We start from the raw sequence: 576,716 nt of genomic DNA, 5'->3' as shown, positions 1-576,716 counted from the left end.
ACAAAAAACGTTTTACAGAGCCTGCTACTAACAGTACTTATAAATCCCTGGAAGTCTAGTACTTTATTATATTGCTTAGCTCTAATTAGAAGGTGTATGTGCATCCATGTAGTCTGGATTACAAGATTGCTAAAATTAGCTGCTATCATTGTATTTCACCTTGTCATGCAAAATGGCAATATTTTCTCCTAAACAGAACTGGATTGACAACAGTCAAAATGCTAAACTCAAAATGGGAGTCCACAAAGAAATCGGTGAGATCAAAGATCTCTATATTCTTATATGCATTCTATGGTAAAGAAATAAAGAGGATTAAATTGCTGCCTAATCAAAACTTATACCTAATCAGGGCTCGCAAAATCGCTAGCCTGACGTCCCGGGGCTAGCGATTTTAGACAAGCTCTCTCAGAAAGTTGTCTCCCTGGCAAGTGCTACACACAAAGCACAACTACATTAGAACCACTTTTCTTTGTGCATCTGTGATGTGCGATCGGCATTCATTATATGTTTAGGATTTCTAATCATAGTACTTTTGGAGACTGCAGGGAGCCAAATTTCAGAGTGTGGTGGGTGCTTAGTAAAAGCTGGGTTTGGCAAAAACTATTGTGTTTTCTATGTGCTCTGTGCTGGCACAGAATAGAACACATTGCTTGGCTTCCCTCTGACATCTTAGAGCATTACAGTATAAATCTGCATTGACAGTCTGACCTTAGGGAACGCGTTCCCAATGCAAACTCTATTAATGCCAAGACACTGAACATGCTCCTGGTTGTACTCCTGAACTCATCTTACCCTTCAGAAGACTTTTTTGACAATAAGTGCTGTTCAGTCTCTGGGTCATGGCTCGAGACTAGCTGTTGTGACAATTTGACACAGAAATTAATCTTTGCTCTTTGACAAGTTTGAAGTCAAGGGTTTTGGATGCGTATATGCAAGTGGACAACTATGAGGAACTATAAAGGTGAGTGCAGTCATATTTAAATCAGGTTTAATTAAAATGTAATTTTAATTAAAAATAAGTAAATTTCATTTGTGGTCAAAGTTGCACAATAATAATTTGGATATTTCATGTTTTTTTTGTGTGTTCATTTTTTACATTTGAGCTTGGCAGATTAGAAGCTTCATAATTATATTAGGTACTATTTGATCTGAATGTAATTATTTTATGTGTGAATAACTTGTGACAAGACAAATTCTGATTTGTGAGTGTCCAAGCATCCCTAATATGTTGTTCTGAAATGCTGTGAAGAGATTGGATGTATGTATAATAACTTCGTGTCTTTGACGGAGGAGAAGAAGATGGCCCATGTACGGTAAAGCCCAGAAAATATGCAGCACATTAGTATACATTAATGTAGTGCACCACATGTGAAGAAGTTAGTGGTTAAAAATAAAGTTGAATTAGAAAGACTTGTCAAAAATGTGTAGGTGTTTAAAAATCTGTGTAAATTTCAAAATATGTACCTTTTCAAAGTCAAATGGCATGACAATGTATATCCTCAAATAGATAAAGGGAGGAGAAATATGTTGAGTTCTGTCCCAATTTTGATAGCTAAGCATGAGGTAATGTGTAGTGAAGTGTCATGACTCAAGTCCACAAATTCAGCAAGCCTTGTGATACTTAAGAGTGTGAAAGGGAGCTAGTCAAAAAGTGTTAGAAAGTCACACCAACGCACCAAAACACTATCTTCTAAAATATTTCACACCTAGTCATCAAGATAGTGGCATGCCAAAACAACAAGCACCTTGTTAACACTTTATTATTACTCAACATTTTTCGGTGCTGGCCACCAGCTTCACTGGAACTGGGTATCTTTGTCTACACACATTTTACAGAAATCTTCACCTTTCTGCATGGACCCGCTGTGCACCTTTGTGGTTTCACATGTGTGGACTCAATTCAACACTTACAACATAGTAACTGTGGATCCACGCCCACAAATGTAACATTTAGTTGTCAGTCTCTATCTTGCAAGCACATGCATACATGCAACACTCTCCTACACAGAGAACCATGCTGTGTGTTAAGCGGCGGGACCCAGATGGCAGCCACCTGGTGTGTGCTGATGGGCTCCTGCGATGGCTTCGGACAGGATATGGACACACACACAGATGGTGACCCACTGAGAGTGGACGGGAGATGGACGTGCTGACTATTGATTTGCTCAGATCAATGATTCACAACCTGGTCATCTGACACTGGGGGAGTTGCACCCACAGAGCTGGCACACTGGCTTGGCACATTTGGCACACATCAGTGCATCTATGCAGAGCACAAGTCAATGAAATTCATTTCAGTAATATTCAGTAAATATTTTGCAGCCTTGGGAAATGCTTTAGTGTTGAACACATTTTTTATTGCCCTCATAACAAGTTATGCCAGTAAGGGCTTTGCCAATATTAATCATGCAAAAATATTTGTTTTAGCAAGTTAAGTAACAATTTCTCACAGAAACACATAAAAAGTACAGAAATGTGAAAGTTAATATCTACAATAAGTATAGCAGTAAAAAAGAAAAAAAAAGTTATCAGTGTTTAATGGTTAAATGTCCTTTGCATGATCTCAGATATATAGTGAGCAATTACAGGCATTAGTACCAATCATTTCCATTCATTTTTTCCCTTATCACTATTTATGTGTTACAATAGATTTTATTTGTTCTTTTGGTTATCCATTCTTCATATAGACAAACAGATCAATATACTTAGAGAACTCAAACCATCCCCAGGGAATTCAGAACAGGGGATGGGACAGAAAACTGACCCTACATAATACTATCAAAACCATAAAGTTATCCTTTATATACCACAGAGACATACCATGTATGTTCTAGGTTCATGACCTTTTCAGTGTCCCTGTGAGAAAGTGCCTGTGGGTATTCTGTAATCTTAAAGTGTTAAAGTCACAGTGGGAGAAAATGATGGGGCGGATATGTTAATTTGAAGAGGTAATTAATGCTGAACACCAAGGAAGTTTCTTGGCTTATTAATTATGTACTTTGTACATACTAAAATATCCTCCTATCCTAAAAAAAAAAAACCTTACTAATTAGTACACCCCCAAAAATGTGTAGAATTTCTTCTTAGGTGCTATAAAATAAGACAAATAAAGTTTATGAAACCAAGCCAAGATATCTTTTAACCTTGCTGTCATCCCTCCCTCATTGTTCATTCATACACCTTACAGACATCTTTTCATGACTGTATAACCCTTTTTAAAAGCATGCTCAGGCATTTTAAGTGTTTTTTATTATTAATGTACTTGCACACTGTGCTTTTCAGATTGTCAGTGTTAATCAGGAAACCTCCATCCCTCTATTCAGAGGGCAAAATAAACACTCTGCATTCTATGTCAGCAGCTGAATTACTTTAACTCTGTGCCTACCTGCCAACAACATAGACCAGTTGTCAAGGTTACCACTGGAATACCTCATTATTCATAAAGGTCATTCTGGGTTCAGCCAAGCTGAAGGAAAGAGGGATGAAGTCAGTTGAATTCCTTTGCATGTCCAAAGTGTTTGTTCAATTCATTGTCAGAATTTGTGTTTTGTTTTTTTGTTGTTGTTGTTGTTTTAATTAATGACCTATGGTCATATTTAATAAAGAAAACTTTTGTCTTTTATTCACATTAATTAAAATGTTCTTTAATCAATTCTATTTTAAATGTCTATTTTAGAATGGTATTTACTCTTAATTATATTTAGTATAGGTACTGAATATATAATACTCTATCAGATTTTGTAAAAAAAAACTATACTGTACAAAGACTGTAGATTGACATGCATCTACATGCTTGTCTAAAGGAAGCATGTATAATGTCATTTCTGTTTAATGAGCGCTGAAACCTGACTAAAACTCTTCAAATAAACCACATGGAGTCCACTATGAGTTAACTTGTCTATTTAGAAACAAACAAACAAAACGCAAGTAAATTGGTCAATGTGCAGTTCTTTCACACCATACTTGCTCATCCATATCTTTTTGGACCTTGCTTTGTGCATTGGTGCACAGCCATGTTGGAACATGACTGTCCCCACAAAGTTGGGAGCATGAAATTGTCCAAAATATCTTGGTGTCCTTAAGAGTTCACTGGAACAAAGTGACCGAGGACAACACCTGACAACATTATTTTTTAGTATCTCCATGGATGCTGAACAAAGTGCCTCATACACTAGACCCCACACTAAAATCTGCACTACACTTGGCACACTATAGTCAGACAAGTACTGTTCTCATCGTAACCACCAAACTCAGACTTGTCCATCAGACTGCCAGACAAAGAAACACAATTCTTCACTCTAGAGAACAAGTCTCCACTGCTCTAGAGGCACTTGGCACTTGCATAGCACTTGATGATGTAAGGCAACTTAGCCTGGAAACCCAATCCATGAAACTCTATGCCCTGTTCTTGAGACACTCTGAAGTACACGAAGTTTGGAGGCCTGTAGTGACTGACTCTGCAGAAAGTTGGTGACCTTTGCACACTAGGCACCTCAGCATCCACTGACTACAGTCTGTGATTCTACATGTCCTAACACTTTATAGCTAAGTTTCTATCATTCCTAATCACTTCCACTTGTTATAATATTGCTAAAAGTTGAAATTTCAAAACTGGACTTGTTACACAGGTGGTATCCTATCCCAGTGCCAGGGTAGAATTCACTGAGCTCCTGAGAGCGACCCATTCTTCCACAAATGTTTGCAGAAGCAGTCTGCATGCCTAGATGCTTGATATTATACCCCTGTGGCCATGAAAGCTATCGGAATGCCTTTATTCAGTGATTTGAATAGGTGAGTAGATATAATATAATGTAGCTTTAGAAATGTTATAGCATCTAAGAGACAGACATGTTTCCTTGTAAAATATATGATACTCTTTTTTTTTCTTTTTTCTTTTTTTTAAAGCAACCAAATAGAAAAACTCAGCAGAACCAAGCACTTCAGGTAACAGGGTTGCTGTCTACTTTGCAACTCTATTTTAATGTGGCAAATGAATGTTACATCAGCTACTGTACTTATGTCCAACTTGCATGACTGAGTGTTACATTGTTCACACTCAATAGTTGTGTGTAATTCAACATAAACCCAGGAAATATCCCAGGATATTTTAACAAATACAACTGTAGCATTTGAAAAGTGGATTTACTGTCTACTACACACTAGATCAGTACTTAATGTGAGGAGAACTGGTCTTGTAAAGTCAGACTGTCAAGAGTTGGGTTTTTTTGTTTTTTCAGATAACCGTGCAGGAAATGCATCCACAGGACTAAGTCCGAACAACAATGAATGCCCAGAATGTGGGGCTTCCACTCAAATGACAAAGACAAATACCTTCAACAACTTTCTTTTCTGTTTTTTTTATTTTATTTTTGCCGTTCATGATGCTAATCAGGGACCCATTGTTCTAAACCTGCCTCAGAAACTTATATTTCTTTAGGAACTAGGTTAGTAGTCCATGCGGATTTATTGCATGTTCAGCTTAAAGCTACGTAATAATGGCACTTATATTTGACAGCACAATTTCTTACATTTTGAGTCATACGCACAACGCTGGACATTTTAGTCATAAGCAACTGATAAAATAAATCCCTACAATTGCATTATTCCTTTGGGAACAAAGCAGTTCTGTACTTTCAATTTTGAACTACGTAAACCAAAATACCCCTTAAATGTCACAACGCTCTCCTTGATACCCTTCCCAACCCCTGATACTCCTTCTGCCTTAATGTACCCCAGCCCTTTATTCTGCTTTCACACTCAGTTTCCTTTCACCCTCCACTTAAACGTATCTTGTGCAGATCATTAATAGTTAATGCAGGAAAGACATATACACAAACTACCGTGACCTAAGAAAATCTTTTTTCACACAAACATCAGACACAGTGAGATTTCATGTTCTCCAGCCTGCCAGTTTCCTTCTAGAAAATCAAGTAATTTGCACTTGTTGTTAGTGAGTGACCATGCACTACTAAATTAAAAAGGAGCAAGCAAACAAGCAGTGCCACATTGATAGTGCTGCTTGTGCAAATTATCTCCTGCAGTGAACTACAGTATATGAATTGACAGAATTTGTTATGGTGAGTGAGGTTTTTTGGTTTATGTTTTTATAACTCCTAATCTAGGTCGATCATGGCTCATGGCTCAAGAGTTGGCAGTTCATCTTGTAATCGGAAGGTTGCCGGTTTGAGCCCCGGCTCGGACAGTCTCGGTTGTTGTGTCCTCGGGCAAGACACTTCACTTGTTGCCTACTAGTGGTGGTCGGCAGGCACGGTGGCGCCAGTGTCCTGCAGCCTCGCCTCTGTCAGTGCACTCCAGGGCAGCTGTGGCTACAATGTAGCTTGCCATCACGTGTGTGTGAATGTGTGTGTGAATGGGTGAATGACTGAATGTAGTGTAAAGCGCTTTACAAATACAGGCCATTTACCATTTATTCCAATGTGAATTAGACATTTTATTGTATTTTTACAGTAACTTACTGGCAACACTATTGCCAGTAAGTTACTGTAATTACTGATTTACAGTATCTTTACTGTTGTGATGTTTTACAGTTCAACCACTTTACTGTAAACATATATTACAGTATAACAGCTTTACTGTAAACATATATTACAGTATAACAGCTTTACTGTAAACGTGGTTTACAGTTAGAAAGACTTACCGTGATTAAGTTTTATAGTATCACTGTACTGCAAATGTGGTTTATGGTATAACACTGTAATTGTGTACAGTATAATTTGTTTAGACTGTAATTGTGTTTTACAGCATATAAAATAATATTAACATTCATATTCAATATAAGAACATTTACAAAAAACAATATAATTCAATAAAGTAGTCTCAGAATAGTGAATTAAACCAACATTTATTGTTGATACATTTTTTTAACAAGAAAAACATTTTTCAACTGAATAAAAACAATGTCAATAACCAAAATAAATAGAAGCATACATGAAAACTACACAGTCCTTCACCTTTCTGTGTCTGATTTTTTTTAAGGAAAACAGTTTTTCATTCCACTAAAAACAGGACAAACCCACCAGCATGAACATTAAATAAACTATTACAATTGTAAAACAAAAATCATTTACAAAATTTAATAATTATCAGTGGGTCCCAGGAAATAGAATGTGACATGGGATTTAGATTTCCGTTACCAGGATGGTCGGGTTCAGCGTAGTCTTTATCACCACCTGTCAAAGACACATCATCAATATTCATGTTTGCTCAGGTTATTCACTTGTTCACATCTGTCTGAGATCATTCATACTGTTGTATGGGTGTGTGTACAGTATGTATATAATTATCAGCTATGTAAAAGATATTATCATCTCTGTATTCTTACCTAGTTGGAAGTCCTCCATTCAAACTCAGAGAGCCGCTGGAGGAAGGTGGTGATCCGAGGGCTGATGCTTGTAACCTTCCTCTTTACAACACAACCTGTCTTGCGGCTTGTACCAAGTTTTGAAGGGCATTTTGTTCCCATGTCTGGATTGATCCTCACAAAGAACCTTTTAACGGAAAAAAGGCTGCTTTAATTTCAAAATTAAAACATACATTACAGCAATCACCTATATGTTTCTGCAACTGTAGTCAAGCTATCACATATATTTCATTCTTAAATGGTGTAAAGTATTTACCTCTGTATCATCTCCAGTGTGATGGACGCTGACTCCTGATACTCAAGGTTGAAAACGTAGTATGACGCAAAGAAGACAGCAAGGGTGCTGGCAAAGTCATGCATCTGCTCAGGCTCATAAAATGTCTTGCCCTCCAAACTGATCATCCAGCGGCTTGCAGACATGAAATTATTCCCTAAAAACAGACAAGAGTCCAATAAGACAATGTGCTCACCCTTACAAATAAGGTTTCCACAAGAATGCTGGATAGCAGGCCTCACACTGTACAAAAATAGAATCCACACGGTTTGCTGCTATTTCTCTTATTATTTATTATGTAATGAAAATTATGATCAATTACAGGAAAAAACTGCCTAATGTTTTGGCATTTTGGCCTGTGCTGAAATGTTAGGCTGTTTTTTCCTGTTGGTCATTGTGTATAATAAATAATAAGAGAAACAGCAGCAAACTGTGTGTATTCTATTTTATACAATATAAAACAGACAAATCCCTGTTAAGTAAGTTGTTGTGGGTACAAATACCACAATAATTACATAGATTTTTTACAAAAATATTACAAGAGGATTGAAACTATTTACTTACCAAGCGCTATTACCCTTGGTGTGATGGGTAAGGTCATCTCTCTCTCAACAGACATCTTGGTGGAAAAAGCCTTTAAAACACAAAAGGAACTGATTTGAATGATGATACCCAAAATCATTGAAATATTTTTCCTTTGTTTATGTTGACAGTATTGAGAGTGCATGTGTAAAATTTTAAATATAATTACGTCAGCCAAGATGAAGATTGAGTCCTCTTTTTCTTGGAAGTACTTCATCAGAAGGAGGATGGCTGCTGTGGCGATCTGGTTGTGGTTAAGCTTTGCACTGTGCACTCAAGTAGCAGATGTTCAATCTCCTTGTTCCACTGAAGTCTCTGGCTTGCAATGCACCACACTGGGCGGGAAAAGACAGAGAGACAATTGTTAATTTAATGTTGCATTTATTTAACCCTTGAAAAATATATTTACATAAGTAAATAAAAGAAAAAAAAACACACACAACCCATCTTTTCCAGAATAATTCAACTAATTGCTCTTTTGACCAACCTAACACAGACGTTACATGGTTTTCCTATGAAAAAGACCCTGGAAGACGTTGTATTAAAGGAAAAAAAACATGCTCCCCTTCCCACTTAAAAAAATAATAAATATTAAACTTAGGTTGGAGTTCCTCGCGCCACCAACCTAATTTTATATTAACTTTTTAATGTTGTGTACTGCAGCTCACACAAAATTAAATAAATCAGGCTAACCTACATGAGCAAGCTCAAAACTGGATAAGATTGTTTTAGCAGTCTCTAAATTTCCAAAAAAAAAAGTTGTCTTTCTTTATTCTCATTAAATGTGTACTTTTACCTGCTGCTTTAGCTGAAGCTAAATGTCCCACTGTTAGCGTGGCCAGCTTCTCAATAGTCATAGAACAGAAGCGCAGGAGGACAATGCACCACACTCGGCGGGAAAAAGACAAAGACTGTCGTTGCGCCTATGTTCCTCGCCGATCCCCGTGGAAAATATATATCTAAATATATATTTAAATAAGAAAAGAAAAAAACACACACAACCTATTTTTTCCAGAATAATTCAGCTAATGTGCTATTTCGACCAAGCTAACACCGATTTTAAGCCCCCCCTCCCCCCCACACACACAAAAAATATATATGCTCTTAAGAATTAATAAACGAGTATGTTAGGTAGGAGAGTCCTTTGCATTACCTTATGACGTCCCGTTTGCAGTTTCCACACAGAGGTCCAACAATAACGAGGTGCAAAATCTTTTGTCCTCTCGAGCATATCGTAATGAAGAGTTAACAAAGTTGGCCTGTCTTTCCTCTCCTGTCAATCACTGGATCACAGGTCATGTCAGTCAGGATATGGAGTGGTGGTTGGTAGAGGTAGGTGGGTGGGCGGGGCCAGCATGCATTCAGTGTGTGTTTCACTAAGTTGGGTTGACTAGTTCCCAGAAGAGTTCTGTACATGTTGCACGTTCAGTAAATGAGCAATTCCGTTACTGCTCGACTGAGAAGCCTCCGCCAAATTATTACAATATTCTCCACTGACTGAAGTTCGCCTTTCTGCGTCTTTTTTAAATAACTTTATTCACTACTTGTCACAAGTACAAAATTACACAAAAACAGACAGCAGCAACAACCTAAGTGAAATCCAACAACAGAATAGTGACAAGTAAAAAAATTAACAAAAGGAAATGTGAATCTTGTTCAGGGTTAATCAGAGATAAGTGATGGAGATGCAGCAATGTGAATTCTGCTTTTTTTATTTGTAGTTAACCTTATAGTCTTTACATATGAATGGAAGTCAATTAAGAAAACACAGAATTTTGGGAGAGATTTGGAGAACCTTGCTTTATAAAATTTCCCTACAAGGAGGCCTTTCTGCATTCTTTCCCCTCTCCCCAGGAGCAGCTGTCACTTGAATTGATCTCTATGGCAACGCAGTGGCAAGCACACATTTGCAGCAGCTGTGCATGTGCATACAACTGCATGCAGCAGATTAGATGATCAGAATTCTTGAACCTTACACACAGGCAAGTCCCCTAAAAAGTCAAAACCATAATACTTTCACTGGTATCATACTGACAAATGGCATAGGTTGGAGGAAAATCTGGAAATGGTTGGCAGTGAAAGAGTTAAAATGTAATGCACTATTGCAACCAACCACTGAAAGAGTAAAAATACACAAACAGTATGATGAACCATTCAAATCACATAATACTAATGTGTTAACGGTAGGTATAACTACTACCGCAATTTTAAAAAATACAGTAAGCAAATGTAAATAAACTTAATATACCCATAATGCAAAGCAAATTACAGTAATTAACTGTAGAAATGTTTTCAGGTTAGTTACTGGGCATTTTGTGGTATTTTACTGTGAAAAATACAGCAAAGGTTAACATACCTAATTTTGAAGAAGATATGATTTTTATAAGTACAGTAGGTATTGTCTGGACTCTAACTCCAGATAATTCAATTACTAAATGGTACTGTAATCTTACAGTTGACATCCTTTATTAAATAAATATTTTGAGTATGAGTAATTAATTAGATGTGGCAGTACCTGCTCAGCCTTATCCTCTCAAAACTGTCATTATAGGCTGTAAGACAGATAGTTGAGTGGCACTTATGACAAAATGTTGTTATATGACACACAAGAACAAATCATAATATGCCCTTAGAGTGGACACCATGGATGAGCTGATTAATTAGAAGTGCAGTACCTGTAACCTCAGCAGCTCTGGTGAACTATTCTGTGTCATTCACAGCTGACTGTCCTTATGGTGATCAGCTGAAAAGTAAACAATAAAATGTAGTTTTCATCGCATTGTTTAGCACTCATTATTTATGAAATTAGAAGCATGTAAGCAAATCACAGTTAGGCCATATATGAATTTTGACTACTTCGGGCAGTTTAGAGCTCTTTACATTCATTTCTATGGGGTCAAAATTACATCCACTGTGGTTCTAGGTTTAAGCAAACATTTTTTTTTTCTTTTGATTCCACATACTCCAAAATTCTGTATTTGATGAATAAGCCTATTTTAGAAAAAGTCAGAAGCCCATCATCTCATATTCCCAAGTTAACAGTATTAAATTAATTTGTATTAAGCATAGTTTTTCCTACATTGTCTCCTATTGTCCCACTTGTGTACTGCTGAAAAGTTTAGTACAAAACTGGACAAGTAGTGCACATTGAGGTCACATGTCCAAACTCAACTTGCCTCTCTAACTTTGTCTCCAAATTGCTCAACCTGAGCTGTCCCTCTTATGTACTTATTCCTTCTGACCTACACTTCTATAATTCTTCATCAGCCATCAAGTAGACATCACATCTGTAGCTCACTTTCTTGCTGATCATCATCTCTCTTCTTAAACTTGCTTCAACAACTCTTTCCCATACCTTGGTATTTCTCGTCAGGTTTATGCCTCTGTAGTTACTTGAGCTCTGCACCATTATCCTTGATCTTGAGTCAAGTAGTGTGGTCAACAAGTCCACTGCCCTGTCTCCTAGACATCTTACCTCCATAGTTATGTCATCAAGATCAACTGCCTTTCGACTCTTCACCCTCTTCATAGCAGCTTAATTTCCTCCTTACTAATCCTCTGCACTTCCTGACTGTCTTTCATCTGTCCTCCACAGTGTCTCGTATTTTTTTCCTTTGTGAGCTCCTTAAAGTATTCTTCCCACTGACTCAGGCTCCAGACTCACAGACGGAGCAGGATCCACTAGCTCGAGTTCTTGACTCGCAGACGGAGTTGGACCCACAGACTTGGGTTCATGCAGCGAAGGTAGCTCTAAAGAAGCAGGAGAATCAGGCTGAACTGCCTGGGGCTGCTCAGTAGGCTCTGTTGTGTTTAGGTGTTTGCCTAAATCTTTTAAGTACTCACATACTAGTCAGTTGTTGCCTATGAACTTCAGAGTCCACTTTGAGATTCATGTTTTAACTTTTATAGCTCTGCATGGACAAGCATCAGCATATATGACAGAACTTTCATATCCATATGTCCCCAGCAGGTCACTGAAACCTTTGCAACAGAAACGGGAACTCTCTCCCTCTGAGCTTGAGATCTGTGAACTCAGTGGTCTCTTTCACAAAGCAGTTAAAACTCATCCTTTTAAACTTGCTTTTTGGTAACTTTGTTTTAATGTTTTGTCTTTTTTGTGTTGTACCTTAGTGATATTTGTCATGAAACATGCTATATAAATAAATTGTACTTATTTGCTGTTAGTTATGTGAGCAAAAACTCTGAAAGCTTTTGAAAACATGTTTCTAACTTTAGTTTGGACAAGAGGAATGGTGGGATACACACACAGTTGCACACACAAAGCACATTATATATGTGCCTATATATGGGTGGTTTCTATTAGCACTCCATGAAATGACCTTTGTGAGAAGCTGCTTGGCTGTCCATTAGAACACTTAGACCTCCGGAGAGCAGTCATTTTGGTTTTCTACCTTAGACCCCCGCGGAGTCATCATTTTGCGTTTCTACCTTTAAAAGCCGGAGAGCAGTCAGTCAAATGCTGGAGTCATTCATATGTATATTAGGTCGTTACCTAGGAATTCTGGAGGGAGGGGAGTGGGGGTGAGTGATTGAGGGGGTTTGGGAGTGGAGTGTTTCAGTTTGCCATCTTAGGGAGAAATTAACACATGTCCTTTGTATGTCCTTTGTTGCTGACATTTATTGATGAAAACAGTACAAAAAACCAACCATTTGTACACATATTTACAAATAATGATAAAAAGTGAGTGAGTACATTTCAACATTTTCAGCAATCACTCACAATCCTGGCACTGCCACGGTATCTGTCGTCTGCATTTACCACATGTGTACCTGTAGCAGTGAACACATCGCACAGTGGCCTGATTTTTCTTGCATTTGTGTTTGACCTGACACGTGGCTCTTTTTCCAGGGCTCGGTGTGGAGGGTTCTGCCCGAAGCAACTGATCTTTTCTTGCCTTCTTCGCAGCTACATGAGAGTGAGCCAACTCTGTTGCAAGCGCCACCAGGAAGTCCACCCGTCTTTCCTTCGTCCCGGTGCATGCTTGATACAGCACATGTGCATTCAGTGCTGCCATGTCAATCATGTTATAAAACACGGCGACTGGCCAGCGCCGTGTTCCTTTGCGGACAGTGTACTCCCGAACCATCTGGTCCATCACATCCACGCCACACTTTGTTTTGTTGTAAAGGGTGACAGTGTTTGGCTTCCTTTTGGTGGTGTTATCAGTCTGAACCACGCTGTGCATGCTGCTAAGAATATAGACTGTCTTCTTCCGTTTGGCCGCATACGCCGTCAGCGTGGCAGCAGAGGTTGAAAACACCTAAGAAATAAGATAAATTGTTATTTTCATAGCCCTTTTACACACAATGAAACACATAAACATAGAACCACAAAAGACCTGCAACATACCTGAGTGGTGAATTCATTGCGATCTGTCTGTCTAGTGGATTGAGGAATTTCCCTGCGAATCCTGTTGACTGTGCCGTGGATGGTGGTTTTCCGTCTAAGAAGTTTTTGTGCCAGTGAAAGCGATGTGAAAAAATTGTCCGTGGTAACATTTCTGCCCTTGTCTAGGAATGGTTCCATCAGCCTCATTACTACATTTTCAGAAAGTCTCTCCCCAGTGGGACGACTGGGGTCCTTGCCAAGATATGGGAAGACATTGCAAATGTACTTGGATTTTAGGTCGCAAGCCACCCAAAACTTGATCCCAAACTTGTCCGGTTTACTTGCAATATACTGCAGGAAACAGCACCGAGTCTTTGATGGGAAAAGCTGTTCATCAACGGTGATATGTAGACCAGGGTTGTAGCACGTGATGCAGTTGGTGACAAATGATCCCCACACACTGGAAATTGCAGCGAACTTATCAGTCTTTGCTCGATCACTGCGAGTGGACTTGTCATCAAAGCGTAGGTGTTGCATGATGTTTTGGAAGCGGTTTCGTGCCATAGTTCCAATTATCTGTGGGTTTCCCAGGTTTGCTGACCAGCAGTCATTTAGAGATGGAACCCTGTTAACCCCCCGCAAGATGACAATTGCAATAAATGCCATTAGTTCAGGGAGGTCCATGAACCAATGAACATGCTCCATGCACCACTCAGCAGGCCATTTGTAAATATGTGTACAAATGGTTGGTTTTTTGTACTGTTTTTATCAATAAATCTCAGCAACAAAGGACATACACCCATGTGTGTTGATTTCTCCCTAAGATGGCAAACTGAAACACTCCAAGTTGGTGACTTTTGGAGATTTATTTCCCTGGATGATTGAGAATGCATCAAGATGAAACACAAAAGGAAGTTCACAGCTTTTAGCAGCTCCCCCACCCCCTCAATCACTCACCCCCACTCCCCTCCCTCCAGAATTCCTAGGTAACGACCTAATATACATATGAATGACTAGCCAATTTAGCTTCCACTTCCACCATTTGACTGCTCTCGGGTTTTATAGGTAGAAAGGTAGAAGCCTGGGGATGCTAGTGTTAGATCAGCAGCTTATCTATGTTCCAAACCTATTCTATTTCTAAAAAGAAGGGAATAATCATGATTAAACTTAACTTTAATATTTACTTCTGACACACTGTTTGGCTCAACAAGCATTCAAGAATCAATCTTTAATACTAACTGCTCTAAAAATAGTCACTGCTGACATTATGCTTTTTCATTTTTAGCCTGACTCAGATGTTCAGAGAAATAGCCCTGCAAACACAAACAATGAGAAGATGAAGTGGCATCAGCAGATACCTAATATTGGAAGCTGATTGTCCATTAAAATATATATGGATTATAAATGCTATATAGGTTAAAAGTTGAATATAAGCCTCATTTTGTGTCTTAAGGAAACCCAGGAGGGTCTATGGGTCAGCCAGGCATCCTAGCACTTGTGAAAAGGACGTGATGGGCAAACAAATGAAATCTGAAACCCAGCTCTTGCTGTGTAGTCATATTTTTATATCAGAAAAGAACATTAAGTGTCTTCTTTATACCTGACCGAGATAAACATTTTTACATCACTCACAAAGTTACGCAGTCTAAATCTGATCAAATGGTCTTCTACTAATCCAATCCAAATTTCATTCCTATACTCATAGTCTTATTTAATAAAATCCTTTTTCCTTTGGCTTTCCCAGTGCTTTACCCCTCAGAGTTGCCTGGACGTCAAAAATATTAATTTTATTTTTCAAAATGCATCATATGACAACAAAGTTTCACAGAAAGTTTACAAAATAAATATAAATTAATTAACTGATAGTATTATGAAGGTATGTGGTTTTGCCTTAAACATACCAATATTAAAAACTACTTAGTTTACATTTAAGGTAACAGTTTGCATGGGTTGACTAATAATTCCTCAGTTTAATTCTTTCATTCAGAGTTTCTCGTTGGCCTTAGAAAAATTAGACAGTATCCATGGCAGTTTAAAGTCTCCTCAGGAGGTTGATGTGGTCATGAATTTGGAAAAAAAAATGCAGACGGCAGATGATAAATGTATATTGAATGGGAAGTAAAGCAATGTATAAACTGACTAAATAAGGCAGAAGATATAAAATTAATATTCCATTTGTATTTTTTTTTTTAAAGTTTCAAGTACACATTTGTATTCTTAAACATCCCTTCTGGTGCACCTATATCCTGGTGTAATAAATAAATAAAAGCTGCGGGGAGGGGGGTTCTGTTGAGGGACTTTTTTTCAGCTGTCCCCACCACTGGTCCAAAAGGTCACTGAGTCTTGTTCACCTATGTGATGATTCATAATGCATGGTTGTTATCATTTACTTTAGGGACTTCCTGTGCCACTCATCCCTCTCTATGCTGCATGTTACAGAGAATCCATAGGAGAGAGGAGATAACCAAGTGTAATACACAGATATCCTCAAGTTCCCAAAGACAAAAGAGACTCTTTATGGGTAGATAAATTAATGAATTAGGCTTCAAGCTCTGAAATAAGCTGTTTTCCTTGCAAGCATGAACTTAATTACCCCATATATATCATTTCCCTCCTCCTAAAGTATTGTTTTAACTGGTAAACTAAAGACAAATGTTACCAAATTGTTGCTTAAGAAAAAATAAATAATTTGATAAATTAGAGCACCAAAAACATATTAGAATTAGGTCATTACAAGTTGCAGGACAGATTACTTTATCAATATTTGTAAACATTCAAATATGTTGCCCTACCCTACAAGAAAGAATGGCAAAAAAAATTTAGAGGTCAGGTGTATATCCAAATCATCATACGGACAGTTCAGGGGTTGCCTCAGCATGTAACCTAAACACAAGGTCTTAGACCCTCACTTGGATGGGATCAAATGTGCAAGTGTGTATACACACATATGTGTTATTCTGTGTGCAAACTGGCTGCATGTGTCCATGTGTCAGGAGACCCTGGCACCTGCTGATGAAGAAATCAAGGCAGAGAATCTTCCCCATGGTCACAAGCTGCCCTTCTACCCCAGGAATCCTTCACACCAGTCTGTCATATTGGCTGGTGGTCACTACCCAATGCCCAGAATGTGATTAGAAATATGCTTCTCTCTGTGTCTGTATGTCTGCAAATGAGACAGACAGTAATTCAGTGTAATGTCAGAATGTTCTCGTTTCTCCTTCTCGACTGTTCCTTCTATCTCTCTTTTTCCTGTAGTGTAGTGTTGTGTGTGGTCTGAGCATTTCTAAAAGCTGCCTGTGGGCCAAAAGATTGTAACCATTAAATATAGCTTTGGCTTTTCGCTTTCTGTACAAAGATTTCTCTGGATTACCCGAGTCATTTAATGATGCAACGTTACAAGTGATAATGTATTCTCCAATTTTTTTTTCAAATTTCATCTTGAGAAATCTTAAATCAACATATTGCATTAAATTTAAAATGAGCATAAAAATAATATGTTAATAAAAACCATACATTTGTGTCAAAATGAAATGAGAAAAGTCTGTTCTTCATAATCTATACTCCCCCACAGGCATAATAAGTGTGTCTGTGTGGGTGCATCACAGATACATGCTTTAATGAGCCTCTATAATGTCAAAGCACTTAATTGTTGATCCAGTTATCCTAACAATAATTATTTTCTCTGCAAGTGGCAAAATAATTTATATTGAAAACAAAATTAGAATTAAAGGATAGGAGGCAAACTATGCTGTGTATCAATGGAACCCATCTGATTTTCTTCCTACTTTTGTATGACTTGTACTTTATACAGCAGTATGATGACATTACCTTTAACAGAGCTAAAGTCTAATTTTGCATGCATTGGCAAATACTGCATTAGTCTATCATGATATGATTTAAAAAGTTATAATTATGTCATGGAAAAAATCTGGGTTTGTTTCTTGACATTATTATATTTTTTAATAGATTGGAAAGAGTATTAATCATGCCAATCTAAACCTTTGAACAAAATGCACTAGACGTTGTTTTCTTTAAATGAAAACCCAAATGACCTAAAAAGGAGAATGTTGAACACTAGATTATATAAAGGCACATTGTAGTTTCTCAGTTCGAGTAACACAATGCAGTCTCAATAAACTGAAGAACAAAAGTAGATGGAAAAGGAAAAAGATAGCTTCAGCTCAGAAATCATTCCCCCACAACCCTGTTTAATTATATTGTGCAGCCTGATGTGCAAAGGTGTCAGAAGAGCAGAGAAGCGGATCCTGTCCTAATGAATGGAAACAGATGGGTGAGACAGCAAGCAGGGCTACCGCCAAGAACTGGGGTGGCACGGTAGCAAAGAGAGTGCCAGGGAAAGAAAAAATGCCAAATGAAGATAAGGAATGATGAAGGGAATGGATGTTTTGTAGCTTGGAATAGAATTTTCTACATCTTTGAAAAGTATAGTTATTTTATTTCCAAAAATGTAAGTGTACACAAATAATACTGTGATGGAAGATACTACTTTTTCAATGATCCAGGTGGCCACTGAGAGGCAGAGCAAGATTTGCTGTGTGCCCTGAAGTAACAATAAAATCATTAGTCAACCCCCCCCCCCCCCCCCCAAAACAAACTGTGAGCCAGTTACCACTGTTGGAGCATAGTGCAGTGGTTTCTGTCCATCACCTTGTGGAGTCATCTACAAGTTGTAGATGGCAACACCATTTTCCTTCTGTCATTCTTTCCTTCTTTTTCAGAAACGACATTCAGCTGATTGCATAAGCAGTCAGGAAAAAAAGCACAATTGATGTGTTTTTTTTATTTCTATACATGGTGCGCAGATAACTAAAGAGCCTTTGTAATGGAACTAACAATATAATCGTAACTCTGATGTAATTAGTGAATTTAGTACAGTAACATTACATACTGCATTATTGAAAAATGTAATGTGATCATAATAACACATTACTTTGGAATCTGTTACACCCAACATTTGTTGCTTTTAAAACAAGCTTATTCTAAATGCTTTATATTCTGTTTAGTCTACAGTAACGAATCATATTCTCCAAAGTCAAATGTTATTAAGTACAAGAAAAGCAAAGGTTTCAGACCTGAGCATGAACGCCAGAGTGGGCTACATATTGAGGTGGATCAGTGTGGATGGTGTGATAAACTTTCAATGTTGTACTTTTAGATAGAGATGGCACGATACCACTTTTTTATGTCCGATACCGATACCGATATCATAAATTTGGATATCTGCCGATACCGATATGAATCCGATATAGTGTTTTTTAATCAACAAAACTGTTTTTTAAAATATCTTGCTGCATTTTGCAAGTCTGCAAGTTCATGCTCAAGTTTAAAACAACAACTACACTAAAGCTATTCTGTTATACCTGTATACAAAAAAAATATTTCATAGTTCAGCAATACTGATCAATCTAATAAACTTAGACCTACACCATCCTCCCTATTCTGGTATTTTAAAGAGTACTTAGCGTAAATATTAAGCAACCTAACTAATAGGGTTCCAACTCCCAGCAACAACAAAAATAAATAAATAAAAAATAGGGAACCACCCCTCACGCTCCACCTCATGATGCTTAATCGACGTAATCAACCTTAATTTGATGCAGTGTGAAAAAAAATGCACAGAAATCAATTATTTTTCAAGAAATATTAAATAGATTCAACATCTTTCTTCAACAAAATTGCAGACTGCACAGATGGTACCTTCCCAAAGGAAAATGTACTATAGCTTACTAGGGTATATATATTAGACTTAATAGTCACTATATACAGTAATTGACTTCTATTCATTTTACATCAAATTAAAACTTTGGGTGTCAGATAATTATTTATTAAAAGCTAGACATTTTAAATGAGAATAAGAAAGAAAAGTATGTCTTTGTGCCCCCTTTTCCCAGTTAATGCCCTATCGGCCCCCCTGGCTAAACTTTGCTAGATCCGCCCCTGCACAGTTACAGCCGTCAGCTACGTAGAAAAAGATCCTGGTGTAGAAAGAAATATTAAATAAATTGTAACAACAGCTTATCAAGCTTAAACGTGCTGCTGTTGTTCAGCCGCTGGTTTGCTCTTTCTGGCGCAAAGTGGGCCAAAAACAAACGAGAGACAGACTCGCAACAGAAAAGCCGATCAGCTGATCATTAAGCAGTTTCACGATTGAAGTAGCAGCCGGAGAGCGAGAGGCAGTCGCTCGTTAAGCTTAACGTGGGAATGCTTTACAAACATTCAGAGATGGACTTACACACTTGCTTTACTTCTCTCGGGGATAACTTTGTCGGAGATGAAATGCCAGGTTGCTAGCGAAGCTCCAAATGCTATCCAGACCACCTACAGGTCCCGCATGCCACAGCTGCTCTATCACGTGATGCATACTGCTCCGACGTTCTGAGGCGAGTTACGGCGTGTTGCAAGTTTTGTGAGGTGCTTTCGTGATATTTAATGGATCGGATTACATTTTTTATTTTTCTCCGATATCCGATCCAGTAATTTAGGTCAGTATCGGACCGATACCGATACGTAATATCGGATCGGTCCATCTCTACTTTTAGAGTAAGTCATTTTTAAACTGGGTTTTTAAAATTTGTTTTAGCCAACTGTAATTTTAAAAAGTAGGCAATAACCTGTACGGTTTTACTGTTTTTACACATTCCTATTCCTATACACAAACCTATCTGTCAAGATTATAAATCACTTGGCTTATTTGCTAGTGCCACCTCTTTTTTCATAGGAATTGGTGTGTCTATAATAATGCATGGATTATAACTGATCTCAGAGCAGTGAAAAGAGATTCAGCATAGCACACTGGTCTTCTATCAGTTTTCCATCAGTCTCCCATAACCAAGCACAGGTTTATGTAATATTACTTTAGCTTTCCTAGGTTTTCATTTTACTTCTCTGGACAAGCACTGCTTTCCTTGCTTGTTCTGACTGAACTCTACTAAGCAACAATGTCATGGTCATGAAGCACAATGCTTACTCAAACAATGGAGACTGGTATTTACTTCTAAACTTCCTACAACCAGTAAACTACCATTACTTATGAGTCCTTACCAAATCTTTGCTAACACCATTATGCTACCCACACTAAGAGCCCCCAAATCAGCGGTCCCCAACCTTTGTTGCGCCACGGACCAGTTTAATTTAAGACAATATTTTCATGGACCGGACTTTGAGGTGTCACGGATAAATACAACAAAATAAAATGATACGACCAAGACAAAAAGTATGGTATTTTGCAAATATAATAATAAACGTGAATTCGCTGTGTAATTGTGTAACTTTATTAGCAGCGTCCTCTTGCACCAACAACATTGAGAGTAACATCCTCCTCTCTGCCCCTTAATGCTCTCTGTTCACTATGGTAACATGTAAATATTTATTTCAAAATAAGACACACAACTACAACACAGGAAAAGACCCAGGGAAACCAAGTTAACAATAAAAACCCTGAAAATCACACCCGAGCCTCAACGCTCGCAGCCCGGTACCAAGCGACTCATGGACTGGTAGAGGTCCGTGGGGACTGCTGCCCCAAATCAACCAAAACTATACGCCTGTCTTAAATTAAGTTTTATATTTTTTTTAAAATTGTAATACAAAACGTAGCTGTGTCACATCATAAAATGTACATTTTTAACAGTTTTGTGTAAGGAAACTACAAAACATACATAGTATATTTTGTATATACTATACTAACTCTTTCATATAATTCTTCCAAAATCAATTCTTTTGGGAATACGCACACAAATTGATGTGATCTAAATGTGTGAGTAAGTTCAACAACAACTAAAAGAAGCATATGAAGCATATGCAACAATAAAACAGGTGTTTACAAGCACATAGCTGGACATAAGGTGACCTTGAAAGGTCCCTCTGCCACCTACCCTGATCCTCTTACTTGTCTAAACAAAGGGCAGGGGGTGTCATTATAGACAAGGCCTATTAGAAATTGTGGAATCAATCTTTATCTGTCAATCTATCCTTTATATCTTTGTTGAAATAAAAAAATAGATCTTTTTGTATGAGAACGCAATGAATCTATACGAGGTTGAGTAAAAGAGAGAAAATGGGAGGTGGAGGGTGGGAGAAGGCTCCCCCGAGCATTGTGAATTGGTTTTAGTTGAGTGAGTGCAGAGGATTACACTTCAGACTGAAATGGAGTAGTTGTTTAGACAGGGATATCGTATTTAAACAGAAGGATTTCTCTGCCAGACCTTTTGTTCCTGCTTAAACACACAGTTGTTCACATTTTTGCATAAATACAAGTGCTCATAAACGAAAAGTATGGAGGTAACTCAATAGAAAACTAATGGGACTCTATAACTAATATGAACTCTTATGCTGAAAATTTCCCTGTGACATGGTTTTGAACAGAATGTTTCAAAGAACCCTTAAGACCATTAACAGTTCCAATTGAGTATTTTTTTTAAAACAGAGCTTTTTACTATATATTATTTACATTCATTTGAAAAAAAAAAGATTTTCATAGAACTCTATGTAATTTTGTGGAAAGCTAAGTACAACCCATGATTCAGTCGCTTGTAGAACCACTTTAGCAGAGAAAAACGTGGGTAATTACTTTCTGAATGGCTTTATTAGTCTCTCACATCCTTTTAGAGGAACTTTGCCCATTCTACTTTACATTGTTGTTTCAGTTTATTGTTTATTCATAGCTCTCTTGAGGGCCAGCCATTGCATTTCAGTCGGGTTAAGATCTAGACTTTGACTGGGACATTGCAACACCTTGATTGCTTTTTACTAGTGTGATACGGATCATTTTTGCCAAATTTAGCTGTTGGACACACAGCTTTAGATTTGACTCTGGAATACTTCGGTATTCAGAGTAGGGCTGCCACAAACGATTATTTTGATAGTCGACTAGTCACCGATTATTTTTGCGATTAGTCGACCAATCAGATCATGCATCCATTGGACTTAAAACGTACAGCTTATTGCACCAGCATATATAACTATCATTAGCTTACAGCTTTAAGTGTTTAAGGTATGTGCTAACTAAAAATAAAGACAAGATGATAGTTTATTAAATTTTAATGAAATTTGCAGATTGTTTCGGTGAAGTTTAATAAACTCCTTGCTATCTAAAATATAACAGGACACTGGAGTATATTCTCGAGCATCTCACACTTCTGATAATCAGCTGTCTGCTTGACGTCTATTCAGCTGTGTAAAAACTATAACTTTAATCTCAGCCAAACCGATTTACTCAGGAACAAATAAAATACTACAAAAAGCCAAACAATAACATTTTTAAGTTATCTAAGTGACTTATATATGTTTAACCTGAGTAGCGAAAGACGGCGGTGGATTTGAAAACGATTTGCCGGGAGTCCGGTGTTCTCACGGGCTCTAGTGAGCCTTGCCCCCGGCTAGCTATCGAGCTAGTGGGTAACAGACGTCTCCGAAAACGTCGGAGTGCTTTTGAAAATATGTGGTGTCCTGATAAACTGAGCAGATATTTGAGGTTTACACAGTTACATTCTCGTCTGAAAATATGTTAAACGTTTTGCGACCCAGAAAGGATAATAAGAGTAATATTAAAACTAACTAGCTGCCGCCATTGTTGAAAACTGAGCTGGGCTGCGCTATGAATTCTGGGACAGAGCTACTTCTTCTTCTTCGGGGTTTAACGGCAGCTGGCATCCTTGTACATGCAGTGCTGCCATCTTCTGTTTCAGTCCGTTATTACACTCTTAAATCCTACTACTTATTCCTGCGTCTTTTGGGATCTTACAAAGCATCAAACGATGCGTCGACTACTAAATTAGTTGTCGACGATTTTGATAGTCAACGTAATCGTGACTAGTCGACTAATCATGGCAGCCCTAATTCAGAGCAGCTTATGGATGATTCAGTGACAACAAGGTGCACAGGCCCCAAGAGCTAGGTACCATGTAGTAGAGTGTAGTCCATAGTATATATATTTGTTTTAATTGATAAGCAGATGCATCTACAGTAGCAGTATTGGTATGGTTGTTGTCAAATCACTACCCTTGCACTACCATGGAAGGTTGATGATATGAGTTGTTGTATGAGGTGTTTATACTGCTGTGCTTTGTTTTTTACCAAATGTGCCGCTGTAAAATATGACCAGACATTTTCACTTTGGTCTTGTCTATCCAATGGACATTGTTCCGAAAGTTTTATGGTTTGTTCAGATGCATCTTTTCAAATTAAGCCATGGTGCCGTGTTTTATTAGAGTCTTTGGGGTTTTTAAAAGTCTGTCTTCTGGCAACCCTGCCAAACAAGCCATATGTGTTCTGTCTTTTTCTGACTGTGCTGTCATGAACTTTAACATTTAACACTCTAACTGAATCCTGTAGGGTTTGAGTTGTAGCACTTGGGGTTTTTTTGCAATTTCTTTGGGGATTATGTAGTGTGACCTTCAGGTGAATTTGTTGGGGTGTCCACCCTAGATAGATTGTGGCAGTGTCAAAATGCACCTGAATGTTTCTGACCAGTAAACTACCAAAACTTCTACTGTTATAAACTGTTTATATGTTTTTTATACATGGTTATAGTTGCCAATAGTCAATTAATCAGGTGCATTTCATTATCACGGTTGCATGGAATAGAGTGAAAAATTTATTTCTGCCTCATTTCGTTAAGCTAAATTAAGCAATTCTAAAAGGAAATGGGTCGACAGCTTTTCAAAATACCTTTTTTTTAATCAATTGATGTGCTCTGTGTGTGTGTGTGTGTGTGTGTGTGTGTGTGTGTGTGTGTGTGTGTGTGTGTGTGTGTGTGTGTGTGTGTGATAATAATCTGGCTAACACTCTTAAGCAACACCCTATGCACCACTGGTAGTTTACTAGGTATATTTCATGACCATCAGTTGTTTTAACAAACTACCCTTCATGTGAGATTAAGTGTTTCCTTAATCCCAGTTTTTAACAAGCTAATTAAGTTATAGTATGATTCAGAGCATTGTCAAGGTTCAGTCTACATTTTCATTAACAGTCAAGAAACACATACCTCCATTATTTTACAATATTTTTGGATCACCAATCAAGGGCTGCTGTTATTTGACTGATTTAAGAAATGATCATTTTCTCAACTGTCGCTATTGCAAACACATACACATAAGACTAGGTATTCAGTATTTCAGTTTCTTTGGTAGTTTGTTAATACAAACTCACATTTGATGGTAGAATTTTGTGTATATGGTATAACGTTATATTGTTGCAGTGAACCTAACCTATTTCTGCATCTGTATGTGTGTCTGTGTGTGACTCTCTCGATTTTTGTGTGCACAGTACAATGTACTTTTAACCGATCCAGTGTTAGAAGTGTTGGCTCAGCTGTAATGAGCTCTCTGTTAGGTGCTTTGCTCTGCATGTATATCAGCAAAGTGGAAAGCAAAAGCTCAGTGGATTGCTTTGTATGGCTAATTTGCTCAACTCGTTAAATATTGAGGTGAAGGCATATTTGTGTGATTGCCAATTTACTAGCTCCAGTGGTCTTTGTTATTCCTCAGAATATGTGAAATGAAAGGAAATGCACTCACATACAGTGGGGGGAAAGGCAGAGAGTTTGTCCTGGCAGCAATTTGTGTGCTTGCATATTCAGTAGCATGCATAAGCACAAACACTGACAGCAGTTGTCCATAATCATCAGATCAGTACACTGCCCAAAAAATTTAAGTAACACTTTTTAATCAGAATACAATGTCTAGTTAATTAAACTTCGCAGATATTGAGGAGGAACAGGATTAGCAGTGCTAGAGCCCTACAAGATGACCTTCAGCTGGGCACTGGTGACCAACAAATCACAAACAGACTTCTTGAGAGTGGCCTGAGGGCCCGACATCCTCCAGTTCATCCATCAGGTTGCACCTCAGACTGCTCGGGAGCTTTGTGATGCCCTGGTCTACATCTGGGACGAGATCCCCCAGAACATCATGCATTGTCTTGTTAGGATCATGCCCCAATGTGTCAGATATGCTACAACCATGTGGTGGCCACACAAATTGCTGTGTACCACTTTGAGTTGAAATGTGTGCAAAATGGACTAGCCTCCATCATCATATTTTCCCTTGTAGTGTTTGGGATGTCTTTGAATTCAGCCGGCTTTAGGTTAATGATTTTCATTTCCATCAAAAAATGTGGCATCTTTTCACTTCAAACCGATTATCCAGTCCATATCAGTATAGATATCCAGTATTTTAAGCTATCATGAAAAGCAAAAGCTTTTCACATTTGACTAAATATGGGGATTTAATAATCTTTGAACAATACATAATATTATTAAAAGATTTTTTACACAAGGTTCTTTGCTAAAAATTAATACTAAATGGCAGTGAATACATGGGTTTGATGATATTACTGATATGATATGATTTCAAAATCAATGATCAATTTGTGAACTAGGGCCTCTTAGTGTCAAGTGGTGTTCATTGTTGACAAACTGTAGTTATCACAGAAGGTCACAAACAAAATGGCACTGAGGTTAAGATAGGACAGGGCGTTTTTCTTAATCAGACTCTTAATCAGATTTCAAAGCTGTCTCCCAGCATTGAAATCTGCCAGGACCTCCACCTTTCCTACACCATTATACTACCACCTGCAGAAATCATGTTTTTTTTGCAATATTCTATTGTCCAAGTTTGGTGAGTCCATGCAAACTATAGCAAAGGTTTGCTGTTCTGGCAGTGGAACCTGGTGTGGTCTTCTGCTGCTGTAGCTTGTAGCTGCTGTGTCTACTTCAAAATTCACAATTTTTTAAATTCATGTAATCCAGTGCTGTACAGTGCGGCACATGTTATGAAAAAAAAACTGTCTGTGCAAGTATATTATTTTGCATACGTAGTGCAACAGCTTTGTTCGCTAAAACAACAAACAAATAAAAGAGTGTCATGTATCTGCTCCACATGTTTTTTTGTCTTCCAATTTGTGATTAGTGGGATTGACATAAACGCAGTGACGTTACTGTGATTCTATTGGCTCAAATGATTAAAAGGAGGGATCAATCATGCAACTCAACCAATAGAAGCTGATTTTACGATGCAAAAACAAGGCCCATTAAGCCATCATTTATCTACAGCTATTTGTGTAAAAAAAACTAAACGTTTTGCAACGTCAAAGGCACCTGCGGTAGCACCCAAAAGGCAGAGGAAGATTCTAACCATCGCACAAAAAGTTGGACTTCTGGACATGAAGGTAGAAGTTACCGTATTTTTCAGATTATAAGGTGCATTAAGGGAAACAAAACAGTCAGATAAGTCAAACTTTACTCAACTCATTCTTCTTGATTCCTCTACTTCTGTACTATTGATTCATTAATGTTGATTTCTCTGGCAGCTGCTCTATTCCCATGTTCTCGGCCTGAAAACAGGGTTTGATCTTTGGTTTCATTCTATAACATTGAACTTATTTTTCTACGAAGGTTTGAACTTTGATGGTGTTTAAACAAGAGAGAAAAGTGTGAAAATGTTCATGCCTGTCTAAGAAAAGCGTATCAAGTGTGTAGTGAGCGGTTTTACAGCCTTAAAACATCTATAATAACTGTAAAAATAAAGCTGGCTACTTCCTGGATTTCACCTATCGCAGGTTATGTTTAGAACGTAACTCCTGCAATAAACGAGGGATCACTGTATTTCAATAAAATAAACATTTAGGAATAAATCAGGAATAAAAAAACAGATATTTGATAATAGTTTATAATATATTTAAACATTTTAAAATTGCTATGCTCTTGAGGTGTCGAAGGTTGATAAGTCAGTGAAGGTCACATTTGGCCAATGTCTGAATAAACTCTCATTTGAGGTGCAAATCTAATTAGATTCGCACCTCAGGGGGAAAACGTGACATTTTTTTGTTGTTGTTGTTTTTTTAGACAGTGAAGTCTAACATTAGCTAGCATAATATTAGCATAAAAGCAGCTGTTGTTTAGTGGGCTCTTGGCCGCTGCTTGTAAACATGGGACAGAGGCAATGCAAAAGGCTAGTGAAAAATTGTTTTAATGGTAAAAAAGGCCCCTTAAATATCAGATAAATAATATCAGATTAACTTCACAGACCCTTTCATTCTATATAAGTGGAAAAAGTCTAGTTTATTTGAAGAAAAGTTGGTACTCGCATTGGCCTCATTGAAAGAATTCAGGCATTTTCCATTGGAGAAGATACTTAAAGTGGTTGCAATTTAAAATGGTTATCAATCTAGGAGATAATGCTTGTAACAATGTTGAACAAAGCAGTGCTAATTAGACAGTCTCTCTTTATGTTTCTCCTGCCTCTTGTATGCACAGACAAATTTGCATACTTCTGCCAAAGTGTTAGAGAGCTTCACCCTATGACTTGCCTACAATGAAAGTATGTAGCAGTGAACAGAAGTGACATATAGATATAGAAAACAACTTACACTCTCTGTATTGCTCTGTCTCAATCCAGGAACACCAATTCCCTACCACATCTCTTCAAATGGCCACTTTACCTCGATGAATTGGGTTCAAGTGCAATCTTGGCTATTGTCAGATGTAGTTTAGAGGCTATTTCTTAATGGTGCACCCATTGCTCTACGTCCCGTTTTCTCTATCTATTCAGTATGAGATAGAGCTATGTCCTCCTTCTGGGAAGAGAAATGTTTTCCTCAGGTACTTGAGAGCAGCTAAAGGAGTGTTGCTGCTGTTAAAACAAGGCTGGTTGTGAGAAGGAAGATAAAGTAAATCAAAGGTAAAGGCAACGATTTAGAGGATGACACCTACACATCTCTAATGGCTACTATCATCAATACTTTGGTTAAAAAAACAAATCTGGTAAAAAGAAACAATTAAAGAGATTTTAAAACCTGGATAGCATTTTGTAAGCAATAAAATTGTCTAGGTGACTTCTTCAGTCTCAGCTGACTGGTGGTTTCTGCAACCTTATAAACAGTACATTTGCACAATCACTGAAACTAGCCCACTGAATGAACAGTGGGCTGTAAGGTTAGTTCCTTGATCATTAATATGCAAATTGTCATGACCATTGATCAACAACCACTGATCAAAGCCCATTGATCCAAAGATCATTGATCAAAGACCACTGATCAATGAGTACCATTCACAGAGAGTTGGGGAATGGTTGCAATCACAGCATTGTAAAATGGTGAAAGATGTACCCTTAGGCCCCCACCTCGATTCAGAGATGGTCTTTCCCTTTTCACGTAAATGGCCTCCTTGACTCCGCGCTCAAACCAGCGTTCCTCCCTGTTCAGGATGTGTACATCCTCATCATTGAAAGAGTGTCTGCTGGCCTGTAGGTGTAAATAGACTGCAGAGTCCTGACCTGACAAGTTAGCTCTTCTGTGTTGTGCCATCCACTTCGCCAGAGGTTGTTTCGTTTCCCTGATGTATAAATCATGGCAATCCTCCTGGCACTTAACAGAGTAACACTACATTCCTTTGTTTGTTTTGGGATTTAAATAGTAATAAAAATGGAAAATTCAGGCATTAAATTATAGTATTTAAGGATAAACAATATTTCTCTAATGGTACAGTGTATAAAATGTGAAGGTAAAAGATGTCAGTAGTTTGCTGATTGCGGTCAACTGAATTCTGTGTTCTTACCCCTCCCAGTTCAAGTGTATGACCTTATCTACAGTGGTGGCAGTAGGACAAACAACTCTGGCTGCTGTTCATCTGTAGTGAATGTAGGCTGTCCGTCCATTGTTTATCTCAGCTGTCAGTATGCCAGTTGTCTATAACTATTTACTCTGGAGAAGGGTGTAAACCTTTGTGAAAGGAGTCTGATACGAGCTGATTAGTCAGTAAGGTTCTCTTTTGTCCGATAACAGTGACTGAGATGAAATGTTTTCTGTCAGTAAACACTGCTGTTTTTGATCCTGTTAGACAACATTAGTGAAACTGTCTTTGAAGTGGCTCTAACTTTGTTGGACTCAGACACTTGGCAAATCTGATTATGTGTGAACATAATCAAATTATTTATCAGATATAAAATGTGAATTTTAGGAAACTAAAGCCTAACATTACCTGGCGTAGCTAATAACCAGCTGCTGTTGTTTTTTTAACCATCTCATTGTGAGGTTTCCTGAGACAGCAGGGTGGCATGACTCTAATCTGCTGACAAGTAATTGCAACAATACTCGGAATAAACAGGCATGTTTTCACATGGAGGACTTCTGGAGATGAGGCTTGAGTAGGAAGATGATGAGGTGGAAGTGTGCAAGAAGAAAGAAAAAATAAGCGCATGATGAAAATATAAATGTACAAATGTTAAATGTCCATTTGAAAGATCTATTTGTGATCTTTAAATTAAAAAATAATATAAGGTGTTCTATGTATGTGACTGGTCTCTAGGCATATACATAAAATTTAATTAGGCAGAGCAGCAATATCCAGCTCAACCACTAAAGATGATGGGGCAACATGGTGGTTTCCACAAACTGGCACCTGCTCCTGTGTATTTTTAATAGATGAATTCTAAGTTTATGACATTGCATCACTTTGTTAGAAGATATATTTACACACTAATCATTGTTTATTTATACCTACATTCTTTTTTTCATATTAAATAACCTAAAATTTGTGCATGGAAGTTTGTGTAGATGAAAATAATTTTACTTTTTATTTTTATTTTATTTTGTATTAGAAATCTGTCATTCTGTCAAACAAAAGGTTAGTGAAATACTAGACACCCTCAATATCCATGTAGCCACACCTGGAGCCTTTGACTAAGTCCCTCCACTGCACAGAGATCTAATTTGTCCTCAGTATCAGCTCTGGATAATGAGCATGAAGCTGTCAACAGGCTCTGGTAGTAGTGACCTCTCTATATGACCCACTGCGGATGACTGTGTGACTGGTCTACTCTTTTTACTGATTGGCAACTAGAGAGTGTGAGTGGATAGAAACAGTAGTGTGAAAAAAGAAGAAAGAGAGGTTGTAAATGTGTACTGGACAGGGGATGCAAGGTGGAGACAATAAAAAGGATGAATCGCTGGGGGAGGCATCATAGGGTGTGCAAAATCAGCAAGTGGTCTGTTGATGTCCACAAAAGCTTGTTATAGCTGGATAACCAGTCCTTAGAAAACCAAATGGATGGTGCAAATAAAATGGAACAGATAAAAAGGTAGATTTAATTTGCTATATATGGAAAATAAGTTGAGGTTGTTCGGGCATCTGATAAGGATGCCTCCTGGGTGAGGTGTTCCGGGCATGTCCAACCGGGAGGAGGCCCCGGAGCAAACCCAGGACACGCTGGAGAGATTATATCTCTCGGCTGGCCTGGGAACACCTTGGTGTTCCCCCGGATAGGCTAGAGGAGGTGGCTGGGGAGAGGGAGGTCTGGCCTTCTCTGCTTTGGCTGCTGCTCCTGTGGCCCGGCCCCGGATAAAGCGGAAGAAGATGGATGGATGGAAAATAAGTTAAGAAATATTAAATATCGTATCAGCTACATGGAGGATAAAAGTTCAAACTTCAAAACCTGTTTCAGGAGTGTGAAGACCTTCTTTTCAGGTGATATCTTGTGAACGATAAGAAGGACTGGATTTTTAGCAGTGCTCACAGTAAATATGGAACATTCTGGGGTAACAAAAAAACCTGCTTTGCAGTCAAAGCTATAACAAGGATTTTGAAATTAGTGAGGTCTTGATGTAGCAACTGTGCTCCAATGATGTGTACAAAAGGCAATCATATCTTTATATTTTGCTTCCTGTGTCTTGTTTTTTTAAAAATTGTTTTTGTTTGCTTGTTTGCTTTTTAACCCTTTACAGCCGATCGGAGCGGGCACGCTCCATTTTGCGTAACTATTTTTAAATCCCGGTAGCTCTGCAACCACATATGCTAGCGCAATAATTTTTTTTGCATATGAAACCGGAGGAGTTGTACTTACATCTTATGCCATCAGCTTGTCCTCGGTCACAGTTTCCTTCCACATATAGCTTTGCAAAAACTGCATAAAAATCACTTGCAGCAACAAAAACATGATATTCCAGAAACAGGCTTCGCCGATCCGATCAGCTGTTTGTAACACTTCCTACGTCCATCAGCGCGAACTATCACATGACCGCATGACCTGCCCGAAACCGGAAGTGACGTCATTTTGCGGAAATGTAGTTTTTTTACGATCGGGGCCTTATGAGCCTATACTTGTGTTTTAAAAAGTTATGTTTGAGTTTATGACTTTCTGTGCCGTTTCTGGGATGCTTAGGACTCATATTGCACTGCTGGAAATAGTTTATTTTGATGCATATGCTGTTATTTTGCAAATTTGCACTATAATATTTATTTTCGTTTTTCCTGCAGTGTATAAAAATTGGTGTATTTCAAAAATAAAACTATGAAGACACTCAAAATAAATTTCCTGTGGTGGGAAACTAGTTTGTGCAACTTTTTTGTATTTACAGTTTTGAGGGATGAGCCTCTTAACCCTTTACAGCCGATCGGAGCGGGCACGTTCCATTTTGCGTAACTATTTTTAAATCCCGGTAGCACTGCAACCACGTAAGCTAGCGCAATAATTTTTTTTGCATATGAAACCGGAGGAGTTGTACTTACATCTTATGCCATCAGCTTGTCCTCGGTCACAGTTTCCTTCCACATATAGCTTTGCAAAAACTGCATAAAAATCACTTGCAGCAACAAAAACATGATATTCCAGAAACAGGCTTCGCCGATCCGATCAGCTGTTTGTAACACTTCCTACGTCCATCAGCGCGAACTATCACATGACCGCATGACCTGCCCGAAACCGGAAGTGACGTCATTTTGCGGAAATGTAGTTTTTTTACGATCGGGGCCTTATGAGCCTATACTTGTGTTTTAAAAAGTTATGTTTGCGTTTATGACTTTCTGTGTCGTTTCTGGGATGCTTAGGACTCATATTGCACTGCTGGAAATAGTTTATTTTGATGCATATGCTGTTATTTTGCAAATTTGCACTATAATATTTATTTTCGTTTTTCCTGCAGTATATAAAAATTGGTGTATTTCAAAAATAAAACTATGAAGACACTCAAAATAAATTTCCTGTGGTGGGAAACTAGTTTGTGCAACTTTTTTGTATTTACAGTTTTGAGGGATGAGCCTCTTAAATTTCTCTAACTAGAAATATATGTTAAAAAAACAAAAACGATTTTCAATTTTTTTGTAGTTTATTGCACTTTTTTGCAATTTATGTAATTACTATGCACCTAATGCAGACATATTATTAAAGTTTGGGCTATAATGGTTGTATTGATGTATAGCAACTTGAAATGCTCCCAAAAATGGCTACACAGCATGTAAAAATATAATATAAGCTCTGGCGGACTTGGTTCTATGGTAGGTCTTAAAGGGTTAAGCAATAGTTCTCCTGGTTTTCTGAAGCTTTTCCAAAGCTTTTCTTTCAGCTGCTTTTATACATAGTCTTTTCAAAATAAAAGTCGTCTAGCGCATGACACATTAATTCATGAAATTCTTACTGTCTAATATTGAAGAAAAAAAAAAAACAGAACAACAAAGGTCCAAGCTTTCCCCAGGCTCATAGCTGGTTACCATGCTGACCGTGTCTGCAGGGTCCCTAAAGGCACACAAAGATCAACTAGGAGGAAGTGTTTAATTTGCCTTAAATCAATGATACCATATTGCTCATTCACTTCCCGGTTTCTCCACTTGAAGAATGAGGTATTTTCAGTCAGATCTGGATCTTCTTTAGCCCGCCAGATTACTAGTACAGGGTTTGTGTAATGTCTGACTGACCAATCTAAGAACAGTGTCTGTAATCATCTGGAGAAACAGAGCAGTGGCTGGCACTGTTGCCTCATAGCAAGCAGGATTTTGGTTCAAACTTTCTGGTTGGCAAGGGAACTGTTATGTGGCGTTTGCATCACATAGAAATGACCACACATACTTGCTGGGTTACTTTATGACAGTAAATTCACAAGGTGGGTTTACATATTGCAAACTACTGTGTTATATTTAAGAAAATATTGTGCAAAAATGCCCCTCACAGAAATAATGCTGCACGTTGAGTGTGACAGTTCTTTGTCAGTATTGCCATACTTTACTGCCTAAGGACACCTTTATGCCTAAATGCAACATGTCAGTGACTTTGACAAAATGGCATTAATTGACATCCCAAGAATGAGAACAGGCAGAGACATTTACTGAAGAGGCTGAACATCTTTTAGAAATGTCACTCTGGCCTGGTTATAATAATAAAAAGAAGCTGTTGTTTTTAAATACAGTGTGGTGTTGCAGCTACAACAAATTTCTGGGGGGAAAAAAAGGTTAAAGGGTTAATGCATCAAATTATTTTCACTTAAAATGTACATCAACAATATTAAAATTGCTGCATACACCACATATTATGTGCAGACCCGGTGTTCCAGTATGTCCTCTTGGTGCCCAGCATTGCTCAAAGAACTGCTTTGAAGCATCTCTCCAAACACCACATGTAATCAGAGCTAGCAAATTCACATCAGGGATGACCACATAGCCTGATATCATCTAAATGCAGATTACATTCATTATCAACCCACACACTTTCGCTGAACCTAGTCATCTTTTTTCTTATAATCATCTCTCTCTCTTTGCCATCTTGTATCAAATCTCTGTTCAATCTTCTGGTCTTTTATTTTTATGCCCTCATCCCCCTTTTACCATCCACCCCAGCTTAATAATCACTTCAACAATAACTGATAATAAGAGAATAAAAACTACTTAACTAAAACAGAAAGCGTGAATAATTTATAGATGTTCCTCTGGTCTCTTAGATGTGGCATCTGTTTGTTGTTGTGGGACATTATAGCATTTTGTGATTTTTGTTTACTGTCTGGCTCATAGGAGGGGATGACACTTCACAGATCAGAGGGAGATGTAATCTCACCAGTCGACAAAGGCTTGTACGTGTGCATTTGGAGTGTATATGTTTCTCTGACTGAACAGCATCTGGTCAGCATGTAATGTGTCACTAAGCACTAGTTATTATCACACACAGGGGAATATATATCCCCCACTGCTGGTTCATCTGCTATACATCTTGAAAGGGAAATATGAGAAAGGTCAGTTCTGCATTAGCCTTTTTAAAAATAATTGATCTCTGTGAAGTGATTTCCTTGTACTGCAGACATTTTACAGAGTCTGTAGTTTCCAGTACACATAAAAAAATAAGCAAAAATGTCAAATTTCTTTGGAGAATTCTTGGATATTGTGTATAATCATGGATAGATCATATAGCTCATTTGTATCATAAACAGCAGTTACTTGAGTGCTCAGATGTTCATCTAGCATCCCTAGTAGCATCCCTTGTGTTTTGCCACCACATCATAACCTTAGTGCCAGGTGTAAATCTATTATAATGTGACTAGTTTTTGTATTTTGTTATCAAGCATGAATTATGAGCCAGCAGCACATTTAGTCTGCTCAGAGCAAGAGACAGACAGATGGGTCTGACCAGAGATTTAAATGTTGTTCCTGGAGGCATTGGTGCATTGCTAAGCATGAATACAATTATAAAGACAAGCATGCACAGGCACGCAATGCATAAATGCACACACACACACACACTGGCTAACTTTGTGCATTCACACACAAAAATGATGAAAGTCGTTATGATTGGCTTTGCCCTTGTAAATCCAAATGACACTGGCCTGCCTCCATTTTTGAGCTTTTCTAATAATGTTGGTCTTACCTGAACCTTATTGAGAGCATTCGGGTCTTTCCAGCAAATAAAAGACAACCTCCAGCTTATCCGTGCTGTTGTTTTCATTCCCCTCTGCTATAGCCTTGATTATTATAGCCCACTACTATAGACAGTCACTGGAGGGTCACCACAAAATGAGCTGCACAAAGAATTAAATGGGTATAGGAGGGGCGTAGAAGGCCTTTTGGAAGTTGGAGTTGTTCTGGCTGAATTGTAAGTTTTTTTAGGATTATAATTTGCTGTGTGTAGTTTTGCCTTAAATGTCCTGTTCCTGCCCTCAATGCACATGTATCTAGAAGGAAATGCTGATTTTTTTATTTTCTGTGTGGTTAATCACAGAGAAAATTAATATATTTAATAAATCAAATTCATATATGTGTTGTTCAGAAATCCTAATCTAGAGTTCTTACTAACATGTACACAGTGTACTAACATCCTTTTTCCCCCCTCTCTATCTGTTTAGCTTTCCCCTCACCCGTAATCTCGCAGCAGAAGGCTGTCCTTGCTGTCACTATATAGCCCTTCTGTCCCACTGTTGCTAGAAACTTGTACATAGAAGATCGACTGACTGTTGGAGTTTTAACAATCACCTTCAACTCAGTGTAACATGAATTGGGGCTATATAAGTGAAAATGATTTAGAAATTGAATACACATCCTGTAGAATTAAGGAGATGGACTAGGGCTCGGTATTCGACTCTTTGGGCAGTTGGCACAGTGTAAATATAACTTTGTTATGTTGCACAACAGCAGGTATTAAAAAATATGAGACATACAGAATAATATATATTTTATATATACGGGCCAGTTGAATCTATCCAAAGTGCATCTATTCAAGGGTCTTAAGGTGTAGTTCGTTGTTTTTTATTTCATATACTCTGTTCTCTGCTTCTACAGATCAGTTACTGGGAAAGTGAAAGATCTGGAAGAGACAAGGGGAATAGAAGAGGTTCTAGACATGCCTGAAATTCTTTAGAGAGCAGAGGGGATTGCCAGGTGGGTTGGGAGAGTATGAAAAGACAGACAGGGCTGTGAATAAAAATAGAGCTCTAAGCTAACTCATTTTCTATCATGGTGACCTGGCATTTACGAGACAACCTTGACAGAAATTTAATTCACCTGTTTTCTGCCCCCCTTTTTTATTTTTGACCTTAAGGGTCTTTTTCAAAATTACACGGTGGCACTACTCCACTTGGATTGAAAATCTAAAAGTTCATTTAGACAACAAAACAATTACAACTTTTTTTTAAACACCAGTAACTTAATTAAATATTAAATTACAGTAAATAAACCACAGAAGTGAAATACACACATGCCTCATATATAAACAGCAACAGTACAATGGTTATATTCACAGCAACTGTCTAGAAATGTTTACTTTATTACTAATGAGAGTCATTCTTTGTCCTAGACCTAGACAAAAGTTTATGTTTTCCTTGACATGTAAAAACAGAAACAGTTTTGAGACTTTTCACTAAAAATGCATAGAAAAAGCTGTTTACCAAAATACCCTTGTATGTGTAGATATAGATTCAGCCTGGAGGTGGATGGGCTAAAGGAGCAGATAAAGATATCAAAGGTCCAGCCCTCAACCAAAAACAGATATGTGAAGAAAAGTGGAAGAGTGGAATAACACAGCCTGGTTGATGGATTTAAAGTCCCATTGTAGGCAGTGATGTTAGAATCTGAATTTGAATTAAAAGCACATAAGAAAAACAATACAGCAAAGGGCTGTAGGTTAGATTCAAACCCAGATCAGAAGTGCTAAACAGGAACTAACAATGGAATAAATAACCAAGATGCCAAGACTACAAAGTGGTAACATGGTAAATACTCACCATCTCTACTCCTATGTATATATTATATAAACTGTAACCACACACAGGACCCAAATGTAGGAATAAAGCAATAAATAAATAAATGCTATTAGTTTGTAAGCCAAGTCCCACATAAAGTCCAGAAAGAAAAAGCATAAATCCAAACTTATTCGGGGAAATACAGAAAACAATCGGGACAGTTACAAGGGGGGAATCAAACACTTAATAAGCAAGACACAAGCATCAACCAGCTACCATAGTAAAACAGGAAATAACCCAAACAATAACAACTAAGCACTGAGATTAGAAGCGTGTGCTGAACACAACACAAAGAAACACCATGGATGCTAGAATAGTAAGGAAGAAATAAAAATACAACATAAACAAACTAAAAGACATCAGAATGAGCCTAAAGGTGGACCAAAGGCGCAGACTCACAAAAAAACAGAAGACAGTGAAAAGAAAGAAAAACAAAAGTAAGTGTGGCACAACTGGTGCAGACTTAGCAGCATGACCTGAAAGAGAAAGAAAACCAGAGTTAGAATGAAAAGGAGAAACTGTAACTAAATAAAATACAGAACAACAAAGCGCACTTACTTGTCACACAGGTGTACAAGAGGGAAGGGGCAGGTTACCAAGATGCTCTCATGCAGGGGAGTAGAGATGGCTGCAGTGGAAGTCGGAAGTAGGTGAGGGGGGAAGCCACTAGAAAGCTTGAGGTCTGTGGTGTGCAGTTCTTCTGAAAGTCTGAATACGGTCCTGAGTCAACAAGATGACTGGGAAACCACAGGGAAAACAAGGTTACTACTTGAAGCATGGAAATAACAGCATAAACTAGTGAGACATATGTGTTACTGTGAGGACTGTAGTATCAATCTGCGAAGAACTGCTGCTCCCGCTACTTCTTAAATATGCCACCCTGACAGAGATGAGACGCAGCTGAGAGACACTAACCTCAGCTGCTGCGGCTCGGCCCCAAGCGCACCTGATCATGCGGTTTCCCTTAAAAAAAGAAAACCAACCCAAGCCTGCCCGGATTCTCATAAAAATGTAAGCTGGAAAATGAAAAAAGGTAATTCTGAACAGAAACTCACATTCATATATTTACTTGGAAAACACAAAAAAATCTATAAAAATATCATAAAATATCTAAATATCTATAAAGAAATATCTATTTCTAAAATACTTTTACATATGTTTTAATTGCATTTGATCTAACACATGCAGAAATAGCGTGACGTTTACATAAGACTTTAGTACACACTGAACTGCAAGCTTAACAGTAGCCTACATCTTATTTAAGTATTTATTTTCGCCTCTGTCAGTGCGCCCCAGGGCAGCTGTGGCTACAATGTAGCTTGCCATCGCCAGTGTGTGAATGTGTGTGTGAAAGGGTGAATGACTGAATGTAGTGTGAAGCGCTTTGGGGTCCTTAGGGACTAGAAAAGCGCTATACAAATGCAGGCCATTTACCATTTAATGTACATTGTGAATAGTGCTTTGTGTGTGTCTGTGTGTAAGCTTACTGCTGTAAACAACCTTTTCAAAATATGATCTATATTTATAAGGCAAACGATATATAAAGTGGAGTAAAATTTAAATGGTAAATGGCCTGTATTTGTATAGCGCTTTACTAGTCCCTAAGGACCCCAAAGCGCTTTACACAACCAGTCATCCACCCATTCACACACACATTCACACATATAGTTAAAATACAGTTAAAAAAACACACACACAAAAGCTCCAGATATTAAACAAAACTGGTGTGGCGCTTGTCCCCATTTTAAGTCTCTAGATACATCTTATATTGTGTCTGCAGCTGGTTATTGCTGTATAATTTTGTGGGGGATTGTGGGGGATGTTACTTTATGATGACAATTAACAGTCTTATAATGGCTGTTTCTAGCATGATGCTGCACCATGCCCCTAAGCAACAGTAGTTTAAGATAGGTTTCATGAACACCACAGTGAGCTGACTCGACTCCAGTTGTTTCACCAATGACCAGATATAAATGTGATTAACTTGCAGCTGTCACCTCAACAGAAATAATGTGATAAAGTCGTGTCAGAACGGGACAGAATCTCAAAAGAATGCTTTAATATCTTGAGGGATCTATTACACCAACAACTGAAGCTGTTATGGGAGTAAAGGGAGACAGTGTTTTTAATAAATTTCTCACCAACTGTAGATAATCATTTTGTGTTACAATCCCAGCTCTCCAGGCAGTGACATAAACAACATGCAGAAATGGTTGAAAGCAAAATTGTTAGTTTTTTTTTTTAATGAATGAAAAGAGTCTTCACAAACAATGTGACAATTAAAAAAACAAAAAGAACACTAGTTGTAGTTGTGTTGCTTTAGTTCCTCTATATTTGCATCTCTTTCTCTCTTCATTGCTAGACGGGAGTAGGGTTGCCAACTCCCTGAAAAATAAATAAGGGACACCTCGTGGCCAGGGCCGGGCGACCCAGTTGTCTTCACCTTTCCCAGTGTGGTGAATTTTCTAGCTCTTTTTTTGTGTGTGAAATTATTTTTTTAACCATTTGACTTGAAGTAGATTTAAGTAGATGCATATTCTATTCTTTGTGATATGAACACATGTGAAATAAATGATCATTTAGCCATTTATTTTTAGCTCAAAATGACAACATTAACACAGTAAAACAGGTCTCTTTCTTAAACAGAAGCCTGTCATGCTTAACTTTTGAGAATATAAGTAAATCTTTCTTTAAAAGAACTCTGTCCTGCTTAACTTAAAATAATAGAAAACAATAGAACGAAAAATATTCTTGTAACAGTGCACATTTAGTGCATTTAGTACAATTGGCTTCAGTTGAGGTATTATTTCAGCTTTTCTAATGCTAATCAGCTGCTCCCATTTGAAAACCCGCTTGTTCCCATGATTACGCATCATAACTCATCATCATTATTCATCTATGTATTACTTTTATGTATTAGTCATCAATTTGTTGTAATCATCTATCCTTGCAGTTTTTTATTACACAAAATAAGTTATATTATCACACTTCTGGCCACATAGCGCTGATATTCACTGCACATGCCCATATTAACTTTTTCCAGCCAGGTGTTTTCCTCGCCCAGTCCTACCATGAACGGGGTTTAAACATGGTGACCACAAAGAAAAGAAAATTGTTGAAAAAATTGTCACTTAAAAATGATACAGAAGACAAACATGAACATTGGGACTACTTTTGGAGCTATTTGAAGCAAACAGGAAATCATGACCATATTATTGTGATTTGAAGGACCAATAACAGTGACCACCGGTCCAAATGTTACTTAACCGTCAATTTCTTTGCCCATTTCTGTGTTTCTTCTCTTGGAACCCACTCTTAGTTAGTTTCTCTTTTCTTTCTTTTAGACTTGTAAGGGCAGGGGTGCACACCAGCAGTTTTCTTGTGGGTGTTTTTGTTTGTTTGTTTTGTTTTAGTTTAAGTTTAAGTATATGTTGCAAAATCAATAAAAAACTTAAATGTCAAAAAAAAAGAAAGTAGTTGCTTTTTAAAGGGTCAAACAAGTGACTGATATAGCACAAACCACAATTTCCACACTGTCTACAGTAGCCTGCATGAATCAAAGGGATTATATCATCTAAACAGAGTATTTGCAAACTCACATCAGTAAATGCAATATTAACTTTCACAGAGTCATATATATACTTAATAAAGCTTGTGATTTTAAACTGTTGAAACTACAAACATTCAGACCAAGTTTATTATTATTTTTTTAATAATTATTTGTGAATGTGTTTGTGGAGGTGGGAAGCTGTTTTTAGAGAGACTTCAGCAGTACAGGCAATGCATCTAAGACACTCAGGCCTGCCCTCTGACAGTCAGCTCTCATTATCTGAGCGTCACTATCCCTGCACTCACCGCTGTTGCCTCCTGCCACCACTGAAACAAAAGAGGTCATCAACCACAGGAGAATAAAGTGGAGAAGGAGGAGGTAGGAACAAAATTTAAAATGAGTAATGAATATGTTAAATAGTGCACAATGATCATGTGAGTGTAAAAGATCACAGTGGTGTGCTAATGGAAAGGGATTATAAAAATGAAAAATTCTAAATATTTAGCTACCTAAAAAGAGTAAATGATGTGCTATGATAAAAACAAGTAAATGAAAGAACTATAACTTCACTGTAGATCAGCATCAAATGAACAAAGCTTACAAATGCAAATACACACTTCAGAGTCAATAGAAAAAATAGATGCCTTGAATGGCAAATACTTCTGAATTTTGTACAACCCAACTCAGCTGAATGAATCATGAAATGAACAGACTACAAGATGAATGTGAAACTCCCAAGGTGAGAATATATTGGCAAATTCTAGATGGTAAAACCTTTTCTTTCAGCTATTATTGGACATGACAGATGGAATGAAATTGCTGTGGATTAGAGTGTAATAAGAGACAATAAAAAGTCAAAATACTCTAATGTTGAGAACAATAATTTGTATTAACTGTTTGAAAGGAACATTGAAAAGGAGAAGTTGATTATAAAAAGGTATCATGGTTGAGAAACGTTTTCAAGTTGTGTCTAGTTTTCAAGTATCTAGTTAATTAGGGGTAGCTAAATGGTAAATAAATAATGAATTAAAATTTTCATAAAGTAAATGCCTCTGATCATGTGTAACTGCACTGGTGCTCTCCTCGCATTTGTATTTGCTGTATATCAAGAGTGTGCGTGCCTATGAGTGAAATATAGCCATATGATTTTGTGTGTTCATTGTGCTTTAAATGGTAATGCAGCAGAGTCTATCTACATTGAGTAAATGCACAGGGAGTTTCCCTACACAAGCCTGCCAACTCCTCTCAGCCAGCCCCGATGGGTTATCAAAGCAGACACTTGGCAACCTACTTTCCGAAGCAAAGCATCTGCCCATTCAGAGGCAATGGGGCTAATGTCAGACTCTATCATTCTTACGTTCAAAATGACCTTGGCATCAGCATATACAGCAATAACTGATGCATGTATTTTAAGCACAAGAGGTAGAAAATATAACTGCAAATCAATTCAAGTTTCAACATAGGTCCTTGTGACAGTCATTACTTAAACAAAGTCACCTTCAGAGCAAGCAGGGGTGGCCATTACTTCTTTAAGAGGTGGGTTATTGATATTCTGTTCAGTTTTGACATGCTTGCTTGCATTGCAAGCTTTAGAATTAGTCTTCCAATTGGAAAATGCACACCCACAATCTTGACATAACTGCAAAAATATAGGTCGTGACTTCACAGCAGTAAAGGATAGACACATCCCAAAGACTTATTTCTGCCCCAGAAGAAAAAAAAAGTGAATGTGATGAATGCTGAAGAAGGATGTTATACAGGCTTTGAATTTGCTGATGGCCCACTTCTTTCCCCCCGAACGGCCATCCAGAATACCAGCTTCTCCAAACAATATTGTTGCAGACCTGACAGGAGAAGAGTGTTAGTGGGGATTCAGTCATGGCATGATTATTTTTATGTGTATTGACTAATGCTGAATTGACTAAATTTATAAATGTACCTGTGTGTGTGTGTGTGTGTGTGTGTGTGTGTGTGTGTGTGTGTGTGTGTGTGTGTGTGCGCATGCTCTTGTGTTTTCAGTATGAGAGAGTTTACAACGAGGATTTCAACTCTCAGAATGGCTTAGCTTAGTGTCTTTGTTGTGGCTGAGCTCCTTTGTCTCTCCCTACTCTCAGAGAGCTGTCTACTGTTTTAAGTGCCTGACAGCCAAAAGTACACAACCTGTAGCTTCTCACCTCTCTGCTACTGCTTTGCAGATGGGTTTTAACTACTTTTCTTTTGGCAGTTTTCCCACATAGTAAGTGGGTAATGGTCAGACAAAGGCAAGTGATACTTTACTGCCATTTGTTTCAGGTATTAATGTATTATACCTATAATTAAGAAAGGACATTTAGATCATTAATAGTTATTTGTTTGATGTATAAAAAAAATGCTGCCTTCCCAGTCAATTATTGTTCCAATTATTTGATGATTGATCAGCTATGAAATTCTGCCTTTTCACAAATATACACAATGACTTTATGATGCAAAATGGTGATTTTTGTGTTCATATTTAAGTACACTTGGGGCAGTACTCAGTAGCACATTGGGGAGTCAGATATTTGAAAGTTATCTTTAATCTCAGACTAAAATCATATGGAGTAGAAGAATGAACAGTTTTATTAAGATCATTTGGGTTTTTGGATATTTTGTACTTTCACAGTTAGCTTTTTGTTCACTTTTACAAGACCGCTGACATTTAAAACAGATATGAGAGATTTATTACTGAGTTGCATATGTTCATGGTTTTTCAAACTGATTTCAGTCCAGCTTCATCACAGCTTTTTAAAATATGACGGGCTGACCAAAAAGAGAGGATATTGGATATAATATTATAATCAAAGATTTCATCTTTAATTACCTGTCCAGTCACAGGGGCAGTCTGATTATGCTAACCTAGATTCCCTGTGGCTACAATTATGACTGTAGCCACAAACTCCTTACAGACGACTTCCATGTCTTCACTAATCTTACCAAATCAAATAATATCTGAAAATGAGTTGCAATAAATTTTGTCTGAAATAAACTTCTTTAAATTTCTGTAAAGTATAATATTTGCCCTTAATCAAGTTCATCAGCATACTCCTGCACTCTCTTGAGGAAAAACCTGATCTCTTCAAACTTGAGCTGGCAGAGATTCGGAGGTCTAAAACAACATTTAAAGACATACTGTATATCCAACCAGAAGGTAATATAACTGCTGCAATTTGTCATTCCCAGGCGGAATGACAAAGGCAAGAAGACGTATTGAATATTACGAAATGTTACTAAAGCATAATACTCTTTAGTAAGCATGGACCTTGATTTCTGAGCACTAAGCGGTAGTGTTAATCATCACTGCCAAATGTCTAAAGGTACAGTAAATGGTAAATGGCCTGTATTTGTATAGCGTTTTACTACACAAATACAGGACCCCAAAGCGCTTTACATATTCAGTCATTCACACACACATTCACGGCAAACTACATTGTAGCCACAGCCACCCTGGGGCGCATTGACAGAGGCGAGGCTGCCGGACACTGGCGTCACCAGGCCCTCTGACCACCACCAGTAGACAACGGGCGAAGTGTCTTGCCCAAGGACACAACAACCGAGACTGTCTGAGCCGGGGCTCGAACCAGTAACCTTCCGATTACAAGGCGAACTCCCAACTCTTGAGCCACGATCGCCCACGATCAAACAAAAAGTGGCTAAGTTGGCAATAATGCAGTAAAAAGTAAAATATACAATATACTCATAGAAAGGAATTTATGTGAGAGGACCTCTAATAGAAATCTATGTGTAGTACCCCTGTTCACAACATACAGTATAGTTTTCTCTTGTTATGTATATTTCAACACCTATCTGACACAGAAGTTGCTCAGAAATTAATATCACAGGATATTATGTGTTCAACCAGCCAGGAATAAAAGACATCATTTCCTACATATAGCAAGTCAGTTTTAAAATTGTTATACAAAGGGAAAGATTTACATCCTATTTTTTTTTTAATTCTCTGATGATTAATCCACCATGGAAAACACTGAACTGCTGCAGTGAACAATGTGTTTAAAAAAAGCTCCTTGAGTTTAGCATTTTTTATGTAATAAGAAGCACATGCAGTCTTTGAGTAACTGTCAGCTATTCAAGAAAGAGAATGTAAGTGTCTGGATTATCCAGCAAATCTGAGATATGAGCCATACTAAGAATTTCCCATTTTTCTTCCTCGAAAACAACCAGAGAAGTGACACTTTTGCAATAGCTCCCCAGTGTCTAGGGCCCAGTCCTGTGCTAGGCCAGCAATCTGTTTTAAATGAACTGTTTGTGTTCCCCTGACACATTTGGTGTTATTTTAATGGTCTGGAAACCACAGTGCAATATTGTAAAGGATTATTATACCTTTAAATCACCTGTGAGAAGATATCTGGGTGCATAGGAAATCCATTAATCATCTTTGCTAGGATGCAGCTCAAATTAAACACCTAGCCTTGTACTCACAGGCACAGAAAATAAGACGCATTAAAAAAATACTCTTCCTGCATGTGGCGCTTTCATTCTCAAAGCCATATACTGGTTTTGTTTCAGTTATGTGATGTGACTCTCAAACTGAATGAATGCTAGTTTTTTAAAAACAAACAAAAATATTATGGGGAGAAATAATTAAGAAGCAAGTATACTTGTGAGATATGTTTTGCTTTGTTAGCAGTCATACGCTGGTTTCTGTTGAGCTTCACCTTGAACACCGAGAGGTTATTCTCTATTGTTCATTCTCAAATGTCGAAAGCTCTGGCTGTAAAGACTTTCTCTGTAAATTACTCTCCATAACTGATTAAATTAATCATGTATGTGTTACTTGCACAGAATGATTCAATTCTCAAGGGTTTTATTCCAGGAGATGTTTAATCTTCTTGTTTAAGTTTTTTTTTTTGCTTAAAGTCCTTTTATAACGTAAGTGCAAGTATTCTCTGAAGCAAATTATGATATCTCACAACTACATGAACTAACCAGATGTCATTTTGCTTTCCGAAAATGACAGTTTGGAGAGACTTCAAATGAAAAAAAAGAACCAACCACAGTCAGCCAATCAATAAATCAGCCAAAAGGAACTCCTTGCCAACATCCCTTTAATTGCCTCTTCTTCACTGAATGATTCAGCTTTTGCCGAAGGCTTTAATGAGGTGTTGAATTTCACTGCGGGGATTGAAACACAGGCAATTAAAAGGCAGATGTAGCCAGGCCCAGGTGAGCTGAAGGAGTGATAACAGAAGACAGAGTGAGAGAGTTTAGCAGATATTATAACATCCTCCAAACTAGTAGAGAGAAGTAGGATCCTAAACACGATGAGAGCTTTTGATGAATGTATAAGTAAAGTGAAGTTGCTGCCTCTATGAGTAAATTTAAATTCCATCTACTCCTTTGTTGTTGCTCAATTGTTTCCCTATGAAAGATTTGCATATCTAGAGCTGGGTGTTTCCCAGGGAAACATCACCTGTAAAATCTTGAACTCTTATATGGGGTTTGGTGTGAACCTCTACAGTATTTCACAGTGGACTTAGTAACACCAAACAAAGTGCTAACTGTATCCTTAGAATACTGCATGTGCCTGAGTATTGAGATTTCCTGGAGTGTTATTTTGACTTGACTAGCATGCAGGACACAAGGGCACAGCAAATAAAAGGTGAAGTCAGACACTGGTAAAAAAAAAGCTACTCTAAGCTTTTTCACAGGATTTTCCTAGAGGACAAGGTGGAACAGAGAGTCTGCATACAGAGCGAAACAGAGGTGAGGGTGGGAATGCAGCATAAGGTGTGTAGTTTATACTAAGTAAGTAAGTAAAATGTATTTATATAGCACTCTTCATAGATAAAAATCACAAAGTACTTCACAATAAAACCAGAAATATAAATAAAATAATAATATAAAACAATGAAAAAATTAATTAAAAGCTTGTTTGTATAGAAATATCTTCAGCTGCTTTTCAAAAGAGTCAATGGAGCCTACACAACGTAAAGACAACAGAAGAGAATTCCACAGCCTCGGTGCCAGAAAAGCTCGATCCCCACATGTTTTGAACCTAGTACGTGGGACGAACAGTAACTTCTGACCTGGAGACCTAAGTGCTCGGGAAGAAGCATGAGGTTTCAACAGGTCAGAGATATACTGGGGAGCTTTACCAATGCTGGAGTAATATGTGACCTCTTGTTAGTGCCAGTTAAAAGTAGATTTAAAAAAAATATTGTGTTTTACAGGTAATAAATAGTTCTCTTTATTAAAGAGTTGACAAATCATGACACATGAAGAAAGAGTAATTAATCCTAGTTTAGTTAGTCCTAGTTTTATATTATATAATATATATTACATGGTTTGCCAATGTTAAAAAGTTTTTTGTTCATCATTTACATTTGGTTTTAGGTTTTAAGGATGCTGGGAATTTGTGTTGTTTAAACACCAACACAAAAACCTAAGCCTACATGTAAGTCGCTTTCCAAAATTCAGCAACAGTGGTACACGTCGCTAACAGTTCCACATTTTCTCCCTCTGTACCTGGACAGCGCCTGCATGCAGCACCAAAGGACTCAGCGAGCAACATCTGTCTCGCCCTAGTAGCACCTGTCCCTCTCATCCTCTTTAGTTACCTCATCCTAAACTCATCATCATATTCTGTGTTATGATTTACTTTTGTTTGTGTTTGACAAGGTTTGCAGTCTTGCCACATGTGTCACAAACTGCGTCTTGGCTCCGTTTATGATCAACTATTATTGTCAAGCGAGTGAGTGAGCACACGTAAACTTTTAGATACATTTTTACAGCCATTTTTCACAAACAACTATGACAGGTGGAAGAAGTAGTTGTTCCTAACAGTCATTCAGACGATCCCAATAATATAGTTACTTTCCACTGTGTTCCTGTTAAAGATAAATTTACCCCAAATTACTTAAATATCTATATTTTAATATGAGAATCAATTCTAGAACACAAATATGTGCTAACGGAGGAATCAATATTTCACTGTCGATCCGCACACCACTATTAGTTAGTCAGTAAATCAACACACAGCAGTCCAAAGTCTTGGAGGTATACCTATCCTCCTCTCTTCCGTCCTTCCTCTTTTGAGCAGCACTGTTTTTGCTAGACATAATTTACGATGATACTGCACCCATAAATTGCTGTGTAAGACACTTGCGAAAAACACAGTAAACAAATTGCTGTAGAGTTGACGACAACAAGTTTGGGGGCATTTTGCACAAATGTTAGAGAGCAAGATCAGGTTAATCATGTCTACTGCACCCTATCATAAGAATTTTAACTTTCTAAATTAACCTCAGCTGCAACCCTTTAAGTAGAAGATGATGTGAGAGTGCTTAGAACCAGTCTGTTCTTTGCATTATGTTTGTCATAAGAGGTCTTTTGTAAAGGAACCTGTTTTTTTGTTTTTTTTAGAGGGACTTCAAAAAGACTACAAAAAGAAAGAAAAGTGTTGTCTAGATTATATTCTGGTTTTGATTGTTTTGTAGTCTTAAATGATAGCTGTAGACATACAGATCCCAAAAGAAAAACAAAGTGTTGCATTACAGTAAGCAGCTCAGCAAAACTATTGTGATTTATAGTCAGAAAAAATCTCATTTATGCTAATGGAGCATAGCTAATGGGGAAGACTGAACACAGTCTGTTATCAAGTAATCACAATTTGTTCCCCTTATATTTAACTGGATTGGGAGGTCTGGATTTCAAAACACACGTGCAGTGGACTCTAATTAAAGCTGTGAAGTATCTCATGGAAGAATGAACAACGGGGTAATAGATGTTGTGGAAGCGCACCATTTACAGATAAAGAAACCTGAACCTGAGTCTCTGTTGCTGTTGTGGGTGTATACTGTATAAAAGTAAATTGATAGCATGCATGATACAGTGTCGAAAGGAAAACAGATCTTTTTAGGACCTATTAAACCATGTACTGTGCATTTGAAAAAAAGAAAAGGTCACTCAATGTATTTTTTTTTCTCTTTCTTTTTTGTTTTATTTTGGTTAATTTTTTAGATTAATTATTTTTTTTCTATTCAAACCTCACCAAATGTGTACATAAAAACTGGAACAAACAAAAAGGCATGGTATAGTTTAAAATCTGAAATGAGTACTTGAAACAGTGGTACTATACTTTTGATAACTGCAATGCATGTAAAGGATTTCAGTCTGTTCAGCAGAGCATGTAAAGCCATTATATGTTGGAGCTATAGCCCTGAAATTCAAACTTTCATCAACAAATGTTAGGAGACCTGGGTCGTCGACCCAGAGTTTGGAGTTTAAATTATTGTTGAACTTTGATTTTGATATTATTTATTATTTCTAGTCTTTTGGTTTCTTAGAGTTCTGGTTTCTGTCTGTGTTCCTTAATTGTTGTCTCCCCTTGTCAAGGTCCATGTCTTATGTTAATGTGTATGGTTTTGCTTCCCCTGTCTCGATAGGCCTGATTTGTCCCTGCTGTGTTTCCCTGCAGCCTCTCATTCCCTGATAGCTCCCTGTGTGTACTTAAGCCCCGTGTTTTCTTTAGTCTGTGTTACGATCTACCCTCATCCTATGCTGTGTGTTCTGGTTGCCTGTGTAAGTTTATTTGTATTCTCAGTTTGGTTACATTTGAATTTGGCATTAAAGCTGTTTTGAGTTCATGATTTTGCCCCAGTGTCTCTGCACATTGGGTTCTCCTTTCCACCACTCCTGCCTGCACACAGCCTTCACATGACAACAAATAACTGTCATAAACTTCTTTAACAACGAGAAGACTATGAAACCTTAGTTTGCTCCTTAAAAATGCTGTAAATGCTCCTTAAAATATTTTTGCCTTCTTAAATCATCATTGGCTGCACTTATTTTGATAAAATTCCTTGCAGCTAGCAGACAACAGACTGTGACTATTAATTGGTAAGAAAAACAAAAAAGACCGCACAGACACAACAAGACGGGAATTTAAAAGTAAAGTATAAGTTCACTAGATTTAGTTCTTTTAGGCAGTCATTTTAAAGCTAAAACACACTGTCAAAAAATCGATTAGGGGTATATAAAAATCTAAAAGCAATGACAGTAGACTTCAGGAGACATGCCTACTAACAACTTGCAACTAAAAGAAAAAACTTTTTTATAGCTATCATATTTGTGTTATTTGCTTAATGATGTCCTTAAATAAACGGGTGACCCGTCTAGGGTGTACACCTCCTCTTGCCCAGTGACGCTTACCCTGAAATGGGTTGAGAGAACAGATGAAACTAAAACTAAACTGAGTTGACTTGACACTACTTTCCTCTCTTTTGCCTTCTTATCTACAGGGGTTTTCCTGTGAAACACGTTGCTCACCAGCTGCTCTTCATTGCCTGCAGTCACTTGTGTGGTGCCTCCTTAGTTCACCCCTTGATCTGTCATGTTATCCTGATCCCAACTCACCTAACTGCTTAACTACTATATCCCACAGCTAGAAACCCCCCACTTCACTTATGTTTCTTTCATTTTAATTTCTATTCAACTTTCCTTGCATGTCTCCTTTTTCCTACATTTGCCTCTCCTTGTACTGCTTTTCAGTCCCCCAACTTATTGCTTCTCCTCAAACCCATACCTTCATTTAAAGCCCCCCCCCCCCCCCCCCCCCCACACACACACACACACACCACCAACAGTCCCAGCCCTTACCATCTAATAACTCAGTAATGGTAGAGTTGGTCTACAGAGCCCCAAGCTATCAGCTTTTATAGCTCTAATTGTTTCTTCTGTGCTGTTACTTCTAAAGCTGCTGTCTAGTGAATACAAATTGGCCACAGAAGGGAGCAACATTGAGCACCGATCCAAGACTAATCTCAGATGTTCTCAGCGGACACAGAGTCAAAAGAGGAACCTAATAACATGATACTTGTGATCGTGTGGATGAGTTTCAGGAAGAAAAAAAAAAGAAACTCAATCATCTGAGGTCTTTATTATCTCAAACTTCAGTGTGTGCATTGTAAAATCTTATTCACTTCTATCTCTTCCCACTCCTCCAGCCCGTTTTACTTATTGTCACAATTTCCAGTGGTAAGGGATTAACATTTAATATACTCTCCTGTCAAGGATTATAGAACAGGTGACACATTTTCATTTGGAACTCACTCCATCAAAGAGGAAGCATACAGACACAGCATGCAGCAATATTTGATCTAGGATTACTGTAAAGAAAGAAAAATCACAAATGATACAAACAATTATGTTTGATTTAAGCTGCTTTTCAGGGTTTTTTTTTTATTGCGCCTCAACTGGATTAAACCATTTCTCACTGATACATTTGGGCATGTTAAAGTCACAAAATGTAGCTCAAACAACAGCTTTTAATAAATACTCCTTGCAACAGATGTGAGAAAATATGTCCAGAGAATAATTTAACAAGTCTACACTCTGTATACCATAAATCTGACTGGCAGAGGGCCTATCTGAATGACAAAGCATATTATCATCTTGTTTGCTCTGCGTTTGGAGTCATAACTCTCCAGCAGTCTCAGCTCATCAGTGGTGTCAGACTGTATGAAAAGAACCAAAGTCTCTTGACACCATAAGTGTGGGTTTCACTGCTTCACTACCACAGATAACCACACGACAACAAAACCAGCCGGGGTATCACTCTCCACAGGCCAAAGGCTAATTGGTTAGCCTTCAGCCTGCGTCAGTGAATGGCAAGGCTTGTGGATAATCACAGGCTATCAAAGAGCTCATATTTACAAAAACTGAGCAAAGTGAGTCGGCGCAGCCACTGGATTAGGACTACTTAGTCTTCTTTCCTTCTTTTTTAGTTGTTTAAATTTAAATGTATCATTTAAATGTGTTCAGAAATGTATATTGAACAATATTTACACCTGCTAAACCACATGTCGAATAAAGCAGGACACACCACACCCTTCCACACCCTATACTGTTTAATTTCTCCATTTACTTTTGAAAATTATCATCTTCTGTCAAGTCCACAACTGAAAGACTATCTGAGTTGATGTAAATAATGATAAAGTCATTCAAGATGCCCAAACTTATTACACTGAGCCCACAGCAGCAAGCTAACCAGTGTTGAACACAGGTGGAGTATTTTATTTCACCTTAAAAACATTTTCACAGATGCTTAAATGTGGATTTGATTTGAAGCATAGAATAGCATTGACTTTTTTTTTTAATCTAACGCCACTATTGAGTCTGCATTTTATTCTGAGTCCAGGTTTTCTGTTTGCAGTAAAACTCGTGCAGGTGTAGTCTTCTTCTACTTCATTTATTCTTACTGTAACATTAGAGTATATGTTGCAATATTCAGTATGAAAAAGTGGTGAAAATAGATACTAGATTTCTATTTCAATCAGCTGCGGTCTGCAGATAGTTCTGGTTTGAAACCATTTCAGGGTTTGACCAGTGGGTGTATGAATTAAATTTGAACTGATGAGAGGCCTGTGGAGAGGTGACTGGCCAGACTTGAGACGTTGCTGAAGAGCTGAGGACTCCGTAACATGGCACTGAAAAAAACATTTGAGTTTCCATCAGGCTATTTCGGTGATACCTTTAATTGGTGCTGCAAAATAAAGAAGTCCTGAGGTCAAAATAAGTTTTTTTTTCCAAAAAACAAAAACAAAAAACTGCAACGGTCACTCCAATTTATAAAAGTGGAGATGAACATCTGTTCTCCAATTACAAGGAAAATTTACTACTTTTCAAGTTGCCAAACGATGAGAACATTTTTTTTAAAAGTTTTACCAAAGATTTGAATTTTCAATTCATTACAAACGGACAACAATGAAAACACTGTGGGGTTTGTATTGTCTTTTTAATAAAGCATCTGACACATTATTAAAAGCAAGAGGTGTGTGGTATTAGAGGAACTGCACTTTAGGGCAGGGCAATATGGCCAAAAATATATATCACGATATATATTTGAACATTTGCGATAACGATACAACTGACGATATAATTTCTGCAAGACAAAATACAACTCCACAACTTTACTAGCGCAAAAAACCCCCGATCCATTTATTTTACTTAAACAAGCAGCTGTTTTTTTATGTGCATTAAAGCTATATAAATATTTAACAGTGCAAATGCAAATTCCTTGCTGAAAGTTTAACCAAAAGGCATTTCCAGTAGAAATGGGCTGACATATCCTGAGCATAACCATGTATAATATCCACTGAAGTTAAAAAGAGGTGCTTTGCTACATTAAACTGCAGTGTGCCAGATAAAAAAGTCAAATATGTATTTTTCGGACCACAAGGTGCACGGGATTATAAGGCACATTAAGCGAAACAAAGTAGTCAGATAAATCAAAATTTATTCAACTCATTCTTCTTGCTTCCTCCACTTCTGTACCATTGATTCATTAATGCTTTATTCTATCACAGCTGCTCTTTTCCCATGTTGTTGCAGTATATTAATGACTAATCTCGTATTGTGGATGGATTCTCTCAGTTGTTCTCCTGACGGAAATTTGGTCCGTTTACAGCAGGCCTGCCCAATCCCGGTCCTCGAGAGCTACCGTCCTGCAGCTTTTAGATGCATCCTTGTTCCCACACACCTGAATCAAATGAATGGCTTGTTATCAGGCCTTTGCCAAACATGATGGCATGCTTAAGAGATCAAACCATTTGATTCAGCTGTGTTGGAGTAGGGATGCATCTAAAAGCTGCAGGACGGTAGCTCTCGAGGACCGGGATTGGGCAGGCCTGGTTTACAGCATCCTGCCATGCTATTGCATTTGTCTAATCATCAGGAACCTTCACGTTAACTTTTATCGAGTGGAAAAGTGTTAGCGTTCATCCTGCAGCTTCACTGTTTATGTTATGCTAACACAGCTGTGTCGCTAGCGATCACGTAGCACATCATTAACTTCAGTAACCCTAAAAACGTCACTGCTGTGTAGTTTCCTGTCTTCATGTATGTTGGAAGTGACAGCAGAGCTGTACGTTTGAACTTTTTCAGAAATCTCTCAGTCAGAACATGCTATATCATGTTTAGGTAACTAGCGAAACTAGCGAGCTAACTTCCTGCTAACTTCTAACTCCGTTAAATGTAATGAATTCTGTTTTCATGGATGCCTGGATGTTAAACATCACAGTTAAACCTGGTAAAGCAGCAAGGCTGATCGTTTTATTAAAGATCAAAGAATTTAGACAGTTTTAAACTCTCAGTGATGTTCGTTTGACTTCGGGACCTTAAGTACAGAGTTTAGGGCCCAGATTACTCCCAGATTTACGAGCACCTTGCATGTTCTACAAAAAAAATGTGCTTTGTTGTGTATCTGACGGACAAACACCAAACCAGTTCAGTTGCACCATTTTTACAAACCAATTCTGGTTCATCCGTTTCACTCAACAATCTGCTTTCCCCATTCTCATTCTCGCTTACCGCTGTGCTTTTTCAGCACTGCGCATGCGCGTTTGATCCATATTCTATCGCGATATTTCATTTTCTTATCGTTGCCTAGAATTGTACCGGTATTACAGTGAACGGTATAATATGGTCCAGCCCTACTGCACGTTGAGGGCTACATAGTTACCTTGATGATAAATATCTGTATGTACAAACAAATATTGTTAAATCCAATTTGCTGACGGTTACTTGTGATCAGTGGTGGCAGGTAATTTTTAATGCAGCATCTGATTGAGCTCTGCAACTGTCACAAAGCATACCAGCTGTTTCTGTGCCGTTTTAAACAAATCTGTCTCGACAGCTAAAGGTAAAGTGAGGGAAATAACGCGACTGTGTGATAGTGTCACTGTCAGTGTTGGAGTAAAATGTAAAAATGCATGGTAGAGAAAGATGTTAGATTATTTTTCAAGGGTTATAACAAATTACAATTGAAATGCTGTACAAAAATTTAAGTTAATGCTTATATGCAATTAATTTTATGTGAGAATAGACTATGATTACCTGATTACATGATTACTGTTCGTGTGCCATTTGTTTTTTGTCATGTGTTATTTGTTATTTTTCTTCTTTAGTCCTTCTAGACACAAGGTAGTTATAAAAGTCTTCCTATTTAGATCATACGTATGTGAAAATAAGCTAAACCGGCAGCCTACATGTATTTGGTTAGTAATTTGTAGTCTTTCCACTTCTTTTAGCATGTTATATAAAAAAGTAAATGAAGAACTGATTCACTTTTGTAGGCATTTTGTTGTGTTTGTACTGAGTGAAAAAAAAAACATAATTATTTTGTGCCCTTCTACACTGCGACTGGAACACCTCATCACCTGCATTCAAGAGCATCAATCCCATTTTAAATACGCATGGTCTTGTGGGTGTTTTTAACATATCTTTTATTTGGTTCATACATATACAGCTGCAAAAGGTGCACAAAGGCAAAGAAGAGTTAAAAAAATCAAAGGTGGTTGCTTTCGTACAGTGTTTGACTAAAACTAAAACCAACTGCCTTATATTGTCTAGGTCCTCTGGTGCCTCTAAGTAGTATAGGAGCCTGTGTGCTGTGGGATTAGGTAATGGGGTATTACCCACGGATACTTCTTGTCCTGTACGTTACAAAGTGAGTGCTTTGTGGACATTTTATTTTTATTTGTGTCGGGTCAGATTGAGATCTAAGTTAGCACCTTGAGTCTGCAACAATGTTTAAGTATAACGTGTGGTGTGTCAATGTAACATCAATATGAATTCATGGATGCAAGGTTTCTAGGCAGAAGCATGGCCAGGCAACAAACCCTCTTCTTCATAACCTGTTTCCAATAATGCATTTAGGTTCCTTTCCTTTTCTAGGAGAATGACTCACGCGCATCTAGCGGGCCAAATGATATAAGAGAAAATATGACTCATCAGTCTAGGTCTCCTTTCTGTCCATTGTTCCATTGTCCAGTTCTGACATTTACATCAGAGTTACAGTATATGTACTGTTGGTGCAGGACAGGTTCAACATTTGTACTCTCACAGGTCTGCAGCCCCATATACTGCACAGTTTTTTCGAAGCCTTATCGCCAGGATTAAGGTTTTCATATGTTTCTGCTACATTATCTCTAATAAATGTTAATTTCATCACTTATGAGTGTACACTCTCAGCCAATCAGATTACTAATTAATTTCAGAATTGAGTCTTACTGATGGCAGCATTATGCTGTGCAATTTTTTTTCCTCCAATTCTCTAGGGCTTTTTTTTTAACCTATTCATGTGTCATGTCTGTAATATAATATGTATTAGCCCAAGAATAATGTGAGTGTAACCTTGAAGTAAAAACCCAAAACATATAAAAGGCCCAAAATCAAGTGCTGGAAAGAGAAAGTCAGTCCAAATATTGTCCAAATTTCCCTTGAAGTGCAACTATTTCTTCAGTTGCACATTTTAGCAGTGTGCCTTAAAATACAGGTAATTCTTGAGCAGTTCATAGTTTTGTCCTTGATGGCGTGTGTTATGAAGTGAGTTTGTTCGACAAAACCTGAAACTCCAGTCACAGATAATGACAGCTTTCATTGATAACCTAGGGCTTCTTCGTCAAACTCTGTGAAACCCATTAACAGAACTATTTAACTTGTCATTTGCCATTTCTTCTATTCTGTATGAACTGCTCGTGTACCACCTCACTTAACAAAAAGAAACAGGTCATGGGGAGAAGATATAAAAAGTATAACACCAAAACACAACACAGGTGCTGCAATTAAGGTGTGAGAGAGCAATGCTGAAGAAAACTGTTAATCTTGTAAATTCATAACTGAATACATTTATTTTAACATCCAGTGCACTCTCAGAACCACTATTTATTTCTACTGCGACAGCTGCACATTAGAGCTGTTAACTATAAACTTGATGCATTTCAACGTGCCACTAAAGAAGTGCATTTAGGTCTTATGTCATTGCCCCTCTAATGAAGGATAAGCAAAAATCACTCTAGTTTGTGGCAGTGAATATTCCGTTTTACTGACTTAATAATCTCTTTGCTAAATATCAATAAATATTTATCTGTTTTCTAATCTGTGTTTGATTTGTTGAAATTCCACAAGTGTAAAATGGACTTGGCATCAATCAGAACTAAGCATTAAAAAAACATATGAATTCATTTTCTGTGTCACTAACTCAATGTGAATAAATTCCTGTATAACTGCACATACTGTTAGGCCCATATTTATTTGGACACTGAGACAAGTTTTATTTTTTTTACCTGTTTACTGAAACATGTTCTAATTATAGTTACTGGACATGGACATAATGTGTAGACTCAGCTTTCATTTGAGGGTATCCACATTGAAACTGGACAAAGGGCTTAAGAGTTTAAGCTCCTTAGCATGTGCAACCCTCTTTGTAAAAGGATCTTTTGGGTGTGCTGTTCCATATTCCAGCTGAAATTGGAAAAGAGGCAAGGTACAACCTGGGCCAGTTGCCAGTCAATCACCGCGCTAAAAAAGAGAGACAGTGCAAGCTGCAACTTTAATTTTAAAACCTAGTAGCATATTTTATTGATACTTTTTGTTTGTTTTTTAATTACAAGTAATCCTCTGCAAAGCTTTCCATTCTGCCATAATTTTATGACTTCATTTTCGTTACCATGACTAACTGGAGAGAGGTCTCATGCTTTCATGATATTTTTCTGCCTTAGAAAGAAAACAAAAATACCAATGAGACATCATAGTTTGTTCCGACCTATAGTATACTTTAAGTTTTCCAGCTATTAGGCAACAAGTTACAAAAAAGAGACGATCGCATAAAAACCTCCCTCATATCTCTTTTGACTAGATCTGAGTGTGAGAGACCAGTATGAAATGGTATAAAGGAGAAATAATGTGCCAACATTTCTCTGAAAGATAAAGGGCTAATGTGTCCTTCTATGAGATGGGAGTGTTGGAACAAAAGCCTACAAAAACTGTATTCCTCTAGTCAAAGAGCCCCTCTTTTCAATGAAAAAGCAATATAGAAGATGAGGTGTGGCAGCAGCTGAAATGCATTTCCATTAGGAGCCAACCTCCTTGAACTCAAATTGTGTGCTCTACTGTACTTTTAGATTTTGCGTGTGAATGCATCTGTGAGAGACAAAGAAAGACACGAGGGAGAGAGAGAGAGAGAGAGAGAGAGAGAGAGAGAGAGAGAGAGAGAGAGAGAAAGGACACATTCAGGTTCACGATGCATGTGTTACCTCTCAGACCCTGTTCTGGTGTGTTTAATCCTAAAATCCACACTCTGGTTCATTTCTTGTACTCATCCAATACCTGTAACAACGGCTGCCACCACCCCCACCCAAGATAACAGGATTTGCCTCCATCAGACCTGTTTTATCATGACTCAAGCTGTATTACTGGTAGATTAGAGAGAGGCTTGGGGATTGAGCCATGAACCTTCCTGCTGGGCAGGCGGGTGACTCTGCCTACGTGGCTCTGAGTTGGCCTTTTCCAAAACAACAAAACTGGAGATGTGTGTAGATCCAGTTTCTTGTAACAAAGAGAGGGAGAAAAATGTTTCAATCCATGTGCTACGAAGCAGGTCAATTGTCCTTTCAGTCAAAAAGTGCTGAAATTACTTTATTATTAAGAACAGTTCCATAGTACGTGATGAAAACTTGCTTATAACAAAGTCCAAGACATTCCTAAAAGTATTTTTATTAGAGTAAATGGACCCAAAATACCTTACCCCGATAGCAGCATCTCTAATTAGAAACTCATATTTCTTTTGAGGCATCGTTTGACACATCACTTCCCAGCACACACTTAAGCTATTCTTTGCCAGTTTGGTACCATGTTTCTACTTTCCAATTTGTGTTTCTATTTTGTATCAAATAATACTTCTGATTACAATTGGGGACACCATGGAGTTTGAAGTTTTACAGTCCTAAGCTAATTAAACCCAGTCCTGCTGGGTTTAATTAGCTGTGATAATGTTACTCCACACTTTTCTGTGGAGGTCAGACAGAAGCAGTCAGTTAATTGTATTCCGTACTAAACCTTGTGTCCCAACCAATTTCCAACAAGAGCTCCGGAAGTCAATAATTCCAAATTAAAACACACTACAATCTCTGTCAGAGGAGCATTTCTTGTGATTAACCAATAACATTGCCACTTTCACCTTCAGAGTTTGTGTGTTTGCCTACACTCAGCATACATTTTCTTTTAGAACTTGTGCCTGTTTCTTTCTGTCCAGCCTTGACAATAGCAGCTGAAGCCAGTGCCTCTCAGGGCCATGCACACTTGAGACGACATCTTGTTTCTCAAGTTTAAAAACAAATATTTTTAAAAACTATTTGTGCGCGTAACTGTAAGAGTCCGAAACAGTGGAAATAGGAAATTTCCCCATAACTTCTCCACTGACTGGATATAGCTTGATGTAAGTGGATATATTTTGACTGGTTCCTGTGCCATTAAGAACACATATTGTGAACTGTTTTTGCAGTTCCATGCTCCAGTTCTGATTCATGAATGGCAGAAAAACTAATTGTTCATCAAAACATCAAAAGGTGCGACCTCTTTTGCAGGGCTGTCATGAAAACCCTGCAATAGCACAATAAATGTTGCTTTAACAAAACATGTCACCACGCTGCAGTGCCATGATGTTGACACCATGATGAAAAACTAGCAATTACATGTAAATCATTGGAAATACACATTATAATTGAGTAACAAAAAGGATAAATAAATAAATATACAATAATTTAGCATTTCACGTCTATAGAGAATTGATTGCTGTTTTATTATTACCAATGTATTACAACTGGTCTAATATGGTCTAGTAACTAATGACTCAAGGCATGCATTTGTTAGTAGTGGAACTAGCAGGAAGTTTTTCCATTCATTCTTTCTTGTTTCTCTTTGTTCTCATTCTTCACTTCCACATTTTAACACATGGAATACCGTTAACACCTGAAACCTTTGTGCACCATTGCTGTCTTTTGTGATTTAACCTGTCATTACTTGTACTTTATCGTACCTGTGCCAAACCCTAACATTAAGCAGTAAGCCATATGTGGCTCAGCAATTTGGAGTGGTTTACTATTAATGTATATTCCTGCAGGGTCATCATTTCAACCTCACAGTTGTGAAAAATAAAGGATTTATTTATTTATTTACTTTGATCTTTTTTAAATGGTACACTTACTAAGGTAAATATAACGTGAACTCATTATTAATAATGAAAAAATGATTAGAAATTCCACCAGCTTAAATATCTCTGTAAACCTGATTGCATTCTGTAATCTCTGTGTTTGGTGGATTTTAATATTTAAATATGTATATATATATATATATATTAACTTCTCAAAAACGGCCCCTTTTCTGTCATTCTGAGGTATAGTGTTTGACTTAACTTTATGATTATAACAGGTCTAACACAGAAAAGCTTTTCTTGTCTTGTATTGTAATTTTTTTGAAATAGCTAATATTTCTATTTTTGTTTCCAGTTATCTAGAAATGAGATGACATAGGCTTAAATGTTGCTTTACAAGATGTGAAATTAATGTGAAATTTAAACTATGACATTATCTAAAACCTTTCATATAACATTAAAAAGGTAATATTCACGTTTTAAATTAAAAATCACTGACTGCTATATTTTGAGATTTTTAAGACTTTACTAAATTTTTGTATTCACTGTAATTCTAAAATTAAAAACGAAATAAGTGAAATGTTAGTGAAATAAGAGATGAACATAATTATAGGAATGATTCGTGCTGTAAAATCTGAACATATGTTTTCATATTTTTCTATGAATAATGTAGTGACTATTTTAACTTGCAATAGACTTTTTTAATGATGCATACTTTCAATTAATGTTTAGTTTGTTCATGATCAAAAGTTACATTCATTTTAATCCTTAATTCATCTTACCGCCTAATAATTCCAGTAATGATCCATGAGTAAAATCCAACAAAACATTCTTATTCACTAATTAACAGAGGGCCCAGCTGCTGTACTTTCTCCATCCAAATTGTTACAATCAATTAGAAATGCAGAAACAAAAAAAGCACCACCTGGTGGCTAGAGATGTAAACACAAATAAATAACAAAATGGCCCCTGCATGTGAGATTTTAGGGATGGTTGCTATATTGCTGCTTAGAGATTTTAAGTTAAGACAACTTAAGTAAAAATGTTTTGAATGTGTACTGCTACAAAAGAAAATAAGTTTCTTCTGTTTAGGCAAACTTGCACTAAAATATTCCTTCATAACTCCTGACCTTTAGCTCTAAGTCTGAAAAGTCATGAACTGTTTGATGAAAGTAGTGTTCAGGTAAAGCAAGTGCAATCATGAAATAGTGGGAAATGAAAGTATAACTGCTGTGAGAGCAAACATAGAAAATGTGACTGAGTTCAGGAGAACATGTACCTTAATTGGAGTAGAACAAATGCCAACTTATGTCCTGAAAAAAGACCTAAAGCCTCTTTCAGACTGAGGGCCTCTGAATCATTCAGGATCCTGCCACAGGCAGTGCCTCTGGGCTTTTTGTATAAGCCAGTAAACAACACATGTTGTTGAAAGTGGCTTAATGCAATGACTGATCACAGCATCTAGTTTTATTATCTGCTGGAGTTGATGCAGGCAGATGGCCAAAAATTGCATTTGTTGGAAGCTTGTGCGTCGTACTTCATGATACAATAGCCACATATTCTTGTTACATTACAGGCTCAGGTTTGTATGTCCTGTATAAGTGAGACATAACACATTTTTAAACTACACAATTAATGTGCACATATGCATTTTTACAAAAATCTGTATTATTATCAATGCAAAATCTGGTATAGATTCTTCAAAAGAATTCCATGGAGGTCAGTAATAATGCGATGGCCACATCATGTTACAACTTTACCTAATAAATACAGATTAATGCAGTGATGACATGATTTTAGTGATAAATGTACATTCATAGAAAAAACAAAAAAATTACACCTTTGTACCAAGTTCCTGAAGTGATACAAGTTCATTAAAACATTTATCAAACGTTTTAAATTTTTGGGAAACATCTAACTGTGGACGTTAACAGTGGAACATAAAGGAGGATAATTTTGTTTGTACATTTCCTACTACACCAAGAGATTGGAAGCAATTCTTGCAGGCTGCTTGCATCACCCACAATCTGCACATTGGCACTCCCATAAGAATGATATGTCACTCAAAATAGATCACGGGCTTTGATAGTGTGCGTGTGCTCAGAATCAAGGCTATTGTATCTCATCTTATGCCTGTGAAGGTCAGGATGATGATGATGGTGGCTTTCTCCTATCCAAGGTTGTTATTTTGTGGTTAAGCATACACACAGGCAACCACAATCATCATCATCCTTATGCAAGAAAAGAATGTCAAAACACGAGTTAGTCTAAACCACAAAGAAATCAGAAAAAAGTACTTTGACATAAGGCCTTTGTGTTGGCATCATCAAAGGGAATTACTGACTGTTTATAAAAGGCACAGTGGGTGAGGTGAAAAGCAAGAGATGTTTCAAAAGCTAGCTTTTCAACCCTCAGGGGTATCACAATTGGAGCTTCTGCTATGGAAATAACACAAAGATTGTGGACTATTGTGAGGGTGACTGTGACACAATAGGTAAAAAGTCCAGCATGTTACAGTACAACAGCACTATGTGAGCACTGGTGAGAACATCCTCACTTGCATTTTAAACTGGCAACTTAATTCATAATTACAGAATAAACTGACTTTTTCTTCCCCTAGTATAATATGAAATAACACCATTAGGTAACACCATATGACAACTTCATGTTTTTTCATGACAATAAAACAACTTCGTTTTAAAGCTTAAAGCTAACTATGTTAAGGACTTAAGACTTAAGGATCTATTAGAGGGCAGGCCCAGGCCCCAAACGTTTCCACCACTAAGTTTTCCTTTTCACGGTGTTTTCCTATCCAGACAGATCCCTGAACAGGCACACCAGGGGGGAACTTGGAAGGAAGACAAAACACCACGGTTAAAATACACATTTAAGGTAAGCCAAATACAATTTAATTAGAAACCAGATTATCACTTGTAGATGCAAAGTCTTGGTCCTAGAAAACCCCTACAGGTCATGAGTACATAGAGAACAGGTGTGCAGATAAATCCCAGCCACAGCTGCTGAAGACAAACCTCTGGGCCAGATCTCCTGGAGAGGGAATAGCTGCAACATACAGTCAGGGAGGGAGAGCTGGAACTGCCAGGGCATGACAATATATGAACACGTACAACATAATAAACACAATCAGTTAATGAGCTAAGTCTGTTCCCCTATGAGCAAGCACTTTGGTGACAGAAAAAACTCCCTTTTAACAGGAAGAAACCTCCGGCAGAACCAGGGAGGGGCAACCAGCTGCACTGGTTTCTTCCTGTTCAAAGGGAGTTTTTCCTTCCTGTTGTCACCAAAGTGCTTGGTCATAGGGGGTTGGAGTTTTCTCTGAATTGCAAGGTCTTCACCTTACAATATAAAGCCATTGAGGCAACTGTTGTTGTGATTTGGTGCTATATTGAATTGAACAGAATTGAACTGAATTAAATCTGCATTGTTAAGTAAATCTGCTTTGGTCTAGACACTTTTCACTTCACTTTATATATTTGCTATTGTTTGCATCTTGCTTTTGTTGGAAATGCTACTATTTACATTTACAACAAATAAACTATCATAATTTCATGTAAATTTCTGCTTTTTCCATTCTGTCAGATTTTAGTTTTTAAGCAGACAATGACTACAACCAACAGATTAACTATTAATTATGTCTATGCTGCAAGCCAACCAAGTGAATGTATTTGGAAGATCTCCAGAAAACTGTGGGTGTGAAGTCATGTCAAGGCAAACAAAACAAAAGGTCTTTTCTGCTGCTAATGCATGTATTTTAAAACATTTCTGTAACCATTCCAAAATCAACAAAAACAGCATAATAATGCAAAACCATTGATTTTCAAGAGCTCAGGCAACATATATAAGGCTATGTTTACCAATAACTTCAACAACAGCTGTAATTAAGGAGACTTAAATTAGAGATGCATTCCAGTCATCTTGCTGTGAAGGGTGGTGCATTACTTTTTAAACAAATACAGTCAAAAGCAGAAATTAGAGGAGGAGATTTCACACATCTGAAAATATGCTTATTGTACAGATATGTTGGCGTGTCACACATGAAAGTGGTTTGGGAGTCTCTTTTTAAGAGCTGGTATGAGTTGCAGGTGCTTCATGTTATGCAGCTCTTAAAATGGATACGAAAGAAACTAAATCAACCTAGCATTCTTTGAGCCTCGAAATGTTTTGTATTTCACCACTATAATATGATGCATTTGCAGTGAAACTCACTGTGGGGTTTTTTTGCTAAAAAGAAAGTCACCTCATCAAACCTTTATTTTGCTTTACAAGATTGTTCATTGTATCTATTTACCTGTAAGAATGAAATTGCAGTAACACAGTGAGCCGTGAGACCTTTTTTCTTTTCAGAATTATAATTATCCATCAATATAAAGGGCTCAGTCCCTCTTTCTCATAGTTTTTAGTTGTGTATGTGTACGTGTGTGTGTATGTATGGTCTGTGTTATAAAAATACGGCAATAATACATTTGAAAGACAGCCAGTGTATTGGTGTACAGTCTAATACAGGCTTATTCTTTCTTACTCAGCTTGATAAATACTGTATCTGGAATTTAGCTTTTTTTCAGAACTTCAAAACTGAGTTTGAGAAATTCGAATTGCTTTAGACATGTTTTTATGGTTTTAAGTGACACTTATCTTTTTACCATATATATAAACAACCACATGTTTTTCTGATGAGGGCAGATGATAAAATTCTAATCATATGGAAATACATTAAATAATTCAAAAGCAAATAAGCCTAGTTTGAGAAAGTTCAATGATAGCAAGCAAGCAGAGATCTTTGCAAGATCATTAAAAGATGGTGACCAAAGAAAAAGAAGAAAAGATTTTTTGCACTACTACTGGTCAAAATTCTCACTGGGTCTTCTGATTGATATGTTAATTGATCATTTACTGACTTTTAATATGGGGCAAGATATTCATGAACTTTGAAGAATATTTATGAGGCAATAAAAATGTAAAACGACTCTTACCCTCATCATTTGGCTAGTTTGACTCTAGACTGCACTATATTACTATTTTCTGCATTTAACCTAATAATGCATTACTTAGTTCTACTGAGATTTTCCCATTTTAAATTATTAAAGGAATAACACTGAAGTGCAGCATAATGTTTAACAAAAGGGGAAATGATGTATTTCTTCCTAATGAGACGCAAAAGGTCGGCAGATCAAAAGCATCATCCCTAAAGCAGCAAACAGAATACGAAAAATAGAAATCTTGATGACTAAAGGCCCGCAAAAGAAAACTTAATCTGAGATGATTGATATAGCTGCATGCTCCACATATGTGACCACATCAGCATGCAAATGATCAATAATGTGACTGTAAGAAACGTTTTCAGTAACTCACAAACATCTCTCCGTTCTGTAATGAGGAAAAATATTGAAGCACATAATAAAGCTTCAAAGATAATGAGACTGATCTTTGAGAGCACTGATCAAAGAGGTTGATGAAATTTGTCTCTGCTTTACACTAAAAAAACTGTTCAGTTAATTTTCACAGGAGACCTGGCAGCATCGCTCTCATGTCATTTTGTTTTATTTTGCATCATGTGATGTTGACTGATCAGCATTTTCATTCTCCATTTTGCTGTGGATATTCAAACTCCAGAGAACTTTAATCTTTGTGTTTTTCATTGATTTTTCATTCATTCTGAAGAAGATTTCTCAGTATAATAATTGGAAATTACGTCTTAGTTTGGCATAATGATCATCCATAATTTGAATTTTAACAAAACATGTTGAATTTTGCTGCTGCTGTATCTACAGAAACGTACAGACGGTCTATTTGTGGAAATCAAGTGTCCAAATGTAGATTTCCAAAAGCTGTAGATATTTGCTGAAGAAGATACAAATATGTAACAGCTGAAAGTAATGAGTTTAGTTAAGTTACAGTTGTAAATAACAGATTTCTGTGAATTATTCTTAATAAGTTAGCATTTCACTTTGTCATTACCGGTTGCAGATTTTGCTGGACAAAAATATTTATTTTTCAAATCCCAAAATTAAAGATAATATTATTATTATTATTATTATTATTATTTATATATTATTTTATTATTATAAAGATCTAATATCAATAATATTTGGTAAGGTGAAGGGATCTGAATACAATGAAACCATTTCATCATATTGCTGGGTTACACTAACAGTTATTTATTAAATAAATAAAACACATTTACATTTGAGTAATCAGTATGAAGGAATATCTGATCTCAGAGCTGGCAATGATGTGATGGTAAAGACAGAGAGTGCGTCTCCAACAGGGTGTAGTTTTGGAAAAAGAAATAGGAACAGAAAGAAACAGATCTAAACTCAGAACTCCAGCCCTATATAGTCCCTGCATGTGTAAATGGAAATCAAAATATAAAACAAAAATGACCATTTAGTTTACTCGAATACATAATAAGTGAAATGGATCTTTTTCCATTTTAGGCACTTTGACCCAGAGCATAACCCTACTTCAAATACAAGCTCTTAGCTGTTTTACCTCAACATCAGTGTCCACTTAAAGATAACATTCTCAATTTTCTGGAGCATGTTTTTACAGAACTGTCTTTGCAAGCACCTGCTGGAGTTATGAGTCCTGGCTTATCTCTACATTCACCACAATAGTCCAGTACAACGTCTGTACTGCTGCTAAAGTAGAATCACTTGTTGGCCCTCACATTTTTTCCAAGTAAGTTTCCAAGAATCATTTACTTGAAGCAGAAGCTTATTTTCAATTAATTGACTATTTGATTCAGACATTTGTACTGTTTATATAGCCAGCAGCCACTTTGTTAGCTACACCTGTTCAACTTAACACTAATCAGCCTGGCACCTGGCAGCACCTCTATGTGTTTAGACATGTAGTCCTGTGCATCAGAATGGTGACAAAAGGTGATTTAAGTGACCTTGAATGTGGCATGGTTATTGTGCCTGAGAAGCTGGTCTGAGTATTTCAGAATCTGCTGGCCTGAGTTCCACACAGCGTTTACAGATAATGGTCTGAAAAAGAGAAAATGCCTTGCTATGGTCAGAGGAGAATGGTCAGATTGCTTCAAGCTGAAAAGAAGGCAAGAGTAAGTCAAATAACCACTTGTGCAAAGAAATGTATTCAGAAATGCTCTTTTGCATTTCTTTTAAACAGAGGCGGAGCCAGACATTTGAAACACCTGGGGCTTAGCCCAAAGAGTAGTATGCATGTGGGATTTTTTTTTTTTTTTTTTTTTTTGGGGGGGGGGGGGGGGGGTAGAAATGACTAAAAGATTAATAGGCTCTGTTCAAAAAAGAATGACTTCATATAGGGAAAAATATATATCACATGTGCAGGACACCTTAAACTAGTTTTTTGATTAAGCAGCAAAGCAGAACAAAGTCAGGCCTGTATCAAGACATGAGGACTAAACCCCAATTCAACCAGACCCAGAACTGATCCAGAATTAAAACAGGACTACAACAGTTTAAAATCAGGACTACTGAGGACTTAACCAAGACAGAACCAGAATCAGAACTAGATGATAGTAGCACTAAAAATCATCATAGACCTGCACTACACTTGTTTTTTAATTCTACCAAAGTCCACTATTTAGATTCAGAAAGGTTTATATAATTATTTAGCCTTGTTGTGCAAACAAGCCTGCAGAACTTAATAAATATAGAATTTGAAAAATAACAAACCTAAAAAGAAACACTAGGTACGAGATACATGAGTACCTATGATACGGTGATACTTTTGGTAAACAACCATTTGACTAACATGTGTGTCTCACCTGCTCTTGTTCATCTGTTCTGTCCTCGTTCTCCTCTCTCTCCCTCTTTGTGCTGACAATCATCAAATATACAGTTGAAACCAGATATTTACTCTTCAGATAAAAACACTTTTTTAATTGTAACATCAAATCAGACTAAATGTTTATTTTTTTAGATTGATAAATATAAAAACATATTTGTTAACTTTAAGAGTAAAGAGAGAAACTGTCTGTATTTCTTAATTGTAAATGGCACCAAATTGTATTCAAACTGAGCCACACTTATGGAGCTCCACAGTTCTGTTCCTGGTGTTTTGTTGACATCTCTTGATGTTCCCATGTCACAGAAACAGACTCTGTGTTTTGCCTTATATGCATCCACAGCTGTGCCACCAGTTTACTCACATGGACTCTACTAACCTATCAGAAGCTTCTTCAGCTCAGAATGGAATCGTCTGGAGTTTCTTATTAATTAACAATAAACTTAGTGTACATGTACTCCTAAATTTGATCAAAGTGATAAAAAATAGAAAGCTCTGTCTCTCTTTATTCTGACATTTAACTAATTCAAAATATATTTCAATATTTATCTAAAACAAAAGTTTACTCTAGATTGATGTTGTACAGTAAAAATGTTTTATGTTTTCTCCCTAAAGTGTAAATATCTGGTTACAAATGTGAATATCCTGCTGTGTACTGAAATCCCTCTTGTTTTGCATAGAAATATACTGAACAACATACAAAGCATAATATACAAAATAACATTTACCTGAGTTTTTTCTTTGAAAGAAGCCTCTAATGTCCATTCTTATATTTCAGTACATAACTGAAACCAATTTAGTCGGGGAGGGTAAGAACTGAAAATATGAAATAAACACACGTAAGCTAAGACTCTCTAAAAAAAATAGCATTTGTTCGGCTTTTCATTTCGCCATTTGTTGATTCCCTTGAAGAGCGAGTAACGTAATATGGGTCAAGTGATCAGTTTGATATCAATCTTTCGTGATGCACCGTCATATTTACATTATTTGTACAGTACGAATGATTTGCTTTGGTACCTGGTCAAACTTAAGCTCTCCTTAGTATGGCTGGCTCCGTCAGTCCAACAGCGCACTCACGGGCAGCAGCTGCCCCGCCCCCTCGCTCAGTCGCTTAGTGCCTGAGCTCGGATCATACCAATATCAGGGGGGGATTCACGCACAGTCGTAAATTCCCACAGTGTGCACTATGTGCTTCGAATATTGTGTGTACTTTTTGTTTTATACAGTTGTCAGCCAGGCATCTAACTATGAAAAAATTACACTCCAAAATACCCCGGGCTTCTGACAAAACAACCCGGGCTTAAGCCCCGTAAGCCACCCCCACGCTCCGCCCCTGCTTTTAAATACAAAAAGAATCTTGAAAAATATTGGAAGCAAACTCATGTTATTATCAAACTGGAGGGAAACCGAGGCTGCAATTTACACAGAATCACCAAAATAGGACAACAGAATATTAGAAAAAGGTTGCTGGTGAGACTAGTGAGTCTTGATTTCTGCTGCAACATCTAAATGTTAGGGTTAAAGTTTGATGTAAAAAAAAGAAAAATCTGAAAACTCTATCATGCCTTGTATCAATGGTTTGGGCTGACAATGATCTAATGGTATGAAGGTATATTTTGCTGTTATATTTTGGCTCCCGTACCAGCTGAGCATTGTTTAAATGCCACTGTCTACCCTAGTATTGCTGCTGATCGTGTCCATCCAGCAGAATAACATGTCATGTCACAAAGCTGTTTTCTTGAACATGGCGTTCACTGTACTCAATTAGCTTCACAGTCGTTGTTCTTGTACTTTAAAAAAAGGAAAGAAATCATTATTTATGTGTCATGAAACTACTTGTTACATATTCAAAAAACTGCACCATAAACCAATAAAAGTCCTAGAGGACATGCTTGCATATATATCTGTTTGCTGCTTTTAACGCTGTTACTGCCTCATTTCTTTCGCTCTACTCAAATCTTTTCCACTCTTGCTCTTTTTTTCCAAATGTATGTCTTCTTTCCTTTACTTGTAAGAATTTACAAGACCTCTAAAAGTACATTTTATGTAATACATCTTAGTATAATACAAGACATATGAGTTTTATTAGACTTATACATCTTATATTATACTGGCTGAATTAAAGTGCTTCATATTTTTCACATGCAGCATAATGCTTGCTTGGCTTATAATTCTAAAAATGATATGACATGAGAAAAATATGAAAATGTAAAGATTTCCTTCATGAGTAAATTACATTAAACTTAAATATTACATCACAAAGCATAAACATTTATATTAATTTAAACTTTAAATTTAAGTCAAATACTTCAGATACTCTTTCCCTTTCTTGTCCTTTCATCCCATGTCCTCTCTGTTCCAGCCTCTTATTCTTTGCTGCTCCCCTTGCTCTCTGAATTATCATAGACAGCCGGAGGTGCATGTATTCTTATTGATCCATCTATTTTTAATGGTCCCATGCTTCCTGGAGCAGGAACCATCTTATGCAGGTTCCGTTGGACCAATGACACTGTCAGGGCTTGTTGGCACTCTGTGCTACTCGGAGCGACAGCAGACGACCTTGGAAGTGCATTACGAGAGTTCCCAGGGGACACAGACGTGTCCATCAGTCCTAGTCCCATATGAAAAATCCACAGATATCCCCAGTCGGGCTTTCCTAGACAAATCTTGAGGGAGAACATCACACAGAAAATGAATATTACACATAGCCAGCACATACAAAACATTTCAATGAAAATACAATTTTATATTTTAACTCAAAGATTGAAAAATATATGTAAATCTTTAATGTCTTCTCAAAATGCTCTATTTTTTCTGTAAAAGTATTTTTAGGCAACATCTACTAACCTCCATAGACTAATTTTGATTGTTCAATTGTTCCAACTGTTCAAGTGTCCTTTTATTCTTGTGTGGATTTTTCTTTTAGAGACTGCCATTCAGACACCAAAGATACAGAGACTAATCAAAATTTCACAGCATGTTCACTCTAAGTGAGAGTACCCATTAAGAAGGGAACCTTGCTATGCACCCCAGACCCTGAGATCACAGGGTGCCACTCGGGCATAAGTAGAGAGACAGACTGAATACTAGACATATTGTGTGATTTATCCAGCGCTGATATGACTTTTTCTTTTCATATCCATTACCATTTGTGTGTATCTGTCTAGACTGGACTCCTCTAAGCCTCTTTTTTGTTTCTTATGTTTTCTCGGCACATTAGCTAATCTTCTATGTGATAAAGGCGCTGTCACTAATGAAGGCCTCAGACACTAAATGACCAAAACAGTCTGACTAGATGGCAAGCAGCTAATTGCTCCTGATTCACAGCAAAGATATGGGAAAGAGATTGGCAATGTGAAGAGGAAAATGAGGACACCGAAATGAAGGAAAATACAGTGAACGTGTATTATTTTGGCGATGAAAGGCCACAGCCATTAAATTTAGGGTTTTATATACACTATATAGGCCACGCCTCTTAATCATTGAATAAAGTTGTTTTGTTTACTCCACATGTGCAAAAAATCAAGCACTTAGCCGTGCCAGTATTTTTAAAAACATTTGTGTAAATTTAACCTCATGACCCCAGTATTTGCTCTTCTGCCTTCACACGCACTTCATACTTAATTCATAAGGTTTAATGTGATGTCAGCCCACCCTTTGCAGCTACAACAGCTTCAACTCTTCTGGGAAGGCTTTCCACAAGGTTTATTATACCGTTTTTCTAGAACTGCATTTGCGAGGTCAGACACTCTCTTCTATGTCCCTGTTATTAAATGATGTAATAATTGATCAAAATGTTTATTTGTTTTGCCTCACAGAAACCTGGTTGCAGCAGGATGAATACATTAGTTTAAATGAATCAACACACAGGAGTTATGCTAAGGGTCAGAATCCTTGAAACACAGAACGAGGAGGATTGGCAGCAATTTTTCACTCTAGCTAATAAACCGAAGACCTTGAAATGATTCATTTGAAAGCTTTACTCAACTGGAAAACTCAAAAATCTGTTTTATTTGTTAACTCTATTTATTCAGAGTTTCTATCCGATATAGTTAGGGTTAGAGGTATAGTGCTCAGCTGAGATAAGTATAGATGATTTACACAAAAATGCATCTCATATGACATACATTTCCTCTTGAAATGCATCCATCCATCCATCCATTCGCTTCCGCTTATCCTTTCCAGGGTCGCGGGGGGCGCTGGAGCCTATCCCAGCTGTCATAGGGCGAGAGGCAGGGTACACCCTGGACAGGTCGCCAGTCTGTCGCAGGGCCAACACACAAGGACAGACAACCATTCACACTCACATTCACTCGCACATTCACACCTAGTGGCAATTTGTATTATCCAATTAACCTATCCCCACAAGCTGCCTCTTGAAATGCATTGCTCACAAATTTGTTTTCACTGACACGAAACCTCCCCCCCCCATTACAATATGTATCCATCAAGATGAAAAAGTTGGCTACAGCTGCAAATGGGGCACCATAACCGTAGCTTCTGTATTACCAGATTTAGAATGGGATGTCAGAAGAAATCCTATAGTATATAGATATATATATCTATATATCTATATAGATATATATATATAGTCCAAATCAAAATGAATGTAAATAAGATGCAAAATCATACCAAATATGGATTATTGCATGTACGGCACATAAACACAACAGTGTTGTACACTCACAAACATGCACAGTCACAGAAGGGCCATCCACACACATGCCACATATCTTGAGTACTTATTATTCTCAGCCCACTGCAAGCAGCAGCCCTTTGGGTTTTCTCCCTCTCTGACAGTGTGTCAGGTGGGCCTGTTCTCCAGTTGCTGGCTTGTACTGAGTGAGAAGCCAGCTTAATGAGATCACTGGCATCCAATTCGGCGAGGGTCAGCGCTCATTTCGAGCAATTCATTTTTAATTGGTCTAAAATTTAATCCATTTCATAATGTCAGCTCCTGTGCTCATCTCACCCGAGTCTGCTGAGTGACACTGAGTGATTCCCTTGATGTTGTTTTCTTTGTGTTATTAGCCTGAAGAGATTGAGGATGTTGCTTGTCGCTTGGCTGGTTGTTGTCATTGATGCAGTGACGGTACAGTATTCCTTTGCCCACTGCAGCACTGTTGCTGCCCTTCACTGCTAATCATCATGTGTAATAAGCCCGGAGCATAAAGATATTTCTCATGTCAATACATAGGTTTATTGTGATGCTCTTGAGAGAACCTATCATTTCAAGGATGATATACATCATGTCACATTTCTATTAACTTTTAAATTGAACCATGAAAATGAATACAGCAAAATGAGTCATTCGCTTCACTTTCCCACAAACCGCTTTCATGACAATTTATAGTGAAGTGGTTCACCGCCAGCTGCTCAAGGAGGGCTAATCAGCTGTGGGCAGCCCTTTAGTGTCACTGTTCAAGTTGTCCTTTTCTTAAAACAGAAAATATTAAAACACACTATCGATCAGCAGAAAGAAAAAAAAAAAAGAACTATACACTGGATTTGTTCTGGACACCTCTTTTCTTCTATCATTTATTTTTTATATTTTCTCTCTTCACTCGTGTCCTTCCCTTTTTCGGTCTTATGTGACCAGCTGTGTTTCCAGCTTTGCCTCCATCAAAATGTCACTTCTAATTTGCTGTTTGTGCTGACTCCATCCCTGCTAGCAATCAGTGAAGAAGACATCCATTACTCCTAGTCGTGACAGGTCCCCTCAGACTCCCGCTGGACTTTAATGACACCTGACAGAACACAGGTTTACTACTTAGCAAACTGACCCCCCAAGGGACAGCCGGCGGGGTCTATTTGGCTAACACACCCTTGCATGGTTAAGGACCAGATAGGGGAAGGTAACACGAGACATCTTGTCTGTTCATTTCTTACAAGGCTTTTATCTTGGCCCAGCAGGGAACTTTGAGGTAATTTGTGGACAAATGAGGAAAGTTTGCTGGATTTAAATCCCTCCTATCTTACAAGAAGATTGGAAACTATGGGATTAAGAAAAGTCTTTAAAGCTCAAATTAAGAGGACAAATTAAGTGGGCTATGCAACAATGTCTGTGTTTACACAAACTATGGCTTATTCTCAGACCCCTTTTTTGGAAAGAGGGTTTAATGTTTATATAAATCATCTTCAAGCTGTCTTGATTGCTCACTGCTTTGTGTGCAAGGCTGCAGGAGACTCTGTTTTTGCATATTTTATATAATAAAATGTTTTTTTATTTATTTTTATTTTGTTCTGTTTTCTGTTTGTTTGTTTGTGAAACTATGCATGCCATGTCTGTGTGTATTTTTTAATATAGGAGAAGTACCTTGACATTGTACTGAACATTTACCCAGGTTCTCGCAAAGACAGGCACCTGCTATTGTTTGAAGGATTGTGGGGGAACCTTGAAACAGCATAGTAGCAATCAGAAGAAAAGAAGTCATAGAGAGGTCAGAGGGTGCCTTGACACAGACATGAAATCTGTGACTAACATTCTACAGTTTTTTATTTTGTTTTATTTTAGTTATAAAGCTAGGTACAACTCTGTACTCTCCAATTACTGTACTTTTTTACTGAGTGTAAACAGAGCCTATGTGAATATTTGCCACCACACAGTTTCTCCTTTCAAAGATCATAAGAAGATGGTCAAAGTGAAGAGTTACAGCACAAAAGTGCTAGTTTATTTAAACTCAGTCCTTTATGAAGCTTCCTACACAACCACCGAGTCGTCTTGTTCAGGTCTGTGAGGTACGATTGCATTGTGCAAGAATTAAATAATTAAAGATTCAAAAATTGTGCTCTTACATTAGGATCATTCATTAACCTGTAGCTGTCAAATTCATGCTTGTGAAATAGGTTGTAAATTGAAATTGGCTGTATGGTAGCCTATCTGTAAAAGTGTAATTAGAATCCATTATTTTGTTTAACAAACTCTCATAAACTCTAATAAATTAAATTTGTTGTTTAACTGAGGGCTTTGAGAGGACCACATTATATATGAAAATGCTGGATGAGACACACATTTATTATAATACAAAACCATATCGAAACACTATATATGTCTGGAACTTGATGTGATTCTCATTTCCCACTGTGGTTCTTGGTGAAACTGAATCTGACACATTTAGAGTCGATGGGAATGGAGTTGTTTTTGTAGACGGCCTTAAGTGGCCATTGAGGAACTGTATAGCAGTGCATATCGACATGCATAAGTCTGATTGGCCACAAAGCATCTTGTGAGATGATTTATTATCTTGGTGTTTGTATCACTATAACATCCAATTTCGTTATGTCTCTATTAATATTCAAGTGCATTTCTGGGCTAAGCTATATATCTATATATATATATATATATATATATATATATATATATATATATATATATATATATATATATATATATATATATATATATATATATATATATCTATATATATATATATAGATATATATATATATATATATATATATTAGAGATGGCACGATACCACTTTTTTATGTCCGATGCCGATATCATAAATTTGGATATCTGCCGATACGATATGAATCCGATATAGTGTTTTTTAATAAACAAAACTGTTTTTTTAAATATCTTGCTGCATTTTGTATAAGTTCATACTCAAGTTTAAAACAACAACTACACTAAAGCTATTCTGTTATACCTGTATGCAAAAAAAAATGTTTCATAGTTCAGCAATACTGATCAATCTAATAAACTTAAACCTACACCATCCTCCCTATTCTGGTATTTTAAAGAGTACTTAGCGTAAATATTAAGCAACCTAACTAATAGGGTTCCAACTCCCAGCAACAACAAAAAATAAATAAATAAAAAAATAGGGAACCACCCCTCACGCTCCACCTCATGATGCTTAATCAACATAATCAACCTTAATTTGATGAAGTGTGAAAAAAAAATGCACAGAAATCAATTATTTTTCAAGAAATATTAAATAGATTCAACATCTTTCTTCAACAAAATTGCAGACTGCACAGATGGTACCTTCCCAAAGGAAAAAGTACTATAGCTTACTAGGGTATATATATTAGACTTAATAGTCACTATATACAGTAATTGACTTCTATTCATTTTACATCAAATTAAAAATTTGGGTGTCAGATAATTATTTATTAAAAGCTAGACATTTTAAATGAGAATAAGAAAGAAAAGTATGTCTTTGTGCCCCCTTTTCCCTGTTAATGCCCTATCGGCCCCCCTGGCTAAACTTTGCTAGATCCGCCCCTGCACAGTTACCAGCGTCAGCTACGTAGAAAAAGATCCTGGTGTAGAAAGTAATATTAAATACATTCTAACAACAGCTTATCAAGCTTAAACGTGCTGCTGTTGTTCAGCCGCTGGTTTCTACTTTCTGGTGCAAGGTGGGCCAAAAGCAAACTAGAGTCACGGACTCACGACAGAAAAGCCGATCAGCTGATCATTAAGCAGTTTCATGATTGAAGTAGCAGCAAGAAGAGGCAGTCGCTTGTTAAGCTTAACGCAGGAATGCTTTACATTCAGAGATGGACTTACACACTTGCTTTACTTCTCTCGGGGATAACTTTGTCGGAGATGAAATGCCGGGTTGCTAGCGAAGCTCCACATGCTATCCAGACCACCGACAGGTCCCGCATGCCACAGCCGCTCTATCACGTGATGCATACTGCTCCGACTTGCTAACTTCTGAGGTGAGTTACGGCGTGTTGCAAGTTTTGTGAGGTGCTTTCGTGATAATTAATGGATCGGATTACATTTTTTATTTTTCTCCGATATCCGATCCAGTAATTTAGGTAAGTATCGGACCGATACTGATGTGTAATATCGGATCGGTCCATCTCTAATATATATATATTAGATATATATTGTAACGACTGTGGGTTTGGGGAGCTGACTGGCTAAACTGCTCACTAGCTAAATGGCTAGCGGGGCGCTAGCAGCTATCGCTAAACTTCGCAATGAATGGAGAGCGCTCGTGCCTCGTACACCGCATGACCCCGAGCGTCTCAGCAGCAGACTGGTAATCCCCGAATAATCCAGCAGGAGGCAGTAGTGGTTCACCACAGGCATTTATTCACCATCTTTTTCAACAACAACGTAACACTGCTGACACCGAACCCCTATCACGCTCCCACCACATAGAGTCGCGGTGTCAGCCAACCATGCCAATTCACCCCCCTCCACAGAACACACATCAACTTCACTGTGGCTTACATTAACATAACACTAACACAACATGCAAATCAAACACATATGAACTAGCAGAACGATAGAAAACACAGAGACAACACAATACCCAGAATGCACCTGGCTAACAACCCCAGCCAGGTCATTACACAGCCCCCTCCCAAAAAGGTTTAGTGTCCCCACAACCTTAACTGTCCACACTGTAGTCCAGCAAATGTCCGGGCCGGCGTCGAGTACGCTTCGGCCTCGACTGGGAATCCATGGCGCCCCCATCCGGGCCGGGCGTAGGGGGCGAGGAGTCCCCAGGCTGCACACCAGCCTGCGGGTTGGGGGCAAGCGGATGGTATGGCGCCAGCCGGTCCTTGTGTAGCACCACCCGCCTTCCCCGCCCCGGCATCCGGACTCTGAAGACCACCTCCGACAGCTGTTCCAGGATTTCGCCCGGGCCTTGCCAGTGGCTCATGAGCTTGGGGGTCAGCCCCCGCTTCCTCTGGGGGCAGAACACCCAGACCCGATCTCCGGCCCCCAGCATAGGACCGTGCGCACGGGTATCATACGCCCGTTTCTGGCGGGCCCCGGCTCCCTCCAATGTCCGTCTTGCCAGTTGATGCACCGTGTGCAACCGCTCCCTGAGCCGCCGGAAGTAGTCCATCTCTGGTCCACCAGCAATCTCCGGCTCAGGGGGCGCTCCGAACACCAAGTCCACCGGGGTCCGGAGCTCCCTTCCGAACATCAACGCTGCAGGAGTACACTGACTTGACTCCTGCACTGCTGTTCGATATGCCCACAAAACAAGGGGCAGGTGTTGGTCCCAGTCCCTCTGATGTTGGCTGGTCAGGATGGCCAGCTGGGTGGCCAGCGTGCGGTTGAACCGCTCAACCAGACCATCGCTCTGAGGATGGAGGGGGGTGGTCCTCGTTTTTCTCACCCCCAGCCTCCGACACACTTCTCCCAGCACCTGGCTCTCAAAGTTCCTCCCTTGGTCGCTATGGAGCTCCTCCGGTACACCAAACCGCGTGAACATCTCATCCACCAGAGTCCGCGCCGTCGTCACCGCACTCTGATCCGGCACCGCGTACGCCTCTGGCCACTTTGAGAAATAATCCATCGCGACCAGGACATACCGGTTGCCGGCATCAGTAACAGGGAATGGACCCAGGATATCCACTCCGATCCGCTCCATTGGCGCCCCAACTAGGTATTGCTGCAATGGGGCATGGGAGCGCTGGCTGGGACCTTTCTGCGCCGTGCAGTCGTCACAGCAGTGGACGTGGATCTCCACGTCCTGACGACACCCCGGCCAGTAGAACCGCCGTCTCAGCCGTCGCAACGTCTTGCCATTCCCAAAATGGCCAGTACCTGCAGCCCCATGGACCCAGCGGAGGACCTCAGGCCGCAAGGCCCGGGGAACCAGGAGCTGGAGTATGTCGCCTCCCCCGTCTGGCGCTCGCCACCGCCGGTAGATTACACCGCCATGGAGCTCCAGGCTGTTCCACTGGGAGTACAGCGACTTTGTCTCGGGCCCTTGGGAAGACACGGCGGACCAGTCTGGCCGTGTCCCTGCCTCCATCCAGTCCCTCACCATCTCCAGCGCTGGATCGCTCACCTGGTGCTGCTGTAGCTCCGCCGCGGTGAAAGGTTCCTGCCCTTCATCCACACCCTCAGGTTCTGCTGCTGCCGATGTCGGACCCCGGTCCAGCTCCTCCATGCGCCTGCAGTACCGGCACTCATCCGCAGAACAGGGGCGCCTGGACAGGGCGTCAGCGTTGGCGTGTTGCCGCCCTGGTCGGTGCTGGGCCTCAAAGTCGTACTCTTGTAGTATTTCCAGCCACCGGGCCACCTGACCCTCTGGCTGGCGAAAGTTCAGCATCCAGGTTAGGCTGGCGTGGTCTGTCCTGAGCAGGAACTTAGTGCCCAGGAGGTAAGGTCGGAAGTGACGAACCACCAGGACCACAGCCAACAGCTCACGCCGGGTAACACAGTAATTCCTCTCGGCCCGGCTGAGGCTGCAGCTGTAGTATGCCACCACTCGCTCCTCAGCCTCTCCCCTCTGGGAGAGCACCGCTCCGACCCCCACGTTGCTGGCGTCGGTGTCCAAAAGGAAAGGCTGGCTGGGGTCAGGATACGCCAAGACCAGGGCACTCACAAGGGCAGTTTTCAGCTGCTCGAAAGCCGTTGCACAGCCCTCCGTCCAACCAAACCGCTGACCCTTGTTTGTCAACTGATGCAAGGGGCTAGCGACGGTGGCAAAGTCTTTTACAAACCTCCTGTAATAGGAGGCCAGCCCCAGGAAGCTTCGTAGCTCGGCGACGTTCGATGGGGTAGGCCAGTCCCCCACAGCAACCACCTTCTCGGGGTCAGTAGCCACCCCCTGTTCGCTCACCACATGTCCCAGGAACTTCACCTGGCGAGCAAGAAGGTTGCACTTGGCCGGGTTCAGCTTTAGTCCGGCCCCGCGGATGGCAGTCAGAACCTATCGTAGGTTGGCCACGGCCTGTTCAAAGTCCTTAGCATGAGTCAGCAAGTCATCCAAATAGACCACGCAGCGGGCACGGGGAATGTCTTTGAGGACCCTTTCCATTAACCTTTCGAACGTGGCTGGTGCATTGCATAGTCCAAAAGGCATCACCTTAAACTGCCACAGTCCTTGCCCTATGGTGAATGCAGTCTTGGGCCGCGCCTCGGCAGTGAGCTCCACCTGCCAGTACCCACTGCGGAGGTCTAGCGAGCTGAACCAACTGGACCCAGCGATGTAATCCAGTGCGTCATCGATGCGAGGTAACGGGTAAGAGTCCTTGCGGGTGACCGCGTTCAGACGCCTGTAGTCCACACAAGGGCGCCACCCCCCTGTTTTCTTCCGCACCATAACCATAGGTGCGGCCCATGGACTATCCGAGGGTTCAATGACGCCATTAGCTGCCATCTCTTTTATCAGTCCCTCGGCAGCTTGGCGTTTGGCGAGGGGCAGGCGGTGGGGCCGCAGCCGGATTGGAGCAGCTGCTCCAGTGTCTATAGTGTGTTGCACCAGGCCCGTCCTTGTGCAGTCCTCTTCCCTGGCGGCAAAAGTGTCCATAAACTCTGCCAAGAGGCTCTGCAACTGCTGCTGCTGTGTCGCACTGAGGTGCACCCCACTTCGCCGCCCAAGCTCCTCTACTGCCGCGACAGTCTCAGGTGACGGGGAGACTGCCGAGCTAGGCGGCGAATCTGGCTGCGGGATGTTGGCCCTGCTTACGTCCACCCCCTGGGTCCTCTTCCGCACCCTTGCCGCCCTCGGCCCCTGGCTGTGGCATGGAGCTGCGGGGCGTAAGGGCTTTGGGGGTGCTGGTGGGGTGGGGGTCTGTCCCTGGCTACCGCGGCCCACTTGAAGCTGCACGGTCTCAGCACCAAGGTGGATGGCAACTCCCGGTACATCGACCCGTGCCCCCCAGTGGGCCAGCAAGTCCAGTCCAACAATGCACTCGTCTGTTATGTCGGCAAGCCAGAACTCATGGTTCACACTGTTCGTTCCCACCACCACCTGCAGAGTCTTTTTCCCCGGCATCACAGTCTTTTCTCCTGTGACAGTGTACAACGCTGTGTGAGTAGGGGTCCAGTCTTTTGGCAATGAGCCACCCGTCTCCGGGAGCACCCCCCTTCGCAGCAAGCAGATGGTGGACCCCGTGTCTACCAGGGCCCGGCAAGACCGTCCATCAACTATACAGTCCAGGTACAGTCCACGGGTGGACCCACAGCGGCCCACCACGGGATGAGTGTCATGGAGAGGGTTTAACGATTGGGGTGGGGGTTCCCTCACTGTCCCACCCCGTGGCCGTTTCCCGTCGGTGATGTCACTCGGCTCCGAGGACTAGGTGCGGGACAGTTCCGGGCGAGGTGACCAGGTTCCCTGCACCGATAACAGCAGTCCGTCCGGCGCCTCCGACGTGGAACTGCCTCTGATTGGGCTCGTCTGGCCTCCTCCTCCTCATCCGACTGGGACGCGTTCATCTCTCGCTCGACCATCCTGGCCGATCGTCGGGTCCCTGGCTCGACCCGCAGCACCTCCTCAGCCCGCTCAGCCTCCCTCAGTGCCTCCTCCAGGTCTCGGGGGGGATGACAGCCGGACATGCTGTCGCAGCCTCTCCGGTGTGAGGCCCCTCAGGAAGGCATGGAGACCCAGCTCCTCTCGTGCCGCTCCTGGGAATGTCGGGTAGCCCCGTCGGGCATAGAGGCGGACATCCGCAGCAAAGGACCCCAGGCTCTCTCCCTCGCGTCGGCGTCGGCAAGCCAGCTCCTCCCTGCTCTGTTCGGCTGGTGGTCTCTTTCCAAACCGTCTGCCGAGCGCCGTGGTCAAGGCCCGGAGGTCGCGCTGCTCCTCTGGGGGCAGGTCCAGCAGAACCTGGAGCGCTGGGCCCTCCAGTGCAAGCGCCAGGTGGGTGGCAGTCTCTTCTTGACCCCACCCGTTGTGAGTGGCAGCCAGCGTGACTTGGGCCAGATACGGCTCCAGCTGCGTCGCCCCAGTGTAGTGCTGTAGCTTAGCAGCCGTCCTGCCAGGAAGCTGTGGTGCGGCCCCAGGAATCCCCTCCCGTCGCAGGGAGAGCAGGGGGTGGCTGTTCCGGGGCGCGCTGTGGCCCTCTGGCCGCCCCAGCTCGGGTCTTCTCCGCTGGGTCTCGGCAGCCATGCTTTCCAGAAGCGAGCTGTTGTCTCGGATTACACGCTCTAATTCGCCTATGGTCGGCTCCATAGTGTCTGCTAGACACTCATGAATCCCACTTCTGACACCAATTGTAACGACTGTGGGTTTGGGGAGCTGACTGGCTAAACTGCTCACTAGCTAAATGGCTAGCGGGGCGCTAGCAGCTATCGCTAAACTTCGCAATGAATGGAGAGCGCTCGTGCCTCGTACACCGCATGACCCCGAGCGTCTCAGCAGCAGACTGGTAATCCCCGAATAATCCAGCAGGAGGCAGTAGTGGTTCACCACAGGCATTTATTCACCATCTTTTTCAACAACAACGTAACACTGCTGACACCGAACCCCTATCACGCTCCCACCACATAGAGTCGCGGTGTCAGCCAACCATGCCAATTCACCCCCCTCCACAGAACACACATCAACTTCACTGTGGCTTACATTAACATAACACTAACACAACATGCAAATCAAACACATATGAACTAGCAGAACGATAGAAAACACAGAGACAACACAATACCCAGAATGCACCTGGCTAACAACCCCAGCCAGGTCATTACAATATATATATATATATATATATATATATATAAAATATGTTTTGGAGATTTTTTGATATTTTTTCAGGTTAAATTATTACAGATTATATGCAAACTGTTTATTTATGCAGGTGTTTTTAGGAAAGATGAAGTGAAAATGTGTTACATTATGCTGAGTTCTACAAAATGTATTGTTTTTACATAATAAATTGTCACCGTGACCTTAAACAATTCAGTTACTGTACCTTTAACTGGGTAGCTGAAAAACTCAATGGAGTTATAAATCTTATACTACTTCTTGTCCATAGACAGAAACGCCTACTATTTGGCAAGTACAGCCTCCTCAGAGAGACTGACAGTGTTGAGCCTGAAGCAATTGCTTTAAATTACTGTAGGCAATAAACTAATAAGGTGATGAATGCCCTTATTACATCCTTAGGTGTAAAGTTTTAGCTTCATGATTTACTATTTACAGTTCATCTCATGTTAATTTACTTTTTTTAAGAGATGCTTTAAATTAAGTCAGCTATGCTGAATGACATCTTTATGAACACTTTTCTTTATTCATTAAATGAAGTGTGTGACTGGAACTACAGAATTTTAATGCATTCACAGAAGATTTAGTTATAACATTAGGACATTATCACATTACTATTGTGAATTGTTATCCCTGTATCTCAACAGAGCCAAACGTCCTGTTAAGAAAATGATATTGATATTGTTCAGATGTTCTGTTAATATTCATCATCACACAAGCGGTTACAGTATTTTAACAATCTGCCATGTTCAGTGGTGTTGTACCACGCAGTAAAATAAACTCTAAAATCAAACTGCACACTTATTGCTCCATGCCAAACAATTATACTTATTTCCCAAATACTTGGTGAAGACAAAGAACATTTTACCTCCTAGGACCTGGCGTTCACAAATGTGGACATCACATTTTGGGTTGTCTAGAGCAAAATACAGGGAGTGCAGAATTATTAGGCAAATGAGTATTTTGTCCGCATCATCCTCTTCATGCATGTTGTCTTACTCCAAGCTGTATAGGCTCGAAAGCCTACTACCAATTAAGCATATTAGGTGATGTGCATGTCTGTAATGAGAAGGGGTGTGGTCTAATGACATCAACACCCTATATCAGATGTGCATAATTATTAGGCAACGTCCTTTCCTTTGGCAAAATGGGTCAAAAGAAGGACTTGACAGGCTCAGAAAAGTCAAAAATAGTGAGATATCTTGCAGAGGGATGCAGCAGTCTCAAAATTGCAAAGCTTCTGAAGCGTGATCATCGAACAATCAAGCGTTTCATTCAAAATAGTCAACAGGGTCGCAAGAAGCGTGTGGAAAAACCAAGGCGCCAAATAACTGCCCATGAACTGAGAAAAGTCAAGCGTGCAGCTGCCAAGATGCCACTTGCCACCAGTTTGGCCATATTTCAGAGCTGCAACATCACTGGAGTGCCCAAAAGCACAAGGTGTGCAATACTCGGAGACATGGCCAAGGTAAGAAAGGCTGAAAGACGACCACCACTGAACAAGACACACAAGCTGAAACGTCAAGACTGGGCCAAGAAATATCTCAAGACTGGTTTTTCTAAGGTTTTATGGACTGATGAAATGAGAGCGAGTCTTGATTGGCCAGATGGATGGGCCCGTGGCTGGATTGGTAAAGGGCAGAGAGCTCCAGTCCGACTCAGACGCCAGCAAGGTGGAGGTGGAGTACCAGTTTGGGCTGGTATCATCAAAGATGAGCTTGTGGGGCCTTTTCGGGTTGAGGATGGAGTCAAGCTCAACTCCCAGTCCTACTGCCAGTTTCTGGAAGACACCTTCTTCAAGCAGTGGTACAGGAAGAAGTCTGCATCCTTCAAGAAAAACATGATTTTCATGTAGGACAATGCTCCATCACACGCGTCCAAGTACTCCACAGCGTGGCTGGCAAGAAAGGGTATAAAAGAAGAAAAACGAATGACATGGCCACCTTGTTCACCTGATCTGAACCCCATTGAGAACCTGTGGTCCATCATCAAATGTGAGATTTACAAGGAGGGAAAACAGTACACCTCTCTGAACAGTGTCTGGGAGGCTGTGGTTGCTGCTGCACGCAATGTTGATGGTGAACAGATCAAAACACTGACAGAATCCATGGATGGCAGGCTTTTGAGTGTCCTTGCAAAGAAAGGTGGCTATATTGGTTGCTGATTTGTTTTTGTTTTGTTTTTGAATGTCAGAAATGTATATTTGTGAATGTGGAGATGTTATATTGGTGTCACTGGTACAAATAAATAATTGAAATGGGTATATATTTGTTTTTTGTTAAGTTGTCTAATAATTATGCACAGTAATAGTCACCTGCACACACAGATATCCCCCTAAAATAGCTAAAACCAAAAACAAACTAAAAACTACTTCCAAAAACATTCAGCTTTGATATTAATGAGTTTTTTGGGTTCATTGAGAACATGGTTGTTGTTCAATAATAAAATTATTCCTCAAAAATACAACTTGCCTAATAATTCTGAACTCCCTGTACTACATTTTGCTCTACAAGGGCCTGATATGCACTTACGAGGACATTATACTGCCACTGTTTTATTGAAATCTTAAACAAATATGCTCATATGTGGATCTCATTTTTCTCAGAAACAAAAATTAGGTTAATAAAAAAATCAGGTAATTCTTTGTTTTTACATTCATCAGGTGCCAATCACCCCAAATATCAAAGAGAAATTAAAAATGCATGCCATGGAAGAGTTCGGGTCTTGTGAGGTTAAATAGAAAACAGAAGCAAAGTGAAAAGACAGAAAAGACAAAGATGTTTGGACACAGATACAGTCTAATGTTACTTAGAGTATTAGCTGGATGTGCATTACATATACAACTTTTTTTCAACATAGAATATGATATGTGCTGGCACATAATACAGCATGAAACCTTTTTTTGTTAATGTATTTATTGATTCTAATTTATTTTTAAATATTATTATAATTGACTATTGAGGTTTTGGCTCTTTAGGTTTTGTTATCTGACTTACAGTACATCAAGTGTATAATTAAACGTTTGCCAAGAAAGTTTTTTAATAACAACTAAAATAATGTTTGTTTTTCTAAATCTTCTATTTGCCTATGGAACAGATTAGACTTGGAACTGATTTTAATTTATAATTAACAGCAATGAAAGAAACAGGTCGCTTTACAAATATAATACCTAATGCAGATATTTAAGCAGCTTCTATACCTGGTATGACATTGTTTTTCTAATTCTGCAAGTATCAGACATCCTCTTTTCTATACACAGAAGAAACTTACCATTGTCCTTGATGAGGACTCTACGACTTGGCAGAATGGCGGGGGATGGAGGAGGAGGAGCAGGAGGAGGAGAGCAATGGCAGTAAAAACATGGCTGAGCACCTGCCCACAAAAGACGGCTGCCAGCTCATAAAGTGACTCTACAGCTCAGCGTGGCCTCATAAATCCTTCTGTATCTACTATGGGCTCCACAGCGACAGATACAAAGATGTAAATGCAAAGTTTGACTCAAATTTGAGAAGATGCTTTGTAAAAGATTAACATGACTACTTTCTAAAGCATTCAATGAAGATTTATCAATTCCTAAAAGGATCTGATTCGATATGTTAGTTCATCATGGCATGGTGCTTTTTACCGTATTTTGATATAACAGAGCGAGATAAGCTGCTATATTAAAATAAAGACTTAATTGCTAAGAATGGTCAGATCTCTTATAAATTGCACAGAACTGTCCCAGCACTCATCCAGTGCCATGTAAAATTCACAAACTAAAATGCCTTTGAATGGTTTTTGACCATGAAAGTTTATTGTATCTTCGACAGTAAAGCACATTACATCATAAAAACTCAATTTTGGATTCACATTACCTTTAGGGCCCAGTTTTTATGTAATTTTATGTTTGGATGTGTGGTCACAATCTGAGTAACTATTGCAATATTGAACTAGTCGCTATAAAAAGTTTTTAAAAAAATCATCATCAATGCATAATGCAGGTGTTTGTGTGCCGAATGGCATTTCATTGTACTTTGCTTTCTTCCCTTGGTGAAGTGATTAAAGTTGGACTCCAGTATCCTACTGGGGGACTGCAACACTCACTTGGGCAGGATTGTGACAAGGAGGAATGGCCTTCCTGGTCTGAACCCAAGTGATGTTTATGCTGTTGGACTTCCATGCTAACCACAGTTACAGTAGATAACGACCACCATGTTCAAGTATAAGTGCACCGAGATGACCTAAGTTGCAGGTTGGTGTTGATGAAGTTTTCAGACCCGAAGCTGTATGTTTTGGACATTCGGAGACTCGGGTATCTGATCAGTTGCCAGATCTGCCAATTGATCAGATGGCAGGGGAGGGAGCTGGACCTGGAGTACCCAGATGTGTAGTGAAGGTGCATTGTGAGAATTTGGCCGAGGTCAGTTTGCAAGCATTCTGAGGGAGCCTGGGGATATTGAGTAGACCAGGTTACACATCTTAATTGCTGAAGCTGTTGTAGAAAGCTGTGGACACTAGGTGGTTGGTGTCTGTTGTGGCAATAACCCCATCAACCTCAAGACAGTCCTACTGAGCTTAGCTGCCTTGTGTGATGCAGCTGACAGGTGCCAACAAGCCAAATGGTATTGCAACCCGAGCAGTTGCTGCAGCAACAACTTGGGTTTATGAGGAGTTAAGGCCACAGAGCAAGACTTAAGCTCAGTTTCAAGACTTCCACTGTGCACTACGGTGGTTTGAAGTGTGAAGTACACAGGATGAGAATCAGTACTTCCAAGTCTGAGGCCATAGTCCTCAGCTAGAAAAGGGTAGATTACTCACTCCGGGTCAGGCATAAGTTACTGCTGAAATGGAGCAGTTTAAGTATTTTGTCCTCATCTCACCACTTGAAGCAGAACTTTTAAAACATTACAAATTCAGCAGATGGTAATTTTATTACGTGAAACTTTTATTTGTGCTTTAAAATGGTAAATCCCTAGGGAGTGTGTTTAATTTTAAAAGCAAGCTTGTCTTTAGAAGTAGAAAATATAGTCAACAGCAAGCACAATGAACCATACTTTTTTTCCTTTGGGTGTGGCAGAAAAATTATATAGCAAGTTTATGATGAGTTCCAGTTGCCCATTCCCTGGGGTGCAGTTTTGTCAGCACATCACCTGTTCCTGATTTCCGGGCCATCATCTGGAGGGTTCTTAAATCCTGCCTGCCACTCTCCGCCAGCTCGTCCTGCTACCATTGGTGGTAACTCGGTCTTCTTTGTGTTCGATATTCATGCTCCCCTGTTTTTGGATTAATGTGTTTTCCGTCTCCAGTTTTGTCCATCTCCTGCCATGCTTATCAGCAGCACTGGTCTCATTTCCACCCAGCTCTCCAGTCTGCCTTCAGACTAAGAATTTCACACGTACCTGCTCCTCGGCCTGCCCTCCTGCCCGTTGCGTCAACTGTGGATATCTCTCCCCTGTGGACCCCCTGGAATCCAGATACATCTCACCTGCATATTCCTTCATCCCCTGGACACACTCACAGCTACCCCTCCTATGCCAACCGGTCTGCATCTACAAGTACTCCTCCACAAGTACTACTTACCTCAGCCCTCTCTCAACCTTGTAAACCTTGTACAAGGCTTGTACCTTTGTGCAATTGAGTCTGCTCTTTCCTCACTTTTCCAATCCCATCAAAAGTTTAAGACCACTTGAAAAATGGCAAAAAATCATATTTTGCATGGTTGGATCTTAACAAGGTTCCAAGTAGAGCTTCAACATGCAACAAGAAGAAATGGGAGTGAGACTAAACATTCAATTTATTGAAAACAATGCTTAAAGTGAAACAGGCTGTTTTACAGCTGATCAAACGTTTAGGACCACACCATATATATATTGTCTTATGTGTAATACTGAATTAGAGTAGAAATTCAACCCCAATTCAATGAATTTATGCAGCATTTATGACACACTGTATTACCTTAGTGACTTAGGCATGATATTTTATTTTCATAGTTGCCTGTAACAACCACTGTTTTCAGATTTTTTTTGATCATCAGGTGGCATAGGCAGCTGTGCTGTGAGTGAGCCAGGAAAATAACTTTCAAACATTAATGTTTCCTAGTGGAAAATGGCCCATGACAGCAGGGGTGGAGCAAATTTGAGATTACAGAACAGTATCAGAGTATCAAGAATACATACTATGGCCCTAAGTTCTGGACACTTTTTTTTCTGTACAGCAACACTAGATAAATGTCTTTATAATGTTCCTTAAGAACAAATGGATGTCATCTGTGAAATATTAGGTCATTTGAGATCAAATAACATTGTGAGTGTTAATGTCTTTGCTCATGGGCAATTGAATCTGTTTGTTATGAGATGGACGTTTCATACATGCAAAATCCTGATAGAAAACATGAAGGTAATATGTCAAGTGTCTCAGATTGAGAAATTAGATATATTTTCCTAATATTATGAATCATTTTCTTCAACATGAAGTAGGGATGATTCTAGTAATAGCCAAGTACGTCTGACACACTGCTGCACCTTCAGAACACTTGAAAACATCATGCAATATTAGCAATAATTTCCACTCAGGTATCTCATTAATTTGTTAATTTTCGCTGTAGCATTTTGCACATGTACAGTATTGTATTTACCTAGCAAAATATGTTTCCTTACACATTCAATTCAATTCAATTATATTTATATAGGCAAGGCAAGGCAATTTTATTTGTATAGCACACTTTCAGCACAAGGCAATTCAAACAATTCAAGGTGCTTTACATGATTAAAATAAAACACAAAAAATAAAATATAAAACACTGTAAAAGTAAAATACAAGAAAACATTTACAAAAAAAAGCATTTACAATAAAACAATAATCAAGACAATAATTTATATGAAAAAATTAAAACAAACAGGCAGAGAGCCATAATAGGATCAGTTACTCATAAGCAAGTCTAAATAAGTGAGTTTTAATTTTAGACTTAAAAGAGTTCAGTGTCTCTGCAGCTTTACATTCTCCTGATAATGTGTTCCAGATGTGGGGAGCATAGAAACTAAAAGCTGCTTCTCCATGTTTAGTTCTGGTTCTAGGGACGGTCAATAAACGAGAGCTGGAGGACCTGACTGATCTAGATGGTTTGTACCATGATAGCAGATCCCTAATGTACTCTGGTGCTAACCTATTCAAAGATTTATAAACTAATAACAGCACTTTAAAGTCTATTCTCTGAGCTACAGGGAGCCAGTGCAATGACTTTAGAACTGGAGTAATGTGCTCTATTTTCTTGGTTCTAGTGAGAACACGAGCAGCAGCGTTCTGAATCAGCTGCAGTTGTCTTATTGATTTTTTGGGTAAACTTGTGAAGATACTGTTACAGTAGTCAAGGCGGATAGAGATAAATGCATGGATGAGTTTTTCTAGGTCTCCTTGTGTCATCAGTCCTTTAATCCTAGAAATGTTCCTCAGGTGATAGAAGGCTGACTTTGTTATAACTTTTATGTGGCCCTGGAGGTTCAGGTCTGAGTCCATTATTACACCTAAATTTCTGGCCTGGTCGGTAGTTTCTAGTTGGACCAGTTTAAGCTGATTACTGATATTTAATCGATCTTTTTTGGGTCCAAAGATAAGTACTTCAGTTTTGTTATTGTTCAGTTGAAGGAAATTATGAGACATCCAATTATTAATTTGCTCAATGCATTTATTAAGAGTTTGGATAGGTTCAATATCACCTGGTGACATTGAGATATAAAGTTGAGTATCGTCTGCATAATTGTGGTAGTTAATATTATTAGTGGTTATAATCTGGCTTAACGGGAGCATGTAAATGCTAAATAAGAGGGGCCCTAGGATGGAGCCCTGGGGGACCCCGCATGTGATTTCTATATTTTGTGATGAAAATTGGCTAATTGACACATAGAAGTTCCTGTTCTTAAGGTAGGACTTGAACCAGTCGAGTGCTGTACCAGAGAGTCCTCTCTAGACGTTCCAGTAATATATCATGATCAACGGTGTCAAACCCCCTCCTTGAATCGCTACCTTATCGTGGTGGAGGGGTTTGTGTGTCACAGGGATCCCAGGGGCTATGTTGTCTGGGGGCTTTTGCCCCCTGGTAGGGTCTCCCATGGCAAATTGGCCCTGGGTGAGGGACCAGACAAAGAGCGATTCATAAGACCCTTATGAAAAGGACATCGAGGGAACAGTTTACCATGCCCGGGATACGGTTACCGGGGCCCCGCCCTGGAGCCAGGCCCGGGGAGGGTGCCCGAGGGCGAGCGTCTGGTGGCCGGGCCTTAGTCCATGGGGCCCGGCCGGGCACAGCCCGAAGAGGAGACATGGGCCCATCCTCCCGCAGGCCCACCACCCGCAGGAGGCGCCATAGGGGTCGGGTGCATTGTGTGCCGGGTGGCGGCCAGGAGCGGAGGCCCTGGCGGACTGACCCCCGGCTGCCAAGACTGGCAATAGGGACATGGAATGTCACCTCTCTGGTGGGGAAGGAGCCTGAGTTAGTGCGTGAAGTTGAGAGGTACCGGCTAGATATAGTCGGGCTCACCTCTACGCATGGCTTGGGCTCTGGAACCAGTCTCCTGGAGAGGGGCTGGACTCTGTCTCAGTCTGGAGTTGCCCCTGGTGAGAGGCGGTGGGCTGGGGTGGGTATCCTAATATCCCCTCGGCTTGCTGCTGGTACGTTGGGGTTTTTCCCGGTGGACCAGAGGGTTTGTTCCCTGCGCCTTAGGGTCGGGGAACGGGTCCTGACTGTCATCTGCGCTTATGCGCCGAGTGGCAGTTCAGAGTACCCAGCCTTCTTAGAGTCCCTGGGGGGGTGCTGGAGGGTGCTCCACCTGGAGACTCTGTTGTCCTGCTGGGAGACTTCAATGCTCACGTGGGTAACGACAGCGAGACCTGGAGGGGCGTGATTGGGAGGAACGGCCTCCCTGATCTGAACCCGAGCGGTGCTCTGTTATTGGACTTCTGTGCTAATCACAGTTTGGCCATAACGAACACCCTGTTCGAACATAAGAGTGTCCATAAGTGCACGTGGCACCAGGATGCTCTAGGCCGTAGGTCGATGATCGATTTTGTAATCGTATCAGCAGACCTGTGACCATATGTTCTGGACACTCGGGTAAAGAGAGGGGCTGAGCTGTCAACTGATCACCACCTGGTGGTGAGTTGGATCAGGTGGCGGGGGAAGACGCTGGACAGACCTGGTGCACCTAAACGCGTAGTGAGGGTGTGCTGGGAACGTCTAGCAGAGGCCCCAGTCCGCGAGATCTTCAACGCACACCTCCGGCAGAGCTTCAACAGCATTCCGAGGGAATGGACCATGTTCAGCGTCTCCATTGCCGAAGCTGCTGCATTGAGCTGCGGCCGCAAGGTGGTTGGTGCCTGCCGTGGTGGTAATCCCCGAACCAAATGGTGGACACCAGAGGTGAAGGGAGCCACCAGGCTGAAGAAGGAGTCCTATCGGGCTTGGTTAGCCTGTGGGACTCCGGAGGCAGCCGACAGGTATCGACAGGCCAAGCGGAATGCGGCTCGGGCAGTGGCTGAAGCAAAAACTCGGGTGTGGGAGGAGTTCGGAGAGGCCATGGAAAAAGACTTTCGGGCTGCCTCGAAGAGATTCTGGCAAACCGTCAGACGTCTCAGGAGGGGAAAGCGGTGCTCTACCTGCACTGTGTATAGTGCTGGTGGAGCGCTGCTGACGTCGACTGAGAAAATTGTCAGGCGGTGGAAGGAATACTTCGAGGACCTCCTTAATCCCACTGACACGTCTTCCGAGGAGGAAGCAGAGTCTGGGGATGAGGGGAATGACCCGCCAATTTCCGGGGGCGAGGTCACTGAGGCAGTTAAACAACTCCTTGGTGGCAGAGCCCCTGGTGTTGATGAGGTCCGCCCCGAGTTCCTGAAGGCTCTGGACGTTGTAGGGCTGTCCTGGTTGACACGCCTCTGCAATGTTGCGTGGAGATCAGGGGCAGTACCTGTGGACTGGCAGACCGGGGTGGTGGTCCCCATCTTCAAGAAAGGGGACCGGAGGGTGTGTTCCAACTACAGGGGGATCACACTCCTCAGCCTCCCTGGGAAAGTCTATGCCAGGGTGCTGGAAAGGAGAGTTCGTCCGTTAGTCGAACCTCGGATACAGGAGGAACAATGCGGTTTTCGTCCTGGTCGCGGAACACTGGACCAGCTCTTTATCCTCTCCAGGATACTTGAGGGTGCATGGGAGTTTGCCCAACCAGTCTACATGTGTTTTGTGGACTTGGAGAAGGCATTCGACCGTGTCCCTCGGGGTGTCCTGTGGGAGGTGTTGCGGGAATATGGGGTGTCTGGCCCATTGCTACGGGCCATTCGATCCCTATACAACCGTTGCAAGAGCTTGGTTCGCATTGCCGGCAATAAGTCGGACTCGTTCCCGGTGGGTGATGGGCTCCGCCAGGGCTGCCCTTTGTCTCCGGTTCTGTTCATAGTTTTTATGGACAGGATTTCTAGGCGCAGCCAAGTGGCGGAGGGCTTTCGCTTTGACGGCCTCAGAATCTCATCTCTGATTTTTGCAGATGATGTAGTTCTGTTGGCTTCATCGGGTGAGGGCCTCCAGCTCGCACTGGAGCGGTTCGCAGCCGAGTGTGAAGCAGCGGGAATGAGGATCAGCACCTCCAAATCTGAGGCCATGGTTCTCAGCCGGAAAAGGGTGGAGTGCCCACTCCGGGTCGGGGATCGACAGACGGATTGGGGCTGCAGCTGCAGTAATGCGGACGCTGCACCGGTCCGTCGTGGTGAAGACGGAGCTGAGTGTAAAAGCGAAGCTCTCAATTTACCGGTCGATCTACGTCCCTACCCTCACCTATGGCCACGAGCTGTGGGTAGTGACCGAAAGAACGAGATCACGGATACAAGCGGCAGAAATGAGCTTCCTCCGAAGGGTGGCTGGCCTTTCCCTTAGAGATAGGGTGAGAAGTTCGGCCATCCGGGAGGGGCTCAGAGTAGAGCAGCTGCTGCTCCACATCGAAAGGAGCCAGCTGAGGTGGTTCGGGCATCTGACAAGGATGCCCCCTGGGCGCCTCCTGGGTGAGGTGTTCCAGGCATGTCCCACCGGGAGGAGGCCCCGGGGCAGACCCAGGACACGCTGGAGAGATTATATCTCTCGGCTGGCCTGGGAACGCCTTGGTATTCCCCCGGATAAGCTGGAGGAGGTGGCTGGGGAGAGGGAGGTCTGGGCCTCTTTGCTTAGGCTGCTGCCCCTGCGACCCGGCCCCGGACAAAGCGGATGAAAATGGATGGATGGATGGACGGTGTCAAACGCCGCGCTAAGGTCCAGTAGTACCATCCATCCATCCATCCATCCATTCACTTCCGCTTATCCTTTTCAGGGTCGCGGGGGGCGCTGGAGCCTATCCCAGCTGTCATAGGGCGAGAGGCGGGGTGCACCCTAGACATGTCGCCAGTCTGTCGCAAGGCTCACACACAGGGACAAACAACCATTCGCACTCACATTCATACCTAGTGACAATTTGGGTTATCCAATTAACCTATCCCCATAAGCTGCATGTCTTTGGACGGTGGGAGGAAGCCGGAGTACCCGGAGGGAACCCATGCAGACACGGGGAGAACATGCAAACTCCACACAGAAAGACCCTGGCCTGATGTTGGAATTGAACTCATGACCTTGCTGTGCGGCAACAGTGCTAACCACCGTGCCACCGTGCTGCCAGTAGTACCAATACTGTGGATTTCCCACGGTCAGTATTTATATGGATGTCATTAAACACTTTGACAAGGGCTGTCTCGGTGCTGTGGTGCCTACGAAAACCAGACTGATAAATATCAAAGCGGTTGTTCATTGTGAGAAAGCTGTTTGCTGGAAAACAGCTTTTTCAATAATTTTACCAATAAATGGAAGATTAGAGATGGGTCTGTAGTTTTGCATTAATGTGCTGTCTAGGTTCTTTTTCTTTAATATTGGTTTGATAACTGCTGTTTTTAAGGCTTTGGGAAAGACACCTGATAGGAGGGATGCGTTAACTATTTGGACCAGATCTTCCCTGATGGCTGGGAGGACCTTTTTAAGAAAACCTGTCGGTAATATATCCAAGCAGCAGGTGACAGAGCTTAGATTCTCAATAATTTTATCGAGGCTTGATTGATTTATTGTTTGAAAGTGAGTCATTTTCTCTGCATAAGTGCTAATTGGGCTTAACGTCGCTATTGGGGTTGAAACTAATGTGCCAATCGATCTTCTGATTTTCAAGATTTTTTCAATAAAGAAGCTGGCAAATTCATTGCAGGCCCTGGTGGAGCTTAATTCAGCGGCTATTGCCACTGGAGGAATGGTTAATCTCTCGACTGTAGCAAATAATGTCCTAGCATTGTTGTTGTTTCTATGAATAATATCAGAGAAAAATGACTCCCTTGCATCCTTCAGGGCTAGCTGATACTTATTCAGCCTCTCTCTATATATGAACCTGGAGTCGAGTTTTCCGCCATTTTCTCTCAGCACGCCGGCACTCTCTTTTTTCATTACATACCAGTGGATCACTTCTCCACGGAGACTTCTTTTTACTAGAGACAGTTTTAACCTTGAATGGTGCAATCTTATCCATCATGTCTAAGATTTTGGATAGAAAATCATCTGTTTGTTTACTGAATGTGTGTTGGTGGATGTTGGTGATTTAAACAAGGTGGAAGTGTACATCACTTTAAAATATTCAGCTGAGTTTTCTCCAAAGAAGCGTTTTTTAACAGTGACCTTACTCTGATTAGGTATATTGGCTAAGATGTTGCTATCAAATGAAATGCAGAAATGATCAGATAATGCAATATCAGTAACGGCAATGTTAGTGATATTTAGATCTTTGCTAATAAGTAGGTCCAGAGTGTGTCCTCGATTATGCGTTGGCTCACTAATGTGCTGGATTAGATCAAAGTTATGGAGGACATAATTTAATGCTTTTGTTCCGCTTGTCAGTATGAATGTTAAAATCTCCCACAATTGCTATCTGGTCATAGTCTAGACATATTGCAGAGCAAAGGTCATTGAAATCATTAAAAAAGTTTGTATTAGATTTTGGTGGTCTATATATGTTTAAAAATAAAACTTTGTTTGGTTCATTTATTTCAGTAGCTAAATATTCAAAGGTCCTGAACTCACCTAGCGATACCTTTTTAAAGTTTAGTGATTGGTGAAAGATTACAGCAAGACCACCACCTCTTTTGTTTTTTCTGGTCTCACTAATGAAGTGATAATCAGTTGGGCAAGTCTCTATTAATACAGCTTGTTCTGAATTTCCATCTAACCAAGTTTCTGAAAGAAAGAGAACATGTATATCATGTGAAATGATGTAATCATTAATTAGGAGAGACTTCCCTGATAGAGATCTAATATTTAGTGCAGCTGCTTTAATATTTCTTTCAGTGATTGAGAGATTATTTTTGCACAGTGTTATATTCAGATTCTGTACTGTTCAATTATAAGTACTTTTAGTGTGTAAAGATCTGTTGCCTATAATAACTGGTATTTTGCTTTTAGTATATGAATGAGAGTGAGAGTGACCGGACACATTTTGGTGGGAATGATGCAATCTGGTAATGGCATCCGGTCAGTATCAGATATCAGACTCAGTTAGGTGGAGTGGAGAGCCATATTGTTTATAATTAGTAGGTGGGTGTGGTCCCACTTTTGGTGTCAGACGAATCCCTCTGTTGATTTGGGTTTGAAGGGGTTCGGGAAACGACTTAAATGGTGATATGATCACTGATGAGGATGATGATGATGAAGGTGTACAGGCATCAGCTGGTGAGTTTCTGCACGAAGTTGAAACTGCATATTTGGCTGGAGTCGCTGTAATCTCTGCTGGAAGTGAAGTTGTTGGGGGCTGGCATAGTAACTCAGCTGTTTGAGCTATGTCAACTGATCTGTTTCTGCACAGCGTTGCTGAAACTCTGTGTTTCTTTCGAGAGTCGTCAGATGCCGTTGTTTTTGGGTTGGCTGATACGTCTCTGGCAGGCTTATCACTGAAACGTGCAAGTACGTCATGGTCTCTGTGTGATACAGCTGGTTGGCGTCCACTGTGTGTCTCAGCTGATACTGACGTCTTTATCTCAGTTTGAGAACAGGGCGATGAGTTCACGTGAGACAACAAGTTCAGAAGATAAAGCCTCTGACCTTTCTTATTAATGTTACGTTCATTTCTTGTAAACAGGTGCTTCCTTCCACAAAAAATCTTAAAATTATTTATTTATGCTATTATTATTTATTATTTAGATTGACCTTTCAGCACAGACAGTTTTAACAAACCTGCTGAACGATTTCATCCTGCTATATTCTTCATCGTAGGGCGTTGCTGGAATCGGTCCAGATGCGTGGAGTTGCACCTTGTGGTTGTCAAAGTTCTGAAGTAAATCCAAAAAGTCTTTCTTTAAAATTTCGGATTTTTTCAAAAGGATGTCAGCAGCTCCAGCATGAACAACAACTTTTTCTAGCTCTGGGTTATTCTCAATAATTGATGGAATCCTCTCAGAAATTTCTTTTACTGTCATTTGTGGACAATTAAAGACACTAGTATTGATGCATAGCTGTTCAATTCCTTTGATTGATCCGTCATGAATAATAGCAAGTGCTCTCCCTCGCTTGCTGTTCTCTGTTGTCTTTGCCCATTTCGTGCGGCTTGTTTTATCTTTATTTACATTCCGGTGATCTCGCTCTGCAGCTGACAGTCTTTGCGGGCTGGACGGTGATGAGCTGAGAGGCGCAAATCTATTTTTTAGAGGAATAATTGAAGTTGTTTCTTGTTGGAGTGTCTTTCGATGTTCCTTTATCTTCTTCCTGGGAGTCTCCCGTCTAAGTGGGGGCCAAAGGTCTGATGAATGGGGAGTCCCTCCCGACAAACGTCCTCCACTCGGAGGGGTCCCACTCTGTGTTGATGGTATTGGTCCGCCATGTCGTGGATTCTTTGTAATAGTTCCTGAAAAGTCTCATCCGAGCAGAGGGCCATCCTCTGATCCTTGATTCCGCGCGCGGCCTCCTCGCTGTCTCCCACACGCACCCACGAACGCCACAGCTAATCGTCAGTAGCCCAGCAACAGGGCCGGCTCCGTGGCCGAAAACCGCAGAAACAGCCTGATTTCTGTCTGTCAATGAGTAACGTGATTGTTGGTGTCTTCATCCGACTCGGCTGTCTTAGCTCGAGCTCGACCTGCTGAGTGTGACGGGCTCAACAGAGGGGTAAAAAGGCGACCAAAGCACGTAGTGTGCGAGCATGTAGCATGAATGTACTAAAAGTACCTGGTTTTGTGGTTGTGGTCTGCGGTCCCTGACCACTGCTGACTGGCTGGCGAGGGGAGCTTAGCTCTCGCCGTCTACGTCTGGAGCTTCACCGCTGTTCTAGTGAGAACTTTTTCTCTGGCTTGGCTGTCGGACGGCACGTTGCTACGTTGCTACTCTTGCCAGACTTGCGACGATCAGTGTGTAGATGCACAGCGCCAAATCATAACAACACTCACCTCAAGGCGCTTTATATTGCAAGGTAGACCTACACTAATACATACAGAGAAAAAAAACAACAACAATCATATGACCCCCTATGAGCAAGCACTTTGGTGACAGTGGGAAGGAAAAACTCCCTTTTAACAGGAAGAAACCTCCAGCAGAACCAGGCTCAGGGAGGGGCGGGGCCATCTGCTGCGACCAGTTAGGGTGAGAGAAGGAAAACGGGATAAAGACATGCTGTGGAAGAGAGCCAGAGATTAATAACAAGTGTTGATTAATAACAAATGCATATCATAAGAATATTTACCTCTGTTTTATATATATAGATGTGTGTGTGTGTGTGTGTGTGTGTGTGTGTGTGTGTGTGTGTGTGTGTGTGTGTGTCTTTAATAGCCTAATCTAAACATCTGCTGTACATATTGAGCAGAACAAGAAGAAACTAGGCACTTTCACTGGTGCTAAAATACAGCAAATAATGAATCATAGACAAAAATTCTCTCACTTTTCTCTTACATTTTTGATTTATGATTATTGATGTGCCAAGATGTAAATGTTTTGTCTAATGACCGAAACTAAAATATTCTGTAATCAGTGAGAAGGAAGGAGACTACTCAAAGCAGGTCTGTCATTGGTCAGAATCTAAATATAGACGAGATGATGAACAGCTAAGTATTACTAATATTGTTTCTCATGATCTACTTACCTGTGACAAAAGTTGAAAATGTATTTGTGTGACGTTTGCCAATGAGATGCCAGCTGTGGCTCCCCTTCTTTACACTTAAGGTTTCTGAGATTCTTTGAACCTCTGTTTGCTGAAGTGCAGTAGGAGTGCAAAGGTAACCAGTATTTATTTTTGAAAAAAAAAAAATGAAAAGGTGGCAACAAAAAAGTAATCTTTTACAATAGTGTGAAGTTATCTGAGATTGTGTTACAGTCTAAACCAAGACCGCTAAAGACCACAGAAACCAGACAAGAGTGGTACATTTACATCAATTAGCTGACCAGAAGAATATCATTTAGCAATAATTTAGCAATTAACTTAACATCAAATATGCCCATATCCCAGCTTCCCACTTCATACATAATATTACAATCCAGTTCAGTTTTATTTATGTAGTTACTAATGATAACAACAGTCGCCTCAAGGCTCTATTATACAAAATATCGTTGGGATTTGGAAAAAATAAGCAATATTTTCAAATAATAATGAGCTCCTGAAAAGAAAATCAACTAAATAAGCAGCAGGTGCTCTTGGTCTCTTAATATAATAATTAATGTTCAGTCTACAAGGTTTATAACGCCATTTCCTCAGAGCAGAAATAGGGTCGTGTATGCTTCTACCTGGTGTTATTCCCTGACACTGCCAAGAGCAACTAAAGTTGATTTGAGGACTGCTCTAAAATGACCCATATATAAACCGCTGTGTTCAGTGAACAAACACACAGACAGTCTATTATTTTCAGCCTGCACTAAAAGCAGTTCAATTATTCTTTAAGCAAAACAAAGAGTAAATACAGTCATCGCTCATGTTACAGAGACCACATGAGAACAGTTTTTCTCAGTTGTCAACGTTGCATTATTCACCTGACCATTTCTGTATATAGAAAGAGCGAATTCTTAGAGCCATTTAAAATTGATTTAATTCAGGATAATAGTAGCACATTTGTAACTGATTAGCTACATTTTGTTCAGCTTTACTTTATAATGGATGAATCTTTATTAATACAGCCTCATCACTGTTAAAAATGAGTCGTGTATTTAGAATCATCTGCAAACTTCACGTGTATTTGAGTTGCTAGCAGGCTGGTAATCAGGTAAAGATGGATTAGTCAGTGTGCAGAACACTATGGTTGGAGGGACTATGAAATTCCTAGAAAATGTGGCTTGGCAGCCAGTTTTCTTGAAATGATCTAATCGATAATTGTGAGGACAATGTAGAGTTGTTGGTATCAGAGAAAGCCAAACTTTGAAATCATTTGTAAATGACTAGACAGAATGAAATGCAATATGTATGACATGCTGTATAGGGGCAACACAGTAAGAAAGAAGGTGGTTGATATTCTCATCAAATGTGTATATTAGAGATGGACCGATCCGATATTACGTATCGGTATCGGTCCGATACTGACCTAAATTACTGGATCGGATATCGGAGAAAAATAAAAAATGTAATCCGATCCATTAAATATCACGAAAGCACCTCACAAAACTTGCAACACGCCGTAACTCACCTCAGAACGTTAGCACGTCGGAGCAGTATGCATCACGTGATAGAGCGGCTGTGGCATGCGGGACCTGTCGGTGGTCTGGATAGCATTTGGAGCTTCGCTAGCAACCCGGCATTTCATCTCCGACAAAGTTATCCCCGAGAGAAGTAAAGCAAGTGTGTAAGTCCATCTCTGAATGTTTGTAAAGCATTCCTGCGTTAAGCTTAACAAGCGACTGCCTCTCCTGCTGCTACTTCAATCATGAAACTGCTTAATGATCAGCTGATCGGCTTTTCTGTCGCGAGTCCGTCTCTCTTGTTTGTTTTTGGCCCACTTTGCACCAGAAAGAGGAAACCAGCGGCTGAACAACAGCAGCACGTTTAAGCTTGATAAGCTGTTGTTAGAATTTATTTAATATTACTTTCTACACCAGGATCTTTTTCTACGTAGCTGACGCTGGTAGCTGTGCAGGGGCGGATCTAGCAAAGTTTAGCCAGGGGGGCCGATAGGGCATTAACAGGGAAAAGGGGGCACAAAGAAATACTTTTCTTTCTTATTCTCATTTAAAATTTCTAGCTTTTAATAAGTAATTATCTGACACCCAAAGTTTTAATTTGATGTAAAAGGAATAGAAGTCAATTACTGTATATAGTGACTATTAAGTATAATATATATACCCTAGTAAGCTATAGTACTTTTTTCCTTTGGGAAGGTACCATCTGTGCAGTCTGCAATTTTGTTGAAGAAAGATGTTGAATCTATTTAATATTTCTTGAAAAATAATTGATTTCTGTGCATTTTTTTTCACACTGCATCAAATTAAGGTTGATTACGTCGATTAAGCATCATGAGGTGGAGCGTGAGGGGTGGTTTCCTATTTTTTATTTATTTATTTTTTGTTGTTGCTGGGAGTTGGAACCCTATTAGTTAGGTTGCTTAATATTTACGCTAAGTACTCTTTAAAATACCAGAATAGGGAGGATGGTGTAGGTTTAAGTTTATTAGATTGATCAGTATTGCTGAACTATGAAATATTTTTTTTTGCATACAGGTATAACAGAATAGCTTTAGTGTAGTTGTTGTTTTAAACTTGAGTATGAACTTATACAAAATGCAGCAAGATATTTAAAAAAACAGTTTTGTTTATTAAAAAACACTATATCGGATTCATATCGGTATCGGCAGATATCCAAATTTATGATATCGGTATCGGACATAAAAAAGTGGTATCGTGCCATCTCTAGTGTATATCAGCTGGTCTCAGTCCTAAAATAGAGACCTGTCATTTTATTGTTTTAAAAACTTTTTAGGAAGGCTTAATGAACTATTTGTTTACAGTCTATATGTGGTAATTCATCTAAACTGTGAATGAGGTAATATATTAAGTTACCTCTAGCTATGCCTTAGGTCAGTGTTTCCCAACCTTTTGGAGCCATGGCACATTTTTCACATTAGAAAAAACACACGGCACACCACCAAGCAAAAAGCATATTGATAATTTGTCCCCGCACAACAGGTACAGAGGAATTGGTTCGGTTTGTCCCCAGTATACCTTTTTTGCTTTCTTCTGACCACTACTCATGCTAGGGCCTTCATTTGGGTTGGAATTTTCTCCAGGACCCAGGTCAGATTGACTACCTTTTCTTTTCAAATACTTATCTGTTGCTATTAAGCTGTTTGTATCACAGCATGTAATTTCTTCATCGTCTTCTTCTGTTTTACTGGCAGTTGGTAACCCATTTAATTAGAGCAGTATTTGTATCGCCCTCTAGTGGAAGAGAATGTAATCATTCTGCCCTTTACTCACCCTGATCGCTTAGAGTACTAATCAGGTGGAACCAGATAATCTTCCACAGCACACCTGATCATTTCTCACGGCACTATGTGCTGCAGCACGATGGTTGGGAAACACTGCCTTAGATATTGCCAGTGTTATAGGCCATTTATTTATGTGTCGCATTTGGTTTGAAAATAAATAGATTCTTTTCTCAGCAGTGATACTGGCCAAAAGAGTTAATGCAGAATTTTAATGAATTTATGTAAAAACTGCATGCTTTGTAAAGCTACAGGCAGTTTGCATTGGCATTGAAAGCTTTTTGTTTACGTGTTCATTGACAAAATCTATTTAGTTTCCTTTATCAACCATACTGAAACCAACTGGAGTTCACCATAGATCTTGAAATATCTCCTGTTGTGGTGATACTTGACCCTGTGTTGGCAGAAAGGATATTCAGGAATGGAGGCATGCTTGGCTTAACATTTGAAGGCTGGCCTTCCTACCCTACTTATCACTAAAAGATTCAGTAATCATCCCTGCATCTGTTTTCTTGCAGCGTATCCAACCCAAACCTGAGTGGAACTTGAGCTTACCTGAGGTGATCGTGATAAGAGGTGGGATACACCCTCAGCATGTCTCACTGAAGCATAAAAAAGTGGATCAAACCATAAAACATGTAAAGAATCCAATAAATAAAAAGAAAGCAATACTGACATGAGAAACTCCACAGAGCTTGCTGCAGACATCAGGTCAGCATATATTATAATATGACACAATCAAGAGTCCTGTAGTTGTTAAGTTTTTATACTCTTTGGTATTATATAAATAAATGTCTATAAAATCTAATCTCTCTTAGTGACCTCCAAACCCTTAAAGTCCTTAGCATACCTCCTCTAAATCAATTAAATGTAGTGAGCTGAAGTGCTTAAACAGACACTTCTCTCTTGTGTTTTGACAATACCTTCTGAGGATTCATCATAGACGTCGGGTCAGAATATATCAAGCAATTGCTTGAAGCTATATTTTGTTTATTTCTGTTATTAATCGTGGAGTTGCCAACTGTCACTCAAAAGCCCACAAATTTACCGTCATTCAATAAAAATGACAAGATAAATCCTTTCTGCAACACAATCTCCAATTTTCATGAAAGGTGGATCTCTCACCATATGACACTTATCCCTAAATTTCATTTTACTCATATTCAGCCCTGTTAAACCTTTTAAGGAAAGGACACTTTTGAGACTGCGAGGAACTAACGAAATTTGTTTCACTTAGGAAAGTAAGTAAAGACCTTCAGCAAATATAGCAGAACATTAAGCTGACTTGTGATGATTAAGCACCAGAGCGCTGTCATTTATTTCTGCTATTCATATACATTTGAGTTTTTTGCACTTTATGAATTTCTGTACAGCAAAACTGTACCATTGTGCATGAATAGTCAAAATAACCATGGTGGTCATCAGCGTTATATTATATGTGATATCTGCATCAGATAAAACTGTAAATATACTGTATGATATAGACTAGGGCCAGCTTCTAATCCCCCAATGTGACTTCTTACCTAAAATGAAGTTTCATTACATCTACATTACATTTTATACAAATTCCTCTTACTTTGTTGCTCCTTCCAAAATTGGGTCAGCAAAGTCCCTTATCTGTAGGTATGATGTCATACTGTGTGATTACATTTTTTTTATAAAGGCAAACATTTGAATATCCTATTCCCTATTATACATACGATGTCTATGCAATGTACTGCAAACATTTCTGGAAAAGGATCCAGTAATTTTCCTAATTCTGACCAAAGCTCTCTTTTAATGAACATTCTCTCTAAAGTACTTCCAAGAAGATACCAGGATTTAACTAGTGTGTGTGTGTGTGTGTGTGTGTGTGTGTGTGTGTGTGTGTGTGTGTGTGTGTGTGTGTGTGTGTGTGTGTGTGTGTGCATGAGAGAGAGGGAGAAGTAGTTGCACATCTAACCCTAATTGTGCTTATTGCTTGTCCTTTTTATATTCTGATTTAAATCTGTTTTTAAAGAGCATGTAGTAAAATTTAGGAGATTGCATTACACATAAGTATTGCAGGATGAAATAAAACAGACAAATATGATTCTGAATATTTATTAATTTCATACTTCTGGATATTACCTAACCACATGTTGTGTGTAGGTTTAATGGTAGTGGAACAAAAACACGATAAACTGTAAGAGCACCCAATAAAAATGCATGACTGTTGTAGTGGAGAGAATTTTAAAAGCTGATTACATGCAATCAAAATCAGGACACCATTATTCACTTCTACAAGTGCCCCAAAATAAAACATATTTATATGCTACTTCTAAAATGTACTTATATGTAGCACTTGCAAATGTACCTGTTGCTTTTCACTATTGCCGTTAGCCAAACATGGCAATAAACTCACACAAACTTTTACTTGACTTTTGTCACAACTCAAAAATATGTATTTTTAAAAAATAATTAGCTATGCATTTGGGAAGAACAGCCACAATCTCATATATAGACTGTCAGCTTCTGCATCTGTGCTGCATGACTGTTATTTAGAGATTTTAAAGAAAAAACTTGGCTTATACCTTTTGCGAAGTCTTACAGTGTTTATCTGAACAACTCATTTCTATCTTAATTTAGAAGGTAACCCCACAACTGAACATAAATTTATTTGAACTTCTTAACTACAAACATTGTGTCTCATTAAAAGTCCAAAATGATTATGAAAAGGCGGCAGGTACCCACCCTGTGAATATTCTAGTAATGCAGAAGAAATTTTGTCTTGTTAAAATGGCTCTGGTTGCGAGTCACTGATGAATAAAACATTTGTTTGTGGGTCCCAAACAGCACTGTTGTGAATGTTAATCAGTACGGCTATGTCACATTTTGAGGAAAAGTTTGTTTCCACTTCTGAGCGCTAACACTGCAGCCTGTATATAAATATGGGGTTTAGACCATTTCATGTATAATAATATTTACACGTATTGTCAGCATATTCAGGCATATTCTAGTCAAGACTGTCCCTTAAACATAATAGTTTAAAAACATATAAATATTTGAAGCCTATAAAACAGTCCAAATGTGCTATCATCTGTCCCAAAAGGCAAAGGGTGATAACGCATCCCTTCCAAACCAAAATCCATATCCACAGATATACAGACAATTCCCACCCATACACACACACACTCATGCACACACATTCGCGCCTTTCCTTCCTGCTTCCCCTCCAGTGTCTCTCTGTTTCTCTCTCCCCAGTTGGGATTATTTACCACTACATCCAGCAGACTGAAGCTTCACAGCTACTCTGCCCCGGGAACGCCTGCAGCCATGCAGCAATCAAAGCGAAACGTCATCCTCTACCACCTGCACCCATGGGAGCGTGGCAACAGAGAGGGAAGGAGAGTAGAGGGAAAGAGGAGGGAGAGGGAACGGTAAGGGAGGGATACAAACAGGGGGACCAAGAAGGAAGAGGAAGATGAGAATCTGAAACCTCTGGGATTGAGAGAATATAGAGGAAAGAGTCTGGGACTAAGTGAAAGAGAGACATTATCAGCAAATGCTGTGTCCCCACATGAGCTGTTCAGGACCCACACAGATGGAAGCTAAAAAGGAAACGAGGCAGAAGAACAGATGGAGACAAAGGGAAACTTAAAAGTTGATTACAGAACAGGAGAACTAGCTGTAGACAGGAGATGAAAATGAGATCAACAGCATACCTGTTTGAGACATAATGAAAATGAGAAAAGGACCGAAAAAATTAAGAAATTAATGTTTTGAGGGGTAATAATTTTCAACAAAAATTAGGTTTGGGAAAAAATGTAGCTTTTCCTAAAGCCTGTGAGAGAAGAAAGAAAAGTTAAACAGGAAAATCAAGTCAAGCTGAAAAGATGAAAAGGAAGGCGGACATTGAGGCTAGAGCCTCATACATTAAAAGTGTAGTGAGGCCAAACAGAAAAACAATGTAGGAATGATTAAAAAACACATTTGAAAGAAAAACACTGGCTGCATGACAGCAAATCAGTGCGTTTAGGCAACACAACCCACTGAAGTTCAAACTAAGGATCATAATGAGGAAGAAAGATCATTTAAGTGACTTTTAATGTGGCGTGGTTGTTGATACCAGATGGGCTGGTCTGACTATTTCACAAACTGCTGATGTACTGAGACTTTCATCCACAACCATCTCTAGGGTTTACAGAGAATGTGCCAGAAAGGGGAAATTATCCAGTGAGCAACTGTCCCCTGGGCGAAAATGCCTCGTGGAAGCCAGAAGACAGAGGAAGATGGCCAGACTGCTTTGAGCTGATTGGAAGACAACAGTAGCTCAACTAACCACTTGTTACAACCAAGGTATGCTTGTCTGAATGCACAGCATGTTGAACCTTCTTACCAAAACTGGAAAAACATTGTCTGGTATGATTAGTCTCGATTTGTCCTGGTATGGTCAGAATTTGGTGTAAACAACATAAAACTATGGATCCATTATGTGTTGTATGAACAGTTCAGGCTAGTTGTGGTGGTGTGATGGTGTTGTGGATATTTTCTGGGCACACATCTCGTGGCTGTTTCCAGCAGGAAAATGTATTTTTAACATGACATTAAGTTTACTGTACTCAAAGTGGTTCAATTGTGGTAAAGGTTCAATTTTGAAGTAAACATGCTGGACAACAGCAAGAATAGAGGAGATTATCCAAATATAAAAATGTATCAGTTTGTGCACATTTATTTACTATTTATTTATTTTATTTTTAAATGGATAATCTGTTATCAAAAGCTGATATGACATTTATGCTAGCACCACGTATAGCACAGGAAGTAATGTGCGTCGGAGATTAATGCTTAATTTGGCTTGTAAAAGTTTTTCATCCTTGTACTGCATGTCTGTCTAAGTAGAACTGTAATTTAAAACAGTCAAACCTTTTGAAGCAGCATATCAAATGAAGTGAAGTTATGGTGTACCGCCGCAAGCACAAGCTTTTCCCCTAATAGCTGCCAATGCAGAAAGCTCTGTCGATCCCCAATTATACCATGATAAAGTTAGTCTCTCTTAATTGTCCATTAACGTAATTATCACACACAGTAATTGCCTTTTAAAATAATGGGCACCAAAATGGCCCAGTAGCTGAATTTTGATAAGCTCAACACCTAATTTAGACCCATGATGTTTTACCTGAGTGATAAAAATGCACAAGGGAGTGATTAAACCACAGGAAAAACAGATTCCGAGATCATTAAATGCTTAAGTGGAGCAGTTTTCCTTTGAAACCACATGAACAAGGCCAGGAAGTCTCTAAATTAAAATTTGGACAAATAATAATGAAGTAAGGAGGCAAGTGTCATCACAGCGAACGAATAGAGTGGAAGAAGAAAGAATGTAAAAAGAAAAACTTATGTGTGGAGTGGAGGCTGTGTGAAAATAAAACTAAAAGAGATGAAAAGAGAAAATAAGAGAAGTAGATAAGGGCAGTACGGACCTGAGAAACAAACACAAAAAGTGATAAAAAAAAACAATGAATGTTTGCAACAGACAGAGTGGGCAAAGGAGTGTGGGGATGCCTGCTGGGCTTCCTCCAAAGTGACAGCTCGATAAACACCTGAGACTCAGACAATGATGATGGGCGTCAAGGAGCGAAATGCAGCCTGGTTCTCGCTTGCTTCCTCGAGTCTGGTGATAATGGTAATAAACAGCAACATAAATGAACTGAGCACCAGTGTGTGTGTGTGTGTGTGTGTCTGGGTGGGTGTGCAGATATATATATGTTTGCAGCATACATGAGTAAACCTCTTTGGTTTGACAGAGCTTTATGGATGATGTGTGCATTGCCAGGATAAAAGGCAGATCTATTTGTGCCTTATATTAGAAGAGTGTATGGGTAGCCATCATTCTAGCTACTATCTTCCTTTTGCTTCTCTTACTTTCCTAAACCCTCTCTTTCGTTCACTCTTTGCTTCTTACCTACTCAGTTTCTCTTCATATCCTCTATACTTCTTCTTTTCCTTTTCTGTCGCCTCAGATCTCATGTTTATTATCAGTTTAGTGGCATATTGCCTTTACATTCGATCTCAGATGGGCTCCCCTAAAGACATGAAAAATTCATCGAAAGAGACTATTACAGAAAAGCTTCCACAACTGATTAAAAATGCAAGACATTTATTTTCCATTGTAGAGTTCAGAAGTTAGGACAAAACACTGGAGTTTCACATCTGCCATGTTCCTTGCATGTGGATAAAAGACGTTTGATTACATTTCATGGAGTTGACAGAGCTGTTACGGAGCATAACAAGTGGATGTATACGCTGTTAGCCATGTGTGTGTTTGGCAAACAACATTTCAGAAAGTTATGTTTACTTTGTCTGAATGCCGTTGTGCAGTTTTCTTATCGTTTCACAGTAGCTGTGTCTGTGTGTTGGTGTGCAATATGAAGACTACAGGAACTTGGACTTGTCAGATAAATTAGTCAACAACTTCAGTAAAGGGTTGTGCAGATATGAGTAAAATGCTGTACTTGGGAAGTTTAAAGTTTTGCTTGTTAAAACACAACATAGATTAGACTTTGGATTTTATCCCTTTGGCCCCAGTTATGGGGAAGGGACGTGTCTGTAATTGGCCAGCCACATACTGTAACTGAGTTTTAATGCGAACGCACTGAGGCTCCTCCCGTATCAGCAAAATTTGTGGATTAGTCTCTGACCAAAGAGCTGGCTGACCTTAATTATTAGTAATGAGATGCATACTAATGTACCAGAAATCTATAAATCCTGAAAGGGCTTATGACAGTTATTGCTCTAATGAACTCACTTTACCATTATATACCACCACTGATGACCAGTAGCATTGTATCGAGCTTTTGTATGTCTAACAGTCTGTAAGACCACATGTAACAGAAGTGGTTGTAAATCAAAAGTATTGCTTACATCATCTTGATCATCATCTTGATTATTAAATTGGTGGTTTGATCCTTTGAGTTTGGGCTTCAAGACTGCATCAAGGTTGTCAGATGATCAAGAGGGTCAAGTGATGTGATCAGTGCAATTTCTCTATTACAGTGTAATAGAGTTGAGTAAAGTTTGACTTATTTGACTGTTTTGTGTCGCTTAATGCGCCTTACAATCCGGTGCGCCTTATGGTCCTTTAGCATATGCAGAAGTCCAGCTTTTTATGGGGTGGTTGGCATCTTCCTCTGCCTTATGGGCCTTTGATGCCTTTGATGGTGCAAAACGTTTCGTCGACATGGTTGTGTTTGTTGGGGAGAAAACTTACAAACATACAGTTCAGCACTTCACAGTCACTCTGCTAGTGATCGAAGATTTATGCAAATTGATTGCATTCTGTGCTGTACAGGAGACACGCCATGGAGGAGATTGATTTACAATGGTCTACAGCCAATCAGGACGCAAAACGCAATGCCCTGAAAAAAAAGCATGCAAAATTGCACACAAAAAAGCAGCGAAAGGTGAGCCACGTTATAGTGAGGGACCACTGTATTTGTCTGTTATGAGGACTATCCTGGTAAAGAGAAGGTGAACACTCAGTTTGCCAGCTGATCTGTTGAGCCCTATCCTTTGATTATAAGTGCTAGGTAAAGACAGAAAAACAGAAAAAACGAGATCAAAATGAGCCGATTTTTGTGTCCCCTCGGGGACATGGAAGGGAGCACAAAGTGGAAAAAAGCCTGGGGAAATGTATCTCATCCAATGGACACTTTCCTGTGGAAGTATCCTGGGAGAACCTGGGCAAGACCCAAAACACAGCTGAAGCAGTGTATATCATTTCTGGTTTTGGACATGCATCTGGATTGAAAATAAAGAACTTAGATCGGTAGAAAGTCATTCATGTACTGGAGCCAATGGATGATGTTAGTTGGGTGGTCATCATTTAAATGTGAATAGGAAGAGGGTATCCTACTGATTATTAATATCAGCATTTTATCTTATAACAGTGAGATTAGGTTTAGTAAAACGTTTGTTGAGGTATGAGGGTGGTAAAAGACCTCAATCTGGCATATGTAATTTGCTCACACAAATCAGTGTCTCAACTATAGATATATAGTTAGCTATATAGAGTGTGCATATATAGGTATATTTCAGCAGAAACTTTAGTGTGATCAGTCTCTGTCTAACATGGTGAGTTTGGAAAAATGATCTAACAGCAAAAAATGTGAAAAGTGTTTTCTTAGCAGGAGCAATTAAAGAAAAGAAGAAGAAAGCAGAAGAAAGTCACCTGTCTAATAAAAACAGCTTCTGTTGTGTCACTTTCATCAGTGGGGAGTCAAAGAGAGTGGAACACATGCAATATTAATAACAGGAAGCTGAGCGAGTTCAGAAGAACGCCACTTCATAACTCTTGATACCTGTTTGTTGTTTAGTAATTTTCAAGTCTCATTTTGTTTTAAAGTATTTTGATGCTACTTTTGTGGATGATTTGATCTTTGTGATGTTCGATGATGATTTTGAATAACCTGACCAGTGACCAGCTGGAGAAACAAAAGGACAAGGCTACAGCTTTCATTCATTAGAGCACATTTGTGATCATACAGGCCTCAAACAAAATCCAGCATAAATCCATACATGAACCTGGATATAGTCTTTTCGTCCTTAATGTTATATTAATCATTTATTGTATTTTATTTTAGATAGAGGTTTGTATACAGACCCATTATTATTTAAAATGCTTATTATGAGATTTGCCCCAAAACCAATAATCCATGAGTTTTTCAAATTAAAATATCTCCCTTGTGCCCACGTAGACAATAGGCATCACATAGTCCAGGGGTCGGCAACCTGCGGCTCCGGAACCGCATGCGGCTCTTTAGTCCTTATACTGCGGCTCCGCATGGTTTGGGAAAATAAATTTGGTTTTTTTTAAGTATTTAGCTGAAGTGTATTTTATTTATGTTCTTTTTAACTTGTAGTTCTAAATTGGAAGAGTAATGTGATATTGAAATATAAAATTATATTCTGTCATTACTTTGATCGCTCAAAATAAGCGTCACACTCGTGGAAGCCGGCATACCCGCCGAAACGCCGTGCCTTTATCGAGACTTTCAACCCCAGGTAGGCCAATTATGGATCTTCGGATCCACATTATGTCAGCAGCTGTTCTCCACTGTGAACTATGTTAAAAACAAACACCGCTCACGCCTCACAGACGACAGCTTACAGTCCTGCGTAAAGATGAAAGTGACTTCGTACAGCCCCGATTTGCAGACGCTGTGCGCAGAGGTTCAGGAGCAGAAGTCCCATTGTAAACATATCACGGCAGACCCGACGATGTTTCCATGAACATGCTTTTCAGCATCTACCACTTTTCACACACGGTTGCTGTATGCATACAGCCGGCTGCAGCTTTTCAGCTCACAGCCCGACACACACCAACACAACAGCATAGATAGCACAGACGTTAAGGCGGCGAGGCGTGATTGCGGGTGCCGCTCAGGTGCATCCGCCTCCCCTGCAGCGGCCCCGCCACACACATTAACCAGTTAAAATACATATTTAGGCAGAATTTTGCAAATATCTATTTTTCTTTTTTTTTTTTTAGCAGCATAGTGCTTTTTTTCCAATTATTTTGTTAAAAGTCAGGTCAAGGCTCCAAAAGCCCAAAGGCGATATGAGGGTGGCGGCTCACAGCAGTTTTTGTTTGCTACATGGATCATTTTAGTTCAGCTGGGTGTCTTTCCTTTTGTTATATTTCTTTTAAGAGTTCAAAATGTGTTAATTACATAAATAAAATGTAATTTTCTCAGTAGCACTTCATGGATTTCATAAGCAATAGACCTTAGTTGTTCACACAAAGCATAAAGGTAAAAAACAATATATACAGTGTTATCTTCATTTTAGATGTCAAAAAGTGTTTGCGGCTCCCAGTGTTTTCTTTTGCGTGGTAATCGCGTCCTAATGGCTCTTTGGGTGTTAAAGGTTGCTGACCCCTGACATAGACTAAACAGAATTAAATAAACGTGTTACACAAGCTGACATGATAAACAAACACAGTTTAGCCCTCAATCCATTTTTGACTGTACTGTAATGGGCAAAGATTAAACTGTGCAGTTCTGGACACATTTTTACAATGCTGGAAGTTTTACTGCAGAGATATCAGTCAAATATGAGCAGTTATAGCTCATTCAGATTCTAAAAGCAAACCAGTCAGCCAACCAACCATTAAGGCAGTCAATCAATCTATCAGCCAGTCAGTCATTCGACCAGTGTATGACAAATTGAATATTTCTGTCTGCCCATTACCCATTCACCTCATTCAAGAATAATCAGGTGTACTCAACCTCATCACCTCTCTCTCTCTTTCTCTCTCACCCTCTCTCTCCAAGACTTTGCTAGAGGCAATGTAGAATCAGTGATGTGATTCCTTTTGTCATCCAGATAACTTAACAATTTGCAACTAGGATTCCTTCACACTGTATGGCCACAAGTAGAATTTTAGCTAAATGAGGCATCAGTAAATCAGCAGGCAATTTAATGAAAGAAAAAGCAGCACACTTCTCTTTTATTCTTTTGTAACATCCCCAATCTCGCTGTGTGCTGACTGTGCAAGATAGTGACAATTAAGGTTTGAAAAAGACCTGATTTATAATTTGCAATCTGGCAAGACGGGATATTTTACTTTTCATGGTCTTTTAATATTTAATGACTCAATTTGTATTTCACAAAATAAGTCACAGAAAAGTCCTAAGCTATGTTGTGTTCAATTCATTAGGTCATTGCCCCTCTTTATGAAAATCTAGTGCTCCACAGATGAATGCATTTTCAGTTGGGCTGATTAAGTCAGGTGACTTCTTTGCCCAGTCCACAACTGTTCTCTGATAGTCTCGTGCAGTCCCATTCCATATACTGTGTATTTTCATATCAGAGTAAGTATGATAAAATTATAAAAGTAATATTTGTTGATATAAAGAAAAGAGCAGTTCTGACTGCATTTCAATGTGGAGAGATCATTTAGAAGTAAAAACAATGATTTATTGATGTACAGAGAGCATGAGTAACAAATGTAATTTTGCAATAGACTCACATGAAGAGACATAGCTGAGTAGCATCTCAAATGAAGGAAGGAAATAGGACAGAACCCCCAGAGTCTTGATGCTGTGGTGTTGATGAATGATGGCTTGCAGAATAGCAGAACAGCACTGAGTTTTAAAGAATGGAGAACAGTGTGTGTTATTATGAGGGGGGGTATATCCATAGAGAACAAAACTTTTTTTCCTAGGGTACAAATATACCTTTTAATGCCGTTAAGTGAGGTATAAGAGTCTATAGGGATTGTCATGCTTTTGGCACAAACCTCAGGTGGCCACTCCAGGAACTGCAGTTTGTGGTAGGCCTATTTATAAACTGGCTTTCTTTTCGAGCTCCAGAGGTTGTTGTTTGGCAAAAATGCAATGCTCCCAAATACCAAATAAACCACAGCCTCTAGGTTAACAAACTTGTAATCTATTAGTTTATCTCAGGAAAAATGCGCACAGCCAGTAATATGTCAGTTAATAAACAACTGGGACATGGTTTTAATATCAAGAAAAATATTGACTAACTGTGTTCATGCAGTGTGTAGTTGGGACTGGCATCTCTAAGGAGACTGTTGCAGATAGAGCAATAACACTCAAAGGATACACTGAATGTGTATATCCTGTGCCAAGAAAAAGCATTTGGCCCTTCTTGAGTTCTTAGTTTTTCTGTGTATTTTTCCCACTTACATGGTTCAGATCATCAAACACATTTGAATATTAAGCAAGGGCAACCCAAGTAAATACAAAATGCAGTTCTTAAATGATGATACTACTTGTTGAGGGAAAAAAACATCCAAATCTACTTGGCTTTATGTTGAAAAAGTAATAGTCACCTCTTGTTGAATCGTAAATTAACTATTATTAAACATTTTTTGGCACACCCAGGCATGATTGCTGGTAGATATGAAGAATCAAAACAACAGCTGTCTGATGAAGTAAAGTATGTTAAAAGAGCTCAAAAAGCAACACACCATGACTCAAAGAAACAGCTGAGGATGTGGACTGCGAACTATGGTGACCCATTGTCCGCAAGTGAAGAAAACCTCCCTTCCTAGAGGTGTCCAGCCTACCAAAATTAGTTGAAGACTGCATCAACAAATTATCTGGAAGATCACAAAAGAACCCAGAACAGCATCTAAAGAAATGCTGGCTATTTTTTTTTCCTAAAGACCAAAAATAACACAAAGCTTTTCCTCACTTTTTCAAAAAATAAAAAAACATTTTGGACTGATGAGACAAAATTTGAACTTTTTGGGAGCTTGAGTCCTGTTACATCTGGCATCAAATTAACTCAGCATTTCATAAAAAGTACATCATACCAAGTGTCAAACATGGTGGCAATAAAGTAATGGTCTGGGGCTTTCCTGCTTCAGGACCCGGACAACTTGGCATTATTTTTGGAAGTATGAATTCTGCTCTCTACCAGAAAATCCTGAGGGAGAAAGTTCTGCAAAAATAAAGCAAAATAGAGGTTTTGTTGAGACCTTGTCACAGTCCAGATTTAAATCAGACTGAGATGCTTTGGTATGACTTACAGATTTTTCTATAATGCACTGTGGTTGCCAAGGGGTCACTGACTGGCTTCAAGGCCTTCCTGACTGGGGCTTCAGTAATCAGTCTCACAGAAAACCAGCAACCTCCAGCAACTATTTGCTAACCACCAAGGAATACACATTTTTTCACTGTTGGATCACCCATCGGGCCTATGTGACTGAGGTCATATGAATTGTCAAGCTGCTTTGGTGTGCGAGTGAGGCAGCTCCAGTTGAGTTGAATTTTGTCTGCTTCACACTCCCATATTTTTTTTATTAAGAATGTATGATTAACACAAAAACACACTGTATGTATAGAAGTTTTTAAGTAGAAAATTCAGTACATATTAATGCTGCCAGATGTTTGTGTTAGTTTTTTTTACACTAATAGATGACAACAATTAAATATTTATTTTTTCATGTTTTTTTAATGGCTATAGATAACCGATAGCACACCTGCTGCACATAGCACTTTAGGAATTGCCTCAGAGATCTCAAACCTTGCTGATCACAATAAAGAATGGTGGCAGAATCAGTAACTGTTGTCCACTATAGCAATCACATATCAAAGACCAAGGCTTCTATGGTGAGTCTGGATGAAAGATGATCTCACCCGTTCTGTTGTCATACAGTGTCATCGTCTATATTGATTCAGTGACAGATTACTCCCACGGGGAGCAGTATTGGCAGATTGTGTGTGTTTCTTGTTTTCATTTCTGGGTTTCTTGGCATGATGCAGTTGACATAGGGTGTATTGATTGGGCAATTATTGCAACACTTGAGACAGCTGGGATCAGAGGGGTTGGAATAGGAGGAGCATCTGTAAATGTGTTGTTATAGCACCAGGAAAATATTCTCTTTTGAGCAGCAGCTACACCTTGTGCACAGAGGCATGAGCACATACTCCCTCCTCGGGATAAAAATGGAATATTATTCCCAAAACACACAAATTTAAAGAAAATTAAATAAGTAAAAGGTGTACTGGAAAATAATAAAAATCAATCCTCATCCTCAGCTAAACGACTTGTTCATTAGTGTGACCAGCAGCAGTAGTAAGCAATATACTGTTACATCCGAGTATTGATTTGAAGTGGGGTATGTATAGCCTTTCTCTGTAAAGTGCCATGTAAACCAAGAGAAGCAAAGCTGTTTAATAAGAAAGGGCTTAATTGCTCTGTGTTTAGAAAACAGCTCGGTCTATTCTCAAAAGACCCCGAAAGTCTGCCAAACTGATCAGTATTCATGTGGATTTGCAGATATACAGAGAGCTGTAGCTCATTCCTCACATCCTGGACCTTTAGGTATTTGTGTGATAGAAGTTGCAAGAAGCATTGTTCACCAATTAAAAACAACAATTGCTGCAAATAGTGTCTTAAATCGGCTCGTGTTGTCACTGTATCACAGAGATTGGATCGTATGAGGGAGGGAGACAGAACTGCATTGCTCTATATCAACTCTCCAGAGGCCTGTAGTGAAAGGACTGCGCCAAATATAAAAAAGGGAATTAACTCGATGTTTTAATTGCCTGTGTGTTAACAGCGCTTGAGATAAATGAGCAGCATTTAAAGAGCGAATTTTAGCTTTGTTTTTAGAAAATGAATCCGTAAGAAAAGAAGTAGTAGACTCCTATCACACACAATCAAAACTGAGAATATTGATTCCATTGCGCTTTAAAATATTCTCTTAAAAAGTAACTTTTTCTACTGAATCAGTAGAAAAAGCAACATATATTATATATTTCACTAATATAATATTCATAATATATAACAAGCAAATAATGAGCTGCAGGAATATAGTGAATACCATCACTAGACCATCTGAAACACAGTTACTAAAGCATTGCCTGAGGCAAGGGTGAGTTTCATTTACATCTCTCACATTTATTATTCACCTAGTTTTAGAGAGTCTGGCGAAAATAGGTGGACTAAAGATGATCAATATGAACAGTATTAATATTTACAGTACTCTTAGAGACACTTAATTACTTAAATTAATATTGTATAAACTGCAGAGCTGAGACACGATAAAGGCATTCACTGACTACATATATGAATTCATATGAAATGTGCATGCACACCGAAAAATAGATTGACAATTCCTTTTTGGACATGTCACTAAAAGATAGACCAACATATAACACACCTGTACACATATTCACATTCACACACACACACACACACACTTTGGGGCCATGTTCCAGACATCCTCCAGAGTACGATGAGGGCAGAGGAGACAGTGATGGATTACATGCACATCTGGGCTGTAATAAGTAGGCCCCATATCCCACCTGCATTCAGCAGGAGGCAGAAATCCTGCATAATGGCTCTGCATAGAAGGCCAGGTACCCCAGGCTGTATAATGCCTTGTCAGCGTGCATGTGTGCGTCGGCGTGCACGTGTGCTTCTGTCATTACTGGATTTACAGCTCAGAGCAGAATAAAGCAGTTCTCAAAACCATTCAATATCACAGCTGTACCTGAAAAAAAGACATGCAGAAATAAACATGAAGTGTATTTCTGATCTTTCTTCTAATTTTGAAAGACACAATAAGGGTATTCATCTGTTGCTCGTCATTTAAAGGGATATTGTTTTAATTTGTAAGCAGTAGAACACATATGTGTTTTGTTTTTTGTTTGTTTGTCTTGGTTATTGAATCAGTTGCTAAATGTTTCCAGAGTTCCCATAAAGGATTTATAGGACATGATAAACTGTGAAGAAAAAAATCTATTCCAACGCACAAAAGAGACGTCTCCTTTTAAACCCCTAATAAAATCGCTGATAGAGATCTCGCAGGTGCTGGAATGAGACAACAATCGATGGGCCACAAAAAGCAAGACACAGAAAACTACCACCTGCGATAATCCTTGAGCTTGTTTAGCAGGGCAGTCTATCCTCATCATACTGTAGTGCATCTACTAAGGTAGCCTGTAGCCTCAATAGCTCCTTAAACCAAAGACACCTGGGGGAAATATTTCAACTTAATTTATTAGTTGCTTGTTTGGTTTTTTATGCCAAAGAACTTTAGAGATGATGGTGGCTTAAATAAATGGTAGATTAATATTTATCATTGATCATTTTAACTAGCTGTGTCCTCTATTTTGTGTTATGCTTCTTGGAAAATTAGTTTATTTTGTGGCACTTTTTTTGTCTTAAAACATACAATGCAACACGATTTTCATGTCTAATTGAGCATGGGCTTTTCACTACTTATAAGACTAAATCTATAAATTCTATTTAATCGATTTCTTATATAGATTTCCATTTTATCTGCCAGCAGTTTTTGTATTAAATTATTTCGGTATTTTTGAAGAAAAACACATAAAGTGAAAGAAAAAATAAAAACTTGGGCTCAACTACATAAAAACAAACACATTCTCTGTAAAATCACCCAGTTTATCTGGTCTATAAATACAACAGTGTGTACAAGAATGTGTATAAAAAACCCACCATGACATTCATCTCTTTCTTTGCTGGCAATCACTTCCACTGCAGTATGTTCACGCTTCAATGCCCTGGCTGTTTGGGAGCCACTGACCCCTTACCACAGCTACTGACCAAGGCTGATGAAATCCTTGACAGGTAGGTTGTAAGATAGGTTAGATTAATTAGGTTGTGGTTTAGCTGATGTTGCAACATGCTCTAGACGTATTATTGTGGGTATGTAACACATCAAGTTGGGCCTTGACCTTTTTAGGCTAACGTAAAGAAAAATACTAGTTATGATGAAGCAATCCCTGGAGGGGGGAAAAGCTGCTGTTTTCCCAAGTGGGTGCAAGCTCTCGTCATACTGCATGAGTCTGCATGTGTAGTTTTGTCTGATGAGAACAACTGTGTATATGTTATATCGTGTTTTCTTGTTTTCTCGCCAAGAGTCTTTACACAAAATCAGGTTTTTATGCTAAAGAGGAAGCTTAAAGCAAAGTTACCATAACTTCCAGTAAAATTAAACAGCCTATCCCAGCTTCCATTGGACAGGTGGGGTACACCCTGAACAGGGTCACCAATCTGACTCAAGGCTAATACTCAGAGACAGACAACCATTCACACACACATTCACATCTAAGCATATAATATTTTGTTTGTCTGTTTTAAAAAGAAAATTGTAATGCAATGATTTTCAATGATTTGAAACCCATATTTTATACAAAGTACAACATAGAAAATATAACAACATACGGTTCTTAACAAATGTAATAAATCATCACCCAGTGTAAGTTTATCCCACAGCTTCACTAAATTAGTATTAGTATTGGTAATGACCAAAACCTTTTCCTTTTAATGTTTTTGTAATGGAATGCTTAATCCACAAGTATGTCCAAGCTCTATAACTGAAATGAAAATTTTAATGCTAAAATAAAACGATTGTTGTTGTCCAAATTCACATTTCAAATTCAAAGTTTTACAAAAGAAAAGGAAAAAAGTAAACCACAATATGTTTTTTGATTATGAAAATATAGTTATTTACTTGCATTACTGGAAAGGTATTTACTTTTAGTGGTTGAATGTTATGCAAGATTACTTAATGTGTGATAATCTCCAATATGCTATGTAGCTGAAATTTGGGGATAAAACATTTTTATATTTTAATCAAATGCTTTAACCAAAAAGATTTTATTATTTTACAAAAATGAGCTCATTTGATGTTTCATGGTAGGATGAACATGTCTCCAAAAACTTGATATTATGGCAAATGATAGCGTGGCAAAGATGGGCTCACCATAAGCTCACCAACCCCTCCCCCAAGTTAAATAATGCACTTCACCATAAAACTGTGAACACAGAATATTTCATCAACAACAGCACATAATATCATCAAAGATATAGAGAATCTTAAGAAACCTCTGTGTGCAAAGGACAATGCTGAAAACCAACGTGGGAGACCAGGCCCTCAGGTGATAGTGCATTAAAAAAAGACTAAGTCTAATGTTAAATGGACTCAGGCTAAATGGAAAACTGTTCTGTGGACAGACACATCAATTTTTTGTTGTTGTTGTTCCTCCGAAAACATGGACCCCATCGAGGAGAGGGGCTTGTTATTCTCACTCACTTCTAAAGCCTGTGTCTCTGATGGCATGACAGCGCATTAGTGCCTAATGAATTGGCAGATGGCACATCTGGGAAGGAACCATCACTAATGAAAAATATATACCGGTTTAAGAGGAACATATGCTCCCATCGAAATTACTTTTTTTTTTTCAGGAAGGCCTTGCATCTTTCAGTGAAACCATGTTAAACTACATCTATTAAACCAGCTTTTAAAGCAGTGTAGCACACAAGTCCTCTTACTGTACTGAAAACACCTGGGACAGTTGCACAGCTAGAATCACATATCACACGAAAAAATGGGAGGCTTCAAACTTAGATTTTTCCAAATGTCTCAGTCCACATGAAAACACAGAAAACAAGTGTTTTAACAAGAGCGTTTCAGAGCAACAACTGGCATTATAACCCTAAACATGAACAGATGTTGTCCAATCAAAAGTCCACAAACAATAATAGTTCACACAACTGACGTCAGTCGCTCTTGGAGCTGAGTGTAAAAACAAAGAGGGAGATGTATGCTCCAGCAGGAAATCTAAGTCACAACGTCAAACCCCTCTGAATTCGTAATGACGTACATAACCCAGTATGCACCTCCCTGGAAATGCAACAACACATCACATCGATGTGCCCTGCAACTATTGTCACAGTAGATTTCTTTTTATTTCTAGCTACTTTTTTTACTCTCAGTGAGATAAAAACCAACATCATGTCAATGACAATAGCTATAGTATCTACACAAGAACGCACAAATGTCAGCATGTGTTGGAGGGGAACTGCTACAGTAAAACAGCTGGAATAGGGAAGACAGAATGTAGAAAGAAGTGGAGAATCTAAAGTGACAAATGTTTGCTCCTGCAAAAAACTGATAGCAACAAATAGCTGGGAACCCGAACAACATCACATGGTAATTAACAAATAATGCGCCAGCACAAGCATAAATACCAGCAACGATCTTGGCCCCTTCAGTAGGTAAGAGGTAACTAGTGATGGGATTTTCGGCTCTTTTTAGAGAACGGGCTCTTTCGGCTCGGCTCACTAAAAAGAGCCGGCTCTTTCGGCTCCGAACCAGCTCTTCAGGTTGTCTTGTTGCTTTAAACAATTTATTATTAACAATAATATAAAATTATGCACAAAAGGAATTACTAATGTAAAAAAAAGTGGTTTTATTTATATATGTTTATATATAAATATATGCGGTGGCCCCTAGAGACAAAACACGTACAAATTCCAAAACACATTTCTAGAGTTAACTGAACTTCCAAAACAGAGCTACCCAGATCACTTAAATTACACAATTGAAAGCATATGTGTATTGTTTGTGTATTTATACACAAGCACTCATATATATTCAAATAATTTAAAAAAAAGGTTCATTTACCTGTTACTACCACACACCAAATCTGGTCGTTGGTACTTCCTGGCTTGTGTAGCCACTAGGTAACAAAAGCTCAACACTTCGCCCTAGCATCCTGGAGCACTTCTGTTGTGTTTTGTGCGTGTTTTGGAGTTTGTACGTGCTTTGTCTCTAGGGGCCACCATTAATATATTCTTATTTATTCACTCCACATAAAATGTAATAAATAAATCATATATTACAAAAACCAACTATTCACAGTTCAGCTTTTTCCTTTTAAACGAATTTAAAGTGAAACAACACAAAAAACTGCAAACCACAACACAATTAAATATAAATTAAAATATGAAAAGAAAAACATCATGCATATTCTGTCATATGGACCTGCATGAATAAACTTTCTGAATCATTTATCATCCGCAACTGAAAATAGTTGTGGATGATTACTCTACCTTTCTAATGTGATTTGTTGTGCCTGGCTCTCTTTCTCTCTCTCTCTCTCCCTCCCGCTCTGTTCCTGTGCTACTGCGAGTGTAACTACCGCCCCTCCCCCCTCTTCCCAGCGCAAAGCACAAGGCTTGCGCTTGCCCCTAATTTTCTTAGGGTGGCATGTGGCTGGCAATAAATCAAATGGGGTGGCAAAATCAAGGCCCCCCCCCAAACACTCATGCAGGTGGTTACATATGGTTAAAATGATTCAAATGCAGTAAGTATACAAGTTTTTCATATAAATAAAATCTATAATTATTGGCTGTTGCCCACATAATTACACACTTTAGTTACATAAAACGTGTGAGTTTTGATCCTATGTATAATAAATAAATATGTGGCCCAATAAGTATAAAATCCAGAAAGCTACGCAACATTTGTTCATTTACAAACACAAGTCTAACTTAAGTTTCCCACTGTTTTTTGTTAGAAAACAATCAAATTGTTACATGCTTAAATTTATATTTATCAATCTAAAAAAAATAAACATTTAGTCAGATTTGATGTTACAATTAAAAAAGTGTTTGTGTTTTTATCTGAAGAGTATGTAAATATCCGGTTTCAACTGTATATTTGATAATGTTGCTGTTTGGCTTGATTGTCAGCACAAAGAGGGAGAGAGAGGAGCAGAGATTGAGAGAGAGGAGAATGAGGACAAAACAGAGAGGGAACAAGAGCAGGTGAGACAGACATGTTAGGCTACGTTCACACTGCAGGCGAAAGCGCATCAAATCCGATTTTTTTGACCCTATGCGACCCATATCCGATCATGGTATGACAAATTCGATATTTTCAAATCCAATCTGGGTCACTTTCGTATGTGGTACTGAATCCGATACATATCCGATGTTTCAGAAAGCGACTGCTGTGTGAATGGTCAAGTCGCATTAAATCCGTCTTTTACGTCACTGACACAAGACAGACGCCAATTATCAGCGCTGGAGAAGCGCCCGATAAGACATCGCGAACGCTTCCTGGCCATCCGGTGAAACTGCTGGGAAGACGACGTTGGAGAAACGTGAACATTTTATTTGTACTGTATAATCTGCAGATTCTGACAGAAACCTGCAACTATCCTTTGAAGCACCGCTCCTCTCTAAAACAGCAATAAGGATAATTATTAGGTTATCCACATTATTATGTAAATAACAAAATAAAGCAAAAACTGGGAAACGTGAAGTCCAAAGTATTTATATTAAGGCCATCAGTCAAACAATATTGTTTGCTCTGGGTCTAAACACAGCGCGTTGTGTGTGACATCTTCTTTTGCGCATGCAGGCCGCTTTGAGCGTTCACACTAGAGCGCGTTTGCTGTCGCATTTTATTTGTAGTGTGAATGCACAGACAAAAAAAATCGCATTTGATCAAAAAATTGGAATTGAGCATTAAGACCTGCAGTGTGAACGTAGCCTTAGTCAAATGGTTGTTTACCAAAAGTATCACCGTATCATAGGTACTCATGTATCTCGTACCTAGTGTTTCTTTTTAGTTTGTTGTTTTTCAAATTCTATATTTATTAAGTTATGCAGGCTTGTTTGCACAACGAGGCTAAATAATTATATAAACTTTTCTGAATCTAAATAGTGGACTTTGGTAAAATTAAAAAATAAGTGTAGTGCAGGTCTATGATGATTTGTAGTGCTACTATCATCTAGTTCTGATTCTGGTTCTGTCTTGGTTAAGTCCTAAGTAGTCCTGATTTTGAACTGTTGTAGTCCTGTTTTAATTCTGGATCAGTTCTGGGTCTGGTTGAATTGGGGTTCAGTCCTCGTGTCTTGATACGGCCCCGACTTTGTTCTGCCTTGCTGCTTAATTAAAAAACTAGTTTAAGGTGTCCTCCATAAGTGATATATATATATTTCCCTATATGATGTCATTCTTTTTTGAACAAAACTCAAAACAGAGCCTACTAATCTTTCAGTCATTTCTAACGCCCCCCCCCCTCCAATCCCACATGCATACTACCTTTTAGAGCTAAGCCCTGGGTGTATCAAATGTCTGCCTCCGCCTCTGATGTCAGCTGCAGAAAACATGTCTTTCGTAGATGCAGGATTCATTGGTAGTGTTTTTACCAGACTCATTAGCATCATTACTCATTAATACTTTCAGTGTGTTAGTGAAATGTGATCTTACAACTCCTTTCTTCCACAGTTTTTATAAATTGAATTGCTGTATATAATGTAGCTTTTTTTTTTTTTACTCCATCAGAAAAGCTGCTTTTCTCCATATTCACATTTATTCTCTCTGTAGCAGTTCATGTCCCCTTTTAAATTCACTTCCTCCTCAGGACCATACTTGGAGACTTGTCACAGTCTGCCAGACGGCCAAGACAGATGATTTGTGACCCCTTATCTCAAGGCACCAACACAAAGTAGCTGTTTTGCTGTGTTGCATTCGTTTGATAGTAATCTCTGCTCTGCAGGCTCTACAGGGGATGGATTAACAGAACCTGCTCCTGTACAGGTTTTTAAGTAGGAAACTTATGTCGTGAGTTAAAGGATAATGCATTTCAAAGGTGCTAACTTTTTTTTTTTTTTGCATTGTTTTTTGTATTGTTTGTTTATTAAAGACAGTGATGTTAATAATAAACTCACTCTGTAGTGCAACCACTGACCACAGCTCTCTCCTCCATCTGGCTAGGTTTCACCATTCAATAATATGACAAAAGGGAAACACAAGTAACCGCATTTCAATTGGTGGTGTGCCTGTCCTTCACTCTTGGATGTTTTCTTCTTCTTATGACTCAACCCATATCTGCACCACTCTCCATCTGGTCCACTTGTTCCAGATGCAACTGCCAGACTTTTTTCTGGCTGGGCCATCTGGGCAGCTCTCTACTGGCGCTCAATTGAAAGCAAATATAGTGCATTTCTTGTTGGATTGCTCTTTTTTTAATGTGCTGCCTCCCAAAACTTGAACACACGTTCAAACGGATGGCACAGATAAATGGAAAACCGCCGTTTGGGCAGAGTGCTTGCACTCCCTTGTCCTGAAAAAGAGAGGACAGTGTTATGCAAAGAGTTTGATCGTGCATTGCTGGAAACTATTTTTAGAATAAGGTCACTCACTCTCCATATGAATAATGATTTTAACGGGTAAATTTGTTGTCTGTGAACTTGTCTGGCTGGATTTCACATTACATACGTGAAATCAAGCCAAAAAACACCCTTCCTATCTCTCTTTCACTTGCAAGCTTTGTTGTATTTGCAAAACACTATAAACATAAACACCTTGGTGAAAGGCTCGGTTTATTTATTCTTCATTTCCTGAGCAATAAATTTCATCCATCATTTCATATTGTTTTTTCTTTCTTCTTCTTTGGCAGCACTATTAAAAACTCTCTACAAATAGAAAAAAATATGTCTGTCAACGTATCTAATAAATTCTTTTCTATTCTGCCTTCAAGTAACAAAGAACATGCATTCACAGCATGGTAAGAAGTAGAAAAATAACAACTGAAAATCAAAGATTTACTTTTATGGGGTTTTTTGAACTTCTGAAGATAAACACTTTAGTCATATTAAACATTTGCTGTGATTAGTCAGTGCAGTTATTAAAAGCCACCCACATCTGACAATACTTATACATCAATGCATAAATATACATTCAAGAGGCTGAGACAAAACAAACGCTGCAGTCATCTGTCTATCAAAAACATTTTTGAAAGACTGCTGCAAAAAAGCCTGCATCAGAGAGAAGGAGGGAGAGAACATTTCTCCTATCCTGTCATTTATCTACAAAGTTCCATCGCTTGTAATAATAAAAATGCCCCTGATACAAAGAGTTAACAAATTAAAGAGGAAACCAACGCAAAATGTAACTGTCAGGTTGTGGGTTGCTATTCATCACTATGAAACCTGCTACCCATAGATCTAATGCAACTTCCAAAAGATTCCCTCATATGGTAGCACAAATGCTCACTCAGGGAACTGCAGATGGCTTTCCCTCCCTGAGTCTGGATCTGGCACAGGTTGTCTTTTTTTTTAATCTATAAAGGAGTTTTTCCTTCCCAGGGTTGCCAAGCGTTTACTCTTAGGAGGTCGTCTGATTGTTGGGGTTGTCTCTGGATTATTGTTGGGCCTTTACTTTACAGCGGTCCCTCACTATAACACACGCGGTCTCGATGTTTCGCTGATTTTTTTTTGTGTGTGTGCAATTTTGCATGCTTTTTTTTTTTTTTATTATAACAGGGCATTGTGTTCTGCGTCCTGATTGGCTGTAGACCATTGTCAATCCATCTCCTCCGTGCCATGTTTCCTGTGCAGAACAGAATGTTTTCAGCTTGTCAAATTTACATAAATCTTCGATCGCAAGCAGTGTGACTCTGAAGTGCTGTACTGTATGTTTGAAAGTTTTCTTCCCAACAAACACAATGTCAACGAAACGTTTTGCGCCGTCAAAGGTACCTGCGGTAGCACCCAAAAGGCAGAGGAAGATCCTAACCATCGCACAAAAAGTTGGATTTCTGGACAATGCTAAAGGAAGGTAGAAGTTACCGTATTTTTCGGACCATAAGGCGCACCACATTATGAGGCGCATTAAGCGAAACAAAACAGTCAGATAAGTCAAACTGTACTCAACTCATTCTTTTTGCTTCCTCCACTTCTGTACCATTAATGTTGAATTCTCTCGCTGCTGCTCTGTTCCCATGTTCTAGACCTGAAAACAGGGTTTGATCTTTGTTTTCATTCTATAATACTGGACTTTTTTTTTCTACGAAGGTTTGAACTTAAGGTTTGAATTAAATTTAAAACATCCTCGTATCCGTACAACATTAAAAAGTTTTTGCATCTCTGTGTGTGGAGTGAAGCTGTGGAACAGACTAAGTAAAGATATGAAGCAATGTCCAAGCATGGCGCAGTTTAAAAAGCGGTTTAAGGATATGGTTTTTACAGGGTACAGGGAAAAGGTAGAGATTTGATAGGGTGTTCTTGTCTAATATTTTCATGTGTGTGCGCATGCACGGGTTTGTTGGTATGGGTATATATATATATATATATATATATATATATATATATATATATATATATAATTGTAGGTTGTGTATCCTTGAGGTGTTAATGGGGTCATTGAAAATGTGTATATGTGCGTATGTGTGTATATACGTATGTATGGATAGATAGAAACATATATGTGTATATATTAAAAAAAAAAATTACACATAACATATTATGTAATTGCTAGGAGGTATTTCCGTAGTCTATTGATACTAGATAGTGGAAAAGGGGTGGGATTAAATAAGCTTATGCTTCTTCCTGCTCCTTTTTGAACATGGACGTTATTTGGAGTTGTGGTTGCTCGTTTTCCTTTTGTTTGCTTTGTTCATTTGTCTCTTTTAATTCTATTTTTTTTATACTTTTTCAACATGTTCAAAATAAAGATTCAATCAATCAATCAACTTTGAGAGCATTTAAACAAGAGAGAAAAGTGTGAAAACGTTCATGCCTGTCTGAGAAAAGTGTATAAAGGGTGTAGTGAGGGGTTTTACAGCCTTAAAACATCTATAATTATTGTAAAAAAAAAAAAAAGCTGGCTACTTTGCAGATTTCACCTGTTGCAGGTTATTTTTGGCATGTAACTCCCGCGATAAACGAGGGACCACTGTACAATAACTGTTGACCTGGACAATTTGAAGTGAATTGAGCATCTTTTTGACCTTCATTAAAATATCGTATACAAAACTTCTATTTTTATCTTTTCAACTTTTCTGTTGAACTACTATATTTTTTTACTGGTAGTCATTTAATGGTGGACTATAAAGGGAAGGTTTACTGAGCTGACCACAAATGTAGCAAACAAAAAAGCCTGTTAGAAGCATTCTATTTTTAATAAAGCCAGAAATTTGTGTTTAGATAAATAACACCAACACTATACATAAGAGAGCTTTTTTCCTCTACTCTACAAAGTATTCCTTTTGTTGCTTGAAAAACACCTCCTATACTGTACATGTGCACCACAATGTTTCACTTTGCTTGGGATGGAGTGTAAATGTAGAGTTTGAAATTTAAGTTCCTTTATTTAAACAAATTTCTTTCCCACGCCCAGTCAGTAAAAATGAGTTATTTTAGGTTCACTTTATTATTTATTTATTAGATGTCACACTAACTTTATTTGTCAATGAGCCTTCACTGAGAAATGGCCAATCTTTGGCTGGTCTGGCAGTGATAGATCTTTTTATAGGATTGCCTCTATAGCACTGACAGCTCCTTACCACAGTAGACTCATCATGCCTGGGCCTGGCTGGCAGGTCCCGCACGAGGGAACATATCAACATGAGCATAGGCCTTAATCACCAGTTCTCATCAGGCTGTCAGGCATGTCAGGCTCTTCATAACCCCCTCCAAATACCCCCACACCTCTAAAGTAGTCATACTCCTACCTTAGAATATACAGTATCTGTACTGTGTTACTGTACATATTGCTGTATTAATCCCAAAACCTATATTTAAACCTAAAACAACTACAATCACAATTCCCACACTGAGAAAATAAAAAGTGATTTTAATAGTGATCAAATTATATTGTGAGTACATGTTTTACTAAACACACTATACATTGCAATGACAAAATTCATTGCCACTGAAAAAAGACAGATGACTGCATAAAGTCACCAAGTGGTCTAACAGGGAGCAGACAACGCTTTAAAAATAATGACTGCACAGACCACAGTTGATTTTACTTTATTGTCCATTTTTTGCTCCTCTTGGGCTGTGCTGCATTGATTTCAGGTGGCTGAATGATTAAGTGATTGCACTTATCTCCGATGTGCTCCCCAAATGGGAAATCGTATACCTGAGGCACAAATCCCTCAAATAATCTCTCAGCAAAATATTGGGCACTTGCAGCATAAGCTCAAGGTGTACTGTAGTTGGTAAACACACTTGACCAGATAAGATCAGAATCTGGTGTTAAGCCACAGTGTGTGTGTGTGTGTGTGTGTGTGTGTGTGTGTGTGTGTGTGTGTGTGTGTGTGTGTGTGTTTGTGTGTGTGTTTTGTGTGCCAGAGGCAGATGGCAAGAATAATGCTTTTAAAAAAGAAGATTTAGAGAAGCAGAGTGACAGCTCCATGTATAACTGGAAGAATCAGGAAGAAAAAGATGTGATCAGAGGAGAACATATGAGCCAATCAACTGTGGGAAGACAAGCAGAGCAATATAAAGACAGATAAGAAAGAAGTGAGAGGCTTTCATTACAGGAGTCAATATTCAACAATGCAGTGTTTTTTCAGACAGGACAAACTTTACTAAAGAAACATTATATACAAGAAAAACATATGCAACCAAAGGAAGTAAAGCAGACACACAAATGATCTCTTATCACATATTTTATGGCTTTAATAGCTTATATTATCACACACAATGGTATCTCAGCTTAATATACCTGGGACGTTTCTTAAACTTCTGCTTCTTCATTAAAATAATTTTAAAATATTTATATTTTGTTCCTTTTAATCATGAAGTCAGAATGTTTTTGATATACCTTTATTAGTCCCACAAGGGGAAATGTTGTGCTAGCTGAACCGTGCACCAAAATGGGACTCGTTTGGCAGATGAGTTTTGCCCTTCAACTTGACACTGTGAGCAAATTGGAGAACAAGCAGAAATGACAGATGGGCAAAGAAGAGTGTTGTTTCCATCCAGAGGGTGGTATGATTGACCTGGTTCAACACATCCGTACTGCCCAGCCACAGCTCAGATTTTGTCAGTGGTTCAAAAGGGTCTGGCACTGCTGTTTCTGCATTGTGGGAAATGCTGACAACGTTTGATTCTCCTATCTGCATATATTTTAACATTAAGCACACTTGGTTTTGTTTCACATGATTGCAAATTAAACATAGTATATTTTTAAGAAAAATATATAATTATAAAATATATCAAATATATAAACCTCTACATTACATAATAATAAATAACTTCACAGCAGCTGTGCCACTCTAAGCTACCTGATCTAAGAATATAATGAAGGGAAATTACAATTTATTTTTCACTTGGAGCCCAAATGTGGGCTCAAAGGGAATCCTATTTTATGCTAAAATTCACATAGTTAAATATTAACAAATACCTTCTCACTGGATTGATTTTAAACCCATAGATCAATGGTGCATGATCTTTTTTCCAAGTAATAAGCCAGCCCAATAATAACATTTTCTATGAAGGGCAAATCTAACACATGTTTTATTCCTTTGATCTGTGCTTTGATTCAGGGACCACGGACAAATATCTCTAAAAGCTTCAAGTAACTTGCCTTACTTCATGTTAATAATCAAAACTGGCATTGCTGCAGACAGTGTTGCCAACTTAGCAACTTTGTCGCTATATTTAGCGAGTTTTCAGACCCCTTAGCGACTTTTTCTCTAAAAAAAAGTTGCTAAAATAAGACGTGAAAGCGCGGTTCGCTTTTACTCTCAACAAGCAGCGGGTGCTGTAACGCAGTCAGTTCTTCTTTTATTCTTTTACTCTTATGCTGTTTTGTGGATCACAAGGTTTAAAACTACTTATAAACACACACACACAAAGTAACTCCACCAGAGTGCCTATTTCGGGTCACTTTTGTCGGTCCAAGCCCAGGTAAAGGAGCAGGGTTGGAATTGTGACATTAAAAAAAACAATAATTGCTAAAAGAAATTAAATTTGTAGTCCTAAATAAACTCTAAATGCATTTAGGACGTTTTTTACTCACTTTATGTCTCTTCCACGATGTTATTTCTCTTATTTCCAACAACATAGGTTACAATTAGATTAGCATGACCAATTATGCAAATTAGGCGATGACGTCATTTAGCGTCTTCTAGCGACTTTTAGGACAACCAATAGCGATTTTCCTTACTGAGGAGTTGGCAACACTGGCTGCAGAACAAATGCAGGTAATGCACCGACAAGTGTAAAACTTTCCAATTAGCCTCCTGGGACCCTATTTCCTCACATGCGATGTGTCATTTTTGTCTTTTCTGCACCTTATAATTCATTCTGCTTAAAAAGTGTTTTATACTTTAATACCTACCACAGAACCAAGGCCGCCAGAGCTTGCTTTATATTTTTACATATTTTACAACTGTTATAGCCCACATTTTAATAATATGTATGCATTAAGTCCATAGTAACGACATAAATTGCAAAAAAGTGCAATAAACTACAAAAAAATTGAAAATTGTTTTTGTTTTTTTTACATATATTTCTACTTGGAGAAATTTAAGAGGTTTATCCCTCAAAACGTTAAATACAAAAAACTTGCAAAAAATAGTTTACAACAACAGGAAATTTATTTTGAGTGACTTCATAGTTTTATTTTTGAGATACACCAATTTTTATATACTGCAGAAAAAACAATCGTTCGCACTGACGTCTATTTCAATGTGGGAAGTGTTATGAAAAGCTGATCGGATCGGCAAAGTATGTTTCTGGAATATTATGTTTTTGTTCCTGCAAGCGCTTTTTATGCAGCTTTTGCAAAGCTATGTGTGGAAGGAAACCGTGACTTAGGACAAGCTGATGGCATAAGATGTAAGTACAACTCCTCCGGTTTCATATACGCAAAAAAAATTATTGCGCTAGCTTACACGGTTCCGGTTCTACAGGGATTTAAAAATAGTTACGCAAAACGGAGCGTGCCGCTCCGACCGGCTTTAAAGGGTTAAACAGCAGTTACTGTTTATAACTGTAGTATGATGTAAATACACTCACTGTTTCCTTGTTCAGACATGACGCTTAGTTTTCTACTTCTAGTTCCAACTCAAAATAATTAGCATTTTACTTGTTGAAATATAAATTGTTAACAAATGTCTTGCTATAAAATATAATTGTTTGCAATATTTATGCGTGCTGGAATAAAATGTTTAGGATCTGTGTATTTCATCATGCTAAATATTGTTTATTTTACTTGAATCTTTTCATGTTTACCTATGAATTTTCTCCACATGTCACACACACACCTGTTATGTATTCAACTCTGTATGCATGTATTCTTATCCCTATTAGGTGGTGTCCACAAGCATCATGTGCTAATACAATGCTGACATTGCTTATTAAACAAGAGCACGAGTCATGCTTGTTTGATTAACATCAATACACATTCTCCCTCTCATCTGCCTATCTAAAGCTATGGCCACACAGTGTTTTCTCCTTCAATTTGAATCTCAATGCTCACTCCTTTCCACACGGCGGCATCTTTAATAAAGGCTGCTGCTTGTCGGCGAGGGTGTCCTGTCTCTAGTGAGATGGTTAATAAAGCAGAGATGTTCTGCCCACATCCACAGGCTTTGAAAGGGAGGGGTGGGAGGAGGGGTGAAGACTATTATTCAGTCAAGAAAAACACGGGGGCTTTACATACAAGCACCACTGTGCAGAAGCAGTGGTGAACTTTTCTTCTTGTTCTTTTTAATGTGTTTTTCTCTTCCAGAATCTAATAGCTTCCCTGGACCCAGACAGCTTCACATTAATTGGCCAAGGAGGCGATGCCAAGGCTATTCTACTCAGGTCCTCTGGCGCTGCCACCGCCAACTCAATATAGACCTTGAAGTTCACTCTTATTCTCTGTGTCTGCCTGTTTCTCTCTTTCTCCTTCATGTTATTTTCCCTTTCTTTTTTCCCTTTATCCCTGCATACCTCCACAGTCTTTGCATGGGTGATTGTTTGTTTGTTTCTCTCTCTTTCACAAACACACACACACACACACACACACAGCCTTTCTCCTTTCATTGATTCCACTTATTTTTCTCGTCATTGTCCCCATCCTCCTGATGTTTTCCCACTCTCTCTTGCTCTCTCTCACCATGTCTTTATCTATCTCTTTCTCTCTCTCCTGGTCATTCTCTCTCTGCCCACCCCACCTGCTTTGTCGGAAGCATATAAAGGAGGAGCTTTAAGTCACAGCTAATTTGGACATTGCCCAGTGGGACTCATACCAAGGCCAGCTCAGCAGGATATCAACACTAGAGGTACCCCGCGGGCCTCTTCTTCCGTTCTCCCCATACATGCACGCATGAAGGAGTAAAGTTTTTGGCCTTATGTGTCGGACACCATAAATGTTGGATTGCATTCCCTTTCTTGTACTTTGCCCACTGATAGTCTTTATGTTTGTGGAAGGGGAATTTTACAAGGAGAACATCCTTGTCTTCTATTACTTCATGTTTTGTCTTGCTTCAGTGTGGGTATCCCACCAGCACTACTTTGACTGCAGCCTTTATAACTTGCATCACCTGTTATTTGAAAAGGATATATTGGACGGTTACAAGTAACAACAGCTCTGACTCTGGTCATGTCCAGTCATTGCAGAGTTATGGTTCAATCCAGGGTTGTTCAACATACAAAAGTGTCCTCGGTCAAGCTGTTTCAACACAGTTCCTTGTAAGGAAGGTCACCTGCCACTGGTGGCTGGGCATGTGTGCGAATGAGAAACATATTGCACCACAGAATTGCTAAAATAAAAATGTACTGTTTAACTTTAACATTACATGTAAAAAAAAATGTGAAACAAAGCCCTTAACTAAGCATGCAAGAGGCAGAAGAGAAATGGAGCTGGTTCTGTCGTGGTTCACTACTTTAACACCATATGTTCAACAAAATTCACAGACGCAGATAAATGGCACAAAAATATGAGCATTGGTATGTTGCAGTGGGGGAGCTTTAGATGCGAGCACTTCGTGTTGTTCTTTCTCAAACCCTTCCCGTGCCGACCACTGTGTGAGATAAGAAATGAAGTCAAAGATACTAAAAACCGAACATGACAAATATCTGCAGTTTCTGGAAATTTAAATCAATCAATTTAATGACATTCCAAAGTATCCACAATAACGTATGTGATTTAATTTTTTTTCCCCATATGCAGTGTTATCCTAATCCCGTCTCATATAGAGTACAGTATTGTGTTCCTGGATTATTTTTATGACAGATTTAAGCACATTTATACATGCAATTGGTATTTTTTGCACACTCTATTAGTAAAAAACTATTTTTGATTCAGTATTGTAATTGCCTATGTTAACCTGCCTCATGATGTCATGAGGAAATTAAAAAACAAAGACCCTTTGGCCGGACTTTTAATGATTCTTCAGATGAAGTTTGGGCCATTCATTTCATAAGTGACCCCAAGGTTGTCAGAACTCTGTGAGGAGACAAACCAAAGACTCTAAGGAGCCACAATTTCTTGACATTTTTAAAAAGTGACTTTGAGCAATAGTTCTTAAGGCTTTCTCAAGGCCTACTTTTTGCTCCTTCCAATCCTTGTACCTGACCATTTTTTGTGTGTCTGTGTGTGTGTGTGTTAAGCCACTTAACATTGACCCAAGAATCATTCAAACAGGCTCTTTGTGTGATTCTAAAATACGATATGAATGATAAATGTAAAATAGGGTTATGAGCTTGAAAAATCATGTTTTAATTTCACACCACAATACAAATGAGGACACCACCAACACAGCCAAAAAATGTGCCACTGTCCTAATATTTCTTGCACAACTCACCCATTGTGTGCCTCTCAACTTTTGTAATGTCTCTTGAAATGGTAAGAGGGGTTGACAGCTCATTCGCCTTAAAAAAAAAAAAAAAAAAAAAAATATATATATATATAAACATGTCAGTTGGTGTCAGCAGTTGCTCAAAGTCTAGCATCCCTGTGGAGCACAGAGTAATTCAGTCCATCTATTTTGAAACAGTGCAACACTTAGCTTAGTCACAAGCCTGAGCAAAGGCAGACACAGTGCAGAAAGACGTCTATCGATCAGAGACAGGCTGTCAGATGTTTGAGGGAGAGGTTCACTGGAAATCGCCTCTAACGAGCTCTGCTTTCCTCCCACTGCAGCTTTTGATTCATTGGCGTCGGGAAGAGAGAGAAAGACGTAAGAGATGTGCTATGGTAAATGTGCGGTTTAGTGTCACAATCAATGAAAATAGCAGCAGCACTCTCTTCTCAGACAAACCCGAACACACACCCTTTACCCAAGCAAAATCGTTTTTGGAGTAGAAGCAATAGAGAGGCAAGTGTATTGAGATCTAATCAAATATCCTAACACAGTGTATTGATCAGAATTTCAAGGCAGAATTAACCAGTGTTCCCCCCTTGTTTGTTCAATATCTGAGAAGAAAACAAATGTTCAGAATGAGCCGAGTGAGCAAAAGGACAAAGAAATTACCATACACAAGAGAAAGTATCTCGTCGCAGTGTTGAAAATTCACCTTTTCAGATATAAAAATGAACGTGAAAAACAAAGAAAAAAGTTTTATTTGGGCAATGAATGCAATCAAGAGCAAATTTCCCCCGCGTGTTAATAACATTGTAATTAAATGAATCTACTATTGTAAAAATTATAATCTGTTATTCAATGTCAATTAAATTAGAGCAGGAAAAGAATTATACATGTTTTTAAGATCTTTTCATTAATCACCTAGAGAAACAAGAGGATTTGATAACTGGCATAACACAAAAGAAATGTTTTGTCTCTGTTAATGCGCATCTTTTTACAGTTACCCTTCATAAATATTCGCCATTTAAAAGGCTTTTCTGACATATATGTTTGCTGGATTGTCACTGAAAAAAGCCCTCAACAAAACAGTCACATGACAAATCCTTAATGAAAACAGTCATTAGTAGTTTGAGTCAATTATGAGCACATTAATTGTAAAAAAGCTAGAAGTTAAAATTGGCTGTTTTCACTACACTTGTGTGTCTCTGTGTGATAAATGGCATCTCCCATTTAACACTATTTGTATTTGCCATCTTCTTCGATCCATCTATAAACTCTCCCACACTGCAAGCTCAGTTAGACTAGTGAGTGGTTTGCTTAGATGCTCCAGAGGGGACATGGATGTGTCAGGGAGGAGGACAGACCTCTAATTAGTTGGCTTCTTTCTCTTGGGAAGGGAGTGTCTCTAAGACGCTGTCCCTGCTTCCTAATGAGCGCATTGGAGACCAGTGAGACAAACCCTCGCTAGGTAGACCAGCAGTGCAGATTTCTGCCTAAAGTACACTTAAAGTACCTCAAACTGTTTGTCCCTAAAGGTCTTACTTCTTTTTTTCTGTCATTCACTTTCTTTGTCTCCTTCTTTCACTCTGTAAAGCTTGACCCCCACCCCCACTACTCTCAAACAACAACAAGCTACTCTTTTTCTCAGGAGACTATAACACACATAGGTGAGTGCGCACACACAAAATCAACGCCCAGGTATTGGAGACAATCGCACTCTACAATGCCCCATTATTGCTGCGGTGTGCTAAGCAAAGCATCAATACACAGCTCCTTAAGCTCCTAGAAAGGAGGTTTTAATCTGAAGCAATAAGACCACTGAAGATAATAAATTACTTGAGAGTCTGAACATACTTGCACAGGCGATTACCTTCTCAGTTTGTGGGAGAGCAGCAGGATCATCTGTTGACTTGCACAAGGGAAGAAGTCTGCGGAGAGAAATAATTCACACCACCCTCCCACTTCCTACCCCCCATACAAGAGATAGCTTAGTGGGCTGTGTTATGTTGGGGTTTGATTAAAGAATCCTCTCATTAAAAGGTTCCCTCCAGTTACTAATCAAAGCAGAGTCGATATCTGAGAATTAGCTCGCCAAACACTCTTGCCCCGCTGTTTTCACTCTCCTTCCTGCTTTTGCTTACTCTCTCTCTTTTTCTCTGTTCATCCATTTCCTTCTCTATTCTTCTGCCCAACTTTATCTGCATTTTTGTCCCTCCTTTAACCTCACAGGCTCTTCCATCTTCTTTATCTCCCCTTTCTTTTCCTTCCCGTTAAATATGCAGTCTTCTTCTCTGTCCACCCATTCTGCATCTGTCCTTTTATTGCTGGCAAATTAACTGAGAGACGGAAGTCCAGTGATGTCAGTCAGCTGTATTCTACGTATATCTTTAGAGACAGGAGTCAACCAGCCAAGGAGTTACACGTTATTTTGCTTTAAATGTTATACACTGAAAGTATTGCTCTTGAGTTTGGTCGATTACACTCTATGGTTTAAGGCTGTTCAGACAAACAACAGTTTAGTAAAAACCAACCCGAAAGCATCAGTCATTTTGGGGCAAGTGCCCTAAAAAGAATTGTTTATGTTCAAATAACTGTGCAGTTCAGCACCCCAGTAATTACAATGGGAGCAGGTCACATAATACACTAATGACATGCAGTGTTTGCAGGGGTAGATTGGAGAGATGCCCAAAAAATGGGCTTGACAGACTGTTGATTGGAAATTGAGCTGATTCTTATTTAGTTCTTACCTTCTGGTTGGAGGTTGTGTGATTGCATGATGTACAAAAGTGTACCTCTGTACTTTTTCAGATCAAAACATCCTGGCAGAATCCATGAATGTGCAGTCACATTCATTTTTGTCACTGATGTTTTGATTAATTGCAAATATATGCCAGTATGAAAAACTTGCATACATACTTGGAAAATATATTTGATGGCTTATGAGCGGCTGGTACAGTGAAAGTATTTTTTTTCTGCATTGAAAGTAGCATGAGAATATACATGAACGTCTTTTTAGGGTTGGTGTAGTTTAGTTGACTGATAATACAATAATCCATACTCTATTTCCCACATAGCCAAAGAACACCACATTTGACAAAAATTAGATTTAAATGGCAGAACTCATGTGGCTCCCTTTATGCTTTATCTTTATCGATCTATCACTGCTTGACCTTTCTTGTGTATCCAACAAAGCATTTTAAAGGTTTCCGTAAAAATCCATGCACTCTCTTTTGTATGATCACGCGGTTCACTAACCACTGAACACAGGGCAGCTTGGCTCCCACCAGAATCTCTGTCATACCTCCTCTGTCTTTTACCCATTTTGTATGAGTGTTAGATCCTCTCTCAGCCTGTCCCAGACACAGGAGGTGGAGTGGCATCAACAAAGAGACTGCTTCTGTGGACTGATCTCTGCGTCCTTTTGAGTTGACACTGTTTTCACGAGCTGTGTAAAAAGCTACAAAGGTTTTCTGCTTCACACTCTGTTGGCTAATTGCATCAAAGCATTTGGAGTCTGTTGTCTCACCCCCTGTGTTTGTACAAGCATCAAAAGGAAAGAGCTTCAGCATGTGGAACCTGTGCCAGATATCATCTATCCAGCACGGAGGGACACAAGAATGCATAAACCACGAGAGCGTGGCGGTGGCATTTGTTTGTCTCGACCTGTACAACAAACACAACCTGACAGGAAATTTAGAAATTCTGCATCTCTCTCTCCCAATAATGAAGGAAACCGTATGGCACAGTCTGCCTAAGACAGAGCGAGAGAGGTGTGAAGAATGTGAATTGAAGACGACAAGAATGAAGGATAATAGTGGCGAAAAAAGAGAAATTAAGAATATTTTCTATAGCAGGCTTGCAGTTGATTAGACAGTGTATGAAAGGGACTCCTTGCAAACTGACATGGGATTCATGCAGGTTGTGTTTGTCTGCACGGGCCTTCATGTGATTCTGTTTTCATACCCATGACTTAGTATGATCACGTGCATACATTCTGCACAAATGCATGACTGTGCATAGAATGAGAATCCATACACTGCACGGTTTTTCCTCTGCACACTGTGTTTGTGTATGACAGCAGGGTGGGCAACACAGAGCAGGGCTTTGTTGAAGCTAAAATGCTGGCGGTGTCTGTTCATTCAGCCATGTGACATGATTTATGTGTGAGATACAGAGTGTAAATGTCCTGCCTGTGACCAGCAGACCAAACAACAGACCAAACCTGAAGATGAACAAAACTGATTATACTGTGTTTTCCACCTCACTCATATTTCCTACCACTCTCCCTCTATCTCTCTCTCTGATACCATGTCTCTTTATCTCTGTTTTTTTTCCCCATCACCCTATCTTTGTTTGACCTGAGATCCCTCACTGCCCATGCCGTGATTTTCTTCACCCATACGCAAGAAAACTTGGTTAGATGTGCTCAGCCTCTGGGTATGCTAAGCTACAGTCACAGTCATTGACACCACTGTTTTTAGAAGTTGCACATGTGCAGTGTTGCATTGCCTGGTAATGTGTTTTAAATATGTGTAAATAACATAAGATATATAACAGTTACGCTGCTGTTAATGTGACAAAATGATAGAAAAAGAAAGAAGAAGGTCAGAAGTGCAGAGTGAGCAACGATCTTGATGTTATGCACAGTTTCTCTGTTCTTTTGGTGTAGACAGCAATGAAATGACAGAGCTAAAAGTGCACAATCATCAAGTATTAACTAGATTTTACACAATGTAGTTAATAATCATTGTTAGTAACTTTTTAAGAGTTTTATTATCTTGGAACGAACATACATCATCAGTAAAAAGTAACAAATAGTGTTATACCACATAATTCTTAATCTGCTCTCTATATGTATCCCTTTTGTTTCAGAAGAAATAAGTACTATTAGACTTTGTTATAATTAAAATAATAATGATAAATCAAATTATATAAATTGAATAATGGCAAATTTGTGGTATACCACAAACATTTTGAGAATTAATGCGCCATTAATTAAAGATTATCAATACAGCAATATATTTAATCTTGAATTGGGGCAGCTCAGCCATCTGTAATACCAAGTGTAATGGCATTTTCCTGCATGACACTAACTATAATTTTAATGCAACTGTCAAAAAAAAAATCTAATATTAAATGATTCTGCAAATGTCTGCACCAGGCAGCATCAGAGCAGTCATACATATGGAGAGATGGTGGTTATGGTAAATAAAATGTGGTTAATGACAGATTTACTGCAGGTTTACTGTGGTACTGTAAATAAAGTGGCAAATATCAATAGCTATAGTGAATGGTGCAATATGTCCTGCACTGTAAATCTTAAGGTGCGGAGGAACTTTGCAACAGTCGGTTGGCTCTTTAAAAGGGTTTTTCTTTGATAAATTGCTTTAAACAGGTTATAAACAGGTGCTTTTTGGGGGGTTTTTTTGACTGGGGTGGTCATTTTTTCTCATCAAATTTGGCAGTGAACATCAGTATTATGTGCTGACTTACTTAGACTTAGATCCTCCCGCGCCGATCGGCGCATCGGGCGACAAGGGAACGCCATCGAACTCGCCCTATCGCGGCAGTTGTTGCTTCATCCCATGACAGTTCGACTGAAGGTAAATCTTCAAGGAAAGTCCTCCTCCGTGTCATTTTGGGTCTTCCTCACCGTCTCTTTCCATTCTTTGTGTTCCACAGAACCGCGACACGGGCAGGTCTCGGGTCCGGTAGCCGAAGGATGTGACCGGCAAATCTGAACCGACGCTTGGTGACTTGGACATGGAGCGGCTCTACTCCCGCACGGCGATATACTTCTTCCGCCATCGAAGACAACGTTATTGGAAGACGTCAAGATGGCGGTTGATCTTTGCAGTTGATTTCCAAGTCTCCGCTGCATACAGTGCCTTCGGTATAACAATGGTCTTCAGGAGCCGCAACTTGGTTGATAAAGGCAGTGCGGTGGTCATCCATATAGGTCGTAGTCGTTGAAAGGCTGCCCATGCTTTCCCAATTCTGCACTTAACGTCATGCTCCACGTCCCCGTCACTGCTAAAAGTGCAACCCAGGTACATGAACCTGTCCACCTCTTCTAGCTTCTGCTGCTCCTTCACAGTAACCACTGTGTTTGATGGTGTAGCGTAACCAACTCGCATAATCTTCGAGTTCTCACCGCTGATCCTGAGTCCTATCGGTGCTGCTTCGCTTTCCAAAGATGAGGTTGTTTTCTGAAGAGCCCAGAGTGTTGGTGCAAGTAAGGCTATGTCGTACGCAAAGTCCAAATCTGTGAACTGTTGCAGGGGATCACGTCCGACATGGTCAATGGCGATGTGCCATTGACCATGTCATAATGTTGTATTATGTGCTGAATAGTATGTAAAGGCCCTTGTTATATTTGTAAGACTAAGATGTGTTAGGTGACGGCTGTGTGCGGACAGGGATAGGACCCAAGATGCACACTCCAGAGACAAACTTAAACCAAAACAGCTTTAATGCTGAACACAAACATAACATAACTGGAAAAAACTCAAAATACACAGCAAAATAAACGGTAGATCACGACATGGACACAGAGAAACACAGGGCTTAAATACACAGAGGGAGCAATCAGGGAATGAGTAACAGGAGGGAAACACAGCTGGGGCAAATCAAGCCTAACGAGACTAGGGGAAGAAAAACCAGACACATTAACATCAGACATGGACTTCCAAAGTAAAACAGGAAACATAACACAGACTCACAGGCAAGCACTAAAACAAAGGGAACAGAGACGTGGGACCAGGGCAGACACAGACACTGACTGGACGTGGAAATACAGCAGACAGGGGAGACAGCAACAAAGGAACACAGACAGAAAACCAAAACACTAAAACTCTAACCAAACCCCACCCAGAGGACCTTAACTTAAGAAAAACCCATAAAGCAAAGCTAGAATATAAAGAAATAACAAAATCAAATAACCAAAAACACAAAACACTGGGTCACCGACCCAGGTACCCTAACAAGATGAACAACCTTGTGCGTCTTACACCTGAGACACTTGGGAGAATGTTGGAATATAATAAGTCTCCTTGTACCCCAGCTTTTCATGAAATTTAAAAAACCTCTAGGGAAAAAAAAAAAAGACACGTTCAATTCCACCTGACTAAATATGCCAGTTAGTGCTTAAACAGTGACCTTACAATAAGACCAACGTTATTTACGCACAACTCACCTAATTTAACAAAAAGAATACAGCACAACAAATGTTCCATTGAGTTTAGTTATACTATTTAACTCATCTTCAATGAGCTTCTTTTGAAAATCTTTTAAAATCATTCATTTTTATGAAAGAGTCTGAATCTGGTACGAGAACATGAAAGTTTACCAACCTGATGCAAGTGTGGTTTAACGTCAGTGCTGGGTGGATGAATGCCAGCATTTTAATATAAAAATATAGATTAACTGTGCTCTTTCTTTTCATGCACAGTATTGGCACGGCATGTCAACTTTGTGTCACAATTAACTTTTAAAATATTACGTTAATAACCAGAACATTCAATTTTCAGTCGCTAAACTGTTTGTACCAAGGTCAAGAGTGAATCGTCAAGCTTGGCATTTTACTTAAACGAGTCTTTGAAACTTTGCCCTTCAACAAGGAATGTTTGAATTGTTTTAGGCACAAAGTTAGATGGGATGAAGGATGTGAGGGGAAAGGAGAGTTGACAGCAGATGAAAAAAGTATAAAGTAGATAAGGGTTGAGAAAGAGAGGAAGAGGAGAGAAATAAAGGACACAAAAGAAGATTAGGGCAGAAGGGAATGTCAGTGTCTATGTGTCCAGGTGTAGAAATGATGGGGAGTGGCAGACTGTGTGTGTAAATTACGGGCTGGCATGTTGAATATTTATGAAGGAGAGGGAAGCGCAAAGGGAAGAGATGGACACAGGAAGGAAATTGGAGGGGACAGACTATCTCCTCTGATGGATAATGACGGCCTCAAGTCACAGATTAAAGCCTGGACAACTGCTTCAATAATGTTAAATCCACCATGGGGCTCTTTTCAATGCATTTAACAGAAATAGGGCGGGAAAAAGACTTCAAGAATGAGACATTTCTATAGAGAATGTGAAACATGATGATCATTTAATAATGACTATGTTTCAGATAATATTCTCAAACCAAGACTACAACAGCAGTCTAACTGAGTTCACATTTATCATGTTTAACACGCTTTACGATAAGTAAATAAGATTCAGTTAAGTACTAAGCAACTGAGCAAACATGTGATTATCACATTTATATAGTTCAAATAAATAGCATGTATGTATTCAAAGATAAACTAAGGTCACATTTGATATTTAAGAGGAACAAATTCACGTGTTTCTAGTAAAAATATTTAAAATATACATAATGATTTTATTTCTTAAAGTCACACATCCACACTCAGGTTATTGTATCAACACTAGTAAAACCTGTCAAGCAATATATAGTCTTCGTACTTAGGTTGATAAGAACACATTGTAAGTACTTTGATTATGTTAAGTACAAAATAGTACCAAAAAGAACCTCACAAATACAAACTTTTTTGTAGATCATTACGTGTAGGGTGCAGGACTGTGGATGTAATGGGCCAAACACTTTACAGAGTGCTCATGCACATGCATAGTGGCACATATAGTGATGTTTAATTAGAGCAGCAAGTTCCCTTTGGCAATGAAACCTCCTGGTTTGGGAGAGAAGCATCTGGACAATACTATCCCAGAGGCCCACATGCTGGCAACTAACTGAGGAGTCCCCACTGTGTTTGAAGACAGAATACAGAGCAGAGCAAAGCTGCCTGTCCAGAATAACACATCAGTCAGACAACTGGGGCCAATTCACATGTCCAAAGGAGCGACATACATAGAACAGAATAGAATTAAGGGAGGCGGTTTTGACGATTAAGTTCTTTTTGTGATGAAAAAAAAAAGAGTAATCAGAGTACATCACTGTACATCATGTCTTCAAAGCTGCCTATACTCATCTATGCTCATACTGGGACAATGAGGGTTTATATTGCATAAGCTAATTTGCTAATAACCAGATATGTCGTATTGCCATATCTGTTTGCATATACAATGTGCAGACTGTACTGTCTTTCTATTAAAAGGAAACATTGTTATTAAAAGTGCTCTCATCTACTGTCGCATATTTTTGTGGCAATGATGAAAGAAGAGGAGCAAAAGAAGAAACAAAACCACATGGAAACAGATAGATAGAATGAGGACAGCTTGGACCGGACCTAGAGCAGAGCAGCGGTAGCAGCTGTTCATATTTCCTGTTCTCTCCAGGCCTATATACCAACACATCATGGCAGCATACCCTGGGGATAAATCAGAGAAAGGCTCTTAAAACAAAACCCAATTAGCACAATGTAGCAATAATGGGCTTTTCTCAGGTGCATACTCTGTTAGGTCTGCCATCTGCACTCACATCTATATAGCCCAGCTCATTGCATGTTAGATTTAAGCTTACACCAAAGCACATTAAACCAGTTGCATATATTTTAGTCATTTTATCAGCGTTGCTGCGCTATTACCAATTTACTTCTCTTCATGTTATAGAAAGTTTACTAATGCATAAGATGAAGTTTAGCTTCAAACAAAATAGTGTTTCAATTTGAGCTGGTTGAAAATACGTAGTAAATTCTTAAAGCAGCATGATTATAGAGGGATTATTTTCTTGCAGAAGATTCTATTTTGTCCCGTGGGAGTCAGCAGATAGACAGTAAGCAGAGCCTGACATAATGCATGTTCTGAAACTTTTGACACAAAGCAATATAACAAAAATTCTGACAAAATAGAAAAAGGGGAAAAGTAACTGTTTTTTCTTAAGGAAAAAAAACAGCTTAGATATCTGATAATGTGGTTTCGCTTTTTTGTGTTTCTAACATCCACTTGTTATTTAGGTTTACATATGTTAGATATAGAAATACAAACATAGGAGAGTGTAATCTTTTTTTTTTATTAACCAATTAGTTAGTCACTTGATTCTTTATTGTCATCCAGAGAGGTTGGTATTATCTTAAGATTGGGTGTTTTGAAAGTTACCCAAGAACAGGTCAAGAGGGCAGACTAGAGGGAAATGGAAATATTAAATATAGATGGCGATTGCTGACAGCAGAGTGGAAGAGAAATAAACTTTCCAACCATGGAACACCCTGTCAACAGTATATGCCCACATCCTTATTATCAAGAGGACTCATGTCAGCTCTGTCAACAAGCTTGAAGTGTCTTGCTATCTGTGGAAATGTGTTAAGTAGATGTTGATCTGATGCTCTCCCTTTGCAGCTCTTCACATTTTCAGAACTGTCCAGTAACTTGGTAATAAGACAGTTTTACCACATGCACATGCTTTTTACTAATAAAATAAAATTAATCAAAACTCAAATTTATATAAAATGTTCTCTAATGTGTTAAGCAAAGTGACTGGTTACTCTCAGGGCATGAAATCATCCCATTTACTAGCCACATGCTGTATAATTTATGGCTCTGGTGGGTGACTCAGGCTGTCTCACTTTTAGCCTGGCAGGTCACAAGATGGTTTTCTAAATGTGTTTTTACAATTCTATAACCTGAGCTGCTAACATGTTAAATTGACTTGGAAAATTTGGTGTCAGTCAGCCACTGTGAAGGAAAAAGTTTCTTGGTCGGGTCTTTTTAAAAATAACTACTGATAATAAAGCCTCGAGGAAAGCAATCTAGTCAGCGGGGCTTCCATTATAAAGAGCCAGCTAGGGCACGAAACCTGTAGAGTGATGTTCAACTTTAAAGCCAAATGTTCTTGTTTACAATTAGTAAATACCCCTCACAATGCTACGAAAATGTGACATCAGTAATCTTTAAGCTCTGTTTGGATTTCCAGATGGACACGAGTCTGGACACAACTGAATCAAGCTCCAACCAATCAGAGCAAGAAAATGTGTTACTATATGTAATTGAGCAACTAAAAAATCTATAAAGATTACATGGTTATATCTCTGTATTAAGCCTGCTACACATACTTACATACATTAAATGGTTTTGATAGGCCTAATAGATGGAAACCTGTTTTAACAGGAGGTGGGTCAGACATATTCTGTCTGACCAAACGAATCATGACCTCTCTAGTTCCCAGGCTACTGAATACCTGAGGTCATGGATTTTTCGGAGGATATCTCTGCACGCATCAGCACAGACAGTGTAAGTGTTGCTGTTGCTTCCAGCAAAAAGAACATTTCTTTGTGTAGCACTTGTTACCAAAGTTCATGTGGTATTCAGTTAAACTCTGAGGCTTTAGCTTCATTTTTATAGCGTAACTCAAAGTGAATTAAAAACATTTAGCACGATTTTTCAGCTTAGCCCCAGTGATGGTTAAGAGACCAGGACACAAATCACCAGAAGACACCACTTGCCATCTTCCTAAAAGATAAAGCTATTCCAGAGGTTACCCTCACTGAGGTACTAATATGCCATCATTTCATATCACACACAGCATGGTGGCACAATTTTCCCAGGAAAACCAATTTGTAACACAACTGCATAAAATATGAATGATAAGTGAGAGCAGAGAGAGACACTTAAGCAACTTGTAATGTGTCACTTTCCTGAGATAACTGTCAAGAGAAAGCACCAAACCATTAAGTCAAAATGAATTTTTTTCACCAAGGTACCATCGCTACGACTGGAAGTTCAGTAAGTAACCTATCAATAGTGTAATGAGTTCGCCTATTATTTGATTTGTTCAAGTACGCAGGATTTGTAGTTGTTAAGTTTGCAGTTGACACATTTTCTTCAAGTAGTTATGCAGATATAAAACTTTTGTCCTCTTTCAGCTGCTCTCTTTAGGATTCACCACAGTGGATCATCTTCTTCCATCTCATGCGATCCCTTGAATCCTGTTCTGTCACACCAGCCCTCTGGATAAAGACTTTAAGAAGTAATGAGGACTGTTTCATACATATTTATCTACATATTTATTGGTATATGTCTAACTGAAATCCCACTTTGTGTGAGTGTGAGTGTGTTTTAATTATGAAACTGCAGCTCAGCTATAGCACTGTGGTTGTGCTGCCACAAGAAGGCTCCATGAGTGACCGCAAATAACTGCTAGGAATCGATGATAAGACAAACTGCCTTGTAGTACATCGCAGGAGAAAAAAAATGGGAGTGCTTTCTTGTTCTTATATGCAGCATGAGGTGTGATCAGTGAGCTCAGAGACAATTCCTGCTGCACAAGAAGAGGGCACAGCACGGTTATGCCAGTAGGTGCAAGCACTAACTTTTATTTGTGTGGATTTTTTATCATGTTACGCAGGGTTTAAAGTGGGATTTAGCAGGTACTGGGGTGGCATGTGTAAAAAAAGGATTACTTAGAAATATGTCCTATAAAACTAGTTCTGTGAGGCTGTGATCAGGTAATCTGTGCTGCTACCACCCGAATTCACTGCTCTATGTGGATTTAGCCAACTGAATTCAACAAGATAAGCAGATGTTTCACAAGCTGTATGGCTGTGCATAAAAAGCTAGTATTTATACAAGGTCTTGTTCAGAGAGCAAATAAAAATTAATCACCTTGAAAATTAAATTGATGTCAAATGCAAAATTGATGTCTGCAGTTTAACTCTGACCAAGAACACCATGTCTGCTCTGTACTAGTCCAACATACAGTGAATTACAGTAAACGTCATCACAGTACTGCAAACTAACTAGTTTGCTCTGAACTACTTAGCAGGTCTACATTATAATCATGCAAAGTTTGCATAACACAGAATTAGTATAGGACAATTTGTTTTGCAGAAAATTTCAGAAAAACATATTTCAGCAACAGATCTTATATAGATCAGATATCTGATTTCAATTTTTAAAATAAATTAGGACAGGAAGATATCAATAAAATTTCACTTGCTGAACACTCCTTACCAATGTTCCCTCTAATTCTTCATGTGTCTGAGCAAATGTACAAACTCCCTGAGCCGACACTTGGACCACTGTGAGCGACAGCAGACCTGTGCACTGTGGTCACGCCAGCATCGAATCCATCCAAGTTACATGGTTTATTAAAATAATCAAATTAAAGCATTTACATTTATGTTAGACTACTTTTAATTAACTGCTTTAGCCCACTTACAGGTACACTTAAAGGGTGGGGGCAGGGGTTTGCTCACAGGCGGAGAGTGGAGAGTGCTTTGTTTTTACCATTTCTTCGCCCAGTAAATATAAACAGATAAAAAAAATTAAGATGAACTTTTGCGAGATCTCGCAAAAGTTCATCTTAATTTTTTTTTTCTCCCATGTCCCACACTTTTTCCGTCAATTGTTCCGTCTGTCCTGCTCACATCTCCAATGGTAGTACAGGTTGTCATTAACGTGGCTTCACTCCACATCAGCCACGCCGCTTTGCCAGCTAAAACACTGGTGTCAGCACATAAGGACGCTGTCACAGCCTGTCAATGACGTTGATTAGCTGCGTATATACGAATGTGAATCGCATCATTGGCTGGACTATGGGATAAGGTGGCATCGTTCTAATCCCATACGGGAGCAGCCAGTCACTGACTAACACTGCAAAACAGAATTTTTAAAGCTTTAATTTTAAATTCATTTCCGGTTAGATTTATTTTTTTGTGCACAGCGCAGATTTTCTGTCCACAGAGACCGTGCCAGCATTACCTGCCACTAAAGAAAGAAAGAAAGAAAGAAAGAAAGAAAGAAAGAAAGAAAGAAAGAAAGAAAGAAAGAAAGAAAGAAAGAAAGAAAGAAAGAAAGAAAGAAAGAAAGAAAGGTTGTTTATACCTGCTTCACTTCTGCAGCTAGATGCTGAGGTACCATGAAAGCAACTTTACATGAACTCATCATGGAGATGAAAGGAAAAAGGGATATGCTGAAAGTGTAAGCAGGCTGTGGGATTTCATTATATTTTTATTACTGATCAAGTATCTCCACGCCATCACAAAAAGCAGTGCCAGGCACATGGAAAATTAACTTGTCTGAAAGAAACATGTATTAACCTATATATCAGATTCAAGGACAGGTAGGTTCAGGGATCAAAACACCAACGTTCCGATTAGTGGGTGAGCTGCTCTACACTGAAAAAAAGGGATTGGCCAGCTCTTGGATTTACGTAAGCATCTTGCGTGTATTTAACACAAGTGCCTCATGCTTTAAAGTTAAGTGTAACTACATGATATGCAGAGAGGCTTGATTAAATTGTTCAAGATTTCAGTCTCACGTGCTTTGGATCGTGGTTTCAGGAAGGCATCCATCTCAGTCAAGTCGAGCAGCCGCCTCTACTGTTTTCAGTATACCGAAAAAAGTAAATTGGGTGGTTGTTACATTAAAAAAGTCTTGTAATTTGAACACCATAATTTCATGTTTCTATGAACGTAATTAAATCATGAAGGATCTGTACGAAATTCAACAACTTAATTTGTTCTTGTTGAGATGACCTGATACAATCTAGTAAGAGTGGTTAGTTGCTGAACTTGTGAAATTCACAAGATCGCAGGAGATGTCAAACTGCAGGAAAATCACTGGAGTTATAAGAGGCAGACAACTACACACACACCACGTGTTTGCTATCAGTATTTACTGTGGTTTAACTTGTCAAGGACAGAAACGTACAAAAATTTGTGCATCAAGCCTTGAAATCATAGCTTTCCTACTTTTAAGTCTGGATTGGTGGCGTGGTGGTTAGTGCTATTGCTTCACAGTAAGAAGGTCCTGGGTTCAAATCCACAATCTGGCTAGTTTGCACTGGGTTCTCTCTGGGCATTCTGGTTTCTTCCCACAGTTAAAAGTCATGCAGTTGCTAGTTCATTGGTGATTTGAAATTACCTGTGAATGTGAGTGCAAATGGTTGTTTGTGATAGACTGGTGAGCTGTCCAGGGTGTACCCTGCCTTGTAACCTATCACTTCAGGGTTATTTCCCTGCAACCAGGATAAAGACAGGAGGATGGTAATTGTTGTAGATCCATTCAACTTTCATTGTAACCAGACTCTAGACTATGTTGAACATTATGTAATATGAAGACAACATGTAGTATTTAAGTGACCAAGTAGTACTGGGCTAAAAGTTATTGAATAGTGTTGAAATAAAATGACAAAATTGTGAAGGATTAAAATATTCCAGCTCAACTTTGTTCATCTAAACATGTTTCAATTGCGTTTTATGAACACAAAATGCACATGTTTATTGAATATGAAAAGTTATGTTGATTTAACTCAGTTGTTTAGGTTTCTGCCAAAGCAAAACATTTGTGTGCAACCAGTGTCCACTATTGAATCAAATAAATCCAACATGGCCTTTCTTTCAGTGTACCACCTGAGCTACAGACACACCGTATGTGGGGATTCAAGTCTTCATGTTGAAGATCAAACAGCCATCTTCAAACTGAAAAGAGACCACAGGCTCCAAGGCTGAAGAGGGTAGTATTTTAAAGGGAGTGGCAGTCAAATTTAAATCAGGTCTTTTTTTTAAACTTGTTTGAACTGAAAGAATCACTCGATGTTTTAAGTTACCCCTGTTGTGTTACACCTCGTATTTGTGAAGAATGAACCCAGTTTGATAGTTAGGGGTTTGATTGCTGTACCAGTCACACAATTCAGATTTCAACTTTACATATAATCTCTGTGATTTTGTTGTGCCTATTTACGGAGTATCTACTGAGTACCAGTATATACTGGTATGGATATATTGTGGTGGATGATTAATTAACTCATAGTTCTTCCCCCCTGGTGATTTTAATGGGAGTGTGGTGCCACAGTTTGTGGAAAACATTTTTTTCTGTCCGTGCATTTTGACTTTCAGCTGTTGACATTTCCTTTTTTTCCAACTATGAAAGTTAAAAACCACATTTAAAAACTAAAAAAAAGAACAACTTTAAATTTAGCTTCTTTTTCACTCCCTATAAAGCTTTGTGAAGCTCTCACAGGACCTACTGTATGTATGCGACTTCTTTTGGTTCTTGTCAATACTCATCATGTTATAAACTTATAGTAAAATATCAGTGAAACGGGGCTGCATTCTTTGAGGTTTTTCTGCTTTTCCTCTGATTTCACTCAAACAGCATGTCCCCGTGGGCTCTGAGCTGGTGACTGATTACAGATTCTGTCGACAAGCTTAGCATCAGTTTGAACTGTGCGCATGGTTGCATAAATACCCATTTCATTATCCTCTGACAGTGACTCCAACACAATATTTGCCTGCATCAAAAAGAGCCTTTTCAGCCTCCTGGGTGATAGTGTTGTCTGTAAGCATTAATAGTAAATTCCTTTACAAGGTTTGTATGATGCTTCTTGTTCTCAACAAATAATATAACCACTGAATCACGACGTGTGTTTTAATGCGATATTTCACACAGTGTTTCTTTAGTGCACTGCTTGTAATCTGTTTATTTAATTTAAATTTTCACTGGGATTCATTTTATCACATATTTGAGGTGAATTCACAACTATCACAAGGCTCGTCTTGTCTAATTAGGGAAATATCATCCAGCCTTTAGCCCATTGCAGAAGAGGTAATAAAAGGTGAAGGTTTTAAAACCAAACCCAAGCATTTGGTTGAGCAGAGGTGGCAGAGCAGACAGAACCCTGCTCTGAACCACAAGTCTCATTGATTGTCTCTGTACACTCAGTCATCCAGAATAGCTGCCATTTGGGTGTGTGTATTTGTGTGCAGCGCTGTAGGACCCAATGATCAGCCAAACACATCTTCTAAGGGGTTTCTGCTGTTACTGTAATAACACACATATGCAAACATCAACATTCATCACCCAAAAGCCCCACTGGAATCATCAAGTCTTATCTGTCCTTTCCACAAATAAACGAAATCGACTTTGGTCCGGTTATCTCTAAACCTGAACATGGTCTACTGAAAATGCTTTTTATACATACACCACTTAACTCTTGCAGAGGCACTGACTCACATCCAGGAATATCTAGTTAAAGTATGTTTCTTATTAAATATATTTATTAAAAAAAACACACAGTATATATTTTGTTTACAGAATGACCAGTAGAGGTCCTTTACACACTGAGCACATTGTGATATCATTCCATATTATTGCCAATTTGTCATGTAACATATCTGAAAATGATAACAATGCACACACACAAATGGAGTCGATACCAAGCAATGAGGAGCCTGTCCTCATGTTTCTAAACAAGAAAAGGGGGAAACTAAGATTCTAGGTTTATCCAATTCTCAAGAGAATGCAGCAGCAGGGAGCATTTCATAGTTTGATCCAGGAATTGAAACCGTATCATGACTGCTTTCCTACATATTTCAGCATGTCAGTGGGGCAGTTTGAACTCTTGTTGGCAGAGTTGGAGCAACATCTGAGGAGACAGAGAAATCATTTCAGAGAACCGACTGACCCAGAGCAGTGTCTAGATGTGTGTCTGAGGTAAAGTAGTATTATTTTAATATTTCCAAATCACTGTATATTCAGTACAAGTGCCCTTGTTCCCAAATGCAGTGGTCTGATTGGTCAAGTCTGTTTATTCATATCAGGAAAAATCAAGCTTGTTCTGAAAACTCTGCAAATTAGTTCTATGAAGTTATGCTGTCAGTGTGTACAGCTGCATTAAGGTGAGTCTCAAAAATATTTTTTTATGTGTGTGAAGGTCTCAGTGTGTTCCTGCAAGCGGAAGAGCTTGAGATTGTAAAAAAATTCAGGTATCCTGGGCACACTCTGAACTCAACTTTCACTTTTAAAAGCCATGTTATAAATGTGTCCAGCATTGTTAAATTGCTGCAAGTATGTTCTGACATCCATTTATTCTTTCACATATTAATTATTTTTTCACTAACCGGTCATTAAAAAACAGCACTTAATGTGATTTGAACCAAATTCATTAGAATCATTATTCAAAAAGGCCATTAAAACTCATGATAAAAAGTCATTTTCATTTCATTACTGTAAGAATTTTTTTAAATATAAGTTTCTTGGTATTTAGAATTTGAAAAAAAAATCAAGTATGTCTATTTTATATATTAGGTTTTGCACTGGAGGTGGAGCTCACACAAGGCACAAGAGTAGATGGGACTGTGAGGTGCCTTATAGGTCGATTGCATTTTTGACTTATTTCTGTCTTGGTGTAATAATTCTATTTCTTTTTATTTGTTTTTTTTGCATGTCTTTTTTTATTGTAAAGTCTTTATATGACCTGACTTGGGACTACAGATTTAGATAGATAGATAGATAGATAGATAGATAGATAGATAGATAGATAGATAGATAGATAGATAGATAGATAGATAGATAGATAGATAGATAGATAGATAGATAGATAGATAGATAAGGAGCTCCATTTTTCCTGAGTGAAACTTCAGAAAATAAGTTCTGAGTTCATCTTGAGAAACCTGAAATATCAAAATAAAAGCTCTGGCAAACGCTGAGAATGAGCTAGTTTAGTCAAAAGTTGCGGTGAGATTGTCAAAATAAAAGCCCCTAGGACATGACAAGGTTAGTTTTAAATGTATAAACGTCACCTTAAAGTAAAAAAGAAAAACTGTTTAATGTGAAAACTGTCTAGAAAGAATTAAAAAAGATTAAGGCAGAATATACAGGAGACAGTCTGAAATCTGACATTCTCTGTATGTGTGTGTGTGTGTGTGTGTGTGTGTGTGTGTGTGTGTGTGTGTGTGTGTGTGTGTGTGTGTGTGTGTGTGTGTGTGTGTGTGTGTGTGTGGTTTTGGAGGTGCTCACTAATCAGCATTTGTTGCATTACTATTGATATTTTATACATTAGTAATACAAGGCTGCAGAAGCCTGACAGAACCTTAATCCAATAACAGGACTTGTATTCATGCAAGCCTCTGCATCTTTCCTGCTGATCAATAGGAAATGACACTACATCAGAGAGGTCAAATCCTTTGTCTGTACAGAAAAATCCATTTCAAAATTATTTCTTCTGTATGCATACATAATAGTCACAACAATAGCTTTTGTAGTCTGTTTCTTTTCAGCATGAAATATAAATTAACCAATTAATGTAAATGAATCTTTTATTTATCTTTGAGGCTGATGACACAACATGTAGTTGTGTAAAAAACAACCTATGTTACAGCATCCTCTCGTGTGAAATTTGAGAGTGAGTTTTTCTTATGTTTACTGCAAACACTTCACTGAATCATGCTGCTGTATGTGAAATGACTACTCCATTAAATTCAGTTTTCATAAAGAAATCCACATAAGCATCAACAACATATGAACTATATATATATGATGTCTGTACAGGTATAACCATATTAAATATAAATAACATGGTAAACTTACCATAGGGTCTGCCTTTCATGGATTCCTTTGAACATCAAGCTCCCACAGCCTCCTTTCAATATTAATCCCTGTATCCAGCTGTGAGAATCTAACCTGTTTCAGTTGGAAATCAATAGCCTGTGTGAATCCATTGCTTTCCTCTTGCATCACATCCTGTGCTATGAAAGCAAGTTATGAGAGGTGTGTGAAAATGTTGGATGTTTCTACAACATGCTTGTCCCGCTCTGCATGTAAAACACAACTTCATTATCATCAGCATATGTCATGCTAAATTCACATAACTACTACTATTCTTACATTATAGCTTTACTGTAAAAAACTGTCAGAATGTTGTTTTTAATAATCGGGCATTAAAAGTCCACTAATCATTAGAGATGGCACGATACCACTTTTTTATGTCCGATACCGATATCATAAATTTGGATATCTGCCGATACCGATATGAATCCGATATAGTGTGTTTTTTAATTAATAAAACTGTTTTTTAATATATTGCTGCATTTTGTATAAGTTCATACTCAAGTTTAAATAAACAACAACACTAAAGCTACTCTGTTATCCCTGTATGTAAAAAATACACTGCACCCAAAATAATTCATAGTTCAGCAATACTGATCAATCTAATAAACTTAAACCTACTCAATCCTCCCTATTCTGGTATTTTAAAGAGTACTTAGCAGAAATATTAAGCAACCTAACTAATAGGGTTGCAAACTCCCAGCAAAAAAGAAATAGGGAACCACCCCCACCTCATGGTGCTTAATCGGCGTAATCAACTTTAATTTGATGCAGTGTGGGAAAAAAAATGCACAGAAATAAATTATTTTTCAAGAATAATTAAATAGATTCAACATCTTTTTTCAACAGAATTGCAGACTGCACAGATGGTATCTTCCCAAAGGAAAAAGTAGTATAGCTTACTAGGGTATATTAGACTTAATAGTTACTATATACAGTAATGGACTTCTATATATTTTACATCAGATTAAAACTTTGGGTGTAAGATTCAGATAAGTATTTATTAAAAGCTAGACATTTTAAATGAGAATAAGAAAGAAAAGTATGTCTTTGTCCCCCTTTTCCCTGTTAATGCCCTATCGGCCCCCCTGGCTAAACTTTGCTAGATCCGCCCCTGCACAGTTACCAGCCGTCAGCTACGTAGAAAAAGATCCTGGTGTAGAAAGTAATATTAAATAACTTCTAACAACAGCTGATCAAGCTTAAACATGCTGCTGTTGTTCAGCCGCTGGTTTCTACTTTCTGGTGCAAAGTGGGCCAAAAACAAACAAGAGAGACGGACTCACGACAGAAAAGCCGATCAGCTGATCATTAATCAGTTTCACGATTGAAGTAGCAGCAAGAAGAGGCACTTGCTCCATATATCTGTTGTTAAGCTTAACGCGGGAATGCTTTACAAACATTCAGAGATGAACTTACAGACTTGCTTTACTTTTCTCTGGGATAACTTCCTCGGAGATGAAATGCTGGTTTGGTAGCGAGGCTACAAATACACACAGCCGCTCTATCACGTGAGCACACTGCTCCTACTGCTACGGTTATGAGCTGAGTTACGCCATGTCGCAAGTTTTATGAGGTGCTTTTTTGATATTTAATGGATCGGATTACATTTTTAATTTCTCTCCGATATCCGATCCAGTAATTTACGCCAGTATTGGGCGATACCGATACGTAATATCGGATCGGTCCATCTCTACTAATGATAATACTGTTAAGCTATTAGGTTTTTTTTTTTTTAAAAAAAACAAGCCAAACTAAAAGTAAAATTCATTTCAACAATAACATTATTTTTCAGCTCTGCATACTTCAAATTTATGTGATTTGAGGAGCTGATTTTGACAGGAAAACCTTTCATCTAAAACTTTCTATTAGTTTAATAATCTTGCTTCTTTTTTACCTTTTTTGTCATTTTTTAAACCGTTTTAGAGAGAGCACTGTGGAGTCTGTACACATAATGTCAGGCACGGTGAGTAATGCATCACAAATGTGAACATGGACATGCAGCATCTGTGTATGTGTGCGTGTGTGTATGTGTGTGCTTTTATATGCTGCCGCAAATTTAGAATTATCTGGCAGCTCTGTAGATTATATCCCTTCATTCTGGAGCTTAGCCTTGTATTTGTCAGATCCATGGGATTCTGTAGAGCCCCTCCTTGTTATGAAGTGGCCTAAATGATTTAGACCTCTCTTTCCTCTAATCAAATAATTGGTTGGTGGTGATAACTAGGCTATGTGATTGAGACTAGAGTAACAGAGCATCACAGAGGCAAGGAATTTAGAAATTTGCCCTTGTCCTATCTTCTCAAAGTCCTTATTTGTTCCAAGTCAAATGGATGATTTCTGTAGTCTGGAGAGAAATGGAAAAACCGCAATTTCCAGCAGTCTTAGCTGGTTGATTTTGTTTGATTTACATGAAAGGGATACACACGCATATTTAAAAAACCGAGGGGGTTAATGAAGACTGACTGAAAGTCACTAGTGCTTTGTTCTCAGCATCTACAGGGAGCTTACTCATAAACCCTGACACACAAACGTTTTGGCACCCACACACACATTCACAACAGGTTGAGCTGCCTGTCAGTCATGCTTCATCCTTAGCCTGTTTCATAAGAGATGAGCATGGTGTTGTTCAGTCAGCTTCACAACAGAAAGAGGATGTGGAGATGGAGGCAAAAGACGAGAAATATCCATTTTTGCATTCGGCAAACAGCCAAAGCTTCACTGAACCGCAGCCACTTATTTATCAACACTTAAAACAAATATGCACATGCATAAGCATACTGTTGACATACAGTACATCTACCATATGCAAACTCTATTCATACACCCAGCCTTCTCCTTTGTCTTTGAATACAAACACACAGACAGAGGTTAGGCAGAAATACATTTAGCAGTTTGTTATCGTCTGTCCACCCATATTTAACAAAGATGTTGCTAGCCTCCACAGAATCATACAAAAATTAGTCTTTTAATTGTGCCAACCGAGCACCACCATTATCCCAGTGTTAATGTTTCACTGGGTGATTCAGAGCTCCCTCACTGTACAGCTGCATTATCAGGCTTTGTGTGGAAAAAAATTACATAATTTCAAGAGTTGTGATCCACTGACAGGTTAAATACTGATGAGAGCACATGTAAGTTACATGTAATTTCAAGCATTAACAGAAAAGAAATTCAAATTGTAACATTTCTAATTCTGTAAAGTCTTCTCCATATCACTTCTCATTTCACCATTTTCGCCTAAGAGAAAACCGGTTGTCAAAAACTGTCACGCTCGTTGGCAAGACCGCTGACGTTGGCACGGTGTGTAATGAGGGACTGTCGCTGGAGCACTGAGGGGAGACGGCAGCGACACGCCAGCGTGGGAAACTCATCTAAATCACATTACCAAACCCTGCCCCGAAGGCTCACATGGCTGGCAGATTAACCTGCATGGGCTGTCACCATCGCCTCTACTGCTTTCTCTAAGTTCACTGTTTTGTGTAAGGGTGATGGGTAATAATCTTTGTAATCTGGTCCACAATGCTGAATTACTTAAGTAGTAAATTAAACCAAATATAGAAGAATCTAAATTAAGGTGCAAGAAGATAAAATCACCTACTGAAGACTTCTGGGGAATACTGATGAATCACTCTTATTTACAATGAGTGAATGAGGATGCGTGACACGCAACAGGTGTGGGTGCATCATTAGGTGACCAAACTAACTGCCAGTATTTGCAGCCAACTGGCTTTTTACTGTTGACAGCACACTGCATCAAGAGCCAAGGTGATTTTATACCTGCATGGGGTAAAGCTCACCTCCCTTTCCAACCAGCCACACTCTTATCTCAGCTGTGATTTGCAAGATGCACTAGTGGTGGGCTGCCAGTTTTGTTAATCCTGTTTTTCTCCCGCTTATTTCATTCAAGAAAGTTATGTTGTAATTTCTTTTAGTTAGCTTTTGTTAGGTTTATTTGTTGCCTGCTCACTTAGATTTGGCGTGTTTGTTGTGTTGACCTAGGAAAGGTATTTCCAGCTCTATCATTTTTACTATGCTGTAAATAACCACATCAGTCAAGCGGTCTGTCTTCTTAGGTGCTTGGAACTTAAGGAAAATAGGTGTATTTTATGTTGCTGCTCTGGGTGACGTATTGTTTTTGGTTAAATTTCCACATTTTCAGCAATATTTCCATTGCTTATTATTAAAACTCCCACATCATGGTTACAGCCTATTGACTTACAGAAAAAATACTTTTTTAAGTAATCCATATTAAGAGAACCAAACAACATATAGGCACAAACACCTCATACCAGCTGTCAAGCCCAGTGGCAGTGATGATGATTTTACAGCCATGGGATCTTGGCATCTTGCAGTCATTGAGTCAGCCACATACTCCTGTGTATACCTAAGTACTCTGGATTCAAAGCTTGGCTGACATTGGGTCATGAAACAGGACAATCATCTCAACCATTCCAGCAAATAGACAAAAGGACGGCTGAAAAATTAAGAAATCAAAGTTTTGCAGTGGCCCAGTTCCAGTCCAGACCTGAAATGCTTAAGAGACCTGTACAAATAAATACCAACAAAGCTAAAGGAACTGACGCAACGTTGTAAAGAGTAGTGGGCTAAAATTCCTACACAACAATGTCAGAAGCTGAAAAAGTCATACAGATAAGAAAGTGGTTCTACAAGCAACTGAATCATGGCGTGTACTTCATTTTCACACGGCTGTATTTACTAGAATCTTAATATGGAACTATGGACTGGAACTCTCTCCCTCATACATTAAGAACTGTGGACTCGGTAGTTGTTTTTAAAAAACAACTCAAAACTCACCGTTTTAAAACTGTTTTTGGTTAAATTTCTGCATGTTTTATATTGTCGGTTTTACCCTTTTATTATTTGTTATCTTATGTGCAGCAATTTGTCATTCTGTATAGAAAGGTGCTATATAAATAAAATTGTAGTTATTTATGACTTTTAATATTATTATATATAATCTTAATATTATAATATCATGCTGTATTTTTATTTTCACCCTCTTAAACTTGCTATTAATGTAAACACTGCTGAAACACCCAAGATGAACAGTGCTGAGCTTCATTTTAACATTTTTATTATTATTTAATTAGCTCATCAGTGCTGCCTGACATGGTGCACAGCCAGTCAGAGTGGCAATTACTGCTTTAGCAGGAGTCTAGAGTGGCATCATATGACATAAGTGAGGCACATTTAGCAAACTGTAGATACTCTGACCAGAGAGAGACACTCTGCCACCAGGGCTAAAAATTCATAATTCAGAAAGAGACATGGAAATTCACTGTCCGCAGTGCTATTAGACTGATTGGCAAGGTATATTACATTTTCCTCATACATTCTTTTAATAAAAACATCAAAATTATTCAACCACGGGAGCAATAAGCAGACTTACAGATAGAGTGAGGCAGGTTTTTCTAAAGTGCTAACAAAAAAGGATCCTTTTAGGCATACCATTTGAGATCCAGCACTGCAATATCATTCATCAGTTTATCCGTCCAGGGATAGTTTGCTGACCACCCCTGCCCTTTTGCAGCAACAAACTGCTTCAAATTCATTGGCTCAGTTACACACATTCACACCTGGGATATAACCACTGAAACCACATAATATCTTGCTGTTTCTCTTGTACTTGACAGGTCCGTTGAAGCAGCTGGGGTTAAACACACTGTTCAACAGAACCTTGACAGAAATCACTATGGGAGGATCTGGGGTCATTTAGTTTACGCACCCAGACTTTCTGGGCCCCTGTGGAGTTTTCGGTTATGTCTGTTAAACATAAAGCACCGCAGTGCGTACATAATATATCACACATAATATGAAGAATGAACAAACTTTTCTAAGTATTTCTACAATTATAAATTTGACACATGTTGTAAAAAAAATCTTTATTTTTTTAATCAAGCTTTAATTAAGGGACCGGTAAATTTATGTTATGAATCTTTATACTGGGAAAATGAAGACGTTTAAAACTCTTCAAATTCAAAGGATGTCAAGAATATTGCTCATCAGTACAATATTTAAATGAGGGAAATTCAGAATTATTTTAGTTTGGCCATCATGTTGACCTACGTTAACCTCTATTCACTTAATTCCAATGAAGGTCACTAAAGCCATGCAAGCTGATTTAAATATGAGTTCCATCCAATATTGAGCCCCACACTAGGGAGCAACCTTCCCTCGACATTTAAGCCAGACTTATGAAAACCTAGACATATATACCTAGTGACTGGTGTTAAGTGGAATGAAGCCCAAAGGAGCTCGGCAGGTTTTGGCCCTTTGAAGCTGACAGGCCTGCTCCCTCCTGGCATGCCATGACTCCACTTTCTGCTTTATGGGTAATTTATTCAGCTGAATAATTAAGGGCCAGTCGGCAGCAGAAAGCACGAATAGCAATAAGCACAAAGAAAGTGTTAGTTTCCTTCAGCTTGTAAAGCCAGGCTGCCCAAAGCTAACCTGAGTCTGAAATATTATTTGAAATGGATTTTAGCGCTTTCTTAGGAATGACTGATCTTGTGTAGCATAGTATGTAAAAACTCAGTTTTTCTATTCTGCATTTACTGCAAGGTTCACTGCAAAGTGAGCAATAGATTGTCCTGTATGTATTTATGTTTTAGTGGTTTTAGTGTTACATTATTGCCATTAAATAGCCATGAGACATAAGACAGTTTGCCTTCTATGTTTCAAATTATTGATAGTTTAAGACTGAATATTAGCAATTAGATATTAGCAATTACCAAGGTAATAATTTAGGAACATATTGGTATTTAAAAGACAGTAGTTACAGCAAGGGGTCAAAACCACAATTAAAAGGCCCAAGTGGAACCAAGATAGTAAGGAACAAAGAAATTTAATTTAAATTGTTAGATTAAAATGGTAATACAGCCAAACTTTTAAGACCGTAATCTGCTGATAATAGAATAATGCATGTCAGGTTTTGTTTTGTGTTTTTAAATCAGTGATTAACACCTTAAAAATAAAATGTAAGTTTTAGAAAGATAGAATTGGTAATTAGCATATTATAAAGTTTATTTTATACACAAGATGATATTTAAAAATCGTCTTATTTTTGATTGTTTTCAATCAGTATATCTCATTATACAGTATTTAGAAATCATATCAATAAATCAAAGGAAAAACCTTTTGTTTATCTGGTGCTAATACATGATACCTATACAGGTTTTCCAAAAGGGAAAAATGTAGGTGTTTTTTTTCTTTGGTTTTGCACTTTTAACGCCTTATGAAACTAATAATTTTTGCTGTCAGTGTAACTTTACACACTTATCTGTGACAGTGGTTTGGCCATGAAGCTGGCTAAGTGTAAAAATCTCAGCCCCAAAACTATAGTATAAGAAAAATGGCCGTGGTAGAATGCAGAATGACATTCTGCACAAATCATAGGAAAACCCACCGATCCATTGATCCAGAGACTTTTAAATAAATTCTATTACTGTCTTACAGTGCTATTTTACCAGAGTCTGACAAATATGGACAGACACACACATATGCTCTCATGCTCCTGGCTCTGTTTCTTTGTAATTGAGGTCTCTGTGATAAGCCTGGGTCAGCAAAATAATGGAGCACAGAGTCCATTTAAAACATGAACACAATTAGGTGGGAGGCAAACACTGCCGATGGCTTCTGACCCCACTTCATTATTGTGCAAATGGAATGACTTTACTATCTCACTCAGTCTCGAACATAACCACTTGTTCCCTGTGTTCTGTACATACTTACTACCAATTGCACATGCCAGATAACCCACTTATCTCCCAAGCCAATATAATGATTTCAGTCGCTGTTAGACAACAAACATATACTCAGACATACAGTACCACACTCTTATTTGAACGCCAGGTAAGTACATGTGGAGAACAAGCATAAACTGTCTCAGGCATCCTCTCATTAGGTGCATTCACATTGAGACTTATACTGATCATCAAAAGGCAATTTAACTCTACTAAATTGCCAAATTGAAAGGATCACACAATCCAGCATAAGCAATTACAGTCCAATAGCTTTCTGCCCTGATGTCTTAATGCACAGAGAGGGCCCTTTTTTTTTCTTCAGGTTTTTTTCACAGACTATTTCATTGTCTTTGGAAAGACACACATTTACAGCAGATGTGAAACCTGTAATTTTGAAGGAGATCTCCCGCATGTGTAATGAGGCAGCTGTCAGACTCCTCTGGCCAGTCACTGATTGAGCTGTCAGTTCAACTGGGCCTTTCTATAGACATGAGTGTAACCGGTTGATACAGATCAACAGCTACGACAGCACTGCGTATGCAGGATAAATGACTCGTGAATTAACTGCACGCGCATAATGCCACTTTAAATTTTGGTTTAATTTGAGTATGCAACTCAAATCCAAGAGCAAATTTTTCTTTGTTTAATCTTCTACTTTGAAATGCGCTTCAGCTGGCTGAGATTTGCACACTTTTGTTTCTGTCAAGCAGGTCGGTCAGAAAGGCTTCAGTCCCCGTGACAGTTTCTCCAGTTTTTCATGTTAAAAGCCTGATTTGTCTGCATGATGATGGAGGGCTTTCATGTCAATTTACAGTCAACTTTTTGGGAAATGGGAAAAAAATTTCAGTTTGTAAAGCAGATAGGGCGCCCTTTATGTAACCAATACTGTGTGTGTCTTTGAGAACCACAACTTTATTGGCATCTGTCAATCAATAATAAATAATAAGAATAAAGCACAAGAATACTACAAAGACATGTAAAGCTATGGGGAGCTCAGTATGTGAGTAAAGTCATTTTGCAAAATTTTATTTACATGATATACAGTATGCCAACCAACCATCCATCTATTTTCTGCCACTTCGTGGGGTACAGGGGATTGTACAATCGCATCTGTTTTCAGAAACACTTTCAAATTATTAGTGTTCTAAGAAATATGCGTTTTTTTATTTGATGCAATAATAGAGGGGATTTGATGCCAGTTAACAACAGTCACATGATGAGCCGTTTGCTGATTTTGTAGCATCTTTGCCAAAAATGAGTTTCTCCAGTAAGTGCCAAGATTCAAAGACAAATGTGAAAGTGAATTTATTTGGCTCCCAGGTCTTATACAATATGACATTTTGGCATTTTGATATTAATGAGTTTCTGTGTCATTTACATAGTCTCAAAGACATATTGGATTTATACAGGATAGTAATATTTCAGTGATGGAATTTTAATTTGTAATTCTTCTCTCTTTTCTGTTGTTTTCTCAGTTTGGCTAAGCATTATCTCATTTTGAATGGCATGTCATATCCTGTTTGTTCTAGTCTCTTTCACTATTTGCCTTTCAACAAACCTGTCTGTTTTTTCTGTGCTACTCTTTATTCTTATGTTTTATCATAATAGTTAATGGACATACAGTATATACACAGGGTCCAATTTGTGGACAAAAAAATGGGAATGCATCATTCACAAAGTTGTAAATGATGGACTGAATGACGGTCAGGTTGGGGTTAATCTTAACGCTGGGAATGTGGCTGCTCCTCCCTATCAGTCCATCACAGCAGCTTTGCACCATCCGTTGCAAAGCTAACAAACAATTCATGCTATTTCTTCAGAGACACCCTTCAGAAAGCCGACTTGGTGCATATTTGTAATTTAACAAGATGAAAGAATTCTGATGTCAACAATCCAGAAAGTGGTAGTATGAATATTTCCAGAATTTGTTTGGTGATTTTTCTGATACTTTGAATCCAGTTCGTTTTTCATTTACTTAGTTAATTGTAGTTTTCACACTGAAACAGCAGCGCCATCTAAGTCATAACTACATTGTTGTTTGAGCTCTAGTCTGTTTTCAAGAAGCAATACTATGCATTTTTAAATGCAATAGTATACTCCTATGTACAGAAGTTGTACATGTTTTTTAAATTTTATTTTATTTATTTATTTATTTATTTATTTATTTATTTATTTATTTTTGCCAAAATAAACCACACTCCAGAAGCAGACATCGATCTCTAGTAAGAGAGTAGGAAGCTTTGTACTCCTAGCATCCACCCCAAACAACACCTGCCCATGCAGATGCAGTTCATGAGTATCTAAGATAAATATGACTTCTGTGTTTAATCTAGTCAGAAATTACATAAATATAAAAATAAATGATCTGTAGAATAGTAATAAGACTTGACTGTTCATACATTAGCTTCTTGGTATTTCACCAGAGGAGAAATAATAAAGGTCTGTTTTCTTTGTTTGACAGCCAGAGAGATATTAATCTAAACATTCAAGGGCATCTGGTAATGTTTTGATCTAAATTCATATAGGTTATAAAGGTGATACATCTAGTTAAATATCACAGAGAATTGCTATTTTCCTGAAAACTTTATCTTGCACAATTTGTTATATAATATGTGGGATTGATTTCATATGGGACAGGAGCACATCCAATAATTGAGTTAGAGCTCTTTCACTGTCAAAGTCGAAGTGATATTTCTGGGGGCAGGTGTGGTCTGGTGGAAATGCTGCAGTACCATATGCTGCATGCACCAGTAGTCACCAAGCCTTTCAGGAATGCTCTGTGATCACATAGCATAAAAGTTGTGGATCTATATAATCTAATGAATGGTTCAAACTCATGGATAAATCAGGTAATCCAGCTTGCAAAAAAAAGAAAAAGAAAACAGATCAGATATTATGAATCCTATGAACGTAAGGATTTTGAGAAACTACGTGTAGAGGCATATCACAAATGAAAAATAGAGTGTAGTTTGTTCTCAGCAAACAGTCATGGAGTAAATTAGATAATAGTATCTATTTTTTTGTAAGAATGGCCTTGATTGCTTCGTCAGCCAGCCAAGGGGAAAGCTGCAGATCTCTTCCCTCCCTCCATTCCTTTCTTTTTATTCTACTTTGTCTGTAGTAGTAGTACCTAACAAAGGCCCTTAACAATCACAAAGCCACTGTCAGAAAAAACAAGCCCTAATATAGAAAATTTGTGACTCTTAAGTCAATTGTAAAATGTGTGCTTGCAGACAAATAAGGAAAGCTGAGCTCCATTCAGACCCAATCAAGAAAAGCAATTGAGTGTTTGTAAAGTAGATCTATCTGTAATCCAGAAAATACATGTACTATAAAAACAATGTGTTAGTTTACAACAAACAACAATCTAAAACTCAGCTAATTCCATACAACATTAACACTAAGACTTGAAACTAGCACACCTAAATGATTTTGCTTTTCCCTGACTGTGACTTGTGTAGACGGAAGTTGCTGAAACTTTTTCTCTGTCTCATCCATTATCCCTCTCCTTAGTCACTGTCTGTGCAGCATCTGTTTTTTAAAACTCATACATCTACAACATTTTTATTCTTCTTTATCCAGCGTAGTGTACTGGGCCAGAATATATGTATCCTTTTTGAAAAAAGTAAGTTGATATTTTTGGAAATGTTATCTGTTTGTTTCATTGCCATCAGTTATAACAGTTAGGTTAACTTAGCATAAATGGAGAAAGCAGACTCCACAAATGGTTGCTGATTTTTGTACGATTCTTCTGTGAAACTGTTCATTTCAGTACTGAAGAACAACCATGGACAGGGTGAACCACGATCTTTCATCAAAGACATCTGTATTTTTTAAGCATATAATTAGAAATTCAGAGTCAGTGTGGGAGTGGGCATTTTGATAATCCTGATGCAGAGACATAATTCAAACATGTGCAAAACGCTAAAGCATTTGAGGTCATGTGTAAGTTTGATCCTCTAGCAGCAGAGCTATTGAGCCACTGCCACTGTTCACACAGAGATCAGTGACTAACATGGCTTTTTGTCGATGAGTTGTAACTGGTATTGAATCCATGTGTGCTTGTGTGTGTTTAGGTGTGTGTGCTGAGGAGAGCGGTAGCAGTGAATGATATAAATTTTTTAGCTACATCCAAGTCTACATTGATTTTTAAATATGTCCTCGAGGGCACAGTTCACTTTGATGTGCAGCTGCTTGTGCATACAATGCAATGCAATTGAAGGCAGCCAGGATGGTAGAAAAATAATTGAAAGGAATGCAAGCACAGACACACACTTACGCAGATGTAATTTCTACTTCACCTAGAGTGGATAGAAGGTTTCATGTTGGTAGCCTTTTCCTTGGTCATGTTGCACATTTGGTAAAATAAGCCAAAGTTAGTATGGTTACGATCTACATCTCCCCTAAACACACACACACCCTCACATACAAAGGACATGCATACTTAACTAACACTTTCAAGTCACACATGGGTTGAAGGTGGGGGTGGGATTACATCAAGGATCTCCTCTGAGCCCTTTCTTGTTTACAGTGGTGATGGACACTTTGACAGATGAGGTGAGGGAGTAGTCTTCGTGGACTATAATGGTGCAGCAACATTGTGATCTGTAGTGAGTAGGGAGCAGATGGAAGAAAGCCTAAAGAGGTGGAGGCATGCACTGAATGGAGAGAAGAATGAAAGTCAGTAGACAGTAAGACAGATGTAAAGGTGAGGTTATATGGAGCAGAGATAGTGCTGAGTTTAAATACTGGGATCAAATATCCAAAGCAATGGAAATGAATGAGAGAGTTCAGGAAGGTGTGAAGAGAAGAGAGTGGGTGAAGACATGTGTCAGGGGTGATTTGTGACAGAAAGATAGCAGCAAAATCTGAAAACGATGATTTACGCAATAGTGTAAGTGCTGGTAGTGGGATCTGCTATGGCATGTGGTTCAGAAATGGTGAGACTAACAAAAAGACAGGAGGTTTTGAGGCAGTAAAGGTATCCATGAGGTGAACAATGGGAGATAGAATCTGATACAAGATGTTTCTGATGCTTTTTACTGTGTCATAAAACACAACACACACATAACATACACACACACAACACACAAAAAGACAGACATAACCTAGTAGTTAGGTTGCAGTAAACATTGTTATTTGTATATTTATCTAGTAGAATACGCTCAAGTATCAAAGAAAGGAAAATATCCTACAAGAAATTTGCAAAGTAATAGAGTCACGACAAAGGCTGTGAATACACATGAACCGTACATGTTGTGGGGTTTTGTTTTTTACAAATTTGCAGGAATTTTAAGCATTTTTTTTTTCATTTTGTTATTATACAACACCGAGTGTAGAGTGTAGTGTTTTGAGGTGAAAATGTAATTGATCCATTTTTTTTTTAATAAGGCTAAACTATTACTTTTATGGTATCACACACTGTAAAGTATTTATTTTACTTGCTGGTATTTTCAATATTTGTTGTTCCATGAAATTAGACTTATATATATATATATCGTGTCCCTTTGTCTTATTACCTTATTTCTCCTTCCTGTTCATCCAGTGGCTTTCCTTCCTGCATCAAACAACCCACTTGATTCAATAATTAGCTGTGTCTGCCCGGGTGTAATAATGTCGAGGGCACTGGCAGGTGTGACCAGATACAATCTGTTCTTTAGCATGTGAAGAACTTCCTGTCTTGGCCAATAACTTAGTCACTGCATTACAAGAAGCTCATTGTCAGTGTCTGAGACATGCACACACACTTCCTTACACTCCCGTCCACACACAAACATAGAATCATCCACCGTCAGTGTAGGTATGTACGTGTGTGTATCTTTCTTAACCCTTTACAATTCTGCCCCCTCTTGGTAGCTGTTATTGCAGCTAAAAGTGTCCATTGAATGTAAACCACACCTCTACCTCTACAAGGGGAAGCGCCACTCCGCTTCCCACTCCAGCATAGTGTTTGCATTCACATAGCACTTTGACTTTAATAACTCTAAGATAATACATGGCATGAAATTATATTAATGATAGTAAAAAAAATTGTGTGATCTTTAGAAAACTGTTGCGCTCAAATTTCTCATCTTATGTCAGTACAGAAACAGGCAACAATAAAGGTGTTTAATGCCATTAATTAAGAGCCCTGTTGACTATGTGTAACTAAATAACTATAAAAAAAAATCACATAAGGCTTGAAATTTTTACATTTACTGCCTAAAGCTGTCGCACTATCAAAATTACATGCGGTCTAATCAGTTCTGCACGGGCTTCATTTGACACACTCTAAACCCCACAGCACAGTATGCGCATTATGTGGCTAATTAAACACACTAAACCAAATGCTAAATTACCCACTGCAGACTAATCATAGGTAAAGTATCCAAACAATGGTGAAATAAAATCCTTCGAACCATTGGGAAATTGGGTATAAAAAAAAAATCTGGGAAGGTAGAAAGGAAAATAAGTGATGCAAACTCACAAAAATTTGTTCCAACCACTATGAGTCATGACTGGCCTATAATCAAATTTTGTTTTTCATTTGTTTTTTAACTCCTTAGGAGTAAGTCTTAAAAGTACTCAAAAAGCCACAGAGATACAGCTTGTGTAACACAACCAGTGTCCCCACTTTGATTTCAGGCGGCACATTTTTATGCTTTCCTCTTCACTTGTGGCTGTCAAATAAAAATAAAAGAAGAGAAGCAAGACAGAAAAAAATCTGTACTATGACAACAAATGCAAATATGCAAAAGCAGACAGCAAAAAATGGACAGAAGATTATAGGTATGTAAAGAGAATCAAAAAAAAAGAAGTGTGAAAGGAAGTGAAAGCACAGGATGTGCAGGGATCGATGTTGAGCAGCTATATTTACCATGGTCCAATTAAACAGGAGGAGACAGGAGCACACTAATGACCTGACATTTACACATACTGAACCCTTGATTTGTTTTGATTACAGTGTGTGGGTGGGTGGGTTGGGTGTGTGTGTGTGTCTGCGAATAGGAGAGAATGAGGATTTTTGTAGGTGAACCTAGTGAACTTATCACCTAGTGATAGTGGACCTATGAAAAGCAAAGTCAAGTTTTAGAAGTAGCATTTAAAAGCAGCTTAAGTTCAATAAACATATAAATCCATTAAAATGTCCTCAGACCAGATATGTGATATGGGTTTTTCTTTTACTAATAATAAGTTTATAATTTCCTAAGAAATACATAACATTTAAAGCATCTACAAAGTTAGCTGAAACACTAATGCCATGAGCTAAAAGCCAAAACTAGTATCAGTACTAATTGAGCCAGTGATGATCTTTAAAAATATATCCAGATCAACCACTGTGTTTTTAAACAACCCCCATGTGGTCACTTATGTAAAACACAAGGCCTTTCAGTGGCGTCATCTGTCACCTCGGTCCACTGCTGGCAGCAGTTCGTCACCTGTTGTAATCTGCAATCACTCTTCACAAGATTATTCAATTAGCTACAGTAACACCTTTCCAAACTCTAATTAATATCCTTGTGGCTTATTTTTTCCTCCAAGTAATAGAGCTCTTTCTGTACAGTTCTACCTTCTTGGTGTAACAGCCTGCTCTCCAGCCATTCTCCCAAATCTGTTACCCAGGATTTAAACCTTAAAAGTCTTGTGACGGTCTCATACTTTGGGACTTTTGATATTTGTATTCTGCCTCTGAGTGAGTTATGTTGAATTGCAGAGCAAGTTCAACATAACCAGGCTTTCTCGGGTTAGCTGGCTTGATAAAACCTAAAACCCCAGAGATAATGGGTATCACCACTGTGATTAGCAACCTTTTCTGTTAACCCAGACTTTCTTACTCAGACATTTTGGATGCTCAAATAAAAGTGGCAGTTTGATACATTACTAACTCTAAATATAACATTACATAAAATATTGGAAGGTAGTGATGCATCAATCGACCAGCCAGGGAGTGGAACTGACCGATTTCCAATGTTCTCGCCCTGAACCAGCGACTGTCCAGTCACTCTCCCATTACCATCTCCAATTATGAATCTGTTTTATATATATTCAATACGTGCACAGTGGTACAGGAAAATACCACTGTGCACGTGGTATTTGCACGTGGTATAGGCTGGTACACTACTTACAGAAGCTGGAGTTTTCTAAGGCACAATAGAGTCCTAGGTGATTGCACATGGACATTACCATCAAAACTTGTGCTGTGACATTTTCTTCCCAACCATTGCAGCCACATACTAACATTGTTTACAAGAAGATGTGTTACATAGACGCAGTAAAGCAGATAAAGAATCTCTTTATGTCTATATGTCTGGTTTTAGAGTCTCTCGATTCAATCTACTTTCAAATTCGAAAAAATGCAAAGAAAAGTGCATTGTTTGAGTTGTTTGGATAAGCAAGCTATTTTGGAGGTTTGTTAAATTTAGGGTAAGACTATCTAAGTTTCGAATTGACACAATTAAGGCGCCGTAACCTCATAATGGTGTCATCAGTTCATTGATTTAATTTTTACGTAAGGTTCCACTAACTTTGATATCATGATGCTAACATTCCAGTGGTAGCAGTAAAATATACAAGAGCTAATATTATCAAGACATTTTAACCAAAACTCAAATATAAATATTCTTTCCTTTGAGCTGTAGCGTTATTTTTCCTTCTAGATTATTTTGGTACATGTTACACAGTTTTAACAATAGTAGCTGTAGGACTGTCTGCCTTCTCTTGAATATGACAGAGCTAAATGTTGCTTCCTCTGTGGTGCTCAATGCACCAAAGGCAGTTCAAGGTAATTCAGTGATTATGGCCAAGTATATACTATAACCATGTTGAGAATCCATCAACATAGGATTATAAAAGAAACAATACCCTCCTTTGAAATGGACTTAATGCCCAACCTGCCACCGCCTCGTACCTATACCTAGAAAAATCTTCTTCCATCTCCAATATCTCCAGATGCCTTGGCGGGCCGCATCGTAATCCATATCCCCCGGCCAACACCTAAAGTAATCTCTCACCCTTTCTTTTACATCATTCCTTATCCTGATATTCCTCATAGCCTCTGCCTATTTCCCCTCCTCTGTCCTCATTTCTCTACCAAGCGCTAGTGAACCATTGTCCTTGCCCAGCTCATTGACGGTGCTACTAAATCACGCTGGATTCTTTCTCGCATGGAGTATTAGCTTACTTTGCTCTGTTATTGCTAGCTTTGGCCCACAGGCATCTGGGTTCTTCATGGTTCTGCTTACGACTGTCCTTCTGCCTCCACGCACACATATGGGGATGCACACCAAATCACATTCATGCACACATCCCAGATTATGCTCAGCATGTTGCAGAGGAGATAAATGGCTCCTCTGTTGCACAGCCACAGGTTGGCCAAGCCTGGAGGGAAAAGGATCCATTTGAGAGCTCTGCAACATGGGGCAGGGTTTAGGGGATAAGGGACAAAAGCAGAGGACAACTAAAATTGAATCATGATGATTTCCAGAATACATGCTCCAGGACGATTGGATTGGGAAAGATGAATTAGTGGAGAAAATAATGCGATCTTATCCAGAAGGAAGGTATTTTATTTTTTCCTTGAATGAAAACTTTGAAATGTAGAGTTAACCATGTGTCATTTAAGAATAGTGACCCACCAAGAGAAGTTTATTATTGTTCATAAATATCTGATTACTGAGCTCACAAGAGGAGGAAGACAGCAACGATATGTCCTAGTTAGAGCCATCTGCCTCACAACAGGAGGAGGATCTATCTGTCTGGGAATTACCTGCTGATGGGAAACACCTGAAGGGAAATATGATCCATGTGAGTCGTTGACAAGTCTAATTATAAACTGCTAATAAAAGGATGCTTCAGCTGTATGTATGCTTTGAATTTTTGAAAAGGCCTTATTTAATATTTCCTGATTTTACTTTTATGGCATTGCTTTGTTAATCATAGATTGACATCTTACAAATATATGTTTAAATTTACAATAGGACTCAGGACAGTATCCTACCTCTTGTTTGAGACCTGAGCAACAGCAGCACATCTGTGTGTCAGGGAATTATTCATACCAAAATAAAAACGATGTCTTTTCCTGCCCCCACTCCCCACCCCTCCATTTTGCCCTGATTTCAGTCTTCTGTTAATGTCACGCAACTTATGACAAGAGTTTCAAAACTATGCTGTATTTTAAAAAGCACTCTTTGTGGACAGTACTATACAGCTCCTGTATAATCTACTGGTCCAATGTGGGGCCCTAGGTGAACTTGACATACAAGGCCGTCCTCATTGACATACATGCCCATGAATCACTGTCAGAGACAAAGCTATTCTAGTAGTACTGCACTCATGAGTTTGGTGGAATACAGTTTAAACAAGTAAAATAATACAGTACGGTCATGCTCATGTACATTGTTGTTGCCATATGTAGTAGTTTAATTATTTAAAAGTAAATGTGGAAACGCTGGAATTTTCAAGTTGATATTTTAGACATAAACTGCAATACAAATTAGAATTATGCTTCGATGCTGGGCTGGTCAAACACTCCTCAGCTTACTGTAGTATGCATTGTCTTGTAACTCAAACTAATGAGATGGATTCAGGAAGACCAACAATTCACATAAATGGATTAAGTGAAAGTCACTTTCTTGCCTTCTTGGCTGCAAACTCAGTAATAAAATCCTTGTAATCCAGCTTGAATGCAACATTCTTTTCAACCGATAGCAATGCAACTGCAAAGCCTGCAAAGTCTGCCCTGCAACACGAAGGTGTGCAAAGAGGTTTTTCTTCTTTTTCCTCTTCTCAGTTTTAGCTTTCAAAACCTTTGTTTCCTTGGTTCCACAGTCACTGGGATAATCAATAGTTTTGTGGTCCCTTATTTCAGGGTAGAAATGTACTGGGCCTGTACTATGAGTTGAGCTTACTTTACGATAATCCCAAGGAGAACAACTACAGCGCTTCAAACACTTTGTTTTATCAAAAGAACCGAAGGAACTCTCTCAAAAAGTAAGATTAGTCTCATTCATTATACTCGGTTTGGTCAGATCTGAGAGAAGCTGGCATTTGTTTAAAAAAGAAGTTTAAAAAAGTCAGTGAGACTTTGGATCACTATCACTTTAAAGTAGTATGTTAAGATTTTATTCCAGGTTTGCAGTATGTTCATTTGATTTTGATTCACTTTTCTTTCCTGGATTTGTTTTGATTACAGTTTAATGTCTATATCAAAAGCAATCTCTGATGCAAAGAGTTTTACAGCTTTTCTTCTGAGCATTTTCCATAGCTAAGTAGAGTCTAAAACATCATGTGAATCCACAAAGCAACGTTCGGAAAGCAATTTGCCATACTCAACCCATGTTAAATTCTGGGTGTGCCCACCACATTGCATAAACCAACTTCAGGAATAGGGATTACTCAGATATTGATAAGGTTTCCGAAAGAGACTCAGGCGCAGGCCAGGGTTTTCCTTTAAGCGAAGGACAGTGCGTTTATTTACAGTGAACACATACACCAAGTGGCTATATACAACGTGCAGGGGAAACGGGTCCGGGTCGCCAGGGTCCGTGGGAAACAGGGTTGGGAGAAGGGTGTTCCACCCTTTCTGTACAAAAACGTTCCCCCTCAATCACTCCTCTCCGCATCGGGTTCCAAAAATGATCTACACACAAAACGTCGGGTTAGCAGGATAATTATAAGAAATTCTCAAGGTACAGGTTAGCAGAAACACGAGTCTAACTGACACTGATAGCTCAACGATCCAGCGAAGACTAGTGCAGACTCGCCATCTAAGTAGTGCAGTAATCATCTGGGATCAGCGGCCGGTGTGGTGATGAGCAGGTGTGTGGGCCAGCAGCGGGAGCCCGCAGTGAGCATCGCCGTGGCGAGAGAGAGAGAGAGTGAGAGAGAGAGGGCAAGAGAGCAAACAAACCACAAACATATTGCCCCATAGAGGATTGACCAGCGGGGCACAGGGACCATGACAGATCTGAGTTTGATTTTCCAGATTTTTGTTTTATTGTGTCCTTGGCCCCAACAGGCGTTTATGTTTAGTCCACAGGCCTCTAGTTCAGCCAAGAGTTTATTGGGATGAAATCAATAAGGTTTGCTTCTACATTTGCTTCTAATGATGTCATATTGACAAAACAGTCGTCATTGACATTTGCTCTTAGTGGCAAATACCTGGTGTGCACTCAATAAGCACAGAAAAGTATCCTGCTCATGTGCCATAGTTTGTGGCCATGAAAGAAAGTATCTCATTTTCATTTTTAAAGCCATAGGTAATGTCTACATTTCTGATACATACTGTTTGTTTTATATTGTTTTATTTTTGTTTGTTCAAATCTGGCAAGCTTCTCAGTAACGAAAAAAAGGTCAATACTGTTGTCTTCATGAAGGTTTGCTTTTGTATCTGTAATCTGTATTACTTACTTGTACAATTTACAACTAAAGCACAATACAAGCCAATATCTGAATCTTTCTCACACAATAATGAAAATTTAACTTGGTGACAAGCACGTTTTCACTTTTTTCAAAAGAAATCTACTGTCTTGTCATACAGATGCAGTGGCCAGTAAGTTTGCTCATTAACCTCTCTAAGTTGCACTGACACCTTTTTCACTTTTGAAGAAATACTCTTCATTATCAAGTCTCATCTTTCACCACAGTCTGCAGTAAGTTGTAGTTGGCAAAGGAATTGATTGTCCGTACCAACTTATAGTTAACTGATACCATTGAAAATACCAGAAGCCTGGGTCCCAGTGTGAGTGGTTCTAATAGTCGCTGTATTATCATTTTCACAACTGTGGACTTCTCAGCCACCACATATCAGTGAAGGGAAAGGGTGACTTTATTAGTATCTGACTCATTTCTGAGAACTTAGTCACACATTGCACGATTCCATTTCTGCTCCATTTCACCAGCAACAAGATCGAGCCTGCACTACATAAAAAAGAAAAAAAATGTCAGAGAACATATTAAAGCTGAGGGATCACAGTGTGATATCAGAAGATGCATGTCTATTTAATAATCATCACATGCCGATACCATGCATGTGTGAATCTTAGTTTCTTAACCTCATTTCTTAACATTAAGTTTCGTGAAGGAAATGCAGAAAAGGTTACGAAGAGCGATTTTGCCCTCGATGCACAGTTCCCACTGGGATAATTGATGGTGATACTGAAACCCTGGTCTCCTACATAATCAGTGGGTTTGCAGCTTTTGGGGCCCACCCAGTAAGGATGTTACTTCCTGTATAAGATCTGCTGAGAGATTCTTTCTCACAGTGTCATGTTGTTCTTTCATCAAAGAGCCTTTAAACATCAAATGTTTGTATCTCCAGTTTTAGTTCCAAGCACAATGTGTCTTGCAGCTGCAAGGCTGCAAGCTGCAGGGCCTTATCAACAGCTCTATTGTTATTGTAGAGCAAGTTTTTGAACCTTTGACCCAGTAGAGATGGAAAAAGTAGAAGTTGATCATGGTGACATATCAACAAAGGTTGGCAGGACATTACAGGTTTACTCAATCCAATTCAATTAAATAATACAATATATTACAAAGTTACAAAATATAAGAAATAGCTTTATTGTATACAAATATCTTAATCATGAATATCCAGAATACTACGGAGATTAAATATATGATGATACGATTTACATTTTACTGTAAACTGTAGAAGATTGTTATTTGTTATTTTCACTGTAAAGATGTGCAAAAGGTTGTAACTATTGCACTGTGTACTGTGGATTAGATGGAGTGCATTAATACATTAATATGTCTTTATACACATCACACATTATAGATATAAAGATGATCATTATTTTGATATTTCAGTGTGGTTAAATCAAGACCTGAGTTACACATGCCTACAGACGAATCCCTGACTCTCTTTCCTCTGGAAACCTCTGGTTGCTAGGCTGGGGGAAATGGGCACTCCCCAGCAGACTGGAGAGTGGTTGTTGAAAGCTGCTGACTGTCACCAGGTTAAATCGGCCACAAAGTGGGTGCTACAATAAAAACTTCTTTATGACTGTTTTGGTTTCTAGCAAATTGCCAGGATTTGCCTGGTACTTTGCATGGGAAATGCCAAGTTGTCTGTAAATGCCAACTAGTAGTAGTGGTAGTGGAAAAAGTCTGATGGAAACAGGAAACAGAGAACATTAACCTTTAAAAGAAAAGTTGTGACATGTTTCAAAAGGGCAACGTTTCACTACTTTTCAGTTTCACTACTGTTCAGCAAACAGGTGAAAAATGTTTGCAGTCAAGGCAACTTTTTACATGTCAGCTATGTGCAACTGTAGCAATCTGCTAGGAGCCAACGCAAACACAAAGAGGTTTTGATGCTTTTGATCTTTGCGACTATTTTCCCCGAATATTCCACTATTACACCTAACCTCAAATAAGTAGTGTAGCTGTGACTAGTCTAGGTTGGTAATAGTAATGGGCGATTCTAGGTTCAAACTTATGGGTGAAACTCAGCTCCCAATCATAATGTCATGCATGCAGTGCCTTGTAATTAATATTAATGGAGTATGATTTGTTGCAGATGTAATCAACCCTTTTCATACACCGTTTTAGAGTGGAGCCTTTAGTTATCAAACCAGATGCAAAGGCCCAGTCATTAAATAAGTTAAATAACTTTAAATAACTATTTGCTGATGATAGTAATAGTCTAATAATAAAAGTTATTAGGTTATTAATAACAAGCCACACCTCGGTGTGAGCACACTGTAACATCATGACATCAACCACACTGGACATAAAACCTGTTTCCATCTATCCTGTACTGTCGTCAGTAGAGAAAATATAGCATTTGAAGGTTATTCCAGGAAATAATACTAAAATATGCTATTATTAATACTATTAATAATTATTTTTAGTGGTGCTTTAATCAGATTTGGGGGTGCTCAAAAAGGGTCTTAACTCACATATGGTCATAGTCAAATATTGTTTAAAAATGATTATCAGCAAGAAAACATCACAACATAAGCCACAAGTAAAGTTAAAGTTTGGGATAGAAGAATATGGCCAAAATGTTAGCCGTTATTAATATTCTGCTGGAGTGATTCTGTGTCTGCGTCCGCTCTTACTCTCTCCCTCTCACCAACTGTCTGTTCTCTTAATTGGAGCTGGGAGTCTAGGACCACTTCTCTGACCGTTGCACACACCCTTGGGAGGCAGGTCAGTACAGCAGCTAACACAAATATCTGTGTGTGTGTGTGTGTGTGTGTGTGTCTCTGTGTGTGTGGGGGGGGGGGCAAGGCTGGACTGGGACAAAAAATCGGCCCGGGCATTTTGACTAGAGACCGGCCCACCAGGATAAATGTGACGTCATTCAGGATAAAACCGCAAAGGATTCTGGGAACTTGTGGCAAGAGGTACTAGCGCACGCAGGCTTTCAATTGAACTCAGTTACACAGCGATAAAAAGAAACCCAAAAAATGGCAAGAAGCTGTTGTATTATTAACTGCAATAACCGGTCGCATGACAGCCACGGGAAGCCGACGGGTAAAGAGATCTTTTTTTTTTTATCGGATTACGTCGTTGAAGAGAAATTTTTTAAGCCATGTTTCCGAAGTAAGAGCCTACGGATGGCCTGGATATACCAAATATAACGTCTCAGAACACTCCAGCTCACAGGTTAGTCTGCTCCAAGCATTCCCACAAAGGTCAGAGTTTTGTAGTAGTTAATGCGTCATTTTTCTTAACATAATTGGTGATATAGGTTACAAGCAAGTCTGACGCTGAACAGAAATTGTCGCGCTATGCTCCTTTATTTATTGTGCATAAATAGTGAATTGTCCTGACACAATATTGCGTTTCGCTTCTGTTATTACCATGGTACATTGACAAAAACATATATTTTTATTCACAGGATAAAACAGTTGTTTTGTATCACTAATTGTCCATTGCGATTACAACATACAATATTATTGTCACTGCTACATTTCTGTAATGCTACTGTAACCGGTTTCTGCTTCATCCCGCTGCAACAGTTCGGCCCAAACAGACTCCTCGACTCTGCGTTGTGTAGTGTTTTTAAAAAGACAAGGAGTCTCTGATCGATCGTTGCCACTTTATTTCCTGAATGGAAACAACGGTGTATTATCAGTGCACAGGCTCGCCATACACCACTCCGCACAGCACACTCTCGTATGGCTACGGCAGACTGGCAGCGATTACTGCAGCAATATTACAATTTCGAATATACAATAAAATAACAGCAACAACAAATGATGTACCTGAATGGAAACAACGGTGTATTATCAGTGCACAGGCTCGCCACACACCACTCCGCACAGCACACTACGGCAGAACATCTCATTAGCATTCCGCTTTAGCATACAGTTTCACACATTAATAAACAAATGAAAAGTACATAAAACTGGTGTTGGACATGTGTCCACTAAGCACTTATTACACTCGGTGCCCGTCAGCTAATCAAACATGTTTTATGTGTCTGTACTACTTAGCTATATTGTGTGCGGAACAATACAACTCACCTCTCGTATGGCTACGGCAGACTGGCAGCGATTACTGCAGCCAGCCTCACCTAACCAGCCACACTGAGAGGGGGGGGGAGAGGGCGCTGTTTCCCCATGACACTGATATTTGTGGCAAGTGGAATAATACCACATAAACACTGTTACACTACCAGAAGAAATTATTTCCACTACTAATTAATTACCGTTGAGCTCAAAGGTCCTATTAATAAACTGTTAATGAATGTGTATTTATGAAGGCGATTTGTGAGACTGGTAAACTTATGATACGTACAATAGTCTTTCGTTCTACACGGTGCATTTCAAGGTCCTGTACCCATCCGTCGGTAAACTGTACCTGGGCTTGTTGCAGTGACCTGAAGTTACTAAACTTCACGAGTGTGTGCACTCACTCCAAGAACCGTGTAATTATAAATCTGAGCGTGGTGAAAGTTGGGCAGCACACTGACGTCTTTTGTCCCTCTGTGTAAGGATCTGACCCTTTCACTCCTTTGATTTTTTCCTCGTATCTTTTGTTTGTCTTTTCGTCGAGTCTGTCTTTGTACGGACCAGCATTGTTCTCCTTTTGTTTTGTACATTCCTTTTTTGTGCGGCAAAGAAAAAAAAAGAAGGTATTGGAACCGGAGAATAAACGTTTTGCGGTGCTGCAAATGCTTGCATTTGATGCTGTACTTGGATTGTTTTGCCACGAGTTCCCGGCATGCAATGCGCGAAAATCACGTGATTGCTAAACAAGGGGGAGGGTGCATCCAGCCTCCTCGGCTGTAATTGGTCCAGCCCAGAGTCGATCATCAACAATTGGCCAATCCAACACCTTTCATTATATATACCCTTCCTAAAAAAAAAAAATAATCCATCGGCCCATAAAAACAAAAAATCGCCAGCGGCCCACCGGGCAAATGCCCGGTATGCCCGATGGCCAGTCCAGCTATGGGGGGGGGGAGAGAATGAGAGAGAAAGTGGTCGCTGTGAAATAGGAAATTGGCTATAAAAGAACTGAATAGGACTAATAAAAGGCATATCCTGCAAGATTTGCTGTGAGTATTAAGCCGGATATAGTTGTTATGATGAGGACTTACATTTTTTTATTATTGCTAACTATTTCCTGAATGACACATCATATCAGTTAGCACACATGTTAATTTTAAAGAGAAGTATTAAATAGAAATCTCTGTATGCTCGCATTGTGTGCTTCAGCTATACATCGTTCATGTTCAAATCAAGGTTGTTTTTTAAGGGCTCTGTATTTCACTCATTATTTTGTAAGTTCACTCATGCATTATTTTTCAAGAGCAGTTTTAACAGTTCACTCGGTATAGCTCCACACTGTAAAAAGAAAAGATGAAGTACACTCAGAATGAGGGCTTTTTACACTGTACATCAAAGAGCTCAACATCTTCCATTTAGATGTCTTATTAATAATCAGGATTGTGAGCCCTGAATGATGGGGGAGTGGGAGGTGATTGGCATTAGTTCATATCTGCTGGAGTCTGTCATGTTTTAGGCAGATTCTGTGGAGTGCAATTTTCTAAGCTTCTGATTCTGTGTGGGACCGTTAGCTGTGAAATTTGGTAAAGTGCTTTCAGTGAAATGCTTTTTCAGTGCCTGTTTTGCCTAATGATGTGGGACTGTGTTTAGAGAAACAGCTTAGTGAAATGAGAATGTGGCCTGGGTGACCACTGCGGTCTTAATATAGTTTTTTGGCAAAGCCTTTTTGGACATGTTTTGTATTTTTCCAGTGGTTACTGATGTTTATCTGTTTTAATATTTTCATTTTGTATGTGTCACAGCATTTGAACTATATTCTGTACATCCTTTGGCCTAATGCTCATTCAATATAAGTACCTTTTTGTCTCATATTGTCTTTGTGATTCATGTCTGTCTACAATGAATACCTTTCATTACATCATATTATCCATCCATCCATTTGCTTCCGCTTATCCTTTTCAGGGTCGCTGGGGTGCTGGAGCCTATCCCAGCTGTCATAGGGCGAGAGGCGGGGTACACCCTGGACAGGTCGCCAGTCTGTCGTAACAGATAGACAGAGACAACCATTCGCGCTCACATTCACCCCCGTATTCACACCTATTGTCATGGCTACTGAACGGACCCACGCGCAGACAGTTCTTTCAAGGAAACAAAAGGGGATTTATTTACAATAGGGATCACCTTAGTGCAAAATATATGTACAGTGAGTTGGGAGGGGGTCCAGGGCTCCAGGGAGAGAAGGGGGGGGGGGGGGGGGAATCCACACACACGCTTCCTCTTCCACTCAGTCACCGCCACCGCTCCTCCGCACACACGCACTCCTCTTCAGCCGCACTCGCTCCAACACTCCACACACTGCCCCACTTGGACAGGTCCGGTGATTCGGTCCAGAATCTACAGACAGAAGGTCAAAGGTTAGTTCCACAACATAAAACACGTGTAAGCGATTCTTCTTTGAATATGCCGCGAGCACGAACTCAGGTGGTTCGACGTTCCAGCGGTGAGCTGCTCTGTGCCACTGCCTTAAATAGCAGCTGGGGAAATCAGCCAGATCAGCCGCAGGTGGACACCATCCACAGGGGTGCGTGGGCCAAGAGTGAGAGCCCGTAATGAGCTCCACCCAGGCAGAGAGGAGGAGGAGAGACAAAAAACTAAAACTAACAACAACAAAACCTGTAGCCAGCGTGGGCCAACCAGAGAGACACGGGGACCGTGACACCTATGGGCAATTTAGAGTTTCCAATTAACCTAACCCCACTAACTGCATGTCTTTGGACTGTAGGAGGAAGCCAGAGTACCCGGGGAGAACCCACGCAAACATCGGGAGAACATACAAACCCCACACAGAAAGACCCCGGCCGGATGGTGGAATTGAACCACCGTGCCACCGTGGTGCACATCATATGTTTTTACTGTAATATCTTTTAAGCAATATTAAAATAGGCACACTAGAATAAGGGGATAACAAAAATACTTACGTAAATACAAAAATAAGTAAGTAAATTTAAGTACTGCTCAGTTTCATGGTAATTTTGCAGACAAATAAACAATATTTCCCCATTTTACATTGTAAATGCTCTGTATATTTTGGGGCACAAGGATTATGAATTATCATTATGGTGTAGATTAATCTTTCCTCTATATTTTTGGGGGGGCTTTACTTAACAGTAATTATGCATAATGGATGTTTTGCTACTCAATTTTCCAGTTATTTTACCAATATAAATGTGGCAAAGACTGTTATTACTGTTATCCCTTACCAACTGACAATAATAAATAAATGCCATCACAACTGGGAGGTCTATATAACCTGATAATGATGAAGCTAAATCTAACTTCATTTCTTTTCCCTTTAACGATCACTATTCAAGTGAAGGAGTAAAGGAGTGTTTAGAAAAGGAGTGTCGTCTTTACTGTAAAATACATGGAAGTCAGGCAAGGTTATTCCACTCCATAATAAAAGTACAGTGTCATTTGTGTATCTATTCCTGTAAAATACCTGAAATTTAGGCACTACTTAAATTTACTAACAATGTAATGTTACATTGTTAATGTTAATGTAATGATGTTATACACAACTTGATATTATTTATTAAAATTACTTACAGAATAATTTGTGTCTCCTTTTCTGTTAAATACCTGCAGTTATGTAAAAATTAAAATTACTCATGAACTACCTGAAATTATTATCACATTAATTAAAAGTACTTACACACTAATTAAATTTACTCACTATATGATTATGTCATCGCGTAACTTTGTGCTGAACATTGGGGGGGGGTCAAGATGTAGATAGTTGTAATTAATAGATACCATTCAGCATCACTAGACATTTAAAACTGTTATTTAATGGCATATTTGTGTACAATACACCTGTAGCAGCACTATTAACTTTGGAAAACTCACCCTTTGTTGGGGTTTGTTAGTTATTTTCATTCAGTTACTGAAGACACACACACAGACACACATACAGTTTCAGTTTAAGCATTGTTTTCAAAAAATTGCTTGCTCAAAAAGATGGTTTTGTCTCACTCACATTTCTTCCTGTTGCATGTTGAAGCTCTACTTGGAACATTATTAAGATCCAACCATGCAAAATATGATTTTTTGCCATTTTTCAAGTGGTCTTAAAATTTTCATCAGGACTGTATACAGGTTTTTTTTCCCCAAGTGGCCAATCATGTTATCATGTTTTTTGGTTAACTGATAACCCTTATTGATGATTCAGAATGATGATGAATAATTACTCTGCTGCATGCTCATGTACAAGTAAGTCCTCTCAGCAACATAGGATTGCTCATCTATTGACATATGCAATAAATAAAAGGTCTCTAATGAGGAAAAATCAACATGTCATTTCTTAATTCATCCTTTTATTGATAGATTGATTAAACACAAGTTATGCGTGCATTAGGCTGTGCATTTACGCAAGTTAGATTAAATTACAGGAAGCTCATGGAGGCTCCTCTGCAAAATTAGAACTAAAGAATGATCTGAATGTTGCGTATGATAGCAATAAATGAGCTCAATTATGTATGTGTGATTGAATTGCTCAACCACTGTGTGAGACACTCCATCTATGTACGACAATCCTTTCCTCAAAGCAGATGCTGCTTTTTTCTTGTCTCTCAGCTTAGCTACTGCTTAATGCGAATCCCATCTTGATCATAAAGCACATTATATTTAGGTGCATGTATGCAAATATGTCAAAAATAAAAAGAATACAAATTAAATTAAGTTTAATTTAGTTTTACATCATGTTCCTTTAAACAGATGTCTTCATGAGTTTAGTGTTCCAAAGGAAACCCAAAGGAAACGTGACTAGAAAACAATTATTAGAGTAGGATTTTTTTTTTTTAAATCATTCAACCCAAGGCAGCACAGACGTTCATAAATTTGTACCAGATGAGACAGATTTATGAAAGAAGCTGCTGTTGATTAGATCTCAGGTAGTCAGAAAACATCTGCTTGTTTAAAATGCAGCATGCGTTTCTGCTTTCAGATTGTTCAGTCCTCTGAGGACCTGTTGAATCCAAACATCACCACCGTCTGTACAAAGAACCAATGAAACCATTGGTTCTTTGGTTTCATTGGTGATCGTGGCTCAAGAGTTGGGAGTTCGCCTTGTAATCGGAAGATTGGACACAACGGACAAGGACACAACGACCGCTCGGACAGTCTCGGTCATTGTGTCCTTGGGCAAGACACTTCACCTACCGCCTACTGGTGTTGGCCAGAAGGGCCGATGGTGGGATATGGCAGCCTCGCTTCTGTCAGTCTGCCCCAGGGCAGCTGTGGCTACAACTGTAGCTTGCCTCCACCAGTGTGAATGTGTGTGTGAATGGGTGGATGACTGGGTGTGTAAAGCGCTTTGGGGTCCCTAGGCGGGACTAGTAAAAGCGCTATACAAATACAGGCCATTTACCTTCTTAATATTAACTGCAAATGATTAAATGTATAACACTTTGTCACCTTTGTAACTTCTCTGAAAGGTACAAATTTTGGCAGCAGTGCACTGTGAAGTAAACATGTTGTTTGGCTGTGACTTACAAGACAACATCATTTTAGGGTTTGGATTTCTTTTACTCCAGTGACAACTCGCCACATGTCTGTTGTCTTCAGCACGGAGTCTCTTGTTAGCTTGAAGTGCTGCTATGTTATCAGACTCTCCTCAGTCTGTCTGCCCAAGGCTGACTCACTGCTTGGCATTCACTAATGCCACCCACACCAAAAACTCCTCACACACTCTCTATCACAGGAGAGCTTTATCTGTTTACATCTGTCTTTCTTGCCTACTTAGAGACACACACATCGGGGTGGCTACCTCAAGCTTTTAAGTGTCAGAGGGTAAAAAATAAGGGCCAAAATTTTTAGTTTTTGTACTTTTCTTTTGCATTAGTCAGGAAATCAATTTTTTGTCATTAAGTTGACATTATTGTATGTCTTGTCCTGTGTAGTGTTCTGTATTGATTTAATCTATGACTTGGTATGAGTTGATGGGTTACATGAGCTGTAACACTTCCCCTCACACTGCTTTTTACTGTTTATTGTACTTTGCTTGCGTCTCTCTTATTTTGTTGCAGCAAGTATACTGTGTTTAATAAAGTTTCTGGCAAAGACAAGAAGTTTGCTTTTGTATCTGTAAGATTTTGCCTACAGCATTACATGTTGTATAATTTTGTAGGGTTATCGTAGCCACGCTGCCCCTTGTATCTTCTGACCTGTGGCACATGGGGTTATTCGCCCAACACAGCACAATGATCTATTCACGCACACCAACAGAGACACATATTTTGTCTCTCGTTCTCTTATCTGAAAGTAAACACATCTTCATTTTGTGCTGGAGGCTGCATGCCACACAGTGTCTGTTGTAATCTGCCTCCTCTTGACAATTCTCAATTCAGATGCATCTGAGCGGCAACACCAATCTGTTTTGTCATACATCAATTTCACAATCTGTATCAACCAGCGCTCTGCAGCAACTTCTCCCTTTCTCTTCCTCTCAGCACTGAATTTCTCTCCCAATTCTTACTCTCTCTCCTTCCTTCAATGTCTTTGTAAATTTTGAAGATTTCTAACTTACAAATAAGAATTTCAGGCTACAGATGTTGTCATGAATAAGTAAAAACAGGGCATGTCGATCCCAGTCCAGCAGCCAGACCCGGATCTTCAACAAGTAACAAAAGTAGTGATGACCATTTCTATCTGTTCATGTTTCTGCAGTAGGATCAATGTGGTGATAGCTTTGAAGTCTCTATGAGCTTTTTTCATATTTGCTTTGTGCTATTGGCTTTGTGTTCATAGGTAACAATGAAAAGAAAGGTCATACATGTGTCCTCATTAGGAGAGGGATTTATGTTGCTGTGTAGGACTGTAGCCTATACATTTATGCTGTTAACTGGTAATTATGTGACAGTATGTTTCAAATCATTTTGCAGAGTAATGAGAAAGTACTGTAACGAGAAGTGTTAAATATTACTTTCTCCCGCAAGTAATTAAGTAACATACTGCATTACTTTTAACAAATGTAACGGGTAATATGTAATGCATTACTTTTCTTGAGTAAGAACCCAAACAAGCTGAGAAGTTATAGAGCCTGGGGTGACTGTGGCTCAGGAGATTGGGAAGCTCATCTGTAACTGGAAGGGTGCTGGTTCGATCCCCCTGCTCTCTCTGGCCTGGTCGTTGTGTCCTTGGGCAAGACACTTTACCCTACCACCTACTGGTGTTGGCCAGAGGGGCCGATGGCGCGACGAACATATGAGATAAGAAACTGTGAATTGTGGGAACTCGTGATCCATATTCTGCCCCAGCAGCTTGTTTTTTAAAATCCCGGTCTATCCCAGAACTCTAGTTCAGTGGCATCTATGTGTATCTAGGAGAGCAAGGGTGTCAAAGATAAGGCCCAGAAGCCAGAACCGGCCCAGCAGAGAATCACATCTGGCCCACTGGATGGTTGTGAAACATGTAAATAAGGTCGTAAATTTTAGACTTTTAACGGCATTTTCATGAGTTTAACAGCTCACTAAAATAAGTTAATCAAAGCCATTTATATTACACTAGAGTAAATAAGTAATTGATAAACAATGAAATGACAGAAAAGTTCCTGTTTTTTCACTACCTACTAAGAAATGTCATTTTTTACACTGGGTTCACACATGCTCCTTCACCTACATATTATAAAGATGGGATGTCAGTCCATTAATTCACAGTACTGTGAAAAAGTATTTTTCTGGCTTCTTTTTTTTTTAATGTGCATCTTTGTCACTTTTACTTGTTTCAGGTCAAATAATTTTTAATACTTGCTAAAGATAACCCGAGTAAATATAAATGCAGATTTTAATTGATGAGTTCAATTTTTAAGGGAAAAAAGCTGTACAAACCTACCAGAGACAATACTTTTTTAACTTTCTTTTACTAGATTGGACCTATTACGCTTACATAATGCTTTCAACACAGCAGAAGTTTGCATAGAATCACATTAACAGGTAGACACACCTGTTAATGGGGGTGGCTTTTGCTCAGGTGGTAGAGCAGGTCAGCTACTAACCGGAAGGTTGGCAGTTCGATCCCAGGCTCCACCAGTCTGAATGCCAAGATACTAACCCCATATTCCTGTCCAATGCATTCATCGGAGTGTGAATGTGTATGAATGTTAGACAGTAAGCACTAAAAAACAGTTTAGAAAAAGTGATTGGGTGAATGAATTAGTTGTGTAAAGCGCTTTGAGTGCTCAGATAGAGTAGAAAAGCGCTATATAAGAACCAGTCCATTTACCATTTACAAGATAAGGATTGCTTGTTTCCCCCTAGAATCTCAAGGTCCTCCAGACATTAAAAGACTATTTTTGCTATGTCTCATTTTTGTGTGTTTTTGTTTATTCATACAGCAGAAAGAACATTTTTAGCACAAACATCACACTTTACGAGCATTTAGTTAGACGTGCCCTTTGACCTCTCCAAAATCAAAAAATACAGTTCACCTATATTTTGAGTTTTCAGGTTTTTCTTTCATAGTTTCACATTTAATACAAAATGGTTTCCTCTTCCCTTTATTTCATGCATCAGACAGAAGTAAGATATTTTTATGATCTTCTCCAAAGCGAAAACATTGCGCACTTTCATGCTTAGAACATCAGCGTTACCTTTTTTAATTAGGCTGTTTTACCATGACAGATCAAGATCCAACACCAAAAGACATGGTGTTTTTAACATCAGACAGGTGATCTGTCATTTTAATCCACAGTTTAATAATTAACCTATGTATAGATGCACTCCCAGTAACAACACATAGGATGTGGTGTCTCTAAAACCCATGCAGAATACATAATAGAGAATGATTACTGCAGCTCATTTTATCAGTGTTGTACGACTGTATAAATGAAGCTGCGAGTAAAACTGGTCTGAACAACCATCAGATTAACAGATGAACAGACATGACTGAAAGTAGCTGTGTTCTGGCAAAAAGCCATTCTAAGTCCTCTTCTTCTCATCCTCCTCCCTCGCGTTTACTACCTCATGCAAACATAGGTTTCTTCCAGATGTTGTTTCAATCAGTTTCAGGTACCAGCCTTCAGCTCACCTGTGTTTCCTGTGCACTCATACCTACCTTATACGGGTGTGAAAATTTTTGAGTCATTGTGGCTAAGAAATGACACATCTGTGCAGTAATTGTGCTCGACTTGAACCACTTGTAGTTGCCATTATGCATCTCAAGGCATCATCATGGAAAATGTGTTTTAGTGGTGTGTCAGGTTTAGTGAAAAGAGCGATTAAGATATGCAAATTTTGTCTAAGTAGGTGAAAATGGTTTATAAAGGCGGGATTGATTCAGTAAATCAGTTTAGGACAGAATGCAAGTGGTTCAGAGGATGGGATTTAGTGTTGTAGCAATTCAAGAAACTGTAAGAAAATCTGTTCAGGCTCTTCTTTAAGCTATGGCTCTTAGACTACTATAGAAAAGACAGAACAGTTTATTATTCTGCTTTCAGCTGGTATTATTCTGGTTTCAAGTTGGAGATTTCGAGCCTGAATATTTATACAAAAGCCGAATTAATACATGACTGCCTGAAAGATGATAAATGGTTGGCAGTAATACAAAGAACGCAGAAAAAAACATGAAGCCGTCAAAGCACATACAATGTTTAATGTTTTGAACTATAACTGTGTGGTCATTTATTATTAAAACCAAAATAATACAGAAGTATCCCTTCATACTTCCATGCAGGGAAGACCACTCCGGTTCTGTTGTTACCATCACATTGTTTGTGGACTAATTCTCTGGCTACACTTTTTAATGGAGCTTCTGTGCTATTAGGTCGAGGATAAAACCTATGACACAGAACACGGGTGAGCAAATTATAAAGTGAGATGCACAGAAAAAACAGTGTGTATGCAGATGGTGAAGAGAAGAGAGGAGAAGGTTTTATATTCATTAGTGTTTTCTACCTGTTCCATTACTATTATGTTGCTGCTGCCTTTACTTTTCCCATTTTTGTTTTTAGCTTGCACAACTCAAAGCTTCAGGATTGTTTTTCTCCCTCTGGTTGTCCATTTGTGGGAGCTTAATGAGGATAAAGGTGAGGCAGGTATCAGAATAGCAAAAAGGATACGAATGAAAGAATGAGCAAGAAAAGCAGTACCTATGCAAATGGACTTAATGGGTGTATTGAAAAAGGGTGAAAATGTCTTTCCTTTACCTGGCCTACAATCTTATTGGGCTTCTGAGCTAAAACATGCATGTAGAGGATGTGTGCACCGTTTTAACAGCCTGAGGAAAGCCTTTTAGAATTTTTCTTTTTGCTTTACTCCAGAAGTAAGAACATTGGTAGTTAGGCAGGTCTCAGTGCCATTACCTCTGTTTCCTTTAGTGACTTTATCCTTTAGCTATCATAGATTCTTCTGTATTTAGTACATGTGTTTTTGAGCCACCTCACTTGATGCAGGCTTAATCAGTTTAAGATTAAAAACAAAACAGTTTTTAGAAACATTACATTGCACGACATTAATAAGCCATCATTTGGGATTATTAAATAGCCAGAGACCTGAAAATAAAATGTCTTTGCGAGCTAACACATTTTTTGCACATGACCTTTTTAATCAACTCATTTTGAGTGAAATGTCAAATCAGGACCTTTTAGGCTTTGTTCTTTATGGACTTTCTGTTCTTTGCAGACCTCCAAAGTCAACTCTCCCTTTGACTTGCATTTGTCATGCATTTGGGTCTTCTCACAACGCAGGTTATGGTTATGCTATATTTAGCCCCCAAGTGAGACTGTACTGTAGCTCTTCTAGAGTCTCCTGAGGCATGTAAGGCTTGAGTCGCATAGGTGTAAGACGAGTCATTGACCCACTTGCTGGAGGTTGTGGAGATTGCTGGCAGTCACTAGGTACAACCGGATGCTAGCACATTGCCGATGTGTCCCACAGATTGTATGGAAGATACCAACTTGTCTGCAAACACTTGACAGCTATTCACCAAGACGTAAAACTGTGACGTAACCAAGATCATTCATATTCAAGGCAAAAATTGTGTCTCATGAAACTTGTTAGCTACATTAGTGATGCATGATTTACCAAATGATAGGTGCAGGTCATCAAAGGTCACCAGAAAAGAAAGCAAGGCAAGTAAACAAAATAACTGAAAGGAAATCCAGTGATTCTAAACTAACACGAGCCACATTAAATCATTATAACAGCCAGTCAGAAAACATTAAAAAGCAGTAACTAGAACCCAAATAACAGAAGAACTAATGCTCAAGATACTGGAATGATAATGAAACCAGAACAGCAATCAAAAACTCAATCTCACAGTGATAAGACACTTAAAAAACAATAGAGTACTAAAGGAGAGTCCTAAAATGCCAAAGCAACTCAAACTCCTAGCACCAAAACACTGATCTTGGTTCTTACAGCTTCTGTGCATCTTGTGCTCTACGCCTCCTCCCTACACCACTTACTATCACACAGCAGGTTGTCTTTCTGCTGTAGTGGAGGACCTGCCATCTCACCCTAAAGAATTTCATCCCTTCTAAGGTTTACTCTTTTCTTTTAATGGCAAGTGATATGCTGGCTCGCCCCTTTCCTTTGGTCATCACATCACACAGTGGCATTTTTCTCTGGAGGTATGTGACCTTTATCAGGGAGCAGAGCCCAGTGTTGCTTCAGCTAACTACTGACCCTCTCCCAGGGAGCTCATTAGCCAGCCACACTCTCAACTGCCACTTTCCAGACACTTGGGCAATTAAGCTCTTTACAAATACCACCAATACCTGAGGACAGCCAGCAGCAACGGACAAACCAGGAGGGCAAAGCCGATGAATGTGTGTTTTTGAATGTGTGTGTCAGCAGGAGGGATAAGTGTTCAAATGTCTGTGTGTGAACACGTTTGGTCTTTTAGCTGCAAACACAACAAGTGCGTGCGGGTGCACACTGAGGTAATTCATGCCATAGCAGTGAAATGTAAACCACACTGGCACAGCCTGGATGTATTTAAACACCAACCAAAAACTGTACAACAACCTTAAGTTATCTATATCTCAACCAAACTTTAACATTATAGTAACAGATCCATCTTAAATTAGTCTGTGATTATCTTTTCATTATGTAGGTTTCTGTCATTTCTGTTAAAAAAAGAGACTTTTGGGGGGGGTTTGCTCCTTTTTTGATGCTTCAATTTGGTGAGTTCTCACTGATCTGGAAGGTCAGACTTCAAGCCTTTTTTATACAATGACCGAAACCAAATATTATGCAGTCAATGAAAGTATCATTACAAAACAGATAATGATAGATAAATAGATATATACGGGTCGCTGAGAGCACCCAAAAGAATTAACATGTGGGGGGGGAAAGAACAACATAGTTGGGTTTTTTTGCACTGCTGAAGTGCAGAAAGGCTAGAATCAGTTGACCTTTGATTTGATATCTCGAAATCTCATTACCCAGCTATATTGATCTTGTTATTGCTACTTGTTATCCAGAGTAAAAACCACAACTGGTGCCTGAATGATTATTAAGATCTCTCATTAACTCTAAAGGCTAAAGTGCTGTGACTGTTGAGTGTTTGTCACTGGAAGCCCAATTTGAAGCTACTAAATAACAAGGCTGATATGATCAGAGGAATGACCAGAGCATAGCACAGTGTCCTGTCTGTCACTGATTGGCAGCTATTTGGAGAACTTAAGCCTCAGTGGGCTGTAATATTTGGTACGTACTTGCAAAATCTTTGCATTTGACTCACAGTCAACCACCTTCTGTCCTCCTAGCTTTCCTGTCACTCACATGACCACAGCCGACTGTCCAATTAAATAAAACTGTTTTAAAAGTAGACAATTTCTCTGATACTCTTTTGATCGTGGACAGTGTCGTCTAATTTGTGAACTTGAAGAGCTTTTTGCCAAAGTTGAAAACTAAACACAAAAACTCTTAATGATAGAACACAAAAGACAAATTAATGTAATGTATTCAAAGAGCTGTCAAACTAAAGAGAACTTGGGAAAGTTACACAACAAAACTTGCAAACCCCACTTTGCATCTCCTGTCCTGCCTGTTGACCTGGAAGACATAAACTCCGTGTGCACTGACGAGGTGGTGTGAAGACAACGATGGAAGGAGGAAAACGGATAATGAGAGAGATAGAGGGATACTCCTTGAAGCAGCGTTACACTCCAAGGTGAACCGAACACTCGATCCAAGACTGCGGTATCCTTCATTAGACAACCCATCTCATTAAACAAATCTCGCTATAGGCCAGAGATACGCTGAAAGAAACACGCTTTTATTTAGGAAGCAAGGCCAATTAGCATTTTCTTTGAGAAATCCGTCTTAATGAGGTAACAGGCTTTGGCATGCAGCCACTATAGTCCAGTTAAATGATTCTTTGAGTCTTTCGTCGGTTCTCCGGGGCACTGTGTCCTAGGCTGTAAATATTTACAGCTCAGAGCTTCTTACTGGTTGCATTAATGGCAGTGTTTTGTTTGCGGAAAAGGTTGAAGTTCAAAATGCATCTGCAATGCAATTATTTGTGTAGTTTTAGTAATGGTAATCCAGCTGGCTCAGAGGATGTGGAGGACGCCTTCTTTGGAGACACTTTCCCCTTCTCTCTCTCTTCACTTAACCACTGAATCCCATCTTGAAATGGTGAGCTATTGTGTGGCCGGCTCTTCAGCAAACAATCCTTAATCCTATCACCTCATCTCCGGTCTCTTGTTAATCCTGGACAGAGAAAAGTATTAAGGAACAAGGGGGACATGATGATGGTGTGGAATACCGACCTGTGAAAACAGCTCGCTTAATGATTTATCGCATTCTGATTTAGCTGAAAGCTTAAACTTAACCATTAAAACCATTTTTGCTATTAAAGAAAAAAAAGAGTGTTTTTTGTTGGTTTTTTTTATCCTATCAGTGCAACAGATTTACATTAAAGTACAAATATATTAGAAAATTGCAACACTTGTCAAACTGTGATCAACTGGAACAGAAAAGGAAACTAGTGTTTTTCCATAATTCTCCACTGTCCTGCATTTCATGACAGTTTCTCCAGATAATAAATATGTCATGCTGAAGGAAGGCTAATCAAGCATTTTATTTTTAAATTCTGAGCTATCAGCTTCTGTCTGCTCACGAAAGGCAACGTTTGACTGTAAAGTGAAAGAAAAAGGAAATTAAGACGTCTGTATTGTTCTCGCTTTGCAAACTCTTCTGACCACAGGAATGGGTGCTCCTCGCTATTCGCTGAGAGTCTCTCCTGCCCCCTGCTGATTCCTCTAGGAACGGTTTGGTTTAGCCAGAGAAGAAGACAGAAAAGCCACATGAGCTACAGGGTTTAACCCATAACCTATGCTAGAAAACAAGCTTTCTCTGAGCCTTTATTTTACTAGTCTTTGTTTTAGGGAGGTCTAATAAGACATAGGGAAGGAGAAGGGAAAAGAAGGAAAATAACAAGTCAGACAAGATTGTGAATTTAAAGTGGGTGAAAAAGAGAAGGGGGCAAACATGGGGAAAAAATAGAGACACCAAAGAGAGATCTAATGAATACCATGCTCTTTAAACCATCTTCTGTCCAGCTATTTGATCTGTCGAAAGCATTCTGTCAGTCCCTATAACCAGCCCTGTTGATTAAAAGAACGATTTTAGAAAAAGGAATATAAACAGTATCTCGCTCTCTTTCTGCAGTACTCTCTTTGTAACTCTCTCTCCTTCTGCTTCTTGCTTTGTCTTTATAGCCATGGGCGATGACTGAATAATTCTGTTTGAGATTTGTAAAAGTAAGGGAGAGAAAGACATCTTGACGTGCTGAATGTGAAAACAGTGATCGTTGAGAGGTGAGAAATATCTTGTCTGCCAGAGGTTGTGCCATAGATTCACAGCTGAGCGCTGAGACATTATTTTGGTGGAGTTTGAATGGCACAAAAGAGAGTGCACTGTGACATCCGTATTCTGAAATTTGCACTGTTTTTCAAAAATTAGAGTTGGATTTCCAGCACTATAATAGCATCTGTTTGCTGTTGGTGAAATTACACAGCAGGGGTTATTGGATAACAATAAACTTTAAGAATCTAGAAAGAGTCCAGCAACTGCTGCTACTGTTACACAAAAATCTGTGTGTTTAACTTGAAACTAACCAAGTGTTTCTTGTCACAAAGTCACAAAGCGTTCCTATTTTAGAAGAGATGTGACCTTAAATCATTGCATTTCTGTCAACCTTTATAGTTTTCGTTTGATTGAGTGTAAGAAAATTAATGTATTGATATACATTATGTGCTCTCCTCTATTTACTTTCTACTTAGTAACCTTCTCTATGGAAAAGATGTGTGTAATGTACAGGAGTAAACAAGAAAGGACACCTCTGACCACACATCAACGTCCACGTAAAATCCACATTTGATGCTGAATGCATGTCTGCATCCATATATAGAATTAATATTGTTAACTTGTTAAAAACTGAATTTTAGCATGTTTATCGGTCACTTACTTACCTAACTAACTATAAGGCTGCAAGAGGATTAGACCTAATTATGAGAGAACTGAAAATGCAGGAAGAAGGAACTAAAATTTACATCTTCGTCTGCAATATTTTCATGTGATAGAGCTGTGTGTATTGAGATTCCTCTAAAAAAAAGAGAAGATCATGTTAACATGTGCACTGCTGGGGTGCAACATTGTGATTCTCTGTTTGAGAGCTGATTGCTCTGTGGTCTCCTGGCAAGGGTCAAGAGAAAAACAAGATTTCCCCTCATTGTAGGAGTCAGAGAAGTTGCAGCAATATTAGCAGCAATGTTACTCTGAAAGTACTTTAAAGTAATTCAATTTTTTGTTGTTGCTTTAAATCCAGGTGCTGTGGTCCTCGGGGACTTTCTGTCTGTGTATTATAAGCCCTGGAGTTGCCCCCTTCCCTATTATCAGTAGACATAAGTACCTGTCATCTACGTCCCAAACTCCACCAACTGGGACTTAACTCCTCTCTGTGCAACTGGATTGTGGACTTCCTCACTAACCGTAGACAGAGTGTCAGAGTGGGTAAGAACACCTCTTCCACCCTTGTGGTCAACACCGGTGCCCCTCAGGGGTGTGTTCTGAGCCCTCTGCTATACACTCTCTTCACCCATGACTGTATTTCCTCCTGCGCGTCCAATCTCATTGTTAAGTTTGCAGATGACACTACAGTGCTCGGACTTATATCCAACAATGATGAGACAAACTATAGGACAGAGGTGCAACAACTAGAGTCATGGTGCCACGACAATAACTTGGTCTTAAACACCAAAAAGACCAAGGAGATCATTGTAGATTTCCGGAAGAGGGGTCATAACAACCATCTGCCTCTCTTCATTGGCAGTGAGGCGGTGGAGAGGGTGAGCAGTTTTAAATTCTTGGGGGTAACTGTGACCGAGGACCTGTCCTGGGGCAACCATATCACCTCAGTTGTACGGAAGGCCCAACAGCGCCTCTACTACCTGAGGAGACTGCGGAGCGCACACATTCCCAGATCTCTGATGTTGAACTTCTACAACTGTGCCATCAGCAGCGTTCTGACGTATGGATTTCTAGTGTGGTTCCCCAGCTGCACCAAGGCCGATCAGCAAGCACTCCAGCGGGTGGTGAAAGAAGCTGGCAGAATTATTGGAACAAGTCTGCCAGAGATCAGTAATATCTTCCCCACTCGCTGTCTGAGGAGGGTGCACAGTATCCTGCGGGACCAACATCACCCTGCGCGCCACCTTTTCCATCTGCTGCCCTCAGGGAGAAGGTACAGGTCTATACAGGCCAGAACATCCAGACTGGCCAACAGCCTGTATCCACAGGCTGTGAGGCTCCTGAACTCTCTGCCCCCCTCTCACGGACAATAACCATATCCAACTTCTTAATAGCAATGAACTGGTCTGCATTGGTGCATCATATCTTTATTCTCTTCCCCCTCCTGCCCCCCCCTCTTTCTTAAATAGATAACTATCATATCTGATATCATATCTCACAGTACAATAATATTGAATGGGTTGCATTGTTGTATTTTGTCATGTTTCTCAGGTCTTTGTCTGAATTTCTACGAACATTATTGCTAAGGATTGTCTTATTGCATTGGAGTCACACTGGGTTAAATATGTACACTTGGGTTTTAAGGGGTATCTATTATTTTCTTCTTTTTTTTGGGTTGTATGGAAGCCCCAAACGCAATTTCATTGTTCTTGACAATGACAATAAATAAATAAATACTAAATACTAAATACTAAATATTAGTTAACTAAACCTATTAGATAGTTCGCTAGAAGGCCAGAAAAGTTCAACTATGCTTTAAGGTTTACCATCACTCTATGTCAGCAGAACTAGGAAAATCTTATTACTTCATTTCAATAAGGAGAAGAAGACTTGAACACAAATAATTATGCCCAAAGTCTTCCACCCATAAAAAAATGGAAATAACAGAGACAGAAAGAAAGCACCAAGAAGCGAAAAACACATTTATGTTCATGTTAAACATATCAACATAAATCCATCTTAATTCAGGACAATTATAACAAAACCATGTCACTGATGACTCCTAAATAGAAATCAAATTGATCTACAGGAGACTTTTGTGATGGACAGAGTGAAACCTTGTGCAGCTCAACAGCTCAGCGGCTGTTTCAGGGAATTATGTTTTAGTATTCTTTTATTTTAATTATACTCTGGAGGAGGGTTAATAGGATGGCTAGTGCTATAAAAACCACATCTATATTTGAGAGGTTTTCCTCTGTCAGCAACTGTATCATTACAGTGTTGCATCTCAGAACAGGAGTGCTAAATGCAGTGATTATGTGGAACATCTGTCAGTAAAACAATTTCTGGTGCAACAGGAGAGGTTTGAAATGCTGCCAGAGCTGTAAAAATGTGACTGAACACCTGCTGACTGATGTGTTAATGCGTCTGTTTTTCTTTGCAATTGTTGTCATTCATATCAATTTACTGCTTGTGAACAGGATATCCTTCCCTTTCCCTCTCATCTGAATAGTGAGGTTCACGTCTTAAAGATAAATAACTAGCTACAGCACTGTGAAGTTTTGGTTTTACTCAGGTGACAAAGATGCAAATTTACTGCACTATGAGCAGTAAGGACAGAATTAGGAAATGTCTGTGACTACAGTCTGGTAAACGCCTACACTGCAATGCAAGCTGTTTCTTTATTGTCATGCTTTTCATGTCATGGGAGCTGTAACTGAGCTCTTGGCCTGACCAGTGCTAGATAAAGAAGCAGTCAGACATTTAAGAGACTCGCCAATATTGGGATCGTGACTCAAGAAAAGTAATGCATCACACATTACTTGCTACTACTAAAGTAATGCAGCACGTTACTTAATTACTCACCTGAGAACTGAATTTGCTATGGCCACAAAGATTTGAACAAGTTAGATAAAAGCTCAACAAAATTGAGGTTTCAATTACCTCTGCTCTGCTCAGTGCACCGCTGTCTCACTGTGCAGTATATATTAAGAACATTAATGTCACTGAAAGCATATTCATTGCATTTTACTGGCTCCTTTTGTTTAGAACGCGTTAGATCAGAACTGTTTACAAAGATTTACAATAATCTAATGCAGCTTAATACCTCTGCTACAGTTTACTGGCAAAACTGGAAGAAGACAGCTAGACAGACAAATGGATTTTGTTTACTTTGATCAGTTGTTAAAAGGAACTCTGGTCTTGATTAGGTGCATTCCTCAAGGAAATCAATCAACAGCCATAAACAACTTTAACTATAAAAGAAATCCCCCGGAGTCCACTATTTCCTTCGCCTTTGATCACCTTGCATAGCTGAGTGCATGCTATTTCAAAAATGACTATGAATTTTAAAAGGAAATTCTGCCATTTAAGAGAAAGTATGATAAGACTAACATGCACAAGATTCTCAAATAATTGCAACAATAAATGCTTTGAACTTTAAAGATCTTCAGTCCATTTTAAGGATGCCTGGTCAAATTGTTGGCCCGCAGGGAGTGGAGAGACATGTGCCCTCTCTGTCACACATGAAGTTGCCGGCCTCATCTTCTCAGCAGTGTATGCAGACCTTGAGAAGAATGTCATTACCCACAGAGGATTCTTACGATGCCCCCCACTTTCGCCACCCACTGTGCAGGCATCCTAACCAAGTGGTAGGAGTTGCTAGGGCAGCAAAAGGCCATCATGGCTGAAAAAGTGCATAATATACTGGGAAAAAAATGGCCTGTGGGCAATGAAATGTGGCTAAAAACTCACAGCTTAAGCCTTCATACGAGTAAAGTTGGATTTAAGTCATCAAAGTGGTTTATTCTAGCTTTTATTTCTCTTCAAAATTTAAAAAAAGATGCATGAAAATTTATGTATTCGCTTGTTAGAAACTTTGCCCAACATAGTGACAGACATGTGGGTGGAAAGACAGATGGACAATCATAATGACAGACAGCGAGCCTGGCTGTGAAATCAGCACGATGTCCTGAAATGCAAATATGCAGAGCCTGCAAGATACCCAGTAACATTTTAACACCATGAGATTATGTAACTCTTCACATTATTACGTGAAAAAAATGTTAATGTTCTATTTGCTTATCATCTCTTATACTGGAAAAGAAGCAGTTTTGCTTGTCAGAATACAAACACAAAGAAAACTGACTAGTGATATCGTTGTTATTCTTGTGTATTCTGATTGATTGAATCTGCACTATGTTTCTGTCCAAAGTGTAGAAGTTTCATTTCAGTGTTTGCTTACTTCACAAAATTTTATAAGGGAGCATTGAAGTAGCAGACTGGAGGTCTTGCTTTTGAAGCAGAACCTTTTTCCTCTGAGGTTCATGTGTTGGATACAGCTTTGTGTCACAGTCACAGTCAATACACACTGCTCTCCATCTCCATCATCACAGCTCCACGGGGACTGGGAAGGAAGAGAAAGGAGAGAGACTGTGTGTGCATGTGTGCGTATTTGTAGACTATGATTGTCGGCGCCTTTGTACCAACAGGAAATGTGTGTGTTTGCTGTTTGGGATGTGTGCGCGGATCTCTGTGTGTGTTTGCAAGTGTGTGGGAATGCATGTTTGTCTCTGTGCGTGTTTTGCCTGGGTAGGAATGTGTGTGTGTGCGTGTGTGTGTGTGTGTGTGTGTGTGCCAGACTCCCAACTCTCTGTGGTATTCTCCACTTCTCTAACCGTCATCCTTCTGTCTGCTATCTGTCTAAGCTTAAAGCGCCAGTTGTTTTCTAAGGGGCCTGTGGGAGAAAAAGAAACAACTGGGCGATTACGCTTTTTCTTTTATCCTCACAAAGATGTTCTGCTCCTCCCTGTCTTGCTTTTCTTCCAGGAGGTCTTTGCTGTGAGGCTTTTCCCTTTCTGCCTTTCAGTGATTTTATTTATCCATGTGCTGCTGCTCAGTTTCTCTCACATCTCCTCCCTCTCTCTTAAATGATGATGTTGACTTTGCTTCTCAGTTAAGACTCTCCCTCTTTTTCCATTTGTCTTTCTGCGCGTCCCTCATCTGCTGTGTTTTATTTTCTTTTTAATGTCTATTGAAGCAGCTAAAAATATTCACACTTCTTTCTCAGTGATTCGGACTGAAAGGCTACAACTTGTTTTTGTATACCAATATATATACATATAAAACTTTCAGAAATTTGCATGCTATGCTCTGGTCATTACTATTCCACTCAGATTTTGAATCTGATATCCTGCTGCGCTCTACATTTGCCTCATATCTTTTTGATTATGAATAAACATCACGGCCAATCATGGTGCATCCATTTACCTCCAATTCTGATGCCCCTCACACACACACACACACACACACACACACAGCCATCCTCTGTATCGTGTTTGAAACACACATGAATACACGATGCTTACCTAGGAGATAAACACGAATTGCATCTGTTTAACTGATTAGGATTTGAGTGTCGTGGCTGAATGGACAAACCCACACTAAGACTCTGCTGAATTATCATTTTATTACAAAATATAAGAAAGGTTATCCATTGCTTTCTGATAACTAAAATCTGGACGGCTGATATTAAATTGCGGGAGGGGGAGTGACATTAAAATCCGCCTCAGGATGGTGTACAAAAAGAAAAGTAGTTCCTTATCTCACCAGAGCACAGTTTTATATTCCTGGGTTATTGGAGAGCCGGAGTTGAAGCTTAACTTACTGTTATAAAAGTTGTTTAATTTCGAGGTTCTATATCAACCATTTCTGTAAAATTATACTTTTATGTGTGTGTTAAGTATTTCTATAGGGTGTGCAGTCAGGTTCATAAGCATTTAGAAAATGATCATTTACTGTAAGTGCAGACATTCAGCTTTAATTCAGGAGTTTTAACTAAAGTTTTGCATTAATGTTTAGTAGTTTTGGTACATGGCTATTTCACGATCCCTGCCACAGTTTCTGTTCTCTAATTATCCATTAAAAGATTAATGGCATCCACATAGGGAGTAATCTGGAGTAAAGTGGTGACTAGAGACCACAGATTGACAATAACATTCACTGACAAGCTGCTGAAAACACAAAGTTTGTGGGTTTCAAATTAAACTTTTCTCAGCTTTGAGGCAAGAGGTTGAAGTGACTACCAATGAGAGGAAAGGATAACACTAATTGACATATGACAAGGTAGTAAATTAGTTAGTAGCCTACCTAGGAATCCAGATCAAGGAGAGTCTGCTAGCAAACAAATTTCAGCCCCAGAGCGATGCATGACAAGCACATCGGTTTCTGTGTGGATGCCCCTGTAAGCAAAAGCAAAAGATAGAGTTCATCTGGAAACTGCATTAGTTGTTCTCTGGAGCTTTCAATATGAGATCCGAAGAGAGAGAGAGATTTTTAAAATCCTGGAATTGAGGACTACATACATAAAGTTAGCTCTAATTCCTAAATTCCTAAACACTTGAATTAAGACAAGACAAGATAAGATAAGATAAGATAAGATAAGATAAGATAAGATAAGATAAGATAAGATAAGATAAGATAAGACTTTATTGATCTTATGACTGAGAAATTTGTGCGTTACGACAGCTCAGGTACAGATAGCAGAAGAATACAAAGAGTATACCAGAATATAAAGTCAAGAAATACAAATAAATAAGATAACACAATATATAATACAATGCAATATATACACAAATACCCTGAATGTGTTATGGATAGAGGGTTATGGAAATATGCAAGTAATAAATTTAAACTATTCTACTGCTACTATTACTATGTAAGTAATAGATATCTATAAGTATCTATAAGTATAGACATGTACATGCACACATACACCACACTCACTAAATACACATATGCATACATATACGTACACATATACATGAACACGTCCATACATATGGAATTAAAGCTGAAAATCTGCTCTTTGATTTAAAATCCACTGTGGTACTGACAGAGGTGAAATTCCAGAAATATTGTCTAAATACTTATCTAAGTATACTTTCTTTTTTGTTTTTGTTTTTTACCTTGCAGTAATGTTTAATAGGCTTTAATAAGGCTGAAGCCAGTTTTAGTGACTGCGCTCTCAAAGAAGAAGAAGTACAATTTGATAAGACATACTATCACCATAAAGTTTCACTTTAACAGCTTGAAATATAGAGGAGTGAGCAGCTTTCGTATGTGAAAAGGCAGAATAGTTTGACTGCTGCTTTGCACCCTGTCCAGTCTGCAGCAATCCTCAGACACAGCACCTGAAGCAGATCAGGAAAACAGCTCTGACCTTTAAAGCCAGCCATGGCATCAGGAAGAGCAGAACCAACTGTCTAATGGTGTGTAGCCCGATTTATTTATTTAAATACTACAGAGAGTATAATGTAAGCTGTCCAAAGACATGTTGCATTGCATGTGTAAGTGAAATGGTGTAATGCACCACAAGCCCATTACACTAATTAAAATGATCAGTTGACAAGGAGAAAAACATTATAGAGAAAATGACAGAAAACAGGCACAGCTGGAAGGTGACGCAGCATTCCTTAGGAGACAAATCCTGGGTCTGCTTCATGAAGAGTTAATGTGAAGGCTGATTTTGTGGGTCCCTTGGCAGTGATAATGTACCCCATGAATCCACGCTGGAAAATAAAATGACCCACAAAAAATGACTTATGATAAGTGACAGGTGTTTTTTTCGTTTTTTCTCACTCACTGTCCAGGGATTCTGTGCTGGCAACAGACTGTTTGGGAAACATTACTGAGGTCGTTTCGCACTCGGGGAAAAACAACAATTGTGCGTCTGGGGAAATGAAAAGGACGGGAGAAAATCTTGTAAATGAAGTAACAGCCATATGCACAAATGCAAATGTGGAAAGAGAGATTTTCCTTCCTTGAAAATACAATAGTTACAACTAAAAGGCTTAGAAAAGAACTGTCTTTTCTCTTTATTCTCTGTGATTTACACAATATTTTTACTTATGTCCTGTCTTTCCATCTGATATCTTCTCTTTTTCAGTCAGATACGCTATCGTTTCACTCTTTTACAGGTATGATGTCTTCTTTTTCCCTTCCCCTCTCTATTTTTGTTCATGGCTCCGTGTCTCATCTTTTTGTAAATTCAGTATTCTCACCCTGTGTCAAGTGGAAGGTAGGAGACGCCCAGGTGTAAATTGCACAGCTTGCGATGGCTGGAGAAAAGCACAAAGCAATTTCCACACCATTTCTTTGTAGGGTCCATTGCCTCTGCTGCCAAGCCCTGTAGGGACCTCAAACGAAAAGAGAAACCACCACTTAACCGCCAGCCAGACAGCATGGAGGAGATTAGGAGAGAAGAGCGCAGCAAGAGGGAAGGAGAAAGACGTTATCGCAGCTCACCCTCGACTAGCAGTCAGAGCCACCCAGATTACTGTTATTGCCACAGATTTTAAACAACTGAATCCACACTGCGGCTGACAATAAAGAGTGTAAACCCCGCTGTTTAAGGGTGGTTCCACATCCTGGAGCAAATAATATGATTCTGAAAAGGACGTGACTGTAACCACCCAGCCTAAACAATGTGTCTGATTCTGCCTTTATGTGCTATATACTGCTGTTGTCAATGAGGTTTCACAGACACAGGCCAATGGTGCAAACACCCACAAAATGAAAACTTCATTTAAGGTCTCGGAAATTTTTGATTTGGACAAAAGAAATAAAATGAATTGAATTTGAAAAATATTTTGAAATCTATATATGACAAAAACCAATGCAATCTTCAATATAATACCCATCAGACGCTCTGAATCAAAACTGATTTGCATGTCTTATCCATCAGAAAAAGCTTGTGACTAAGCAGTTTTGGCTTTAGTAAAATCTGATGAAAGATAGAAATGGGATGGGAGTATCATGCAGAAAAGGTGAGCTACCAAGCTGCCAATCATTAGACAAGTTTACTAAATCTCAGATTACAAGGTTATTTCGCATTGAGTGCCATGTGTTATCCATTAATGGCAACCTAAGAATGATTAATATTAGGTAAAGACTGTGATTAAAATTAATTAAGGTATTGTTGGTGAGAATAATTTTTAGTCTTTAATAATAATGTAATAACCTTCGTTGCAACCTTATAATGGAATGCAAACTCTGTTTACGTCCATCTACCATGTCAGACTCTTCCACATCCTTATATACACCTTGCTACCTTCCTACAACCACTGAATGCTGGCATTGGTTTAGCTTCAGAATCAGTCAATGAAGATGAAATTCCTCAGAAATTCCAGAAAAGCAGAGATTTATACTGTTTTTTGTTTACAGCAAGAACCCTTAGGCCACTTGCAGACTAACAGTTACCGTGCATTTAAACAAAACCCAGTCCTTTCAGTCATTTGAATAATGTCTTTCCAGCAGCACAGAAACGTCACCAATTTTGCCTCTTAAAAATGAAAGCTTACTTAATCAATTAATCTTCATCACATAAAACGTGCAATCTTCTTATATTCTAATTAGCATCCTAACAGATGCTAGTTTATCACTATCAGTCATCTCTGTGTGCACAAGTCACTTTTGTAGATAATATAGCACTTCAGCTATATAGATGCATATGCTATTAAAATAAAAATCAGAAGGCTATCCTAATGTTTGTCCAAAAACTGCAACAGCATGCCCCAAAGCACAGTTAAGTCTATAACTGCTAGACAAAAACACATATTTTCCCTAAGTACACCACCAACAATCAATGTGATTGAAGTGCAGGCTTTCAGCTTTAAAGAACATTACAAAAAATGTATCAGGAATTACACCCATTTTTATAGACAATCTCCCATTTTCAGTGGCTCAGAAATAATTGGACAGTTGACTGACAAGCAGTTCTGAAGCCAGGTGAGGCCTATTCCCTTGATATTTCATGACACTTGAAGCCATCCTAATGTCTAAAAGATGAATGTGAGTCTTGAATTTGTTATTTATTGTTCCTCATTGTAATTTTTAGTATTAATTTTTAGTAGAGGCCTATATTAACATAATGATAAAATAATATCAGTAGATGGGAATACAAACTTTTTTTATTCTTATTATACTCAGCTTGAATCTGAAGCAAAGGAAGGAAAATGTTTCTCTATTTTCTGTTGCCTGCATTGTAGAGGGTGACTTTGCCTGTAAATGGGAAAATATATACATTTACAGGCAAACTGTCTTCATATTGGATACTATAAAGTTACCTTTTAATCCACCTCTCCTGTCCTGTCTTTCTTGCCTTTCTCCATCTCTGAGTCAAGTTAGCTCTTTCTTCTCTCTCCCTGTGAAATACAGCAGCTGGACCTTTAGCTAGCAACACATGGTGCGACAAACTGCACACAAACAGTGTGTGTTTGCTGATGTTTGTTGAGCAGATCGAAATGTTGTGTTTGAAATGACCTGCCAAAGTCCTGTCTTGTAGCACTAGCTGGATGTACTGAAGTACCACAACTTTGGGATACCTGCATTTGTTCCGGTATTGTGACAAAAACAACAACTAGAAAACCCTGACTTTGGCACATGTCATCTCGTTTTGTGCAACATCTTGTTATTTATAAATGAACAGCACTGCCATTCATGTGTTTCTGTTTAGGTTCAGATCGATTTGATGTTTTAAGGCTCGCAGTGACGAAATAATAACTCAATGCAAATGCATCAAACCAAAAGTAACGAGCCTGTTTTAAAATGTAGGGAGTATAAAGGACCGATACTTGTTTAAAGTATGTATGTAGGGAGTAAAAGTAAAACGGAGACAGGAAAAAAATACTCAAGTACCGATACCTGAAAATTGTACTTTGACCTAAATGCCTGCTGTTGCAAGAGGAAGAGAGAGAGGACGGTCTCGATTAAGCTGAGAAAAACAAAATAAACCTATCAGAGAAACTTTAGAATCAGAATCAGAATCAGAATGGGTTTATTGCCAGATGTTGAGGTTTACAACATTAGGAAATTGCTGCGGTGCTTCAGTGCAAACAATAAGAATTAAAGTGCTATGTAGAAAGAAAGATATGTGCATGAGATATACATGGGATATATACATGAGAGTAAGAATTATGAGTGCTACGTAGAAAGATATATACATGAGTGCAGGTGGTGATCAGTGCCAGACATGAAATGATGCAGTGACACAGCGTAGGGTCATGTGTTGGACCGGAGCCTCCTGCCTGAGGGGAGCAGGTCAAACAGACTGTGTCCAGGGTGAGAAGGGTCAGCCGAGATCCGGGCTGCACGCCTCAGTGTCCTGGAGGTGTACAGGTCCTGCAGAGATGGGAGTCTGCAGCCAATCACCTTCTCAGCAGAGCGCACAACACGCTGCAGTCTCTGTTTGTCCCTGATAGTGGCTCCAGCGTACCACACGGTGATGGAGGAGGTGAGGATGGACTCGATGATTGCAGTGTAGAATTGCATCATCGTCCGTGTTGGCAGGTTGAATTTCTTCAGCTGCCTCAGGAAGTACATCCTCTGCTGGGCTTTCTTGATGACGGAGGTGATGGTGGGCTCCCACTTCAGGTCCTGGGTGATGGTGGTACCCAGGAAGCGGAATGAGTCCACAGAGGTGATGGGGGTGTCAGTCAGGATGATGGGGGGGAGTGGGGCTGTGTGCTTCCTGAAGTCCACAATAATCTCCACTGTCTTCTGGGCATTCAGCACCAGGTTGTTGTGGCTGCACCAGGACACCAGACGTTCAACCTCCCTCCTGTAGGCAGACTCATCCCCGTCAGAGATGAGCCCAATGACGGTGGTGTCATCTGCGAACTTGATTAGCTTGACAGACTGGTGGGTGGAGGTGCAGCAGTTGGTGTATAGGGAGAAGAGCAGAGGAGAAAGAACACAGCCCTGAGGGGAGCCGGTGCTGATGGTCCGGGAGTCCGAGACATTCTTCCCCAGCCTCACGTGCTGCTTCCTGTCCGTCAGGAAGTCAGTGATCCACCGGCAGATGGGATCAGGCACATTCATCTGGGAAAGCTTGCCTCGGAGATGGTCTGGAAGGATGGTGTTGAAGGCAGAGCTGAAGTCCACAAACAGGATCCTGGCGTAGGTTCCTGGGGAGTCCAGATGCTGCAGGATGAAGTGTAGGGCCATGTTGATGGCGTCGTCTACAGACCTGTTGGCTCTATATGCAAACTGCAGGGGGTCCAGGAGGGGGGCCGTGAGGGTCTTGAGATGGGAGAGAACTAGGCGCTCAAATGACTTCATGACCACAGATGTCAGAGCCACGGGTCTGTAGTCATTTAGTCCAGTGATCCTAGGTTTCTTGGGGACAGGGATTATGGTAGAGGACTTGAAGCAGGCAGGCACATGACATGCCTGCAGTGAGGAGTTGAAGATGCCAGAAAACACTGGGGCCAGCTCGTTTGCACAGTGTCTGAGGGTGGCCAAATCAAGAAACTGGCCTATATTGTTTGAAAGCCTGGATGCACTTACCAGCTCAGCAACACTAAAGGAAATTATTTATTATTTTCATGGTTAAGAAAAACAACTTTGCAACATCTAGCCAAGTCAAGAACACTCTTAATGAGGTGGGTGTTTCAGTGTAAAGGGGTACAATCAAGAGACACCTCTGTGAATGTAAATATGGATGGTTTACAAAAAAGTGCAAACCAACGGTTGCACTCCAGAACGAAAAGCCCAGACCTGACAGAAAACATCTAAAAGGCGAGGGTGAGAAACAGCTCATGATCCAAAGCATACCATATCCATATAATCTGTCAAACATGATGGCGGCAATGTTATGGCATGGGCATGTATGCCCGCCAGTGGAACCAGGCACACTAGTGTTTACAGATGATGTGCCTGCAGGATGAAGTAGCAGGGTGAATTCTGAAGTGTACAGGGCTACTCTCTGCTCAGATTCAGCCAAATGCCGCAAAACTGATCAGACAGCACTACTCTGCTGTATGCCAACTACTGTAAGATAAATGTAAATGTGTGTGATCCATTAAACTATTGTCAGTGGTAATGTGGTAATAAACAATGAGAATGCAGGTCCCATCGAGAAATGATCAGATCATTCGGTTTCTGGATTGATATGGTAGAAAAGCATAATATTATTTTATTTACCATATCAATTGTTTTCAGGAGCAACCAGATAAGAGTAACTGGGTCACTGGTGCATTTTCTGTCACTAAGCATGCAACTTTTACCATGTGTACACTATACATACTGTTTGTGTCTGCTGTTTTTCAGAAGTAAGCTGTAAATAGATCATTGCCTCTAGCTGTTTATTCTTTCTGCTGCTTGTTTCCTATCTACCAGTCCAGTCAGTACACTGGTTATTACTGCTTAAAAAAATCCATTTCCAATAATTGCAATTGCCAAAAGCCAGTTGACCTACAAATCTCTCAAAAGCTGCCTGTAAAAAGCACAGACAAAGGCTGTTTATATGAGATAGTGGTTCTCACAAAGCAATTGGGGGTTCTAGTTTAATCTTTCTGCGGCCTACCTTGTATTTTGATATAATCTCTGAGAAATATGGTTTTGACAACAACATTTACAGTATATCACGCTGAAAGCTTTTAAATAAGGACCGCAGCGCTGAAAAAGAGACAATATTGCTTATTTATTGTAGAAATTTTGTTTCGGAGCTGCAGGGTGGTTCGACAGACTATAATAACTTCCCATGGAAACGTAGTGAGTCCATTAGACTACTGCTCCTATTTAAAAACATCCACACAGGCAGTTTTTGGCAATAATTCAGTACCATCCAAGCTGATCTATTAAGATGTATTACACCCACTAGAGACCTACGGGGGATGGAGAGGTCAGATAAAAGTGAAGGCCTCACCTCAAGCTGATGCCCGACATCCAAATCAGCATTTCAAAATCACTCAGCAAGATTAAAAAGGCAGGGAATGGAAGGAATGAGTGGGATAGAGAGGTAGGGAGCTGTAGGATAAGAGAAGCAATCTAGGTGCTCCTGCTTAACTGTTGGCACGATTAGATACATCTTGTTCCATTATGCATTTTCTATTTTCTATTGCATTTTCTCCAAGGAGATTTGAAACATTTCTGATAGCTTTTCAAATGACTTGCTGTCTATATCGCTTACTTTAAGGCCACTCATGGACACGGAGACTGACGTGCATACAGAGGAAACATTATCAGTCTCTTTCTATTTGTCTTTTGATTTTTTTTTTTCATCCCTCACAAGTTTTTCCTTCCTTTGTGGTGTCACTCTTTTCATCTTCCTGTTAATTGGCTTTCTTTCTATGTGGTTAGCTGTTTTTATATTACCATTCATGTTGTTTGAGCAGGTTTAAAACAAACATGACCCCAAGTAAAAGAGGAAGGAGTGAAAATGCATAAATCTACAAACCCCCTGACACACGATAAAGAGCAGCTCTCTGTGCTGCTCTACCTGACACATTATCACCCTGTCTGCTGTTTTGAAGACACTGTTACAGGGAAAAAGACCGATGCTGTCGGAGTCTAAAGCAAGAAATAGCAGGACAAACAGAAGGAGAAATTTGCACTTTGGCTTATGCTATTACTGGTTGCTGATGTACAAAACTACTGCTTATTTATAATATTTTTTAGGAGTTGTAAATACAGACGTAGCACTGGTTACATTTCTTTATTGAAACCCTATAAAGGAGAAATTGATTTATTATATCAAAAAGCAATTTTAAAAAGCAAACCTGTGAGTACCTGTGGCAGGCAGAAAACATGTTTTGAAGAAATAGTAACACATCTGCATTCAGCAGAGTACCCGGGTAAAGTACAACCCTGAGATATACACACGATGGATAAACAAACTCTAGCAGCTCATATTTTCTTAAACACTTCAAGCTAAACGAGTAAATATACTACAATGTGCATATGAGTAAATTCCCTAAGGAATATTAGTTAAAATGTGGAGTAGTGCAAATGTATAAATAATGCTAGCTGGGTATAGCAGGTGCTTCCAGACCACAGGAACTTTCAGTGTTGTAATAAGTGTTGGAGGTAGAGCTCTCTATTTTTCTGTGAGAGCACTGCACCAACAGAGAGCTCTTACCTGACTGCAGTGCCTCTCAGCTCTAGGGAGGCTTTTAGCATCTTTCAGGTGGATGCTTTGATTTCATGACCATAGATTTCAATTTTACCATTTTGGTTTGCTCTCACTTCCACCAGCCTTATAATGACGAAATGAAAACAAATTCCTATATCATATTTGTTATTTTTAATTCTGAACTGTATTTTTTAAATGTTACGCAAACAAAAAACGCTTTTTATTACTGACTTTTCTATCCAGGGTTTGATTGTATAATTGTAATTTTGAGTTTTTATTGTTAATCTTTTATTTTAATTCTAGTTACTGCTTAGCTTTTAGTGGAGTCTCTGGTGTCTGTTTGGATTGCTGCAATCCTGGGATCGCTCTCCTGTTCCTGTTTTTTTGTTGTTGCTGTTGTTTTTTATTGCGCTTCAGTTCCTGTTTGAAGTTTATTTCTTCTTGTTCCTGCATGTTCCTCCCTCCGTCTCATCTATCTGTTAATGTCTACTGTTCAGCGTGAGTCTTCTTGACTTTGTTTTTAGTAACTGCCTTTTGGTTATTTCCTGATTTCTCTTGCGTCTTGTTTCACTTTTTACTTCCTGTCTGTCCGATTGTCTCACTTGTATTGATTACACATGGACCAATCCCCTCCTTTTTCTAAACAGTCACCCATCAGTCAGTATGTTGTCTTGGGTTTTTTTTTCTTTTGTTTCTCCTTCCATGGTCCAGTGTTTTTCTAAGTTTAACCTCATGCTCTTTGTGCCAGTTTGGTTTTTGAACACATTTTTTTTATATTTTTTCCAACAGACACTGGATATGTACTTTGTGTCTGGTAGTGTGCTATAGATTGCAGTGTGACAAAAGCACTTTTAAACCTGTAACCAGCACAAATCAAATGGTAAATGGCCTGTATTTGTATAGCGCTTTTCTAGTCCCTAAGGACCCCAAAGCGCTTTACACAACCAGTCATCCACCCATTCACACACTGGTGATGGCAAGCTACATTATAGCCACAGCCGCCCTGGGGCGCACTGACAGAGGCGAGGCTGCCGGACACTGGCGCCACCGGGCCCTCCGACCACCACCAGTAGGCAACGGGTGAAGTGTCTTGCCCAAGGACACAACGACCGAGACTGTCCAAGCCGGGGCTCGAACCGGCAACCTTCCGATTACAAGGCGAACTCCCAACTCTTGAGCCGTGATCGCCCCAATTACATCACAGTGTTTCAACTAAGTTAATCATACTGTATATACTGCATTTTCATTATGACCTGTCACGCAGTATCGTTATTTTGGTTTGTAGATCTTGAATCTAGGAGCATGGACTAGTACGGACCACTGAAAAAATTCTATCTATCCATCCATCCAGAGACACATAGATATCCATGTATGCATTTATGTTTCGTTAGTTGGGGAGGGGATAGATATATAAATATCTGTAAATAACATGCAAACTATTCCCTGATCATAAGTTGCCAGAGCTGCATTAATTTAACAGCTTGTTCTTGTGGTAAACTGCAATGTTGCCATTTTTAACCATTTTCAGTGTAGTTGTGTGAAACATTGTCAGTCCTAGATGCACATTTTAAGCAGAAATGTATATGTCCCTTGTATTTTAAAATATCCATCTCATTTTTACTTTGAAAAAATAATAGAATATATTAGATTGTGGCATGTTCTCCATATGTTCATATAAAGATCCCTAAAAATGTGAAAATGCTACCAATCCTACAAAGTCCTACAAAAATGCACACCCACAAATGCAACAATATGCTAGACAGGAGGTGACATAACACATCCAAGTCTCTCCCTACAGTGATGGATGAGTCCAGGCATACCAAAGCGAGTCGAGGCGTTCCACAACATTGACAGAGAGAGACAGAGATGGGCATTTTCTGTGTGTGTGAGAGGGAGAGTGACTGCAAGAGAAGGAGAAGAATGATTTTTGTGCATGTGTGTGAATACAAGAAAGACAGCGTGTGTTCTCATGAATGTATGTGCACACGTGCGCGTGTGCAGATATGTGGGTGTTGATGGTTGTTGCTGAGCGAAGTAGAGCGGAGGGTGACAGTGATAGAGAGGTTCACAGGAGGGGAAAGGGAGATGACTGGAGGGAGAAGAGCAGTGAGAAGGACAAGTTACTGTCGTCGGTGGTTGATGACTTGAGGAAAAAAAGGGAGAGGAGAGAAAGACATCATCAGACGGGGGAGGGGAAAAGCGAGAGAGGGGTCATGGCTGAAAGAGAGGGAGATTCCATTACTCAAGAGAAGGAGTCGGTTGTCTTCGGTATCATTGAGGAATGCTTCAGAGCGTAAGTGAAGTCACAAGCTCACAGCCTGGAAAATGTGTGTCCTGCTTGAAATAAGTTTGATTTCAAAGAGAGAGTACGATTCAAACATGGGCAATATGTCAAGACTGTGCAGAAAGGCTGTTTTGATCAACTAATTTCACTTTTGCCATCACATTCATCTCTGCCACTAATGCTGATTTGGGCTAAAAGCACATTTTAGATTTCACCAAACTGTAACTAAAAAATATTATTTTGATCCAGCAATAGTATCTTTCAGCAAATGCTCAGGTGGGTAAAATGTCTCACAGTTATGACTGTGACCAAGGAATGATTGTGTAATCATTAAATTATAATGCAAAATAATCAGGGATCAGACAAGCAATGCAAATTATAATATAAGATGCAATCAAGAGGAAGAAGTGATTTCCTGCAGTTACTGATAGGAGAAGACAGACTAACAGTCAGCTGGGAGTCTTTGCTTTAGATCATTACCTCGATTTCAAAAGAGAACATTGATATTGGAGAGTTTTGCAAAGCGAATATCTTTGTTGTGATAATTTAGTGCCACTCCAGCTCCGGTATCGTTAAAGTTATTTATTCCTCCAGAACAGGGCTTAGCTTTTCATCCCATCACTGAAGGCTGAGAGTGTTTGATGTTTAGACTACAGCACAGAAACGGACTGATACAGGAATGAAAAGGTTGATGGTATCCTATCTGCTCACCGCAAGCTAGGATGCCAAATAGAGTACGAAGGCAAAGTGCATCGTGGGTGACGGGTACTTTACCAGAAAAGTGACAGGAAATATGAAAGGCAAAACAAGCCTTGTTTTCTTCTCGGAGCACAATAACGTCACCGGCATGTTTTGTAAAATGATGGGTAAGACCATAAAGTGTTTTGGATTTTTTTTTTATCTTTGTAAATTTCAGTTTCAGATTAGCTAATTGCAGCTAAAATCTAACTGTGCATCTAAAAATCCAGACATCAACATGAGGGCTTGATAAATATAGTACCATATATGTGACCAGCATCATACAGAGGACTGCAGATTTATGTTGCTTTTCCAACACTAACAGTGGACATCTAAGAATAGGTATTGCTGTTGAATAGCAGCCCCAATGTGTAATATCTGGGTTTTGGATATAGGCATATTACATATTCTCAGTTTGTGTAAAAGTCTTGAGCCACCTTCATCATAATTTGCTAGAAAATAAGGAAATAGGCATAGTGATTTATTAAGACATATACAAACATACATGGAAAATGCAGTATGTAAGGCGGTACATTTCTGATTAGCTTGAAAGTATGACCATCATTATCATTATTTAATATAGACTAAATTAATTAATATGACAGCTTCTACTATGTTTTACAGATGGCTGTAGACATCTCCCTCCTGATCTACTCTGTACATATTGACATAAGTTTGAACCTAAAACTGCAAATTTAACTTTATCACTTTATAAGACCTGTTCATAATACCTTCACTGACTTCCAGTTCCTTTCTTGTATAATTTGGCAGACCTTCGCCTTTCATCCCCTTCTATCTTCCTTGTGAGTGGCTTCTTGACAACCAGGCTTCCATTAACACCATTTCTGATGGGGCTCCGGTGAAAAGCGAGTAGTTGGATGCATGTCTCAGGTCCTGTATCAGGTCTTTAGGATTTAGAAATAGGCTTTGTTCCTGTTTCTTAAAGAAAGACTATGCTGCTTATGCTTTCAGAAAATGTTCAGTTTCCTTACATTTTTTAAGGACACACTGCATATCATGCTGAGACGTGCCAGTTTTGCACCAGTAGTTCTTTGTGAATCACCTTGTTATTGCCAATTCTCTCAAACTGTGTTATCTTTAGCATTTTTCTTAAATTCAACTTAAGAAACGAGGACAAATGATGTGTTTTTACAATAGACTGCCAGTAAAAATGTGCTTAAAAATACAATTTATAATTGGTTCTTTGCTGAGATGTCTTGTACGTGTAAAACACAGACAAAACAAACAGAAAAGAAAAAGGTCAGGTACAAGGACTGAAGTGAAAATGAATGAAAAAAGCATCCAGTATCCAAAGAAAAACTTTCACAAAGGCTACAGAACTATTGTTCAAGACCACGTGTACAAAACTGCAAGAAGGTCTGGCTGATTGGAATAAAAATGTAAATGAGGGGTATTTCAGATTTAAAAGTGACCTAGTACTGTGCATTTAAAAAATCTGATCTCAATGACAGGTAAACAATTTTTGCAGATGTACAAAAAAATTGTAATATCCAGTAAAGACAGTTTAGCATAATAAATTGTGCTTCATTTGAACTGTAATACTTTTGTAATTGTAATTGTAATACACTGTGTAGGCGTACCTAATAAGCTGGTAATATAGTATAAATCATATTGCAGCGCTAAGTTTGGTCTCTGATTTAGTCTATTTAAGCCTTTTGTTATCGGCAGGGAAAAAAAATTCCCTCCCTTGATGTCGAAGCATCAATGTAATACAAAATAATGAACACACAGCCTCCCTCGGCTTGCCTCCATCTCTCATAAGTTGAGCAATTAACAATGCATTACATGTGTTAGGATTTTATTTATGACTAACGAGCAGTTAACAAATCATAATTTCTTCCATGACTGGGTGTAATGTCAGGTCTCAGTGGAAATTCAGCTGAGTTACAGCAACTTGACAGCTGTATTTCATAACGACCCGGCCACGCAAGGCTCAATAACGCTGATTTAAGTCCCTGTCTGTACCAGCCAGCGCACACACAAAAGAGCTGTATCACTTTATCACACCCGGTATCCATCTCCCACAACAAAACAAGCTGCAGAATAAGCACAATACGAGTTAAGTGGTGCTAAAGTTAAAGAGATGTTGATTTGTTGCCTGGCTGGCAGTTTGTGTCAAGGGAGGTAATAATGAATGAAAACAACAGGAATGAGAAGGTTAGTGGAGAGATAGGGACAAACAGAAAAAGTACAGTGAAGCACAAAGGCAAAACAGTAAAAAAAAATTATAAAGTAAAGGAGCAGAAATCGCAGAGCCAAAAAGAGAAGAAGCAAGCAGAGAATGCAAATGAGAGGGGAGAATATCACGGAAATGATTGCCTCTATTACAATTATCATTAGCATGTGTTGTTGGCAGTAAGTCTTCTCATTATGGTGGATCCTATCATCAGGCTAATTGTGGAGGATGCCGTGTTTTAGCATGCAGGGGGCTCTCTCCGGTATGAGGGGGATGGTTCACTACAAAAACCCACACGATAAGCTTAACTACATGGCTGACGAAGACGAGCAGATAATGCAATCTCCTTGCGTGTAGTTACACGTCGCAAATGGAGCTGAACAAATCTGGTCACTTATAGCTCATCTCCTGATTTACAAAAATAAATCTATAATAAATTTTACTATTAGTTATCACTGAAGAGGATCCATTATTTTCTGTCTTTAATCATTCTGTCATTCTGTCTTTAAATTAAAGTGGTATCCTTATTTTATCATCCCAGGCACACAGCTGTGACCACATTAGCTCCACCTACCTGCTTTTCAAGCCTCATATTTACAAGCACGAGCAAATCAGGAGGAGGTTCTCCTTAAATTGGGTTTTGGCTTTAAAGATAGTCAACTGATCTGTTTGTTGAACTGAGTGGCTGCATCATTCTTAGTATAAAATAAAAAATTATCTATCTATCTATCTATCTATCTATCTAACTATCTACCTATCTATAAGGGGTGCAACGATATTCGTATCGATATTGAACCGTTCGATACAGTGCTTTCGGTTCGGTACGCATATGTATCGAACAATACAACATTTGTAATTTATTTTATCAATTTTCCTTCTGACGATGCTGTCTGTGTGGAGCGCTCAGTGAATCTGTGTTCGACTACTCCGCCTAGGCTGCACTGTCGAGCGCAGATCCACTGAGCGCTCCACACAGACAGCATAGTCAGAAGGAAGAGCACAGGGCAAGCTAGCGAGACAGAAGTTAAGCTCTCCTTGCAACAAGCAAATTGAACCTCATTCAGATCTGGCGTTTGGAATTATTTTGGTTTTCATGTGACATATGACCCTGAAGGTAAGCCTGTCATGGACTAAAGTAAAACAGTATGTTGGATGTGCCATGCAATGCTCAATTACATTGGTGTGAACTAGTGTGTTAGCGCAGTTAGCTCGTTAACGTGTTGGCCGTCTAGCCCCATGCACGGAGCGATCGGCGGTAGCTCGTTAACGGAGATTTGCCGTGTTGTGGCGTTAAGGTCATTTCAACGAGATTAACCTGAAAGCACTAGTGGGAACACAACGAATATGACTGCACATTTACACCGACATCATCCTAGTGCAAAGACAAAAACAACAAGCATGCTACTAACTTTAGCCGAGTCATTTAGACAGCTGTTAGCACATGATTCTCCTTATGCTGCTGAGAATATAGCCCAGAAGAAGCGGATAGTATAGCTTTTATTTTGGAAAGAGCCATTTCTCTGTAATAAACTCTCTTTTCCAAAGATGAGTGATTCCTCAATCAGATACAGGGCTCGCAATATCGCTAGCCCGACGTCCCGGAGCTAGCGATTTTTTCAGTCGGGCTACCAAAATCTATCTCTTCCCTGCCCGTCGGGCTATTGTAGGAAAAATATATGTCAATGCTTTTGCATTCTTTCAGAAATGTAGCTGGGTAATTATGTCATTGGCATCGGTGAGCCACTGTCAATATGTGACATATTGAAGTCGCGTTTGAATTTGCGCTTGTTTTTTTGCTTTCACTTTGCAATCATGCGAACTGTGTATAGAGAGCGACAGTACTGATCTGTGAGTGATGATAATTTGTGCACCAATTCCTCTGACATCGTCTTATTAATCGTTAGCTTACTATGCAAACATGACAAGTGAAATCTCCCGCAGCAAGCTTAAACATGTGAGAGGTTGATCGCGCAGAGAATCGCTGAGCTTATGTGAGTGCGTGTGTAAAAGCATTTCAGTTCTGCTGAGCCAAATAAGACAGGTCAGGGTGAAGAAGTGACAGCCAAAGAAAAGCTTACCACAAAACGGAGAAGTTATGACAAATCAGACTATAAGGCAAAAAGAAAGTGCAGCTTTATGGTTTCATGGACAAAATAATTTCTGTGGCTGCAATATGACGAGCTAAATAACCAGGGCTGCACATAAGTGGTCCGCAGGTGCGCATTCGCTGTCAAAATAAAAAACGCGCACAAGGGTTAGGGTTAAATTTAAAAACTGTACTTTTGAGTTAAAATATATATTTATAATTTTAATAAATGACAAATTAAAAATGCATGAACATTTTTTTGTATCGAAAAAATATCGAACCGTGACACCAAAGTATCGAACCGAACCGAACCGTGAATTTTGTGTATCGTTGCACCCCTACTATCTATCTGTATATATATATATATATATATATATATATATATATATATATATGTATATATATATATATATATATATATATATATATATATAATCTCTCTTGGACCATAACTAATAGGGGAAAATGGGGAATTACATTTGTTGAGTTGGGAATTATAGACTGCACCTGTAAATTTCAAAAGGACACCAATGAGATTAGGAAAAATATTTATGTAATGTTGCACAGAGGATGAAATATGTAAAATCGCTTGAAGCCATGCCAGTATCAGCACTCTACAGATTGCACTTGCTTAGCAAGTTGTTAGCGAGTGTATGCAGAGAAGTTCGATACAAACTATAGGTTACCGTGTCAATTTCCTAGCAAAGGAATCTCAAGGTTTTCAGTGCAACATCTATATCTCACTGTGACCAACGTCACCCAGTGACAGCAAAAAACCTCCCCCAACCACTCACCAACCGTTTGGGAAATACACATTTTTCCCAGCCGGAGGTTACCAGTAGGTCACTGACCACTCTCAAGGCCTGCGTGACTGGGACTTGGACATCAGTTTCACAGTGATGTCAGCAACCACTCAGAACCAGTCAGGGATACTGTTTCCCTAGCAACTGGTGATTGTTGCACAATCACCAAATGTTCTCCAGTCCTGTGTGAGTAGAAGGATAGATAGAAAGTTGATCAGTGAACAGAGTACAGTATGAGAAACTTTAACACTGTTATTGTGAAAATGTTAGGATTGTGACATTTTGTAACTCACAGTTGTTTAGTGCAGACTCACAGAGTCACTTGCATGTCTTTAAATTGGTCTAATATGCTGGTGCATGCTTTTTCTGGACTGCATGCAAATTATCTGGTCTTATAACAGGGTTACATGGTCAATACCAGCTTAAATTAGTCACAGGAAAGAGGATCTTTTTTATTTTATGATATCACACTTCATTATTCCATCTATGACATTTTCTCAGATTAAAAACAAAATTTGGTTTCTGTAATTTTCAGTCATGTTATTAAATCTGAACATTGTAATCCTGTGTTTTTTATATGAGCTATCTTAAGTGACTAACATAGTGATGTAAATATGGATAAAAAGTGTAGTGAGTGAAATAAGTGTTCATTTACCCTCTTGACCTGTGAAGTGGATATTTACTCTCCATTCTTTGCCAGGTCTGGTGGGGGTTTCTTTTGTTTAGTTTTTTTTATAAAAACACCCTCCACGTTCATCTTACACATTAACTTTTATTCACACCTGAAAACTTAGAGGCAGCAGGTTCACTGAGAGGAGACTTTCTGGCCTAAAGCTGATATCTCATATGTACATTTAGGCACTAAATGCAGGTTCTTGGATAAACTTGCGGCAGTATGCAAAAGCAGCTTGAAAACTTGCTAATTTAAATATTCTTGTTTAAGGCCCAAAAGTTCAGAAAGTAATTTGCCAAGTGCACTCTGCCCAAGGGAATAACAGTAAAAATTTCCAGTGGAAAATACAGTAAGCAACTCTCACTGAGGGAGGCAGCTCTGCATTTTACATCCTGATGATTCTCGGTGCTTTAGCCTCTGGTTTTGGTTCAGGTTCATCAATATTAATTGGACAAATGTTGACCAAAGAAATAACACAAATTCCTAAAAATGGCAGTATTTTCTCAAGTGAAATTGTTGCTGATTAGTACTATATACATCACATATCTATATATACATGGTCTATATAAATATTTATATAGTGAGTGAGAGAGATAGATGCTCTCCATTCTCTCCATTTGTGCCTCATGTGTTACTCTGTGCCTGATTGCGGACTTGAAGAGAGGTGTCCCAGAACCTGAACAGAGCCTCGCCAGCTGCAGCCACTTCAACAATCAAGTTTGCTTCAAATGCACTGCTTTGCCATCTTCTCATAGCCGAAGTTTAGCCTCGACTCTAGCAGTTTGTGATCAGTTTCATTGTTCTGTCTTTATTCTGCTCAGTTTGTGTTTCTCTATGCCTGTAGTCACTTGCTACCCCTCTTTTGCTCCTGGGATCGGTCTCTGGGCGACTCCCCTCTGCACTCCCCTCAGGCCCCATCCTCAGGCTTTGGTTAACTCTCAGGATGTGATTTCCAGCACAAGCTTCCAACCACAGCTGCCAGGCCTCAACCTCAGATTCCCAGTTGCCATCCTCAAGCCTTAGCTCCAGATTCCCAGCTTACAGCTCAAGCTAGTATTACCTGTGTTATCCTGTTAACAGCCTAGCTCTTCTCCAGCCATTTCCCACATCCACTTGAAACTCATCCACTTGAAATGCAGCTTTCCTTTCTGATTTTAAACTGCCCGTTACTGCTCCTATTTCATCTTTCTGTGTGTGCAGCTACAGCAGGAAATGGATTATTTTATCCAGTAGGTTTTCTTTAGAGCTGAAATGCATAGTGCAAACACTACTTAACCATTTTATTCTATTCAATTCAATTTTATTGATACAGCGCCAAATCACAACAGTTGCCTCAAGGTGCTTTATACTGTAACTACAATAATACAATTCTAATAATAATTATAATACATTTTTATTTTAACATGTGTTTTTGCATGTAAGTTAACACCATAAAGTGAATTGTTTTCCACTGACTCGCTACACTTTTCGTTTCTCTATTTATGCCACCTTTTTTCCCCGTCTCATTCATCCTCCTGCCAGCGACCAAGAAAGCCACCTGTGCACATCATCTTAAAGGATGTCTCAATACTTAAATATGCATCTGGAGGAGAGAGAAGAGAAGGCCTGATGAAGAAGCTATGAGTGAGGAGGCACAGGTTCATTGTTTGCAGCAGCTACAGAAATGAGGCATGACACACACCTGGACTAAGATTAACAACTATGTGATCAAACCCTCTGTTTGTTATGCATAATGTATAGTAGCCATATATTCTAGTCCCATCGTCTCATTTAATTAATTAAATTCATTGTCAAAATGTATTTTTTGACATTAGTTTGATATGTAAAAAATAACAGTTAATGCAACTATATGTTAGAGTAAAATACAGCTACATTTGAGATTATGTGTATTTAAATGGCAACTGTGTTGAAAAGGCACACAAGAGAAATGACAACCGTGCTGAGCATCAGGTAGCATTTATGTACACATGCTCAAAATAATATGCTTTCTGGAGACCAGTGGAACCTTTTTTCACTCCAGTGGGTGTGATATTCAGAGTAGTGGTTATGATATGCAATATTTTATAGCTGTGAGCTGTTGTCTGCTGAAACTTGAAAGAAACTTTTGAGTACCCGACACTTACATTGCCTTGATCTAATATTGGACTTTCAGGAATTTAACTTCATATTTTGAAATCTAAGCTAAGAATACATAAATAATACTTGACTTTTTCAGCCTAATGTAATGATTTTAGCAATTTTCCACAAAGATTGTTTCAAACCTCAATGACAGCTGTGTCCTTACAGTTCAAGAAATGACTGCAATCATGGCTGTAGCTAGGGAGGTAGAGGTCATCTACTAATTGTAAGGTTGGTGGTTCGATCCCTGGCTGCTCCAGCCTACATGCCAAATATCCTTGGGCAAGATATTAACCTGAAGTTGTTCTCAGATGGATACACTGGAGTGTGAATGTCAGAAAGCACTTAAGCATAGAAAAAAGGTGCTTGTGTGAACGGGTGATTGAGCCATGTTGTATAAAGGGTGTTGAGTGCTCAGAGTAGACCACAAAAGCACTATAAGAACCAATTCATTTACACGATGCGTCGGCATATATATGTATGTTCTCTGTTTAATTTTCCCATCCAGTACAAGCCATCAATCAAGCTTTAATTTTAGTTCAAGAAGGGAATATTAAAATCTTAACTTTAACGAGGAATGGCTGAAATTTAGAGTGAAAGTTTTACTAGTAAAAGTATTCTTGAAATCTGAATATCATGCAGTGCAGCACAGGCCTCTTTGTTTCTGCTAACTCAAATGCACAAGACTTTAACATACTTTGCAGTGTTAAAGCATTAGACACACAGAACATAAGCTGACATAACAAAAACAGTGGAAAGATCATTTTCATTGCAAACAAAACACTACGAGTATAATATATGTACTTAAAAATATGTCTTATTTGCCTCTGGATGTTTATATGCTTATAAAAGTTTTCTTTTTACAGCTTTGCATAACACTGTTAGTTAAATTTGAATCTAGTGTAAAATAATAAAAAATTAATCAATTATAATTTCCTTTATATTTTGAAAGCTTCCTCTTAAATTTCAATTCCTTAGCAATGTCAACAATTTACCTTGACATGGACGATAAATACTTTTATTTTCGTCCTCACCATAAAAACTCCACATTCTCTGATTGCTGATCAGTGCTCTCCCGTCTTAACAGTAATAAATTATCTACAAACAGCTACTAGCAAATGCCAGTAAAACCTCAGTGCTGTGACTGCTCAGAAACTGTGAATGTGACTCAAAGGTGTATTTGAGCAATATAATAAATTTGTAACTGTCCTCTGCTTTTCTGTTGGGTTTAATTTCCTTTCTGTGTTTTTGTCCAAACTGTCAACTCTAAGTTTGCATTAGATGTGAAATTATTTGTCAGTGACCTCTTTACTGGAAGGCTTGAGGCCATAAAGATCCTCAAGAGGGTATGGCTGATAGATGGAAAAAATTGTCAATGTCCAAGTCTGTTAAACTGTGCTAGCTGTTTATGATATTTTGTTATCGAATGACTCACAAGTATTATTTCAGCACACCAGGGGAGAGAAATTAAAATGGCCAAATGCCATAACTGTACAGAAATGTGGGAATAAGTGATACTTATAGAACATATTCTTTATAACTATAGCCAGTAGCCATCCTCAATAGCTGGCGGTCGCATAGGGCCCTGGTAAACCTATCCCAGGGTTGACTGGTTAGACTGTTCCCTTGATTTACTTCCTTTCATAAGACTCGACTGAATCACTCTTCATCTGGCCTCTCACCTAGGAACAATTTGATTTGGGAGACCCTACCTTGGGGCAACAAAAGCAGCCCGACATCTGCAGTGATGCAGATGCTGTACCAGTCAATTCTGGTAAACCGAGCGTTGATTGATTTACCTGATGATCCACATCCCTACCCTCACCTATGGACAGGAGCTTGAGTAGCAACCGAAAGAACAAGATCATAAAAGTGGCAGAAACAAGCTTTCTCCAAAGAGTGACTAGCCTCTCCCTTAGAGTAGAACCTCTACTCCTCCACATAGAAAGGAGCCTGATGAGATTTTTTGGGAATCTGACTAGAAAACTCTTGGGCGTCTCCTGGGTGAGGTGTTCCGTTCCGCGCAGGTATGTCACAGCAGGAGGCTTCCTTCTGGACGGGTGGACAGGCTGTATAACTACATTTACCCCGACTAAAACCCCCTACAAGACAAACTTCTGCCCCATAACAGATACAGTCGTGTTATTATGCTGATGACAAACATACAGAATACCTGGTTACGCAATCTGTGACACACTCATTAATCCACACACACACATGCTCAGATACAGCACAAAAAGACACACCTGTAGACACATACAGGGATGCAAAATGCAATGACACAGATGCTTTGTGTGATGTGCTCTGTGCACCACTAAATACACAAAGATACACATTCAGGATAGAAATCAGTTACCTGGAAGGAAGAGTGAAATCAGATTCAGCTCGTGGTTGCCAACGGCTTGGGTCTCAGTAATTAGCTGTGTTATATGCTTGAAGCACACACATAAAAAACCAAGAGGGTGGAGTTGTGTGTGTGTGTGTGTGTGTGTGTGTGTGTGTGTGTGTGTGTGTGTGTGTGTGTGTGTGTGTGCCTTTTTTTTTGCTTTGCTTTGAGCATGTTTGATGTGCTGTATGTAGGTTGTGTGCATGTCCAAAGTCCCCCTATGCATTTAAGACCCTTCATCGTCAGTCTCAAAGTCTTTTTCAAGTGTGTGAAATGTGTGCTTCCTCACTGTGTGTATGAATACGTGCATGCGCGTGCCTAGTTGGGGATTATTAAAGTCTTCATTGATGTTTGTGACTATAAATTTCAGGCCCCAGGGTAGGGCCGATGCTACCGAGATATGTCCTCATATAACAAACTGGACTAATGAAAGCCAGGAAGTAATTGTGGGACTGAAGCCCTGACTCACCCACCCCACCGCCCATTTCTCATTTTCTTCTCCAATCTAACTGCAATCAAACTCAATCTCAGGTGGCAGTAGACTGGTGGGTGCTTGTATATATGGCACCCATGTAATTAAGTTTTCAGGTTCCCTGACTTTATTGTGCAGCTTGGACTGCGCACTGCCAGCAGTAGTAATTAAAGCTGAGCCTTCTTCTATGGATGTGTTTTACTTCCTGATTTAATTACCTTTATTAATCAGATAAATGATGGAGAATGAAATGTTAAAGCGAGTGGATCTGGGTACACTTTACCTGTTTGTTTTTAGTTTTAGGGAGATTGCATTGAGATTTTGTAGCGAAAACGGAGATGCAATAATGGTAAACAATAAAATATAACCATAAGAAGGTACTTATTCTGAGCTGGGATAGTTTTACATCACAACAAGAGTACAGACAATTTACTAAAGCTGGTGTTGTTGGTGAGGAATTTCTCAGTGGCTTTTTGCCATCAATTACTTTTATTTCCTTTAAGAAAAAAGCATAACAACAACAAACAAGTCAACTATACCTGCAAAAGAACAGATAAGCCATAATGGTGGACTGTGCTCATAAAACAAGCATAGAGGCTTGCCGAGACCCAGGGAGCGTGGGTTTATGTTTGAAGGAGACTTGCAGCTTTAAAATTGTTCTTTGCTGTTCTCGTCATGAAGCAAACGGGACCACACAGCTCACATCCAAGCAAGTCTTTTGGTGTTTAGACCTCTGTGCGTCATCTTTTTATGCCAGTCCAACTACTAGCCAATTTCAGAGAGTACAGGGAACAGCAAAGCAAGTGGGAGACACGAAAGAGAGAAAAGACAGAGACAACACAAGTCTGACCCTCACACTCCACTTGTCAGTCAAACATCTGGAGTGAACGCTTGGAGGAAGCAGCCTGTCAAATCCTGTTAATTATTCCCTACATCTCTACTTCTTCTTCCCATCTGACAGGCTGACAATTGGCCAGACCATGAAAAAATGTTTTGAAATATAATAAGGAGCATATAGTCTATTAATATTAAAGACATATAAAAATAAACTCTTTCATCCTGTCAGTCAGCTTACTGTGCTATAAAACCCCCATAGTATATTTAATGTTTTGTATATTTAATGAGGTGATGGCAAGAATAGGCAAAGCACGAACTACTTTTCTGATCATTAAGAACGTTTGGAGCTCGAAAAAGATCGGAAAATCCACCAAACTGAGAATATTCAAGACCAGTGTGAAAAGTATACTCCTCTGTGATTTAATGGCAAAAAGACCACTCTGCAAGCTACAGACATATATCAATGGCTGCCTCCGTTGAATCCTCAGAAGATGGTGAATCCTCACACTTCAGCAGCCAGACTTATCCTGAGAAAAAAGTGGAGATAGCTTGGTTGTGGATTTCCCCACAAAGCTGCAAAAAACGGCAAGCCATTTTCTGATGGGGGAATTAATCAGAAACAAACAGAAGCATTTCACCCCTCTTCAGGTGAACAGTAACACGATCAAGGGCATTGCGGGAAATATGAAGCTTCAGTTAAAAAACAGAGTGGACAGTTTTGACTTTTTCTCCGTGGATCTGGACAAGAGTCGTGATGTACATGACACAACCCAGTTACTCATGTAACATCTACTCTTACCAGCAGCAGTTTAAAACAGAGATAAAAAAAAATTATTATGGAGCAGAATTAAGTTCTTCTTATCAGTATGACCTTCCACAATAGTGCTGGTAACTCATGTGGCCCCTTGAGAAAATTAATTGCTGATCTAGCGCAATGCCTTACAAAAATGTTTTCACCTCTAACCCTCCACAGGTTCTGAAGAGGTAAACAAACCGTTTTTAATGCTGTAAAGCTGGGCATTTTACTAAGTGATTTACTCGCTTTTAGAGCCAGCCTCAAGTGGACACTGCAGTTTTTGGCACTTCAGCACTGGCTTCATTTTTCTGCCCCGGAGGTTGCCACTTGGACAGAATAGGACAATTCTATGCTCCCAACGCTGCCAACACATAATTTGTGAAACACAGTTTTAGCTAATGACACTAACACAAATAATGAGGAAGATTAAATGAATAGTTCCACAGTTTAGGAAACCATACTAATTCACTTGCTTGCCAAGAGTTAAGTAATTGGATCAATACCACTCTTATATAATATGAACCTGGAACCCAGAGGCTAACTTAGCATAGCACGAAAACAATAAGCAGTGAGGTGGTTCTATCCAGGGTCACCGACTTATCCTAACAGGGTGTCTAAAACTCAATACTTAACACACTATATTTCATTAGATAAATCCCACTGTGTGTTTTTTTGACAGTATGTATTAAGAACTTTACATGCGTATGTATGTTTTCATTGCAAAAAACAAACAAGCGCTTAAAAAGAGGCTGTGCTCCGTTTAGCTGTGCTGTAGTCTAATTACCAACTAGCAACAAACAATTAGCAGCTAGCATCGGTGGCAGGTAGGCCTGAATGGTTCGTAATTCCACAACAACCAGGCAACATAAACAATCTGATGAAAACACGTGTAAATCGGGCCTCTATACACAGAGAAGCCAATTAGCAAATGAGGAGCAGCTGTGCAGGCGAGTGGCTGATAACAAGGGCAGTCAACACAGTGAGTTCTGAGTCCCGTCACCTCTTTTGATGAATGAGGACATTTAGTCAACATGGTTTTACCCCCTATCCCCTGTATCCCTGTATGGATAGCCAGCTTTAATTATTGATGAGGACATATACATGGCTTTTCTTTACCATCACCTTATCATTTAAAATGAGACAATGCTGGTTAGACATACAATATCCTATACAATAGTAAATTTGTGTGGATGTAGGTTTATAAGAACATTAGTGTAAAGTAGTAAAAAGTGTTCTTATAAGGTAAATAGTGACGATAAAATGTGTGATTAGTATTTTCTATATCAGGTCAGTGTTTGAAGTAATAATAATAATAATAATAATAATAATAATAATAATAATAATAATGGAACACCAGATGAATGACTTTTTTATTTAACTGAACAGGAATGTTCTCACTTCGTAAATGTATGACCTACATATGTCTAAAATCAAAACCTTAGGGGGTGAAAAAGGGGGACAGAAAGAAAGAAGCAAAAGAAAGCAGCCAAATTTCTTCAGCCTGCAGGTCTCTTGTCATCATGTCACCCAAAGGGACTAGAAGGATGTGTGACAGTCTAAGAGGCTAGCTGGAGCCCCGAGAGAGCTGAGATGCACTCAACATCTAATACATCATGTAAGACAAATGTGTGAAGATAAAACACAGACCAGCCTGAACAATATTAGTGTGCTTGTTTCTGTATATATGTACTTGTTTTTTGGTGCATATGTTAAAAAAATGTGCACATGTGCGTGTGTTTGTACATACGTGTCAATCCGTTTACAAGCTACGTTTTTAGATATAACTATAGACCACAATAAAAGTCAAGCAAAAAACATATTCCCATGTTAAATCTGTAAAAGATGCCAGAATCAGGCCAATCCCAGCATGAGCTGATGGCTTATTAATGCACAGGGACCTGGTACCCAACATATTCAGATTGTGCATTTAGCTTTTTGCCCCATTACGGGCAATATTAAGCTGAAGAGTGCAGGGCCATTTCCAAAGAGCCAGCCTGTAATGAGAGATCAGAGGCAAGGTTTTATCATAGGCAATAAAACATGAGAACTGCGTGTCTGTTAATAAGACCCCGAGAGGATTGGAGAGAGGGGGTGAAAGGCGTGGGATCCTAGGATCAAAGAAATGTCTGCCTGGAGAGGAGAGGAGAGGAGAGGAGAGGAACGAGTGAGAATTTGCAGACAAGCATAGAAAGAGTGGACAAAAGGTGGAATGAATTGTACTTGAATCCAATAGAAAACCAAAAAGTAATGACAGATTGTAAAAAATAAAGATCTTTTTCTAGTCATCCTTACATTTATGTGTTTTATTCCATCAGCTTTTCTTATCTACAGCAGCAGCATTGGTTCAGATTAATAGGAGTGCTGATTCTTTTAGATGATTGCCATTCCTTTGTTATCCCTACAAAGTCCACTGACATGCCTTTTTCATGCAGATGTTTTTCCTGCACAAATGTGGCTTCAACTGCAATTAAAATAATTCAGTTAATACGATTTTCTCAAGCTGCCTTTACACCTTGCATTACACTGAACTTGGATATAACAAATTCCCATCTGAACATAATACTAATCTAATGCATAATACTGTAATACTTTAATTTTTTGTCTTCTCTTTATCATAAACTGTCACTCATTGCTTGTTATAAGATGTTTGAAAGTTTATTTTGAATGCTGGTCTACATGCACCTTTTTAAAATAATGTAAAACAAGATGTGAACTGTAATGTGTGTTTTCGTTTTATCATGTTATCGTATAACATGTTGGGTAGATTAATAGTATAAAGGAATGCATTTTTTATTTGGTGATAACAGGTTTTTGTATGAAATAACTTAAATACTATAAAATAATAATTTATAGTAACTATAGCTTTAAAAGGTCTGCGTAAAATATTGCATGGACACATAAATTGCCAAAAAGGTGTAGCACCACTTTAGTGAGCGGAGGCCCTGCATAAAGTCTCTTTTTCATAAATCTTCGGGGAGGTCAGAAATGAAAACATGACTTTGGAGCAGCTGCACTTGATGTGACAGGAGCCTTCCCAATTTATTTTGATTGGCCTTGCTTTATGCAAGCCTCGGGTAGATTTCCCATGGGCAACTATATGTTCTCGCTAAGACTAGGAAATTCAAAATGTGTGATGCCTACAAGCCGAAACTACAAATGAAAGCAGAAGTATCATCCAAGCGGACGTGTCTATTACCTTTTGTGCAATACTTTTGTAAATAGTCAACGGTGCAATAGACTCAATACTTGAAATGTGCAATTCACTTGTATTTTTATTTTTATTCCTATTTATTCTATTTATCCCCTTCGTATATTTTATTTATATTGTCTCTGTATTTATATATATATATATGTGTGTGTGTGTGTGTGTGTATTATATATATATATATATATATATATATATATATATATATATATATATATATATATATATATATATATATAATATTCTGTAACTCTGTAACTTCTGTCGGTGCTGTGCTTTTTTGGAAATCGAATTTCCCAGAGGAACCCACCCGAGGGATTAATAAAGTTCTATCTAATCTAATCTAATCTATTAGTTTCAGCCGAAACGTGTTTTGAAACGCTAACTGTGTTGTGTTCATTTTAAATACTGATAGCAAGAAAGTGACATCATCTTTACATTTTAATATTTGCTGTTTTAGTACTTACTGTGTACATGAACATACAAAATAAAAAAATCACCATGGCAACCATATTTATGCATCTACTCTGAGTGTCAATTAATGCGTTTCTCACCAGCTGATTGATTTTAGTGCTTGTTTTAAAATGGAGGGCAATTAGCCTGGTGAGAACTTAATTAAAGATGTTTAAAAATTATTCAGCAGAAGCTAATTCCAAGTGTAAGACGGGCTAATCAGTCTGACTGGATTTATAATTGACTTCAGCCCACATGCTATATATTGTGCGGAGGTGTGGACCTCAGTTTGATCCTCATTTGCAGCTTCACCGCCACCCTGCTGTCTTTGTCAAGCATCCCAGCTCGTGTTGCCTAGAATCCACATAAAAAGGCACAAAACCATCTGATCAGTATGAACTGTGCATAGATGCAGATGCATAATTAACTGACAGTAAAAACTGTGGTTTCCCTGGAACCGCCAAATCACTTTCAAGCCAAATAGACTGCAACAGTTTATGATTTCTCAGCAGTGTCTCTGATCAAATAAAAAACTACAGCTATATAAGCAGTTAATGTTGAAAATTCAAAGAGCAGATGGTTCTGTGTTGTTTTTAGATATACTGTTTAGTCTTGATTTCCTTTCTGAGGGAAGCAATTGTTTGAGAGGAAACCTACAGGAATGCCCGTACTGGTCCAATGATTAGAGAAACCATCCTTTTGCAGGGAATGTGTCTTCATTACTAATGCCTAGACCTTTATACCAAACCGGGTCTCAGAATAATATAATTTCTTTAAAAAAAAAAAAAAAAAAAAAGCAGAAGGAAATCTAGCTCTCTTCCACTCACATTGACCATGAATCACACAAACAAATCTGAGCACAAATAATCAGCTTGCTTCTTATAAACAAGTTAAGACTCACATTTGAAAAAAAAAAAAAAGAATTAAAACAGTACCAGATTCATTACTCTAATTGTGTCAGATCAGGCCTGGCTGTTGTATCGCCCCGAGGCCATAGCTGGCCCTTTGGTTGTTCCTGGCTGGCCCACATGATCAGGCAGTAACGTACTTACTGAAAGAGTCATTTATTCCTGGAGGTAACTGCATGCTTGGGCTGAAATAAGATAAACTTGCTGGTGCTGGAACCAATAGCAAAGTGACCAAAGATAAAGTGACTAAAACAAATCCAAAACTAAAATTGGTATTTTTACATTGTATTATATACCAGGCTAAAAGTGCTGTTTTTACCTTTTGGTTGATGTTGTAGCTGAAATAGTTAACTTGATTGGGACAAGAGCACTGAATCACAGGCAGTCTTTTGTACTTATGAGGTGCATGAGATAAACATGGGCTAACACACTGTTGTCAGGTGCTAAAAAAAACACTAAAGGACCTAGAGGGCAGAAATATAAGAGGGTTTTTTTTAGAAGAAAGGCAACGGCATCCGAGTTCTCAGATGCAGAATGGATGGCGGACATTTGTTGCTGATGTGATGGCACTAAATTATGAAACGTTATTTGAAATATTCTTACTCACATGCCAGCACTGAATATGTTGGTTCTGTTTGGATCTGTTTTAACTTGTTTGTTAAGTTTAACAAATCAGGATACAGATTATCTGACCTGTTCATTGTACTTTGCATTTCCATCTCATTGAACCTCACTTTAACGTACTCATTCAAGCCCAAAACCAACTAAAATTAACTCAAAGTAGAAGAAAAGAACCAAAAACTTGCAGATGAAGCAATAAAACTACATTAAGTTACTTGTATAAGTTACTCTTCAAAATTTAGCAAAAACTTGCACATTTTCTTTCACAATTGTTTTTGCAATTATTGATAAAATAGTGATAAAATACTGGCATTTCTACTATGTCTGCGTCACATTTTCATTGCCTAATTATGACATCTACTCTTAAAATTAGCAGTTTACGAAGAGATTAAAAAAAAATATTGAGCGAGATTTAGTTCAGCTGAAGATGTGGCACAACTACCCTCCGCTGTGTTAGATAGCAATCGGAATCCTAATCCATGACGCTGGTCTGAATAAAGAACCAGGAATTCTTCAGTAAATAACTTTCCCCCGGCTGTAGCACAGCCTGAATGTCTCAGTGGAGGAGATCCTGTAAATAACAGTCTGTGGATTGATGAGCCAAACATCCTTGACTGTCTGCTTTTCTTGAATTTTTTTTTTTTTTTTTTTTTTGCTTTAGGCCGCACCACCATGCATGTTGGGTGGGTCAAGGTGGCACAAAAAAGTCCACAGCCTTCACTCAGAATATTTAATATACCGAATATATTATTCTATTTTCGAGATATCTAGTCCAGATTTTCCACTCCGGCTAAGTAAATATAGTTGACAGAATTGACAGACTCTGTCGGTATTGAAGTTATTAGATTAAAATGTTTCCCTTTGGAGTAGACTTCACAGTCAGATATAAAAATAAAGTTGAAGTTCGACCATTTCCTTCTGCTGATATTTGCGCATGCACTGACATACACAGAAGCACGGATGCATGATTCATTAACATTTTCATTAGCAAGAATTGTGGTCAATTTATTCGAATCCCCTCCCTTATTTCCTTATTCAGTACCTCAATTTAGTATTTAACTTTAAAAAGCTTTGAATCAGCAGCTAAGTTAAGTCTTTTTTATGATTTGCTTTTCTACATGGACTTTCCTTCAGAGGGAATTGGAAATTCATAAACAGGGCTGACTCGTCTGCCCACATCAGTCTGGAAGGCATATTCTGTGCTGGTTTCACTTCCTATTCTCCATGTCCTTAATGAAGCAGGATTGATAGCATGCCAGTGGAAAGAGATCTCACCTCATCAGCGACCAGCCAGGGGAGGGACGCCCTCCAATAAATAGTGCAGTAAACACACAATTAAGGGCCCACATATCACTGCTCCGTTATTACATCCTACCAATTAAGCATCGGGGGCAACCTCCTCATTTGTATCGCTTTAAGCCTGTAATCAGTAATTTAGTAATGATGTGCTGAGTCTCAGCTGCAGGCTCAATAACCAGTCAAAGGTTGAAAGTGGGTGGTGGTGGAGATGGTGGAGCATTTGTCTACATAAAATACAGCAACATTTAGGTGAACAGTTTAGGCTGTTGTGTATTAGGTCTTACTGTTGGCTTTAAAAAAAAAAAAAAAAAAAAAAAAACAACAATAAAATAAAAGTTTCTATATGCTAAAGTGTATGAAATTTTATCCCTTTTTTCAAAATTATCCACAACCTCATTATTCATTCTGAACAGCCAGGGGGTATTAATACATTTAACTGATGTGCTGCTATATAGGCCAACAAAAGCACACTCACTTTAATATTGATCATGTTTCGAGCTACAGGGCTGATTTTTAATCAAGTCGAGCTCCGGGGCTGAACGCGGTGTGAAAATAAAAGGTAGACTGGAGGGGATGAGCGCGTATTCATAATCTGGTTTTTTAGCAACATGTCTGGCACAAAAGAGATGTGGCATCTTCACAAGAAGCAGTTCCCATCGATGGATCTGGGCAAGCCTAGCGTCAGCTGCTCAGTCCAGAAGCTTTTAAATGTTTATGTTTGTCTGCCACCTAGTGCAGGAGACTGGCATTTGTCATTATCAGATATGTGTATATGTGTCATCTGATGTTGGTTCTATCGCATTAAAATACTTGAGTTTTTGCATGTAAATCGCTGATGCACCTCATGTCCTTCCCAGTTTACCTTGCTGGTGCAAGCTTTCATAATCACTGAATAAACATTTTCCAGTCTGTTACCAGAATAATCCAAGTCAGCAGATATTCCTTGTTTGCAGAGCCTTGACAGAAAACAGTGCAACGTCTTACCTGCACCTCCTCAAACCTATTAAGTGATCTCTTGTGGATACCATGAGAATATACTGGATGTATGCTCATGTGGGTGGGTTTGAAGGAAGATTTCAAAAAACTAAAGTGTAATATTACCATCCACGACAAATTTAAAAAGTATTCAGATAATGTTAATGATTTCTCCTGATCTCAGTCCTGCTTAATGCCACAAGAACGTCCAAAAAACACCCACCCGTACACCCTCAGCCATTACACTGATAAATGCATGATAAGATTAAACACTGACACAACAGTTTCCCAAGTGAGTAAAGTTTCTTTTTACCAGCGCTGATGGCATTTAATAATCAAAAGTGTAGAAGTTTTCACAGACAGCAGGGGGCTTTTATTATTCTTTAGGGATTAGAATTTTTCTCCAAGAGAAATATTATCACCCATGAATATGAGTTATGTAAGATAATGCCACTCCGTATAGACCCCCGTGGGTGTTCTGTGCCAAGTTAGCATATTTAGGTTGTCTTCTACTGTATATGCTCATCCCATTGCTATAATGTTTCCTCTGCTTGTGCTGGTTGACTGGTGACTGTTAAAGCGTGATTCAGTAGGTCCACAGTACCTTTATGGATGTGGTATATTCGTGTTTGTATTACAGAAAAAGGGTTATTGTCTGTTAGCTGGCAACCTGTCCGGGGTACACTCTGCCCCTCACACTATGACATCACATCCAATTCTGAACCCTGCAGTTAAGAAAATTGAAGGATGGATGGATGGATCTTCCCAAAATCTAATTCAAAGGAATCAACTTATCTTCTACTTCTTAGTAATTTTAGTTGTACTTGTTATTCTTGGTAATCCTCTGAGTCAGCTCTCTTAGACTGAACCATAAATTGCTGGAGGAAAAAGATTCTAGGGGGCAAATGTCTTTTTGTTTTATTAAAAAATCCAAGGTCGAAATTATTACTGGTCCTCAGTCACAGTTTGATCTCCACACAATAATAAATATCACACAGTCTCTCTATCAAATTTGATAAGTCTGGATGCAGCCACCTTTATTACAGTTGTCTTTGAAGCAACAAAAAATTATTAAAATATCTCAAATCTGTTGCTTTAATTAACTATAACAACTGTATACAGTTACCATATTAGAGCTAGAAGAAGTGTACATTACTGTTAGGCAGATTGGGTTGTGTGTCTTGGCTGTAGTTTCATTGTCTCAATCTCAGCTCCCACTCTGACTCTGTTGTCTGTCCCATTTATATGTTAATGTAGGACTTTTAAGAGAGTAAACAGAAAGACTCCACCAGGTTGCATTTTCTTGCTAAACTATTTAAAGTTCCTTGAGGATTTTCTTTTAGTAAGTTCCTCAAATTAACTAACATTTTCTCACATGTTCTTGCTATTATTTTCTCCCTGAAAAAGGCAGAGCTTCTGTAATATACTTTGGCTTTCCATTGTACATTTTGATTCATATACAGCCAGTTTCAGAACATCCAGATATCTATGATGGCTTTTTGTCACAGATTTATACAGGGAGTGCAGAATTATTAGGCAAGTTGTATTTTTGAGGAATAATGTTATTATTGAACAACAACCATGTTCTCAATGAACCCAAAAAACTCATTAATATCAAAGCTGAATGTTTTTGGAAGTAGTTTGTAGTTTGTTTTTAGTTTTAGCTATTTTAGGGGGATATCTGTGTGTGCAGGTGACTATTACTGTGCATAATTATTAGGCAACTTAACAAAAAACAAATATATACCCATTTCAATTATTTATTTTTACCAGTGACACCAATATAACATCTCCACATTCACAAATATACATTTCTGACATTCAAAAACAAAACAAAAACAAATCAGCGACCAATATAGCCACCTTTCTTTGCAAGGACACTCAAAAGCCTGCCATCCATGGATTCTGTCAGTGTTTTGATCTGTTCACCATCAACATTGCGTGCAGCAGCAACCACAGCCTCCCAGACACTGTTCAGAGAGGTGTACTGTTTTCCCTCCTTGTAAATCTCACATTTGATGATGGACCACAGGTTCTCAATGGGGTTCAGATCAGGTGAACAAGGTGGCCATGTCATTAGTTTTTCTTCTTTTATACCCTTTCTTGCCAGCCACGCTGTGGAGTACTTGGATGCGTGTGATGGAGCATTGTCCTGCATGAAAATCATGTTTTTCTTGAAGGATGCAGACTTCTTCCTGTACCACTGCTTGAAGAAGGTGTCTTCCAGAAACTGGCAGTAGGACTGGGAGTTGAGCTTGACTCCATCCTCAACCCGAAAAGGCCCCACAAGCTCATCTTTGATGATACCAGCCCAAACCAGTACTCCACCTCCACCTTGCTGGCGTCTGAGTCGGACTGGAGCTCTCTGCCTTTACCAATCCAGCCACGGGCCCATCCATCTGGCCCATCAAGACTCACTCTCATTTCATCAGTCCATAAAACCTTAGAAAAACCAGTCTTGAGATATTTCTTGGCCCAGTCTTGACGTTTCAGCTTGTGTGTCTTGTTCAGTGGTGCTCGTCTTTCAGCCTTTCTTACCTTGGCCATGTCTCTGAGTATTGCACACCTTGTGCTTTTGGGCACTCCAGTGATGTTGCAGCTCTGAAATATGGCCAAACTGGTGGCAAGTGGCATCTTGGCAGCTGCACACTTGACTTTTCTCAGTTCATGGGCAGTTATTTGGCGCCTTGGTTTTTCCACACGCTTCTTGCGACCCTGTTGACTATTTTGAATGAAACGCTTGATTGTTCGATGATCACGCTTCAGAAGCTTTGCAATTTTGAGACTGCTGCATCCCTCTGCAAGATATCTCACTATTTTTGACTTTTCTGAGCCTGTCAAGTCCTTCTTTTGACCCATTTTGCCAAAGGAAAGGACGTTGCCTAATAATTATGCACACCTGATATAGGGTGTTGATGTCATTAGACCACACCCCTTCTCATTACAGAGATGCACATCACCTAATATGCTTAATTAGTGTGAATGCTTGAAAAGCATTCACAGTATTGTTCTTCTAATCTTTATTATTAGTGTGAATGCTTGAAAAGCATTCACAGTATTGTTCTTCTAATCTTTATTAGTGTGAATGCTTGAAAAGCATTCACAGTATTGTTCTTCTAATCTTTATTATTATATTTTATCTATTCCGTACGTTTTTTGAAAGCCTACTCCTTCAAAACCGTTCAACTTAGAAAAACCATTCAAACACCATTAGATTCCTATTCTTTTGGACATGATTGCTTGTATTTTTCTCATTTTTAACATTTATATTTTTAATTTTATTCAACTTTATTCAACAAAAATTTCCCATGTATTTCAATGGGGAGACCCTTCAAATTCTCATTCAACTTACTCATTTTTAAACTCTTACTACTTCCACATACGTTGACATAGAGCCACCATTCAAACTTTAAAACGAAGACAAGACATTCAACTATTCAACTTGTATTTATCTTTTCAATATCTATTATACTTTTTCTTCAGTTCCAGTTTAAGTTTCATGATGTTTTTTCACCCGTTTCAGAGTTTATAATGGGTGTGTATGGGACGGAATGTTGGGGCTAGAGTGAGGCAGCTCAACTGCTAGAGTGAGAGGAGCAAAAAAATTAATCTTAAAATCTTTTTTAAAACTGCTGCTGTGTCCGCAGCGTTTGCTCTACAGGTATGATTTTACCCTCAAAACGTAGCCATCGCTGTCCTCTTTCATCCAATGTGTTTACTATTGTACTAGGTGTTATGGTTCTTTCGTAAATGTCACCAATGCACAGCCTCCTCCCTCCAACTCTTCCATAGACTCTAATGTTAAAACGGCTCAGAAGGTTGGTTTGAAAATCAGAAGAGCATGGTGTTTTTACACTGTCACCACGTCCATATAATAAACTCCACAGGCATGAAAATTGAGAATTAGGTAGACTAGACATTGCTGCCGCTCACGGTGAAAGAATTTCGTCAATACGACCTATACTTTTCATTTGGGAGCAATTTGTTTCGGCCTGACTTTTCTGTTCATTTTAAGCAGCAAAAGTGAGGCGCATGTCTGTGTACGTGTGTATGGAGCCATTGGGTGCGGTCACTATAGCAACCAGGCTCACACCTGCCTGCTTAACGAGCTCTGCCTGCCACTGTACCAAGATTCATCTTAAACACTTCTCTTTCAACTGCTGCTGTGTCCACAGTGTTACAGCCATCATTTTACCCTCAAAACGTCGCCATCGTTGTTCTCTTTCCAACATCTTGTCTTTCAAAGCTCAGAGATGTAAACTTTTTAAACTGTGTGGATCCAAGTGGAGGGATCACATTTTAGTCATTCAGTGATTCAAAGAATATGACCTTTTAATATTCTTTCAGATGTTTTCTGACTCTAAATGTTCTTTTCTCATTTCTTAGGTTTTTCTAATTTACAATTAAAACATTTTCAGCTTTTTTCCAACTTCTTCTTCTGTGTAACCTTCAGCTTTTAGCAGTTCAGCACCTTTGTTTTCAGGTTAAATTCGTTTTTTTTTTTTGTTGTTTTTTTTAAATCTCATTCAATATTTTTAACTCAAAATTCAGCAATTAATTCATTTCAGTCCATACATTCAGATTCAAGCATTCACACTGCAGTTTCTTCAGAAAATGCACTTTCTAGTTATTATATTTTCTTTTTCCGTACGTTTTTTGAAAGCCTACTCCTTCAAAACCGTTCAACTTAGAAAAACCATTCAAACATCGTTAGATTCCTATTATTTTGGACATGACTGCTTCTATTTTTCTCATTTTTAACATTTATATTTTTAATTTTATTCAACTTTATTCAACAAAAATTTCCCATGTATTTCAATGGGGAGACCCTTCAAATTCTCATTCAATTTACTCATTTTTAAACTCTTACTACTTCCACATACATTGACATAGAGCCACCATTCAAACTTTAAAACGAAGACAAGACATTCAACTATTCAACTTGTATTTATCTTTTCAATATCTATTATACTTTTTCTTCAGTTCCAGTTTAAGTTTCATGATGTTTTTTCAGCCGTTTCAGAGTTTATAATGGGTGTGTATGGGACGGAATGTTGGGGCTAGAGTGAGGCAGCTCAACTGCTAGAGTGAGAGGAGCAAAAAAATTAATCTTAAAATCTTTTTTAAAACTGCTGCTGTGTCCGCAGCGTTTGCTCTACAGGTATGATTTTACCCTCAAAACGTAGCCATGGCTGTCCTCTTTCATCCAATGTGTTTACTATTGTCCTAGGTGTTACGGTTCTTTCATAAATGTCACCAATGCACAGCCTCCTCCTTCCAACTCTTCCATAGACTCTAATGTTAAAATGGCTCAGAAGGTTCGTTTGAAAATCAGAAGAGCATGGTGTCTTTCCACTGTCACCACGTCCATATAATAAACTCCACAGACATGAAAACTGAGAATTCAGTAGACTAGACATTGCTGTCGCTCACGGTGAAAGAATTTTGTCAATACGACTTTTACTTTTCATTTGGGAACGATTTGTTCCGGCCTGACTTTTCTGTTCATTTTAAGCAGCAAAAGTGAGGCGCATGTCTGTGTACGTGTGTATGGAGCCATTGGGTGCGGTCACTATAGCAACCAGGCTCACACCTGCCTGCTTAACGAGCTCTCTCTGCCACTGTACCAAGATTCATCTTAAGCACTTCTCTTTCAACTGCTGCTGTGTCCACAGTGTTACAGCCATCATTTTACCCTCAAATTGTCGCCATTATTGTTCTCTTTCCAACATCTTGTCTTTCAAAGCTCAGAGATGTAAACTTTTTAAACTGTGTGGGTCCAAGTGGAGGGATCACATTTTCTTCATTCAGTGATTCAAAGAATATGACCTTTTAATATTCTTTCAGATGTTTTCTGACTCTAAATGTTCTTTTCTCATTTCTTAGGTTTTTCTAATTTACAATTAAAACATTTTCAGCTTTTTTCCAACTTCTTCTTCTGTGTAACCTTCAGCTTTTAGCAGTTCAGCACTTTTGTTTTCAGGTTAAATTCGGGTTTTTTTTTTTTATCTCATTCAATATTTTTAACTCAAAATTCAGTAATTAATTCATTTCAGTGCATACATTCAGATTCAAGCATTCACACTGCAGTTTCTTCAGAAAATGCACTTTCTAGTTAGTGTGAATGCTTGAAAAGCATTCACAGTATTGTTATTCTAATCTTTATTATTAGTGTGAATGCTTGAAAAGCATTCACAGTATTGTTATTCGAATCTTTATTATTATTCCATTTTTTAGTGTGAATGCTTGAAAAGCATTCACAGTATTGTTCTTCTAATCTTTATTATTATTATTCTATTTTATTATTATCTATTCCGTACGTTTTTTGAAAGCCTACTCCTTCAAAACCGTTCAACTTAGAAAAACCATTCAAACATCGTTAGATTCCTATTATTTTGGACATGATTGCTTCTATTTTTCTCATTTTTAACATTTATATTTTTAATTTTATTCAACTTTATTCAACAAAAATTTCCCATGTATTTCAATGGGGAGACCCTTCAAATTCTCATTCAACTTACTCATTTTTAAACTCTTACTACTTCCACATACGTTGACATAGAGCCACCATTCAAACTTTAAAACGAAGACAAGACATTCAACTATTCAACTTGTATTTATCTTTTCAATATCTATTATACTTTTTCTTCAGTTCCAGTTTAAGTTTCATGATGTTTTTTCACCCGTTTCAAAATTTATAATGGGTGTGTATGGGACGGAATGTTGGGGCTAGAGTGAGACAGCTCAACTGCTAGAGTGAGAGGAGCAAAAAAATTAATCTTAAAATCTTTTTTAAAACTGCTGCTGTGTCCGCAGCGTTTGCTCTACAGGTATGATTTTACCCTCAAAACGTAGCCATGGCTGTCCTCTTTCATCCAATGTGTTTACTATTGTACTAGGTGTTATGGTTCTTTCATAAATGTCACCAATGCACAGCCTCCTCCCTCCAACTCTTCCATAGACTCTAATGTTAAAATGGCTCAGAAGGTTCGTTTGAAAATCAGAAGAGCATGGTGTCTTTCCACTGTCACCACGTCCATATAATAAACTCCACAGACATGAAAACTGAGAATTTGGTAGACTAGAAGCTGCTGTCGCTCACAGTGAAAGAATTTTGTCAATACGACTTTTACTTTTCATTTGGGAACGATTTGTTTCGGCCTGACTTTTCTGTTCATTTTAAGCAGCAAAAGTGAGGTGCATGTCTGTGTCCGTGTGTATGGAGCCATTGGGTGCGGTCACTATAGCAACCAGGCTCACACCTGCCTGCTTAACGAGCTCTGCCTGCCACTGTACCAAGATTCATCTTAAGCACTTCTCTTTCAACTGCTGCTGTGTCCACAGTGTTAAAGCCATCATTTTACCCTCAAAACGTCGCCATCGTTGTTCTTTTTCCAACATCTTGTCTTTCAAAGCTCAGAGATGTAAACTTTTTAAACTGTGTGGGTCCAAGTGGAGGGATCACATTTTAGTCATTCAGTGATTCAAAGAATATGACCTTTTAATATTCTTTCAGATGTTTTCTGACTCTAAATGTTCTTTTCTCATTTCTTAGGTTTTTCTAATTTACAATTAAAACATTTTCAGCTTTTTTCCAACTTCTTCTTCTGTGTAACCTTCAGCTTTTAGCAGTTCAGCACTTTTGTTTTCAGGTTAAATTCGGGGTTTTTTTTTTATCTCATTCAAAATTTTTAACTTAAATTCAGTAATTATTTCATTTCAATGCATACATTCAGATTCAAGCATTCACACTGCAGTTTCTTCAGAAAATGCACTTTCTAGTTAGTGTGAATGCTTGAAAAGCATTCACAGTATTGTTCTTCTAATCTTTATTAGTGTGAATGCTTGAAAAGCATTCACAGTATTGTTATTCGAATCTTTATTATTATTATTATTATATTTTATCTATTCCGTACGTTTTTTGTAATCCTACTCCTTCAAAACCGTTCAACTTAGAAAAACCATTCAAACACCGTTAGATTCCTATTCTTTTGGACAACACTGCTTCTATTTTTCATATTTTTAACATTTATATTTTTAATTTTATTCAACTTTATTCAACAAAAATTTATAATGTATTTCAATGGGGAGACCCTTCAAATTCTCATTCAACTTACTCATTTTTAAACTCTTACTACTTCCACATACATTGACATAGAGCCACCATTCAAACTTTAAAACGAAGACAAGACATTCAACTATTCAACTTGTATTTATCTTTTCAATATCTATTATACTTTTTCTTCAGTTCCAGTTTAAGTTTCATGATGTTTTTTCACCCGTTTCAAAGTTTATAATGGGTGTGTATGGGACGGAATGTTGGGGCTAGAGTGAGACAGCTCAACTGCTAGAGTGAGAGGAGCAAAAAAATTAATCTTAAAATCTTTTTTAAAACTGCTACTGTGTCCGCAGCGTTTGCTCTACAGGTATGATTTTACCCTCAAAACGTAGTCATCGCTGTCCTCTTTCATCCAATGTGTTTACTATTGTACTAGGTGTTATGGTTCTTTCATAAATGTCACCAATGCACAGCCTCCTCCCTCCAACTCTTCCATAGACTCTAATGTTAAAATGGCTCAGAAGGTTCGTTTGAAAATCAGAAGAGCATGGTGTCTTTCCACTGTCACCACGTCCATATAATAAGCTCCACAGGCATGAAAACTGAGAATTAGGTAGACTAGACATTGCTGTCACTCACGGTGAAAGAATTTTGTCAATACGACTTTTACTTTTCATTTGGGAACGATTTGTTTCGGCCTGACTTTTCTGTTCATTTTAAGCAGCAAAAGTGAGGCGCATGTCTGTGTACGTGTGTATGGAGCCATTGGGTGCGGTCACTATAGCAACCAGGCTCACACCTGCCTGCTTAACGAGCTCTGCCTGCCACTGTACCAAGATTCATCTTAAGCACTTCTCTTTCAACTGCTGCTGTGTCCACAGTGTTACAGCCATCATTTTACCCTCAAATTGTCGCCATTATTGTTCTCTTTCCAACACCGTATCTTTCAAAGCTCAGGCATTTAAACTTTTTAAACTGTGTGGATCAAAGTGGAGGGATCACATTTTAGTCATTCAGTGATTCAAAGAATATGACCTTTTAATATTCTTTCAGATGTTTTCTGACTCTAAATGTTCTTTTCTCATTTCTTAGGGTTTTCTAATTTACATTTAAAACATTTTCAGTTTTTTTCCAACTCCTTCTTCTGTGTAACCTTCAGCTTTTAGCAGTTCAGCACCTTTGTTTTCAGGTTAAATTTGTTTGTTTTTTTTGTTTTTTTTTAATCTCATTCAATATTTTTAACTCAAAATTCAGCAATTAATTCATTTCAGTGCATACATTCAGATTCAAGCATTCACACTGCAGTTTCTTCAGAAAATGCACTTTCTAGTTATTATTATATTTTATTATTATTATCTATTCCGTACGTTTTTTGAAAGCCTACTCCTTCAAAACCGTTCAACTTAGAAAAACCATTCAAACACCGTTAGATTCCTATTCTTTTGGACAACACTGCTTCTATTTTTCATATTTTTAACATTTATATTTTTAATTTTATTCAACTTTATTCAACAAAAATTTATAATGTATTTCAATGGGGATACCCTTCAAATCCTCATTCAACTTACTCATTTTTAAACTCTTACTACTTCCACATACATTGACATAGAGCCACCATTCAAACTTTAAAACGAAGACAAGACATTCAACTATTCAACTTGTATTTATCTTTTCAATATCTATTATACTTTTTCTTCAGTTCCAGTTTAAGTTTCATGATGTTTTTTCACCCGTTTCAGAGTTTATAATGGGTGTGTATGGGACGGAATGTTGGGGCTAGAGTGAGAGAGCTCAACTGCTAGAGTGAGAGGAGCAAAAAAATTAATCTTAAAATATTTTTTAAAACTGCTGCTGTGTCCACAGCGTTTGCTCTACAGCCACCATTTTACCCTCAAAACGTAGCCATCGCTGTCCTCTTTCATCCAATGTGTTTACTATTGTCCTAGGTGTTATGGTTCTTTCATAAATGTCACCAATGCACAGCCTCCTCCCTCCAACTCTTCCATAGACTCTAATGTTAAAATGGCTCAGAAGGTTCTTTTGAAAATCAGAAGAGCATGGTGTCTTTACACTGTCACCACGTCCATACAATAAACTCCACAGGCATGAAAACTGAGAATTCAGTAGACTAGACATTGTTGTCGCTCACGGTGAAAGAATTTTGTCAATACGACTTGTACTTTTCATATGGGAACGATTTGTTTCGGCCTGACTTTTCTGTTCATTTTAAGCAGCAAAAGTGAGGCGCATGTCTGTGTACGTGTGTATGGAGCCCTTGGGTGCGGTCACTATAGCAACCAGGCTCACACCTGCCTGCTTAACGAGCTCTCTCTCTCTCTCTGCCAAGATTCATCTTAAACACTTCTCTTTCAACTGCTGCTGTGTCCACAGTGTTAAAGCCATCATTTTACCCTCAAAATGTCGCCATCGTTGTTCTTTTTCCAACATCTTGTCTTTCAAAGCTCAGAGATGTAAACTTTTTAAACTGTGTGGGTCCAAGTGGAGGGATCACATTTTAGTCATTCAGTGATTCAAAGAATATGACCTTTTAATATTCATTCAGATGTTTTCTGACTCTAAATGTTCTTTTCTCATTTCTTAGGGTTTTCTAATTTACATTTAAAACATTTTCAGTTTTTTTCCAACTCCTCCTTCTGTGTAACCTTCAGCTTTTAGCAGTTCAGCACCTTTGTTTTCAGGTTAAATTCGTGTTTTTTTTTTGTTTTTTTTTTAATCTCATTCAATATTTTTAACTCAAAATTCAGCAATTAATTCATTTCAGTGCATACATTCAGATTCAAGCATTCACACTGCAGTTTCTTCAGAAAATGCACTTTCTAGTTAGTGTGAATGCTTGAAAAGCATTCACAGTATTGTTCTTCTAATCTTTATTATTAGTGTGAATGCTTGAAAAGCATTCACAGTATTGTTATTCTAATCTTTATTATTAGTGTGAATGCTTGAAAAGCATTCACAGTATTGTTATTCTAATCTTTATTATTATTATATTTTATTTTTCCGTACGTTTTTTGAAAGCCTACTCCTTCAAAACCGTTCAACTTAGAAAAACCATTCAAACATCGTTAGATTCCTATTCTTTTGGACAACATTGCTTCTATTTTTCTCATTTTTAACATTTATATTTTTAATTTTATTCAACTTTATTCAACAAAAATTTATAATGTATTTCAATGGGGAGACCCTTCAAATCCTCATTCAACTTACTCATTTTTAAACTCTTACTACTTCCACATACATTGACATAGAGCCACCATTCAAACTTTAAAACGAAGACAAGACATTCAACTATTCAACTTGTATTTATCTTTTCAATATCTATTATACTTTTTCTTCAGTTCCAGTTTAAGTTTCATGATGTTTTTTCAGCCGTTTCAGAGTTTATAATGGGTGTGTATGGGACGGAATGTTGGGGCTAGAGTGAGACAGCTCAACTGCTAGAGTGAGAGGAGCAAAAAAATTAATCTTAAAATCTTTTTTAAAACTGCTGCTGTGTCCACAGCGTTTGCTCTACAGGTATGATTTTACCCTCAAAACGTAGCCATGGCTGTCCTCTTTCATCCAATGTGTTTACTATTGTACTAGGTGTTATGGTTCTTTCATAAATGTCACCAATGCACAGCCTCCTCCCTCCAACTCTTCCATAGACTCTAATGTTAAAATGGCTCAGAAGGTTCGTTTGAAAATCAGAAGAGCATGGTGTCTTTCCACTGTCACCACGTCCATATAATAAGCTCCACAGGCATGAAAACTGAGAATTAGGTAGACTAGACATTGCTGTCGCTCACGGTGAAAGAATTTTGTCAATACGACTTTTACTTTTCATTTGGGAGCGATTTGTTTCGGCCTGACTTTTCTGTTCATTTTAAGCAGCAAAAGTGAGGCGCATGTCTGTGTACGTGTGTATGGAGCCATTGGGTGCGGTCACTATAGCAACCAGGCTCACACCTGCCTGCTTAACGAGCTCTGCCTGCCACTGTACCAAGATTCATCTTAAGCACTTCTCTTTCAACTGCTGCTGTGTCCACAGTGTTACAGCCATCATTTTACCCTCAAATTGTCGCCATTATTGTTCTCTTTCCAACACCGTATCTTTCAAAGCTCAGGCATTTAAACTTTTTAAACTGTGTGGATCAAAGTGGAGGGATCACATTTGAGTCATTCAGTGATTCAAAGAATATGACCTTTTAATATTCATTCAGATGTTTTCTGACTCTAAATGTTCTTTTCTCATTTCTTAGGGTTTTCTAATTTACATTTAAAACATTTTCAGTTTTTTTCCAACTCCTTCTTCTGTGTAACCTTCAGCTTTTAGCAGTTCAGCACCTTTGTTTTCAGGTTAAATTCGTTTTTTTTTTTGTTTTTTTTTTTAATCTCATTCAATATTTTTAACTCAAAATTCAGCAATTAATTCATTTCAGTGCATACATTCAGATTCAAGCATTCACACTGCAGTTTCTTCAGAAAATGCACTTTCTAGTTAGTGTGAATGCTTGAAAAGCATTCACAGTATTGTTCTTCTAATCTTTATTATTATTATATTTTATTATTTTTCCGTACGTTTTTTGAAAGCCTACTCCTTCAAAACCGTTCAACTTAGAAAAACCATTCAAACATCGTTAGATTCCTATTCTTTTGGACAACATTGCTTCTATTTTTCTCATTTTTAACATTTATATTTTTAATTTTATTCAACTTTATTCAACAAAAATTTATAATGTATTTCAATGGGGAGACCCTTCAAATTCTCATTCAACTTACTCATTTTTAAACTCTTACTACTTCCACATACATTGACATAGAGCCACCATTCAAACTTTAAAACGAAGACAAGACATTCAACTATTCAACTTGTATTTATCTTTTCAATATCTATTATACTTTTTCTTCAGTTCCAGTTTAAGTTTCATGATGTTTTTTCAGCCGTTTCAGAGTTTATAATGGGTGTGTATGGGACGGAATGTTGGGGCTAGAGTGAGACAGCTCAACTGCTAGAGTGAGAGGAGCAAAAAAATTAATCTTAAAATCTTTTTTAAAACTGCTGCTGTGTCCACAGCGTTTGCTCTACAGCCATCATTTTACCCTCAAAACGTAGCCATGGCTGTCCTCTTTCATCCAATGTGTTTACTATTGTCCTAGGTGTTACGGTTCTTTCATAAATGTCACCAATGCACAGCCTCCTCCTTCCAACTCTTCCATAGACTCTAATGTTAAAATGGCTCAGAAGGTTCGTTTGAAAATCAGAAGAGCATGGTGTCTTTCCACTGTCACCACGTCCATATAATAAGCTCCACAGGCATGAAAACTGAGAATTAGGTAGACTAGACATTGCTGTCGCTCACGGTGAAAGAATTTTGTCAATACGACTTTTACTTTTCATTTGGGAGCGATTTGTTTCGGCCTGACTTTTCTGTTCATTTTAAGCAGCAAAAGTGAGGTGCATGTCTGTGTCCGTGTGTATGGAGCCATTGGGTGCGGTCACTATAGCAACCAGGCTCACACCTGCCTGCTTAACGAGCTCTCTCTGCCACTGTACCAAGATTCATCTTAAACACTTCTCTTTCAACTGCTGCTGTGTCCACAGTGTTAAAGCCATCATTTTACCCTCAAAACGTCGCCATCGTTGTTCTTTTTCCAACATCTTGTCTTTCAAAGCTCAGAGATGTAAACTTTTTAAACTGTGTGGGTCCAAGTGGAGGGATCACATTTTAGTCATTCAGTGATTCAAAGAATATGACCTTTTAATATTCTTTCAGATGTTTTCTGACTCTAAATGTTCTTTTCTCATTTCTTAGGTTTTTCTAATTTACAATTAAAACATTTTCAGCTTTTTTCCAACTTCTTCTTCTGTGTAACCTTCAGCTTTTAGCAGTTCAGCACCTTTGTTTTCAGGTTGAATTCGTTTTTTTTTGTTTGTGTTTTTTTATCTCATTCAATATTTTTAACTCAAAATTCAGCAATTAATTCATTTCAGTGCATACATTCAGATTCAAGCATTCACACTGCAGTTTCTTCAGAAAATGCACTTTCTAGTTATTATTATATTTTATTTTTCCGTACGTTTTTTGAAAGCCTACTCCTTCAAAACCGTTCAACTTAGAAAAACCATTCAAACATCGTTAGATTCCTATTATTTTGGACAACATTGCTTCTATTTTTCTCATTTTTAACATTTATATTTTTTATTTTATTCAACTTTATTCAACAAAAATTTCCCATGTATTTCAATGGGGAGACCCTTCAAATTCTCATTCAACTTACTCATTTTTAAACTCTTACTACTTCAACATACGTTGACATAGAGCCACCATTCAAACTTTAAAACGAAGACAAGACATTCAACTATTCAACTTGTATTTATCTTTTCAATATCTATTATACTTTTTCTTCAGTTCCAGTTTAAGTTTCATGATGTTTTTTCATCCGTTTCAGAGTTTATAATGGGTGTGTATGGGACGGAATGTTGGGGCTAGAGTGAGGCAGCTCAACTGCTAGAGTGAGAGGAGCAAAAAAATTAATCTTAAAATATTTTTTAAAACTGCTGCTGTGTCTGCAGCGTTTGCTCTACAGGTATGATTTTACCCTCAAAATGTAGCCATGGCTGTCCTCTTTCATCCAATGTGTTTACTATTGTACTAGGTGTTATGGTTCTTTCATAAATGTCACCAATGCACAGCCTCCTCCCTCCAACTCTTCCATAGACTCTAATGTTAAAATGGCTCAGAAGGTTCGTTTGAAAATCAGAAGAGCATGGTGTCTTTCCACTGTCACCACGTCCATATAATAAACTCCACAGGCATGAAAACTGAGAATTCAGTAGACTAGAAGCTGCTGTCGCTCACGGTGAAAGAATTTTGTCAATACGACTTTTACTTTTCATTTGGGAACGATTTGTTTCGGCCTGACTTTTCTGTTCATTTTAAGCAGCAAAAGTGAGGCGCATGTCTGTGTACGTGTGTATGGAGCCATTGGGTGCGGTCACTATAGCAACCAGGCTCACACCTGCCTGCTTAACGAGCTCTGCCTGCCACTGTACCAAGATTCATCTTAAGCACTTCTCTTTCAACTGCTGCTGTGTCCACAGTGTTACAGCCATCATTTTACCCTCAAATTGTCGCCATTATTGTTCTCTTTCCAACACCGTATCTTTCAAAGCTCAGGCATTTAAACTTTTTAAACTGTGTGGATCAAAGTGGAGGGATCACATTTGAGTCATTCAGTGATTCAAAGAATATGACCTTTTAATATTCATTCAGATGTTTTCTGACTCTAAATGTTCTTTTCTCATTTCTTAGGGTTTTCTAATTTACATTTAAAACATTTTCAGTTTTTTTCCAACTCCTTCTTCTGTGTAACCTTCAGCTTTTAGCAGTTCAGCACCTTTGTTTTCAGGTTAAATTCGTTTTTTTTTTTTTGTTTTTTTTAAATCTCATTCAATATTTTTAACTCAAAATTCAGCAATTAATTCATTTCAGTGCATACATTCAGATTCAAGCATTCACACTGCAGTTTCTTCAGAAAATGCACTTTCTAGTTATTATTATATTTTATTTTTCCGTACGTTTTTTGAAAGCCTACTCCTTCAAAACCGTTCAACTTAGAAAAACCATTCAAACACCGTTAGATTCCTATTCTTTTGGACAACATTGCTTCTATTTTTCTCATTTTTAACATTTATATTTTTAATTTTATTCAACTTTATTCAACAAAAATTTCCCATGTATTTCAATGGGGAGACCCTTCAAATTCTCATTCAACTTACTCATTTTTAAACTCTTACTACTTCCACATACATTGACATAGAGTCACCATTCAAACTTTAAAACGAAGACAAGACATTCAACTATTCAACTTGTATTTATCTTTTCAATATCTATTATACTTTTTCTTCAGTTCCAGTTTAAGTTTCATGATGTTTTTTCACCCGTTTCAGAGTTTATAATGGGTGTGTATGGGACGGAATGTTGGGGCTAGAGTGAGGCAGCTCAACTGCTAGAGTGAGAGGAGCAAAAAAATTAATCTTAAAATCTTTTTTAAAACTGCTGCTGTGTCCGCAGCGTTTGCTCTACAGGTATGATTTTACCCTCAAAACGTAGCCATCGCTGTCCTCTTTCATCCAATGTGTTTACTATTGTCCTAGGTGTTATGGTTCTTTCGTAAATGTCACCAATGCACAGCCTCCTCCCTCCAACTCTTCCATAGACTCTAATGTTAAAATGGCTCAGAAGGTTCGTTTGAAAATCAGAAGAGCATGGTGTCTTTACACTGTCACCACGTCCATATAATAAACTCCACAGGCATGAAAACTGAGAATTCAGTAGACTAGAAGCTGCTGTCGCTCACGGTGAAAGAATTTTGTCAATACGACTTTTACTTTTCATTTGGGAACGATTTGTTTCGGCCTGACTTTTTTGTTCATTTTAAGCAGCAAAAGTGAGGCGCATGTCTGTGTACGTGTGTATGGAGCCATTGGGTGCGGTCACTATAGCAACCAGGCTCACACCTGCCTGCTTAACGAGCTCTGCCTGCCACTGTACCAAGATTCATCTTAAGCACTTCTCTTTCAACTGCTGCTGTGTCCACAGTGTTACAGCCATCATTTTACCCTCAAATTGTCGCCATTATTGTTCTCTTTCCAACACCGTATCTTTCAAAGCTCAGGCATTTAAACTTTTTAAACTGTGTGGATCAAAGTGGAGGGATCACATTTGAGTCATTCAGTGATTCAAAGAATATGACCTTTTAATATTCATTCAGATGTTTTCTGACTCTAAATGTTCTTTTCTCATTTCTTAGGGTTTTCTAATTTACATTTAAAACATTTTCAGTTTTTTTCCAACTCCTTCTTCTGTGTAACCTTCAGCTTTTAGCAGTTCAGCACCTTTGTTTTCAGGTTAAATTCCTTTTTTTTTTTTGTTTTTTTTTAATCTCATTCAATATTTTTAACTCAAAATTCAGCAATTAATTCATTTCAGTCCATACATTCAGATTCAAGCATTCACACTGCAGTTTCTTCAGAAAATGCACTTTCTAGTTAGTGTGAATGCTTGAAAAGCATTCACAGTATTGTTATTCTAATCTTTATTATTATTATTATTATATTTTATTTTTCCGTACGTTTTTTGTAAGCCTACTCCTTCAAAACCGTTCAACTTAGAAAAACCATTCAAACACCGTTAGATTCCTATTCTTTTGGACAACACTGCTTCTATTTTTCATATTTTTAACATTTATATTTTTAATTTTATTCAACTTTATTCAACAAAAATTTATAATGTATTTCAATGGGGAGACCCTTCAAATCCTCATTCAACTTACTCATTTTTAAACTCTTACTACTTCCACATACATTGACATAGAGCCACCATTCAAACTTTAAAACGAAGACAAGACATTCAACTATTCAACTTGTATTTATCTTTTCAATATCTTTTATACTTTTTCTTCAGTTCCAGTTTAAGTTTCATGATGTTTTTTCACCCGTTTCAGAGTTTATAATGGGTGTGTATGGGACGGAATGTTGGGGCTAGAGTGAGGCAGCTTAACTGCTAGAGTGAGAGGAGCAAAAAAATTAATCTTAAAATCTTTTTTAAAACTGCTGCTGTGTCCGCAGCGTTTGCTCTACAGGTATGATTTTACCCTCAAAACGTAGCCATGGCTGTCCTCTTTCATCCAATGTGTTTACTATTGTACTAGGTGTTATGGTTCTTTCATAAATGTCACCAATGCACAGCCTCCTCCCTCCAACTCTTCCATAGACTCTAATGTTAAAATGGCTCAGAAGGTTCGTTTGAAAATCAGAAGAGCATGGTGTCTTTCCACTGTCACCACGTCCATATAATAAGCTCCACAGGCATGAAAACTGAGAATTAGGTAGACTAGACATTGCTGTCGCTCACGGTGAAAGAATTTTGTCAATACGACTTTTACTTTTCATTTGGGAGCGATTTGTTTCGGCCTGACTTTTCTGTTCATTTTAAGCAGCAAAAGTGAGGCGCATGTCTGTGTACGTGTGTATGGAGCCATTGGGTGCGGTCACTATAGCAACCAGGCTCACACCTGCCTGCTTAACGAGCTCTGCCTGCCACTGTACCAAGATCCATCTTAAGCACTTCTCTTTCAACTGCTGCTGTGTCCACAGTGTTACAGCCATCATTTTACCCTCAAATTGTCGCCATTATTGTTCTCTTTCCAACACCGTATCTTTCAAAGCTCAGGCATTTAAACTTTTTAAACTGTGTGGATCAAAGTGGAGGGATCACATTTGAGTCATTCAGTGATTCAAAGAATATGACCTTTTAATATTCATTCAGATGTTTTCTGACTCTAAATGTTCTTTTCTCATTTCTTAGGGTTTTCTAATTTACATTTAAAACATTTTCAGTTTTTTTCCAACTCCTTCTTCTGTGTAACCTTCAGCTTTTAGCAGTTCAGCACTTTTGTTTTCAGGTTAAATTCGTTTTTTTTTTTTTGTTTTTTTTTTTTTTTTTATCTCATTCAATATTTTTAACTCAAAATTCAGCAATTAATTCATTTCAGTGCATACATTCAGATTCAAGCATTCACACTGCAGTTTCTTCAGAAAATGCACTTTCTAGTTATATTTTATTTTTCCGTACGTTTTTTGAAAGCCTACTCCTTCAAAACCGTTCAACTTAGAAAAACCATTCAAACATCGTTAGATTCCTATTATTTTGGACAACATTGCTTGTATTTTTCTCATTTTTAACATTTATATTTTTAATTTTATTCAACTTTATTCAACAAAAATTTCCCATGTATTTCAATGGGGAGACCCTTCAAATTCTCATTCAACTTACTCATTTTTAAACTCTTACTACTTCAACATACGTTCACATAGAGCCACCATTCAAACTTTAAAACGAAGACAAGACATTCAACTATTCAACTTGTATTTATCTTTTCAATATCTATTATACTTTTTCTTCAGTTCCAGTTTAAGTTTCATGATGTTTTTTCACCCGTTTCAGAGTTTATAATGGGTGTGTATGGGACGGAATGTTGGGGCTAGAGTGAGGCAGCTCAACTGCTAGAGTGAGAGGAGCAAAAAAATTAATCTTAAAATCTTTTTTAAAACTGCTGCTGTGTCCGCAGCGTTTGCTCTACAGGTATGATTTTACCCTCAAAACGTAGCCATCGCTGTCCTCTTTCATCCAATGTGTTTACTATTGTCCTAGGTGTTATGGTTCTTTCGTAAATGTCACCAATGCACAGCCTCCTCCCTCCAACTCTTCCATAGACTCTAATGTTAAAATGGCTCAGAAGGTTCGTTTGAAAATCAGAAGAGCATGGTGTCTTTCCACTGTCACCACGTCCATATAATAAACTCCACAGGCATGAAAACTGAGAATTCAGTAGACTGGACATTGCTGCCGCTCACGGTGAAAGAATTTCGTCAATACGACCTATACTTTTCACTTGGGAGCGATTTGTTTGGGCCTGACTTTTCTGTTCATTTTAAGCAGCAAAAGTGAGGCGCATGTCTGTGTACGTGTGTATGGAGCCATTGGGTGCAGTCACTATAGCAACCAGGCTCACACCTGCCTGCTTAACGAGCTCTGCCTGCCACTGTGCCAAGATTCATCTTAAACACTTCTCTTTCAACTGCTGCTGTGTCCACAGTGTTAAAGCCATCATTTTACCCTCAAAACGTCGCCATCGTTGTTCTCTTTCAAACACTGTTTTTCAAAGCTCAGACTTTTACATTTTTTAAACTGTGTGGATCCAAGCAGAGGGATCAGATTTTAGTCATTCAGTGATTCAAAGAATATGACCTTTTAATATTCATTCAGATGTTTTCTGACTCTAAATGTTCTTTTCTCATTTCTTAGGGTTTTCTAATTTACATTTAAAACATTTTCAGTTTTTTTCCAACTTCTTCTTCTGTGTAACGTTCAGCTTTTAGCAGTTCAGCACCTTTGTTTTCAGGTTAAATTCGTTTTTTTTTTTTGTTTTTTTTTAATCTCATTCAATATTTTTAACTCAAAATTCAGCAATTAATTCATTTCAGTGCATACATTCAGATTCAAGCATTCACACTGCAGTTTCTTCAGAAAATGCACTTTCTAGTTATTATTAGTGTGAATGCTTGAAAAGCATTCACAGTATTGTTCTTCTAATCTTTATTATTCTATTTTATCTATTCCGTACGTTTTTTGTACTCCTACTCCTTCAAAACCGTTCAACTTAGAAAAACCATTCAAACACCATTAGATTCCTATTCTTTTGGACATGACTGCTTCTATTTTTCTCATTTTTAACATTTATATTTTTAATTTTATTCAACTTTATTCAACAAAAATTTCCCATGTATTTCAATGGGGAGACCCTTCAAATTCTCATTCAATTTACTCATTTTTAAACTCTTACTACTTCCACATACATTGACATAGAGCCACCATTCAAACTTTAAAACGAAGACAAGACATTCAACTATTCAACTTGTATTTATCTTTTCAATATCTATTATACTTTTTCTTCAGTTCCAGTTTAAGTTTCATGATGTTTTTTCACCCGTTTCAGAGTTTATAATGGGTGTGTATGGGACGGAATGTTGGGGCTAGAGTGAGGCAGCTCAACTGCTAGAGTGAGAGGAGCAAAAAAATTAATCTTAAAATCTTTTTTAAAACTGCTGCTGTGTCCGCAGCGTTTGCTCTACAGGTATGATTTTACCCTCAAAACGTAGCCATCGCTGTCCTCTTTCATCCAATGTGTTTACTATTGTCCTAGGTGTTATGGTTCTTTCGTAAATGTCACCAATGCACAGCCTCCTCCCTCCAACTCTTCCATAGACTCTAATGTTAAACTTTCTCAGAAGGTTCGTTTGAAAATCAGAAGAGCATGGTGTCTTTCCACTGTCACCACGTCCATATAATAAACTCCACAGGCATGAAAACTGAGAATTCGGTAGACTGGACATTGCTGCCGCTCACGGTGAAAGAATTTTGTCAATACGACCTATACTTTTCATTTGGGAACGATTTCTTTCGCCCTGAATTTTCTGTTCATTTTAAGGAGCAAAAGTGAGGCGCATGTCTGTGTACGTGTGTATGGAGCCATTGGGTGCAGTCACTATAGCAACCAGGCTCACACCTGCCTGCTTAACGAGCTCTGCCTGCCACTGTACCAAGATTCATCTTTAGCACTTCTCTTTCAACTGCTGCTGTGTCCACAGTGTTACAGCCATCATTTTACCCTCAAAATGTCGCCATTATTGTTCTCTTTCCAAGACAGTGTCTTTCAAAGCTCAGGCATTTAAACTTTTTAAACTGTGTGGATCAAAGTGGAGGGATCACATTTTCTTCATTCAGTAATTCAAAGAATATGACCTTTTAATATTCATTCAGATGTTTTTTGACTCTAAATGTTCTTTTCTCATTTCTTAGGGTTTTCTAATTTACATTTAAAACATTTTCAGCTTTTTTCCAACTTCTTCTTCTGTGTAACCTTCAGCTTTTAGCAGTTCAGCACCTTTGTTTTCAGGTTAAATTTGGTTTTTTTTATTTTTTTTAATTTCATTCAATATTTTTAACTCAAAATTCAGCAATTAATTCATTTCAGCCATACATTCAGATTCAAGCATTCACACTGCAGTTTCTTCAGAAAATGCACTTTCTAGTTCTATTTTATTATTATCTATTCCGTACGTTTTTTGAAAGCCTACTCCTTCAAAACCGTTCAACTTAGAAAAACCATTCAAACAACGTTAGATTCCTATTCTTTTGGACAACATTGCTTCTATTTTTCTCATTTTTAACATTTATATTTTTAATTTTATTCAACTTTTTTCAACAAAAATTTATAATGTATTTCAATGGGGAGACCCTTCAAATTCTCATTCAACTTCCTCCTCTTTAAACTGTATCTACTTCCACATACATTGACATAGAGCCACCATTCAAACTTTAAAACGAAGACAAGACATTCAACTATTCAACTTGTATTTATCTTTTCAATATCTATTATACTTTTTCTTCAGTTCCAGTTTAAGTTTCATGATGTTTTTTCACCCGTTTCAGAGTTTATAATGGGTGTGTATGGGACGGAATGTTGGGGCTAGAGTGAGGCAGCTCAACTGCTAGAGTGAGAGGAGCAACAAAATTAATCTTAAAATCTTTTTTAAAACTGCTGCTGTGTCCGCAGCGTTTGCTCTACAGGTATGATTTTACCCTCAAAACGTAGCCATGGCTGTCCTCTTTCATCCAATGTGTTTACTATTGTACTAGGTGTTATGGTTCTTTCATAAATGTCACCAATGCACAGCCTCCTCCCTCCAACTCTTCCATAGACTCTAATGTTAAAATGGCTCAGAAGGTTCGTTTGAAAATCAGAAGAGCATGGTGTCTTTACACTGTCACCACGTCCATATAATAAGCTCCACAGGCATGAAAACTGAGAATTAGGTAGACTAGACATTGCTGTCGCTCACGGTGAAAGAATTTTGTCAATACGACTTTTACTTTTCATTTGGGAGCGATTTGTTTCGGCCTGACTTTTCTGTTCATTTTAAGCAGCAAAAGTGAGGCGCATGTCTGTGTACGTGTGTATGGAGCCATTGGGTGCGGTCACTATAGCAACCAGGCTCACACCTGCCTGCTTAACGAGCTCTGCCTGCCACTGTACCAAGATTCATCTTAAACACTTCTCTTTCAACTGCTGCTGTGTCCACAGTGTTACAGCCATCATTTTACCCTCAAATTGTCGCCATTATTGTTCTCTTTCCAACACAGTGTCTTTCAAAGCTCAGGCATTTAAATTTTTTAAACTGTGTGGATCAAAGTGGAGGGATCACATTTTAGTCATTCAGTGATTCAAAGAATATGACCTTTTAATATTCATTCAGATGTTTTCTGACTCTAAATGTTCTTTTCTCATTTCTTAGGGTTTTCTAATTTACATTTAAAACATTTTCAGTTTTTTTCCAACTCCTCCTTCTGTGTAACCTTCAGCTTTTAGCAGTTCAGCACCTTTGTTTTCAGGTTAAATTCGTTTTTTTTTTTTTGTTTTTTTTTTTATCTCATTCAATATTTTTAACTCAAAATTCAGCAATTAATTCATTTCAGTGCATACATTCAGATTCAAGCATTCACACTGCAGTTTCTTCAGAAAATGCACTTTCTAGTTCCATTTTATTATTATTATCTATTCCGTACGTTTTTTGAAAGCCTACTCCTTCAAAACCGTTCAACTTAGAAAAACCATTCAAACATCGTTAGATTCCTATTATTTTGGACATGATTGCTTCTATTTTTCTCATTTTTAACATTTATATTTTTAATTTTATTCAACTTTATTCAACAAAAATTTCCCATGTATTTCAATGGGGAGACCCTTCAAATTCTCATTCAACTTACTCATTTTTAAACTCTTACTACTTCCACATACATTGACATAGAGCCACCATTCAAACTTTAAAACGAAGACAAGACATTCAACTATTCAACTTGTATTTATCTTTTCAATATCTATTATACTTTTTCTTCAGTTCCAGTTTAAGTTTCATGATGTTTTTTCACCCGTTTCAGAGTTTATAATGGGTGTGTATGGGACGGAATGTTGGGGCTAGAGTGAGGCAGCTCAACTGCTAGAGTGAGAGGAGCAAAAAAATTAATCTTAAAATCTTTTTTAAAACTGCTGCTGTGTCCGCAGCGTTTGCTCTACAGGTATGATTTTACCCTCAAAACGTAGCCATCGCTGTCCTCTTTCATCCAATGTGTTTACTATTGTCCTAGGTGTTATGGTTCTTTCGTAAATGTCACCAATGCACAGCCTCCTCCCTCCAACTCTTCCATAGACTCTAATGTTAAAATGGCTCAGAAGGTTCTTTTGAAAATCAGAAGAGCATGGTGTCTTTCCACTGTCACCACGTCCATATAATAAACTCCACAGGCATGAAAACTGAGAATTCAGTAGACTAGACATTGCTGTCGCTCACGGTGAAAGAATTTCGTCAATACGACTTGTACTTTTCATATGGGAACGATTTGTTTCGGCCTGACTTTTCTGTTCATTTTAAGCAGCAAAAGTGAGGTGCATGTCTGTGTCCGTGTGTATGGAGCCATTGGGTGCGGTCACTATAGCAACCAGGCTCACACCTGCCTGCTTAACGAGCTCTCTCTCTCACTCTGCCAAAATTCATCTGAAACACTTCTCTTTCAACTGCTGCTGTCTCCACAGTGTTACAGCCATCATTTTACCCTCAAAACGTCGCCATCGTTGTTCTCTTTCCAACATCTTGTCTTTCAAAGCTCAGAGATGTAAACTTTTTAAACTGTGTGGATCCAAGTGGAGGGATCACATTTTAGTCATTCAGTGATTCAAAGAATATGACCTTTTAATATTCTTTCAGATGTTTTCTGACTCTAAATGTTCTTTTCTCATTTCTTAGGTTTTTCTAATTTACAATTAAAACATTTTCAGCTTTTTTCCAACTTCTTCTTCTGTGTAACCTTCAGCTTTTAGCAGTTCAGCACTTTTGTTTTCAGGTTAAATTCAGGTTGTTGTTTTTTTTTTTATCTCATTCAAAATTTTTAACTCAAAATTCAGCAATTAATTCATTTCAGTCCATACATTCAGATTCAAGCATTCACACTGCAGTTTCTTCAGAAAATGCACTTTCTAGTTGGTAGTAGGCTTTCGAGCCTATACAGCTTGGAGTAAGACAACATGCATGAAGAGGATGATGTGGACAAAATACAAAATACTCATTTGCCTAATAATTCTGCACTCCCTGTATAGCAGAGGGGATGGAGTATACTTTCCATAGGTGATATAAGTTAAAGAACCACCTTTCAGTGCAATGTTTGCATTATTACTGACAACGTTTTGGGGGTTTTAAGTTATAAAACACAGTTTGAGTGGATAACTTTTTCATCATCCATCCATTCTGTAGCTGATAATGCTCATGGGAATACAAACAAACAGCAGCTGTCATCGGGTTCATGGCTGAATGATCTGACAAGAATGAAACCTCTGCACATCAGTAAAGTGGCAGAATGACAGCTCCGGTTAACAATTAACTGTGCAAATGTAGACCTCAGAGTAATAGAGGAAGATACATCCATGAATAATCTAACAGAGTCATCTGCCCTTAATAACATTTTTTAAATCACAAGTAGTTTAAACAGGTGATGGCGTCAGCGATAATTGGATTAATGGATGGATGGTGTCTGATATTTTAGATAATTGAAAAACCTTGCCCACAGATTAAAAGATACATACATAAATACTGTATTTCAGGCTCTCTTTTCATTTCATTTTTAATTTAGCCACAAATGTCACAACAAAATACTCTTGCTCCATCTAAAGCCCAGCCCAGAGGAGGGATAGAAAACCATTAGAGCAGCCTTGTGGTAGCAGTGACCCTTCAGATGTGCACGAGTGGTTTTTAGATACACAGCATTACTAATGGACATAATTTTTAAAATAATTCTCTTCTTATCTAGTTGCCCCTTTAACATCCATCATTGCAGTAAAAAAAGATGTATATCTCTAAAGAGCAGGTGCCTGTCAAAAGTGGGATGTGCTGTCATGAATGCCAATCTCTTTGGGGCAATGGCACCGGGTGATGTCTGTGTTAAAGGCTGTATTTATGCATACTTGTGAATGTGAGTAACAAACTGTAATGAAGGAGAATTTCAACTTAATTTGTGTTACATTTATTACTTGTTATATGTTGCTTTTGAAATAAGCATACACCAAACATCAGGTTGATGTTGTAGCAGTGCTTAATGTTACTAGATGCCCTTCTAACCTCTGAGGATGTTCTTCAGGATAAATAGTTTTTCAGACAAATTTATTTCATAATTTCCTATTTTTAGCTCCAGGGCATGGATGATAGAGAGAGGAGGAAATCTACATTGAAGATTGAATGTAGATTTGAGGAAGGGAACTGTAACCAGAGATTGATAAAAAGAAAGAAAACACTAAGAGAAATTGCGGGTTGATGGAATCAGATTTGTGGTAATATTGTACCATTTAATAGGATTCCAGGCTGATTTGAAGTTACACCATTGTCTTAAAATGTTTTTAAAAAATATTAAATAACATTAAATTTAAAATGCATGATAGCTGAGATAGGTTCAGGCAGCCATCGGGACACTTTGGGTTATTTTGGGGCAGCTCCACACTTTCCAATGGACTGGCAGATCCCATACCCTAACTCTGAACATACACTTTTCCTTAATCCTCTCTTTCTTCAGAGTCAAACTTTTGAATGACATACGAGTACATATAATGTCTAAGGTCAAACTTTTATCTTTGTATATATTTTATAGTATATATTTTAAAATATATATACTGTCAGATCAGTGTGCTCTCCTGCAGTGATCACTTTATTCCCTTTGCCGGGGTGAACTACGAGCTGCTTTTGGTGCAAACCCTACGAGAAAAGGGTTTTGTTTATATTATTAAAAATAATCAGTTCCGAAATTTGTGTGATCTTTTGAAGTTTCTCGCATCCTCTCACCTCTTTACTTTGGAGTCATACTTTAAATGACTCACCAGCGCATTCGCTGGTGAGTCCACCCACAGTCCTTGAGTTTTCTTATATTCACTCATCCAATAAATGTTCTGATGATGAAAAGAAAGCGCTATCCAGCTTTTTAACCATTAATGAGTTTACTTCAGCATGGAATCATTTCTGACAAATAAAAGCACATTATATTCTGTTTTGTATGCAAAGGTAGAGCTCCTCGGCTGACAGAGATTTAAATACAAGTTTTAATCTAAGACAGCTGAGTGACACTGGAATCTCAAAGCGTTTGCAGTGTCACTCTGCAAAAAACAAGGTATAATTATTTTTTAATATATTTGTTGTTTGTTTAATTCTGTCTTATTGGCTTGCAACTTGTGCTATCATCATTAGGCTCTGCAACGACATAGACAGATGGCTGATAATGGTCTCCACTGAAATGACAGTGGCTCACATTCAATTAGACAGTGATGAATTATGTGATGACTATGACCTGAAAAGGAGTTTTAAAGGTCACAAGAGAGCTTATGCTGTGGTCTTACTATTGGCCCATAACCTGTAACTGGAAGTTGAGTGAATAGACTAATATTGAAAATGTATGTTTCACAGTCCTTTGCTAACTTTTACAGTTAATAAAGTTAAAGGGAGGTAAAGTCCTCCCACTGATTTTGTATCCATCCCAGTGGGTGAGACATACAGCAAGTATTGTGTTTGCACAATTCCAGTAATGTCTTTATACACTTTTCACACGACGGCCGTAAATCAAAGCTTTTAGTTCATGACTAATGCGACCTGCTGAATTTCATTCTGAGCACGAAAATGAAGAGGAGAGGTGATTTAGGTAAAACTGGTTCCAGACGGGTTGGCCTTGATGATGACAGGGGTCAGATAGGAGGGCAACTAACTCATATAACTATTCTTATACCCAAGGTGTGCAGAAGAAGATCTTTGAACACACATGCTGAAGCTTGAAGTAGATAAGCTACAGGAACAGAAGGACCACATCAGTCGCCCCTCCCCTCCTGTCAGCTAAGAACAGGAAACTAAGGCTACAGTTCACACAGGCTCATCAAAACCTGAACAACATGAAAGCATCGGATCCATCCTGCTTTGTCTTGGTAGTTCTGGTGGTATGTCTGCTGGTGGTGACATAATAGTGTGGGCATCATTTAAACATCACAGCCTAAATCAGTTTTGTTGCTGACCATGTCCATCCTATTATTAGAAGTTCAAATCATCTCAAACGAATTTCTTGAAAATGAGAGTGAGTTCCCTGTACTCACATCTTTTGGGATGTGGTGGAATAAGAGATTTCCAGTACCTTGTTGAATCTGTGCAATGAAGAATTAAGTCAGTTCTGAAGGCTAAAGCGGGCACAACTCGCTGCTACCTGGGTGTGCTTAATGAACTGGCCGGTGAGTGTATATGTGACTCAAAGAGATCAATCAGCTAAATCAGTTTTACATATCTTAAAATAATTAAGGATTAGAATCATAAGTCTTTAAGTTTATAATTATGAATTGATTCACTGTGGCTCAAAAAGTTATTTTATTACTTTGCACATGGTTTATGATGTTATTAATGAATTATTAATACAAAAAGGACCCATTAGATTTATTAAGTCAACTGACTTCTGATTGATTACCTTAAACTACTAAGAACACACAAGTTTCACATGTATATTAAATTTAATTCAATTCAAGTTAAAGTTATCAAAGCATAACATATCAAAGACCACCAGGAATCAAGATCAGGAGTAAGTCTATATTTTTAAAAACCTCAACCAAAGAAACATACTTTTATTTTTTTCATACTGTGTGACACGTTTCTTTGGTATGTTGAAACGCATGGCAGTGTAGTTTATATGGAAGAACTGAGTACATCAGAGGGACGGCTCAGGCTGAGCAGTTTGGAGACAAAGTCAGAGAGACGAGGCTGACATGGTTTGGACGTGCAGAGGAAGGATAGTGGACATATATGTAGCAGTGAGGAGGGAAAGAGAATGACCACAGAGAAGATTCATGGATCATGAAGGAGGACACGCAGATGGTTGGTGTGACAGAGGAGGATATGCAGTTTCCATTACATGCACAACTATAATCATTAACATATCCAAAAACAAAAATTTTCGGACTTTTCCAGTATAAAAATACTGACCAAAACGTTATCCTTATTATGTAAGTTTCATACTAAAATAAAGTGTTCGTTTCTTTCTTACTCCTGCTCTGCCGCCCCCCTAGCCACCGCTACGTATTGCCAGAGGAATCTGGCATGGCTGCTGATTTGGCCTGAAGCAGCCAAATATCAAAGAACCCCTGTCACCAGGATGCCTGCACCACAGGGAAATCATCACACAGGGAGACACTGGCACTAGCTGTTTATTTTCATTAAATGCGGATAAAGATTTTTTAAGTGGAAGCTGAGAGAAGATGATGCATGCGCATGGAAAATGTTTTAACTGGAAGTGCATGTAAGGGACGTTCTTCAAAGATTCTTCTTCAAGGTGTATCTGTGACTGTGGAGGAGCAGCAGTGGGGGGCACATCTGTCCTTGCACCTGATAAGAAATAACTTTTGGTTACACCACCCATGCTGACCAGCGGTGCTGCAAAGCTAGGATACATTATTCAGACACACAAACATATGCACTTATAGAAAACCCACACACGCACACGCATACAAGCCTTTGTTGACTGGTGAGATCTCATCTCCCTCTGATCTGTGAAGAAAGTGTTGTCCCCACCCACGGACCAGACAGTAAACAAAAAAATCACAAAATGCTGCAATGTCTGACAACAACAAACAGATGCCAGATCTGAGACGCCAAACAAACATCTACAGATTATCCACGCGCTCTGTTCTTTATCAGATCTCATTATCAGTCACTGCTGATGTCACTATTAACAAGGCATGCATGGTGGAGGGGGAAGAGGTTGAAAATAATAAAAGACTGAAGGACCTGCTTAGTTTTTAACAAATTTTTAGACTGACCATTTTCAGATACACTTTTTTCAACTATTAACATTGACCGTAAGAATAGCACCTAACTCAAGGGATGAACCAGTGCTGTGTATATGCATAACAGACAGCTCAGCAAAAAATCGAATTTAAACTGTATCTTTGGGCACTTTCTTACCAGCAAAAATCATTTCTTCCCATTTCTTCAGTGGATGAAGAATGACAACAATAACACAGTTTGTAAGAAAAGGTCTCATGGAGGGATTAATCTAAATGTTAAAATTTTGGTTCAAATTATCATCAGTATGTACAGAGCAGGTCAGGAGAGCGGTACAACAGTGAGTGTCTACAGCCACCTGTGAAACACAGTGAAGGCTCCGTCTTGGTTTGGAGATGGATTTCAGCCAGTGCTGTTGGGAATGTTCTCAAAATTAATGGAATTAGAAACTCAGCAAAATACTCTCAGATACTGATCCACAATGAAAATATCATCTGGAGTTCATCAACAAGTTCATCAACAAGAAATTCATTTTTTGTCGTGACATGATCCCAAACTCACTGACATCACAGTAAAATCATACCTAGATTATTAGTTATGGACTGGCCTAGCCAGTTCGGACACATTCAAAGAATAGCTTTAAAGGCCCTTCGATAAGCAGTGAGCAGAAGCTCGTAGACTACATCTCGGACTACGTCTTCATCTTAACTCCTTAATTTCACAAATCTAAATATTCCCTTTACAGTGGCACTGGGGGTGCTCCTCTGTGACCTCTGCGCTTCGCAAAACGACCGCTAAGCGACGCTGTTTCCTCTTTTCCGTTTCTCCACGCGTCTGTCGGCCAGCTCCTTCGGGATCACGTGACGCATGTGACCGAGCAGTATGGCGGACATGCATGTGGAGTCTCAAAACAAATTGTACCGTTTGTTCAGCTAACCCCGCCGCGAGGAAACATCGATACCGCGCGCGAAGTCGGGCCGGCGGTGGCCGAATGGTCAGCAGGATGGACGAGGACAACAAACTTCAGTTTCCGTCTCTGCCCGATACCAAGGAGGACCTTCTGGTGAGATCCTGTATTAGCCAACATGTCCACTGTGTCTGTCTGACCAGCTAATTTGAGCTAGCCTCCACGCTAGTTTTACTTTCTGGCAGGGAACAATGTAGAGAGGGCGATATATGTGTGTGTGTGTAGTAGTTTTTGGGAGGGTGACGTGTTAATGTAATGTGTGATAATGTGAGAGCCATTCTCAAAATTGTCTTTTAATTAGTCTTTTGCGGCGTTTCGGCACTGAGTAGCCTACTAGCATTAGCAATCAGCGTGCATAAAGTAAACTAGCATTCAGCTGTCGTTTAATGGTAGGAACACTTGCCACATCTTTTAACATTGGTTTCAAATTCCCATTTTTTTCCAGGATTGGGCGTATCCGATGAGACGAGATATGCAGGTGTGTAAGGAGGAGTCTGTTGTTTATAGTGGCAAGTTTAATCTTGACAGTTGAACGTCTTTAGTCTATTCCTATGGTAAATGCGGCTTTAAAGTTCTTAAAACATTAATCTGGAGACAGAACAATGCAGCAAATTGTATTTTTAATCATTATAGTTACTGTTTAAACTTTAATACAACTTTGTTTGGCTGTCGTGGTACTACTTTGATGATGTGTGTACATTTTATGACCAGATGTTTACATACATGCCTTATGGGTGCATACATCTGTAATGACTTGGGTGAACAGGTTCCTTCATCGAGTTCACTTCTTATTTAGATTCCTTAACGATTCTCATTTGGTGCTCATCAGCACTAATGTCAGAGTCAATACCATCACTAAGCAGCATATCAAAAACATTATATTTGTGCAAATCAATTGTATGCTCTGGGTCAAATGTTTGTGCATTTTGGAGGTATTTCCCCTCATCGTTGTGATCAGTGCTGGGGTCGTTTACCAGCGCAAAGAGACTTTAAAGCGATCGCCCAAGTGATTCTCCTGTATGACCTGAGGCTCCAGTCTGACTGCTCATCACTGCTTTTGCCCGAACTGTCACCCTAAAATGAGAGATAATTGGTTAGGATGTTCAGGATTAACCCAGGAACCATCAAGGCTCAAGCCTGCCATGAACTTGACTGAACAATTTGTCGCTGCCAACATGGACAAGCCAAATGCCCCCTGGAGAAAGGTTTTATTGACAGACAACAAAGATTTAGCTATCTGGCCACAATAGCAGGAGGTGTGTTTGCAGAAGTAAAGCAGAGGCTTTCAAACCTAAGAAAACTGCACCAGCTGTCAAACACGGTTGTTGTAGCATCATGCTTTGAGGCTGTTTTGCTACCAGTAGTACTGTTAGTGGATGGAGTAATCGAGGAGGAGGAGTACCCTCAGAATCATCAACAGCTAGCTGGTTAAAACTTCAACGCCATTGGGTTTTCCGGCAGGACAGTGATCTCAAACACACATCAGGGCTGTTAAATGTATAAAGCAAGCTAACTTTAAGCTTCTCGAATTGCGTTCCCAAAGCCTCAAATTCAACCTAATGTAAAATTAAGTGCTTAAAAGCAGAGTTCGTGCCAGGAAATTTAAATGAACTCTATGCATTCTGCCAAGAAGAGCAGCCAAATATCCAGGAAAAAATTTACCAGAAGCTTGATGATGGCTACCAAAAGCATCCAGTCAAGGTATACTTTGATAAGGGACATTTAACCAAAGATTAGTTGGGTGTATGTATATTTTTGACTTTGTGTGGAACTGTGGAAAATCCAAAATTATAATTAATTCTTGTTCACTCAATTCTTTTTGTTTGTTTTTTTAACCATCCCAAGAACTCATTAAAAGCTCATAATTACCATGATTCATGCCCTTGATGAGTGTGTGTAAACTTCTAGTGATCACAGTAAAATGTCAGTGTCCAGATATAAAATCCTTTGTTAAAGATGAAGAAATGTTGGTGCCTGTGTTGTGTTAATGTTTGCTGTATTCTATTCAGGAGATTTTACCAGGACTGTTTTTAGGTCCCTACTCTTCTGCGATGAAAAGCAAGGTAGTTGCTGGAGGACTGATTTCATTGATTTCTCTTGGATATGGAGACACAAATAAAATGAATGCATTCAACCCTCATTTTACTTATTCCTCTATGTCTAGCTGCCAATTCTCGAAAGACACGGCATAACGCACATTGTGTGCGTCCGCCAAGACATTGAAGCCAATTTTATCAAACCTAATTTCCCTCACATGTTTAGGTAAGTAAGGGCTTCTGTGATCTTTGCGCAACATTGGTACGTTTCTGAAACAGGGAGTTTTATTTCATCATGCGTTTTCTTGCAGATACCTTGTGTTAGATATTGCTGACAATCCAGTGGAAAATATAATCCGCTTTTTTCCTATGGTGAGTAAAGAGGTGGGGCGTGTTGTCTGGGAAAGCGCTCTTTCGCTGAAAGGTGTGGCGTTTACAATAAAATTACATTTTCCTTTTTACAGACTAAAGAATTCATTGATGGCTGCTTAGCAACAGAAGGTAAAGATGCATGCCTTTCCCGATTCTATTGCCTACAGTGTAAGGCATTTTATTAACAATCTTCTGTTTCCTTGCTCTTTCAGGAAAAGTACTGGTTCATGGTAATGCAGGGATATCAAGAAGGTGAGCCTACATTTGTTCTGTATGCTGTAATTTCACCTCGTGCATTAAAGGGCATCATGTACTGTACTGCCAAAGCTGTGAAATTCTAAAATATGATTGGCTCATGCACTGTTTTTGTTTAGGCGAGTGTTATATGTGATATTTTTTCAGTTTACAGAGCAAATTGCATGTAGGATAAAGTTTTGCGAAAGTCTTGAGCAACCCTTCATTTTCTTATATTTTGCTTCCACTGATCTTGACTTCTTTTTTTGTTTGATTTGAGAAATAGTTCTCATGGTTTCTCAAACTTCCTCTTTGGCAACTGGCTGCTTTTCTTTACTCCTTTTTAGTCCAGCCCATCAACCTCATCAATTTCAGAAGAATTTTTTTTTTGTTTAAGGTAATTTTTAAGAGAGAAAAATTACACAAGAACTGGACTGAAAATCAGTGTCAGCAGGTCCAATTTTGATATTTTTGGTTCAAATTCTGGAGGTGGTCAGATGAGCAATGCAAAAGCGAGTGTCTACAGCCATTTCTGAAACACAGTGAAGGCTCTGTAATGGTTTGGGGTTGTATTTCAGCCAGTGGTCTTGAGGACCTTGGTGGGATTATGAACACAGAAAAATACTGTCAGATTTTCATCTGTCATGCAGTACCATCTAGCAGTGTTTGTATAGTGTAGTGGGTTACACAAAAGGTCAGCAGTTCAATTCCAGCCAGAGACACAAATTCCCTTTCGTATTGTGACAGGAAGGAAGGAATATTGTGTAAAACTGTCAAATCTAGTATGTGGTGTTACCACAGCTGATATTTGCTGTCATGCAATACCATCTGGAAAGTGTCTGATTTGTAGCATCTTCATTTTTTTAGTACGTCAATGATTCCAAACACATTGTCAGTGCAGTAAAAATATATACCTGGACAGAAAAAAAAATCGCACAGTGGAAAAATATCAGTCATGGATCGGCCTTCTCCAAAGCCCGGAGCTCAGTTTTATTGAGACAGTGTAAGATCATCTTGATGGAACCCAACAAAAGGCAGTTAACATCCAACAAAGAGCTTTGGCGCGTCCTTCAAGAAGCCCAAAGATTTTTCCATTATTCTGTCAAAATATAAAGAAGGGTGACTCAAGATATTTCACTGTACTATACACCTATGTTGCCTTGACATCATGACACGCCTTTAAAAGTTAAATAATGCTCTTCCTGAGTGTCCATGCAAGTTCTATTATTAATGGACAACCTTAGCATGACTTACCCTGGATCTTGCCCAAAGTTAACTTATGTGGGCTCCAGCTCTGCCACAATTTAATTAGTCCATTATTTCTTTGTCTAACTCTCTAACGTGGCTTGAGGGAAATATATTACATGAACTGATGCACCTTTTGTACCACTTAAGTAACCAAGTTTACTTTTATTTGTTCTTTCAGTGCTGCCTTAGTGATTGCATATCTTATGGAAACATTCGGTATGAAATACAGGTGAGTGTTTTTTCCTCACAACAATGTATTGCTTACAATTTCTGCACATTGTAAAACTAAGCTGACTTTATTAATTGGATGTAAGTGGACTGCAGCATAATTGTTATAATATATAAATATACTGGATAGAAGCACAGGAAGCAGTTGCTGGTAGACACACTGGCTGTATCCCAATTCAGGGTCTGCAGCCTTAAAGTACGCATTTCAAGGCCGATTACGTCACAGCGGCGCGCCGAAGGCTGTCCCAATTCAAAGGCTGCTCGAAATGCGGCCCTGAAATGCGTCCTTCATTTCCCTGAATTTTAAGGCTGTGGCAGTGTAGACTTCGTGGCCCAACATATCCCAGAATGCATAGCGCGGCAGTGGGTGTGGATAATTTTGCCGAAAAAAAACGGCAGATGGGGGGGGCGCCCGAAGAGTAAACTTTAAGTACTGAATATTATGTCACTTATTTATGTGCAAATGTTTAATAAGGGTAGACCGTCCCATTTCACAAGCCTCGCACTTCCAGCCTTAGCGGTCTTTGAGTACGTGGCCCTTGAGGATCATTGAGGCTGCGTACTTTAAGGCTGCAGACCCTGAATTGGGATACAGCCAGTGTTGCTTGCAGAGGTTTCATGTTTTTCCTATTTCACTCTGTAGGGAAGCATTCAGCCATGTTCAGGAGAGGAGGTTTTGCATTAATCCCAATGTGGGCTTTGTGCATCAGCTACAGGTAAGCTCATATTTTAACCTTTTAGAATATCCTAATACCCTAATAATCATACTGTCTGCACATGACTGTAATTGGTCTGTATTAATAATATTGCTACTACAGCAGATTCACTGTGCCCCCTTCATTTTCCTTTGAAAGAAAGGCAACATTTATATGATGGCATTGGATAAAAAGTTGCATACACAGAAGAAATACAGAATCACTACAGCCTGTGTTGTTATACTGGTTCATTTTGCTGTTTTTGCTTTCTTGTGTTTTCTTATTCGAGGCTGCAGAAATGATTTTCCCATGTTTCCTACCATATATCATCTCTCTTTAGTCTGTCTTGGCTGGCCACACAAGTGGCTTGCTAATTTAGTTGGCACGTGTACTTGTTGTGTTTTCAAATTAAAGTAAATGTGTTATCACACAGTTATTTTTTTTACTCCATTAACTCAAAACAGAAATTGTGGCATGGGCTCACGAATACTGCCACTGTAAAGTTTTTGAGCTTCATTAAGTAATTAACTGAGCGTGTAAGAAGTCAGCCAAGAGACAAGCAGTCGGAGCTTCAGGCACGACTGTGTAGCTGTTGTCATTCCTGTGATTTTTACAGCTGTATTTAAATTTGATTTTCTTTTAAAGGAATATGAAGCAATCTACCTAGCCAAACTGACCATTAAAAGGATGTCGGTGCAGTTGGACAGGCCGTTCTCACTACAAGCTGGGATGCCAGGTTTGTATTTAACGTACCCAGTTTTGGAAAGAGACACACGTCCCATTATTTCTTGTTATTACTAAACCAATGCAGGTAAAGCATTTGGTTACAGCTTTAGCACAGCGGAAATAATAAAAAAATATTTCATGTTAAAGAGAATTCAAAGCAGTGTCGATGGGTCCATTGTGCCATTTTGGCATCCATTATCAGACTTTCTCAGGATCATTAACTGGTGATGTGGTAATGGTGGGTTACTCATTTGTAAAACGCTGCTTGATATGATGTTTGACTTTAAAGAAGGCTTTCATTAGAAAAAAAAAAGCTAGCTCCATTGTGACTCATTCTCAACTGATAGCATTCATATTTTCTTTGGGACTTTATTACTATTAAACACATAACATTCAGACATGTGTAGGTCTAGGACTGACTCATAATTTCCCTCAGTTATAATTTATTGGTCTGAATCCCAGCGATTTCACTTTCCACAGGCGACAGTGTTCACGTTTGGAGATTATAGGCGACGGACTTTGTGTTGCCGTTTTGTGATTGTTCATTTTCTTTTCTATAATAGGAAGCCGCAAACGCAGCCTGGAGGAAGATGAAGATTTTGGAGGGATGCAGGTCACAGCTGCACAGAACGGATGAGCTTTGCTGATAATGTTTGCTGTGTGGCAGAGTGCACTCGATTCTTTTCTTTCTTTCTTTTTCATTTTTAATGGGATTAAAAATGTAAATATTTGAACTTTTTCTAAGGGGAAGGGATCGGGCCAGGACAGGAACTACTCATGTCTGAGACATGGAGTACTAAAGGGGACTGGGAACAATTTGATAACTCCTTTCTTTCTTTTTTTTCTTGAGCTGTATGCACTGATGGGGGACTTTTTCTTTTTTGCAGTTTTATAGTATTTAAAGCATTTTGCATTTGCAGCGGGACAGTATTGCAATAATGCACTTTCGATACTTGAATTTGTGTAGACGAACAGGTGGGGAAAGTTGGCAAAAGGGAAAGTAGCCAAGATATTTCCCAGTTAAGGACATGTGAAGAGGAATAGCTACGCCTTTATTTCGGGAGTAATAGGGTTATGGACTAATATCAGACTTAATATGGGATAGTAAGGAATAGAAAACTCACTGCTTAATAAAGTCCTGAGTCCTGTTCAGCTGCGTCCTCATTTCTGCTCTTCACTGCTTTTATTAGATTGCCAATAATAAGTCACATTTAAGATTCCGCAACAATAGTTACTGTAGGTCACTCTATAGTGATGCTCGATAATTAAACATCAGCAATGTTGAAACAATATTGCATTAAGAGCATGATGGAAGCTAAATCCCCATTTTAGTATCATTTCCTCTGATTGACTAGACCTGATACATTAATCTCAAGTGAGAAGAATATGGGCTGTTTCTTCATGATACAAAATCAGTTTTAACTGAGGATAAACTGATTTCATTTATCCCAGCTGACTGGGTGAGAAATGCACCTTTGAACAGGTTGCCACTCCAACACTCGACTAACAGTGGGACAGTGCCACACCTACAACCAATTTCAGCATCTTGCCCAAAGACTTCACTTCAAGACACTGGAGAATCGGACACCACCTCAACCACAGCATACCAACGTTTTTGAATTCCACCACCATCCTGACCTCCAAAAACAACACTCCAAATATCTCAAATCAAGTCTTTAGTTAAAACATGGAGCTGCCTTTTTTGTAGAAATAAAAAAGCAAAAAAAACAAACGACCTTAGGCCAAAGATGATTTTATTTGACTACACGTTTTGAAATAAATTACATTAAATATGTGCCCCCTCTCTCCAGGATAAAAGAATAATTATAAAACTTAACTAGAAAAGCTTAAATAAGAGTTAATTTAGAAAAATCATTTTTACCCACTTCCCATTACAAAAACCGTTAAATGCTAATCCCATTTGGCAACTTAAGTCAAAACTTAACAGCATGTTAACAACTTACCAGTACCTCAAAATATTTTTCCTCACTTAATGTGAAACTTTATAACAGTCTTCATTGTAGTTCTTGTAATTTAAATTTGATTAGTTACCCAGCTACACATAATCTATATGACACTGCATCTTGTACCAAGTAGGATTAAACAAAACAAAAAAAGTAAAACAAATCTTTTGTTCTAAACAAGTTTAGTTTTCTGGCAGCCGTCTGTCAGTTCAATCACAATCTACAATTAATTCTTAAAGCATATTTGGTTTTGAAGTTGCTTTGTAGAGTTGTCTGTTACCTGTAGATTGTTTTACTTACATAATAAGTAATATAACTTCATTTGGTATCATCCTGATCTCCCACATAGCTGTCATTACTTACAGTTGCATGGAAGTCACATATATAAACTGTTCTTTCACTGGTACATGGAAAAGAAAAACTTTAAGCAATTTAAAGAAAGAAAATAGTATTTTTCTTTTCTAGATGATGAGATGTCAGGTCCACCCTGGTGAGGTAGCCACGGTTACCAAAGGGACAAGGGATTGTGTTGCACTGAGCTTGAACATTTGTAAATGTTTACTCAAGTGTGCTGAAATCATGATAAGTGTTCATGGATGACTCAGCTGTGACACAACAGCAACCTCATCCACGGGAAGCTCCAGTTCTTAAGACATTCTGCAAGTTCTGATTATCACCGGGCGTGCAAAGGTACAGTCCGTTTTTCCCAAAACAGATTTTTGTTGTTCTTTTTTTTAAACTTCCGTTCTCAGTCAAAAAATCGACACTGCATGTAGGTCTCGTCTGACGCAGAGTAGCCAAACTTCTGGTAAAAAGCCACGTTTTTGGGTGCACATTCAAGAGTGATTTTATAGCAATTCAGTTTTTTGCTGAGAAGAGTAAGAACCGAGACTAATCTGTTGGGATAAAGAAGAGAAGTGAAAAGTTTTAAAAGCAGAAATCACAAGATATAAACTATTCAAAATATAGAACTGTCTTTTGATATGTTGGGCAATATGTGAAATATTAAAGACAAGCCAAAGCCGTGTCTTGACTCACAGTTTGCCCAGCTGCTTCCCTCGGCACACATCGCTGACGACGACCTCCTCCACCCGGCCTCTCTACAAATAAATATGATTTTAATTTTCTAATTGTCAAGATTAATAAACATATATGTATCTCTACAATGTAAGCTGAGCTTTCCTAGTAAAGGAAATAAGAGCGCATTTTGATTTGATAAATTAAATAATTATTAACCAGTTTAATGACCATATACTGGGTTAATAATTAAATATTAGTGTTGTAATTACCACTACATTAATCAGTAACTTTTTTTACGTAACTGGTGATAAGGAAAACACAGGGAGAAAAAAAACAAACAGTTGTGTACTTGAATATACACAAATTTGTGTAGGGTATACTGTACTTTGGCACAGGAGTGGATGAATTTGTGTTCAGTGATCAGTGTTGCCGTGGCCACGATCTGACTCAGATTTGTATCCTCCACCACGATGACATAGTAATCTCCAGTCTTCTTCATGTGCTCAAAATTCTCTGTCAAAAAATAAACAAAATGTGTGTTTATGAATCATCACTCATACTTTAATTAGTTTGTTTTCTAGGATATTTCTTTAAATATATATGATCTGCTGTCTAAGACACAACAATAGTTGTGTTAAATTGAAAATTAGTCATTCACTGTTAACTGAGTGTCATTCAAAATGACACTCAGTTAACAGTTTATGTTCCAAACTTAATTATCTCACTTTTAGAATATTTATAAGACAAGTATGACTTACTAGTGAACTGCTCGGGTGTGACATCGCCTGTCTTGGTGAGCTGAGATAAAACCTTGAAAAATCCTGGAACGAAAAAGAATAAAGAGTTAGTGAAAATTTCTGAATTTTAACCCATCTCCTGGGAATTTCTGAGATGTTTCATATTATACCCCAAGAAAAAAAAAGCATACTGGTGTGGTTTATGCTGTACAGACTCACCTCTGTTGAAATCTGCCATACAGAGTGGCCTCAGCACCAGGCCTTCCCCTGGATTGCATGGTGAGATTGGGGGAGAGAATGAGGCAGTGTTGCTGCTCCAGTCTAGCTCCCGAAGCAGAGAGGGCTCAAAAAGTGGAGTCTCGTCCAGCAGCATACCAAAATCTCTGAATGGAAAACATGCACAGAGAGATGAGTTCAGGGACACACACCCAAAGAAGTATGTGGGCAAGGCAGTACCCAACTTATTTGGCTAATGAATTGATACAAGTCATAAAAATCAGCCTGGACTGAAAGAGCGTGTGCTCTGGTCATACAGAACTTTGACCTGACAGTTTCACTTGTTAAAACGTTTCCTCAGGGTTCACGGGTATGCTTCGGAGGTTGACAAACCAGCTGACACACCCGCGTACAGATAATGATACGTTTCCTGATGATTCATGATCTGTTCTCCAGGACAGGACCCGGGGCCTGACCAGGATATGTAATATGAGAGGGCTTTACAGAGCAAGGGAAGAAGGTAACACTGTCGCTGTTGCTGATGGGAGTCACTCTGAGACTTTCTGCGACAGAGTTTCCTACTTCTACCACAGGCGTCCTAAATCTTGTTTCCATGGCAGCACCATAAAACATTACACTTTTACAAGCGTAATCGTTTCCCGGTTGAGCACGGCAAAGAAATGAGGGCAAACTGCCCATGTTCACTAAAACAAATTACAGTACAGCGACCACAATGCTTTAGCTAACTAATGTGACGTTAGCTAGCCAAACGAAACTTGGGTTATTGAAACATACTTTGCCAACTAACCCGGCAAAATACAGGCGTATGTAAACAGTGTTTCTCCTATACTGTTAAACGTCTACACGAGGCTACCTTCATGTAAGAAAACTTATACAGCCGAGTTAGTGTCGGAGCTGTATCCTCACATTTCATACCAAATGATAAATTTAGCGTTAGCTAAGCAGTTAGCCACCTGGCAGCTACTTACCAAGTAAAAGCCAACACAGCTAGAGATGGTCCCTCGGAATCCCCACAGTGAAATAACCTGCAATGGTCTTCTCTACTATAGTTTTGAATGAGGCTGCGCTACATCATTGAGCTGAACACTGTGGCTGCCTTCAGCATTCATTTCCGCTTGGCACTAGCCCTTGTGTATGACGTGGCAAAGATGCAGAGGCGCAACCAACTGACGTCAATTGATTAAAAGAAATCCAGATGCCAATAGTTTTCCACAATACATCATGCATCCATGCTTTGTGATGGGCTTGTATACTCTCATGAGAGTTTTGTACAGAAATACAGTTGTTTTCTGTCAAAAGGAGCACAAAAAAACATACTGATGTGGTTTATGCTGTACATGTACTGCCCACTGGCAATACGTTTACCAGCTGTAGTTCAGATCCATGTGACTGCATCGCCGCACTCTAAGAACAATAATGAGCTAAATTAAAATGGATGAAACAAGCTCTTGATGGCAGAAGTATTTTTAACTCTTCCCTATACTGCCGGTATGTGTTGTTTAATACAACTGAAGCACTGTTACTCATAATTATACATAAATATTATCCAGTAAGCTACCGTTGTGATCAGAAGTTAACATGTAATCATTATAGATATCTGACCACTCTTTCCGGCAGAATTGGAAAAAAATGTTTATTTAAATGGGTTGATCACCTGGCACAGACCTGGCTTTTAAGTGTGGTCTACAAGTTTTCAGTAGGATTGAGGTCAGTGCTTTGGGAAGGCCATTCCAGAAAGTTGGTGCTAGCCTGCTTTATCTGTTCCAAAACCAGTTTTGATGTGTGCTTGTCATTGTTATCCAAGTTTCAACCATCTTGCTGTTGATTTCAGGTGAAGCTGATCATTCTGGAGGTAGTCATTATTCCATCCACTTTTTACAACCACTGTACCACTTCCACTGATAGCAAAACAGACCAATTAAAGAAAACCTTTCTCTATTTAACAATCTCAACCTCACTTGTTGAACTTGGGAATTGAAAGGTTAGGCTGCACTATTAGGACTGGAGGTTTACATCTGCAAAGTAAAGCCAGAAATCCACGTTGTCTCAATAAACAGAAGAAAAAGAAAACCCAGTAAACAAAGGATACAAACCATCATTTGTTAAAAAGCTGTAGAAGCTGTTTATTGAGTCTTTTATATTAACATATTTTACAAAAACTAGATTTACAGAAATTATCCATAACTGAACCATCTTGATTTAGGCACAAAAATACCAGAAAGCTCAGTCCAAAAGAAAATATTTAAATTCTGATTCCATAGTTAATGATTATGAAAGGTAATCCATGCATAGGAAAATATATCATGGATTTTAAAAGTTGCTAAGTAACTGAATGAAAACCAAACTGTCCAGTTTTAGGTTGGTTTTTTTTTTTGCTTTTTTTTTTTTATTTATTTAAACATGTTGAATAATTAAAATCTTTAAACTAAAATCCTATGCTGTATCTTATTACAACACTCAAAACAAAAAGTCTGAGCAATAAAATGAGCACACAAAGATAACAACACTTCAGTTTTAGTGGAAGTTTGTGGGCTGTTCTTTGGGATAAAGTTGAAGAAAACATAATCACTTTTATAGATGCATGCATATCTCACCCCAAACTGCCTTTTTTCATTGTAATGATAGAATTCAAACACACTTCATCATTATATCTGTCGATATGCATCAACCAGCTACAGATTCAGTGAAATATACCAATACCCAAAAAGCCTCTACGGCTACGTTCAGTTTGCACAGCTGTGCATTTTCCAAAAAAAAAAAAAAAATTAAAACCAGCAGGTGATTATGTTCCCCCACTAGTGTAATTTCTTAACTAGTATTCAATGTAAATAGACAAAAGGCCAATCAAATAAAAAACCCGAAAAGTTTATTCATGAAGATTCTCAGTCATTCGGGTCGCAGAATATTTAAACAAGGAGAAAACCAGTTATTTGCTAAGAACTTCATTGGTTTTGCTACATATGCAAGAGGCAACACTATTTCTAGCAAAAGAAGAAAGGGTTCACCGATAAAACTGACGAAGCCTCTTGAATTGGTGGCAAAACAAGCAAGTTAAAATGCACCACAGAAACTCCATCTGTTGCAGACTTGACAATTTTTGCCTTTCTCAACAGATAAAGATGACCGACACACCCATTAATCAACAGAATAAGATATTTTTACCGTGCAGAGGTTCCTGTAGGAAAGACACCACATGTAACACTCATTGATCATAATGTAATACATCCCTATTTTCTGCATATGCATCGCAAAGGGACCGGTTTTGGGGAAAAAAAAAAAAAAAATTTACAGGCCCATTTCCCCATCTTGTTAAATAACAAAATGCAAACAGGTGATATTACACACTAAATAGAAAACAACCCATGCGGGTGAAAAGAAGAAAAAAATAAACAACTTTGTTTGCAGCATTTTTTTCTGATAGAAACATTCATATTTGACAGAAAGGCTGAACAATACTAAAGTGACATTCTCTTGCGCCTATGTAAGAAATAAGAATGTGTTATTTTGCCTACACTTAATTCACAGTTGAAACTCAAAATAACACACAGACACATCAGATGAGTTCCTCCATCCAGAATACAGAATTTTCTGCCATGGGCTTAATATGTGAAAGGAAAACCAAGGCCCATATAACAGCTTTATCTACCAATGACACCTTCAAACCCTTCTCATAAACATCTTCTTGTAATAGTCTTCTGAACGCAAAGCATGCTCGTTTTTTGACAGCCAGTCTGAATCATGACAGCTGCTGACTGTCTATTGAAGCTGGTGGTTGCATTGTGTGGCACATGTATAGAGGGCAATTGCAACCTTGCACCAATCAATATATAGATCATATTCCAAATACTAGGCTGAATTCAGTGATACAGAGGCTATTTACAATAGTCTCACCCTTTTAGGCAGCCTCAAAACCGCTCCACGGCCATGTCTGCAATGGTTTAATTTTTTTGTGTGTTTTGTTTTATAGGTGATGACCACTGACTACACCAAATGGGGGAAAGTTGAAATAGCTCTTGTCAGTGCCTCTTAGGGTAACAATGTACTACACCCTTCTGCTGAAGCCAGAATCAGGGCGCAGGGTCCTGTAGGTTTTGTAGACGTCTCTCTGCAGCTGCCGCCATGGTTCTACGTCTCAGCACAGTTGAGTCCAATTCTGGGCCATCCTCCTCCTCCTCCAGTCCAGGCAAATCTTCATCCTGATCCTCCGAATTTTTGTTCAGATATTTCCTACAGGGATGCAGAAACAATGTAAGGATACAACAACAAGAACTGAAAACCCAAAAGAACGGGGAGGAAACAGAACCAGTAATCCTTACTATTAGTTATCACAGTGTTTCTCCTAGAATTAGATACTTTTAAAAAAATAATAATAATTTACCACAAATGGTAAGGTCCACAACTGCAAATATATGAGTTCTTAGGGGGTTTTGTGTTTGTTTTTTTAAAAACACAGAAATAAGTCAATACTACATTTCCAGTGCCAGAAAGTCAATTCTGTTTATCTGGATATAGTGTTTTCAGTGATTTTATTGCCCCACAACTTGACTTGGACTGCAGCTTGCAATTGTAGCCCTTGGTCTGCTTTGTAGGATGACAGTGTGCAACAGTGAGCTAAAGCTCCATTTCCATAAGAACTAGCACCACACCTGCTACACTAAGTCAACTAAAACAGAGGAGATTAAAGACTAGGGCTGCCAGGATTAGTCGACTAGTCACGATTACGTCGAGGACTAATTTTATAGTCGACGCGTCGTTTGAAGCTTTGTAGGATCCCAAAAGACGAAGGAATAAGTAGTAGGATTTAAGAGTGTAATAACGGACTGAAACAGAAGATGGCAGCACTGCATGTACAAGGATGCCAGCTGCCGTTAAACTTCGAAGAAGAAGAAGCAGTCTCCGATATCGTAGCCGTGTCCAAATTCAGGAACCGCATCCTCCTGTGCCCGCATTTGTAGGCCGATTACGTTACAGTGACACGACGAAGACTGTCCAAATTTGAAGACTGACAAATGCGGCCGATAAACGCGCCCTTCATTTCCCCAGATTTGAAGGATGGGTCTGATGTATACTTCGTGGCCCAACCTATCCCAGAATTCATAGCGCAGTCCTACTCAGTTTCCAACAATGGCAGCAGCTAGTTAGTTTTAATATTACTCTTATTATTCTTTCTGCGTCACAAAATAAACGTTTAACATATTTTCAGGCAAGAATGTAGCTGTGTAAATTTCAAATATCTGCTTGGTTTATCAAGACACCACATATTTTCAAAAGCGCGCTGATGTTTTCGGAGACGTCTGTTACCCACTAGCTCGATTGCTAGCCGGGGTTCAAGGCTCACTAGAGCCGGTGAGAACACCGGACTCCCAGCAAATTGTTTTCAAACCCACCGCCTTCTTTTGCTACTCAGGTTAAACATGATATACAAGTCACTTAGATAACTTAAAAATTTTATTGTTTGGCTTTTTTCAGCATTTTATTTGTTCCTGAGTAAATGGGTTTGGCTGAGATTAAAGTTATAGTTTTTACACAGCTGAATAAACGTCAAGCAGACAACTGATGTGTGAAGTGTGAGATGCTCTTGAATATACTCTGGTGTCCTGTTATATTTTAGATAGCAAGGAGCAGAAGGCTGAGTTTATTAAACTCCACCGAAACAATCTGCAAATTTCATTAAAATTTAATAAACTATCATCTTGTCTTTATTTTTAGTTAGCACATACCTTAGACACTTAAAGCTGTAAGCTAATGATAGTTATATAAGAGCAGATGCATGCTGGTGCAATAAGCTGTACGCTTTACGTCCAACGGATGCATGATCTGATTAGTCGACTAATCGCAAAAATAATCGGTGACTAGTCAACTATCAAAATAATCATCAAAGGAGCTTGCAAAGAAAAGCGTCTGGACTTCTTTAAGTTACTTGAAGACGTTTCACCTCTCATCCGAGAAGCTTCTTCAGTTCTAAGGTCAAATGGTGGAGAGTCCCAGATATAAACCTAGTGGGAGTGACCCCCCACAGAGGGACAAAAGGACCCCCTGATGATCCTCTAATCGTCTGAGCCAAGGTGTGAAACTGGGTGTGGGTCCCAATCAGCCAGAGTTTCGGGTGAGCTCATTGTGAAACCTGGCGCCACCTTATCGGGACTCTCCACCATTTGACTTCTCGGATGAGAGGTGAAACGTCTTCAAGTAACTTAAAGAAGTCCAGACGCTTTTCTTTGCAAGCTCCTTTGACTACGATGACCTGGATGACTGAGAACCTTCACAGACATATCAAAATAATCGTTTGTGGCAGCCCTATTAAAGACACCATAAAAATACACCTGTGATTAGACGGCCAGCAAACAATCGACAGCTGCAGCACAAAACAGTGGTTTAAGAGCCTATCTGGGGAAGCAGTTGAATGAACTGACTGTCACCACAATGGCAAAGCAGCCAAGCTGTAGGAAGGGAAACTTAAATTTTTCTAAATTTAGACTTAGAAAGTGACATTTTAACATCCAATTTATTCCATCTTGGTTGAAAGAGTGATATAAACTCATCTCAAAACCCAGTATTAAACAGGCACAGAAGTAAAATGACATAGACAGCAGTATAGATAAGCTCTGAAATAATCGGTTATACACTTGATACTGCAGAAGAGATCCTTTATACCCATTCAGAAGCGAGATTGAGAGGCTGTTCTAATAAAGGGTGGAGAAAACTGATCAAAATGTAAAACAAGTGTTTTGCATGTGAGGGAAGAAACATGAGCAGTCTGTTTAAACATGTGTGACAGCTTGAATGTGTTACATACAAGTGTAAAGATGAACAGTTTGACTGCCTAACCTGGAACACAGTTAATTAAATTATAAGAACTTGAGTTAAAGACTAAATATAGTCAACCACATACACAAAAACATTTTGAATATAAAATGTGGAAAACTCAAATTTGTAGAGGAACAACCTGCGTGCTTGCTGAAGCATCTCTTCTTTCCTCTGCTTTAACATCTTCTGCCTCTCCTCTGCAGACTTAGAGAAGCGGCCTCCTCTAACCTCCAAGTTGTCAGATTCACCCTGCTCAGCTGCTCCACTGGGCCCAGGCTGCTCATCTGGTGCAGGATTAACCTGTAAAGGGGCTCGCTCTATGGCCTAAGAGAGGACGACAAACATAATTTTGAGTTATTAATTTTAAGAAACACACAAAACAAACTAACAAGGAAAACTAAGAGCAAGGCATGTCTGCAGAAATCCAATGATAAATAAAAACTGCACTTAACATTTAACCCCAAGATGACTGACCTGCGTAGGGAAAGGCACCTGGATACGTCCCTCCAGGATGTTGTCAGTAGTAACTTCCACAGAGCGGGTCAACTGTAAGTCTTGTAGTACCAGGTAGGAGGGCACCTGAGGAAACATCTCTTGAATCTGATGGGCCTGATGAGCACAAGTACATAAAAAGCAGAGTGAGATGGGGAACACTGGTATAAGTTACAGTATATGTTACATTAAATTTAGTTGTTTTTAAGCCCAAGCAATATTTGAAGTCATAGACACTGACTAAGACATGGAGTGAAGGCTGCAATAATAAGGCGGCAGCAGGGATTTTATGTAAATAAAGTTGTTATAGCCCTAGCAGGGCCTCGTGTGAAATTGACCTCGTGTGGGTGTGTCCTGGCATCTCTCCTGCCTTAGGTGCCACCCTTTTTGTACAGCTGACTCTAAACAGCATTAAGAGTACGATGAGGTGAGAGAAAGGTGAGCTCTCATGCCGGAGATCCTTTTTCTTTTTTAACTTCTCAGTTTGGTGATCAACTCCTGGGTTTTGTTGTTTTCCTTCTTTAAAAGACTATTTCAGCATCTGTCCCTCTCTGTTAGTTTAATTACTAATAGAAACATTAATGAAACCTTTAATTTAACAATGCTGCTTTCCCGTCTCCTTTTTTCAACCCGGAAACCTTTTGTTACTTTGCCCACATCCCCTGGACTTTTTAGGAGAATGTAACAAAAGTTTTAAGATCATCAGCCGTCTAAAAAGATCTTACAAGTTTAAATATTAGCCTCAACTTGCAGTCTGTGTATCCTTTCTCTTAAAGACAACAGATTTCAGTAAACTCGAACTCACCATAGCCATAAGCTGGGAGTTATTTGCTTGAGCAATGCCCAAGATGTTAGTAGTATGCATTACTTCTACTGAGAAACTGGGCAGCCAGCTGGCGATACGAGATCCTGTAAGACAAATGCATGGATTTTTAATTTTAGCTGTGACACAGAGCCCATCAGTTTTAGGTCACGTATCCAGCACCCTTACCATCAAAGTGGAAGAAGTGATTGTGTTGGTTGATATGTGGTCTGGCATCTGGGGGGGCTCCAACTGGGCCAATGTTGTCCTCCAAACCCCCACCCTGCTGCGGGCTTCTTGCTTGGCCCCCATCCCCATTAATATTAAGGGATTTCCGACATGTGGGACACGACGTGTCCTGCTCAAGCCATGAGCGCAAACAAGAGCTGAAGAAACACATATACATACCCTAAGTAAGTCGCCAGTCTGAAAACTTGACATGTATCTTAGGGGTCAGGACAAATTTTCTACAGCTAGGCTCTATGCAGGGCATCTTACTGAAGCTCAGAATGTATATCAGAGCTCACAGCAATAAACATTCAAACAAGCAAACTCTACTACAAAAGCTAAGAACTGCTGTGCAGTCTAGTTTACACTTCTCTATGTAAATCTTTTAAGGATTTTGGGAACTACCCTAACGGAAGCTTCAGCCTTTAAATCCTGCTAAATCCAGGATGCCGATATTCTCCTTGGCTCTTTTAGCATTGTTATTTAGGTACATAACACAAATGTTTTCTCAGGACAAATTCAATTTTACTTCATGTGCTGGACAACAAAAAGCATTGCATAACTTCATGTTTGATAAAATAACACAACTCCAAAAATGCCCCTTTCAGTAAGTATAAAAAGTATATTCTGTAGACGTTTGCCTGAGCCATAGCATAGTTGTTGTTTTTTTTATTGTTTTTTAAATCCAAAACCATAACAATATCCCTAATAATTTTCCAGACATTAGAAAGTAAAGCAACTTAAGCCTGAAATCTCTCAAGTGGAATTTCCACTCAACTGTGTCAGTATAGGCCACATACTGACAAGTACTATTTCTAGGGTATAGCACCTCAAAGCAAAGGCAGATAATCCCAACTATAAGCAGTAAAAGTAAAATTATTTACTTGTGGAAGAGATGACCGCAGGGCAGTTTGCGTGCTGTAAGCATGGCATCCCAGCAGATGGCACAATCATCATCATTGGCTGCCAGCTCCTCTGCAGTAGCAACAGCAAATCTGCAGAGTTTATAGTATATGCAACTATTAAGTAAACAAGTAATGATTAGCAAAAGACTGAAAGCACACACGCACACACGCGCACACACACACCTTGTCTCCATGTTATTGATGACACGCAGGTAGTTCTTATGTCGGCGGACACGGCGCTGCACCTCATGGAAGAGATATCGCAGCTGCATGAAGATAACCAAGCTTGCCATGGACAGCCAGATATTCCCGAAAAGCTAATAAGTGAAATGTGCACACAAAGGTGAAAGATTAGTGGATCAGAAAGTCACACTGGGACAGGAAGTGTTCAAAACATGACAGCCATACACTCAGTCATACTGCATCTTACCAGCATATGGATATGGTGCATTAGGTCAAGAAACAGCATGGCCAGCTCCATTATGAAGTCTGTGTAGTAGACATATGTCCCCTTACTCTCCCAAGTCCCTGGATGGTTCAAATCCCAGAGATGAATTGAGTATCTGGAAGAGTAAGACACAGCTCTTTCAGTTCATGAAATGCTGGTGACTTTTAGAAGATCGGTGGAGGCAAAATACTGCAATAAATTAAATGTGCAACAATATACTGTATGTGGTACAATAATGCCAAAAAGACTGAAATTCAAGGTTGAGACAGAACTGTTTTGAGTAACAAAGAAAGAAGAGTTATGATACGGTTCTGATTTCATCATAAGATGTATTTAGTTAAGTGAGTGAAAGTAATCAAAAGCTCAAAAAAAAAACTTGCAAAGGTATAAAGAAACATCTTTAAAGGGAAGTCACCATAAACATTATTTTTCCATGCACCAAACAACTGTACTGCAACAGACAGCTGTTACCAGCCAAGGGAGTCAGTACTGTATCCAGTACTGATCCAGGACCTTGGCCCATCAGAGTTGGTGGTAGTTCAATATTAGGAACCCTCTCAAAGACAAAGAAGCCTTTCATAATAGAGCCAATGGAACCAGAGGAAAACAAACAGTTTTATGTGCTAAGATTATCCCAGATTCCAAATTTGCACAGGCTGTCATCCATGCTGCAGTGTGTCTATGAGGCTGCACAGAGACTTACCGCATGATGACATGTCCAGTGCGCACAGTCACCAGCAGACACTGAGGAAAAAAGTAAATGTGAAAATGATGCAACTGTTATGCTCTGCTTTCTACACAGACATTACAGTCTAAAAGAGATAGTTTAAACTCTCATTTACACTAAACTCGGTGGTTTTGTTCACTCACAGACAAACTCTTATTTATTCAACATTGTTGACAGCTTTTACAGCAAATAAGATTTTATTTTTTTCCCATTCACAAAAGTGCAGCTGCAAATTGAAAACACTGATTATGCTTCTGCTTCTTCAGGAAACATATACATGAGCCAGAATGCACAACACCAGCAAGAAGGAACCCACAAATGAAAAAGTACTCTTATAATTCTGTGGTGGTGAATCAGAGTCACATTTTAATTGGTTTCTAAGTTCATCAAAGAACTGCATTGATACTGAAAAATGTAAAAACAATTTTGTCCTCTGGAGGGATATCATCTACAAAGCATGAGCACCTATTTCACTAAGTAATTACATGAAAATTAAGGTATTTTTCACTTTAACTGCTGCAATTATTCTCAACCAATCCTGGGTTGAACAAGAATACAAAGCAAATGCATGCTGAGAAGTGTAGTTAGCAAATGTGTATAAATAAATACCTGCACCTAAACAAAAGCTTAAATGACATTAAAAAAAAATAAAAAAATAAATCCATAATCATATGTGCAAAGTGTGGCCAAAACTTTCCCACAGCTTGGCTCCAAGTTCTCACCTCTGCTGCCATGAAGGAGAGCGTGTGCATGCCATGAGAAGCTCCCAGGAGGCCGCAGACCACAGCCAGGCCACAACAGTCCAGAAGCAGGGAGACCAGCAGACAGAGCACACGCACATGGCTGTTCATAGGTGTGGATGGGGAGAAAGACAGCTGTGGGGGGGGAAACAAAGGTAAATGAGTATGCTGTGCTTCTTAATTTTTTCTTCTTATGTCCTAAGATTTCTTTTCAGTGTTTATGCAGGTTAAAGATCATTTCCTCAGGATGGCCTTTGAATCCCACCGCAATACATTTTGTGAAACTTTGTTACCAAAAAGACCCAGCTATAAATTAATTTAGTGGATATGAGTAGACAAAGGAAGTATAACAATGATTTGTCAAACAGTGGAACATTTCACTTAGATGCTCATGAAACATGCTGTTGAAAGAGAGTTCATGTTTTTCACCACTGGCTACAGACAAGAGTTTTAAGAGGCTCAGTAAGACACTCAATTTTTACTGCGACATACTGAGAGAAAATCCTGCATGTACTCTTCTAAATATTACACAACCCTTTTCTATCAATAAAAACGCCTCTCACACAACCACTAAATATCTAAGCATTAGCACAACTAAACTTCTAGCAAAGTGTAAATAACAAAAGATTTGCACATTATTATAGATTATAACTAAGGTGAAAAATATAAAAACCAGCTGCTCGGTATCACAAAGACCACAAGGTTTCCAAGCTAAACCTTCAGCACTACAACCTGCATTTCTTATCTTCACCCCAAAGCAAGAAACCACAGTGACAGGAAGACAGAAACGGGAAACAGCTGGGCAAATAATGGACTACCTCCAACTAAATTTACAGTTAAAGTTGAAAGACGGAAACAAAAACAGCAAGAGGAACACAATCACATCAAAACGAAATGTTTACAATATGGCAGGTTGAAATAACCTTCTAGTATACTAAGGCAGCCAGCATTACATTACGTCTAACTTTGAATGTCTAACTGACATTCAAAACAACTTAAACCTTGTTTTAAATGTCAGCACTTATAAGGTATTTAAATGTGACATTTTGTTTTCCCCACCATACAGAACACAGTCTGATAGAGAGATGTTAGCGTAGTAACTGAAACAGTAGTCACAGTCAACCTCCCAGTATAAAAAGCTATTAATAGATCCCAAGCTGAAAAGAGTACAGTTACACTGTGTCTACTGAGGGAAAGCACACTTTTTAAATAAGCATTTATAGAAAGTGTACAGAAGTATTGCTCAGGTGGATAAATGGCTTAGTGTTTAATATTCAGAAACAGTTAGGCAGGAAGAGAATTCGATTTGCCAAGCTTTGCTGTGGCAGATTTCTATTTATTACATACATACTGAATTACAAAATAGACTGGCACCAGTGCAGAATTAATATCTAATATAGAAAATCTAAATCTTTTAATAAAAAAAAAAAAAAAAACACCACACACAAAACAAAATGAGGGTAGACGACAAAAAACTGTGTTCCTTTAAAGCACAGAAACAAAAAAATCTCCTGTATATATACACTTTTGCAATTAAGCTCATGATCCATGAGCTTGCCTAACGCCACACTGACCATTTCCTATGATCCAAATAGGAGGGTAATATGGTAAGGACATTGATATACTGTTTCTAACTGATATTTCTTAAGTAACATGTGACTCCTTTTGTAACAAGCAAGAGTTCAAAGAGCTGTGCCGATATCTGGTAAAGAACAAGTAAGGTATATCACCCATAATTACTCTGAGTGATGCACTACTCTCCGATAAGCCACTGAAATGACACGTGTACTTCAGAGGCTTTTAGGAAGCATATACATAATGGGAAAAAATTCTTAAAGCCTATATTTAATCCTACATCCAATAAACATATTGCTCATTTCTTTTCGCTATGAAATCTACACAACTACAACATTGTTAGCTAATGTAGTTTACTCTAACTGTGATCAGATAATCACTGACTTTCTCAGCCCTTGATTCTCATAAATCTAGCTGTTCTCAAGTCTGGCTTCCAACAAATATGAAAAAAGGAACACCACAATTAAGATAATACTATTATTATGCTGCACCCCATGTAAAGAGGAAACTTGCATTTTTAATGATCCAGGGCCCCCTTTTCTTTTACACTGGTTTAAGTCTCCTCAAGTGCCCAAAATCCCCGATCCCCACTAGGTTACAGAAGGTTTAGTTATACTCCATTGAAAAAACAAACAGAAAACTTTGGAAACAGCTTGGCTCAAGGAGTCAAATGCCATAAAACAGAAAGAACCACAGACAATAAATGCAACGTGAGTCTAGTCATATTTGTCTAAAGTGATGCTTAGATTTGATTTTATTTATTTATTTAAATATACTTTTATATACTTACATATTCAAAGCGATCCTTGCAGAGCTGAACCATTAAGTGGAGAAAAACGAGTGCAGAGAACCACAGACACCACATGACCACCTCCTCCACTGTCTGGACGTTCAGTACACCAAAAATGAAGATGAACTTGTAGAAAATGAAGTTCCAGAATTTATCTTTCAGGTGCTGATGAACCATAAAAAACAAAAGAGGAGACATGAAATGAGATGAGTGACCATTTGCTTCCTGTTTGAAAGAAGTAAAAACAGCTGTAACAACACAGACTTACCTGCTTCTCACTGACTCTGAGTGGGCCGAACACCACATACTGAATCATTTTAGCAATTAACATCAAAGAGCAGCAGAATGTGTTCACTAACACCTGTAGGTGTGCAGATAATAAGGTCACCATTAGTTTTTGTATGAACTTCATAATCACTTCACACATTGCACTAAAATACTCACCCACACAAAGAGACTGTCTGTGACAAGATACCACAGGACAGTTGTTGCCAGTTCTGTGTTACTAATATCATTCTTTAGAAGTTCACGCTCCACCTCGGAGGGAGGCTGTGCCTCATCCGTTTCCAAGGCCCCAAATCCCGGGTCAGTTACTGTGGTGTAGGCACTGAAGATGCTACCAGCAAGCAAAGCCACACTCAGTGCTGTGTAGGTCTGCAGGCTGGGCCAAGGAAACCTCTCCAAAAACAGCAGAGGCATTGCAATCGCAAGCTACGAGTCAACTTCTCAGCTTGTTAAAATGGTGTCAGTCCAACAACCTGTGAAGGCAGTAGGGACGTTAGGCCAACTTTACGGGACAAAGAGTAAATATTACGCAAATAGAGCAAAGACAGGAGGCGATAGCAGCCATTTCGGCAACGCACGAATTTTGTGCTTTAACAACTTGGACACAAAGTGCAAATGTATCTTTTTAATTTTTAAAAAGTTAGTCTCTCCCCCCCCCAAAAAAAATAATATACGTTTACTAAACATTTTGGCTTTTTGGCTAACCCACACTCAGCCGCCAAGCAGTGCTAACTTCCTTTTAGCAATAATTACTACCGTGTTTATTTAAGTGGAATATTAATTAAATTAGTCAAAGTAAGTAAAAATGGCTTATCATCATCAACGAGCAACACCTTTACGGAACAAACGGGAGTTCACTCACATAACATTAGTTACTTATCTGGCTAATGTTACCTAACACTTAGCCTAGTGGTTAGCTAATGCTAGCCACCGTTAACAACCATCAAACGCTAGACTTGTATTAAATGGTCACTTACAGTTTGTCACAGATTTAAATAGACACAATATCCGGCTTTCCCTGTTGCAGTCAGTGTTGAACTTTTAGTCCTGTGGCACTGGGAACACGATACTTGACAACATCGTCATGTTTATTTCACCGAGCAGACAGCTGGCTGAAAGCTGAAGCAAGGCTTCCCGTCTGCGCAGCGTAACAGCGTCATCACGACAACTTTAAAGTAAAGGGTCATTACAAAATAAATATCTTCATTCAGCGGCTTAATTTAACAAATAACTCGTTCCCCCGTGATTACGAAAAATGTTTTTATATATTTTGCTTTATTCTTTTGATTATATTCTGGAAAAATAAATCAGTGTGTAAGCTGTGGGAGTTTCCAGAACACGCAAGAATAGAAGTTATTTCTTGGGATTGGGTGTATTTTTGGTGCAAACAACAAAAATAGAAACGACTTCACCTCTAGGCTAGTGTTTATAGTACAATTGTTTTTACATTTGAAACCATTTTGTTGTACTTTCAAACTGCTTTTAGTGTGTACACACGCTAAGACACTTTATTGCACTGCAATGTTATACTTATCCCCTTAATATCCTGTAATTTTTTTTATTGTTTTTCTTCTTTGTTTTCTTTCTTAAAAATATATTTAGTATGAAATTTTTAAATATTTTAGTTGTTATTTGAAAGTTAAATGTATGCTTATTGTTAGTTATTGGACTTCAGATTCGTCTTACCGCATTAAGACATTTGTTTTATCATATTTTATTCACATACTTAACTGTATACCTTTCTACATATTTAATCTGTTTGTTTTTAGCGGCTGCAATAAAAAAAAATCTAAATTGAAGATAAATTAAGCATTTATCTTACCTTTGTTTTCTGCGTTGTGTATATCAAAACACTAACCTCACATTAACCTTGCATTTTTCAAGGTGTTTTGTGCAATATCGGTAATGTCCACAAAGAAAAAAGATTAAACTATATTTAGTATAGTTTTCCTTGAAATTGCGACACTGAAGCTATATGCTTAGATCTGTTTTGTTGTTGTTTGAAGGTAATATAAGGTGATAACGTTTTCAGGAATTTCATTTGGCATATGTAAAGTAAATTCGTTAAAAGTATTTATAATTTTTTAAAAAAGAGATTTCTTTTAGTTGTACAATTAAAGGGAAATATTTATACCTAAAGTGTTTGAATGTATTTGTTACGATAAAAGAAATTAGTTCCTCTGACTTTGGGTGATACTTACACTACCGCCCAAAGTCCACTGGAGGTCACTGTTTCTTCACTGAATTATATTAAGACAGATAAATACGCTTAGATAATGTCATCGTTCAGAAATTTACCATACATGTTCTTTTACATAAATTGTGTAACTAGTTAAAGTTTGCTCAAATAAATCTGATAAAAGAAGTGGGGTTACTGATTATTGATTATGTAACCAAATAAGTCCCTGCAACAGCAGAATTTAAAAAGGCAATTTATCATATGTCACCCAAGTCACGCAAGTCCACATATGTCAGCTCCACCACAGTTTTATACCGCATGGGCCAAAAGGAAAGACAGGTTTAACATGATATTATTGCCTAATCAGTTGTAGAACTAATACAGCACAGTACAGGTGCTGTAACACTGTTATTATGATCCGCTTGAGGAATTAGCTTCACTATGACTGTCAAAAAAAACTTTTCAGTTGTGTAATGGCCTGACTTTAAACCCTGTTTCCGTTTACAGTGAACCTGTTACGAGAAATGATTTGACCTCACACGTGTGATTAGTTTCAGTTCATGAGTTTAACATTTCTGCCAAACTAACTACAGTTTGATACAAATTTATTTATCAAATTTGCTCAGTTTTTGTCATTACAAATTTAGCAATAAGTGACATCTTCGGGTATATTTTTCTAATTATGTATCTACAGGTTTTAATTATTGCCTTCGGAAGACATACATACACAAAGAGAGATGTGTAACATTTCCATAGTTTAAAGGCAGTTTAAAGACAGTTTATGAGGGCACAGCATTGGGGATCAAGTAATAGTTAATCTAATATATCCCACCCACTAACAGATGCTATGATGAAGCTATAATCAGTTGTCATACTCTTATCCCAGATTGCTGTATGGTTCACTTTATGTGTATTCATCACTCGTCCTCATTTCTTAGAAGGCTGACAAATCTTTTCTGATTTACTAAAGTTAAAGTTGATGGTCTCACGTCATTTTTTACACATTAGGCCACTCTTTTTCTAATAATCGTCTATCACATGGCAGACTTGTAATGCTTGTGTAAAAGTGTAATAGATATATAATCATCTAAAAGAGGATAAGAATTTCATTTATTCACATCTGCTTTGACATCCATATTTTAGCTATAGCCAATGATTGAACAAAAATCTAAAAAGCAAACAAACTGCAACAATCAGTGTTGATTTTCTGTGAAACTCACTTTGAAATTACACTTAAAGTGTGTCAGATAAAAATGATGTTCACACATCCAGCATTAACTTAAAAGAAGTGCCATAACAAAATGATAAATCTGCCGCCTATGTTAAGGTGGAACTGACACTTTTCTAAAAGTAAACTTAAAACTAAAAAACCACGGGGTAAGAAAACAGAACTGGTTTTTGTTGTTGTAGATGACTGTGTGATAAGATTCTTAAGTACTCAATAATATCCCTTTCCTGTAAGGTGTCCCTCCTGTTAGGGAGAGAATTATGGAAATTATGACAAGTACAACATGTTGTCACATATCCCTTAAAGGGTTGTGCAAACATTTTAGTTTCTGTTCAATTTAACTATAAGAGGAAATGAATCCTGCTTTTACAGCACTTATTTTGCTCTTGATGCCGAAATCACTTCGAGCACATCAAATTGCAGCATGAACCATTCAGTTGAGTTGTCTCTTTCAGAGGAGTTTGATGGCAGCACAGCAGTGGCGTGTGTGATCCTCGGTTTGTCCTTCCTGGTTGGAGCTCCTGGGAACGTGCTGGTGATCTGGACCATCCTGAGACACGTCAAGCAGCGCTCCCATACTGTGGTGATCATTCTGCACTTGGCTGTTGCAGACCTGCTGGTTCTCATCACCCTGCCTCTATGGATCTACTCTCTAGTTCACACTTGGGTGTTTGGAGCAGTATTGTGCAAGACCTTAGTGTACACTGTGACTGTGTGCATGTTCAGCAGCATCTTCTTGATCACTGTTATGAGCGTGGAGCGCTTTCTTGCCATCTGTCATCCATTTCTGATGATGCGCTGGAAGACAAAAAGCAATATAAAAATATATCTTGTACTTTTGTGGCTGCTTGCTTTCCTTCTAGGAGTGCCTGCCTTAACACAGAATCTGGAAAACACTGATGGAAATGTGCAATGTTTCACCAGGGAATTAAACTCTGACACCAACACAATTATCATCCTTTGCCTAGAAACCTTGTTGGTCTTTATAGTTCCTTTCATTGTTCTAAGTATCTGCTACTGTCTAGTAGCTGCACAGATCAAGAAGATGAGTTTCAATTCAAAAGAGAAATCCATGGTTCTCATCCATTCTGTAGTGATTGCTTTCACAGTGTGCTGGTTGCCTTACCACGTTATCAACATTATTGATCTGATTTGTATCTTAAGCTGGCCAGACACTGACGACGACTGTGTATCAAAGCCTATCATCTTCATAGTTGGTGCCCTGGTTTTCATCAGTAGTTCGGTAAATCCTGTGTTATATGCCTTCTTTGCAAAGAACTTACAAGGGAGTCTGGAAGAGTCCCGACTAGTGAGGCTATTTAAGGAAATAGCCACTAACACAAACAAAGTGAGGGAGCTGGCAGTGCAACAGCAGACAGACCAGAGGGCAGCAAGTACACAAGAAGAGCTGCTATCTGACTGTGTGTGTCAAAGACTGTGATGATGGTAAAATGTGACACTTGTCAATTAACATTAATCACGAAGGATTAAATGAAAATGTACTCATATTATTGCCATGTGTTGTACTCCTCCATTGTTTTTTATGTATATTTTTTTTTTTAATTCATGTAATGCAGTCAAAATACATAACTTTGAACTTGTGTTTTGAGAAATGTCTGTGATAAGTATTTTTTTTATTCTTAAACATTTGATATTGTCCATTATTGTGTAAGGTGTTCTGTTTGTTATCCTACCTGAAAAAATAAAAAGTGCTACTGAAAACTGCTCCAAATGTCATTTTAACTGCTGTGACTGCTGTATCGTTCTATCAAACTTAAATGTAATTCACAATTTCTTCACTATTTCTGCCAAATAACTTCAAAACTATCTAGCTAACTTTCAAAACTAACATTTTAACTACTGATTTTATCTATTGTTCTGATTTTATCTGTTTTGATTTTATATACTGTTTTGTTTGTTTGTTTGTTTGTTAATTAGTTAGTTAGTTAGTTTGCTTGTTTTAATCAATTTTAAATCATGCTTTTTATTTGTTTTTGTTTCTAATGTCTCTGTAAAGCACTTTGAATCACCTTGTTGTTGAATTGTGCTATACAAATAAACTTGCCTTGCCTTGCCTTGCCAAATACTGAAACAAAGCCATTAATTCCTGTCAACCATATGTATCGTCTTTTGAAAAAGTGTAGTGTCTGAACATGTTTGTAAGTAAATTATATTTCCACGTGTGCCATCATCCTTCATCATATTTTCCTAGCAAGCTGATGAATATTTCTTGGTTCACTGAAATGAAAGCTAAGGAATATCTCTGTTGTTTAAATATTACGTAATACCTTTTCCAGTGATGCTGCATGCCATGTAAAGACCTGCAAATGAAACAATAAACAAAAATACACAGCATAGAATCCATTTTAATTTTACTTTTACAATTCCTTAGTGACAAAGATAGAATGTTTTTGGAAATTATTCATAATCTGCTAGTTTTTGTATGTGCTATTGTTTCTCTAAGTCGAAGACAGTGGTTCTCAAACTGTGGGTAAGACAGCTAGGTTTAAAAAAATGAAGTGAAAGTAACATAAAAAAAACAAAAGTCAGGGAAAATACACAGCAGAAGAGCTTTTTGTTGCTTTGTGTGACTTTTAATCGAGTCATTTTCTATTTTAATCTTGTTTTCATCGTTGAGGTTTTAACAAAAAAAAGTAAGGTGTGGAGTGTGAACTTTTTTCGGTTTCTGAATGTGAACTTTTGTTTTGGCCTATGATGTAGCAACAAAGCAGAACAAAAATCTAAGAACCACGGGGGTGGTGAAACAGAAACGTTTATCAAAGTTTCAAAAGCTAAAGTAATTTTTGTGTGCAGAGTTGTTCCCTTGATACAGCAAAGTCAATCATTTATTAATTATTCATCCATTTACAAATTAATATCATATCAGTTTGTTTAAAAGTATTTGATAAACACATTTCTACATTTTTTTTTTTTTTAAACTAAACTGCAACCTGAAGTTATGGACTTCTGGCACATGCATGAGTCATCTCTGCTTAAAAAGCCCTGTTAGGAAACTCTTTTCCTGAGCTTTCCACACAGCTTTAAAGGGGAAGTGATGACTTAGAGTAATCTGTTTTTCTTTTCATGCAGACACCACAGTCAGCACATCGACTTGCACCATGAACAACACATACCAGCTGTCTTCTCAAGAGGAAATGGCCCCTTCAGAGTTTGATGGTGGGACAGTGGTGTCGTGTGTGATCCTTGGTTTGTGCTTCCTGGCTGGAGCTCCTGGGAACCTGCTGGTGATCTGGACCATCCTGAGACATGTTGAAAAGCGCTCTCACACAGTGGTGATTATTCTACACCTGGCTGTTGCGGACCTGCTTGTCCTCATCACCCTGCCTCTGTGGATCTACTCTCTGGCCCACTCCTGGATATTTGGGGTGGTATCTTGCAAAGCCATGGTGTTCATGATCAACACGTGTATGTACAGCAGCGTTTTCCTCATCACCCTCATGAGCGTGGAGCGTTTTGTGGCTGTGCGATATCCCTTTGCTTCAGCTCACTGGAAGAGGAAACAAGCTCTAAATAAAGTACTGCTGGTTCTGTGGATTGCAGCACTCTTGTTCAGCATACCTGTCATCCCAACTCAGATTGTTGACAAAGATTCTGGTAAGGATAGCTGCCTGTACCGTGAATATACTTCGGTGACCCAGGAACTGGTGTGTGTCTTGTTAGAGACACTGGTTGGCTACATAATACCCTTCTCCATCCTTGTGGTCTGCTATGGCTGCCTCTGCAGCCGGATTACTCGGATGACTCTCAAATCCAAACGCAAGTCCACCATCCTGATCGCCAATGTCGTGGTTGCATTTGGCATTTGCTGGACACCTCATCACATAGGAAATATCCTCTCGCTGATCATCCTGGGAACTGAAAACTCCTACAAGGATGTAGCAGAACATTTGGAAAACGTGAGGACCACTATGGTTTTTGTCACTGGAGCCATGGCCTTTATCAGCAGCACAGTTAACCCCATCCTCTACATGTTTGCAGCTCGCTCCTTCAGGAGCTCCCTCCGTGACACGGGCATCCAGAAGCTCTTCCGCCACATCTCGAGCACCTCCCCAGGTGAGGGCAACAGGGAGGTGTCCTATGTGTCCAAGAGACCCAGCAATCAGACCAGCACCTCTCATGTGCTATCTGAGTCAAAAGATCAAATAGGTGTGTTGATGACAATGTGTGAAAACAATCCATCTGGGCAGTGAAATTGAACAATGTCTGTTTGGTCTGTGTAGATACTCCTGTGTACTCAGTATTCTTTTTCTGAATAAAATAAATGTTGAAACACTGATGTTTATTTGTATGAAATTGCAACAAAAAATAACAAGTATATCTGTGCTACACTTGCCTAACTTAATAAATTACCAATTTTGCATGTTTGTATTGTGAATATATTTATAGAAATGCTATACGTTTTGTACTAAATGTCCATAATGACATGGGCCAAATAACCAATAAAAAATTCCTTATGTAAATAATGTCTCAGTTTTTTAAAATACAGTTTGTTTCAATTACTTTGTTGATTCCATCAAAGAGAAAATTAATAAATAAGTTCAAACCGCCTGTAAGTGTGGGATTATGATTAGACAAAGCACAGTGGTTGTTATTTCCTGTTATTGCATCTTTCATTTATTTATTTATATGACCACAAGGAGAACTTCATCAGAGATCTGTCTGGCTGCTTTAATATAAGGATTTGAACATTTGTAACCTTTTTGCCTCATTCTGTAACATTTCTGATAAACTTTTAATCTGATAATATTTTATAAAGGTGTTCTTTTTTCAGCCATGGCAGATTAAAATTGACCTAATAGTCTACTTCAGACAATAGTCATGCTTTCAACTTCCTCTCGATGAGTAGATTGCCAAATGAAGACTAGCATGTTTCCTTTGCTAAGCAGCAAAAAAGCGGAATTGTGCCCTGATGTTTGTCACATTTGCACATGTTGGGAGTGACAGAGTTCAACGTCCAGTTATTCACAGACATTTTTAAAGGCGCACATATTAACAAATTAGTCGTGTTAGTTGTAGTATTTTACGTTTATCTGTCCCCACAGCTACACAGCAATAGTTTTGATTAATTTATCGGCCAGAAGATGGCAGTGGTTGCTCTGTACATTTGTACTTAAGGGGTGGCTGTTGTTCAAGAAGTAGGGCAGGTCACCTGCTAATCAGAAGGTTGGTGGTTTGAGCCCCGTCTGCTCCCGTTTGCATGCCAAACATCATTGGGCAAGATACTAACCCCAAGTTGCTCTCCAGATGGATGCTTTCTGATACATCCATACGTGTGTGAATGTTAGATATAGAGGACTTACATAGGCAAAAGCAAAGGAATGAGGTGCTTGTATGATTGGGTGAATGAGGCAAGTTGTATAAAAGCACGTTGAGTGCTCAGTTACAGTGTTCATGATATGAATCTGTTGTGGGAACAGGAACCAAGCTTTTCCATTCTTTCTCCACTTTAGAAATACACATCTACAGAGTTTATTCATGATTTAGCCCCCACAAGTCTTAATCTCAGCCATATACAGTGAATTCTGTGAATTAAGTCACTTAGCTTGTAAAACATCATATTTTGGCAAAGTCATTGAACAAACGCACCACAAAAACCTTCAATTATAGATGTGATTTCATTGTTTTAAGCCACACAGCTGGAAGAACTGCCATTCCAGTCTAATAATTTTCCTGTCTGTTTAAATATGAGATGAACAAGATCTGATGTGAGAGCATTCACATTTCACTTAATTGTTTGGGCATGAGTAAGTCAGAATTATTTTGAATATGACAGCGGAAAATTACAACGCTCAAAGGGTGTGACAAAACTGAGCTCACACTGGTAAGCATAGTTGACTTGCTTGACATTTTCTCACAGAATGAGGAAGCAACTTGTATATCATCATCAACAGTGTGGTATGTGCCTGCTGTTCCCATTGCCTTTCATAAGGCATATTACTGCATGCTTACCACATTTAAGTTAGGTTTTAAGTCTCTGCTATATAATAATATTGTGTAGTGTGAAGGTTTTTCCAAGAAAACCTGGCTTATACTAATAAAGCCGCATGAACAAGCAGGGTTTTTTTTGCTATTCTTTTAAGTCATACTTACCTAACAGGACAAGACTTGCCACCTGGTACATCAGAGCCGCCAATCTCTTCCAAAAAATGTACACAGAAGTGTCAAAGGTTTTAGCGCTGGCTTTCTGGAAGCTCATCCACTTTACAGCCTATGATAAAAGTTATGCCAAAGCACATTATTTAGGAGGATATTTGGAGTGTGAATGTGACATGTTGTCTTTCTCAACTTTTTCACCAGTTACACCTGCTGAAAGGAGTTAGCTTGTGACTTTACTCTCCGGGTCAGTCTACATGCATAAGCATGCCCTCAGTATGATGTAATGAGGATAAATGTTCTTTGCTGTTGTGTTGAAATATCATTATATGTCTCAGATTTCAGCGTTTTCCAGAGTGTCCCTTAAGTAATCGGACTGGTTTGGCTGGAAATAGTGATTCAACATGAGAAAGGAGACACAAGGAATTACTCTTGAGATAGGGGAGATTTATTTTGAGTGAATGGACATGAAAAGGCAAAAAGCCTTGCATTCAATGCAGTTTGTTGGCCCATAGCAGGCAGAACAGGGAGTGTCAGTAGCAACAAAACCTTGGATTTCTGGGAACTGGGCCAAAGACTGGTGAAAACTTCACTGCTATTTTGAAGTACCTTAATTTTCTGGCAACAAATACTTTCTATTGACAGGTACATGCAGCGTATAACAATACAGTGGGATTTTAGAGGGAAGAATATGGATCACAAGCTGGAAATGTAAAGTACATTGCTAATTCCACTGTTCTTCCTTGTGGTAGAAGTTCCAGGATGTGTCCTTTTGTTTTGTTCTTAATTTTTCCATTTGCCCTTTATTCATCCCTGCATTTACTACTACCGTTTACCCAAAACTACATTACAATTAAGAAGCCTACAGAAGCAATAAATCTTTCTTTTGCCTGAGGCAAATGCATGTTGTTCTGTACATAGATTTATTTTTTTTTTTGTGATCTCCATGTTTACAGGTTTTCATTCTGGAAGTGAAATAACATTATCTGAAGACAAGGAAGCAAACAGTGAAATGATAAGTGTGAATTTGTGCGCAGAAACACTTTCGTTGCATCAAAGTTCCACACTGGCATAAACATGTAGTGTCTGAACACCTTTTTAGAGAATAAACATGCTGGAGTATTTTCTGTCACCGTGCCCACTGAATTACAGCTGGAGCAGAAGTCCCTAACTAACTGTTCTTACCCTAGTCACGTTTGAGATCAAGTTTGACATGGGTTAAAGCAAATGTCTGGACAAGATGTGATCCAAATGGCCCAACACCTGGCACATAAAGGGGTTGTTTTTAGATTATATTTTTTGCAAATTCAGGTAGCACAAAACTAATTTTAATGGAAATGCACAGAGTTTGTCCCGCAGTTCAGTTTCTCTTTAATGTACCTTTATGTGCCTGTATGATTCTGTTCTCTTCTTTTCCACTATCACCGTGAGACATCTGCAGGTTGCCCGGCGTGGTCTGCACAGCGTACGCATAAGCCTCATGGAGCGTCGCCCCGTTTTGTCTTCCACATACTTCCGGATTTAACAGCACCAATAAGCCAATGAGATCACAACACTCACCTCAGCGTCCCGCCCTCACCTTTGCGAACCAGCCAATAGAAGACGCCCCTGGGGCTCCGCTCGCGCAAAGGCCTAGCCATACAGGTAACTCGGTGAAAAAAAAATAGTAAGGGGAGGAAGAAAAAACAAAACAAAAAAAAACCTCCGGGCTTGTTATGGCGTTCGTGTGAAGGAAACACGGATTTCCACCCTTCTTTACCAGTTAAACCAGTATCTCTGGATAGAACACACTCAAGTACTGCAACAGGTAGAGTCTCTGACCGCAAAGTCTTCCGTGGCTCCTCTGAAAATAATCTCCCCCTTTTTTTTCTTTCTCTCTCCGTTTATCTCAATTGAGTTTCCAGCTCTTTTGTTCGCTCTTCTTATCACTTGGAAAAGGTGAACCCTCGTGTTATTTTTTTTATTTTAATCTTTGCTTTAATTGTAGTTTTTACCCTTGTGGTCCCTGATGGCTTCGCACAGTGATACTCTGGTGGTGTTCTTTGGGGCAACAGCTGGTGAAAATGGGGGTAAACTGGGTTCGGATGAGAGGGAAATAATTCTCTTGGTGTGGCAAATTGTGGATCTACATGAGAAAAAGGTACGGACCTTTCTGACCCCTTCGTTCGTTGTACGGTTTCTTATGTATTCAGAGTGTTTGTGGCATAGTGTCTACCTGTAGAGTCTGACATTTAAATCAACATGGTGTGCTCTCTGAAACCGTGTGGAGCCCGCTTGTCTTGTTATGCTAGCTAACGCTACTACTGCCCGTCGTTAGCGCACCTTTTTAACAGGTGTGCGACCAAATTAAAAAAAAAAAAAAGCAGACAAAAATGGGGGGCAAACACACCTTTTTGGTTTAATATGTCAGCTTCTCGATGTAAACGACGCTTTATTGACAATTGAGTGCTTTTTTTTGCGACTGCATTGTCAATTCTGTTTTGTTTGTTTTTAAACAAGTCATTTCCTGTATGTGGGGGACCTTTAATTTGCTATAAGTTAGCATATTTTTTGTCATCAAACTGTATTCCTACGCCATGAAACGCTAAATGCTTTCACAGGTCGGGAAGCTTCATAAATGTTTTGTCAAGCCGGACACCTTGGAGCTGACAGACCAGTGTAAAGAGGAGACTGGGCTGACTGTGGACGACATCGTCAAAGCTGAGCCACTGGACAAAGTTCTGCAACAGGTTAGTCTCACTGGTCTTTTCAGGTGCATTGGGAAACTTGAAGTGATGCATACGGGTATGAAAACCACAGCAGCTGCTCATTTTGTGGGAAACCCAGAAGCTTATTAAACCCACAAAACTTTCTTTTGGCAGGTTTTTGCCTAGAGCGTGATGCGATATGACAAGCCTGACTGGGTATTAAGCTGTAAGCTAGAGTAAGAGTGTCAAATTTCCCACATGATCTTTTTGTTTTTTAAAAGTGGTGTTCCACCTGGTTGAGATGTGTCATTGGTTTAGCCCTGACAGTGAAACTCTGCTGATGGCTTGCAGGAGCTCAAGAGCTATGATGGGGCAGAGCCTCAGGCGTCTGGAGATGAGGAGTCATCGCAGGTCTAGTCTTGCCCAGGCCTAGTCTTGCCCAGGCCTCATGTATGCTGTAGACATCTGGAAAGCAGAGTGTTTACCTGGGACCGCACCTCTGTTTTAGGCAGCAGCACAGACAGGAGGGTGGAAGCTTTCAGGTTGTGGGCTTCATCTTTAGCACCTGGTTACAACACTTCTTTATGACCAAGATGTAATTTTTCCTCCCTTAGTCCCCACTGTCTGGAGGTATATGTTGGCAAAAGTGCTTATGTTGCCAAACATGTTTTTTCCAACCACCCTTGAAAGGAGTGTGTATTTACACTGCATGCAGTATTCCTGCCCCTCCAGTAGTAGTACTTTAAAAACCTCTCATTATCACGGTGAAGCAATATGTTGGTGTTAATGTTTGTGCTGTTGTGGTCTGATTGCAGGTCTGTTTGGGTTTTAGCGTTCTTGTTTTTATTGCTTATTTAATTCCTTCTGAAATTTTGAAGCAGTGACGCTCCTGGGATTATTATACCCAGCGTGTAACATTCCACAGTTTTCATTTACATGCTGATGTACATTCAGGTCGCCCAAGACCTCAGCTTCAGCTACTCCAGCTTAGATTGTGTGCTGAACCTTCAAATATTAACCCAAGCAATCAGTTTGGTCTTTTCATACCTTTGTCTCATTGGTTGCGTTCTCTCTCTGCTCGTCACTCAGAGATAAGTGTTACCCTTGTTGATAGGGGGAAGAGAAGAAAACTGACATTTTTTTCAGATATACAGTCTAGAAGCTGTTTGGCTCATGTTTAAAATTTAGAAGTGATGTCCTACTCCAACTTATAAGAATTGAGGGAAACGAGCAGTTGCCTTTTGTTTTCTTTTCCTTTTTTTTTTTAAAGTGGTGGGCTTATTGTATTGACCTGTGTGGTCAGAGCACCCAAGGACATGTGCTGCATTTCTTTTGTGAAAGATTGATCAAGGTAGAGAAGCCTGGAGAGATTAGCAGGACTGTTTAAAACTTTGCTCCCATACGTTTTGGTGCAATCTGCAAAACACTGTCAAAACTTCTATTTCTATCAGTCACTGTGTGTTAATTTTCCTACACAGAACAGACTGATATGTTTTGCATGATGCTTCGCCATTGCATACAAAAAGCAGCACAGTTAAAAAAAAAAAAAAAAAAAAAACCCACAGGATGTACCGTACATCATTCTATTTCAAGGTGTAGAATAGATATAAGCATATGTAGGCATTTTTCAACCCTATGTTTGCAGCTCAGCAAAATTATTTTAACCTCCTATGTGGTTGGTGAGCTTTCAGTTTCCAGCTCACACTTGTCTTTTTTTCCTTCTTTTTTTTGATACCAAACAAATGTACCAGGCTGCTGTCAGAACAGGTTTGTGTGGAGCACGATAGTCCAAAAATATGTGTAGGTCACTGTAGCTGTAACACTTTTTACAGTATAGTTTGCATATCACACCTGCAGGCCACTCATGTTTTTCAGAATAAATTTGTATTTAGCTGTAACGAAGCTATTTCTGACTGTGAGGGTGTGGGTTTGTTCAGCTTGCAACACAACGTGTAGCGTGTTTATGAAAAATGTCATGTGATGTGAGACTGTATCTACATTACTGTGAAGCTGAAATATCACATTCGTATGCAGTCACGGCATATAGAAATGTTTCACCTGTTTCAGAAATGTATCCAGTAATCCAAGTTAATAACATTTGGTTCTCACTTACAAAGGCAGCCAAGTTGTGACATGCTTCTTATGATGAATCACACGAAAGTCTCGCACACAACCAGGATTTGAATATTTCAGCAAAAAGCCTTGTAAAGATGACAGATTTGTGCTAACACAAATAGTTATGCCAATTCATCATCACAGCTCTGTTACTTCTGCTGGGTGTGTCTAAATCAAACATGCCGTTAATTAGTATGTGAAAGGAAGACTGTTTATTACAACAACTGCAGAAGGAAGATATTGAATATATTTGGATCCACTGCAGATCCTACAGTGAGTTTTCAGTCTTCACAGTGCAAGAACAAATAGAATTTATGTTTCTTATTATGTTATGCGCCCTCACGGCTCGCACTGATTTGGGAAGCCTAGTTTTGAACCCTTAAATTTTTGTTGGTGGCCATATTTGAACAAGACAATATAAAGCTAAGTTCAGCCAATACAAGCAAACTTGATTAGCAATAATAATAATAATAATAATAATAATGGATTGGATTTATATAGCACTTTTCAAGGCACCCAAAGCACTTTACAATTCCACTATTCATTCACTCTCACATTCATACACTGGTGGAGGCAAGCTACAGTTGTAGCCACAGCTGCCCTGGGGCAGACTGACAGAAGCGAGGCTGCCATATCGTGCCATCGGCCCCTCTGGCCAAGGCATTACATGTTGCAAATATAGGTACTATATTTGTGTGAAGTAACAGATTTTTATTAAAATATTAACTTTTCAGCCACCTATACTAGAGGCAAACTTCTAGGACGGGCTTTACCGCACACAAAGCCTACTTGACATCTTAACTTCAGCAAAAATTGCATTAAAATGTTCCAAAAGGCAACAACACGCAAACAGAGTCAAGAAGTCAAGTTTTGTGACTCGATTTAGCTGAGGTGAGGCCGGTCACTGACAGTATTCACCTTTCAGACCAAGTGGTCATGCTGTTAATAATTAATGTTTTAACCATTTTACAAATTAAACAGGTGAGGTATATAAAAATTCAAGGGAAACTGGCTGTAAAGTTTAAAATCAAATGTTTAAAGTTGGGCTTTATCTGTTTATTTATTCATTTCAAGTATTATTTCAGTTTTTCTATTTTATGTGTAATATGACAAAGTCTAAGCTGACAGGGGGAAGAAAATATAATAAAACGATGCAGCACAAATAGAAAAGCACAATGTGTTTCCAGCTGCTGCACCTGTAAGAAACAACAAAAGGAGGAAAAACACATACCTGGAACATAGAACACAAAAAATGGAAAGTTGGGCATTTTAACAGAAGTTAAAGACACTGATTTGCCTTCAGGGCAAGCTTTAAGTGGCCATTTAGGGGAATTGCACAAATTCGTGTGACGCTACTGCCTTGGCTTCATTTTCCAGCGAGCTGCCGAACAAATTGTGCTCTTGTAGCTAGTAGAGCTCATAGTAGGGCGATCACTTGTGAAGGAGGGCAAACTAGCTTACTGTTGTAAAACATTTCCCCTGTGATTTTTGGCCTATAGTTGCAAACAGTGTGAAGACCATGTCACGTGTTCGGTGGTGTAAGCGTGTTGAAAGTTTCCCAAAGATATTGCTCGGACACTCCCAGCCGCTCTTATCAGAGGTTGTTTCAGTCACCACCACCTTACCTCACCTCTACATACAAACAGTCCAGCTACAGTAGAGCGCAAACTCTGATAGGACTATGTTCAAAGGCCACTTCCTCCCACTTATCCATGAAAAGTGCTTTCAGAGGAGAGTGAGACGCAAAGTTGCACCATTAATGTGCAAAACTAAACTAAAAGTAAACTTTTACTTTTAAAAACTACTTGTGAAAAAACATTTTAGCTGAAAAATTAAAAGTTGTTCAGAGCCTGAGAAGGTCTTTGAAGGTCATTCATGAGACTTTGTATGTTCAGAAGACTGAGTCACCAAAAGCGAACTCTAAAATTAAAAACTAAATTAAAACCAAGCATTTGACTGAGCAAATGAAAACTCAAGAGAAATGAGCAAAGCCATTCTGGAAACTGAATCTGAGCTAAAATTAAAAACAAAAAGTCAAAACAAAATAAAAATGAAAGCAATTAGAAATCGCAAAACTATAACATGTGCAACTTCAAACAAATATTTTTGGTTCATTCAAACAAAGATAAGTCTGCAGATTATAAAGGGGCATCACCAAACATCAACTGTGATATGGGTGATCACATCAGGATGGGGCGACCGTGGCTCAGGGGGTTGGGAATCGCATCTGTAACCGGAAGGTCGCCGGTTCGATCCCTGGACTCTCTGTCCTGGTCGTTGTGTCCTTGGGCAAGACACTTTACCCTACTTGCCTACTGGTGTTGGCCAGAGGGGCTGATGGCGCGATATGGCAGCCTCGCTTCTGTCAGTCTGCCCCAGGGCAGCTGTGGCTACAACTGTAGCTTGCCTCCACCAGTGTGTGAATGTGAGAGTGAATGAATAGTGGTATTGTAAAGCGCTTTGGGTGCCTTGAAAAGCGCTATATAAAATCCAATCTATTATTCTTATTATTATTATATTATTATTATTAATGAACAGCCATTTTTGACAGGTTTGCTAGTGAGGAATAATGAATTAACAGCGTTGTTAATTCAGAACTGGAGCGTGCTGCAGGCAGAATAAACACCAACAGTCCTGAGAAGAAAAAGACTTTAGCTAAATATTAAAAATAAAACCAGATTAATCTAGAAGCACTGGCCCTTTTTCAGTGGTCACTTTATGAGTTTGGCTCTTGTCTGTGATATCGCTGTTTGATTAATTTTCTGTTCTTCGTGTTTGCTCTTTTTAAACGTGGATTTTGACACTGTGGAGAAAGAGAGGGTGTGTCTCTGCATCCTCTATAGCTTTTCTCTCAGTAATCCGGCTTTAGACAAAAGCAAAGGTGGAGCTGCATGAATGGCTGTGAGCAAATATTAGTGCTGTTATCGCTGTACACATGAAATAGAAACTAATTTTAAGTCCATACATATTGCACTAAGCTGATCTCTATAACTTTTTGTCTTTATCTTTTTTTTAAAATAAGTATACATAAACTGAATCACTCACACACACCTGAAGTAAAAAGTAACTTGCAAAAATGATGCTTTGCATCTTTGGGGCAGTTCAGCGGTCGTGGATTTAAGTTGCATAACTGTCTTTTCCTTTTGCATTTGCAGCCTATTTTGAGTGTAATGATTAATGCATTGACTGAAGAGGGTTTTCATCTTGATGAACAATGAATAGTAGAGTTACTTTTCATGTGGTTTGCATATCACCTGTAAACCACTATCTTTAACACAACTCTGGGAATGGTTACGTAAATTGTTTGTGTATGTTTTTGCTAATTAGGTTGTGCATTTGTTTCATTCATAGCTGAGCATGTGGTTTCTCCAATGTTGCAATGACTCCTTTAATAAAAACTCTTACATGTTTCTGTCCATCCATCCTAAAACCCCTCTAATCTAACCCCGAAGCATTTCTTTCCTTGTTAGTAGATGCTGCCAAAAAGCAGGTATGGTTCAAAGATGATTTTGAGTGTTCTGGGTTTTCTTGTTTATTTGTTAATGCTATTCTCCAATATGTGTTCTGTTTTGCTTATGGTGATATTATCTGGAGCTACAGGTCCCTGAAAGTTGGTTGGAGTCTGTTTCAAGTTTGCACATGAGTTAAAGCAGGGGTCTTGAGAAAACTTGCCATTACGTTGACATTGTACCTATTTTGCAAGCTGCAAAGCCACAAACTGCTTTTAGAGAGGAGCCAAGCACTGCCTCTTTATTCAGCTCTGACCTTTATTTTTCCTCTAATTCACCAGTTTTCTTTCCAAATTATTTTCCACAAGTATCCTAACTTTAAGAAGCCTAATGCTACCAACAGCAGCTTGCTATAAATCAAATGCTGTGTCAACAATAAGTGAACTCCCAGCTTTATGAAGCAGCATGAAATGGTGGGAAGCCAAAGAAAGTTTGTGAAACATTTAAAGGGGGCCAGAGGGGCCGATGGCGCGATATGGCAGCCTCGCTTCTGTCAGTCTGCCCCAGGGCAGCTGTGGCTACAACTGTAGCTTGCCTCCACCAGTGTGTGAATGCGAGAGTGAATGAATAGTGGCATTGTAAAGCGCTTTGGGTGCCTTGAAAAGCGCTATATAAATGCAATCCATTATTATTATTATTATTATTATTATTATTAATAATAAATGTTTTTCTCATAATATGGTGGCCAAAACGGTATGAAAATGTGATGGAAAATTTGATTGCAAGTGATTTGTTTTTCTGTACAAGAGGTGTCCTTCATTGGCAGTTAACTGCTGCCAATACAGGTTGACAAAATACAAGGAAGGGGGCTCAATAAATATTGTCGTTACAAATAAGCATGGCTATGTGGGAGGTGATGGTATTTGGGACTGGGTGGCGAGGCCATCAGTGTTTATGCAAAGTGGAGACCAGCAGGTTTGACTTGTATGGGTTGGGATTTTAACTCGTCTGGCTGCTACTGTACAAAGAGAAAACTGTGGTGCTGGTGATCAGTGCTGTAATAATTCCTCCCTTTTGTCTGCACCCTCCCTCACTGGGCAAACACTGAAACCTGTTAGATGAGCGTCGCTTGTAATGAGGAGACAAATGTCAAACACAACACCACCTTCACTTTTCTGTCTTTAGATCTCAAGTACACTAACAGATTCTCATTTGTACACCGTAGGTGACGCAAGTGGAATGATTTTAAGTCCCACTTTATTTTGGATTACTTCCCATTAGCTTTTCTTCTCTCTTGCTCTTTAAAATATACTTTTAGGCAATTTAAATATGGTGCCATTTCAATCACAGTTCTGCTTTTTTTTTTTTTTTTTTTTTTTTTTTTTTTTGTGAAGGATAAAAATACTCCAGTCAGTCTTAAAGTGGCCTTTCTCCTTCCTCTCTCTGTATCTGTGCAGTTCCAGCAGTCAGTGTCATCAGAAGTAAAATGCCTTGGCAGGACCACGTACACACTTTGTGTGGACAGTCCCCTTGTCATTCGTCAGGCCCTCCACCCAGAAGCTTCCAAAAAGGTGATTATTTCACTCCATTGTTCCATAAACTGGAGACACATAGAGAGTAACATATAAAAATATAGGATTTTAGAAATATTTCCAGTATTTTTTTTTTTAATATTTGAAACAAGTCTTGTGAATCATGACTCAATAGTAGAAACTACATTTTTCCCTTTGATTACTTCAGTTCAGTTTTATTATAGTTTGTAATAAATTGGCGTGCACTGATTTCGTATTACTAACTAATTATAGCCATTTGACTTACATTTACCTCCTATTCAGTAGCACAGTGTGATGCTAGTGTGCACATACCCTCTCCATCCAAATTCTCTCCTCTTCAGCTGCTTGTTTATTAGCATCCTGCTGTATCCAGTTTCCATATCAGATTTCCAAACCCTCATTTTGCTGCACTAAGTAACTTTCTTTTTGTTTGTTCCTATCCAGAATCTGGTCCTACCTGAAATATTCTTTTCATTTGTGGATGTGAGAAAGGAGTTTCACAAATGCTGCCCAAATGCTGGCCTTGCGCAGAAGCTCACACTCACCTCGATGTTGGAATGTATCCTTTGCTAGCCTGTCGTGGCTCAAGAGTTGGCAGTTCGTCTTGTAATCGGAAGGTTGCCAATTCGAGCCCTGGCTCGGACAGTTTCAGTCGTTGTGTCCTTGGTCAAGACACTTCACCCGTTGCATACGGGTGGTGGTCAGAGGGCCCGGTGGCACCAGTGTCCGGCAGCCTCGTCTCTATCAGTGCGCCCCAGGGCAGCTGTGCCTACAATGTAGCTTGCCATCACCAAGAGTGTGTGTGAATGGGTTAATGAATGTAGTGTAAAGCGCTTTGGGGGGTCCTTAGGGACTAAGTAAAGCGCTATACAAATACAGGCCATTTATCATTTACCATGTCACTGAAATAGGACATTTTATAATCCTAAATAATCCTGACAAATAACAGAGTCGTAATAACAGAGTGTTTATACTTTTCTGAAATACTATATAATAGTTTAGCAAGTAAAAGGTAGTAAAATATCAACATGTAGTCAGAATAAAAACTGGGATGCAGCCTTAACTCTGTGTGCAGATGTTGGTCTCCCTGCTGTGTCAGAGGAGTCGATAGGGGTGAGGGAGGTGAGGAGCATGGTGCAGCTGACGCTCTGCATACTGGCTGAGCCCCACAGTAAGTAATGACAGGCCTTCTATCTCAAGTAACCTCACACTGAACAAGATGCTTAATACCTAGTAGCTGAAACTAAATTAGGCACAGAAAGAAGACAAACTGACCGATGGGGAGAGCAGTGAAGTGATCAAGGAGACCGTACTTTGTGTTAACACACTATGACTACCTTTGATATAATCAGAACTGTGTCTTTGCATTAGCCCACAGCAGGAAGAATATGGAAACTGGAAGCCCTCATGTTTATACAACAAACATTTAACCATGTTAATGTACAAAGTGGAATTTTGTCATTAATTTCTAACACTGAAATTACACACTAGCTAAATAGTCAAAGGAGAATGCTACAGTTAAGGTTTTAACATCCTTTTTCTTCTTCACATGGTTACTGATTTTATCCACGTGAACATACAGGTTCATATTCATAAGATCACATGTTCAAAAAATAAAAATGGCCATACTGACTGAAGAAAAATAACTTTAAATGCAGAAATAATCGTGTCATCTGAGCTAAAGATGTTATGACGAGTGAGCCTCTGTTCTTTTCTTTGAATTATCCCAACTACTAAACATACACCACACATGGGGAAGAAAGTAAAAGAGTGACTGTGATAGTTGGTTAATGATTAAACCGTGCCTTGATTATATTATTTCTATTTAAGGAACAAGTACTACTATTTATTTTTTTTTTTTTATTGTGACCCACTGTCAAAATGCGTGTTACAAAGTAGCACTTGTTTGTCAAAAGTTTTGTACATACAAGTAAAGTGAGGCAACATATGTAACAATGAAAACATGTCAAACTTTAAACTGAGCCAGAGCGCTCCGACTCTATCACTGTTATCACAGCCAAGTGTGTTTCTGGGTATTACAAGTTTGTGTTGTGCTCCTCTCTACATGAGAGGGAGCGTTGGACGTGCGTAAGCCAAAAACACATCCCATAATATAATGCTGTTTTGCTTTTGCTTTTTTTAGATCACAAATTCTCCTGTGTTGAAACAGTGAACTACAAGTTTGACTCTGGCACATGGTATGTATCGACCTTCAACACAAATATTATCTCAGTCCATCTCTGTGTAGTTTCTTGCCACACCTGCAGCCAGGCAGTGCTGTTTAGTCTGACAACCCCCCTCGACCACATTCGGGTCTCAGACCTCTCCGGCTCTTAGCATTGATTACAGCAACAAGGAAACCACAGGTGTGTTATTAAACCTGTCCAACTTTGCCATCAAGTGCTTACCAGGATATCTTATAGCAGAGCACCAAATCCTGCTGTTCTCAGAAAACCAAAAGCCTCTCACCTCGACAACCTTCTGACATTTAATCATGGGAGTGTGTTACTGTGTTTAGCACTTACTCTGAGTGTCTACTCGATCTATTTAAACGCAACAAGAATCAAGGTTTTTCTGTTTGTTTTCCCTAAATCCCAGTCATTTCCAGCAAGGCTTTGAATATTCTGCACACATTATTTTATATATATAAATAAACTATTAATAGTTTTATTTATTTAAATTTTCCCCACATGGTGTTTGGTGCAGCAGTAAGACTGAGCCGGTGGACAGTGAGGCTGTGATCAGAGCACGAGGGCTTCCATGGCAGTCCTCAGACCAAGACATTGCTCGCTTCTTTAAAGGCCTCAACATCGCCAAGTACGTTGGATTTTGTGCTCATCTATCAAAATGTCTTTGGAGCCTTTAACATGTTAGTCACAGAATTTGTCAACGTTTGCAGTTAGGGGAACTTTATTCTGTTACTCTTTCCTTTAAAATACTTTCCAGATTATGAAATGCTTTTAAATCCCAATGGAAACCTGACCTTGTTGAAACAATTGCTGTGTCCAAGTACAGCCTAATCTTTGCTAGTCATCTTTTTAACATCCACTGCTACACTGTTAAAATGATTTCTAGAAATATTTCTGGTATTATGCTTTTTCTGTCTGAGAGTCTGACATGCTATGCCTTCACAATATACTGGCAGCAGCCAATCTGTTCACACAGAGCTAAAAGACTGGAGGCATAACAGATGTTATATTAACTGCCAGATTACAAAATGCTAGTTTTGCTGAATTAATGACTTAGTCAGGCTTTGTTAGAGTTTTTGATGGCGATGATATGAAAAGACAGTCACGGTGGTAGAAATTTAAGATGAAGATTTTGTTTGAGAACCCAGCAGATATAGGTAATTGTCCCTTGCATTCATTTATCGGTGCCCTTGTGTTTCAGGGGTGGTGTGGCGCTGTGTCTTAATGCTCAGGGCAGGAGGAATGGCGAGGCCTTAGTTCGCTTCATCAACTCTGAACACCGAGACCTGGCATTGGAGCGCCACAAACACCACATGGGCAGCCGCTACATTGAGGTGAGGTTCTCTCAGTTCAATTGTGGCTCCATGGTGTAGTTTTTTTGGGGGGGAATTAAAAAAAAAAAAATCTGATTAGAGTCCTCTTTTGATGTCATTAAGAAGTCGAGCTGAATGTGAGATTTAATCAAATTAATACCATCAGTTTTATGAAGGAGTTTTGTGACGTGATTTTTCTTCTTTCCTTGCTTAAAAGTTGGGTGATTGACGTGTCTATTTGATTTTTGCCTGAAATCGTAGTCACATATTCATATTAAGTTTTCATCTCGTGTTTTTCAGGTCTACAAGGCCACAGGAGAGGAATTCCTCAAGATTGCTGGAGGTCAGATTTCAGGGTTTTTTTTCTCTTTCTTTTTCTCCTCTCACCTGACCATGATTACATGGTCATACTGAAAGACTTTCTCAGTGTGAGGTAGCATTTTGTTTCATGGATTTCCTGCACTTTTGAAAAAGGAAAAAAAACCCACCCTCTCGCATCTGTAAAAGTTCACCACTTTGCTCTCTTAAAAGAAGGAGAGAAATCTCCTCTGTGCTCTAACTCTCCTGTTACCTGTGTGTTTGCCTCATCCCAGTGGCTCCCTTATCTCAGACTAATGAAAGGCGCTTTGTGAGGTGTATCCCCCACAGCCCCCATCCCTTGCTAATCTCCCCTTCCCTAGGCCAACCCCTCTGAGGCCACTTGGAAAGAAATTTTATTCTGGGCTAACAGCAGTTCACCTGTTCTGTTCAGTTTAGCCTCCGGCTCCATTCCCCCTGAGGGAAAGAGGGCTGTCGCCCAGTAAAAGGACCAACTCGGTGCTAACACAAAATGGGTGTGAAGAGACAAAGGCATGGCCCGGGGCCTGAGAGGAAGCCAGTTGTAACACAAGGGTAGAGATAGCAGTCAAAAGAAGCACAGCCGCTTGCAGCAGAGAACTTACACTGGCTGCTTGTTGGACCCTGGACTTTAGTCAGTGGGTTAAGAATCAATACATATCGATAGCACAGTGAACTTTAAGCAAACAGTGGAGAAGCAGACACAATGCATGATAAATGAAAGCAGTAAACATGTAAACAGATGTGTAGATTAAATAGTTTCATTGTTTTGGATGTAAAGCTTGAAATTGAAAGATCTAACATTTTTCCATCCTCTGCAAAAATACCTTTAGGCTGCCGATCTGAGTTTACTGAGTAAAGGTGGAAGAAACAGGATCAATAAAGAAGAAATATTAAAGCCATTGAACCAAAAATTATATTAACCTGATCACATATCATATAAAATTAATATCTGGAGATGAGTCATTTAAATTCTTGATCTGATTAGTTGTGAAGTTTCTTTTTTTTCTATGTACTTTTATACTTTCTGCATTTGTTACTGCACATTTTATAAATCTTACTGTTTACAATTGACTTTGTGGTGGAACAAGACCATTTGTGTCTGTAAACCTTCTCTTTAAAGGCTGATCCAAGTAAATATAGCCTCTTTTTGCTGTTTTTGTCTCACACCCAAACTGATCTTGCCTGGAAGCACACCAAATGAGGGACACAATTTACAGAAACTGTAAACCAAAGAGAAAAATTTAACTTGGTTAAGTTAAATGTGTCCGTGGGCAACGCTGGTCACAAGTGTCAGGCTGGGCAGCCTTCTTAACAATTAACTTCATTTAATAAGATGTATGTAATTGTAACCTCATCTGTTTATCTTTAATGATCTTTTATTAACCAGTATCACAATTTCAAGCAGCTTAAGAGTTGTTCCTTAATATTTGCTGTTTTCTCCAGTTTTGAATTAGATTTAAATTCTCAACATTAAATGGGTCCAATTGCAGTCAAATTTTAATATTCCTAGAGACCACTTTTTTGGCTTTCTCCAGGTTCGTAATTTCGTTCATTCTAGAATTCCACAGTCTTCAGAAATAGTTATATATGATGATATTGAGACATTTCTTATTAAGCGAAAAGACAGAACTCATTTTATCTCAGCTTTTTACTCTCTCCTATATACTCTTAGTAGCAACACACTGAGCGCTATTTATAAATGGGAGAGAGATCTTAATAATCAATATACCGAAGAGGAGTGGAAAGGAGCCATTAACATGAGTAGTTCCACTTTTACTTGTAACCGCTTGCGAGAAACCCAATACAAAATCATACATCGCCTTTTATATAGCTCCTAATGTCTTGCATAAGATTGCACCTCATATTTCCCATCTTTGTAGTAAATGTCAAAAAGAAACTGGCACTTTTTTTCATTACTTTTGGGAATGTAAATTAATCAAAAGATTTTGGAGCTTCATATCTCAAGAACTAAGTAATATTTTTAACAACCTGATTCAAAGGGACCCCGGGTACTTTCTTCTCGGCCTACCCTCAAAAGAATTAACATTGAATCACTTGCAGCGCAAATTATGTCACAAACTATTGCTGGTAGCTAGGAAATGTATTCTCATTAATTGGGTTAAGGATAAACCTCCCTCTGTGACGTTGTGGTACAGAGAATTATTTAAAGTTATTCCTCACGAAAGAACTGCTGCTATTTTAGGAGGAAATGAGGGTCTCTTTCTCAATGTTTGGACCCCTTTGCTTTCTTATTTGCCAAATGATTTGTCCCAACTCTTTCTTCTTCTCTGTTTGGTTGTGTTGTTTTATGCTATTCTTGATAAACGAATAAAAATTGTATATCAAAATGTAAATGGGTAACCATAAACTTTAAGACACACATTCATATCTCTCTTACAATAAAAAGTGACAGCTTAAGTTTCTTTAGAAGTCACTTTACAAATTATACATGGCTGCAAAATACAGGCATTTTTAGCATTTCTTTCAGCTTCATTTCTCTTAGCCAAGCTTGCCCCAAAGGTTTACATGTCAAACCCTGATTCCATACTAATTTATTGTGCATTAAACTGTACAGTCTGTCTTTGAGCACAGCACTGATCTGTGCTTTCTCTGTACACCACACATGCAGAAACGAACTGCGTGCTGCATTACTTGTGTGCCTTTTCTACCGCAGCTTGTATTTTTGTTTATAGTTTAGAATTTAATGGATTGCAGGAAATGTTGAAATTTTATAATTTGTGGGTGATAACATAAAATACCTTGATTTTTCAGATATTTAATATTGTAGACTAGCTGACATGGCATAAATGGCATCTATAGGTTACTTAGTTGATCCACTACTTTGTTTTAGGCTGAGTTGAAATATGATGGCGTGCATTTAATGCTTCATGTTTGTTAAATCCTCAGTTTTCAGCTTTTCTTTTGGGTCACTGGAATTGAATGATTGTCCCGACAGCAATTCAAAAACTTCATTAAATATATGGATCTATACAACCAGAGGAATCACAGTCACACTTCCTGTCCCTTGGTTGCATTGTTACTGAGTCAAAAGTCTGATTTATGACTCAGCTTTGTTGTTCCCAACTTGTGGACTGATCAACTATGACAAATGCAAATACTCCATATAACAAGATTTACTTTCAGGGTGGCTGTTAAAAGTAACTTAGTCAGCAGAGAGTGAATAGGACTTTTTGAGAATTACAAAGTGATTTTTGGAGGCCCTATGGTGTAGCGAGCTTTATCCTTCCTGTCCTCTGCGACTATAGGTACATCTAATGAGGTGGCCCAGTTCCTGTCCAAGGAGAATCAAGTGATTATCCGTATGCGGGGATTGCCATTCACTGCCACACCACAGGACGTGTTGGCCTTCCTTGGTCCTGAGAGCCCAGTTACAGATGGCACCGAGGGTCTGCTGTTTGTTAAGTACCCAGATGGGCGACCCACTGGTGACGCCTTTGTGCTCTTTTCCTGTGAAGAGTATGCCCAGAATGCGCTGAAGAAACACAAACAGATCCTCGGGAAGCGTTATATCGAGCTGTTTCGGAGCACTGCAGCAGAGGTGCAACAGGTACATTCTTCCAGTTGTGTGGCCTGAAAGTTTTTCTAGCTGTAGTTTTTGATGTAACAAAAAGACAACATATAACTGTTTGCGCTTAGATTCTCGTTGTAATGCAAGAAAAAGATGTGCTACTCCAAAAACAAAAAAAAGAAGAAGAAAGTTTCCCGTGCAAGATACTTATTAGATGGGTTTGTGTTGTGTAATACACTTTCAATTGATTCTTTAGTGCTCTCAGAATAGCCTAAGAAAGTCGTTTTTGTGCAAGTGTGAGAGAAAGTTATGACAGTCACCATGGCCTGAGGTCCACAGCAGCTGTTTCCTTGGGTTTCCAAATGAATGGTGTTATGGCAACATAGAGAAGTGAGAAAACATAGTATCCAGAGTGCGAGGTATTAATAAATCAGACAATACTGGAGTTTGTGCAATACTGTAGATGACAAAATCATTTGTGCAATGTGTGTGTATTTATTTTTTTTAGTCACCATGACACTCGGTTACTGTTTATGTATTTGTTGTACATTTTTTAATGCTTGTTGCATATGCAGTCAAGATTCATTTATTTATTTATTTATTTATTTATTTATTTGTTTTGTATGTGTCTGTGCTTTCCAGGTTCTGAACCGCTACATGTCCACACCTCTGATCTCCACACTGCCCCCTTCGCCAATCATGCCTGTCCCAGTCCTCACAACACCTCCGTTCCTTCCAGCAGCCAGCAGCACTCGCGACTGCGTACGCCTCCGTGGTCTGCCCTACACTGCTGGCATTGAAGATATCCTGGAGTTCATGGGAGAGCACACTGTTGACATCAAACCCCACGGAGTCCACATGGTCCTCAACCAACAGGTCAGCCTATTAGAAAGTCATGGGCCCAGGCATACTTGTAATATTAAAGCTCTATATCTTAATACTGACTTTAAAAATAACAGCCATACAGCATTTTCACTTACATCTTCATCGTAAATCTCTAAAAATGAGAAAAAGTTTTGTAAATGTTACCAAAATAAAACAAAGTAAAAATAAAAAATTGGGAGGGGCAATATTTGCAAGTCCAGAACAGCTCAATGTACTGTTAAAATTATTTTCCCCACAGATTTACTTACACTTCACACACACACACATTCATTCAGTCATTTGTTAATTGGATTTCTACCCCTGTCTGTGCAGGGACGGCCCTCTGGTGATGCCTTCATCCAGATGAAGTCACCTGACAAGGCATTTATGGTAGCCCAAAAGTGCCATAAAAAGACAATGAAGGACCGGTATGTGGAAGTCTTCCAGTGCTCCACAGAGGAAATGAGCATTGTCCTGATGGGTGGAACTCTGAACCGCAGCGGCCTCTCCCCACCCCCCTGCAAGCTTCCCTGTAAGTCAGAAACGCCAAATAAGGTCCACATAAGCAAGAGTTGCAGTAACATTTGATTGATTGATGATGATGATGATGATGATAATAATATCTGAAAACCATGCTACCATGTTGGAAATTCTGCTTAATCTTTTCTGGTTCTAGCACTTCTCCACCAGATTAAAACATGCCAACACTGAATAGAAAGGCCAGTCTTGTACAAGGATTAAAGTCTCCCTAAGAATGAGCTGTAATAACACTGAATTTCTTTTTTTCCCCCAATAACACTGAATTTCATCATCTTTAAGTCACACTTTACCAACATCTTAGCTTCAGCTGTACTTTGTTTAGTGGTGAGCATGTTAAATAGTGGTTAGTGAAAAGGTGCCTGTATTTGTGTTCAATCAGACTCTTGACCTCTGTAAACAAAACAAAGCCATAGGTCATATTCAAATGAAAGGTGAGGCCAGTGTGCAAGCGCCTTAAATCTGCATTCTTTTTAATGGGCAGCATAGGCGGAGTGCTCCGTTTGCAAAAAGGTGCCCGGTTGTATAGAAGTCTATGGATAAACGGAGCTCATTTTCTTTGCTGCACACTTTCCTGATTCCTTCATAGACTCTGTTGCTAGTTTCAGGTCATAAACCACAAGGTTCATTTTGAAAATTATAGACATTATTAGCCATAAATGAGGACATTCAGAGTATGGCTAACAACTTGTCAATCACAGGTCATTCATGCTTCGACAGTGTTGGGTGTAGTTCGTTCCAAAGCAAGTCTTCACTGTAATCACCTTACATTTTTCAGTAAGGCACTGCACTAAATTCAACACTCACATTAGAGCAGGGCGATATGACCAAAAATATTTATCACGGTATACATTTGAAAATTTGCGATAACGATATAACTGACGATATAATTGACAATAGACAAAATGCTTTACAACTCCACAACTTTATTAGTGCAAAAAACCCCATCAATGTATTTTCACTTAAACAAGCAGCTGTTTTTTATGTGCATTAAAGTTATATAAAAATTTAACAGTGCAAATTCCTTGCTGACAGTTTAACCAAAAGGCATTTCCAGTGGAAACTGGCCGACATATCCTCAGCATAACCATGTATAATATCCACAAAACTTAAAAAGAGGTTATACAGACACAATACGGTAATATTATGTTGAAGCACAGTACGTATCACTCCTCGAAGCTCTGCCTACGATAGCCGTAATGCTTTGACAATCCATCAAGCGGTGCGGCTTCGTAACTTAGCAAAGTCGTACTGAAACATTTGACAGATCTTCGAGCGCCGTGTACCACATAAAATCGTTTCGAGGTCAGTAAACACAACCAGAATTCATACATAAGGCACACGGGATTATAAGGGGCACTGTCGATTTTCAGAAAAATCAAAGGATTGATTTTAAATGTGCCGTATTTTCCAAAAAACACGGTAATAACGACGGCTCGCTAGCATGCGCTACCAAAAATAGTGCTTTGTTGTGTATCTGACGGACGAAAGCCAAACCAGTTCCACACCACTGAAGTCACAGCATTTTTACAAACCAGTTCTGGTTCATCTGTTTCATTTAACGATCCGCTTTCGCTCTTCTCATTCTGCGTCACCGCCATGTGCGTATGTAAACAAAGGCACTACGCATGCGCGTTTTACCCATATTCTATTGCGATATTTCATTTTCCTATCGTTGCCCAAAATTACACCGGTATTACCGTGAACGGTATGATATAATCCAGCCCTAACTCACATTACAGTTACAGTTATGCTGCTACTTGGATTACAAAGGTTCTTAAGTTATTGGAACACGCTTATATACAACAACAGTCCTTTGCAAGCATCTGCACAGACAACACCAGAACCCAGTGCTTTACAACACTGCATCTGACTCTTTACATTGTGTTTGGTAATGTAAGGATGGATGTAGCTCCTTGTCCTTGGAAACCCGTTCCACAAAGCTCTCTACACACTACACTTTTGCTGGCCACATGACGATTGGAGGTAGCGACTGACACTGCAGAAAGTTGGTGACCTCTGCTCACTATGAGCCTTACCATCCGCTGACCCCAGTCTTTGATTTTACATGGCCTACCGCTTCTTGGCTCAGTGGCTGTCGTTCCCAGTCACTTCCACTTTAACAGTTGACTTTGGAATATTTAGTAGTGTTGAAATATCCCAGCTGGACTTGTTGCACAGGTAGCATCCCATCACGGTACCATGCTGGAATTCACTGATATAATGTAGCTGCTACTAGAGGTTATTTTGTTTTGTTTTTTTAATTATCAAATGTTGACACTTTGTTAAATTTGCTAAATACCTACTTAATAAAGGTTGTTTTGCTTTTTCGCCTATATCTTAACTAGAATTAAGAATTGGGGTAATATCTTTTTGAACATAATTTTACTCAAACTGACCCCAAAAATGCTGCCAGAAGATCAGCAGTGCTGGTACCATGTTGCCTGACTAACACTGGAACTGCCCACAGTTTCGCACACGTAGTGGCTGTTTGTCTGTAAATAGATCTGTGCCATCATTTGTGCGTGTTTACACTGCACCATGAAGGACACTGCGAGCTACGTAAATAAATTCTGATGGGTCTTTAGGGGATTTCAAGTAGTTTTTTTCTGGCCTAGATCTTATTTTTATAGTTATGGTTTTAGTTTTTAGTTTTATAGTTGGGTTATAATCAGTGCATCCCTACATGTTTGACTACCTCAAAGGTGCAGTATGTGAAATGCTCTACTCAAAAAGGCCATTGTTTCCTTTTTGTGTGCAGCAGCTGCTCTACATTTGTTTCTTAGTCTGATTTATTTTACCTTTCAGAGCCGTTTGAACGCTGACATCTAACACAATTTTGCAGTCCTAAGTTTGTCAACCGTAGGAATGTGTTGTGACATGTTTATGACAGCTTCTGCAGTTTATCCAGAGACAGTTGTGCAGCATGCTCAGTTGATTCATATGCTTGACAGCACTTTACTTGTGGCGGACTGTACACACACCTTACACATGCATACCTCTGTCTCTTTCTGTAGGTCTGTCTCCCCCCACTGCCTATGCTGCATTCCCCACTCCACCTGCCATTCTCTCTGAAGCTGCCCTCTACCAGCCTCCCCTGCTTGCCGCTCCCAGACCTCCTCAGACCACCGCACACAGCCCTGCTCACACTCTGGCATACTACCCCCCTCAGCCACATCTCTATATGAACATGAACATGAACTACACTGCCTATTACCCCAGGTAAGTACATTGTGATCTAAAGCACATGTCGAATGTGACAAACTGATAAAGGTCAAAGGTTAAACTGCAGCATCACAGGCTGGCAGAAGAATACAACTGTGAGGTGGCAATTTTAGTATTCATCATAACTTTGCTTTTCCACTTATTCCCATTTGCTCTCCAGCCCTCCAGTGTCTCCCTCCACAGTTGGCTACTTTGCAGCTTCACCTGCAGTGGCAGTTGCAGCTCAGCCCCACCATGCTGCAGCTGCCGCCTCTCCTGTATTACCCCAGCATGGTGCCCTGGTCAGGATGCAGGGTCTGCCCTACAATACTGGAGTCAAGGACATCCTCAGCTTTTTCCAGGGATACCAGGTCAGTACATGGAACTCTGAAATGAAAGCATGTTTTAATTCACAGGAAATGTGGAGCCATATACTTGAAAAGCTTTGTCTTGTATTTGGATGTATCAAGCTTTTGAGATAACGCCTTGAATAGTGACAGGATAATTGTTGTCAGTTTCTTGCAATAATTTGGTAGTTACTCTTCCCACAGTGGGTGAGTGCCACGTGAAAGTTTCTAACTGTTGAACCATTCGGCGCCTTTACTTCTGTGTTTTTATTGCAAAATTACACTATAGTACTACTCAATTAAAGGGACATGTGTGCACTTGTGCTCTTCCCCCTCCTGTTTGCTTCCCGTGTCTAATGCCGCCAGTCCAAGTTAGGTGGAGTCCCCTGAAGCAGGTATGAACACTGATAGGTGTGGCATCAGACATTTCCCAAGATGGGGAGGGAGAGGGGTGGGGTCTGAGGTGTCATAGGGTGGTTGTTGTTGCTGCTGTTGTTGGGGCAAAAATCTGTGGTCTGCTTTTGGTCTTCATGGTTCATGTGTTTTATAAATCTGTGCAAATATCAGGTTCAGAAAAATAAACTTGTTTTGAGTTGCACACTCAAGATTGTTGGAAGGTGTGTGTGTGTGTGTGTGTGTGTGTGTGTGTGTGTGTGTGTGTGTGTGTGTGACTGTTGGCTGAACCATTGCAATTGTATCCCTGTTGGAGTGTGTTTTTCTGGCTACAATAGCTACTCTCACACTGGTCCTGGGTGAGAAAACTATTCCCATACCGCCACTGGTATCCTTTACCACACACTCCCCTCAACTAAACACTCTGTAGTTAAAATGACACCTACTCAGGCGTGTGTGTGCTTTGTTTTTCCTCCTTCAAATAACATGTAACATATTTTTCCCAAAACTGTGTACTGCCATGTGTGAAACAATGTGGAGGGGTCCCACCCTGACTGTGTGTCCGTCATTATGCTGTATCTGTAGTATGCCCCTGACGAGTACAGCGGCGTGGTTCAGATGAGCGAACAGGCCAGGAGTCTGATTCAGCCCAAAGAATGGCTCTGTCTTTAGGGACTCGCCCCAAGGTAAGAAGAGCCTCCGGACTAGAGCAGCGGAGTGGAGGGAGAGTGCATGTCCTAGACTTGACTAACATCTTACTGTTTTGGCCGTCGCACGACATCAGATACAAATGGCTACTAGCTTTAAAATTGTCAACAAGTACTTCCAAGACAGTATTTAGACTTTGAATCACTGATGTATAAATTGCAGTAGGAGCTGATCATGATTCTGCACTGTTAAAGTGATCCAGTCTATTTCATGCTGTCAATCATTACTTTTGGCTGTATTCACAAAAGAAAATGTTATGACTGTCTCCCTTTGTAATGCTGTGACATGTGATTGATAAAGCTTCATGGATTGTTGCTGCTGTCACTGCTGTTGTGATCAGTGGATTGATACATACCTGCATGTCTGAAGGAATGCAAGCTCCTTTGTTGCATTGAGCGGATTTTGGTGCAGGATCCGAATGCATGCAAACTAACCAATGATTGTGTTGCATCTAAACCTGCCTTGTGGGTTTCAGGTCTCTGAGAACAGCATGTGCTCTGCTTCTCTCTTCAAACTTTTGGTTGCTTTCTGACTGGACCGGTTTGATGAGATAGTCTTTTCCCAGTGCATTATTCCTCCTCTGCTTTGTGGGCTCCCCCTGGTGTTTTTATGCTCCAGTTACATTAAAAATACACTTACTGACTTCATCACTTTTTTTTTCCCCCTGCAGCTTCAGCCAGACGCCGTTCTCATCTTGTATAACTTCAGTGGGCAATGCAGCGGCGAGGCCTTGATCACCTTCCCCAGTGAGGAGATCGCCAGGCAGGCTGTAGCCGAGCGCTCCAACCACCCCTTCTATGGGCAGCAGGTCCACTTGGCCTTCTGTAACTGACCACTAGCCCTCCATCTCCTTCCACCTCGCTCAATTTAGCATCCCACCAAAGAGCACTCTCCTGCAAACACCTCTTCAACCTCCGGTTATTCCGATACTCTGTCAAACAGCTATTGCTCCTCTCATTTTTCCACGATCTGCTTTTCACACCTGACACTACTGGTACTGGCACTCCTGAAGCTGCTGTTGGAATTTGAGCATCTACTTACGCTCAGATTTTCAGGTTCATGTCACTTTGTGGATGTCATGTATAGCATTTCTATGTGTTTGCACCAACTGTAATAGCTGGTTGTGGAGAAGAGAGAGTAAGGAGTGTGGACAAACCTAAATGTGGATGATCATTTAAATGCACACTGCATGTGTTCCCCATAAAACTGTACAGATGTTCATCCTGGAATGCTTGAGGTTGTAAAAAACCAAACAAAAACAAAATACAAAAACAACAAACTTCTACACACAGTCATTTATGTATATTTCTAAATTTTCACTTTGCAGCAGTGTGGGATTTCCTGTGTGTTCGCTCTGTGCAAGCACAGCTGCGTGCATGCGTAGGCTTTTGTTTATTATCTGGTGGCCTGCAGCAGTGTATTTGTAACACTGAAAAGAGAAAAAGCCATAAAGTGTGACTTAGACTACTGAAAGAGAGTATAACTGTACACTTGTACTTGTAAACTGTCATGAATTAATTTGACATAACTTTGAGCTTCAGGGACTACTAGTTTATACACAGCTGTGCAACAGGAGCAACTAATGCACAACTGTTTTCTATAAAAAAAAAAAAACATTTATGTACAACATACTGTCATCCTATTTAGACTTTTTCCAAGCACTACAGATTTCTTTTTGCTTCAGTCAGACTTGAAGAACTGAGTGTCTTTAACAGAGTAGCACAATAAAATAATTATATTTTTATTAATGTCATTTCTTTACAAAAACTAAGATTTTGTTATCAAATGAACATGTGTTTCCTAAAGTTGTTTATAATTAGCTACTGTATGTCTTTTGTTCTTGTCTCCAGAATATTTATGTCTGTCTGTAGCATGCTTTAATTCCTATCAGAGTACTGTGTAAAGCTGCATGAGTTTTTCCTGTGGCAGGCCCTCTGACAGCTCACTTAGTTTTTCACCTTGACTGCGCCTACATCACCCAGAGTGCTATACTGGCCCAAAAGAGGCTAGGGCAACCTCTGGTGGCAGAGGAGATATTTCTTTTTGTAGCAAGTTTGAGACTTGCCTGAATTTAGATCTATGTATAGACTGTAAAGAATAAAAAGTGTTGACAATGATCTGTGTTAGTTGTTCTTATTTAGAGACAAATGCAAAAAACTGATTTCTAGTAACTTCTACTCCTGGTGTTTGTTTGTTTTTTTTCTCAAAATGCTGATGAGTGATGTATTTCAACCTCAACATATTTTAGGCTACTATCAACCCACCTAGATGCATTTGGATTATCACTTAAAGTAAGAGGCCATCTTGTTAGGTCCACTTGTTTACCTGCCTATAAATGTTATCTAATTAGCCAATCAAATGGTTGCAACTCACTCCAATTGTGCATATAAGGTCAAGATGACCTTCTGTGTTGGTGTCATAAAGCTCCACAATCCTAATCCCCATATTTCAATCCAATAGAGCATCTTTGTGATGGTGGAACATCACAAAGATGGTGGAAGATTCGCATTGCGGATGTGTAGCCGACAAACCTGCGGCCACTGTAACGCTGTCATGTCATGGGATCGAATCTAGTCTGTGGCCTTTGTGTGCAGTTTGCATGTTCTCCCCATGTCTAAGTGGGTTCCTCCACAGTCCAAAAATAGGTGTGAATGTGGACATGAATCTCTGCCTTACCTCTGTGATAGACTGGTTACCTGTCCAGGGTATTGATAACTAGATAAGCAGAAGAAAATTGAAAGGATCTATTCTTTGAAAATGTGCCATTAAAACACAGTAAAACAAGCCCAACCCTACCCTTAAGACTAGATGGGTTGATTACCTGTTACAGCTGAAGCGGTCAAAAGAATGTCTGTAAATAAGCAACAAAGTCCTGTTGAATTGTAGAGCAAGCCAAGCGTGGACATCAGAGATTCTCAAAAGAAACAACCCAACAGGCGACCTGTTGGATCTAGACTTATTTCAAATTAAGAGCAGATTTTAAAAAAAAACTAATTCTAGATGTGAGCGCTACCGCCAGCTGCAGCACGTTAAAGTTTCAGTAGATGGCGCCAAAGAACGGTTTCAATTTTTCACGTAGTTCTGGGAACCGAAATTCAGAGGTTCAAAGGTGTCAGAGCAAAAGGAAACGCGTACGTAGACGGACACATAACCACAACTGAAATGCGTTTCCTTCTTCAGTTTAATTTCGGGACATCTTTGGCACAGCGTGAGTGGAACAACTGTAGAGAGAGAAGACACAAAGAATCAGTCTCTGCAGCAGCAGCAAAAGTGGCAAAGTTTAATTTCGGGGAAAGTGGGGACATTTGCGACTGAACCTGCACTCTTTCTGATCACTGAAATTAAAGGTGATTCGAAAAATGCTAAAATAAGTACGCAAATAAATGCACATCTGCTCAGTGCAGAGACCAGACTCCAGAAGGTATTTTATGATATTAAAAAAAGAAACTGGAAAAAAGCAAAACAAAAACTATAATGGTTTCAGAGAAAGTCCGGGACACGAGACTTCGGCTTTGTAACCACATCAGTGCCCGTCCAATCCAACTGGTACCGCTACAAGTCAGTCCCGGATCAGTTTTGCATCCGGGAAACAAAACCCTTCACGTGCTACAAAAAAAATGAGTACACATGTTTTAATAGATCCCGGAAAACTGAATAATTGCTTTGATGCTTCCAGACGGGAAATCAGTTTATTAGCGAATGTAAAACCCAGTCTGCGATTTCAAATACGGACATTAACGCTTTATGATTACAGCTCAAGACATCGACTCAAGTTTACAAGAGGAGACTCAAAAAGAGACGAGCTGATCCTGCTGAAAATCGATGCTGATCACCAGACAACTGAGTTATCAGCAGCTGGTCTGGGTAAAAAAAAAGTAAGATAAGATGTTCATATGTGTTTCCTTTTATTTATCAAGTACAGTAGGCTGCTGTGTAAAAGTCTTGAGCCACCCCTTATTTCTTTATAGTTTGTCAGACAATCATTTCTTAAAATACTCTTTAGTAGTTCTTCTGGCTTTCAAAGTTTCTGCTTTTTTCACGTATTTTCAGTCTGGTACTTGTACCTGACCAGTTTCACGTGAATGTTTTCTTTGTTAAGCCGCTTAACACTCACCTATGAATCATTCAAGACAACAAAAGCAACCTAACCCAGATGAACCAGTGTTGTGTCTAAACTGGATACCTGAAAAAAGCCTGTGTCAAACCCCAAAACAAAAAAAAAAAACTATCAACAGGAGATGAGCAGTATCTCTGAAAGGCATGTCCTTTCAGAAGGAGGAAATTCCAAGACCTGATGCAGGAGCTGAGAGATTAATCTGGTTCTTCAGTTCATCCACCTACGTTCACTGAAGCTTCATCAGAAATGGTCTGAGTGGAGGGATGGGAAGCTTGCCTAAGAGTGTTAAATAAACAAAACTAATATCAAAACACTGATGTTTAAGCTCACTGGAACTGTACAAACTGTGTTTTTGACTTATATATTGAACTTCCAGTTATGTTTACGAATAATGTTTATGAATATTAATAAAATCACTTCACCCATTTACCATTAACTTTGCAAAATATAAAGACAAGTTGTATAAAATAAAGTTGTATCTCAGAGAGATCGATGAAAAAAGTGAGGTGATGCAAAGCCATGGCTGAGCTTTTGGTTTTATTGACATACACTAGAGTCTACAGTATGATGCAAGGTATTATTCCCTTTGAATAATTTCAAAAAGCACTGCAGTCTTAAAAATTACAAAAATTGAAACATACAAAATATACAAGAAATGACAATACAAGGCTTGGTAAACATAAGCTAAACCTGTATTTCCCTTATTATTATATGAGACGCTCATGTCCCCACCTTTTTTAGGAATGACATCCATTTCAAAGTATCAAAAATAGAGTTGTACAGTCTCTGTTGCTTTACTATTATGTAAAGTGGGAACATATTGTTCGGTCTTTGGTTATGACAGACGAGGGCAGCAGCCAGAGTTTACTGTCAATGCTGGTTTTGCTTCTTTTTAGTTTTTTTATTACATTTTTTTTTAATTTTATGGGGTTTTTTTGCTTGTTTTGTTTGTTTTATTTTGTGTTTTTTTGTAGACTCGCGTCTTTCAAACTGCAGAAGCAGCTTTATGCAAAAAAAGCCCAAAACATCTTTTTCCTCCCACCCCACCCTTAAAGTCCACAATTCCCCCTAAAAAAAAAATCAAACAAAAATAACAATAATAGTTACCGACTTATATCTTACGCATAGAAAAATAACAACAACCCAGAACAGCATACAGACACACTGAAAACTGGTTTTCAAACAAGAGTTAAGGCATTCTAATAGTTTACATAGTGACATGATACTCGCACTATCTGAAGGTTCAGTTTTTTTTCTCTGTGAAGTTCATAAGCGACTTTACACCTATTTTATAATCTCCTTTCTCATATATAACATCATATCTCACATTTGCTGTTGTTACAATTTGCATAGCCTAAAATACATGTGTGTGCTTCTCTTGTTGAAAGTAGGACTCTTAAGATTCCTGTCTTCTGTACAGCATATTTGGTACGAACATCAAACACTCATCTGCACACTCACTCAGAACTGAACCTATTAAGATGCTTGCACCGCGTCCTCGGCAAAGCAGGTTGGCTGATGGACGAATCCAGGATGCTAACGGAATCAATCAAGCATCTAAAACACATCTAGAGTCTACTCCTACAGGCATCAAGGTCTTTCTTTTTTGTCTTTTTTCTTATGTAAAGGCATTAGGCAGAGTCTGAATGCATAGCATAATCATTTTCACCTGGAAACTCACTTCAAACCATAATTAAAGAAAACACTCCTGAGCTCTCCTCACCCTTGTCAAGCTTAAGGCAGAAACCAGTGGAAATCTTCAAATCAAAATCAGTATCTGTCTGTTCACATCCACATCATATCTGACTAAAAACCTGCCTGAAGATGCTCTTTCCTCAGGTTTGTTATTGCCGCCGTACAGGCACTGCACATCTGCGAGGAGAGAAAGAATGGGAATGAATAAATCCTGGATGAAGGAGGAGTCTTGGATTGTTATCAGCAAAGACTGATTGTTTTTAATAGAGGGATGTGGGATACCCCCCCGATACATCCGATTCCTGTTTTCTGGAGTCCTGGATTTCAGCTTTCATTGCTAAACAGGGTGCAATACATAAACATCTTTATGCATAAATACTTTCTCATAATTGCTGCCTCAGCTCTCATACCACTAGAAGTATGACTGCTGTTAGGAAACTGAAGGCACACAAAGGGCCCTGGGAGATTTGGGGAAGTGTCAGAGGCAGAAAGCTCTGTGTCTGTGGACCAATGAAAAAACTTCTCTCAAACACCAAAATAATCTGCGTCTTCATGCATCTTCCAACTCTCCCTCATCGGGATTCCTGAAATCACATCCGCATAATCCGAGCCCCATATCAGTTTCTGAAACAGTTAAACTTAAAGCCTGCTGTGCAAAACAACAAAAACAAAAAGCTTTCGCCACCACTGAAAGCTCCTAACTGGTAATAAGGCATTTGTTCAATGTGAAGAAGGCAAAGAAACAGAGGAGAAAGGAGAAGAAAAGCTAGGGTATGGTGGTGTATGGGAATTAATGTACAGATATCTACACGGCTGCAAGATTACAAAAAGTTGTGGAATGTTGCAGATCCGAAAGAGACCGGTGCCACAAGAGCTCGTTCTACCTGCCAGGACCCCGCTCCTCTAAATCTGAATATTTTCATCATTTACAGGAGGGAAAAGAAGGGGAAAAAAAGAGTGGACATCATCATTACAGCAAATTTTACTCACTCAGCCTGACAGCAAAGCTTGGCTAGCAAAGCTTTTTCTGAAATAATTATGGGTGTTCTGATCATTATTAAGCCAATTTCACCTCTTAATTGTTCTGCCACACTTTTGCTGATGTTCAATTAACCCTGAATATTTTATAGCACCCTGGTGCTTAAGAGTGTTGCCTGAGAAATTGGCAACACTGAGAGCACTGCCACAGCCTTCTGGCTCATTGTGATTGTGCACTACTGAGCATCTCTTATTCTCATAAGAAAGGTCAATGCTGGTGAGAGGGCGACGACAGCGCATTAAGTTGTCTCTTGTAGACAAACTTAAAAAAGTTGAGTGCTCAAGACTCACAGAGGTGAGAACTGATTGGTCAGGAAGACTGGGTGCTTTGAAGGGTCACAGACAGCCCTGATCATTAAAGAGCTGAAGAAAAAGAAGGGTTTTTTTTAACGGTTTCTTATTGTTCTCTGACAGTTTTTACCCTGGCTCTAACTTGGCATGGCTACAACATCCTCCTGCTCACTTTTTTTTTTAAATCTGTGTAGTTCAGCATCAAGTTCTCTACACAGGACAAACAGTTTTAAAAGAAATCTGACGAGTGTCTTCTTCAGGCTGGTGAACTTGCAAATCCTTGTGGTTTGGAACAGACTCTCCCAACTGTATTCAGCCGTTGACAACAATCGTCTCTCTTCAACCCCCTTCTTCCATCAGGACCAGCACCCGGACCGGCACCTGGGTCCATACTGGAGGTGAGGAAGTGGCAGGATTTACGAGTTGCAGGGGATTGGCGCAAGGGCCGAGCTACGACTGGTTGGGGGACTGGGACATGTCTCTGTCGATGATCTCATTCACTGTGAAGGGAGACAAACAGAAAAAAAATATTAATAAATATTCAAAACTTTAAATATATTATATTGTCAGAACATTTGCATTTCTTTCCAGCAGAGGTCAGTGCAGTTCCACCCTGAGTTCCTCATAGGACAAAAATAGCAAATTCAAACTGCCAAAAGATTAAAATGGAAAAAGAAAATACTCAAAAAAAAACTGGCAAACACAAAGGTCACAAAGTCATGGCTCTGACGTGAGATATAATCTCTCCTGACATAGCAAATGAGAGAAACTATTCCATTCACTGAATGTGCCAATTCTAAACAGTGTTCAAGTCCAAGAAATGTTAGCAGTTAGCACAGCACATTGACTCCTATAAACACACACTCCTGTGCAGCAGGCCAACCAGCGGGGCCGTCCATTACTTCATTAGAGATTTAATGGTGGTTCAGTACATTTCCTCAGGCCCGTTCATGGGGTGTGTAAGCATGGCAAAAAGGTTGTGTAAAACCAATCTATTGTTAAACACGTTGTTGAGCCCGGAGAGGCACTCAGGCACAGCGAGGTTAATTACTCAACACACTCAGTTAGAGCCTGATTTTAAATAAATAACAAGCAAGTCTTTCTCAGCCTGTTTTCCAGCCAGCCTGAATGGTTGTTTTACATCTGCTGCCTCCATTCAGAACTCACACTGGGACCACAAGAAACACAGCAGGGAGCCAGTAAAAACTCCAGCCGTGAAGTAAATCAGCTTTACTTTGACGTGGTGAGGAAGACATGAGGAAAGAAAGAGTAAGAACACTTTCATTTATTTTAAAATTTATGGAAAATGTGAGGTGAATGTTTCTTTTTTTTTTCCATTCTTACAACATGTATGAGTTCACCTTTTATCCTCTGACTTCTTCATGTGGTTTCCCTAAGTGTTTTAAATGACACGATGACAGGTCAAAAACACAGAGTGTAGAAGACAGGCTCGGCAAACTGGTTTGGGTGGGTGTAGCAAAGACCTCTGGCCCAGTGTGACACCAGCACTCAAAGGCAGATATGTCTGTGCATGCCCATCAAAATGCAGCTCTTCTCCACCCCACTCTGTCCACATGTGCATCTGTAGTGCAAAATCAAGCCCCCACTCCTGAGAAGTTTATAAGCAAATGCTTTACTGTAACTCAGTTAAAATATGTGACAGGGAGCGACTTAGTCATCGATGAGCAAATGAACCAGCCAAGAGCGTTTCTTCAGAAAAAAGAAACCATATTCAAATTTAACAACACGCACACAAACACGCATAAATGCTATAAAGTAATACAAGTGGAGTAAGAAAGCAACACAACCTTAATAAATTCAGCAAAACAAAGAAGTCTTAACATTTATTTTGTTAACCTTTATATCTGTTTCACAGCTTCACCGCCGCCTCCTCAAACTCAAGAGTACTTCAAGTTCATTTTTTCAAACTGAACACATGATTGTCTGTCACAGTCTGTCATGGGACCAGAAGCGCAATTTAGTGCCTTGGTGTACTTTATTTGTGTTTTCTGCTGTTCGCTTTTGTGTCTGGCCACCATCACTCACATCATCCTGTTAGCGTGGGAGGCTCTTCCTTTCCCATGTCAACCATGTTCACACACACACGCGCGCGCACACTCTCACACTCACAGCAACACCACGCACTTATGAGACTACCGTGTGATTATCAAAGCAAACATTTACCTTTGAGCATACAGTCTAACTTTGACGTATAACATGCAAGTGGACTGGTTCATTGCTTTGTCACATAATTCCTCATGTGAAATAAAGCTCTGATGGAGGACCACAGATCTCCTTTAAAGGCCGTGACCTTTTGAAAGACAAGTGCTGCAGCTGGGCTCAAAATAAACTGCATCTTACAGCTGTTAAAGGACCGCCAGAGCAGCAGCTGTATTGATAAAATGACACAGCTATAGACTGAGTTTCTTTTATTTCTGTAACACCAGTTTAATGAAGTTCAATAAAGGTTTAACATTTGACTTCTTGCATTTTTAATCCAGATCAAATTTAGAATATATCTTAATAGCACTTAACTACACTAAACGTAATTAAATTGCTTTTAGTGTGTAAGAAAAATTATGACTGTGAGCACTGATGGATCAAATTAGAGGTACACATTACAGAGTTGCGCTTACAGGCCTTCTGCACAGCTAAAGCGTTATGTGGTAAGCTCTGTTTATTCAAGGGAGTGAATCTGCCCTAATACCACAGGAATATGAGCAACATAGTGTGAAGTGCGACAGACCGACATTAAGTGGGCGTCTGCAAAAACTCATCACTTTCCGCTGTACTGATTAGATTGTTGCATGGGCAAACATTAATCTATCAACCGATAAATACGTAAGAAGAGACAAAAAAAAAGAAAAAAGGAATTAGCATAAAAATTCACAAAACCCAGCTAAAGTTTACACTTATTCCGCTCATTTCGATTCAATTTGTTCTCGCTCTCTTTCAAAAAACAAACAAAAAAAAACAACAACCCTCTAGTGAGGTTTCCCAAAATGAACTTTCAGAAATATTTTCATGAGGCTTCGGTCTCGATATTACATCAGCGCTCGATGCAAATTTGGACAATTTCGTGTGGGGCCGTCGGAAATAAGCAGAACTTATTTTGGAAGAGATTTTCCATCTCAAAAGAGACATACAACGGAAAAGGAGTTTACTCCACCTCTGCCCATTTACGATTCTTTTCTGTTTCCCTTCTCATTCAATTCAACAAACTACTTGGAACAGCTTCAGTTTCATAACAAAAGTTCTAACGTGTGGACTAAAAACTAGAGCTAGCAGGTCAGTAAACCAAAACGCTTATCTCTAAGGAGAACAAGGCCAAAACCAAAGCAACAGTAAGCAACTGAGCAATCATCGCAGTCTGTAAAAATAAAACGTTTCCCTCATCACTGAGCAACAGATAATCTATGCTTCAATTTAACCTGGAGCTCCACACATCAATAACCAGAAGTGAAACAGAGGTTTGAGTCGCGCATAAGCTATGACTAGTTTCATATGCCATAGTATTTTCTCAGGTTTACTGGTATTGTTCATGACGGTGCAACAGAAAACCAGTGATTCAGCGGTGCCTGTCGTAGTAACTGTGGCTCTGAATGTCTCAGCCGAAGGGAGATCCTCTGCAGATGACTGGGAGGGGGGCTCCCTAGTCAAAATATACATCTGCAGTCAGCCTACTACCATTACTACAGTTACTCCTACTTGTAAAGGCTACAATCAGATCACTCAATCCTCTGGGAGCTAACAGATTTAAATCTTTTAACTGACTGAAAAGAACAAAAGAAACCCATGAAGTGCTGCCTCCTCTCTTAATCATCGATTGCGTTGCACGATTAAAGATGTTAACTTAGAGGGAGGACAATTTTTCCAGTCACCATGCATGCAGACCTTTTTTCTCATCCAATCTTTAGCAATACACTGTTGTGTAGTTTCCAGCACAAATACGAAAGAAGTTTGTTTTTGAATGCAGGAGAAAGAGAAAACTCTTTGTGTTAAGCACCACTACTGTCTGCCCGTAGGCTCGGTAAGAGTCACAACGAGCTAGAAGGTCCAGAATATTATAGATATTACCTCAAACCCAGGGGGGAAAAAAGCGTGGCTACAAAATGTCAGGCAGATTTTAAATCTTAGAAATAAACTGCTAAGTGAGAAATGAATTTGTTGTCAGATTTGCATATTGTGATTGAAGTGGTATCAGGGGCTCTGTTAAATTTCCCTGAAAGGAGGTTTCACATCTAGCAGGAGACCACTGTGACTGGGTTAGCTCACGTTTCTAAAGTGCATGTCAAAAGCATAGGCATATTGAAAAGATTTCCAAAATGCAAAACAGAAGTGAAACAGGCAGATGGTCATTCAGTACGATAAACATGTCTTCTGTCGAAATGGAAAGTGGGTAATTATCAAAACTCTTTATGACACACTGAAAAACATTCCCTGACCCAGGAATTAAAAACATTACCCTGGCAGTGCGGCTTAAGCAAATAGCTCAAAGTTTGAGTGATTCTTTGGTCCAGCAAATGAAGACAACATGCCACAATGGAAAATACTGGCGCAAAGGGAACAGAGGGAAGCAAGACTCGGTTTGCCTGCAACAGGGAATATCAAAGCACACAGTTTCCACTTGCAGGGCCCTGTAATGACATGCACACATCCTCACAAAGCCTCGTCTATGAGAGCAAACTTTAAGTAAAAGAGCCACTGACTGATCACACACATTGGAAATAGACGGTCAGTTGATAGAACTGGTATTGAAATCTTCCAGGCCTGCTCCGGAAAAGTCTTCCCCCCCCTTTTATTTCCATTTACCCTTCATCTCAGCTGCTTCTCTGTGATCCCTTTATGCTTCATTTTAATTTTACTTCTGGAGTGAGTGAGTGGGTGGGTGAGGGCACAGAGCATACCGGAGAAGCTTTTTACAAAGTCTCAGTTTCTCAAAGTCACTCATCTCTGTGAATCATCTGTGGATTTCCCATTTGATCTAACGGTAAGTGATTCGCAAGACTCTCGCCTTTCAACGAGGACACAGAATTGTGGTTCCACTTAGCGGATGACCGGAAGACAGTTTTAAAACAGAAACCACTGGAGTTTGAATGGCCACTTGGGGGGCATCTCCAAAACCCACACCACTAATAAAATGTATAAACTATTGTTTTGTTTTTTTGTTTTCTTCATTTAAACTGTCATTTTCTACCAGCTGCAAGCTGAACTAAAACAACAGATTTAGAGCTTTTTCCCCACTTCAATTTTCAAAAAAAGTGACATCTTCAAATACTTTCATTAGCAAGTCTAACATCCAAAGATATTTCAGGAGCAAAGCAGGAAATCTTTTAGATTTAAGAACAAACAGAAGAAATTTATTTTTCCTGTAATATTTTGGCTACCAACAGGAATGCAGCGGCAACGTAGCATCAACAGGCTAAAGTGACTCACCGAAAGCTCACGGGCACAAACACACACAAAAGCTTGCAAACACACATTTCCACAGCATTACAAGGGGAGTGAAAACTGCTTTACTACAATCTGTCAAGTCCTTACTTGTGCAGCATGAAAATGTGGTGACTAGTATTAGTTTTCCAGTTGAGCACCAATGCTCCATACCTGGCTTAAGAGCACAAAAAACAGACTGTCAACAAAGCAACAGAGAAAAAAAACAATGAAAAAACCTTAACCATAAAAGCAGCAGTACTACTTTCCTAAATAATATCATATATGCATATTTAAAAAAACAAAACAAAACAAAAAAACAACGTACGAGCTAAACTACTTTTATTACCACAGAGGGACTTCTAGGCTTTCCCTTCTTCTAACGAAAAATGCAGCAACTGGCACCGTCTCCATACCAGGTTGCGTCTGCCAAGACATCTGCATTAAACTCTTTAAGACCCTAATTGTGTGGAAAGATGACACAGAAAGTCCTTTTCCACTTGTTTGAGGGGAAAAGACCAGCAAATGTTTGCCATTGTTTTTAAAGAGCAGCGGTGGCATTTAATGGAAATCTATTTTCCTTTCACTGCTTACAGCGTTTATGCCAGCAAATCAGGAGTTTGGGGTTATTCGTGTTATTCTTCTGCCTAATGGCAGTATGAAGTCTCTAACTCTAATGTGTTAGAGACTTCATACTGTCACACAAAACAACTAATTTCTTTCTGTGTTTTCATGAAAAAAAATAATGTTCTGCAAATGACTTAAATCTGTTTGTGATGGCGACTCGACAAATTAACTTTTCATTCCAAGAAAAAATATCAATGAATTACAGCTTAGAAAAGGACCCAAAGACAAAAAGGTATTTGAAAGTCTAATTTTATGTTTAATTTCATTTAAGAGAAAGCTGTAGCTGTATTTCTCAAAGTTAAAATCCAATATTTACTGGCTTTCCCCCCCTTGGAGGGCCAACTGCTGAGAAACAGTCTTTTTGGATTACTTGGTCAGTGGCCAGTTCACCACTTTTTTTTTTTAATTACAAACTTTCCAGTTCTCAGCTATTTGTAGCATTCATGGTGCACACATCATTTGCAGGATGCACATCATGAAATGACTTTAAATAAACAAATGACAGTTTATCATTTAGAGATAAGCAAAATGGGAAGTCGTTGGTTTCGGTGGCATTATAACATGCCTCTCATTACCTGGTACATACCAAATTATTTCTGTCTGCTAATATGAAACTACAACAGCTGGTGAATTCACAAAGACTGGAAACGGGAAAAAATTGTTTTCTGTGAAAGTAATCCATCTGCTAGCACCTTCACACATGACTTAACAGCAGATTATCTTTCTGTTAAAGAAACAAGTATCACTTTCATTTGGACATTAAGTGCAGACTTCATGAAGTGGCCCAGTAACTGAACTCTGTAAACTCTGTATGCATGTGTGAAGCAGCACTACTGAGCTGGTGGGTGGATTTTGTCACATAATGGTATAGACAGTCTAGCTGCTCCATAACCCAACTCTATTATGAAAGCTAAGCTAAGCCAACCTAGTGCTGCATTCACCATCACACTGAACATAGAAGAAGAGATTAGTGGTGCTCTTTAGATAACGAGCAAGAACATTTTTTAGTGCAAAAATGTTGCTTAGCAGATAAATCTGTGTGGACCAACAAAGATGGAGCAAAAAAATAAAAACTAAATCTCCCAACGTGAAGATTTTTCTTCCACCACAAAATGCTTTTTGTCCTTTTAGCAACAGCTGGTGAAACTTTTTCATTTGTATGTAGTCTCTTTCCTTGTAAACACAGAAAAACAGAACAATAAAAACATATATTTAAAGATGGACACTGCCTGGCATATTTGATGACATCCACAGGATGATACGTGTCGCTCAATGTGCATGTTTCTGTGTCTTTACTGTGCCAGTGTCTCTGCCTCGAGGAGTGCAAGCAGCAGGGCTCTGCCTAATATTAACCCTCAAAGCCATAGCTCACAGTTTGGGGCAGCTATGAAATTGGGCAGGGCAGCGCAGACAAAAGACCGGCTTTGTTGTGGACACACGCTGCGTGCAGTGTCGACACTACAGCAACTGCTCACATGCAAACAAAGCCAATAACACACATGCTATTCTTTCCCAGCTGTGCTCTGCAAACATAAAGACAGTCACGTGCAGATTAATTAGTTAAGTGCACAGGTTGGCAGCAAAACAGCTTCAGACTCTGTCACCATGACCACTATGCATTCTTTAAGCCGCTACCATGCTCATACAGTCACCAAACAAACGTGTATCTATAGATGCTTGGAAAACCTGCCTGACAATCTCACGGATTATAAACCTATTAACCTATTAATCACGTATACGACACCTAAATGGAAACTATAATTCATTTTCTGGTTAAAGTTCTGATAAATCTTGCTCTATACACCAAATTTGTTATAAAAAAACAGTGTCTTTGATCATTTTCCATTAAGACACCACCCAATTATATTCTGTTCTGTTTTGATTCAGACATCAAAGCAGTAGAAAAGCTCCACATTTTAGAAACACTCTGTTAAATCTCTTGTTGCTTTTACATTGAGAAGATACTTCTTTGCTTTTGTGGCTTATGGTCTTTCACTGCAAAGCCTAATAAAAATAAAGCATGGCTGCCCCTGTATCACAAAGAAGCAATTGTTATCTATGTAATTTTTATATACATCTTAAGTGCTGTTTCTCCAAAAATACACTTCTGTGTTTAGACAGGAATGAAAATTTCAAATGTGCATTACACATTGTACATAATCATTAAATTATTCAGTTTACACTTCAATTTAATTTCAGATTCCAAGAACATTTCAGATTGAACGTCTCAGTTGAGTGACCCTGCAGTGGGTTTGGATTCAGGACTTGTCTGTCCATCTGTCTGTCAGTCTGTCTTCTCACCTCCTGTGTCTCCTGCTCTGTACGGGCAGGCACACACACACACACACACACACACACACACACACACACCTCCACAATATCAAAAAGATGCACACAAACACAAAACACACAATCTCTCCCTAACACACGCACCAAGACACACATCTCGCGCATGCTATGGTGTGCGTCACAAGTGCCATCTGCTTGCTAATCAGAGCAGTTTTCTACACATTTGTATTCCCTCTTCTATCGCCGACTTCAGTCTATGGTAGTACAGCAAAAGTTGAGCTTAAGTGTGATGGACATCCATGCAAAAATAGTGAGTCTATATTAAACCAGTCTGAGAACAAACTCTTCTAAACACAAGACGCATTTTATCAGAAAACAAATGATAATTATGTACAAGTGTTCAAAAGTCATAATTTTAGATTTATTTTTTTTTTCAAATTATGAAACCAGAATGCAGGTTTATCGCCACGCTTCATGAATTCATAAACCCTTGTGGTAAAATTTGTGTTCATCCTGATCTGCCTGTCTGCCAAACTGGGGTGTATGTGGTCTACTTAAGAGAGTGTGCTGCGACCTCCTAAAACTCAGAGCCGGGTAAAAACTCCACATTTCTACTTCAAAACATGGCCTACAGAGCTGGGCTGGCACAGAAAGCTATTTTTAGCCACAGGCTCAAAGGGAGAGCTTACATTCCCGTCTGAACTGTGTCACTCACAAACTTTTCTCACACTTTTTTTCAAATAAGAGATTGAGTACATGCAGCTACTTTCAAAGTGACTGTGTCTCCGTGTTTGACAGGGGCAGAGGCTGAATAAAACTGCGCTAAAGTTTCATGAAGAAAAAAAAAGCAGCTAAACAGACTTCATGTGTGCACATGAATGAGGCTGTGAAAAGGGAATAGCTATATGTATTCTTAAGTTTTATGCACTATAGAACGCCACCAGCTGTTCACACGACTTACTGCGAGCAGTGCTGTGTTAATGAGACTGACCCTTTCTAGAACGCAGTATCACACTTCCCTTACATAGCCTTGCCAGGCTACTTATTAACCCTAAATCTTCAGAACTCTCATTTGAATATGTCAGTAGTGGTAACACAACCTACAGATAAGGAGGTAGGTGACTTAGAACGGTGTGGATTAACATATTTTAGGATGAGAAGTTCATGGATGAGAGAAAAAAAAAAGGTGCTAAATGCATGTGCTGACTTCATGGTCAATTGTTAAGTCAACAAGTTCTTCTGAGCATGCTAATTAGAGTTGTTAGTGCAGGTACACACACGCTCAAGTACACACAAGCACACACAGGATGTAATTACTGCAGCAGCACACAAACGTAGTCGTCGTGTTCCAGCCACAGTCTTTGCAAGTAGCACAAAATGATGCAATCCTCTCCCTGCCTTCAGCTCCAAGAAGCCAAAACATTCAAAATGTAATTAATCTCCAAACTGCTGCCACAGATACAGAAGCTCTGCAGTCCACAATTAGACCCTTTAATACGATACTACAGCTATCAGTCTTATTGTGTCTATGTTACCCAATACGAAGTCACAAGACCCCTCAGTAATGAACCTGTGTACACAACTGTGCACTGCAGTGACAGATGAAACACTATCACTGTTATCAGGCATCAAGGTTTCAGCCTCTTGAAAATATAACAACTGGTGCTGTGTATTGTTTTACATCATCAGGTACAAATTTATCTTGTGCGTCACATATTGTAGGGTAAATTTAATCCCTGAGCGGTCCCTTGTTTCAGACTGAAAATGAGATTGATCACAGATGGTTGTGCTCTAAATATCTTGTGTAAAAGGATAGGAAAATGTGATAATGAGAGTTGAAGGCTGGACTGACAGAAAACTGAGTGAGAGTCAAAGACGCATAGTTACACACAGAACAAAACAGGGTTGCAGAGAGAAAGAAGCATGGTTAAAATAATAATAATAATAATAATAATAATAATAATAATAATTTTAAAAAAAATAGAAATTACTATTTTTACACTATTACTCCATCAACCTTTAATTTTTTATTTCAGATTGCTTTGTCTGTTTTGTGTTACCGGTACTTCTGAAAGACAGTCAAATTTGAATGAGTTCAGCTCTTTCTTTTTACGTAATGACAGTTAAAATTGTAAAGGCAGCTAGTTCTAAACATTGAACTTTCTCCCAAAGGTTACACGTGTTTCACTGTTTATTAAAATACAAGGTAGCCACTGAGCCTAGGCAATAAAAACTAAACCCACAGGAAATGTTTTAAGAATATAAGGTCATACATCTCACCATCATCCAGTGTGATGTCCTGTAAGCCAATGGAGCGGAAGGTGGGCTCCCTGTCCTCTGGCTCCTGTTTAATACTCAGCCTCTCCCCATCTGATTGGAAGGGCCCCTGAGGGCTTAGAGGATGAACCAGAGGCCCCACTCCTGCCGGAGAAAGGCTAGTCATGACTGGGCTTGTAGCCTGGGGAGAAAGTTGTCCTGAATGTTGCTGTTGGAGTGGCCCCAGGGGGCTGCCGCCTGAGGTGGGTGAAGATGAGGTGGGAGACTGGTACGGCAATGAGTGGAGCTGAGGAGAAGAAGGCCCAGAGTGGGGAGAGGGCACCATCCTTGGAGGAGGGGCGCTGGACGTTGTGGGACATGATGCTGATCTTTGACTAACTGGGTGATAGCCCATGGCCCTTTGCAGTGGTGTGGAGTGCTGCCCTGTTAGGGGGTGTCCACCTGGGGAGGGCACCTGGGTGGGAGAGCAGTGATAGCTTCCCAGCGTTTGGAGATGTGAGCATGAGGGAGGAAAGAGGGGTTGCTGGCTCTGTGGGGAACCCTCAATGGGGTTGGTTGTTGAAGAGGATGGAGCGGTTGGTGAGGAACAAGGGGAGGAGGGGTACAACATTCCCATGCCCATTGGGTGTGATGTTGCACTGGGGCTCTGCTGAAATGGCATCCTCTCATAGCCCTGAGGAGAAAGGCTGGGCTGGCCGTTGAAGGGCAGGCTGTGACCATGAGTGTGCTGCATGGGCTGGTAGGAAGAATGAGGAGGAACAGAAAGGGGAGCAGAGTTCGGGTGGTACGTCATTTGGCAGTCTGCAGGGGGGTGATGCAAAATGCGACCCTGGAGCTGGGGCAGGTGCTGGAAAGATGGGGAGCCCAGGGAGGGGCAGGGGGTCTGCACGGGTAGCAGGCCAGGTCCGGAGCCCGTGGCCAGGCCATGAGGGGAGCTGGACAGAAGGTTATCCGATGGGTGGCCCAGCTCAGGAGAAGGCAGCTGGGTGCGCACCAGACTGCCAGCAGGTGCCCGGGGCATGGAAATAGGAGGTACCGCAGGAAGGTCCAGCTCGTCTCTGTGCTCCTGTTTAACCATAACTAAAGGGACAGAGGTACACACAGACAGGAGGAAGGGAAATGAGAAAAATCACACAGTCAGTCATGTCTGCCAACCAAACACAGCAAGAACATAGATAAAAGCAATATATGCATTTATCAAGCCAGAGTGTTGCCGTATCAACAATATCACTGCTATTTTTGCTTCAGGTACAGTAGTCCAAGGACCTAAACCAGCTACAAAAGTGAGTTGCATTTTTAAGTTTTTCCACATTTTCAGGTCCCACTAGTTTCCTCAGAATTGTGGTTTAAGGCTGAAAGTAGACTAAAAGACCCTTAAAGCTATATAAAATTAAAAAAAAAAAAAACTCCCAAATTTTTTATACTAAATGGGGCCATTTCCTTTTACTGTGACAGCTTAGAGCACTGCTATGCCAATCAGTAACCTATTTCCCAATCTGGTGCCTAGTGACAGTGAGTTTTATTTTTATCCAGCTCTGAATCAGAGAGAGAGCATATGTTGTCAGTCTGGCTGCCATCATGTGAAGTGTTGTGTGGGAAGAAGAGCTGAATGCCCCCCAGCCCGGATCAGACCAACAGAACCAACGAGTTCACTGACTGTGCTTTTAATCACTTTCTGGGATTAAAAGGCAAGAGGCACAGTAACGTTGCTTTTAAACTTGAAATGGCTTGAAAAGGAGCCAGGGAATACAAATATAAACAGTATATGAATAAGCTCAAGATGTTTTCATCTTTTATTTTCCGAAATTTATAAAAAATTTAGTCCAAATACGTGAGATTTATCCCCGTTACCTGAATGACAATGCAGCGATTTCAAAAACCAAAACAGAAACAAAGGTTATTTGTTCATCAGTTTTTCTCCAAGTTTTCTCAGAACACATTCTTAAATTGGGCCAGGGCCTCTGCAGCAGCCCATGATGAAACATGAAACCGACTGATTAGCAGATTTCTTTTTTCTATTTTTGCCACAATAAAGGAGGCGGTGTCCGTGGTGACACTAGTGGTGTCAGCGACCCATCTTGACTGACTGAGCAGGGTTATTCTACTCTGCTGTAATTGGCTGAACTAATCTGTCAACGGGGAAAACAGGAACTGCCTGTGCAGAGTGGGCGTGCTTGCAAACAGAAAGGCTGGGTGGGTGGATGGGCAAGGCTGCTTATACACATAAACACACACACACACAAACACAATTATACACACTGCTGCGGTGAAAGTAAGGGTTTGGATGTGTTGCACAAAATGCTCACATGTCAATATATTCCGCCAACTATGTTTTCAGTTTGACTTGCTTTATGAGGGAAAAAAAAAAACACAATAACAATATCTAATAACAAGACATAAATTTGATCCGAAAAAGGATTTGAAATATTGAAGAAACTTTAACAATAAAACGTTAAGACTGAGTTCCTTAACGTTTTAAGAAAAATAAGTACACTTCACAGTGTAACTCACACTCAATGTATAATAAAAGTTTCCTGGATAGCAAAAGATCTGTATCATGCAAATGCAGTGCATGTCAGAAAAAAAAAACAAAACCAAAAAACGGTTGGCTCTGGATTGAGAAAGCTTTACAAAATAAACAGTTGGCAGGTGTTAATGTTATTGTTAGTGGAAGAGCCCTCTCTAAACCACAGCAATGCTTTCTTTGGAGAGAGAAAGAAAGAAACGAGGTTAGCAAAGCCCCCGTGGAGAAGCGTGCAACATGATGTTTTAAACTTTTGTCATTAACTTGGGGGTGTCACACAAGCGTGGAGCAATGCCAAATAATGCTTAAAGTATTACCTCACATTGCAAAAATATTAAATGAAGTAATTGTGTACTTTCTTAATTAAGAAAAAAAAAACGTTATTCAATTCAATTCAATTTTATTTATATAGCGCCAAATCACAACATAAGTCGCCTCAAGGCGCTTCATAGATATTATGAATCTAGACTCTAAAAAAAGCCCATCTGTGTTTACAAATATGTTCAAACGCTTTTTTACATACGTTTATTAACGTCAAAAAACACAAAATCTTTGATAAGCTACAAGACATTTAGTATTACAACAGTACGTGCAATCTGCAGTATTATCTGAACATTTTCTATTAGTCTGACACAAACTGAAGGTAAAATGCTTTTACTTTCACTATGTGCCCAATTCCTCATGTGGTCCTTTAGTCTAAAACACCATCAAATCAGATTAAACATCAATTAAACTCAGTAACTAATTAAGTAATTAGGTAACTAGAATAATGCTGATTTTTTTGGTTAATAAAAAAACCCATAACAATTCCAATAGCCTGTGCAACACTACTTCCTTTTACATCGTCACCAAGTCATAATAGCACCTTGAATTCTGTCTTGACTAATGAAGACTTTCATTTATAATTACAGGTCTAATTAATACATTTCTGTATCATTTGTAGAAACTAAAAATGCTGGTTAAACAGAAATCTTGAAGTAAACTATGATCATCACCTTCATCTAATATTTGTTTTTCACTTCCTAGATTGGATTGTGGATCAGACTTTAGTCTGCTCCAAAAATACCATGGTGTTAACAGTCCTGATGGATTGTGTGATCTTAATGTGCAGAAATGGCCCAAACTCCTCAAAACTAAATTTAAGATACATTTTTAAAGCTCTTTCTTTCTCAATCTGTTCTTAAGACTTTTAAGGACCCTTAGCCGCTCTGTTAAAAAACACAAGAATATTTCAACTCACCTGAAAGGTAAGTGAAGCGTTGTGATTGGCTCCTTTTCCGCTTGCCATTGCAGACATAGAACTGCACCTGCACGGCTGAGCTCACGCTCTTACTGTGGTACGGAGGGACCTCCACCACAATGCATGACTACAAAAACATTGAGACTTTTTGTCATGAAACATATCACAAAGTTAAAAGCACTGTGGAAAGAAAAAAAACATAATGTAACTACAAAGTCAAAGAAAAATAAAAGTAAATAAATACTACTTACACCTTGAGTTTTCTCATGGATTATTTTTGCCTCAACTTCCCATTGTGGTCGTCCATCTGGAACGAATGGTTTAGAATTTTTTTTAAAAAAAGGAAAAGGCTGCATAAAGAAGCAAGAGACTTTAGATTGACAGAGATTGTAATGTCAAAGTAAAAATTCTTGAATACACATAAAAGGGACTCCCAAGGTTGTTTTTGAATTTTTGAAATCATCAGCACTGTCTCAAAATGAAAATGAAACTGCACACATTAGGTTATACTAATATATCAAAAAATCATCAACTGCTCCTGAGTGGCAGCCCGGCTAAAAACAACAAAGTGAAGCAGAGTTTCGGTGAAGAATTTACTGAGAACTTGTGTGCGTGAATCATGGAGGCTAAGCTATAATGGTGAAGCAGACAGCATCAGTTTATCGCATCACTACAATACCGCTTCAGGCCAAACACAACTTGAATCATTGCGACTTTGAAATACACTAAAAGAGGGATATAAAATACAGCGAGAAAATTATTAACTAACTAAAACGGCAGGCTATACATGATCACTACTGACTAAAGCACTTTAATTCAGAGACTTTAAAGTAAGTTGTTTTGAAACTTGTTTTGCAGAGTCTTTGTATTTTCAGCCTTCTTAAGTATGGCTCAAAAAGAGCCAAAGGTCTTGGAAAAGTAAAAATTTCAGTTTACTCAGAATATCAGGAGACGTCAAAATGATGTAGATTTAAAAGCCCAAAAGCCTTACGAAGAAAATCTGGCTTCTGAGCCTTTAGTAATCCAAATATCATGCTGTTTGTCTTGCCTGGTTAAAATTATGGAGAAAGCAGTGGAATAGTTGTATTTATTCTAACATAAGTAAGTGCCAGGTTTCTGGCTGGAAAACCTCTTTTCCAGCTTTCCTATGAGGGATCTAATTATTTGGCCAGACACCTATGAGGGCAGCTGCTTGAAGGGAAGCAGCTGGGGTGAAAACACTGACAAGTTTGGACTCTGGCTGGAAGAAATCAGTCACTGCATCATTCAGAAGAATATGAACTGTGACAAATAAATTACTCAATTGCCTTTTAGCTTATGTTAATTTGCAGTTACTTTTTTCAGGACGTATGTCTGTGAAGGTTCTGAGAACCTTTTTTCAGGGCGCCTACATGGTGCAAGTAAAATGTGCACCTGCATAGCCTCTTCCACAAAAACCAAAGGATTCCCCCAAATACCACTTTCAGGCATCTGCAACAAGTCTGCAGAGAGGCCTAACCTACATGTAGATCCCAGCAAACTAAGCAGTCTTAGAGGCCTAAGAGGCAGTCTTAGAGTCATTGTAACATATTCTACCAAAATCAACTATGGGTTTTAGAAGGTATTCTGATCACACAGAACATTAGCCTTACTTGTAGTAAGCACAAAAGACAGATTCACTTGATTGCAAAAGAAGAGCTTAACCTGTTGATAAAAAGAGAATTTTTTCCCCCCTCAGTGAAGAAAATGACCTTGAATGCCTTTGAAGCCGACAGCAGTGCATTACAGCAGCACAGCATGTTGACATTCAACAGGCAGCAGCAAGGGCCCCACATGCTCTGTCAGACAACAAGCTTCGACAGGAGCCTCATACCACCACCGAGACAATAACTCGGTTCATCGAGACACCCTGCACACTCCAGACAGAGGGAAAGAACATGCTCTGATTGTGCTGGGAGACAGAATAAAAATATAAAGGGTGATTGCTTTTTATATTGCAACTGTGGGCTTTTTCTTTTTAAGAAGCTACAGCTGAAACACTGGAGTAACCAGGCTGTATTTGAAACAATTCAAGGTAGCCTTTAAAGTCAAACCCCTTCTATAAACAGTCATGCTTGTAAAAACTGACTCATACCAGTTATGGACTCAGTTTAACATCAGTATTTGACAAAGAGTAGCAACAACAAATACATATGTGTAAATTAGTGTAATTGTGTTTCCATCTCCAATTATTGTATATTGCATTAAATTAACAAAAAACAAGATTCATACTAAAACTGTGCAAAACCTAACAAACCTAAACATCTATCTGCTTTAATAGGCTCTCACTCCAACTCAGATATAGATTGGATCTGTATCCGTTTATAGTAAACTTACTTAGTAGCATCTTGCAATGTAAGTAAGAGTGACAGTGGGCAAATCTCTAGTTTTTCATAAATCTGTTGTCCCTCAATTATGAGAAGCCGTGGAAAAATATCTGTCATTGCCTCTCTTTTTTCTTCCATTCCAATACTTACTCCAATCAGTGTTTTTCTGCACTAAAAGCAGGCGGATTAGTCATAATCAGGTAGATCGTTTACACAAACCCAATCAACATTATTGCCCTCTCTCCTTTCATATTTTTCTTCCACAGTCCACTGCGTTCATGCACCAGCTTTTCTCCCTACCCAAGATGTGCCTCTTGAAGGTTTCCACATTTCTATGCTATGCTTCACCTGGTACACCTTAAAGAGCTAAACACATTCCTCCAGGCAGCTTTTTTTGTCCTTAATTTTTTTTTTCAGAATGCCTCTCACTCACTCACTCACTCACTCACTCACTCACTCACTCACAGAAACATCACTCAACCTTTCTGCCGTGTGTGAACTTGATTCTGTAGCTCTTCATCACAAAAGTGCCTCAGGCAAGCAGAGACTGGCTCAACAAAACTCATGCATTTAAAATTTCCATCCCAAGTAACAGCTATTATATTTGTTGTTATAGAGTCATGTATAAAAGAGAGAAAGGATAAGGAAGAGAAAGAGGCCCACTTAACAGAGACTGGATGAATACCATGGGGGTTTAACTGAGGCTACATGTACAACGCGTTTTCATTGTAAAACAATGTTTTAAATGCAAAAGCTCTCTTTCTAAATGTGGGGCAAAGTGTGTGCATGAGTAAATCAGGAATCAGAGGGTTGGTTTATGTAATAAATACTACAGTAGATGAACAGCAATAACAAAAAGACCAGAGATTTCTTTGTTTGGACAGACAATGAGGTGGAAGTGTACTAATGGCATTTAAAAAAGAGGACTTACACACGCAGGGTGAAATCAAGCAATGTACAGTATGTGTGCCTAGCTATACTATCATGGCTATATTAAGACTGACGAGACCTGTGCAATTGTCTGAACAAGTCTCAGTTTCTTGCTGCACAGACTAAGCCACAATCTTGGATTTTTCAAACTAAACCCAGACCAGAATCACTTTTGGTTAAAGTCATTTAGTGGGTCTTGAAATACCAGATTAGTGAGGGCTGAGGCAAAGGTAATAAAAGTTGCATGCTTTAAATCAAAATGATCTGGATGTAGCTATATCCTGAGTATTTTTTTTCAGCCTAGATAGATATATAGACACTATCAATCCCACAAGGGAATCTTTAGTATTTATTAAACTAATACATTTTCGTTATAGAATTTTACATTCATCTTGTTCCCCACACTCACATACTCTTTACACGACACCAGTATTATTTAGTAGTGTAGCAAGTTTTTGTCACTTGCATACCAAATGCAAGCCCAGTTGATTGTCATTATTGTAGATGCAGAGATGTCCCCATCTCCACTGCTCTTTAGCTTTAGCAGTTCATGTTTGCTGACAGATGACGGACTAAACTAACTGTGGCATGTATTGTACACTTGAGTCTGTAGGTGTTTTTCATGCCATCAACATTACAAAAATCACTTTGCTGCACAAAAATAATTTAAACATTTTAATCGTTTCAATTACAGTGTTTGAGTATATAACGGATGGGTGATTAACAAAACAAACAGTTTGAGGGTGGGGTCCTGCTGCAGTGATTTGATCTTTATTTAAAAATAAAAAAAAGAATGATATCAACGCTATAATCTGCCGCAATAACACTTATTGTGGCAGATTATAGCATTGATATTATTCTTTTTTTTTATTTTTAAACAAAGATCAAATCAGTGACAACTGCAACATAAGCACGAATGATGATGTACTAATTGTTTAAGTGTTAATAAAAATTATGTTTAAAATGTTTATTATGTTTAAAAAATACTGCAAGCACAACTAACCAACTCACATAACCTGTTTGGAATTTAACAAATTAGCTTGTTGGAACAAGAAATTCCCTGAGGCTAATATAATGATAGCTGTGAATGTAGCTGAGAAGTGACGCAGAAACATTAACAACACTGTTAAAAGAAGTCAGGAATAATTTTACGCTTTTGTAATATATACTGATTTCTCCCGATATTGTCTTTTTTCGAGAAAACAGAGGTCACGGTCTAGTAACAGCACAGAAAATGTGTAATACAAATGCAGAATAAGCACAAGACCTCTCGCAATAATGCATAAAACGTGGGTTTATATGATCTCACCGGGAAGAATATCCCACTGTAAATGATAGAAGAGTAGGTTTGGTCTGTGACTAAAACTATACAGATCGAAATGACACATTTAATGTTTTACTCATGGTGGCTTGTAAAAAGCATGAAATATTTTTGCACACACATTTGGCACGCATTAATTCTGCAGGGGTGGTTCAAGGCTAAGCTGCTGTGCGAACACAAAACTTACCAGGGCCTTTCTCCAGGAAGATGACCTTAGACTCTGGGAAAAAGTTGGCACCAGTGATGACCATCTCTTCTCCCCCGCTGACCAGACAGCTGGTCAGGCTGGATTTCTCCACCTGGGGTAGTTCCTGAGCTGACCGCTGGGCTGGAAGTGGGATAGAAAGGGTTGAGGAGAGAATGGTTATTTGTTGAGCTGTATTATAAGTGACCTTATGTTATATAAGGTATAACATAAAGATAGAACAGACTGTAGATTTAAAACCTCTCTGAAAGCCTACGTATAAAAGAAGAATTATGTATTATATATTTTTGTAGGTCTTTGTAGCTTTATAGATAACCAGGCTAGAAGGGAAGAGAAAAAACTGAGCACATTTACATTTTTAACAGTTATCAAACATTCTTATCTAAAGTAACCACAGCAGATCAAATCTTAAATTGCTGCAAGCTTGCTAATAAACAAGTGTGTATGTGAGAAGGTTTGTGTGTTTCTATCTTTGTATCTTTCCTGTTCTGGCTTTCTGAATGAATATTTTTATGTGTGTAAGCTGAGTTTAGGAAGCAGACACTCACAACACTCCACAGGAATGGAGGCAGCCTGCAGCGACAGCACCTTCCCATTGGGTTGAGGGATGTGCACTCTGAACACCACGCGGACCCGTGTGTTCTTTCTTCCGATATCCGTCTCCCCCTTCCGCAGCTCAATGTCTGAGTTCCGCAACTTAAGTATGCCAGCACAGTCGATACTGCAGGGTAATGGGAAAATAGTTGGCCCAATACAGCACCACCGGGATAGCAAGCATCTAAGACATATTTAAGTAGTAAAGGCCTAGGAGTGATAAAAACCAACCACAAGCCCAGCAGGGGATTGGCAACAAGAAGCCGGGTTGTAATTGCTCAAACTGTTGAAATTAAAAATGCCTGTGAATATGATTTATTACAAGTGTAAATGACAAAATCCCTTCCCATTAATTCCAATGTAAATGAAACCAGGTCTTATATAAATTAATCATTCTGCTGTTATAGGGATCCTAAATTTATTAATAAAATTAGGTTCTCTGCTCCATGGGAAACACTCAAATTTTCCTTCGGCCCCCGACCCTCCTGTTGGTTTAAATTAAGAAAATCTAAAAAATCCCCTTTTATGATTATACATAGTTGTAATATCTTCCAAAGAGGTTATTTTTCATTGGACATGACTTCCTTCATGGTGGTAAACTCATAACTAAGTAATGCAACCCTGAAGTGGTCTTGACATTTACCTGGCTGACATGTTGTTTTCAGGGAGGAGAGGAATTTCGAGAACTTTGGTGCTTGAGACCATAATTTCTTGGCTGGCTGTGGCTACGGTTTTCCCAGTGATCCGGTGCACCTGGTAGAAGGCGTGCGGCCTCAAGTAACGGTCATCTGCTGTTCCAATGAACATCTGCAGGTTGATGGGCTTCTCATTGTAGCCAATTAGCTGACACAGACAGAGACAGAAACACAGAACAAAAACAGATGTTAGTCCTTGGGTTCCAGATGAGAGGTGCTAACAAAAGAATACTCTTCATTTCCACTGCCTTAAGAAGCAACCTTTTCTGGAATTAATCTTATTGACAGGTCCAGGATGTTGTGATATTTCTGGCAGAGCCACTGGAGATTTGTCTAACACTCTGGCCTCCCACCAGTCTGACACTGATGTTTTCAACTAATTGACTTCTAATTTTTTCCCTCTGCATACCCGCTCATCATTGACAAGTAAACCTCATGTACTCAGCTGTTTCAAGACAAAAAAAAAAGTTGTATTTCTACAGTAGTACCACATTAATAATTAATGGTGTACAAATTACCGTAACTGCCAAGATGCTAAATCAAACGAGTTTTAAGAAAAAACATAACCAAAAAATCCGATCTGTGTGATACTAGTTGAGATTTCAAAAAAAGGTTAATACAAATCAATGGCTTTTTGAATGTAGTGGTTGATGAATACCAAACTGGTGAGGGGCAATGCTCTTTGGCTGTCCTTCGAGAGCTAGAGCTCTGGTTTGAACTCAAACAGGTGAGATGTCTGATGAAGTAAAAGTGTTGTAGGTTGGGTAGAGACAAGGGAAAGATGGAAAGGAGAGCAAAACCTTTCCTGCTCATAGGGACAGAAAAAAAATACACAGACTGCACAATCCCACTACTGTTGTAATGTTGTACTTGGCAGACTCCGTGACGGCAGGATGGCACCCCCCTTTATACGCACTCCCACCATACTGCCTCACAAGTCCACACCTCCAGCTCAGATGGAGGGCAGCCCATTGAGGTTAACAGAAAAGAACAAGGCCTTTCATTGCTGTTTCACCCCAGGAACTGCCAAGCCTCAACCCCACCACAGCTGGCTGTTGAACCCTTCCTCCCTGCAGGTTTGCGTCATACACCGCTGTGTCAATGCCTGGTACAGAGTGTTTGGTGCATTGACAGAGAGAAAGTGGGTGTAGCTTGGGATCTGTCGTATGCTCTTCCAAAAGTAGCTAAAATAAAATGACTGAAATCGGTCACCATCAGGAACAAATGTACCTAAATAACAACAGAGAGCAGGCACTGATGCAGGATTGTCTCTGTGTTTTTAGGCTGACTTTATCTGAAGCCAATTTTAAAACTACATTAGTTCAAAGAAGTATTTCCAGCATTCTTAAAAGGTAAACTGGATCCAGTGGTGAGATCTGTGTTATGGGAATTGTTGTCATTAGATGCATCTTCCTCTCTTTTGCTGTTAATTGCTGCTTCTGAGATTTTCCCCTTTGTGAAAGAAGTCAAGGTATGGCAGTACCTACATTAAATCAAGCAGTGGAAAAACTGAGAAACCCTGAGTGGCAGATACGAGCTATGCAGCCAGACTGCTTGAGGTCTTAATTTTAATTCATTTTTGTGAGCTAAATAAATAAGCTTTTATCTAGAAGGCGTCAATAAAAGGTGGTTTGTTTTTAAAAACAGCCAAACGCTGTTTGTAGCTACTAAACAAAATTAGACTGGTTATTATACATTTCTCTATAATTTCCAGTGCTTCAAGCTGAAACCACACCTTGCTGCAAAGCATTATGGCATGCATCAAGTGCAATGACAGAAAGGGATAAAGTGGCCAAATGTATATTTGGTTAAAAATGTGTTAAAAGTATTGTTTTATGTTACGCAGAATTTAAGGTTTGCTGATGGGTACCAAAGAAATAACTGGCTGCATTTCAAACTGTGGCTTTCAAAAAAACACATACAAACAAAAAACCCCACAAAAAACAGAATTTCCCCTAGGCTTAGCCTGAGTTTTCAGAGCAAAAGCTCCCCGCCCAATGTTATGTTGACACTTCTCCACCACATCCTGCAAATTTGTTTCATTAATGCCCAGTGATGGATTACTTCAGCTGAATGACTAAACAAAAAAGTGATTCACATTGCTGTTGGGTGTGTGTTTTTGCCTTTTCTTAAAGTGTAGACTGTGATTGCAATAAATAAAATATAATCTCAGTGGCACTATTGACACGGTTGATGACCACAGAGGTTAGCTTCCTCCCTTAAAAAATTATAAATTCAAAGAGGGGACCATACATTTTTGCAATCTAACTTCATCATTTAAACTGACAGATACAGTCTTCTCTTTCTCACCATTATCCATGTGAATCTGAATTCAACACAGAACATCTGGCACAAGAGATGTATTCGGAAGGAAGCTGCACCAAGGGCCAACATGAGGCCCCTATAATAACCAGTAATGGGTTCATCTTTAAAAACCACATTAGATCTTAAAAGCCACATCGAAGAACAAACCTTCCAAGTAACGAGCTAACAGGTAATTATGCCCACCAGCTTGAATGGATCCACGGCTATAAATGACACCATTTTTCTGGAGTCATGAAATGTAGAGTCACAGGAATCAACAGTCTGTGGGCTGTGTTGCTTGTTTTATGATCATGCCTGCACAGTGTGGAAGTGATCATAGACAGTGCTTGCACGTGTGATATGTGTGTGTGTGTGTGTGTGTGTGTGTGTGTGTGTGTGTGTGTGTGTGTGTGTCTGTCTATAAATCAAGACATGTTTATTTGTAGCACCATGTGTGTTCCAGACAGGGTAAAAAGAGTTAAAAGTGTCTGGAAAAATGCATCTGTGAGAGGACAAACAAATGGCAAAAAAATGAAAAGCACAAAAAGCACAGAAAATCTTCTTTCTTTCTTTTTTAAAGTACGGTACGGTATGTGGTTTTTTGTTTTTACTATTAGTGACAATAATACCTGGAGCTGATTTGTTGAGGGTAAACACGTTTAACACTCTGTTAAATAAAGTGGAAACCTTGTTTTTCTGCAACCATGAAACAGAAGGTCTCCTTTTCTCCTTCCATTCATTTAACCCCTTCATCTTGACCTCTTTCACTCTCTTTGTGTACACATGAGGGATTCTATGTGGAGCAGGAGTGTTGACAAATATACAATTAGCAGGCCATGAGTTGTTTTCAAAATCAAATAATAAACTGGCAAAACCTGATAAGAGAGCCAGAAAGAAAAGGCTCACTTCAGCAGTCTCAGTTAATCAACCCCGCAGATGAAACAGAAACATACTACAACACGTGCCAAGCTAGTCTCTGTCATAGTTAGTAAACCAAAATTGCTTTTAGTCTGGCATTTCCTTCACTTGGTTTACTTTGATTAATTTAGATAAGTGAAAAAACAGCAGCTTCACAAAACTGATCTACACGTGTAAGCACACAGAACGAGTACAGCAAACAAGTAGTGAAAGCTGCACAAAGAAAAATATGTCACTGCATTTTTTAAACACCTTATTAACCTTTCAAATCACTGCATTTGTTTGTAGAGCACTACAACGAGGATCAGAAAAAGTAATCTAACTACACTTCAGGTGACCTTTTTACACCTTCAGTTCAGAAACTGGATAAAGCATCACCTGCTAACAACAGGACATGTAAACAAGCGCACATGCCATGGCTGTGATTGTGCCATGGTCTTGGCACAAGACTGCCGACTCCTCTTCTCGGTAGTGGATGTACACGACACATACCCTTGACTTGTTTCACATTCCTGAGTGCCCCATCCTCCACCCCCTATATCCACGGCTGAGTGTGAAATACCACAGGAGAGTGGTCTCTACACTTTCAACTCCTCAGCTTTCTGCCTGTTCACTGAGCTCTGCTGGTCAGTCAGCATGCAACTCAGGCCTGATAGAGATCAGTTCTTATATTAAACCAAAGTGACATTAAAACCCATCACATGACCCCAGGCCAATGTTCACCAGAGCATGTAACTAACTTCTGACTTCTATCTTCTGACCATGGATAGAGTTTGGGATGAACTCCCTCCCCTAAAATAAAACTCCGGGATACAGTTACATACTCAGCTCATACTAAATAAAGTACCACTTATTTTCGGCCTTCATCTGTTCCACTGATCCAGTAATAAGGCTAGAAGCTGAGGGGGAAAAAAACATTGTATCCATATAGAAACATGGCAGATTAAAGGGGAAAAACTTCACCTCATGGGATACGACTGGATCTGGTGACTCTGTAATGCCATGGAGGTGCACTTTGCTCACATAGTTTGAGTCTGCTTGTGCCACTAAAGGAAAAGGTTACCTCAAATAAGAAATTCAGAGTAATTAACTTTATTTTTTGATGATTTTTTCTTTTTTTTTTTTTTATCCTGGGGGAAGTGGTCTCTTCTGGGATGTCAATCATGCACAGAGTGTCACTGAATGGTTTCACAAGTTTAAAATTCTGGAAATCATGTGCTAGGACCATTTGCAGTGATCACACACCAATCCAGCTGATTACCTAAAGGCAGGCTAGGAAGGTCCCAGCGTGTTTGTAGTCCGCAGGTGCTACACAGAGCCTAGCAATCCTTGTTCTATGTGTTGTAGCTGAGTATTGTCACCAGAGGGCAGCTTCAAAATTATGTGGAACTGTGCTTATTTCGCTCTTCTTATGGTTCGTAGTGCACTCCGCTGTCGTTTCCTTTCCTGTTGAGCCCAACTTTTCAAACAAATCAGCATTCTGCATATGCATAGCACAGTCTCTGCATAGCTAAAGACTTACACAAATGGACACCAATAATGTAGTGATCCTTACCCACAATAAGTGTCACTGCAAATATAAATTTTTCCTGAGTAAAGTTTTTCAATCTGGTGGGAGTGGTTCCTTATTCAGGGTGACATTACCTCCCATCGACAGGGCTGATAAAAAGCAGCATTGCGCTTAATTCTGAATCCTGAACATTGTCACGACAAAGTCACTCAATAACTATAAAAATACCAGCACTCACTGACAAGTATATTTCGTCACAGATCAAGACTAAGGTGTGGGTAATCAGCACAATTTGCTAAAAACAATAGCGCCAATATATGTAGAGAAAAGGTCCAAATGGTTATGGCAGATTTTGAAAAGCCAAGTTAGATAGCACTGGTTTATGGGGTCAACGCCTAGGTGCACTGAAGCAGTTCTGATGTTCCAAAACTCCACTAAAGACACATCATATTTTATTTTAATTTACCGTTGATACATAAATAGGCACATCTCTCTTAAGAAACAAACACACAAACAAAAACAAAAAAACAAAAACATTAAAGCTCCTCTTAAGAGCTGTTCTGGACATCAGGAGATCTGATAATGGAACATCAGGGAACAGCACCTGCTCTCAAAAGAAAAACACAGGCTCTCTTCACACACACAGTGCTTTATCTACAACCTGGCATTCATTACATATGTCTTTTACTTATTTTGTCCTCTTCCTTTTTTTCCCTTCACTCTCTTCAAACCCGACATGTTCTTTCATCTCTTTCTTTTACGTTTGTCACCCTCTCTTCTCTATCCTCTTATATCCTCTACCTTCGATCTAGCTCACTGCCGTAACTCGACACTGTCTAACAGCTAGCGCCTGAGTCTGCTAAGTTGTTTCGCTGTGTTGCTCCATTGTTACCATGGTGAGACTCTGTGTGTATGCAGGAGTGTGTGTGTGTAAAGAGTGAGCAGCCACGTCGATGTAAACTACAGCCCTAGAGCGTATACCGGTTGGTGTATGTGTGTCAGACAATGTGTGAATTTAAGTGTACTGACTCTAGTGTAAACTGCGATTCTTGCAAAGTTTTGTCGCGTGTGAGTGTGCGTGTCTGTGTGTAACAGCCTGACCAGCATGCGTGTGCAACAGATGTAAAAATGGGAGAAATGGTGGTCAAGGTCACCAGAGGACCCGTTTTTACTGGCAGTGGTTTCCCTAGTGTGACATGGTGGCACCATGGCTTGGGATCTATGCACACACACACACACACACACACACACACACACACACACACACACACACACACACACACACACACAGATCAGCTCACCCAGGCTTGCTGTTTGCCCAGCACACTAGGGAGGGCAGCAAGAGCCAGGGGGCCGGTTAACTGTTTGTTTAAACAAGGTCAATACATGCGCACACTCATGCGCGTTCACACTGTCACACACAGAGAGCGTTTACTGTATACTGCATGAGGGCTGTATATGGCCTTGCTAAGCTGGTCCAAGCGCAATTCTTCTTATTCCTCATTCTAACCTCCCCCCCTTTTACTCTTCGTTATGCACATGCACACACCTCTCTCCTTCTCCTGCTCTCAGCAACTGTTTTCTTTCTGTGCTTTAAGCCTGATTACAACAAATGAGAGCCAAGCTTCTGACATGTTTACATCAAATACAACCCTGAGGCAAAACAACACTAGCTCCAGCCAATTCACACAGTGCAACCCGCATGGCTCTGCATTATTGTTTGTGTGTCTCTTCACTGTACCCCAGTCTATTCAGAATCAAAGGAAGAGACATAGCGGCACAAAAAATTACAAAAATACATGAAAGAAACTGAGGCTGATAAAATAAGAAGGGGCTAGAGACGCCGTAGAGACAGACAGTAATGGAGTTATGGACAAGCGTTCAAGCACTAGGACCAAATCATTTAATGCATCCAAGCTGGTAGAAATATATGGTCGTCTCAAACAACTTTTGTCGTATTCTGTTTCAAATGCTTGTTACCAGACACCATAGCCTCATTTAGATTCCTTAACTATAGTAACAGATTAAAGATGGAGATAATAAATTTTGATATTTGATTTTTTTTTTTTCCCATGCACGCCGTAAAAATACAGGATAGTCCTGTTGTGTTTATGCACTTTTTTGGGGGGGGGGGGGGGGGGGGGGCTTCACTTGCTCCACATCTGTAGCCTAGTCAGTAATACCAGAGGGGTCCTTATATTTGTCTGGGTGTTGTAGCACTCAAATAAGCTGGTTAAATACGCACAAGGATACCTCAGCCTTCAGCCAGCCAGAGAGGCTTTGGACTTATATGTCTCCTAGCAACAGGTGTACTGATTAAGGTCTGCAGCTAGCCCCAGAGGAATGACTAAAACAGCCAGTCACAGATGTAGCCACATCCTACAATGAAAAGTTATATTAAGACAGTCAGATGGTCCCTATTGTATCTTGTTGAGAGCAGTTTCGGGATATCTTTTTAATACAACATTGCTACTAGAGCAGGGCGATATGGCCAAAAATATTTATCACGATATATATTTGAAAATTTGCGATAACGATATAACCGACGATATAATTGATGCGAGACAAAATACAACTCCACAACATTACTAGCGCAAAAAGACAACCTTCCATTTATTTTCACTTAAACAAGAAGCTGGTTTTTATGTACATTAAAGCTTTATAAAAATGTAACAGTGCAAATGCAAATTCCTTGCTGAAAGTTTAACCAAAAGGCATTTCCAGTAGAAATGGGCTGACATATCCTGAGCATAACCATGTATAATATCCACTGAAGTTAAAAAGAGGTGCTTTGCAACATTAAACTGCAGTGTGCAGTACGTATTTTTCGGACCATAAGGTGCACGGGATTATAAGGCACATTAAGCGAAACAAAGCAGTCAGATAAATCAAACTTTATTAAACTCATTCTTCTTGCTTCCTCCACTTCTGTACCATTGATTCATTAATGTTGAATTCTCTGGCAGCTGCTCTATTCCCATGTTGTTGCAGTATATTAATGACTAACCTCGTATTGTGGATGGATTATCTCAGTTGTTCTCCTGACTGAAGTTTGGTCCGTTTACAGCATCCTGCCATGCGATTGCATTTGTTTCTAACCATGAAGAACCTTCACGTTAACTTTTATAAGTGGAAAAGTGTTAGTGTTCGTCCTCCAGCTTCACTGTTTATGTTATGCTAACATAGCTGTGTCGCTAGCGATCACGTAGCACATCATTATATACCAGCTAGCCCAACTTCAGTAACCCTACAAACGTCACTGCTGTTTAGTTTCCTGTCTTCATTTATGTTGGAAGTGATAGCAGAGCTGTACGTTTGATTTTTTTCAGAAATCTCTCAGTCAGAACATGCAATATCATGCTTAGGTAACTAGCGAAACTAGCGAGCTAACTTCCGCTAGCTTCCTGCTAACTTCTAACTCCGTTAAATGTAATAACTTTTGTTTTCATGGATGCCCGGAAGTTAAACTTTATAGTTACACCTGGTAAAGCAGCAATGCTGATCGTTTTATTAAAGATGAAAGAATTTAGACAGTTTTTAACTCTAAGTGATGCTGCAGTGTTGTTTGACCTGAAGTATACGGAGTTTAGGACCCAGATTACTCCCAGATTTAAGAGCATCTTAGTCCGACAAATACAACAATAACAACGGCCGCTTGCATGTTCTGCAAAAAAAATGTGCTTTGTTGTGTATCTGACGGACAAACACCAAACCAGTTCCACATCACGGAAGTTGCACCATTTTTACAAACCAATTCTGGTTCATCTGTTTCACTCAACAATCGGCCATGTGCGTATGAAAACAAAGGCACTGCGCATGCGCGTTTTACTCCCATTCTATCGCGATATTTCATTTTCCTATCGTTGCCTAACATTATACCAGTATTACCGTGAACGGTATAATATGGCCCAGCCCTAATTGCTACTTCAGTTCAGAACCATATTAGTCAAAATAATATAAAGCTTTATTATTTTTAAAGGGTTGGCTTTGTTCTAGGACCTCCAGGTTGTTCCACGTGTGGAACAGTCTAAGACAGGACCTCCCATTAGAATACAGAACAAAACAGGCATCACTGACAACAAATGCAATATTCATAAGTGAGATAAAACATTAAATGGAAGAACATGGGGTGGAGGTGGGACATGGAGTGGCCTTCACGGGAAACTGCAGGCTGGAACAGCTCAAATACTAACAGAAGAGAATAGGTGATATGGACAGATGGAGATCAGTTGCTCCTACCTTAGATTTTGGGATTGCTGGCATAGTGATTTTGTGGCCTAATAGACTAATTGGTTTTACCAACAACATAGACAAATCCAATTTATGTGTGGAAATCCCCATAAAAAGCCCATTCTATGCCAGAAAATCCACAGATGTCTGAGGAACGCATGTTGAATTTAAGCTTATATCCTGTCTGCTAGGACAAAAGGATTATATTTCCATTTTGTTATTTTGTTACTGTCACCCATTAGAAAGTTTACATATTTTGCTGGAAACTAGATTGAGATGGTAGGATTTACCAAATTCCTGCTTTATGGATTAAAAGCTTGAATTGCTACTACAAAGCTATAGTTGGTCAACTATATAATTAGCCACAAGTATCAGTCTTTGCATAAGAATAGGTAACATTCCTCAGATTCTATGGAGCTATAAATCATGTCTATCATAATAACTCAATGTAAAAAGTAATTCTTTCTTTGTCTGGCTACCATGCATGCAGACAGAAAACCAAGGCTTCAAGACCCTTTTCCCCCCTCAAAAGATCAGTGATAACCAGCAGATCAAAACCATAACCCTAAATTTTACATATATTAACAAACCAAGATCATGTCAAATTTGCAACCAATCATGGTCTCATGTTTTATTTAGTAAGCAAGAGTTAGATGAATTACATATAATGCTCCCTCACACTTAAGTGAGGCAACAGGATCTCCCCAGTGGTTATTCTGATCAGTTTCTTCTGTGGTTATGGTTCTTAAGAGGCGCTATATCCTGTGTGTGGGGCTCATTACTCCAGGTTTTAAAATAAATGACCTAAAACCACTTCTTATCTTGCCCATTCATTCATTCATTTCCAATGACTAAGTGACTAAATAGAAACAAGCTAACATATCAAAATTAAGTTGTTAAATAGGTTTTATGAAAAACATATTTCAAACTTGCAAACACAGCAGTAACACAAAAATAAAGATGAGAGTAGCCTTCATAACTCTGTTGGGACTCCTATTGAAAGATAAACAACCAAATAAGTGAATAATTGGCAGAACACAAAAAGCTAGTAGATGCCTAAATGACATAACAGAGAGATTTGCAAGAGTGTGCCCCCTATGTACTGAAGGCTGTTCTCACACTAGATGCCTGGGTCTGAGTCCACTGTTTTCTTCATTTTATCCACCCTCTTTCTTTCTCTCTCCATTCCTACTGATCATTATACAATAAAGCCAATAACCCCAAAAGCCAAAAAGCAAAAAGAAATAAAAAAAACCAAAAAAACATTACAACTGCTAAAAGAGAGGCCAGAAAAATAGGCCTTTCTCTCAGACATCTGTAAGTATACAGACCCAGAAGAACTGAAGACACTGATATAAGAACACACAAAGACAAAGAAGGTATATGATAACCTACTCTGCTGCTCCTAATACTGCAACAGAGTAAGGCAAACATATTTAATCCTTTAAACTGCACCAGCTCCACATTGTTTTTTCTGTTGACACAGCAGTTCTGTGGTGCACTGATTTGTGCAACAGTGCAATCACAAAGGGAAGTCATTAACATGGCCAGATGGCAGCTATGGCATCATCTGGTGACATCACACTACAAGACTCTAAAAGAGTAAAAGGACTCACAAAGTGCAGATGATATATAATCTACAGAAAGGACAACTGTAGGGGTTTCATAGTATTTATCTTTGAAGAAGAGCTTGCACTGACTATAGAGCAGGAAATAGTAACGAAAAGAAGACGGGTTTTTAATGTCTGCAGGATTTGAAATACATAAAAAAACAAAAACACAAACTCTATATATAAATCTAAATCTATTCAAACTCTTTGGCAGAGAAGATGCAGTCAAACATGGCGAACCCTGTGACATTCTGCCTTCAGGGAACAACTTCACACAAATAGTGCACCTGGAAAATATGCTATATACAAATGTTCTGATTCCTCATGTTCAATATATACTGAATCTGTTGTATGGGATTTCCTCCAATAAGAATGCATGTTTCCTGTATTTGCCATTTATGCTTTTATTTAACTTATGTATGCCCTTATATCCAGCATCTTATTGTGTGTTCTCAAAACAATAACACAAAGCACAAAGTGTGTGTGTTTGTGGTTTTGGTTTTCGAAGTAAATGTGTTTCTGTAAAAACAACAATGACATGACAGTGTAAGAAATGACCTTTCAAATAAGGTGTTTTTTTGCACAGTGAATTCAAAGACGCTAAAGAGACTAAACAGTAGAGCAGTGCATGTTTGGTAAACAAAGACTGACTGTTAGACCTGCTAGACAAGTGCTTTCTGTCCTCATAGTAGTGCAAGACAATGGTTAATTGCTTGTCAAGTGTATTTAATGTCTACACTCACATACGGGTTGTGTACGTGAAATAATTGTTATTAATATTAAAAGAAGTGACTTGTTCAAAGTTGAATACAAGTAATGAATGTTGAGGCATGAAAACCATTAACTTTAAAAACTGCTAATGCATTAAACATTTTGAAAGAATATGTGTATTTGTTGAATAGAGATCTCTGTAAGGACTTCTTTAGTTTCATGTCACAATTAATGTATATTCAAACAGGTAAACGAATAAATGACTCACTCGCACATTCTTCTCACTTGTACAATCGATTCACCCACACATTTTCTCTCTGTGCATGCAGCTCCACACCATTGCTGTTATCTGTGCCTTTCCCTCACTGTCTCTGCTTATCCTCTCTGTGACAGTGCATTATTGTTTGTAAATCTGATGATGAAAGTGTGTTCTAGCAGAAACACATTTGATTTTCATTTTCATCACTGGTAGTGGCAGCTTACTGCTACTGAATACAAACAGTAACGGCATGCTGAGAAAGATTTAGCAGCAATCTGTGAAGATCAAAGAATTATTCTGAAGGAGATTTTTGTATGGCAATTTATCAAGTAAGTACAAACCAGATTCCTGCTGGGTTTGGAAATGACTTTTAAGTTGCCTTCTCTGACCTGAGATATATATATTCTCTAGTCACTAACTACTGCAAAGCAAGTACTGTAAGTTATCAATTCCCTTTAGGAATGAGAAATGAGGGCAAGCGTGGCAAATGCTTGGTTGAAAAAATTTGATAGCTAAATTATGCATCGTCACATATGGCTGTACTGAATCTCAGTCTAACTGAGGTAGAAATGGTTAATGATTGGCCTGAAGGGAGCCTGCATGACTGAATGTATAAGGACATAGACTGTTTCTAAAGCAACAAATGGCAGTGGTCTGCATGCCCTTGTTTTGTGAGGTGTATTTTTGTTTGGGCACACTGCTTATTCGTAGCGGCCATGGTTCAGGGGATTGGAAGCACATCTGTAACCGGAAGGTTGCCGGTTCGATCCCCTAGCTCTTTCTGTCCTAGTCGTTGTGTCCTTGGGCAAGACACTTTACCCTACCGCCTACTGGTGTTGGCCAGAGGGGCCGATGGCACGATATGGCAGCCTCGCTTCTGTCAGTCTGCCCCAGGGCAGCTGTGGCTACAACTGTGGTTTGCCTGCACCAGTGTGTGAATGTGAGAGTGAATGAATAGTGGAATTGTAAAGCGCTTTGGATGCCTAGAAAAGCGCTATATAAATGCAATCCATTATCATTCAGTACCACAGTCCAAAAAGAAAATGATGTACGTGGCACTGAAGCACAAACTAGTAAAAGCAATCCCATCTGGATGACTGGACTACCAACCAATCTATCAGTCTGATCTCAGTCATTGTTAGGTTACGCAACAATGATTATGGCCAAGCATTAGACCCTTTATTAATCACATACAAAGAAAGCTTGTCACTGGGACCTTAAAATATTAATGAGAATCTTCCTCTCTCTCTGAGTCAAAAGCACACCATAGCTCTATGCTGGCTCACCGACTCTCTCACAGGTGCTATCAAATGACAGACCAGCTGACCAGGCTACAGTGACAGCTCTTGTCTTCTTGCTTCAACAAACTAATTGACAGTCTTCTCGCGGGACAGTCCGTGTGACAATCTACTCATCCAAACATGTAAACTGACACCCTGAATCCAGTGTCTGTTCCCTACAACCAGCAGATGTTTGAGGTGCAAGCCTGAACACTTACGTTTTTTATAGTCAAATAACATACAACGATTCTAGTACATAATAGGCAGGTGCTGAGATCTTTGGGAAAGCAATGAATGATCCCATTTTTCACCAACTCCCTGATGTGTCAGGTTTATATTATTAGAGAGTATTTGAATTTTTAGCCAGAGTGTTGATCCTTGCACAAGCTATGTGGAAAATATATATTTCTTTCAGCAGAGGAAAATTCCCACCAACTGCTGAATTTAGAAAGTTGGGTTCAGCCTTTTTTTCCATTTCATGTTTATTTTCAATCATGTAGGCTTCACGAGTTGACATCTAGATTGTGGTTGGTACAGTGGGAACTAGATAATGTAAAGTATAAGTTTAGGAATGCATGGCAAGCATTGTGTTAACAATAAATCAGTCCTGAGCTACGGGAATTTAATACTCAGGCAAAGGCATTATTTCTTGTATTTTGCTCAGCTTATGCTCTGTAAAAGTCATTTTGGCTTTTTTGCCACAAGATCTCAGTACAAAAAAAGAGGAAAACTGGGAAAAAAAAAAAAAAAAAAAAAAAAAAAAAAAAAACAAACAATCAACACACACACCACTAAGCTTTTTAGTAGTAAATATCTTTATAACATTTCTTAACGTTGAGTAGCAGGAAGAGTTACCTTTACAACTGGATGGCCACCGGATGCTGCTTTGATGGCCCCTCGGCTGCCTTCAGTCTCATAGTGTGCTCTGTGGTGGGCTTTGGGTTGTACCTCTATCTTCAGTTCATACTGGCCAAACTGGCTTGGCAGCGGCCAATCTAGAGGAGGCAGTGAAGAGGTCCTGAGGAGGAAAGGGAATACCACGAGCATGCACATGCACACCCACACAGAGAGACAGAGACATGAAAGCTTTGGTAAGAGTTGTGTTGTTCAAAATATCCAAAAGCTTAAGCCTTAAGAGGGCACGGTCTTATTATGTTATTTAAATGTAGATAAATCATTTTAACAGTCATAAAAGGTCAAGCAGCACAATCTAAAAGGTAATGACTGATGACAGCAATCTGTCTTAAAGATGCCTTTAAACATTCAAAGGCTGAAAAAGTGGTAATCCCCTTTCATGGGCTGAAATGGTGCAACAGGTACAAAATGGGGGTATAAAATGCAGTGTGCTTAGCCCCATCAGACAGTGAATCACTGGAATACCCACATGTATGAATCCTGTTCTTAAACGTAACACTTGTTATAGGTCAAGTTAAGCCTTAAACGGTGAATCATTTCCTAAGAGGGACTTTTTTTGTCTGAGTCTTTACTCGTTTACTGTGTGGGTCAGTGAATAGGTGGTAGGACAAGAGTGTGTGTCAGACGGTGCATATTAATCTGTGTGTGGGTCTGTGTGCATACTGCAGAAGTATATATTTTATGTGCTGCAAACTGCATGGGCTAGCATTGTGTGTGCTTTTCCTCGGGGCCTCTTTTTGTTATCTGTGTAGGCCACAATCATATTTGAACAGCTGCACTCGAAAACAAAACACTCAATGGCCTTCTCCACAGAGAAACTAGGTCTCTCCACTTGAGTGCATTACAGCAGTTTATCCCCAAAACATTTTGTAAACACTATGAGCCATTAATATCAACAAAGCCATGGCCTATTCATTAATTTTATTTTATTTGTCTATTACTGCACGTATTGTTTTTGATTATTATTTATTTCAATATTTTTAAGAACATTAAATAAAAATAACGACTTGAGAGTAGAGAGCCACGTTCCCAAACACATTTTGACATATGGACAAAAAACCCGATCATTTTTGTCTTGAATTGGTGCAAGCCACACTTCAATCCATTGCCACACCTTGAACTGTTCGTGTGTCATGTTATTTTTTCTTTCACTAGTACAACACACGTATTCGGATGCATGTGAACACATGCAGCTGTGCATTAAAGGACTGAATCCATTATTGTCTCAGTACTTTAGACAATTATAGGTGTAAGTTTTATATATGATCTGTGCCCGAGTACTGACCACTGTAAGCTCTTTGTGCAGTGCCCTATTTTAGAAGGTGCAGCCTTCGAGCATCAAAATTTACTCTAAACGGTATGACAGAATTTTGACAGCCCAAATAATTTCAGAGGAAAGTTTGTAAAGTTTTAGCCAGTATAGCCGACTCACTTTTCCATTTTGAGAGGCCTCTTACGAGCAGTCTGATCAAACTGAATTAAGGACATGTGAGTCAGGCTTTCAGTGGAGCCGTTTCACTTCTTAAACTACCAAACAACATAAAACCACAAGGAATACTTATTTTTAGAATGAAAAGGCAAGTCTCGGATATTATATAAATGTTTTTTTCCAGCTAACCGAAGCTTTTGATTTCACACCAACTAGCTATACTATACAGGTTCTCCTACCACTTTAAAATGTAACTTCTTACACAAAGATGTGCCAATCATATGTATGGTGCAATGTTGCACATGGAAATACTCTGACACTTTCAGCAATGCTTGATTTTGTTTACTTATTTTTCTTTCTCCTTCCTCCCTGTCTTTCTATAGGTTATTTTGTCTTGGTGCCATTATAAATTTAAAAAAATAAACAAATAAATTGTAGCACTATGTAAATTCCAAAATCATCAGTTTGCCAATCTCAGTAATTTAACTTTTCAAACTAGAATTTGACTGAGAGCATGGAACAATATCGAAGCTCCCACACAATGTAACAGACGCATCCCAACCCTTATGTTTTCCTCCTAGTAGCCATGACATAACCACCGACGTAGTGTGGGTTTGCATGGCTGCTATGGTGACAGGAGCAGAAGAGGACAGAGGAAATATGAGCTTGTGACGAGGCAGGGCAGTGGCCTCTGTTCTGACATAGCATAACCTTTCTCAAATGTCTAAGCCATAGTGTAGGTGCTCCTCACCCAATAACATTCCCACAACCTAGTCTTCACTATAGCCTCCATGGTCCCACTTTCATCCTTTCCATATAATGAGGTATTCTTGCCATCCACACAAGCTGCAAAAATTGCAAGGTCTAATAACATTTTATTTGCAAGTTCTTACTTTAATTCAGCACATCTTAATGGGCTTGTCCACTATTTAGCAGCAAGTATAAAATGCATGATCTTCAAACAATAATGCCATTTCCGCTGATCTCTTAATTTAAAAAAATAAATAAATAAATTATGTGAGAGTTCCATTACTCTTTTTCATATTTGTCCTTTGTTACTTTCACTTTTTGTTAAAAAAAAAATCTAATCTAAGCTAGTGCTGTTGCTGTTTACTGGGAGGAGCTGCACACAAAACATTTATCACTAAGTAAAATGGACCTTTTGCTTAAAATAAAGCTTACGTTACAAATGACATCAATTTGTCACTGCAGACAGCTCAGGAAGTAGAGCATGACAAAATTCTTTGTAAGAGCAAGTGTCAACTCCCCGCTAATTTTTCATTCCATGTGGGACATCTGTTCAAAACACTGCTACTGACCGAGATGTTTATGTATGCAAGCAACTTAACATGAGTATTGCAAAACACAAACAGTGAGAAGTTTCATCTGAAGTTTCTGTGTATGCCAATATCTATCTGCCAGCATCTACTAGCTTAAATAAGAAAGGCATGGTTAAAAAAAAAATGCTTGAAGTTAATTCATTTAAACAATCAAATCTCTGTTTCTGATTAGAGTTTTTACTTCTGACTATATATATAACCAAACTAAAATCTTAACTTTGATTAGGCAAAAACTTCAAGTGTTAAGGCAGAACACAAAAGAACTGGGAAAATGCTTTTTTCACGTCCAAAGAAATAAAAACAACAAACAAAAACAAAACAAAACTACCTCTATACCACTACCTCCATGGATGGACTTTATACTGACAATGTTTTATATTGCTAATGAGTTTTCATTTTTATTGCCCAGTTCTAATTGAAATCTTTCTTTTAACTTTTAAATTTACCATAAAGTCTTCAATCATGAAGGCTAATGACATGTGTGACTAGCAACCAGCCATTTGTTGACAACTGCTGCTGCCCTCGCTACTCGGTGCCAGAAATCCCAGTTGGTTAAATGTACATTCTTATTTTATTAACTTACAACTGTAGTACAAAGTGGTACAAAGATATTAAAGTGCTACTGGCTATTACCCGGGGCTGCAATTCTGACAGACGGCTATGTCTCAGTCTATCCTCCTGCAAATTCAAGTTGTAAACAAGCGAGTGGGAAAGTAAACCGAATATAAACCGAAGTGATATTCTGCACCAGTTTGTATACACTAGCGTGAATGAAATCAAGGGTACTGCTGCTAAGACTGCTAAGGTTAGCCAAACTCTACGAACTAATCTGATACTGTGTGTATTTGCGAGATTATACACGGCACAAAGTGCAGCACATTTTAGTGACATTTAAAACCTTGATCCTTGATAAAGACAGAGCCTGTGACAGGACAATTAACTAACAGAACAAAATGTAAATTTTGACAAAAAATCAACAGGAACTAAAGTTAATTTTTTGCTTCAAGGCATTTTTAAAAGTCTTTTTTTCTAGATTTTCTCCCAAGTAAGAGTTGTGTGTGCATTTATACACGTAACACAGAGATAGCCAATAATTACATATAATAAATTATCCCAAGCATGTGCCAATCAGGATCTAAAAGCAAATCGCTCTGTTTACTTTACTTCAGACTTTTGTTTAGTAACTGTCTGATCTGTTTACCAAAGTTTACAAAAATCTGTATGGAAACATTTTCATCACTACTTAAATAACTAGCATATCAATTACCAAACTATATCCCCACCCGTTAATAAGAATCTGACATGTTAACTCATATGTTGTAAAATTTCACTGCGTACCTAATTACCGTGGCTAATTTCATCAACATCGTGGCAATGTCTCAGTGGAGCCATGGAGAACATTTACTTACCTGTGTCTGCATTAATTTGTCCCTTTCACAGATTGATGTAGCCTTTAATGTCACAAATCCCATGTCTGAAAAGACCTTTAGAAGGTCAAAGTGCAAAAATCTAATTGTGACTCATCATAAATCTGACCCTATTATTGTCTGGATAGTGTTATGGCTAAGTGAGCAAGCATTTGTGTTATGTCTATGGATGTCTCTGTGTGTGTATTTGTGTGTACCCCTCATGCCATATGTGCCCTGTGCTGATTTACAGTGCTAGGGGCCAGTATACATAAACAAGGCCATGTCTTCATCTGCTACACACATTGGAGAACAGACAGGACACTTCGCCTCATATTTCTGTGTATGTTGGTAGGTTTTTGAATACATGCTGCGTTTCCTTACACGCACACAGTGCTAATATATAACTCAAAGTTCCCTCATTATGGCCCATACTGATCTACAGAGTGCCATCCTATTATTCATATACCATGCACCATGATTCAAATTTGCTGCACTGTAGAGTTTACAGTTCTCACCTAGATCAAAAAAGGTTTTGAAATTTTATGACAGCTCACAACACTCATAAAAACATTCACCGCTCAGGTCTGTGGACTAACCTTGGCCTACTAAGTGTTTTTGAGACTGACAACGTGCTGTTTTACAAAGTGGTGATCAAATTAATAATTCACAAAATGGTGATGAAGGGACTGCTATCGCCACATCACATGGCAATTCTGGATGTCATCCACAAATAATCTCTTATTCTAATACTAATGACATATGTACAATTGAGTACCTTGGTCAAATCTTTTGTAAAAGCCACAAAAGAAATCTTAGCAGATCACATTTTTATATGACTTTTAACACCAAAACAGTCCATACTGCATTCAATTGCATCGACAGAAATGCAAGAAAGGCATACACATGCCTCTCACGTATATCTGTCAGTTTCTGTTCTTGCTAGAGAATGTATTTTATTTAAGCATATCCTATTCTAGTTTGCTGTGGTCTTGATTTATAACTAATATTTGCTATTACAAATCCTACACCACAGAGAGAGGGGCAAAGAGACTCTGCTAATAGCAATAATAACACAAAGTCTTAAATGTTCAAAAGTATTTCTACAATACACTGAGGATGAAATTGCTTGTTCCCATAAGTCCAACAACTCCTTTGGACACAGAAAATACTGAGAATGTGTAGAGTGGCTCTGTCAGAATTAGGCCAAGTCTAAATGTTTAAAAAAATCACTCTTGTTCATAAAATGTCAAAAAATGTTAAGAAAGGTAATACAGTTTCTTAAGTGTCATTATTATCCAGTCCATGGCAGCAGTATTCCTTACATGTATAGACACTACCCAAAAGTTAGTGTTCTGCCAGGAAAAACCCTGGTGTCCCATGTCTGGAAAGTGTCTTTTCTTTTAAACAAATAGTAAGTAAAACATAAGGATATTATAAAATAAACTTCTTTTAACAATATGGAGAATTACCCCTTGCTCTCAACTGATTTTTTTTCCCCAGACAGTTTATCTCCCACTGACTCTTCCACAGCATTTGAATACATTTGAATATAAATTGTTATGTGACAATCCTTCACTTCTTCCTGCTTTCACTCTTTTAACATTAACATATTTACCTGAATATAGGTGTATGACCAGGCTTGGGTTTATTCCATGAGAAGTGCGAGGGCACCGAGAGGAACTGTTCAGCAGGCCCATCCTTCTTCAAGCTGTGCAAGGCCTCGTCTGAAGGGGAGTCTAGATTAGGAGACATATTTCCCTGGTCATCTAGTCCCAGTTCCCCTTTCCCGGTCTGCATAGTTGTTCTGTCCTGTGAGGTCTTTCTGGTCTTGGAAGGGATGTCTGCCTCTGATGGGCAGCACTGAAATGGTGACATGCCTACAGAAGGACTGCCAACCCAAGTGTCCTCTGTCACGCTGCCCCTAGGTGAAGGTCCCGGCGTGGGTGTGGGTGAGTGATGGGGAGATAAAGAGCCAGGATAGCAAATATCAGCGCTAGAGTGACGCCTCTTCCCACAGGGTGAGGTGGGACGTGAGGAAGGCCTGGAAGGTGGACGTGGGCTGAGCCAGTTCTCATCAGTGACACTGGTGCGCGGCGAGTGGCAGGGCGACTGTCTAGGAGACAAGCTGATGGAGTGGGACTGGTGCACAAATGTGGGCTGGTGGTGCTGCCAGTGGGGCAGCTCCTCCATAACTCCACCTCCACCAGTTTGAGGAGAGGGACAGCCTGGGGAAGTGAGAGGGGAGCCCAGGTTAAAGCGGGCTGCTGCTTCATTCAGCTCTGAGTCAACATCATCATAGACATGTGAAAATGATTCACAAGAGGAGGCATCAGAGAACCAGCTCCTAGATGAGAGGCTGCTGCATGGACTAGGGCTGAGAGAAGAATCCCGGTAGGAGTGATCCAGTGGCAAATACAGGTGGTCCCTGGACAAGGGCCTGTCACTATGGTAGTCCCCATCAGGGCCATTGGCCCTTAGATCCTCCTGGTTAGTATCCATCTCCTGCGGGCAGCTTGGGGAGATAGATGTGATCTGGATACTTGGGCACTCAAAGGCCTTTGGTGCCTCCACAGGAGCAGAAGGCAGCATGGGGGAGGTACCATACTTAGAGTCTTGTGTATCATAGCTTGGGGGCTCAGATCCTGGTTTTTGTGTCTGAAGGCGTGAAGTGTTGATGATCGGGGAGTGAGATGGCATGCCATGGCGAGGCAAGCTCATAGACTGGTGGTTAGTGACCACAGACTGGGGCTGGCCCACATTCAAGATATAAAATGATGTGTTGTCATCAGGCTCCAGATCTATGAGAAGAAAGGAAGAGAAGATTAGGATATAGCAATGTGTCTATTGGGTTTTCCCCTACACGTTCCTGAGTACGACTTAACTAGGTCGACCAAACTGACCAATCTCAGGCTATAGCACTAAAACTAAAATGTCAAAATTAAAGGAACCAAGACACTGAGAATTTTTGAGGTTTGAATATCTGCTATAGGCTTCCTGGTCTGTTACATTTAAAAGGAATAAAAAGAGACGCAATGTGTCCACTGTCTGACCATACAGTTCTCCTAGTACTAGTAAGTGTATTTAGCTTGTTCCACTCTTGTTTTCAAATAACTATTCATTACACAAGGAATACACACAAACCTCTTTTATGGTCAGTCAAATTTAAAAAATGAGGTTATGTGTTAATTTTTGTGGTTGTCTCCCGAGCTTGTGCTTGAGTCCAGTTTCAGGAAATTAGATGCCAGGGTGTTGCTGGGTAGCAGACAGTCATACAGGCATCATTCCAAGAGGGATAACCGATGAACAGCACTACTCAGGAAACAAGTTCACACAACGGTGCGTGCTGTCGGCTGTCATCACAACTAGTGCCGGCAGGCTATTTATACCAAAGGTCATCCGGCACAGCCAGCATATGCACACACACACACAAACACAACCACACACAAACAAATAGATGAGAGCCAATTGTGTGCATTGGCACTATTTCGTTGGAGTTTATTGATAAACTTCCATTGCTATGCTCTACTGCTGCCTTTGGAGTATCCCCCAAATCCCTCTTAGTGTTTCACATGTGTTGCATTTGCAGAGATACTGTCACATATAAAAACCTTCACTGGCCTCATTTGCAAAGTTTCTGCTTATGACACTTGTGTCTTCTAACAGTCAACCAAAAATTACTCAATGACAAGTCTTAGTCAAACAAGGTTTTGAATTGATGGCTGGATGCAAGACAAAAAAGACCATACTAAAAACGATGACAGTCAGTCTTAATGTTTAAATTGCTGGTCCTTCTTGTTATTAGATCCTAATTTAGTTTGACAGGCAGGAAAGCCAAAGTCCTGGGTCATTTTGAGAAGATGACCACAAGAATTTGAAATCTAACCTCCAAACACATATGCATCATCTACCAACCTCAAGCGTGGTTGAAAGACATGGCCCTTCCATCTAACTTTACATGAACAGTCGCAACACTTCATGTGGCGACACATTCAAAATCCTTACTGCTTTTGCGGGTGCTGCTGGCTTGCTTCATTTGTACTTGTAAAAATACATATTTTAAGGGCTTCTTATTACCTGTCGATTACTTGCTTGAACTAACTTCTACAAGTCAACTATGAAACTTATTTGCCATGGTCAAAGACAGAAAAGGCAAGTTCAAAACTTAAACTTATATTTATATACTATATTTTACCACACAAAAAAAAAGTTTTACAAAAAGTACATATTCAATGGAGATTAGCAAATTAAAACAATGTAGACATCATGTAACATCAGACTTTCTGTAAAGCCTTCATTCTATGATGAATATAAGGTCTACTCTAGTGTAAAAGTAAAAACATAAAAAAAAAAAAGATTTACATCACTTAAAGAACTGCAAAACATTCAAATATGACATCAATGAGTAAGCTTAGCTAAAACCACACTGTAGCCTGTACAGGATAAGGTTGTGAAATCATTGCAAAACACTTCCCCATATTCCCTGAACGTACCTACCCATCTAAAAATACAGCTTTCTTAAATTTGAAACAGGAATCAAGGCTATAACAAAACTTAAATCTTTGTTAAATTGTCAAACACAGATAGAACAATCTGAAATTGGGGCTTCTCATAAATATTTCCTCTCTAAGTGATGGACTGATAACAGCGGTATGACAGGTTTGTCAAATCAGATGTCAAGGCCAGTTTTGAATAAGTTCATAAAAAGCAAAATAATTTTGGAAAGAGAGTATGTATCCAGGATTTTGCCTGCCATCTGTGTCCAACAGCAACAAAAGTGGCGGCGGCAGCAAGCCTGTTATTTATAGCTGCTCAGCTTCTCACTGGCCCTGCCTGCTTGTCACAAGACCCAGCAGTGTATCCTCTGACGACAACATCTGACTGACAGAGAGCAAGAGAAGGACAGAAGAAGAAGAAGAAGAAGAAGAAGAAGAAGAAGAAGAAGAAAGCTGTTCTAATTTGAATAAGTGTATCCTCTGATTCTGAACCTCAACTGGGAAATGACAGACTACAGAAACTTATAAACATGTAACTTTGGTGACTGCAGTTTGTTCTTCTGTCTGGGCTGCAAAAATGTTCAACTATGCACAGTCATGATGATTAGTGTAAATACAAAAGTATATTTGTTTCTTCCAATCTCAACTAACACTTGCATATTAAAATATTTACATTTATTCTGATGCTTTTACCTTAGCTTGGAAGACTTGCATGGTCTTTGTGTATGTGGTACTTTTGTGGAATTATGGGTGCATTATTAATGTATGTTACTACTTCTTATTGAACTGCTGCATATATTGTCCAGGACAATCTTGCAAGAGTGTTTTTTATTCTCAAATATTTGCACTGTACAATTGTAAAATTACAGAGAAATAGGAGAAGGTAGGAGTAGATTTATAAATATCAGTGCAATGTAGCACTCAGTCATGTTTAGAGTAGAGTATCATTTGAGTTAACTGTCGTAATAAACAAAAAATTTTAAAAGAGAAGGACAGGAAAGAAGGTACCAAATGGAAAGAAGAGAATAGTAAAAAAACATACTTTCCTCTTGCTTCTCTGAGGAGGTGCTGTTGCTTAACACCATACAGGCCAGGAAAGGAAAATGTAACATTGCACTCAAATAATGTAGTAGTATTCTCCTGCCATAACAAGAACATAAGCTATCGCCACAAATCAGGAAATTAGTTTTTGCAGTTGGTAAGGCTATGCTAAATGCTAAAGGGCTTGGTTATACTAGCAATTGCTAAATTGCTACATAACAGTCACAGAAGTTATAAACTGACTGCTAATATGAATCCTCTAGTTTTCTTGTCTGGGTTTTGCAAATAACACAAGCTAATGAACTAATTTTAAAAATAGGGTCAGCCATTTCCAGAGGCTGAATGGTAATCAGCTGCTGTCTTTGTGCTACTCACACAAATTATGAGAAACTGTGTGAACTTTGCCACAAAATGTGCCCACAAGTCTGACATTATACCAACTTAACCTTTTACTGTGCCCAAATTACTACAACTATAAATTACATGAAGAGTTTTTTGTTTGTTTGTTTTTTTGTTAAACTTGGAGGCTAAGCTGGTTTATTACTATAAAGACAATGGAAGTTATCTGATAAAGATAAGGTGACTTTTAAATAAAAAGACTTCTAGATAAACCAAAGTAGGCAGAAATGTACTTTAATGCTCCTTCAACATAATTTAATTATGTAATAAAGAAATCATAATTATTAATAATGCAATTATGTTCATCCAAACATAATTACTTTGTTTGGATCTTGTTTATATTCAAGACACTTAAAAAACACTGTGAGGGAGTCTTGGATTTTTCATTAGATGCCTGAGTTGGCCTGGTGAAAGTAATGAGAGCAACTTGTCTCTAGAAAAGTCCATGGCTCAGTCTCCTCAGATGACAAATGAGAAATCCCTCTGCCAGGTAGTCCTACCGTATCAGTGGTGTAACAATTCGTCAACTTCAGTTATAGAACTGTTACACCACAGTTGTTCAAAGTTTAAATTTATATCTTTTAATGGTGATTATCATATTAGTTCTTCTCTGTGTTTTATAGTAGCTTATTTATTATTATATTGCAGGTAAAAATTAGGTAAGAAAGTTTATCAACTGTTACACTTCTGTGTATTTTTATTCACCTCAATAGACTGTGAAAAAAAATAGGTAGCAGATGAGGGTCAGATCGGGGGCGACAACGTTACCTGGCTCACAGCCCTTTCCTTGCTTTGAGTTAAGATTAGCCTGCTACCTAAAACCTTCCAGTGCAAGGAAACTGGTGTGCGGTGGGGAACCCCCTTGTCAGAGCCAAACCCCAGTCATTTAAGGGGAGTAGGACAGGGTGGGGCAGGAGAGGGCAGGAGAGGAGACCAGAGGAGAAGAGAGGAGCAGGACAGTAGTAGCATTGTTGTTTTATCAATGGTACTGGTTGCAAAGCCTCTGCCTTGTTCCTGAAAGCCCTGTGCGTCACAAACTCCTCAAGTGTCCATACATTAGACAGCCAATCTGGTTAAATAAAGATCTCTAAGAGGCTTTGCTGTACCTAAGCTAATAATAGCTCCACCTCACTGTGAGATCTTTCAGTGAAGCATGGAATGGTGGATGTTTTTGACACACCACCAAGGCCACTGTGTTTTTACAGTAACCACAGAGAGCAGCCTGATCCACTGGCAATAGTGGTATTCGCTCCTTGACAGGAAGCTCAACGGGCCTCTGGCTGACCGTCACACTGCATGGGGATTCTCACTTGGGGGATAATCCGCAGAGACTTTGTCCCTCCCGCCTCCTGCTTTCACTGCACACAAAGTGTGTCAGGGTCTTGTGACCAGCAGTGACACACAGGCCCACATTCTCAGAAAGTCTAGTTTACTACAGAGAGAGGGAAGGATTTGTCTCCCCCAAAGAAGATGACAAACTCATTGCTGCAAGTCTCTGCTGGTGCGCCCAAGATCTTTCTCTCGACCTCTCTTTGTGCTTATGTGCAAGTCTATGGGTATAAACGAGTGGGTGGTGTATGAATGTGTGTACGTTCCTGTGTGCCTGTGGTTGTGCCTCTGTGCCTTCCTGTGCTTTTTTGCACTTATTGTATGGGTATTTGAGCGATCTTTGCATGTGTTTGTGCGTGTGCACTAATACATATTGTTGTCTTGGGTTACCAACTAGACCCAAAAGCATGTGGTGCTGGAGCAGGAGGGTAATCTAAGCCAGGGTTCCCTTTGTGGTGGGCAAGCAGGTTGATTAGAACAGGCTCTGCTTACATCCCCTGTACAGAGGTCTTTGTGTTTTGCCCAGTATCCACTTTCAGTTCTCCTCAAGAGCTGCTGATCAATGGACCAGAGCAAGTGTGCCAACATGAACTGCACCATATACATCAGTGAAATGATCAAACTTAACGGTGTATAGTAAAAAGTAAAACATCTAAATGTACAAAGCTGAAATATTGTTTTAACTGTTTCCTTTTTTTTCTCCTTTCAACATTTTGGACATCTATCAACTATCTATAATACAGATACATATTATATATCTGATATCAGTCCTTTTTCTCCATGTAATCAACATCTAATACTTCAATGTCAGGAATTTATTAGGCCTAATTTGCTGTGATACCAAAAACGGAGTCAGCAACTAACTGTCAGCAACTTTATGACTGTAACCAGTCGTAAAAAATCAAACACCTTGTTCAGTTTAGGTGAACAATTTACAATGATTTGGCAACAACTATTTTATAAATATTTAAGAAAAATGTAGATTAAACACATTACTTATATTTTTAACTTCTGGGTTCAAACTCATTTTTACTATAATTACCAGAAGAGCTCATAAAAAGTGAATTTAAGGATTTCCTATTGGGTCTTTGAAGAAATCTGCAGTTGGCTGGTTGCCAGCAGTTCTAAACACATCGTCTGTGACGCACTTGCACAATCATATTGTGAGGGCTGGTCTATGCCTATGGCTCCAAACTTTTTTGACTGTGTTTGGGCCAAATCTACTAGACATCTCTCTTTGCGTAGGTTGCTGGGTATGTGTACACATATTATTTATTGAGATGGAGCAAAAGAGAAATGAAGATATTATGAACAATGAGGCAGGCTGGATCTATCTGGAGTCATGAAGTAAAATATACGTATAAAGCATAATATTCAGAAAGGAGTCTCACTTTAATGTTGCATCAGCAGAGACGTGCTACTGTCTTATCCTGTAATGTTATGTTAAGATTACATCAAAAAGCCTTCCTTTGCTGTCACAGAAGACTCACCAGCCAGCAGAGGCTTAACAATGGAAGGCTAAGCCAATGTTAACATATGCCGGCAGCTAAATTAAGCTCCTAATTAACAACCTCATGCTGAGATAACATTATGGGATAAACAGAGAGTGCCAAGTAACCACCTGAACTAAATACTCACCACAGTACCAAGATCCACCTCAAACACATCGCTAACTGTGTTTGAGGGACATTTATTTAATACTACAAAAAGCTCTCACTAATGGTTAATACTTAGTGCACCTATTAGATTAATTCATAATGAAATGCTTAATGTAAATTTCATATATAAAACTGATTTATAAGCTATAATTAAAAACTGAAGAACTTAAACAATGCGGTGCTAAAGAAAATTAAACTAGCCAAACATGACAAAAAAGTCTTCATCCAACAACAAAACTAATTAGCCTGTTGCACGTGTAAATCATAATTATGATATACAACTATTATTACAAAAAAAAAAATCAACAAAACAGTCACAGTACCACATTTTTGTCTTTTTTTTTCTAAAACAGCACACTCCCTTCAATATGCAGTTGGGGGTTTTGCTTTCACAAAGCATTGATTTGTTCACCAAATAACAGGGAACACAAGCGGGGGTTAAACCATGGTGAGACAGGTTCACTTTACCTTACTGATGTGTTGTTGCAAGACTAACCCTGCTCAGTGTGACAGGAACCACAGGATCACACATTTTGATGAAAGTGCTTGGCTGAGGAACCAACAGTGCATCTCAACAGAGTGTGTGGGAGTAAGAGTTAGGCGCCAAGTCAGAAACGCGCCTAAACATGACCACCTTGACCTGACCATAGCATCACAGAACTTCAGCTAGTCTTGGATTGCTAACTTCAGTTAGTGCGGTGAGCTATGCTAGATTAATTGCCATTCATCTCCTGTCTTGCATCCTGTACTTGCAGACAGCCTCGTGTGTCTCAGTTTTTTTATTTAAATTTTAATTACGTTTTCAGGTGAAGATCTGCAAAATAAATTTTTAAAAATGTAAGTTTAAAGTGTAATATTTGCATGTTTCTGTAGTCAATAAGTAAAATTCAAGTAATTTCAAATAATGTTCTCAATATTGCCCAAAACGCATAGTAGTTTTGCCCTAAGTGACCAGTTCTGCATGTAATCACCTGTTTTTGAGTAAAGAGGTTCATCCTTTATGTCAAAATGCATGGTCAAAGTTCCCCCTATCCCCCCTTTAATTTCACTGCTCTAAACAACCAGTTTTTTATGTCTATATACATGTAATCACAAAAGCTTGCTGATGATACAGGCACGTATTGGTTTTCAGTGGAGCAGGAAAGCTAGCTGCATGATGGCCTGCAATAACCCAGAGGAGATAACATCAGAGGCTACTGCTAGCAGGGGTGACATTTAAACAATCTGTCAGAGCTGACTGTGCATGTGCCTGAAAAACTCAACTAGGGAGAGGGAGCATGAGAGAAAAAGAGCATGGAAGAGGGAGAAACGAACAGAGCAAGTAAGTGAAAGAGAGACAGAGAAAAGGAGAAAGCACAGGAGGCATAGTGTGTGAGGAGAAATACTGAGCAGATAGAGATGGAAGAGTTGGCATTAGTACACTACACTTGTACAAGGGACTAAATTCTTCAAAGCCAGCTATTTATTTTGTACATGGTTTGTTTCTGGAATATCCAAACACATTCTTAATCTCAAAAGTATCTAAATCTGTAGGCCTTGACCCAACTTAACACATAAGTAAATTACACTACTGCAGCAAAAGAAACATTCTCTTAAGTTCCTCACACAGATAGACGAAATGACATGATAAGAGTGGTGTACCCTCAAAAAAAGGGTCCACCAGCTCTGTTTTGGGGAGACCCTTCTAACATCCATGTTACTCTTTATCATCAGCTTGAAATCAGGCCCAAAAAAAGGAGAAAAACTAGCAGGAAACAATCAAGGAGCAAACAGGAAGACAGCAATTTCCCCTTCAAAAAATACAAATAGAAGTGGTTATATATCCAGATAGAACTCAAAACCTAGAAACCCTTCCTTCACATTTTTTTCAAAGCTCTACAAAGTTAAACCTTTTTTAAATACCAACAAAATTGTGTTTATAGTCATATGCAACCTAAAAAAGACATTTCATGTCAAATGAAAATCACCAGATATAATATTTACACCACACTGTGTGTCAGTGTGTACCACCACCTTTTAACAGTACTATAATAATTCTTCATATGACAGTGTATACACAATTTATTTTAACATAGCAAGAGCCAAATTGTGCTAAGTAAAAATTTTATTATTGATTTTTGGTCTAAGGCACCAGAAGTTTACATAACAACCCGACAAGTTATTATGTGCACATGGTCTGCATTCCATACATCTACATCTAGTAGAGTAAGTATACTCAGCCCATTGGCTGCTTATTGAAAACTTACTCCAGAAGTCTTCTTTTTTTGGTTAGCTTCAAGTCATTTTCTCATTTATGGGAAGTGTTCTACGACTGATAAGTTAATAGTTTGATCATCTGGTCTAGACCTGATCATTAAAAACAGAACAGAAGGACTTAGGAGAAACTGAATTAGTAGAGCTTCCATTACCAGACACTGACAGAAATATGGCTTTGAGGGACAGCCTAAGCTAAAGTGGGATTTAAATCACCCAAATCCTGATCCAGCAAGCCACACCTCATGACAAAAGGGGACAGGAGAAAGACAGAAAATAAATGAAACTAGATGCAGGAGTACGACAGCTTTCTCTCTGGGGTAATGCAGTCTCTGACATGTTGATACAGAGCAGCCAGCGGTAGCTTCAGTTACACTAAATTTAAACAAGACAGATGCCATACATAGTTGCTCATGCCTCGCCCCAGGAAATAAACGTCTCATTCATCACACAAGGTGCTAGGAATCTCTTAAATCAGTAGGGTTGGGGGTCACCCACGTGGTGATCTTACTCTACATGTTGACTTCACATATGACTGACGTTTGACCTCCATTTTCATAGAGATATTATTGCCTTGAGATTAAAAACTGTCACTAACTGAACAAAATACTTGACTTCCTCAGGACTAATAACAACTTTGTTTGACCAAAAAGCTTAAAATAGAAATTAAATATTCAAATATTAAATTATGTCCTAAATAAAAAATCTCAGGCAAAAGAGAAATTAACATAGTAAAGGTGAAAAAATGCAAACAAAAACTAACTGGCAAAATTAGCTGATGAACATTTAAGCTCAGATGAAACCTTTTTCTCCAAGTTAACCAAAAAATGCAATGCCTCCTTCAGTTATCCAGAGAAGCTTAAATATTATTTCTAACAAATATCATGACACTTTTTATTGTGATGACACCTGTTTGAGTGACTTTTAGTCTAGACAAATACACACACTCAAAACACACCTGGGCAGAGTCTGGGAGTGCCGGCACACACTCACCTGACATTGTGGCACACAGCATTCTTCCACTTCTCTCCTCCTTAAGATCGCAAAGTGTTTGAGCAGTAAAAAGTTGAAGGCTGGAGGGACAAGAGGGGTTCTCTTGCTCTAAGTATGGACGAGTCACTAGAACCTGCCGCCTGCCCTCTGCCACTCTCTTTGGGAGCTCAAAATAGTCCACCATGAGAGCGATGTAATTTCAGTCTTTCAGTCTTTCCCACGACAAGGACTGAAAGGATCGTGCTCTTGGTTCACAGAAGCTCAGCAATGACAACAACACAGATAAGGGCAAAAAAGCTGTCTTCACTAGCTGCTCCCAATCTGATCATTTCATTAGGATAAAGATATGACTTGACATATCGTCACATTTAAGCATGACACGCACAATCTTACAGGTACGAAACATGTCACAGCCCATTAACAGAACAAACCTGACTAATCAAAGTGGCTGTGGTGAAGGCTGGTATCTGGAGATTTCATTAGCCTAGTTCAGTCTCTCTGATGTCACTGGTGGTCTCTTTCATATCCTGAGAAAGCAGCGAGAGGCTTTAGTTGTCCTGGTGGCAGGTCTACTATTCTGTGTGCTGGTATGTCAACTACCAGCAAACCACAAAAAAAAAACTTCTTTTAATGTGTAAGATAAGAAAACACACAGAAAAACAGCCAGAACATGTGGAATACAAAAAAAAGAAACAAAGAAAAGCTTTACGCAAAGTAAACGAGTCACAAAACTGCTGTTCGTGATCAGCAGCAGCTAGAGAGTGTGTGCCCCTCTCTCCTTTCATTTCATCCAGCCATCTGAAGCCCACATGGCATGTCTGGGCAGACAGCCAGACACCTCCACAGTGGATCTACTACTCTGCCACCCATAAAGGGCACTTCTTCCCTCTGCCTCAGATCACCTCTAACACCCAATGAGGCCACCACATAATCATGACCTACATAACCCAATACTCAATACAATTTTTCTCAATCACCTCACACGACACACTTAACCACAAAAAGGGTAAGCGGTACTTTTTTAAAAAATTTGAGTGAATACTTTAACATACTATAAGATGGGTGGTTTTTATTCTTATACATGAAAAAATATCAACAATATTATCTAACTACTGACATGCTTACTTTATTAGATACTATCGATAAAGTATGTTTTAAGTAATTCTGTGAAACCATCAAATGCAAATCTCTTATATGGCCACTTTCAATTATTTCACAATGGCATTTAGTTTTAGGATACAAAGGAAAAAGTTCTATAACTGACAGGCTGAAAAAATGTCATCTTATTTACCAAGAGACTTATGTCAATCAAATGTGGAGCAATTCTGATACATCTGAGCATTTCTATTACTGCCAAAAAACAGATGGCTGTTAAAATTTTGCCAAAGATTTATACTAAATCACACTGGGCACTGTGTGATTTTATTTTTGTGTTAGGCACTTTTCTGGTAGCTAACTTGACAGTTAAGTAAACAAGAGAAAAACAATCTTTCTACTACATTCATCTTCTTTTAAAGGCTCAAGACTCACTTAAAGCAGAAGAAATTGAGACATGGTTAAAAATCCTCAGTACAAATTATATTTGAGCCATTTGTGACCAACAAATGCTTTTATCAAAGAGTGAAAATCCATCTATCTATACATCAGTTTCCTTCTGCTAATCAAGAGGCACAGTACACCCTGGACAGCACACCAATCTGTCGCATAGCACAGTGAGAAACAATGTTGGTATTGACTTAGAAGCTTGAGAAACACGTTGGTTAGTTAATTAGTTAATTTTCTTAACTATGGCGATTTAATTAAAGTCTTGACAATCAAAAGACGTGAGATAATAATTGTGTGATGTACTCATTTTCAAGGGCAGCTGAAGGCTCCATAAAAGGATCTTACAAACCAGTAGTTGACGTCTTGATGGTTACATCCATCTTTGAACTACAGTTGTGGGCAGGAGTTTGCATACAATTATCATGAGGTTAACGCCATGATAGTTTAACCGAATCATTGTACAGCAATGATTCTGAGTTCAAAAAACAAGATACACAAGTTTGCACATGGTGCACAAAGTTTGAATCTATTTTGGACTTTCTCTAACCCACTCAAGCTTAAATATAGATATACAATTATAAAATCACTTAAATGTTTTCTTAAGTGGTGCCAAAGGTTCTGTGATGTCTTTTAAGTTATTTTAGTGATCATGATCGAGTAGTTTCAACTGAGATATATATATATATATATTTTTTTTTTTTTTTTTTTTTTTTTGCCAGCATAAAAAGGATTTGTTTAAAAACACTCACTCGGTTAACAGGTACGAAGAACAGAGTATAATAAGAACTAAGGAGACTGGTAGATTTACACAAGATGAGAAGTTCTCTTGGAGGCATTTCCAAGCAACTGCAGATTCCAAGATCAGTTCAAACAACTGTACGCAAGTTCAAGTTATTCGGATGTGTCACCACTAGGGCTGCCACGATTTGTCGACTAGTCACGATTACGTCGACTATCAAAATCGTCGACGACTGATTTAATAGTCGACGCGTCGTTTGAAGCTTTGTAAGATCGCAAAAGACGCAGGAATAATAGCAGGATTTAAGAGTGTAATAACGGACTGAAACAGAAGATGGCAGCACTGCATGTACAAGGATGCCAGCTGCCGTTAAACCCCGAAGAAGAAGAAGCAGCTGTGTCCCAGAATTCATAGCGCGGCCCAGCTTAGTTTCCAACAATGGCGGTAGCTAGTTAGTTTTAATATTACTCTTATTATTCTTTCTGGGTCACAAAATAAACGTTTAACATATTTTCAGGCGAGAATGTAGCTGTGTAAACCTCAAATATCGGCTCAGTTTATCAAGACACCGCATATTTTCAAAAGCGCTCCGACGTTTTCGGAGACGTCTGTTACCCACTAGCTCGATAGCTAGCCGGGGGCTAGGTCACTAGCGCCGTGAGAACACCGGACTCCCGGCAAATTGTTTTCAAACCCACCGCCGTTTTTCGCGACTCAGGTTAAATATATATGAGTCACTTAGATAAATTAAAAATGTTATTGTTTGGCTTTTTTTTTTTTTTAGTATTTTATTTGTTCCTGAGTAAATCGGTTTGGCTGAGATTAAAGTTATAGTTTTTACACAGCTGAATAAACGTCAAGCAGACAGCTGATTATCAGAAGTGTGAGATGCTGGAGAATATACTCCGGTGTCCTGTTATATTTTAGATAGCAAGGAGTTTATTAAACTTTACCAAAACAATCTGCAAATTTCATTAAAATTTAATAACCTATCATCTTGTCTTTATTTTTAGTTAGCACCTTAAAAGCTTAAAGCTGTAAGCTAATGATAGTTATATAAGAGCAGATGCTGCTGGTGCAATAAGCTGTAGTTTTACGTCCAGTGGATGATGATCTGATTAGTCGACTAATCGCATAAATAATCGGTGACTAGTCGACTATCAAAATAATCGTTTGTGGCAGCCCTAGTCACCACTTTGGCAAGGTTTGGAAGAAGACCCAAACTGTCACCCTCGAGCCTGTCATGAGCTGGAAACTGCAGGAACAGCAGCAGTCCCCATGGATTCAGAGGGTACCAAACAAGAAAAAAAAGTCCCTACTCCAAAATTGATGCCCTCAAGGTCAACTGAAATTTGCTGCCCATAAGCAACATGCTTTCTGGAGAAAGATTTATGGTCAGCTGAGACAAAGTTTGATGTATTTGGCCACAATGCCAAGACATATGTTTGGTGGAGTAAATGAGAAACCTCTCTCTCTCTGTCTCTCATATATATACCCACATACACAAGATCTTATATCTTATACATATAAGATAAAATGATTGCCTAATTTTAAAATAATATAATATCATTTTAAAATATAAATATTTTTGCATTACTAAATTATTGCATTACCATTTTATTATTTGTTATTAATTAACACTTTTAACTAATTTTTTAGCAAATATTTAAGCACTGATATTTAGCCCGTATGAACCATTTTATTAATTCTGCAAAATTAAATGAATAGTTTATTAGTTAAATACCAAACCAAAGAAATTGTTTTAAAATAGTTTTGTAGTTTATTGTCTTTATTGTAAAGCACAGTGAAGATAGGAAATCGAGAGGAAGCGAGAAGTAAATATCCAGCCCTCCAACATCAAACTGATGACTCAGCAGCTAAAGGCATTTTTTGCCCATGTGCACCCAACCCTTGCCATACGTTTGTCCCCAGACAATGCCTTTCATAATCTTTTTTTTTTAATGAAAGCATTTGTGTATTTGTTTTCTTCACAAATAAAATACTTGTTTAGCCTCTATTACAAAGCAAGACTCTCAATCTCTAGTTAAGCTGCTTCACGAAGGGAATTGTTCTTTTCGTTAGCCGCATGTAATCGGGGAAAACCCTTACAGTAAGTGTGCCCAATGCCTTTGAATAGAACAGTGGAATATTTCACCTCAAAGAAATGACAGTTTCCTGAGCAACAAGAAAACAGAGAGAGCAGGAGACTGACACTTAAACAAGCAGACAAAAAGGAGCAGAACAATAAAAAAGATAGATGGAGAGGTGTGGTAAACATTACCACACGATTACATCGAATTTTAATCATATTCACATACATACAAGCAAGCAAACAAGTTAGGCTGAAAGTTACGTACACATTTGCAGGTCAGCTTCATGTATGAATAAGATAAAAATTGCGATGCTCAGATTTGTCAGAAACCTGAACATCTTTGGTTCACAGCCTATTATGCAGCTGCTAAAACATATATAGAAAATATGATGCTATTGCTTTATTTTTATTATGGAAACCTTTACCACTCCTATTTAAAACGCTTAGATAAAAGATTTGAAGAATTAACTGTAGAATCACAAGTGACGAGTAACAATATAATATTTGCACCAATGGTTCCTTGAGTTTTTATAAAAACAAGCCCCAACTTGAGCTTTGGCTTGCAAGTGTGCAACTCCCTGTTACTGTGGCAGAGTGATACAGTTATACACTCGAGTTATTAATTTGGACAAGCACCCCTCCTTACACCCTCCCCCCCCCTCCCAACCCCATTTTTGGCCAAATCATACAGTCCAGACCAGATTAAAACCACTTGCACAGTGGTGCTTTTATTCCTACGCTTATTCCAAATGCAGTTTTTCCCCTCATACCATCTCCAAATCGAACTCCCCCCATTTTTCCCCACAAATCAAAGGAAAAATGTATTTAAGACTGCACGAGCCAAACCCTCATGGACTCACTACTTTGCCCAAGTTTCAGGCTGAACTCAAATGTGCAAGCACAACAGAAAAACCTGAAAAAACATAAATTAGCAGATTTATAGCCATCTCATAACCTTATTACATCACTTGCTCTACCTTTAAACCTCCATTTTATATGTAAATGTCCTTTTATTAACCATATAAGTAATCCATACTCAAAACTACATCAGCATGTGTCACTACACAAGTGCCAAAGCACTTTTTAGCAATATCAGATAACTGCAAATGCCACATTTGTTGGTATGTGTTTTGCTTTTTAGTTTATTTGATATTTTATTCTTCTCAAGCTATTGTAATTATTTAAAAATCCACAAATCGGGAGTTCTTTCTGTTCAGCATTGGTAAAAACATTATTCTCTCTTGGCTAGTGGTGTGACACCCTCTTGCCATTTTCCCGCTGCCAGCGGATCCTTGAAATCTTTTCTGGTACTTTGCTGCCTCAACCAAAAACAACCAAATATACAAATGGAAAAATCTGCTCTTCTGAATTCCATTAGATTACAGAAAACAACTACAGAGGGGCACAAAATGAAAACATGCAATAATCAGGCAATTTATTGTCTCAGTACATTTAGTATATTCCCATTTTACTTGTGACCTGTATATCTTAATATTTAGCAAATTTTGCAAGATAGTTATCAACTACTATGCACTACTTCAAAGCAAAAAAATTCTCTGCTGATAGAAATCAAAGGTAGCTTGTCAGGTTTATTTCCTCTTTTTTAAGGCAATAATAATACAATAATACAAGTTGTACTACTAGATAATAAGCTTTTCAGTTGACCCATGAGTAATATATACCTAAAAGTTTAAATTAATCAAAAATGTCTGTCCCACCAGAAACAAATTCATTCCATGTACAATTATTTTCATTATTTTCTACTGCTAATCAATACAATTATGATCATATGTAATTTATTACTAATGAACAAGGCCACTGCATGAGCTATTTAGTTCACCGCTTCTCTATGGGATATTTATGTCCAAGAAAGTTGGATGAAAGGAAAAAAAAAAAAAAGGTGTCCTCCAAGATTTGTGCTTTTTGTTAGGCATTACCTTTGCAAGCAGCAGTAAGAGAAAGAGAGTGAGGTTTTTGTTTATATTCAAATCCAAAGAATGCACTGGACACACCTGAGATCACAAGACTATTGTTTTTAACTTTCTTTTTTACCTTGCCCTGGATGTAAAAAAAAAACACATGAGGAAAAAGAGGATTTTAAGAAAATGTCCTTAAATACTATCACCATGAAGCATCAATTTAAAAAAAAAAAAAAGATCCAACATTTGTGACAACAACAACAGCTGTGATGTATGACCACAAACAGCAAACTAATTGATACACCATGAGTGTGAAAATTTCCCCGAAGCTTCGTCTTGCAACCTGTTAAACATGTGACTTTCACATATTTAAATTTGCATGTATTAGCTAGGGGCTTGTTTCAAAATATTTTTACTCCCAGAGACCCAGTATGGAATCACGTTTGTACCAAACAGGAAAACATAAGTAGTCTCCATGCCATGAGGTGATAAACGGTCCAAACAAAGTTCTTCCTGGAATTTGTCAAGTTACAAAGCTGAGGGCCACCTCATCTCTGTGTATGCCCTGTCTGCAAAAATTTATCTGCAAAGGTAGTGTTTGTATTGACTAAAGTTTGTCCCAAACTGAAACTGAAAATAAATTTTAAAATATTAAAGAAATTATTTTCACAATTTCTTCATAATTTATTTGTAAATTACAAATCTGTATAAGTTTCAAATAATTACTTTAGGTCTTTGAACCACACTAAGTGGACAACATAACGTCTTTGCACTTTGTATTTGAAATTTTTAATTACTGATAATGCATGTGACTAAATAACAATAATAACAACAATAATAATAAAAAGTATTTCATAATAATTGTTTGCATCAAAGCAAGATGCAGTCAGTTATTTTTCTGGATAAGCTTGCACTTCCTTCTCATTTTATCTGTAAACAATGAGTTAATAAAAGTTTTGACAACATTACCATGTGCTACTTTTGTGGATATGTACCTAGTGACATTCAAGGTGTATGACTCTCTCAGTTATACTTCACTTAAAACATAGGAACTAAGCCATAAGGCTCCCCCAGCCACCCCAGATTTCAGAGGCGGTTAACAGTTCACAGACTGTCTGTTCCAAAAAGAAAATGTAGGAGACATTTGCAAGTTCAAACTTTCGCTGTTAAATCAACCAAGGGCAATAAGAGCACTCCTGCTAACCTGCTATGTTAGCATGACAAGCTAATGACAGCTGGTGGTGTGTGTACGAGCTTGGTATAGAAAAGGCATGTAATATTTGAAAAGCTCCATTTGAGAGAGAAAAAACATTACAGATTGTATGGTATGAGGCTGCAGCTGAAAGACGGCGGGGTAACTGAAGGTAGCAGTAGATACTGACTAACTTATGTTACACGACAAGTGCCTTAAGTTTACTACTAGTATAAAACATACCACTGGGAACAGTGGAAACCCACTGACCTGCAGGGCCTAACGGTTGTTGCTGCCCTTCCTCTCCGAATATCAGTCTGAAGTCCAGCTCCTCATTCCCGGGGCAGTTTGCAGTAGTCATCGGGTTTGACAGCTCGGGTTTTACCCCGCCACTCGACCGTCGACCGCTGGAGCAATTTACGCTATATCCTAAAGTGTCACAACATTTACCGACTGCCACGGCGGACGCCAAACTTCAACTTTTTGTTCATTGAATTCGCGAGCTTTCTTCCCCCCCACCCCCTCCTTCGTCTGACAAATCCAAAAAAAAAAAATGCAGGTCGCTGGTCTCCTCTTCCTCCCCGGCAGTTAACGAGTGCAATTCTGGCTTCAACTTCAGAGAAAGTCGGCTGCCCCCCTCCGTCTCTACTCGTCTCACTACTTCTCTCTGTCTCCCGACCTTTCGTCAGCGGCAAAGAAGCGCTTCCCCGCGGTTAATGTTCGGTGTGGAACCGATGAACTGTCACAATAAAGTCGCCGTTCATCTACCGTTCTCTCTGTTTCCCTCTCTCTCCTCCTATCTGTTCTTGTATCTCTCCACGGAGGTCCTATCCCAACTTTTACTAACCCCGCGTGACAAGGCAGTTCCAGCGGTGACGTCAGCAGACACAACACAACACAGGGCACGCGCACGCAAGCACACACATACACACATCTCCTTGGCTGCTATAAGCCCATAGCAGCCCAATAAATAGTTATGAAATTACTAACCTGTTTGAAATACCGAAAATATATTGCCATTTTTAATTTATTTTTCTATTTTGTTTACACGTTTATTCATAATTTAACAGTTCTCTTTGCTCTTTGTTTTTGGTGAGATCTACTTATACATGTGCTGCCTTTTAAAAGGTGCTATGTAAAAAAAAATGGGTAGTTGGAGTAAATTAAAGCTCCAGCCCACTCGTTTTATGATCTGTAATGCGTGTGCTTAATTGTTGTTAATTGTTGTCAACATTCATTTTCATGGGAGTCGTTCATCATTATTTTCTTTGCCTTCTAAAACCAAATATACAAGCTGATGCTTGATGATATGCACATAACAGTGGAGAGATTTATCTAAAATTCAAAAATATTTACATTTTCGAACATGCACAAATTTGAAGCGGAATGTACTGTCCCTACTGACCTTGTAACAACTGGGTCTTGCAGCCACTTTGCTCTTTTTAATTGGTCCTTCAGTCTCTTCCAACCGCTACCCATTACATTACATCAATTGCACCTGCCCCCAGCCCTCCCTCTTTGTGTGGTTCTAATCCAAGCCAGGATGGGTAAGTAAGTATAATGACATCCTGCACTTTTTACCTTTAGATCCCTCGAGCCTGTCAGTACTGAAGCCCATTAATTTCTAATCAGCCAATTTAGGCTTGTGAATGGGCTATACAAAGAGGCAGACAACTTGATCGCTGCTTGTGCTGTGATTTTGCCTGTAGATGGTGCTGACTGAATAGCAACTCTAACACAGATTTTTTGTTTGTTTGTTTGTTTGTTTCCGGAAGCTGTTTTATTCTATCCCCTTATCTACAGAGCCAAGAGAAGTGTTTCTCACTGGTATTTCCCAGCCTTTTCGATGGCTCTAACTGTTCATTTGGACACTGCTTTGCTCTTGGTGGGACTTGGTGGATTTTCATACTGTAGCACTGTAATAAGAATGCATCAAAAGAAAAGTGGTTGAAAAGGCAAGCATGGCCACTCAAACAGAAATTATTTAGATAGGTGTTTTGTTAATGTGCATCCAAATGAATGGTTTTGCTTAATGACTTAATGTCTCATTTAGTATTTAAATCACAATGTAATTCTGACTCTTTCTCACTAAAGACGAGGTAAGAGTAGATCTGCGGCTAGAATAAAGCAATAGTAAATCCATCTTTATATGGGCTGCTCCATTACCTTTAACCCTTGTGCTCTAACCCATCAATCTTTTCAGGATAATCTTTATTGGGTAAGTCACACAGAGGTTGGCATACTCTAAAACCTTAACGGGCTGCTGCTTTGATGATATTTCTGGTATTTATATTAGCATTTAGGTATTTCCTGCTTTCACCCTTCTAGAAATATTTGTGCAAACCAGTTATACACAAATCTTTTTCATCTCTTGATAAAATAGGCAACAGTGGGGCATATTCGCATCTGCATTGTCACCCCTCCTACACACACACACACACACACACACACACACACATCTGCAGCTGATCAAGAAATTACTGCAAGTTTTTAATGTTTCACCAAAGGTTTTTGCAACACTGATAAGCATAGATATAAAGCACTTTTTTATTGCATGCATTACTGTTAGGGCACTTTTTATGATCAAGTTGCACTAAAGAGTAAATAAGACAATACATTATTGTTTGTGAGAGAAAAAAATCAAGATGGACATTCCTGAAATCTAAGCAGTTGCAAGGGCAAAAAAGAGTCTTTATATTTTTAAAAAAAACTGCTTCAGCAGCAGAACTTTTTGCTATAATTCGCCCCATCCTTCTGCATATGCAGCAGTCAACACCGTCTTATTTTTCTGACACAGACACACATATACCTATGCAAGAAGCATGTGGGCGTTCAGACAAGCACTCAGTTCTCAAATGCATCTGAAAACATCAATATCACATTTCCTGTGGTCTTTATTTCCAAGCAAAAGCACAAAATTCAACCCTTTTCTTATTATTTGACATTTTATGAAGCGTTGTCTGTAGGCAGGTGTTCTACTTAGTTTTCTACATCTGGAGGATTACAGAGTCCTCCAGAGTTCCAAATATACATTTTAAAATGTTTTTCTAAATCTTTTCACCTATTAATGTCATGCCACTTTTGCAAAGTACTTGTTAAATTATACAAATGCACAGAAAGAGAACAAATACCTGTCTCTCATAGATGCATATTGACTTAAATAAAATTACCGTAAAACTATGCCACATTCTTGTAAGTAAATTGCATTATAGATTACATTATGCATAGAAGTCACCATATGAATCTTAAGGCTTTTTCAAACTTTATCTTATCGCCTTACCACTGAAAAGAGGAACCAAGCATATTTAAAACAAACACCACATATCGTTGTTGCAGCAGTTTGTTTAGAATGATTTTTAGTAGCAGGGTTAAGAAAACAACCTGCCTTAAAAATGTAAATTAAAATTATAGTTGTATCTGACTCAATTACAAATACAACTAGGGCACTGGCTATAAAACAGAATGAGGAAGGAATGAAAAAAAGGCTTTGGCTGAAATTGATCCACGTGTATATTAGTATAATAATATTGTAGTTAGAAATTATAGAATTATTATATTATCATGTTGCAATTATATAACTTGAATGAACTTTCTCCTGTGCAGAAGTCATGTCTCCAGACCCACCCGTCTCTAATTCCGGTTACCTGCATCTCTTATCGTCGCAGATGACCTTTGAAGGGAGAAGATAAAGAAAACAAATTGTGTAGGAGGCTGTAGATGTGGTTTGTGATATTATGTTCTTGTAAAGAAAGTTATGAAGGAAAAAAAAGCAGCATCTGCCCCCACACTGGTCCTGTTTCAGAGGTGTCATTCTTTCAAGGATTGGAGTTTGCACACACTGCAGAAATGCAATGCAGCACCATGGCAGCATGTGCAATGTTCACAAAATGTCAGTGAATATCAAACTGTGTGCAACTCCGTATCTGCATGTCAGCTGATAAGATTTTAAAAGCTCATGATAATGAAAGTAGTAAAAGAGAAATAAGAAACTATCTATGCTGTCAAATGTCTGAATGCAGTTAATTCTGTGTGCAAATTATACCTTTATTTTTTGTGGGGTAGATTTACAGACTAGCAGCAATATTTACCATGCAGAAAAGGTGTCTGTGTGATGCATATAGTTTACAAAACGAACAGTAATGCAGACACATTATGCTTTTGTTTGTATATGTCTATGTGAAAGAAATGGACAGACTTGAAAAACAGTGCAAGCCTTTACTGACATTTCTCCGATTAGGATTTTGGTTGGTGTGAAATCTACCTTGAAGTTGTATACTGCCCTCTTTTGGTCAATCTCTGGAACTGAATGTTGATGTCTAATACTTGAATAATTCAACAAACACGGATTGGTCATAAAGCCTTGTATGAATAGGGGACTCACACTATTTAAAATTTGCCCTGCAGTGTTATGCTTAATTAAATAAATTCACATGAAGTAGTACATAGACTAATACATCGTCAACTCAGCTCTTTCCTACTTTGGGTACAGCACACAGGGATTCCTACTGCCAGAGCATTTGTTTGGCCAATATGTGACAGAGTCTCTAATACTGAAAGAGTGTGTGATGTTCTGAAGCTACACTAAATCAATGAATGAGCTGATTCGTTCAGCACATGCTGAGGGTAGCTGATACACAATCAATGCTAGATCTGACAGCAGCACTGATGCAGACAGCTGATTTTTTTTCACCCCTGATGTATAAATACCTTTGTCCTTTGCATAAAATAATATGCTGTGTGGGAAGATACAAAGTCCCTTATCAAAACACAGTCATAAGAGTATTTCCATTAAACAACTGAAGAGAGGCAGAGTAAAATGGCAGTAAAGCTGCTTGTTCCCCCTGTTTGGACCCTCTCTAGATGCATGCCTATGGAGATTAGGCTCCTTTTTTATAAGCTTGCACACCAGTGTTGAAGCAACAATGAATTATCCCCCTCAAGGAACTGGGCACCAGCAGGATCTACAACAGTCATACCTCTTGTGATGATATTGACAATTAAAATGTTGGAGCAAAAGCCCAACAAGAACACATCTCAGCCACGTTTTAGGTAAAAGGTTAGGCTCTAATGATTTCATTAAATTTGTGTTTAAAATCTTAAAGGAATCAGTAAATTACAACATAATCTTGGCCTCTTTTGGGTTCAGTAACGCAAACCAAAGGTGTTATTAGGTGTGTCTGTTCAACTGTCAACATGGTAGTTGATGACAGATGTTCTGGTCTGAGTACTTCAGAAAAATGCTGATTTACTGTGATTTTTCCCCACACAGCTATCTCTGAAGTTTACAGAGAATGGTGGAAAAAAGAGAAAATATCCAGTGAGTGTCAGTGAAAATGCCTTGTTGATGCCAGAGGAAAATTGCCAGACTGCTTTGAGGTAGGCAATAGTAACCTCCAATAATCAGCTGTTACAATGCAGATATGAAGAAGAACATCTCTGAGCACACAACAGTCTTGTCAAATCCTGATGTAGATGGCCTTCAGCAGCAGAAGACCATACCAAATGCCACACACAGGGAAAACTGGACCATAGAAAATTGGATTTATTGGTTTGATGATGTTGCTAACCATGTCCACTCTTTTATGAGCACAGTGTGCCCATCTAGCAGGATAGGGTTTCTATGTCCCACAGGTCAGATCCTCTCAAACTGGTTGCTTGAACATGACAGTGAGTTCACTGTACTCAGATCTCAGTCCAGTAGAGGACCACTGTGATTTGGTGGAACAGGAGATTCCCATCATGGATATGCAAATGACACTGCAGCAGCTGCATAGAGCTATCATGTCAATAAGAACCAACAGGCCAAAAGTTTCAACCACCTTGTTTAAGCTGTGCCATAAAATTAATTAAAGCCATTCTGAAGGCAAACGCAGGCCCCACCCAGTGGTATCTTATGCATGTGTCATTGTACTGTTCTTTCTGTATGTTCTTGTTCAGCATGTAATTTTTTGTGTTGCATAATTGTAGGATTTTGTTTCTTACCGTGCCTAAGGTTATAAATGGTTTGATGCATGACATCAGTCTTGCTACATACTTGTCCTTCCACAAATAACCCATACCTTTTCTTGTCTTTTTCTTATAATGTAATGGTGGAAAAGTCAGGGGCGATCGTGGCTCAAGAGTTGGGTGTTCATCTTGTAATCGGAAGGTTGCCGGTTCGAGCCCCGGCTCGGACAGTCTCGGTCGTTGTGTCCTTGGGCAAGACACTTCACCTACCGCCTACTGGTGTTGGCCAGAGGGGCCGATGGTGCAATATGGCAGCCTCGCCTCTGTCAGTCTGCCCCAGGGCAGCTGTGGCTACAACTGTAGCTTGCCTTCACCAGTGTATGAATGTGAGAGTGAATGAATAGTGGAATTGTAAAGCGCTTTGAGGGCCCTGAAAAGCGCTATGCAAATGCAATCCATTATTATTATTGGATGTTGTCCAAAATAAAGACAATGTTGGGTAACACCTCCCACCCACTCCATGACATGCTGGTCAGTCACAGGAGCACGTTCAGTGAGAGACTGAGATTACCGAAAAGCACCACTGAACGACACAGGAAATCTTTCCTGCCTGTGGCCATCTCCCTGTACAACGCATCCACTTAACACACTGTTTACTGCTACAACTACACATGTTTCTTTTTCAGCTATTTATTAATAAGTGACTTTATATGTATATATTCTTAGTTAGCGTATTGTCTGTCTTGTTAATGTTTGTTTATAATGGAGCACTGTAACAAAAAAATAATTTCCCCCAGGGATCAATAAAGTATTCTGATTCTGATTATTATAATTAATGTAGTGCTAAGGCTACAACTTCTACAAATGGTATTTGTTGTTTGGTGAAGGGGATTGAGGAGAACTCAAAGTCAAAGTCATGTGGACTGTTATTGACAGTCACTGCTGAGTCAATGACAGTGTGCTTTCTCACCCTAGAGTAATCTATTACAGTTTCTTACATTACCATATACAGCAGGCTGTGCTGAATGCCCAAGCCAGGCAACAGATGAATGAGTTACCATTGTAACAGCCCTATGATGAATACAACTTCAAAGTGGATGCACTAATCAGGTAGAATTCTTTTCTTGGGACCCTCGATTGACTTTGTTTAATAAATGTATTCTTTTATAATGCCAGTGTGTATCTTTAAATATAATCATACCTTTAAAAATTCATTATGTTTTCTTTCCGCTCTTGCCAATTATCTCACCCTTCCTTTTTCTTCTGCATAACCAGTTCTTGGTGATTAAAGGCCAGAGCCTATTCTAGGAAGGATACACGCTAGACAGGCTGTCTGTCACAGGGCTAACACGGAGAAAGAGACAAGCTTATGGCTATCCTGAATTACAAGTTAACCTAACTCACGTGTGTCTTTGAAAGGCTGGATTACCCTGATAGAAGGCGAACGACCATAGGGGGAAACTGCAGACTCCAGACAGAGAGGCCCAGCCATTGTTTTTAAACCCAGCACCTTTTTCCTCTGAGACAACAGTGCAAACCACCACCCCACCGACTGCAAACGTTCACATTACACAAGTAGATATGATAAATATAAAATGTTAAAAAAAAAAAAAATAGTGATGGCATGTTAATATAGGACGTGTAATATTATAATAAATAGTAATAACTCTCTCGTAAGCTACATTTCTGTCTTTTTGGTTAAAATTTAGCTCAAACAATCAAACAACAAAACACACGAGTTGAATCGGGATTCGGCTTTTCTGTACACCTCGTCACGCCACGCCCACTGACATCATCAGCACTCGCCGGGAAAGCATGGCGACATGACTGTCTAGTATATAAATTTCTGCGCCTTTTGGACCTTTATATTGTCTTTTGTGGAATTACAGTGAATTTAATGGGCTTTATTTCCAATTTTTTTATGGTTCAGTTTTGTTGCTTTTTCTCGTCAGCCGACCGTTGGACACTTGCGAGCCGGTTAAGTATTTAAAATGCAGGCTGTGAAGGTCGCCCATCTGGCTTTGGTAGCGTCCAGAGCTCTCGGATCAAGAAGATTGTGTTGCAGTGAGCTTTTTAAAGCGTCGGCTTGGCTTCGATCTCTCGGTCAGAGTCGCTTCTGTCAGACTGGAGCAGAGACCGCGGTCATTCGTGTTCCCCGGTACCTGCAGAGACGCATTGAAAACGTGAAGGAAATTCGAAGCAAAAGCAAGATCAACACCATCAAAGCTGGAAAGCTCCTCATCCAGAGCAAGAACCCAGCTCTGAACCAGTCTGCCGGATACATCCTGGGAAAATTCGAGCAGCCTTCTCTTTGCTCTAAAGGATGGAAACATAACAAATCATTCGGTGACTATTTCAGCATCAACAACGTCAGGGCTGTTGCGCCTTACGTTGCTGAAAACGGGAATGAGGACGCTGAACAGAAACCGCTAGCCACTTTTAATAATCTCCACATCTGCAAGGAGCTGGTGGAGACTTTAGAGACTCTCAGTATTAAACATCCCACCACTGTGCAGCTGCAGACCATCCCCAAAGTCATGAGAGGTCACAATGTACTCTGTGCTGCTGAGACTGGCAGTGGGAAGACGCTGAGTTATCTCCTACCTGTTATTCACAGACTGCAGGCTGATAGGGAGTCTGAAAGTTACTCTGAGAGTGCACACAAGATATGCACTGTGGTTCTTGTGCCTTCAAGAGAGCTGGCAGAGCAAGTGGCAGCTGTGTCCAGGACTCTGTGTGCGCCATTTGGTTTCGTTACAAGGACCATTGGAGGAGGACGAGGTGTGGGACACATCAAGACAGTCTTCAGGAGGGATCATCCGGATATTTTAGTGGCTACGCCAGGTGCTCTGGTCAAGGCCCTGCGGAGGCGTTGTCTGGATTTGAGTGAGCTGGGGTTCTTTGTGGTTGATGAGGCTGACACAATGTTCGACCCCAGCTTTTCTGACATGCTGGAGAACATCCTGCTCCACGTCAACGTTGCTAGTGATCCCAAGGAAACACGTGGCCTGGGTCACAAAGCACAGCTCCTCGTGGTTGGGGCAACCTTCCCAGGCGGTGTGGGCGACGTGCTCAGCAAGGTGACAGATCTTGGAAAAATAGTTATTATTAGGAGCAAGATGCTGCACTTTCTTATGCCCCATGTTAAACAGACATTCCTGAAGGTAAAAGGTGCCGACAAGATCCTAGAGCTCCACCAAGCTCTGAAGCTGCTGCAGCAAGACAGAGGTGGAGGCGCAGTTCTGGTGTTCTGCAACAAGTCTTCCACCGTCAACTGGGTTGGATACTCGCTTGAAGAGATGGGGGTAAAGCATGCACGTCTCCAAGGGGAGATGCCTGCTGCTGTGCGTGCAGGAATCTTCCATTCCTTCCAGAAGGGCAACGTAGACGTGCTGATATGCACGGACATTGCCTCACGTGGCCTGGACACATCCAGAGTGCGCTTGGTGGTCAACTACGACTTCCCAGAATCCCACACGGACTATATCCACCGAGCAGGCAGAGTAGGGAGAGCAGGTGGTGTAGAGGATGGGGAGGTGCTCAGCTTTGTCACCCATCCCTGGGATGTGGAGCTGGTGCAGAAGATTGAGACAGCTGCACGCAGGAGATTGAGCTTGCCAGGCATGGAGTCCGACATACATGAACCAAAGCCCATAATGTTAAATGAAATGGAGTAGATGGTTTTTGTGTGTTTGTGATTTAAATGCAAAACATGGAACAGAATAGATTTTAAGGAATGGTTATTTGAAACTAAACTGCAGTCAGAACCTATAAAGCTCACGTTTAAGAATGATTTGTGTGTGCTTCACATCTAAATGTATTTTTCTGCCATGTACAAAATCTTGTCAACACCTTTATCTTTTGATTAAAGATGTTCTGCTTGTACAGATACAACATTTGTTGGGTATATTTCTGTTAACTGATGCAGTTTGTTTTTTTTCCAAAATGATTTCACCTCAAAGTAAAACCTAATAGCATATTCCTCCTGTGCAGTTGCATTTACTAACATGAAGAAGCATAAAAGATTATTGGCTGTCCAAGTCTGGATTGGAAAGCGTCTAATTTTTGAATCTATGTTCAATCTTTCTTTAGGAGCAGCAACAGTTTTGATAGGTTTGTCACGAATCTTATGTTGCAGACTTAAACCTCCTCAAAACATCTAAAAAACCAAAACTTTTAGTTATTACCTCATAAAAAGTTTTAAAATCTGTAAGAGCATTAAATTGCAGTTAGTGTTGCCCTCGTTTATGTATTGCATGTATTCTGCCACAAGGTGGCGGCATTTGGCTGATATTGGTTTGTAGAGGGTTTAAAGGTGATTACATGTGCAGGGGAAGGATTTATGCATTTCTTTATTTTGCTTTCTGTTCATTGCAATTAACTCGGCACAGTGTAAATAGCATATTATGTGCCCACCTAGTAGTTTGTGTGCTGTGGCTCCCTGCATGTTGTTTTGTGGTATAGATGTAGCTCATCAAACTAAAGCAGTAATCAAAGTGTTACAGCCGAATAGCTCTTATTGTGGTAGGTCTGCAGTACTTGAAAGGATTTCCCCCTCCTCTTTCATGTCTGAGTACTTGTTGAAAGCAAAATGAAAAATTGCAGGCTTTTATTTTGTAATGCTCATTAATGTGCCTGGTGATTTAAGCTGGAGTCGTTGTGGAAGTATTGAGATTACAGGGGCAGACGGACCTCAGCGTGAGGCAGACAGAGTTAACGGCACTGAGGGTATCAAGGGGCTTCCATGAGAATGTTTGGTATTTAGCTGTAGTTGTCCTGCTCCAGCTGGGGTCGACATCTTTGAGCTTTTCCCCCCACGTAGGTTCACATTTCACCCCAGTTTGCCCTGACAACAAGAACCCGATATCCACTTACAACATGTGGAACAACTGCTGCCGATCCCTCAACTTATATTCTTGTTCAATTTTAACCAGAGTGGCCCCTGTAAAGTAAAACACCTAAATACTGTGTAGAGTTTCCTTTATTTGTCTCGCTCCCACATAGTTTGCTGGGTCCCATTTCCCAAATGGCTTAAATCAGTGGTTTAAATCCATCATTTAAATCATGGAGCACATAGAGCTCCATTTGACCACTTTGATTAAGTGGGTTGAACTGGTATAACATAATAACACACATAACTGATTGTTTTTACATTATTTCCCAGTTCTAAAGCCGCTAAGCAGTTCAATTGGTTATTAAAAAGAAACTTACTGGCTCAGCTCCTCACTTTAGTGGCGTGGCAGGCCGTGGGTGATGTGAATGTCAGTAAGAAGGCTGACAAACATTGATGATTCAGAACTGTGGCCTGGATGAAATTAGCAGTTCAGACATCCACTTTCATGACGTTGACTTAATACATAGTTCTTCATTTATTACTATTGTGACATATGTGCAGCTGTCTTCTGGGGCTTTGGGGGAACTTCACTGAGTTTAAGACAATAACTCAGTCAAGGTCAAAGGGACTGTGTGTATATAACCTGAGAGGTGATGGAGACAGTCTAAGATGCATTCTAGAAAATGTGCCAGTCCTATAAGCTCAAGCTCAATTTATTCTATCTGCTGATTTTCAGTTCAGTGTTCAGTCAAAAAAAAGTTGTTGTTTTTTTAGTGTTTCCTGATTTGGAAATTTGGCTCATATTGTGCAGTTTTGTACATCAGTATCAACATCTGCATATTTGTCTGCTGGAGAGAGAAAGTTTCTCTCAGTCACTGGTGTATGAACATGTTTTTGTGACCCTACAAGTGGTTTAGAGATCTTTTGCTGTCCACTATACTGCTTAGTCAGTCAGATATTTCCATTTTTTTCAGTGTGGGAAGAAGCAGTAGCATTAAATATGAGAATTATCAACTAGGTACATTTCCTTCTGTGTTATAAAATCAAAGCTGAATATTTTTTCCCAAGCCCTGGACTTTCAAAATATTTGAGCAGGTGGTGATTTTTGCGTGTCTTTTTTCTTCTTCTTTTCTTTTCTTTTTAGTTTCTGGTTTTAGCACATCAATGCTCGTCTGTTACTAAAAAGAAGAAGAAAAAAACAGGAAGAAAAAGAACAGTGTGAAACTAACACTACATCACCGAACCCGATCCATTTTGTAGTTTAACTGGGTACAGATATGACCAAACGGACTACAAAACGCTTGGGCCATTAATAATGACGCATTTCCCTTTTGCCCCACCGTAGGATTATCCCCCCGTCCCCTCCCCTCCCCATTTACGCACACACATACACACGGTACCTCTGCTGCTCACACACTGTTGGCCACTTGGAAATTTCCCCTCAACGCGCAGGATATTTTAGTGCTGAGGAGCGGGGCTGCCGGGTAATGTGCATCTTCTCAGGGCTGACTTGCCTGAAATGCCCCAGCATTTGAAGGTAGGTTTACACCCCCCCCGTAATCGGTTTAATCTGGTGACCATCTCCCCCCCTGGCAGCAGCAGATCTGCCTGACCTCTCCGACCAAGCTTTTTAATCAAACTGCATGCTGTGTGTGAGCGTGAGAGTCCCAGCCCCTCTCTCTGCTCTGTGACTGCGCTGCATTTTTTTCTGAATGGATCTGCGGTCTTTCAGTCGCCGTGATGCTCATTTGAATTAACGAAACTTGTGGGGGTCTCTAATTGCTGACTTTTGTGGTTGCATCGCGTCGTTTTTTTGCTTTTTCTTTCTTGGGCGACTTGTACAGACCACATGGTTGCAGCAGGGGGTCGCCCGGTGAGTTTGGTTTTCTGTCTCTTATCTTTCCGTTTTCCCTTCTTTTGGCCTTTGAAGCCGCAGGATCGAGCGTGCGGTGAGTGCGGAGTCTAAAGAGTTCACGGAGCGGCTGGTATCCTAACTTGCATTGCACTGGCCGGAGAAAACCAACCTCCGCCATGTTTCCATGTCAGTCAAGCTGCCTCTCGTACGAGCAGGCAATTGTTTCCAACTTTTTAAATCATCGTTTTTCACGCGCTTGCGTCGGAAACGCACGCGTTAAAGGCTGCAACCTGTACGAAGCCAGTTACAATCGCCCAATATCACATGGCTTGCAGGAGGAGGGGAGCACCTATGTTTGAGCTGTAGGCGTTATTGCCACCTTTTATCCGTGGCTGAGTGCACGTGATTGCCATTCTTCTGGCTAACCTGTGATGGAAAATGCGAACCGCGACATCTTGGAGTAATGTATGGCTCCACCACTGCAGCAGGTTGTATGGACTAAATGGTGAGGATGAGTGGCTCAGCTGCCACACCCCTTCATAGAAAGACGAGGCTGGTTATGTTTTTACACTGATCACATGTTGTTGTTATTATTAGTATAGCAGGGAATTTGGTGATGTCTCCAAATGTCTCCTCTTGTTTGGCGTGGGACTGAGCTGGGAGATCACCTGTGTGTGTGTATGCTAAGTTTGTGTGTGAGGAAGGATCAGTGCAGGCCATCGCTGCTAGTATTAGAATGAATGGACCTATCAGCAGCCTGGGAATTTCAGTGAGCCTGGTGTGTAGACTGTGACAGTTCTCATGAGATTGCTGGCCAGGTATGGAGGAAGAGTTGCCTGTAATGCAAAAGTACTCTCCTGAACACCCCCCCCCCCCCCTTCATACGCACACACACCTCCTTTGGATCCCCCCACACCTCCCTTGAATTCCTCCACCCCCAAAAGCTGCCCAGACCTTGGCTTGTCAGAAGAAGACACATGACCTTATTGGCTGCAGGCTTGAGCGTGTGTGTAGTGCCTCGGGAGAATGCTCTCCTGTGACTGTTCTTTTAGGTATGTTGAACATGAGTCTGAGCGTTGAGATCCGGCTGACAGTAGGACAGCGTACCCCGTGGGGAATGCTCGGCAGATATCGGATATGTTTGCCCAGAAATCTATAGTTAATAAAGAGGCTTCAGCAAAAGAGAATGTCATCGCTCCACCTCAAGTTGCCCTTTGTTAAAATCTGTCCTTTCAAAATGGCAGCTCTCGTCTAATGAGCCCAGCTTCTGTTTTCTCGTGCTTATCATTTATTCTTCTGTACATCTCTGAAAATGTCATTCTCCCGAGCCCCCGTACCTAGCTGTTACTATCTGCCGTCGCCGCTGCTTGGTATGCAGCTCTGGCACCGGCGACGACACCGATCATTTATTAAACTGGCCAAACTCACTCTGGCTTCCTTGACATAAAAGCAGCAATCAACAGCGTTTTCATTACATTAGCAACCGTGCTGACCTTTTGGAGAGTGTGTTTATGCATCCATTAGACTGTTAGTAGTTTTTCAAAGCGGAGTCCTGCACAAAAGCCCTTTTTTTTATTTTTCTTTCCTTCTGTTTTTTCCCCCCAGTGTAACTGTTCAGTTATTTGGTGCTGAAGTCAATGGAGATGGAGTGAGAATTGCAGAGATGTTCTTGATAAAGTATTTCAATCTGCATTTCAAAGTATCACACTTTTTTTTTAAAATTTATTTATTTATTTATTTTATTTTAAAGATTTCTCACATTAATAAATGCTGTATGTATAGGTTTAGCAGAAGTTTACAGCTGGAAGATTGCATGGAGTGTGATTATCATTTAGCTTGTCGATATCTGTTGGGGATTTTAACTTTCAATGGAAATGTGCTCCTGGCTTCAAGTCCAATCTGTGGGGTTACTCATCAGCTGCACATGGCTAGTTTATTGATTTTTCTCATTGTTCTGCATGAAATCAGGCCTCTGCTGTCACCTCTGACCACAGAGAGGAAGTAATGAGCAAACTGTAATGACACTTTAATGACACTGATAATGCAGCGGATTAGTTTGCGGTTGCCATGCTCAGTCAGATATTTCTGCTGTGCTCTGTTGGCAGGGGGAAAAGGAACATACAGAAAGTGTTATTTTCATGGTCAGGGTCAGCAGTGTTGTTGTGTACAGCAAGCAAGTTCAAGTTTTCTATTGAGATTTTCTTTGAGAGACTGCAAGAAGGGGAAAAAACACTCTGCTTGTGAACTGTTTACCCTTTAAAAAAGTATTTTATGCAAAAGCTGCAAAGTGAACAGACTATTTGTAATGCAGGTGGAGGGAAAACAGTGAAAGTTGTGCAACGAAAGCTACATTCATCAAACGTAATACAGCTTAGGTTCAAAATTCTGAAGCAGCAGCTATCCCTTGATGCTCGTTCCAGAGTCGCTCTGAGGTAAACCAGCTCTGGTTGCTTTTAATGCTGCACTGACCTCGTGAAGCTCTGTCTCTACTCTTCGTTTGTTTCCCAGGGCAGCTCCCAGCTGGTCACCTGGAATTAATTTTGTTGTTTTTTTGTTTTTTTTAACGTGGCTCTCAGGGCCTGAAACAAATGTTTGGAGCTGGTTGCCAGATTGGTAACTAAGAATCGCTGTTTGGCTGAGAAAGCTGACAAAGATAATTGGTGTAGTTTAAACTGTTTGAGTGACAATGTTCTTGTGTGGGTATGCAATTATAGATGATCATTGTATGAATTACTTGTCAGGGTGAAAAGGGGAGTGATGACCTCAAGCATGCCTAATCACATTTGCAGTTTGACTCATGTCACATTGATGCTGTTGATTTGTTTAACGATGACATTAAAGCTTTTACTCCTGAGCATGCACTGAGCAGGCTTAGTCAGAATAGTCTCATCTACGTTCAGCGTTCGTACTTGGATACACGGCGCCTGCTTGCCCTTGTTTAGGGATGTCTTGTTGGGCTATTTTACATCACCTGTTCCTCTCTTTTGCTACTTTGTTAGTTCAGCCTCTGAACAACTAGACTAGCAGACTTGTTTTATCAGTCGTGAATGGTTGATGGTCTAACTTTCCGTCGCTTAAATCAGGTTTTTGTTTGACTTCAGCATGTCAGTATGTGTGGTGGGTCTCTTTGGTGAAACTAACATTTTGACATTTATCTTTGTCCTTTATGTTCTTCAGCCTCAGTGATGGAAAAAAGCATAGCTGTAACTTTGGATTCAGCTAATGAATCTTTTCAATCCATGGGTGCAAACGTGCTCTTAAATATAATCCTTGAGATTTATTGAAAAAGAGTGTTTTGTTTTTGTTAAGCAAAAGCTATTCAGTGGTTTATACTCCCTACATACCTTTCTTTGAAGCTCTTTGCACTGTTACTGGTGGAGTTCAACATTCCTGCCTTGTATTCTAACAACCTGTGTATGCATAACTGCAGTGTGAGTTTGCATGGCTGCTCTGTAAGCAAATAAATCAGTTCTTCTGCTGTGTTTATGACAAATTAAATACTCGAGGAGCGCTTGCAGCCCACATTAAACCCCACCTGATGCTGCTGTGTAAATCAAAGTGTTAAATCAGATAGGCCTGACCCAGTGACAAGATTTACAACTTTAATGTTTCATGTCAGCTCACAGAGTTCATCTGAAAAGGCTCTGTAGGGCCATTTTCATGGAGGCAAGAGCTTCAACATGGCCGTATGGCTGACCTGCACACAGTAGAGGCAGAAGTGTCTGTTCCATTGTTATATTTCTTGTTCTGCGGTTCTGGATACAACTGCAGAATTCCCTCTATGTATAATAATTATATAATAATTTTCAGTTCAATTTAAATCAGTTTTTTTTTTATGTGCTAAATAACAACAGCCGCCACCTTAAGGCGCTTTATGTTTTAAAATAATGAACCCAAAATAATAAATAAATATAATTTTATTTATATAGCACCTTTCTAGACAGAATCACAAAGTGCTGCACATAAGATAACGAGTCATAAATTTTCTTTTTTTTTTTTTTTTTTGAAAAAAAAGAAAAAAAAGAAAAGACAGAGCTGTAGCAGATCAGAGGTGTAGGCTGGTGCCAGTCCGTGCACAGCTCTGTAAGTCAAGACCAGGATCTTAAAATGGACTCTAAATTCAACAGGAAGCAGTGGAGATGAGATAGCAACGGTGTCACATGTGAATACTTAGAGGATTTTGTCAAAAGCCTAGCTGCAGACGATCCAGAGAACCTTTGCTTAGACACATAAACAGCGAGTTACAATAGTCCAAGCACGAGGAAATAAATGCATGTATAGCAATCTCCAGTTCAGAGCGAGATAAAATCTGGCTTAGCTTAGCCACATTTCTTAAATGATAAAAACAAGACCGAACCAGAGATTTCACATGACCATCCAATGTGAGGCTACGTCCACACGTACCCGGGTATTTTTGAAAACGCAGATTTTTCTATGCGTTTGCACCTTTCGTCCACACGTAAACGGCGTTTTTGGTCACTGAAAACGAAGATTTTTAAAAACTCCGGCCAGGGTGGATGTTTTTGAAAACTCCGTTTTTGTATTTACGTGTGGACGAGGAAAAGGGAGAAAACGCAGCGTCAAAGATGTGCGCCTTTTTTTTTGACGTCACACTGTGCGCCACGTTATTGTTTCGGTGAAATTAATTTCTACAATACTGTTACTTCTACTCTCTGCGGTGTTTAAATGCTTACATATACACACAGTTACTGTCCCTCCACACATACGACTCGGTTCTGCTTCTATGCCCCAGTTTTGTTTACTTTTTCCCACCGAGGCTTCTAGACTTCTGATTGGCCAACATTTCTACACGGTTAGGAATATATCACCACCTGTTGCTTTGGCATGTTCCTAGCAGCGTTTTCCTTCATTTCTGCGTTTACGTGTGGACAGGATTATTTTTTTAAAACGAAAACGGAAAATCTCCGTGGAATGTAAGCGTTTTGGGCCGTATCAATCAGGATGCACAACTCTGTGAAAACGACTGAAAACGCTAGTGTAGACGCGTTTTCACCGTTTTCAAATCTACCCGGGCTAGTGTGGACGTAGCCCGAGAGAGGACCAAGAGCTTTCACTATCTGCGATAAAAATCTGCCAGGAGCACATACGAGGACTTCGGTTTGCCCCTCGTTGAGTTGGAGGAAATTTTCAGCCATCCAACGTTCTAACAACCTGTGTTGGAACCGAGAAAACCTCAACAATCAGACAATCAGCAATTACTTGGCAACAGTGCGAAGGAAAAACTCCTTTTTTAACAGGAATAAACCTCTAGCAGAACCAGGGTCAGGGATGCACATGACCGATCAGGGTGAGAGGAGGAAGGCAGGACAATAGACACTGTGGATGATTAAATGCAGAGTGGTGTATGAACATCACTGTTCAGTGGGAAACCCCCAGTAGCCTAGTCCTGCTGCAGAGTAACCTGGGTAGGATTCAGGGTCACCTGGTCCAGCCCTAACTATATGCTTTAGCAAACAGTAAAGTTTGAAGCCTAATCTTAAAAATATAGAGAGAGTCTGTCTCCATAATCCAAACTAGGAGCCATCCTATAAACCACATGTAAGCCAGCATTCTGAGAGCAAAGTGCTTTGTTGGGGTGATGTGGTACTATGTAGTCTTTAAGATAAGACGGGCCTGACTATTCAAGACCTTGTATGTGAAGAGAAGGAGTTTGATTCTGGATTTAACAGGGAGAGGCAGAAAGATTAAAATACAAAGGGTTCTTTCTTTCAAACTTCAGTTTGTACAATTAAATGTCTCACATGCTGGGAAGAAAAAAAAACTATGAATATTTTGGTGTTCTTTATGCCAGGATCTGACTGGAGACATTTTAATGAGTGTCTGGCCCAGTTCAAATTAACAAAATCAGAGAATTTTACAGTTTGTTGTGCCCAACCTAGGCATGCATGGCCTTAAATGCAAGAGTGAAATCACAAGATTCCCATCAGAGAGGCTCCCTGTGCCTGCCTTCTTCTCATGTGCACTTTTTGGATAGTGTCAGATAGAGAAACGATTGGATAACTTTCGATTATCCTTCATTTATGAGGTAAGAACTGGCAGCAAGTGATTGGCTCATAACATATCGAAGTCTCAGTGCCAGGCTTTTTAATTCTTTAAAATGTCTGTGGGGGAAAAAAAAGAATATTGTATTGCGACATTAAAAAATGAACAGTGTAAAGATTAATGCCCAGATATTAAAGAATACTACCAGTTGAACAAGCAAACAAGTGCACTGATTGTGATGTGTAACTTTAGGATGATGGTTACAGTTGGATGGATGCAGCAGAGGCTGCCTTCTTGGCACATCGTATCTACTTTCTGTTTTTTCCCACCTCCCACTGAGTTCTCGTTTGCCTGCCTCCCACTCACTTCACCATCCCATGTAGATTGCATCACAAATAGAAGCCAGTACCGTGACTGCCCACTGGTAACATGAAGAGCTATTTCTGCACAACTAGCCTTTCCTAATTGATTAGTTTTAAATACTCAGCATGACTCAAGGGCAGGACATGTTCACTGTGTGTGCGCGCCGAGGGGGTGGTGGTTTCTGTTTTGTCTAAAATTAAACATGAAGTATGTTTTAGGAGGAGCAAGCAGTCTGTCTGAGCAACTGTTGCCCTGCAGCAGGCTCCGTATGTGGCTCTGTACATTCTTTGATACGAGGCGGACGACCCTCAGTCTGGTTTAAAAATACAAAATTTTGGTCATGCCTTGCAGTTTGGAGCAGCGGTAGCCAGTATGGTTGTCATAGAGACGAGAGATGGAAACTCATGCTGCTTACTACGACAACAGGGTTTTAAACTGGAACAAATGAGTGCTATTGTGCCCAGAAATACATTTATATTTTGTCCCGAATCATACTTTCTAGCATTAAAGCATCTAATGTGGGCTTTTAACACAGGATATTCTTATTTGGCAACAGAGGAGCTGAGAATTTACTGTCCTGCCAAATTGATTTGTCAAATGTTCCACACCTGAAAGAACAGAGCTTCCAACCTCGACGCAGCAGTTATCTATCTCTGTCAAAACTAGAGATGGTCGATCCTTCAGCTGGAACACAGACGTTCTTATGCTGTCTGACAATCGCTTTCATAAATTCAGGAAATAATACCGTGTTGAATATGATGTAGCGCTCTCAAGGTGAAGTGTGGCGAAGTAATCCTGTTTCAGTTTAATACTTTGAAATGAACACCAGTCATTGCTGAATTCCAGTGCTGTTTTTTTGCTTTAAGTGCTTGTGATGGGGCTGTGTTGCAAGCTTTTGGATTATAATAATGAACTTTGGTTTTAGTGTGCATCTATTATGTTAATGAGCGCGAATGGTTGTTTGTCTCTGTGTGTTAGCCCTGCGACTGGACGGATGGATGTTTTTATCTCTTTATAAACCTATTTATGCTGGCCTCCGCAATAGTCCCAGGTTTCCATGTGGTGCTTCGGGAAAATAACTTGCCTGCCCCAGGGTAGCTGTTCTGCTTGTAATCTAAACTCACTATGATGAAACACATGTCCTTTTAAGCTACATAAACATCTGTAAGACAGATCAGTGTTTCTTGGAACAAATCCAGGTTCTCTTTAAAACATCAGCTTGCAGTTTCAGGGCTTTTGGACAAAGTCAACCATCATCTCAATTTTTGGATGAAAGAGTATCTGCTCCGAAATGTGTTTCAGGTTACAGCTGAGCTCTTCAGCTATTACTGGACTGCATCTCTGGCAGAAATCCATGCTGCCGTAGTTGCCACCTCGAGGCTCATGCCTCTTAGTCACCAGGGCAGAAATGAAACCTAATCAGGTGTGTGGTACTCCTAGTTCACTGCAAACAGTGTAGATTGGCTGTTTTGTACAAAACCACATGTGGCCAGCCACCCTTGTGAACCATGTTAGTATGTAACATGCTGTAATTTTCACATTTCTCTTCAGCAAATCTTACATTGCTTTAGGCAGTAAAATTCAATCTTCATTTACCCTCCTCTTCTCTCTGCTTGGGGGTTGTTTGATTTGGCTGAAGTAACCAGAAAACGTAGTAGTTGCCTAAAGGTTGCAGGATCTTGTCTGTTAAATAGAGAATGTAATAGAGTCAGTCTGCAGTAGAAATTAAACTATGCAGCTATCTCTGTGCTACAGCAGTGGTTTAACTTCATGAATCGACTAATGAATCTTTGAAGTCGGGAGTTGTACATGCGATGATGAATTTCTCAGAACTCTTTCAGATTATAGGGATTCTCTAAATGTTGTCTTTCTTAGTAATTGTTTTCTGATTACACATCTTATGCCTGTTTCTCTTGGATAACTTGCATGTAATTTAAACACTGAAAAACTCCAACTGCTGGTCAGTAAAGGGAATATTGGGCATTTACTAGATTTCACACTAGCAGTCTCGGTCTACTTATCAAAGGTTGTTGTCCTGTCTCTTTTAACCAACCCAAAACTTCAGATGCCGGACCATTGTCCAACAAAAAGAGCAAGAGTTTTGCTGTGGTGTAAGAAGACAACAGCATAAAGAAAGGAAAAATGCACTGCTGTGGTGGTATGCGAGCAGCATCTCCAGAATCCATTGGGAATCTAGCGAATCCACTGCCAGAAAATTAACAGTGGTGGATGAGCACATCATGATTTGATTGCTCTGCCAATGAAAACCTCAGACCCACCCTTCTATTTTAAAGATGAGGACATGTTTCTTCTGTCGCTTTGAAGCCGCCTGGGCAGCTGGGGAATAACGTCACGACGAAGTCATGGACAAATGGTGTTCTCGTTACTCGACATGAATGTTGTTTGTTGACAAATTTCAACATTCGTGTCACTCATCAAATTATTTCTGTCGCTGTGACGTAGCGCTTCGTGAAAAATAATCCTACTCTGGAATTCCCCCTGGAAGCTGTTGTGGAGCAGCTTGGAGCTTTGTTGCACAGGGGTGAGTGTTCATTCTGGGAGTACTGGAAATGTATTCCACCATCACCCGTTAGCTCCTCCCTAGCCCTCCTGCAGCCTGGGGAGGCTATTCTTGGTTTTCCCATAAGAATAAATTCTTGCTCTAAATGCTTTTCATGGGGAGTCACCTCTCTATATAAGGCCGCCCTACTGGCAGAGGGACCGAAATGGCTTCAGTGTTGCAGAGCAGAAAGAGCAAATGGTCTGGACGTGAAAATCATGAACTATGACAGTAAAACTTCACATCATTTACCTTTAACGGATCACATCAGACGTGGCTGTTTTTCTTTAGTGATGGTGAAATCTGTATGTTTGTAGGCTGGGCACCTTTTCCAATGTAACATAATATAACATAAAATGAAACACCATATGTTCATGCAGATTTTCCCATATTAATTACTACATGGTCGCAGGCAGGCCTTAATGCTTTAAAACCATTATAGTTGCTATAAAAGAGAACTTTGAAAATCTTTGATAAAGGGCTTTGATAAAGTGTTGTTAAATGCATTTGTCTTATTTAGCCTAACATGGCTCCTTCACCACTTAGTTTATTACTATCAGTCCAAATAGAAATCAAATTACAAGGCGTTTGACTAGAAAGAACTGGATTATTCCTTTGAGCTTCTGTAGGTCAGTCTGCATTTTCTATAAAGGCTCCAAAACAGCTCCCATCAGTATCAGAGAGCAGAACACATACATTTTTAAACATCAGTTAAACACATGGTTGATTGCTAATGTGCTTTGTCAGCACTGAGTTGACTTTATCCTCTTGTTACCAACATGCCTCTCTTTAGTATGTTTATCCTTTCTTTCTCTTTTGCTTTTTTATCTTTGCAAAGTTTATGTTGTAGTATAGGTTATTTTTAAAATCTGGATGATGGGACGATGAGGCGTCTTGCTGAGGCTTCTCTCTAGCTGAATCCTTTTCTAACCTGGCCACTGCGGCCGGCACGTTGACTCATATTTGTGTCTAGAGTTGGTTGCTGGCCACTTTGGGTCACTGTGGTTTGGTTCTTTGTTTTAACTTCATGTTATTTTGTATACAAACCGAGTCCCAGCTATGTCAAAGGCATTTGCTCATCCTGTATTTTTTGCCACGATTTGCCTTATAGATTTGTTGATGTTAGTATGTTGTGGTAATTATGTTTACTGTCACTTGATATGCCAGTTGGAACCACCATCCTGCACCCTCCTGGTTCACATTAGCCCTAGACCTAACCTCTTCATCTAAAAAAAAAATACTACAATGAATGCTATTTTTATTTTTTAAATGTCTTGTAATATCATAAGTTTTGTGAATCCTTTATCAAGTTTAATTGTGTTGTGAAAATCCGATATTCTGCAAGTCCTTTTTTGTAAAATCTGACTGGAGGCATATTTTGTGTTCGAACATTATACTAATATTCTTTTATAATTTTTTCCCTTCTTTGCTTTCCTCTTGGTATGATGCTTTCCCCCCCCCCAGATACTTTTGCATAGTATGTGTCTCGCTTTGCACCCCTCACAAACTTATCCAACCTGACGCTGCAAAATTCTGCAGATGGATGGCACCAGAAATAGCACTTTAAGTGGCTGTTAATGTATGAGTGTTACACAATCGCACTGTCAGTGCTCCTTTGCCCTTGGCCGAAGCCTTTCTGTCTGGAACAGGCTTGTGCTTCCCACCTCCCTGCAAACCTCTGATGTTGCATGTGGATGTTGTAGACTTTGAAAAGAGCTATATAAGGGAAACCATCCTTTGTTTATTAGTTAAAGGAGAGCACACGGGAGCGCTGCCAGGCCACTCGGAGTAGAAAATGGGGACAGTAAGAAGAAGACAAAACACCACTCAAACAGAGTGTGCTTTGCTATGTGGAGTTGTAAACATTGCCCCCCCCCCCCCCCCCCTCCTTTTTTTTTTTTTTTTTTTTTTGGGCAGTGAAACGATTCAGGCAGCTGGCTTACATTACATGTGGAGCGCTCAGTGTTAATCAAGTGGCTTAAAATAGGATTTTATATGTGCAATGGGTTATGGACAGTGCACACTAATGCAGCTAGCCCCCAAGAATACTGTGGTAACATTAGCTGCCACTGACTGAGTATAGTCTGCTGGCTGCAGACGTCTCTTCTTCTGCTACAGTTTCATTGCATTTTTAAAAGTGTAATCAACAAATAAGATATGTCATATTAACATGTTACAATTTAACTCTAGGCTGCTAAATGTACTACCTGCACATGTTGAAATGTTATTCAGGCAGGAATGTCTGGAGACGCGTTTTTTTTTTCCATTGATCCGAAGTCAAAAGTTGCTGTCGGCTTTGCGTAATCACTGCTACACCTTTAGCTTCTAAGTAACTGTATGTATGTGCACTACATGAATTGCATGTGATTCCACAAGGTCTTGACTTCATCTTGGCATTATTCTTGGTGGAGAATAAATGAAAACCATGAGATTTTATGCTTCATAATCACCGCATGCTTAATTTCAGAGGCCACTGTTTGCAAACAGCGGTATAATCACTCGTGGTCCTGGTTTGAATTTAATTGAGATAATCCAGTGTCAGTATTTTCTGCTTTGCCAATTTAAAATAAGATTGTTCCTAGTAATCTTCTGAGCTTAAAGTTGTTGCGCACTGTCTTTCATATCTACATGTCTGTGGGGAGCTTGTTCTCCAGCTGGCAAAGAGACAAATGCTCCATTGTCAGATTCCTCTATTTAGATGGACTCAGGCATTTTGTCTTTTGGAGTTGGGGTAGAATGCCAGCCTTGTCCTCAGTCGGGTTACTTATCTCCCCAGTGCAGAGCACACCCCCAGGGAAATTACTTGGGAGGCTTCCTTGCCCACTCCTTCAACTCTTTGACAACATGATTGAATGATGTCTCTCTTCAGGGTTTCTGCCAGAAAAAAGTTGTTGGACTCAGCTGAGTCTTGTCTTATTGGGGTTTTTAAGACTCATCATATCAGTGAATGCAGCATGCTTCTGTCTTATGCACTCTGCACACAGAGGCGGTCAGTTAAGGGATATATTATTATAACAAGACATATACATACATATCAGATATAATATCTCTATAGTGTTATACTTCACAATGTTTGAGTCACACTGGCAGCTTTGCACATATAATCTTTCGCATACACAAAGGTTTTCCGCAGTTACTGTAGCACAGTCCACCTGGCATAGACGCAGGCTGCGTGGTACAAACAGAAAAGCAGAACTGCGTAGGCTACGTATCGCTCTACTACTTATTCTGAGATGACTCAGTGTTGCTGATAAGACAGAAAAAGAGAGACCTGGAACCTGCTTCAGCATAAAGAGAAAGTAAGGCCTCAGTCACATAGAGGCACCGTGGCAACCTCTGATTAATAGGGAAATATGTGTATTCCCCAACTGGTTGGGGAGTGGTTCCTCCTCTCCTCAGGTTAATTTGATTGCAATGGTGTTACTGCATAAAAAGCCTCCCTGTGATTGCTTTGGTTGCTAGTAGATTGCGAGTTGCCCATAGTTTGGATGGCTAAACTGAAAACCAGAAATGGAGACAATTTGTCTTCAAAGTAAAGGTTTTGCCAATTTGTCACTGGATAGTCATTTTTCCCTGTCAGCTGGAGGTTGCCAGGGGGTCACTGACCAGTTCTGTGGGCTTCAGTGATTGGGGCATAACATATAACAGCGGCAGTGCACCAAAATAGTGATCCTCATTTACATACACTAGTACTTTATTCAAAAATATAAACTAGATATATATGAGCTGAACAACTGACGCTAAAAGTTGTTTTAAAAACTAACTTTTAAGTTTTATAAGATTTAAATTTAAAGTCATCTTACAGTGATATATTTGGACCACATCAAGTAAAAATACAGAGAGAGGAGTGAGGGGAAAAATTAGAATGGCATGATTTGTTTTTATTTTTTAAAGGTCCTCTTTATTGTAGGGGGTGGGGTGTTGAGTAAGGAAGCACATGGGTTCCCTCTTACTGGAATGATAAAATCTTCTTGATTTCGATCTCTCATACTACAAGCAGCAGTCTGTTCAATAGGCATTTCATAAATCTGCGCTCCGCTAGTCTCCTCAGCTTTATTTTGCTCAAATATTCTTTATTTTCATAAGGTTGGTCAGATAGCAGGTGGAAATTTGTTGCTGGCCGCTGTCAAGGAAAATGTTCATGCAGGGGCTCAGTCTGGATTTTGAACTGGCGACAGGCACTGCTACCATGCTGGGTTTATATGCCAGTTACAAGTGGCAGATGGGATTTTTTTTGATCTGTTTTCCAAGATATCAAGTGCAGCTTGTTCCTTGATTAGAGTTTTGTTAAGTGTGTTGCCAAGCCTTATTTTTAATGCAGCTGTGTGAGCAGGTGAATACTCGCGAGAAACCTGGGACCCTTGCGTACTTTGGACTGCCATGCATTCCAATGATTTTCTTCACCTTGCATGGATTTACTTCAGGCTGTGTTCACCTGAAACAGACATTTTTTTTTCTTTTTATTGGAGGGAATTTCCTTTTTAATACACAGATGGTCACTGAGACGAACAGACTGGTACTACTTGCATTTTTATGGAGAGACAAGAACAAAAATGCACTTTTCTGTCCATTAAAATGGCTGCAATACATATTTCTATATTAACAATAAGAGACTGATAATGAGTCTACAGAGAATTATAAAATGACTGGATTTTTCCTAAGCTACATGTCGTTTTTACCAAAACCACTCCATACTATGCAGCACAAAACAGCAGGAGGAAAGTTAGCAACTACCTTGTGAACAAAGTGGAATACGTAGGAGCTAAAGAGAGATATTTCCCTTAGAAGTTGATCAACACTAATAACAGATCTGTCACAAGCACGGTTTGAATGGCATTGTCACCATGGCTGCTAATTCCTGTACTTGTGGTATGTTGCGCATGCTTTGACTTTTAGTTCCAGGCTCAAAGGAAACTTCAAAAACCCTTCCTTTATGAATAATAGACAAAAAAAGTTAGGTTAAAGAGGCTTTTCTATCCACACCATACAAAGTACAAACATTGGTGGACTTTTCTCATATTTCAATTCTGACGCTGGTCCATTAACATCAGCGAGCATAAAAGACAGTTCGTGTACTTAAGGCAGACAGACCTATCAGAGGATATGAATGAAATTCCCCCACGAGTATAGCCTGAACTTGATTTTTACAAAACATGAGCTGAAGTCAAATTTTTTTGCTTCCAGCTATTTCCACCAGTCCCCTGTGTCCCTTAAAGCCTGATTGAACATTATAAGATTCCAAACACATAGATGGAGCTGGTCAATACAACAGGGAAAAAAAATACTATCTGAACTTTTCCCCACCCATTCTCCTACACTAGTAATAATCAAGTGATTAATGATATTAATGTTATTTTTTCCTGTTAATGAAACAAGGCCAGCTTACATTATTTATGGGACACGTGTATCATTACTGTAAGACTGGACCATAACTATTGTGACGCCCAATCATTAAACTAACAAATTAAGGCAACATGTTTCCTGATAACTCTGAAAACAGATTTTATGGTACCATATAAGGCTGTGATTAGATAAATTATCTTTACAGTGGCACAGACTATTTAACCTTATATCAGCAACCCAGACTGCAGATTTGGAATAATAATTAGCAGTGAATTATTTATGCTGCTATTATGTTGAAGGACTTCCGTCGTCACAGATGTTTGGACCTTCTAATCTCACGGTCGAGCTCAAGGTTAAACTTCCATCACCTCTAAAACACTGTGGTAGGGATTGTATAAGTTGCTTAAATATGGATGTCGGGACTTGAAATGTTCATAATTGTCACATTGACCATATTTTATTTTTCCTGATTTGCCCCAGATCTCATCTAATAAAAACAAACAAACAAAAAACCCTTTGTATCTGTCATTAATGTCATCAACTCCTCCGGGTATGTAACATGCTAAGAATTCATAGTGCTGGTTGCCTCCTGTCTCTTCCTTTGGTCTGGTTGTGGTATTCCTGCTGAAAGATAAGCTGTCCTGGAATCAGCCCCAGTCTGCTGACCTCGCAGGAAACAGTAGCTGTGCCAGCCCCCACAACCCCCCCTAACGGTTTCTCTCTTTATCTCACCTTTTCTTTTTTTTTCTTTTTTCCCCCCATTCGAATCTAACCCTCTCTTAATTCTTACAGCCCTATCTCTTCCCAAGCCTGTGGTTAGCGAGCATGTCAACACCTCAGCCCCGACCCAGCCACATGGATGAAATAACACAGGTTGGGCTCGCTAGGCTGTAAATCAGCACAGACATCTGGTAAACGGATGAAGTGTGGTGCATAGAGGGCCGGGATATTCACACTGCCTGTGTGACATTTTGAATTTTTAGCATTGTGTTTGTCTGGGTATCTAAAAAATTGACTCCTCTTGCATGATTTGTGATGACAGGAAATGGGTCACTGTGCCTTAACTTAGCTTGAGTTTAGTATTACTGTCACTTGCGTAGAAAACATAATACGATGAACAACCCTGCCGAGATGCTTCCTACACCACTAGAATTATAGTGTTACTACAATGCTAAATGAGGTACTTAAGGACGATTTCCTCTTCATTTATACTTCTGTGCTTTTACACTACAAATGCTGTGAGTGCTGTAGCCAGCATTTTGTTCCATCTGTTAATTTTAATTATTTTTACATACATTAGATTATTACACTAATTAGATAATGACTTTGCATGTCATTTTGACACAGGTGTAGTTTAGCCTATAAATCAGTTTCTAATATATTAAATGGCTGACCAAGACCTGGTTGTCAGCGTGGATTGGATAATGTGTTCAATAATACCAAGAAGAAATTTGACACCAGTTAGATTTTAACTACAACGATTTGGTCTGTAAGCTCAAGATGGTTTAAATATGATAGAGCAACACTGATATGCTAGCTGAATGACATCAGCAGTAGGGCTGGGCCATATCATACCGTTCACGGTAATACCGGTATAATGTTAGGCAATGATAAGAAAATGAAATATCGCGATAGAATTTGGGTAAAACGCGCATGCGCAGTGCCTTTTTTTTTTTTTTTTTTTTCCTCATACGCACATGGTGGAAAAAGCATGGCTGCAACTTCAGTGGTGTGGAACTGGTTTAGCTTTCGTCCGTCAGATACACAACAAAGCACTATTTTTGGTAGCGCATGCTAGCGAGCCGTCGTTATTACCGTGTTTTTTGGAAAATACGGCACACTTAAAATCAATCCTTTGATTTTTCTGAAAAGCAACAGTGCCCCTTATAATCCCGTGTGCCTTATGTATGAATTCTGGTTGTGTTTACTGACCTCGAAACGATTTTATGTGGTACACGGCGCTCGAAGATCTGTCAAATGTTTTAGTACGACTTTGCTAAGCTACGAACCCACACCGCTTGATGGATTGTCGAAGCATTACGGCTATCGTAGGCAGAGCTTCGAGGAGTGATACGTACTGTGCTTCAACATAATATTACCATATTGTGTGTATAACCTCTTTTTAAGTTTTGTAGATATTATACATATGTCGGCCAATTTCCACTGGAAATGCCTTTTGGTTAAACTGTCAGCAAGGAATTTGCATTTGCACTGTTAAATTTTTATATAACTTTAATGCACATAAAAGCTGCTTGTTTAAGTGAAAATTCATTGATGTTTTTTTTTCTTTTTTTTTCTTTTGCACTAATAAAGTTGTGGAGTTGTAAAGTATTTTGTCTATTGTCAATAATATCGTCAGTTATATCGTTATCGCAAATTGTATGTATGTCATGATAAATATTTTTGGTCATATCGCCCTGCTCTAATGTGAGTAATGTGGATATTGTATTTTAAAAACAAAGGTCAGGTCATTAGAATTAAATGCAGTCTTTGTTATAATTCCTCTGTTTTGAAACGATGGGATCTTAAAATCGAGAAGCATGTGTGCACGAGTGTGTGCACGCTCACCACCTTGTCTGCTTTCTGTTGCCAGAAACTCTCCAAACAATTCATAGCATTTAATGTAGTATGAGGTGAATTGGGAGCGGCTCTTGCCTTCTCCTAACAATAGAACTGACAAGCAAGAGGTCAGGCTTTCACTTTGCAGACGGCTCTGAAAAACTGGGCTTGGAGTAGCTGAATTGTTCACCCACAATAGGCAGTCGGAGGCCTGTAAGTCACTTTACCTCCCATGTCATGTTTTTCTTCTCCTTTGCTGTGCCTGGGCCTCAGAGCAGCCAGCAGACTGCTTTTTAATTGGTTTTCCTGCCTGTTTGTCGGCTTACCTGCCAGGAACTGTTATCACATCCACTTGTCCTGAAATTGCTGCATACACTTTTTTTGGGGGGTGGGGGTGGAGTTTGCTTTAAGAAAGTGTCATGCCTGGGGGGGAAAAAAAAACCACTTCGAAAACCTTGACTGCAAATGCAGGTAATGAAAAAGATGAAGGGTGGCTCAGCGGTACTTTTGCTGGTTTAAACATGTCGATCCATATATTGTAGCTCGTGGCCGCATTGCTTTTTGAAGGCCAAAATGACTAGAGCTACAGCAGCAGACCGTTAAGTGTCTGTTTGCAGCTGTCCATCCAATGAGCGGATTAGAGGACTCCCATATCTGTGCGGCTGAGATGCAAAAGAAGATTAGGTCAGCAGCTCATGAGGAAGGTTGGACCATCCTAATCTGCAAGACTGCCAGACTGAGACATGGCTTTTTAAACCGGTGATTTCTTGTACCTTGTAAATAATGTACTGACCCTGGCGGCCATGTCTGTGAGCACATTTAAAGCCCGAGAGGACCAAAAGGAAAAAGAAGCCAACTATTCTGTGGTGTAATACAGCAGTCCCCAACCTTTTTTGCGCCACGGACCGGTTTGTGTCCGACAATATTTTCATGGACCGGCCTTTAAGGCGTCGCGGATAAATACAACAAAATAAAACTAGTACCTGTACCGAAAAAAATAAGATTTATTCATAACACACGTGAAAAGACCCAGGAAAACCTGCACGAAATGATATCGTCGTGTTGGTGTTGTTCCCAGATCAACATTGCAAGTGACCAATCAGAATGTTGTGACGTCATACTTTGGCGACTTCGGGAAAAACCGCCGTAAAACAAAAAACTGTACTTAAGCTGCAAGAAACTGCCCCTGTCTGCCAATCAACGGACCCTGACCCTAACCCTTTAATAAACGCTAAGCAGAATTGATATTGTCCTTGCAACATTGGAATTTCATAAATGCATGAATGGCTTGGCGCGCCAAAGAATAACGTCACAAGAATGTGATTGGTCACTTGCAATATTGATCCTGAAACAACATTTACTATGTTATTCCAGGAACAACACCAACACGACGATATCAGATCATCCGGAAAACCGAGTTAACGGAAAAAAAAAAACGATAACAAAATAACGCTAAAAACCGTGAAAACCATACATTTCACACCCGAGTCTCACTCTCGCGGCCCAGTACCAAATGACTCACGGACCGGGTCCGTGGCCCAAGGGTTGGGGACCGCTGGTGTAATGTGTCAAAATAAAAAACTCCCTCCAATCAAGGCACTCATCGATTACATTTTCTCAAGTAACTTCTGTAGCTTTCTTACTAGATTTGATGTTCACGCAGCACTGTTGGTACTGTTTTGAGCCTTTATCAGCTGTTCTGGCACATATAAGAGCTTTATTATTTTGCCAGCAGTGAGTGGCAACATTTTTACCGTGTATTGACCAAAGTAACAATGGATAGTAGCTCTAGATTAGTCCAGTGGTGAAGCTTTGCTATACCAAAGCAATTGGTGTTTTTCCCATCAAGATGTTAGCTCCAAATGCAGTACAGGATTGTGCAAAGTGATCAGAAGGTATAACCAGAGTACAGGATGTATCACACCCTGCCAAGGAGTGCAAAAGTATGATTAGAATCAAGCTGCTCAGCTATGCCGTGACTGCTTAGCAGCTGGTATCTTTATGTCCAGCAAAACCTGCTTGAAACACTGGACCAAGGCCCAGATTTTTACCTCTGAAACTTGGTGAGCTTCTTCAGAAACCATTTTCAAGACAGATGGATAGCAAAAAAGAAAAAAGTTATGACATGGTATTTATGTCGATTTAATACTGATATTATTTTTCTGCCAATTTGATTTGTGCATTTGCATAATCTAATGTTAAATGTTGCACTAAGACTTTTGTTTGACGGCTGCTCTGTTCTGTTTTATGATGGTGAAAAAGGAAGGATCTTGTTGACTTGGCCAGTCTTTAATGTTTCAGCTTTTTCAGGGAATTCTTTTTAGGGCAGATTTACTTCTAGGGATGGATGATGGTTAATAAACAAGTGAAATGTGAAGTGAATGTAATTAACAAGAAAACTTTGTACATCCATCCATGTTTCTTTTCTTTTTTTCTTTTTTTTTCTTCCTCTGCTCCAATTCAGGGTCACGGGGTGCTGGAGCCTATTCTGGCTAAAACAGGGCAAGAGGCTGTGTACAACCTGGACAGGTTGCCAGTTTGTTGCAGGGCTAACACAGACACCATTCACACTCACATTCACACCTTTGGGTAATTTAGAATCACCTATTAACCTAACCCGACTGACTGCATGTCTGTGGCCTGCAGATATGGTGAGAACATGCCAGCGCCACAAAGAAAGGGCCTGGCCAGATGGTGGATTCGAACCCAGGACCTTCTTGCAGTGAGGCAACAGTGCTAACCACGGCACCTGAAGATGTGCTTCATAAATTTATAAATGTATAATTTTATGATTTGTACATTCACATTATTTGAGTAGTTTTAGTTTCTTTCTGCTTCTTTTTGATAGTTTTCCTCAGGTGTGTGTGCTTTTGTCATTTCAGTTCTTATTGTTTGCCAGCTGCTCACAGAAACTTGGCAGCAGGAACTTTAAATAGGAGTATTTCATTGCACTATTGTTGGTGGATGTAGCTTTCGAAAAGCAATTACACAAATGATATTTAGATTTATTTTTAGTATATAGAGCAACTCGGATTTCCAGTTTGTGTTGTCTTTTACTTTTGCCTATTTTGCCTCTTGTCTAAATACACTTTAGCTTCATGGGGATAAATATCTTTCTGAGTGGATAAAGTTGAGTTTTAATAGCAACTAATTGCAGATTCTTTTTTGTCTTTTTCCCCTTTTTAGGGGGTCATTTTACATGTTTTGTCAGAAATCCTGTGAAACCCTTATTTCATAACGGGGTTTCCAGTGTTCAGCCAGAGAATAATAGCGGCCTCTCCCAAGCTAAAACAAAACCAACCAGTGTAAATCACAAATGTAAACACATTTTTGGCACTCTGCTCCCCCCCCTCCCCCCCCCCCCCCTCGGCCGGGGTGGTTTTGATTCCATTCATGGAACTGGGAGTCGGCCTGAACACAGACGAGAATCTGTGTAATTGAATTAGTAGCCGTGCCTACCCTCCACCCGCACCCCCCATCCTCACCACTCCCCACTATCTGGAAAGGCAGAGCTAATCAGTGAGAATCTCTGCCCTCCCCAGAGAGGGTTGAATGGTTGCCTTGTATAGAAGAGAGATGAGAGAGGGTCTGGTGTGTGTGTCTCGGTTTTTGTCTAATTGTGGTTGTGCAGAGACTATCTATACGTAGACCAGATTAAATGGTGTGTCTGGAGACCGGGCTTCTGACCTCCTAACCCCTGTGTAACAACTGTGTGTATGTGTGCTTGCATATGATGCAAAGCACCAGCTGTTCCCCAGATGTCATGCCAAAAAAAAGGGGGGGGGGGGGAGAAGAGAATTAAGAGGGGGGGAAAAACTCCAAACTGAAGTAAGAGTGATAAGGCCCTGTATTTATTATTATGTTTAATTTCCTAGTGAAAATGTCTTTATTCTTATAGGGGGCATGCACTGTGTTGCACCAGATGACTTACATAGTTTAATATAAGCATTTCTGCCACTGTATTACAAGTCTGGGCCTAAATTGACCACCTGGTAGGCCAAAGCACTAGGGGACTCCCCCCCCCCCCTCTCCTATATACCACAGCTCCAACTGTTGGGTTAGATAATATGTTATTAGCATGATTTTAAACAATGGCTTGTTTGAACTTAAACTGCTTTTGCCTCTTCATCTCATATCCATCACTTTTAATTCACCTCTGTCTGCCTTTCTCTCACATCACGCTGTACAGAGATACATCTGTATTATTTTAAAAAAGGAGCTGAAGGTTTTTTTGTGGCACTTTTGAGGTCGGCAAGCAGGATACAGAGGAAATAACAGCAGATAAAAGTAGAAGCTATGAATTTCTTTAATCTATTACTGCCATTATTTTTTTTTTTTTTTCCTCCCCTATTAGATTCATTCATAAATGTTTTCATATCATTATCTGTCCAGGGTTTTCAGGTTAGGGACTAGTCTTTGATTTTTCTTTCAAGCAAAGCTCCCTAGTTTCTTTTTCATTTTGGGATCGAACTGTAAGCTACAAAACTTTGTTCCTTTTCAGCATTATGTTAATGGAACACACGTCAGCAGAACAGTATGATTTGTGTTTATAAAGATTGGCATGCAGAGAAAACCAGTGCAGGTACAGGAAGAACATGCACCTTTTGCAAAGAAAGGCTTTAGAGAGCCATGCGATTCAAATGTCGAACCTTCTAACCACTGACTCACTAAATGTTTTTTGCTCTGGTTGATATTAGTGAAACGCGAGCTGGCATTTGCACCGAAAGGTCACGTTATCTGCTTCACACAGGTGGTACGGATTAAAATATATCTGTTTACTTTTACTTCATGGACTTTTTGCATCAATTAGTTCTGTTGCAGGGTTTCATCCTGTCATATCTTGAGTTCTCTAAAGGTCTATTTTTATTTTTATTTTTTTTAATTTATTGATTAAATTATTATCTCTATTTTTTTTTTTTTTTAGTGCAGTTATAGTTCTAGTCGCTTCCAGTGAGGGTAATGGATAGAGTCTTCTCTTCACACCTCCCCCATCACATTTATCATTCCCAGATCCATGCTACCATTTAGGTCATTGCATATCAAGTTATACAAAGTGTGCTGAAAGAACACAGACGATTAGTCAGTATCTTCAATGCTGGGATGTCTTCCATGACTTAGGACTATCAGTGCTCCCCTACTGACATATAAACAGCAGGAGCATCATCCAGAAGTTGTTTTCCCATCAGCATTGCTTCTAAAAAAACAAAAAAACAAAAATAAAACCCATTCTCTGCAAAGAGCTGACAATTTCAGTCTGTGGTTTATAGACGGGTTGTTTATGGAACAAAGATTATCCCTGCTATTACATCTGTGGGTTTTTTCAGGTAGTAGTGCTATGGTTTTATCGAGACACTTCTGTTTTGTGAAGCCATTTGGAGCCAGGGTTTGCTGTTGATGGTAGTGGTAGATCTGCCTGTCCGTGACGCTGAGCCACTTGTTTTGCTAATTCAATGTAATTAGAGTTGTTTGATTTATTCGATGGATTTCAAATGATAATAAGCTTCCATGTACTTGAGATGAAAATATTTGGCCATGATTTGGGATTCAGTCTTTCTATTTGCAAGTCAATTTCAGATTGTAACACAGGACAATTGCATTGCAAGTGCATTTATTGTCATGAAGTTAACACTTAACTTCATATTTAAGGCGCAAAGAGCAACAAAAATGAGAATAATAAGTCTTCCAAAATGTCAAACTATTCCTTTGAGCAAGACTGTGTTTGTGTAAATCTCTGAAGAATTTGGTAAAGATGTGAATGAGCAATGCTCCCCCGCAGTGAACAGCTGCCACTGATCTTTGAGATGACCTGGATGAAGGAACTTAGCACCCAGCCCCGAGTTTTTAGAGGAGAGCTTTAGTGGCAGCTGTGTTTGTAGTAAACTTGTTTAAGGTAATTCATTTAAATTTGCTTAATGGCAAACATCATCTCCTGTTGATAGTTTGATGCTGGGGGATCATAGTGGGCAGCTTAATTAAAGGCCTCCTTTTTGGGCTTTTACTAGGCAACACACTGTCAGCTTGTCCCCACTCTGTCCTCTTCTACACCGTGTTATTAATGAAACAAGCAGGACTGAACAATGAGGTCCCCAGTGGTGCATTGTGCTTCCAAAGGTTGCCTTCAGCAATGCGCCACACCTCTGGAAACCCCAGGGATACCTTGTGAGAGTTTCCCCTACTCAGTTATAACTTCCTGCAGCCTTATTTATTTTTTGGACTAATTAAGATAGAACAAAAATATCCTAAAGTAAAGTGTGGTTTTTAAGCACATAGTTGCTACTTATGCCTGTGGTGACCCCTGGGAGTTTCCTAAATCAAGCATGTTGAGTTTTGCTCAAAGCAACTCCCCTCAGACTCAGATGAAAGAATTATAGGAGTGCAAATATGTGTCTAGTTGTCTCTCTTTAAGTACCTTGCTTAATTTGTGTCCTTAATTGTTTTCCTTGAGGCATTACCAATGATTCTTTTCATGTTGTTTTTTTTTTTTTTTTTTTTAATTATTGTTGTTTGATCTGTGTCAAAGTTTCATTTTCTAATGTGTCTTTGATAGGAGACCCTGTTAAATGTCATCTAATAACCATCTATTATCACAGGGTATAAACATTGGGGAACAGTGTACTATTTTATGCAAAACTGTAATTTGAATGTTAAAATAAGACACTGTTACTTCCCCTGCTACTTTGCTAAACTGAGCAGTGTGATTCTTTGAAATGATGCTGCACATGTAGTGAGAACTAGAAAATCACTCACATCTGATGCATCTTGGAGCTAGTATGCTAATAGTAGTAGGCTACATTAGCCACTACTAGGAAAAGATGCAGTGGGGTTAACAGTGTTCCTAGATTTTGTTAAGGCAAAAGAACATGCAAATAGCCTGTCTGTGTACAGTGGTGACATTCATCTCTGCTTGAGGCTATCAGCTATAACTAGTGGCTAATTCTGCTAGCATAACACTCTGGAAATCGCTGGGGGAAAAATAGCTTGTTACTGTTGAAAGCGGTGTTTCTGTTCTTGAGGCTATCAGTTTATATGCTAGTAGATGCTGATGTAGGCTACTTTAGCTACTATTAGCATAATAACCCAAAAACTAAAGTGGTTTGTGGCACCTAGCTTTTCAGTTGAAAGTAGATTTCTATCGCTGCTTAAGGCTATCAGCTTGAACGCAAGTAGCAGCTAATGGCGCTGCTTAGCAGGAAACTCTGTAAACACCTTGAGGCAACTGTTGTTGTCATTTGGTGCTATAGAAATAAAATTAAACTGACTAACTTGCCAACAGTTATTTAACCCCCCCCCCAATTCTAGTGAATTAACCTATTAGTTGAGTGTATGTTCTGCTTTACAGGCATGCTAGTGGGTTATATGCTATTAGTATTTAATATAGGCTACTTTAGCCACTAGCATACTGGAATCTCTCAAGCTGTTGGAAGTCAAGTAGCAAAAAGTTTAATTGTTCCTGTCAAGGCAGAAGGAGCTAAATTAAAAAAAAATAAAAAAAATCATCACAACATGAGTGCGTGGGTGCATGCTGCTTTCCTGGCCTTTTTTCCTCTTTGTTTCATTCTTTTAATGAACATTTGCTATCATAAAGTTTGATTTCTTACCTCCTTAGTGGGACTGGAGAAATGAGTCATTGTGTGAATCAGTTGCCTCCCAGTAAGAAACCTAAACCCTTCTTCAACTCACTGCCAATGTCAGCGAGTCAATAATACTCAGGGGGCACATTGCCTGAGCAAAAGCCAAGCTCCAGTGGAGTCTGATGATTAAGCAGGTAATCAGAATCATTAGCAGCACTGGCCAGTGTTTGCTTTCATCAGTATGCAGCCCTTTGGAGTTGCCTTTCCTAATATCACACTGTTTGTACCGCTTGGATGTATTAATTGACGGATAGTTCTGGCTTCCTGTGAAACGTACTTTATCTTTTCACATTTTGCTGTATGTGAAAACGAATAACTTCATTGGGGTATAGGATTACAAGGATGTCGCATTCTCACACTCAAGACGACTGTGCAGTAATGCAAGTGACGGTGTTACCGCAGTGTGTGCAGAGCCTCCCGTGGGAGAGAGGACAGGCATGACAGTGTGCCTGCAGCGTGCTGGTTTACCCTTCGATGATCCACCTTAAGAGTGTCTCTCACTTGTCCACCCATCAGTCCTCCTCCCTGTCTGGAGCCACTGCAGCCAGTTGTCATTAACTCTGGCTGTGGGCATGATATTGTACTGCCTGGGCAGGTGTAATAATCCATGCTGCCTGTTGTGAAATGTTCTGGCTGTCTTGCTGTATTGATCAGCCCTGAACATTTGGAAACTGTAGCTGTAGAAAAATACTGCATATACAGCTATAGCACAGATTAAATTTGCTGTCTTTTTTTGTGGTAGATTGTTTGTAAAACCTTTGTATCCTTGGACATTGTTTTTTTCATTTTCTTAATAAACAAACCTCAAATGTTTTAGTCTGACATACCTGTAAAGTGCAGTCTTCACATGAAGTAGGTAATTTTAAACCACAATGTTGTTGGTTAAATATCATTTAGTCAAAATGTCTGACTGCTGTGTAATAAGCGTGCTACATAGTTGTAACTATTCATTTTTTTGACATTTAAAATATTCTAGTTAAACTGTTCTGCTTTTTTTATTGTCTCATTTCCTCTTTGTTCTTAACAGCAAGGAAGTAATTATTGTGCATATCCTAATTATGCTTTGCCTGGAGTGTATTTTATACTTATTTGCTGTTAAATATGTCATAGCCTGTTACACATATCTAAAAGTATAGGCCTAGGTGTTTTGTTTCAGTGGAGCATGAATACTCCTGCTGTGAATCCATTGCTTTAATCACTGTATAGATTAACATTTGTAATTATCTTTTGTATGCAAGTCTATATTTTTGCATTCTGCAAATGTGGCTCATAAATACCCTCCTTTCTGTTTTTCAGCTGTGAAGTTCAGCAGATATCCAGGGCTGCATTTTCCTGAGCAATAAGGTAAGAGGCTGTTAATGGAGATGTGGTGCTCACATATAGTGACAGAAAAGCTTTTAAATCACATGTCTGGACTGTGGCTGGATAGATTGTGAGGGGGAAAAAAAAGAAGTCATTACAGATGGTACACAACACCACTTACGGGTGAAAGAGAAGTAGCTGAAAATGTGTGATTTGGCTTTTCATTAAATTAAATTAAAGTGTGAAATCACACATTTGGATAATTGTAATGGAGGTTTTGCAGTTTTCACTTTTATGCTGTACTGAGACAGATTGGACGCCAATGAAATTTTCCCAGTGGCAAGCTCTTACTTTGCTACCAATGCTAGAGGATGAATATGAAATTCATTCACTTTAAAAGGTACAGTTTGCTAGTACTGTGTGGAACCCCGTCTTGCCTTCAGATATTGCTTAATTCTGTATGGCATAGGTGCTGGAAACGTTCTTCAGAGATTTTATTCCATATTGACACAATAGCGTCACGTAGTCGCTGCAGATTCGTCCACTCTACATCCATGATGGAAATCTGCCGTTCCAACAGTTTGAGAATCTGATAACTGTAGAGCCATTTCAGTACAGTGAACTCATTGACAAGAAATGTGTTTGAGTATTCTAGTCGTAAAGGTTGCTGATAAAGATTTAAAACAAGCTTATTTGGTATTGAGAGGCCGAAAGTATGCCAAGAAAATATCCTCCACACAGTTACATTATAGCAACCAGCCTGAACCTTTGACGCAAGGCAGGATGGATCCATGCTGTCATGTTGTTCACGCCAAATTCTGACCCTACAATCCAAATGTTGCAGCAGAATTCAAGACCGATCACATGTGGCAATGTTTTTCCATTCATCTTTTCTTCAGTTTGATGAGCCTCAGTTTCATGTTTTTAGCTGAAAGGACCTCAGTGTGCTCAGTCTGGTCATTGTCAAATTTCTGACCTCCACAAGGCGTTTTCACCAAGGGAACTGCTGCTCAGCAACCACGCCATTTCTTTTCCATTCTGATGCCATATCAGCTACCTGATAAAATATCCAGTTTGTGTATATTGTAGAAGACGTGCTACTTTGTGTTAATGGAACCTATACAGTTAGGTTACTGCTCTGTCGCGTGCTACATGTTTGTTCTGACGAGGCTTATCGGGATGATCAGGAGTAGCTTCCAGCTGCCGGGGAGCCATATGGAAGCACACTAAATGATTTCTAGTCGTGTTGCTTTTATCTGCTGTTTGGAGTTGCAGCAGCAGCATCTTTAGTTTTACTGTATTTTCTGCCCTTTTATTTTTCAATGCGCTTTTTTCCTCTGTTTCCATTATTGTCATTCTCTTCACTTACACGATTACAGGTTCACAGTGAAAGCTTAAGCACTTCACCTGTACAGCTCACTCTAAAGCATTACACACCAGTCGAGGGAGCCGCTGAAACTAAACGGTCTACTTCCGCTCCATTTGTGTGTTTACCCAGCAAGGGGGAGAGTGTGTAAGCAAGACACACCTGGTACAATTTATCAGTTACTCTGTGATCTTTTCTGTGGACACTCGAGATTATGCCGTTTACATTCAACTAACTAATAGTCAGTAGACTTTATAATATATTAAATTGTGTTTGCCTGTATACAGACCTCTCTAACAGCACACAATAATGTACATTTTCAAGTTGACTCAATGTGCTGCTTTCTGGGGGCAATTAACTTGGCAACATCTGGTGCCCAACTCCTTTGTAACTATGCTCCACTCTGCAAATGAGTTTACAGTTTCTGTGTGTTTTAGTTTTCTAGCAATTAATGAGCTCTGATGTTGATTTGTACCAAGCTTCAATAAACAGGCAGATCTCAATGTAATCAGATGTGCTTAAAGTGTAATCCTAAATTATAATCAGGCTATAGGTTAAGAATCGGCTTTTTGAAGTGATAACATGTTAATTACGCTGCTGTTTTGTATCTTGCTGTGCCTGCTAAAAAATTGCTTCTTTTGTGTTTGGCGTTGACCGTTGTTTAACGCCCCGAGAGACACAGCTGAAAACAAATCGGTGTCCTGCAGAGTGTTTGACATTTGCATGTTTTTGTAGCGTAACCCAGATTTAAAGGGGTTTCCCCATTCATTTAACAAAGCATTACATTTGAAAATGGTAGTGTGTCTTAATTTCAATATGGTGGGATGTTCAGAATTGAGCTGCCAGTAAAGAGAGAGACGGAGAGGAAGAGGGGGACAAGGAATTTGTATCTCGGTCCAAACCTTTCCTTAAAAGTCTGTTTATATCTGACATGGCTCAGCTAGTTTGTGTGATCCTAGCCTCCTCCAGCTGTTCAGTACTCTGTTTGCTCTCACATGATTAGTCCAGCATGAGCTCAGTTTGTGAAGCTGTGAGCAGATGAACCTTTTGATACACGGCGCATACAGTATATAGACCAGCTTTGGCTGTCTTAATGATTCCCACAAAATATATTTATAAAAATATTAGTTTGAGTTCAGGATCTTTTCTTCACATTTTGCAGGATTTAAAGGTGATGAATGTGAAATGTATAAGATTTTACTGCAGCTTGCTTTCCAGCATTGACACAAACAACAGCACTGGGTTTCCCTGTATCTTGCATTGTGAGGGCTGTTTATCCTTATTCACATCCTAACGGCTGCCAACTAAACTACACTACACTTCCTTGGATCTCCGGCAATACACCAAAATAGGGTGAAGTAGGGTTGCTGAAAAAAGTAGACACAAAGGTGCCTTTATTTGTCAGTGACTTTATCTCAGTAGATGAGCAAAGAAGCAGTCTGAGCTAGCAGCAGATCAGGTTTCCATAATTTATTAATTTTCCAAGGTATTGTGTGACATCCTCACATGCTTTTTCCACATGCTGTGGAAGCACCTCTGCTCTGCTACTCATGAGACAGCAACCTTTCTAAATTATTTTTTTAATCCGTACTCTGTTTCTTTTTATCACTGCCAATTGTTTTAGTTCTGTTTCTCTGTGCATGGCCAACATATTGCATTTTAAACACGGCAACTGTTGCCGATGGTACAGCCCTGAGTGGATGTATTGTTGCACTGTCGGCCTCTTTCTTGCCAGGAAAGATTCATTAATTGTAAATGGAAGTAATAATGCTGTGAAGATACAGATTTTATTTTATTATGTAGTCTTATTATGGGAACTGTTGTGCTGGATATGAAGAGCCTAATGTTTCCAGGCACATCAACCCACAATTCTGGGTTGGACTGTCTTGGTGCTCTATTCGTCCATGTTTGACCCAATGCTGGATTACTGAAATAAGTCACTTTTAACCCAGCAGCTTTGTCTTTTTCCTTGCACGTATATAATTTTGATTTATATTGTTATCGCACTCTTTTGAAACAATATACTAATGAATGAATGAATGAACTAACTTATATTATATAAATATAAATGTTTAAATTACAGATATATTTTTGTACAGTATCATGCACTAAATCTCTGTCAGTTGATCTGATACCTTGCAGCTGAGGTTGTCTGTGGTTTATCTAACAATGATGATATGGTGTGTCACTATGGTGACTGTAAAGCAGTGGTTACAACTGACTATGACCAGATGTTGTGGAATTAGTGAGTCAGAGCGGCATCATTCAACAGCAATGGCAAGTATTTCTTAAACAAGGAGCGCTGTGCTGAGGAAGAAGTGATTTCACTTTCATAGCAGAAACCTGCCTTGATGCTGTGATATTTGTAGCAATGCTATATGTACTTTCTATTTAAATAGCCTTCGTTTATTGTTGTTGTTTCCAGGACTGTCTGTGATTTCAGAGAGTAAAATGCTAGTGATGAGCAGATGTGACTATTTTTTTTTTTTTTGGTTTGTCAGCAAACAGATTAAATATTTATTTTTTATTTTTCATATGAGAATTGGTCTTACTCGCCCTGTGAAGTGAATGGCTCTCGGCCACATCACACCCTGACTGTTTCAAGCTATCGCTGAATTCCTTCCACAACAAGACATTTTACCGGCAAGTAGTAGGTCATGCCTTCTGGTGGGTGAGACTGAGGCCATCGCCACACCAGCTAACTGACACCATTATAGTGAATCACCTGTTTTTCCAGTCAGAGTGACTGTGCCATTGGGAAGGGTTGTGTAATCGGAATTGCATCACTGCCAAATAGAGGGGGGCCTCAGAGTCTGGGAATCCTTTGGCCTTCTTGGCATGCAAATCAACCCGACTATAAGTCTGTTTTTTTTTAATAGATTTACAGTGAAATGGCTACAAATTCAATAAATGCAGCCACTTTCAGCATGCTAAAATAAAAAATGTTGCATGTACTTTGGACCTTGAATGTTAATATTGTCACTTATGTATAAATTGGCTTGATACTGATACACTGTCGTTTCTATTTGATCTCTAGTGACACTTTCATCCGTGATTATATCTGTGTTCATCAGTGTCGGCCCTTAGTTGGAGTCGGCACTGCTACACTAATGACTTAACTACTATCTGCATTCATCCAAACAGTATTCAAACTGAAGATCTTGTGCTATTACAGATGGATGTGGAATTATTATGGAGAAAAGTGACTAATGGAAATTATCTGACATCAGGGATTATCCTCAGACTTTAACGAAACCGGTCACACGTGAAACGCAATCCATCCAATAAACATTTAAAACCATATAAAGCAGAGATTATATGAACGTTTAGTGAATGGCAGAGTTTATTGGTTACAATGTCATCACTGTAAAGTGTTTTGAGAAATAAGTATGAAAATCACATTGTAAGAAATAAAATAAAAGGTTTACATTTTTTGTAGACTTGACAGCAGTGCATATGAGAATGAATGGCATATTGAGCTTTGGTTATACTTTGTTACGCACAAATATGATATCATATTGGAGACATGATAGCCAAAGAGTCATTCCTGTTATACTTCCTTGAAGTCCGCTTGTAGGCCTTTGCTGTCCGGATGCATAGTTGGTGCATTGTAATGTAAATTCTCCCATACAAATCTGCACAGTCACGTGGGGTCCACCCAGGTCCTTGCACTCACTGTCTGATGATGAAATTTAAGTCACTCGGACCTGAGCGGACCATAGCAGACAAAGCACAATCAAGGCTTTAAATCCACATGTTAAATCCATCAGCTCCCCAGTACAAAGTCTGATGTCTGATTAGACTGATTTGGACTATTGTAAGAGTAGCACAGGTAATGGGCCAGGAAGCTCCCTTAGCTAAACCAAACTGAATATTTTCAGTTGTGAAAGTGAATCTAATGTGGACTTTCTCTCGTCGTGTACTACATCTGAGAAAGGACAACTTCAGCAAACTTCTTCACCTTATTCTCCCGACATTGTCCCGAGCTCTTATGTCTTGTTGTACACGCAGCTGCGCAAACTGGCTCCATAATATCTTTGTTAGAGCACTATTTACCAGAGACTTGTTGAAAGTAGGATGTGTCATATTCTGATCCTGGTCTGGATTTAGCACGAAAAGCTCTTTGTCTTTGAAGGCAAACCTTGCAATAAATGACACCATGACTCAATTCAAAGTAAAAGCTGTGCCTCAATAAATGTTGTGTTTCTGATGCATTTGTTTACCAAAGCTGATATTCTCCAAAGTTTGTCTTACTTGTAAAGCCAAAAGTCTGTATGTATAATATTACAGCTGATTTCTAAAGCTGCTTGCAAGTGTAAAAATTGTTAAAATCTTTTAAATGTGAATTATTTCCTCTGACTTATTAAGAATAGCAGTGCAAAATGGAAATGGTTAAAATACAAGCCCTTAGAGTAGGTTGAGCTATAACTCATCCTTTTTACTTGAGTCATTTTTAAAACGGTTCCCTATAGCAGATCTACCCCTACGCCACTGGCTTTACATAACGAGATATAGATCAGCTCGGTTCTGTTTCTAGACAAATTGCAGCCCTGTCAGAAGGAATTGGGTAAAGAAAAGTAGATGGACAAATGCACATTCATGCACAGAGATCTGTTCGCGCCTGTTTGTCTGTTCAGAACCTGCAAAGCCTGGAAGAACGACAACAAATGTGGAGTGAGTCACATTTGTGTCAAAGCTCTAACTGGCGTGGTGGTCTGTCAATGGTTTGGTGACTCTTGCATTTTTGGCTCTCTGATGGATGTTGCCCAGCTGTCCTCTGTGGTTTTCAGATGGGATGAGAGGAAGTGGTGCTGTCCACTGAGATCTGTGTTCAATTATGTCTGAGAGGAAGATGAGCTTTATAGACCTCTGACCAGTCTTTTTATTTACATTGTTCTCCATATGATGATGACCCTTCATTCATTTTATTATTATTGGGGTTTTTTTTTATTATTTTTTAATGTATCTTTTTTAAAATAAATCTAAATAGCTATAAATCTCTCCTTGGGCTGGTTCCATCTTATTTATGTGTTTATATGTGTAAAAACCACAACCAATACAGCCTTCGTTCGAACAAAATCATACAATTGATTGTCCCAAAAATCAGAACAGAATTGGGGAAAAAGGCTTTTAAATACGCTGCCCCTGCTTCCTGGAATAATCTGCAGAAGGAACTGAAATTATCAGAATTGGTTACCTTGGGAGAGTTTAAGTCTGTCTTAAAGGAACGAGAGAACAGCTCTTTTACTCAGTGTGATTGTTTTTAATGTACCGTACTCTTAATTTGATCTGTTATTGTATATTTTACACATGTTTGTATGGGATATTGTATTCGTTTTAAATGTTATATACCTACTGTATGTGGTATGTGACTTTTGTTGCCATGATGCCAGGTCTCTCTTGGAAATGAGATTTTTAATCCCAATGAGATTTTTTTTACCTGGATAAATAAAGGATTAATAATAAAAAATAATAATTTAATAGTGCTACTTCTGCTTGATGCAGCTCTTTAGATAACAGCAGCTAAAAAAGAAACGATGGCAGTGAATTGGATTTGGGTCTTTTAATAATTGGTAACCTGGAACAACAAGGTGGGCACTGGTAGCGTGTTTGAAATGGCCTTGCTGTTGTAAAAAGATTGTGTTAGAATGAGTTTTGTCCTTCACTTTATTTCGGTACACACACATACACATTTTCTTTTTGTGATGTGTGGCTGCAGTTGTCCGTCACGATGGAGCCACGATGGGTTGAATCGTGGACTTTGGCAACATGCTACACCCAGTTTGGGATGAGAAAAATAGAATGAGGGGATGTTATTAATTAGTTTTGTGTAATTCCCAAATGAGATTTCACTCTGTGTTTAGCGTTCTGCTGTATGGTTTATGCTTTTTAGGATATCACAAAGAACTTTGATACTTATCATATTTTGAGTTTGACTTCCAAATTTGTTGGTCAAAGTAGGCTGACGAGTCTGTTTCTACCATCTATAAAAGTATGTCATTCATTATGTACTGCTTCTTCATTCTGCTTTCAAGAGCTACAAATCAAATAAAAAGAATAGAATTGGTCGTTAATAGAATGTATAGCATTTATTTAGGGTATTAAAATAGCTTTGGCTGCTTTCTTGACTGAGTTTAATCTTTGATAATTAATTAATTTTTGCTTTAACAGATGAGACGCACAGACATATCGTTCGAATATCGGCATTAGCAGATACTGGCCCTTCTCACTGAAACTGACAGGTTGAAAAATAAAACGTAACATATTGCTGATATTTCTCTGTTTTCTTGAATTCTGCGCTGGATAAATGTTCAAAAAATTATGTGAAAAGCTGAAAGAATTGAAACAGCAAATATTTCTTTACCAAAGGGGGAACTGAATAACTGCAAATTAAAAAAACAAACAAACAAGAAAAGTATTTATACTTGACAAATTGTGATTTTAAACATAATAATCAGCGCACCCTCTATGCAGAACCTCCTTACTGTCTCCATAGGAGTTAAGAGGGTAAATAGCAACTGCGTGCTATTAGTCAAGTGCACTTGATTAATTGATCATCAGCAAGTGTGAGCACTGCTATATAAGTAGAAGTTTTGGCAGTTTACTGGTCCAGAGCATTCATGTGTGTGTTAACAAAATGCCACGATGTTCAGCCCAGTGCAGTGCTCAGAAGTTGGAAAAACCCTCAAACTACATCTGAGACGCTACAGGCCTCAGTATGTTAAATGTTATCGTTCATGACAGCACAATTAGAAACATACTGAGGGGCCGCCAGAAAAAAACCAACACACACACACAGTGGCATGTCTTAGGTCCACAAAGTTGCATCTGAACAAAGCACAAAACTTGTGAATCAACTTTGAACCAAGCATCTTCACTTTGCTCTCATTGGTCCACGGTGGAGATGATGTGGCCATCTCATGACGCACAAAGTGGTCATGATCCACAGTAGCATGTTTGTGCTGGTAAGTGGTGTTTGGGTTTTGCCAAACCCCTCATACCAAGCATGAGGTTGAGGGGTGATCACTGGGATTCATTTACAGGACCTGGGGCGTTGCAGTCATTGAGTTGACCATGAACTCCTCTGTATTGAGGTTTCTCATGTGACATCACGCACACATTGCTCAAGAGTTGTTTGCCTTATTGGGTGTGATGCCATCACCAATTATTGGGGAAAAATATGTATTGACTGTCAGCGGTTCGCAAAGATTGCTGACTCTGGCTACTTGCTGATTGCAGTGATTACTTGAATTTTTTGTTTGTTTGTGATGGTCTGCAAATACTTGCTAAGCTGAGCTTGGCAGAACATTAAAAAAATTCAACACACACTAGAAATGGTTTGTCTTCAAAGTAAAAGCTGTGCCTCAGCACTACAGCCAACATGCTTCATAATGCGTAACTTTTATTTTGAAGACAAACTGTCAATTTCTGGTTTGTGCTACACTTTTCACAGTTTCATTGCAGCACAGAGAGTAGTTAGCCAGTGTTTGTAGATGGGTAATTTCCATTCAAAGTAAATGCTGTGGTAAGACCTTAAGAGAGGCTCTGGATAAACACATGACTGCAAACATAAATGAACTGAAGCGACGCTTTAAAGAACAGCATGCCAAAATTTCTCCACATAGATGCGAAAGGTTGATAAAATTGTAAAAAAAAGTAATCACTTCAAGTTATTGCCTGCTAAAGGTGGTTCAACAACTTCCTAAATCATGGGGTGTACTTAGTTTTTTTTTATTTTTTATTTTTTTATAGAACCGCATAAAGTCTTGTGAAAACTTTCTTTTTCACGTGAATATCAGACAAACAGTGTTTTCTCATTTTAATGCCTTATAAAGCAGATCAGATGATAGTCGAGCCACAACCTGCCTCGGTAACCATAGCAACCTGTATTTGAACAAATCCTTGAGTAGCAATGGAGTTGTTAGAGGCTGAATCCATATTCTAAATAGAAAACAAAAGCTGTGGTCTTTACTTGAAAACTGCAGTGTGGGAGTAAGTGAGGGTTGTAATGCAAGATCAAGTCCGAGTATTGGCTCAGAAACGAGAAGTCTTACACAGCCACGTTTGTTTTCAAGTACCCGTCAAAGCTGATATCCATATGACAAATTGAGCCAAATTATGGTGGTGACTGTGGTTTGGCTTCATATTTTGAATAGATTCAAGTAGACTCCCTACTTCTAGTTAAGAGGCTGATATGGTCCAGGTTCACGTCACTCAAGATTTTCAGTTCCCGGAAATATTAGTAACAGCTTGAGCAATTTTTTCCGTTAACTTTTATTTACTTAATGTAGGCAAACACAACAAAAAACAGGGTAATGATAATAAATGATCATGCTGACTGTGTTTCACACTGCCTCATTATGTTGAATGTGTTGCAGTTGTGGGACTGTTTGCCTCTCTTCTTCGCTTGCATGAAACTCGACACCTGCACAAGAGCCGCTGCCGACAGAGATGCATCACCTGCCTGGCTTAGCTGCTTGCCAAGCTCGCTCTCTCTCTCTCTCTCTCAAATGCACATGCAAAAACACACAGGCACACAAAAGACTTGGAGTTTGTGACCTGTGGCATATGCAGTCTGTCACCTAACCCCACCACCAACCAGGTGGATAATTATGCAAGCAGGGTTTTTTAACATGCAACTTTTTTCCCCCCACGTAGAAGGGTGTGAATGTTCTATATCCTACATGCCTTTTTAAAACCAGGCAATAATGAAAAGCAGTTAAAGTATAACAAGTTTTAGTTTTATGGATGTTAAATTATATTTATTTCAGCATTTGTAACACAGCCAAAAGCCAAAAAGAAGAAAGACTGGTTGTTTAAAGTGTTATCCGACACATGACTTTTCTTTTCCATTTTCCAATTTGGCCTTTAAAAAAATAAATAAAATAAAAATCTAAGATAAAAAATACAGTTGGTTGACACCTGTAAAGCCTCCCTCCCTCAGTCACACTTGTTTCCAACCCGCATTTATCAAAACTTCCTCTGAGACTTAAAAAGACTAAACAGTGGAGTTTGAGTGTTTCTATCTCTCCGATACTAACAGAAGAAAACACCACAGGCCTCGTGGCACACAGGCATAAATATTCATTAACAAGTTTACCTTGAAACCAGATGTGTTTGTATGTGCATGTGACTGTACTCCCAAAGGGTTTCATTTTTTTTCTCCTATGCACTGATGCATTTGAAAGACTTCCAGCATCTGCTCAGTCCGGTGACTCTACTTTAAAAACATTTTACCCAGCGTGAGCCTGTGTGAACTGGAATGCACATGGTGAGCAGTAAGCAGGGTCACCACTTGACTCAGTTGCACTCGGAGAGAGAGAGAGAGAGAGAGAGCGATATTTACTCAGTTCCTCGTCCAACACTTTCCACTGACTCTTTCAACCTCCTGTCCTCTGCAGCCCCATTCATGCTGGCTGGATGATGATGATGACGTCATTTCTAACTGTGCTGGTTTGATTGTGTGTGTGACTAAGCTTGTGTGCTTTAGATCAATTTCATTTCTGCCTGATGAATAGTCAAGAGAGGGTCTAGAATGCCTTGTTTACACTGCGTTTGCCTTGGATATGAGTGGTCATAAAAATTGATTTATTGGCAGCTGAGGTTATTTAGAAGAAAAGGCTGGCTTGTTCCAGATGTACATGAAATTGGTAAACACTGAAACTCATTCATCATGGAATAATTGTCAGGACGACCAACCCTACTTGTGGGAGGGTGTTTGTGTAGTTGAGAAAACATTAACCGAATATATGAAACACTTGAAAGGCCAGTGGAGATGAGGAGCAATGGAAAAGGCCAGCAGGCTGTTAGCTGTGCAAGAGGTGCTAAAAATGAGCAAGACCGATTTTTACAGCGCTTGGAGGGTGGTTTCTTTTCGATTTAGGATTTTAGAACATCAGCACAGCACCGAATTATAAGGAGTTGATTAAACGGTGCCCTTTCGTTCTTCTCAAAGCTTCAAGCATTTCCTCCTGTGGTTTACCTCCAGTAGAACTCTCGCAGCCTCTACGTCGATTATTGTGTGAGCTTACAGATCAATGAATCCTTACATTTGTGTTAGATGATAGAACGCACTTGTTGGCCAACATCCTAATAGCTTTGTCTCACATGAATGTAACCACTGCTTGTACTCTTCTAAGTGTTTTTCTGTGTTATTTAATCAGTATATATTTTAATTCAATTTTAATTCAATTTTTATTCATAATGCTAAGCTGTAAGTTTTATTTTTTTCTGAACCAGTCTGCAGCATTCAGACTGAGAACCACTGACAAAGATGCTAACTTATGCCAGCGACTTTGAGTTTAAGAGCCAGTGTCAGCATGTGTCGCCTTATAATAATTCAACTAAACCCACTCAGAATTACTATGGTGAAGCCTGACAAAGTACTGCATTATACAGCATGGTCATTATTCGCTAGCAGTGCATAAAAAATGGATGGATCGCAATTTGTAACATGCTCTAGAAGCACATTAGTTTTTCCACCCTGGGGCTAGAGTGTAAGTTTTAGCTTTTGTATGTGGTTTTCACTGATTTATTTATTTATTTTTGGCTATCAGACATGGTTAATTAAAACTTTGTTATCTTGGTATTTGTTATCAAGCATTTAAAAAGGGGTTTCTTTAAAAAAAAAAAAAAAAAAAAAAAAAAAAAAAAAAGAACAACAACAGCGATTGCTCTCAATCTCCTAGGGGCATGTGCACAGTGAATGTTACGGCATGATAAATACACGCTGCCTTTGTGCAGTGCTTTGGGTCAGAGAATAAATCAACTTTTAACTTCAAATTAGAAAGTGATGTGTTCATCTGGAACAACAAGTTGCTATATGTTACTATGATAAACTGAGAGGCAGGTGGACTATGTGTACATGGGCTTTGCACTAGCCCAGTTTGGCCTTGTGTAGGGTACTAACATGCTCTGGTCAAATATCGAATTGATTGTCTGTCTGGTTCAGAAATCCTCTAGGATTGGCCTGTTTGACTTGTAAGCTGTTCTATTATTGGATTAGAGGACATGTTACTGTAATAGGGCATGGGCATTCCCAGCAGGCACTACTCTGCCTCATTGATCTATTGAGCGGTAGCTACATGTTCTAGCGCTCGTTCTAATTTTCCTTTTATCTCACGAGCTCTTTGTCTTGGAGTTCTCTACACATGAAATCAAATTCTTTGTGCACAGTTACAAAATGTAACACGCTTTCCCTTTACTCTTTCATGTTCTCTGTGAGCTGTCTGTCTCCACTGGTGTGATGCGTGTGTCAAACCCTGTGCCTCTGAGTTTCTAACTCAAATGACACAATGCTTAACACAAACCATACTGACAGCTCCCATCCTTTGGCATCTGTCAGCATTTGTTCTCTTGGATGTGCATTTACTAGCTCCAGTGGAGGTCAGTGCAGCCTAATCCTTAACCCAAAGCAAGGGCAGCAGTCTTGGCAGGTCATTTTATTATTGATAGAGTGTGTCCACAGAGTTGAGATAATGCGTTCATTTAGGACAGTCAATAGGCAACAAAGTCAATTCAATGCAGTTGATTTGCTATAATAAGTGGTGACATACAGTTAGTTTTTATATTGGAGTTTAGGGATACCTGTAAGTCGCTATTTGAGATGTGTGGGATTTATTTGTCTGTGCAAATACAGGGAAGACACAAGCATGCACTATTCGATTATCAGGGCTCTCTACATCTTGTTTCTCTGATAGAGATGTAGTTTTCTTAATTTACTAGAGGTGTAGTGGCAGATGTATGGCAAAACCCCTGACTCCTGTCGGCTGGAATTACCCGGTAGTTACCAAAATATAGACACAGGTGAATCGGTGCACACCGTACCGAATAAAGCTTCCATTACAACACAGCATATCCTGTAATCTGTCATCTTTACTGTGTGTAGACACTTGGTGTGTTCTGTTATTTTAGTATTTAAGCCAGTATTATCTCACAGGCAGAATACTTACCTTAAGTTCGGTGGTTCGATCCCAGGCTGCATCCTGGCTGCATGCCAAATATCCTTGGGCAAGATACTAACCCCGTGTTTGCCTACTGGTGGTGGTCAGAGGGCCCGGTGGCGCCTGTGTCCGGCAGCCTCGCCTCTGTCAGTGCGCCCCAGGGCAGCTGTGGCTACAATGTAGCTTGCTATCGCCAGTGTATGAATGTGTGTGTGAATGGGTGGATGACTGAATGTAGTGTAAAGCGCTTTGGGGTCCTATGGACTAGAAAAGCGCTATACAAATGCAGGCAGGCCATAAGTTAGATTGTACCAGGTCTGTTACAAAGTGCTGTCTTAGGAATAGACTGGGTTACACAGCCTGCAGGCTTCGTAACTCACATGAATGCAAACATTAAGTAAATGTATCAGTGCACTTTGAGATGGGGGACTTTTTCCATGTTGACAAAGCTTTTGTGATGAGAGATGGAGGTAGACCATTGTTTAGAAGAGACGGATAACATCAGAACACATCTTTACACCTTTGGCAATGGGATGGACGATACCTGAATGATTAGTTTAAGAGGTGTGGCTCTTGGGGGAATTGTTTTGAAACACAAATCTAAAATGGGCCAAAATAGAAATGCATGAGTAAAGCATAAGTACTACAAATTGTCGCACAGTGCTGCAAGTAACTACAAGCCTAGAGTAATTCCTCACTCTTCAGTACTTTAAACAGGATATAGAAGTCGTATTGTCTAGATCAGGTGGCAGGAGATCGAGGGATGCACCTGGGACGTGTCTAAGCTAACACATTCACGGCGCTTCCCTTTTGCTCATGGCAATTCTGTTGAAGGGTATTAACTTCCCTGTCGGCCTCTCGGACATAGTCTTTGGCGGCAGGTACATGCACATTGTCACCTTTATTCAGGGTAAATATGATACGTAGATAAAATGCTGAAGACCTTCAGGGCTCGCTTGTTTGAAATCTGAGCTCATTGTTGCTGGCAAAGAATTTTTCCTTACTTTAGTTTTTCTTTGTGATGGCATTCATCATAGGACAGAGAATCAAGAATAAGTATGGCGTGTCGGTGCATCACAGCTCGAATATGCTGGATTTTAACCTGTGGATTATTTGGGACATTGCTGGGTTTTCTCCTTGTTTTCCTTCCACTAACCAAAGATATAGATATTGGCTTGTTTTAATTATTTTCTAAATTGATTATGGGTGTTTGTTTCCTGTCTGTGTTAATCCTGTGGATGGATTGGCAGTTTGACCAGGATTTACCCCAGCTTCTGCTCAATAATAGAGGTGATAGTTTCCACCCACCCACAATTCTAGTTGGGTAAGAGCACAAGACTAAAATGAACTAACGTTGGATCAAGTTGTTTCTTATCAGAAATGCAGAGCATTTAACAGAAAGGTGCGGATGTTTAACCAAGTATTAGGATGACTTGGGGTTGCGCTTTTGCTGGGATCAATTTAAGGTTTTGATTTCATTTTGATGTGAACATTATTTGGGTAGGGTTAGGAAAATGTAATAGCTTGATTTTGAACTGCACGCTCTTACAGTTCCTTAAATTTTCTGAGCTATGAGGGTGCCAAGTTATGCAGGATCTAAAAGTAATGACACCAGCAGACATGTTCCACCCACATATTCAATTAGAGGGCCAAACTGTACCACGTGGCTATAGACTGTAATAACCTGCAATTTTCTGGTGAAAAACGCTCTTTGATTGTAGTGCTAATTAGTGAAGGTTAAGAAATTGAAGTAAAACAAACTGTTTTTAAATTTAGATTATTACATCCCAAAATCCATGCATGAAATGTACTGAGTGGTCATAAAGGGGACTTTTATAGAACATATACATAGAACAATGTATATTAGTCATCATGTTTAGTGACACTTCTCTGAAAATCCACACTTATTACTCATTCAGGGCCAGTGCACTGTGATTAAACTGGCCCTGAATGAGTTTCTGCTATGGTTGGTGTACGTCACATGAAAAATGTTGTTTACAGCAAAGCGGTCCTGTTGAATATTCGTCGTTATGTGAGCCTGCAGTACATCAAAGGAGTGTAGGTGTAACTGGTGCAGTGGGTTTAAAGTCAGAAGGGGAACGGAGGCTTTGTGTTGAGTGTGGGAGTCTACAGTGTATTAATGATTAAGGATTTATACGTTCTCTGTCTGTGTTACTCTTACATGTACTGGTGGTTCGGTGTGTGAGGGCAGCGGCACCTTTTCCTCTGCTCGAGGGGCCTCCTTTCCTAAAAATCGCTAACGTTTCCTCACATTCTGGTGGTTTTAACTCCTCTTCTGCTGTTTGGTGGCAATTAGCTTTGATGTTTAGGTGTAGCTTTGAGAGGCAGGTGTATAAAATAGACAGAAAATGCTGCTAACTGACAACACCCTGATGCAGGTGGATGAATTGTACAGCCACATAAAAGCAGATGAGCAGGTAATCAAAGTGTGCAGGCAAACAGACGGGCCTGCCTCCAGATGGATTCGCCAGAATGGAGCGAAATTATGCCAAGAATGAAATAGCTGACTACTGTAGTCACCGAAAACAAAACTCCTCTTCATCGAATCAAGTGAAACTCGAGATGCAAGTCTTTGAGTTCTTTGTTTGGTTATTGCCATAAAAAATGTTTAGACCCATAGATTTTCTCTTTGCCTGTAAACTGATCAATTAATTGGTCTTTTACCTGCTGCTTTGGCTAATATACTACCAAATCTGGGAAATTAAGGGTTGTAATATTAGAATGTTTTCCCACACTCGTTTTTAATTAACATCTGGCTGACTAACAATATACCAAAATTTTAAAAAAAAATACGTTTTTAAATGCCATGCTAACAACACCAGTCTATCCATTCCAAATTACAATAACTGATTGGATTTCCTACTTGATTTGTCAACAGCTACAGGTTCATGTTAGCTGCTCACATGACTCGAGTCTCAGGTGTTTTAAAAGATTTGGTTTTGTCTTCATATTTTTCTTCAAGAAGGCTATGCATTTTTTTAATTTAGTTTTATTTACAGATTAGTTTAATATCCTAATGAGGTAAAGTCTTTATATGTCATTTATGTTCCTCTTAGAATTTGTGTTTTTTTTTTTTTTATGTCTGAATATTCATTTTTTCTTTTTCAAAACTAAATCAAGAGAGTTGCCACTTTAATTTAGGTGCATACACGATTACTGAGCAGGTTAGTTGGTACTGCATGCCCACTGGAGCTGTATTCCCTCATTGGATTTTGTTGCGGTCTAATGAGTTGGCTGTACTCAAGTGTTTTGGGGGCTTTACAATCACATTTGATCTCGGCAAATCCTTTCTCATCTCAGAGAAGCGAAAATGCACGATGGGACGCTTTGCCGGTAATCTGGCGTCGACAGAGACGCTGCTTTGCCTTAATGTAGGATGAACCTTTATATTTGCGTAATGGGCCTTATCGGGAGTGTCATGCTCTCAATCAAGCTCATCATTTGGTTTACCGTGCGTGATTTGGATTTTAGCAGGTAAAATGTTTGACGGCTATCATGCTCGGGATGTTTTTAGCCATGTTTGTTTACGGAAACAAATCGGTTCCTCTCGTGAATATGTTGTTTGTGTGCAGTGAAATGGAATTATAATTCACAGAGGATTCACATCTTACAGAAGCTCAAAATGGTTTAAAGGAGGATAAGTAAAACATGCTGTGTGACAACCAATTTTCATATTACTGCTAAGGCTAAAAGGATTTTGTGTGAGCCGATTGTGTGGGTGTTCATTTTTTCTTTTTTTTTTTTAGTTTCCGATTTGACTCGGGACCCAAACGGTGTGTGGCTTTACTGTGCATTCACTGTGCTTATCCATCGCCAGGTTTGCCACCTGTATTGAAATGGGAGACTGCACAGAATAACATTTCAGCAGCATGGTTGACACTAATAAGATGTGTTATGCTACAGTTTAAATGTTCAAAACAGGGAAAATGCATAAAGTTGCAGTCAAAAATGGATTTTTGTGCTTGTGGTGCCATACCTCCTTTATTGTTAGTGATTGGCTGAATCTACTTGTGTTTCCCCTGTCACAGTTTTTTTTGTAATATTACAAACCTTTTTACAGAAATGCTTGAATGTTGTTTAAATAAGAAGAATTTTAAAAATTCTTCAGAAAATTACAATCACTGGTGTGAAAAAGTAGCAAATGTCCAAAGAAAAACTTTGAACTATTGCTCAAGAGCACTTTAAAAGGTTGCAAGAAACTCTGGCTCCTGCTGCCAGCTAATGTCGTTAAAATGACATTAATGACATCAGGGGCTGCACAGCGCTAACGTATTAACGAGCTTAAGCGCGCTGACGTCGTGCAGCACTCGCATGGGGCGATCCGCGTTAACTCGCTAACAGAGATTTGCCGCGTTAATGCGGTTATGGCGTTAACGTCATTTTAACGAGATTAACGCTGACCGCACTAGAAGAAAGAGAAACTTTTGAAATTCCATATCAAGCAGCTTAAATCCCATCACGTCAGTATAGGAATCGTTGTTCTTATGGATGCAGGTTGGTGGGAAACATGGCCATATTCCAGATCAAGATTTTAAATTATAAGCAAATCATTGGTTCCATTATTATTGTGATCGCAGCATTCCCAACTTTTTTGGAAATGGGGTTAATGTTTATCTTTTCCTCCTGTTCATCTTTCTCCACTAATGGCTGATGATTACATTTCTGAAATTCTGTAAAGTTTGTTTCTTGGCAAAAAGATAGAAAGCACTGTAAGCTTAGCAGATAAAGGGAATATAAAAAAAGACCCCAAAACAATCATGACCGTGACTCTGAAACAGATGCTGCTGATGCTTCACGCAGCGATGCAGAATTTGTAGTATTCCAGAAATCTGTTCATATACGTGTAAATCACCCTCAGCCCTGACAGGGTTCCCACAAGCTCACCTTGTTGGTTTTTTCATAGCTGATAACTGGTCTTTTAAGACAGATGTTTTCATATTGTTGGTTAGCGGGCGATCACCAGAATAGCAGCTCATATCTATTTTAGGATGGTGTTTTTGCTAGTGTCATGATCTGACACTCTTATATTTTGAGTAGGAGCCAGTTGTTAGCAGTTGAAGTGTTTGGATTGGCTCCAGGAACTATCAGCAGGAGGTTTGGGAAAAGGCTTGACTGACTAAGACGGAATACACAGCAATAAGGAATGTACAGGCTTGAAAGTCTGCGTAAATGGTTTGTTAATAGAACATTTTAACAAGTGCTAAACTGAGACACAACACATATTAACATAATGGATTTTTTTTTTTTTTTACCCAACTTGAGATGCATATCTGAAAAATGCCTGGCTGTGTTATTACCGGCTTCAGAATACCACGGTGACATGTCAACATGGTGCAAGACGAACGCTCCAATCCTTTGTGCGAGTTAATCTCACATAGGAACCAGATTTTGAGAGTCTGAGTCAGGGTTAGAGGCCAGCGGAGCAGAGGGGAAGCTGCCTGTGTACTTCAGCTATGGCCCAGGCTAACCTCTGACCTTTGACTCTCCTGTGCCACAGGGTATTCCTATGTTCTCATTGGTGACAGACAGGATGTGCTCTGTCAGCGAGGTCACGGCTCTTTTCTCCCTTTTCTCTGTTTTAGTTGTGAATCGCAGCAGTGTTGAATCTGAAAGTGTACGAGCATCCTCCTCCTCCTCGTGCATTTCTAATGACATAAAACTGTCTAAGATGGATTAAAATTGCACGTTACACGCTGAAAACTATTGTTAAAGCAAGCATTTTTATAGCATCTAAGATAAAAATGCAGCAGTGTGTGAGAGGACTTTCATTATTTCATCTCAGTATTGTCTTTCTTTTCTTTTCTTTTCTTTTAAAAAAAAAAATGTATGGACAGATGATTGACAGCGTGTGTTTTCTTACACTGTTGGTTTGCGTGTTGCAAGAGAACATCAAGCATTCTGTTATTTCAACAATGTAGGACTCATGTTGACTTTATCTTAGATAAGTTGGAAATTGCTCTGTTTCCTTTCTGAAGAAGGAAATTTCATGCAGGCTTTTCTTGCTGCTCCCCCCCCCCCCCCCCCCATCCCCATTGGCAAAGAAACATCAACGACTTAAGCGGGTTTTACCCACCTAGTATGAAAACAATTGTAGAGAGCTGCCTCTCTGCTTCCAGTTGTTGTTGTTGCTGCTTTTCTGCTTTAGTTTTAAATCTTTCACAGAGAAGAGACTTTTTCTTTGTCCCCAGCAGGGACCAGATGGGCCATTTTCAAAAAGTGATAAATTTGTTAGCTCCTTTTTGTTTTATGAAGCATGAAAATTTCATTGTTTATGATGGTGCAAGGAGATGTTTTCCTTAAGTATGTGTTATGAAAGAGTGATATACTACAAGAGCTTAGGTTATGCATTTTCCCGTGCATGAAGCACCACAGTGGTGCCACACTGGATATATTAGAAATATTAGAATATAAAAGCAGCATAGAGAGATTTGTGTTTCAGAGACCCTCCCCTCCAAAACAACTGAAGGGGCATTCTTCTTCTTCACCATCTGGCTCTTTTATCCTGTTCAACGAGTTTCTTCCCTCTGCTCAAATTTGAGACTCGCGCCTTGTTAATAAACTCAACCTCTTTGATTTTTGCCAGGTGTAGCTGCAGCGCTCGCCCGCACCGCCTGGCAAGATGGTGGCGTTGTCACTGAAAATCTGCGTGCGGCAATGCAACGTTGTGAAGACGATGCAGTTTGAGCCCTCCACAGCTGTCTATGATGCCTGCAGGATCATCAGAGAGAGGGTCCCAGAGGCTCAAACTGGACAGGGTGAGAATTAACTCTACTTGGTTGCAAAAACTTGGTTTTCTTTGTAAAGACAAAGAGAGAAGTATAAACTTTACTGGCTGTGGTGAAGACTTTTGCAGCAAAAAGCAATATGATGGAAATGTGGCTTAGATAATATTTGATTTACAAAATGTAGAGACGTTAAAGTCTCATTTGGTAGGTTTATATGTCATTTACACTGCTTTAAATTGGATTGCAGTCAATAAACTAATGCTTGGATTAGATTATGTCACAATTTTGGCTGCTTTGCTTCTGATTAAGTCAGTGGGTCTCAAACTTCTTCAGACATGAACCTTCTTTCAGACCCTCCCTCCCTCCCCCCCCAAAAAACACAACAACTTGTTTTTGTGTATCAATCACTGATTCAAGTTGACATCCAGCGATTGAAATGTCAATATGACAATTAAATCGTGTTTAATTTGCTTTACATAAATCACATTCGTGTTAAAATTAATTTCATTGGCTCTTTACTCTGCAAAGTTAGTCTCACAGTTTAAGAACCACTGAATTAAGCAACCATGGAATCTGAAATTTTTGCCATTACTTCCATGACCCCAATGCTAGCTTTCCATTTTACACAAGTAGCAGGTCTGACTTATCTGTTCCATTCAGCAGCACCAAAGTCATCATCCCTCTTTTGATTTTCCATGTTTACAGACTTGCCTTGCGCTCTTATGACCATTGTTACAGAACATGTGGTGAATGCTGTCATAGAGGGGTCATTATAGAGTTGATGTCATTTAATCTGATCCTGGCCTAGGGAGTCATTTTCAGTTCTTTAATGTCTAAAGTAGAGTTGTTTCTTCTCACTGCTACAGCTTCAGACTATGGCCTGTTTCTTTCGGATGAAGACCCCAGAAAAGGCATCTGGTTGGAATCTGGAAGGACGCTGGATTACTACATGCTCCGCAATGGGGTAAATAAATGTAACCGTGAATTATGGATAACTGGCATCATGGGGGCGACGCGCGCGCACACACACACACACACACACACACACACACACGCATGTGAATAACGCTGTGTCATAAACAGCATAAACTGATGCTTGGTGGTCCCAGCGTCTCACACATTTTCTAATCATTGGAGGTAGCAAAATTACAAACACTCTTCACTTAAGTAGAGGTACAGATACTTGTGTTTTAAAAAAATAAAATAAAAAAATACAGTTGTAAAAGTTGGAAGTACTGGTTTAACTCAAATAAATAAAAGGCTAACTGAACTTCCTGCCATAATAACACCATACTAATATAAAAAATAATATTAATACAAAGGAATGTGAATCTCATTTCAACCTAAATTCGAATTCTAATGAATTTATTCAGCTTGAACATCTGTTAAGTAGAACTGAAGCGGAGAAAAACTCTCTTTGCCTTTGCCTGCATTATAGATGAGTGACTTTGCCACCACACCTGAGCAAATATACGCAGATATTATATGAGTTATCATGGCTGATTTCCCATAAAGGTGGAATTTAGTGAGTGAATCTAATCAGCATCATCAACTTAAATATAATTTACCCTCAATGGAACATAACATTGACTATGAACAGCACAGCTTTGCTGCACCAATCCAACATGGTGCATTACTGCAAACAGATCAGTGAAACCTTTGCACTTTAATTTGATTTGCAGAATATTTCACAATATGAAAAAAGCAAGATTATTCTATAAATCCCATATGTGTTTAAAAGGCTTTAAATTTCCACATTATCAAATGTCCTGGAGTAGCTGCCTTCTCCCTCTGCTGTCCGGCTTTATATCTTTCCATCTCTTTGTAAAGTTAGAGCTCATTCTTTTCCCTTCCTGGGAAATACGGCAGCTGAACATTTAGTTAGCAGACACACTGTGTGACAAACTACAGACCAGCACTTTGTGTGTTTGCTGATATTTGGTGAGCTGCCAGAAATCTGAAATTACCCGTCACTTAAAAGAAAAAGAGTTTACTCCCTTCATGCGCACTCCGCTTCTGCAGTGCTAGTTAGAATCAGAAGTATTGCGACCATAACCCCTGAGTGTAGTACAATAAGTCATATCATTTTGTGTATTTTTTATGTATTTTTTCTTCCTGTTTTTTGTCTTTTTCACCCTCCCCTTTAAGTGTGTAACCATCGATTGATCCACCAGTATATTGTCTAGTTTTGTTTAAATGTGTGTAATGGCAGGAAATATCTCCCCTCAGATGTTACCTAATGTAATGTAACAAGCCTGTTTTCAAAATATAAGAAGTACAAAGTTAGAGGTACTTGTTTTATAATGTAGGAAGGACAAAATAATTCTACTTAAATACAATTTCAAAGTCTTGATACTTTGTTACTTCCCGCCTCTGCTAACAATACTTCTGTTACCTGGCATTAAGACTGGGAGTGGGAGTTAAAGCCTTGCAGTGTTGAATATATCAGCAAAATGCTTCATTGTTTGAGCGTATTTAAACATTTTATCTGAATTTTAAAAAAAAAACAAAAAACATTTTCGATCGACATAAATTCACTAAAGAGAAATTGAAACAGCTGCCAAAAATCTCATTCAGACACACATCATGCACAGGAAGACAAAACAAAGAAGCACCCCGAGAAAATAAAAGCATAAGCTACAACTGGGAACCAAGACACTGAGAACATCGAAAGAAGATTTTAAAAGCGATCCTTAAAGAAGTGCTATAGCCAGCTTTAGATCGCTTGCCAGCTTGTTTCAGAGGCTCTGATTCTCACTGCCAAAGGCCTGATACACTCTGGTGTTCTATTTAACTGCATATCACAGCCCCTCGGTACATTTGTGCTTGTGGTTTTGCAGCTCTAAATGGTTTCTCCTCTTTAAATCTACCAAAGGCAACCCAGGTAGAAGGCATGACTGTGACCAATTATTCTGAACCAAATCTCGTCTCATTGTTGAGATTGGAGGGGAGCAGCAGGCTGTGATAGGCAGCCGTTAAATACGGTTTTCTGGCCTTTATTCTCCCCTCTCTCTACGCAACCTGGATGCTTGTGATCTTTTTCTAAGTAGTTACTTTGACTCTCTCTCTCTCCCTTCATTCTTCTTTCTTCATTTTACTCACATTTTCCCCCTCTCTCTACCTTTTTTGTTTTCAACCAGGATATTCTTGAATACAAGAAGAAGCAAAGACCACAGAAAATTAAAATGCTGGATGGGGCTGTCAAAACTATCATGGTGGACGACTCCAAAACAGTGGGAGAGCTGCTTGTGACTATATGCAGTAGAATAGGTACATCATATCTTTGTTTTCTTGTGCTGCCAATCCTCTCTGTGTTACAAATCTGTTGAATCTGTGCTGAACCTTTATGGACACACACACAAGAAAAGAATAATCTTTCCATGTGAAATCCTTTTCCTCCTATCTCTGATGGGAATCCTTTCTTTCCCCAGGCATTACAAACTACGAGGAATACTCTCTGATCCAGGAGACGGTGGAGGAGAAGAAGGAGGATGGCATGGGTACCCTGAAGAAAGACAGAACACTTTTGCGAGACGAGAGGAAGATGGAAAAGCTGAAAGCCAAGCTTCACACAGACGATGACTGTGAGTTCAAGAAAGAAAATGAAAACACAAGTTTTCCCTATTTTTTTTTTTTTTTTTAAAGTGAAGTCTTTTACCAGAAACATGTTATATATGGAAAGCGGCAGTTTAGTAGCCCACGTTCACAGCTCTCTGCGATATCTACCAGCTTTCACTGGAATGTGGGAGTACTAAATCTAAACTCCTGATCCCAGGTCAAAACATCTCACTTCCTGCCTATATTGCATCCAAGATAGGAATGCAGCTGTTATTCTGTGCCTGTGTGCAAAATCACTGCTTCCTTCCCTTTTTACTCCCTCACATATAGCAGAAGATTAAAGCCTTACTCTGTAATAAAGGTGAGCCTCACCTGGGAAGGACTGAATAGAGACAGGAAAGATGGACTTGCTTGTATTTCAAGAATAAGGGGATGTAGATTAGTCTGGTTGGGACCATAGTCTGTTTAATTTATGGTAATTATAGTTGATGTCAAATCCAAATAAATGTCCATAAATTCACTTTGCAGCATTTGTTGTCCCATAAGCTTATAATGTATATAAAACAAAGATGGAGCCACCATGAACAGCAGGTTTGAAGTCCCATCTTTAAACCTCAATTTAGCATTTTAGCCGTCTTAGCTTTCAGAAGCCAAAAGTTACGGTATTTGGAGGAATATGCAGCCCTACCAAACCTGGGTGGCAAGGTGGATCCATAGCCACAGATACCTGTTTATTAGTGCTAAGTAACATATAGGTAAATAGTTAAACTGGCTTGTAGTACAGTTAACTGCAAAGTGAGCCTCCAGCACTGCAAACACTGTTATGAGTTTAGCTACAGCGTAGCAGACAGCAGCTGCCTGTTTCAGCACCCACCTGCCACTTAAAGCAGCCACGCCCCTAACACTGCAGAACTTTTATGCTTTCGCACAATTTAAACAGTTGAGTTATAAAAAAGGGCCACGTGCCACAAATGAGGAAATTTGCTACAGAGATGACAGGTGGCCCTTTTTTTTCTTAATTGGGCAAAATGTATTTACATTTGCTTTTTCCAGCCACGAATGTGAAGATGCAATTTGGTGTTTATCAAAAACAAATACTTGTAAAAAAAAAATTAATAAATAAACCACACACACAAAACAAACTTGCTATTGTATATGGTGAACATTAAATAAAGATAATAGACCTATGCCTCTTTAACAAGAGATTTCTATGAACTTGTTATTTTTTAATTTTTTTAGTGAACTGGCTGGACCATAGCAGAACATTCAGGGAGCAGGGAGTGGACGAGAACGAGACTCTTCTCCTGAGACGCAAGTTCTTCTACTCTGACCAGAATGTAGACTCCAGAGACCCAGTTCAACTCAACCTGCTTTACGTACAGGTCTGGAACTTACTTTTAAATATGTCTTCCTCTCATTTTTCATTTCAGCAGTTCATGACTGTTGAAGCAGCAGTTTGCCAGTGTCAAAAACAGACACTCGGATAAGAGTGTCTCTCCTCTCCTGAGTAAAACAGGATGTGAGCAGACGATATGCAGTAAAATCCATTTTTCTCTTGTCTCCTAATGGTGACAAGCAGCTACAAAATGTGCACACGGCTGGCTTTTTTTGATCAATTAAGAATTATGCAAGTCTAGAAAACAGATACAGTGGAAAATAAAGTCATAAACTTGATGTCTACAGTTAATTACTGACCGTTTTAATTTGTCTTTTAGGCTCGAGATGATATCCTGAACGGTTCCCACCCGGTCTCGTTTGATAAGGCCTGCGAGTTTGGAGGGATTCAGGCACAGATCCAGTTTGGACCTCACATAGAGCATAAACACAAACCCGGATTCTTGGAGTAAGCATCTGTGTCATGACGTCTGTGGAAAAACTTGTAAAATATTAGGGTTTTTTTTTCTTTTTGTCAGAAATAAACAGAAAAGGAAACAACAAAAGGAGAGTTCAGACTTTTTTCATGAGTTTCAGCTTCTTATTTTTCCTTTCTTTTCTAGCCTGAAAGAGTTTCTACCCAAAGAGTACATAAAGCAGAGAGGAGCTGAAAAGAAAATATTCCAGGTGTGTTCGTGTTGTCCCTTTTGATAAATGTACACATTGGTGCACAAGCGTGAAACGGGGGGATTTTCAGTGTTCTGAAAATCAATACATGAAAAATCTGACCTGCAGGAGCACAAGAACTGTGGCGAGATGACCGAGATTGAGGCAAAAGTAAAGTATGTCAAATTGGCGCGGTCTCTGCGGACATACGGCGTCTCCTTCTTCCTCGTCAAGGTAAGTTTTTAAAATCATCCATTTGTCCTTTTACCAAATGTTTGAAGTACCAATGCCCTATTTTATTCCTTCAAAAAGTAAAAATATAGCCTCAAGTTCTCTACTTGCCTTTTTATTTTTTATTTATTGTAATAGGAAGCAGATTTTGGAATTATCCGAACTGTAGTCGGAGCCTTTTATCTTCACAGCATGAAATCTGTCCTCTGGGTTTGGTGCTAACTGGATAAAGAGGCTGATGGTGGACTCTGCTTGTATAAACTGTCTGCTCCTATTTGAACTCTCGCAGCTCGTTATGTCACCTTAAACTAAGCAGAGTACCTGTTGCAAAAAACCAAAATTTCAAGATGAAAGAATGCGCTGCGTGCAAAAGCAAGAACCCTTTTGTGATTTGTTTGCCATGCATTTTCCCCTTGCACACCTCTCTCGCTAACACACATACAAACACACACTGGCAGCACCTCCTCTGCAGGGAGTTCAGTGTGTTCCTGGAAGGAAACCAAATGTTGTCTGTGCAGCCGAGTGTGGCACTAAGATTATTTCAGAGTGAGTAGGGAGGAAGTGGAGTGAATGAGATATACAAGGAGACATTGCACAGGTAAACCAGCGATACTGAATCTCTTGAAGAAGTCCAGCTGCCAACAGATACGAGCTGATGGGAGCAATTTGCAGACTTCCAAATGCAGTACCTATAAAACTGTTCTGACAAGAGTATCAGAGTGACTTTTCCCCCCACGTAATTAGGACAAAGAGGACATCCTGCAATGGAAATCTCCATTTGCATCATTTGTTCCTGTCAGCTTCGCTGCGCTCTAGTAGAAAATTGGATATTTCCTGGTATTACTGGGACAAGTCACTTGCGCTTTTCATTAATAACTTTCATCACGAAAGGATAAAGAGCAAAAATGTATCTTGTTTTTTTTTGTTTTTTGAAAAGGAAAAACAAAAAAACACTGTGTTGTAGGGCTGTGCGATATGACCAAAATCTCATATCCCGATGTAAGAATTCTATCATCCCGATAACGATATAAATCACAAAAATGTAACATTTTCTGTAAATTCTGTGAATCTCGGACAGCTCGACTTGCGGGAAGTGTTTCCAGCTGCGTGTCATGTAGCTGCAGTCGAGTGCTTTAACACATGCATGAAACTATACATTTTTAGACATAAGTTGTAACGGCCGTTTTCTTTGTGAGGTTTTTTTTTTTTTTTTTTACTTCTCATCCGTAAATAATCTGCTCTTTCACGTGATTCAGTTTATTTTGAAAAGTCTCAACAGGATATTGAGCTTCATTGTGAAAGGTCTATGTGGAACATAAACAAGCGGACACGCGGTGGTTTTACCGTCCTTGTTGCTAACCAAAACGCATAAAAACAGGCGCTTGTGTGGTTATATTAAATATAAGAGAAAGAGAGAACTTTAAGAAATTAATATAGCCACTACAGTGACCATCAAAACGATGAAAAAATGTTGCTGTAAACAGTTCATTTTGCGACACCACGAAACAAACGTTTTTATATCGTCATCTGATATATATTGTTATATTGAACAGCCTTACTGTGTTGTATTGGTTCAATAGCTTTTAGCGAGTGGCTTGTGTATTCCTTTCTTCTATACATAAAAATATAGATAGCCATTATATCTGCTCACCTTTTGTTGTCTGTCATCACTAAGGTTAATTTTACGGAGCAGAAACATTTTAAAAACAACCGTGGGGGGGAAAAAAAAATCCGCCGATAGTCTCTAACCTATAACTAGTGATGTGCGGATCGATACTGAAATATCGATTCTTCCGATACCAGCAATTTATGTTCTAGAATCGATTCTCATATTATAATATCGATATTTTAGTACTGTGGGGTAAAATTGTAGTTTTCCATTAAAATGAACGCAGTAGAAAGAAACTATATCATTCGGATTGTCTAATTTGGAAGGAACTACTTCCTCTTACGCCTTTCATAGTCATGTGCGAAATACGGCTGTATAAATGTGTCGCAGCCCCTAGGGTGCACACTCACAACAATGGCTGAGCGCAAACAGAGTCATGTGTGGATGTATTTTACCTCCACAAACAGCCAAGACGCGGTTTGTGATATATGTGGCAAGACAGTGAGGTGTTGTGGCAACACCACTGACCTTGTCAAACACCTCAGAGTAAATCATATCACAGAATATGATGAGCTTATGTTGAGGCGAACTGAAGAGGAGAGGGGCAGGTGCTGCTAGGGGGAGACAGACGTCTCTCGCGGAGTTCATAGTGCTGCAGGCAGGCAACATGCTCAAATAGCTCACAACTTCAGGGTTGTTGTTTTTTTATTTCTATATGATTATTCTGCATTATTAAGCAATAAAAACAAGTTGTCCTCTAATCATTATGAAGCAATATGGTTATGTTATTATTACAATTACATAATACAATTATATATTGCATTATGCAATACAATGAAACATTAAGTTTTTGTACAGAGTATCGGTATCGGATCAGTATCACCGATACCACCCTGAATTTTACTTGGTATCGGATCGGAAAGGAAATCAGTGATATCGCACATCACTACCTATAACCTGCAGAGGCCCCAGTGAGTTTACAGGCCCCTCAGGATTTTTGCACAATTTACCTCTTTGCCCCTCGTGTCACAGTCCATCACTTTGTGTCTCTTCTCTAACTGCAGCTCCCGAACAAATGTTTGCTCTTTCCATCGAAGAGAAAAAAAGGGGGGGGGGGGGGGGGGGGAATGTAATGCTTCATGGCTTAGGAAGCAACTTAAGTATAACATTAAAGGTTTAGTGAATACAGGAGATCTAGCAGGAGGTTGAAAGATGTTGACAGGCAGATAAAGACAAGATTTAAGATGCAACATTTTAATTGCTAACTGGGAAAAGTTAACGTTTCCCCCCCCCACTGGTTGAACAGATAAGTACCCATCTTGACATATCATTGTGACAGAAAAATTAGACCTTTGTGCTGAGAGGAAGATAAATTTACATGATTTGCTTAACTTGTTAATCTGCCCTGTGCTTCAAATGTCTCTGATCGCACTTTATACCCTCAGTTATATTTTGTGGTTTTTGACAGTGTTGTAAAGTTTACATGGTTCAAATTTGTTTTTGCAGGAAAAGATGAAGAGCAAGAATAAACTGGTGCCGCGGCTTTTGGGTATCACAAAAGAGTCTGTGATGAGAGTGGATGAGAAGACCAAAGATGTAGTTCAAGAGTGGCCACTTACCACTGTGAAGAGGTGGGCAGCATCACCCAAGAGCTTCACCTTGGTAAGAGCCACATTTTCTACCTTTAAGCCTAAGACTTGTAGCACATTTATTACAGAAAGCAGGAGCTCTGAATACTTCATGATATGCTGGCTCTGTTGGGGGGTGTGTTTTATCTTTTATTCATTCTGTTTGCACTGAGCATCTTGTCGCTAATGCTAAATAAGAGTGACAGGCTCACGGTAAACCCAACGATTCCTGCGGTGCAAACAATCACTGTTACGCTCAGCCTGCATGGCTTTTTTTGGCCCTGGTGCACTTCAGATATTGAACAGACTTTTTTCTTTTTTTTGTCAGTGTCAAAATCCCTTCTTTGTGTCAGCAACATGGGTCTAATCTTGCAGGTCTGGAAGACGCAACATCTTAATTAAATTAACCCAGCCTCTTTCCTGCTGTTAATTCGGCAGAGTGCTCTGCCGTTTAGTCCGCGTGTTTTTCGTGACGCTGTGATTTCAGGTTTGATTTGCAGCTTTCGGAAGATGTCATGGTGGAAAGGTTTAGCATTTTAAGTGCGCGAGTGTAAAGAACTCTTTATTTTACTTAGTCCTTTTTTTAAACAATACATGTGGAAGTAACCTTTGCAATGCTCCGCTGAAAGAAATCTTCAGTGTCCTGTAAAACGTCTACCCCAAGATTGCTGTTGGTTTAATCCAATTCTCTGTATGTTGCAGCTTTTTGATGTCAACCAGTGTTCTAATCCTTGCAGTAAATCCTTAGCCTGCACAGCGCACTCTGCAGTGGTTACTTTCCTTACAATCCACAATGAAGTGTGTGTGTGTGTGTGTGTGTGTGTGTGTGTGTGTGTGTAGGACTTTGGGGAGTACCAAGAGAGCTACTACTCTGTACAGACCACTGAAGGGGAACAGATCTCCCAGCTCATTGCCGGTTACATCGACATCATTCTCAAAAAGGTGAGACATTTATCTCTGGAGATGCTGATGAATCCTCGCGAATCAATATCTTCCTGTGACAAATGAATTCTCACATCTGTTGATACTAGACACAGCCCAGCCACTGTGTCATACAGCTCCATTTAAATAAAAAAGAAGCACATGTGGAAAGGCTCATGTGGCACCGGTATACAGCAGGAGCTGGTAATAAAGCTTAGAGTGAACAGCTGAGGTTCCATGGTTAACACAATTACCTATCACTATTATAGGCATTAGAACTGTCGTCCCCTCCTTTTTCTGGGGGTTAGAATACCATCCATCACAGGTGTGTTCAAGGTTTAGTTGTATTCTACTCTGAATGACCTAATTTGTCATGAACCTGTGCAAGTGTGCAATTCTGTGTCACTCAAATTTTTGTTCTGTTATTTTGTTTCCTGCAGAAGCAAAGCAAGGATCGCTTTGGATTAGAAGGTGACGAGGAGTCAACAATGCTCGAGGAGTCTGTATCCCCGAAAAAGTATGTGCATTCCTGCTGAACAAAAGTGGCAATGTAGCCTCTGTTTAGCATAAATCAGCAGTCTTTATTTAAGCCCAGTTGTATTCAAATATATGTTGAGTATAAACGGTCGTATGATGATGCTTTGACTGTGAGCACAATAGCACGGTACAAGGCGTTCTCATATTATTTGAACAAAGCACAAGATTAAGTCTTTCTTTATTTCCGTCTCTCTGCCGCCTGTGACCACAGCTCAGACATCCATCTCGCAGAACCTCACTTCCTTATCCTGAAAGATAATCATTATGTGAGGAAATTTTGCTGCACCGGACAGGCAAAGGCTCTGTCTGAACATTTCCTTATTAGATGTATATTAGCTCACCGAGCCACAGTGGACTCTCGGCGTGTAACTGAAGTCCTTTTCCTTTCATGCCTCAGTTGATATTGCTTTCCTGTTTTCAACCGAGAGAGTATTTGTTGCAATTGTTATTGTATTTTTTTTCTCCTCCTTCGCCCGCTTTTATCCAGACTTGTTCACTGGCTGTAGGCAATCGTCTTTAATATTACAAAGACATAGTAAGCCAAACTCTGGAAGGCCTTATCTGCAGAAAAACAAAACAAACCTTTGTCTGCCAGATGTACACATTGCAAAGACTTTTCAGTATCTTTCTGCTTTGTGCACAGTCACAAATGCACGTATGAGAAGACTAATGTTTTACATGCATCATATTTGCAGGTCCACCATCCTTCAGCAGCAGTTTAACCGTATGGGCCGGGTGGAGCACGGCTCTGTGGCGCTGCCAGGGGTGATCCGCTCTGGCTCAATCGGCGCAGAATCACTTAGCATGGGTACCATGCCATCCCCTCAGCAGCAGATCACAATGGGTCAGATGCACCGTGGACACATGCCACCACTGGTAATGATGCCTGTAAAGTTTTCTTCCCTGTTAAAGCCGCACGTATAAGAGGTGGTTGTAGCGATGCTGCTGCACACATTAACTAGTGAATTTAAGAATCAGTCTAATATTCGCAGTGTAAGGTGACATGTTTTTATCTTTATGTGCAGAGCTCAGCACAACAAGCTCTGATGGGAACCATCAACACCAGCATGCAAGCTGTGCAGAAAGCCCAGATAGACCTGGGGGAGGTGGACAACCTTCCACCACTGGGACAAGACATGGTACCCTGCATTGCACTTGAACTCTAATATATATGCTGATATTGTAATAGTAGTAATATGTCTATGAGATGTGTTATTGAAAATCATGTTTGTAGTATTTTTACATGTGTCAGTGATGATTTGTGGTCTCTGTTTAGGCATCTAAGGTGTGGATCCAAAACAAGATGGATGAGTCAAAACACGAGATCCACTCCCAAGTCGACGCCATCACTGCAGGAACAGCCTCTGTTGTCAACCTCACGGCTGGTCAGTGGCTCTGGCAGGAGTCAGCACAATCTGATAATGCTTTTCTTTATTAATTTCGTCTTCAGAACATGAATCAGTTTGTCCACTAAGAAAGCGTGGATTTAGTCTAGCTTATAGGAAAAAATATAATTCATTTCAGTCTTAATAGTAGAGCGTGTCTCTGGCATACACTGTTCAGTGCTGACATTTATTTAAAATAAACACAGTTAGGTATTTTGGGAATTCTACATAAGGCCTGTAAAGTAGTGGTGCTCACACTTTTACGAGGCAGTGTTAGCGGCGCTATTTTCTTGCAGTTAAAATTATTTGGCCAATTAGTGACTTTAAAGGAGACATTTTCCATCACTCTGGTGTTCATTATCATCATTGTAGAACCTGTATAAAGTCTAATAGCTTTCTCATATCCTGCTGTGGTTTGGAGACTGTGCGCTGCTGAAGGTGTCGGCTGGCTTTGTGCCAGTCTTGCCACTTCATGTTGAAAATCATTTATTGGTGTGGTTTTTTTCAGCTTAATGCTCTTGGGAATTGTTCCCAATTTCTTCACTATTTTTTAGGGTTGTTTTATTTTTTTTGTGCTTATTTCTCTCAGCTGAAATAGACTTATGTGATTATGCAAAGTCTGTAATCTTGGTTAAAGGCAAATACTTTTGATAGTTAGCTGACTGACTCTGTGAATCTTTCGTTTTGGGGTACCTTTATTATAATCACTTCTCTGAGACTGTATATTTTCCTGATCTCCTCTCTTCTGTTCATTCTTAATCATAATTAGCCGATCCTACCGACACAGACTACACAGCAGTGGGCTGCGCCATCACCACCATATCCTCCAACCTGACTGAAATGTCAAAGGGTGTGAAGCTGTTGGCTGCACTCATGGAGGACGACGTAGGAGGAGGCAACGACCTGATGAAGGCCGCCAGGACACTTGCAGGGACCGTATCTGACCTGCTGAAGGCTGTGGAGCCGGCTTCTGGAGAGGTGAGCGAAAGCACCCCAAACTCTAAGAATATAAAAATAAACCAATTTAAGCTCTTTCAGTATTTAGGTTTACTTTACATTTTAGTGCCATATCTATTACTGCGGCAAAACCGATGGCTACTAAGCTAAAAAGGAGCATTGTGTATGCATTAATATTGTCTACTGCATATGTAATATGTGGAAGGTCAGCTTTGGTTGTCGGTTTAAAGTCAAATAAGGTCTGGACATAAAGGAGGTATTAGAATAGAAGCTAAAGTATGAAGGGAGGACCAAATTTGCACACTGTGTTGAGACCAGAGGGAGGAGGGGGAGGAGGAGGGGTAGCCACATTGATAGAGGCATAAAAAATGGAGAATGTGTGAAAATGAGTCCTCACTCTGGATTCCAAGCATCAAGCAAACTTTTCACCATTTGTACTCCATTAAATGCCAGATTTTGTGTGTATGTGCCTGTGGAGCTTTTTCTTCAGTCCAAATGGGCAACCTAAAAAACGCTAATCAAATTGGTCACAGAGCAGCTCTACCATGAGACAATGGATCGTCTCTGAATAATCTATTTTCTCTCTTGGTCCTGAACTAACCTAATTATATTACCATCTTCCACTGCTTGACAGCTTTAACTAACTAAATTGTTATGGTGAATCTGAATAAAGACGGGATATTGAAGCCGAGCTGATCGGCACGTAGTTTGGAGTTAGTTTGAAGGACTTTAATGTAAGGATGTGTTGTTAATTTGTTTGAAAAAAATAATCTATGTACTGTACAGTGTTTAACTGAAAACCATTAAGCTTTACACAGGTGTGCATCGCTGTGCATGCGGATAGTTGGAAAGGTGAATTGTAGATTTGAGTTTAGATGCTACTGATCCAACGCACACAACACACAAATCAAGATATAAAATGCTGCCGGGTGTTTAAATACAGTTTCACATCCTGTGTGTTTTCTGCAGCCAAGACAGACTGTGCTGACAGCAGCAGGCAGCATTGGTCAGGCCAGCGGAGACCTCCTGCGCCAGATTGGAGAGAACGAGACAGACGAGAGGTTTCAGGTGAGACTGCAGCCATTTATCACCTCACTGCATTCAGAGAAAAGTCAATGCTCTGGAACTGCCACTCACTTAATCAAAATCGCCTTGTATCCAGGGGAAAAAGACCAAAATATTGTTCCATATTTTGACCATGTTTTCGGTTTGAGTTGAAGGATTTTCTAGCTTTTAATCTAGATACAATGAAGCTCTTCTTTAGCCTGCCTTCCTAAACACATTCCGTTTTTTGCTTGTTTTGCATTTTACAACAATTCAGTTAATGAGTTGAACAGATGTGGAGTGGCTAAATGTGTATGTGTGTTTAATTGGATTATTGAGGCAGAAGCTTTGATGCGATTTATTTAGTTGCATATAACTGCAGACAATCCTGCGCTGATTTTTGCTTCACAATAGTGTTGGTTTAAATGTTCATTTCTACTGTAAGATGCTGCTGCTGCAATTTCTTCCATTTGTTTATGGCTATTATATCAAATGTTATATATGTACAGGTACATAATGTTGCTAATGAGGTGGATTTCCAAGTTTTTTTTCTATGTTTGTTGCTTTACAGGATGTCCTGATGAATCTGGCGAAAGCAGTGGCCAATGCAGCAGCCATGTTGGTGCTGAAGGCCAAGAATGTGGCCCAGGTTGCAGAGGACACCGTCCTTCAGAACCGGGTCATTGCTGCAGCCACACAGTGTGCCCTGTCCACCTCTCAGCTGGTGGCATGTGCCAAGGTACAAGAATATGCTTTGTTGGATGTGATATGAAATGAAAGTGAAGAGCTCTGTTCCTTCACCGGTCGTCACAAGCATGAATCATATATTTTTAAAAACTTGATCGATATTACATTTTTGGGCCTACACCAGTACTGGCTTTTAAGGAATACAACTTTGAAATATCATCCGCTGTTTTAATATTCCTGCATGTATTCCATAAACTAAACATAGATCTTCAATGTTAGGGGATTTAGCACGGAAGTTCCTATCTCACTCCTGGTTGAGAGATATTTTCCGTTGCTCCATCGGCCCTCTGTGACACTGACAACAATTCATTGCGTTTAGCTTAAACTGTCCACGCTCCATAATCAAAACTATGTGAGCCAAATGGGGGGGAAAAGACAGCCTGGGGAGTTGATTGCCCCCTTACAGCCTGAAGAGAATTAATGTAGGATATACCTGAATCAGCTGAACATCGGAAATAGTATTAATTATGATATCTTCTTGTCTGTCTCTTCTTCTTTAGACATGTGGATCAGTAACTTTTTCAGTCTTTTTGTGTGTGTGTGTGTGTGTGAAACAGATCACTTGTCTTTCCTTTACTCTTCACTGTGTTCTCCCCACACACAGCCGATGGAAGAAAATGTTTTATTTTACATCCAGCATTACTAATATTGGACCAAACCAACAGACATAAATACTCCCACTTCTTTCCTGTTTTTAGTTAATACAACAAAGTAGTGGAGGTTGTGAGTTGTAAGCGTCATTTACTTTGACTGCAAGTGTTGGCGAAAAAGATTACATTTATTATGTTTATAATAAGGTTCATATATAGTTAATCCATTAAAAAAACAACCTAATTGGCATGTTTTTGGTGACCACTCCCCATAACTCTGTCCTTAACTGAGTCAAGCAGATGCTGGATATTAAGGTCAGATTTGATGTTCTGAATGACAGTAGCTTTGGGTTTGCTAGCTAAAAGAGCTTATAACATGAGTAACAAAGGAAAGACAAAAACATGGAAATGTTGAATGATTTACAAAGAGAGTCTGCCAGGTACAAGTTTTCCAATTTTTAGCTACTAAGATCAGATCTCTAATCCCTAAACCTAACCAAGGAAAACTGGCAGATTAGCTTGGGTAAAAGAACGAAACTTGAGGCACACAACAATGTGTGCGGCGGGTAAAGTTTCTGGGCTGCTTTTCCTCATGACACCCATCCCCCAAGATTTTCTCCATTTAAAGCAATGCTTTGTCAGGGATTGTAACATCCTAGTCCTTTTACTGGATCAGATTTTAATATACTAGTACATGCCCATGCAACAGTATTGTTTGGTCTGTTTATAAACTGATATACATAATAAGAAGGAGCGAGAAAGTATCGTAATGAAACCATTTTTGTTGATCCCCTCCAATGCTCAGGTCCTGCGCTAGTACATTGTTAGGTGGATGCCAGGCAATGTGATTCGGTATATAAATAACGTTGACGATTTATGGATTCAAGACATTATTTTCAAGAAATTAAAAGGATGTAATGCTTTCATAAGATGTTACAGATACATAAATGTTGCAAATGGGTCATTTCAGCTCATTGGTTGGTGGTTGTTGGGCAACATGATGATGTAATTATTTGCACCCTATTTGAACCCTTAAGGGCCAAAGATGTACCTGTGTACTAAGTTTGGCTTAACTATTAATCACGCAGGAAGAGTTCATAAACAAGCAGATAGAGATTATTATATTATATATATTATAGTGAAGATCCAACAAAATTCTTTGTGTGTACAATATGGAAAATTATGGGTTAATTGTTTATTTCAAAAACTTAAGCAATGCCATCATCTCCTCAGTTGTGATACTACTCAGCTACATGTGCTGCAGACAGTACTCGGTGTCAGTGCTTGGTTGTGTAAACTATGTACTGGATTCATTTTTAAATTGCCCTGCGGTTTTATTTTGTTTTTTCTGTAATCTTTTCAGACAGAAGTTTTCAAAGCTATACTAAATGGCTCGCATCAAGCAGTATTTCCATGAGATACATTAAATATGATGCTTGTTTTTTAGAAATGATGATTGAATAATGGGGATTTTCTTGGTGTTTATTTTGTCTTGGATGTGAATATTACACTTACAATTTTACAAGAAAAACACTTGGGAAAGACTGCATTTGGTTTCCTCTTTGCGATATAATCACAAAACCGTGTTGTAGATTTAATAAAAACTAAATGATTTCCTCAAATATTAGAATCTCCTATCATTTTTTCTGCAGCGCAAACTTCCATTTTTATAGTGGGGGAAAAAAAATCAGTATACGCTAAGGCACTGATAAATACCCTGTGCCCTCATCATATTTGTGCATCTGTAATTGTACAGCCCACATGTCTCTAATTAGTTTAAATGCCCTGCCGGCTCCTAATCTGAATAGTTGCATTTACAAAGCCAATCCTCACCTCTGTTCATATCAGCGTGATGACAGCCATATGCTGAAGTCCTTTTAAATTTATGTTTTCTCTGTTCTTTGGTTTTTTGTTTAATTAATGATGAAAGAGTGTTAAAGTGGTTCATTTATTCCAGGTTCCTGTTTGGATTTGAGGCCTTTTTATTTAAAAAAAAAATGTTTTTGTGTTACATTTCTCACACAAAAGAGGTAATTATATATATTCTTTTTCATCTTTATGTTGACGTAGGTGGTAAGCCCAACTATCAGTTCTCCAGTTTGCCAAGAGCAGTTAATTGAAGCTGGAAAGCTTGTCGACCGCTCGGTGGAAAGCTGCGTCCAGGCCTGCCTTTCAGCCACAGAAGATGGCGAACTTCTCAAGCAGGTTAGTTTGGTTTAGTTTAGATCAACATTGCGCTAAACCTTTTGCTGCCTGGTGGAATAATAAACAATGAATCTCTTGTGTTAAAGGTGAGTGCAGCAGCCAGCGTGGTTAGCCAGGCTTTAGGAGATCTCCTGCAACACGTTCGTCAGTACACCTCAAGGGGAGAACCGATTGGGCGCTATGACCAGGCAACGGACACCATTATGACTGTCACTGAGAGTATTTTCAGCTCAATGGGAGATGCTGGTGAGTCCAATTGAGGAGAATTTTCTAGTACTCTAAAATCTGAAATATGCTGTGCATTCAGTGCATGTACAGTGCCACCCTTCCTCACTTGAAGTCAGGAAGGGTGGTATTGTATGAGGACGACAGGAGTGACGGACAAGTGCTGTATATGAGTGTGGTGTAGGGCATGTATGAGGAGGCAGTGAGACAGTGATGAGGTATGTGCTAGACGTGACAGATGGGTCCAAGGTGGTGGTGAGATTACATCAGGGATCAGCTCTGAGCCCCTTCTTGTTTGTGATGGTGATGAGCAGGTTGACAGATGAGGGCAGGCAGGAGTCTCCATGGACTCGGATGCTCACAGGTGACATTGTGCTCTGTAGTAAGAGTAGGAAGCAGGTGCAAGTATGCTCTAGATAGAAGAGGAATTAAAGTCTGTAAGAGCCAGTGTGTGAAAGAGAGGCAAGTGGACAGGTGAAGAAGCAAGTTAAATACCTGGGGTCAGTCATCCTAAGCAATGGACAGTGTGAGCGTCATGGGTAATTTGTGACAGGTGAAGGTTTACAAGGTGGTAGTGAGACCTGCTATGATGGTTTGGAGACAGTGACACTGATTTAAACAAAAAAAAGGAGGCAGATTTGTGGATGCTGAGATTGTTGTTGCGATTGACCAGGATGGACAGGATTAGAAACGGGGACATCAGAGAGACGGTGCAGGTTTAGCGGTTTGAAGACATGAGACAGTTTGGACATGTGCAGATACAATGGACAAAGGATATTGAAGATGGAGCTGTTGGGCACGAGGAAAAGAGAAAGACCACAAAAAAAATTCATGACTGATGTGACAAAAGAGGATGGAGGCAGATGAACTGGTGGGGCGACCAGATCATCTTCAACTCTGGGTCAAGTGCTCATTTAGAAAACTCAGCATGCTAATATGCTAAAACGGAGACAGTTATAAAGTAAACATGTTATGTGTCTTTGTCTTGCTGATGACCTGTTTCCATCATCCAAATTTAGAAGTATTATGAAAGTAATTGCTGATAATCTGGAGAAGGGGGAAAAATGAACACGAAGAAATGAAACAATGACTAAAACACATTCATTGGCTTGTAGGCAAAGCTCACAGCTACTAGCTGATAAGTGCCATCTAAGCTGTCCAAGTGAAATCAAGTGTCAGGGTTGACTTATCAACACTTTTAACCCATGAGAGCTGAATCGGCCTGAAGCATCCTCCAAAGAACCAGCCATAAGTATATAAATAGTTACCACAGCCTACTCTAGAGCTAAAAATGTGAAACTCAACCTGTTATTCTAAGAAGTTTGAGTTTAAATAGACAAATACATTAAAACAGTGCCAGTAGGTGCATTTTTCTTTAAAAAAAAAACTGGCTTACCACATCTCTAAGGCTTGCAGTCCCTGAGTAGATGCTTTTGTGTATCTGTGCCTCTTCCTGTCTTCTCCTCTGACAGACTGATGTGATGCTGGGTTTGAATGGACTCCTGTCAGGCGTTGTGAGTCCACAGAGAAAAGCTGACAGTGATTTTAACAAGCCTGACAGTAGAGAAAGACCAATAGATGGATATAGATGCACTGAGAATGTCAGGGCCTAGAGGTCAGCTCTGACAAAGTGATTGGCCTGACAGTAGAAATTGCTGTTTATTCTTCTGAGAGCTAAATAAAAGAAGAACGACAGAAAACGCCGCCTTTGAACTGGTTGTCAAAGACGGTATGTTATGTTATGTCACACCCAGTATAAAAAAGATAAAAGTGTGAAGAGCATTAAAAGAGTCGCTCTGTCAGTAGTGTCAGGTTGAAGGATCACCTTAGACAGTCACATGAATTACAGAGGCTTATCGTAAAGTAGCTTTTAGGGTGTGTGTCTTTGGCACATAGATTATAAACAATAATTTCTTTCATCATTTTTTATTTTTTAAATATTTTAGTCTAGGGCTGTTCGATATGACGATATAAAAACGTCTATCGTCAAAAGAGCTTTTGACGATAGACAAAAGAGCTTGACAAACTCTTTTGACTACGATGACCTGGATGACTGAGAACCTTCACAGACATAAAAACGTCTATCGTTTCATTTTACGCTATCGTTTGTTTCGTGGTGTCGCAAAATAAACTGTTTAGGGCAATATTTTTTCATTATTTTGATGGTCACTGTAGTGGTTATATTAATTTCTTAAAGTTCTCTCTTTCTCTTAGATTTAATATAACCACACTACAGACAGACAAGCGTTTGTTTTTATGTGCTGTCGTTAGCAACAACGACGGTAAAACCACCGCGTGTCCGCTTGTTCCACATGAACCTTTCACAATAAAGCTCAAGATCCTGTTGAGACTTTTCAAAATAAACTGAATCACGTGAAAGATGACGAGTGTTTACGGATGAGAAGCAAAAAAGAGCGGTCAGGTGCTAAAAAATAAACCTTAGACTCAAACGTTAGAACAGGCTTTCCCCCGCAGCACGCCGTGTAATAAATACTCACAAAGCAAACGGCGGCTGTTACAACTTATGTCTAAAAATGTATCGTTTCATGCATCGGTTAAAACACTCGACTCCAGGTACACGACGCCCAGCTGGAAACACTTCCCGCAAGTCGAGCTGCCGGAGATTCACAGAATTTACAGAAAATGTTACACTTTTGTGATTTATATCGTTATCGGACGATAGGTGTCTTAATATCGGGATATGAGATTATAGTCTTATCGCACAGCCCTATTTTAGTCTGTAATCTTAGTCTTAGTCTAGGAAAGTTTGAAATGTGCTAGTAATATTTACATTCACTGGTTTCTTTGTGTGTCACAAGGGAGATATAAAGTCCTCCAGATCTTATTAGGAATACAACTCTTCACCCACACAGAGTGAAACATGTTTGTATATTTTCTTTCTCTCCCACCAGGCTCTCTTTTAAAGGGCCCTTGTTACACCTCAGTCATATTTATTACTTCAGACCGTGACAAGTGAATGCACAATAAGGAAGCTTAAAAATTCTGTATCTTACCTTATACATTCTTGGGTTTAAAATTTCCATCAAAAAAGGTCTTTTGATCAATGTTACATCTGTTGGGCTTTTTTCTTTCCACTTTGACACCAGAGGGATTTTATCTGATTCTTTTGAACGTTTCCCTGAGCTCACCTGAAAACATGTGTAGGATTTCTAATATCACATGTTGTTTAAAAGCTGATGTTCACTCATCGCAGTGCTTATACCTCATATGCATCTCTTTTAATAATGTAGCTGGAGTCGTGCTTGTATTAGTGAAACTTGAATCTTTGTAAAGATTTCTGCCTTTTAGTTAATTGAGCTTTTTTGTGGCAAAACCACAGAAACAAAAAGATTGCTCAAAGCAGTGTAAATTTTATATAAGCTTAAATGTCTGAAGGGGATCTTTTATGTTGTCTTACTGATAGAAAATTAAAATATTTCAAATTTAAAAATCAATACTGTCTTGTTAAAATGTTTATCTGCTCCGCTAGGGTTTGCATCGTTATCACTAATCAGTACAAAAGAAAGCAGTTGTTGAAAAGGGTTTGACTAATATTGCAAGTGGTTAAAGAAATTTTAAATGCTGTTATCCAAATTGTTCATTATTCAGTAAACTTGGAAGCATTTGCAGTAAAGAGATCTAAAAGTACCCAGTACAGGTTTCTTAAAAACAAGCAACCACCCGGTCTTTTTTGGGAAGGGACTCGATTCTGTCCCAGCTGACATTGGGAGAGGCTGTGTACACCCTGTATAGATCCTTAGTCCATCACTGGGCTCCTGAAATTGAACAAAATTCCAAAGCCAGTATTATTTTTTTGTGTTATTTTATTCCTCCTAAGCCAGAATTTCATACTTTGTTGAACCATTTTTGCTTTTTTTGCTTTTGCTAGTGCATGGTTGTACATCTTGGTGTTTAAAATACCTCTTGTTCATAATTTGTAGGGTTATACATCACATTAGTGGGAAACATTCACTGACATAATTTTAATCCATTCATTGAGAAAACCACTCCACGAGGAGGGATTAAAGGAGCCTGTCATTAGTATGACTTCTACATTTACCCATGTCTCTGTTTCCCCTCATCTCTCCTCTTTAATCCGTCGCTGCGTTTCTCAGGAGAGATGGTGCGTCAGGCTCGAGTCTTGGCTCAGGCCACCTCCGATTTGGTGAATGCCATGAGGTCCGATGCAGAAGCCGAGGTCGACGTCGACAATTCTAAGAAGTTGCTGGCAGCTGCTAAATTGTTGGCTGATGCCACAGCAAGGATGGTGGAGGCAGCAAAGGTAAGAATCATATTTATTAAATGGTGAATGGACTTTTTTTTAGTCGACTTGAGCAATCAAAACACTTTATCCTACGCACAGCACTTTTTTTTTGCATCTAAGTGCTTTCCATCTAATAATCACTCTGCGATCAAGGGATCAGTGGCAACTCAGGGTTCATCATCTTGCCCCTTTAGTATGCAGAGTGGAGCAGCCAGGTATCGAACCAGCAACCTTCCAATTCTCCTTAGGCTAAAATTTCAAAAACATGCCTGTTTATCTTTTTTGGAATTTGGCTTTGATACCTATTCTGTCCCCAAAAAGACTGAACTGAGCTAAAGATTTCATTTTAATCTCAGTAATGGCATTTTTAAGATTGTGTAAAGATCCAGTGGGCTTGGCTTTGCTTCTCCGGTATGTATAAAATAACCTTTATAGTGACAGCAGAGGGGAAAGAAGCAGAACCAGAGACCCCAAGAGGGGAGGTAGGTGTGTGTGTTCACACAAAGGGGAGAGAGGTTATTCTGCTTGGTCTTGTTGGCACGGTTCTAATTCTTTAATAAAAGATGACCTTAAAAACTTTTTCAATTTAAAAAGAAAAAAAGCCCCTCTTGATCCTTATTTCTAGGATGCTTTTCTCAAAGTCAACATCTACAGGGTCAGTCTTCTTGTTAAGCTGCATATTGAATTGTTGTTGGTTAATGTTGTGAATTAGCGTTGGTGGTTTAGTGACACTGCTCATTCTTTTGTACTTGTAGAGTTTGTGTGTTAGAGTTATTTTATTTTAAATACTTTGAAATTACACATTAAAAATCTAGGCCTTGTTTAGTTGATTTATAGACACTTGGAGTTGTGTGAATAGTGACTTTTATATTGCTAAAATTTCTAACATTCAGGCAGTTTTGGAGCTCACTGAGTAACAAATTATACTTTGAAATGAAATGAAGAAAATCCTGCTCCCTTAAACCTTCCTCTGGTAAACAGCAATAGTTGAGATTAGGAATTACTTTGAAGTACAGAAACAATAATCAACTAAAGTGTAAAATTCACAGAATTGGTCTGAAGCAATATATTGTTTAGTTTTCTCTCATCTACTTATTACTTCATAACTTTTTTATGAAAGCAACATTAAAATTGCCTGGACATCAAAATTGATTCTCCCCAGACTTTTGAGGTCAGGCTTAGCTTTGCCTCTTATCTCATCGTCTTCTATCCAAATTATTTATCTGCTATCTTTCGACATCGGTCCCGTTATCTTTCAACAGAATCTCACGCTGATATTAATAACTCTCAACTTCCACCATGAAAATTAAATGATGCCCTCCAGCTGGTTGGTAGAGTCTGATGCCAGACTTATCACCATCACAGCTGTATGTTTATCCGTGTGAATGGAAGCTGAGACCTTAGCCAACCATTGCCTTGGTAACGGGTTTAGCATATTTAGCTTATTTCTTTTGCTCCAAATTGTAAAATCAATGCTGATGCTTGAGCACTGTTGACTTGCTGAAACTCGCGTACCATGCTGCTATTAAACAATCTCGGATTTTAAAGACTAGTTCCCCAGGATGAATTCTTTCTTGCAAAGTGTTGTTACACCCTGTGGAAAACATCACTTTCTAATAATTATGCAAATTGGCTGCTCTATTTAAATGGTGTCAGCAGTTGCCAACAGGCTGATGACAGCTGCAAACTGCACCGACTCGAAACCGGTTACTAACAACATTTTAACTCTGATTAATGCTCTTGGAGCACAAAATTAGTTTTGTTTTTGTCTGTGTGCTCGTGATATATTGGGTTGCAGTGACTTCTGCCAGTAGCATCAGTGAGGTTAAATATTTCTTTAATGACATGTGTTGTCATGCACACCTTCCTCTCTGTGTAGCTGCAGGTGATGCTCCCCATTAATTAACTTAATGGCAGAAGGCTGAGCTTTCTCTCCAACAGCAGGAGACGGGAAGGTGCGAGTACCCAGTAAACATGTACCGCTGTATGTATAAACAGGAAGATGGAAAAGCTTCTTGATATGAATAAACAACAGCTCCTGACATTTAGCCGTCTACAAAGAAATGATTGTTTGCATCAGGTTGAGCAGTGGGAAAGTCATTTTCAAAGATTTCTCGGGACTGGACGTTCTAAGATTATTTCTTCCTGCCTTGCCTATCTGTCATGTATAGGCTTATCTGTGTGTGTGTTCTCAGGGAGCAGCAGCCTACCCAGAAAATGAAGACCAGCAGCAGAGACTGAGGGAGGCTGCAGAGGGGCTGCGTGTGGCCACTAATGCTGCTGCTCAGAATGCCATCAAGAAGAAACTGATCAACAGACTGGAGGTCAGCAGAGCAAAATTAGCAGTTGCACATCGACCCAAGTGAATAAGCTACCACAGACAGATGATATTTCTTCCTGAATTTAGCCTGAGAGGTGATATCGTGCTATCTCCAGCACCAATTCTAAATGTCACCATCTCTAAAGTTGTATTAGTATTAGGATACTGTGTCACCGTCTACAAAGTTCAAATGAGGCACCAAAGATTAGGGAAGATGAGATTTTGATGTTTACTAAGCTGTTTTCACCATTTAAATGTCAGGTTTTAAATATTTGCTTCAGTTTGTTTATTTCTTTCTTTTTGCCTGAAATGGGAAAAGAAGTGCAATCGAAATGGATCGAAAGTTGCTCGTATGCCTTAAGGTTGCTTGACTCACAACTCAATATCGCCTCAAATAATAATGTTGAGCTCGTTCAGAAGGATTTCTAAAATTCACCTGATTTTGTTTATTTAATTTCATTTTTTAAATGCACTTTCCTTGTACATAGTCTTTTTACATAACGCCTTTTTTTTTTTTTTTTTTTTAATATAGGAAGAAAATGTATGGAAACACAAGTCCCACTCTTAATTATTAGTCTTTTATGCTGCATATTTAGCAGCATATTTACCATTTCAGCATCCAGAAGCAGAGGAGTGAAGAGAGTGTGACACCGTGACTGCGAAACCATATTCTACATGTGACGTTTGTGTGGGTCTTGTCATTATTCCTCAGAATGCTGCCAAGCAAGCTGCAGCTGCAGCCACACAGACAATCGCCGCTGCTCAAAACGCCGCCGCCTCCAACAAGAACACAGCTGCTCACCAGCAGCTGGTGCAGAGTTGTAAGGTGAGGGATGTTGCTAACAGCAGGGTGCCATTTATTTTTGGTGGTTTTGGCTTCTTTTTTTTTTAATGTGAACTGCATTGAAACTTTGTGCTTCATACTATGTTTCTTTCATATCTTTATGGTAATGTGTCTCCATGTTTGTGTGTGTAGGCAGTTGCAGATCACATCCCACAGCTTGTCCAGGGAGTCCGTGGCAGTCAGGCCAAACCGGAGGACCTGAGTGCACAGTTGGCCCTCATTATTGCCAGCCAGAACTTCTTACAGGTGCAGCCCTTTATGATCTTTTGGTTTGCCTGTTTTGCTGGTGTGGGGATTGTTAAAAGTTTATGTGCCCGCACTCGTACTGGGTAACTTCAGTCCTACATTGGAAACCAGGCTAAAAGTATAAATAGTGCTTCTGTCATGTGGGGACGTTAAAAATAGGCCGGTAACCTCTTTTTGGTGTTAGCGGGCGGTTACAGAAATGCTGGTGTGATGGTATTATGTGTTAAATACCTAGCTGGGGTTTCAGAGCCCCACATAATACCCTTTGAAGAAATATCAACAAGTCTGTGAACTACACAGTGCACTGGTTGCTTGATTCTCTAAGGGAACGCGTTCCGTTGAGCCCTATACGATTTAAATAAATACAATTTTATTAAAATTTAAATTAATGTTTTTTGGGGGGGTTTTTCCCCACATCTCTCTCTCTCCGCAGCCTGGCAGTAAGATGGTGACCTCGGCCAAGTCATCTGTTCCCACGGTGACTGATCAGGCTGCAGCCATGCAACTGGGTCAGTGTGCCAAGAACCTGGCCACCTGCCTGGCGGAGCTGAGGACGTCTGCACAGAAGGTAGAGCATAGACACGCACGGGAATTCTTGCATTCCCATGTGTGCATGTAGGAATTTATTCTTGCATGCATAGTATTCACAAAATGACTGGATTTTGGACATGCAGATCGCATGTGCAAGAAAATATTTTACCTTTGTGGTTCATATACAAATTTTAGACCTCATAGGAACAGACAAAAAGCCATATAGACATATGCCATATACTTGCTTTTGTTTTTAGGCTCATGAAGCTTGTGGCCCAATGGAGATAGACTCTGCCCTTACAGCCATCCAGACCCTAAGAAGTGAGCTACAAGATGCCAAGATGACTGCTGTGAATGCCCAACTAAAACCACTTCCTGGAGAATCAGTAAGTAAACATTGTAGCCCCATAAAGCAGAGTCGGGACTCAGCTGCACTAGATTCAAGACATGCTCATGCTGCCAGTGCATGAGCATGTCAGAAGCGAGTTTGCAGACTAATATTTTGTTTTCAGTTACTAAAATACAAAGCGCCCCCCCCCCCTTTCTCTAGCTGGAGAAGTGTGCTCAGGATCTGGGAAGCACCTCCAAGTCTGTGGGATCCTCTATGGCTCAGCTGCTCACCTGTGCTGCACAAGGAAATGAACACTACACAGGTTGGTACTGCTGACATAATTCTAGTAAAAAAACCGTCAAACCGAGGCAAGAGGAAGAAATCTTTATCGTTTTAGGAAACCACATACAACCTTTCATCTATTGCCTCAAGAAGGCCTACTTCTTTATTATAAACCAACTAGACCCGCAGCTTGATGTCGCACCTTAATGAGCTGAATTTATGGTCACTAGTTGTCTTGACCTTTCTCAAGTTCATCCTGTGCTATTTTCTCTTGCTTTGCTCTCCAGAATGTAGCACACACAAGGCTCGCTGGTGATTTCATTAGCTTTAACAGTATCCTCGGTTAGAGCACAGCCCAAAGAACCAGAGGAGAAATGCACCCATCGCCTGGAACCCGTTTTTCCTTTTTCCTCCCCCTTGAGTAATCTTGTTATCCGAACCATAATATGGCTTCATTCCATTTGTTTTATCCTATCCAGCTAATTTGTTGTGGATGAGATGTCACATTTCTCATGAGACTCTCATTGTCGGTTCCTGTCTGTGAGGGGAAAGAGCCTCATGGCACCTTGTTGCTTGTTGCTTCACATTTCTCGAGACAGAAGAATTACTTTTTGTGCCTTTAACAAATGCCATTACAAATTTTTATGACTCAAAGATGACAGTGAACACTGTCTTGTCACAAAGTGTCATAGCTTTAATAACGCACTGTGATGCCTCTGTGTCAGTTACATTTGTACTCTCTCTTACCTCTGATCATCGTGCGTGTAGGAATAGCAGCCAGAGAGACTGCTCAGGCTCTAAAAACACTCGCCCAAGCAGCCCGTGGCGTTGCTGCTTCCACCACGGAGCCCAAGGGCGCGGCTGCCATGTTGGACTCGGCCCGTGACGTTATGGAGGGCTCTGCGCTTCTCATACATGAGGCTAAGCAGGCACTGATTTCCCCCGGAGACGCTGAGAGCCAGCAGAGACTGGCACAGGTGAGATGGTTCAGAATTGCTCGAGGTTATGGAGTCCAACACTGCAGATGGCAGGAAGGCTCGGTGCAGCCCTCGGCTTCCTTTCAGATTATGGCACCTGTGCCTTAAAAGTAAAGTCATCAAAATAAACTCCTGAACAATCATGAACTAAATGAAATACACTGTTAAAAGTAATATTTTTCCCCTGGGACTCACGGAGGAATTGAACAGGAAGTTTAATAATAGATCTTACTGAATATGTTGTGAATTTACACGATGTGACTTTTAAAGATGAAACCAGGTTCTGTTTTTGTTTAATATATTTATTAATCAGCCTTTCTTTCTTTTGGTTAATATGTTTAGTTGAATATTTACGTTTAGAAGGATATCTACGTCTGCTTGGTGATGCAGTCAAGTGAACACCTGTCAAATTTAGCAAGTAGCTCTATAATAAACCAGGTGGCAATTTATTGCAAAGTATTTTAATTATTTATACCTCGTTGCCCAGGTGTTTTCCACTCAAAATGAATAAATGATGTGGTATCAATGGAGAAAAATGAATATTAGAATAACCAAATAGTGTTATCTAAGACCTTTTGGAAATGTTTAGTAAAACAAATAAATTTTGGATGTGCGAGCCTCTCTGTTATCTTTGAACTGCTTCACTGAGATGTCATGTTGTTGTGTGCTTCAGGGGTCGCTATGTGATATTTATGATGGAAAAAAATTCTGTTATTTTCCATGAAGAAACATGACAGAATGAGACAGTTTCTTAAGACTCAGGTCTATGAAAATAAGTAATGGCTTAAATAAAATATACAAATAAAAGTAGTACAACAAATGAATGTAATAAAAAAATTCTATAAACTAATCAACTATACAATAAATGACCCTTTAAAATAAAAATAATGGCCTGCTCCATAAGTCTATTAAAAAGTGCAGCAGTTTGAAGTGAAAAATGTTTGTTTTCAGAGGCGTGACAGCTGAACAGTCTCACTACATCTGACAAAAACCTTTTCAGCCTTATGGACAACTGGCACTTTTTGGGGATAATTGCTATGCTCATTAACGTTTTGAGTTTGGATTTCTAGATTAGCTTGTCCACCTGTGCCCACCCTCCTAACCCAGTTTGCTGTGTGTTTCAGGTGGCAAAGGCTGTGTCTCATTCCCTAAACAACTGCGTTAACTGTCTACCTGGCCAGAAGGATGTGGACATGGCTCTCAAGAGCATCGGAGAGGCCAGCAAGAAGCTACTGATTGAAACCGTGAGTCATCGGAGCTCTGCCGGCACAACATCGGCATCACAGATTGCTTTCCGTTCCCACGGCGGGGGGGAAAAAAAGAAACAACCTCGAGAAATATGTGATTAATGACGCGTACAAGTTAAGAGCAGGACTGACCTTTTAAATATCATTTCAAGCATTCTTTAGTGACCACTTTTAAATCATTCAGCAGCGTTGTTCATCTGACGGGAGTGTAAACCTGATTTCATTTAAGCATGCAAGTCAGGAAAGGGGCATGATTTACATTTCTATTGCTTTTTAGACATTTGTCAAGTTTCAAATTTAAGACTGAACATGTTTTGGTTTACAGACAGTTTTCAGTTTATAGGGTTAGCACTAAAGTGACATCATTATTGCTGATACACCTGCTGTAAATGCATTGGGGAACTGTTAGATATTACTCTGACGCTTACAAATAATTTAATTTCTTTCATCTTGAATCATTCTATTTTGTGCTGCCTTCAGATCCCACCCGCCTCAAAGTCATTCCAGGAGGCCCAGAGTGAGCTCAACCAAACAGCAGCTGAACTAAACCAGTCAGCGGGCGAGGTGGTCCACGCCTCCAGAGGCTCCAGCAGCCAGCTGGCTGTGGCCTCTGGAAAGTTCAGCCAAGACTTTGATGAGTTCCTGGATGCTGGCATCGAGATGGCTGGGCACACTCAGGTTGGTTTTGTATCTCAATTCCAACATCTGGTCATCAATATTAAGACAGTAGTAGCACGTATCACAACTCAGATATCCCAGTAAAGAGACAAAGACTTCAGACTCCTTTGAAATGTATTTTCACACGCTTGTGTGTGTGTGTGTCATTCTAGAAAAAGGACGACCAGGTGCAGGTGATTGGTAACCTGAAGAACATCTCCATGGCTTCTAGCAAACTGCTGTTGGCTGCTAAAAGTCTGTCTGTGGACCCAGCAGCAGCAAACGCCAAGAACCTGCTAGCTGCTGCAGCAAGGTACTACAACTGGCCCCTACACACACCCACAAACCATGATTTTTAATATTTACAGCAGATTTGATTGGTAGTATCTCATGATAGATCTTAAGATCAAAGAGTCGATATAAGGCTCAAGGTCCAGGGTTCGGTAATAAGACTAACAGCAAATAATTAGCTGTTCAAAGCTATGAACATAATAATTCTATTTTATTGCTATTGGTTTAGATCTGTTTTTTAAACTACCACTTTACTCATTCGGTAATGAGCATATGGTAAAAGCGTCTATCAAGGCAAGTGGGCTTTGTTATGATTTTCACATTATCAGCAAAATGCACTCAGACATCTGCTTGCTATGATAACATACTCATTAATGGGTTTAATGGGGCCAATTTCAGCTGCCAACCAAAACGGGTCATTTAAAAAATTAAAAGCAAACAAAAAGAGAGATGCAAACAAAATGTTGAGACGATCAGATAAGGGGATGAAATTGATAAGCTTGCACAAACAAAAAAGACGTAGGTATTTGCAAGGGTGAGTGTATAAGCTGTGTTATTAGCACACAGAAACAAGCAGGAATAATTCTCACATTTCAAAAGCGACGCGCACAGAATAAAAGCCTGTTTCCCTTACGCTCTCGTGGACTGGAGTGTGATGTTTGTTCCTCTTCTCTATGCCAGAGCTGTGACTGACAGCATCAACCAGCTGATCACTCTGTGCACACAGCAGGCTCCAGGGCAGAAGGAGTGTGACAATGCCCTGAGAGAGTTGGAGGTAAATAAAACTTTTCCACCTTGCGATCAAGCATTCGCGATCAAGCATTCGCAATCATCAATGGTGTCAGCGAGTTTCAATACAAGCTGTGGATTATAAGACGCCTCTCTTTTCTGGCACTGACTAATGAGAATAAAGTGAAAATAAAAGCCTCTCAAACTTCTTTAAAACCTTTATTCATCTCCCAGGCTGTCAGAGGAATGCTTGACAACCCTAATGAACCGGTCAGTGACCTCTCCTACTTTGACTGTATCGAGAGTGTGATGGAGAACTCGAAGGTAGGCTTTTGACTAAAGCAGACAGACACAAAGCACACGGCACACTTCCAATTAGGCATCTTAAGCGTACCATTTCTTCTCTGCCGACTCTCTGTTCAGGTCCTGGGAGAGTCTATGGCTGGCATTTCTCAGAACTGCAAAACCGGGGATGTGTCTGCATTTGGCGACTGTGTGGGATCAGCGTCTAAAGCCCTGTGTGGCCTCACTGAAGCCGCAGGACAGGTACAGAGTGTTAGAGCAACGATTGTCACGCTCCCTGGGCAAATAAAGAAACAGCAGTCGGGGTGATTATGGGGAATGCTGTTTGATGAGTGTTATTTTTCCACAGGCTTCTTACTTGGTGGGTGTGTCAGACCCTAACAGTCAGGCGGGACACCAGGGTTTGGTGGATCCCATACAGTTTGCTAAAGCCAACCAAGCAATCCAGATGGCCTGTCAGAATCTTGTTGACCCAGAAAGCAGCCCCTCCCAGGTATATCCACTGTTCTGCTCATATACAACCAAAGCCAGTTAATTACCGTATTTCCCGGACTACAAAGCGCACCTGAATATTAGCCGCACAAGCTAAAATCAGGGGAAAACCCTGTTTTGTACATACATTAGCCGCACCTGACTAAAAGCCGCAGGTGTTTCAATGTTGACTTATCATATGTAAGAGAATATGCACAAAGGGAATTGTCAGGAAAGAGATGGCTGTTTGGAGACACACCCCTTTTATTAATATTTTGAAAAACAAGTTATAGGTACATATTTGCACATGTAGTACATAACAGTAACCTATAGCACACCAGAAAAATAGATTCGGACTACCTTTTAGGCTCAGGTGCAGTGACACAGCTTTAACAAGAAGAAAAGTCAGTCATTCACCATCATCTTTCTCTTCTTCCTGCGCACTAAAACCACCAAAGTCCTCTCCTCCAGTGTCGGATACAAACAGGCTCAGGATGGCTTCGTCATCCACTCTCCGCTTCTCTCCTTCGTTGTCACTTTCAAAACCAAAGAAATCCTCGTTGTCAGTGTCAGAGTCGAACACCCTCAGAAGGGCCGTGGCGGTGTCCTCCTCTCCATCATGCAGCAGTCCAGCCCTTCAAAATCCGTTGGTGATCGTGGATGTTTTCACACTTTTCCACGCTGTCAGAATCCACCGGTGGAGTTGGGCATAACTTGCTTTTCGCAAGTTTATCGCCGCTCATCATCCACGCCTCCCGCTGAACGCGTAGCGCTACTTTGAAGTTTGTTTTTCGAGCTACTTCGTACGGCACTACGTTGCCTGGCGGACGGACATGTGACTAACATACCACTCTTGAACCCCGATCCTTCCGCCAGGCAACGTAGTGCCGTACAACAGCGGAACAAACAAAACAAATCGTCTTACGATATGACAAAAATCATGGACAATCCATAGAAAAGCCGCACCTGACTAAAAGCCGCAGGGTTCAAAGCTTGTGCAAAAAGTAGCGGCTTATAGCCCGACAATTACGGTATATAAAAGTGTAATATACAGTGCCAACATAGCACTGTGGTTACGCTGTTCTGCAGAGATGTTATAGTATGATTCATTATCAGACCAGTGTGTTGGACTGATATGTGTTCAGAATAGCATTTCTAGAAAACAGAATTATTGAAGCAGACGGTTATCCGTTTGCTCAGAATTGCTTAATATTCTGTGCAGAAGCATCCAACTGTTTGGTAGCCAGATGCTTTCCCTGCAGATCTGGAAGTCTAATATTAATATTTGCTCTATTATTGCCTTTATTTCCATCAACAACTGTCTGCGTTGAAGATTAACATCTTTTTGTCTAATTATGCAACTTCTTAAGCACTCTCACATAAGTCACATTTCAGCTCATCGGTCTATACCAGAGATTTTAATGAAAATCTTTTATTAGTAAATGATTTTTAGTTCAAATAAATGGAAATGGCACAAAACTGCATACATACCACATGGGCGTCTGCAGGGAGTTCCTGAGTCAATTCCCTGCTAACCAGACCTTAACTGCATTCTCCTACTTTCTTTCATCTCATTTCTTCTTATCTCTGCGGCGACTGTCTGATGAAGCCAAAAGTTCCAGAAAACGTTCAAAACAAAAATAATAAGACTCTACATTTGCTGTACATTTGGGCCTCTTATATCAAATCTAGTATTTCCAGTAGTCAGCTTTGATCTGATCTATCGCTACAGATACTGTCCTGAATTTATGTTGTAAGATTGCCCATGCCTGCAGTATCACTGACAATTGACCATTTTACTGTTTTACAGGTTCTCTCAGCAGCCACCATCGTTGCTAAGCACACCTCGGCATTGTGCAATGCCTGTCGTCTCGCTTCTTCTAAGACAACCAATCCTGTTGCCAAGAGGCACTTTGTGCAGTCTGCCAAGGAGGTTGCCAACAGCACTGCCAACTTGGTCAAAACAATTAAGGTATGTTTCTATCTTGTCAAAAGTTTGACTCTGTGACCTGATTGTCATTGTACAGCTATAAACTTAGCTTAGACATAACATTTCTGTCTTTTCCTTGTGTGATAACCTGGAGGAATCCCTGTTTTTATGTCATATGTCTGTCTTTTTTAAAATATTTATTCTCAGCGCTTGCTTTTGATAACTTTAATACAGTCAGTTTTAATGCTATTTGTTTCATACACCCTTTTTAAAATTCCATTCTCTCACTTTCCAGGCTTTAGATGGTGATTTCTCAGAGGAAAACAGGAACAGGTGTCGAGTCGCCACGGCTCCACTAATTGAAGCTGTTGAAAACTTGACAACATTTGCTTCCAACCCAGAGTTTGCCAGCGTGCCCGCTAAAATCAGCACTGAGGTGTGGCTCTGTTAACATTAGTGCAGGACTGTTGCGCGTTTTTACAGTTTACCGGTTGAAGAAAAATTTGGAAAATTATGCAAAATTTAGATTGAGTTTGTTTTTTCTTTAGGGCTCTGCAGCACAGGAGCCCATCCTCCAGTCGGCACGGTCTATGCTCGATAGCTCCACCCATCTGCTCAAAACCGCACGCTCATTGGTTATCAACCCAAAAGACCCGCCCACGTGGTCCGTCCTGGCCGGTCATTCTCGTACTGTCTCCGACTCCATCAAGAGTCTCATCACAGCCATCCGGTTAGTTAACAATGATTCAGTGAGACTTGCAAAAGACAAACTACAGCAGGAGTGTTTATGCAAAGGTTTAAGGAACACTTTGACATTTTGGGTGATAGGTACATTCACTTTGTTGCTGATGGTTAGGTGAGGAGATCAATACTGCTCATGTCTGTTAGATAAATATGAAGTTGGTGCCATCATCTGTTCAGATTTAGGTTTGAAAATGGGCAAACAGCTAGGGCAGCAGAATTTAAACAAAAACAAAATAATATCATGATTTGGCAGGGATTGTGAAACCCTTTCAACCCAGGAAGACTCCAAATCACCAGTTTAATAATTTATCGCACTTCAACACCACTGTAGTCTATTTCCGTGCAGTGATGAATTGTGCGTAACACAGTTTGTGCTCCCTTTTTATCTGCTTGTATTGCTGTATAAAGCACCTTGAGAGGGGGCAGCCAAAAGCTGTAACCTGGGGTTACGTACACTTGTGTTTTGTGCAGCTCACATTTTTAATCTCCTCTTTCACACAGTTTTGTACCTGACCTTGATCAGAACAAAACTGATGCCCATGAGAGGCTAATTCCCTGAGACCAAACACACTGAATGTTAAGGTTCTCATTCGTCTCAGAACATCTGCACATTAGCATTCATGCGTAGCCGGCTTAGCGTCGCTTTCAGTTCTGATGCCCCTATCGCCCGTCTTCCTTTTTAGACTGCAAATTCAGTACTGGGAGTGTAATAGAATTCAGTGATATATTTCAGGCCAAAGAATACACATAGCATCCTGCAGCAGCCGGGCTCATAACTTTGTCAGCCTCATTAAGCACAGAGACGAGGTTTTATTTTAGTCTTACTTTTGGTGTGCCACCGTGCATGGAAATGGATGTTTAACGAACTTAATCTGCCCATGAGGCCGGAGCCACAGACAAATCAAAGGCTTCAAAGCTAATTTTGCTGCCTGGCTTGATCTCCCTATGCAGAGACGAGACCCTACAGGCCACAGTTTGGCAGATGTGACCTGAGCATCAATGAGACGAGGAAGCCAGTAGAGAAAGGGGGGGGGGGATAGAAATCCTGCAATGTGTCTGTGTTTTAATAATTCCAATGTTAACATTTCTTCTTCTGGTCTTTTCCTTTCTTCATTACTCATTTTTGTCTTTCTGGTTCCCTTTTTCTCCTCTCCTGTTTGCAGGGACAAGGCCCCAGGCCAGCGGGAGTGCGATTCGTCAATTGATAACATCAACAAATGTATCCGGGACATTGAGCAGGCCTCTCTGGCCGCTGTCAGCCAGAACTTACCCAGCAGAGACGACATCTCACTGGAGGTAAGCGGCCATCGGAAGATGGCTCCGAATCTTTGCAGACACAAACTTTGTCTGTGTTTTCATTTGTTTTTTTGTTACTTGCGTAGATATTAATCTGCTCCTTTTGCCTTTTCTTTTTTCCCACTTCCACTTTTCCCACTTTTTTGTATGCTAAATCTGTCGGTTTTGAGTCTATTTTTAGTGGTATTAATGAGGTTTTCTGTCCTTGTCCTTCTCTCAGTCCATTCAAGAGAGACTAGGGATTATTTCTTTCTTTTCCTTTTGTGTCTTTGAGTGTAACAAAACATTTGAATGGCAGTAGTTCTTCTTGCAGTAGTCCTTCAGCACAGTATGGGCAGAATGTGAGTCTTATGTTTAACACCCTGACACTGGCTTTAATGGGGAAGTTTTGGCACCTGCTAAATAATAAAAAGTTTAAGCTCGCATATTAAAAGTCAGAGTAGCTCAGGGCAGTTATCCTTCTGTTATGTTTCCTGCTTTTTAGCAGGTCCCAGCTGCCTTCTTTGAATGCACCTCTGTCTCCCATAAAAAGCAACACAAAAACCAATTTCTTTTTATTTCCTCTCTTCAGGCACTACAAGAGCAACTGACGTCCACCGTGCAGGAAATTGGCCACTTAATTGACCCCGTTTCCACTGCTGCCAGGGGCGAAGCTTCCCAACTAGGACACAAGGTATATAGGGCAGTGCCTTAATTATTATTATACTGCAACTGTGGAGCAACAAAGTTGTCTTTGTCAGCAGCAGGATTCAGTGGCAGGAGTGTTGCCTATATGTTTAGGTTAGCTGTGGGCTGTTATAATTATCTCAGCATTATCTATCATTAAATAATAGTGATTTTTGAAACAAAAAGTTGATGCATTGTTCAAGCAGCAGGGTTAGTTTGACTTTTATATGAGTAAACTTTCACCTCCCACTAGAATGCTCTGTGTCACTGTCCATCTTTGCAAACTTATCAGCATTTCTTCACGTGTTGTAAAGAAGATTATTACTGCAACATATTCCTTTTTTATTCTGTCTGCACACCAAATAGTCTGCTTAATGGCCTGAAATTGTGCCCAGTAAGTGAAATGTATAAAAGGTTTAACACTTATATGACCGTACCATTTTGAAATAATTTGAGAAGCTGCTCATTTTCTGAAACCGTGCTTCTTCACGTGTGAATGTGACACTTAGCACTTCAGCCTACATATCGCTGACTCGTGCTGTTTCTCTGGACTCATTAAAAACTTTTCTTTTACCTCAGGTGACTCAGTTGGCTGGCTACTTTGAGCCACTGATCAAGGCCTCCGTGGGTGTGGCGTCCAAGCTGAAGGACCACCAGCAGCAGATGACTTTCCTGGACCAAACAAAGACGCTGGCTGAGTCGGCTCTGCAAATGCTCTATGCTGCCAAAGAGGGTGGAGGAAACCCAAAGGCATGACCATTTTATGCTTTATGCACCTTGTTTAAAGTGCTCCTTCGCTTCCTTTACACATATTGGAAAATGATCTCCATCATTAAGTTTTCCAGTGCATCAACAAGTATAATTAACTGTATTTATTGCACACTTATGATACACAGTGATGTGTCGAAAGGGTGGAGCAAAGGGTGTCACCATTTAGGCCTTTTTAACTCCTCCCAAACAACGGGAGCAAAAGAGTATCACACATGCGTGACGAGGGAGAGACGGGCCTGTGTGCCACCACAGTTTTAATCAGTTGATCAAAATACGATTAAAGTGGAGACTTTCAGCTTTAATTAAAAGGGTTTTACAAAATTTCTGCATTAACCATTTTGGAATTACAGATATTTGGTGGAAAAAACAAAATAAGTAAATAATCCCAGAAGAAATAATAATCTGCTAAATTCTTTAAAATAATGAATGCACACTGACCAGCTCGGCAGCACAAAAAGGTCTGATTACAGAATTATTTCCATGGTTAAGTAAAACAGTTTCACGGCATCTAACCAATTCTTGAACACTTGGTAAGCACATAATTGTCTTCAAAAACTGTAATGAATGGAAATAAAGAGGGTTTACAATAAAGTGCAAACCACTGGTTACACTCAGAGACAAGATTTTGTATATCACTAAATAAAAAAGAAAAATCTTTGGACAGATGAAACCAAATGGAGGAAAGAAACAAACTGTTATGTCAGTAACATCTGTTCCCTGAAGGGGTTGAAGAAGATATAACACATATAGGATGAGATATAACACTTCCTGGTTGAAGACACTTCTGTTCACGCCATTAATGCAAACGATATGTGACATATGTGAGGCCCTGCCTGCATATAATACACCCTTATCATCACAGTCATCCCTCAGTTTTGATAGCCGCTCTTCACCGAGCCCAGCTGCACAATGGCGGTGTATCTAATTCCTCTCCTTCAGGGAACAGAAGTTGAGGACAGAACAGTTTGTACCCTTTCAGGCAATTCACTCTGTACACACATAGTATCAAATATATATACATCTCACAAAGCAGCTGCTGAACCAGAGTCAGACCACCATCATCCGACTGCAGGGTAGATCCAGCCGAGAGGACACAATGAACCACCGACGGGACTGCCAGGTCCAAATGATAGAACCAAACAAAAGTGTGCAGTGATGATCAAGTAACTGCAGCACAAACATCATTCACAGGAATACCTGTAAAAAGACCCCATGAGGATGCCATTCCTCTGGTGCAATGTGCTTTCACACTTTGAGGAAAAAAGAGAGTCCCTTTGTACCATATGCCAGGGAGATGGACTCCATAATCCGGTAGGAGAGCCTCTGTTTAGACGGAGATCTACCTCTGGATGGATTAACTAAGCAGACCAACAATTCATCACACTGAGTATCGTCAATATAGGTAGGAAACACTGCACCAGACATAGAGAATACAGCCTACTCTGCTCCTCAGATGGAAAAGTGGGGTGACAAAAGCTCAGATTCATAGAGCTATAAGTTGTAGGAATAACCTCAGGTAAAAACGCAGTATTTGGCCATAATATGATGGGCAAATGGCGCTCGCCTCATGCTAGTCCACATCCAACAAATCTCATGATCCAAAGCATACCACATTATCTGTCAAACACGCTAGAGGCGATGTTATGACATGGACATGCATGGGTACTAGTATGTCATGGCTGCTAGTGTTTATAGTGTACAGAGCTATACTCTCTGCTCAGATTCAGCCAAACGCTGCAGAAGTGACTCGATTTCAGTGCAAATGGATAATGTTCCAAATACATATTGCAAAAACCTAAATGTTACTAAAGGCAAATAAATCCTGATATCCTGATATATGGGTTAGTTTGACAAGGTCATTTTTAAACCTCTGAAAATGGGGGTGCGTGTATTTCACATGTGCTTGTGCTATGTCACATTTCACAGGCATCCCATACCCATGATGCTATAGCAGAGGCAGCTCAGCTCATGAAGGAGGCGGTTGATGACATCATGGTGACACTTAATGAAGCTGCCAGTGAGGTGGGAATGGTGGGAGGAATGGTGGAGTCGATCGCAGATGCCATGGCCAAGGTGAGTGCAGCCGGTTACAGTGTGTCGTCATTTGGATCAGAAGCCACAGAATAACATCTACACCAATTTAAAGATATGTTTAGAGTTTTATTTGGTTAAATTAATTGCACTCTCTGGTTCATAAATAACAGACATTACTGCAGCTCTAAAAAAACAAACAAACCTCCACCTTTAAGCTCTTTGTCCGCATCAGCGATTGTCTGCTTTTCACCATCATCTATTTCAGCTCATCACCAACTATGTGGTGATTGACAGCTCTATTCTGTCTTCATTTGTGTTGCAAGACAGCATGGCTGCTAGTCAGATAATACATCATCCAACATTATCTTACAATGAGCAAAACCACCTGCTGTCCACCCTGTTCCCAACATCCAAAACAGGCATGGAAAATTAAACATAGACTAAAAACTAAAAATGCAGCAACTTGATATTTTATTCCACAGTTAGAGTCCATTTTAGTATGAATTTTTAAACCTGCGTAGTGGGAAACATCCTGTTTTGAAAGATTTCCCACCTACGGAAGCCAGAATGCTATAAAGAAACTGAGTGTGTGGTAAATGGATTAAAAGTTAATAGCCATAACAGAAGTTGTCTTATGGAAGCAAATGTTACAGAGCAATCAGCATCTAATTAAAGTTTTATTCTTTTCTTGTGTTCATTTGACCCATGACTTCCCGTTGCTCTGTGTAACATCTTGATTACAACCATAATGTTTCCCAGGCGTCATTTAAAAGTCACTGATTAACATATTAATACAAATCACGAGCAACTGAAGCAAAGGAACATTGACTGTGAACGCAGCCATTCTTACTCGGAGTCAGATAATTTGACCTATCTTTCCAATTAACAGTGAAACTATTGGCTTGAAAACCAAGAAAAAGCCTTTTATCTCGAGTACAGGCAGCAGCTAGCATCAGCTAATTATATTTCTCCTTACCGTGCTGAGTGAGGAGCATTGCAAAGGTGAAGAAGCGTCTCAGGAGTGTGGCTTCACCAGAGGGAACAGCATCTTTGCATCAACTTTGTGTGGCATGTCATGAATAATTTATGAAAATGGTTCATTTTTAGTACATGTTGAGCATGCAGGTGCGTGTTTTGTCTGCGTGTCAGTCAGTGCAGTTGATTAAATGGGGATAATCCTCCCCAATAATCCCATTGGCGTAATGGTCACCCTCCATTGTGGTTTTTAGCAGCGGCGATTTAAACAGCTTTTCTGATTAACTTTGAGTCACCTAGTCGAGGCTGCAGATTTTAACGTATTATTTCTATCAGCAGGAGGTGCAAACATCATGCACTTGCAGTATTATGCTATCTTGCAGTACCAGCATGTTTTTCTGGAATCTCTTTTGTCTTCGCTGCCTTTTCCGTGATATTACAAGTAGTCTAATTTGGCAGAAATGCTAGAAACGTATAATGTTTGAACTGCAAGCTGATGATCAAATGTTTTTGGGGTTGATGCGGTTTTAAAGCTGTAATTACAGAGTGCATAATTCATAATGAGTGTTTATCATTCATACAGAGGGTTTCCCTGAATAGAAAGCTGCATTAATGTCGGTTTGCTGATGCCTGCACACCTGACAAAATTGGTATAATTGAAGGGTAGATTAGATGTAACGTGCCATTACAAGTTAAAGAGCTGAAAAATTGATTTCCTTCACGTTTGAAGATGTTTGTTCCTTTCGCGAAGGACAAACCGATCGTGCCTAAAATGAAAAAATGCAGTGGCAATTTAACTGTGTGTTGATGTGTGTGTTTTTCCTTAGCTGGATGAAGGTACACCACCCGAACCTGAGGGCTCATTTGTGGATTACCAGACCAGTATGGTGAAATACTCTAAAGCCATTGCTGTCACTGCTCAGGAAATGGTAAGCTCTCAAAATAACTCTTAAGATTTTTGTTCCTGAAGTACACCTGTGACCTACGACTGGGTTATTGTTGATTATAAACGAAATACTTTGATTTACATGTCAATTCTGAAATCAAGCTTTTTTCTGATAATCCACGGTTTGATGTTGTAGTTTATCAGCCATCTGCGGTTAGTAGAAATTGTCCTGTCGTGTGGTCCTAATTCTCCATCTTTGTGAGATGACTAGTCGGTTAAATCGAAGCGAATCAAGCTCATTTATAAAAGAAAAATTGATTTTGACTTCACAGCATTTCATAGCGTAGTTAGTAAGTGAGACAGACTTAATGATTTTATCTACCTGGGAGAATCCAAAGATCTGATTAAAATTATTTATCCACCTGCAGTCCCTCGTTTATTTTAATGTTCTCCATTTGTCACATCTCTACTTTCGTCCTCTCATTTGATCACTTTGGTAACCTTGTGATCATAGCCTTGATTTTACTATGAGTTAATGATTTTTGATAGTTTGTTGAAGAAAAGTTAATCTGGGTTTTTTTTAGTGCCGAATTTCTTTTTCCCTCCATTTATCAGATGACCAAATCAGTGACTTGTCCAGATGAGCTGGGAGCCCTGGCATCACAGGTGACTGTGGACTACAGCCAGCTCGCTGTTCAGGGACGACTGGCTGCTCACACAGCTGAACCAGAGGAGGTGAGGAGGACTCTGAAAACAGTTTTTACTTACAAAAGAGCTCTGCTCCTTCAATATGGGAATTTTCTTTTTGTGACCTTTAGGCTGCTGTGGATTTAAAGAGAACCTAATGTGCTCTTCCTTATTTTCTGTTATTCATATATAAATATATTTACTGTAGGTGAATTTTCATCAAAACTCTAGTTTCAGGCTTCTCTAAACACTCTGTTATGTTTTTTTTTTTTCTTGGCTGTGTGCATTGTGAACACAGAAGCTCCATCCACCTGCTCAATTCTTATTTACAAAGGGCAGCCAGTCAGATGAAAGTTGGCTTGAAGGGCAGGGGAATGGAGCAAAAAAAGCTTGTTTCAAACAATACATGAACTGAGGGGCTGAACCATGACCTGTATAATCATGCAAAGCTTCTCTAGTCCAGGAACATAAATGTGGCATTTTTTCATACATACATACTTTTTTTTAAACTATTATTTTAATAATAATTTTAAAAAAAACTCCTTTATGTTCTTGCTTTGGTTTGTGTTTGTAGATTGGTTTCCAGATCAAAACCCGAGTGCAGGACCTTGGTCACGGCTGCATCTTTCTGGTACAAAAGGCCGGAGCTCTGCAGATCACCCCGTCTGACAGTTTTACTAAGCGGGAGCTCATTGATTGTGCCCGTGCAGTCACAGAGAAGGTATTGTTCTGTCAATAAAATGGGACCGCCTTATTTAATTAAAAACACACTGTGCTTTTTTAAATTTTGTTCCGGTTTTGTTACAATAGTTCTGCCCACTACTGATCTTAGTTCCCCCATCCATTAACCCAAACCCATCGGGCTAATTGTTGTCGATTGTTTGTTTGCTTCATCTTTAGGCTGCAGATATTTCTGCTTGGCCGAGTATGTTCCGCTCTGAACTCTCTGTGTTGTTCTTTCATTGAATGTTAGAGTAAAATTGTTTTTAGCGATGTAGTTCACATGAAGTGATTCGGCTCTGGTGGGTTTTATCTGTGTGTGGTTTAATTATAGGATTCCAAAGCATGTATAATGTATATGTATTATACACATCATACTTTTCTTATCAAGTTTTCTCTTGTCTGAGCTTTTCACAGCTGTTATTTCTAATAATTCAAGCGTGCCAGTGTTTTTAATACCACTTACACATAAGAAGGAAATACTTCAAAAACATCACACATACTTATTTCAGTGACTTAGCACATTGCAACGTACTGACATTTTTTCCCCTCTTGCTCTTCTCTGTTTTGACCAGTAAAAATATACTTTACTCAAACTGAGCCAAAAGTAACACTACTTTGCTGCAAACTGCCAAAGTTGTTTGTCCTTATTAATGTGCATCATAAAATTTACCAACCTATCCTAGATGGGCGAAAAAAGCCTTCATCTGAGCATCCTCACCTGTGTGGTTAATGGTCTGCTCACGTCCCCAGGTGTCTTTGGTGCTTTCAGCCCTCCAGGCAGGCAATAAGGGCACTCAGGCTTGCATTACAGCAGCCACTGCTGTGTCTGGGATCATTGCTGATCTGGATACCACAATAATGTTTGCGTCCGCCGGCACACTCAACGCAGAGAACGAAGAGTCCTTTGCCGACCACAGGTTAGTGCTTGAAACGCACCCAGTGGTGCAAGACATTTCTACAAGACCCAACAGGAGTCTAAAATCCACCCTGTTGTTATCTTTCATCCCAGACTGACAGAGTGACATATTACCTGCTGAACGGGGAGGAAATCTCTGCTGATAGAAACAATAAATTATCCTAAGGCTTTGAAAAATGCACAGAGTGACACTTCTCTTATTGTCCTGCTCTCACACTTGTCCGCTCTAAGGCAGCACTTCCACCGTTAAATACTAGTACGTGAAGAAAAATACAGCAAAACAAGTAGAGAATAGACGTGTTCCATTACTTAATTATCATTGTAGTTCCTTACAGATGGTTGTTTGTGACGTTTCACTGTATCTCACTGAAGAATCTTTGAAGTGTAGATAAGCAGTCTCGGGACACGATGAAAGAAAACAGAATCACTTAATCTCCGAGCATAGCTCACACAGCTACCTCAGAATAATAGAAGAAACTCTGCAGCTGCTATAATCTCTTTTGTCAATTTTAGGAAAAGAATAACTGACATGACTTGTTATATAACCTTAGCAATCCTCCTAATGTTTGCACAAGCTTTCATGAAGAAATGCCTTTAATATTAAAAGAGATGTGCAGCAATATGTGTGTCCTTTTCACAGCAGTTCTCACACAGTTGATTTTTTATGTCTTTTTCCCCCTTGTTTAATCTTTCCTTTTCTGTTTCAGGGAAAACATTTTGAAGACTGCTAAAGCTCTGGTTGAGGACACAAAGATGCTGGTGTCCGGCGCAGCTTCCGGTCAGGAGAAGTTGGCACAGGCTGCTCAGTCTTCTGCCAAGACCATTACCCAGCTCACAGATGTGGTCAAATTGGGTGCTGCCAGCATTGGCTCTGATGACCCTGAGACACAGGTTGACCATTATTGTGTTTGTAATCCTCTCATTTCTGTTTGTCCTTTGTCCAGTGTGCCTGTTTAATAGGAGGAATTATGGAATTATGAACTGCGACTGGCAATAACCTTTCAGTGTTTCTGCTTTCCTGGACTGCGCAGTGATTAGTCAGTGTCTTTCTGTCCTTTCTCTAGGTGGTGCTGATAAATGCTGTCAAAGATGTGGCCAAGGCATTGGGTGAGCTCATTAGTGCCACCAAGTGTGCCGCTGGCAAGGCAGCCGATGATCCATCTATGTACCAACTAAAGAGCGCTGCGAAGGTGAGGAGATCAGTCTGCAAGTGCTGAAACTGTCATCTAATTTAACATCCTCCAGTGGGCTCGAATATCGAAATCTGGATATTGGAATTTTCTTTATTTTACTCAACAAAAACAATCAGAGATCTATTTGATTTTTGTTGGTTTCTCTTATGTTCATATTTTCTGATTATACTAATGGAAAACTGAAACTGACATCAGTTTAAATTGATGACAATAATTCCACCGTCCTACATCCTGTATGCGCAGACATCCTCCCCTTACTCAGGCCGAGTCATTAATCAGTAAAATCACCCACAATAGTTAAACTGGAGACTTGGTAATGGAAATTGTCAGGCTGTTCGGGATAGCAGGAAGCGTCTAATACTTCTAACCAAGATGATTATGCTTAGTGCTTTGCTCCGGCACACATGCGCTGTAAATTTTCAGAGTCACGGCTCATAACTCACCGATGACACTGTCAACTGCTCATTATCACCTCAACCTGTAAAGCCTGGGAAAAAAAAAGTCAGTTCTCAGTCAGCAACACCACAGAGTGTCATGAAGTCTCTCTGAAGATCACAACATGCCTCACATACAATTTTAGGACCGGAGGTGGGGTGGTGGGGGGTTAACTCTGACAAATCAGTCTTTCCTTTATGGGGCTTGTGTGCCCCCTATCTTTCAGTATGGTGCATTACAGCTGATTTTAACTGGATGTGTTCTGTTTTTATGTCCTCTCATTGTTCCAACATAAGTGTGAAATTACGGAGCTATAGAAATGTCATCTGAATTAAATTAGTTCAAACTATAAATGAAGACACGATGAGCCAAGGAAATATATATATTTAAAAAAGTGTGTCACCCATATATGATGATCGTCAGGGCTGTGTCCACCAGTGTAGTGAAATATCTTGATTGGGGATGTGTTTATATGCTCAATTACTTATAAAATAAACAGTCCTAGACGTTTTGGTTTTTTTTAAAATAAATTACAACTACATATACATTTATTACAAAAACACAACCAAATACTGAACCTCCTCGTTGGTAATATTATCATAGTAATAAGACTGTTGTCTTAAATATTCCATAATGTCAGTCATTTGCGGTTTGTTCTGTTGTCCTTCCTCTATTTCTAATTCAGAGCTTGGATGTGGCTGAACACGATGTTCTCTGTTTTCTCCAGGTGATGGTGACAAATGTGACATCCCTGCTGAAGACGGTCAAAGCTGTGGAAGACGAAGCTACTCGCGGTACCAGAGCGCTTGAGGCTACAATCGAGTGCATTAAACAGGAAATGTCGGTAAGGACGAGTCGAGAGGCTAAGCTTGTGAACGTTAGTTAGCAGTATGGTGGCATCACACATTTCAGAAAGGGGACTGATCAGTTTGGAAGTGTGATGAGTAATATTTTTGTAATTATTGAAAATGTCGCATGAGTGACAAAGTAAACATCTTTAGTTTTTTTTTTCCACAGTTAGGAGTTATTGATTTTAATATTCCCTGAATTAAGTTTGTGATCTGAAATGTCCACAGGTGTTTCAATCCAGGGATGCTCCCAACAAGACAACCACACCTGAGGAGTTCATTCGCATGACTAAAGGAATCACCATGGCAACTGCTAAAGCGGTGGCTGCAGGGAACTCTGGCCGACAGGAGGACATCATCCATACTGCCAACGTCAGCCGCAAAGCCATGTCAGACATGCTCACTACCTGCAAGGTGCTCTATTGCCACAAACAAGTCATGCATGTCTAAATTTGATTTATTGTGGTACTTCCAAAATGTTGCAAAAAAAAAAAGAAAATGTGTCCATCTACCCATTATTTCCCACTTATCTGAATTTGGTTGTGGTAGCAAAGGCTAAGCAGGGTATTCCATCTTTAAGGCTGAGCCCAGCATCATCAGCATCAATCGTTTTTGCCACTACAAATGCAAACCAAAAACTGAAATTAGAATTCTGACCCACAAATGTCATCCCCACACAAATTTATAAGTGTGTGTTTGTGTCTTTCAGCAAGCAGCCTACCATCCCGAGGTCAGTGAGGAGGTGAAGAACAGAGCACTGATGTTCGGAGCAGAGTGTACAACTGCTTACATTGACCTACTGGAACATGTACTGCTGGTAGGTTGAATACTGCACCAGCAAGTCTGTAAAAATAAAAGACTTGTACAAACGCTAATCTCATTATTTGATACTTTAAGCATCTTTAATATAAGCATCCACCATTGCAACGCTATTTATGTATCTATATATAAAAAATAATAAGGAAAAGTTTCTTTTAAGTTTACACTGTTGCACCCATGTGTTTGTAGGTCCTGCAGAAGCCTACTGCAGAGCAGAAGCAGCATCTGGCAGCTTGTTCCAAGCGAGTAGCCGGAGCAGTAACAGAGCTCATCCAGACTGCTGAGGCCATGAAAGGTAATGCACACAGTGCATCACCACATGTTACACAAGGAGTCCTTTTGAGATGTCATGCAATAAACCCAAATACATATGAGTAAAGCTTTTATTTACTTTCTAATAAAGATCCCAACAAATATTATATTGCTATTAATAGTAGAATGTATTTTTAAAAAGCTCATGTAACAGAAAAAAATATTTATTTACTCAAACATTTGGTAATATTCCTGTCCTCCTTCTCTTGCTACAGATGGAGGTAAGTTAGGGCCGTTTTCTGTTCTGTGCCAGTTGTGAGCTCTTAAATAATTTCTCTCCTCAGCGCTAACATCGATTTTATTTAATCTCATCAAATCCAGCTGCTCTCAGGCTTCTCAGTTACATCCATCTGCTCTATCCATCATGCTTTCTTTTATGTTCCATTACTCTGTCTCCATCGCAGTGAATGATGGTTTGTTGTCAACTATGCATGGGATGTGAAGATACATGGCACACTTTCCTGTGTGTGGTCACGGTGTACTTGTTTTCTTTGGATCACAGCGTGAAGCATGTTCGGTCAAAACACTGCTTTGTGAAGCATTAATAAAATCCTGTTTGCAAATTCAAATCTTATTCATGAATATGGGTGTGCTTGCCTGCCTCAGGTTCAGAGTGGGTGGATCCCGAGGATCCAACAGTGATCGCAGAGACGGAGCTGCTCGGAGCAGCGGCGTCCATCGAAGCAGCAGCTAAGAAGCTCGAGCAACTCAAACCCAGAGCCAAGCCAAAGGTGGGTGACTGTATGGTGAATAAATGAGGAGAGAGGTGAAGGAGATAATCGTGTCAACATAATGTTAAAGAGAAAGACAACCTGTCAAAAGGCCTTTTTCCATTTTATTTACAGTTTAAAGCTTTCTAAGATATTGTTTCTGTCAGCAGTCTCTGGAAATAAAGAAGAAATATTCATCATGAAGCTCATAAAAGTCTTTCATCATGATAGATGATGTGCGGATAGAAATACTCTGTTACAAGAAAATGTCCTGACTTGAAAATTTAAAGAATGAATGGAAAATCATTCCTAAACAATCCATTTACTAATGGCTATAGGTGATGTTTATATGGAATTTTAAAGATGATGTGATGAGCAGCTAAAATACTTTAAAATCATTAAATATTATTTTGAAGATAAAGAGAGAGTTGTTTCCAAGACGCAAAAAGGGGAATAAACCGCAAAAACATTACAAAAGACCTGTAACCAAACCCCTCAGGATCCCCTGCTGCCCACATTAGTTAAATCTTTACAATTTTAGTGAATGTTAAATCTAAAAAGAAAATGATAATCTAACTTTTCTATAATATAGATTATAGATTAGTGAGCTGGAGTACTTTGGTGCTAATTTTATCAGGTAACCAAATTAAAATTGTTTTATTAAAAAGTACCAACATAACAATGTAACTGTTAAAAGTAAAAATATACACACATTGCCTAAAAATGATAACCTCTAGAGTGTTATTATGGCCCGAGCACTAGTGTGTGAAGGACCTATTGTAATCGCTTTGTTTATCATAGCATTATTATTGACTGTGTGTGTGATTTTACTGTTACAGCTTGCTTAAATGCTTTTTATATAGCAAAAATTTAATGGTGACCAATAAAAGGTCAGGTCCTCTGCAAAGAGTCACAGGAGGCATCTGAAATGTTATTGGATGTGGTTGATAGTCTCACTGTAAAACACCTGATATTATGATGTTGCCCAGCAAGCACCTAACAACAAGCCAACCAGTGCTGTAATGTGGACATGTGTTAGTTTATTTAATGTAAAAACTAGTGATTTAGAGTAGAGTGCACTTTGATCGGAGCGCTAAATATTTCACCTTTTCAGATTACAGCTCATCCTTGTAACTGCCAAGTGATTTGTTGACTTTTAGATAAAACTTCTTATTTTGATCTTTGGACTGCAGAGTGTTTACAGCTCTGTACATTACATAAATGAGCTTTGTAGGAATACGTTCAAGTATATCCTAAACAGTGCTCTGTGCATGCCTGTAAACATCTTTTTGTGTGGTTTATATCCAAGTTTCAGTGTTATTATTGGAAGTTGTACAAGGAGCAATTTTACGGTAACAAAATAGCACATTTTGTTTTGTTGCATTACTGAAAGGGTGCTCTATCGCTTGTCCTGTCTTTAAAGCTGTTGTATTCAGAACTGTGCAAAAATCTTGAGCCATCCCTTATTTCTTTAAATTTTGCTTCAGAGAAGCAGCCTGGCTTATATTTTTCTTAACTGATCTTGAGCTATAGTTCTCCAGGTTTTCAAAGTTTTTCTTTGTTTATTTTCTGGCCAGTCTTGAAACCTGACAATTTTCAGAGGACTTTTTTAAGCTGCTTAACATTGACCTATGAATTATGCAAGCATAAAAAATGAGTCTAAGTCAAATGATGAATCTGAATTGTGTCTACACATAACAGACACGAACCAATTTCTAGTTGTATCTTGAGGCACTTTATTATTTGCCGCTTATCACAAACTTGTAGTTTGTTCAATTCAATTTTATTTACATAGCACTAAATCACAACAGGTGTCGCCTCAAGGTGCGTTATAGAAATCCCAACAATCAAACAACCCAATTTGAGCAACCACTTGGCAACAGTGGAAAGGAAAAACTCCCTTTTAACAGGAAGAAACCTCTGGCAGAACAAGGCTCAGAGAAGTTTTTCTGCATCACTCTCAGACAGGATGTTTCCAATTTTAAAGAGATGAGGCCTCCAATTTTCCATTTGTCCCCATTTCTTTAGTTGAATCTACAAAAATGCCAAAGACAAATTTTGACAGGTATAAAATAGTATTTTTACAAAAACGTGTTTCCCAAAACACTGGCACTGTTTTAAATTGAGGAAACTGGACAAGAGGAGGACAGAAGAATTGTCCTAAAAATTGTCTACAGCAGATGGAGAGTATCTGAAAGTAATGTCTTAAGTAATGAAGAGCAATCCAGCAAATACCTGACACAAAACCTGAGAGATGCATCTGGACCTTCAGTTGATTGATCTACTGATCACTGAAGCCTCAGCAGAAATGGTCTCAGTGGAAGGGTAGCTGTCAAGAAGCCATTCTTAACGAAGGGAAACCAGGATGAACGGCTGAGGTATGCCAAACTATGTATGTACAGAGGTCAGGAGAGAAATTCACAACAGTAAGCCACCTTGTCAAAACTCATGGAATTATGAATGCAGAATTGTGATCCATCATGCAATACCAGGAATAAAGCATGACAATGATTCCCGAAACGATGCCAATGCAGTGAAACCATACTTGGACAGAAACCACACAATGGGAAACTGCGTCATGGACTGGCCTCCCCAGAGCCCGGACCTCAACATTTTTGGAACAGTGTTGTCTCATCTGGACAGAAAACAAAAGGCAGCCAACATCCAAAGAAGAGACTGAAGAACTTTTCTTGAAGAGAATTTAAAGAAATTACAGAAAAGCTTACCTAAGAGAGTTCAGGCTGTGCTGAAGAATAAAGGCGGTCATAACCTCATTAGAACTGTCCAAACTAAATTACATAATTCAATAACCCGTTTCCACCCATTTTCTATTTTCGTGCAAGTTATGAAGAAATGAGGGATGGCTCAAGAGTCTTACACAGTACTGTGCGCATATGTGCATATATATATATATGTATATGTATGTGTATATATGTGTATATATATATGTGTATATATATGTATATATATATATATATATATATATATATATATATATATATAATTGCATATTCATGTTCATGGAAGTATTAATGTGATCTCTGTAGCTGACACTTGTTATATTGACAAACTCACTAAAATTCATGATACTATACATAATATTGTCTTCATTCAGATCGATTCAAACACCATCATGTTTACTGTGCCCTCCCTCCTGTTCATCCCACTCCTCCACCACCCACCCTGCCACCGATCCAGCCACCTGTGTTAGTTCATTGTAGTTCTAGCTTAAGCCTGTCCCAGTCTGTGTCTTCTAGCTCCCAGTTAACCCCCCGCCCTCCCTATTCCTTCCCTGCCTGCCCCCACCACCGGAGGCCTTCTCTGCAGGGCTCTGTCTGATATGTTTGATATATTAGGTTGTTATTCAGTCCCAACTATATATCAAACATATTCCTACAGTGTCCCGCTCTGTCTACAGACATGTAGTGTGAATGTGTTTGTGTGAAAAGTGTGTGCGCGTATGTGTTTAAAAGAAAAAGAAAAGAAAAAAGCAGATGAGTATAATAGGATGCTTTCTATAGAGTCTTGCTTGATGTTGTTGTATGTAGCTCCTTATCAGCTCTTGCAGTTTGAGAAGAAGCTCTGTATCTGGATGAATCATCATTTTGTTTCTCTTACCAAGTGTCCCAGCCTTGGTCACTGATGATCAATCAAGTCCTGTCTAAAAATGTGCATACAAAATGTTATTCAACAGAGTAATAAATCCAAAGTTCATCTGTTTCCAGTGATAAGTACTTCAGTTTGAGTAGAGGATTAATCAACTTTGATATTTCTTTAAATTTCACCCTGGCGAAAGACTTAATCATTTGAATGGTTCTCTTCTCCCTCAGCAAGCAGACGAGACCCTGAACTTTGAGGAGCAGATCCTAGAGGCAGCTAAATCCATTGCTGCAGCCACCAGTGCTTTGGTTAAATCAGCCTCAGCTGCCCAGAGAGAGCTGGTGGCTCAGGGGAAAGTGGGCTCTGTCCCTGCAAATGCTGTGGATGATGGACAGTGGTCCCAGGGGCTGATCTCTGCTGTAAGTGCTGGAGTGAAAAGTGTTGTTTTACACAGGTTACAATCACATCTGCCAGAAATTAACTTTAAATAAATTAACTTATTTTTTCATGAACAGGCACGTATGGTAGCAGCAGCAACTAGCAACCTGTGTGAGGCAGCTAATGCCTCGGTGCAGGGTCACGCCAGTGAGGAGAAACTCATCTCTTCAGCCAAACAGGTGGCAGCCTCTACTGCTCAGCTGCTGGTGGCCTGTAAGGTGAAGGCTGACCAAGACTCTGAGGCCATGAGGAGACTGCAGGTAAACACAGCAGGTTAATTTAAAAGCGTTGATATGAAGAGGATTAGCGATCATCTTCAATAGCTTTTTACTTTACAGGTGTGCATTTAATTAGAAAATGTTTATGCTCGTCTTTGCACCAGTTAAAAGGAACTGATTGCTTTTAGTCAAACACCGTAGTTTTCTCATCTTGAGCTGCTAGTACTTGTATATTTTTGTTTTTATGTTGTTGTTCTGTTCTGTAAATGATGTATTTGCCCTTTAGATCGCTGGAAATGCAGTGAAGAAAGCATCTGACAATTTGGTGCGGGCAGCTCAGAAGGCAGCATTTGAAAAATCCGATGAAGACAACGTGGTGGTGAAGACGAAGTTTGTGGGTGGAATTGCGCAGGTAATGCTTTTAAGCAGCATTTAATTTTGAAACCAGTTTCTGTTGCATTAAAAAAATTAATCTGTTCATTCTGGTGTGTTTAGCAGTTTTATTGTTAGTGAAATTTGTCCTTCATATCCACTGGTTCACACATCTCTAGTCACCAGCTTTACAAATAATTTCAGTTTCTCATTCTTCAGCACTGCTGGGCAATTATTGATTTGATGCTGCTGAAAAATGCTGACAAGCTATTGAAATGCCCTCTACTTGTTAATTATTTCACGTCTCCTGATGGTTGTCAGTGTTCTCAGAAAAGATTTTTGTCTTCTTCAGTCAATACATGGAATTCAAATCCCCTGTTTTTGTACACAAGTGCATTCACACACATCTTAAGTTAGACCATACAACCAATAAACACACAGAAACATAAGGCATAAAGACACTGAGGTAGTAAATGTTCTAAAAATTGCGATTACATTGCGACAATTACATATTTTGCAGGTTTTGGGTCGTGTGTGTATTAAAAAAGGTTAAAATGATATATGCTCTGACATAAAAGTTTCCTCACTGTCTGTGTAGATCATTGCCGCCCAGGAAGAGATGCTGAGAAAGGAGAGAGAGCTGGAAGAAGCCAGAAAGAAACTGGCCCAAATAAGGCAGCAGCAGTACAAGTTCCTGCCCAGCGAACTGCGAGAGGACAGCAACTAGTTATTCAGCCTCACCTTTGCTGCTACGTACGCTTGCACCAGTGTGAAGAGCACATCTGTTTTTGTGTGCATATTTGTATCCTGCTAATGGCACACCTGGACCGGTACGCCGTCCTCCAGTGAATCCAGATAAGTTGTGACTGATTAACAAACCCAGGTCTGCATTGAACACCACTGACAACATGTAAGGTCATCTTCTAGCACGTATTAAAAACTACTGCGTGATACTGACTACTTTGTGAAAACAACAAAAAGATTGTGGTGATCGCCTGAAGAACTCCTTCATGTCCTAACGTATAACTACTTCAAACTGATGTGATCTAAACCAGAATGTGACATGCTTAGTTCAAACAGCACATGTGCTCTCACGTTTGTTCTTAAGCGCCATTTTTGTAATGTTTAACAATTTGCAGCTCTTGTGCATAAACTTTAAAGTGAAGAACTGATTGTATTGCTGTTCACGTCACATAGCCATTTAACTGCAACGACACCCTGAAAGCAAAAACATTTCTGCTTGGTACTCTGATATTGTATGAATGTTTGCCTGTATACCCCAATCTGGCACCTTAATGTCTGTCTGAATCGTGTAAATCACTGTGGCATGACTTGACTTTAATTCAGTGGCCATAAAACCTAATATGAAGGAAGGCCAGATTTTGCATATGGATGTTTCTTGGGCCATTTCAACAATGAAAGTGTTTTGGGGTTTGTTTTTTTTGTTTTTTTGGCAATCCTCTCTTCGTGTAGAGAGTTACAGTATATAAGCGTCTTTGTTTCCTTTCTTCTCATTTTTATACTCTTTGTTTGCTCCACGTGCAAAACTTCTTTAATGCAACTTGCAGGAAATTCTACGTTTGTCACAACCCTTGACTTTAGGACCTCATGTGCAGCCTCTAAGACTCAAATAGAATGTTTTACATTATGTTACCATGTAAATGCTTTCCTACGCAGGGCATGTTACCATAAAATGGATATTTATTACTCCTGAGTATTTTTAGCAGAGAGGGGTCTCTTTCAGGGTCGCAAACGGTCTCATTTATTTACTACCACTAGCAGAGTCCTGGGTGGCTTCTTGGCAAGATATCAAATATCTTCAAAGACCTTCAAAAGTCTTTTTTTTTTTTTTCCCCAATTATTTGTCATTTCAGGTAATGGGACCTATATACAGTATAAACAGAATATGATCATGATGCAATAAGATGGATGGTGCTTTAGGGGGCAGTATTAGCTTCCCTTCTGCCATGTAAACTTAAAGTAATAATCCAGAGCTCTGCCTATACTTTTCGTGCAGAATGGAAAAGTTTGCGTAACCCTGCAGGCCGACTACTACGTAATGCATGTTTGGAATAACTGGAAAGATGCCAGGGATCAGTTGAATTAGCCGAATGCCATGCAGAGTGCCACTTCTATGCATGCACTTTTTCCTGATGATTAGTCCCAACAGATTTACTTTGGTCCTTATATGTTAGTATTTTTTTTTTTCTTTCATTTTTTTCCAGCAAAATTCATCACTGCCAGGGACTGATGTTATTTATCTCCACATTTCTAAATTCGGGAAACAACAAAATTCAGAATCTAAAAGATGAATGAATAAATACACGAATAAATCTTTAACATGAATGGCCTGAAAGTGAAGAGCCTGCAACACTAATCCTTCTCCTGTTCTGGGTGCTCCGTTACTGAACTTGCTATTCGCTGCAATAGAACAACCTTTTGTTTGTAATGTGTTTTGTTCACATGTCTTACTATATGGACTCTGTTTCAATATTACAGTAGATTGTGAGAATAGGTCCTGCTGTGAAAATGCATGGCTTTGTGCTTCGGATGCAGATAGTTTCAGACCTCCACGTGAGACCATCACCTTTAAGTTTGTTTGTTTTGAAGCATTGGAACTGAATTCAGAGACATTTTCTGCCATTGTGTTTTTTTTTTTTTGTTTTTTTTTTGTGTGAGCGTGAGAAGCGAGGGGTGGGTTCACTGCTTTATCAGTCAAGTCTGTAGTGTTTTTATTAGTGCCTTAGTCCGTAGCCCATACACTGTTTGGTCTGCTTATGTGACAGTTTCACCTCAGTGGTCAATAGAAGGTAGTGGACACGCTATTTTTTTTGGTTCTTTTTCTTTTAAATGTAGGTTCATGTCTGTGGATTGTTAACATTTGATTTCCCACTCGCTAGCGTACTGTTCCTCTAAGTGCTGAAAGCAACTGCACCCCCTTTATTTTCCTCTCTGCCACATGCAAGGCCTTTTAGGGATGATGGAGGAACTGTCTGCCAGTCAAAAAAAAAAAAAAGTGTCGTCCTTTAAAATGTATTATCAGTATGCCGTAGATACTGAATATGTATATTACACGGATGAACACATTCCATGGGCATGTACCACAGTGCTTCTAAATGACGACAGACTGGACACGTGAGCCTGTCAACTGCTTTATTGTGTGTTATGAAGTCACTGAAATCTTATGGGTGGGCTTTCTTTCCTTGTGCTTTTAAAACTATGAACGAAACATGTGATAAGAACATTTCGATATATCTGTCACCATTAAGATGTTGTGATTCATTTTCAATGCTGTGGACAATTTGAAGTGTTCTGTATGTTTTGTTTTGGTTTTCGCCCCCTTCCCTTGACAGAAATAAAATTAGGAATTCGCTACAATAAAAGTAAATGATAACATACAATATAAAAGATATTTATCTGGCCTCGATAAAAACTATTTTTTGTATTCACTGAAAATAAAGCATTTCAATGTAATAAAAATGTGTGTGGTTGTTTTACTTGTAATGTGCACGCAGTCAGATCTGCAAGTTTCTGTATAGTTGCAAAACCAAAGAGCCAATATGTAACTGAAATGCAGACTTTATATAGACTATATATATAGAGAGATGTGTATATATAGAGTGATAGATATAATAAAACTCCACAATTCATGGGAGCGTGCAGCTATATCCAGAGTGCATGAGTGATTGTTACACCATGCAGGGCTTCTGACTTCTAAAATTGCATATAATTTCCAATATTCTTGTAAATAAAAAGAAACTTTTAATACTTAGAATTAACCTCAACTGCTAAAACCTCACATTCGAAACATCTTTTTCGCTGGTATGCTGAAAGTGCAGCTTCCTGGAGACAACTGACACCAAAGTCTGTCCTCAGAAACGGTCCATTTGGGCTTTTAGTGAGGACAAAATTGAAAGAAACTAAAACATTTTGTAAAATGCACTGGATCTCTATTCTCTGACTGTTTAAAGGAAGGTTCAGTAACAATAGAAACATTTGCATTATGAAACAAAAAAATATTTTTTGTGGGCTAAAGTTTGCTCTAGTTTCAATTGTAAAGTACAAGATTATTGTGAAAAGAAACTGAAGTACTGAAGTTACTCCAATTTGTCATATAGCTTGTTGATGGTTTATCTCTGAATATATCTGAGAACTCTGATCACACGTAGATCATTACTGGCTGCCAAGATTGCACTTCTATTCTGGCAAAACCCTCTGCCAATAATAATAATATTTATCTGGAACACACATTGAATCAAAGGTGTCATAAATTAAAATATCTTTAACCAAATTAGGTGAGAATAAGATCGTACGTGTACTTCTTGACCATTAATAATAATTATAATAATAATTTCTAATTTAAACATATCACGTTCAACTTTGACCACGCAGTGTTTAATCCTGTGTGTCAAGAACTCGTTTTAGTGTGTAGTTAAAATGCACTGAGGTTCAGTATCATGCTATATAAGGACTCTACCAGAAGTTTATTACCAGCATACTGTAAGACTTTTATATTGGGATATCATATTTACAGAAAGCAGAATTTAACAGTCTGCTGATAATGTAGAACATCAGATTCATCATGTCTGTTGCATCCATGTGTGATGTTGGAGCTGCAGAATGTGAAACCACTCTAAGTGAATAACAAGAGGGGTAACTTCTGGCGAACAAACAAGGTCTCTTTAAGTGTCTGTGTCAGGACAAGTTGGTATTTCTGAGTCAGCACTAAACCTGACTCTATATTGAGTCTGGACTATAAAATGAAGCCTATGCTAAATTTGTCCAGCACTAAAATTTGAGGAGGCAAAGTCAATTGCAGTGACACAGCTGCTCCTGGCACTGTTTTAAAGCCTGGAGTCCTTTTTTTCCCTGATATTTTCTCACTAAATCAGCTTTTAAAGCAAATACCTCGTGTTTTTCTATCTGGCACAAATCTGAAACTGTGTAGCTGCTAAAACATTTCTGTTAACAGTGGGTCTGACTTGTAACAAGAGGCCCTGTTGGCTGTGGACAAGACAGCAAAAACCCTGGCTGAAAGGACGAGGGCATTGCATTTAATGTGGACAAGCAGGTGATAGAAGACAGCTCATCCATTATTTTTATGTCCTAAATCTAATTATAATTGAAGTCAGCTACAGTTACTGATGACTACAGCATGCTATATAGCAAGTCTTGACGCTTCAGTTGTGCTCAATGTAAGATTACCCGTCGTTAGTTAGCGGTGCCTTGGGGACAAACGGCATCTTGATCTCCTTCTTCTCATCTGCTCTTTCATCCCATCTCTCTACATTCACTACCTCACGTTCACCTTTTCTTTTCAATAAAAAGATTAGGGTCAGATCAGCTGGTTTTTGTGGTGTTATTCCACCGATGCACTAAAATGGATTACCGTGATGAGAACGCTGCACACTCATACACACTCCTTCATTTGCACGGCCTCACATGTGAATCTGTCTAAACCCTTTTGATGAGCTTCATTAAGTTTGTCTCACCAGGTTTAAGTGAAACGCCAGCAGTATGTGTGGGTATCTTTTAATTATTGAGGAGGAAGTGAGAAATTCCAGTCTAGACATTCACAGTGATATCATCACCAGACTCCCATATTTTATTATTTTTGTTTGTCAGGGAGCTCCTTACACAGCCGTCTCAACAGATCTGTGACGAAGTTTATATTTGTGGTCTGACACCAAACTGTAAAAACACTGCTGAATACCTTTGGCGTTACAAAAGTACATAAATAAAAGAAGTCAATTACAAGATGGCGCATAAGCCCGGCTGATCTTTCAATCATAGTGCGCTTAGATTTATGAGCGCCTCGCAACAGCAAACAGGTCTTAAGCAATCACCACTTAATGAAATGAAATTGCAGCATTTAAAGTCAAAGGAGCTTGCAAAGAAAAGCGTCTGGACTTCTTTAAGTTGCTTGAAGACGTTTCACCTCTCATCCGAGAAGCTTCTTCAGTTCTAAGGTCAAATGGTGGAGAGTCCCAGATATAAACCTAGTGGGAGTGACCCCCCACAGAGGGACAAAAGGACCCCCTGATGATCCTCTAATCGCCTGAGCCAAGGTGTGAAACTGGGTGTGGGTCCCAATCAGCCAGACTCTCCACCATTTGACCTTAGAACTGAAGAAGCTTCTCGGATGAGAGGTGAAACGTCTTCAAGCAACTTAAAGAAGTCCAGACGCTTTTCTTTGCAAGCTCCTTTGACTACGATGACCTGGATGACTGAGAACCTTCACAGACATGCAGCATTTAAAGTTCACATGCGGCTCTTCACAGGACTGCGACATAATGGTAACAAGGCCATGCACTTCTTTGCATGTAGGGACTTCTGGAAACACTGAGGTTTGATTCAGTTATCACACCTGTCTGCCTTAAAGCTTTAACAGGTTTGACAGCACTCATTTAATATATAATTTAACTAGTGACATTTTTTAAAAGTCTTTTTTGAACTGAAACTTTTTGGATTAATTATCTATGTGTGTCCTGGACCCAGACAGGAACCATTAACTGAGCATGCATCTTTTAGTGCATACCCATGCATACATGACAGAATGTACAAACCCCCACACAGAAGGTTCAAACCCAGGAACCTCTTGCTGTGAGGGAGTAGTGCTAAACACTGAGCCATGGTGCTGCTAATTTTAGGTCTGGTGGTAAAAACAAAAGGTCAAAAGGACCCAAGTGATTAAGAAAATGATCACTTTGGCTGATAGCAAAATGGCTGAAAATGTTGTCTGTGTATCAAGGCCATGGAGGAAAATAGCTATATTTGCTAAAATCAGAAGAAATAAAAAATACATCATTCTTAATTATCAAATTAATACATTTCTGTCTCATGATTCAAATTCCCTTAACCTAACCTGAAGAAATCATTATTTGTTGGACAGGTACAATGTGACGATGTTCGTCTCTCTATCTATCCAGGGTGCTAGGGTGACATGGATTGCACCCTGAGCCTCTCTGATCTCTGTGTATGACTGGTATGCCTGCCTGGCTGCTGAACTGTCCACAAACACATGGCAGAATGACAACACAGTGACAGCTGACTGCCTTAATAAAGCTCCACAGGAAGGATTTCAGGCCAGATCACCAACAAAATAAAATGCAAAGGTACATCACAGAGATAAAGGGAGAGAATTAAAAACATCAAGATTTTACCATAATTATTTAATGATCTTGTAATCTCTTCTTTAAGCATGTGAACTAACAATCATTCACATAATAAAATTGTGGTTTATCAAATACAGTATCAGTGAATCATTTGGTGAGCTTGTGCTTTGCTTGTTTAAAAAGTGTTTGATGCCTCTCTTCTGAAAGTCAGACTGTAAAGAGTATGGGGTCATGGACAGAGTCCAGCAGGTGCTGTCCAAGCACCAAGATTCCAAAATATGCACTCAACAAATAGCATAAGGGACAAGGCGAGTAGGAGATGACAAAATATTCTTAGAATGCTTTGTTATTTGTTACGATGTAAGACGAGGTCAATGATGTTCATACAGTATTACACAACTTTCTTTTTCGGGTCCAGTTCTTCTTACATGCAAATAATCAATCACTGTAGTCAACAGTAGGTTAAAATATCATTCCTCAACCGTCCTGACTGTATGTTGTGTGTGACAGCTGCAGCAGTGCCAGTGGCTGTGTGAACTCTCACTAAGGCGCAGGGAGGGGGTGATGTTGAAATTCCAGAGCTTCTGTATGTCCACACCACTGTACCCACTGTGGCAAATCTGAGCTGGAATTATCTTGCATGTATTAGCTCAGAGAAGAGTTGGACAGGCTTGATGATAGAACTCTACCGAAAGCAAAGCCTATCTGGTTGCTGCTTGGATGTTGAACTATGTTGTAAGGGAGCTGCTGAAATGATCCCTGAGCAGCAAACAAGCCATACTGGCTAATATGACAGCCCTCCAGGGGAGAAAAACTTTCGCAGGGGCTTAACCAATCAGATATATTTGTTTTGTGGGAATAGCTTTGATGCAAGAACTGGTACCATAATTCTTTAAGTGTTTATTTCTGGATACAGAACAAAATGTTTGATTAAGTAAGCAAGTAAGTAAAATTGATTTATATAGCAAATTTTAAGGCAAAAACAACCACAAAGTGCTTTGGAAAGGTATTAAAAATGTGGTTTTGGCCCAGTTTGGTGGATGCAGTTTGGCTCTGTTGTGTAAAAAGTAGGTTTTAAAATAATTATAGGATAAACGTCAGTTGATGTCTTAAATGTACATTTTCTCACATGTATTGTAGTTTGTGGCTTATCCTTCTGGGTGCTAACTGAGTCGTCATTACCAACGCATTTATTCCAAATAACCCCCCTCAGAGAACTACTCTTTGAGTCCTGACACTTTACTTCCACTTGGAAGGTGTTAGAAACAGGAGTGGACGTCTTGCTGTGAGAGGGTAGTGCCTTCCTGACGTCTGTACCCCATGTATAGTCATAGAAGTGGTCAAATGTCTCGGAAGAGCGAATCAGTGAAGAGATTTAGGAAAAAAAGAAGGGTCTCCACGTTCGCAAGCAGCTGTAGTTCATTCCGAAACTGTATTCGGTATCCAGTAACTGCCCAGCCAAAATACATATTTGACTCACTACAGACTAACCGAGCTCGCACTCCAGCTTGGCGTTCAGAGTGGTCCAGACGCTCCGATCCCTTCATTCAGTTTCTTTTGTTTGGTTTACGCAGAGACCGCCGACACTAACCAGCCATGGATGCCATCAAGAAGAAGATGCAGATGCTCAAGCTCGACAAGGAGAATGCCTTGGACAGAGCTGAGCAGGCCGAGTCAGATAAGAAAGCATCTGAGGACAGAAGCAAACAGGTCGGCATCCAGTGTGAAACTCGCTCTGATGCTTTTACGCAGCAGTGCCATTGGCACGTTGCGCAAGGCGCTGCATGATTCTTTCCGATGATCTCCCACTGAGGATTATTATTTGATTTAAAAAAAATCACTTTTAAATAATAACCTTAAAAATAGCTTTTCTTTTAGCGTTTCTTTACTCCATATGTTGACTGCATGAGGTTGGCACGATTGGAAACTGCACATTTCTAGTTGGATCCTTTATTCATTAGTTATGCTGTTAAGCAATGAGATAAATCTCAATTTCAAGGGCGACCTTGGCTCAGGGGGTTGGGAATCGCATCTGTAACCGGAAGGTCGCCGGTTCGATCCCTGGGCTCTCTGTCCTGGTCGTTGTGTCCTTGGGCAAGACACTTTACCTTACTGACAAGACACTTTACCTCCCACTTTACCTAGCCACAGCTACCCTGGGCTACAACTGTAGCTTGCCTCCACCAGTGTGTGAATGAATAGTGTTATTGTAAAGCGCTTTGGGTGCCTTGAAAAGCGCTATATAAATCCAATCCATTATTATTATCATTTAAGAAATCCTTAAATAATAGTAATTAATAGAAATAATAGTCTTTTAATAGAAATTCATTCGTTTAGTAACAAATATATATGTGTGTGTCCCTTTTTTAATTAATAAAAGCGTGTTTTGATTCCGCGTTGTTTGTGTTGAGAATTAATCTGAGAAAATCATCCTCACGTAAATAAAAATCTTCTCGTTTCTCTGCGTACCAGCTTGAGGATGACCTGGTAGCACTGCAGAAGAAGCTGAAGGCAACTGAGGATGAGTTGGACAAATACTCTGAAGCCCTGAAGGAGGCCCAGGAGAAATTGGAGCTCGCAGAGAAGAAAGCCACAGATGTGAGTTTGGGCCGAAGGAACCCATTTGGCGCACCCACTGCCTAATGATATGACCATTGATATGACCTTGATACACTCCTTTTGAGTCCCGTCTGGAAACTAAGATCACCAGCCATGAAACAGACACCCTAATGCTTAAGTTATGCATTAATCAATTATAAGAGAGTTGTGGGCTTCATAAGAATATATGGATAGTTAAATTTAGCTCTTGTGCTGTATAAGGTAAAGTCACAGCTCACTGGCTTACCGTTGCGTTCCACCACCATTTGGACGAATCTGAGGGCCAGTGTCTGATTTCAGTCGTGTATTTTACAAGCATATTATGAAGTGCATTTTGACAGATTTGTGGCCCTGTTGGCCACAGAACGTACTCCGCGGTTATACTCAACCCAGATGAAATTACCAGTTTATTGGCAGCGTTCATTCTTACGCCAATAAAGCCTAATTGATGACGTCAGGAGCAGAGACGACGTCAGCAGCAGCAACAAAATTTTTAACATCCGTGAGATAGACTCATGTTGACTGATTTAATGACAGAGTATAAACATAGCAATATATTTGAATATTATAGACTACAATAGAGCATGGGTGTCTTCTGTGCTCTTTAAGCCAGTTTAGTGCAGGAAGACAAAGTTCTGCAGGTCTAATTAGCACAATTATGAATATCGAGAACATTAATAACACTGTCCGAATAATTAAACTTATAATGTGTGTATTATGTGTGTATAAGTGATTTAAGGCACTCTCTTGCTGTCTTTAGATTAAGTTGATGTTTGGAACTGTGATTTTGAAAGGCTTAGCTCAAATTAGCAGTAGGGGACGCACTTAAACTAACTGGTTCATAATGTAGTTTTGTCGTAGCCAAAAAGCATTAAAATGGCTTGATAAATATTTTAAAAGACCATTACTAATAATTATGATCCACATATTCAGTTCACTAAATTTATTCAACTATTTTCGAGTAAAATGAGTTACTTCCGGGGTTGGTGGCACGTCCCAATCCTCATCAGCGGTTGATTAAAGGCGGTGGGGGCAGGGATCAAACGCGCCGCATCTCCAAGTGTGCTTGTGTCTGCGTGTGGGGAAGCACGCAAAAAACGGAGAGAAAACTAGCTTAGCTGAGACAAACAGAGCAAAAAAATGGCCGGTGGGAGCTCCCTGGAAGCGGTGAAAAAGAAAATCAAGTCATTGCAGGAGCAGGCCGATGCGGCGGAGGACCGGGCGGCGTTACTACAGCGGGACCTGAACCAGGAGAGGAGTGCGAGGGAAGCAGTAAGCGGCTAATGACTCTATAAGACAATTAGTCCCCGGGGAGCCCAGAGCATTAGGAGTAAATCTGGTCAAAAAGCATGGTTGCTAAGTAGGCCCAGACCGCCTCGGTATATGGTCGAAAACAGGTAGCAGGTTGGCGAGTTTGAAATTAGCCCACCGATGGATGTGAGTAAGGGATGGGTGGATGCGAAAGGACTCCACCCGGTAGATCCCGAATAAACAAAACGGTCCTTTTCAAGTAAGCTAACGGCACAGCAGCCCCGCAACACCGCAGGTCCAGTGAGATAAAGCCCTCCCTTGTGTGACTGGCTAGTTTAGGCACAGGGACCTCCATTTATCCACCTTGCGACATAACAAAACGTAGCCGTTTAGCTAATTTGTTTAAGACTAAATCACAGCGAGCCACGAAATTACAGGTTTGGCTGGGAAAACGCCAGAGAGGGTGGATAAGTTTGTGTCCTTTAAGAAATCCTGTTGTATTCTAACCAAAAAAAAAAGGTTAGAATAAAATGTGTTAGAAAAAGAGAAATGACGCACACTCTTTAACTGGTGTTGGAAAATGTACATAAACAACCTGCATCCCTCTATTGGACAAGCTGACCCAGGCCAATCTCTCCAGGGAGAGCATGAGTTATTTTATCTGCCTAAGATCTCACAGCAGCTGAAAGCCTGCAGAGCCAAACATAACACACGAATTTCAGTTAAATGAATAAACTTGTTGTGCCTGTAGATGACTGGTGTTGTGCTCTCCTAGGCTGAGGGTGATGTAGCTTCCCTGAACAGACGTATCCAGCTGGTTGAGGAGGAGTTGGACCGTGCTCAGGAGCGTCTGGCCACAGCTCTGACCAAGCTGGAGGAGGCTGAGAAGGCTGCTGATGAGAGCGAGAGGTGGGTATTTTGCATCTGGAAAACTGGCACTAAACGGGCACCGCTCTCCCACCCCTCTTATATTATTCATACTCATTTGCAGAGTACTGTAATGGAAAAAGGGTGACAAAGAAGGGTTAAGACAAGCTCGGAAAAGAAAATCCTGCGTTGAGTCTCTTGTTGTTGCTAACTTTTAAAAGGCAAGGCAAGTTTATTTATATAGCACAATTCAACAGCAAGGTGATTCAAAGTGCTTTACAGAGACATTAAAAAACAGAAAGCATGATTTAAACTGGAAAAAAGAGGAAGGAAAGGTAAATAAAATCAGTAGTTAAAATGTAAGTTTTGAAATTTAAGCTTAAAAGTTAAACAGTGTGGATTTGGTGCTTTATTCAAATGCAGCTGAGAACAGGTGAGTTAAAAGCATTAAACATAAATGGAAATTTAAGTATGAAGCGCTTTAATACTGGATTTTGCTAAACTTTATTATATTATAAAACCAAACATTTGCACATGACACATGCTCTTTGAGTGTCACTTAAGATTGGGCTCACTGCTGCCACCGGTGGCTTGAAGTTGTATTGTATCACTCTTCACAAATGTGCAGGTATTTAAATAATTGCATTTAATTTAATTGTTGCTTTGTGTAATATTATAATATTGAGATGGTTACTGTTTCTTTATGATCGAAAATGCATAGCTCCTGATCAGTGGCTAATCCACACCTGTGGAAATTTAATAGAACGTTATTCCGGTTCATGCCCATGATTTTGTGTTGTGCTTCATTTGGTATTCAATTCATCCTTATCCTCTCAGACAGTTGCCATGTGCTTGGCAGAACATGACAGATGAGGATGTGTGTTAAGTATTTAGACACTTTGTCCATATAGTCATGTAGTGGTCTCTCTCTCTCTCTAATTTTATCTCTACTTCACTAATACAAGGTATTGGTATGATCCATATGCTTTGCACTAAATGTTTCTTTTAAGAGTGGAATTTCCTGTTCCTCTATGACGCATAGTGTAAACATTACTAAGACTCACCTTATACCACTTCCCTTCCCTCAGAGGCATGAAGGTCATTGAGAACAGGGCAATGAAGGACGAGGAGAAGATGGAGCTGCAGGAGATCCAGCTGAAGGAGGCCAAACACATCGCTGAGGAGGCTGACCGCAAATATGAGGAGGCGAGTTTCTCAGCTGTTCAGTGCACCCTGAACTTTGACAATTGTTCAGTTATTTACTTTGATGCAATGCTTGACATGTCTGACCAGTATAGGATGCACTAATGTGTTAAGCTAGTGTGGGACTAAACTTAAGGAGTTGTGACTTCAGGTTGCCCGTAAGCTGGTGATCATTGAGGGTGACTTGGAACGTACAGAAGAGCGTGCTGAGCTGTCTGAGAGGTAATGATCACATTTTCCTCACACCTCTCTTGTTTTCTGTGGTTTTTCTCTACGTGTTTAATCACACCATAACTCTGCAGCAAATGCTCTGAGCTTGAGGAGGAGCTGAAAACTGTGCAGAACAACCTGAAGTCTCTGGAGGCCCAGGCAGAAAAGGTAAGATTATTGACAAATATTCATAGTATAAACCTATAAAGTTTGTTTGAAACTTATTTTTGTTGCATTTTCATGTTTTGTATATTTGAGTGACTCTGCCCTGTGTATGTAACCACAGTACTCACAGAAGGAGGACAAGTACGAGGAGGAGATCAAGGTCCTGACAGACAGGCTAAAGGAGGTGAGTTAGAGTTATCAGTGAGTCATACGTTTATGTATCCTAAATTAAATTTTAAATAGAAGCTTCTCTTGAAACTGAAGATTGAATCGATTGCATTACTTAATTGAATAAATATGCTGTGTGTGTGTGTGTGTGTGTGTGTGTGTGTGTGTGTGTGTGTGTGTGTGTGTGTGTGTGTGTGTGTGTGTGTGTGTGTATATATTTTTTACTCATACTTAAGGGCTTCCTTTCCTCTGGGGCTGTGGTTATTAATTTCCATTAGGAGGTTTACATTACCAATGTTTTATTGCTGTCCTCCACATAGGCTGAGACCCGTGCCGAGTTCGCTGAGAGATCAGTTGCCAAGCTGGAGAAGACCATTGATGACCTTGAGGGTATGAATGTTTTACACTTGGTTTTTAGTCTTTGGTGCAGCGTTTCATGTTCATTTTCCATATAAGCAAACATCTGTTACTCTTATTACAAAATTTATTGATGCAAAAAGCAACCCAGTGACAAGTCTTCGTCTAAAGTAGAGTCCTGGTTTCTGAAAGGGAAACTAATAAAAGGCAAATCTCTCATGTGGGGCTGTTTGAGGTATTTATCTGGTCAGCAGGTTGTTAAATAATCCCCAGGACAAATATCTACACTGTCAGTTGTCTGCCAGAAGAAAAACAAAACTAATAAGCAGAACCTGCCATGATATGATTCATGTTAGCATCAACATTTCTCACTGCAGTACAGTTTGGCATGGTGGTGTATTGAGCGTTCAAGGCCAGCTAGCCCCGAGAAGTGTTCACAGGGTCACGGAACATGTGAGGCAGTTTCTCGGTGACTCCTCAGGAATTTGACACGGTGTCAGCAGCTGTTCATGTTCCTTCCTATTTCTGTCCTGCCTTTTTATTTCAGTTCCTCAGTTTGCATTTTCTTTTGGCTTTCATTTCTTGACGCTGTTATTTTTCTGTTCACTGCCCCCTCACTGCCACTCTATAATAATTACAACTCTATAGATGAGCTGTATGCCCAGAAACTGAAGTACAAGGCCATCAGCGAGGAGCTGGACCACGCCCTCAACGACATGACTTCCATGTAATTCACAACACGCTTGTTTCCGTGCTGTCTTAGAGCTTTATCTCCTTAACCACAGCAACAACATACAGTAGCGCCCTCTTGTGGCATGTTTGAGTGCCGTGACTTAACTCTGCTAAACTACAACTTTAAATCCTTCCGTGCTTGTCTAACACTAATTTATGAGTGACCTAATCAGGTTTGATTTCTTTTAAAATATATATATATTTTAATACAATTTTTTTTTGCAGACCTTTTAACATGAGTGCTTACTTAGTAGAGCTTGTTCCCTGTCTCAGTTCTTAGTTCTGCATCCATTTTTCTCTCTCATGTCATATGTTTTCATTCTTTTATTTCTCCCTCCAACATTTTTGTTCTTTTGTTTTTGTTCACAGCTAAATTCTCACACTCTTCACTCCAGAAGCTGCTTGAGCATCATCCTTTCTCTCCTGTGCAGCACAGCCCTACTTTCTGTCTCCTTTGTCTATTTATTTCTTTACTGCCCTGGCAGTACTGCACATTGGGCCTTGGCTGCTGGAGTACATTTGTCCATCTGTCTTTCAGACCTTTGAGCCACATTGCTTTATATAAAATAAACATTTTTCCATCTATGTCATCCTTTTCTTTTTCTCTCGCAATGCTTCTTCATTTCCATTTGTCCTTTTTTGTTATTGTTTTACCTTCTTTGTGTTTTAATTTATACTGTTTAGTAGCTTTTGAATAAACTCCTGAGTTACTTGTAGTGGCAGTGAATTGTATTCAATTTTTTAATCAGCTGATTGGGGATTTTATATTTTATTGTTTTAAGGCTTCCTCACACCTTCAGATTCAGCTGTAGTTAAATGCAGTTGATGTACTTTAGAAATAGCAAGTTAACATTTTCAATACTCATTGAGTGTTTGCAGATGTGAACGTAGCCAAAAAAATAAAACCAAAAAATAAACACTCCTCATATTGTAGGTCTAAATAGCAAATCAACTAGACTCCAAGCCAGTATTGGCAGACATGGTCACTAAAACTACTACTATAGATTTTTTATTTTATTTTATTTATTTATTTATTTATTTTTAATTCTTTAATTTAAAGAATGCTAATACAGTCACAGGGGCTATTGCAGAGAAATGCGACTGTAAATTATAAACAATTGAGTAGGATAAGATTTGTTTAGTTTCACTTGCTAAATTAAATCTATTGAAACTCGAATGGGATTGGCCACAAAATTGTAAGGCTGTTTGGGGTGGCCCAAATGTCTTATGTCATAGTCACAGTAGTTCACATGAACTAATTGCATGCAGATCGAACCTCATAGATTTAAAGTAGAAATAGAAAGTTCCCCACAAATGGTGACATAGTTGCTACAGAATGGCAATTTAACTGTAGAATTACATGCTCTGCAATGTTCCCTTTATATAGGAATATACACAGAGTTCAACTAGGTGCCAACCGGTTGAGTCAAGTCCACTGCTTCAATGAGGTGACATTGTTGCGCAGATAAGATGTGTTCATTGGTACAGGCTGCACAAACTGTCTGCAGTCAGAGTTGGACCAGGTTAACTCTCATCAGGTGACCTCTGCAGTTCTCTGGTGATTGAAAGTGGCTGCTGCAGCTAGATGCAAAAAGATCCAGTACAAACATGTGCATCATCATTATTTTTCTATTTGTGAGTGTGTGTTGTTTTGTCCCCTAACTAATCCCAAGGTGGTTGCAGTCTTATCATTCTAGTCTAAGTAATTAATAAGCAGTGAAAAGGAAACGGTGTTTGTAAAACCAGTAGTGTGTGAGTTTTCTGTGGTTAGCCAAGATGGCAGGCTTATGACTGTCTTTAAAAAAACAAAAACATATTTCTTGAGCCTTCTGTGTTCATTAGGTCAGGAAATCAACAAACTTATTTTGTGATTACCTTCAAAGCGTCACTCTTTATACTAACCTCCTTTCTTTGTCTTTCCTTTTTCTCCTACCTGCTTTCTGACTGTCAAGACCACCTATACAAGCAGCTTGAGAAAAATCGTCTTCTCACCAATGAACTGAGAGTAGCTCTAAACGAGGCATAAACTGGAAGGGAATCTTGTATGCTTTAATGTTTCTGAAATTCCAGTCACCAGGAATGTTGTTGTACTGTTTATTTAAATAACTATACACAGCAGCAGTTATGTCTTAAAAACAAAACAAGTTACGCTTTCAAAAAAGTGGGAATACAAGTGAGAGATTTTCACATGCATGTTCCAATAACTGCTTCAAGTGGAAGGTTACACAGGTTCAGGAGAGGGACGAAATTCAGTTGATATATTTTCTCAGTTATTGTCAGGGCTACATAATTGAAATCTGGTCTGCAATATGTGCTTCTATCCATGAAAAGGAGGCCTTGGAATATTGCAATGGACTGAACAAATATCATCACTTTTAAAATTACTTGGATTATACCCAGATTTTCCTTTTTGTACTTGGGTGAGATGGATGGTTGGACAGGTGTGTAGTTTTTACTTGTAGCATTTCAGCGAAGCATTCACATTTTAATTATGAATTGCAATAATTTAATAAATTCAATTATGTAGCACTAGTTTACAGCAGCAGTCACCTAAAGCACTAAATATTATAATGTAAAGGCCCTGAAGATTAGAGGGAAACCCCAACAATCAAACAATTCCCTTTGAGGAAGCACTCTGTGACAATAGGGAAAAGGAACTGTCTTTTAACAGGGAGATCTTGGGGAGGATGGCAGCATACTGTGATTGGTTGGGGTGTGAGGAGAAAGATGACTAAACGCACCAAGAGAGACTAGATGGAAAAATAATGGTATACAATAGTGGCATGTAAATGCATCAGGGGTGAAGAGGGAAGTGAAGAAATCCTGAGTGCGTCATTGGACGTCCTCCAGCAGCCTTAACTTGTAGCAGTATAAATAACTAAAGCTTTATTCAAAATAATTTTGTTTTTCAAATGTAATCTTAAAAGTAAAGAGTTTTTTTCCCAAACTTCAACTGGGAGCTCATTTGATAGGAGAGGAGCCAGATATCTGAAGGCTCTGTCTCCCATTCTACTTTTAGAAATTCTAGGAACAACAAGTAAGCCTGCAGTCTGAGAGCGAAGTGCTTTGTTGGGAACTGTTCCCACAAACCTCATAGTTATCTGTAGAGATGTCTGCCTTCTCCAAGAATATAATAAAACTACATGGTGCTCACCTTGCGATGCTAAAAGTGCCAAATAATTGGGTTGTGACTTCAGGAAAGAAACATTCCAGCTGAATTTTTCCCAATGTTTATTTTGGGGCGCTTTAAGCATCACAAGGCAAGATGTTGCTTGCCTTGTGATGCTTAAAGCAAGGCAAGCAACATTTAGTTTCATTATATATCCTCAGGACATAGCAGCTTAAGCCAAAACAGTGTAGCTGGATAAAGAGAACTTCAAAGAAAAGGTGTGCAGTTTTATTTAGCGGCGAACTGTTTGTTAATCGTAGCACAGGAGGAGATTGATCATATGATTCACCTGTAGCAACAAGGAAGTGTTGGCGGTAAGGAAGATGTGAATAACAGATTTCACAGTACCCCCTGTATGATCTGTCAGTAATTTGTCTAAGTGAATGGGGAAGAAAAAAGGACGTGGAGTGTGCATATACAATAAAAGTAAAGTGATACTGGTCCAATAGTAAAAGGAGACAATTATTAGTGCTTAGAGTTTTCAGTTTTTTCCTCAAAAGTGCTAGGGTTTTATACTTTGGTCAATTCCACTGCCAAATCATATATTACAAAAAAGGAAAGCTTCCCCCCCCCTTGCATAAACTCACCACGTCCATTCTTGACCACAGCCCTGTCAATAGTGTGAGTTTTTACTATTTCTAGTATACTTTAAATAAAAGTTCAAATCTGATTAGTTATATCAGAAAATCTAAATAACTTGAGGATATCGACTCCGCTAATAAGTGCTGACCTCTTACTGGAAAAAAAAATATATACTGGGGTATGTAACGATATCCAGCATATGTTTGTCACTGTACCTGAGGTAAACCTTTGTCTGACTATATTCTGTGTCTCTTGCAACTGTTTTTCTTTCTTTTTTTTGGATTTTAACTGATGCAATGCTATATTAACAGATAAACTCACACGTGCTAAAGAAGAGGGCCTGAGCATAAAGCAGATGCTGGATCATACTCTAATGGAGATGGTTAACCTTTGACCTAGCTCTGTTCCCCTCCTCACATTGCCTCATCTGCTCTGAATATGGCTGGCTCCCATATGACTATGACTGCTACACGCAAAGCTGGAGCTTGTGTTTGTCTCCTCTGACCGTGGCATCTTGAAGACACAAGCTCTGCGCAAGTTAGAAGCTCATCTACAGTTTCCTTTATGCACTGTAGTCAAAGGTCATTTAAAGTTTACTGTACATCTTTAATTGTTTACATGTACGTGTGGGGAATTTGCACTTTTTTGGGGAATATACTGCACATGATCGTCATGAATGAAGCCATAATTTAAGCCAAGGTTATGAAAGGGACTTTTATTATGTGTACTTTTGTAAAGTTGCTTATGTGTTAGTTTCTTTTTGTATTGTAAAAATGTATTCACTGTAAGTGATATTCTCTTCCAGTTTAGCAAGGAAGGAATTCTTAGCACAGTAGCGAAACTCATTATATTGTTTCAACTAAGCAAACTAAATACTTGTGGCGTACTTATCTATGTAGGTGTTTTCTTTTTGAAACACTCATTTTTGTTTTTTATCTTGGAGATGTACAAATCATAAATAAATATGCGAATCAACCTGGCTGTTGCAATTGTTAATTGTTCTTGGAAGAAAGAAGCTTGAGTTTCCCCCAAGACCTTGACTGCCTGCTTCCAAGGAGTCAAGGTCTTGGAGTGATGAATCCTCAGAACCTGGACTTGAACATTATTGAAGAAGTGTGGGATCATCAAGAAACCTGGAGAACTCTGAAAACCACTTCAAGAAAGTTTACATACAAGAGTTCAGGCTGTTTCTCATTTTCCTAGCAAAATTTAAAGAAATAAAGGGTTACTCAAGAAATTTGCATAGTAGTGTTAAAAAAAAAGTTTTCTTGATGCCATCTCAACATGCAAAGGCAAACACAAGATTAAACTTTTCTAGCTTGGGGGGGGGGGGAAAAGGCAACTGGACCTCCCTAAACTTGTTGTTACAGCTCTCATCCAAAGGCATATGGGTCTAGAGATGAAAATGCCCGAATTGTACCTTTAATAAAAATAAATTCATCTTTATCATCCAATTATTTAAGGTTTGATTATGTGTTGGATCAAAGTGAAAGATTTTCACATGCCTGTAGGGGTGCCTTAACTGCTATAGTTCCTCCTCGCCGCAGGTAGGCGCCAATAAACAGGCTATCCCTCTACAGCGGTGGGAGTGCAGGGGTCGAAGTTCGTAGTTGGAGTCTGTGTTGTGAGTCTCACGACTACTACAGAGCGAAACATGAGCGAGAACTCAGATTTTGTTGATTTTTTTCCGGATTCTAAGGCAGAGTACGTACTCAGCAATGTTGCGGAAGTGGTTGAGAGGATTCTTACGTTCATACCAACCAAATCGCTTCTCCAGCTCGCGAGGTAGGTGGTTGATCTTTGTACGCATCACTGTGAGCTAACGCTAATGGCCGCCGATAGAAGTGAAACTCCGACGCAAAAACTTACGGAAGAGCTAAAGCAGCAGCTAGCCTAGCGGTTGTTATTGTCTGTTGGACTCTAATCAAGGGCTTGCTTTCAGCTACTCTGCCTGGATATAAAGACGAGCTGAGTCTTTCTTTCTTTTTTTTAACTAAGCGATTGTACCTGGTCAGCAAGTGAGACAGAGTTTATCTTTTACCGTTTCAGTGTGTGCAGACTCTGGAGAAACTGTGCTCGCAGAGTGCTTAGGACTCAGCAACAGCTGACCTGGGTGTCGGCCTCTGGACATCCCAGCACGGAGTCCCATGCCCTCAATAGCATCTTAGCCGAAGAAGTGGAGGTAAACTTTAAAACTCTCATAGAATGGTATTTAAATAATTAGTGACACTAAATGAAAACGTTAAAGATAAATGTGAGTAGACAGCTCTTGGTTAATAGTTTTAAAACAGCATACCAGTACCCTATATGCTACCCACTCCTTGAGTAAGCTATCCATCGCGCAAAAAATTTGTTCAGCTTTATTTCAAACACTTCCCGAGAGTTCACCATGGGCCTCACACTTGTATAAAGGCGGTACATTAACATCTGTATCAAACTGACCCCACCCCCTCCTTTCTTGTCACATTGGTGCGAGCTAGATCTCCTGCTATAAGCAGGCACCAACCTGCTGTCCTCCCTGGAACACCCTGCTGTCTTCAAGCAAAAAGGTGTTGCATCAAGCCAGGAACCTTCCTTATTATGCATACCTCAGAGAATTTCTCTGTAACGTCCAGAGGTGTCTCAGGGAGAACATTTGCTCCAAACAATCTGAACTGTGGTCACCTTACCTGATAGATTTGGCTACTTACAACTTCATCCTCAACCCCAACATAGAATTTAAGTTATAGGGTTGCATTTTTGACACAATGGAGAAAATCCAAAGAGCATCACAAATGCGCACGTGCAAGCAGTATTAAAGATTTCAAGTTGAAGTGGAGAATCTCAAAAGATATGTAGCCTTTATGCTACTAAGATTGCTATGATATGAACTTTGTGTTATACATATCCTCCTGAGACCCAGCCTATTCACTTATGTTCTCTGTAATGGAGGGTTGTTTCTGGTCTATATCTTTTGACTTATTTGAACTACCCTACTATGTCCTGATGTACTGAATAGAGGACATCGTGGCCTTTCCAATGATATCTCATGTGCTTGTGTAACCTCTTTTAGCTCCAAAGAGGCAGGATATCACACAAAAAAAAGTTAAGCTAAAAGAGACTTTATTGTTTGGTTCTCAGGAGGGTATGATCAGGAACTGTTTTTTTTCTAAAAACTCTAATTCAAATAATTTTACAGAAAGTATACCTGCTGCCTAAAACAGTTCTGGTAATGGCAGACTCTGAGATCCTCAATGGAGGAGCCTTTTGCTACAAACAGAACAAAGGTTGGTACAAAATATATTTCTTTTGTAAACTGTATACTTCCCTTAAGGCACAACTCTCTCATACATTATTATTGACTTAACTGCAAGGTGCAAATGCATAATCCTCTAGGAAAGCAGAAGTGTCTTTACAACATATTCTATAAATAAGTACTTCTAATAAGAGCTTATTTTAGTGTCATTTTGTAACAGTAAGTCTGTTTGTATAAACATTTGCAGGCTAGTGTTTGTTTGGTATCTTTAATTACCTGCCATACTTCCTTGAAATGATATTTGAGGTGCACCTATTCTATCCATATAGACAACGTTGCACATGTTTTTTAGAAGCGTTTGTTTGAAGAGAGCATACAGAGAACATTGTTATTTGAATTCTAGAAAACTTTAAAACTGTTGCACCCTGAACAGTTTTTGAAAGGTGAAAAACCTGCCCAGTTTCTCAAATGAAGCTGTTCAAAGCATCTTAGATAACTTAATTACAGTTCTTTTATGGATTTAGGTCCACTATCTTCTGTCTCCTCTCCCATTAGTCACACAGGCCTAGAGATCGCTTGATGCCAATGGCAACCTTTCCCGTCCATAGGGAAAAACTGTGTATTCCACAACAGGTTGGCGTGTGATTGCTTGCACTCACTGGGTGAAATTGCACCACAAACCTTGTTGTGATTGCCCTAGTTTGCATGGAAGTTGTGCATTACCCCTGAAACCAATGAAAATGGTGACTTTAACAGAGAAAAGCATTTCTTTTTATGGTTTGTGTTACAGTTTCACTACTGCCTGGTAAGTATTTTGGAAATTCTGACAGACAAGTCTTCGTCTTCTATGCAAACTACTACTACTGCGACTACAGTAACCTGCTAGTCACCAGAACAATTACAACAAGGTTTTTGGAGCAGAGCTGTTAACTTCTTTGTGGCCAATTTTATGATAGCGAGTGTCAAGAACTTTCAGCAACCATTCACCAACTAGTTGTGGAATACATTATTTCACTGGTGACTGCTGGTTATCAGGAGGGGGTCACTGACTGACTGGTCTCTGGGCCGCCATGAACAAGGCTTTAAAGACTTGATTTGTTTTTTTTGTTTTTTTAGCGACTGCTAGCAGTCTCCCATAACTACTTGCAACTGGTTGGGGAATACACATTTTTCATTAGCAGGTGGTGGTCACTAGGGGAAAAATGTGTGCTGTGTGACTGGATCTTAGAAAAAACTATTTTGATGCTTACTTATCTTTGTTAACCAAGGCTTTTTTCCTCAGGCTCCGTGCACACTCCTGTAAATGATAGTATATGATGTGTCACTTATATGGCATCCGTAGTGTTTTCGTATTGTTTATTATTTAGTCAAATCAAAAATTCATTTTATGATGGGATATTCTAAATAATATTAATAGACTAGTCAGTTTATAATCTGTGTACTATTAAGGAGCAATTTCAGCGGTGTCAAACAAACTGGACACAAGTCAGGACTTGTTTACGATGAAGTACAAAAAATAAAAAGCCATATCAAAAACAATATAAAGCATAATAGAATAAAACATAAACCAGCGAGTCAAAATCTTATCTGTATAAATAAAAAATGTCTTCAGTTGCTTTTAAAAGAATAAGTAAAGTCTGTACAGTGTAAATATAGTGAAAGAAAATTCCAAAACCAAAACCCAGATCCCCAAAAGTTTTGAACAACAAGGTGGGCAAAGAGCCCTGCAGCAGAGCAGTTGGGGACATGGAGACTCTTAGTCCACTTTGTTGCTATGGCTAATGCTTTGTCATTCAGACTGTATGTTTGGAATCGTCATGCTATAAAACAAAATGGACATATATCACATGCTGCCCTAATGGTATTAATCACAACGTAAAGTGTTTCCACAGTAGTACACTTGTGTGGCCTTTCTTCTCATTAACATGTTTTTTTCCCCACTGAAGCAAAAAAGAGTCGCAACAGTCTCGACGCAGAACTGAACGAGCTCTTCCCCAGAGGCTGTGATGTCATGGGCGTTGCTACACCAGGAATAGTCTGTAAGTGTTCCTTATTTCTGTCTCTCATATTTCTTCATTTATGAGGAAGAAAATAAAATTTCCCCCTCAAACCAAAATAAATCATGTGATTTGATATAAAACACTATTATTTTTAATGAGTTTCAAAGCTATCATGATACAAATGTGGCTTTTGGTTAATATACTACCATGCTCTAAATATGAAAGCTAACCACTTTTCAAGCATATTCAAGGAGAATACTTCATATATCAGCAGGGAGGACTCGCATTAATCCCCACCACTGCTGCCTAGTTAGAAAGTACCACTGGTGGCTTGCATCTCTGTGCCTCTCTCGCTGATAGATTGCCTAGTCTGCCTGATGCTGTGCTCCCCATTTCTCTATATAATCACAACCCTCTGCAGAAGTGCCACTCCATCAGCCATGTTCTCTTTCCTCAAGATGATGGCTTATCAGGCTCCCATCGTCTATCAGGTTTAATGGAAGCCTCAGCCGTTTGTGATAACACTCGCATTTTGTGATATAGTAGCCTAAGGTCACCACAGGGTCAACACGCCCAGCTAATTCAACTAAATTAGATCTTTAATCAGATAAGGCTGAGAGTTTGTGTAGTAACACTTAAACATTGGTTCTATGTTTAAAACTGTTCTCACCCCTGTAGCACACACCCAGTTCAGTGCTGAATCCACTACCAGCTGCAGTTCCTCTCATAGCCACTAGATGGTGACTCTTTGAAACTTTAGATACATTTGGTGAACTTCTCACTTCAAATGAAAAATGAAAGAGAATTTCCTTGAGGTGGCTTTAGTTAATTTCTTCTTTGGTTCTATTGATGGTAATATCAATTGTCAAAAACTGTAAAGCTTTAAGGGTTGTTTCCTTCATTAGTAGGTCACCACTGGTTTCCTCTTGTGTCATACCTCTGCTCAATATTTTTTTTCTTTTTTAAACATTTGAGTTTTCAGTACATCTATAACTAAGTATAAGGATAAACAATGCTGCTGATGCTGGTTAACAAATAATCCATTAAAACATGCATAAAAACGTATACTTTTATGGTGCTTCATGATTGGCTCTCTGTACAGTGACACCCAGCGGCTCTTGCGGCAACCCTCCCCAGGAGTACCAAGATGGGGGAGCTGGCTTTGCAATCATGCTTCCAGCTATTGAGGGTGTCCAGATCCAGCCTTTTCACTTTTGTAAGAGAACCATCTCCCCGACAGCCCTTAAAGAAGCAGGTAAGCATCGACTACCTGCTTGTTAGTTATTCAATAATATAAACTTCAATAAAATCTTTAATGTTTTGTTTTGTTATTTCTTTCCAGGACTAGTTGACAACCCAGAGCTACGTGTGATACTGATTTTCTTCTATGAGGCATATAAACCAGGAGGCGCACGCTTCCTTAACCAGATACTAGAGCCGCTTTCGAAGACCAAAGCTCTGATTGCTGGAGGCCTGGTAGAGAATGCCTTCGCTCCTTCCAGATACTGGTGAGTTAATTTCCCGAGTGTAAACTAGATATTTTATGGGGTAAATGTAGTAGTGGATTTCCTGCAAATATTTTTGGTCTGATCCTGTGGTAGTTTATCAAATGGTATTTCAGTCTGTATATGGAAAAATACAAGAGTATAATTGACTGCCCCCACTCAGAGACAACAATCACGATCTACTGCTACAGGGTAAATATTAGCTGTTCAAAACAGAAGTTTGACATCTATATTTCTCCATTGGGTATCTCCTTTATCTCACTACCAATAGGATGTAATTGATTTTGATAATTAACTGGTAGTGTCTGAGGTAAATTATGAATAGCCTTTTCAGTATGCACTCTACAATACTCACACATTCCATGATCTCTCACTCTGTAGCTGTAGCCAGGGTTCATATGGTGTGATAGGCCTGGCCCTGAGTGGGCCTAAAGTTCAGGGGGCGTCTGTGCTGTTGGAGGAAGACGTCATCAGCGCAAAAGCGGCTGAAGCCACAATCCGACGACTAAAGGCAGCCAAAATTCCAGAGAAAAACACCCTGGGATTTATGTTTGCCTGCGTGGGGAGAGGGCAGAACTACTACAACAACCAGAGCAATGTCGAGGCAGATGCTTTCCGCAAGGTGTTCCCCAACACCCCGCTCTTTGGGCTGTTTGGAAACGGCGAGATTGGCTGCGACCGAATCATAAAAGATGACTACACACTGTGTGACACTGACACGGACAACCTGCAGCACGAGTACACTACTGTCATGACCCTGGTCCATCTAGGCTGAATGTCCCGCAGCAGCGGTCAACACACAGGATGAAAGATGACACGTCATGCTTTTGTTTGTAACAGCAGTCGAGAGCAACAAACATTGTGTACAGAGTAACGGTACAGCATAGAAGAATATCGCTGTCACTATTTCTACTCATAAAGACGAACAGTAATCTTTTTAACCCTCAGTGTAATGGCAGCATGTGGCATAGTATTCCTTGGAGACTGTGTGGAAACCCAGGCTTTATATTAAAACCAGTGCATTCATACAGTTCAGACATAACAATACAAACTCGGAAGAATGTGATATAGCACATATAATAAAATGCAAGAAAAAGGGCCCCTATTATGCTCACTTAGGAACTGCAATGTTTACTTTGTATCTGAAGGAATTGGCTCACATGCACTATGAAGTGCTGCAGAACTGTTTCTTACCTCATATCTTTAATAGTTTGTTAGGAAAATCCCAGATGGTCCTGATTGGTCAGATGGCACTATGAACGTGAGGGCGTGCTTAGTACACACAGAGCAACATAAAGTATTAGCCACATTATGAAGAGGTTCTGACATTCTTTGTGAATGATCATTTTATATGTAAATAACTGAAATCACAACACATCTGTTTTCTGTAACTTGCTTATGTAAATGCTTTTTTTTTTTTCTTTTTCTTTTTTTTTTTAAATTGCTGCTATAGCATCAGTATTTTAGCAGTGCAGTACGACTAGCTGAAAATTACTTTGAGAATTCCTACTTTACTTGATGGGCTCTGTTTGCATCACACTTTCATATTCACTTTTGTTATATGGCAGCACAACCAGAAAAAATATGGAAAGGATTTAATCTTATTGGGATTTGTAGCCATCATTGGATCATTTGGTGCACTTTGCTCATGGTTAGCTTAGCTGGGTCAGACAGCCAGGCTGGTACTGTGTCACTGTGCTCCATAGTGATAGATAAGTCACTGAAGAAAGCCTGGCCTGCAAAGGAGAAGTTTCAGGAAGTTCAGTAGGAGTGTTTTCTATGGGAACGTGTAACTCCCGGTAACTTTGAAAACCATTATATACATAAAAAGACAAACAAACAAAAAAACTTGGGGTATAATTGGGGCACTTTAATATTCATGATTCTGCAAATGCACTTTTAATTCATGTGATGACTCTGGGCCTTCCTCAAAACATCCAGCCAAGGTTTTACACATTTGTCTTACCAATGGATAATGTACACGCCACTGTAGCCTACAAGTTCATACTGATAGGATTCACAATTATTGAATTGGGTCCAGAAAATACAGTTTGTCTCCCCCCCACCCACCCACGCTAAGTTACATCTGCCACTACCTGCTCCCAACTGTTGGGCTTAAAGTCACATCAGCTAACTAAGCTCCTAGAGAATGGGACCAAATAGCTGCCCTGTTGGGTGTGCAAGTGACACCTACTTACTTTTAGTATTGGCTCTCCTGCACTTTCTGACTTTATAAAGCAGGTGTTGATGGTTGGAAATAATTGAAGAAATGTGAAAAGCTGTCAGAATTGTACAATACTTTAGGACGCTGTAATGTTATACACATCTTGGCTTTTTCCTCAGATGGCCCTGTCTTTTAATACATTCTCTGGTTGCTTTGAAAAAAAAAAAAACTGAGATAACGGTGCAATTTCCAAGTTATACTGTGTTTGTCAGGTAGTTGTATGTTGAAAAATGGCTTACGTTTTCTGTAAAAACTGCAATGATTGTAGCAAAAAGTGGATGTTTTCAAGAAATGTACATTATTTTTTACTTTTTGAAAGACTATTTGCAGCTTAGTTGATGTGTTTCTCTTTGTGTTCATTTTTCCCCATCTTTAATCGTTTTTGGAGAAGAAATTAAACTGAATCTAAATGGCTTAATGAACAAACTTGTTTTGGTGTTGAAGTTCTTTTCTAAATGTGCCAAATCATATCTCTTTTGCTCATCTCAATAAATTACACCCAAAAACAATATAAATAGATATCTGTTATCTTGTTTTCTTAAACCCACTATTTTTGAACGCACTGTGAATCTTTGAAAGACATCCTTTGAGCCCACTGGGTGCTAAGCATCCGTCTTCGGTTGTAACTACAGGCTAACTACAGTTAATTTAGATCACCGGTTTTCGTTTTTTGCGCACACCCTGAAATTGCACCTCAGCCTATAACATCTCCAGCAGCCCACGTCCAGGCGTGTTTAAATAAAGGAAGAGACGCTTCAGTCTGATTGATGTGCGCTTTAACCATCGACTGGCTAATCCCGATGAATGACAAACGGTTAAGCCAATTGCTGTAAAGGCAATTTATATTCCCATAGTATCTTTATTTTGGGAAACCATAAAAAACGCTCATGACACGGAGAGGGACGACCAACCAGGCGTAAAGCTAATAAAATCATCTGTGGCGATAATCCGCTCTCAAATTGGCCTCATTCGGGAATTGAGAAAAATTACTCTCAGGCTTTCTTTTTCTCTCACACATACATACATACACACGCACGCACGCGCGCGCACACACACATCCACCCCACGGCCAACATTTTTAGACTGCTATGTCGTGACCGGAGCGATGCAAATGTCACACGATTCGCTGGCTACTGTCAGTCTACGGAACAAAAACGTCAATGTTTTGGTGGCCTTTGGATGAAATTCGCTTCGCGTTGCCCGGCTGCAGCTGTGGAAGGGGGTCGTTAGAGACCCGAGGCTTCATCGGGGCTCGCTTCAGCACCTGGACAGCTCCCCTCGCAGGGTTCCCCGCTGCGCTCGCCGGGGAAACCCTCGGCTGGGGAGCGGGATCTGGATCTGGATCAAGCCTCATCAATCTCAGCGAGGAGGAGGCTGCACTTAAAGGGCCGTTATTTCACCGCTCTGATAACAATTACAGCTAATATGATCTTGCCGAGTGACGATGCTTCTTGCATTTGAGCTTCAGCCCCTCTTTGGTTTTGCACTGAAATCCGAGCAGCGGAAGCAGCAGCAGCAGCAACGGCGGCGGTGGTGGTGCTCGTCCAATGCAAAAGTGCTAAGGATAGCTGCAGCCTACACACCGTGCGAGCCTGCTGCTGCTTCACTTACATTGATCACCGCCGAGAGAGACATTTCTATCAGCAAGGGGGCAGCGGGAGGCACAATTACCCGTCAACAATGTAAATCTCACACAGGTAGGTCCTTCGTGCCACATAATTCATGTAAGTGCAGAGTGGATCTGTTAGTAGTTGCACACACAACTGTCATTTAGTTTCTCTCATGACAGCAAGTGAATCAGTGCAGGTTTATATCAGGTGCTATTATTACTCTGATGGAGCGTGGGAAGTCTGACATGCTTCCAACTCTGTTGGAGTGCTAAATATTTGAGAGAGAAGAGAAGATAAAAGCTTTATGACTGAGCAAAAGTTTACTTTTGCACAAGTTTTACTGTGTATTCTTTTGAGATTCTGCTAGTCTTTTTGTTTAAATAACCGCACAAAATGTAGACTTCAGATTATTAATATTTGTAAATATTATAATCTGATTGCCACTTTTGAAAACTTGCAGGGCTTGCACAACAGATATTTATCACTATGTTGTGAAGAAGCTTAATTTGGAAAGCCAGTTTGATACACTATCAAATGTCAGATCACTATAATAAAATGTGTTGGCCACGAGTTATGTGTTGGAAGCAAGCTGCCAAATTTCAAATTTTTCCAAGGCATTAAAGAAAGACGACAATTTAGAGTAAGTAAACGGTAAATAAATTAGTGTACTAAAATTGTGACAGTGTTAAAACTGGCATTATTAGAGTGTTTAACAGTGTGCGTGCACAATTTCGAAATTTGAGGTGTGGCTGATTTTACCTACATTTACACTTATATCCATAAGTTGTTAAGGATACTTGTATACTTTATGTACTGTACTGTAATGAATGTATTCTTCTCAGGGTTCAGCATGAAAGCAGCATCTCTCAGGTGGGAAGTTGACCTGCAGCACTAAAACAGACAGAAGTGAGTGGAAACCTTTTGACAACCTCCACCACATCTCTATCTCCTCCATCACCCAGGATCATGGCTAATTCTGAGTAAGTACAGCGTACACACAATTTTGACCACTGATTGATTTTTTAAAATTTTTTCCTCATTATCTGTTAAATTTGCAAACTGGTATACCAAAAAACTGAACTCCTACACATTTCCTGTCTTAGAAAAACCCCCAATCAAAGTGTCATTAAATGACAGAAAAATAATCACATAAACGCTACACTGTGTCAGCTGGACATAAGACCTTTTTTTAATCACTCTTCCTTTTTCTTCTTATTTTCCCAGTGTGCCCATTTTTTTTTTTTTTTAGATTTCCTCTTTTGCCATTTCCCGGTTTTCCATCTCCATTTCTACAATAATGATCTTTATTCACTCAGACACTGCGCCCGTTGAGGTATCTCTGACCCTCCTCACTCTGAATGCACAGGCACATGCTGAAATGCAGATTCATGCAAACACACCTGCACAATGCTGACTGTAGAGCGTCTGTTCTACAACCTTAAACGCAGGTCACTATGTTAATATCTTCTGTGGAGCAACATCCGCTATATTCTTTATTGTGCCCCGTGACCATTACAAATGACCACAATTCTTTCAGCATACATCTCCACCCCCAGTTTTCTCCAAGCTTTCCCTTTTTAATCTTCCCTCTTCAACCTGTGTACTAAGAACAGCTGATGCATTACTGAGGGAACATGCTGTAGCCTGTGTGTATGTTTTGAATGTGTGAAGGCAAAGTAAGAGATATGGGAGAATGCTGAAAATCATTATTCTGTGTCACTTCATGATTCTGCTGGTAGTATGACTCTGTAATTTGTTTCATTGTAACCAACTGCATTTATTCTCTTGACCTAGATGAATAGCTCTAAAGCTTTGCTACATTTGCGCTTTTTTGAGAGAACCGGTTCTGCTGATGGTCCCATATGAAGCACAGCTCAGCAGCTCTCAGTAGCAGTGCTGTCTCATGTTGTGTTTAAGGTGAAACGCATCCTAAAACAGATGACTGTGGCCCACATTTGCACTCGAAACTAATGATTACGCAGTATGTTATAGGCAGAACGAAAAAAATTTAATATTTTTATTGCTCTTAACATCCAGCCACTTGTGCACTATTCACCACCTCATCTTGGTTTTTAAGGATGAGATGTCACCGGATTTATTTACATTTATGTTTCAGGCAAATTTGCAAGGCTGATTCTACATTAGCACATCTTTTCAGCTTCATAACAATTTGGTTTAAGTTAAAGCGAAATTTAAAGCAAGCAATAATTATAAAATACACAAATTCATATATAAAAAAGTAAACCCGATAAAAACCAAAAACTTACACCGAGAAAAGCACGGAGAAGGAGAGAGACAGCTCATGATCCAGAGCATACCACATCATCTGTCACATATGGTGGAGGCAATGTTATAGCATAGGCTTGTATGGCTGCCAGTGGATCAGGGTCACTATTGTTTACTGATGTTATGACTTAGGATAGAAGGAACAGGATGAATTCTGAAGTGTATAGGCTATACTCTCTGCTCAGATTCAGACAAATTAGGCTTGATTGGACTGATGGGATGCCACTTTGCAGTGCAGCTATATAATGACCCAAAGGATACTGCAAAAGCAACTCAAGGGTTTCTTAAGGCAAAGAAATTGGCTATTCTTTAATGGCAAAGTCAGTCACCTGATCTCAACCAAAGAAAGTAGCTTTTTCGTTATTAAATACAAAGCAGAGAGCAGAAAGACCCACAAACAAGCAGCAACTGAAGGTGGCTGCATCATCCTAATGGAGGAGATCTGGTGGTGTCCATGTGTTCTTTCCTCAGGCGGTCATTAACTCTCTCTTAATCCGAGTGTAGAAACAATCCTAAATATTAAAATTATGTTAGTTTGTCTAACAAATATGTACATAAATGTACTAAAAGTTCCATAATTTCTAAAGACTTGCTGTATTTCGTTCTTACGCCCCTTGAATTGAAGCTAAAAGTGTAATCTAGTTACTTACTTTCCACCACAGCTTTATTTTTGCTGCAGTTCCATATTTTCTCACCTAACAATGCTCGAGGTTTGTAGCTTGACTGAAGCTTTAGAGAAAGATGTGCTCATGTTCACAGAGTCTCACTTTGTGGAAATAATTTATACAGTAAACTACATTTTAGTTTAGATTTTCCCTTTTGGAACTTTGAGGGTTCCTTGAAGCTCGACGGGACCATTCATCTTTCTCACCCCATTGCTGTTTACACTGATGTTAATGCAGTGCTAGTGGGAGGTTGGAGAGGCTGTACAGTTTTTCTTTTTTAGTTTGGAGGGTGGGAGTTTATATGCTCATCATATCTTTCTGGGCTATTGGAAGAAACACTGCCTTTGACCTTATAATCCCTTCATTCTACTATACTGATGTTATATGCACCTATGCACAATAACAAATCTGGGTCATGGAATCTCCATTCACATGGTGCATTAATTGTTCCTGTAAATATAGTTCACCCCTTGCAATTTAAATACAACACAATAAAAAGACACAAGTGTTTCTTCTGTTTTAGCTATACTTCATGTACAGGCGACACCTCAAATGCACTCCTATGATTTCTCTTACGTTTGGCAGTGGAGAAGAAACCACTGTTAAAATCAGCTTTACGAGTCTACAGAACTCCGTGTTTCCAGCCTTTAAAGCTTTCAAGACCAATTTTCCTTCAAGTGTCTGTAGAAATTAAAATAATCTATTATTGGATACTGACACAGTGTAAAAAGGTCCATGGACCTCTCCATTATGAGGGAGACATCTGCTGTCTTAGTCCTGCCCCACAAGGGTCTCTGTGTCTCCCGTGTCTTCTGCTGCTTGTATCTGTAAAGGTCAGATAAGAGACTGGTCACAGCAGGGCCAGAACAGTCCATTGTGCAGTCTTCCAATTCATCATAGGTTAATCTGCAATATTATTAATGAGCTAATGTGCCTGGCAGACTTCATTAATATCCACTGGCATGAAATTATGCAAGTTTTTCTGGAAGTTGAATTGGGTTTTCTAGGAAATTACCCAAGGCAGTTTGTAAATTCTGCAGAAGTGACAGGTACTACAAGCTCGACGTTTTGTTAAACACCAAGATTTGTTAGCAAAGTTGCTGCTTTGAAATGACTGGTGGCTGTTGGCATTGTTGTTTTGGAAAGGCTTGAATGATGCCAGAATCATAAATTCTGTCTTTCTTTTTCCTTATGCATATTACTTTGTCTGTGGGTCAACATTAAAAATCATCATTAGACTTTTGCTGTCTTGGAAGCAAAAGACTATATTGTGTTGTATTTAGTATGGAATATATTTTATGTAGACATATATATGGTTCAAGTATTGTGTCTTACTACAGGATATAACTTGTGAAATACTCTACAGCTGGCTGTTCCAGACTCATGTGAGATGATGAGTCTGTAACACTAATACACAATGATGCCCAGCTTCTCCAAAGTTCTCCACAGCAGCTGGTGAGAGCAGTGAACATCTGCTTTTTCTTCAGTGTTCTGGCCAAGTTTGGGAGTATTTTAGATCCTCAGGCGTTGGCCTCAAACAACCCAGTCTAACATGTGTGTGTTGATCTTGTAGTCCACCGAGGCCATAAACTGAGTGGAGTGTGGTTCTGTATAAAATGCGCCTGGATGTTTATATATTTTCTCTACACCCCCAGACTGTGTATTTGCAAAGCTGCCACTGGGCCTTTGGAGGGGAGGTGATAGGCAGCGTAGCACCTGTGCTTGATGTAATGTTTGCGCTGAAATGATGGCTTACAGTTTTTATGTTTCATTTTACTGATAGATGCGTATGTTTACACTGTATATCAACACAGTAAAGCACAGCAATGTTGGACATATATTTCACAAATTCCCATTTTTATGGCAACATTTTTCTCCGTACTACATACTACCTGTGCACATGTCGAATCCAATAACACCACAACACTTTATCACTGCTAATGTAGTGGTGGTTTTTCAGAACAGAGTAGATTGTATTTCTTATAATTCAGAGTTTGTAGTTGGACTTTATGATTTATTGAAGTTGCAAAAAAGTAAATGCAATTATGAAGCGAGTTTAAAGTCAAATTGATTCTAAGTGTAGGCTTCCATACATTTTAAAGCTTTTTTTTTTTTTTGCAGAGAAACCCCAAAGTCCCTCAAGCCCAGAGGTGTCCCATCTTCTATAAATCGAATTGAGTCTATTTATCTGTTTATTTTTCAAAACTTTTATGGAAGGGAAGCTCTTGAGGAACGGGACAAAGATATTTCAACAAGAGCAATTTATCTACAGCTGCATTAGCGCTTCAGTTTATGCTTTGAGCTAAATGCTGACTTCTGTATGTTATTATATGCTCACAATGCTAACATGGCATCTTAGTTTGGTGTAATAAAATGCTAACATTTGCTAATGAGCAAACTGAGGCTCATGAGTGAGACGCTTTCACATGTTTGAGGAACAACACTCTTCGGTGCTGCCGGCCCACAGTTACTTAACATGACCTTATGTTTTGCTCAGTGAAATCCCTTGAGCAGCTTTTGTCACACAACGACCTTTCATACCTGGCCCACAACACCACAATCCACTATTTAATTTTATCTGCCACCCTCAGGGAGACCTGCTCCCCTGAATATCACTCCTTTCCTGTGGGTACTCTTCTGCAGTTTGCAGTCGTGTTAGTCTTTCCATGAAATAATTTCAGAATTTTGCATTTGCCCCTTTCTGTTAGATAAGAGCGTCATGGTTATCTGGAAAGGTCAGTATTTGTATTAAAGACAGCAGAATTTTTTTTATTTTTTGCACTTGGATAGAAACAGAGGTATATTTGCCTTTTAGGTTTTCGGGTTCATTGGATTTCATGTTAATACACTGAAGACATTACCATCTTTAATATTAAACAATTATAATAAAGCTGCAGCAAAGCGACATTTTACGCAAGGAGATAAATAAATTCTTTATGTAATATGTGTAATTATTAAAGCTGTTAAAGTCTATGATGTAAACTTAATTGGTCCACTTTTTCACTCTTCCAGTCCAGATAAATATAATAAAATGGGCATACACTATAATAGATGACATGCACAGGAAGGTTTTAAGTTTCACAAAGTGAAGCAGGAAAAACTAAGATGAAAAGATTTCTCAAAAAAAATCTTAAAATTCACGATAAAGCCCTTTCCCTTAGATAGGAAAATTGCTGAACATTGTGGAAATCCATAGCCTGGGTCAGCACCTTTTCCTGATATCTTGACTGCCAGCCAGGCAGAGCACCAGACACATGGGCTGCTAGGCTCTGGACAGCTTGTGTCTGTCATGAGTAGTTATGTGTATGGTCCTGATTGTTTGGGAAAACAGCCAAACCTGCTGCTGTACTGTGGATGAGAGGTGGTATGGATGAGATGTTGTTTGCAGGAAAAGAGTGGAGAAAACAACTATCAGACCTACACACTATGGTATCATATTGAACATATCCAGCCTCAAAGTAAAATATGCCTGCAGGATTTTGTCACTGAGGCATATAGATACATTTTTACAGTACAACAGTATACTCCATCTCATGTGCTATAATGGAAGATAAACCCCCCCACAATGCATCTCATTGGGGTTTAGTGTAACACTGGTCACAGAGCAGTAACGATGATGTTGCATTACAAATGTTCTCCTTTAAAAAAAAGAAAACACCCAAAACCCAACGTGTAATCTCTGGTCTTCAGGCAAACATCTGCTAACTTCTCCCAGGTTTACAATTATGGATATGGATTATGGATGATTATAGATATTTGTGCTTTTTTTCCAACTTTTGGAAAACTTTGTTTACATAAAAAACTACTCTCCATTTTTGAAACTTAATGAATGTTCAGATTTTAACACATCTGCTGCTTCACAGTTATTCCTTTAAGTTGTTCATTATTTTATGTCCCTACACGTGTACTGTACCTTGTCTTTAGCAAAGTCATGCCATGTTATGAACAGGGCAGAAAGAGCTATTGTCTGTTATTCATTTTTAATGATGTAATATCCATATATTTCACTCATATAAAACATATTGCATTATTGAACACGAGTCAACAAAATAACAGAATAACCTCTAGTCCATATATTCATAACTATAAAGAATAAATATCGTCAAAGTAATGCAAGGCCCTCTTGCCAAGGGAAATCATCCCTTCAAATTGGGATGAGGACAGCTGCTTTGAGACTAGACGGCAATAACACTTCTAGAAAGTGAAGCCTTTTAATAATGAAAAACCAAAGACACTGTTCTCAGAAACTCCCAGAAACTCTGGTCTTTATTTATTTATTTATCTATTTATTTATTTTTTATTAAAGAAGGCTTCACCATTATTTATATCAGTATCAACATAAAAACTTGTCTGTGCATTATTCTGGTATCTATTAGCTCCTGGTTGTAACTTCTCATCAGTCAAACAAACTACTTCTGCTTGAACAGCTGCTTGGAAAATTCATCTGGTTGTGGTTTACTGACTTCCTGCCTACATCAAAAGAATTTGGCAAAAGTTTTTGTTCTTTCTTCTCTCCTCTAATTTGGTTTGATTAAATGAAAAAAAAGGAGATTCAAAGATTCACTTATTCCTTAAGTAATTTATATTCAGGCCTTGTGGAAAAAACACATCATGATCTATTCCGAGTGACTGGTGTCTATTTCTGTCTTTCCCAGAACCTCAGTTTACACAGACAAAGCGTTTTGGGGTCACTGATCACATCCCCCATAAATAATCCTTGTAGAATACACCTCCTGACGAGAAATGTAACTCATTCAACTTCTGTGTGAGTGGTTGAGTTTCCAAACGTTCTCGTTACTCTCTTGTTACGTTTATGTGTCAAAAAACACTCCAGTTTGGTGCTTTTTTAATGTTACAGTTACATAATTTAAGAAGCAACAAACTGATAACAGCTTGGTGTAGCACTGTAATCCAGTTGGATTTGTACTGGCGATACAAATATAACCCTATTTAATATTATTTTTTATAAATCAGAAAGTGGGTTTGGGCATTACATCTGCATACCTTTCAGTATGTAGGAAATGTATATGTCTTCACCAAACCTTATAGCAAAGAGCTATTGTTTAAAACTACATTAAAGTAGTTCTCTAATAATTAGCTTTGGTGTATTATGCTAGCATTGATTAATGATGGTGTTGGTCTTATGCAGATATGCGGAAGGCCCTAAAGAATGCTGATAAGCTACTAACTCGACAGCCAGAGATTTATTACCAACTACCCATGTATGCTTATCCACGGGGAAACAAGTGGACAGATTTGTTCTTTTGCAGACTTATCAAGTTCATTTCTTGCAGTTCCTTCTTTCCCCCTACACATGAAATAGAACTTCAAATACAGGAAACTGATTGAAAAGTTGATTTAGAGCATGGTTTTCTAAGTTCTGGGTGCTGAATGGCAGTTTAGAGAGAGCTATTTTGGCCTGCTGCCCTCTCACAAGGGTTCGCCACAGCAGCCACAGCCTCATGTTAGATTTGGCAAATGTTTTATGCCAGATTTCTTTCTCTGATCGAACCCTAAAGTGATTTGTGGATCCTCCTGGAATCAAACCAAAGACCTTTCGCTTGTTTGTCAAATATGTAAACCACTACACTACGGAGCCACTGAGTCACATAACACAGAGAGGCAGAAAAAAAATGCATCAGTCACTTTTAGTTAGTGTTTGTAATGTTCCTGTTTATACAATGGTGGTTTATGTTGGCAGGTGTAATTGTTGTGCTACATTGTGGTTTTTCAGCCTTTAGTTGAGTGGCTGTTTTTTTTCTGACTCCAGCTGTATTTGTGTATGTTGGCACTGTTGAGTCTGCAATGATGGCGTGAACAGAAGTGTTAATACTGAAGAGACATGATCCGTTGGCTTCATTCTGTGCTGTTATAATATGACATGACTGTTGAATGAATTAAATACACAGTGGTGGAGTCTTTCCTTGTCGTGCTTGCAGGCCACACAACATGTTACCAGAGACTGCCACTGAGAACCCAGGCTTAGAAAGATGCAAGAAAGTTTCAAGTTTTCTTCTGAAAAACTTTCATGTATTATCTGACTAAAAATACACTTAACAAAAGCCACGGCTTATGTTAAAAAAAGGAGCAGGACATTTGATTTAAGTTGTTAACTAAATTGACCCAGTTCACACCGCAAATCTTGAACTTCTTATTTTGAAATTTGCAACTGACAAAAACAGAGGTCAATGATATCCTAGCTTGCCACTATTAACAGTGGTAAATGGCCTGTATTTATATAGCGCTTTACTAGTCCCTAAGGACCCCAAAGCGCTTTACATATCCTGTCATCCACCCATTCACACACACATTCACACACTGGTGATGGCAAGCTACGTTGTAGCCACAGCCACCCTGGGCGCACTGACAGAGGCGAGGCTGCCGGACACTGGCGCCACCAGGCCCTCTGACCACCACCAGTAGGCAACGGGTGAAGTGTCTTGCCCAAGGACACAACGACCGAGACTGTCCAAGCCGGGGCTCGAACCGGCAACCTTCCGATTACAAGGCGAACTCCCAACTCTTGAGCCACGATCGCCCCAAGCAGTGCTGCCAGTATGATTCAGTAGTAAAAAAATCTAGGTAGAAAAAAACAGACAATTAAAAAATATAAAACCATCCTCCTGCAGCTCTCCCCTCTCTGTTTTACACCCCTCCCACCAAGAAATAAAAGAATAAAATAAGGATTTGTGTTCATGCACTGTTCTCTGCTTAACCACTCTACAACACCACTTATTATCTACTTTGTGGACTTTTTAAGTCTCTTGTACTACTTTGTAAAGTGTTTAAAAAGGAACTGTGAGTCTCTACAGTATGAAATCCGAGTCCAGGCCACACAACCATTATCAACAATTAATTTTTTTTGAGTGCCTCAGCCATGATGTAAATAGAGAGTAGGCGGAAATATTGCGTGACCATGACATACGATGGTTTATGTTTGTTAGTATCACATGCTTCTGCAGCAAAATTTTGAGAATTCAGTGTCGGTCCTGTGCTTAGTGGCCAAATTTCTCACGTCGCTACCAGCTTGAGAGCCTAAAAAGATGGATGTCATTTTCCCTCAGTTTGTTCCTGCTCTGTCCTCATTTCTCTTCCTTGGTGAAATAGAGCACAGGGGCCTTTACTTTTACCACATTGTTTCTTTTCCTCATCAACTTATCAGCTCTACATTACCATTTCCTTTTTCACTTTGCCCTTTCTGTTGTCAGGCTTCCTTCCCCGCGTCTCCATCCTGACCCCTTTCTCTCTACCTCGCTTCCTTTTTATCGCTTTTACTTTTGTGTTGCATCTGCTTCGACACTTCTAGTTCTCCTCCTGAGCCTTTTTAGTCTTCCATCCTCATTTGTCACTTTTTCTTGTGCCTGTCTGGTTCCAGCCGTAATTGAGGTTTTTTTTTTTTTATAACCCCTGGTTTCTTTACACTCACACCACTCCTCTATTTCCCCCTTGCCTTTCACCTTTTTTTCTGACTTCCTTTGACGTTTGAAGGAGAGTGGGGATCCACTCAGCTGACAAAGAGAGAGGCAGTGACGTCACAGCAGACATGATACACCAGCATCTGCTCTGGTCTAAAAATACACACCACAGGGCACACACAGTCAGTCTGCAGCTGCACTCAGCGTTTGTTTTCACCTACACGCTCTGCTGAGATGGCCCAGCTTTTACACAACTGGGGCTTGTGGGCACGCTGGGCTACATGCTGCTGGCCTTAAACCGAACACCCAAGATGTGTTCAGATATTAAGACTCCGGGTTGATGCGGGTGCTGAAATGAACCCCGTGGAGGCTGCAAGGAATGTCAAATTGTTCAAAGCCCTTACTGCTGACTGATAAAATCTGTGGCACTTAGATATCTTAGAAAGTGTTCAAGATTTTTTTTGGGGGGAGTTTCATTTATAGTAATTGTTTATTCAGTTGTCACACCAATTGTCTGTTATTGTTGTCTGTTCAGCAATTTTGTGATAAAAATATTTATACATGTCTGTAATCCGGGTAATGCAGTTTTACTGATAGAAGGAGAACTGTAGCCTATGTTCAAAACAGTTGTGCTTATTGAAATTTAAAAATAAACTAAAGTGCAAAGTAAATCTGGGAGCAATTGAAAGTTCAACTGGGACAAGCATTTGCATTTGTATGGTTTCAGTCATGTACCACTATAAAAAAACAAACAAAGAAAATACAAGTAAAAAGTCAGTATTCACCTCTTAGTGCCCAGCTGCTCATTACTTAAATGCTGTTCAGCTGTTTAGATTATATAGTAAGCCAGTTTGAGGACAGCCACTCAAACTTTCAGTGATCTTTTGGAGGAAGGGGCACCTGTATCTCTGCTGCTCCTTAACAGTGGAGTACATACTGTAGTCGTTCTTTGGTGCTGCGTGGGTGTTAAACCTCCCCAACCCTATGCTTATTCCCTAATGCCATTACAGTAAATAAGAATGTTTTCCTTGTGAAGCTGCTGGGCAGCATAATAATAATAATAATAATAATAATTATTATTATTTTAATTGCACCACTTTTTTGATACATACATATAGGTCTTCAACAAACCTTGCCTATTTTCTCTGTAAATTTTTCTTTGCCATCAATGATAAAATTATGAGTTTGATAAAGGTATCTGAAAAATGTGATCATTTCTCAAATAATGCTTGTCTTTTTCTGTTTTTCTCCACTGCGTGCTTGTCTGTGTGCATGTCATTTGTCTGTTTGTTGTTGCTGGCATGTAACTAGCGAAGTGGAGCAGGCAGGTCTGTCAGATTTGGAGATCATCTCCCAGCCGGTGGAGGATGAGAACCAGTGCTTGGCTCCTCCAGTCCAGCTGGTGAGTTTTGGCTACAGAGATCTGCCCCTTGCAGCTCTGGACCTCTCCCTGGCTGGCTCACAGCTGCTCTCCAATGCAGATGAAGATGAAAACAGGGAAGGGTGAGTGAAACTTGTGTTTTATATGTATATATGTAAAATTTGTTTCTCTAAACTCTGTGCTGTCCTATAAAAAACTGCATGAAACATTATTACTTGTATTGGAATTAACAGGGTAAGATTCACCGAGGTACTGCTAATCAAATGTGCTTGATTAACTGATTATCAGCAATTGTGTCCACCTCTGTGAAAGCAGATGTTTGGGCAGTTTGCTAGTTGAGAGCAGCAGGTGTGTGTTAATACAATGGAAAAAAAAAATCGCCAGTAAAATTTAAGAAGCATGATAGTAAATTAAGAAAAAAGACTGAACAAGTGTAGCTTGTTTGGATGGGTTCCCAGGAGGAAGCCTCTTCTCTCTAAAAAGAACATGGCACCACATCTCGGGTCTGTAAAGATGCATCTGAACAAATCACAAGACTTCTGGAACAACGTCCTTTGGACAGACATGACCAAAGTGAAAATATTTGGCCATAATGCATAAACGTGAATCAGTTGTGGTGAAAATCAAACACAGCATATCAACACAAATACGTCATACCTCAAGCACAGAGGTACTGGGGAGATGATTTGGGTTTTCTTTGCAGCTGCAGGACCTGGGCACCTTGCAGTCACTGAGTGAGCCACGAACTCCTCTGTTTACCAAAGTATTCTTGAGTCAAATGTGAGGCCATCTGTCTGACAGCTAAAGCCTGGCCTAAATTGGGTCATGCAATGATAATGGCTGAAACAGAACAAAATCAAGGCATTGCAATGGCCCACTGAAAGTCCAGACCTCCACTTATTTGAGGTCTAGACTGCTGTGGTCCTGCTGTGGTGGGACCTTAAGGGATCTGAGCACAAACTAATGTCCACAAACCTGAATGAACTGAAGCAATGTTCTAAAGAAGAGTCATACAGAAAACCATTACTTCACGTTATTGCTGCTAAATGTGGTTCTAAAAGCTACTGAATCATGTGGTATACTTTTTCATAGCACTGCATGCCTCATACCTCAGTCCCAGTTCTTCTATACTGTTTAGGTACAGAAAGTAGGTATGTATTAGCACATTTTGCAGTCCTATATTTATATGCACTTATGCTGTTATATATTTTTATTTCATGTGTACTGTACATGTATGCGTGTGTCTAAATTTTATATTTAGAGGCATGCAACCTTCCAGTGTTAAGACCATTAACACAGCCATTGTGGAACAGGCACTTAAATCTGCTGTCTGCGGTTATCGCAGCCAACAATGTAGATTTTAAGTTTACATAAAACAGCAGCCACTGTTTGTAGACTTACACACCAACACACACATGCACACGACCCATCACACTTGCATAAATGCCACATGGTATGCAAGATTATCATCCATCATGTGTTAAATCTCCCGCCCCAAGTCCTTGACTTGCTGTCCCCGTTGCTCAGTATTACGTCCATTTATCATTAAGTGACAACCTCTGGGTTGTCCTGCGTCCATAAGTTAACTGAGATCAATTCATCATTTCAGGCTAAATATCTGCCCTCCTCGCCTGCCTGCTGACAATAGGAGCCTTTATTGTAAGTGACATTTTACAGTGCATGAGCCAGAAGCCGATAGTATCACACACTTAATTTCTTTTACTGTCTAACTATACATGCTGTCACGTTTAATTACTTTATTGAGTCCGCAGTTGATCAAAAGTTGGCAGTTAAAGGTTGTACGCCTCCACGCTTCCAAGTTTTCCTTAGTCTTTGATGTTTAAGTAATTTAAATCCTGAAAATGATCAAAAGCTGTTCCATAATGATTTGTGCTTTGTATCCATATTATACAGTAACTAGTCATTATTATCTTGTGTTTTTTTTCTTTTATTCATACTTTTCCCTATGACTGGGAATCCTGGACTTTTCCATGATTCTCAGGTAAACTTTACGAAAATGGGACTCAAGTTTAATCAGAATCAGAATACTTTAAGGAAATCGTGTGGCTACAGTTGTTCCAAGACAAAGTACTAGAAGTAGCACTTTGTAGTAGTAGTAGTACTTTACACTCTAGTACTTTATTATAAAGTACTAGAGTGTAAAATGTTAAACATATCTCAGTTACTGTGAGCGAGACAATAATTTTGTCTCAGTAATTGTGTGATACTTACGAACTGCTTATCACAGTCCTTGTTATTCTATCCTTTCACATGATTGTGCAAATTTTAGGTTTGACATATGGATATGAGGTCAGATCACAGCTGTCTTTGAGATTAGTCACAACATTAACAACCTTTTTTTTCACCATGCAAAATCTGCCCACCGTCCAGTCTTTGCATTCTGTCCAGCAACTGTGACTCAAACCTGGCTCTTAGCGTGAGATCTCACTAGGATGCACATAAACACCATAAGCTGTACTACAGGATCCAAAACATGCACACATACACAAACACACACAACATATCCATACATGCTGCCTCATCCAAGTACTCCGTTTGACACCAAATCAGGTCTCACTCCATTGGTTCGCTTCAGTTAGCCTCTCATGGCCAGAAACAGATGGATTTCACAGACGCATCGTGCTGACACTCACACTGCGCCAGTATTACAACCAGTACAGTCCTTGTGTGTCCTATTCCAGATCAGGGTCACTGGTACCATGCATTTCCTTCCCTATACTTAATGGTTAGATGTTTCAGTGTTTGTTGTGAATGTGCTGTGACACCACCAGCTCAGTGTCTGGATTTGGTGTTGTTAGGAAACACTTTAGTGTACAGATATGAATTATGAATGCAGCATTTCCTATTGTAGCGCAACCTGTGACATATACCTGGAAGGCATTTCTTAAACCAAGAGTTATCCGGTAAATGGGTCACGTCCCTGCCGTTGTAATCACAAAAATGAGAACAGCAATCTCTCCAAATGAGCTTGTGTTTGAGGGCATGAGACTAAATTTCTCCTTCTGGTCCAGATGCTGAAAAACTTTAAGAAGCCCTGCTGTAAGAGGCTAGAACAACAGATTTAGCAGACACCGTTTTAAAGGTTATTTTACCAGTGGGCTCAATTTACTCAAAACGAGCTTAGCGTGATGGGGTCACTATTTCATATTCAAGCCATTAGTGTAAAACGTCTGCCTGTAAAAACGCTGCCAGTGGGAGTTGTAAAAGTCATCATTCTTTCTTTTAGCTTTAATGAAATTCCATTTAAATCCACCAGGCATGAGCTTCAGTAACGTGTACTTTGCATCTTCTCTAAACCTTAAACGATGTACTAATCTTTCAAATTAATCACTGTTACCGGTCCTTGTCGCTGGCCTTTGGTTTGTCCGGTTTGTTAGGATGTTCCCATATCTCCTCCTTTGTGGCTAATGTGTAGAAATTTCAAAAACCTTTGCTGTTTATAGGTCTCGTGTCAGATCACATTTTTTTTTCTAAACTATGAGATTTTGAGATTTAACAAAAGCCCTCTGAAGTAGTCATAAGCAAGCACTGGATGTGAAAATCGTAAAATATTTAAAAAAAACAAAGTGCCTACTGACATTAAGGCCATTAGAAAATGCAAGATGTTGCAAGTGTGTCCAAATGAACGCGTCACTCAGCCTGACGCCCTCCAAGACCCGAATCTATTTTATTCTGTGGGTTTCAGCACCGCTGGGCTTTCGGTGATTACGCCTGTGCCTCCGTCTCCTCATTACCGTATCGATCTACCTTTCAAAGAGACAGCAGCCATTAGCCCTCCTTAAATGACATTCACAAACATCACGCCCCATGCCCCATCATCATGTTTTACTATGTTCCCCTGCGGCAGTGGGCAGCTTTCTTAAATCAGCGCTTTAACATCACCTCCCAGTGAGTTGACTTTGTTGGGTCGTAACAGTGTGTACGCACCATCCTGCCCGTATCTGTCTTCGCCTTCAGAATGCAAATGGGAACCACTGGAGTGCATCTACCAGAGTGACTGATGGGTAAACTCACCTTTAGGGAAATGGGGCAGGGGAAATGAACCTTTCTTATGGGCGTGAGGAATGATGAAGTGAAGTTGAGAGGAGGCAAGACAGCGGCAGCGCGATGGCAATCCACAGTCATCAAAATGAAAATGTATGTCGGAGAGAAATCTGTTGGCTGCTCCGCTGACTTTACCTGGGAAAGTCGATTGCCACCGACACCACACCCCCGCAGACCCCGCCACTTTCAGTCTGCATTAGATGGCTCATTGGCTTTCTGAGAGTGAAAGAGCGTCATGAAGAAAACAGTGCATGGGAAATGTTTAGGCATGCTCTGTAGCGATGTTTGGCAAAACGAGAGTGCACGCCCATGAAAGTGAGAATGTCACAAGCATGGTAGAGGTGTTTCATCAACAAGGTGATGGTTCATTGGATGAGGGGCTGAAGTTATTTTCAGTGGCAGTTTGGGAATGTGTTACTGTCAGCTAAACTTTTCTCGTCTACTCATTCCAGAGAGAAAGTGGGTGTAAATGAAAAATATGCAAATTCAAAACAGATATGTTTTCTCTTTAAAGACACAGTTTACAGTAAATTTAATGTACCAGCTTGCAGCATATTTTAAAGTTATTGAACTAATCACTTTTGTTGATGAGATCCTGAAATGAAAATCTGCATGGAAAATAAATCACACATTTATATGTTGGGAGTGGAAGACAAGGCACAAGCTGTTTTTCTTTTTTCCTCCTCTCACAGATTTACAGATTAATTGCAAAATGAAAAGCAGTTTGTGTTATTATGGTTTGCCAATACTATAAAGATGCAGCGTGTTTCATAGCAGGATGCAAGCAGAGGGGATTAATCAAGAGAAAAGGCTCCTGTGTCAAGCTGCCACTGTGTGATGAAGCACCTACTGTCAGGCATGTTCGCATATCATAGCCTTTAGCATTGTGAAGGTGGAGCTGACCTTACTGCTATCTCTCTCGTATAGTGTGCTGCCCTCACTTCACACAGTGGGAAAGTAGTCACTCACAGATCGCCGCTCATTTATTTACTTTTCCTCTCTCTTCCTTACACACACACACACACACACACACACACACACACACACACACACACACACACACACACATACATATGTATATGCATGCATGAACAGAAGGAGAGTACGTAGAGGATATATAGACTGAGAACAGAAAGGAAACAAGGCCAGGCCTGAAAAGCTTTCTCACTGCATTGCGTAGTGGTTGTTATCTAACCCTCTGTAATCATGGTTCACTTCATATTCCAGTTTATACTGGGCTGTCACACCTCATTAGGAACAATAGTGCTCCTTCATTGATGCTTCTGCACATTTAGATAGGCTCTTCTTTCTCTCTCTTTCACCACCTTTTTACATATTTCCATTGTTTCTCTGTATTCTTGCTTCTTCTCTTATTCCCTCAGCTTCTTGCTTCTTTTCACATTCACCGTCTCATCTTTTTCTGCCGAATTTCACACAAAGTACACCTTCCCATACTGAATACCAATCTCGACTGTAACTAGACTAAATGCCAAAAAAGCTCTCTTTTTTTGCATTGCTGTACCACCAGTACAGAAGCCCCTTCACAATCCTGCAGGAACATCCAGGATTGTCATTCGGTGGTGATGTTGAAGAAAGGTGGACAGGTTGGAGATTTCCACCACCAGCTTTCTGTACTGTTGCCTAACAGAATGTTCCTATCAGGAGAGAAGTGGGCGACATTGTGGGAGGTGGTTGTTCTAGCTAGCATCAGGGGGCAGTTGCAGTGTTAGCAGTTTTGGCGCCATGGTAAGTGGAGTGTAGTTATTATTAGAGTTGGGCCCATCCATCTTCCTGTCTAGGAAAAATGCTGGGAGGACCAAGGTGGCGTGGGCTTGTGTTCAGCACTTTCATGGCCGCCCACTCTCCCCATAGTCATCAAGCTGCTTTTGTTTGTTTGCTCACTTTTTTTTATGTTGAAGGGTTCTTTTGGTGCATTTCAGCTTGTATTTGTGTTGGCTGCTGCTAGTGTGCGACTTCATCGGAAAAAGATTTTTGGGCGTAACAAAGAACGACAGAGAAGAAGATCTGCAGGTACGGCATTAATCAAAGGCTCCGTTTTTGGTTTAAACTGAACATAAGACTGATGATGACAATATGATGATGATGACTTCTTAACAAAATTACATATTTTTTGAAAGAATTTCCAGCTTTACCGTATTTTCTCTTATTTTAAACTTGAAAAACACATTTTGAGCCAAATGGACTATCCCTATAATCAGCCAGACAGAAAGTAGACCAGCTTTTTGTAAGCCAACTGCTTGATAAAGCCTATCGTGATGATTAGAACTCTGCGTATAGTGCAAACATTATATAGAATAAAATTTAACCTTCAACTAAAATAAAAAAATTGCAGCAGCTGCTCAGCCTGCTCTGTACCTGAACTTATATCACTTCCAGCCTCCGAGGTCTGATGTGCACATAAAAAGGTATGAAAAGCTGGTCATGGTATGGGGTATGATGCTGACATTGTGCTAAGGGATAAGGGGAACTAGCTGATCTTATTATTGTCTGAGCTCAAGGGATCTAGATAAAAAGTGCAGTGTAAAATTATATTAAAATTCAAGTTGCCAGACCAGTCCAGCCCCTGCTCCTGGACTGCAATTACAAGTGCACACCTGAGCAGTGGAATGATGTCACCTCCCATCGTTGTGATGGGCGCATGGTTGCCAGACACGGAGACAGAAGCATATGTTGCTGATACGGCTGGTCCAAATGTGCAAGGAGTCCAGGGTTAGGTACCAACACCAGATGGTTCATCTAAATCTGTAGTGAGCAGGGGTGGGGGGGAGGAAAAAAAAAAGGACTCCTACCCTTTACCACCCAACAGCTTTAGGCCAGGGTTCCAAATGTTCTATTTTGGAAATAACTACTGGCCCATTTGCAAGTCTTAGAAAGTGGTTGATGAAGGAAAATAAACACTTCCCTCTTTATACAATCACAAACAACTCTGGAGTGATTTTGTCATCAAATTGGTTCTGAGATTAGACTTTTTTAAAAACGTGGGCATGAACGAAACTGTTACTGTTTTGAATAGTGGGACTTTTAAACCTTTCTTGTTAAAACATCTCAGAGCAATCTTGATTTCATGAATATGTCAAATAAGAAAGACGTTTGTTAACCTGAATTTGGAGGTGTGAGATCTGTGCTGCTAGTTAGTATTTTTGTTGATAGCACACTATTTTTACTCAACCTGCTTTAACTTTGTTAGAGAGCAAAGATTAAATATTGAAGTCTTACTTTTTGGAATAATGCATTCTCTGAAGGCTTTCACCCGGTCGAGCCAATTTGGCCTGATTTAATTAGAGAGAACGGGAAGTTGTCTGAGACGGCGACCAGGGAGTGACCGTCCTTCTCGTTATCTCCCAGACTTCTTAATTCCTCTGCCAATGGGACAGCTGTAGGCCTGTATAGTGTAGGAGTTCACTGTTTGCCAAATCACAATTATCCATAACTTTTGAGGAAAAATAAACATGGTGAACCTTTACTGCCAGGGATGGCCTGAAATATAAACCAAAATTTTTAGATTTTGAAACGATAACTGTATAGATGATAGATTCTGTAGTTTGCCACCCTGCCATTACTGTTCCTCCTGCAAAGCAGTTAATTTAACACTAAATCACTATGTGTACATTGTTTTATTGAAACTGGTTTTCATACAATAATTGGCCTGCTCATTTACCATAAGATGCAATATTTTTGTCACAAAAAATGGTAATTTTGATGCACAAAACGACCAGTTTCTAGTAGAAAGCCATGCCATATATACCACATATAACCATGTTCACATTGCACATGGCACAAAGGAGAAGAGTTGAAGTGTCTGAGTAAAAGTCGAGACCACTTTGAAAGTTTTGTTGCAGATTTCTGTGTGTTTACATCTGTATTTAAAGCATAATTTATCTAACAAACTGATATCTTACTCCCCAAAACAAAATAATTATATGTGATCTGTGTTCATTAAAAACAAAGGTTAGCTAATAACTGTGCATGAAACACACTGATACTCAGAAAGTTTTGCTGGCTGAAGAGTTTTACTCATTTACTATAACAAAAGTGGTTGCTAGGGAAATGGTAGTTTACTTAAATTTTGATCTTAAATGCTTTCCTGATTAGTTTATGGTCTAATTTGCTAGTTTTTAGTTGTACTGACTACAGCCTGATGTTCATTTTTTAAGTCATGGTCCCCATTAGATTTAAAAAAGATCTCAGTCAGATCTACCCCCTTTCTCACCAGTTTTGGGTTCAAAACATCACAACAACCAAAATGCTAAGTTCGACACATCATGACAAGGCTTCTCTATCCAAGTGTTGATATAATAGTGGCTTTGTCCAGTCTAAGAGTATATTTCTATACATACATACACACACACACACACACACACACACACACTAATCAATGTGTGGGACTCAAGTCATCTAAAGAAATCTCTTAAATGTTGACACCTGGCTTTTTAAAAAACATTTTTTTAAATATATTTTAGCTTTTTTTAAGAGGGAATAGTAAGGAAAGCTTACAGTAAATCAAAGATAATGTGTGCTCCTACTAACCTTTGGTATATGGGTTGCCTGCTGAACCAGCTACAGTAGTGTGCTTATTTTAATCTATCTCATAATAATTAAGACACAATTGACATCTTTTATTATGAATTTACTTTTCTTTTGGTCAGTGAAAATTCGTATTGTATTGTGTATTTTTTTTACTCTGTACTAAAGCAGTAGTGACATGGCACATGTTAAGATCTAAAGAAACACATGGAGATTTCAGTTTCTGATGTAAAGTGTAATAATATTGATCCTTAAAAGCCAATTTATTAGAGTGTTTTGCTCAGCTGCATCCTAAGGTGCATGGTCATTTAGCTCTGTTATCAGGGATATGTGAAAGTGTTGTTTTGAAAGCACCATGCACAGTCTCATTAGTCTTTCTTGTCCATGAAGTCAAAACCTGTCAGGTTTTGTTTCCTGCATCTTAAATAAGCAGCAAAATGGTTTGAGATTTACTCAATTCTGAACTGACATCCATAACGATCTGCAGTCGTGACGCTATACTGATTAAAGCTTGCTGTGATTGGGTGCATGCACCCTTATCAGTGCACATATACAGTATGCGATATACACACGGAATACAGAATACATCAAATGCAGGCATACACACACAGAGACACACACGCGCACATACTGACCTTCCAGTCCCCTTGTAACATACAAATGAGTCTTTCCTCAGCGCTCCCACGGGACTCAGGGGGGAAGCTGAACACCAGTTGCCCTTGTTCGTTGTGTTTTGCACTACTCACGGTAAACTTAAGCCTCTAGCTGCTGCAGGTTCAGCGTAATCTAAAATCTTTCTTGTAGCCTACACATAACATCAATGTGATGTCTTTTAGCATCAAGCTTAAAGGCTTGTAATTATGCAGCTCTGGGAAGTATGGCATAAAATGCATCTATAACCATATAAAAGTAGTATGGTGGCATTCTCTGTATGACTCAGTCTCAGATTCAAAGATGTGTAGTGAGTGAAAATTGGAAATGAAATGTAAAGCCCTGGTTCCTAGCAATAATAATTTAATATAATTTAATATAAACGACACTAGTTAAGACTTTTGAATGTAAAATTAAATTAAGAAACAGCTGCTACTGGCAGTTCTAAAAAAACTACAGTCTCCGGCTTTGTAGTTGCTTTGTGCCTCTTATAGGTCTTTCTTTGTAGGTTGGCTTCACTTTGTAACAACGAGTGATATCAGACCTTTGATGCAGAGGTTGTGTCCCTGGCTTCTATTAGAGTTGCACAGTCATTACTATTTGTTACTTTTAAAAACATGTAATACTTTATGTTACTTGAGAACTCTGTGGAGAAAGTAATGTGCTTCACTACACATTACATTAGCTTTGCATTGCTCCACAACACTGACAGATGGCCTCTGATCTCTGATTCACTGTAAGAAAATCAACACCTGTACTGGTATAAAATATTAAAAATCCTTATCCTAATAAGAACACACACAATATTTCTTTTAGTCTGTAAATTTGTAAATTTTCAGGTTTGCTTTTGTGTACACTGGCTGTCACCATTTAGACAGTAATCATTTAAACTTGAATCCTTTTGCCTCTACCGGCGCTGTGCAAATAAGTGAACGATTAGTATAAATAATTTGCCCGTCTGGAGATGTTGTTTATGTAAGAAGGTAAATGCGGTACTAAAAATGCAGTCGCTATATTTACTTTTAGATTGCAAAAGTCAAAGAAAAAAAAGGAGTCAGTGCTTTTCTGGTGTTTTGGGGCTTACCTTCTCATTGCTGATGTGTTGTGATGAATGGCACACAGGCATTGGTAATGGGGAAACTTTCAAATGTAAAATTAATTACCTGCAATCTGACAGCATCGGGAAAACTCAGCATGTATTTTATGCTTAGCTGGTACGCCTTCTTTTCCAGGCTTGCCTGCTGTCAAGCTCTGTCTGTTTCTATGCTTCCTATCTGGTTCACCATTTTTATTTGCTGGGACTAAATTTGTCATTGGCGGGTAGAGACTTTGCCTAAGGGATGCACATAATCATTACTTCAGAATAAGGCTTTTATCCCTTGTCTTCTTTTTTGTTAAAATCAAATTATGTAATTCTAGCAGTGCCTTTTCACAGTATGCTTTATCACACTCTGTAGCGGTTTCTGGTTTGGTACTAACGAACTGTGCTTTTGTCTTACACTTGTAGAGTTTCCTCCAATTGTTTTAATGATATACTGTACACCATGCTAAGATATGTCAAGTTTTTGGCTAATAACTCTTTGTAAATCACCTTTTTGTTGTGAAAATTATATTTATATGTCTATGAAACTCTGTTGTATTAGCATTTAAAAAAAAATTAACTAAAGAAGTGGGAACAAGTTATTTGTTTTATGACAGGCTGTGTGTAACAAACTGCCAAAAGATGCAATTTGCAAGTTGTCTGTTATATGTAGACACAACAATGGCTCATCCTTTGTGTCAGGTGTTCCACATATTTATTGGAAAAGGTCAGGTACGAGGACTGGAATGAAAATGAGTAAAAAAAGCAGTTGAAGTCCAAAGAAAAATGTTTAAAGAGCTGGAAAAGCATGAAAACTACCATAAAAAATAAATTACAAGAAAATCTGGCTCCTCTGAATGCACCTACGTGGACCTCAGGGCAGCAGCGCATGTGCATGAAAATGGCTCAGGATGATAAAGATTAAGCAAAGAAACAAACAAGACAATAAATGCTAAATTAAATGAACACAGTGCAGCAGTTTTTGTTCTCTGTCTCTGTATGGGTATAAATGTGTTTGTTCCACCGGGGTCACATTTCTAGCATAGCACTGCAATATAAATAAGTGTTGAGATGATCTCACTTAACTTCTAAATTCACACTCACACTTCTCTTCCCAGGATTAGCTGTCATCGCTATTTTCAAAGCTCCTTGGGCACCTAGCCAATAATAGAACTCAAGTCAAAGAATTTTTTTTTTTTTAGTAGTTTTGGCTAAAAATAAAAATTACAGCAGGTTTTGCCCCAATTCATTACATCAGATATCACTAATGCATTGCCAAGATTCAGCTGAATTTATTACATCATGGAAATGCAGTCCAGTCCATCAGGTCACTATAATGTGACACCACCATTAGCTGTAAACTAGTTTGAACAATTGACCATTAACTTGGCTCTCATCCCATGTTTAAATCCAATGATTATGAATCAAACCAATAAAAAAAGGAGAATTTGTTCTATTATTAATAATTATGAATTTAAGTCTTCACATCTCCTAAATAATAATTTTAGATATTTATACATCCATAAAGAAATTAACAACAACGGTTCATCAATCAAGCCTCGTCTTTCCTTAAGCACAATAAAAAGTCTTGAGTTTATTGTGTTGCCATTGCTGATAATCTGCCAATATGGCAGAATAAAAGGAAGGATAAAATAAGGAGACGCAGAAGTATAGCACTTGAACTCTAATATGTACAAAGAGTAAACGTTTAAGAAGCATCTCTGCAGTGGAGTACTTTATCTGATGAGACCATCAGGTGCTGTTAGTCTGACAGTCCCAGTGTTTGGTGGCTCACTCGACATGCTCGTATTGATCACTTTGCCTGATTTAATCTCCCTCCTCTATTTCCCTGTCGAGCTTCTCTCAGTCTCACCAGTAGAGGGGAACACTGACAGCTATATCAACCTGCTAAATGTGCACTGATATCAGAAGGGATGCAGAGCCAAGGGAAGGAGCGCAGAGAATAGCGAGATAATAGCAGACATAAAGCAGAAGTGTAGAGAGACAGAAATGCAGAAATATCTTTGTGTTTGTGTTCAAATAGTCTGTCGTGCAAGTTGACCAAAAATTACAAAGGCACTATAACTGTTATTTGGTAAATCAATATTAGGTTGTGAAAAAGCCAAAGACAGTCTGAAAACAACCGGTTTGAGGGGTGACCTTGTCCACTAAATGTGCTTGTCTGCTACTGATTTGGGCCAGGTGGTTCTGTCAGACTGTCAGGGCCGACGGGGTCAGAGAAACAACATTTGCCACTGTTCTGTTGCTTTAATAAGACTCATTAATATACTGCATGTGTCACCAGCAGCGTCTGACTGCGTCCCCTCTGGGCTGGGCTAGTTTTGGCATGACATGAAGTTAAGGACACACACAGTCGCTGAATTCAGCCTATTTGTCATACATATCAAGGATGAGTCTTCAAACCGCCTGTGAACTCTCACCTCTTATTTATCTGTGTTGTGTTGTATCGACTTGCGTGGTCCTTTATCCTGTATAAAGCAGGTGGATGTTATTGATTTTGGACAGATTGTTCCACAGATTTATTGCTTTGCTGACTCATTTTAATATCCTCACATAATAGATTCGATCTTGAATATCTTTTGAGGCACTATAAACACATGAGTTTACAGGGACTATTTAGGGCTTGTGTGTGTGTGTGGGGAATTGTGCATATATACTAAACTATAATAAATGACCTATTAATTTCACCTGGTTGGGTAAACCTTCTCATGTTTATTGCACATATGTGCATGGTTTATCCTTGTCTTCGAGTTTGAGATATAATATGACTGTCCAGTGCCTCTTAATGGCCCATGGGAGTAATACATTTTATCTTGCTCCATGAGCAAGTTTAGATTTGTGCTTAATGATTCAGTTTTAGCCTGCTATCCATCAGAAAAGGAGCTAGCTTCTCATTTAACTCAATGTATGCCTAGTTCTTTTTGATGTTACTTTATATTTCAAGCTTTGATTTCTTGTTTGAAGAAACTCAAATCTGTCAATTTTGCTTGGTTCCCCTCTGACTACACAATGTGTTGTTTGCCAGCTTACTGGAGATCAGTACAAGCAGTTTTCTTAAACGATGATAATGACTTCATTAGAAGGCAGTATTTGTAAAGGTGAGTTGGTCATTTATTATGAGCATCAATTTTTAAAATATAATAATCATACTGTAAAAAAAAAAAATATATTTAGTAACTTATTTGTGCAGAAAAACATTGAAACACTGTATGTGTATATACCAAAAGTTATCTTTCAGCACTGATCCCTTGATGAGCATTAATAGATGTAACTGTTTAAAATGGCTAAAGTTGCTAAAATTTGTTTTAGCTTATCTAATTTGTCTGTTTCACAGAGCATCTGACGGTGGTGTTACTAGGGTCTGTTGGGAGCATGTGCCTCCCTCCAACCAGTGGGTCATCTCCATTATGTTATTGTAAATTTAATAATGTTAATAATGTTAGGTATCCACCACTGTCATTGCAAACTTTGCACTGTACCCTGCTGTAGTTTAAAGTTTATTAGTCCTTGGTGCACCTCCACTGGCCTGGGACCCCAAGCATTTATTGGCCATGCGTGGTGGCGGCTGGAATAGAGGACAGGGTCTCTATAAAAATTGTATAAAATTGTATAATATACATGGCAAGATTGGAAAAAAAGTTTTTAAAGAAAAATATGCCAATTTATGAGGAAAGCAGGCTTTCTATGGTATCTAAAAGTGATCACCACTGCCATGAAGGGATATACAGTAAAATTTACCAAGATGTGGACCTTGCCTTTAAAAATTGCTTTTAATACTCTTCTTTGTAATTGGCTTGACTTTGGCATAATTGCTGTGATCCATTAAAGCTTGAGAAGACTGTACCCTTTAAAATTGTTGTGAGGATAATATTTCATTTTTCTGCACTTCATTTTACTACTCCCCCTCAAAGAGTTTTATAGTACTTGTAATGTTTTTCTTATTATTATTTTTACCCCCTTGCAGAGGTTTGATGAAGCATGAAATCATTTGATGCACTTTTATGGACCGTCAGATCCTATGGTAAAAGTTTCACGTCCGGAAATCGAGTTTGTTTCCACCAGAGACATGTCTGGATTGACTTGAAGGCATGGAGTAGTTTTTCAAACTATGGCTTACGACGGTGACTTTCACAGACAGGAAACCAGAACCCCCCCCCCCCCCCCCCCCTGTACACACAAGCATCTACTATTTACCTATTTAATAAGATAAATTGGATCACTGAAAAAGATCAGTTGTTCATCTCGATTTTAAACAAAGTATATTGAAATATTGACAACAAAAAACCTGCTGTAGTGTGTGACATGGTTAATTGTCAGTATGTACGGGTGGATTAAAATATGAATGAAAAACAAACGTGGAGTGTTGGCAAAGCAGCTTGCTAAACTTATTACACTTAGAGATTCTCATAGATGCTAATCTGACCCTACACTTGGTCACCTTGCCTGTTTATTAGACTGGACATAATCAGAGGTACCATCCCCTCGCCATTCATTGTCAAAGCTGTCCTTACTAATGTACTAAATGAGTTAAATTTAATCTTGTATACATCATACAAGTTGGCCATGGTGGTTAGCAGGGCAAAGCTGTTACAATCATCTGTTACAAAGATAAATCACTGAAACTGGTTTACTAGCTATGCTATGCTAGCTGTGTTTCTACAAAAAGTGCAGATCGTAACTGATCTCACAGCACTGAGAGCAGACCCAGCGACAACTTGCCTTGCATGTGCAGAAAAAAGAAGGCTCTTACGTTAATGTTGTTAATGATATAACAACATTATATCATTGTCATTGTCAAAGGAAGACAGACACACACTCAAAACAGAGAGAGCTGCAGTCTCTTACGAGATTAAAATAAGCACAGCTTTCAGCCAATAACTGACTCCAGCCACAAGACGGCAGTAATGTAGTGGCTGGATGCACATATTGACAGGTGAGGAGCTTTATGACAGCACTGTCTGAGATGAAAGGAGAGAGACTGCTTTACTTTGGTATATTTTCATTTATTTCTGTTTTTAGATTTGACAAGGCCTTGTTTATCCTTTCAAAACTATACCTTACTTGCATTACTTGAATTGACAAGAATCTATTGTACTTATAATTATTTAATAATTACTTTAAATGAAACAAGTTTGGATAAATTCAGCTTCAGCAAATCATGGTAAAGAAGTTGCATAACGATACAGTCATGTGAAAGGAAAGTTTCGTGCAAACTATATATACCCTTGCTGCTGCTGTTGGACCAGGTGTGTGTTAACACAATGCCACAATTTTCAGTAAATATCCCAGCAAATTCACCTCAAGGCCAGACTGCCCAGAGGAACTGCAACCCCCCCCCATACAAACAAGAGATACATCTCTGACTCATAAAAGAAGAGAAGCTTTTAAAAAAAATTTAATTGCAAAATCTGCTGCAGATTTATTGTCATTGTTTTTTTTGTTTCATTGCTTATATATATATATATATATATATATATTAGGGGTGCAACGATACACAAAATTCACGGTTCGGTTCGGTTCGATACTTTGGTGTCACGGTTCGATATTTTTTCGATACAAAAAAATGTTCATGCCTTTTTAATTTGTCATTTATTAAAATTATAAATATATATTTTAACTCAAAAGTACAGTTTTTAAATTTAACCCTAACCCTTGTGCGCGTTTTTTATTTTGACAGCGAATGCGCACCTGCGGACCACTTATGTGCAGCCCTGGTTATTTAGCTCGTCATATTGCAGCCACAGAAATTCTTTTGTCCATGAAACCATAAAGCTGCACTTTCTTTTTGCCTTATAGTCTCATTTGTCATAACTTCTCCGTTTTGTGGTAAGCTTTTCTTTGGCTGTCACTTCTTCACCCCGACCTGTCTTATTTGGCTCAGCAGAACTAAAATATATATACTGCTACTTTTACACACGGACTCACATAAGCTCAGCGATTCTCTGCGCGATCAACCTCTCACATGTTTAAGCTTGCTGCGGGAGATTTCACTTGTCATGTTTGCATAGTAAGCTAACGATTAATAAGACGATGTCAGAGGAATTGGTGCACAAATTATCATCACTCACAGATCAGTGCTGTCGCTCTCTATACACAGTTCGCACGATTGCAAAGTGAAAGCAAAAAAACAAGCGCAAATTCAAACGGCAAATCTCCGTTAACGAGCTACCGCCGATCGCCCCGTGCATGGGGCTAGACGGCCAACACGTTAACGAGCTAACTGCGCTAACACACTAGTTCACACCAATGTAATTAAGCATTGCATGGCACATCCAACATACTGTTTTACTTTAGTCCATGACTCGCTTACCTTCAGGGTCATACGTCACATGAAAACCAAAATAATTCCAAACGCCAGATCTGAATGAGGGTGGGGGAGGTCCATCTTGCAAGGAGAGCTTAACTTCTGTCTCGCTAGCTTGCCCTGCGCTCTTCCTCCTGACTATGCTGTCTGTGTTGAGCGCTCAGTGGATCTGCGCTCGACAGTGCAGCCTAGGCGGAGTAGTCGAACGCAGATTCACTGAGCGCTCAACACAGACAGCATCGTCAGAAGGAAAATTGATAAAATAAATTACAAATGTTGTATTGTTCGATACATATGCGTACCGAACCGAAAGCACTGTATCGAACGGTTCAATATCGATACGAATATCGTTGCACCCCTAATATATATATATATATATATATATATATATATATATATATATATATATATATATATATAAAACACCCAGCACGCCCCTGTGGGCGGTTTATCCTTAAGCTCGGGTCCTCTACCAGAGGCCTGGGAGCTTGAGGGTCCTGCGCAGTATCTTAGCTGTTCCCAGGACTGCGCTCTTCTGGACAGAGATCTCCGATGTTGTTCCCGGGATCTGCTGGAGCCACTCGCCTAGCTTGGGAGTCACCGCACCTAGTGCTCCGATTACCACGGGGACCACCGTTACCTTCACCCTCCACATCCTCTCGAGCTCTTCTCTGAGCCCTTGGTATTTCTCCAGCTTCTCGTGTTCCTTCTTCCTGATATTGCTGTCATTTGGAACCGCTACATCGATCACTACGGCCGTCTTCTTCTTTTTGTCTACCACCACTATGTCCGGTTGGTTAGCCACCACCATTTTGTCCGTCTGTATCTGGAAGTCCCACAGGATCTTAGCTCGGTCATTCTCCACCACCCTTGGGGGCATCTCCCATTTTGACCTCGGGACTTCCAGGTTATACTCGGCACAGATGTTCCTGTACACTATGCCGGCCACTTGGTTATGGCGTTCCATGTATGCCTTGCCTGCTAGCATCTTGCACCCTGCTGTTATGTGCTGGATTGTCTCTGGGGCATCTTTACACAGCCTGCACCTGGGGTCTTGCCTGGTGTGATAGACCCCAGCCTCTATGGATCTTGTGCTCAGAGCTTGTTCTTGTGCTGCCATGATTAGTGCCTCTGTGCTGTCTTTCAGTCCAGCTTTGTCCAGCCACTGGTAGGATTTCTGGATATCAGCCACCTCCTCTATCTGCCGGTGGTACATACCGTGCAGGGGCCTGTCCTTCCATGATGGTTCCTCGTCTCCCTCCTCTTTCTTGGGTTTCTGCTGCCTGAGGTATTCACTGAGCACTCGGTCAGTTGGGGCCATCTTCCCAATGTATTCTTGGATGTTCGTTGTCTCATCCTGGACTGTGGTGCTGACACTCACCAGTCCCCGGCCCCCTTCCTTCCGCTTAGCGTACAGCCTCAGGGTGCTGGACTTGGGGTGAAACCCTCCATGCATGGTGAGGAGCTTTCTTGTCTTTATGTCAGACAATAAATAAATAAATAAATAAATAAATAAATAAATAAATAAATAAATATATATATATATATATATATATATATATATATATATATATATATATATATATAAATAAAAGGACCCCAAGAAGGGACCGGTCCCCTCCAACTACCGACCAATAACCTGCCTCAGTACTACATGGAAGCTCCTGTCAGGCATCATATCGGCTAAGATGAACAGGCACATGGGTCAATACATGAGCGGGACACAGAAAGGAATTGGCAAGAATACCAGAGGCGCAAAACACCAGCTACTGGTAGACAGAACAATCAGCCGAGACTGCAAGACCAGACTGACCAACCTGTGCACTGCCTGGATTGATTACAAGAAGGCCTATGACTCAATGCCCCACAGCTGGATACTGGAATGCCTAGAATTGTACAAGATCAATGGGACCCTAAGAGCCTTCATCAGGAACTCAATGGGGATGTGGCGTACAACACTAGAGGCCAACTCCAAGCCCATAGCACAAGTCACCATCAAGTGCGGGATCTACCAAGGAGATGCTCTGTCCCCACTGCTGTTCTGCATAGGCCTGAACCCCCTCAGTGAGATCATTAACAAGACTGGCTACGGATACCGACTACGGAACGGAGCAATTGTCAGCCACCTCCTGTACATGGATGACATCAAGCTGTATGCCAAGTGTGAACGAGACATCGATTCACTGATCCACACTACCAGGCTATACAGCAATGACATTGGAATGTCGTTCGGACTGGAGAAGTGTAGTCTGATGGTAACAAAGAGAGGGAAGGTAGTCAGAACTGAGGGGATTGAACTACCAGAAGGCAACATTGCAGACATAGAGGACAGTTACAAGTACTTGGGGATCCCGCAGGCGAATGGGAACCATGAAGAGGCCGCTAGAAAAGCTGCAACCACCAAGTACCTGCAGAGGGTCAGGCAAGTCCTGAGGAGTCAGCTGAATGGTAAGAACAAGATCCGGGCCATCAACACGTACGCCCTGCCCGTGATCAGGTATCCTGCTGGGGTAATAGGCTGGCCAAAGGAGGAGATAGAAGCCACTGACATAAAGACAAGAAAGCTCCTTACCATGCATGGAGGGTTTCACCCCAAGTCCAGCACCCTGAGGCTGTACGCTAAGCGGAAGGAAGGGGGCCGGGGACTGGTGAGTGTCAGCACCACAGTCCAGGATGAGACAACGAACATCCAAGAATACATTGGGAAGATGGCCCCAACTGACCGAGTGCTCAGTGAATACCTCAGGCAGCAGAAACCCAAGAAAGAGGAGGGAGACGAGGAACCATCATGGAAGGACAGGCCCCTGCACGGTATGTACCACCGGCAGATAGAGGAGGTGGCTGATATCCAGAAATCCTACCAGTGGCTGGACAAAGCTGGACTGAAAGACAGCACAGAGGCACTAATCATGGCAGCACAAGAACAAGCTCTGAGCACAAGATCCATAGAGGCTGGGGTCTATCACACCAGACAAGACCCCAGGTGCAGGCTGTGTAAAGATGCCCCAGAGACAATCCAGCACATAACAGCAGGGTGCAAGATGCTAGCAGGCAAGGCATACATGGAACGCCATAACCAAGTGGCCGGCATAGTGTACAGGAACATCTGTGCCGAGTATAACCTAGAAGTCCCGAGGTCAAAATGGGAGATGCCCCCAAGGGTGGTGGAGAATGACCGAGCTAAGATCCTGTGGGACTTCCAGATACAGACGGACAAAATGGTGGTGGCTAACCAACCGGACATAGTGGTGGTAGACAAACAGAAGAAGACGGCCGTAGTGATCGATGTAGCGGTTCCGAATGACAGCAATATCAGGAAGAAGGAACACGAGAAGCTGGAGAAATACCAAGGGCTCAGAGAAGAGCTCGAGAGGATGTGGAGGGTGAAGGTAACGGTGGTCCCCGTGGTAATCGGAGCACTAGGTGCGGTGACTCCCAAGCTAGGCGAGTGGCTCCAGCAGATCCCGGGAACAACATCGGAGATCTCTGTCCAGAAGAGCGCAGTCCTGGGAACAGCTAAGATACTGCGCAGGACCCTCAAGCTCCCAGGCCTCTGGTAGAGGACCCGAGCTTGAAGGATAAACCGCCCGCAGGGGCGTGCTGGGTGTTTTTTTTTTTTTTATATATATATTTTCTTCATTTTTTAACAAATATAGTGATGAAAAGTAAGATCAACCTTCAAACTTTAAAAGAATAGTTGCTTTGCATTGTATACACCTAACATGAGCAGCAGTGCACAGGTTGCTAGAAGAAAAACTTGCATTGCATGGAAGAAACTAACACACAAGGATCAGTGTTTTGGAGATAATATTTGTTTGCTACAAGAGCAAGTTCTGTTTGTCTGTTTTGGTCTTAACTGCAAACAGACCAAGTAAAAAACAGTTCTGTCAACTCAGCTTTCTCTTTTAGCGTCTAGCTCAGTTTCATTATGTTACTTTAGGTTTAACACTTTTTGGGAAGCCTTTTTTGTTCTTATTGTAGTGTACTTAATTGCTATTACATTCACTTCTCTTGTATTCTATTCAGTTCAATTCTTATTTATACAGCGCCAAATGACAACAACCATCACCTCAAGGCGCTTTATACTGTAAGGTAGACCCTACAAAAATAATAATAATATAATAATAAGACTTCTGGAACAACTTACTTAGGACAGATGAGACCAAAGTGAAAATATTTCATATATATAAGGCACAGTGTCATGTTTGGCAAAAACCAAACACAGCATATCAGCTCATACACCTTATACTAGCTGTCAAGCACGGTGGTGCAGGGGTGGTAATGTGAAATTTGAGGCCATTTGTCCACCAGTTGAAGGTTGGCCAAAGTTAGGTCGTGTAACAGGACAATAATCCCAAACACAGCAGCAAAGCTACAACAGAATGGATATAGGTGTAATAGGGCCTTAAGAGAACTGTACATAAATGAATGTCCACCAGCCTCAATGAACTGAAGCAATGTTGTAAAGAAGAGCGAGCAGGAATTCCTCCATAACAATGTAAGAAATGTATAAATTCATGTAGAAAATGATTGCTAACTAACGGTGGTGCTACAGGACATTGAATAATGAAATGTACTTGGCTGTTCACATGTCTGCACAGAATTTTGTTAAAACTTTCTTTGTCTCGTAACTGCATATTTAGCCATGGTAAGTAACAAGGATCAAATCAGTTACACAGGATAAGTGAAATCAACTGTGGGTCCCTGATTGAGTTTGGTCAAGACTGCACAAAAATTTTCTTTAGATAATTTGCTCAGCGTGTCAGATTATGATGTATATTTATGCAAAATCTCCAAAAGCTTAATCAGTTTGTCAATTTCCTATTTTGCACATTGTGATTTGAGCTCTCTAACTCTGAGAAACTTTATGGCCTTGAAGGTGTTAACACTAACTCCAAAACAACTGAAAGCACATGTATTAAAAATATGCATCACAAATACATCAATATTTTCTTATCGCAGGATGCCCAGGTGTTCTGGAATATAGGCTGATACACATAATGGCATCATACCTGGCATCCACAGAGTCTCTGCAAGACTGGTGGTGCAGATTTTATACCATCTGGAGCTTGCACACTTGTGCCACCCCACCCAGTGCCAAGAAGATGATTGCTATCAGCATGATTATGCCTTTATTACATTAGCCGTGCATTGTTTACAGACTTGTGGCTCTACCCATGCCAGGCTGTAAGGAATACTTTTATGTGAGAAAGCAGTGGGGGGGTGGAGTGATCAGCTCGACAGCTGCTAAAAACATTTTCCTCATTGCTACGTAAACATGCCACTGCGGGAGGAAATTATAAAGAGGGGCCCTCTGAAAATGCTTTTGTTAGGATTTCCTTCTTAAGGGATATTCTTGATTTTACTGTGAATAATAATTTTGCAGGTTCTGTTTCAACACTTGCACTTGATCGGATAATCAAAAATACGTGTGAAGTGAGTATATAGTATACACTATATACTTGCCTCAAAGATTTCTGGTAGTAGATGATAAAAATGGACTTTTATGCTTCAAGTACTCCTAGAGTTCATTAATATCATCCCTTCTAACACAGCATTTAAAAGAAGTAATTTCAAGGATAGACAGAAATTCCTCCAACATTTTAAAACAGGGAACGTGGAGAGTTTAGATATGACTTCTGTGATGAATATAGCAAATTCATTTTGAAGCTATGGTGAAAATGGAGCCATTTTGCCACCGTTGCAGCTCATATTAGTGGCATGCCAAGGAATGAAGACATGATCAGAGGAGGGAAATGCTCTGCCAATGTCTGCCTCTTCTATGCCAGAGCATGGGGAGAAGGGAAAGGTGGTGGGCAGTGCCAACTTTCCATACCAGCTGGAGAGCCGGTGAAAGGCATTGTTTCTCTCAGCTCCTGTCAGCCCTTGTAGTAGCTGATCTGTATGACCATCCCACTATTTCAAAATAGAATTAGGCTATCTCGCCAGACACACTAGTGGCCTAAATGCTGATTTCTTACAGTGAAAATAAAGCTTAGTCTGAAATGTATTGAAATGTTAATCTGTCATTTTATCTTAAACATAAACCAGTCTGTCTGTTTTTAAATTATATGACAGACTATCATTTTCTATACAGTAACATTGATGTTTTATTTAAACCTGTATGCCGTAGCCAAAGAAATAGGCCACAGACACTGGGTTATTAAAATTAATTACATTTTTTTCCCTTCATTCCACACCACATTTAACTTATGTCCCAAGCTAAACATGTGAAATCATTCCTTCTTAGCAGCATCCTCTACAGTGACTCCCTTCATCCCCATATAAAAAAGAGGCCATCAGTATTCCACTCACACTGCTGATGGTCAGAACACTAGTTCACAGAGCTTCACTGTCTTTTTCTCTGTCAATGCTCCTTCTGAGTACACTTTTCTTTGGCCATCACTACCAAACTTTGGCCAGATTTAAACAGACATCACCTTTCATAAGTGTAAACTACCACCCTCTCTTGGCCATGTCGGGGAGTTCAGCTGTTCATATTCATATACCTACTGAAATATAATTACTGGGGTCATGCAATCAGTCACAGAGAGTTCTGCAGTCAGAAATGCAATTCTAAATGGTATATATAAACATGATATGTACACATATCAGTACTTTATTTTGTGCTATTTTTTTAACCTAAATTTTCATTTCTACCGTGTACATTAAACAGTTAAAGTAGATAAAAGGATAAATCTACACAGTCAAAAAGTCAGTGGTTTTGGATCCTGGTTTAGCTCAGTGCATTGAGCGGGTGCCCATGGGCCTGGGTTCGAGACCGACCTGTGGCCCTTTGCCTCTTGTCTTCCCCCTTTTCTCTCTGACCCCGCTTTCCTGTCATTTCTTCACTGAATCTAACAATAAAGTTGATAAAGACCCAAAAAAAAGGCAGTGGTTTTTATTAAGGGTTCGGTTGTGGTTTTACAAGCTTCTGACTCTGCTTTGGTATTTAAATTAAAATCGTAAATGCTGGTTGAAATTTACGTTGCATTAAAATATCCCCCCCTTCCTTGTCCCTTTAGGTCCAACTGGCTGAAGCCGTGCTGTGGGCATCGAGTGGCCCTGTGGCAGGTCTGTCTGCTCAGTGCTGGCTTCAATTGCATCCTGGTGGCCTGCGTTATCCTGGTGGTGCTTTTCCTGTCTTTGGAGCTGCTCATAGACACCAAACTCTTACAATGTAAACAGTGTGCTTTTATTTGTCCCGTTTTAGCCGGTACTATTATGTAAGGAAAAATCTGCTGAGCATGCATATTCTTATCCATTAATACACAGTGTGACGTTCATAAAACACTTGGGAGGCATATAGTAGCAGCTCCACTGGAGCAGTGGGGAGTTAAACAGTTTAGTGTCCTCGAGAATTAAACACTGATGCTGTGTCTGCACTGTGCCCTACCTTCTGCTAGGATCACATTAAGGAAATATAGTTTCAGAAATATATAAGGTGTGCCATTATTTTTTTTCATTATTGTTTACACTGGACTTTCTCTATACATCAACCTGGGCAGTCATCGCTGCTTTGCAGCCTAAATGTCTTTAAAGGGAACCCTTTTAAGGTCAAGCAGAAGTATAAGTAATGTAAATAATGCATTTAAAGAAGCTGAAACTATCTTCACTTTACTGAGCTTCAAAAGAAAAGGGCTTCTTCCATATTACTATAAACAGCTATGATATTATAATAGGAGTTATTTTTCTACAGAATAAGTACCTGTACCAGATACTTGATATTTTTACTTATATTGAACTTTCGCTTGTTGTATCTGTGCTTTTGATCAAATAAAGCCTCTCAATATATCTTCCAATAATGCCATTATGAAAATACATGCTGCTGTTTACAAAGACCTAATTTTCCATTAAAATAAATGCATATGACTTAGATTGTGTTTACAGTCATGGTCACATATTGTAGAGTTTACAGTTACACAATACGTGCAACTCCGAAATCTGGCTCTTATACTATTTCACCTCAGTATGTATAGTAATTTATTTAAAAAAAACAAACAAAAACAACAAAAATAACCCCTGTAAAGATCCATTACATTTATTGTAGGTGCCATTGAAACTATTAGTAATTTTCTGTTGAACTTCTTGTGATAATGTCCACATTTAACTGTATTTTGTGTGCATTTTTGCTGTTTGTGTAGTCCTACTACACAAACAACTTGTGGAGCTGGACAATAAATGGTTATGATGGAGAGTGATGGATAGAGGTGATAATGAACCAAGATTCTTGTCAGTGGCAGCAGGCAGCCATCCTCATCGATTACTGGCCAGCGTCCAGCTCTGTTGATACTCGAGTCTCGCTGTGGGGACTGCAGGACTCTAGTCACTTTAGATCTATTGTAATCTAGTTCTCAAGTCCACTACCTGCCCCACAAGAGAAATAGCAGATGGGCAATAACATGGGATTGGGCAAGAGAGTGCAGAAACATATTAGTAGTATAGGAAGTGGGTATGCTGGTAGCACAGTGAGTTAATGGATGGACATGATTACACCAATTAGTTTTCTTACACTGTGCACCTTAAGGACAGTGCAAATAAACATTTATTCTGTTTCCTCTCTAAATAGTTTCCAATGCGTTCCAATTTGCCAGCATTATCCACTGGATCAGCCTTATCATTCTGTCACTCTTCTTCTCAGAGGTAAGATCTGTATATTATTCTCAATTACGTCACATTTTGGTTCCATCATTAACATAATCTCTTTTACTTTCCGAAATCTTTGCTCTTGGGCCAACGTAATAATCACAGAACGTTTAAATTGCAAAGATTCACTAAGATCTCACTTTTCTTGTTCATTTGCAATTAAATTAAACCAGCTAAACTATGTAACACCTCCATATCTGCAAACCAGGTTCAAACCTAAGGGAACTAGAGTAGGTAGTTGCTACCATTTATATTCCAATATTGTCTAGTCTTGATTAAGCTATAGCTTAAAAATGCTACCTGGAAGCAGAATCAGAATTAAATTTAAGCCATTGTTTGATAAAGTAATGTCTTTTCATTACTTTGTGATTATGAAAATAACATAAAGAGGAGAATATGGCCTAGAGGCCTCCACTCCAGTGCAAACCAATTACCCTGACAGCCTCAGCCCCAATGCCCTAACCCAAACTTTAATTACCGGTGAGCCAGCATGAGCAATAATTAAAGCTGAGCTTACAGAGCAGTGGGGATGGGGTTACAGTGATGTGATCCATGCACACAGGGCACCCACTGGCATCACAGAAGAAGAGGTGCACCAGCCAGTCCCCCTGCACCAATCAGAAAACACAATTCTTACATGTGGGCGGAGCAGCTGCTCGTCTCACCTGATACCAGCATTATTGTTTAACATGTGCTCCAGATGATGGATTAGCAGGACTACCTCTAGCTAATTAGAGTGTAAATCAATGTCCCTGCTTAACAGTGTACTGCAGCTAGCCACATTTTCCAGAGCATAAGTAGAATTTGATATGTGTGTATGTGTTTTCGCAAATTTCATGCCATATTTCCATCAACAGAAATAATTATGCAATAACAGATTTACCACAGAGTATTATCAGTGGAAGGTATCATGTAGAAGTGCAGTAACTAAATACCTCCACTGAGATATTTAATGTAAATGTAATTTATATATTTATTTTTGGATACTTTTCTATTAAGAAGAAAATACTTTCTTTCCCATATATTAGAAAATTAGCAATTTTTGGATGTAAACATGACTTAAAGGAGTCTTTCACATCTATCAGCTTGCTGCCTCAATTATTCATTTCAAAATATCCCTTTATCTCTCTGTGTGCCTCAGACTGTCTTCAGAATTGTTGTTCTTGGGATCTGGGACTACATAGAAAACAAAGTTGAGGTTAGTACTGCTATACCGACAAATCTTCATGTCAGATTTTAGTATATTATGTTTAATTCAGTTTAATCTGAATATTTATTTTTAACGTTTTCTATTTTTATTATTTTTAATTTAGCCTCCGGTTCTTGCATGGTATGACCATACTGACCTTTCCCACTTAAACACTCTTATTGACCTTCTTGATGAAGGTTGATGGAAAGATTGTATAAATAATAACATCAAGGTAAACATGACATTTCTACATGCTAAAAACTCACTAGCTGGAGGTTAACAGAAACACTGGAAACATTTGAAAATAGCTGGTTGTGCCCAAGGTAAGAAAACTATACCAACCATACAAAAATAAATGAGATATAAAAAGGTTGTTAGCAGCACTGACTCATGCTTATGTGACAACTTTTGAACCTTTTGACAGGGCCACAGCCTGCTATCTGTTTTCACCAGTAGTGCTAAGCTGTGTCAGCCAGTTTCTGGTAGACAGATGAGAAGTATGATCAGAACGTTAAATTAAATACATTAAAAACGAAAAATTGATAGCGTGTGGTTATTCTCTTTAATGCAATCTTCTTGTGGAGCAATGCGTCATTTGCGACAGATCAAAATATAGCATCCTTTGCTATTACTAATCTCTCACTGGATGCCCTATTCCAGTTATTTGCTGTCGTGTGTTTGCAGCTGCTGGTATTCCTGCATTAAAATCGATAACCTTTAACTCAATTTAAATTTTTGGGAAAAAAAGGAGTCACAGGGAATTGGTTTTAGTGAATAAAGTGGGTGATATACAATGATTATGTTGGTGTGTCCCAAAAAATTGGGTGCCCTTTATTGCAATCTTACTGAACTTAATGCTGGCAGTATGACACTGGAGGAGGAGTTCATGGGGCACAATTCCATTAATTTTGAAGAAAATGAAGTGCACATTTCTGGCTGTTCTGGGACTTTTTTCATTGAAATCTGCAGCTTCCACATTACACTGAAGGTAGTTTGTTGGAGCCACAGTTTCCTTTCTGTTTGTTTGTTGAGGTCCATGGTGAAAATGCAAGTGCACTGAAAGTAGTTAGAAGTGACTTACGGGGAGCGATCTAAAAGTAGTCGAGAGTCGTAAGAGGTCGCTTTAAGGCATGGTATTTTTATTTTTGTTTGTGATCGCATCTGTTCATGTCAACTGAACCTCAGATAGAATTCAATTAGGTAAATAAGGACTTTACCAAAATGTTAAAATATTCCTCTGAAGCAAAAAACGACATACATCCATGAATAAAATCCACATATAAATATTATATTTGAGTCTCGCTAAATCAAGACCATAGAACTGGGGTCAGGGGTTGAGGGTTAACGGAATGGAGTTATGGCTCGTACGCTGAACTTGTTTTAATTCTGTATTTACTTTTGTCCCAAAAAGGTGTTTGATGGTGCAGTTATTGTGCTGTCCCTGGCCCCAATGGTGGCATCCACAGTGGCCAATGGGCCCAGCAGCCCCTGGGACGCCATCAGCCTCATCATCACACTACGCATTTGGAGGGTCAAGAGGATCATTGATGGTAAGGCAGACAAAAACTCTTTTTCCATCAAAATCCAGACTCAATTTCCAGAAATTTGAAAGTGACACATAAAATTCACACAGCATGCCAGTGGTCTTCTTCTTTTTTTTTTTCAAAGGGGTCACACAGATGCAGCTAAGTGACCCCATTCTTTCCATGATTATACAAATTATTTGTGATTCAGAACAATACAGCTATTGATCATTCCTCAGAGTAAATTGCTTCCACTCTGCTACTCTAACTTGTATTGATTGCAAGTGTCTAGCTAAGTAGATTCACAGAAGCCATAATGAATATAGTGGTTGTTCTCTCCTATGCTAATATAGACTGGTTCGATATCCGCTCAGAGGTCACCCTCATGACGGATCTCTGAATGCATACAGGATGAGGTGCATGCAGAGCACATAGGAATTCAGTGTACAGTTCGTCCACGTCCAGTATTTTAATGTAAATATGTGTCTGTTGTTTTCTACAAAGCTTTAATACAGAGTTTAGGGAAACACACACCCACACATTCTATTTCTTTTTTTTTTTGTTAACATTAACGTGCAGCTGCTCACGTGATTTCTAGGGAGGGAACATGTGATTTTCCTGGCGCACCTCAAACTACTAGGGAAAAAAAGTGAACACAACCCAAAAAATATAAAGTTAAAGGACTGGCTCAGTTATCACATGACAGTCATCAAATCTTTGGAAAAAAGAGTTTGAGATATAAAGTGGCAAAGTTTGTGCAAGAGTGAATTTCACCACAATTTGTCATGATCATCAGGTAATGTTAATCTCTCAAACTTTGAAATTAGTTCTCTAGAAACAAAACAACCAAAAAACAGAAAAAAATCTCCATCATTATCAGTTTGACTCACCAGCGCTTGAACACTGCTTAACAATGAACCAGGAAGGTTAAGTTGCTATTTTTTCATGCTGAATGTAAGCTAGAGGTTGGTCTAAATCACTGAATATGAATTATCTATACTTTATTATAAATGCCTAATAAGATGTTTTTGATTTTCTGCATTGACCTCTGATACCAAAATTTGTAGTACAGATAAACGTCTGTAAAATACAAATCCAACAAGCTATTATGCAACACCTTGAGCAAAGCATATGTATATAGTGTGTACATAATATATAATGAAATGTAATTAAAAAAAAGAAATGTAACTTTTGGGTGTAGCAGATTGGAGAGAGAGTTGATTTTATGGCTTCAATACACAAGGGATCTGTGAAACATGTGAGTGGAGAAAGTGCAGCAAGGAATCTGTGAGGATTGTGGATGTTTTCATGCACTGATTGTGTTAAAATGCACTTATTCTACATCATGTAACCTGACATACAGTCTAGAAAAGTCTAGAAAATGTGTTTATTTTTCATGCATTCACCAATTCCATGCAAGGCACTGGCCTGCCTTTAGGTTCAGTGCCTGGGACACTGGGACAGAGGCCAGGGCAATCAAACCACCACCAACACTGGACTCTGAGAAGTTGTTGGATTAATTGTGGTGTGAATTACACTGTTGTGCAAGTGCTGGCAGAAACTGTCACCACAGCTGTGGCACACACATGCACGCACAGACACTATAATCACATAACCAACCCTGCTAAACTTGTAAATGCACAGTGCCACACAAATGTATTGCATTGTGTAGCTAAATAATTGAAGCTCTGATTGAGCTTTTCATGCTGGTTTGATTTCTGACTGAACTGACCCCATCTAATGTCTTCTCCTGTTTGATGTGTGTGCGCGTGCGCAACATTACTATAAATAGATACAAGGAGCATGTGGCGATGGCTGTGTGCTTTGCTCAGCTACTCTCTGTAGCAAAAGGCCTAGTTTCATTGTCATCTCAGCATGTTCAGAAAAATCCTAGTGTGTCCTTGTGACTAGGACCCATAGAATTAATGATTATATTTGACAAGTTTATGCCACTCATTGCAGGATACGCAGCATTAGCATGTGTGATATCATGTGGCAGACTTACAAATGTGACAAAAAAGGTGTAAAAGACTGATTGTCTTCCAACTGTGTTGACAGCAGCAGTCCACAATTATTCTCACCATTCTTTTTTTAGGTTCCTTCATGTCCTACTCCACAAAGTGTGTCATGTATAAATAAAATACAAATTATAGGAAGAGCTGTTACTGACTGACAGAAAAGCAAGAGTTATTAAAGGTCAAATAAAGTATTCTAGCAACACTCCAGCAATAAACTCTTATTAGATGAAGATGAAGTAGAAGGTGATCGTCTGCTGGCCATGCAAAAGTACACATTCAGAAAATTCTATCAGAAAAACATTGAAACATACCACACATGCCACAATAGCAGCATTTATTTAAAGAATCTTAAAGCTTCACATTTCTGTTTTTATCACATTAAGTGATGCAAACAGACTGAGTATTCATGTCTGTGACATTTTTACAATATATGTGCGCTTGATTCATTTTCTAATTACTGCTCACTGTTCTGCTCAGGATAAGTTGGAGAAGGGTAGATTGATGCAAGACATTAACCACAAGTGTCTGAATGTCAGGCCAAAATACCTGTGTTTTTTGGTGTTCTTTGAAGACCCTCGCATCTAAAGTGGTTTCCAGGACCACAATGGAGTTGTGTCTTCACTTTAAGGTGCTGTTTTTGTAAAGGTCCAGTGACATGTTTGCACTGAATATAGGCTGAGAATGTACTTACACTTTATGACTCATTAAGTCAGATCAAAATCTTTTGCATCTAGTTTCATTCTTTAGTATTCAGTATAGTGTTACTAATTGCATTAATAAAGGTTGTGTGTGTGATGACAGAGTTCTTAGGAACAAATGACACAGGGTCAAGAAATATCTCTGCCCTCTGACCTTGATGTGCTTGATGTAAATTGCCTTAACTAACTGAACCAGCTCTGTTACCTGTGACACTTTTGTTAGTAAGTCTTAATGCCTCTTTATACATTACAAATATTTTCAGCCCATTCTCTCCAATTTTAGCGTATGTGTTACAAGTCAAAGTTGAAATGGAACTGGAGATCCAGCAGTGTGAGAAGACCAAGGCTGTGAGAGAGGAGCAGCTGGAGCGTCTCACTCAGATTTGTCAGGAGCAGGCTGTGAGTACCAACACATCTGAGATTTACTTTGCATTACTTACTTTTAATTGATGTGGAAAGGTTTTCTAATGGCGACTTTACAGTACAAAACTTTGATGGTCTCATTTTCCGTAGTAGTGCCTGTGTAAAACTCGAAGGACATTAACTGACAAGAATAGAGCTTTAAAAGCACCTTGGATGCAGGCACAATAATTTGTGTTGGCTAATAGCGCATGTAGTCATACTGCATTGTATTGCAATGAAGAACATTTATTTTAACTTTAGACGCCATGGATCTAGCTGTCCTTATTAAACTCTTTACTGCACTAAAGGACTGATTAAGGATACACGTTGTTCTTGGTCACATAAGCGACTGTAAGTTGATCTCTCACCAGAAGAGGGCAGCAAAACATCACAAACATGTTTCCTGCTTACCTGATTCGGATCAGCGGAAGAAAATGGAAACACACTCTGACACTCCCACAATTGTGATGAAGACAGTTACCAAATTCTGGTTCTTTAAAAAAAAGGAGACAGTATTTCACAGTATCTGTATAAAAAATGTTTGCTTGTTTCTACTTTTGTGTATTCCAGAAACATGCTTTCTTTTCCTGTTTTTTCTCTTATTCCTGCACCACCTCATCCTTCCCTGTCCTCTCTCTTCCCTTTCTTCTATTTTGTTTTTGTCTCGTTTTGCTGTTCTCCAAATTTTTTATCGGGCTTCAATTTTCACGTTCCTGCACTTTCTCAAACTACTTGCTCACCCTTTTCTACAACCCCCTGTGACTTTCCATATTTATTTGTGTTTTTCCTCTTCATATTTATTCTTAAGTTTGAGATCAGGCAACTGAGGGCACATCTGGCCCAGCAGGACCTGGACCTTGCAGCAGAGCGTGAAGCAGCCATGCAGATCCACCATGTTTGGGACAAACAGGGCAGGAATTTTCAGGTTGTGGAAGGTTTGCCTCCTGGGGAGTCTGACGATGAGGGTGGTCAGAGAAACCCCAGGGAGCCACATGTCACTTCAGGTATAGTATAGCTTTTAAAACTGAGCTTATATCAACTGAAGGGTGTTTGAATTGGTTATAAAAGATAAATTAAAAAACTGAAAATGACTGAATCAAAGACTAAAATCTGTAACTTCAAAAAATAGCACAGTGGTTAGCACTGTTGCTTCATAGCAAAAAGATCTGAAATCACAGGCTGGCTGGTGAATTTTTGTGTGGACCTTGTTCTCCCCGTGCCAGCATGGCTCTGGCTTCTTCCCACAGTCCAAAGATATGTATATTAGGATAATTGGGACTTCTAAATTGGCTTTAGGTATGAATGCTAGTGTCAATGGTTGTATCTTCATCTGCCCTGCAACAGACTGGTGAACATTCCATGCTGTGTAGTCAAATGTTTGTGCATGCTGGAGGTATTTTCCCTCTTTGTTTTGATCAGTTTTGAGGGTCATTACTCGAAAAAAGTAAAATAAAGTAAAATAAAGTAAAAAAATTGTTATGCATATTATAAAGAACACTCCTCTTAAAGTTGTGCAGTATGTTACTTAATTACACCCAAGAGAAAGACTTACGTTAACGTTACTTTCATCTTATTCTGTAAAATGACCTGAAACTCATTGTCTTATAATTATCAATTAACAATATAAACCTTTAGCACTCACCAAGCTTTAAAATCACTCTGGGTTCTTGGCTAGCTTAGAGTTAGCACGCTGCGCTTGTGAAGATCTGAAGTTGTGTTAACAGTATGATGCAGTTGTTTTTGTCCTGGAGCAGTCTCCACTTTACCATCATTCTCTCATACTTTTGTGCAATAAAATTAAAAGTAATGTCCATTCCATGCTGTAGACTGCTCCAATATTTTTCATCTCTGACTACGAACTGAAATCAGCTGATCGTTGCGAGAATGCAAGAACCGATAAGTGGGATCAATAGGCAGGCAGACTAACGATTCCAAGGAATTGGACTGCTGGGAACCAGTTCTCTACAAAAACCAGTTCTTGATTCTCATCCATGCTTAGACTCTGAACTGGACATGCATGGATGGATGAATGGATTGATTGGTTATATACCCTACCAGGTGCAAATTTTGTTTGAGGAAACAGTGTAACAAACCAGAAGAGAGGTGCAACATAAAGTATGTACATAATTATGTGGAACAAAAAGTCTGTTACACGGTAGCATCAGGTGAACTGAATGCCAGAGCAGTGTACACTTAATCTGGAGCAGTACCCCTGGAGCATCTTTGAGGCCAAGCTCTTAGCCCTTCCATGCTCACATGCAATACCCATCTGACCGCAGGCGCTCTGGGATCAATGCGGGGGCAAAAAAGCTTTTAGCATCTGGTGAATCCTGGAGAAAACAAGTATGTTCACTGACACTACGTCAGGTTGCATGGCTTCTGTCATGCCCCAACTATCTCTCTTACTGCCCCCCTCATGGCAAGGCCAGCGGAGCAATCCCAAACTGACTGGGCTGTTTCAGGTACAGAGTGTTCTGTGCATTGGGCCTTGTTAGTAGGGAGTCGGCTCCTGTCAACATCTGTTCCCCTTCACCTGCAAACCACAATAGGGCACCAAGAGGCTCCATGGTGGCCACAATATTACCCCGAGGGCATAGTGGGAAATCTGGCACACAGAAACAAGTGGGGCTTTTTACAGAAACATGGTCACTGGGATGAGCACTTAGACCACAAAGCTCAAGTCAAGTCAGGTGAACTCAATTCAAGCTTATTTGTTTTACACACAATGTTTCAGCTGGCTTCTCACCCTCCACATGGAGAGCCATTAAACCTCCAAGCGCTCATAAAAGGCAAGAATAAGCTATATATCAGGAGTGTGATGATTTTGACACCTACATGTACTCTGAATGCTGCAATAGTACAGAAACAGTAAAACAAAAGGTGGATCAACATTCTTGATTGTAGTGAGCATTTTTAAAAAACCCTACTGTGACTATTAAAAGAAATGCTTAAGTTAGATATTACACTAAAAGAGCACAGGTCTTTCTATTTCAAACCCAATTTTGTTACCTAATCTTAACCAAACCGAGACTGAAAGACAAACATTCAAAGAATAAGTCTAATGCAGTTTCATTCACTACATGTCCTTCCTTATAAAGACCTGCCTTAATTTCAGGATGAAATGCATGAAGGCATATTTTTTCCTATCATAGGATAGGTGGGCATCTTGTGGTCGAGTTGAGTATTGCAAAAAAAAAAACTGAAAATGGGTGGAAATGGGAACAAAATGACACACAAGCTGGAAAAACCTTTACTCAACTCTTCTTAAGTCAAGAACTTATAACGTTACAATTCAGTTTTTGCCTCCCAGGGTTACCATAAGGTTACAATAAGAGGCTGGCGAGCATTACAAACAAATTGATATCAGTGATGACATTAGATAAAAACTCATGGGATCACCATATAGTATTGTACAGTGTATAGAGAGACCACTAATGTCTCTAAAGAATTTTGAGCACAAAAAATGCACAAAATATCAGATATTCTGTTGTTGAGTCCAGATGACAGACGGACACTTTTAAATTCTTCTTGTACTTCTTTCGGGTGTTCTGCTTTGGGGTCACTGGAGCAGCTCATCTGCTTCCATCTCAGTCTTTCCCTAGCATCCTCTTCTGTCACACCAACCCTCTGGATGTTCTCCGTCACTGCATCCTTGAATCTTCTCAGTGGTCTTCGACTGATCTTTGCCATCCTTTGTCTGTTATATACACTTTATTTAGCCTTACCTCTCTGACTTTGTCTTTAATGCAATCAACCTAAGCTGTCCCTCTAATGACACTTTTAGTTAGCGTGGCTAAAAGGTCTCTATAGACAGGTGTTGGACACTAACTCTTCAGAAACATTGTGTTATAAAATCAAAAGTCATATGTTCCAAATCTAAAGTTATCTTTAATTTTTATATGTCACCATTAGTTTCCATAATTGTTCTGTTTCCCAGGATCTGTCCCAACTATTTCACCTGTGGTTTATTGCTTGGTGTGCTAAAATAATTTTATAGTTGTAGTTTGAACTAAAAGAACCTCGGCATGTCACCTCTCCTTTTCCACAGAGATGACGACTTGGTAACTTGACTGTCACAGAAAGAAGAGGAGAGTCTTTATGTATGCTGGACTGCGCATTCTTTTTTCTTAAGACTCATGTGTTATTAATTGTGGAGTGATTGTCTCAGCCTTGTTTTAGTGAGTGCAATGCTTCCTCTCCAGGGGTGGCTCAGGGATTAATATTTTAGACTGAAAAATAAATGAAATTACCCATCAGAGTCTGCAGCATGTCCCGCGGGACAGGGGCTAGCACTCAGGGTACTCTGGGTTCGCACTCAGCCAGCGGACAGTGAGCTTAAGACCAATCAAGCGAACAGAAGAGCACAGCAGATCACAGTTATTCACCATGCACACTGAGGCAGGCTAGACTGGAGGGCTCAGAGCCTGAACAAAGAGCTCCTAGACTCTCTCACTCTCCCCCATTTCTCTAATCCCTGAAACCAACCCCACCCTGTCTCTGTCCCAGTTTATTCCTAGTACACTAAGGTTTGGCTAATGCACAAATGTAGCAGTGCGTGATCCAGGCCACTTGTCTATAAAGCACCTGTGGCCTGGGGCAGAAGTCATCTCTGTCAATATTCTGTTGTAAACATACAAGATATTTTCCATTTGGACTAGTTTGCACTATGAACATTGACATGGACCAAGGTTTGGACAAATAGGTGTGTAATCCAAACCCAGTGACTTACACATGATTATTAGGATGTGTCCGTTAAAGTATATTTAATCCTAATCTCACACTACTGTAAGATAATTATACTTTTGATTCCATTTTATATTCATAATAGTTAAAAAGTGTTTACAGTACTGTTAGTAACAACAGTAATTAGATTTGTTTAGTTTGTTTAGTTATCATGTCAACTATACATGAGAGGATACAAAACACTGTATGACAGGCAAGAAAAACTGGGCCTGGCATCTTTTAGCAAATAGATTATATATACTTGCCCTAACATATACTGGACGTGTCCATGCCCCAGCATCCAATTGGTTGGTTTAGTGCTATGCAGAGGTTTGCAGACACACATGCACATGCTGTAGTTGTGATATACATTCACTGGCATTTCATTCGCCTGTTTGTGACATAGATTTAATAAGGTGTTGGAAACATTTCTCGGAAATGTTTTTCCATAGGGATATGACAGCATCACATAGTTAACCATCCACGAATCTCCTGTTGCACAGCAAGCCAAAGAAACAAATAAAGAGGATGGTTAAAAAGTACGGATGAGTGGAAGTAAGAATGCAACCAGAAAAATTGATTCTGAAAAAAATATTCATGCTTGTTTCAGTATTTTAATTTAGAAATCAGCTGAAACAAAAATAACTGTCATTGTTTTATTCTCTATTTTTAACTCAGATCCAGTTGTACGTGATGACATGAACAACTACATCAGCCAATATTACAGTGAAGCAAGCAGCGGTAAGTGACAGTAGCAAATAAAAAAAGCCATATTTGTATGGATGTCTTTATCTGCATATACTTTTTCTAAACACGTGTCTGTCAAGATGCTGGGGCTTCTGGCTTAGGTGCGCGGGTCATCACAACAGCAGCCATTGACGTTCACCTACCCACCAGTACAAACGTCATCCAGTCAAATCCTATGCTTGCTATGGAGCGGGTGGGCAGCGCTGTAAGTGATGCCTCCACCAGCATATCACGGTCCAGTGGCAGCCTCACAGCCCGCCCCCACAGCCTGAGTAGCCATACTCCGGGTTCATCAATGACAGACTGCAGCAGCAGCGCAGCTCAGGACTTCAGTCTGAGCTACAGCTCCCATCGCTGCTGCCCCCCTTCCTTCTCAGGCCAGGACCCCTGCAAGGACCCCAGCATGGTGGTGCAGGAGCTACTCTCCTCCCTCTCTGAGGACTCCTGCCTTGCTCAAAAGGGCCTAGTAGTAGACCCTGTCAACCTCAAGCTTCCCAGTCCAACTGGCTCAGAAAATGCCAGCCCCGAACTGGACAACAGAATAAACATTTTCAATCGCAGGAACCAAGAGGAGAGACGGGGCCGGGGAAGGGGTTGTGTGCTGTTGCAGACCAAGCCACTGATCCACCTGCAGGGCAGCAGCACTGAGCCGTCACTGGAGGAGAAGTACCGGCTACTGGGACCAGCTGACTCACCTCTAGGGCATATGTCTGATACATAAGCAAGCGTTATTTACACAGGAACAGAAGCTTTTACTCTTTTTATTTTTTACTGCCATCCCATTTGGCATATATCTGAACTTTTGTGACAGATCAAACCTCATGAGAGGGACCACACAAGATTTGAAAATTGGATTCATCTGTTACTGAGTAAATCGAGACTTAGCCAATTCAGAGCAAGCTCAAGCCTTAGCTTCTAGCTAACAGCGATGCTCCTTGAGTTGTTGTTTTCAGCTGTCATTAGTAGAAATTAAAAATGATCATTTTTAGGCCCTTTGGCATCCTGTCTAACCTCCCCTGTTTCTCCTTAATAGATTTTTGAAATCCAAAAAACCCCAGATATAGCACAACAAAGACAATACCACCCTATCAAAGGGGCATGTGTTTTTGGACACATTCTTCATCAGGAATTCTCACTTTGAATAGGTCCTAAATGCACTGAACTTTACGTGAATTAAAACCAGCAAAGGGCCATTCAAGCCTATACTGAACAAAAACATAAATGCTGAGCAGTGTTGCCATCTTAGACACTGCTCTTGAGAATTTCAAGCAGTAAAAGGAGTGTTTTCTATTGCTTTTTGTTGTTGTTCTGTTTCTTTTCAGTTTTATTTTCAAGTTTAAACATTAATTATGCTGTTCTTTGTTTAAACAGCCACAGGGTAAATACTGTAAGACTGGCTAAACTATTGAAAAGCCAATTTTCTACCTTTGCCTTTTTGTCACCTGTTTGATTTAAAGACCATGGACCATCATCAAAATTTATTAAATAGCAGTTTTGTTTTCAGAAGTTGTTAGTAGGGTATATTTGTGTGGTTGAAATGAAACGGTAACTGACTGGGCTCTTCACATGGAACTAGACTGGAGTGCTTGTAGCATGAACCTTTAAAAGAAATGTGCCATAAACGGTGAGCAAATTCTTTGCACTTTAATGTTTACAGACACTTTTGTAAACTTCATATGGAGGAAGTCATTGCCAAATGAAGGTGTTGTCAATTGAATGAAAATAGCAAAAAATAAAAGATAGTATTTCTTTAACTGCTCTTAGATCACTGACTCTTGTGAATTTATGATGTTAAATGATTTAAAGGTGTACCAAAGATACTTCACCAGGATAAAACATAATTGAACCGTGTGATTACTCTTATCAAAGATGTTCTTTTCACACGCTTCTTGCTGCACACGCCACTGTCACGTTGTTTCATTAGCGTCATCTTCTTATTTGCATATGATTTTGAAAAATTTTAATTATTTAAGGTTATTAACATTGGACCTGTCACAACAACCACTAATTGGTGAAGTCACTGTAAGTGTGTCGTGAGAGGAGACATCCCCCCTAATTACCCTCCCGTATCATTAATTCAGAAGATAAACTGCTGTTACATTTTGTTGCTTGTCAAATGTTTACAAGTATCCAGAGAATGTTTTAATTGTTAATAACGATTATGGTTGTAGTTACACTATCGACACAAGTTTTCAGAGTTCAGTATTTAATTTGCAAAACGGACTTTGAGGATTGGTATTACTATTCTTTTTTAATTAATTCATAAATGAGACCGTATCTATCTATTACACATTACAATATATTATTACAATAATAAGATAATAAGGTTAATATCAGTTTTAATTTCTAAGAAATCTCGATCTTTCTCTCTTTTTGAAGAGCAAAGAATACAGAGTAACAAAACCACAGACCAGTCTTATGGACATAGATGGTAGAAAAGTGTTCATCTTAGACCAAATAAGTGTCGATGTAGTGAGTAGGGCGCATTCAAAATGTGAAATTTAGAAATAAATAGAATAACTTTATTGTCTTAAAGCTGGAATCATTAATTCAGAAGATAAACTATCGAACTATTTGAAAGCTATATGTAGCTATAAGTAACTATAACTGTAACTATAAGTAACAAAGAAGTTACTTTATACATTTCTTAAGTTCATATATATATTTAAAAAAAGCTATTTTGCAATAGTTGCTCCATGTAGCCATAACTGTTTCAATTTCTTAAATAAGACTCACACATTAAATAATCATGGATACATTGTACCTAAACAATAAACAATACAGAGCTGCACAATTCAAGCATTGTCACTTGAGAAAAAAATGGCATGAATTGAGCTTAGTAAGAAAAAAATGTCTGGAAAAAAAAAAGCTTCAGCAGCCAACTGTGTTTTTTTTTAAACAGCTGACATGTAATGTGATAACCTGAATCTGCAACTTATTAGACATTACCAGACTCATCACATCAGTCTACTTCACAAAAACAACAATGCCTATCGCATGCCGGGGAACAAGTAAATAAATAATGATCCGCTTGGCTCCTGACACACACAAAGGAATCCAGTTGAATATGGGTGCCAAACCCTGCCAAACCCTGGTACTCTGCCTCTAACCTAAACTCCTTCCAGCTCAACCAGCCATGTAAAAGAAGCGATAACTCATATGGTTCAATTTCCAACTCAACCCTGAACAGCACTGTCCAGTGATGAAACTAAAGTACTAGTATAGGCATCCGTGAGAAAGTACATTTACCTAGTTAATTAGACTGTCTGTAAGTGTCCCATCACTTTCAGAAGACATCCTAAGAAGTAAATTGCTTTTGGGATCTCTCCAATGAAACCACTGGGTAGGTCTTGTCACACTCACAGGAGGTACATTTACAGTGACCATTAGACACTTAATAATTGAAATGTTTTAATAATGGCACAGAGGGAGTCCCTTTAGCTACATTAACATTACATGATCATTGTTTTCATTCTCGTTAACAAAGGAAAACCAATGGATTAGATTTGCATTATCGAGCCCTTTGGTACTGTAAGACTAAGGAGCATATATCTGTGTTTCTTCTTTCCTTTAATATGCAAGTTCCTAATCTATAGTAACATTAAGGCTCCTATTACTAAAATATAAACTAAACTAATAACTAAACAAATTCTGTAAATGATAGACGAAGAACTTTGAACAGTCACTGCAGATTTTCGTGTGTATTAATGGAATTATCTGTGGACCCTTGAGATCAAGAGGACCCCACCTCTGAAAGTTTGAAAGTCATTGTGGAAAAGATAAGCTATTTGTTTTAGAAAATCAAAAAACAGCTTTATTACTATTTTATTAGCTAATGTATCTTTAGCTAAAAGAAAGCTGCTATACAACAAAAAGAGCGTACTTTGTAGCAGAATATATCTTTTTTAATAATGTCTAACTTAAGGTGTCTTTGTCATCCTGGTTCTACCATGATCAGAGTATGAAGTGCATGATCACATCAGCCAATCACATGGGAGCAGCTCAGTTCATTTAGGCATGTATTATAGACATTGTGAACATCCTGCTTAACTTTTAACAGGTAAAGACCTTAAAGAGTTACTAGAGTCTTTAGACAAAAACTGACTCCGTATTAGATATTTGCTAGGCAACACAGTTGCTTAAAGTTTTAAAGCAACTGTTAGTTATCAAGGTATTTGCATTCATTTTAAAGGTCAATAATGTCAGTGTTTATGACTTCAGAAGGACAGCGAAGCAAAGTAAATCCAAAATATGATGGAAATTGGGCTGAATCTTATTCTGGACTGTTGCGGATTCTTGAGGTATGCTTGCTCTATGTTCACTGTAAAATTTGGGTTAAAATAAATCTTTTGAGATAAGTAATAATAATAATAACTAATAACTGGTAGTTCACATGAAATCTAAAATAATCTGGACTGGTTGTGTTCTTATCTATGGCTAAACTTTAGCGTACTAATAAAGTTATCATTCAAGCTTAGCTTACTTAAAAACAAATCAAACTTCATAGTATTAAATAAGGATATAGGTTTTATAACCTACACTGAGCCACAGGGATGTCTGAAATTTTTGGCTTCACTTCTGGAGAATCTTGTCATTGATCTTTATTCATAATTTGTACAGTATTTCTCTACAGACACATTTCTTTTTTCTTTTTTTTACTTCTGCCTTCTTACTTTTTTTGACACCCTAGTTACCAGCATCTAACAGTGCACTTGACTAAAACAGGGTTTGTTGGTGGTGATGCAAGAGCAGGGAATCCTGCCGTGTGCTGCCAGCTTTATAACAAAAAAGTTAAAAATAGGTTACATTTCATGACTTCTTATAAAGGCTCAAATTAATTGCAGTTATGTTTAAAAAGCGTTAGTCTGCCATTTAGAAGATGTGCACCACTGGAGCACTGACTGTGATGTAAAATGAACTGGAATATGAAGAATGTTTACACCATTAAAACCAACAGGTATACAGGAAAAAAAAAGTGTTCTTTCGAGGGACCTTACTGATGCAACTCCAAAGAGCTCTTGCTTGTCAATGTGACTTTTTATAAAGTGCATGTAAGAGATTTTGAATACGGCCCTGTGACACAGAACAGCTGGGTATATATTAAATAGAGTAAAGCTCATTGAGAACAAATAGATGTGGGGAACACAGCTGCTGTGGCCTGACAGATTGAGAACACATCTCACACAGGACACTCCTTCAAGAGGCTCTGATGTAGGAGAAAAATACAAATAAATTATAAATCATTCTTTAAAAAGCTTCTCAGGTTTTCTTTTTGAAACATACTTCTTAAGTGCACAGGATCCAGAGGTTTGCCTGGTGGAAAAATCCACTCGGGAGACTGTTGTCATGGCTACAGAAGATTTTTTTTCTCTGCATTTACATAAAACAGTTTCTTGTGGTACCCTCCCCTCAGATTCTTCCTTTGCTTCTTTGGGTAAAAGTGGGTCAACAGCAGAAAGAAAGAGAACTCGAAACAAGACCCTGTGAGTGACTAAGCTCAATCACTTCAGTTCTCTGGAGGAATAATATCAATTATTAAACCTGTTTGTAGTAAAGTATGAAGATAAATAAAGTCAGAAACTACGTTTGCCTGAGTCTGATTTTGCAAAGTTTTTGTAATTTTTTTGTAAACTTTACAAATTTTGTAAAATTATTAAAATTCTTTGGCTTTTTTTTCACTTATTTTCGAAAAAAAAAAAAAACCCCAACAAAACAACAAAATATTGTGCATTGCTCCCTCATATGTTAACGTAATCAAAAGAAGTTGTACACTATCATGTGAAAATCACAAGGGCGCTACTCACTTAGCCCTTTGGGATAAGGAACATCAGCTTGTGCTCCAAGAACCTCAATAAAATACTGAACATCTAAATGTATTCAGCAATCCAGCATGTAAGAAGACAGCTATGCTTGACTGGATACATAAAGAATAAATTAACAAACATTTTTTAAAGGAAAACTTTTGGGAAATGGTTTTTCTGCAGTTAACATATTTTTTAAAAATCCTGTTGAAGTACATTTACATATTCAGCATTCTACTTTTGCAACAAATGCACAATCAGTCTAAACACACATTTACACACATGGTTTTAGGAGATGTGAGCACACTCATTGAAAATGTTAACTGCAAACTGCAAACTTTATAAAATGAATAAAAAACACAAGTTTTGTCAACTGCAAAGCCTATACTGTGTTTCCTACAATATGAATATCTAATAATAATACTGTAGGTACAAATATGGGTTAAAATAACATGCAAATTACACTCAGTGTACAGAAGGTCAACTAAAAATTCAAAAAATAAAAATAAATTCTATTCTCTCCTTAAAATGTTTCAGAACAAGAAGCAGGGTTTCTATCAGATTGACCCGATCTTTCATTTTTGTACTAATTACTTATTTGTTCAGAATGAGTAGAAAAGTAATTCACCAATAAATCATTCAGTTGTTTTCTTAATGATTTTTCTTGCCTTAAAAGTCTAGATAGTCTTTAATTTTTCAACTGCGCATGAGTGACTCGATATTTTGCTGTATCTCTGGACACTAGTGCAGTCACTGACATCCTGACTTCAGTAGCCTTTAATTTGGCCTTACTTTGTAGCCTCAGCTAAATCACAATCACTGTCCCGACTAGAGCTCAGGGTGTCTGCCAGCGCGTGCTGGGGCCCTGCAGCATTTCCATCTGGCCTCTGGGGAGTCGCACATCAATTGCTCTCAGCTAAATGCACTCACATATGAATATTTTAGTACAATTTAATGTTTCAGCTACAGCCCCAGAGGAGCAGAGCATCAATTTGTGAACACAGTTCTCCTGGAGTTAAAAGCCAGGCCGGATAATACAGTATGAAAGGTGCTGTCAATCTAGAGGGCCTTTTTTCACTTGAGAAAAAAACAAACAAAAAAAAGCCCCAAGAAAAGCAGACCCTTTGCCTTCAGTATCCAACTGGAAACAAACAGCTTTTTCAGGAGAAAAAATGACTGAGGCAGCAGTCGGCAGGTTTTTGGTTCACCAGAGTCACCAGTAGTTTTGCCAGGTCAGTCAGTTTTCCCAGAGCTCTGGCTGTCTGCCATTTAGTTTCGCCATGCTCATAAACATACACGCACTCTCCCACACACACCATGTGCACACACACACACACTCACACAGCTGGTGGAGGCAGCAGGTCAGGGAATCTTGCACCTGCTGTCCTGTTAATAAAATACCCCAAAGTGATGCTGAAACCTCTTCCTTCACACAGAAAAGCTCCCCTCAGGTGTAAGGACATGAGTGCTTTACAAAACCGGGAAATCCTGACACAGCTAAGATTATCAGCTGGTCTGTAAGCAGACTCTCTTTTTTTTGTTAGGAAAAAAAAATAGAAAAATGTCTATTTAAAAGCCCCCATCACAGTGTGAGTGTGGTAAAAAATAAACACATGGAGATCACAATAAAAACGACTTACTTTCTGCCACCACTCCAAAACTCATTTCAGTTAGGTCCATAAATTTTTGGACAATTTCCCAATTTTTGTAAATTTAAGAGTGCAGAATTTCAGCTTTATAGCCAGCTGTTAACTTGTTTTTTCATGACAATAGAAGCAGATAGAAGA

The 576,716-nt window shown here is 39.3% G+C and overlaps 14 protein-coding genes across 27 annotated transcripts; 9 read left to right on the top strand and 5 right to left on the bottom strand.

Moving 5' to 3' along the window:
- Positions 1–6,933: 6,933 nt before the first annotated feature.
- LOC146718456 (uncharacterized) lies at positions 6,934–8,506 on the bottom strand. Its single transcript, XM_085435247.1, has 5 exons — positions 8,407–8,506; positions 8,220–8,289; positions 7,638–7,812; positions 7,343–7,508; positions 6,934–7,190 (listed from the first exon to the last, which is right to left on the bottom strand). The coding sequence occupies exons 1-4, from the start codon at positions 8,452–8,454 to the stop codon at positions 7,343–7,345; spliced, it is 459 nt and encodes a 152-aa protein (XP_085291373.1). The 5' UTR covers positions 8,455–8,506; the 3' UTR covers positions 6,934–7,190.
- A 4,463-nt stretch (positions 8,507–12,969) lies between these two features.
- On the bottom strand, positions 12,970–25,523 carry LOC146718455 (uncharacterized). The gene is made up of 3 exons (XM_085464927.1): positions 25,390–25,523; positions 13,609–13,702; positions 12,970–13,519 (listed from the first exon to the last, which is right to left on the bottom strand). The coding sequence occupies exons 1-3, from the start codon at positions 25,521–25,523 to the stop codon at positions 12,971–12,973; spliced, it is 777 nt and encodes a 258-aa protein (XP_085321053.1). The 3' UTR covers position 12,970.
- Positions 25,524–260,211: 234,688 nt separating this feature from the next.
- Positions 260,212–267,046, top strand: styx (serine/threonine/tyrosine interacting protein). Of its 2 annotated transcripts, XM_085451725.1 has the most exons (11): positions 260,218–260,451; positions 260,801–260,833; positions 262,365–262,418; positions 262,520–262,617; positions 262,703–262,763; positions 262,856–262,892; positions 262,976–263,015; positions 264,424–264,474; positions 265,117–265,189; positions 265,814–265,904; positions 266,458–267,046. In XM_085451725.1, exons 1-11 carry the CDS (start codon positions 260,284–260,286, stop codon positions 266,529–266,531), a joined length of 780 nt encoding a protein of 259 aa, XP_085307851.1. In that variant the 5' UTR covers positions 260,218–260,283; the 3' UTR covers positions 266,532–267,046. The 2 variants fall into 2 exon arrangements, with proteins under 2 accessions (XP_085307860.1, XP_085307851.1); XM_085451734.1 differs by lacking the exon at positions 260,801–260,833 and having other exon boundaries at positions 260,212–260,451.
- A 584-nt stretch (positions 267,047–267,630) lies between these two features.
- Positions 267,631–271,020, bottom strand: gnpnat1 (glucosamine-phosphate N-acetyltransferase 1). 2 transcript variants are annotated; one of them, XM_085451743.1, is made up of 6 exons: positions 270,821–271,020; positions 269,835–269,998; positions 269,637–269,699; positions 269,264–269,391; positions 268,897–268,958; positions 267,631–268,754 (listed from the first exon to the last, which is right to left on the bottom strand). In XM_085451743.1, the coding sequence occupies exons 2-6, from the start codon at positions 269,986–269,988 to the stop codon at positions 268,607–268,609; spliced, it is 555 nt and encodes a 184-aa protein (XP_085307869.1). In that variant the 5' UTR covers positions 269,989–269,998; positions 270,821–271,020; the 3' UTR covers positions 267,631–268,606. The 2 variants fall into 2 exon arrangements, with proteins under 2 accessions (XP_085307869.1, XP_085307876.1); XM_085451750.1 differs by lacking the exon at positions 270,821–271,020 and adding an exon at positions 270,160–270,425.
- Positions 271,021–271,949: 929 nt separating this feature from the next.
- On the bottom strand, positions 271,950–284,815 carry LOC146718452 (E3 ubiquitin-protein ligase AMFR-like). 2 transcript variants are annotated; one of them, XM_085451705.1, is made up of 14 exons: positions 284,629–284,815; positions 283,811–284,124; positions 283,635–283,727; positions 283,367–283,531; positions 280,984–281,136; positions 280,238–280,278; positions 279,517–279,649; positions 279,270–279,403; positions 279,066–279,176; positions 278,143–278,339; positions 277,957–278,060; positions 277,134–277,268; positions 276,799–276,983; positions 271,950–274,079 (listed from the first exon to the last, which is right to left on the bottom strand). In XM_085451705.1, the coding sequence occupies exons 2-14, from the start codon at positions 284,063–284,065 to the stop codon at positions 273,920–273,922; spliced, it is 1,866 nt and encodes a 621-aa protein (XP_085307831.1). In that variant the 5' UTR covers positions 284,066–284,124; positions 284,629–284,815; the 3' UTR covers positions 271,950–273,919. The 2 variants fall into 2 exon arrangements, with proteins under 2 accessions (XP_085307831.1, XP_085307838.1); XM_085451712.1 differs by having other exon boundaries at positions 284,639–284,815.
- A 2,609-nt stretch (positions 284,816–287,424) lies between these two features.
- On the top strand, positions 287,425–289,131 carry LOC146718451 (leukotriene B4 receptor 1-like). The gene has a single exon (XM_085434306.1). The coding sequence runs from the start codon at positions 287,483–287,485 to the stop codon at positions 288,497–288,499; it is 1,017 nt and encodes a 338-aa protein (XP_085290432.1). The 5' UTR covers positions 287,425–287,482; the 3' UTR covers positions 288,500–289,131.
- A 1,026-nt stretch (positions 289,132–290,157) lies between these two features.
- LOC146718450 (leukotriene B4 receptor 1) lies at positions 290,158–291,621 on the top strand. Its single transcript, XM_085433310.1, has one exon. The coding sequence runs from the start codon at positions 290,178–290,180 to the stop codon at positions 291,267–291,269; it is 1,092 nt and encodes a 363-aa protein (XP_085289436.1). The 5' UTR covers positions 290,158–290,177; the 3' UTR covers positions 291,270–291,621.
- A 3,299-nt stretch (positions 291,622–294,920) lies between these two features.
- Positions 294,921–318,516, top strand: esrp2 (epithelial splicing regulatory protein 2). 4 transcript variants are annotated; one of them, XM_085451685.1, is made up of 17 exons: positions 294,921–294,979; positions 295,160–295,312; positions 295,773–295,901; positions 302,881–302,994; positions 303,421–303,535; positions 304,052–304,147; positions 305,120–305,174; positions 305,683–305,793; positions 306,367–306,499; positions 306,779–306,821; positions 310,084–310,385; positions 310,989–311,222; positions 311,544–311,742; positions 314,765–314,969; positions 315,133–315,322; positions 316,277–316,377; positions 317,070–317,134. In XM_085451685.1, exons 2-16 carry the CDS (start codon positions 295,181–295,183, stop codon positions 316,361–316,363), a joined length of 2,145 nt encoding a protein of 714 aa, XP_085307811.1. In that variant the 5' UTR covers positions 294,921–294,979; positions 295,160–295,180; the 3' UTR covers positions 316,364–316,377; positions 317,070–317,134. The 4 variants fall into 4 exon arrangements, with proteins under 4 accessions (XP_085307811.1, XP_085307818.1, XP_085307805.1 ...); XM_085451692.1 differs by lacking the exon at positions 317,070–317,134 and adding an exon at positions 315,665–315,693 and having other exon boundaries at positions 316,277–316,340; XM_085451679.1 differs by lacking the exon at positions 316,277–316,377 and having other exon boundaries at positions 305,686–305,793; positions 317,070–318,516.
- A 2,518-nt stretch (positions 318,517–321,034) lies between these two features.
- Positions 321,035–382,443, bottom strand: nfatc3a (nuclear factor of activated T cells 3a). Of its 2 annotated transcripts, none has more exons than XM_085451659.1 (10): positions 381,856–382,443; positions 363,548–364,730; positions 357,695–357,857; positions 343,966–344,165; positions 343,277–343,449; positions 342,711–342,851; positions 338,179–338,234; positions 337,928–338,054; positions 334,167–335,243; positions 321,035–324,040 (listed from the first exon to the last, which is right to left on the bottom strand). In XM_085451659.1, the coding sequence occupies exons 1-10, from the start codon at positions 381,944–381,946 to the stop codon at positions 323,991–323,993; spliced, it is 3,261 nt and encodes a 1,086-aa protein (XP_085307785.1). In that variant the 5' UTR covers positions 381,947–382,443; the 3' UTR covers positions 321,035–323,990. The 2 variants fall into 2 exon arrangements, with proteins under 2 accessions (XP_085307785.1, XP_085307777.1); XM_085451651.1 differs by lacking the exon at positions 381,856–382,443 and adding an exon at positions 374,099–376,328.
- A 6,890-nt stretch (positions 382,444–389,333) lies between these two features.
- ddx28 (DEAD (Asp-Glu-Ala-Asp) box polypeptide 28) lies at positions 389,334–391,425 on the top strand. The gene has a single exon (XM_085432197.1). It carries the CDS (start codon positions 389,523–389,525, stop codon positions 391,206–391,208), a length of 1,686 nt encoding a protein of 561 aa, XP_085288323.1. The 5' UTR covers positions 389,334–389,522; the 3' UTR covers positions 391,209–391,425.
- Positions 391,426–393,761: 2,336 nt separating this feature from the next.
- LOC146718446 (talin-2) lies at positions 393,762–494,101 on the top strand. Of its 2 annotated transcripts, none has more exons than XM_085451637.1 (58): positions 393,762–393,902; positions 419,976–420,023; positions 439,894–440,065; positions 440,902–440,999; positions 443,176–443,305; positions 443,467–443,619; positions 444,833–444,975; positions 445,309–445,436; positions 445,591–445,654; positions 445,763–445,867; positions 448,980–449,135; positions 449,942–450,043; positions 450,463–450,539; positions 451,255–451,435; positions 451,585–451,698; positions 451,836–451,944; positions 452,714–452,922; positions 453,871–453,969; positions 454,517–454,684; positions 457,353–457,487; positions 457,574–457,733; positions 461,828–461,994; positions 464,172–464,300; positions 465,009–465,122; positions 465,273–465,386; positions 465,820–465,954; positions 466,175–466,303; positions 466,468–466,570; positions 467,299–467,507; positions 468,632–468,751; positions 469,235–469,432; positions 469,585–469,724; positions 470,384–470,477; positions 470,666–470,755; positions 470,855–470,977; positions 471,084–471,227; positions 473,016–473,177; positions 473,431–473,571; positions 473,684–473,865; positions 475,043–475,175; positions 475,747–475,848; positions 476,421–476,591; positions 478,539–478,685; positions 480,449–480,550; positions 481,123–481,242; positions 481,769–481,915; positions 482,668–482,834; positions 483,541–483,724; positions 483,898–484,023; positions 485,189–485,305; positions 485,538–485,723; positions 486,019–486,126; positions 486,318–486,423; positions 487,047–487,171; positions 490,981–491,169; positions 491,266–491,448; positions 491,693–491,818; positions 492,377–494,101. In XM_085451637.1, exons 3-58 carry the CDS (start codon positions 439,930–439,932, stop codon positions 492,503–492,505), a joined length of 7,629 nt encoding a protein of 2,542 aa, XP_085307763.1. In that variant the 5' UTR covers positions 393,762–393,902; positions 419,976–420,023; positions 439,894–439,929; the 3' UTR covers positions 492,506–494,101. The 2 variants fall into 2 exon arrangements, with proteins under 2 accessions (XP_085307763.1, XP_085307771.1); XM_085451645.1 differs by lacking the exon at positions 393,762–393,902 and adding an exon at positions 393,931–394,238.
- A 6,262-nt stretch (positions 494,102–500,363) lies between these two features.
- LOC146718445 (tropomyosin alpha-1 chain-like) lies at positions 500,364–511,170 on the top strand. 6 transcript variants are annotated; one of them, XM_085451588.1, is made up of 10 exons: positions 500,368–500,603; positions 501,366–501,491; positions 503,518–503,651; positions 504,698–504,815; positions 504,964–505,034; positions 505,115–505,190; positions 505,309–505,371; positions 505,676–505,745; positions 506,361–506,439; positions 506,814–506,880. In XM_085451588.1, exons 1-10 carry the CDS (start codon positions 500,490–500,492, stop codon positions 506,815–506,817), a joined length of 855 nt encoding a protein of 284 aa, XP_085307714.1. In that variant the 5' UTR covers positions 500,368–500,489; the 3' UTR covers positions 506,818–506,880. The 6 variants fall into 6 exon arrangements, with proteins under 6 accessions (XP_085307732.1, XP_085307723.1, XP_085307714.1 ...); XM_085451606.1 differs by lacking the exons at positions 506,361–506,439; positions 506,814–506,880 and adding an exon at positions 510,507–511,170 and having other exon boundaries at positions 500,364–500,603; XM_085451597.1 differs by lacking the exon at positions 506,814–506,880 and having other exon boundaries at positions 500,367–500,603; positions 506,361–506,443.
- Positions 511,171–511,766: 596 nt separating this feature from the next.
- Positions 511,767–519,585, top strand: fbxo22 (F-box protein 22). The gene is made up of 7 exons (XM_085451575.1): positions 511,767–511,980; positions 512,245–512,377; positions 513,374–513,461; positions 515,377–515,469; positions 516,533–516,685; positions 516,773–516,938; positions 517,317–519,585. Exons 1-7 carry the CDS (start codon positions 511,850–511,852, stop codon positions 517,708–517,710), a joined length of 1,158 nt encoding a protein of 385 aa, XP_085307701.1. The 5' UTR covers positions 511,767–511,849; the 3' UTR covers positions 517,711–519,585.
- A 334-nt stretch (positions 519,586–519,919) lies between these two features.
- On the top strand, positions 519,920–570,893 carry LOC146718443 (transmembrane protein 266-like). Its single transcript, XM_085451567.1, has 11 exons — positions 519,920–520,856; positions 521,612–521,749; positions 532,447–532,638; positions 556,209–556,363; positions 557,753–557,826; positions 558,971–559,027; positions 560,430–560,568; positions 563,541–563,656; positions 564,468–564,663; positions 569,060–569,122; positions 569,209–570,893. The coding sequence occupies exons 2-11, from the start codon at positions 521,736–521,738 to the stop codon at positions 569,847–569,849; spliced, it is 1,647 nt and encodes a 548-aa protein (XP_085307693.1). The 5' UTR covers positions 519,920–520,856; positions 521,612–521,735; the 3' UTR covers positions 569,850–570,893.
- The last annotated feature ends 5,823 nt before the right edge of the window (positions 570,894–576,716 follow it).

Source organism: Copadichromis virginalis, linkage group LG1 (genome assembly GCF_057382275.1).
Source record: "Copadichromis virginalis isolate Kocher_CV1m ecotype Utaka linkage group LG1, C_Virginalis_male_GT1.1, whole genome shotgun sequence".
NCBI lineage: Eukaryota > Metazoa > Chordata > Actinopteri > Cichliformes > Cichlidae > Copadichromis > Copadichromis virginalis.
Note: the sequence above shows the minus strand (reverse complement) of the source record. Positions and strands in the feature narration are given on the sequence as shown.

Coding starts and splice junctions, on each gene's coding strand:
- nfatc3a (XM_085451651.1), bottom strand. CDS start 374,282: ATGGTGGACTATTTTGAGCTCCCAAAGAGAGTGGCAGAGGGCAGGCGG. Junction 338,235..342,710: donor CTTCCTGGAGAAAGGCCCTG/GTAAGTTTTGTG, acceptor CATTCGTTCCAG/ATGGACGACCACAATGGGAA. Junction 324,041..334,166: donor GGACATCACACTGGATGATG/GTGAGATGTATG, acceptor CTCCCTTCACAG/TGAATGAGATCATCGACAGA.
- LOC146718451 (XM_085434306.1), top strand. CDS start 287,483: ATGAACCATTCAGTTGAGTTGTCTCTTTCAGAGGAGTTTGATGGCAGC.
- gnpnat1 (XM_085451743.1), bottom strand. CDS start 269,988: ATGCTGCTGGACGAGACTCCACTTTTTGAGCCCTCTCTGCTTCGGGAG. Junction 269,392..269,636: donor CACACCCGAGCAGTTCACTA/GTAAGTCATACT, acceptor ATTTTTTGACAG/AGAATTTTGAGCACATGAAG. Junction 268,755..268,896: donor GGGAAGCAGCTGGGCAAACT/GTGAGTCAAGAC, acceptor TTATCCCAACAG/ATTAGTCTCGGTTCTTACTC.
- LOC146718455 (XM_085464927.1), bottom strand. CDS start 25,523: ATGCATGATGTTCTGGGGGATCTCGTCCCAGATGTAGACCAGGGCATC. Junction 13,703..25,389: donor CACTCTCAAGAAGTCTGTTT/GTGATTTGTTGG, acceptor AAAACTTCTTAG/ACGGAAAACCACCATCCACG. Junction 13,520..13,608: donor GCAATGAATTCACCACTCAG/GTATGTTGCAGG, acceptor CTTATTTCTTAG/GTGTTTTCAACCTCTGCTGC.
- fbxo22 (XM_085451575.1), top strand. CDS start 511,850: ATGAGCGAGAACTCAGATTTTGTTGATTTTTTTCCGGATTCTAAGGCA. Junction 512,378..513,373: donor TCTTAGCCGAAGAAGTGGAG/GTAAACTTTAAA, acceptor ATAATTTTACAG/AAAGTATACCTGCTGCCTAA. Junction 515,470..516,532: donor TGCTACACCAGGAATAGTCT/GTAAGTGTTCCT, acceptor CTCTCTGTACAG/TGACACCCAGCGGCTCTTGC.
- LOC146718456 (XM_085435247.1), bottom strand. CDS start 8,454: ATGAAGTACTTCCAAGAAAAAGAGGACTCAATCTTCATCTTGGCTGAC. Junction 8,290..8,406: donor CAATCTTCATCTTGGCTGAC/GTAATTATATTT, acceptor TGTGTTTTAAAG/GCTTTTTCCACCAAGATGTC. Junction 7,813..8,219: donor ACCAAGGGTAATAGCGCTTG/GTAAGTAAATAG, acceptor GTCTGTTTTTAG/GGAATAATTTCATGTCTGCA.
- styx (XM_085451725.1), top strand. CDS start 260,284: ATGTGGAGTCTCAAAACAAATTGTACCGTTTGTTCAGCTAACCCCGCC. Junction 262,419..262,519: donor CTTCTGCGATGAAAAGCAAG/GTAGTTGCTGGA, acceptor CTCTATGTCTAG/CTGCCAATTCTCGAAAGACA. Junction 263,016..264,423: donor AATGCAGGGATATCAAGAAG/GTGAGCCTACAT, acceptor TTGTTCTTTCAG/TGCTGCCTTAGTGATTGCAT.
- ddx28 (XM_085432197.1), top strand. CDS start 389,523: ATGCAGGCTGTGAAGGTCGCCCATCTGGCTTTGGTAGCGTCCAGAGCT.
- esrp2 (XM_085451672.1), top strand. CDS start 295,181: ATGGCTTCGCACAGTGATACTCTGGTGGTGTTCTTTGGGGCAACAGCT. Junction 311,743..314,764: donor ACCCCCCTGCAAGCTTCCCT/GTAAGTCAGAAA, acceptor CTCTTTCTGTAG/GTCTGTCTCCCCCCACTGCC. Junction 315,323..317,069: donor GCTTTTTCCAGGGATACCAG/GTCAGTACATGG, acceptor TTCCCCCTGCAG/CTTCAGCCAGACGCCGTTCT.
- LOC146718452 (XM_085451705.1), bottom strand. CDS start 284,065: ATGCCTCTGCTGTTTTTGGAGAGGTTTCCTTGGCCCAGCCTGCAGACC. Junction 283,532..283,634: donor TCAGAGTCAGTGAGAAGCAG/GTAAGTCTGTGT, acceptor ATGGTTCATCAG/CACCTGAAAGATAAATTCTG. Junction 277,269..277,956: donor ACTCCCAGCTTATGGCTATG/GTGAGTTCGAGT, acceptor TGTGCTCATCAG/GCCCATCAGATTCAAGAGAT.
- LOC146718445 (XM_085451606.1), top strand. CDS start 500,490: ATGGATGCCATCAAGAAGAAGATGCAGATGCTCAAGCTCGACAAGGAG. Junction 500,604..501,365: donor CTGAGGACAGAAGCAAACAG/GTCGGCATCCAG, acceptor TCTGCGTACCAG/CTTGAGGATGACCTGGTAGC. Junction 504,816..504,963: donor CTGACCGCAAATATGAGGAG/GCGAGTTTCTCA, acceptor TTGTGACTTCAG/GTTGCCCGTAAGCTGGTGAT.
- LOC146718450 (XM_085433310.1), top strand. CDS start 290,178: ATGAACAACACATACCAGCTGTCTTCTCAAGAGGAAATGGCCCCTTCA.
- LOC146718446 (XM_085451637.1), top strand. CDS start 439,930: ATGGTGGCGTTGTCACTGAAAATCTGCGTGCGGCAATGCAACGTTGTG. Junction 466,304..466,467: donor AACCACTTCCTGGAGAATCA/GTAAGTAAACAT, acceptor CCCTTTCTCTAG/CTGGAGAAGTGTGCTCAGGA. Junction 473,866..475,042: donor AGTCTCATCACAGCCATCCG/GTTAGTTAACAA, acceptor TCCTGTTTGCAG/GGACAAGGCCCCAGGCCAGC.
- LOC146718443 (XM_085451567.1), top strand. Junction 532,639..556,208: donor GAAGATGAAAACAGGGAAGG/GTGAGTGAAACT, acceptor TTGTCCCTTTAG/GTCCAACTGGCTGAAGCCGT. Junction 557,827..558,970: donor TGTCACTCTTCTTCTCAGAG/GTAAGATCTGTA, acceptor TGTGTGCCTCAG/ACTGTCTTCAGAATTGTTGT.